General features: G+C 41.0%; 4 protein-coding genes across 23 annotated transcripts; 3 read left to right on the forward strand and 1 right to left on the reverse strand.

Annotated features, from left to right (window-relative positions):
- Nucleotides 1-87,174: 87,174 nt before the first annotated feature.
- On the forward strand, nucleotides 87,175-173,537 carry KIF2A (kinesin family member 2A). 5 transcript variants are annotated; one of them, XM_050946939.1, is made up of 21 exons: nucleotides 87,175-87,393; nucleotides 114,156-114,250; nucleotides 114,919-115,038; nucleotides 115,581-115,635; nucleotides 119,466-119,588; nucleotides 120,184-120,284; nucleotides 122,037-122,132; nucleotides 123,098-123,152; nucleotides 126,861-127,023; nucleotides 137,372-137,462; nucleotides 137,697-137,760; nucleotides 139,045-139,136; nucleotides 139,373-139,515; nucleotides 140,298-140,502; nucleotides 141,534-141,644; nucleotides 155,248-155,315; nucleotides 160,597-160,710; nucleotides 161,921-162,071; nucleotides 164,187-164,288; nucleotides 167,997-168,132; nucleotides 171,807-173,537. In XM_050946939.1, the coding sequence occupies exons 1-21, from the start codon at nucleotides 87,330-87,332 to the stop codon at nucleotides 171,890-171,892; spliced, it is 2,235 nt and encodes a 744-aa protein (XP_050802896.1). In that variant the 5' UTR covers nucleotides 87,175-87,329; the 3' UTR covers nucleotides 171,893-173,537. The 5 variants fall into 5 exon arrangements, with proteins under 5 accessions (XP_050802896.1, XP_050802897.1, XP_050802898.1 ...); XM_050946940.1 differs by having other exon boundaries at nucleotides 160,597-160,680; XM_050946941.1 differs by having other exon boundaries at nucleotides 119,466-119,531.
- DIMT1 (DIM1 rRNA methyltransferase and ribosome maturation factor) lies at nucleotides 173,449-188,546 on the reverse strand. Of its 5 annotated transcripts, none has more exons than XM_050947100.1 (12): nucleotides 188,406-188,546; nucleotides 186,880-186,953; nucleotides 186,211-186,297; nucleotides 185,645-185,706; nucleotides 185,448-185,541; nucleotides 185,301-185,350; nucleotides 184,079-184,202; nucleotides 183,863-183,955; nucleotides 182,755-182,819; nucleotides 181,988-182,051; nucleotides 179,083-179,189; nucleotides 173,449-177,026 (listed from the first exon to the last, which is right to left on the reverse strand). In XM_050947100.1, the coding sequence occupies exons 1-12, from the start codon at nucleotides 188,476-188,478 to the stop codon at nucleotides 176,984-176,986; spliced, it is 936 nt and encodes a 311-aa protein (XP_050803057.1). In that variant the 5' UTR covers nucleotides 188,479-188,546; the 3' UTR covers nucleotides 173,449-176,983. The 5 variants fall into 5 exon arrangements, 4 of the variants coding, with proteins under 4 accessions (XP_050803057.1, XP_050803058.1, XP_050803059.1 ...); XM_050947101.1 differs by lacking the exon at nucleotides 188,406-188,546 and adding an exon at nucleotides 187,894-188,181; XR_007773529.1 differs by lacking the exon at nucleotides 181,988-182,051 and having other exon boundaries at nucleotides 188,406-188,544.
- On the forward strand, nucleotides 188,507-439,028 carry IPO11 (importin 11). 11 transcript variants are annotated; one of them, XM_050946896.1, is made up of 31 exons: nucleotides 188,507-188,564; nucleotides 190,146-190,286; nucleotides 199,048-199,191; nucleotides 210,544-210,644; nucleotides 217,523-217,595; nucleotides 222,998-223,201; nucleotides 230,634-230,766; nucleotides 233,159-233,217; nucleotides 241,622-241,670; nucleotides 243,238-243,308; nucleotides 245,692-245,884; nucleotides 247,866-248,018; nucleotides 248,329-248,372; nucleotides 251,019-251,109; nucleotides 254,005-254,052; nucleotides 254,750-254,855; nucleotides 258,177-258,303; nucleotides 266,005-266,038; nucleotides 266,230-266,270; nucleotides 267,782-267,898; nucleotides 276,741-276,854; nucleotides 290,131-290,246; nucleotides 291,135-291,211; nucleotides 313,312-313,391; nucleotides 322,428-322,508; nucleotides 332,194-332,289; nucleotides 348,910-349,023; nucleotides 361,257-361,378; nucleotides 413,392-413,487; nucleotides 418,681-418,765; nucleotides 437,423-439,028. In XM_050946896.1, exons 3-31 carry the CDS (start codon nucleotides 199,054-199,056, stop codon nucleotides 437,585-437,587), a joined length of 2,928 nt encoding a protein of 975 aa, XP_050802853.1. In that variant the 5' UTR covers nucleotides 188,507-188,564; nucleotides 190,146-190,286; nucleotides 199,048-199,053; the 3' UTR covers nucleotides 437,588-439,028. The 11 variants fall into 11 exon arrangements, 10 of the variants coding, with proteins under 10 accessions (XP_050802853.1, XP_050802851.1, XP_050802850.1 ...); XM_050946894.1 differs by lacking the exon at nucleotides 188,507-188,564 and adding an exon at nucleotides 188,580-188,693 and having other exon boundaries at nucleotides 190,125-190,286; XM_050946893.1 differs by lacking the exon at nucleotides 188,507-188,564 and adding an exon at nucleotides 188,580-188,693.
- On the forward strand, nucleotides 398,741-401,996 carry LRRC70 (leucine rich repeat containing 70). 2 transcript variants are annotated; one of them, XM_050946967.1, is made up of 2 exons: nucleotides 398,741-398,833; nucleotides 399,467-401,996. In XM_050946967.1, exon 2 carries the CDS (start codon nucleotides 399,478-399,480, stop codon nucleotides 401,401-401,403), a length of 1,926 nt encoding a protein of 641 aa, XP_050802924.1. In that variant the 5' UTR covers nucleotides 398,741-398,833; nucleotides 399,467-399,477; the 3' UTR covers nucleotides 401,404-401,996. The 2 variants fall into 2 exon arrangements, with proteins under 2 accessions (XP_050802924.1, XP_050802923.1); XM_050946966.1 differs by having other exon boundaries at nucleotides 398,781-398,893.
- Nucleotides 439,029-576,716: the final 137,688 nt, after the last annotated feature.

Raw genomic sequence — 576,716 nt, forward strand, 5'->3', positions numbered from 1 at the left:
ACTGCACAGGGCTAACTGTAAATCAGGAGTAACTCCAGTTAAGTCAAAGGAGTCCTGCTAATGTAAATCTGATGTGAGAAGAGAATAAGGACTAAATCTGAGAAATAAACATTTTCTCATGTACCTGCTGTTAGATACAAAATACTTCTGGATGATACGAATCTGTAAGAAAATGGCATGAAGCATCTTGGCTTTGGAAATAAATGTTTCCTGGCTTTCTGAAGCAAATTTGTTTTTCCATTTTGATGATTATATATTATGGTAATAAATCACTGGGAATCAGCAGACTTTAATGTCGTCTGACCAGTCTCCATAAGGGACACCTCATTGTCTTCCTGCAGCATTTGCCTCCGACTCCTCCCTGCCCACTAAGCCAGTTTATTTGTTAATATTTCATGTGCTTTTGTAGTTCAGCTTACTTGGGAAAGCAGCAGTGTTCACTGGAGCATCTAAGAAATTTAATTACAAACCCAAGAATTGATAGGTTTTTTTAATATTAGGCTCTGAGGGCCAGATTCTGATCTCACCTACACCACTGTAAATCCAGAAATTTCCCACTGACACCAATGGGGTTACTTCTGACTTACACTGTAATGGGGTGTACTGGCCCTTTAAGGATAAATGGTGCCAGAAAAACCACCCTTTCCAGGTGCTTGGAATAAACAAATGACCTGGTAGCTGAAGAGAGGAAGTGGTCCTGGGAGTTAGGAGTTGGATGAGGGAGGAAAAACTCTGACATATTTCCTTTAAGGGTCCATGCTCAGGAGACCCGTAGTGTAGGCTGGGGGAAGGGCTTTCCCTCTCCCGGCCAATCAGGAGGAACTCTCCATAGGAGGGCAGTATCTATGCTGCCTTCGCCCTCAGAACAAGGGAGACATTGACAGGAGAAGGAAACTAAGGTCAGAGCTTCAGCAAGAGCAGACTGGGACTGCTGGCCTTTGGTGGAGCTGACTGACAGAGGAAGAGCTCTGGATGTGGGAGAAGAACTGGACCAAAGTATGAATTGGGTTTATAGACTTTATGGTGGGGGCTCTTAGGAGATTGTTTGGATTATTTTGTGATTAAGGATTCTGAACTTTATTTGACATTAAATTAGCTCTGGGTAGGGGTGCTGTGAGCCACAACAGAGACTGTCAAGAGCTTTAAGGGGCAGCAAGAGGGAGCTAACAGGGGCAGGCTGCCTATAAAGTGACCTGTGACTACAAGATGGCATACAGTCAGTAGCACCCTGCTGCATACACCAATGACTCTGTGCTCCTGAATGTGGCATTTTTTCTTTTCTCTTTTTCAGGGAAGAGGTTAGCCAGTGATGATAAAGGGTCTGATTCTGACCTTGTGCTGATGTAAATCAAGCATGACTCCAATGAAGGTAATTGGCCAGATTCTGTGACAAGCCTGTGCACTGAAGGCATATACCAGGAAACCTGGGAGCAAAGAGGCCTCTTGATTGGCCACTGTGGCCCCTGGTATATGATAAAACAGTCCTGGAGTCTGTTCTGGCTGCCTGTGGGCTGCTCTGAAGCCCAGAATAGCAACAGAACAGAACACTAGCTACCCTTCCTCCATCCTTACACTGGGGGTTGTGCAGGAGGAGAGCATAGAGCTGCCAAGGTTGGTTCAACACCACCTTAGTGGTGCGAGAATTCTCCAGGCAGCTGTACTTGTGCCTTGTCCACCACCGTGTTTGGAGCAGATTCTAGCCTCGAGAAGTTACAACAGTGGGAAGACAGTGTACATCAGACCAGAACCTGGCCTATCATTCTTCCAGCTAAACTCTAGGAGCAAGTGGGTTCCAATTTAACTAGAGGAGAACTTCAAAAGTTCAGGAGCTTTGGGTGAGTGTCCAGTAGTTCAGATACTTCTGAGAACTCCCTGCAGAAATTCTAATTCTGTTTCTCAGCAAAACAGCCTTCGTTGTGAAATTTCTTATACAGCACTTTTTGGTACTGGCAAGAATAGCCCACCCATACACAAATGCTCCTCTCTTTCTCTCTGCCATTCCACTCCTTATTTCCTATGAAATATTGTCATCAGTTGCTTCATCCTCAGTCTAAATTTTCTATTTAGTGTTGACATTGTGGTGCTGATCTTTCCTGAATGTAAATTGACATAGCTTGTAGACAATTTACATCTGCTAAGGATCTGCCCAATAACTTTAGGATTTGGTCCCATAATGTTTTTAAGACTTTTGGAGGGTTCTGCCTATAACTTGTATCTTTCCTCCCTGGAATCAGTTTCAGTTGAAAGGTTTACAGAAATTTAGATGTATTTTCAGTTTTTTATGAATTATTGGTATATCATAGTTCCAAGGAGCGCCTGTCATGGACATAGCTCTTGTTGTGCTAGATACTGTCTTCCCTGTATATCTGTTCTATCATAGAGATGTGTCCCTTCAGATTAGTGCCAGTAATTTACATGTCGTATTCCAGTAGCATGTTATTGGCCAGCTGTATTTGGTCTTCCTGAACAAGACTTTTAGTGTGTGGCTGTTTAATGGACCAGAAAACTCACGAAGTAGAGAAACAGAAAAAATTTAAAAAAAATTATGTAAACTGCCTTTTCATTTAATTATATTAAATGCAGGTCTCAGTCAATGGCCTGGGTCTGTATCTGAAAGACTGTTCTGTTCCAGTGTTTCAAAGAGAGAGCTGAAATAGGGCATATAGCAAGTCTCCTTTTGGTTCCTTCTGCTCCTTGGTTAAATCTGAACTAAAATCAATGCAGAAATTGTAGAACTAGATGCAGTTTTTCTCATTTCAGGGCAGCAGGTAACATCACTTGATTTTTTTGAGACAGTTAAAGGTGCTTTGATAGTAAAAGGACAGCAAGATTAATGGGCAGTCATTTCCATAGTAACAGCAAGGCATGTTGGGAAATGCAACCACAAGGGAAACAGCACCACATGTGCCAGAAATTCTGCTCCCATGGCAACAGAACCATGTGGTGAAAAACAAGCAATGCTAGAAATCTTGCCCAGAGGTCCTTTTCAGCAGAGACCGTGGATATAGTCAGCCATTCATTTACTTTCACATTCAAACAAAGTTACAGTGGAAATATTACTTATTTAAAAAATAAACTACCATAAAACTGAGCACAGTATATGGGTAATGATGATTACTAAAGTATAAGCAGAAATCGTTAAAGAAATATCCAATTATGGGAGCTTTCTATTTTAAAAACGTATTCCAATTACTTAAATGTTGTGCTATTGCAGTTCCAGAAAAACTACACAAATTAGAGCAATCTTCCCAAGCAGTGCTAGCAGAAAAAATAAAGTAATTATAACAGAGTGTAAAATACATTTCACATCTTCCAGGTTGGTTACTTGAAAATGTTTTGATTGTGTATAGGAGCTAGGTCTTATTTTCTAAAAGGAGAAAAGAAAGAGGAAGTGAAAAAGAATATAGGATAAATGGAGGAAGGCAAGGAGAATGTAAAATAGAAGGGAAGTTGTGATCTGAAGGTTAGACAGGAATAGTAGAATGGAGGAAGAGGTGTAGAACTGAAAACAAGGAGTGTGTTTGTTTGTTTTTTGTTGTTTGTTTTTCCTCAGTATCTAAGTTTTCTGTCCAGACCACTTCAAGGAGGAAAAGAATGAAAGCTCTTCTGTCAAGGGGAGAAGGATCTATAATATATGTGACACCTCCATCCTCTGGGGCATCAGGATATTTTTAGGCTGTCAGGTACTTCTTTCCTCTGAAATCTCTTGTTTTGGTGTGTTTCTAGAATCCAATCACTATTATTGTGATGGTGTGAATGACTGCTTCCTAAGCAAGTCATCCACTTTTTTTTCTTTAATCACACAACATGCAATACAGTTTAACTTTTTATATACCTTTCATTATACAAAAAAACCCACACAATTCTTTACAACAGGAGTCATTTGTAAGCTGAAGTGTAAAGAGATTCTAAGGCAAAGAACAAGTGAAGAATCTCTTTGATATGATACATCCTCTGGCCTTCTCTCTACTCCCAAATAACTGGATTAACTCCACTGAAGAAAACTGGAGTTACTCCAGATCTACACTGGTATAACAGAGCAGAATATGGAACTATATCTCACACTTAAGGAGGGTGGATTTGATGGGACTTTTCCATCTTTAACTTCTGTGATCCTAAACTTTAAGTGACAAGTGAAAAGAAATGCCTAAATAGAAAGTTACAGGTAAGGGACAGAGAGACGGCCCCAGGTGGAGGAGCAGAGTGGATAGAGACATAAGTGGACAGGAGGATACTGGGGAATTCAAGGAGCTGGTTTGAAAATAGATACCCAATAAAGCAAAAGAAGATGTTGTGATAGTGTCCAGTTTTTCAGAATGAGATATAGCCCAACTTCAGCATGCTGAAAGAGCAGCGAGTCTGGCTGTATCACACAGAGGCCAAGGACAATGTATCCATGACACTTTCAATCCACTGAATTTGGAATGGCATCAGTTGTATGCAGTGGAATTCAGTCAACAGTGAAATTACTTCCTATTAGGTTGCTGCTATTTTTGTTAATATCAGTCAGACTTAGCTGACTGCTTTCTGTCCAAAAATCTGTGTAAATTGGAATGGTGAAAGTGGTGAAAAATTGCTCCTTCCATATCTAAAACAGTCCTAAACTCACCTTTAAAATTTACTAGACTCCTAAGTGTAGAATTTTGTACTTGGTAGTTGGGATTGTGCATTTTACTAAATTTCAATACAATGGCATTGTATCTGAATTGTACAGGAATTGTTCACCTTCTTGGACTCTATGTGGAGTTTGTTCTATTAGAACTACTTAAAGGTTTTACCCTTTTTAAGCTGTAGGATTTTCTCTTTCAACCTGTTTGAATCAATTAATCAGATTCAAAGGCACAATAGGGAGATTTTTCATTTGTCAGTTTTCTCATTTCATTTATGCATAAACTTTAAAACCTCTCAGCTAAAATTCCTAAAAGTGGAGGACAAATAGGATTATATTGCACACAGGATAGGCCCATTGGCCCCCAGAATACAGAAATTGCAGGCCTCTAGTTATAGGCTTTAACTTGAAGCTAATCTCAGATCCACGTGCAATTATTTATGGTCATGGTCCTGATCCTGCAATTTACAATGAGCGGGCAGGCTGCTGTGCCCAGTAGAGCCCCATTAACTTTAATGTGAAGTCCACCCATGCATTGTAAATTGCCAGACTGGAGCCTCAGATTATATGCACTTGGGGGATGGGGTGCGGGTATTGTCTGTTGTGTCTTCTACAGTGCTGAGCAGAATGTGAGCATTTAATGAAGGATAAATAAAATAATCAAATATAAATTAAGAAAAAATAACGCTGTCTACAATATTACATTAGCCTTACTACAAAAGTGAAACATGCTAGCTAGAAACCTTTAAACAAGATCACTGTAAATCAAGCATAAACTAGCTATATGATAAAAATATCCAATTAAAAAGCCTGTGAAATGTAATATACAGTTATCTTCTGAATATGTAACTTCATAATCTTTATCAACATTACAGGAGTTCAGTGAGGATCCAGAAAATACAAGTTTCATCAGAACGAAGAAACAGATGCCACTCATTCCAAGACAACAGATCGTGTATGAGATTGAGAAAATACGAGCTTGAATATATTACTTTTCTCATATGAGTTTGACTTGAAACATATGGAAACATTTGCTCAGTTATCTAAATGAGAAAAATTTGAGCCCTAAATCAGACTGTGGCCCAAAGGCAAGCTGAGAACATAAGAACAGCCATACTGGGTCAGACCAATTGTCCGTCTAGCCCAGTAAACTGTCTTCCAACAGCGCTGGTGACAGATGCTTCAGAGAGAATTAACAGAAAAGGGCAATTTATTGAGTGATCTATCCTTGTCATTCATCCCAGTTTCTGGTAGTCAGAGGTTTAGGGACACCCAAAGTCAATGGGTTGTGTCTCTGACCATCTTGGCTAATAGTCATTGATGGACCTGTCCTCCAAGAACTTAATTTTCTTTTGAACCAAGTTATACTTTTGGCCTTCACAACATCCCCTGGCAATGAGTTCCACAGGTTGACTCTCTGTTGTGTGGAGGTCCATGCAGTGCTTGCAGGAAAGCTGGTCAAAACACTTTTGATTAAATGAAACATTGCCAAAATAACGTTTACAAGGAGATGTATGAGTTTTTTTCCTAAGTTTTCATTGGGATTGAGGAGTGGAGACAGGAAGACTCCCACATTCTATAGCAGGGGTTGGCAACCTATGGCACGCATGCCAAAGATGGCACGTGAGACAATTTTTAATGGCATGCTGCTGCCTGCCACGGTCCCGGCCCCACCTAACCCCCCTGCTCACCACTCTCTCCTGTGGGGGCAGGAAGCAGAAGCTTGGTCCTGCTGGCAGCCAAGCTCTCCCTTCCCCGTGTCTTCCTCCAGGGTGTTGCCTTCCTGCGCTGCCTCCTCTTCTTCCCTTCGCCAATCAGCTGATTGCCCTTGCAAGGGGGAGGAGGAGTGGAGTGGAGCTGCAGCTGCAGCGTGCTCACTGCTCTGGAGAAGAGGCAGAGAAGAGAAGGGATGGATGGGGCCCTGGGGAAAGGGGTGGAATCAGGCACATCCCCTCTAGCCCCCTGCCATGAGTCACTCATGGCAGGGGGCTGGGAGCAACCCCACGAGCTGAGCACCCCAGTCCTCTGTCCTGACCCCTGCACCCCCTCACACCCAGCCCTGACATCTGCAGCCCCCACACATACCCAGCCATCCCACACCCTGACTCCTGCACCCCCTCACCACCTCCAGTCCCCGTTCTGACTCCTGCACCCCCCACACGTACCCAGCCCCGACTCTTGCACCCCCCACATCCCCACCCTGAGCACCAAATGGGAGCTCCTGCGCCCCCCCTGCCCACATTCCCACCTGCACCTCCAGTCTGGGGTCCCAGCTGCCGGCCCCTTGCCAGCCAGGGTCCTGCAAGCCCCACTCAGCCCACTGCCGAACTAGGTGAACGGAACTCCAGGCCAGCAGAGGGCTGAGTGGGCCAGCGGCGTAAGATCAGCATTTTAATTTAATTTTAAATTAAGCTTCTTAAACATTTTGAAAACCTTGTTTACTTTACGTACAACAATAGTTTAATTGTATAATATAGATTTATAGAGAGCTTCTAAAAAAGGTTAAAATGAAACTGGCACATGAAACCTTAAGTTCAAGTGAATAAGTGAAGACTCGGCACACCACTTCTGAAAGGTTGCCGACCCCTGCTCTATAGCCTGGTGGCTAGGGCAAAAACTCTAAGACATCTCCAAAGGTAATCCTATGTCAGACTGATCTGTTGCCAATGAAGATTTTTTCAGTAGTTCCTTTCCTTAATGCATCTGTTCTAGACTGCAAATAAGATTACAAGTGTTTCTGTGGATGCTTTAGCTTTTCAGAGGTCTTCATCTCTTTAGTAGTCATCTCCATTACATAGCTATAAAGCTGAATTTTTAAAATTCCAGTATAAAGACAATGATAACCATACACCAGCAGCCAATTAAAACAAAAATTCAGTCACTACTGACTGGGAGATTATTATCCCAGCTCCTTGATGTTTACAAAGATTCAGGGATCTTTGTCACCATGCAGAAGTTCCCCTCCCTCTGATCAGTCATGCTTTCTGTACTGGAAATGACATCAGGACCATGTTGGTAACAATAGCTATGTCAGGAAAGAGAGTGACTTTTCTAGGCTGCAGAGTGTAGTAGAGGAACAGCAGAAAGGAGGCATCTGTGGCAGGAAGATGAAAAGTATGTCTTTTTTGAGTTTCCCCCATTCTGGAGATGAAATTGGGCCACATGTTAAAAGTATCAACAGGAGGTGTCAGCCATTTGTCACCTTTTAACCAATAAATGGCATTCATAGTCCTTATTTCCATCAATCCATTGCATTTAACAGAATAAATTGTGAAGTCAGATTTTTTTTAAGTGGTCCTATTCCATATCCTTTTATACCAAACCTACATCTTGCATCTTAGAGAACTTAAGGGGGAATGGAGAACTTGCACCTATGCATCTTAGAGAACTTAAGGGGGAATGGAAATTTTAGCTTAACTTCTAAAATTTTAGCACCCCATCAACTCGAGAAGATCCCGAGAGATTGGGGAATGACTTCCATAGCCCCATTATAGAGCAACAGCTGATTTCTCACAATGACTTCTTGATTTGTATTGGCTTTAGGAGGTGAAGGCAGCAGTCCTGTATCAAGAAAGAAAAATTCCTCACTGAACTGATTGGGTTTCAGACAATTTCATTCACTGACATTCTCGGTATGTTGTGGGGCTTGGTGCTGCTACCTGGAATTTGGATGTGTGCTCCTGATTATTAAAATCAAGTGGGATCAAGCTGGGTCTATTGCTGGTAGGAGATAAATGTCGTCTTAAGCAACCCTCACATGAGAGCCTCAATGTTGTCTGTTTTCCCAGTGCTTGGCCAAGATAGGGGAATTGATAAGAGCAAGATGGCTGAGGTTCAGTCACCCAGTCTTATTACACTAACAATAATTGCATTCCACTAATTCATAATGTGCTAGTTGTGTCTTGCTGTGTGGGTGGACAACAAACCCTGGCATGAAACAAATATGCCCTCAGATGAGCTAGGGCATACCAGTCTCTCAAGAAACTCTCTTGATGTTGCTGATCTCCAATTCATCCTGTTCTTTTTGAGGTGGAGATGCCCCATTCAGAAGATGGTGGAGACATTGCTGGGGATATTTGGAATCTTCAAATTCCTACATCCCAGCTGTTACCCAAATTCTGTTTTCAGGGTATCCCCAGAATAGATAACCTATTGCCCCCTACAGGATTTACCAAGAGTTCCCTCAAAATGGCTAATCACACCAATCTGTCATCAGATATGGGTCTTCAAGGTACCTAAAGAAATACATTAGGGTTCCCTGTTCAGAAAATCCCCAAAACAGCTCAGACCTGTTACCTGCAGAGGACACAACTGCAGCCTTCTGATAAATGATTGACACAAGCAGTGTTCCAAAACAAGGCACCTTTTATTGGTGCAAACAACAATCCCTAATATAACAACAAACTAGCAATCCCCTTATTGATAGCAAACACAAATCCCTTATAACAAGTTAAGGAGCACTTCAAACTATATTGCCTTGCAGTTTAAAATGTTCTTAAGTGGCTTTACCCTGCTTCAGGTGGTCAGTCTTCCAAGGTCACTGAGACCAGTTCTTAGATGTTCTTTAGGTCTTACATATAGAAATTCCTTTAACAATTAATACACACTCAGACATCTTTATTACCACTACCACCACCCCCCACACAAAGTTACACTGTATTATACTATAATTGACAAGCTTACCCTGTCTGCTGACTTCACTACACTGTCTTCTGCTGCACACACCCTTTCTCTTTCTCTCCTCCCTCTGCTCCAGTGAGAGGACTCCCTCTGCTGCTGTCTGCTTACTGCTACTGCTTGCTTGTCCGTGACCTTTCAGGTCTCTGCTTCCTCCTCTCCTACTATCTCTACTGCCCACTGACTTTTATACTATCCTGTCAGAACTTTCTAGACACCCCTGCTAATATCTTTGTCAGATCTTTCTTGGATGCATGCCAACTGCCAACATTCCTTGGATCATGCCAACACATTCCAACCTGCCAATTCTATTTTTAGCTTGCCAATCTTTACCTCACAGTGTTATGATCTGCTGGGTCCCTGCCAGTTTGATTTTTCCCACCAATTCTATATTTAGCATTGCATGTCCTGCAGCTCCCATCTCATGATGGAGTAACTCTTGCTTCTGCCAGTCTAGTTCTAGGTCTAGGCATGGTATGGAGTCTGATAATCTTGTTGTTTTGATGACTTCCTCCTAACACTGCACAAAGGTCAGGTATTCGTGCTGATTATTTTAGGTCTAGCAGTTGGACTTTGATACCATTGACCACGAAGTTTTGTTGAGTGAGAATCCTAAAATGCATAGGTGGAATTGAGTGATTCTGTTCCTTCCTGTCACAGAGACCCACTCCCGAGGGGTAACTGCTCCCCCACCCCAGAGGTCTGCCTTACTGGGTTCTGCAAGGTTCTTTTTTTGTCACTCAAATTGGTGTGCATGTGCTATCTCTGGAACAAGCAGTGAGGCAGTTTGGGTTGTGGTGCTGCCAGGACACAGACATATAGCTCTTGATTTTTATCAGACCAAATTAGTGCCAGGTCTTTGCTTTCCCAGCTCTCCTGACCAAGATAAGGACTTAAATGAGAATAATCAGGTTTAGTTTCAGTATTCCAAACATAATGAAGGTGATGCTGTGTGGCTATGAATGACTGTTGAAAGTATGCTAGGGATAATGCTTCCCCTGTTATTGAGGGAAGGTGCCTAGTTTTTTCCAATGAGTTCAGAAATTAAGGAAGCTTCTGGAAATTTGTTCCTGGTGTGACAAGTGTCTTCAGTAGTCAGAATTCTGCTTTTTTTTTTTTTTTTTTTTTTTTTTAAAACAACACACATTCATAACAGCCCCCCCCCTTTTTCCCCTCCAACACAGATCTTAAGGTCAGATCCAAGGCCCATGGAAGTCAATAGGAGGCTTTCCATTGACTTCAATAGACTTTAGATCATGCTTTTAGTGGAAATAGCAACAGGAAGTGGATTGTGCCAAGGCTCCATAGACTGCGTTGACTTCCATTTCACTTCAAAGGGCAACTCAGTGGGTTTTTTTATATTTAAAGCCCTGTATGGTTTAGATCTGAGCTACCTGAGATATCACCTCTCTGCCCAGGAACTGATGCAACAGGTGATCTACTTTCTGTAACAAACCCTAGATCTTATTGGGTTAGGGCATTCTTATTCTTGGTGGAAGACCCTTGAGTCGTCAATTCACTTCCTCAGCTGGTCTGACAGATTCAGAGTTAACCTTTAGCCAAGCTCCATAAATTAGTTTCGGCCACAGGTACATTGGTAGCTGAAAAGGTCAAAATACCCTTTTGTGAATTTTTTGTTTTGTTTTTTTTATTTTGTTCATTTGAGGCTGCCTCTGAATTTGTTTTGCTATGGTTGTAAAAACGGGGAGCATCCTCTAACACAGCTAATTGTTGGCTGGATAATGGGTTTTTTGTTTTAATTGTTATAAATGTGGGAATGAGCATATGCTGCTTCATTAATCTAAATTATATGTAAATTAAGGCATTCCTTTGAAAGCAAATTATTTTAAGACTATTTGAAAGTAACATAATATCCTTAGCACCTTACTCATTGCCAGAACTTACTCATTAATTTAAAAACCACAGAGTAACTACTCTGAAAAGCCAGTTTTTCTAGCATATGTTCTAACCTTTGGAGAGCTCAGCATGACCTTAAAGGAGTGAAATTATGTCTGCCTGCCATTAAACAGACTTCAATAAAAAACTTGTTTAATGACAAGCTACAAGGAAACATGAATTTCTATACGCATGAAAGCTACATAATACATTAAAGGAAAAATAGTCAAGCAGTTGAAAATTATGGTGCCAAGGAAAGACACCCTTGTTCAGTTAGCCTTGTAGCAACTCTAGGTTTGTCCACATCCCAGTGTTTTGTTGTCTGCCCTCATTGCGGATACAGTTATTTATAGGATTTCCCTACACTTTGTGCACATCACCATTTTGCAATGACTCAGATTTGTATTTTGGAATAATCTATCCAAATCATTCACAACGCATTTATCCATAGATATAAATTGCCCCTTCTTTGAAAGTTTCAGCATCATATTACATGTTCTTTCTTCCAGATCACTGACACAAAATGAATACAATCTACTTTAATTTCTGTAGCTGTTCACTAGCCATCGTTACCATCCCTAATAACTTACCTTCATAATTACCATTAACATCTGTCTTTTATATTTTCCTGGGTGCGAAGAAGTCCTTTATCCAGACAAGTAGCTGTATCTCTGTTGTAAACTGACCTTGTTGAATAGTGTGGTGTAGCTAAGACATTATATCAATCACTTCCTCAAAGTATTTATTTGTGATTCTGTTTTATTCAGGTTCTTATATTGCACCCCATGTTCTTATACTGCACCCTCACCATAGTATCTGAGCACCATACAGTAATCTGTAAAGCAGTGTGCCTAACAACTATCACTTAAGTGTCCTTTTCTACATCCCACGCAAATCCTACTTGGTAGGTACTGTGTGTACAGTAAAAACACAATAAAAAACCTCTAGTGCAGATCACTAGCCTGTGTACAAACATTTGTTTTAGTGAATATACATTAATTACTTTCATTCTTGTTAATACTAGTAACATAATCATCATGGGGCCGCTTGTAGTGAAAGGGGAAAAACTAATGAAAATCATCATTTCCTTTCTTTTCCTTGTGTTGCTCAGGAAAACTTTGGCAGCATGCCAAAATAATAATAATAATAATAATTGAACAAACATTCTAAGGAGCTGGGCCTACACCACTGTCAAAGCAGCATCTGGGACTGCCTGGGAGCTCCCAGAGCAGCTAAAGGTGGGGATTGGAGAGAGAATGCCATGTTGTGCTCCCCCGAGCACCTTCTGGATTGAGCACATGACCCCAGCAGAACATCCACGCCTCTAGAATAACAGCTTTCCCCTGAGACCAGCAAACATAGTTAGCTCTACAGGGTTCAAGTGATAGACGTATTGATGTAATGCTGAAGATACAGGATGCTAACTCCAGTGATCATGCCTGGTGGAAGTGTTGTTACACCTGTACTTAGCATAACTTTCTAATTTTTAAAAACACTAAGCAATTACAAACAAAAAAGCTACATTAAGAGAATGTTGTTCAGGTTACAAAGTCAAGCACTTGAAAGTTCAGAAATACTACATGTAAGGTTGTCATGCAGCCCTAATTCTGCTGTCTGGGACATACGTATAAGGACCCAGAGTAAAAAAAATTAAGTTACCTAAGTGATTTAGGAGCCTAAATCCCACTGATTTACAAAATGTTACCCACAGTCTTTAATTACATGATCATATATTTTTTTTTAAACAGGATCCATGTCTCAGTGTGGACACAGAGGCATAGGCAACCTTAAATTTGCCTTTTCCTAACTTTGAATGGTTAGACTTTGCAATCGAAATAACACCACTGTAATGTTTTGGGGTTTTTTGGTTTTTTTTTTGGTCTGGAAATATTATTCACATTGCATTAACACCAAGAGACTCCAATCAGAATTTTGGTTATATTGCACTAAGCAATGTATACACACATGAAGACAGTCACTGCCTTGAAAACCTTAGTCTAATTTAAGACAAGATGTGACCAACAATGGGAGAGGAGAGAGAGAAGGTGGACAAAGGTAACAGTAAAACCACCACTTGTTTATTCAAAATCCAGAAAGCCCTCCTCTTCCTTAAGATTTGCTTACAAAATGTCTTCAAAACACTACCAGTTGATAACGGCTAGGCAAGTGATGAGCTAGAGTAACTGTTTTCTATCTGTTGATCTGCTGCTGCTAACAAAACAAAAACACTGTTTAAAACCCCCACTATATAATGCATATCACAGGTCTGTGTACAAACATATTTGTATTACTGTTACCAGTTCTCTCTCCACCTAGGAACCCATTCCTCGTTGTTGTTGTTGGCTTTGTTTTTTGTTTTACTCACTGCATCTTGACTTACACTAAAATTATAAACTCTCTGGAGATGGGACTGTCTCGTTTTGTCTGCATAGCCTAGTAAAACAGAGTTCCAATGTGGTTAGAGCCTCTAGACACTACTGTAATACAAATATTTATTTATTCAGATTTTGGTCTCATAAGAATTCCATATCAAAAAGCTCTGAATGGCCTTGACATATAAGAATACCAGAACACAAGTGATACTAATTAAATCAACCAAAGCAGCAGCACTTCTTCCTCCCACCTACTTATACAACCTATAATTACCAGTTATGCAACCAATACTTAATGCTTAATACAACTCCCAATACCATTGCACTTTTCCATAAGACAAAAATCCCACCCTCACTGTGTCAGCCTGCTGTCAGTGCCCAGTTAGACAGATGCTCTTTGCACCATGCCCAGGTTAACAAATTAAAGGTATTTTGGACTTTGGGGGCAGGATCCAATTGCTAAAATTAAAATAAGTCATACACAATCTGGTCCTTTGTGCAACTTGAATAATTTGACCGTTTAAGATAAATATAATCTCCCATTGCTGATCAATACAATCATAAAAGTTTAGGGTTGGAAGAGACCTCCGGAGGTCATCTAATCCAACCCCCTGCTCAAAGCAGGATCAACCACAACTAAATCATCCTAGCCAGGGCTTTGTCAAGCCAGGCCTTAAAAACTTCTAAGGATGGAGATTCCATCACCTCCCTAGGTAACCCATTCCAGTGCTTCATCTCCCTCTAGTGAAACAGTGTTTCCTAATATCCAACCTAGACCTCCCCCACTGCTATATGAGACTATTGCTTCCTGTTCTGTCACCTGCCACCACTGAGAACAGCCTAGCTCCATCTTCTTTGGAATCCCCCTTCAGGTAGTTGAAGGCTATTATGAAATCCCCCCTCACTCTTTTCTGCAGACTAAACAACCCCAGTTCCCTCAGCCTCTCCTCATAAGTCATGTGCCTCAGCCCCCTGATCATTTTCATTACCCTCCACTGGACTCTTTCCAATTTCTCCACATCCTTTCTGTAGTGGGGAGCCCAAAACTGAACGCAATACTCCAGATGTTGTCTCACCGGTGTCGAATGGAGGGGGAATAATCACTTCCCTCAATCTGCTGGCAATGCTCCTACTCATGCAGCCCAATATGCCGTTAGCCTTTTTGGCAACAAGGGCACAGTGCTGACTCATATCCAGTTTCTCATCCACTGTAATTCCCAGGTCATTTTCTGCAGAACTGCTGTCTAGCCAGTTGGTCCCCAGCCTGTAGCGGTGCATGGGATTCTTCCATCCTAAGTGCAGGACTCTGCACTTGTCCTTGTTGAACCTCATCAGATTTCTTTTGGCCTAGTCCTCCAATTTATTTAAGTCATTCTGGACCCTATCCCTACCCGCCAGAATATCTACCCCTCCCTCCAGCTTAGTGTCATCTGCGAACTTGTGGAGGGTGAAATCCATCCCATCATTCAGATTATTAATAAAGATGTTGAATAAAACCAGCCCCAGGACCAACCCCGGGGCACTCTGCTTGATATCGGCTGCCAACTAGACATTGAGCCATTGATCACTACCTGTTGAGCCCAACAATCTAGCCAGCTTTCTATTCACCTTATAGTTCATTCATCCAAACCATACTTTTTTAACTTGCTGGCAAGAATACTGTGGGAGACTGTATCAAAAGGTTTGCTTAAGTCAAGATATATCATGTCCACTGCTTTCCCCATATCCACAGAGCCAGTTCTCTTCACAGAAGGCAATCAGGTTGGTCAGGCATGACTTGCCCTTGGTGAATCCATGCTGACTGTTCCTGATCATCTCCCTTTCCTCCAAGTGCTTCAAAATGGATTTCTTGAGGACCTGCTCCATGATTTTTCCAGGGACTGAAGTGAGGCTGACTGGTCTGTTGTTCCCAGAGGAGTTGTTCTTCCTTTTTTTAAAGATGGGCACACATTTGCCTTTTTCCAGTCATCTGGGACCTCCCCCAATCGCCACAAGTTTTCAACGATAATGGCTGATGTGATTGCAGAGCCATCGGCCAACTCCCTCAGCACCCTCGGATGCATTAGATCTGGACCCATAGACTTGTGAATAGCCAGCTTTTTTAAATAGTCCTTAACCTGCTCTTTCACCACTGACAGCTGCTCACCTCTTCCCCATTAGGGGCGGTTCTAGGTACTTTGCCGCCCCAAGCACGGCAGGCAGGCTGCCTTTGGCAGCTTGCCTGTGGGAGGTCCGTTGAAGCCGCAGGACCAGTGGACCCTCCGCAGGCATGCCGCTGAAGGCAACCTGCCTGCTGCCCTCACAGGGACCAGCAGAGCGTCCCCTGTGGCTTGTCACCCCAGGCACACGCTTGGCGTGCTAGTGCCTGGAGCCGCCCCTGTTCCCAATACTGTGTTGCCCAGGAAACTGTGTTGCCCAGTGACCTTGTCTGTGAAGACTGAAACAAAAAAAACATTGAGTACTACAGCATTTTCCATGTCATCTGTCACTATGTTGCCTCCCTCATTCATTAAGGGTCCCACACTTTCTCTGACCTTTTTCTTGTTGCTAACATACCTGTAGAAACCCTTGTTACCCTTCACATCCTTTGCTAGCTGCAACTCCAGTTGTTTCTGATTACATCCCTGCATGCTCGAGCGATATTTTTATACTCCTCCCTAGTCACCCGTCACCTGTTTCCACTTCTTGTAAGCTTCCTTTGTGTTTAAGCTCACCAAATATTTCACTCTTAAGCCAAGCTAGTCACCTGCCATATTTGCTATTCTTTCTGCACATCAGGATGGTTTGTTCCTGTGCCCTCAATAAGGCTTCTTTAAAATACAGCCAGCTTTTCTGGACTCTTTTCCCCCTCATATTAGCCTCCAAGGGGATCCTGCCCATCAGTTCCCTAAGAGAGTCAAAGTCTGCTTTTCTGAAGTTCAGGGTCCATATTTTGCTACTCTCCTTTCTTCCTTTTGTGAGGATCCTGAACTCAACCATCTCATGGTCACTGCTGCCCAGGCTGCCACCCATTTCTACTTCCCCTACCAATTCTTCTCTGTTTGTAAGCAGCAGGTCAAGAGGAGAATGGCCCCTGGTTGGTTCCTCCAGTAGTTGCACCAGGAAGTTGTCCTCCATCATAAGAACGGCTGTACTGGGTCAGACCAAAAGCCCATCTAGCCCAGTATCCTGTCTGCCAACAGTGGCCAATGCCAGGTGCCCCAGAGGGAGTGAACCTAACAGGTAATGGATCAAGTGATCTCTCTCCTGCCATCCATCTCCACCTTCTGACAAACAGAGGCTAGGGACACCATTCCTTACCCAGACTGTCTAATAGCCATTAATGGACTTAACCTCCATGAATTTATCCAGTTCTCTTTTAAACACTGTTATAGTCCTAGCCTTCACAACTTCCTCAGGCAAGGAGTTTCACAAGTTGACAGTGCACTGTGTGAAGAAGAACTTCCTTTTATTTGTTTTAAACATGCTGCCCATTAATTTAATTTGGTGGCCCCTAGTTCTTGTATTATAGGAATAAGTAAATAACTTCCTATCTACTTTCTCCACATCACTCATGATTTTATATACCTCCATCATATCCCCCTCCAGTCTCCTCTTTTCCAAGCTGAAAAGTCCTAGCCTCTTTAATCTCTCCTCATATGGGACCCGTTCCAAACCCCTAATCATTTTAGTTGCCCTTCTCTGAAACTTTTCTAGTGCCAGTATACTGTACGCAATATTCAAGATGTGAGTGTACCATCGATATATATAAGGGCAATAATATATTCTCCATCTTATTCTCTATCCCCTTTTTAATGATTCCTAACATCCTGTTTGCTTTTTTGACCGCCTCTGCACACTGCATGGACGTCTTCAGAGAACTATCCATGATGACTCCAAGATCTTTCCTGATTCGTTGTAGCTAAATTAGCCCTCCCCCTTCATATTGTATGTACAGTTGGGGTTATTTTTTCCAATGTGCATTACTTTACATTTATCCACGTTAAATTTCATTTGCCATTTTGTTGCCCAATCACTTAGTTTTGTGAGATCTTTTTGAAGTTCTTCACAGTCTGCTTTGGTCTTAACTATCTTGAGCAGTTTAGTATCATCTGCAAACTTTGCCACCTCACTTTTTACCCCTTTCTCCAGATCATTTATGAATAAGTTGAATAGGATTGGTCCTAGGACTGACTCTTGGGAACCCCACTAGTTACCCCTCTCCATTCTAAGAATTTACCATTAATTCCTACCCTTTGTTCCCTGTCTTTTAACCAGTTCTCAATCCATAAAAGGACCTTCCCTTTTATCCCATGACAACTTAATTTACGTAAGATCCTTTGGTGAGGGACCTTGTCAAAGGCTTTCTGGAAATCTAAGTATACTATGTCCACTGGATCCCCCCTTTTCCACATGTTTGTTGACCCCATCAAAGAACTAATTGATTAGTAAGACACAATTTCGCCTTTACAGATACCATATTGACTCTTCCCCAACAATTTATGTTCTTCTATGTGTCTGACAATTTTATTTTTTACTATTATTTCAACTGATTTGCCCAGTACTGATGTTAGACTAACCAGTCTGTAATTGCCGGGATCACATCTAGAGCCCTTTTTAAATATTGGCATTACATTAGCTAACTTCCAGTCATTGGGTACAGAAGTCGATTTAAAGGACAGGTTACAAACTATAGTTAATAGTTCCACAACTTCACATTTGAGTTCTTTCAGAACTCTTAGGTGAATGCCATTTGGTACCAGTGACATGTTAATGTTGAGTTTATCAATTAATTCCAAAACCTCCTCTAGTGACACTTCGATCTGTGACAGTTCCTCAGATCTGTCACCTACAAAAGCTGGCTCAGGTTTGGGAATCTCCCTAACATCCTCAGCCGTGAAGACTGAAGCAAAGAATCCATTTAGTTTCTCCGCAATGACTTTATCTGTAAGAGCTCCTTTTGTATCTCAATAATCCAGGGACCCCACTGGTTGTTTAGCAGGCTTTCTGCTTCTGATATACTTAAACATTTTATCTTTTGAGTTTTTGGCTAGCTGTTCTTCAGACTCCTCTTTGGCTTTTCTTATTACATTTTTACACTTAATTTGGCAGTGTTTATGCTCCTTTCTATTTACCTCACTAGGATTTGACTTCCACTTTTTAAAAGATGCCTTTTTATATCTCTCTGCTTCTTTTACATGGGTGTTAAGCCACAGTGGCTCTTTTTTAGTTTTTACTATGTTTCTTAATTTGGGGTATACATTTAAGTTGGGCCTCTATTATGGTGTCTTTAAAAAGCATCCACGCAGCTTGCAGGGATTTCACTTTAGTCACTGTACCTTTTAATTTCTGTTTAACTAACCCCCTCATTTTTGCATAGTTTCCCTTTTTTAAATTAAATGCCACAGTGTTGGGCTGTTGAGATGTTCTTCCTACCACAGGGATGTTAAACATTATATTATGGTGCTTATTTCCAAGCAGTCCTGTTATAGTTACCTCTTGGACCAGCTCCTGCACTCCACTCATGACTAAATCGAGAGTTGCCTCTCCCCTTGTGGGTTCCCATACCAGCTGCTCCAAGAAGCAGTCATTTAAAGTATAGAGAAATTTTGTTTCTGCATTTTGTCCTGAGGTGAAATGTTTCCAGTCAATATGGGGATAATTGAAATCCCCCACTATTACTGAGTTCTTAATTTTGATAGCTTCTCTAATTTCCCTTAGCATTTCATCATCACTATCACTGTCCTGGTCAGGTGGTTGATAATAGATCCCTAAAGTTATATTCGTATTAGAGCATGAAATTTCTATCCATAGATATTCAATGGAACATGTGGATTCACTTAAGATTTTTACTTCATTTGATTCTACATTTTCTTTCACATATAGTGCCACTCCTCCCCCACACTCCTACTCCTGCATGACCTGTTCTGTCTTTCTGATATATTTGGTACCCCAGAATGATTGTGTCTCATTGATTGTCCTCAGTCCACCAGGTTTCTGTGGTGCCTATTATATCAATATCCTCCTTTATCACGAGGCACTCTAGTTCACCCATCTTATTATTTAGACTTCTAGCATTTGTGTACAAGCACTTTAAAAACATGTTACTGTTTTGTCTGCCCTTTTCTGATGTGCCAGATTCTTTATGTGAATGTTTCTCATCTGATCTTGCCCTTACATTATCCTCTTACATCCTCTGCTCCTGACTGTAACCTAGAGAATCTCTGTCAATAGACTCTCCTCTAAGAGAAGTCTCTGTCCAATCCACGTGCTCCTCTGCAGCAGTCGGCTTTCCCTCATCTCCTAGTTTTAAAACTGCTCTGCAACCTTTTTAATGTTTAGTGCCAGCAGTCTGGTTCCACTTTGGTTTAGGTGGAGCCCATCTCTCCTGTATAGGCTCCCCCCAATCCCCAAAGTTTCCCCAGTTTCTAATGAATCTAAACCCCTCCTCTCTACACCATTGTCTCATCCACGCATTGAGACTCTGTATCTCTGCCTGCCTACTTGGCCCTGCGCGTGGATCTGGGAGCATTTCTGAGAATGCCACCATAGAGGTCCTGAATTTCAATCTCTTCCATAGCAGCCTAAATTTGGCCTCCACATCGTCTCTCCTACCCTTCCCTATGTCACTGGTACCTACATGTACCACAACCACCGGCTCCTCCACAGCATTACACATAAATCTATCCAGATGCCTCGAGAGATCCGCAACCTTCTCACCAGGCAGGCAAGTCACCATAACATTCTCTTGGTTATCACAAACCCAGCTATCTATGTTTCTAATGATTGACTCTCCCATTACTAACATCTGCCTTTTCTTAATGACTGGAGTTCCCTCCCCCAGAGAGGTAACCTCAGTGGGAAAGGATACCCTAACACCATCTGGAAGGAGGGTCCCAACTATGGGAAGGTTACCTCTGCTCCCATTGACTGCTCTGCTTCCCTGGGCCTTTCATCCTCCTCAACAGTGCAGGGGCTGTCTGACCGGAGGTGGGATAATTCTACAGTGTCCCGGAAAGCCTCATCAACATACCTCCCTGCCTCCCTTAGCTCCTCCAGTTCCACCACCCTGGCCTCCAAAGTCCGTACGTGGTCTCTGAGGGCCAGGAGCTCCTTGTACTGAATGCACACATACGCCACCCACCCACAGGGTGGGTATGTAATCATACATGCTGCACTCAGCACAACAAACTGGATAGCCCCCACTCTGCTGCTGGGCTTCTGCCTGCATTGTCTCCTGCAGCTACCTAGTTAATTAAAGGGTTTTGTTTAAATCAAGAAGTTTTGAATGTAATTTAGTTTACAGGTTTTAAAGAATAGCAAGTGAACCTTGCCCCCTTCCCACTCCCCTTCCGAACTCCCTTGCAAAACTCCCTGTTAGCAGCCCCTTGTCACCTGTGCACTGCTTTATAAAGCCCTGGCCTTCTTGATAGCCGCACCCACTGACTAAGGCTCAGCCAATTAACAGAGGCTTTAAGCTTTCAAACCTTACTCTGAAGCTCACAGCTTCCAACTGCCAGCCACAGCACACGGTCCTTCAACCAACCAACCAACCAGACAGACAAACACAAGCTCAGCACACAACAAGTAACGCCCAAACACACACTACAGACAGCCACTTACTGCAAGGATGCTGTATTTGCTGCTCCTTCACCTGGAGAGCTCCCTTGCAGAACTCTCTGTTAGCAGCCCCTGTTCACAAAAGGTAACTGATTTCTTGTGTCACAGCTGAGTAGGTCTTGAGAAAGGATTTACAGAAGAGAATAGTGGAATCATGGATTAATTCCAGGAAGGTGGTCCATGTGCAAGAGGCAGCATGGAAGAAAGTGCATAGATGTTTGTGAAAGAGGTGGGGGAAATGAGCTCTCAAGGCTGGCATTATTGCTGGAGTGGAGGGGACTTGATAAGAAGGAGAGGCAAAGATAAGAATGATCTTGAAGGTGAGTACAGGAACTTGAACCTGATGTAATGGAAAATGGATCCCATGAAGGGATTCACAGAGAGGACTGACACGGTCAGAGTGATGGGCAAGGAAGATGAGTTTAGCAGCTGTGCTTTATAGACACTGGAAGGTGGTATTGTAGGTGTTGGGAAGGCCAGAGAAGAGGAGGTGATTATAATCAAGATAGGTGTTGATGTTCGCCTGACTGAGAATGTTAGCAGTGTGGACAGATGCTAAAAGTTGTATTCTAGAAATGTACTGGAGAAAGAAATGGCAGAATACAAATACAGCTTGGATATTCAGAGCAAGGGAGAGGGAGGAGTCAAAGATAAGGCCTGAGTGACAGGAAGGAAGATGGTGTTGTGAACAGTAGCAGAGGAGAATGTGGAAGTAATCCTGAGCTGATGGTGTCAAATTTGCAGATGAACTGAAGCTCAGCAGTTTCTCTTTGAAGTCTGGTCCTGAAGTTTTTTTTGCTGCAGGATGGCTCTCTTTAAATCTGCTATTGTGTGTCCAGGGAGATTGAAGTGTTCTCCTACAGGTTTTTGTATATTGCCATTCCTAATATCTGATTTGTGTCCATTTATCCTTTTCCGTAGGGACTGTCCAGTTTGGCCGATGTACATAGCAGAGGGGCATTGCTGGCATATGATGGCGTATATTACATTGGCGGACGTGCAGGTGAATGAACCAGTGATGGTGTGGCTGATCTGGTTAGGTCCTGTGATGGTGTCGCTGGTGTAGATATGTGGGCAGAGTTGGCATTGAGGTTTGTTGAATGGATTGGTTCCTGAGTTACAGTTACTGTGGTGCAGCGTGCAGTTACTGGTGAGAATATGCTTCAGGTTGTCTGTGGGCGAGGACTGGCCTGCCACCCAAGGCCTGTGAAAGTGAGGGATCATTGTCCAGGATGGATTGTAGATCCCTGATGATGCATTGGAGAAACTGAGCTTCAGTTCATCTGCAAATTTGACACCATCAGCTCAGGATTAAACAAAGACTGAATGGCTAGCCAACTACAAAAGCAGTTTCTCCTCCCTTGGTTTTCACACCTCAACTGCTAGAAAAGGGCCTTATCCTCCCTGATTGAACTAACCTCGTTATGTCTAGCCTGCTTCTTGCTTGCATATATATACACACCTGCCTCTGGAAATTTCCACTATGTGCATCTAACAAAGTGGGTATTCACCCACGAAAGCTCATGTTCCAATGCATCTGTTAGTCTATAAGGTGCCACAGGACTCTTTACTGAAGTTGCTAAGTGTTTCTGATGAAACCTCACATTTGATGAGGGGGCCATTGCATTGTCCAATTGGAAGGGCTTGGATTTGCTTCACAGGCTATTTTCCTTTCACATGAGCTGCTAATAACAAACCAGATTAATTTGATTTTAAAGACTTTCCCTTTTCTCTTATTGCCTTTTGTCATTAGCTTGTGCCCTGCTGAAAAATGGTCTGTCAAGTGAATCAGATGTCACTTCTAAACTGAACAACTTTATGAACAGATTACTGATACAGAGCAGAGGATATTAAATAGGCAAGATGACACATTTGTCCAATGCTGCAGCCTTGGTGGTTGAACAAAAGCTGACACTGATGAGTCTGAAAACAGGAGAAACACTAAATTCAGACTAGCAACCATCCCTGGAACTGTTGGAGGGACCAATTTACTGACAATCTGAATTCAAACACATTAGAATATGCCTTTTAAAAATGGAAGATTACTCAGTGTTGTGCATCTAGCCCTTCTTCCTGAGCCATATTCTGTTTTGTTGCAATTAATATGGAGGCAAGTTGAAAAATGAGGCCTTTAGGTTGCTCTGGCTCTTATTAGAATCAATAGGAAAATGCGCATTTACCTGTATAGGAGTAGGGATGGGACCATCTGACAAATTCACAGTGGTGGAAGTTTTCTGGGTATATGTCAGGAATGAGTAGTACAACTTCCACTGGTCTGGCATTCTGAGAGTATGAAAATCCATGTATCCTACAGATGAAAGGAAAGCAATTTACAGGAGAATGTAAAATAAAGCAGAGGAGGCTTCTTTATCTTACACTCATTTGCTTTTCCTAATGCATTTTCTTCTTCTGTCCCCTCAACATATAAGTCATCGTAAAGCATTATGAATTGATTTCAGCTAAGGATTAAGGAAAAGGAGGAACCATGACAGTTTCCATGCAAATATCCATTTAAAAAAGGGAAGGAACGAAGAGAGAGAGAGATCCGGGAAGGCAGAACTATTCCTAAACAGACTGATATTTAAAATTTGACAAGAGGCAATGACACCTCTTTATAATATCGAAACCTGTTTAATTACTTTACATTTTTTGTACTGAAGCTAACAGCTGTGAGAATACATATGCTGTATGAATAAGAATATTCAGAATAAAGAATTAATCCTCTTATGGAGTCACAGTACCCAAAATATGACAGAAATGTATGATAGTCTATGAATCGGGTCCTACTTATGTAGTCTGATGAGGAGGGGGCTTCATATTGAGTTTTTTACTGACCAAAAACAGTGAAAATTACTTTACCTATCACATAGTAGCAATTATTAACTGCCAGTTTACAGAATAATAGAGAGAGAGAGCACGTGCGTGCCATTCAGTGGGTTAAACACTGCTTTTAGATACCATCAACCTTTTGTAGTGGATATTTGCCTATGTCCTGACTTGGATTTCACTACAGCAACTATACTGTGACTGAAAAGGTAATACCATCATCCAACTAACTTAGTAAAATTGTTCTTATTTTCTAAAGACAGTTATTAAAAAAGGAAATACTACTTTGTCTATAATGTCAGTTATACCAAGCTGCCCAATACAAAACATATGAACTTCACTGATAGTAGGATACTATATTCCAATGGTGAAAAGGTCCCTTATTCACGATATGCTACAGAATAATGGCCCAAAACATTACAAGTAAGATATTCAAAAGCATTCAGCATTGGGTTAACTCTGTCTCTGTCTACCTACCTTAGGCTTTTATACTGCCACCCATCATATCAGTACTGAGTGCCTTCCAAATAAAACTAATATGAATAGCAAAGTCCCTAGTGGACTGCATGGAGTCTGGTAAAACTCTCCTTGACTCCATGAGAGAAGAGTTAAGTCAACATCAAGCACTTTTGGAAATTCCAGCCTGGATTGTTAATAGTGCTACTACATTGTTAGTGGGATACAGTAATAGCCCTCTCTTTAGTAAGGGATACAGTGTGCATTTAATCCTTGTTAATATTAATAGGAGTTCTGTGCACCCTACATCAAGGATAAAACAAGCCCGCCTTCCTCACTTCCCCAGGCCCTGAGATATTTAATTTGTGCAGAAGAAAACAAACATGGGACCAAATTCCCTCCTGGTGTAAATTGGTACATTTCCATTGTACTGTTAATTCAGGAGCTAAAATGGCAGAGAGAAGCTGAAATAAAGAAACAGCTTTTCATTCACTACAACTAGATCTCTTCTTTGCCACGAAGGTCATTGCAAATGTCTTAAAAATAAGGCTCATTGATATTCAAGTTGAAATATTTATAGCAAGAAAGATTGCATGTAGAAACATATGCATTCAAAAGTGTGGAAATGACTGGACAAGAGAAGGTTGCTTAATGCTGTGATTGCAGAGCCATTGGCCATTATTTTTGAAAATTCATGGTGATTGGGGGAGATCCCAGATGATTGGAAAAAGGCAAATAGTGTCCATATTAAAAAAAGGGAAGAACAACTACTCTGGGAACTACAGCCTCACATCAGTCCTTGGCAAAATCATGGAGAAGGTCCTCAAGGAATCCATTTTGAAGCACTTGGAGGAGAAGAAGGTGATCAGGAACAGTCAATATGGATTCACCAAGGGCAAGTCATGCCTGACCAACCTAATTGCCTTCTATGATGAAATAACTGGCTCTGTGGATATGGGGAAAGCAATGGATGTGATATACCTAGACTTTAGCAAAGCTTTTGATACGCTCTCCCACAGTATTCTTGCCAGCAAGTTAAAGAAGTATGGATTAGATGAATGGACTATAAGGTGGATAGAAAGCTGGCTCGATTGTTGGGCTCAACAGGTAGTGATCTATGGCTCAATGTCTAGTTGGCAGCCGGTATCAAGCGGAGTGCCCCCAGGGTCTGTCCTGGGGCTGGTTTTATTCAACATCTTTATTAATGATCTGGATGATGGGATGGTTTGCACCCTCCGTAAGTTCGCAGATAACATTAAGCTGGAGGGAAAGGTGGATATGCTGGAGGGTAGGGATAGGGTCCAGAGTGACCTAGACAAATTGGAGGATTGGGCCAAAAGAAATCTGATGACGTTCAACAAGGACAAGTGCAGAGTCCTGCACTTAGGAAGGAAGAATTCCATGCATCGCTACAGGATGGGAACCAACTGACTAAGCAGCAGTTCTTCAGAAAAGGACCTGGGGATGAGAAACTGAATATGAGTCAGTAGTGTGCCCTTGTTTCCAAGAAGGCCAACGACATATTGGACTGTATTAGTAGGAGCATTGCCAGCAGATCAAGGGAAGTGATTATTCCCCTCTATTTGGCACTAGAGAGGCCACATCTGAATACTGCATCCAGTTTTGGTCCTCCCACTACAGAAAGAATGTGGACAAATTGGAGAGAGTCCAGGGGATGGCAATGAAAATGATTAGGGGGCTGGGGCACATGACTTAAGAGGAGAGGCTGAGGGACCTGGACTTGTTTAGTCTGCAGAAGAGAATTGTGAGGGAAGATTTGATAGCAGCCTTCAAGTCCCTGAAGGGGGGTTCCAAAAAGGATGGAGCTCAGCTGTTCTCAGTGACAGCAGATGACAGAACAAGAAGCAATGGTCTCAAGTTGCAATGGGGGAGGGCTAGGTTGAACATCAGGAAACACTATTTCACTAGGAGAGTGGTGAAGCACTGGAATGGGTTACCTAGGGAGGTGGTGGAATCTCCATCCTTAGAGGTTTTTAAGGCCCATTTTGACAAAGCCCTGGCTGGGATGATTTAGTTGGTGTTAGTCCTGCTTTGAGCAGAGGATTGGACTAGATGACCTCCTAAGGTCTCTTCCAACCCTAATATTCTATGATTCTAAATACTCAAGTTTCTTCACACTCTTAAATGAATGTACATTGTAAAGTACCACACTACACGCTCTCAAAACAACCTGAACTCTGTACCGCCTCCCATTACCCATCCATCTAACAGGGATTCTCTATAAGCACTAACTTACAGAATTTCTTCTTTAATTTTCAATAGTAATCTGTAATGACGGGCAATAGGCCCCATAATGATGGAAACAGTTAAAGTGCCATTGTAGTAACTAGCTGTAGCAAAATCCTTATATTTAATTTTTCAGGAAAACAATGTTTCTTAACTTTTCTGATGCAGCTACAGTATATTAATGAAAAGACTAAACTAGCCTTAGCCTATCTGGGAATACTGTTGAAGTTTCATTTCATCAGCATTTCATTCTAGTAAAACTGGCTCAGTTGTACCACTTTACAGCTGTGATTTGTGAAGTAAATGGCAAGGCTAAATGTGCTGAAAATTCAACATGTTCCCTGAGCAACAAAGGGACTGAAGGCAAATGTTACACAGTATCACTGATAACACCAGTAATGCTTGTTTAAGCATTTGCTTCATAAACAAAGAAAAGCATTAAAAACAAAAGAAATGTCAGAAACAGGCTTCTCTACCTTTTTATTCCTGCTCCAATTAGCTTTTTCACTGCTGTTTCTCTTTACTCTCCCTTTAATTAAAAACTCATCTATAGTCATTTATGAAGCTTGATTTCACTTTTTCCCTTCTTCAGTGAACCTTCCTTCCTAGCATCCTTTGTTCTTTTGTGAAATGTGTTTTTATTATTTGCATTATTGTAGCATCTGGAAACCGCAGCCCAGATAGGGACCTCATTGTGCTAGGTGCTGTACATATAGATAGAAAGAGAGCTCCTGCCTTGACAAGCTTATGACCTAAATTGCCCAGGGTGGGAGAAAGTAACTATTACCCTCATTTTTCAGAAGGAGAATTGAGGCACAGAGATTAAGGGCCTGATCCTAAGAGACCTCAAGTCCCATTGACTTCATGAGCTAAGTGACTGACCCAAAGTGTCACAGGAATTCTGTAGCAGAGCTGGCAAGAGAACCCAGATTTCCTGAGGCCCAGCCTAGAGCTTTAACCATGAGACTTTTTCCAGTCCAAATATTTGCCTGGTCTCCCATTTTTCTCACAACTTTGTAATATGCACCACCTCTTTAGGGATCTTTCACAAATATGAAAATTTTACTTGAACCAGTTTTCATTCCCCATTATTTTGACAGTGATCAAATCTCTCTAATAGCTTTTAACAGCATTTATAAGGGGGGGGGAACACAGCGCTGAGCTCTGTTCAGTGCATCAAAGGAGCAGTGGGGGTAAAAGAGACTAACTTAGAGCAATCTCAGTGCAAAGAAACTAACTAGAGAGCAGCCTGCTAGATTTAAGGTACTACAATGACCTCTGTTCAAGGTAGTCTAATGTATAATGAATCTAATTCTCCTCTCACTTAAAATGGTGTAAATCTGGAATAACCCCATTGGAGTCAATGGATTTCAATGATAGAAAATCAAGGTGAGTTGAGAGGAGAATTAAGCCCAATATCTCCTCTTGGATTTGGTCATGTTTCTATTTGCTATCAATTAAATTAATATTCTACCTTCCTTCTTTCTTTCTGCAGAGCTTTTTACAAGAGTATCGGCCAAATTCTGCTCTTCTTTCTAGTGATGTCAGCCTGCAAAAGTCAGTGAAGATGTCCTGAGATGCCTGAGAGCAGGATTTTGACCATTATTTGACATGACAGTGGGAAGACTCAGTAGTTACAAAGTAATTGTAGTGTTAATCCCCAAGCTGTCAACACTCTTTAAAAAGTACAACTTTTTCCCATGTGAGCCATTCAATTTCACAATCAAGGAAAAAGTGGTGGTGGTGGCTAACAGCCATTAGTGGTGAGTAAGGACTTGCCCATTTGTACCACTGGGTATAATCAGAGCACAATGGAACTGCAACCATCAATAGGAGAAAAAACAGATGTAAAGAATTCCAGTTAGAAATCCTGAAACTTGTGCCTGCTTGTTACTGTGAAATATAGATTTTAATGCCCTAAAGATGTTAAAACTACAGTGTCCATTCAAAGAGTCTGACATACAGAAGAAAGAAGAGATCACGTTTTAAAACAAGAAAATGAGGTGAAGACTAAAATACAAAAACCTGGAGGTGTGTGGTTTGAAAGGAGCAAGCCTCAAGGCTAAAAAGCTGCATTAACGACTCCCTGCATGCATTTCAAAAGCCTCTACAAGCCTTGGCCCAGCAGAGGGTCAGGCCTGTGAAAAGATTGCTGTTTCCAAGATGGAGGAGTGTGGGGCTTACGTAATGCCTTGTTCTCAGCTCATGATGCAGTGTTCACAGCTTACGGCAAGGTGGGTGTGCTTAGACTACCAGGCACGTTTTCACCCTGTCGTGGTTCTCTGGACTAGAAATAAGGCTCCATTTTACTGGCTGTCAAAGGATAGTTCAAGGCTTGTCTAAACACAGAGCTGTTTTAGCTCCATTCTAGAATAAGTGTCCCCACATGGAGCTAATCAGGGACAACTCCATGTCTAGACAAGCTGTAGATGTACAGACTCACCCCGCAGCGCCTCCTGCTAGTCCTTCTGGGAATTAGCTCATTTCAGCTAGGAACACCCTCTACAGGCCAGTGATCCACTTGTCCTCTGGCCCCCATGTCCCCCCCTGAACCCACTGCCCTTTTACATGGGGTACTGCCCCCTGACAGTAACCCCTCAGTCTTAGGGTCTCCCCTCCCTGGGGAACTCCCACCCACTATTCCCACCTCAACTCAGTATATGGCTACTGCCAGTCATTGTCAAGCCCCCATGCCCTGGAGCAGACTTCAGGTTCAGCCTACTCATCACTGGCAAGGTTAGAACCTGCTCCCTTGGCCTACCCCTGGGCTGCCCTCTACAACCCCTAGTATCCCTTGGCCTTCAACTAGGCCACAGGCTGGGGCTTTTCAGGCTAGCACTCCCCAGCCTGCCCCTAGTCCTGCTCTGCTCTAGGTACCTTGTCTCCAGCTCCCTGCAGCCAGGCCTATCTCACTCTACAATTAGAGAGAGACTCCTGCTTCTGGCTTCCCTGACCTTCTTATAAGGCCCTGTTGCTCAATTTGGGGCATGGCCCCAGCTGCAGCCACTTTCCCAATCAGCCCAGCCTAAAAGCAGCTTTCTCCAGCCCTATCACCTCTTCCAGAGCTGTTTTTAGCCCTTCAGGACAAGAGTGGGGGGTCCACCACGCTACACAAGCCCAGAGGAAAGTATTTGAAGAACAGCATTGAAAAGAGAGGAGTAAACAGAAAGCAATACTACAATTCTCACATTGCACAGTATACTTTGGTGGGCTTCAAGGATTTGTTGTCCTGCCCTCCTTTCTTGAGTCTTGAAGATGTAGAGGGAGGAAGCTGATATTTCAAGAGAACAAGTAAATCTACAGCTATTGTCTATATTTTGTTTTGCATTACCAGTTATGTAAATGGGTCTGTGAGCTGCTCATATGTAGTGTCTTTCAATGATCCAGCTTTCTTCAAAATATAAAGGAATAATAGAGAAATAGGGTTGACGTTCTAATATTAACAAAAATAGACATGCAATGCTCTTTGGGGTGCAACTAGTGGGATGCACAAAACTTTGACTGTAGCTGGCCCAGTGAGGGACCTCCTCACACCATTCCTCAAGACCTACTTCTGCAATGATGTCTGTAGTAAATTGCCAACGGACTGACTGTGACTAGACAGCCAGTCAACAGGAGCTTCTGATATTTCTTTCTTTTAATATGTAATAAGCAGTTTTGAGTTAGTTAGTTATTTTTATCTATGTACTTAACTAGCTGGTGTAAATACCAGAACTTATTTGACTTTCCCTTTTCCTCCTTCTCCTACTCTTTCCTATTTGCTGCATGCACTTGTTTTGCATTAAATTAGCTTATAAGCTCTTTTGGGTGGGAACTGTTTGTTTGTAGAACACCAAATGCATTCTGACCCCCACTTCTGATCTAGGCTTCTAGGCATTTTTTGTATATGCATGAATTTTATTTAATATTTGAACAATCGTGTTTTCCCATTTAGGCCCTTTTGCCCTCCTGTGTTGCATGCCATGGGGGAATCTGAAGAGATTTAGTCAGGTAATAGGGTTTGTCTTGACTGGGATTTAAAGGTGTGTTGTTTAGAAGTCATTAGATGACATGTTCCGAAACTCTAGTGTAGACAAGTCAGCATAGACTTCCTAAGCTGGGCAAGCTGAAGCCCCAGGCCTAGGGGAAATAGCAGTTATATGGTGTAATAGGGTACTCAGTACCTTTCATGCTTGGGTCCAATATAGCCAGCCATGCAATCACTGAACTCATTATCAACCCATCTCTTTCCTCAGTGTAATATTTCCTTTAATGGACATGCCATCCTTAGAATTATTTTTTCTCTCTAGTTATAATTGCAGTTTAATTTCTATTGCATCAATTTTTTTAAATGACCACATAAAGAAAAAATTCTCAAAATGTAAGCATTGCAACCATTTTTCTGCTCTTTGGTTAAAATAAAATATGATGGCCTCATTTTGGCTGGATCATTTTTTCAGGTGAGTCTATTAATTTGCACTATGGACTGAGATACCAAATGGGAATTACTTGCTAATTTATAAAATTCAGTAAGTAGACAAACAAAAAGAAGAAAAAAGAACAATGTTTTGTTCACCAAATCTTAGAAGACAGAGAAGAAAAATACATGTTACATCATCCATTCACTTTAAAAGTAGGATTATTCCTTACTGTAAATTCTGTGGCATTTTGAGAAGTTTAGTTAAAAATCTTAGCAGTGGGGCTTCTGTCACTTCCTTTTGGAGGACTGTTTCATAACCTAATACATATTGTCAGCCATTTTTTTTATTATACACAGCCTAAGTTTCCTGTTCTCACCTTCCTCTCATACTTTTAGTTATGCTCCTGTGCAGCATGAAATTACTCCTTTCTGTCCTTGGCGTTTATACTTTGTCAGTTTATGTAGATTATCAAATTCCTCTCCTTCCTTAGTCATTGCCTAACCAAGCTATATGTATTTGGCTTTCTTAATCTTTCCTCTTAAATCACTTTCTCCAGTCCCCAATCATTTTTATTGTTTTGCTCTTTAGTTCAGACTTCATGGTTTATGCTATACAAGTAAAGGTTCTGCAACATATTTTGTAAAGTGTTGATGTCTTAATGAGACCTCTCTACAACTCTGCTCTTAAATCTTTGCTGCAGAGTGGGTATAGGGCCTTGATATCTGTGTGCAAATCAAAGTGGGTGGATTAGCAAAATGCAGATTAGTAATCTCTGATTATATTTCTTTTGTAGTTGACTTGAGAAGGACCTCCAGGATCTTCTCCTTTTCTTTTCCTCCTCTTTATTTTTCTCTCCTAACCCCACAACCCAAAGAGGCGCTTTGTTGCATCCACTCTCTCTCTCTCGTTGAAACGGACCAGACACAGGTCACTCCTGAGATCATCAACACAGATCCAGGCATCTTAGCATATATCAGAACTGGAGATGGGAGATATAATTTCTAGCTCAAGCAGGCAGACCTGCAGTAGCTCTGATTTGAGCTAGCATGCTAAAAATTGTACAGGAGATACCACAGCGTGAGCAGCAGGATGGGCTAGCTGCCAGAGTACAGTCCCACTCAGGACCCCAGGTAAGTACTCAGGCATCTAGCTCCACCCATCAGTTCTGTCACAGCATCTACTCTTGTGTTTTTAGCACACAAGCTCAATCAGGGCTAGCATGATACGTCTGCTCAAGCTGGAGATTACACTTTCCAGCTCCAGTGTAGTCATGCTCCTAGGATGAGCTGTTTAAGAGTAGCTAGAAGCTTTTCCACTTTTAAGGGGCTGAGCATGCCATATGGACAGCACAATGCATGATGCTTGGTACATACCATCTCAGGAAACTTGAGATCCATATTCTGATCCTTCATTATATTAGGCTGACCCAGAACTTTGTGTTTCACATTACCTAGGGTTTGGATTGAACCAGTACAAAGCTGGAAGCCATACAAGAGCTCTTCTGCAGAATTTAAGCATCGACTTTTATTTGTGGGGAGAACCCATAAAGCTCAGATTTTTAAAGCTTTTGGGCACAGAGATGCAAAACTACATGCAATTGCATGCTTTAATTTGCCAAGGATGCCATGGGTGCAACACTTATACAAATGGCCAATTCTGGTTGTGCATGTGCAGTGTGCACAGTTGCAGTAATTTCACACAAATCATTCATTCAATCATATATTTCACAAGGTTGTTTTAAAAAAAAACTGTTTTTTTTAATCTGGCCCCAGATATCTACCCTTTGTGTTTGCAAAGAGAATTTTCTAAATGTGAGCCAATGCAATGCTGTATTCCTGTGTCTGCATACAGACAGATTGAAGCAGTAGCTCTTGAGAGGTGTGAACATCTAAATGGGATGCGAACTCTGACAATGCCAATATTACTTGTTTTATGGCTGATCACTCTTCAGTAGAACCATTAAGCTATTGCAAGACTGTAGGCAGAGTCTGTATGATTGTGAGTTCCTTTGGGACAGGGATGAACACACTGCAAAGACTATACCAGCATAGCTAGGTCACTGTAGCTATACCAATTACCCACATAGTATAGACTCAGCCTACACCAAGAGAAGTGGGGTTTCCAGTGGTGTTGGAACACCACCTGCCTGCACAAAGATAGCTACATTGATGCATTCTTCCATCAACATAACTGTGTCTATGTAGGGAGGTAGGCTGGAATAGATATGTCAGTCAAGGGTGCGGATTTTTCATATGCCTGACCGACGTAGCTATATAGACCTAACTTTTATGTGTAAACCAAGCCTGTGTCTACCTGTATGTGCAGAGGACTGGGATAATGCAGATGTTATCAGAATACTACTACTAAAATTAATAAGTCCCACGGCTTTTTTCCCCACTGGCATTACCCACTTACTTTGAAAAAAGAGATTTACTTTGATACTACTTTATTAAATGAACATTCTGTGTCTTTTTTTTTTTCCGGTTTGTTTGTTTCCCACTGCAGTGCTTTAAACTTTTCTCTATCATTAAGCCATTTGAGTGAAATATTGAACTGATTAATATGGCATTTTCCACCAAACTGTTTCAGGAAATGTTGCACCTTACCAGTGGGATACTTCTGAATAATGTAATCTCCTTAGTATAATTAAAACTAAGTTCTGAAGTTAGTACCTTTTTTCCCTGGAGGCACTCATCAAAATGTCAAGTGTTCCTTCTAGTGGAACTGCCATCCTATAGTACAAACAAATATATTATCCACTGTTCCTTGCAAGCAGGAGACCTTTGCCTCCATTCTTTGTCACTTCAATTTTAACATGAATAAATAGTGCATGAAATAATAAACAGTCTTTATGCTCAGAAGGATACAGTATTTAAAACTGTTTACAGTATATAAAACTGCTTGAAGAAAGATGAAGTATCACAGGTAAGAATTGTAAGAGGTCCTTGTTTTGCTTTGCTAATTTTTCCTTTTAAGTTTTACTCTAAAAAACAAAGTTTAAATGCTTATTTACTGATGGAACAAATGATATGCAATGAAACATTTGCTTCTCTCCGGATATTTAGTTTTCTTCCGTTAGAGAAAAATAAGGGTTACAGCGCCATCATCTGGAAAGATGGAGAAACATGGTCAGCAGACTTATTGCTTTTTTTTGTAGGGATCCAGGAGAAATGAAATGTAGACTTCCAGGCAAAAATCCTGCTTAACAGGGAATTAAGAATGTAATTAAAAGTGGGGAACCCACTAAGAGAACTCTTAAGAAATATAGAATAGCCTGGAAATTCAGAGTTACAGTTCAACTTAAAAAATTATGATGTTTGCTGAAAAATCTTCACTCTGTACCTGCCCTTCCAGCCCCATATTTACAATATTTCAGTGTTGGTTAGGTACATTATTGAAAGGAAGGAAGTTGTCTTCCTTTGCAACACCATGTTATTATCTACTTCTGAACACAGACATTGGGCCTGATGGTCTGATCTAGTATGCTTAATTCCATGCATATGATAGCATCCCTTTTTAGCTATGAAAGTATTTGGTACAATACAATTTCATAATAGCATTCTATTTTGTGGGTGATTAGAGGCTCACAACAACCAAGTTGACTTGTATTCTGTTTTAGATTTCACAGATCTAATTTGGGAAAAAGCAAGACACTTATACTCTCTGTAAACTTATAATGTTTAATTTAAATTATAACCCAAATAACATCTGTGAAACCTGTTCAGGAAGCTGAGTACATCTGGCCTTTTACCAAGTCACCTGTGCAAGAATGGTTTTCATCCAACATTTTTATTACCATTTATTATTAAAGATGGATGTGGTACACCATACATGCATGTTAAGAACCACCCTTTGGAGACTGCAAAGCCCACATATGAAACCTTTAAGAAACCTGAAGCTGTCGAATAATCTCAACTTGTTCTCTTTTTTTAAAAAAAGTGTCTAGCCCTTGTCTTTGTGTAGACAGGTTTCTACTGGTTTGACATTTTCCAGACTATTTAGAATGTAGTACTCTAGTGCCTGAATGCTCACCAAATGGAACAAATTGAAAAAGGAAGGGCGTGGAATAGATTTCTCCCTCTTCCCCAGCAGGTTCCCCTCCATGTATGAGTGCATGTACGCATGCCCATTTGCACTTTCTTTTCTCACTTCTCTCTCTCTCAGTTGTTGTGGGAAGGCTAGGCTAACAAAGTGTGTTTTCACTTGGGACTTGTCCATGTAAGGAAATTACAGTGTCATAACAGATTCAAGCTTTTAACTTAACATAGTTAAACCAGTGCAAAAGGCTGTGTGATAAGAAAAAGGTTTAATTGGATCAAAACAAATCATTCTTGCACTGAAAAGTGTCCATTCAGCCTCTTGCACTGGTTTAATTAAATTGACCTAAAAGTTGATAATAGTGATGCTGGTGTAACTTTCTCATATAGATAAGCCCTTAGTGTATAAGGCAGTGAGGTCTATAGTTACTCTTATCTCCTCTAGAAGAGACTTTCATAGTCTTGGCCAGTTGTCAAGAATGCTCTGTCTCCTGCTCTCATGAGCTTGACTTTTGAGGTTGACAGTTCCTGAAGAACACAACTTTCAAGGGAAGGCATCGTCCCTAAGCAAAAGGTGCTTTTTAAGGTAACTTTATATAGTGCCATAGAGGATCTTTAAAGGTGTGACCAAAACCTTGAAATGTACCTTGTTTTCGCTGGGGAGTAGATCACTAGGTTGATGTGCTCTCACTGGCTGTTGTTGCTAGAGAGGTGAGCTGCTGCCCTGTGGAGCAGTTGGAGCATTTTTAAGATTGGGAAACTTTATTTTCATATTTATCCTACAGACTTTGAGTTATCTTAAGTTTGGTTAAGAAATACATATGTATTGTAAAGAAAGAAGCTAACTAGCAAGGAGAAGGAAGGCCTTGAAAATGAGTTATAAGGAACAAAGAATGAATTAAGTATGAGGTCGAGATCAAATAATAACTAATGAGATATGGGGAAGTTTTTTTTAAAAGAATGCCTCTTACTGATGGGGTGACTGCAGATGGTTTTAAATAAAACAAAAAGAATGTCTTAAAAGGAGTCAGCGTAAACCTTCCCACCCAGTATCCCAGTATTATTTTAAAAGTAAAGCCTCTGTGAAGGCAGGTGGAATGAAAAAACTGTTGGTCAGAAAGAAGAGGAAGAAAGGCCTTGAGAAGAAAGGAGGTTGTAAATCTTATCTGGATTAAGTCTGGAACTGAGAGTGAATTGTCTCATATTGGTTTGTAGCTGAAGTCAGTAATTGGCAATGACATCATTTATTCACTGACTGGTATAAAAAAAGTTACAAACTTGAAGTTTCTTTCTCAGACCCTACCTGATCATGTGGACCATGCCAGAATGAGATGATTTACGTCTGACCTATTTGTAAGTATACTAATCACATGATTATAAATACCATATTATTGTACTGGGTGTAGACACTGTTTATTTTTAGGCTGTCAGGCATGTTTGGAGTAATTGTATAAATAATGTTTGGCTTTTGGACTAAATAAATGAATTTGTGGTTAAATTAGCGTCTGGTGGTCTTCCCAGATAACATTAGAAATTATTACTATTAATAATTCCAACAGACACTCATTCCCTAGTATAGCAAGTTGTAATCTAACCTGAAAATCATAAAAGCCAGTGGATGCTGCTGCCCAAACTAAATGATGGAGCTACAGGTAACTCTGCCCCTGAGCTCTAAATCCTCTTTCACCCAACATGAACTGTCTTAGAATACAGTGTCCCACCACCACTCGCGTGTGCATGGGCTCCTATGCACTCTCTCTCCAGGCTGAAAAAAGCCAACATCGGGCTCAGAATTCCTCCCCCACGTATCTGATACTCATTGCCAGCAGGCTTAGGAGTTTTCCTGCAACTAGTTGCTTGGTCTAGAAAAGAAGAAGCAGAAGCCACAGGAACCATGGGCATGAGTTCTAAAATATACCCACAAAGTCTGTATTCCTTGCTCTGTGCCATCTCTCTCTCTGCTAGCAATTATGTGCCATGCAGCCAGAAGTCCCACAGTAGCAGCTAAGTGAACTGCATCCTCTAGGGCAGGGGTGGGCAAACTTTTTGGCCCAAGGGCCACATCTGGTTATGGAAATTGTATAGCCATGAATGCTCACAAAATTGGGGGTTGGGGTCTGCAAGAGGGTGAGGGCTCCAGCCAGGGTTGGCCTTACCATGAGGCGAACTGAGGTGGCCACCTCAGGTGCCACACTGTGGGGGGTGCCACTAGGACCCCGAGTGTAGAAAATTGTCTGCTCCTGGTGCATATGTATTCTCTCTGCTCTAGATGCACAGAGATGGTGGAAGCAGCAAAGAGTCCTGTGGCACCTTATAGACTAACAGACGTTTTGGAGCATGAACTTTCGTGGGTGAATACCCACTTCCTCAGATGCATGTAGTGGAAATTTCCAGGGTCAGGTATATATATGCAGGCAAGCTAGAGATAATGAGGTAGTTCAATCAGAGAAGATGAGGCCCTGTTCTAGCAGTTGAGGTGTGAAAACCAAGGGAGGAGAAACTGGTTCTGTAATTGGCAAGCCATTCACAGTCTTTGTTTAATCCTGAGCTGATGGTGTCAAATTTGCAGATGAACTGAAGCTCAGCAGTTTCTCTTTGAAGTCTGGTCCTGAAGTTTTTTTGCTGCAGGATGGCCACCTTAAGGTGTGCTATAGTGTGGCCAGGGAGGTTGAAGTGTTCTCCTACAGGTTTTTGTATATTGCCATTCCTAATATCTGATTTGTGTCCGTTTATTCTTTTCTGTAGCGACTGTCCAGTTTGGCCGATGTACATAGCAGAGGGGCATTGCTGGCATATGATGGCATATATTACATTGATGGACGTGCAGGTGAATGAACCGGTGATGGTGTGGCTTTACTGGTTAGGTCCTGTGATGGTGTCACTGGTGTAGATATGTCGGCAGAGTTGACATCGAGGTTTGTTGCATGGATTGGTTCCTGAGCTAGAGTTACTATGGTGCGGTGTGCAGTTACTGGTGAGAATATGTTTCAGGTTGGCAGGTTGCCTGTGGGCGACGACTGGCCTGCCACCCAAGGCCTGTGAAAGTGTGGGATCATTGTCCAGGATGGGTTGTAGGTCCCTGAGGATGCGTTGGAGAGGTTTTAGCTGGGGACTGTATGTGATGGCCAGTGGAGTCCTGTTGGTTTCTTTCTTGGGTTTGTCTTGCAGTAGGAGGCTTCTGGGTCTGGCTCTGTTGATCTGTTTCCTTATTTCCTCGTGTGGGTATTGTAGTTTTGAGAATGCTTGATGGAGATTTTGTAGGTGTTGGTCTCTGTCTGAGGGGTTAGAGCAGATGCAGTTGTACCTCAGTGCTTGGCTGTAGACAATGGATTGTGTGATGTGCCCGGGATGGAAGCTGGAGGCATGAAGGTAGGCATAGCGGTTGGTAGGTTTTCGGTATAGGGTGGTGGTAATGTGACCATCACTTATTTGCACTATGGTGTCTAGGAAGTGGACCTCCAGTGTAGATCGGTCCAGGCTGAGGTTGATGGTGGGGTGGAAGCTGTTGAAATCGTGGTGGAATTTGAGACTCCTTCCCATGTGTCCAGATGATGAAGATGTCATCAATGTAGCGTAGGTAGAGAAGCGGCGTGAGTGGACGAGAGCTGAGGAAGCGTTGTTCCAGGTCGGCCATAAAAATATTGGCATGTTGTGGGGCCATGCGGGTGCCCATAGCGGTACCACTGATCTGGAGATATAGATTGTCACCAAATTTGAAATAGTTGTGTGTGAGGATAAAGGCACAGAGCTCAGCAGCCAGCTGTGCTGTAGCATCATCAGGGATACTGTTCCTGACAGCTTGTATTCCATCTGTGTGTGGGATGTTCATGTAGAGAGCCTCTACATCCATGGTGGCTAGGATGGTGTTTTCTGGAAGGTCACCAATGCATTGTAGTTTCCTCAGGAAATCAGTGGTGTCACGGAGATAGCTGGGAGTGCTGGTGGCATAGGGTCTGAGTAGAGAGTCCACATATCCAGACAGTCCTTCAGTGAGAGTGCCAATGCCCGAGTTGATGGGGCGTCCAGGATTTCCGGGTTTGTGGATCTTGGGTAGTTGATAGAATAACCCTGGTCAGGGCTCTAAGGGTATGTTGATTTATTCCGGTGTTAGTGTAGGGAGTGTCCTGAGTAGATGTTGCAGTTTCTTAGTGTATTCCTCAGTGGGATCTGAGGGAAGTGGCCTGTAGAATTTGGTGTTGGACAGTTGTCTGGCAGCCTCCTTTTGGTAGTCAGACCTGTTCATGATGACAACAGCACCTCCTTTATCAGCCTCTTTGATGATAATGTCTGAGTGGTTTCTGAGGCTGTGGATGGCATTGCGTTCTGCATGACTTAGGTTATGAGGCAAGCGATGTTGTTTTTCCACAATTTCTGCCTGTGCACGTCGGCGGAAGCATTCAATGTAGAGGTCCAGACTGTCATTTCGACCCTCAGGAGGAGTCCATGTGGAGTTCTTCTTCTTGTGCTGTTGGTGGGAGGGTACCTGTGTATCAGTGCGCAGTTCAGTGTTGTCCTGAAAGAGACGGTGGAGTGCTGTGCTGGAGGTAGGCTGGCACAAGAGACATAACAAGCAGGCAGGAGAAGAGGTGAGAGGCAATAACAGAAAGCAGCAGGAACAGCAGAGAGAGAGAGGAGGAGAAGCCTCTTATGTACCCTCTAGCACCCCCAGGAGCCTGGACTGATTAACGCCAACTTCTCAGGGAGCTTCCCGTTTCCTGCTATTCCCCTGAACCCACTTGAGGAGAACAGGCAGTCAACTGAAGTAGTAGGAGCCAGTTAGGCTTTTAAGATGCTGATATCATCCCTCACTCAGGCCCTGCTACCAGTCTGCTTATTTGACCCCTTCAATTAGGTATTGAGAGCCACTATAGCTGGCACAGAAGAGCAGTCATGAGTGAAAGAAGAAAACGCCCCTCTGGGGCAACATTCAGGAAAAGAAAGCAAGCAAAGGAAGCTTTTCTATCTAAGCAGGAAGGAGCTCTCCTGAGATACATAGACACAAAAGTTCACGGTGAGCCTTCCAGCCCCAGTGAGGATGTGAGTGGTGGGGAGATGCCTGATCTTCCAGTTAGTCAGAGTGCAGGTGACCTGGCAGCTACTGCAGCATCCAAATCTCCATCTCAGATGGATGTATCCATGCACATTCCTGAAGAAAAGTGTAGATCAGAGAAGAGTGTGGTGGAGGCACAAGAAACAGCTGCTGCTGAGTTTAATTCCTTAAGTCTAGATGGTCCAGGACTGTGGACCGACTTGAGCAGTAGCCTGAGGACCTTTTTTTTTCTTTTTTTGTCCCATGCAATTCTCATTCATTGAACTTGGTGGTCAGTGATGCAGCATCAGCTTCTAGTGAGGCTGCTGAATTTTTTAAGGTAATTCAAAACATCTATGTATTTTTCTTTGCATCAACTCATCAATGGCAAATTTTGAAGCAACATCTGGGAACATCCTCTCTGACACTGAAACCACTGAGTGCCAAACAATGGGAAAGTCGAGTGGAGGCGATAAAGCCTATCAAACACCAAATTGGGAAGATAGATGATGCCATAGTTGCCATTATGGAGGATAATGCTATGACAGGAACTGTTTGTGGGAGAACAGTGGCAGAGGGAAATGGAATCAGCATACATAACATACATAACTTCAGATTTCTGTGTGGCTTAGTGTTGTGGCATGACATACTGTTTGAAATAAATGTTGTAAACAAGAGACTCCAAGGTGTTGACCTTGATATATCTGGAGCAATGGAACAACTGGACAAAGCAAAGTCAGACCTACAGTATTACCGGTCAGATGAGGGATTTCAAAACGTTCTGAAGAGTGCACAGAAGTTGGCAGAGGAACTTCACACTGAAGCTACTTTCCCACCCATTCAAGAATACAAGAGTCACCGAAGAAGACATTTTGATTACAAGGCACGGGATAATCCCATAAGAGACCCCAAACAACAATTCAAAGTGAATTCTTTAACCAGGTGCTAGATTGTGCAGTACAGTCAGTTGAAGAACATTTCATGCAGCTCAAGGAACACAGCAGCGTATTCGCAATGTTGTACGATATTCCCAAACTCCTCACTACACCTGAAGAAGACCTACACCAGCAATGCAGGGCACTAGAGACAGTGTTGACCAGGGCCGGCGCAACCCATTAGGTGACCTAGGAGGTTGCCTAGGGTGCTAACATTTGGGGGGGCGGCGGCTGGACCTTCGGCTGCCCCGGTCATCGGCGGTATTTTGGGGGCGAGACCTTCTGCTGCCTCTGTTGGGGGTGCCGTTTCGGGGGTGGGATCTTCCACCGCCTAGGGCGCCAAAAAAGCTGGTGGCGCTCCTGGTGTTGACACATGATGACATGCACAATATTGATGCGAGTGATTTAGGCCCTTTCAAGATATATTCCAGAACAGCTTTTGGAGTTGATCCTGCTGAAATGTATGTGCACAAATAAGATGACCACCCTCTTTCCAAATGCTTTTCTTGCTCTGCGCATACATCTAACACTTCCTGTAACAGTTCCCAGTGGAGAACGCAGCTTCTCCAAGCTGAAGTTAATAAAAACACATCTACACTCCACAATGACACAGGAAAGGCTGGCTGGTCTTGCAACCACCTCAACAGAGCATGAGCTGGCCTGGACTGTGGACCTTCAGGAAGCAGTTCAGATCTTTGCAACCAAGAAGGCACGGAAAGCACCACTTTGATTATTCAAACAGATAAAAATGCTAACGTTTACTATGCAGACAAAAAGGTTACATTTGCTGTTCAGGCATTTGAAAGTGAAATGTTACTTAAAATTTTTGAACAAAGCATTTTAAGTTGTTTGTTCTCCTTTATTGGGGTAGGTAGAAAAGCAGTTCCATGAGAGAAATACAATAGGAAGAAGGCAGAATTGAAATCTTTCAAAGTTTTAGCCCAAGCAAAGCCCCATGGGGGCATCATTTGAGCTCCCTACCTCAGGTGCCAAAATGTAGGCCAGCTCTCGCTCCAGCTGGGGTTGCGGGCTCTGGCGTGAGACTGAGGCTCTGGGCTGGGACCACGGGGTTCGGATGGCAGGAGGGGAATCAGGGCTTGGGCAGGAGGTTGGGGCATGGGTGGGAGGGGGTGGGAGTGCAGGCTCCAAGCGGCGCTTATCTCAAGCAGCTCTCAGAAGTAGTGGCTGTTCGTTACAGCTATCCTCCTGTTCCATTTTGTTTCTTACAGCTGTCCCCATACTCCATTTTGGTTTTGTTCTCCTCCTGTGGCCGCCCTGCCCTGGCTGTTAAGTTGTTTACCAGGGCCACCGCCCTTCTGAAAGGGAGAGCTCCTTAAGCTGTTTACCAAGAGCCATTGCCCTTCTCAAAGGGATGGCCACTTGTGCTGCGTGCTAAGTGGGACCACTGCCCTGTTCAAAGGGTTAGTCCTGTTATCACCTTGTTGAACCTGGGCTTGGTGTAGGGCAGGCCATGTCCAAAGCTGCAAGACCTATTGTGTTTTTAAGATCCTGGGCATGAGTCATAGGCCTCATGTGCTTTTGAGTCACCTATTGCACAGGACTCTGCCCAGGCATGTGTCTGTGCTCACCTGCAGTTTTTCCCTGTGCCTCCTCCCCTGTGACAGAGGGAGCCTATCAGGATCACTGGAGGGAAACTGCCTAAGTTTACCTTTAAAAACAGACATTTTTGAAACAAACATCAGAAAGGTTCCTGCATTGCTGCCTGGTCTGATCAGCCAGGGGTTCTGGGGGGTCCTTTCTCTGCTCTTGTTTTATTTTTGAGCATACCCCCGGTTTTTAACACTCCCCCCCCCACGAAGAACGAATTGCTGCCTGAGAGATCTCCTGACTATCAATACCATACCGAGCCCTCCTGGCTTTTTCTGATGTTACTGCTGCTTCTGCCCTTGCTGCTGCCTTGGGGACTGGTAAGAATCCCTCTGTGAAACTTTACATACTTTTATTTTATTACTTTAGTTGCTGGCTCTGTTTCCCTAGCACACAGACTCAAGCTAAACCTTGGTCTGTATCTTAAAACCTCTCTTAAACTCCACCTCGCTTTGCTGCTAAAAATAAGCTTGTGCAGCTGCTAAGCTCTGCTCCCTGCTTTCAGCTGTATCCACTGCTGCAGCCACCATCCCTTGGCTTCCTTGGGGGCTGCCTTGGGAGCTGTATCCTGGGCACATACCACTCTGCCCTCTGTGACTTCCCCATAGCATAAGGTGCACCGTAGGTTTTGCTTTTTAGTTTAATAAGTCATAGTTTGCTAAGATTGTAGAGCTTGTAAGTTTCACCTGCCTTGTTATAGTTTGCTGTTTTGTTGCTCTGTATAGTTGCTTGTTATAGTTTGCTTAGAACTGTGATATTTGTTATTTTGCCTAGTCGTTGATTAAGATAGATTTAAAAAAACCATTGCCTGGTTGTATTCTGTACCTGTTATCACTTTGTATAAGCTGCTTGTAATTTATATAAGTTTAATTAAGTTAGAGGATAGATAAGGTTTTTACTGCTTGAATTCGTCTTCCTGCTGTCCCAATCTCTCCCTGAACTTTCCCGTGTCTGTTTTTCCCCCGCTCCAATCTCCCCCTCTGTGTACTTCTCCATGTCTCCCTGTTGTAACTCCTTGCTGCTCCCCCCCCCGTGTAACTTCCCAAACCCTTTGCCGCTTCTTTCCCTTTTTTGGGGGGGTGTCCCTCTAGCCCTTCTTTACACCTCTCTGCTGCCTCTCCCTGTATCCCCTGTGTTTGTGCCCCCGCTCCTCCGCTGCCCCTCCCTTACCAAAGATCACCATCACACTGCTCCGTTTGTCTTCACCCAGCTGCTCCGCAACTTCCCTGAAGTGCTCTCCGCTGCTGCAACCTGCTTCTTCCCTCAGCCGTCTCCCCCATTCTCCACGTGCCTTCCCATCGCTTACACGTTCAGCGCCCTCCCCTCTTGCTGCTCCCAGACTCCCCTTAAGTGCGCTCCAGCTGCTCTTGTCTCCCATACCTCCAGCCCGCAGGCTCCTGAAGACTGCTGCTCTGGGCTTCAGAGTCTCTCGCTGCTTGCAGCTGCACTCTCCTCTCGTCAGATACCACTAATCACTCACTCCCCTCCCCCTCCTGTTTCTTGACCCAGCTTTTAGGTACACTCTTGCTATCACAGCCTCACAAATTAAGTCAGTAATTTTCTACATTGTATAATTTCACTTATCACCCATATTGTATTATTGCACTGTGACTCACATTTTACTTGTGGTTATAACACCCCATTAGTTGCCTCCATTTTTCTAATATACTTTGTATACCATTTTTATATAGAAGCTACCATTTTATTTTGCATTTTCTTTTGGGTACGTTTTGCACTCCACACTGTATCTAGAGTTGTTCCTATATAAAGTTGAGTTGCTTATTGACTGTACTGTATCCCATTGTGCTGAACCCCGCTTACTGTACCGCACTGTTAAAACTCCCTAAACTGTTCAATAAGAAGAACCCCCCATCATTGTCTATTGTAAACACCTTATACACTCCATCCCATCGCATTTCATTGTTAAATTCCCACCACTTCCTTTTTCCTTTAATAAAGAAATTGGCACCCCACCTGTGTGGTAATTGCTCCCCAAGATCCCATTTACCTGCAGGCAGGGACAGTGGCATGTCCCTGCTCCAGCTCCTATGCAAAGGCACGGCCAGGCAACTCTGCATGCTGCCCCATCTGTAGGTGCCACCCCTGCAGCTCCCATTGGCTGTGGTTCCCAGACAATGGGAGCTGTAGGGGCAACACTTGGGGTGGGGGCAGTGTGCGGAGCCCCTTGGCTGTAGGAGCCAGAGGGGGACATGCTGCTGCTTCCAGGAGCTGCGCGGAGTAGGGCAAGCCCCGACCCTGCTCCCCGGCAGGAGCTTGAGGGCTGGATTAAAATGTCTGAAGGGCCGGATGTGACTGCTGGGCCATAGTTTGCCCACCCTGCTCTAGAGGTTGGAGCAGCCGCTTCCCTAAAAGGAGTTCCCAAGTGGCAGCAGATGGTACTGCGCATGCATTATGTCAGCTGCACTGTACAGTTTGGACAGTGTTGATGGAATATAGCCCCCTTAGACACCAAAAACCTGACAAAAGCATGGATCACTGTGTGACTAAGCCATCATCCAACACTAAAGACTACATCTTTCTTGCCAGCACCAGATAGGGGCCTTTTTTGTAACCATAGCACTTTGAGTAGTCACAAGCCAGGAGAAGTCCAGAGGAACACCCAAATCAAGGGTGCTTAAATACTAGGGGGCAGCCCCCTCCCTCTCTGCTGCTGGCTGCTCTGGCGGTGAGCCAGCTGCCCTCTCTTCTGGCACCACAGCTTCCCCTGGTGGGTGAAAGGTGTAATTGCAGAGCCTCCACAGCAGAATCTATTATTCTGCTGGGGAGAGGGGATCTGCACTTATGTTTCTTTTGTTTAAAAGTGAGGAGGAGGGCATGGACTCCTGTTTCTCCCCATTCTGGCACCCATGACTGAAATTATGGACTAACCTCACTATTTACAAATGTAATGTCCACATAATGAGAGAGGTTAGGGTGCTGACTAAACTTTGAGTGTTTTCCTCTTCCCACCAATATCACTTCAGTGTTACTCAAGTTTAGCTTTAGCCTACTGCCTTTCATCCACTTGCCAGTTTGTCATACATAGGCACATTTGAGAAATAGTACTCCCAGCACTGAATGTGAGTTGAGACATAGTCAGTTGTCATCCTTATGTTTCTGATGCTTGAGACAATAATGTCTCACGGTTTCCCCAATGGCTTCATATAGATTTTGAACAGGATGGGTAATGGTATATATCCAGAAGCAGCCACACAAGTGAGCAGTCTGGTAGCAGAGGAGAAGATGACAGTCATCACACTAAGTGTGGCTTGAAAGGAAAGATTAATGGTATTAAATGTCAGAGAAATAGTCATATGAAACTAGTCAACCTCCCCCTACCTATAGGGACAAGAAGAGGTGATCCATTAGGGAAACTAGTCCAGTTTCCTTTCCATGTCAAAGCCTGAAACCTTACCAGGGGAGACCCTACTGACAGTGGACTCATAGCTGGAGAAAGTTCTTTGCTAGCTCTTCAGTTAATTTGGTTGGTTATGGGGCAGTAACTGGCTCGGTCCACAGATAGCTTCTTGAGTGCTGGCCAAACTATGGGGTGCTTTAGGGGGATCACTGCCTAGGGTTGTGCTTTAGAAACCGTGTGGCACAGCCACAGATCTCCCAATATTGAAAGGGGTCCTAGGCCAATTCACAGCTGTGGGGCATGGTGCCATGTAGGATACAACTAATGCAGAGAAAGCTGTCACAAGCCAGCCTACTCTGCTTAATAGCCATTATAGTCTGCCAATAATGAAGGGTAACTCAATAATGTCAGAGGAGTGTAGCGTCTAGTGGAGTAAGCATAAGATTGAGATCAAGGGACTCTTCTCATGATAATGGCTTACTTATCTTTCATCAAGTGACCATCACTTTTCCTCATTTCCTTAGCTGTAAAATGAGAACAGTAATGTTTACTTACCTCTCTGCCCCAGAATGTTGTGGTGATTAATTAGTTCGTGTTTGTAAAGCTCTGCTACATAAATGCTAAAATTCACCTGAAGGCATGCAAAACATTCCAGTGGCTGGGGGGGAGGAGGACTGACCAATACATTAATTGGACCATTTCTCCCTGTTTAAGTGTCATCAATTCTGCATGAACCTGAGCACAAGTAGTTGGCCACATTTCTGTAGCAGGAAACTAATGAAATGACCTTTGAAAGTTGCAAGATGAACGAAATCTGTACAAAATTCTACAATGATCTCGTCTCCTCACATGTCAATGTCCAGCATGCACTGTCAAGGCAGCAGGCTACAGAAGAAGTTCCCACGGTTATGTGGAAAAAAATTGAATATGCAGCTCATAACATAAAGAGAGCGAAGAGCCTGGGAGTGGACAATATTTGGCCAGAATATCTCAGAGCAAAGGAAGATACGTTGGTGCAATGGTTCACCATCTACATCAATAGCAAGTGTGTTCCACATGCATGGAAGAAATCAAAAACAATACTATTGATGAAGAAAGGCAATCCAGAAGATTGAGCAACTACCATCCAATCACACTCCTCTCACAAGCGTGTAAGGTCTTCACCCATGTCATACTCAGTCGGATTAAGAAGGATCTTGAAATGCACAAAAGCAGAGAACAAGCTGGTTCCGGGCAGGGTATTCGACAATTGGTCACATCCATTCAATTCAGCAGCTCATCAAAAAAAATGCAAGGAATACAAAGTACCATTGTGTCTTGCATTTGTCAACTACAAAATGGCATTTGACTCGGTAGAGATTAATGCTATAGTCAATGCACTCAACAAAATTGGAATCAACCTGAGGTACATTGACCTGTTGGAAGAAATTAACTGGAATTGTTCAACAGAGATAACATTATTCAATATCCCTGACATTATTATTATACATAGAGGAGTCAGACAAGGTGACACAATCTCACTGAAGCTGTTTGCAGCAGTATTGGAGTCACTGTTAAAGAAATTGAACTGGGAAGAAGGAATCAGAATTGACAGAACAGTTAACGCATAGTCTCTTCACTGACACCTGTATAATATTGGCAAAGAACACAGCAGAATTGGAGAACAAATTGCAGCACCTGCAAACATTTTCACATGATACTGGGTTGGAAGTGAACACATTGAAGACGAAGTGGATGCGGAATGAGCACTGAGCAACAGGAATCATCACTGTAAATGGGTAAGTAATTGGGGAGGTTGACAAATATATTTACCTGGGTCAGCAGCTGAACAGAGACAACTTATTCAAAGGGAAACGCAGTAGGAGGAGAAAGGTGGGGTGGGCCAGTTTCTACAAAATAAAGACATCTCTAATGGATGATGTGCTGCCCATGAAGAAAAGGAAAGAACTGTTTAGCTCCATTGTTCTGCCAGCAATGATTACATGGAGTGGAAAGCTGGTAAATGACAAAAACGGAGGAAGAAAAATTTGCTGTTGCTCAGAGAGCAATGGAAAGGTGAATGAGGAGGTCAGATGGAGTACTGAGGTGACTGATGTAGGACAGGCTATGCACAACACAAAGTGGAGAGAGGTGAGTCAAGACAATAGGTGGACAACCCACATCAGTGACTGGATCCTCAGAGACCACAAGTGACTACAGAGCTGACCGAAAATGTGCTGGGCCCATCCTATGACACAATTTTTTGGACAGAAATTGAAAGAACATGTTCCCAACAAAATGGAATGATGTGGTGTCAACCTGCATTCATGGAGAGATGGATGAGGACAAGCGGACAAAGGTGAGAAGCTAGTGATGGCTTGAAAATCCCTGCCCCCTGTTAATAGAAAATGAATCTCAACTTTAGAGCTGCCCCTAAATAATCTCACTGACTATTCCCCATATCCATAAGATATCACTGAACACAGCGTTGTGAGCAGGGTGGAATAAAGTCATATACATTGTTTCAGCAGCAACAGTAACATTACCTTCCCTCTAGGAGAACACAATGGGCTAGTATGCTAATATGGGAAGGTGTAAATTATACATCTCTCTGTCTTCAGTAAATATGACCTTGTGTCTATAAAACTAGCAATGACAACCTGTTAAACACCCTCTGGTCTATTTACTTATGGTGGCTGTATGTAATCCATTGTGTCTGATTGTTACAGCTTTCTTGTCTGTATAAAAGTACTGCTCTTTTCATAAACTGGGTTCTGAAGACAATGGGCTCCTGCACCAGCCTAGGGAAGAACCAGTGCCACATCCAAGTCTGTTTCAGGCCTGGCTTCAGGAAACAGTTTACAAAACTCATGAAGTAACACAAAACATAGCTATTCCCCTGACTGTCCCCATCCTCCTTTCCCCTTGTGTCTCTCTTCCCCTCTGGAAAAAGGATACACCCTTTCCTTGAAACCTCTGCTTAATCCTGTGACAGGCCCTTTACTTTTTCTTAGTGTTTCACCTTGTCATAAGCATACACAAGAATGGGATCTAGGACACACTCTTCATCTAACAAGCCTCCCCCTTCCTGCAAGAAGAAGAGGGCCGTCCACAGGGGGGGCAAGTGGGGCAATTTACTCCAGGCCCTGGGCCCCACAGGGGCCTGCACAAGAGTTTTTTGGGGCCCCTGAAGCGGGGTCCTTCACTTGCTCTGAGGGCCCCAGAGAACTCTTGTGGGGCCCGGGCTCCTGGAGCTTCTTCCACTCTGGGTCTTTGGTGGCAATTCGGTGGCGGGGGGTCCTTCCACACCGGGACCTGCCATCGAAGTGCTGGGTCTTCAGCAGCAATTCGGCGGTGGGGCCCCCCCGCCACTGAAGACCCCAGGCCCCCTGAATCCTCTGGGCAGCCCTGGAGAAGAAATGTGCATTCACACGGGTTGCACCAGATCTGTGGCATACTATGACAGCATAAGACTGCAGAGACAGATAGCAGTGCATCAGCCTGGAGTTGGCCTCCTTCATAGACTGCAGCCATTTCTTCCAGGGTGGGAAGGAGTTGACAACCAGACCTTCTCCATTAGCCACTGAAATGTGGCCAGGGCCTATAGATCCCAGAGAAAAGTGTTTGAAACTGTTAGAAAGGCAAAGGCACAAAATGAACTCAAACTAGCTATGGGAATAAAGGGAAACAAGAAGACTTTTTATCAATACATTAGAAGCAAGAGGAAGACCAAGGACAGGGTAGGCCCACTGCTCAGTGAGGAGGGGGAAACAGTAACGGGAGACTTGGAAATGGCAGAGATGCTTAATGACTTCTTTGTTTCAGTCTTCACTGAGAAGTCTGAAGGAATGTCTAATATAGTGAATGCTTACGGGAAGAGGGTAGGTTTAGAAGATAAAATAAAAAAAGAGCAAGTAAAAAATCACTTAGAAAAGTTAGATGCCTGCAAGTCACCAGGACCTGATGAAATGCATCCTAGAATACTCAAGGAGTTAATAGAAGAGGTATTTGAGCCTCTAGCTATTATCTTTGGGAAATCATGGGAGACGGGGGAGATTCCAGAAGACTGGAAGGGGGCAAATATAGTGCCCATCTATAAAAAGGGAAATAAAAACAACCCAGGAAACTACAGACCAGTTAGTTTAACTTCTGTGCCAGGGAAGATAATGGAGCAGGTAATTAAAGAAATCATCTGCAAACACTTGGAAGGTGGTAAGGTGATAGGGAATAGCCAGCATGGATTTGTAAAGAACAAATCGTGTCAAACTAATCTGATAGCGTTCTTTGATAGGATAACGAGCCTTGTGGATAAGGGAGAAGCAGTGGATGTGATATACCTAGACTTTAGTAAGGCATTTGATACAGTCTCGCATGATATTCTTATAGATAAACTAGGAAAGTACAATTTAGATGGGGCTACTATAAGGTGGGTGCATAACTGGCTGGATAACCGTACTCAGAGAGTAGTTGTTAATGGCTCCCAATCCTGCTGGAAAGGTATAACAAGTGGGGTTCCGCAGGGGTCTGTTTTGGGACCGGTTCTATTCAATATCTTCATCAACGATTTAGATGTTGGCATAGAAAGTACGCTTATTAAGTTTGCGGACGATACCAAACTGGGAGGGATTGCAACTGCTTTGGAGGACAGGGTCAAAATTCAAAATGATTTGGACAAATTGGAGAAATGGTCTGAGGTAAACAGGATGAAGTTCAATAAAGATAAATGCAAAGTGCTCCACTTAGGAAGGAACAATCAGTTTCACACATACAGAATGGGAAGAGACTGTCTAGGAAGGAGTATGGCAGAAAGAGATCTAGGGGTCATAGTAGACCACAAGCTTAATATGAGTCAACAGTGTGATACTGTTGCAAAAAAAGCAAACGTGATTCTGGGATGCATTAACAGGTGTGTTGTAAACAAGACACGAGAAGTCATTCTTCCGCTTTACTCTGCGCTGGTCAGGCCTCAGCTGGAGTATTGTGTCCAGTTCTGGGCACCGCATTTCAAGAAAGATGTGGAGAAATTGGAGAGGGTCCAGAGAAGAGCACCAAGAATGATTAAAGGTCTTGAGAACATGACCTATGAAGGAAGGCTGAAGGAATTGGGTTTGTTTAGTTTGGAAAAGAGAAGACTGAGAGGGGACATGATAGCAGTTTTCAGGTATCTAAAAGGGTGTCATCAGGAGGAGGGAGAAAACTTGTTCACCTTAGCCTCCAATGATAGAACAAGAAGCAATGGGCTTAAACTGCAGCAAGGGAGATTTAGGTTGGACATTAGGAAAAAGTTCCTAACTGTCAGGGTAGTTAAACACTGGAATAGATTGCCTAGGGAAGTTGTGGAATCTCCATCTCTGGAGATATTTAAGAGTAGGTTAGATAAATGTCTATTAGGGATGGTCTAGACAATATTTGGTCCTGCCATGAGGGCAGGGGACTGGACTCGATGACCTCTCGAGGTCCCTTCCAGTCCTAGAGTCTATGAATCTATAAGTCAAATGGGGTAGCAAAGGCTATTATCTCCCTGGACTCTGAGGCCAAAGGTATTTACCAATACCCTTTGGTGAGGTGCAGAGTGGTTATATATGTGACCTTTCCTAGTCTCTCCAACATCTCATCCACCCAGGACGTGGTCTAGGCATCAAGCTTCAAAACTGCATTCACATTCCTTAAGTAAATGCAGAAGTCGATACTCTCACCCGGCTTCAGAACTAGCATAATCGGCCTGCACAATTTGCTCTGGGACTTGTCTTTTACCCAAAATGGAACATAATCTCCAGTTCCTCCTTCACTGTAACCCTCATCTGCATGGAGATTCAGAAGCAGCTCTCCTGAACAGGGTTCCAGGGCTTATGGGGAATATGGTGATCCACCCGAAAAGTCCTCCCTGGGATGGTAGTATAGCCATCTTCAAAGTACTTGATCAGCTCCCAGGCTTTCTCCTTTTGTGCACTGGAGAGATTTTCTCCCAGTGGCAACTGTGTATCAAGCCCCAAATCTAGTTTTTGTGTTACCACGTGGACAAAGAGCGCCTCCTTCTTTTTCCACGGTTTCAGTAGATTTACATGATATACTTTGAAACCTTGCTGCTTTCCTACTATGCAAATCTCAGTCCACTTTTCTAAAATGATGCATGATTTCAAAGGGATCTGCCACTTTGCTTACAGTTTGCTCTCAGATGAGGGGACCCTATTCCCTGGTTGACAGACCTACAGGTTCTTTTACATATGAATGGATAAATTCTGCCTGTAAGATTGATTTTCATCTAAAGAGAGATGCAGTCTTCCCAGGCCCCCTTGGCACACATCGTTGCTCTGGGAGGGATTGTGCCTCACTGGACTTTTCTATTTGTAGGGATGTAAGTAGTTTAATGGAGAGGAATTACACTGATGGGTGAGAAAGTAAGGAGTTTAACTAAGTCTCTGATAATTTTTTGGAACTGACTTTTGGAATCACTATTTAGAGGCACATCATGTCACTGCATGGTTCAAGTGTTCTGGGGGATTCTGTCTGCATTAAATCCCTAATTGCGCTTTTCTAGTCCTTAGTGTAGGATAAGCTGTTCACATACTGTTGTGTGAGCCACAGACCCGTTGTTAGGCTGTTCTTCAAATTCCTCAAAATATTTAAGATAGAGAGGATTGCTAACGGATTCAACTGATAATTGGTTTGAATCCCCTGTTCTTCTCCTGAACTTCATCTCCTTTGACACTGAAGTATGAGTTAGAGACTACTTACATAATAATTAAACTGGCAGCCAGAGTCAAATGCAGTAGCAGGAACTAAATAAAATCATATATCTTAACTATTCTTTTTGTAGTGATGGTGCAGCACTTTCACTTGAGTTTTGTATCTTATACTTAACATTATGCTACTATAAACATCATAGTGAAACCTATGGGTCACACTTTCACCCCATTGTTTCTTTTTAGATCTAGTTTAAATGGGTTTTCGAGGCTGGTTCTACAGTACTCTTAGCTAAAGGTCAGTTGATGGTCAGCTAAAGAACATTTGGTCTACTCTGTGTGATGTGTCAGTATGTTTACAACTCCAGTCTAACAATCAGTGAAGGAAACGCCTTAAAAATAAACAGAAGATACTTACCTCAAAAAACCTACATCTGAACAGGGATGTGTCAAAGGAGACTAAAAACAGCCAATTTATTCCAATGAACAGAAAACAGCGCTCTCTGAGGTGAATGCAATATGTATCAACCCTTTTGTGTGTGTCTTGTTAATTGTAAGTGTGATTGCATAATATAGTTTCCAAGGTATCAATTGTTACTGCAGAGTTCTCTTGCCAACACAATTTCAATTTTCCTGTTGATACAACAAATACTGTATGACATTTTTACCCAAAGAGAGAGAGGTTAAACAAAGCCTTTTTCTCCTGAGGGAAAGAAAGAAAAGGAATTATTAATCTTATTCAAAATGTTGGTGATATGTTTGATTAATAATCAACAGTGTGTTTATTCAGCATATTATAAAGATGGGTTTTTTTCCAACTTTTTTCCAATTGGTTCTTACCTGGAGTTTGTTTATTTTTTTACTAGTGCTTTTTCACTTTTAGATGTTTAGTCCTCTCAGGCCAATTATTGCTTACTTTACCCAACCTTGTGGCATGATCATTTCTATCAATTTATTATTTTTATTAGTAATGTTTCTACATAGCATAGGTAAGGAAACCAGGGCATTGGAACTGCCATACTGGATCAGAGCAGTGATTATCTTATCTGTTTATTATTATTATTCAAGTAGACCCCAAATAACACAGTCAAGATCAAGGTCCCCTCATACTGGGCACTGTACAAATTTATAGAATGGCATGGTCCCTGCCCTGAAAAGTTTACAATCTAGTTTAAGACAAGAAGCAACAAGGGAGTGTAACCAAAGGAGAAGCGAGGATGAGGATATGGCTACCAGTCTAACTGTGTGCACTCCTTGAATGATCTACAATGATAGAAGATTATCTTTTTCAAAATATGTAACTGCTGCCTATTAATATTGTATGCAGTGTTGTTGTAGCCAGGTTGATCCCAGGATATTGGAGAGATAAGTTGGGTGAGTAATATCTTTTATTGGACATGGGCTGATACTAGGAACAATTCTGGTCTCCAGCCTTCTGGAGCAAAAAAGGAAGGCCTAATTCCTTTCCTGGAGTTGAGGCTATGTGTGTCGGGGGGAGGCACATATGTACCAAATTAGCCACTTGTCTTGTACTAAGCAGGCTCACACAGACTGAGCATGCTCACTAACAGCTGCTGAAGCCACTTCCCTCATTCTACCCCTCCCCCCACAAACCCCCCATCAGCAGGGGTTGTCTCTGTCCTGGAGTATTGCTGGGCAAGGCAACTATGTGCAGTTCCCCACACAGGACAACTTTTCACACCACAATCTAATTTATTGCAACTGCCAAATCTGAATAGGATGAAATGAGACATCTAAAGAGTGTGGGCATTAAAAAAAAAAGAAGAAAAAATTGTTTCAGTTTCTGTCTGGTGCCAGCCTGGGCTGTCTGGATTTGTATAATCTAAATTATTAAAGAAGTCAGGGAAAGAAAAGACTGAAATATTTTAGTGTCAGGATTCTTAACACATGCAAATCACACTCTGATTTCATATGAAGTCTCTCTGCAATGAGCTATAAGCCTGCTGAGCATCAGAGTAGTTTGGGTTTCCTTCCAGACCTGTTTAAAGGGCCAGAAACCCATAGTGTACAGGTGAAAAAAGCAGATGTGGCAGGTCTGGTATTGCTTTTTGGACCTCAACCCATTAAGAGTGGGAAGTACTGAGAATTCTCTAGCTCCCTGGACAGTTCATCTTGGGCAAGGATAACTAATTTGGCTGTTTGGACAACTGAATATACCACCCATTCTTTGCATGCAAGTGCAGGGACATTGTACCGAGTTGTAGTAAAATCCCGATTTTCCTTCAAAACTGTTCTCTGAGATAAACAGAAGTTGTCTATTACTTTTGGTTTCTTGTTCCTGTATATTCTTTAGTCCTGAGTCACCAAAGCACTATTCCTGTTTTCACAGCGCTGTAACACCACTGAAATCAATAGTTACTTCAGTTTGGGGTCAGTGTAACATTGTAGAGAACAAATATCTCCATCTAAATGTTTCATTCCAAATAAAATCTGTGCAATATTAATGGCATTAAGGTATCATGCTATAATACAAGGGATATACATGTCGGAACAACCTAAGAAATTCTATTTCCTATTATGGCAAAGAGTAGGCAATCTCATCCCTAAAGTGGCATGCTTGATCTTCAAAAGTAGCTGGTCCACAAAAAGACTTCCTGTAGGAGTCTTCCTAACAAAAATTTACTATAGGATTTCCACTAGGTTTGCACTGGGGACTATGTTTTATGGTGCGAGAAGATCAGGCAGGGGAAGAAGGGGATCTCTCTTGCTCATTTTAAATAAAACGAGATCTCTGCATCAGAGCGTTTAGGTGCCTCTAGATTAGGGTGACCAGACAGCAAATGTGAAAAATTGGGATGGGGGTAGGGGGTAATAGGAGCCTATATAAGAAAAAGACCCAAAAATTGGGACATCTGGTCACCCTACTCTAAATAGAGAGCCAACAAAAAATTGGGTAATGTTAAAATTAATACTAATGTGATTCTGTGACATGTTAGTGACTGCCATCAAGAATGTCTCTGATCTATAAATTAATCACACCTCTGGTTAAAGTTGATGGGTGTGCTATCTATTTTCTTTCAGGCTAAATGGAAGGTGTAGGGGTGTGTGTGTGTGTGTGTGTGAGAGAAAGAGCGCTACAAAAAACAAGAGAGAAGCCTGGTTTACACTTAAAATTCAGGTCAACAGCTATGTCAGTCAGATGTGAAAAATCCACACACTTGGACGCTACATCTATTGTGATCTAATCACTGTCATTCAGGGAGATGGTATTCTTACAGCACTGGAAAAGCCTTTCAATTGTTGTAGGCTGCATCCTCATAACAGGGTTATGCTGGCATAGCTACAGTATCATAGCTATGGTGATATAGTCCCCGTAGTATAGGCAGAGCAATAATGACCCTGGGAGAGAGCAGGGGGACAGAGTTTCTTGGGCACAGAACTTGCAGAAAAAGCAGGCATGGAAATTGTGAGAAAGGAAATTGCTTGCTGCTCTTTGTTTCCCTGAATCCAATGGAAACAAGGATGTCATGTATGTTCTTTGTCAACAAACAGCGCTGCAGCAAAGCAGCACCTGACTCATTTCATCAATTTATCTCCTAATGGAAACAGCCCTGCAAAGCCTAGAATACTGGCTAACCACTCAGGCCAAGAGTAACAATAATAATAATTTTGGACTATGTACAGTAGGTTACAACTTGACTGTTATATTTATTTCTTCTAGAGTCCCCTGTTTTTCTGTGTTAATCCTAAATTTGTATTCAGCATGTTTTGAGCATGGAAAAAGAATCCTAAAGAACAAAAACAGAATAAATGACCGAAACAAATAATCAGCCTCATTTAAAAAATTAAGTGTGAACTGATGCAAGCTGGAAATACAAATTTGCACAGGATCACATTGTTGAAAAAGTCTGGAAAAAGCAAAAACTGCTACTTTGGCAGAAAGCTCAGTGCATCTGACTAGTAAATCAGCTTTGGATAACATTAATTACAATGATATAGACTCTAGTGTTGAATTTGCCATAATATCATCTATATATCAATTCTCTGAAGACATTTTGACCAAATAATGAAAGTGAACTTAATCATTTCAACACTGTGATTGCAATGTTAACATGGTTGGATTTTATATTTATACCATTCATGCTTTGTCCTATAAAACCTAGATATGCTTTTGTGTCCTAAGAATTTTAGGATGAAATGCTCAGAACAATAGGTGCTAAAGAAAACTTCGATCTTCTATTTTGAAAAATACTCCAGTACAAATAAATTTTTCCAGGGGCTTGACTTCCACTGAAGTATGTACATTTTATATGCGCATGCGCACACACAGCAGCACACAGATTTTGGAGCAATCTACATCTACATGCACAGTTTAACAATTCTAACATCTGCACACACAGTTCATGGAAATGTCACTAGCAAAATCTATTTGGACCAATGGGGTTTGAATCTGAAAATTCTGCCTTCTGTGTATCCTGGTGTTAAAATCTGTCACCAAAGTATGCACTGCAGAGCTGTAAATGTACAAATGTAATCATTGGGTCTGGCAGAAGCTATCTGACATTAGACGCCAGGATATAAGGTGGTCTCTTCCAAAGGCATCTACCCATGTCTATCAAAAGATTAGTCAAGTCAAGAGGTGCTTGCATATCATGCCCCAACTGCTAATAATGTACCTCCTGTTTGCCAGATTCCTAATATGCGGTAATATTGCTGAACCATCTTTGTTATTATATTAGCTTGGTCGGTGCAAAAATGTAGCATTGATATATCTTTGTGCTTCACTAATGTGGCTGTATGTTGCCACGCAAAAATAAATGTTTCAAGAGTCATTTTGTTCCATCTGAATACAATGTAACATCTACTAAGCACAAAGCACTTGCAATAGGATTGTATCTAAAGTTGTTTCTTCTCTTTGTTAGCATTTGTCAGGCCCACCATACGCCAGGAGATTCAGAAATCATGTGTCTACAGAAACACTAAAGTTTGTTCTAAACTATTCCTCTCCCACAAGCTTTTCAGTTAGTGGAAAGTAATATAGTACTGCTTCCTTTGTATCCGTGTGCTGGATGTTGCTAGTTTCAGTCAGCTATTTTTAAACAAAGTATTCCCAAATGATGGGACACAATATTAATCTATAAATACTTTATAACCTACCAGTCATTATCCATGAAACCCACTGACATTTAATTTTAACTTCTTTTTGAAGATCAGATTAATTACATGGAAACAGAGACCACTGATCAATTTCAACATATATCTTCTAGTATCCTGTCTTCAATCATTGCCCATACCAGATGTTTCAGAAAAAAAAAAGGTCCCACCCCATGATGCCCTGGAATAACTGCAGTACACCAGCAGTTTCTTCTTTACACCAATCAATCATCACCTTATATCTTGAAGAATGAGAACTGATACTTTTTATAACTGTTAGGCAAGCTATGTTAAGTGTAAATTCTGCATGTAAGCATCTTATTCTTTTATAAGTCTTTACTAAACAATTGACCAGTAGTAAACCTGTTACAAGTTAGGAAAACAGAGGAAGATCAACTGTAATGACCTCTTTATTGCAAGAATGACATCTCAAACATTTTGATATTTTTTTCCCTCTGTCCATTTCACTGGTATACAGGGAAGTTGGAGAATGAGGTTGGCGGGGTTTTTCCCACCACCACCCTAAGCTATTTTTTTCTCCTCCTATACATTTCTTTTCAAGATTCTTTTTCATCTTTCCTCCTTTTAGTAATAATGCAGATCATTTTAAAGCCAAATATCTAGAGAAAGTACTTTAACATTTTTATTTTTTTAAAAGCATATTATTTCTGAGTTTTAAACTGCTAGCTTTTTGGAAGGGTAATTATTTAACCCTCAGTGTTGCTAATAGTTAAGAAATTAGGTAGCCCACCAGCAACAGGAATAAGTAAACATTCTAAATCTAAATTTGAATCATCCAAGCTTCACTTTTATTATTCTCTTCTAATATTTTACAAAACAAATTAGCTTCATTACAGCAGAAATAGAGGGAGAGACTTGAATATAGTGACCTTATTGTGCTACACTCTTAAATGAGCTTGTCAGCAGCTGTCTGATTAACAACTCTGATCTTCCTTTGCACTGTAAACATCAAAGACACCTTTTGTGTCTTCCCTTCAAAAATCAGTGTCAGAATCCAGGCTGGAATCTTACCGTTTTTTGGTTGTTGGGGTGGTTTTTTGCAACAAACTCTGCTGCCTGTGGAACTGATAAGAGCGGCCCTAAATGTTTTTGCAGGTTAATCAACCCATTTCCTCCTGCTCCACCTAGTCAGTAGTCACTGTTCTAGTGACTATTACTGCAGTTGTATTCTTTAGTGTTTCTTGTAGGGAAATTTCCCTCAGAGATAACAAAAATTGTAGTAGCTTGAATCAACGTAATGTCAAACTTCAAACATTTGAGCTTGTCAGCATCAGAGTATGTCCTTCTTAGTTCTTTTAGACACAACAGCCTAGATCCTTAACAGATCCTACAGTCCCATACCTCTATTGACCTTGTGCCATAGTCTGCTCTCAGCAAAAACAAGGAGGAGTCCTTGTGGCACCTTAGAGACTAACAAATTTATTTGGGCATAAGCTTTCGTGGGCTAGAACCCACTTCATCAGATGCATGGAGTGGAAAATATAGGAGCAGGTATAAATACATGAAAGGGTGTGAGTTGCTTTACCAAGTGTGAGGTCAGTCTAATGAGACAATTCAAGTAACAGCAGGATACCAAGAGAGGAAAAATAAGTTTTGAAGTGGTAATGAGAGTGGCCCATTTCAGACAGTTGACAAGAAGCTGTGAATAACAGTAAGGGTAAATTAGTATTGGGGAAATTAGGTTTAGGTTTTGTAATGACCCAACCAGTCTTTATTCAGGCCTAATCTGATGGTGTTCAGTTTGCAAATTAATTCCAGTTTTGCAGTTTCACGTTGGAGTCTGTTTTTGAAGTTTTTTTGTTGAAGAATTGCCACTTTGAGGTCTGTTACTGAGTGACCAGCGAGACTGAAGTGTTCTCCAACTCGTTTTTTTAATGTTATGATTTCTGATGTCAGATTTGTGTCCATTTATTCTTTTGCATAGAGACTGTCCGGTTTGGCCAATGTACATGGCTGGGGGGCATTGCTGGCACATGATGGCCTATATCACATGTGTAGATGTGCAGGTGAATGAGCCCCTGATAATATGGCTGATGTGGTTAGGTCCTATGATGGTGTCCCTTGAATAGATATGTGGACAGAGTTGGCACCAGGGTTTGTTGCGGGGTTTGCTTCCTGGGTTGGTGTTTCTGTTGTGTGGTATGTAGTTGCTGGTGAGTATTTGCTTCAAGTTGGGAGGCTGTCTGTAAGCAAGGACTAACACGGCTACCACTCTGTAACCAGTCTGCTCTCAGTTACGCAGTTGTAAATCCAGATTAACCCACTGAAGATACTATAGGGACTTTGGATTTGTTGTGCAACTGAGAACAGAGTACGGTCAAATTTACATCTCTAGAAATTGTGAACGCTACATAGCTCCCTTGGCATGCAGCAGACATATAATTTTACTATCTACATTTTACTTAAGCAATAGTGTCCATTGCATGCAGTTGAGGCCTAATCCAGTTCCTAGTGAAGTCATTTAAAGACTTATTAGCTCCAATGGGATTTGGATCATGCTCTTGTTGCAAGCACTACCTGCAAGTAATAGATCAGAATGTGACTCTGTTCAGGAAACAAAGGCATCAAGGTCCATTATCTGTCCATAGAACCTGTAATAACTGTAATACCATCAAATATTATAAGAGTGATCTAAAAGCAATAAAGGAGAACATCTGGAATACAGAATAGCAAGAGGGTTTTTTTAAAATGTGAACAGCCTGTATATTCTAAAAGGCGTCTAAAATAGAAAGAGAGAGTAGAAAAAGAATCTGACTGGGGCTGCCATATTTGTAGTGATGTATATATGATCAATTATTTGCAGTATAATTATCAGATGAATTAAAGCACTGCATTCCACATTAAGGAAGTAAAATGTATGTTATGTATTTTATGCTAATTTTATAATGTGAAACTAATGTGTGTGGTTCGAGAGTGGTAGCCATGTTAGTTTGTATCAGCAAAAAGAACGAGGAGTCCTTGTGGCACGTTAGAGACTAACAAATTTATTTGAGCATAAGCTTTCATGGGCGAAAGCCCAGAGAGATGGCACAGCAGCAGGAAAAGAGTTAAAAGAGAGCCTATGGGCCTAGCAAGCCCTGTCCCACTAGACCTGCAGCAAATCCCAGGCCTGAAAGGAGAAGAAAAGGTGAGAACCTGGCTCAGTTCAGGGCTGACTGGCAAAGAGGCAGGAGGTAGCTCTGTCTCTCTACATGAGAGAGATGCAAGCAGAGGCCAGAAGGTTCCTGGCCTAAGGAAACAGGCACTTCTGCCAGGAAGTCAGGTGTGCTAACTGCTAGGCAGCCTGGCCCTCCAAGAACCCTGTTACATTATGAATTAAAGCTGCGGAAAATACAATTGCAGATCACTTTAGTCTTAGAAAATTATTTTAAAAATAAAATGTGTTCTTACTAAACATTTTAAAACTAAGATTGATAAATTAGTGACATGCATTTTATAAGTTGGCTATCACCTCAGTCTTTAAAAATAATCAGAGTTCTGAATTAAACAGAGGTAGACTAATCAGGGCTGACTTTAGCAAGTTAAACCTCAGTATACATTTTCATTGCTGTGATCATTTAAAAAGGGAGCTATGAAAATGTCTGCAGCATAACCATCTAGTCAGTGTTATTGTAGCATCATAACCAGACTACTACTTGTAATGAGCAATTACAACTTCATACATTTTAAAGAAATAGATATAGTGAAATTTCCAATAATTATTTCTACCTTCGCTAGTACCTAAATAGCTGTGCTATATTTGGAGAGTGACAAACAAAAGGGGAGACCAAGGGTCCCACAATTAATTCCTTATGGGGGAGAAATCAATATTGTGAAGGGAGGAAAATCTTTTAATATATTTTCCTGTCTTTTTAAAGAATTTTAGATGCTCTGTGTTTCATGCATTTGGTGAGATTGCTACAACTATTACAATTACCTGATCTGAGATTATTTTAATCATATAGATTAATTCCCATTACACTAAAAAAGAACAAATTGAATCTCCAAACATGTACTGGATGTTTAGAGAGAATCTAGGGCACAAGAATATGCAGAGTAAGTTTCAGCTTCCAACTAGTGACAGTTTTTTCATCAGCCATAGAAGATTTCTTCTGATGTGTTTAAAATGATATTGTAATGCTGAGCATTAAAATTTTATTTTCTTCATCATGAGAAACAGGAAAACATTTTAAATCATTCTCCAAAATATTGGCTAGTAAGGAAGACTTTTCTAAGTTCATATCCTGCAAAGTGAAGAATATCTCCTGAGAAAAGCTGAGTCTCCCTCATTTCCCACTGACTTCAAACAAACTTGCAAAACCAAAAAAAATGACCACCTATCATACACCATATTCAGTAATGGCAACTTCACTATACAATAAGGTTTAATGTTAGCTAAATTATTACTTTTGGTTGAACTGAGATATTGCAACGTATATATTTTCAAAGTTTTAAAAACTGAAGAAGAGGTGTTTTTGAACATTTTGAATTCTGATCTGTTTTCTTGTCAACTTCTTACAAGTGTATTTGATGAACATTTAAAAGATATCTATCTTACCTGTCTATGCATCTATACCACACTTGTCACAGTATCACCTGTGCACTGAACAAAATTATCACCATCGTAGAATCTAAAAGTGCATGTGGACTAATTTGTTCCCTATTTCTCCTTTTATTTTTATTTTTATTCCTCTTCCATGTTTATCTTCTTCCCTTTTCACTGTTATTACTTACTAAAAACACTTGCTGACAATACAGTGTACAGTACAAATGTAAAACTGCACTATTGCTTATGATACAGGGTCATTCAAGATGTAGATAGATTTTAATATTCAGAAATCAAATGTAAACAATTATTCGCACAATGTAAAAGAAACAATTCCCTAGTGAGTTTAGTTTCTTACAAATGTCAATTACATGTTGACTGTTTCAAATTGAGTAGAACGAGGTTGTATTAAATATTTACCAGTAGCCCTTTTCCTAAGTGGGAAATTGCACCAATTCACATTTCATCTTCTCGCCTTATACGTCAAGTTTCATCATAATCTGGTCTAGTCTGTCACGATTCACATTGCATATCAGCAGCCTAATCTACAGGAACAAGCATGAGATTGGGAGTCAAGGAACCTTGATTGCTAATGCCCTGCTCTTCTACTGTGTTGCTGGAAGCAAAACGCTTGATCTATACATAATACAGTTTCCTTACCTATAAAGTAGGAATAGTAAAGTTTATCTGACTATCACATGGGGGTTGGTTATGATTAATAAATGTTTGAATAGTTCTTTGACTATTTAAGGAGCCATACAAATACTAAATGTTAATATTATTCTACAACCATGACGGCTAGAAACATTGTTTCAAATGAAATATCAGTTTCTTACATAAAAAACATGACCCCAGAAACTAAGAATTTAAGAAAAACAGCCCATATCAGGAGACTTGCAATAAAATCACTAGCATTGGCAACTCTGCTACTATTAACTCTCCTTGAAGACTGTTTGCACAGAGAAAAATGTGGAAAATGTGAGGAGAAATATACAGTCTAAAAAAAGTCAGGAAGCTTGACAGAAGGGGATAGGGAAAAGATCTAGGCAACTGTGACTGGAACAGAGAGTAACAGGGTAGCTAGGGATAATGTTCTTTTCCTTATTCTAATAAATTCCTGTAGAAAAAAGCAACTCTGCCTGTCTGCGACGCTGCCCGGTGAGGCATGCAGCAGCTGCTCTCTCCCAAGCAGCCTCCAGCCACACTGCTTGTCTGGGCTGTCCCAGGCAAGCAATGTGGCCAGAGGCTGCCTGGGAGAGTGCAGCTGCTGTTTGGCACACCAAGCAGTGTGTCCAGAAGAGGAGGCTGGAAGAGAAGAGGCTCTGGACCCACCTCTTCCCTTCTGACTCTAGCCCTGCCCCTTCATCTCCCCAGCTGCCAGCCTTGCCCCTCAGGTGTTTTGGGGATGGTCATGTGACCCTTTGGGGCCCCACCCCACAGGTTGCCATTTATTGTTTCTTATCTCCCTGAACCACCTCTGGCTCTTCACTCTCCTATATCCCCTCCATGCAGCCTGTTGGGCTCCCCCCTTCAAAATTTAAAGTTTTTCTCACTTTTATTTTGTGGAATGGGACAAGGAACTGGTGGAGATGGAAAGAAGAGGCATGGAGCTGAGGAAATGGTCTGGGTAGCTTGGACCAGGCACCCATCTGAGCAGCAGACTGGGGAGAGATAAGCAGTGCTACTAAGGAAGCTGTGAGGCAAACCACGTAGCTAGGACCCCTGTTCCCAGCCATTATATTTCCTGCCTCCCTGGTGCATCTGCTCTGCTCCTAACATCTACACCTAGTCAGCTCTTCACCCATACCTTCTTTGTACCTTCCTACCATCACATCACTTTCACACAAAACCAGCCTCCTGTGAAATCCTAGTCTTATCGTATGAAATACAAGTCTGTTTCTCAAGTAACTTTGCCTGTGAGGTTCCAGCTTTCTCTCTCCTCTCTGTGCCCCTGTTGCTGTTAAATGACTGGGACATGGGGCAAAGATAGGGAGAGGTTTGTAGGCAACACAGCTTGAGATGCAAATCATCTTCCCTAGAGATGAGGTGCATTCTCTATCACATTAATCTTCTATACCTACAATAGACAAGTACTAGTCTGGACTTGAACTGCTGATGATGCACTTTATTATGTCAGTGGGAGGGATGGAGAGGGGACAAGAATGGAGGGGAAGCTAGAGGTCATTATTAGGAGAGGGACTGAGATATCAAAGGGGCAATGTTGGAGAAGTATATACCTTATAAAACATTTTACCCAAATTATGCAATTTTGTTGTTAACCTTTGAAGTCTTAATTTCTTTAGCAGACAGCTGTAGCCATACAGTGTGGTTTTGAACATATGGACTTGAAGGAGTATTTGGATCCAGGTTAGTGATTTAGTGCATTATAGAAATAAGGCCCAGCTGAAAAATTCAGATCCAGATTCAAACCCAAATTTCCACAAACTTGAAGGCTGTTCAAATCTAGGTTTTGGGGTTGGGCCCCCCTTAGTGTCTTAATATATTTGCCAGTAACATCCATGAACTATTTTGCAATAATTGTAGCCATGATGTTAATCCTTCTTATTTTTGGAGTGCTCTTTCATTTTCAAGAAGGTATATTAGAACACAGATAGAGGTATGACTGTAAGAGGAATTAGACTTGGAACAAAGAATAAAACAGCTGGGTAGGCTCTTGAAATCAAATAATACCATGCTGAGTAGTGTTATCACCAAGTCCAAAAAAGGTCACAGATTGGCTAAAGAGCAAAATATAAACATTTGAATTTACAGTTTCTTCTATAGCCTGAAAACCGGACTTCTTCTATCTTTAATAAACAGTTTTCCCACTTACCAGAACCTTCCCTAGTGTTCCATTACAGAAAAAGTAAATTTAGTTAAACCCTTTTTGTAAGGGGAAATAATGGAGATCAGAAATGATCTACCCTTGGGGAAGATTCTGTGTCCAAATGGGCTTCCTGCAGCCTTCTGAAAAAAATTTCATGCAGACTTTTAGTAAACATATTCAGTTATGTGATGGGAAAAAAGAATTATAGGAAAATATTATGGCATTACTAAGAAAAGCAAAGACTCAAAAAACCTACAAATGTTATTATCCAAACCCATTTATATAAAAAAGAAAACAAAAAGATTAGTTCTGCAAATAATTAGCTAATCGGAAAATTTATTACAATCTCTGACAGATTTTGGTAGTGGCTTTAGCACCTTCTGAAATGTACAATGTTTAAATATGTTGCATTAATCTAATTAAATATTCTATTCCCATTTATTTCCTTAGATACAGTAGGGTTTTTTATATTGAGTTCTTGCACCTACCTCTAATTGTAGTTAAATTTAAATACTGCCTCAGAGGTGGGCTACATTAAAAGCTCAAAGTTTGGCTAATATTTACCAAACACCTTCCCTCTTCTATTTTAGGACTTACCTGTTCCCTGAAGCATTCCTCCTCTCCACTCTGTGTCTGTTCTGTCAGATTGTGCTTTACTCTCTCATACTTCAAAACGTCATTAACATTATTAGCTTTAAATATTAACAAAAAGAAAAATTCTGACTCAAAGCCCCAAGTACCTCAGGGTTGACTGAAACCAAAGTTTCTGAGACACAATTGGACTCCCTAAGCTCCTGGGAGACAAATACATCTCCTGTGGAAACCTCTGTCCTTCCCCTAGATATCAACCTCTCTTCAAAAGGTTTTTATTTCAATAATGCAGTGTAGCTCACGTTAGTGAATTAAGCTCCAGGGATATGAGGAACTCCACCCTCACTACTCTGAGCAGAGAGAAACTCTCCAAAGTCCTAACTTGAACTAGAACCCTACTTTATCAGGAATAACTCCTAGCTTTATTTAAGTCAATAGGAGTTTTGCCATTGATTTAAGCAAGACCAATTTTTAGCCTCTGTCTCAAGGCCAATGCATCTCTTTTTTCTTAGGAGAACTGAACATAACAGAAATTTAAACTCACTCTTTCAAACTCTTAGGTATCTATGCCACCCACCAGAGACCCAGCTGTTTTTAGGGTGTAGTTACCCTACCATTTAAGACATTTGTAAAGGAACCATTGATTTCAGCTGAAGTTAGAGTCAGTGCTTAATTTTGATTACAGTAATATTGACAAGTGGTAATGGAGAAGCTACACTGGCAGTTTATTCTAATCTTGCTCCTTTCTTCACCCTCCTCATTTTGGTGGAAGAGAGAAAAATGGTAAGGTATTTGTCCCATGATAGCTTGATAGTACAATTATACTCTGTTTTATAAGGTTTACAATTTCTGAAACCCTGAAACAGGGCCTGTCATTTGACTATTTTCCACTATTTTAGTAAACAAACAAGTTAAATTAAAAAAAAGCTACATGGAGATATACTTATCTCATAGAACTGGAAGGGACCCTGAAAGGTCATGGAGTCCAGTCCCCTGCCTTCACTAGGCAGGACTAAGAACTGATTTTACCCCAGATCCTTAAGTGGCCCCTTTCAGGATTAAACTCACAACTCTGAGTTTAGCAGACCAATGCTCAAACCACTGAGCTATCCCTCCCCCCTAATTTTTTATTGATGAATGACCTGAATAGTGGTTCCTAGTACTTTGTCCATTGTAAGCTTCTTAACTGCTGGCAAAAAAGTAATTAAAATGCTTTTTCACAAAAGTTCATGAGTTCATCTGCATGTTTGCAGTACTCATAACTCAAAAGGGTTTATAAGCATAAATAACCCATGTTAGGACAAGCATAAACAATATATGTTTGTGTCAAATACACAAACCAGTCAGCAGGGTGAGCTATGGGAATAGTGTGGAACTTTATCTTTCATCCTAGAGTCTGCATATGTCATTCATGGCTAGTTTTGTCTGGTGAATATTTAGGATATGCAGCATATTTTTAGCTTAGGTATACACAAGAGTAAGTAAATCTTACAAATGACTTTTGTTTTTCTATTGGTTTAGTGGGGACATTTTCCATATTGTAAAAGCACTTTTTGTTCCTCAGATAAAAGTTATTGTACAAGTATAAAATATTTATTGTTATCAAATTATTAGTACATAATTACATTTTTAAAATATTGTTATATAGTAGTTATGGATTTTTTAAAATGTACTTTTTTCTGTTTTATAACAAACCGAACCCAATTTTTTAAGATATGAAAACCCCTAAAAAATGTCATGATCCTAGACCACATTTTCTGATGTTGTAAATGGATGAAATCCCTGGAAGGTCAGGGGATCTGTAACTACGTACACCAGCAAAGAATTTAGCCCATTATATTTATTTTGTTTTTACGTGGCTTATATTTTCACCATTATAGTTGGCATTTAAACTTGAAAGTTCCTTCTCAGTGCCAATTACACTTTGAACTTAACACAAGAAAGATGTCAGGCAGTGTAAAGAGTCTGTATATCTGGCTCAAACATCCAAATGGGAATCTTCTCATCATAATCAGACCTATATCACCCACTTCCCATATTCTGCGAGGGGGCAGGAGCAAGGCAGGGTGTCAAAGGACACTGTCTCCTGTCCTGCCAGTCTCCAGCTGGCATATGGTCTCCTGGGGGCTGTTTTAATCAAGCAGTCCTGGCTGGCTGAGGACTGAGAAACTGCAATTTGTCCTTTGTGTTTTTTTCTACCTCTGGTGAACTTAGCGAAGAGTGGCCACATCAGAGGACCGAGCTCCTCTCTTTCTGTTTGTACTGTAAAGTGCCTGGCACATACTTAGAAGTTGCAAAAATATATAATAAATATAGTAGTATCAAAGTAATCACAAAAGACATTAGAATAGAGACATAGGTAATAAAGGAGAAAGTTTCCACTTTTAAACAAATGTCTTCAGTATCAACAATTATGGAAATGATATATAGAAATAATTGGTTAAAGATTTTCCAAGGATTTATTAAATCATTATAGAAATACTTTAAATTGTTTTATATAAGCATTGATACATCTGTGGTATCATAAGTTAGTTTGAATGATTCTGAGATATACATTTTAAATATACGAGTAACTTATAGGATTAGACTTATCTCTAAACACAAAAGAACAAGAACGAATTAGGTAATAGGTCATTATTTTTTGGCCAAATCCTACTTCATTACTCACATGAGGAGCCCCACTGATGAGGGAAAGAAAGACCCTGTTTATTGGGCTGAAGGACCAGGCTGATAAATTCACGTTTGTTTATTGTCATGGATAATAACATAGAACACTTTCTCTGACTGGACAAGATATATTGGGATTTCACAGGAGTGCAGGGGAAGTAATTTTACCACTTAATTTTATTGCCAAACAGGAGCAGTGTTTTAGCAAGAGATTTTCTGAGATTATCCCTGAATGGGGTAAGGGTGGGGGTTGGGGAAGGATGGAAGTTAGGGCTAAAATAAATTATCTCTACCATATTGCTGGCCTGGACTTGCTGACTGGCAGCAAGGGTCCTGGACAGAGCCATAATTCCACCCCATTTTGCTTGTGTAGTTTGCTATGTAACAATAATTCTGTGTTTCATAGAGTTATTAGAAATGCAAAATGAAATCAGATCCTTCATACATAACTGCCTTGGACCAACAATCCCATATGGAATGACTGAGACAATGTAATGCACACATTAGAGCCATAGATTATCAGAGTTGAAAGGGACCTCATCTAGTCCAACCCCCTGCTCAAAGCAGGACCAATCCCCAAACAGATTTTTGCCCCAGATCCCTAAACGGCCCCCTCAAGGCTTGAGCTCATAAGACTGGGTTTAGCAGGCCAATGCTCAAACCACTGAGCTATCCTTCTTACTTATTGCAATAAATATATCCAGTTTTTACTATTTTCAATACTTGTGTCTTTGTGACTTTTTGAACTAGTACATTTTTTCCTGCTTGACTGCCATTTTGAGTCCAGTCACATGACATGGCTCATCTGGTACAGCTACCTCAGATTTAATCATGTGTATGTTAGTTCATTTGGATTTTGGCCCACACTTTGTAACAGGCTTTGGGGCAGATTTTCAAAGGCATATAGGGCAGCTGGGCACCCAACTCCCAGTGAAAGTCAGTGCACATCTTGCCAGGAAGGTGGGAAATGGGAAAGAGTGCTGCCACTTTGCTATAATTTTAGCTTAATCTCATCCATGCTTTTGATCACATCTCATTTCTCTTCTTGTTTCCTGTCATAAACAGATAAGTAAGAGTTAATAGAACAAAAGTGCTTCATATCTCTTTTGCCTGGAAAGGGTTAACAAGAACAGTGAACCTGGCTGTCACCTGACCAGAGGACCAATCAGGGGACAGGATACTTTCAAATCTTGAGGGAGGGAAGTTTTGTGTGTGCTGTTAGTTTTTGGTTGTTGTTCACTCTGGGGGCTCAGAGGGATCAGACGTGCAAACAGGTTTATCTCCAATCTCTTCGATACAGGCTCTTATAAGTTCAGAATAGTGAGTATTAGGTAGATAAAGTGAATTAGGCTTATGGTTGTTTTCTTCATTTGCAAGTGTGTATTTGGTTGGAAGGAGTTCAAATTGGTATTTTGTTGAAAAGATTTTAATTTGCACTTGTATACTTAGGCTGGGAGGGTATTCCCAGTGTCTATAGCTGAAAGACCCTGTACCTATTCCATTTTTTAAATTTACAAAGATAATTTTTACTGTTTTTTCTTTCTTTAATTAAAAGTTTCTTGTTTAAGAACCTGATTGTTTTTTATTCTGGTGTGAGACCCCAGGGGACGGGGTCTGGATTCACCAGGGAACGGGTGGGGAGAAAGGAGGGAAGGGGGAGAGAAAGGTTAATTTCTGTCTGTGTTAGGATTACTTTCTCTCTCAGGGAGAGTCTGGGAGGGGGAAAGAGAAGGAGGGGAGAAGGTGCATTTTCCTCTCTGTTTAAGATTCAAGGAGTTTGAATCACAGTGATCTTCCAGGGTAACCCAGGGAGGGGAAGCCTGGGAGAGGCAACGGTGAGGGAAAGGGTTTACTTTCCTTGTGTTAAGTTCCAGAGGGTCTGAATCTAGGGGGTCCCCGGGCAAGGTTTTGGGGGGACCAGAGTGTACCAGGCACTGGAATTCCTGGTTGGTGGCAGCGCTACAAGTACTAAGCTGGTAATTGAGCTTAGAGGAATTCATGCTGGTACCCCATCTTTTGGACGCTAAGGTTCAGAGTGGGGAATTATACCATGACACTGGCAATGTTGTCCTCATCTCCCCTCTTGTCAGCAACATAGTGCAGGATACCTCTGTGCTGTCCACAATCAGACCCAGCTCCCTGGATCCTCAATCGGCAAGAATTCATTCAATATCCTCATTAAAATATCAGTTTTCATCCCTGAAGTGGCTGTTTGTGTCTTGAACATTGTTCTTCACTTTGAAATACTTTTATCTTCACCCAGCAATATTTCTTGGGGGTGTGTGTGTGGTGATACCTAACTGGGACAGGCACTCAGGCACCTGGTCTTAAACCAGGGTGTTCCTGATAGAGTTCAGCTAGGCCCATATCTCTTTGTTGCCCCAGATCTGAGCAAATGCCCTGAAGTGAGTATCAGGCCTGCTTGGGATATGCTCAGATGAAGGCTTCTTCTGAAATATGATCCATAAGTGACTTGGGAAACCAGCACAGAAATATGGCAATAGAGCAGACATGTCTGATAGTGAAAACATGGGCACAATGAGAACTAGGATGTATGCAGCTCTATTTGTACAGATAAGAGGATTCTGGAAAATTTGACCTCATGACAGCAGAGTATAGATAAATGACTAGAGGAGCCTCTTAAGGAGTGGTCAGTGCACTGTGGGATAGCGGTAGAAGGACCAATTGAACCAATGCAGCAGCTCTGATACCAATTGCCTTCTCTGTTAGCCCTACAATGTGCAGAATGCCTCAGTGGTTAACAGTTTTCATAACAATTTCTGTCCTAATGGTGGCATGAACGCATGTACATCATTTACAGCAATGTTCTGTGTGGACATGTGTTACAAATATTGTAACAGTGGTTTCCATGTCTAACTATTTTAATGTAGACAAGGCTATTGTGTCCAGCCAAAGTTGTTTAAACTACATAAGCTAATCACTTACATTGTTTGTGATATGCAATTAGTCCACTGTAATCCAAAAAATTGCTTCGCTGAAAGGAGCCACTGACCCTTGTTAAGGTACCAATCAGAGTCTAAACTAAATTAAATCCAATGGACTTTAACATGGATTTGTGAAAGGAAGATTGTTTTATTACTCGTATATAGGTGGACACAGACAGGATGAGACACTGAGTAAGCTAACATTGTGACAAAGATGAGGAAAGGGATCATAATGAAGCCATTGAAAGCATTTTAATTCTCAGAAGAGAAGGCCATGGAAAATTGTAAATATTATGATAATGTTTTCTCTAATGGGCTGTTATTTCTTCCTGTATGAAAGCCAGCTTTTGACAACCAAAGCAGTAGAAGTAAATATTTAAAAATGTTGCATCTGTGTAGGTGCGGCAGCTCTCTTCTTTGCACTATTTTCTAGTATTGCTGTATTCATGAACTGCTATGCCCAGATTTAAAAAGCTACACAATACAGTAGAAGAGGTGCTTAAAAGGAGAGTGAGCAGGAGGAAAGGGGTTATGAGAAAGTTGAATTGCTGCTGCTTCAGTGGAGCTACTGTACTGTGCAACAAAACTGATCATCATCCTGAGTGGACAGCTGGAATAGCCAACTGTCATACAATTACACCACCTCCTTGCATCTTTTATTGATCCCCAAATGCAAGTAAACATCTTTTATTGACTTGATTTTCTAGTAGCTTTACACACAATTAATAAAACAAGTGCTCATATGAAAAGATAAAAAGTTAATGTATTATTGTGGCTCAAAAGTTTATTACATAGGAATAATTTAAGATATGTAGAAAAAATATTTTATTTTATACTTCGGGAGATTTCAAGGTTTTTTCCTTTCCCTCAATCACTGAATGCCATGGAAACATGTTTAATGACAGTTGTTAAAATGTTTCACATCTACAATGATTCACCTAAATGTACAAAAATGACTAAACATATGCCATGAAATATTTTGAACATTTAATGGGAACTGATTCGTAATCATTTAAAGATACGTATTGCTTGCCAAAATCTGATTTTTACATTATAAAAATGATGAATTGCACGTGTTAATTAATACATTATTTTTGTTGATGGATGCCTCTGTTACATATAGGCAAAAATTACTACCTACTGAAAGATGAGAATTTCATTGCCATTTAAATGGATCCACTGGCTTCATATGTCCCGATATATTTTATCTTTTGTTAGTTAAAAAGCAAATAAAATTTGCCTTAAATACAAATACCAAAACATTATTTTATTCATATTTGGACTGCCCAAAAACATAAGAATGCCCATACTGGCTCAGACCAGAGGGCCATCTAGCCCAGTATCCTGTCTTCTGACAGTGGCTAATGTCAGGTGCCCCAGAGGGAATGAACAGAACAGGTAATCATCAAATGATCCATTCCCTGTTTCCCATTCCCAGCTTCTGCCAAAAAGAGGGTATGGACACCATCTCTGCCCACCTGTCCTCCATGAATTTATCTAGTTATTTTTTGAACTGTGTTATAGTCTTGGCCTTCACAACGTTCTCTGGCAAAGAGTTCCACAGGTTGACTGTGCGCTGTGTGACAAAAATACTTCCTTTTGTTTGTTTTAAACCTGCTGCCTATTCATTTCATTTGATGACCCCTAGTTCTTATGTTATGAAAAGAAGTAAATAACACTTCCTTCTTTACTTTCTCCGCACCAGTTATGATTTTATAGACCTCAATCATATCTACCTTTAGCCATCTCTTTTTCAAGCTGAAAAGTCCTAGTCTTATTAATCTCTCCTCATATGGAAGCCGTTCCATACCACTAATAATTTTTGTTGCCCTTTTCTTAACCTTCTCCAATTCCAATATATCTTTTTTGAGATGTGGAGACTACATCTGCATGCAGTATTCAAGATGTGGGCATACCATGGATTTATATAGAAGCAATATGATATTTTCTGTCTTATCTATCCCTTGCTTAATGATGCCAAACATTGTTTGCTTTTTTGATTGCCACTTCACATTGAGTGGATGTTATCAGAGAACTATACACAATGACTCCAAGATCTCTTTCTTGAGTGGTAACAGCTAATTTAACCCCATCATTTTATATGTATAGTTGGGATTATGTTTTCCAATGTGCATTATTTTGCATTTATCAACATTGAATTTCCTCTTCCATTTTGTTGCCCTGTCACCTAGTTTTGAGAAATCCTTTTGTAGCTCTTCACAGTCTGTCTAGGATTTAAGTATCTTGAGTAGTTTTGTATCATCTGCAAATTTTGCCACCTCACTGTTTACCCCCTTTTCCAGATCATTTATGAATATGTTGAATAGGACTGGTCCCAGTACAGACCCCTGGGGAACACCACTCTTTACCTCCCTCCATTCTGAAAATTGACCATTTATTCCAACTCGTTTCCTATCTTTTAACTAGTTACCAATCCATAAGAGGACCTTCCCTCTTATCGCATGACGGCCTACTTTGCTTAAGAGCCTTTGATGAGGGACCTTGTCAAAGGCTTTCTGAAAATCTAAGTACATTATATCCACTGGATCCCCATTGTCCCCGTGCTTGTTGACCCCCTCAAAGAATTCTAGTAGATTGGTGAGGCATGATTTCCCTTTACAAAAACCATGTTGACTCTTCCCCTATAAATTATGTTCATCTATGTGTCTGACAATTTTGTTCTTTAATATAGTTTCAACTAGTTTGCCCGGTACTGAAGTTAGGCTTACTGGCCTTTAATTGCACCTCTGGAGCCCTTTTTAAAAATTGGCCTCACATTAGCTATCCTCCAGTCATTTGGTATAGAAGCTGATTTAAATGATAGGTTACAGACTATAGTTAGTATTTCACATTTGAGTTCCTTCAGAACTGGTGACTTATTACTGTTTAGTTTAGCAATTTGTTCCCAAACCTCCTCTAATTACACTTCAATCTGGGATAGTTCTTCAGAATTGTCACCTAAAAAGAATGGCTCAGGTTTGGGAATCATCCTCTCATCCTCAGCCATGAAGACCGATGCAAAGAATTCATTTAGTTTCTCTGCAATTGCCTTATTGTCCTTGAGTGCTCCTTCAGCATCTCGATCACCCAGTGGCCTCACTGATTGTTTAGCAGGCTTCCTGCTTCTGATGAACTTATTTTTTTTTTTTTTTGTTATTACTTTTTGAGTCTTTGGCTAGCTGTTCTTCAAATTTTTTTTTGGCCTTCCTAATTATATTTTTTACACTTCATTTGCCATCGTTTATATTCCTTTCTATTTTTTTCACTAGGATTTAACATCTACTTTTTAAAGGATGCTTTGCCTCTCGTTGCTTCTTTTACTTTGTTGTTTAGCCACAGTGGCACTTTTTTGGTTCTCTTACTATGCTTTTTAATTTGGGTTATACATTTAAGTTGAGCCTCTATTATGGTGTTTTTAAAAAATTTCCATGCAGCTTGCAGGAATTTCACTTTCTGTGCTGTATCTTTTTAATTTCTGTTTCACTAACTTCCTCATTTTTGTGTAGTGCCCCCTTTTTAAATTAAATACTACAATATTAGGCTGCTGTGGTATTTTTCCTGCTACAGGGATGTTAAATTTAATTATATTATGGTCACTATTTCCAAGCACTCCGCCTATATTCACCTCTTGGACCAGATCCTGTGCTCCATTTAGGCAATTCTTTGATTTAATCCTCTCTTGTGGGTTCCAGGACTAGCTGCTCCACGAAGCAGTCATTTAATGTGTCAAGAAACTTTATCTCTGCACCCTGTCCTGAAGTAACATGTATCCAGTCAATATGGGGATAGCTGAAATCCCCCATTATTATTAAGTTTTTTATTTTAATAGCCTCTCTAATCTACCAGAGCATTTCACAGTCACTATCTCCACCCTGGTCAGATGGTTGGTAATATATCCCCCCTGCTATATTCTTATTATTAGAGCATGGAAATACTATCCATAGAGATTCTATGGTACAGTTTGGTTCATTTAAGATTTTTACTTCATTTGATTCTATGCTTTCTTTCACACGGTGCCACTCCCCCACCAGTGCAACCTGTTCTGTCCTTCCAATATATTTTGTACCCTGGTATTATTGTGTCCCATTGATTATCCTCATTCTACCAAGTTCCTGTGATGCCTATTATATAAATATACTCATTTAATATCAGGCATTCTAGTTCACTCATCTTATTATTTAGACTTCTAGCATGTGTTATGGTCTAAGAATTGAAATGTACTATTTTGGAAGTTTTGCAAAAATCACACAAATTCTGAATGTACTTTCTCTTAAATGCTGCATGAGGAGAGTTTTCCACATTAGCAGCCATCGAAATGCAACCCACCATGTAATTAGTTTTTCCTGTACTTTAATTAAAATTGCATAATGTAGTTCTGGACCTCACAGGATTCCTCTACTGTGAACATTGGATTGAACATCTATTGTTAACTTAAATTGTTGAAGAGGGGAATATACTCACCATGGGGAAAAGGCTATTGTGTCCTTTGGAGTATAGTTGTAGGTAGCATGCCAATGAAAAGTCAACCCTCACTTAGAAAACTACTAGGCAACTTTACTTGCATGACGACTCTCTTTAATCCTCTGTCATACTTTAAAGACATTTGAATTGATATTTTATTATTACTACTGTACATTCTCCCGAGACATGCAAGGATTTTGATTTGCTTATATCTTCATATATACTGTGTGGTGATGGCAATATCTGATTTGTAACTTGGTGAACTTCCAAGTTATAAACTTCAATGGGCTAGTCATGTACTTAAAGTTAAGCACATTCTCATAAACAGATAGTTAAGGGTTAATGTCTCTTTTGCCTGTAAAGAGTTAACAAACAGTGACCCTGCAACACCTGACCAGAGGACCAATCAGGAGACAAGATACTTTCAAATCTTGGTGGAGGGAAGCCTTTGTTTGTGTTTTTTGGGTTTTGCTTTGTTCTCTGTGGGTCCTGAAAGGGACTAGATGTGCAACCAGGTTTCTCGCCAATCTCCCTGCTACAGTCTCTTATATATTCAGAATAGTGAGTATTAAGTAGAAAAGGTGGTTATAGTCTTTTGATTGTTTTCTGTATTTGCAAATGTGTATTTTGCTGGACGGATTTTGATTGGTATTTGTGCTGGGGGGAGACTTCTTTCTAATGTTTATAAGCTGAAAGACCCTGTAATATTCCATCTTCATTTTACAGAGATTTCTTACTTTTTTCTTTCCTTTATTAAAAGCTTTTCTTTTTAAAAGACCTGAGTAATTTTTTCCCTTGTTAAGGCTCAAAGGAACTGAGTCTGTACTCACCAGGGAATTGGTGGGAGAAGGGAAGGAGGAGGAGGGGGAGGAAAGGTGAATTTCCTCTGTGTTTTAGATTCACGGAGCTTGAATCTGTCTATCTCTCCAGGATAGCCCAGGAAGGGAAAGCCTGGGAGGGGGAAAGAAGGGGGAGAAAAAACCTGATTTCTCTGTGTTGTGATTCAAGGAGTTTGAATCATGGTGATCTCCTAGTGTACCCAGGGCGGGAAAGATCTGGGAGGAAGAAAGGAGGGGAAATGGTTTATTCCCCTTTGTTGTTAGACTCAAGGAATTTGGGTCTTGGGGTCCCTAGGGAAGGTTTTTTGGGGAGGGGACCAGAGTGCCCCCAAACACTATATTTTTGGATGGTGGCAGCATATCAGATCTAAGCTGGTAATTAAGCTTAGAGGAATTCATGCTGGTACCCCATCTTTTGGACTCTAAGGTTCAGACTTGGGAATTATACCATGGCATGGTGAGCAGCGTTAGGATAAGAATCCAAAAACCAGTAGGATTATTATTTTTTCTTCTTTTCCCTCTGCTAGCTGTTTGTAAGCAGGGGAGAGGGTTTTTAAAGCTACAGCCAGAAATTTTTTTTCTTTTCTCCTTTCTGGTTGTGCATAGAGACTGCCTGCAGGCAGAGACATTAAGGTTTAACAAGGGTCTTTTGGTAAACAAAAGGACTCCAGCTGTGAGTCAACAGAGACCAGCAAAACACATCTGCAAATAAAAGTGTTTTTCTTTTGTTCTAATTTAAACACGAAAGACTAGTTGAAAAGTGTTAGACTCTGTTGCTAAGCAACCCCAAGGAGGCAGCAGAGGAACAGCATTTCAGGCAGTAAACAGAAGAGGGCACACCAGCACAAGAAAGCAGGAACAATGAGCACCAGGGCAGCAACAAGCAAACTAAAAATAGCTAAACTAAAAGCAATAAACAAACACAATGAACATAAAAGACGAATGGAACTAATTCAGGCAGAAATGGCCAGGGAAGAGGCTGCCCACAGGAGAGACATGGAGAAGCAACAAAAAGAGATGGAGAAGCAACAAAAAGAGTGGGAAGAGAGGGAAAAAGAGAGAAAGCATGAACTGGAATTAGTGCAGGCCAGGCAGCATGCTTCAGCCCACCCTACCAACCCTTCGCCAGTTATTGTTCCACATCCCAAGAAATTTCCCACCTACAAGGCAGGTGATGACACTGAGGCCTTGTTAGAAAATTTTGAAAGGGCCTGCCTTGGGTACAACATCCCTGAAGACCAGTACATGATAGAGCTGAGGCCACAGCTCAGTGGACCCTTAGCAGAGGTGGCGGCTGAAATGCCTAAGGAGAACATGAATGATTATAAACTTTTTCAAACCAAGGCCAGAATCAGAATGGGGATAACACCTGAGCATGCCCGTCGGCAGTTCAGAACCCTAAGATGGAAACCAGATGTGTCATTCCCCCGACACGCCTACCACATTGGGAAGAATTATGAGGCCTGGATATCAGGAACAAAGGTTAACAATATGGACGAGCTACACCTCCTAATACAAATGGAGCAGTTCTTAGAGGGTGTTCCTGAGGAAATAGAAAGGTACATCCTAGATGGGAAAACCAAAACGGTAACTGAGGCGGGGGAGATTGGAGCCAAATGGATGGAAGTGACAGAAAAGAAAAAAGCTACTGTCAAGGGGAGCGAATACCCCAGGGGGCACACCGACAATAAACCCTATAACCGAGGGCAGCTCAAGACCCCACCTACAATCCAAGGAAAGCCACAGACGCCCTATTCTCCCACCTCATCAGTCTCCAGTAACCCACCTCGGCCCAGTGACCAGTCAGCTGGGCGATGCTTTAAGTGTAATGAACTGGGACATATAAAGGCCAACTGCCCCAAGAACCACAACCGAGTGCAGTTCATTACACCACCATCACACCAAAGATCCCCAGGCCCAGATGCCTCTCAAATACCCTTGCAGCGAAGGGAAATTTTGAGAGTGGGCGAAAAGAAGGTTATTGCGTGGAGAGACACGGGGGCACAAGTGTCAGCTATCCACCAGTCCTTGGTGGACCCCAAATTCATCAACCCAAAGGCCCAAGTGACAATTTACCCCTTCATGACACAAGCGGTAGACTTGCCTACAGCTGAACTGCCTGTCCAGTACAAAGGCTGGTCAGGAATGTGGACTTTTGCAGTCTATGACAATTATCCCATCCCCATGCTGCTGGGGGAAGACTTGGCCAACCAGGTGAAGCGGGCCAAGAGAGTGGGAATGGTTACACGCAGCCAAACCAAGCAAGCTTCCAGACCCATTCCTGTTCCTGAGCCATCCACAGAGGCCCCGTCTGTGTTACCAGAGACCCAGACAGAGGTAGTGGACCCGGATCCCCTGCCAACAACTGAAACAGCCACAATGCCTCCAGTCCAAGACCAGGAACTGGAAAAGCAACCAACACCAGAACCGTTGCCAGCACTAACACCAGCGCTTGCAAACTCATCTTCAACCCCAACGCCAGAGGGCACCAGCGAGCCTAAACTGGCAGAAGCAGCAGACAACCATACCCAAGAGGCTCAACTGGAGCCTGAAATACCACCTGGTGCACCAGCGGAGAGCGGTTCACCAGCAACGAAAACAACCCCATCACCTACATCGCTTCCAGAGGGACCAAGCCCAAGTCCACAGTCTAAGAAAGAACTGGTGTCTCCAGTCTCGAGGGAACAGTTCCAGACTGACCAGGAAGCAGATGACAGCCTTCAGGAAACTTAGGTGGTGGCACAGAGCACCCCACCGCCTCTCAGCTCTTCTAACCAATCCCGGTTTGTTATAGAACAAGGACTTTTATACAAGGAGACTCTTTCTGGTGGACACCAGGAAGACTGGCATCCGCAAAAACAGTTGGTGGTTCCAGCTAAGTACCGGGAAAAGCTCTTAAGCTTAGCCCATGATCATCCCAGTGGCCAAAGACAGGTTGGGGAAGTCCTTCCACTGGGAGGGGATGGGCAAGGACGTTGCCAAGTATGTCCAGTCTTGTGAGGTGTGCCAAAGAGTGGGAAAACCCCAAGACCAGGTCAAGGCCCCTCTCCAGCCACTCCCCATAATTGAGGTCCCATTTCAGCGAGTAGCTGTGGATATTCTGGGTCCTTTCCCAAAAAAGACACCCAGAGGAAAGCAGTACATACTGACTTTCGTGGACTTTGCTACCCGGTGGCCGGAAGCAGTGGCTCTAAGCAACACCAGGGCTAACACTGTGTGCCGGGCCCTAACAGACATTTTTGCCAGGGTAGGTTGGCCCTCCGACATCCTTACAGATTCAGGATCTAATTTCCTGGCAGGGACCATGAAAGAGTTGTGGGAAACTCATGGGTTGAATCACTTGGTTGCCACCCCTTACCACCATCAAACCAATGGCCTGGTCGAAAGGTTTAATGGAACTTTGGGAGCCATGATACGTAAATTCGTAAATGAACACTGCAATGACTGGGCCTAGTGTTGCAGCAGTTGCTTTTTGCCTACAGGGCTGTACCACATCCCAGTTTAGGGTTTTCACCGTTTGAACTTGTGTATGGCCACAAGGTTAAGGGGCCATTACAGTTGGTGAAGCAGCAATGGGAGGGGTTTACGCCTTCTCCAGGGACTAACATTCTGGACTTTGTAAGCAACCTACAAAGCACCCTCCGACACTCTTTAGCCCTTGCTAAAGAAAACCAAAGGATGCTCAGGAAGAGCAAAAGGCCTGGTATAATAGACATACCAGGGAGCATTCCTTCAAGGTAGGAGACCAGGTTATGGTCTTGAAGGCGCAACAGGCCCATAAAATGGAAGCATCACGGGAAGGGCCATTCACGGTCCAAGAGCGTCTGGGAGCCGTTAACTACCTCATAGCATTTCCCCATTCCTCCCTAAAGTGTACCATGTTAATTCTCTCAAGCCATTTTATTCCAGAGACTTACAGGTTTGTCAGTTTACAGCCCAGGGAGGAGATGACACTGAGTGGCCTGAAGGTGTCTACTACGAAGGAAAAAGTGATGGTGGCGTGGAAGAGGTGAACCTCTCCACAACTCTGGAATGTCTGCAGCGGCAACAGATCAGGGAGCTGTGCACTAGCTTCGCCCCATTGTTCTCAGCCACCCCAGGATGGACTGAATGGGCATACCACTCCATTGACACAGGTAATGCTCACCCAATTAGAACCGCACCCTACCGAGTGTCTCCTCATGCCCAAGCTGCTATACAACGGGAAATCCAGAACATGCTACAGATGGGTATAATACGCTCATTTACCAGTGCATGGGCATCTCCAGTGGTTCTGGTACCCAAACCAGATAGGGAAATACGCTTTTGTGTGGACTACCGTAAGCTAAATGCGGTAACTAGTCCAGACAACTATCTAATGCCATGCACCGATGAGCTATTGGAGAAGTTGGGACGTGCCCAGTTCATATCTACAGTAGACTTAACCAAGGGGTACTGGCAAGTACCGCTAGATGAACCTGCCAAGGAAAGGTCAGCATTCATCACCCACGCAGGGGTGTATGAATTTAATGTGCTTCCTTTCGGGCTGCGAAATGCACCCGCCACCTTCCAAAGGCTGGTAGATGGTCTACTAGCAGGATTGGGAAAATATGCATTTGCCTACCTCGATGATGTGGTCATTTTTTCTGATTCATGGCCTGAACACCTAGAACACCTGGAAAAAGTCTTTGAGTGCATCAGGCAGGCAGGACTAACTTTTAAGGCCAAAAAGTGTCAAATAGACCAAAACAGAGTAACTTACCTGGGACACCAGGTGGGTTGAGGAATCATAAACCCCCTACAGGCCAAAGTGGATGCTATCCAAAAGTGGCCTGTCCCAAAGTCCAAAAAACAGGTCCAATCCTTCTTAGGCTTGGCCGGGTATTCCAGGCGATTTGTACCACACTACAGCCAAATCGCTGCCCCACTGACCGACCTGACCAAAAAGACCCAGCCGAATGCAGTTAAGTGGACTGATGAGTATCAAAAGGCCTTTACCCAACTTACGGCGACGCTCATGTCTGACCCTGTGCTAAGGGCCCCGGACTTTGACAAACCATTCCTAGTAACCACAGATGCATCTGAGCGTGGTATAGGAGCAGTTCTCATGCAGGAAGGACCGGATCACAGCTTCCATCCTGTGGTGTTTCTCAGCAAGAAACTGTCTGAGAGGGAAAGCCACTGGTCAGTCAGTGAAAAGGAATGCTATGCCATTGTGTAAGCCCTGGAAAAGCTACGCCCATACGTTTGGGGACGGCGGTTCCAGCTACAAACCGACCATGCTGCGCTAAAAGGGCTTCATACTGCCAAGGGAAACAACAAAAAACTGCTTCAATGGCGTTTAGCTCTCCAAGATTTTGATTTTGAAATTCAACACATTTCAGGAGCTTCTAACAAAGTAGCTGATGCACTCTCTCGTGAAAGTTTCCCATAATCTACTGGTTAAAAATTGTCCTTAAAATGTAGAAAGTCTTGTAGTTTACATGCTTAGTAGTATATGTAAAGGTGCATGTGTTGTATTAATCTGGTTATTCTAAAGTTCTAGGAAGAAATCACCGCCAGTGAGGTTCCCCACTGTCTGTGATTTGGGGGGAGTGTCATCAACAGATAGTTAAGGGTTAATGTCTCTTTTACCTGTAAAGGGTTAACAAACAGTGACCCTGCAACACCTGACCAGAGGACCAATCAGGAGACAAGATACTTTCAAATCTCGGTGGAGGGAAGCCTTTGTTTGTTTTTTGGGTTTTGCTTTGTTCTCTGTGAGTCCTGAAAGGGACTAGACGTGCAACCAGGTTTCTTGCCAATCTCCCTGCTACAGTCTCTTATATATTCAGAATAGTGAGTATTAAGTAGAAAAGGTGGTTATAGTCTTTTGATTGTTTTCTGTATTTGCAAATGTGTATTTTGCTGGATGGATTTTGATTGGTATTTGTGCTGGGGGGAGACTTCTTTCTAATGTTTATAAGCTGAAAGACCCTGTAATATTCCATCTTCATTTTACAGAGATTTCTTACTTTTTTTCTTTCTTTTATTAAAAGCTTTTCTTTTTAAAAGACCTGAGTAATTTTTTTCCCTTGTTAAGGCTCAAAGGAACTGAGTCTGTACTCACCAGGGAATTGGTGGGAGAAGGGGAAGAGGAGGAGGAAAGGTGAATTTCCTCTGTGTTTTAGATTGACGGAGCTTGAATCTGTCTCTCTCTCCAGGATAGCCCAGGAAGGGAAAGCCTGGGAGGGGGAAAGAAGGGGGAGAAAAAACCTGATTTCTCTGTGTTGTGATTCAAGGAGTTTGAATCACGGTGATCTCCTAGTGTACCCAGGGTGGGAAAGATCTGGGAGGAAGAAAGGAGGGGAAATGGTTTATTCCCCTTTGTTGTGAGACTCAAGGAATTTGGGTCCCCAGGGAAGGTTTTTTTGGGGGGACCAGAGTGCCCCAAAACACTATATTTTTGGGTGGTGGCACCTTGTCAGATCTAAGCTGGTAATTAAGCTTACAGGAATTCATGCTGGTACCCCATCTTGTGGACTCTAAGGTTCAGATTGGGGAATTATACCATGACACACATGCTTAAGTGTTTTGCTGGACTGTGGCTAAATTGCTTCACATATTTCCAGATTGAGTCTACAATTTGAATTTTGTTTTACTGTATTTTGTTTTAAACAAGGCCCAAGTTCAGCTAACACTGATGCATGTGCTTAACTTTATGCACAAGTCATCCTGTTTACTTCTGTGGGGTTATTCGTGTGTAAAATTAAGCTTCTGTGTGTTTGCAGAATCAATGCTCAGACACAGAATATCTCTTTGTTTACCTATAACTTGCCTTTCAAATTTTTCAGTAAAACATTTCTTAAAATTAATAGGCACAACAATTGGTTCTAAATGAGAAATAATATGCCTGGTTTGGGTTTTTTAAAAAAAGCTGCTTTTTAATTATTTGAGAATAAGAAAAAGCATCTTAAATTCACATATTTTCATTTTTCTATTTATATATAATTAAAAACATCTGAACATGTTTTGTCCATTTGACCACAAATTGACTATCTCACTATCAAACTGAGATTAAGAAATGGATATTTAAACCTGAAAGCATTATTTCTACTAACCTTATTGAAAAAAATAGTTTAAATAACACTGTATTATTTTTATATAGCATGGAATCATAGAAATATAGGGCTGGAAGGGATTTCTATAGGTCATCTAGTCTAGTCCCATGCACTGAGGCAGGACCAAGTATATATATCTCCACCATCCCTGACAGTTGTTTATCTAACCTGTTCTTTAAAACCTTCACTGAAGGAGATCCCACAACCTCCTTGGAAGCCTATTCCAGGACCTAACAGTGCTTAATAGTTAGAAAGTTTTTCCTAATATCTAAACTAAATCTCCTTTACTGCAGATTGAGCTTATTACCTCTTGTCCTACCTTTAGTGGACATGGAGAACAATTGATCACCATCCTCATTATAACAGCCCTTAGCATATTTGAAGATTGTTATCCAGTCTTGCCTCAGTCTTCTTTTTTCAAGACTAAATATGGCCAGTTTTTTTAACCTTTCCTCATAGGTCAGGTTTTCTAAACCTTTTATTCATTTTTGTTGCTCTCCTCTGAATGCTGTCCAATTTGTTCACATTTTTCCTGAAGTGTGGTGTCCAGAACTGGACACTGTACTCCAGCTGAGACATCACCAGAAGCTATCTCCTAAGTCTTACATACAATACTCTTATTACTACACCCAGAATATTAGCGTTTTTTTTTGCAATTACATCATATTGTTGGCTCATATTCAATCTGTGATGTACTATAACTCCCAGATCCTTTTCAACAGTACTTCATCTTGAAGTACTTTACAAAATATAAACAGCACAACAGAAGTGCTGCAATCTCAGATTTAAAGATAGTGTACAAAAGAAAAAAAATCCTTCTTTATGAAGTTTGATGAAGGCTTGAAAGATTCGTTAATTCACACTTTCTACTCTCATATATATTAGGAATATCAAGTCTTGATTTCTTTATTAGTGGTGATCTCCTTAGAAAATCAAAGAACTGGAGTGGGTACTTTCTGAATTGTTAACTAAAGGGGCAAAAATGTTGACTCCTTAACAAGAGATATTTCCTCCCAAGAGTTTGTCAGGTGTTTGAGTTATATAAGTATTAACAAAAACAAAAATACTAAAGTATTGTTAGCCATTTTATACGTTCATTCCTCTTGATACCTTTCATGGCAACTCTGACTAATATAATACTACAGTATCTCCAGTTGAGAATGTCTTCCGGGAATAGAAACAGGATGAATAAAACCTACATTTCTCATGTAAAAAACAAGCAGAGAAACCAACCTTTTTGGGGTTGGAAGGTGGAATAATCTCTGACCTTTCAACAGCATAAAGAGGCATAAAAGCCCCTCATTTTAAATTTTGCAGGTCACCTTTAAAGGGTGGTTATACTGCTTAAGCACTGATGTAAAAAGCAGCCAGAGGATGCTCTTGGCAGCACACAATGAGTTTTATTGACCCTATGAAGCTCAGGAACTGTGCTACATATTCCTGGGCCTAATCTATTTCCTATTAGTTACCTATTTACATACATACAAATAGGGTGACCAGATGTCTCGATTTTATAGGGACAGTACTGATATTTGGGGCTTATTTTTATATGAGCTCCTATTACCCCCCACCCCCTGCCCTGATTTTTCACACTTGCTGTCTGGTCACCCTACATACAAATGTGGAGCATTCCTGTATGAATATTCCTCCACATCAAAGGAAAAAATTGGTTTATCTTTAGTTTCTTAATGGTGTATGAAGACCTTCAGTGGCATAGTCAAGTGTTTAGAGGGCAGGGCAATAGCAGCCTGAGTTTTTGGCCTAGCACTACTTCTGGCTCAATGTGTGATCTTGGGCAATCACTTAATCTCTGCCTAATTTTCCTCATCTGTAAAATGGGGAAGGTACTTACCATCTTTGTAGAGTGTTTTAAAAGTTCACATGAAAAGCACTAATATACACGTTTAAAGTAGTGCTAGAGATGACTCACTGATGGAAAGAACTACGAGGTACCAAATTTTAGTGAGACACTTTGCTAGGCGTAGGGAGTTGTGTAGTGGGAATACATTGGAGGTGCCAGTTTTTACATCTCCTTTGACAGAGTCAGGGAGGCTTCTTCCGGGGGCGGGGAGGGAGTTAAATCTGAGAAGTGGATTGCTAATGGCTTGGCTATGTCAGAATGGGGGGGGGGCTGTCAAAGTTTAAGTGAGGCAAATAAAGTTGAGGTGCTGATGTTTAACAGTGACTTTGTTGGGGTGATAGGAGCTAAAAGTGAGCTGCAGATTTTTAATGGACTGGCTTTACTGGAGAGGAAGTGATTGTCTCTCTGTGTTGGCGGGAGGGGGAGGGAGGAAAAGTGCCAATTTTTACTGAGATACTTTGCTCCAGTGGGGGACATCACAGAGGTGGGGTGGAGGAGGAATAAATGTGAATACCAATTTTAAATAGGGGACTTTGGCATGGTCTGGAGATGTCCAGAGGGATAAACTTATGGTACAGTTTTAAACAGGGTGACTCACTTGAAGCAGGGAAGTCATCATGAGAAAAGGATGACTATGAAGTGTTTCTAATAGGGTTGTTTTAACAGGTTAGGGGAGTCATTTGTGAGCTGAAGCTAGTAGGATGTACATTGTTAACAAAAGGGCTTTGGCCTGGCTGGAGGCATTGCTGGCAGCTGGGGATAAATCAACCTGAGGTGGTGCATTTGATAAGGAGATGGTTTTGCTCAGCACCAGAGAAGTTGTCACAAGAGATGATAAAACAGGGTTTTAATACAGCAGCTTTGCCCAGTGTGGCTACAGATGAGGTGGTGACTTTGTGAAGCTGGGGACAGGAGGAAGTGGAGGCATAAATCCAGGGCATAGTTTTTCTCACAGCGGCCTTGTCTGAGGTGAAGATAAACCTGAGCTGGGGTTTTAACAGGAGGGACTTGAGCTGCTGATAGTGAATTACTGCGAGAGGCAGGTTTTGAACAGGGGAATGCCCAGCTGGAGGAGGAAAAGGGTAAGAGCAAAGTGCTGGTTATAACGAGCTGCCTTTACCGCCATGGTCGGGGTGTCACCACGGCATGGGATGGGAGAGTTGATCGGTGCGAGGTGCAGTTTTTAACAGGGTGGCTGTGCGATCAGCGCGGGAGGCGAGTTAGCACAGGGCGGCGGTACCTGGGGTGGGGGGGCGCGACCCGCGTGAGCTCAGCCGGGGCAGCAGTCCCGCGAGGAGCAATCACAGCGGCGGGGCGGGTACCGTAGGCAGGGCCATGGCGAGCTCACCGCCACATCCCCGCGAGCGCTCCCGGGCAGAGCTCCCGAGGGGCAGGGGAGATGGCGAGGCTCGGCCAGGCCAGTGGGCCGAGCACCCACTTCTGCCGTGGGAGGAGGCGGCAGGCGGAGACCAAGCCGGAGCTGCCACCTTCCCCTCCCACCCCTTAAGCCGGTCCCGCCGAGTGACGCCTCCATGAAGTGCGCAGGCGCAGCGGCTCCCAGCGCCTGTTGTATCCGGCCGGCGCCTTTTCTCCCTTCCCCCGGAGCCGCTTGCCGCTGCCCTGTGCCCTCCCCGCCCCCTGCGCGTCCGCCCGGTAGCGCCTCGGACCCCGGCTGCCCCATGAAGCGATGGCAGCGGCCAACTTCGGCAAGATCCAGATCGGGATCTATGTGGAGATCAAGCGCAGCGATGGTGAGCGAAGGGGAGGAGGCTGAGCGGCCGCAGCCCCCCGCCCCCCCCATCTCCCCCGCGAGGCAGGGGGCTGCGCGCGGGGCTCATTGTGCGCGCGGGGCCCAGGGAGGGGCCGGGCCTGCTGTTTGCTGCGGTTGTTAGGGAACGTTGCTGTCGTTTCCCGGGTGCGTTGTGGGGGAGGAGGGGCGGCGCGAGGACACGGGCGGCAGCCGCCGTCGCTGGAGACCGGGAGGCTGCTGCAGTGCTGGGAGGAGGGGAGGGGCTGGTAAGGGGAGATGGTCTGGCTCGGGGGGGGTGTGGCTGAGCAAGGGGGGGAGGGAGGGAGTGAGCTGGGGGGGATATGGGTTGATTGGGAGCGGAGAAGGGAAGGCAAAAATGAAAATGGGCAAGGTCTGTCTGGGGTGAGGCGGTGGATAACTGGGGGGAGGGGAGACCCAGAGAGGGAAGTTTAGGCGGGGGGCGCTTGAGAGATGGGCTGGGGGGAAGGAGCAGAAGGGGTGAGGAAGGGTATTGTCATGTACGGCAGTAACTTCTCAGTCACAGTGAAACACAAGCTGTGATTAGCTGTACTTACAGTGTACGCAGTGTACAGCGCCAGAGAGATGGCTTGGGACACTCCCTCCCTCCCTCCATCATCATTTAACAAAAAACCTGATGCTCTTTTGGCCGTTCTGTACCTCTTTGCAATATAAATACACTGCTCTGTGTTTAGACTTCTCTGTTGCTGATCCAGTGTGTTTCCCTTCCTGCCTGCTCAGTAGCATGTGCAGCGGTTTCTGGAGATACACATGAAGTTAGGAGACGAGTGACTGGGTTTTGGGGTGATATCCCTTGTGTGATGGGTATTTTGTTTGGATGGAAGCTTATGGGCAGAGGCTGGATGGGGATTTTGGTTGCTGAATCAGTGGGCAGGCCTCTCATACCCCAGCTTTGTAATTTGAATGAGGATACGTCAGCACATCCCCCCAACCAGTGGAGAACAGAAGCCCCGTGGGGTGGGTTCATGTTGGGATTGTCTCTGGAAAGTCAGTTTATTCTCCAGCAGTGTGAATGGTCAGAACCATTCTGGGGAAGTTCAGATGCTTGTGCAGTAGCTGAGAAAAACCTGGAGATCCAGGGTGCTGAAACTAGAGTGTGGCTAGAGCATGAGGCAGCATACAAACTGCATGAGGATGTGCTGTTAACTACCTTCCCTTCCCACTCTCTAGACTGAATGTTCTTAAACACTGCATTTTTGTTATGTCATTAGACTGCCATCACTCATTATACATAACATCTCAGTTTGTGAATAATGACTTGTGTGTGACACAAAGAACCGGATAGGCTTTTCATTGGTTGTGTGTTGACCTATTGCAGATTTCTTTATAGATACTGTTTTTTTTTTTTTTATATCTCATTGTGCTTGTCAGATTTCACTGAGAGTTCTGTGAGTTTTCAGTAGTTATAACTGGGGATTGTGTGTCTTGCTTACATTGGAAAAAACTTGCCTCATACAATAATTGTTTTCCTGACTACTTCTAGTAACTTTTGACACCAGAAATGAGAACACTTAAGTCATGTATATAATACCCATATTATTAATTGGTTTAAGTGATGCAGCAAAACGTGTAATGATTGCATATATTCCAATAAAAGTATTTGATGTCCTTAAAATATTTTGGGTATTTCTTCATATACACAGAAAAAAATGTGGGTGATCTGCACCTGGGTTAGCCCAACAGGGTGTGAGCAGCCATGCTGTGACTCTATACCCAGATTATGTGTCCTCACTGGTGCTGCACACCCTTGTGTGCCACTAGAACTTCTGGGGCATATGTCATATTTTCTCATGAATTGGGGAAAAACTTTCCTTCTGGGCACATGGGGGAACTGTGAGAAGGCACTAGAGGACTGTCAGCATTGGAGTGATTTGACCTATGTCTCGCTGCAAAAGGAGCAGATTAGCAGCCTGAATGAAAAGTTAGGACAGAGGTGGGCAAACTACAGCCCGCGGGCCACATCCGGCCTGCGGGGCCATCCTGCCTGGCCCTTGAGCTCCCAGCCGGGGAGGCTAGCTCCCATCCCCACCATCTATCCAACCCCCCCTGCTCCCTGTCCCCTGACTGCCCCCAACCCCTATCCACACCCCCGCCCCTAACTACCCTCCAGGACCACACCCCCTATCCAAATCCCCCCCCCCGCTCCCTGTCCCCTGACTGCCCCCCCTTACCTCCACCCCCTCCAGCCACCCCCTGCTCCCTGTCCCCTGACTGCCCCCGGGACCTCCTGCCCCTTATCCAACCCCCCCTTACCATGCTGCTCAGAGCAGCTGGAGCTCACAGCCCCACCGCCCGGCTGGAGCCAGCCATGCCACTTGTGCTGCCCGGCAGCAGCGGCAGGCCAGAGCTCTGGTGGCAGGGAGAACTGAGGCGGAGGGGTACCAGGGGGAGGTTAGGGGCTGGGGTCCTGGGGGGGAGCGATCGGGGACAAGAAGCAGGGGGGGTTGGATGGGTCAGGGGTTTGAGGAGGGCAATCGGGGTGGGAAGGGTTGGATAAGGGGTGGGGGCCAGGCAGTTTGGAGAGACACAGCCTTCCCTACCCAGCCCTCCATACAGTTTCGCAACACGGATGTGGCCCTTAGGCCAAAAAGTTTGCCCGCCCCTGGGTTATGGCAACATTCAGGTAAGAGTCCAGGCTAACTCCTGAGTGAACACATACCCTTTCTAAAACGAAACATTAATTTGAGTGGTAAGTATGATCTCTAAAAATGAAGTAGCTGTTTATCTATCTGTTTACCTGAATATTCTTTAGCATCAGACAACAAAGTTTTGATCAGTTTCTAGAGTGACACCAAAGGGTAGGCAGAGTCTCCAGTTTGTGCACCAGTTATTTTAAATGCTTCTCTGCACAGAGCTGCATTGAAATTGTAACACTTTAAGCCCCCCCCTTAAAAAAAATGAAAGTCCACAATTTTATAATTATTGTAAGGAATAGCAGCTTTCTATAAAATACTTTGATTTAGATTCTTGTACCACTCTTGATGGTCTTACATATACAAACAAAAAATAAGTATAATGATAGAATAATACACTTAAGAGCAAGGGCATCAGAAAACTCCAGTAAGATGAATTATTGTGTTTTTCATTGTGATTAGGATTTAAATTTCCAACCGTGGTCTCCTGTATAATGCAAATGGAAAATACGTATAATAGAAATAAAATATATTATTAGAATCTGTAGCCAAAATATCATGACAGCTTTGGGATGAAACTCAATATTCCCAAGAAGAGACGTTATACTAGCTTTCGCAGGGAAATGTTGGTTTCTTCAGATAAGCATTGGTACAAATGCCATCTTGATATCTTGAATTTTAATTGTAGAGAATAACTAGTTCCCTTCATTTAGAATGGAACAGCAGAAACCAGCCAACGAATTCAGTTACTTAAAAAGCATCTATTATATTTAAATGTAGTGTTCATGTTTCAAAATAATGAACATGTAGCTGGGAAAGAGTATCCGTTAACCCCATTTACAAGTAACAGCTCTGTTTGGAAGCAAAACCTCAATCACATGAATAACTTAACATAGTTTGAATTTTATGTGCCATATCTGCGCAGTTTGAACAACATTCCCATTACCTCCTGGCCCTATGGACTAAACCTGCTCACCAGACTAAAATATATCAATGCCACAGGCTGTGCCTGTGTTTCCTGTTCTCCAGCATGTACCATGTTGCTGGGGTCCAAACATTGCTGTTTGCTGCTTGAGTAATACACCTGAGTAATAGCTGCCCACTACTAAAATAAATATATACAAACTAACCCAAATCAATTAATGCTGCTTCCATTTCACTCACACAGTAATACAGCTAATGATGGCCACTCTCAGTAAATCACTTTATACTAACTCTTCTCCATAATAAATCATCTTATGTTGGCTTTCGTTCTACAAATACAGTTTTTTGGTGAGATAGGCAAAGTATACCCCATGCCCTGCATCCCTTTGCTGGGGTCGCTGGAATACCTTTCCTCTTCCCATGGTGCTCCCTGCCCAGTCCAACCCACAGAGCAGCAGCTTCTTCACCCCACTTTTTTCCCTTCTTGCCCAAATAGTACTAGAGCTGTGTCTCTGCAGGCTTGGAATAGTATGGGAAAGAACACTGACATTATTATACTATTATAATACCGGTGTACAAATTGGTGTTTTCCATCCACGTGAAATACTCTGTTCAGTGCTGCTCATTACCTCAAAAATGATTTAGTAGAAATAGAGAGGCCTCACAGGTGGGTGGGAAGAAGGAATAAAAGCGTAGAAAAACTTTAATATGAAGACAATGTAAAGACTGGGAATGTTTAATTTAGGGGATGAATAAGAGGTGACACAATAATGAGCTGGCTGAGGAGCGTGCTGCACCATTAATGGTGATTTTCAATAAGTCGTGGGGCACTCGGGAAGTTTGAGAAGACTGGAAGACAACTAATGTTGTGCCAGTTTATAAAAAAGGGTAAACGGATTGACCCGATAATTGTAGGCCCATCAACCTAATGTTGATCCCAGGCAAGCTAGTGGAGTGGCTGATGCGAGACTAGATTAATGAATATTAAAGGTGAGTAATGTAATCAATACAAATTAACATGGGTTTATGGAAAATAGAGCCTGTCAAACTATGAGATTACAAGTTTGATAAAGGTTATAGTGTTGACATGATATACTGAGACTTGTGTAAGGTATTTGACTTGGTACTGCACAACATTTTGATTAAAAAACTAGAACAATATTAAAATTAACACCGCACACATTAAATAGATTAAAAACTGGCTAACTGATAGGTCTCAAAATGTAACTGTAAACAGGGAATTGTCATTGAGGGGGTGTGTTTCCAGCAGGGTCCTGCATGCATCACTTCTTAGCCCTATGCTGTTTAACATTTTTATTCATGACTGGAAGAAAACAAAAAATCCTCACTGATAATGTTTGCAGATGACCCAAAAATTGGGGAGCGGTAAATAATGAAGAGGATTGATTCAGAGTGATCTGGATCACTTGGTAAACTGGGCACAATTTAACAATATGTGTTTGAATATGGCTAAATGTATACACCTAGGAACCAAGAATGTAGGCCATAATTACAGGATGGGGAATTCTGTCTTCAGAAGCAGTGACTTTGGAAAAAGATCTAGGTGCATGATGGATAAGCAGCTGAATTTTAGCTCCCAGTCTGAAGTTGTCACCAAAACATCAGGGAATGGATCATTTGATGATTTCTTGTTCTGTTCATTCCCTCTGGGACACCTGGCATTGGCTACTGTCGGAAGACAGGATACTGGGCTAGATGGACTTTTGGTCTGACCCAGTATGGCCATTCTTATGTTCTTAAGAGCTAATGTGATCCTGGAATGTATAAACAGGGAAACCTCAGGGAGGAGCAGAGGAGTTATTTTTCCTCTGTATTTGGCACTGGTGTTACTTCTGCTGGAATACTGTGTCCCATTATGATGCCCACAGATCAAGAAGGTTGATAAATTACAGAGGGTTCAGAGAAGAGTCATGAAAATATCTGAAGGATTAGAAAATTTGCCTTATATTGATTGTGATCTTTGAGTCTATTTAGCTTAACAAAGAGAAGGCTAAGGGGTGAATTGGTTACTCTGTAAATATCTACATGGGGAACAAATATTTGATAATGGGCTCCAGAGCCATCCCTAAGGGGGGCATGGGGCCCAGGGCATAAGCACTGAGTTTCTAATTGGCTGGAGGATCCCCCACCCAGGTCCTGCCCACCTCTTCCTGCCCCGCCCAGTTCCATCCCCTCCCCTGAATGCACTGCACCCTCACTTCTCTCCCTTTCTTCCCCAGTGCCCCCGATGCTGCGAAGCATCTAATCCATGGCAGGCGGGAAGCGCTGAGAGAGAGGGGGAGGTGCTGATTGGCAGGGCCTGCTGGCAGGCAGGAGGTAATATGAGGAGGGGGAGGCTCTGGTAGGGGGCTTCTTGTGCCCCCTCCCCTGGCCCACCTGCCGCTCGCCTCCCTGTTCACCTCTTCACCCTGCTCTGTACCTGCCTCACCTCCCCGCCCGCCTCCTTATGATTTTATTGAAGTATGGGGACTCCCAAAGTGCAGGGCCTGGGGCAGTCACCCCGATTTGCTGTACCCAAAGGATAGCTCTTATGGGCTCTTTAATCTAGCAGAGAAAGTACAATATGATACAATGGTTTGAAGTTGAAACTAGACAACTTCAGATTGGAAATAAGGCATAATTTTTTTTACAGTGAGGGTAATTCATGATTGGAACAAATAGCCAAGAGTTGTTGTGAAGTCTCTATCACTGACCATTTTAAAATCAAGACTGGATTTTTTTCTAACATTTTCTAGGAATTATTTTGGGGAAGTTCTCTGGCCTGTGTTGTACAGGAGGTTAGACTAGATGATAATGGTCCCTTCTGGCCTTGGAATCGATTGAATGATATGAAGAAGATGGATCAAGCACCTCTATTCACCTTTTTTATAATACAAGAACAAGAGGACTTTCCATGATATCAAAAGATGGCTAATTTAAAACAGATAAAAGAGAATAAGCAATACAGAATTAGCTTGTGGAACTCATTGCCACAAGATATCATTGAGGCAAAGAGCTTTGTAGGATTTAAAAAAAACAACTGAATGTTGACATGGATGGAAAAAATATCGAGTGTTATACTAAGAATGAATAAAACACAAAAAAATCCCAAGAGTCTTGGAAGGGCTATAAACCACTGGCTGCAGTACATAAGCCAGTCTTTAACTGATGGAATTTAGGAATAAACTTTCCCTATGGGCATATTATTCTGCAGCTGCCTACTGCAGGGTTTATTGTACTTTTCTCTGAAGCAGCTGATCCTGATCATTTTTAGAGACAAGGTACTGGATTAGATGGACTACGGGTCTGATCTTGTATGGCATTTCCTAGACTTATAGCGACATTACTACAGTTGTTAACCTTAAAAACATTACCTGAGAGTAATCTTTGTAACAATAAGTGCTGTAAACTTAGTTTTTTAAAATAAAGCCTTAGATTTTGCAGAATTTTGATATTGCTCCTCCTTGAAAGAGCGCTGCTGGCCTCAATTTGTCAAGATCTCCTGTATCATATTCTTTATATGTGCAACTTCTACTGATATCATTGGGAATTTCATATTAAGGTTGAAAGTCCAGTATGACCCTATATAATTGTGTTAAGTTTGGGTCATCCTGCTGTTTTGCAGACCCTTGTGGCTAACTTGAAGTAAGAGCACACTTTCGCTCTCTTCTTTGATGACAGATATGTTTTGTGATTGAGGCCATGTCTATGCTTTGGGCACTAAAGTGGTGCAGCTGTAGCTAGCTGTGCCTCTATAGAGCTGTAGTATAGATGCTTTCTACAGCAATGGAAGGGGTTGTTCTGTTTCTGTAGTTAATCTGCCCCTCTGAGTGGCGGTAGCTAGATCAATGGAAGAATGCTACCATTGACCTAGCTATGTCTACACTAGGGATTAGGAACATTTAACTGGGTAGTCAGGGGTGGGAAAAATTCACATCCCTGAGTATTGTAGTTTAGGTTGGTCAAATTTTTAAATGTGGACCAGGCCTGGTTGGTTTTAAGACTGCTCAAATCTGCTAACAAATAACTTGACTCAGTTACCTTATCCCTGGGTAATCCATGCTGACACAATGTATCTTTGTTCTCCAGTTAGAGGCTAGACCACATAAAGAGCTTTGAGTCTGCTACTGCATCTGAGCTAATGGACATGACCCTTCAGTTTGAGTAGTAAAGGCTCATGTTCTTAGATTCAGCCATTCTGGGTTCAGTCCCTGCAGACAACATGACAAAGAGTGTTGTTACTTGTTTGTGGCATATTGTGTAATTCAAACTTTAAAAACCATTAGTTTTTCACTGTGCTGTACATTGGCTTTAAAATTAAAGATGTAACTTGCAGCCTTTCCTGGTATTTATGCTACTTTTCTACACTGTTTGATTATAGATAGCTCTTGAAAGTCAACAATAGAGTTCTTCTTTCTTAGAGAAATTTTGTTTTCTTTAGTACTTCTATACCACAGGCTTGCTTAGTGTAAAGCTACTTCTAATGGTGGATTTAAAGCTCCTGTGTGATCACTGGGATTACATAATCATGGCCTCCTTTCCCTTCCCAGTTCTTTTTCCCTGATAGAGAAACCCACACTGTAGCTCAGCCTGCCGAGTAGAAGATTTGGCTCAGCCCCCACTCTTTACATTGGCCAGTCACTTACAAAGATTGAACTATTAGTCCGGGAGCAGCTAGAAAGCTACTCTCTGGATCCCCAGCAACTGTCTAAAGAGCTGATCTGAAGCTTCCCTTCAGAAAATCTTCCCTTCTCATATTATGGAGTTGGTGTGGCTGCAGAAGCACCAAGTCCTCCTCTGAAGCACTTCTCTCCCCAGTTGCTGAGATAAATGCTACTTAAAGCATGTCAGCGGATGAGGAGTGTAAGAGAAATACTGGAGGGAAAAGGATACAGGTGTTTGGGGAAAGAGAAAATACACATACAAAGAGGTGGCTTGTGGGTGAAATTAAATCCGTTTAGCTCTTACCATGTCTTTCATTTTGAAAGAATGTTTTTATATTTCTGTACCATAAAATTTGACTAAAAATGAATAGCAGCCTTGCACTGTTGGGTCATTGTTTTTGTAGGTTTTTAAATGAATATTTGATTGTTGCCATTTCATCCACTGGGATTTCAAGGATAAGGATATACAGAACTGGAACTAAAAAGGGCTTGGAGCAATTAAAATATGAAGAATGATTTAAGATAATTTAATATGTATAGCTTGGGGTGAAGAGTGAAAGAATAAGAGGTGACATACAATTTCAAATATCTGAAGGGTGTCAACATCAAGGAGGAAAAGACTGTTAAGGTTGATGTGGCAAGACTAATGAGTAGACATATAAAATTGCACAAAGGGAAAAATAGACTAGGTTACAAGTGAAAAGCTGCTAAAATGTGGGCCCTGTCTTTGGGTTTGTGAGCCCTTAATTTTAAGGTATCTGAATAGGTTGACAGTGGCCCTGTAGGCACAAATCCTACAAAAAAGTGGTTTATTACTTCTCCTAGCAAGTTTGTGATTTAAATGTTTAGTCACAGAGGAAGACTATGCAAAAGTGGCAAGAAGTTTTAGAGTATACATCAGTAATACAAGGTTAAAAACACTTCCAGCGATTTTGAAACTATCCCAGAAGCAAGTATTACAAACCCAGGAAATGGAGTTAAGTTTACATTTAAAAGAAACTCCATCATGTTCAGCCATTTTTGCTTGGATGCGATAGCAACAATTTTGGAAGAGGATAGATAGTTCATGGAAATCATTGTATAGAAGAATATGTTCAGCTTTAGATGAAGGAGAATCTTCCAGTTATGAACAATAATGGCAAAAAAGGACCATTCTAAAAGGCTACACTCAAAAAAGATTCTAAACATAAGATTAGATTTCGGTAAGTGTTAATTTTGTTGGAGGTTTGAAGATCTGAGCTTTTTCATGTACAAAACCTAATCTAAGGGTATGTCTACACTGGCAGAGTTATAGCACCGCTCAGAGAGTGCTGAAGGGAAACTGCTGTTGTGTGTTCATACTGTCAGAGGGCCGGAACAATAGTGTGTTCACATTTGCGGCACTTGCAGTGGTATTCAGAGTGGTGCACTCTAGGCAGCTATACCACAGTGCATCTCTTCTGCTGCTGCTGCTAAGAGTTATGGGAAGGCGGAGGGGCACGCCGCTTTTGAGGTTTGGAAACAAGCACTGAGTGGTGGGATCACATTGTCATGCAAGTCTGGGATGACGAGCGGTGGCTGCAGAACTTTCGGATGAGGAAAGCCACATCTATGGCAGTGTGATGAGTTTGCCCCAGACCTGCGGTTCAAGGACATTAGAATGAGAGCTGCTCTCCCATTGGAGAAGCGTGTGGTGATTGCACTGTGAAAATTGGCTACTCCAGCCTGCTACTGATCGGTTGCTAACAAGTTTGGAGTGGGAAAGTCGATGGTTGGATAGGTGTTGACGGAAGTGTGCAGGAGCATTAATTGCATCCTGCTTCGAAAGACCGTGACTCTGGGCAACGTGCATGACATTGTGGATGGCTTTGTACAAATGGGCTTTCCTCATTGTGGAGGGGCGATAGATGGCATGCATATTCCAATTCTGGCACCAGACTACCTAGCCACCGAGTACATTAATTGGAAGGGGCATTTCTCAATGGTTCTCCAAGTGCTTGTGGATCACCATGGGCGTTTCACAGATATTAACACAGGCTGGTCCAGAAAGGTACATGACACCTGCATCTTTTGGAACACTGACCTGTTCAGGAAGCTGCAAGCAGGGACTTTCTTCCCGGACCAGAAGATCACTGTAGGGAAAGTTGAAATACCCATTGTGATCCTGGGAGACCCCTCCTATCCCTTAATACCATGACTTATGAAGTTATCCATGGGACACCTTGACAGCGGCAAGGAGCGGTTCAACAGGCTGAGCAAGTGCAGAAGGACTGTTGAGTGCTCTTGGGCTGTTTAAAGGTGATTGTGATTGGTGCAGACAATGCAATATAAAGGGTTAAGATAATTGTCTGTTGCTTTGCAGGGTTCTGTTTGCTTCAATTAATAGAATAAAGATTGCTTTCAAACCAACACAATTCTTTTATTAAAAAACAACTGGAGAAGAGAGTCAAACAAAAAAACCCACTAGCACTGAGGGGGAAGGGAAGGTCCCAGAAGGAGGTGGGGTCCCAGAATGGTTAAAGATTTGTGTATGTCCAGGGATTATATCTATCCTTCTCCTTTTGGAGTACAGTGCAGTGGGTACTGTACTTCAGCAGGGCTAAACTGCAGAGGGATGGGTCTTGAGGGTAGTGGGTGTCCGCAGGGCTGGACTGTGACGGGGGAGGAGTGGTATGCATCCGGTACAGACTGGAAGCAAAAGATTGATCAGAGTCTGGTGGCGGTGTCTGCGGGTTGCATGGGAAAGAGTTTTGCGACAGCAGCTGCAGGTGAGGGCGGGCTCAGAGCTGCTTGGTTTGCAGTGTTAGTATTGCCTGGAGCATGTCCTCTTGGTGCTCCATAATGTTTAAGAGCTGCTCCATGACTTCGTTCTGGCGTGCCGCGTTCTTTCGGTCCCTCTTTTTGCTGTCCCGCCACTCCTTTAGTTCTCGTTTCTCGATGACAGAGTGCATCATAATGTCACACAGAAAATTCTCCTTAGTTCTTTGTGGCCAGCACATCCCTCGGCCTGCGCCACTTCCCACAGACCCCATTGGCCTGGTGCAGCGAACATCGGTCAGTTGGAGCCGTGATTGGCCAAACCTGCAGACGCAGCAGGTAAACAAACCGGCCCAGCCCGCCAGGGTGCTTACCTTGGTGAGCCGTGTGCCAGAGGTTGCCGACCCTTGTTCTAGTAGCTAAAATGGAACATCCAGATTTCTACTCAAATCTGTTGTGTCAAAATGATAAACTTGTGGAAGTGTCATTTGAAGTCACTGGATAGGTGGCAATTGGATCTGTTTTAAAATGAATAAATGGAAGAAAAGATTCTCAGAGGAGTCTGGGAATCTGAAGCAGGAAAATCTCTCAGGGTTTTCAAAGAAAAGAAAATGAAAACTAAAAACTCAGATACGCATCAAAGGGGTGTGTAACCAAAAGCCTCTGTAAAAGAGGAAACTATGCAAACTTATGTTCTGTATTTACCAGGAAAATTTATAGATATACTTGTAAAATGAAAAGTCAGCAGAACAGTGATTGTTTTTCTTACACTTTTAAGTCTTCCCATGTTTCAAACAAAACATATTTATAGTAGAAATAGACTACAGTTCCAGGTAATCCTTATGGGGGAGGAGCGCCAACATAGCAAGCTTGAATCTAGTATGACTGTACTCCCAAGATTGGTCTATGCTTCTTATCTACTACCTCAGCTGAAGTGTAGCATGAGTGTAAGAAATGGATTGGAGCTTAGTCCTTTCTCTTGAGCTTTAGCTCTCCAGCTATGGCAGTTTTATACTTTGGCGTTCACCTTGGCACTTCAGTGACTGTTTTTGGGTGTTACTGGTGCCTCTGTACCAGTGTGTGCTTGGTGCTCAGCCTCCATTTTGGCACCTGTGGCTCTTGTGTTGATGCTTCAGTGCCTGTCTTGGTGCTCCAGCAGCATTATTACTTAAAGTAGTTCAGCATATGTCTTGATATGCTGGTGTTCCAGAGCTTGATGCCTGTTTTGGTGTCTCAGTTCTCGTCTGTGGAATAAACTGCACGGGGCAAGTTAGGAAATGTCAGAATTGAGGATTGCCTATGTAATCTTTCACATGGAGGAAAGTAATATATGCATTGTGATTGCATATAATGTAATTAGAGACTGCCCTTTATCCCTACAGGACTCCTCTCTCATTGAGTGCACAGCATAGATGGTGCTCAGTGGTTGAGACAGCTGTTGAATATTTATTATCCTCCTCATCATGTGTTGTCCCTGCACCCCACAGACATTAACCACTTCATATTTACAACACCCATGTGAGGTAGGGAGGCAAAATCGTTTTACAGGTGGGGGAACTGAGGTCCAGATTTAAGGCCAGTATTTGCAAGTGTCTCTACTGAATGTTTCAGTGATTGGGTGACACTTAGGGTCTGACTTTTCAGAGTTGCTGAAGATTCATAATTCTCAGTGACTTTAACTTAGTGTGACTGCTGAGCGCTTAAAGAAGATTGGGCTCCAGGAGTGTCAGATTGGATGCCAAAATATAGAAACACAGTAGAGGCCATCTGTGGAAAATTTTGGTCTTAAATGTTTTTTGCCCAGAATTGCATAAGAAATCTGTGGCAGAGCCAAGGATAGGTCCCAGTTCTTTTGCTATATATTTAAGTGCTTTAACCACAAGACCATTTTTTCCTCTTCCTGCAGACCTATGCCTTATTAGCAACACACTTTCCAATTTAAGTAGCGAATGAGGTAGTGTTTCATATGCAACAGCCTTCCCCTCTATGTAAAACTGATTAATTCACTGAGCATTATCTATCCTACACGCTGAATGAGGCTGAGGTTCTGTGGAAGAAAACAATGTCGTCATTTTAATAAGAGTCTATATTGTAATGTGCATATGGGGGCAGAGTTAAGGTTGCATGGGCAACTATAATTCTGGTACTTCCTAACTTGGGCTTGATTTTATAACCTCAGTATTTTGTCTTTTAACATAATTTTTAATATACTATTTCCAGAGTAGTTTTCAGGAGAATTTTTTCAATGTACAATTGCACTTTTACTGTGGAAATGAAAATTTTCAGAGGATTATAACATGGCCAGATATGTTTAACATGAGCATTATCTTGTTATAATTGACTGATTATTGACTGACTGACTGAGGTGAGGATACCTCTTGCCAATTGACAAACTATTCCACAATTAGACCCTGTCATCTTTTAAGGAATGGGAGGCACATGGAGATTCCAGTGATGAGGCCTATGTAGGTACTTGTATAGATACCTAGAATAGGTAAACATCTACTTTAGGTTTTCTTGCAACTTCCTGTGAAGCATCTAGTGCTGACCACTGTCAAAGACCACTGGTCTGAACTAGAGTAACATCTCCCACATTCTTTAAGAGATAAGGTCAGATATATTACACTAAAGTTCTTTGTTTTCTTTCATGAAAATTGCCTCTAACAATTCCCATTTTCATGCCATCTTAACCTGGAACCATTACAAACAGTTAGCTGATTTTGAGGTCACATACTAATTTTAAGTTACTTCTCACTGTCCCAGCAAGCTTAAGCCAGAAAAAAAGAGTGCAGCCTTTCCCCAAAAACAGAAGTTATAATGATCTACAAGGGACACTTTGTATTTTTCTGCATGCAATTTGAAATCCTGACTTAAATCACTGTGCTGTGGAGAAGCCCTAGGAATATCTCTGAAACAACCACACAGCCCCAAGTAACAAATGCAAAACTAATAGAACAAGTTAATTCCAATTCCCACAAAGATTCCAGGTCTGACGATACACAACTAAACATCACATTTGCTCTCTAATCCTCCCATTACTCTGTATAAAAACTCTAGCAGGAAGGAAAGCATTGGAGCCAATCTATAAGCATCATAGAGTGTGTGCAGTTCTCCTGTGGGGAAAATGCCTTAGCATAATGTAATTATCCTTAACAAACCATTTCGACATTTTTTTGCCCTATCATTGCTGGCTCCAGCTGATGAGTAGCTTGCATAATACACTGAAATCTGTTAGGAAGATTCTAAAGTATTGGTCCCGTATGGGGTCATTTCCTCCAGAGTCAGAGCAGGTTCAGGGCGTTCCTTGGGTAAAAAACATCCAATACAGATGTGGATTAAAAAAAACTATGTACAATTTAGTGCACATACTGACTGAATTTAGGAGTTAGTTGAGATGTTTAATTTGGCCAAAGGGTTTTTGCAATTTCTGCTTATTCCTAAACTTTCTCCTGCACTGTTATCCAGTCTCTAAGAAATTTCTCTGAATGTTTGCACTTGCCTTACCTGCTCACTTGCCTTCAAGCTTTCCATACTGTCTCTGGGAAATGAGGGCGTATGACTGACTTTCTTCATTTTTACAGCTAGGGTGTCAGTAATGCACAGGGTATGTGTGTTGGAAGAATGTGGCTAAAAGCTAAGCTAACTGTATTTTAGTAATTTTAAATTCACGTGACATGTACAATGTGTAGCTATAAAAGGTGTAATATAAGTACTCCAGTTTGTGGGAAGTAACACAGGTATCCCTTACGCTGTGCAACACAAGTTTTCTTACATGGATAATACAGGCATTCTTCTCAGTTAGACTGATATCTGTAGCAGTGTGACTTCTTGGGGAGCTGTTGTGCTGTAATGTGAATCACAATCCTGTGATTATAGGAAACAGAAATTGAAGAAACATTGAGTTTGAAATCCTAGTGCATCAGGAACAGCTGCTGCATTTCTTCTCCCCCCCCACCACCTTTTTGGAGATGTCTATGTTGTAGAAAATTATTCTTTATCTAATTATTTTTTCTATCTTTACCCTATCAAATGCATTTTAATAAAAATTCTTATTTGAGATTTTAAAATACTCTGACTCCAGAAAATGGACTATGAATCAAGGACTGATGCCTTTCAACAACTCTCTGCAGATTCATTTGGCTATTGTGCTTCAGCATTTGAAATTGAATCTCACTTTATATGCGAGACAAGGTTTATGCCAGCCTACTTGGTTACTGGCATTTCCTAGTCTCACAGCTGCTGTATTCAGCTGTGTACTAGAAAAATATAATGGAATAGTGTTTGCAGAGAGCAAGAGGCGATTGTAAAGATATAAAACTTTCTGCCAGTTTTTTGTTGTAAAACATAAATTTTAAGTAGTACCTATTTTAATGTTACACCTTGAAGCTAGAGATAACTTTTTTGGTTTTGGTAGTGTTATTTATTGAATCCTAGTGTTTAATTTTTTTGCCACAAAGCAGATCATGATTGGCATGGAGTTGGAATGAGTATTGTCATCTTTTATTATGGTCTGCTGGATTCTCTTTGTGAGAAAATTCAGTCTTCTCCATTCCAGGACTAGGCTGCTTTGATCTTCTTTAATTTACTTTGACAAAGATAAAACTTCTGGCATTTGGATGACCTAATGTGGAATAGACTCCTAGTTTAATAATGCCTTCCTGGATGGCCCACTGCTTGAGTTTGAGGACTGCTTTTCCTTCAAGACTTACAAAATATGATTTCTTATTAAAGATGAGTTGTCATAGGATCTGCCTTCCCTCTAGTATCCCCCTGTTGTGGTCAAATGTGGCATTTCAGGCATTGCCTACCTCAGTTTCCCCTCAGTAGCATATTTTGTCTCTCCCAAGGATTTCCATGTCTCAGTCCTCTGTCTGGGTCACTCTGAGTTCAGTCACCCTCTGGTGTAATTAAAATCCAAATAAATGGTGGTTCTGCCCCATTGGGCTCCTCTTCAACCCACGCTCCAGGCTCAATTTGTGTCTGTGCTCTAGGATAGAGCTTGATTCCCAGGCTGCTTCTCTGGAGTCCGCTCACAGTCTTGTCCACTATAGGTTGCCTTTCAGTCTTCCTCGCTCTAGGATAGAGCATGGACTCCCAGGCTATTTTGCTGAAGTCATTCTAGACTGTACTTCAGGGCCTTCCAAAGGAGCCCAACTTGCTCCCTGTGGCTCTTTCTCCAAGTGGCATTTTCGCACACCTTTTATGAAGCCCAGGTGTTTGTCTGTCACCTGACCCCAGTTAGTTCAGCCACCTTAGGTTGAGGGGCAGTTAATAATAGCACAGGTTGGGCTGATTGAATCCAGGCCTTCGGGACCTTAAAGGAATAGGCCACTTTGTTACACAGTTCTGTAGAATATTACCTTTATTCTGTTCCGATGGAAGAGATAGCAGTTCTAAAATATCAGCCAGTGAACAAAGATAATCCTATAATGTCTCACTAGTTAATTAAGTAACAAACTTTTCATTTCTGAGTTGTCTCCTAACTCTAGACTGGCAAATGGACTTAACATTAAATAGTACCCCATAGCCTATAGGAAATGTAATCTCAATACATTTTCTTTTCCAATTTTAAAACACTGGTAAAAAGTTTTAAGAATTTGTAAAGAATGGCTGATTGAGCCTTGCAAATTAACCCCCAAAACTCTCCTTGTATGACAAGAGAGATAACACCTTTACAAACAAAAACAGATATTACTCACTTTACCAGGAAAACAGATAACTTGTTAAACCAGTTTTGAAAGAGAATCTTTTTGCAAGAGTTCAAATTGTTAAAGGTCATTAACTGTGTATGAAAATCTAGTGGAGAACTGTACCTGTTGTCTCACCCCAGACTTTACCTAGAGGTGCTTGCCAGAACAAGTGAAATAGATTAGGATTGTGTTGTCTCTATTTTTTTTCTACAGGTAGTTCTGCTCCTGCAAATAGTCCTGGGAAATTATTTATAGGAACATAGGTGTGATGGTCTGCTACTATAGTGAGGTCTCTGTCATGGGGTGTAACAGGGTGGCTCATCCCTTAATGCATGGGACTAACCAACCCTGATTACAGAATGAACTACTCGTGGAGGAGATCAGGGTGATTACCCTATAAAGAGCAGCAGGAGGCTGCAGTGAAGGGGGAAAACTGAGAAAATCATAGAGAAGCTGTGGAGTGTGTAAAAGGCTCTTACAGGGAAGACCCTGAGACTGAGGAAACTGTGATAGTGAGCAGAAGACTTTTTGCTAGAGACTAGTACTGACGTAAAGCCTGAGAGACTTTGAATTGGGACTTTGCTCTGGGAGGAAGGGCTGGGGACTTCCTGCCGAAAGAGGGAGAGTCAATGAACTGGGGTTGAAGTCTGGAGGACCAGTTTATAAGGACTCAACAAATGGAACCCGAGGAGGAGGAGGATATTTTAATTACCTGTCTGTGAGTTAAGGGGCCTTGCAGAGGGGAGAAATTGTAGCAAGGCAGCAGTGAATGACGTTTGGTCATGAGGGGGTGCTCAGGAGGCACCTGTCTCTGTTACAGGAGGCAATCAGCTTACCAAATGGTGAGAGACTTACGGTAGGCAAGGAAGGCTATGTATGAATTTTAGACCTTGTCTACACCGGAAAAAAACCTGCAGTATATAACTCAAGATGTGAATTTAAATTGATATAGTCATACCAGTTTAAATCCTGTGTGGACATTCCTATCCCTTTATAAGGGTAATCTTTTTTAGTGTAGCTTGTACATTTGTGAAGAGGTGTAATGCAAACAAACAAACAAGGCAAACTCTTACTACAATAAATGTGTCTTCACAGGGGAGTTATACTGCTTTAACTAGGGGTTGGCAACCTTTCAGAAGTGCTGTGCTGAGTCTTTATTTATTCACTCTAATTTAAAGTTTTGCGTGCCAGTAATACATTTTAACATTTTTAGAAGGGCTCTTTCTATAAGTCTATAATATATAACTAAACTATTGTTGTATGTAAAGTACATAAGGTTTTAAAAATGTTTAAGAAGCTTCATTTAAAATTAAAATGCAGAGCTCCCCGGACCGGTGGCCAGGACCCGGCAGTGTAAGTGCCACTGAAAATCAGCTCACTTGCCACCTTTGGCATACGTACCATAGGTTGCCTACCCCTGGCTTTAACTATGCCTGTTTGAATTCACACCTTGGGTTATAGTGAATTGTCCCCCCTCACATACTCTGTGCTTGTATATCAATATAATTGGTAAAACTTTCCCATGTCAAAAGGCCTGGTCATGGCCTATCCAGATTTAGGCTTAAACTTGGGGCCCTTGCCATTTGTGGTAGCATTGAAGAAGCACCGTCAGTGGTCCCAGTTTACTTGGATTCTACTGGTGAAACACAGGCTGTGGCCTTACGTATACACAATCTGAATGTTCAGTGCAAGGTGCAGGCTGTGCTGAGGAGAAAAGAGGGAGAGAAAGTCTGTTAGGCACTGCCCACAAATTGGACAATTGTGGTCAAAGAAGGACATGGCCAGAGTTCCTGGGAGCACATCTTCCTTGCAGTCTGTGCTAATATGGTTCCTATAGAATCCTAGCTGGAGAGCAGAGCTGACCTGGGCTGGCAGAGGGTGACAGTGGTACCACTTCCTGATGACCTGGAATCTCCTCTTAGGTGCATCTGCAGAAGCAGTGCAAGAAGTTGCAAACAGTAATCCCCATGGATACAGAGGTGAATTGAGCCTAGTGTGTAGAGGGAGACCTTGTGTCACTATCTAATCGCATCTGAACAACTTAAGAAACAACGTTGATTTGCTCTACGTGTGCTGGGAAATGGAAGGAAATCCAACAGCCATAAAAAGGTGGAATGGAGAGCGATGCAGAAGCAAGGATGTGGAAGAGATTAAAGTTAAGGGAGCCAGGAAGGCAAGATATCCGGTGTTAAAAAAAAAAAAAGTGGGATAGAAGAATGTAAATGCACAATATCTAGGGACGGGAAAAATCAGATAAAGGAGATTGAATTAGACAGTTTCTTAGTTTTTTTTAATGGGGGTTTAAAGCGTGCAGTTGTACTTTTAGATCTGACAGTCACATCCAAACTAAACAGGTTGGTCTGTGTCTTGGATGGAAGACATTCAAGGGGAAAAGTGTGCTGTAGAAGAAATTGGTTGACTATCTGGTCATTAAAGAACTCATAGCATTTTCATACCGAATATTTAATGTTGCGTAGTAATTTTTTGGTAGCCACTGTACAAACAAATCATAAAGCAGCACAATCCCTGCCCAGAAGTACTAGCCACAATGTCTTGGCCCAGTTCCTGTTTAAGTAGATAATGCACAGCATGTTTGCAGCTTTCTTGTGGTGATTCAGTGGAGCTACACCTGTGCACTACTTAGTCGAAACTGTGTACTGTTACGTAATGTTAAATAATTGTTGTAGTGTATTCCATGTGTGACAACATTTAATTAGCTGCACATATGTGCTTACTTAGCCTATTGTACTGAATACTCATCTGAACCTACTAGAATTCTGGGAGTTGAGATCAAGGTGGTAAACTCCCATGATTCCTTTCCCGATATCCCACAATTTATCCAGTTTTAGCGATTCAGTACCATTTTTAAACTTCTGTAAGGCAACATGTGCTGAGTGCCACAATCTTGGCAACCATTAATACAAACAGTATGCTCCAGAGATGCTGATCAGGGCGATTGGGGGAGGTCCCGGATGATTGGAAAAAAGCAAACATAGTGCCTACATTTTAAAAAAGGGAAGAAAGAGAACCCGGGGAACTACAGACCGGTCAGCCTCACTTCAGTCCCCGACAAAATCATGGAGCAGGCCCTCAAGGAATCCATTTTGAAGCACTTGGAGGAGAGGAAAGTGACCAGGAACAGTCAACATGGATTCACCAAGGGCAAGTCATGCCTAACCAACCTGATTGCCTTCTATGATGAGAAAACTGGCTCTGTGGATATGGGGAAAGCGGTGGATGTGATATATCTTGACGTTAGCAAAGCTTTTGATACAGTCTCTCACAATATTCTTGCCATCAAGATTGGATGAATGGACTATAAGGTAGATAGAAAGCTGACTAGGTTGTCAGGCTCAATGGGTAGTGATCAACAGCTCAATGTCTAGTGGGCAGCCGGTATCAAGCAGAGTGCCCAAGGGGTCAATCCTGGGGCCAGTTTTGTTCAATATCTTTGTTCATGATCTGGATGATGGGATGAATGGGAGAGGTAGATATACTGGAGGGTAGGGATAGGGTCCACAGTGACCTAGACAAATTGGAGGATTGGGCCAAAAGAAATCTGATGAGGTACAACAAGGACAGGTGCAGAGTCCTGTACTTAGGATGGAAGAATCCCATGCACTGCTACAGACTGGGGACCGACTGACTAAGCAGCGGTTCTTCAGAAAAGGACCTGGGGGTTACAGTGGGTATGAGTCAACAGTGTACCCTTGTTGCCAAGAAGGCCCGCGGCATATTGGGCTGTATTAGTAGGATCATTGCCAGCAGATCGAGAGAAGTGATTATTCCCCTCTATTTGGCACTGGTGAGGCCACACCTGGAGTATTATATCCAGTTTTGGTCCCCTCCACTACAGAGAGGATGTTGAGAAATTGAAGAGAGTCCAGTGGAGGGCAATGAAAATGATTAGGGGGCTGGGACACATGACTTACAAGGAGAGGCGGAGGGAATTGGGGTTATTTAGTCTGGAAAAGAGACGAGTGAAGGGGGATTTGATAGCAGCCTTCAGCTACCTGAAGGGAGGGTTCTAAAGAGGATGGAGCTAGGTTATTCTCAGTAGTGACAGATGACAGAACAAGGAGCAATGGTTTCAAGTTGTATTGGGAGAGGTCTAGGTTGGATATTAGGAAGCACTGGAATGGGTTACCTAAGTAGGCGGTGGAATCTCCATCCTTAGAGGTTTTTAAGGCCTGGCTGGGATGATTTAGTTGGTGTTGATCCTGCTTTGAACAGGGGATTGGACTAAATGACCTCCTGAGGTCTCTTCCAGCCCTAATATTCTATAATTCTGTGACAGTCTGGCTCCATTGGTTGGGAAACAACTACAAGTATAGTCTCCCTGAAGCCATGTGAATACTACTGGAGGAGGAGGATGAAACTGAGCATTTAACTTTTGCATGATCTTTTCCTGGAATGGCTTTACTTGGTGGAGTGCTGCTTCTAGGCTTGGCCAACCAACATTGATGGGACAAAATAGTGCTTCAGAGCTGGGATGACCAGCAGCAGCTGCAGAACTTCAGGGTACAGAAGGTTGCTTTCCTAGATATCTGCATAGAGGACACACTAGGGTGGCAGAACACCAACATGAGAATTCCCCTCAGTATAGAGAAGCGTGTGGCCATGGCCATCTGGAAGCTTGCCCTCCCCCAATTGTTGTCATTCAGTAGCTAGCCAGTTCATTGATGACAGATCAACTGTGAGGGCTGCTGTCATGGAGATTTGTGCTAGTATTAAGAAGGTGCACAGTGCACAGGGAATTGATAGATTTGCATGGTTGGGGTTCCTGAATTGTATCCAGATAATTGGGCCGCACATGCCCTTTAGTTTGCAACCCCCTATGTCCTCAGAAAATAAGTTTCAGAGTCCATGAACAGAAAAAGGTATTTCTCTGTGATGATGCAAGATCTAGTTGATCACCATGGTTGGTTGAGATATTAAAATGGGGTGGTCTGAAGAGTTCCATGATCCTGGGATCACACCAGGTTTAGGCAATGAAAAATTGTACTTCTGCTCTCAGTACAACTGTGGACGATTAATAGTGTGATTCCTTCAGTCATCCTGGGAGACCCCGCTTATCAAACTCTCCTTCCTTGGCTTATGAAGCCTTTTAGTGGACACATGGATAGAAGAAAGTAGCTGTTTAACTATACACCGAATAGCTGCAGAATGACAATGGAGTATGCATTTAGTAGACTGAAGGGAAGCGGGAGGTGTCTCATAACGAGGCTGGCTACTTCTGATAAATATCTGTCTCATGTTATAACTGCTCTCTGTATTTTGCACAACATCTGTGAGAGCAAGGGAGAGAGCCTCACTGAGGGTTGGGAAGCACAGGTGGAGAGACCTCCAGGGCTTTCTGAACAGCCAGACTGGGTGCCTCTACAATTTTTCCCAACTAGTCAGGGGACCAGCATTGTATCTGCAGAGTCAGGGAAGGAAACTTACATGATTTATATGGCTGTTTTACTAGGAATGGATGTTATTACGGGGAATTGTACCTCAATGAAATTAGTCAGCAAAGCTTTTTGTTAATTCAAACCAGTGCCGCCCCCAATCCTGATTTTTTTAAATTGATTTAACAATAAAGAGAACACAGTGCAAAGTTTAAACCAGTGGAAATGGGGCAGACGTGCCTAAAGTGCTGAGTGCACTCATCTTTGGGGCGGAGAAGGCACAGTGTGTAAAAATGTACAGGCTTGTAGTTTGTCTTGTGGGGGTAGAATGGCATGGGAAAGGCCTGTCCTTGTAGTTGGGGAAGTGAAAGGGGTGTCTCAGTATTGTGTTCTCGGCAGACTGCTCACGTACAGCACCCCAACCTAGCCATGTTATGCAAAGTATAAGAGTGTTTTCTAGTAAGTTGGTTTATTTCTGCCGTATGTCTGATATTTTTTCCTGGATGTCCTCTTCTCTGTCCATGTGTTTCATAGATTTATCCCTGTCCTTTCATTTTTATCCTGGAGCATAAAATCTTTGCTTCACTGTCTTACTCCAGTCTCTGTTCGGATTTTGTGATGAAATCAAGGAAGGACTTTTTGCTGTCCTTTCTTTTCCCTCACAGGTTTGCAGGGTGTTGAGCAACTGATAATGCCCCTGTGTGGGCTGCAGCATATCAGATGCTAACAGAACAGAGAAACAATGCAAGTAGTAACTGTTCTATACTAGTCTCCCTGCTAACAGTGACAGAATATCACTACCCCGTCAATTTCAGAATTCCTTTCCCCTCTGCTCTTCCAATTCTGGATGCGCTTGAAGATGGTAAGACACTTTCCAACTTATTTCCCCCCTGCACAAGTCCCCTGTACTAATGCTGGGTGTATGGAGCTGGAGGTGTGTGCGTATCCCAAGAGGCAGTTTAGTAACTGCATATTACGTCTGTAGGCTGTCTTTACACTGCAGGATGTTACACTGTGAGGTGTCCCCAAGAGATGGAGAAGATTATATTAAAAAAGGCAGTGGGAAAACTGGGAAGATGGGGAGTGCTGTTGTTTATGAGGATGGTACCCCTCAGTTGGTGCAGGAGTGGAAGGGAAATGCCACCTATATCGGCAGCCGCAAGAGTCGTTGCCTTGCAATGGGTGTGCCAAAATAGAGCATTGCCTTTGCCTTGAATTCTGTTGTAGAACACCTACCAATCAGCACAAAGTGCACTATAAAAGAGGTAGACTTCAATGAGTGTTCTGAACCCGTTTTGCTGCAAAGGGCTTAACGATCCTGAGGATCTGACTGAAAATCACTATGGGCTTCTGTAACTTGTGTAGCACCAATGCCTTATATGCTCAGTGCATATGGGCATTTTCCTTATAATCCAGTGCATGTTGTAAATGTAAAGGTAAAGGTAGCTAAAAGCTCTTTGCACTGATCAGAATGTCATCCAAATTATTTTTTCTGTTGCCTTTTCTCTTTCTATCTGCTGTGACAATAAACATGCCTGCCATACAATGCATTTGGTATTTTTTAGCCCACAGGGTGCCACCATCTTGAGCAGGGGATGTGGGTAGAGAGACCTGCTATTGGCCAGGAGGGAGAGGAAGTGAGGAGTGGTACACTTATTCCATAGTTGTGGGATTTGAAATACAGGGAAAGAAACCCTTCTGAGCTTCTGGAGCTGATGCCATTTGGAAGTGTGGGTGGGATGGAGAGCAGGTGGAAAAAGGCCTGTGTCCACTCTCATCCTCTCAACTCAGCACCTCCCAGGTGATATCAGGAACCAAGTTGTTTAAATCCCTCTATGCAGTCAGTATTCAGACAGTTTATTATAATACAGCACATAATGCTTATGGTTGAGGTCTCCTCTGCAGGATAGTTAGGCTGAGTTGCTGCCTGTCTCTCAGGGGTCATCTTCAGTGCTATCTCTGCCTAAGTGTCTGGCTTGGAGTTAGGTGTGCTGAAGAGATTGTGGCTGTTCGGGGATATCTCTTTCTTGCCAGGGTCTGTGATCAGCTGGGTGCCTTTGAAACTGTCCCTGCACAGCAGGATTCTGTGGTGGTCTTCCTCACAAAAGTCAGTCCAGCTCCTCATACTATGCACGTTGCTGGAAGAGTTACCATAGTGCTTGTTTTTGTCTCTTGTATTTTCATACTTCTGCTGGAGCTCCTTAGCTTGGGTGTTGCATTGGGCCACGTCCTGGGAGTGCCCCTTCTTCTGCACTTGCTCCATAGCTGCCCATAGATTGTCACACTCTGATGGCTCCCATAAAGATGGGACTGGATGTGCTCTTGTCCCCCTGAGGGCAAGGGAGTCCTGGATTTCTGGATTGGACCACACGGAAGCACAGTGCTTGACTACCATGATGGACTGTGGGATTGTGTACTTGTTATAAACTGGAATTGCAAATGAGTGCACCTACATGTGTGCCAGCATTTAAATAGGGAGGTGATAGCTAGTCAAGATGACCCTTTGAGCAATGGAGGCACACAGGTAAACAGACAGGTTTACAGACAGGTTGGTCCATGTGTAAATCAATGTGGTATTGGTTGGCAGTAAGACAACTGCCTAAAGTGGTGTTATCAATCTGAAATGGGAATGTATCCACACAAACCTTTTACTGGCATGACTCATTTGGGAACAAACTTATGTTGCTTCCAGAAAGATGAATTAAAGCAGGAGAGGACACCAAATAAATCGAAAAAAGAACTGTGTGTGGATGCAAGGGAGTTTTTGCCATAAAAACTCAAATTATTCTGAAAAAGCTTTCCTGTGTAGATAGAACATGGAAGATCCTATGTGCTGAATTTTTGTCTTTAGTCTCCCTTGGAGGATGTGTTTTATAAGGCTTGGCTGCGTCTATTCTACCATTTACCACACCTTCCATTGACTTCTCTCAGAAATAGAGGGGTGGGAGGCAGTGTCTGGAAGAAATGGATCTCTAGCCATTGCACCCACCAGGGGCTTTGTGCATTCCTTCATTACCCCTCTATTTGAGGGACTCCCTACAATTTCTTCTGCCAGAGCTTCTGTGTACCTCCTAGTCTCCCTCATATACCATGGTCCGCCATCTCTCCCTCATGCCAGTGGCTCTGTGCAAACCCATTTCTTTTTCCTTCCTTCCCTCCTATTCCCTCCATGTCAGGGGCTCTGTGTCAGTCATCTATTTCACCCTTTCCCCCACATGGTAGGGGCTCAGTGTACCCCTTGCTCCCACAGCAGGATCCCCCAGTATCCCTTACTAGATGTTCTATGTGCCTGCCATTCTTCTCTCCTGCATTCTCTTCCCATGGTAGGGTCTCTGTGTGCTCCCTATTCTCTTTTTCCCCCCTGCCAAATGCTCTCTATTTTCCCTACCTTCACACCCATACAATGGTCCCTCAATCTCCCCCCGATAGGGGTTCTGTGTGCTCCCCATTTCCCCCCCTGCCATGGGCTCTGTGTGCACAGCCCTCTCTTCTACCCCCACCATTGTTGTTTCTCTGGGAGAAAAGTTATTCAGGGTTTGAACACGTTCAACTATATTGGGAGAATGCATGGAGATGAAATGGGATATTGTCATGCTGGAAGGCATTATGGGTGCCATTACCCAGTTTGATCTGCAGGCAATTGCAGAGGTGCTTGAAGTTGTGGCTGTACTAAAGAGATGGTGGGGCCTCATTTTTCCTCTTGCAATTTTCCCCAAAATCAATAGGGTTCTGGCTATTGATGTCTAAACAGCCCCTGAAATTTTGGAATTCATATGATGCAACATTCAAAGTTATCTGATTACAGAGAGACAAATGCCATTAAGCTGAGTGTATGGCCTTACAAGCTCAGCTGACCAATTTTTGTGATGAAAATTCTTCAGTCCTTGTCTCCATATAAAATGTTTGTCTCAATATACTTCATGAAGATTTGCATGCTGTTTGCAAAGTCATATCCTCAAACCTCTGTTTCTCCAACAATGACCAATTCATGTTGCTTGCACTTGGATATTTCTGATATGATGGCGGTGCTAATGATGAAATCCTCTCCATTTTAGTTGGATGACTAGCTTATCCATTTCCTGTCAACCAAGGGCATCAGAAAAACTGGTCAAGGGGCTCTGAGCCTATCTCAGGAACTCAATAGAGACTGCAAAAAAGCTCTCAGAAATATGTTTATACAGTACACCCAGGTAATGTCCTTTCAGTGAAAGGATCACAAAACTGGACCTGCTAATGAAACCCCTCTAAACCAAGAAAGTTTGCCAGATTGCACGTCTCCTGTTCTCTCCTGCATAATTAGCAGTCACATTTTTCTTTAACTCTTGTGATTCTGTGCATACTGATGTGTTGTCAGGAGCTAGTTTTGTGGGCTCAGCCTTGGTCTCGATGTGTTGTCTGTTTACACTGTGAGCTTTTGGAGGCAGAGATTGTCTATTTTTATATAAAAATATGCATAGTGAAGCTTCTATGCACTACCGTGATAGATATAAAATAAACGGTCTACATTCATTTTATTTGGAAGAGTTTAGGGGAAATTGGAACTACTTCCTTTTGCTTACATATCTTTTTGTGAGGGAAGTTACTAGATCAGATGCAAAACTTCTGGAGTGCAAATTGGGACTAAAATAATTTCAGGGAAAATTCCATAGTTGCTAATAAATGAGTGCTAATGTCTCCCTTCTAGGTCGAATACATCAAGCTATGGTAACATCTCTCAATGAAGATAATGAAAGCGTTACTGTTGAATGGATTGAAAATGGAGACACTAAAGGCAAAGAGGTACACTAAATATTTTAGAACGTCTTTTTCTTTTTTCTTTTTCTTTCAATTTTTCTAGAATAAAGACTATTTTAATGCTCTTTTCTTAAAACCCTGTATATTTTATCTTGAACCTGAATAGTTCATACAGTAAAACTACTGGAAAACGTGTTTTTTTAATTAAATTAAATTATGATTCCAGATATTGTTTAATGTGCATCATAGAACAAATAACATCGGTTTCTGTGGTGCTGTATTTTATTTCCTGAGTATATGTTTCTATAATAATATCGAGTTCTTATGTAGCACTTTTCATTATAGATCTCAATGTTCTTTACACCACCTGTCAGTCTCATTATCCCCATTTTACAGACGGTACACTGAGACAGAGAGGGAAGTGACTTGCCTAAGGTCACCTAGCAGGCCCGTGTCAGAACTGGGAATAGGAAAACTCCTTTTTGCAATATAATAGGACCAAACTATTGATGCTTTCTTTTATTTATATAGTTTTCAGGCAACCTGAGGACCAAAATTGTTCAAATATTTACTTTAGCTGAGGATACACGAAGATCTCAGTTTACAAAGCTAAACAAATGATGGACTAAAATCACTGAAGGCGTCTGTTTGTCTGTGTGTAAATGTAAAAAGACTCACAAGTGTGCATGTTTATTTTTTTTCCTTGTTAACAGATTGACTTGGAGAGTATATTCTCACTTAACCCAGATCTTGCGCCTGATGAAGATATTGAACCCAGCCCAGAGACTCCACCACCTCCCACTCCTTCAGCTAAAGTAAACAAAATTGTGAAGGTTGGTGATATATTTAATGAAAATTACTGTCGTCTCATTCATATTAGTATTTTACCTGTAATATTTAAGAATTTTAAGTTTTAATTTTCTCTTATGTGCATTATAAGCTAATTCAGGAATATTTTAGAAATCCTTATCATGAAAAAACTTAAGAGATTTCTGAAGGGCAGAACTGGAAAAAGAAGAAATCCGCAATTAATCTTAATGATTTTACAAAGGGGACAGAGTGAATTTCTTAGCTTGGAACCAACTTTAAACTTGTTAAATATAGTTTGTCCCGTTTTATTGTGAAATGTTTGTATATTTGGACCTTTTTGTCTTAGAGAAGGTTGTGGAGGTTATTAAATGATGCATTTAGCTCGCATTCTGTATCCTCTTCGTCATACGTGCTGCTGGGAGGGACTGTGCAGCACCACCTCCTCAATACTGCTCATGCTGATATCTGTGATTACTTCTGTTCACTGAAAGTAAGCAGAGATTGGGCTACAATTTACAAAAGCGGTGATAAAGTGAACAGATTATAGAGATTTCTCTCTTTATAGAATCGACGGACTGTGGCTCCTATTAAGAATGAAACTCCTGCCAGAGACAACAGAGGTAAACGATCAGTTGCATCTTTCCATTCCATAAAGCAAGAAAGTGAAAATGTTAAACTGACACTTAAAGTTCTCTAGTATCCTATGTTTTCTCTGGTTTATTACTTGGCCATGTTAAATTTAATGGGCAGAGGGAATAATTACTGGAACTATTATGATGATGTATTTTTAAAAAGTTAGTATGTAATCAGTTTTATATAAAAGGCCTGGTTTATACTTAAAACTTCTATTGACCTAGTTACCGCCACTTGGGGAGATGGTGTTCCTACGCAGTGGGAACAACATCCGTCTCTGTAAGTTGCATCTATGTTGTGGGGTTATGCTGGCGTAGCTATGGTACCATAGCTGTGGTGCTGTAGTCCCTAGAGTGTAGAGATGGCTTAAGTTCAGTATAAGAGATTTAGTGCATGTCTATATTTTATGCATCACTTATTTTATGTATCTAATAAATATATTCTTGTCATATTTCACCATTTCAGACATTCCTTTGTGCTTTTGATACTACTTTTGTTTGTTCCTCAATTCAGTGTTTAAATAGTCTGTAAAAGCATGTCTACAGGACACTCAGGAAAGTTAAGAGTGAATTAAGCTAAAGTGAACTCAAGTCACTTTACCTCTTAATTATGAGCATCAACACAGGACTTTAATGCACTTCGGATTCATGTCTTCAGTTAACTTAGCTGAACTTGCCCCCGTGTCCCTGTGTAGACATGCCTTTAGAGCAGTGATACACAGACTGAGGTTTGGGAGCAGCAGAGTGTCTCTTTAATGTGTCTCCTGCAGCTTTTTCCAGCACATATTAAAATGTGTGATTTAATTATTAACCAGTCTAAGTTATTAATCAGTCAGGATGCTTTTACTATGTTATTAACCAATATTAACGTGTGTATGTGAGAAAAACCTGACCAAGTATTATTATTTTATCAATTACAATTGGTTAATTTTCTATTTTATTTTTATATAAAATAGTAAATGAAACAATGAATTCACATTACTGTGGATCTTTTGAGTAATACTGATCGCTAAATTGGCTCCTGAATCACTGAGATTTGAGTATCACTACTTTAGAGACTACTTAAATACTGGATTGATCAACAATCAAAAGCACAAAGGAATGTATTGTAAAAAGCCAGAAGATGGTGCCCAAGTGTGAGCAGCCAAGTCCTGGAGGCTCCATGGCCTAGAGGGGCAGGAAGCTGGAGGATTCCAGGTTGGCTGGAATGAGCCAGGGAGGTGAGGGGCAATTTTGGCTGTAGTACTGCGGGCAGCCTCTGTGAAAGCCAGGACTGTGCCACATGCAGGGCAAGTATGTGAGAGCTGGGGCGGGTTGTGAACACTTAGGTTTGTGTGCATCCTGGGAGAAGGTGAAGGCCCCCAGGGAGCATTGTACCTCACCAGGCTGGAGGCCCAGACTGAGCAGACACAGAACCGATACCTTACCAGGCTGTCACATCTCAGTTCTGTGTGCACCACTGGTAGGATTAGAGGCCTCTGCGGGGGTGGGGGGTGAAGTTAGTGAAGGTTTTGGGCACCTTTGGAGGTGGGGGAAGGGGCAAATGCTCAACCTGGAGAGGAATAGGCGCAGGCTCGCTAGCTTAGGGCATCTACCAGCACCTCTGTCCAGCATGAACGGGTTGACACAGCATGAAATATGACAAAAGAGTGTTTTTAAAAACATATGCATTTATTAGATAAATAATAATGTGATGCATAAAATCCCTAAAAATACCAAAATAAACATGCATCATCTAGCTAAGGGTGTTATTGTTCTCTCCACGGTGTTAAAATTATTTAATGTTTAATGACAATTTGAGCATTGGCCTACTAAACCCAGAGTTGTGAGTTCAATCCCTGAGGGGGCCATTAAGGGAACTGGGGTAAAAATCTGGGGATTGGTCCTGCTTGGAGCAGGGGGTTGGACTAGATGACCTCCTGAGGTCCCTTCCAACCCTAATAGTCTATGATTTGTCAGCATTACCACTATGTCACATTAAAACAATTTTGTTAAATGATTTAACTTAAAAATCTTTGAGTGGTCTCTGCATATTCTTATTTGTGGGATCAGGGAACCTGCATCATAAGCTTCCAGAATATTCTGATGGGCAATTGGGACCACTCACTCTGTCCCTTCTCCCTCCAGACAGAGACTTCCATTGGATAAAAGTGGGAAAAGAAAATTTCAATGTGTATTGGCGGGGAGAGGGGAAGAATTCTTGTTTTACATTCATTTGATTGGCCTAAATTTAAAACATGTAATTACATAAGTGGTGTCCTTCCTTTCATGATATTAATTCACTTTTTATTTTTAAACAATTTATAAATCTAGCTCTGCAAATGTTGATATTGCCAGTGTTGTCTATGTGCCTTTGTACAGTAGTAACTTCAGCTTGGTGAAGGAGAGCTGTGTAACTCTCATTCACTGTGATGGGAGCTGCACTTCTTATCCTACACCTTTTTCCTTTTTTGGTCATTCAGTTAAGCCTTTGTTCAATAAGTTGATCGATACTGTAAAGTAGATCCCATCTGCTGATGAATTGGAACTCTGATGTCCTATCATATTTTCCCCTCAAATATACTAAGGGAATGTTTGTTTGTCCATCCACGTGTTCACTGCTCCCACAGTTGTCTTCATGCTCTAATTTCATGTTGCCTTTCTTGCATGGACTGTCCTGTTGAAATTGCAACTCAAATCTTTACCCTCTCCTCCTTCAAATCCCTTCTCATAACCCACTATTTCTGTGATGCTTACAGGAACCTGGCCAACTGAAAAGGGATAGTTTTAAGCATCTGTTATAGGTACAGTTTAACATCTCTGAAAAAAATCATTTCATAAATATGTAAAACATTAAACACCTTTCACTCCCATTGACTTAAGTGGGAAGATGAGATTGCTTAGCACCTCTGAAAATCAGGCCACACGAATATGTGAAAAATGCACATATTTTTATGGTGTCCTCGACACTTAACCTTTGTATGTCTTCTGCCCTTAGCTGCCAAAATAAGAATGGGCTGTATTTATAAGCATTCAGTCTGCTCTGCTTTGATTATTGTACCCTGTTCCTTCTTTCTTTTCTGCCCCACACTCCGCCCCACCCCCAAATATTGCAAGCTCTCTGAGGCAGAGACTATGTATTATGTGTTTGTTCTAGGTGCTCTATGGGACCCTTGTCTTGGTTCAATGCTTTAGCTGTAACCACGGTGCAAATAAATAACTCAAAATTTTAGGTCCCAGTACTGCAATCACAAATATATGGTTAACTTCACTCGTGAATAGTTCTGCTTACCTTAAGTTGAATGCTTGCTTAAATGTTTGTGGGATTGAGGCCTGAGTTGTTAGTTTATGTTGATTATAACTAGAGCTCTGTGTTTGTCACAGAGGTTGTGAAAGTAATGGATTCTGTCACTTCTGCGGGGGCTACTGCAGCTGACCCCAGGGCTACCCAAGCAGCTGGCTCCTCCTCTGCAGCAGCCCCTCCAGACACTCCCCCTCCCCAAGCACCGACCCCCTTAAGGTTTAGTCAGAGGTATTTCTAGTAAAAGAAGTTTTGTTTGACTTTTACTAAAAATACCCATGACTAAATCGTAGCCTTAATTATAACATTAGGTTTAGTAATTCATTGTATAGTGTGTCTTAACTTAAAACATACCTTTAATTTTTTCTAGTAAACTATTTGTTTACTTAGATGTCACTAAAGAACTTTTTGTTGTGTTTTTAATCATAAAATATTTCAGAATCTGACAGTAATATGGGAAATGTCTATTAAATGACATGAAAATTTAACAAATTTTTCAAGATTAGTTTTAGACCATTTTTTGTTTTTTCTTCTGCAGCGGTTGGTTCTGCACGTGCACGGCCTACTCAACTTCCTGATCAGTCTTCCTCTACACAACAGAATGGTAGTGTTTCAGATATATCTCCAGTTCAAGCTGCAAAAAAGGAATTTGGACCCCCTTGTATGTAAACCACGTATCAAGGATTCATTCATTTTAGGCATTACATGTACACTCTCTTGGACATCTATGTAATCCATAATTGTTGAATAGTCTAAACACACAGTTGTCTGTAGGTCTCCATAAGAAGCATTTTCAGATTACTGTGGGAAACAAAAGGTTGAGTTCTGTCATTGCTCTGTTGGTAATTAGGTTTTAAATGTTTTTCCTTCAATTTTTTTAAACCTTGACTGTTCATTTAAAAAACATTTAAAAAAAATTATTTTAAATTGTCCAGTCTTTTTTAGTTCAAACCAAGCAATCACATAAATCAGTTAGTATGTTTTTGAGGGCCATTGTCTGTTATATTTTTATTTGGTTATTTCTTGTCTAATTCCCATGAATAGTGTTTTTTTTGGTTTTTGTTTTGTTTTTTTTTTAAATTCAGAGGCTAATAAAGTTGCAGTAGTTATGCTTTGCTAGTATTGAGCTGTTTGAGGAGCTAATCAGTGTAAAGATTTAAATAAATTATAATTATTGTTTAAAATAACATAATTGAAAACTTGTGACATTCCATGTGACAACTGAATATTCAAAAATGTATCTTTTTTTCTTTAAGCACGTAGAAAATCTAATTGTGTGAAAGAGGTTGAAAAATTGCAAGAGAAACGTGAGAAAAGAAGGCTACAGCAGCAGGAACTTAGAGAAAAAAGAGCTCAGGTTTGTACTGGTAGTTCAGAGCTGAATTCTACACATCGCAGAAAGCCTGTGGCGAGAAGATCTATGCTAAGCTATTGTGATCTATAGTGTTTATATAAAATACGACTAGCTTGAAACTAAATGTTTTCTTTGTATGTGCAAAACTGAATGATTAGTCTTCAAGTTTCATAGTCATTTAGGGTGCATGGTTGTGTTGTTATGGTAACTCACCTTTTATCATTTTATCTGATTCTTTTGTTTCACATACATTTATTTTTTTAAGTTTTGCATTTGCTGGTCTGGCTATAAATACCTACAAATGCAATCTCAGTGATAACTGTTGCCTAAGAAAAACATATGGACAAAAATATTAAGATCCTTTGCCTCAAAATATGGCATAACATTTGTGACAAATTACTCTTTTCTTATCTTCAGTGGGGTGTGAGTGGCATATTTGAGAGCTTGAGGTTTGAAGGATGTTTTTTAAATACCTCTACAGACATTTTAATTTTGTAACATACAAGCAATATGGTGGCAAGCTGTTAGAACTTTCTGTTAAAATGTGAAGTTGCTAATCCTGTAAGAGAAATATTTTAAAATTAATGACTTTATCACTGGAGAGTAAAAGATTTAGAAAGACCAGTAGCATAATCATGTTGGCATTCCTGTATGTATGTTTTAGTCTCTAAGGAGATACTAGCAATCTGCTAAGGACATAAGTACCACCAGAAAGTAAATGATTCAAGCAACTTGATTTCATGGCTTTATGATGGGCCTAAGCTTATCTAAAAGGATATATGTGGAATTTTTTTCTCTACTTTTTCATCCATTTAAATGAATTCGAAAGATACTGTTTCTTTCTATGAGAACAAATAATACTTAGTATCCTGTTTTTTTTTTGAAGTATTTCTTTTATGAGATTCTGCCTGCATTAAATCTTGAATTAAATCTGAAATTATTTTATTGATTCCAAAAAGCCTTTTCTGTGTCTAGCATTTCTAAACGTCTGTATATGGGAGTTACTCTGCTGATCTATGTGACTATGCAAGTGTGGTGTTTGTTTTCAAATGCTTCTTTTTTAAAATGCAATAGTATTGGAGTACTACTCTGATCAAAGCTTTTTTCAGTTCTTGAACCCCAAGTGCTAAGTTTTCAGAATAGTACTAAGGCCAAGACATTTTTTGTGATGAACAGTGTAACTTTCTGAATCTTAAAAAGAAGCAGGCATGAAGGTAACACATTTTATGTAGATTTATGTAGGATAATTTTTCAGTTTCTATAAGTGGGTGGTGATTTTGTAAATGACCTATATTATTATTATTATTATTATTTTATTATTATTAATTATTTTATTACTTTAGGCAGTATTATTTTAATGAAGAAGGTTTGGGGAAAGGGCAAGAGGTCCCTCCCACCCCCTTTCAAGTTTTATTATATTGAATCATTATCAAGGATGTTTTGGGTTGCCTATAAATCAAAAGTTTATTTTAAAATTGAACAGAATGCTTGTATTTTTTTTTGGTTTTGTTTTTGCCGTAGAAATCCAGCTTGTTTCTTGATGAGTAATATAGTCACATGGTCAAAACTAATGATGTGTGGAAAAATATGTGGTTTAACTTTTTTGCAAAACATGTCTTTTGAAGAAAGTTAAGACTTCAGCAAACATCGTATACTTCTATTCTTGTTTCTGTAGCTTTTCTATAATTATATTTGGAAAGTATTTTCAAGTGTCATATTAATGAAAACTTTGTAACTTTTTTTCCCCCCCCATAGGATGTTGATGCTACAAACCCAAATTATGAAATTATGTGTATGATAAGAGATTTCAGGGGAAGTTTGGATTATAGACCATTGACAACAACTGATCCTGTAAGTTTACCTCAGGAATTGTTTTTAAAAGGGAAGGATTTTCTTCACAGCTTTTTTTTTTTTTTTTTTTTTAGCCATTTATATCATTTTACCACACTTGAATTTTTTTTTAAAGATATTGATGTACTTGTGAAGCAGTGAGGCCCAGATATTTAAAAAGTATTTAGGCATTGCAGTATTGAGCATTGCGGTGTCTAAGTCCCATTTTCAAAAGTGACTTAGGCTCCTGAGTCTCATTGACATTCAGTGAGATTTAGGCCATTAAGTGCTTTAGTTGCTTTTGAAAATGACTTGGACATTGCAGTGTTGAGCGCTGCAGGGTCTAATACCTTTTACAAATCTGAGCCTGAGTGATTAAACACCTAAAAGTAATTTTTGTACCCTAGGATTATAATTCTATAACTTTTAACTTGTTTAATGCTATTTGCATTGAAAGGAATTACTAAATTTTATGTCACTAAAATGTGTGCTAGCACTACAGTATTAGAACTCTACCAATGTACATTTATAGGACAGAATCTTCAAAGGAGTCTAAGATGTCTAACTCCCTTAGGTTCCTTTGAAAACCCAATTCTAAATGTGTAGATTTAGGCCTTATCTTGAAAGGTACTGAGACTATCTCCCATCTTAATGGGGCAGATCCTGAACTGGTGTAAAATGTCATAGATGTATTGAAATCAGTGGTGCTGTGAGAATTCACACTTGCTGAGTATTTGCCCCAGTATGAGCAGGGGTTACGCAACACCTTACAGGATGTGCTCTGCACCCTGCAGGATCTGGTCTTCAGTGCTCATAGCAGTGAATACAGAGTTGTGCCCATGGGTTGTTGGATACTGCACATTTCACTTTTTGAAAGTTCAGATTTACTACCTTCAGAATAACTGGTATAGTGATCAAACTTTTAAAACACACTCCATTAAAATTAGTCCTTAATTCATGAAAGATGTTTTTTTGTTTTTTGGTAGATTGATGAACACAGGATATGTGTTTGTGTACGAAAAAGGCCGCTCAATAAAAAAGGTATGACCATTTAATGTTTAGCTGGTATTAGTCTCACTAATCAGCAGCTTCTGGTGGTGTTTGATCGTATTTGTATTATGGAATCACTTAGAGGCACCAACCAGAATTAGGGCCCCATTGAACTAGGCACTGTGCATACATGTAGTGAGAGAGAGTTCCTGCATCAAAGAGTTTTATAATCTAAATAGACAAAATGGGCAAAAGGTGGTAGAAAAGTAATAGTAGTATTATCATTTTGCAGATAGGAAACTGAGGCACTGAGAGATTAAGTGACTTGAACAAGGTCACATAGGAAGTCTTTGGTTGAGCTGGGAATTGTACTGTAATATCTTGAATCCTATTCCAGTGCCTTGACCACAAAGTCCTTTTTCTCTAATTCACTCAGATTTTCTTTTAAGTGATCAGTAATTAATTAACTTACCATGTAACAACCTAATGAAAGTTCTTCCTCAGTATATTCATTTGTATAATAGAAAATATGTATATTTATAACCTAAAGTTTAAAAATCAAAATGACTGACCTTTAAACTATAATTATATATACATAGCACAGTCCTACTGAAATGTGTGGCGGGTTTAGTAATACATCCTTTCTGAAACAGAAATATCATAGTTAGCCAAGATGATGAAAACAGATTGATTGAAATATTTCATAGGCTTTTTAGAGTAGAAAGTGGTATTATGTCAAGACATTAAATGAGGACAGTTGTGTACAGGATTTTAACAGACAAGATAATGGTTCGTGGTGTGGTCAAAATGATTCCCCACTGGTGCAGTGGAAGGCATGGGAATAATATTCCAACAAATCTCTTGTAGAATTCTATCTGATACAAAGAATATTTGAGAACTACCTGGCAGAGAGACCACACTAATAGTCCTGTATTCATATAGTTGCCAGTTTCTCCTTTACTACACACTACTGACTGGAGTTCAGTCATCACTGAAATAAATTAACTTACTTTTTGAAAGAAGTTTTTTCCCCTCTGTTAAAATTTTCAGGGATATCTTGGTTGGCTGAAGATTTCAGAGCATAATTTTCATAACCTCAAAATACCAAATGGTTGCAATGAGTCTTTTGGAATTGTGTTCCAGAATGACACTTTACCTTCAAGTATCTTCAACAAGACAGGAAGTGACAGGAGAATTTTGGAGAAGGGGTGGGAGAGAAAGGTACATTGTTATTTATACATAGTGAGAGCTCTTCTCTCTTGCCTTTCTTCCATGTTTCTTCTTTCATGATTCCTTGATTGTTTTCAGATCAATAAAACAATCACAAAATCAGATTATTTAAAACTGCTCCCCATAGCCTAGTTGGTTAGAGACATTCAGCACATGAATCTGGTAGAAATTCAATTTTCATTTTAGTATTGTAGTTCATCTTTATTAAAATATGACATAGGAATCTAATACATTTGGGGAGAATGCTGTAGGTGATAAGTAATTGGACAAAGCTAATTAGAGAGGAAACAGCAAATTGGCAGCCTGTTGTCATGAGTCATGACTTATGGGTCTTTTGTGGTGCAGAACTGGGTCTGGTTCTGTTCCAGTCGTCTGTATTGGTGGTTGACATCAGTGAAGAAAATGATTCTGTGCAGGATGCTAGGGAGATGAGCAGCTGATTGGAAATGGGATATAAGATTGAAGTTTTACATCTGCAGAAGGAGCTAAAAAGATTCATTGTGGAAGAACCAGTGTCCCCCTTCCCCTCCCCCCCACAAAAGGTACACACATAATACATTTAATAACATTCTGAAAAACATGCACACTTTTTTTTTTTGTGGAGGTTTATAAGGAACAATATTTTCAATTGCCCCAGTTTTCTAACTGGAGAAGAAAAAAGACTTGGAGAAACTTGTGTATGGTAGTTTGAAAGGAGAGAAGGTGAATAGAGAGCTTATTGTATTAGCAAAGGAATAACTTGTATATTCAAAAAAATAGTGTTTCCCTATTCAAGCTACACACGTGGAATATTTTTACTGTATTAGTCACCTAGTTTAAAATGGGACATGAAAGACTCAATTTCTACCAATCTTACACACACTGAATTCACTGAAGTCCGTGGGAGTTCCATGAACTGAGAGCTTGCAAGAACTGGGCTGGGCCCTAAAATAGCAAGGTTAAAAAGATTTAAAAATGTTCAGTTTTGTAAAATCTTGGTTTAAGAAAAAACTTACTTATGATTTACAATAGCTTGATGAGATCATCCTAGGACATAGGCCAAGACCCACTCACATTTCAATGTTAAACTGTAATGTCCAATAATTAACATAAAGCAAAAGAAATTTCAGAGGTTATCCCAGAGAGTTATCAGAAGTAGCATAGGCTGCCATGTCAGATGATTGACAGACATTATTAAAGACTATTTAAGATTATCCCATATACACATTCTGACTACTTAGAAGTGAGGTACAGTTTTGATGCAAAGTATGGACCTATTAAACTCTCCTTTCACCTATATTCTTCTGTGTGTCAGTTCTATATTTACTGGAGAATAATGCACATTTACAATGTGCAGTACTGCACTTGAAAACTGAGTAATTTACTTGGTAACTTGGATTTATACTTTAGTTACTTCCTAATACCTGTGTAATTAAAAGATGATGGCCAAGAATCAAAACGTAATTATTGAAGTGAAAACCTTCCAACTAATTGTGGAAAACTACATTGTATTCTTAAATTGTGTGCCTATAAGAGATTTTTTTTATACGAACAGAAGCGGGGCACATTAGTGATCTTGACTGTATACAAAGGATCTTTATTTTTGTGCATCTTGTAGATGACTGGGTTCTCTGTGTGTTTTACTGATTCATACATCTCGTGCAATTAACAAACTGTAGTGATGTGTAGTAATTATAGCCCATGAACTTAATAATGCATTTCTTTTGTTTGTCTGAGAAGATAGGTAACATCCTTCGAAATGTGCAGCCTTTTCTTCTAACAAAATCATTTTAAAAGGGTTTTCACTTCAGCAGAATAAAATTTTAAAAGATCAGTTTTTATGCTTTGCTGACTAAAGAATCTGCTTGTGGAGTGATTGTGAATGAAGATATATTGTGTATAAAATGGAATAAAAAGTTTCCATGGTTGAAAAATCTTCATATTATAAGAGTATAGCTATCAGGAGTTAAGCAAAGGACATGTATGAAAAATAAATGGTACCATTTGTAAAAATGTCCAGCTGTGTAGGTAGTAATTCTATGTATGAATTTAAGATTGATAATCAAAATAGTGTTGGATTGTAGTTGTCCAGCTGAGGAGGGGATGTAATGAGTGAGTTAGTCAGTTATTTGTAAAAAAGCAAAATATAAGGCAATAATCTTTGGATATGTCATAAATAAAACCTTAGAAGAACTAAAGCATTTTTTTAAGAAAGTAATTACAGAACAAACAGGCAATTGTGAATTATGAAGCTGTCATTATTTCAAGTGATACTAGAAAGGTGCTCAGAAACTGCATTTTTAAAACTTTAGTAATTTGTGTAATTACTAGGATTCCACAATGGAATTACACACTTACAAATCATAATGTGCCTGATTTTTTTTAAAATGTAGGGATCAGAAGCCGAGATCCATGACATCACATTTACTTGGAGCAGTTTCATTACCTTGGACATTGTAAGAATGTAGATGACCAAATGGTGTAAAAGTTAATATGCATAGATAGTGTATATATAGATACATATTTATATATCAATCATTTATTTTATAGAAACTGTAATGAAAGACCTTGATGTAATCACAATTCCTAGTAAAGATGTTGTGATGGTACATGAACCAAAACAAAAGGTGGATTTAACAAGGTACCTAGAAAACCAAACTTTTCGCTTTGACTATGCCTTTGATGATACTGCTCCTAATGAAATGGTTTACAGGTATGTGTGTCCACTTTTTGTGACTATTTTCTTATTTCTTTACACTTTCTGTATTCTTGGGCTTATCCTTGACCCTAGACACCCCTCCTCTTCCTCCTCCAATTGGTCTTCAAATCTGTTTGCCACTTCCATAGCTTTGCCCATGTATATTTTTCCTTTAACTCAATTTGTGCTGAATTCATCTGTCCCTTAAACTCCACTTGCTGAGAGTATTGTAATTCTCTGCCCTTCCTCAAATCCCACCTTTTTAGACCAGGATGTTACTTCCTCCTTTCTCATGCATGCAGTATGTGACATCATGAACCCTTTCATCAGACAAGTCTGTTGGCCCTGTGATCACTTCAGGATCCAGTTAAAAATCACCCTTCATATTTTAAAAGCCCTTTATTGGTTCAAATTGGAGCATAGCTATGTCTTTGCATGTTTCTTTCTCTATTTCTTGCACCAATCCCTCCCTTCATCCAGTGCTAGCCTCTGTTCTGTCCCGGCACAGAGTCTGCCCTGTGGGAACCTTCTATCTGTAGTGCACGCTCTCTCGAACATCTTGCACCCTTTTTAATAATCTACATTTCTCCAGTCTCTGTACCTCTTTAATCTCACTCTTCCTTCGGTATTATTTCTCTCTTATCCTTGTAACTGTACTGTTTAACTCTGAAAGGAGTTTTAGGTTTGTATGAAAGTTTGTGTATTTAGATCCTCGTGCATGGTTTCTTTCATAAAACTTAAAAAAACTGCTTGCATGTATATAATACACATGTGCATGTGCACACCCACTCTTATATTGAAATAGTAAATCTCAGATCTCTTATGTTAATAGAGATTTCTCTCTTCTCTTCATAAAACATGGTGTATTTTTTTTTCAATTTTTTTTTCTTATTTGGGAGGATAATCAAATTTAGCTTTTCCATTAAAGAAGTATTTGAAACAAGATATGTATTTTAGTGCATTACCACCATTTTTAGTTATGTCACAAAGAAAAGATGTTTTAGTGTGATCCAGTTTAATTTAGGATTTTAAATCCTCTCATACTTTCATAATGAAAATTCTTAAATTTGGGAATGAGGAGTGTTCAGCTCTACTGCATAATCATCAGTCTGTCTTCTTTTTGATGACCTAGTGCTGTTGCAGTATATTCTACATTCATGACAGTCAGGCTAATGTCATCTTTTTAAATATATAAAAAAAAAGTTATATCACATCTTAGTTTTGAACCTCTTGTTTCTTCTGGATTTTCAGGAAGGACTAATCTTTGTATTTCTGAAAGCCTAGGATTGCATTTAAGCAACATACTAAGAGTAAAGTTGGAGTATATTTGGGCTTGGTACCATTTTAGCTCTTGAACTGTCAATGACTTATTTTATTAAACATTTCTTAGATGTATTTGTGTTTCTGCCTTGTATTAAAACAAATTCAGTCTATGCAACATACATTGTAAGTATATATTGTCAAACCAATTTATATAGAGAGCTATGTGTGCATATTCTCAGGCTAGACAAACCATATATTTTTGTAATAGATCATAAATATAAAAGATATAACTTCCAACCTATGGTACATGTTCCCCATATAACTCCATGTGAGAAAACGGGTTGAAATAAACGCGCGAGAAGAAAAAAGATGCTGCAAATACATTGTTAGATGTAAACAGTTGTGGGAAAAAAAATGGACTCTGTTGCAGTGTCTTCCTTCAGGCTCTTCTGTGCTTTGGAGATTTTCATGACGTAATATTCTCTGTAACAAACTCTCTCAAGTAGCCAGGGGAGGGGAAATAATATTATCATCACTTAAAAGGAAAGTTTGTGACCCCATTTCTGCATAGTTGGTGTCCCCTAGCAAAGTAAGTATACTCCAGGAATCTTCAAGCTTTTCCTATCTAATCTAGAGTTTTCTTTTTTGAAAGCACCGTCTCCGGCATTTGTGACCTCTTCAAAACCTCTAGAGAGTTAGTGCTTTCTTCTGACGAAAGAGTGAAAGAAATTGGAATCATCTTCCATGTTTAGTTAATCTTGGAGGTCTAATTCAGGAAGAGCATACATAAGCAGAGGAATTACTATATTGAATAGACCAACGGTTCATCTGTTCCAGTATCCTGCTTCTGGCAATGGCCAATGCTACCTCCTTGGGAAGACTATAAAAGCCTCCTATAATACAGTATTGCACAGTTGGCTAAGTATATTATTAATATGAGGAATTTTCCTCAAAGAATGGTTGATTACCACTTTGTGCTTAAGTAACAAGACGGAGAGGTCTTGTTTCTTTGGTTTTGGCTAATATAACTGAATTATCTGGGCCATAGGTGCTGACTTCCCCTCTCCCCGGTGGGTACTTGACCCTAGCCCACCACTTCCTGGCAATGCACTGCCCTCCCCCACCCCTATTCCACCCTTCCCCAAAGTCCCCGCCCCACCCTGCCTTTTTCCCAGCCCTGCCCCCTTCCCGCTCTGATTCCACCCCTTACCCCAAGTCCCTGCCCCTTCTCCGCTTCCTCTCCTGAGCGTGCCATATCCCCACTCCTGCCCCCACCCCCAGAAAGTCCTAAGTGCCACCAAACAGCTGTTAAGCAGCAGGTGTGTGTGTGCGGGAAGTGCTGGGAGGGTGGGGGAGGAGCAGGGATGTAGTGTGCTGGGGAGGGCAGAGAAGGAGGCGAGAGAGAGAGGAGCTTGGCTGTAGGTGGGTGGAGCACCCGCTGATTTTTCTCTGTGGGGGCTCCAGCCCCAGAGCACCCACAGAGTCGGTGTCTATGATTTGGGCTACTAGTCTGTTGGGAACAGGAATTCATTCCGGGAAGTTTTATGGACTTTGTTATGTAGGAGGTCAGACTAGATGGTCACAATGGTCCATTCTGGCTTTATAATATATGAATATGCTGGCCTATGGACAAAGTTGTCCTACTTCCATCTTTTATCTAATCTATTTTTATTCTCCTTGTTGCCTCCCTTACAGTGGAATCTAAGTGCTGAGTCACAGAACATTTTTCCTTGAATTAATCTGGGGTTTGTTTATAAAGCTTCTAGTTAGAAACCATTCTTCTTCAAATGATTGCTCATCAGTTCCATGTAGGTGTGTGCATGCCACGTGCACAATTGTTGGATGGTTTTTCTTTAGCGGTACCCGTCGGGTCAGCTGTGGAGCCCCCCGGAGTGGTGCCTTCATGGCTGTGTATATAGGTTCCTGCTGACCTGCCGCCTCTTCAGTTCCTTCTTACTGCCAGTGATGGTCGTTGAAGTAGCTCCTCTTTTGCATTAGCCAGCGATTTCCTAGTGGACTCTCCTTTTCACTCTGTAAATGGTTTTAAAGTCTTAGTGATAAAGTTATAGTTAGTGATAAGTGTAGTAGTTAGTTAAATTTTAGTTTAGGGTTAACTTCACTATTTTGTTCCCGTCCTGGGGAAAGGGGCATGCCTCGCTCTTAATGTTTCAAGCCATGGGGTTCCTGCCTGAAGCCCATGCCAAGGAGAGACCTACATGATTTCTGTCTAAAGTGTTTCGGAGAGGAACACCAGTCCGAGAGGTGTAAGATCTGCTGGGATTTTAAGCCCAGAACTAAGAAGGAGCGGGACTTTCATTGAAGGTCCTTCTAATGGAGTCAGTTCCTCACCCCAACCGTCCCAGGCAGCGTCTGGCTGGGTGCTTCAGTGCGCTGACATCAGTATGGGAAGTCTCTGCACTGAAAAAGGACTCATCCAAAGGGCCACGGCACTTCCACTCCCCAGCACAGATGACCAGCTCTAGTGCAAGGGACTGCTTGCAGCTGCTGGTGCCGCCCAAGAAAAAAAGAGCTGACCGGGCACTGCCCTAGCAAGTGGGTGTTAGTAGGATGCGTCCTGTGTCAGGACACCCAACCTCAGGCGCTGTCGACTCCGGCTTCTGAGGGTGATCCGTTGAGTCTGGCCACAGTGGACTCCCTGGTGCAGGAACATTTGGAGGAGGACTTGGATGCTCCCTCCAGGCTGGATGCATTTGAGGTGGCCAGGGAGCTGATTGCCATGACAGTGCAGTTCCCCGCTCCACCGGCAGGTAAGCCAGTGCAGGCTCTGGCAACATCGTCAGCACCCGCACCAATGCTGATTTGGCATGGGGCAAACTCACTAAGATGTGGCACCGATTGCCTTTGCCACGGCACCGATCCCCGGCACCGTCTTGATCTTCACCACCCTGGTCAGATTCGGACTTCTCCTCAGAGGTGGATTCCTATGCTTCCATGCAGAGCCAGCACCGCTCCTGGCACCGCCCTAGGCAAGATCAAGGACAACCAGGGCCTGTAATGTCTTGGCTTCTGCAGTGGCAGGGACTGATGCGGTGGCCCTTCTGGACACTATGGGCCTAACCATCAAATCCATGATCTGGTTTCAGGTCTCTGTCAGTGGTGTCAGAGGTGTGAATCCCTCCATCGGCCATGTCTTTAGCCTGCTAGCCTCCTCGGGGCAGGGATGTAAAAGCTCAGGCTGACGACGATGTTGGCATGGGCACTGAAGCAGCTGCAGCAGCAGGTGCTACTGCCGCCTTCTGCACCTCTCAAGAGGCGCAAGGGGATCCCTGCAAGAAGACCTTGTGCCTCCAAGGGAGTCTTCCTCCTCTTCCTCCTCCTCCTCCCCCCGCCCAGATGAGGCGGTAGCAGGCACCTCCACCACTCTGTCTGCTTTGGACACCAGGGCCCATCAAGACCTGCTCAGGAGGGTGGCCCAGAACCTGAACTTGCAGGCAGAGGAGGTCTCTGAGGATATGGATCCCATGGTGGATATTCTGGCCCCTGAGGGGCCTGTGAGGGTGGCTCTGCCCCTCATCAAAACCATACAGAATACCACCAAGATGCTGTGGCACATGCCCGCCTCTATCCCCCCAACAGCCAGAGCACAGAGCGCAAATACTTTGTGCCTTCCAAGGGGTATGAGCACCTCTTCACCCACCCTAACCCGGGACCTTGGTGGTGGAGGTGGTGAACCACAAAGAGTGCAGGGCAACTCAGGCCTACCCCCAAATCCAAGGATGTTAAGAAGCTGGATCTCTTCAGACAGAAAATCTACTGTACTGGGGGGTTCCAGCTTCGAATAGCAAATCAGCAAGCAGTTCTGAGCCACTATGCTTATAATTCCTGGAGCTCTTGGCTAAATTCCAGGAATTTCTCCCAACTGACTCCCACTCAGAGTTTGGAGTGGTTCTGGAGAAGGGAAAGGTGGTTGCCAAGACCTCTCTTCAGGCCGCTCTGGACTCAGCTGACTCAGCCACCCGTGCTATGGGTATGGCCATAGCTATGAGACACAGCTCTTAGCTACAGGTCCCAGGGCTCCCACATGAGGTCCAGAACACAATTCAGGACCTGCCCTTCAACTGCTCTGGCCTCTTTGCGGAACAGACTCACTCAAGGCTGCATAGCCTTAATGACTTTTGGGTGACTCTCAAGTCTTGGTGCTGCAGACACCAGCCCTTCAAAGAAAGGCATTTAAGCCCCAGGCCATCCAATGATTCTACTCTGCGCCTCCCAGACAGGACTACAGTAGGAAGCAGGGCAGACGTTATAGGAGGCGCTCATCTCAGTTCTCTGGCCGTGGGCAGGGCATGACTAAGCAGTCCTCAGGCTTAAAGCCAAAATGTTGAAGGTGTGCCCGAGGATGGAGTACCGGTTCAATACCTGAATCCTTCTCCTCCCTTCATGAACCATCTATCCCATTTTCTACTGTGCCTGGGCTCAAATAACATCAGACTGTTAGGTCCTGAGCATGGTAGAATTGGGATATTCTCTCCAATTCTGTTCCCTCCCACCCATCTTCCCTGTTCTTCTTCAGGGATCCTTCTCACGAGCAGCTTCTAGTGTAGGAGGTCCGAACGCTCCTACAGCTGGGGGCTGTAGAGGAGGTTCCTCTAGAGTTCGAGCCAAGGGATTCTGTTCCCCTTCTTAATCCTCAAGACCAAAGACAGGCTCAGGCCCATTTTAGATCTGGGAAAACTCAACAAACTCATGAAGAAACTGAAATTCCACATGGTCTCCCTGGCCTCCATCATGCCCTCTCTGTATCTGGGGGACTGGTAAGCCGCCCTCGACTTGAAGGATGCATACTTCCACATCTTCATAATCCCTTCCCACACACTATTTCTGTGATTTGCAGTCAGTGGCACTCATTGGTTCACGGTCCTCCCCTTTGGCCTATGAGCAGCACCTTGGGTGTTCACCAAGTGCATGGCAGTCATGGCAGCCTTTTTTCAAAAGTCAGGTGCAAGTCTTATTGTACCTAAATGGTTGGCTCATCAAGGGCCACCTGAGCCCAGGTGGAGGAACACGTGAACCTGGTACGTACGATGTTCCTCAATCTTGTATCCTCCTCAATGTGGCAAAGTAGACTCTGTCTCCCACTCAAAGAATAGGATTCATCAGGGCCCTCCTGGACTCCATCCAGGCCAGAGTATTCCTGCCTGACTCTCATTTTCTAACCATGAGTGCCATCATACAGGGCCTCCACCAGTTCCCCACCACAACGCCCAGAAACTGCCTAAAATTACATGGGCATGTGATGCAGCATGCAAAGCTGTTCTGCCTCCTCCAGGTGTGGCTGGCCGAAGCGTACAGACCAAACCAGGACCACCTGGACAGTCTGGTCTCACGCTCTCCTTGGGCTCTCGAGTTCTTCCCATGGGGGCTTGATCTGCAGGCAGTCTCTGCGGGAGTCCCTTTTTCAAAACTTCAGCCATCACTGTCGCTAGTCATGGATGCATTGGTGCTGGGGTGGGGAGTGCATCTGGGCAACCTCAGAACTCAGGGCCTATGGTCCCAAGTGGAACTATCACTACACATTAATTTCATGGAGCTGTGGGTGGTGGGTCTAGCTTGCCAGACATTTCAGGCCCATCTTCAGGGTAAATGTGTATCGGTGCTGACAGACAACGCCACAGCAATGTTGTATATAAACAGGGTAGTGCTCACGCTCTACCCTGTGCCAGGAAGCCCTCAGGGTGTGGAACTTTTTGTATCAACCACTCGATGCACTTGGAGGCGTCTTATCTGCTGGGCGGACAAAACAAAGTAGCCAAACAAAGTAGCCAATCACCTCAGCAGATCTTTCTGTGGCCACGAATGGTCTTTCTGACCGGACATTGTCAGGAATGTTTTCCGGAGGTGAGGATCCCCAGGTAGACCTGTTCGTGACATGAAGCAATAGGAAGTGGTTCAGTCGTAGACGCCATTCTTCTCTCGCAGACACGGTGCCTGCTGTAGGCATTCCCGCCGTTTCCTCTCGTCCGCAAGGTCTTCCTCAAGGTCCGGCAGCACAAGGCTTCGCTGATTCTCATAGCGCTGGCGTGGCCCTGCCAACACTGGTTCTCCACGCTGTTGAATCTCTTGGTGGACACTGCCCATGACCGTGCCCATGATTCCAGACCTCATTATGCAGGACCTCGGCCGCCTTCAGCACCTCAACCTGGAGTCTTTCCACCTCACTGTGTGGAAAATCCAGGGTTAAACTGGTTAGCGCTCCAGTGCTCCGATTCAGTTAGGGAGGTTCTCCTTGGCAGTAGAAAGCCCGCCATTTGTGCCACTTATATAGCCAAGTGGAAAAGATTCTTTATTTAGTCCGGACAGAAAGGCACCTCTCGACTGCAGGCTTCAATCTCCGTTATACTGGACTACTTACTTTACTTAAAGCAGCAAGGGCTGACAGATTCATCAATCAAGGTGCACCTGACTGCTATTTCCGCTTTCCACCTGGGTGCAATGAGGTGGTCACTATTCGCTAACCCCGTGATTGGTCACTTCCTTAAAGGGCTAGACAGGCTGTACCCTCAGATGTGGCAACCAGTCCCTCCATGGGACCTTAACCTGGTCCTCTCAAGGCTTATGGGGGCTCCCTTTCAAACGTCTAGCAACTTGTTCTCTACTTTACCTCTCTTGGAAAGTAGCATTCCTCATGGCTATAACTTCAGGCAGAAGAGTGTCTGAGCTCAAAGCTTTAACGTCTGAGCCACCTTATACAGTGTTTTATAAGGACAAGGTGCAATTGTGGCTGCACCTGCCCATTTCCCCATAAGTAGGTGCACAGTTTCATGGAAATCAGGATATCTTTCTACCAATGTTCTTCCTGAAGCTGCATGCTAATGACAGGGAACGCAGGCTCCATTCCCAAGATATCTGACGGGCTCTGGGTTTTTACACTGTTTAGGAAGTCAACGCAACTCTTCATTGCCATTGCTGAGAGAATGAAAGGGCTGCCGGTCTCATCTCAAGGAATCTCTTCTTGAATAACGGCCTGTATCAGGCCAAGCTACGACCAGGCAAAGATACCAGCCCCAGCATTGACAGCACACTCCAAGAGAGTGGAAGCTTCACCTGCAGCATTCCTGGCACAGGTCCCCATTCAGGACATCTGCAGGGCGGCGACATGATCGTCTGTTCATACCTTTATGTCGCACTATGTCATCACACAGCAGGCTAGAGACGATGCCGCGTTTGGTAGAGCAGTGTTTCAGGGAGCAGTTCAGTGAACTCCGATCTCTCCTCCAGGGGAGTGCTTGGGAGTCACCTACTTGAAACTAACATGGGCAATCACCCAAAAAAAAAAACGGTTATTTACCTTTCGTAATTGTTGCTATCTTTCGTAACTGTTGTTCTTTGAGATGTGTTGCTCATGTCTGTTCCAAATAGGTATGTGTGTGCCACATGCATGATCGTCGGAAGGTTCTTCCTTAGTGGTACCCATCAGGTCAGCTGTGGAGCCGCTTGGAGAGGCACCTTCATGGTCATGTATATAGGTCCCTGCTGACCCAACGCCTCTTCAGTTCCCTCTTGCCAGATACTCTGATAGAGGGGAGGCAGGTGGATCTTGGAATGGACAGGAGCAGCACATCTAGAAGAACCATTTTTCCCCTCAAAGAAGCAAGATAATCTTTTTCATAGTTGATGCACAGAATGGGTGACAGCAATTACTCATTTGCTCCATCTTAGGGACTCTTGAGCTGACATCAGAACATTTGTATTCTAGTTATATCCTTGTACGGTGCTTAAAGAGAGGGGCCCAGGTTTTCAGAATGTGCACATTCAAAAACACATGCAGAATTACCATGAATAATGCAGTCCTGTGATCCGTGTGCAAATCATGTGGTCTTAACACCGTGAAAGCATCAGCTAAAAAACTGCTGTCTTAAGTTACTAGTAGTAGTATTTGGGGTAAGAAATTAGAGGTTTTCTAAATTTAGCAAGTATTCTTAAGCAGTACAACTTTTTTTAGCTATAGATAATGTTTTTAGTGGTGGTTTTGTAAGATTCTGAAATTGAGGGTGGGAGGAGAGAATATCTATAGATGGCTATTTCCAGGATTTGGCATTACTGCTTAATGCAGCTATGAGCTAAAAAGTTTACTTTTAAACTCTGTTTAAGTGTTCCAGTGCTTATTACACACTGTATAATTATTAGGATCTTTTCCATTGAGCTTATCCTGTGCCCAAATCTACTCAGTTATAAGGGCTTATTCTTCTTTTATTAATTTAGGGCTCCGTTTTATGGTAAATTAGGTTGACAATAATTGGAGTTCTGTAAACAATCTGTTCAAAAGGGATCACTGTCCTATGACAAAGAATTTATGCCCTCTAAATATAGCAAATTATGTATTTTTCAAGAGTACTTCCTCACTGATCCTTTATAATCTAAACTTAAAATGCTTATCCTCTTTCCTTCCGTGAGTTGTCTTTTACCCATGGCAGGTAAAAAACAACTGAAACAGGAAAATTTCATTGGCCTTCCCTTAAACTTAGGAAACCTGTGTACTTAGGTATTTGCCTGGACAAACACCTTTGTGTATCTCTAATAGTCATTTAATATACAGTCCCACCCCCCCCCAGTGCAATTTTCATCTAAAGTGACTCCTATATATTTTCTACCTATGGGAGTATTGCTGTGTCATGTCTGATTTGTTCGTTATAGAAGAGACAGGATATTGTGTGACTATTGTTTTGTTTTGCCATGTCTCTTGACTATAGAAGTATCTATTAGAGAATTCAACTTCGAAGAAGTTGTTAGGGTTTTGGAGAGCTTGCAAAATCTCCCATTTGGAGCTCCTGCGTAAGTATTGGTTACTAGGCAGAAAACATGATGTGACTGTTACATTTGACTGGGATTTGTATCAGAAATTACTCTATTAATGCAAATCCAATGTCAGTATACATAAGATTGTTTTAATCCTTTGATTCAGACAGTCTTTCCTAGCTTAACTTTCTAACAGTAACTTATTGAACAAATAATTAGGAAAATGTTTAGGAAAAAAATGTTGAGTTCTTATTACGGGTTTGTGTGTGGAATGTTGGATTTATATTTAACTTTGCTACACTTCAATGAAAAACGTCTAATGCTTTCGCTTTTTTGATTTAAGGTTTACAGCTCGACCACTAGTGGAGACCATATTTGAAAGGGGAATGGCTACATGTTTTGCATATGGGCAAACAGGCAGTGGAAAAACCCATGTAAGCAATTCTTGTAAACTCAATAACACAATGTATCCATAGTACAATTTTCTTTGTCAACACTTTCACTTAATTGGTTAACTTATTAAATAATCAGACTTGTAGAAGAGTTCTGTGACGCTCAAAAGCTTGTCCCTCTCGCCAACAGAAGTTGATCCAATAAAAATATATTACCTCACCCAACTTGGCTCTGTGATAATAAATAATAAATATGTTCTGCCATTTTTATTTTAGACTATGGGTGGTGACTTTTCAGGAAAAAACCAAGATTGTTCTAAAGGAATTTATGCACTTGCAGGTAAGTAATCAGGTGCTTGCATGTATTTTCTTGCCAGTTGCTGGAGATAAACAGAAAGTAAAAAAATCTAGTTTACCCATTTTAATTTAAGTGCCTGCTTATTTTGCATTATTATAGAAGGGAGGCATCAATAGCTTTTAAGCTTGTAAACTTTATTTACTTCAATATATGTATCAGTGTATTTAAGAAAGTTTGAGGAGTATAAATGGCTGAGGAATTGAGCTTCCCATTTATGGGGGCTTCTGTAACTCTCCAAAATATTTTGCTAGTTTTAACTCCAAAAGGAATTCTTAAGACAAATATACCAACTCCTGAAAAGAATGTCTAGGAGTGTGTGGCCATCCTGCTCTGTCAATCTCCACGGGAGTCCATGCCTCGTAGCTGTCACACACTTAAAACTGTAATCTGTATAAAAGAGAAATTAGCGAACTTCTAGAGCTTCGGCCTTCTGGGATGAACAGTATTTTGTCGTTGGGCCTCAAGCAGGGTGATGCACGCAAATAGTACAAGGGACTGTGGCCCTCAGGCCAGGCAGAACAGTGAATGATCTAGGGGCCAAGGCCCTCAGGCAGGTCAGAGCAATAAAGGGTTTAGGGCCCTAGCTCTGGCAGATGGTAGACTAACACAGGCCTCCTGGCCTAAGGTGGGGAGGCTGCCACCCCAGGAGTGGAGTAGTAGAGGGACCTGGGCCCACCATACTCTACCGGGTCCGAGCCCTGAGCCCTAACAGTGGTGGACTGTTCTGCTATGATGTCGGCAGGAATCCGGCCACAACATACCGACCTGGGTTCAGGCAGCAAAGCAGCTGAACTATTGGCTGTTGTTGGCTGTTCCTGGGCTACTTCCTATAAATCCTAGGATCATCCTTCATCTACCCAGTGTACACCACCAGGAGCAATCCCGGTAGCTCTGGTGAGTCCTCAGGACAGTGGTGGTTTTCTGCACTCTCTTACTCCAGCAGCAGGTTGGAAGTATACGTCTTCCTCAGCGGCTGCAGCTCAACTGAACTGCAGGGCCCGCCTTTTGTACTTCCTGTCCTGCCCCTCTGCTTCCGGTGGAGTGGGCATGGCCTTCCAGGTTCTGCCAGCCAGGGGGCATATAGCCATTCCTCCTTGTCAATTTCCGAGGGAGGCAATCCCTCCTCCTTACAGAATGGAATACCTGATTATAGTTGCAACATGTATGCGAGAGAGACGTGAATAAGACAGAATTGTATATTTAAAGATTCTTGACTAGATAAAAGTGCATAACTAGATTTCTGTATATTTGAAAATTTATTCACAGCTCGAGATGTCTTTTTAATGCTAAAGAAGCCAAACTATAAGAAGTTAGAACTTCAAGTATATGCAACATTTTTTGAGATTTACAGTGGGAAGGTAAGTGCAAGTTCTTGATTTGGGAAAAATATCTTCAGAGAACACATAAGGGTTCTGAACAGAACACAGAAGGATTTCTCATTTTATTTTCGTATGGATATTTAGACCATTTTTCTAATCACTTGTTTGGCTGAATTATTCTGAATTTTTTTTATTATTAATTAATTAATTTTATTTATTTAATTTAGAATTAAGTGTGTCCTAAAGACCTCTTATTATGCCTAATTTTTTTAAAGGTTTTTGACTTGTTGAACAGGAAGACCAAATTAAGGGTGCTGGAGGATGGTAAACAGCAGGTCCAAGTGGTGGGATTACAGGAACGGGAGGTTAAATGTGTTGAAGATGTACTCAAGCTTATTGAAATAGGCAACAGCTGCAGGTATCTACTATGTTTTTAATTAGTTTTTCAGTGTAAATTACAGTGAATTAGAACACTTTTGCCATAATAAGAGTGTGTGTCTGTCCTTTCAAAGTCTTAAGCATTCTACACTGTACAATACAGCTTTTCTTGAGCTGATTAACTACAGTTGTGCACTTGCCTTCCTTTTGGATAAAGGTGGTTTGGTTATCTGTATCTGTCAAGAGGAGTTGAGATGAATTTTCTGTGTGCTGTGAACTGTATGTATTTATGTAACCAGCTTATTGTCTTAATGTCACATAGTTAATACTCTGGAATACTGCTAAATTCTTAGGTTTTAAAAGACAGCATACATTTATGTTTTATGACAGAGATTCTTAACTGTAAAATTTTTATTTTATTTTTTTTAAAATCCAGCCTTACTGTGTTTAAAAATAGTCTTTTGCCATGATTATTGCTCTCAATAGATTAAAATGTTCTTTCTAGGATCCAGTTTTAAAATGCTCTGAGTCTGACTATACATTGTCGAGGGTGGGGTGGGAAATAAGATACTGCTCTTTCTCTTTCATGCTTGCTCGCTCACTCTCCCCTTTTTCCTGGTAGATGAGATGGAGCAATATATGTAATTTTACTGTTTTTGTCAAGTTGTATTTTGGTAGTGTCCACAACATGCTAGGCACTGTCAATACTCCACTTCCTTGCCCTGAAGAGCTAACTTATAGGATGTTTCAGTGTGTGTGGTCCTTCATGTGCACTAAATAGTATTCTCTCCCCCCCCTCCTTTTTTATTTTATTTTTTTAAGAACATCTGGTCAGACATCTGCAAATGCACATTCATCTCGGAGCCATGCAGTGTTTCAGATTATTCTCCGAAGGAAAGGAAAACTGCATGGTAAATTTTCCCTGATTGATTTGGCTGGAAATGAAAGAGGAGCAGATACTTCCAGTGCAGATAGGCAAACACGACTGGAAGGTGCTGAAATTAACAAGAGCCTTTTAGCACTCAAGGTAAATAAAATTCACCCAATTCTATTTGAGCAGATGGAAGTCTTCTCATTTATTATTCTTCATATAACCAAAAAAAGTCTCTAAGATGAGTGTTTGTGTAGGTAGGTCTTTTCCACTAAATTGATAAATTGATTGCTATGGCATTTTTAAAATGTTTCCTCTAAATGCTTAAGCGGACACTTGTACTATATTTCTACTTGTCAATTACTGTGTAACAAGCATGATATAGAACGTAAAATTACTTGGTCATATGGTATAAAGATTTTCTTAGCATAAGCATGGGATGGCAACATTATTAACAAGTGACATTTGGAGGCTAGATCCGCAAATGGATTTCGTGCCTAAGTCCAACATTTAGGGGCCACTGAGATCCTCAAAACCCTTGCTCAGCTGCCACCTAACCTTGCATGCACTGAATTCCCTAGAACTCCAGATGCACAATTCTAACATGTTTCCTCTCTAGACAACACTTCCTCCACAAAGTACGGTTATGTGCTTGTCTTTCAATGTGTAAGCACAGTGCTGTGATTGTGAACTTGGAGACTAAAAGTTTGGCTGCCCTTGACCTGGAGATGTAATTTCCAGCTAAGGTTGAAATGTGTATGCTAGATTTGATCAAGCAGGCATGCTAAAAATAGTCACATAGCTGCAGCAGCCTGGGAGGTAGAATGAGCTCCCCATCTTAGTACCTAGGGCAGCAGGTGGGATTATACTCAGGGCAGCTATCCTGTCATACTGCTTGTGTCGCCACTGCTATAATGCTATTTTTAATGCGTTAGCTTGATCAGAGGTAGTATGCAAGTGTCTGCCTACAATGAAAATTACACTCTCAGCTTGAGTGTAGACATACCGTTAGTATTAATTCTGAACTTCCATCATTACATTCATTGAAGGTGGATCCCTAACATTAACTTAATATTAAAGTACAGCAACATATCATCCAGTGCTTATATTTTCTGTATGTGGATTGCATTTATATTGTAATATTTTCTTTGATTATGAGGAGAACATAAACTTGTTTGTTCTTTCAGGAGTGCATTAGAGCCTTAGGCCGAAATAAACCTCATACTCCATTCAGAGCAAGCAAACTTACTCAGGTGCTAAGAGATTCATTCATAGGAGAAAATTCCCGTACCTGTATGGTAAGTTTTTTGTTAGATTGTAAGTGATATATTTATAAAGAGAACAGGAACTGTCTATTAATGATCTTATGGTTAGTCTTGGTAACTTGCTACTGAGAGAGTAGATTTAAATTTTTTATTAAAATTAATGTTTAAAATTAAATATACGCAAGTTAAGAGGGAAGATACTGTAATCTGGAGTCCATCTTGAGTTATGAGGGATTACAGGTATCAGTTACAAGGATCACAAGATACATACATATCCCATAACCAGCATAGACCCAGATTAGGGTGTGGGTTTTTTTTTTTTTTTAAAGCATCAGTGGATAAGTGGGCTCGGGTATGCCATGCATGGAATGTATATTAAACTTGATTGTATCCAACATACGGCATGACACCTAGAGATTATCTTTCAACAGGGAAATCTTCCCCCTTTTCCTTCTCCCCAGCCAGATATTTTCATTGTGTGTGTGTTTGGCAGTAGTATCAGAATCTTGGAAAAGATGGGGGGAAATGCATGAGAGTCTCTGACCTGACAAAAAGATAAATTCAGAGCTGGTATCAAGTACTCAGACTGTAGGATAGTCTGCTTGGAGGTGAAAGGGATTAGAGAAGTTAGTATAGGAGAATTAAAGAAGGGGATAGAGACAGACATACAACAATGTGCAATAACATTACTCAGCATTCATTCTGAAAAGCAGGACTTGTTATGTCAAATTGTCAGAGGAAACTGATTAGGAGAACCAGAGGTTCTCTTTAACTTTAAAGTGCAGTTCTACTGTGAAATCGATTTAGTAAAAATGACATTTTGTGTTCCATAATTGTTCTCTCTCAATAACTTCTGGATCAAACGTTGAAGTTATAAATGGAAATATGGTACTCTTTTTCCCCCCCCCCCACCTCCTCCAAACAGCCAGCTCAACCAATTTCACCCAGAATCATAAAAGCTGAGCTGTGTTCTTTCTGGCTTGTGCATGAGCACTAGTAATAAAGATTCTGCAAGTTAGTCTTCCATTACTTGTGCCTGTTTTCCATGAGCAGAAATTGGCCCTACAGTTAGTTTCTTTGACATGTTTTATTACTAGTGTAAAGCCAGAATAGACCAAACTCACTTTGCCATAGCTGTATTAGATCTGCTGTGGTAACAGTGGTGAAAACTTGTTTAAGTCAAAAATAGCAATCAGATAGGAATATGAATACATGCAGGAATTAGTTATTGAATCAGAGTGCAGTTCTGATTAAAATCATACCACTCTTTGAGTACTACATAGATATCTGTGTATTATTTTCATGATTTCCGAGGTTGAATTTGCTTAATTTTATAATTTTGTGACATCTGTGAGAAGAATTTACTATTGTTTTTGTTATTGCATTGAGAATTCTGGAATGGTTCTTATGATCTTTCATAGTTCTTTGTGATTTAATTATGGGTGAAACATTTTTTTTAATTTCAGAAATATGTTCACTGTAAAATGAGCCTCTGAATGTGAGGATGTGGAAATTTGCATGATATTTTTTTTGTTTGTTTTCCAACCACATAATTACAGTATTCCCATAATTAGGAATGTGAAGACCCTCTTATTATAAGCCACATATTTTTCAGGCACTTAACTTTTTATTTTGAGTTTTCTCATGCTTATTGTCAGCCTAAAGACAAGATGTTGGGTTTGGGGATATTTTTTGTGTATGTAAGTTTAAACAAATATTTTTGGCAGTGGGTTTTTTTAAGACAGTGAAAAAATGTTGTGTAGCAGTTATTTCTTGTATGCTGTTTTTGCATCTAGTTTTTTTTTTTAAAGATTTATTTTTAAAATTCTGTATGATTGATTGTGGAAACATTTGTAGAAACAAGGTTTATAAGCAACTGGAAAATTACTCATTTTTAATAAAGCAGAGAAATGGGAAAATTCCAGATATGTACAAATTGTACCACTTGGGAAGTAACATTATCAAATATAGTTTAAGATAGTTAGGACAGACCAGTCAGCTGTTCAGCACCTTTACAAACCCTAGGCAGCCTTTCCCCTCGAAATAGTCTTTGTTTTTTCTAACACTCTTACTCCCCAACCGTTGATGTTATGAATTAGACAGGGGTTCTCAAACTTCATTGCACCGTGACCCCCTTCTGACAACAAAAATTACTACACGACCCGAGGAGGGGGGACTGAATCCCAAGCCCACCAGAGCCCCACTGCCCTGTGGGTGGGTGGGGGGCAATTCCAAAGTTGAGTGCAGCCTAAACTGAAGCCCAAGGGCTTCTGCCCCATTGGGAGTCCTGTAATCTGAGCCCCGCCAACCAGGGCTGAAGACCTCGGACTTTTGGCTTTGATCCTGGATGGTGGGGCTTGAGCTTGGCCCCGGGCCCCAGCAAGTCTAATGCCAGCTCTGGTGACCCCATTAAAACTGGGTTGTGACCCACTTTGGGGTCTCGACCCACAGTTTGAGAATCGCTGAATTAGATCATGTCATTGGTGACACACTCAGTTCAGATTTCACATGCTCTAGTCTAGGACATCAACTTAATGTACTGGGCTCTACTGAAAGTGCAAAACTGAAACTGATGCAGAGAGTGTAGCAAACAGCTTGCCAGTCTTGAGAAACTACATCTGATGCTGTCTTTCTTCTGACCTCTATATTTTAAAATGGCACTGTAAAGGTCTGCAAGTTTCTCGCATCCTTTCTGATAAGACTGTCTACACTGCTGTTTTCAGAATTTACACCTTCAAGCACAGTGTGTTCTATGTAAAGGGTATAAAATCCTAGTGTGTGAAAAATGTGAGTATGCAGTGTAATAACTACATTTATTTGACTGTAGAATACCATGATCATGTGTGTCCTTCTCTTAATAAATTGGGGGGAAAAAAAAAAAAAAAAAAAAGAGAAGGAACTTCTAAAAACTGCTAGAGCAACTTTGTGATTATTTTACACACAGATATCAGGAACTTGTAGTTATTATGAGAACCATAACTTACAACTCTGATTAAAACTTCAGTATATGTGTAAAGTTAACACCTTATGCAGTATATAAGCTAGAACACATGGGTTGTCAGCTAATCCAAACACACCTTTGATTTGCTGAGGCATAAGATTTCAAGTATTTTTAGCCTTAGAATGTGGATTTTTTTAACAAAAAGTAAATACTTTTTAAGAAAATAGTCTCATTTTATTGATCACGTAAAATAGTTTATCAAAATTTCATTTTTTCCCCCAATTATCCTGTCTTTTGTCAGTGAGAGAATCTTTTCTTGTAAGGAGATTTGTTTACAAGAGAAATAAATCTGTCTCAAATGTTCTAATTTGCCATTAGAGTTCAAAACGTTTTGCAAATGTGGGTTGTATATATTATCCATAAACTTCCATCTTAAGGAACATCTTATATGCATGTGAATACATGACTATCAGGTTCTTGAAATGTGCTAGTGCGTACCCACTAGTTCATTTTTCTCTTTCACAAATCAGCCTTGGAGGGCTGCTATTTGAGTCTGAAAAGCTCTTTATGAGTAATTCATGGATTGTTTTATCCAAATTGTCCTTTTATAGTTTATTAGGTTTTCTATTATAATTTTTAGTATTAAGCCTTAGTGGGCCTAGTGTTTAAAATGTTCTCTACTGTATGTAGGAAATCAGAATGTGATCCAGAAGCTTCAAGAGTTGAAAAAGAGATGTTCAGTGTGGACAATTATGAGTGGGACCTGTTTCGCTATAAAGAAAGCCACAGATGTAAGATCTGCTTAAAGATATTGTTTTGAGCTATCAGAGCTCAGAAGGAGAAGTTGCAAATCTTACCTTGTGACCCTCTGAGAAGCAGAACTCTGGTTTGCTGGCACAGTACTCTTTCTAGTTTTCTTGCAGTACCTTGAGTATTTGGAAGTTGGAAACATCCAACAAAATCTTCAGCTTCAAAGGAGCATCAGCGTAGCTCCAGACTTGTAGTAAGGGCATCCTCTTTGAGTTTGTAAATACTGTATTATTGCTAATCTAAGTGGTATATTAAGGGATGTGTGTGTATAAATATAAGTATATATTATTATGATTGTTATTATTAATCATATACAAGAGAGCACTGGAATGTAAAGCCATTTTCTCTGGCTTTTGACTGCTCTAGAAGTTGTACTGGTTATACCAAATTGACTGGCCCTCTGAAGTAACAAAGGCAGACTAAATCACAACGAGCTATGCCTATGGGACTGTCTGGATTAGGATTTAAAGGTGCAATGTTAGCGTGTTTTAACTAACGTGTTCTAACGTTTGAAAATCTAGTGTATATAAGGCTCACTGCCTTTAACTTATATTATTTGCTGTTCACATTAAAGCCACCACTGTAATTTAACTTGTTAATATGTGTTAAAGTAGCATGGCTTCACTGTGATAGATTTTTAAAATGTGTATACAGTATTAGCACAAGGTCATGGTTGCAGAACAGTATTTCCACTAATATTGGGTAACTTACTGATTACAAATGTTAAGGGCTAAATATCTGAAGTTCCTGAAATAAGATGTATTAGGTAATGAGTCAAAAACCAGCGATACCCGTGGCTCTTCCAGCTAATTCAATAAAAACATTAGAGAAAAACTCTGCTACAAAAATTTCACATTGCACTGTATTTTTAAATAAAGCCAGAATGGAGATTTATCTACCTATTCTTAAAAAATTCTTAAAGCAATGTTATGGGTGATACTTAAATGTATCAGAAGCCAGTAAATTGAAAAGTTTTATGGTTCTAATTATGCCACATTTCAAAAATATTACATTAAGACGAATTAACCACAAGAAGTACAAAAAAGGTTAGGTTTATGCTGTGGGAATATTTGAATTCACTAACTTCTGTGTTTTAAGTCTTAGTGTTGCATTAACATAGTTGTTTGCCCTTTATCGCCTGTATTTATAAAAGCAAGGAAGCAGAGCCTTAATTGTTAATGTACAGTCAAACAAATTTGACTGTAAATTCAAATTCATAGAGGGGCATTAATTTGAATGTGCAGTCCGCACATTCTATTCATACATTGCATGTGCTGAGCTGCTGTAATGCTTCAGTGTAGGCACTTACTACTGTGATGGGAGGGGTTCTCCTATTGCTTTTGGTAATCCACGTATCTCAGAGGTGATAGCTAGGCTGAGAGATGATAGCTAGGTTGACAGAAGAATTCTTCTGTTGACCTAGCGCGGTCTACACCAGGGATTAGGTTGATTTAACTGCATCTCTCGGGTTGTGGATTTTTTACACCCCTGAGAAGATGTAACTATGCCCATGTAACTTTTCAGTGTAGACCAGGCCTTACTCACCAATGAGAGAAACCACTCCAGTGTGGGGATCTCAACATTATCCTTAAAAACCTGATGGAGCCCCCAGACCCCTTTGAGCCTCTTTCTGAATGATGTACTCAAGATGGCCATTTTAGTCACCGTTACATCAGTTGGAAGTGAACTCCAAGCTCTCAGTTAACCCTTGTTACACATCCATTCACAGAGATATGATGGTATAAAAACTTCATCCCAAGTTGATTCCCAGAGTTGTCAGTCTTCCATTTGACCTAATTTATCTATTCCCCTCTCCTCCTGAAAAGTATGGAGTCTTGGGGGGAGGAGGGAATTCCATACCTTGGGAGGGCCTTATAATATACTGACTTGACAAGACAAACCCTTTTAGACTGTCTTCTCCCCTCATCTTTTTTTGCCATCTCCTCTCAAGAGAATTTCAAAATGGGTTACACAGTGTATATCTGTCTATTATATGATCGTATGGCTTATATACCAGTTTCTTCATGTATTAGAGCTTACTCCACTAGAGCGCAAGCTGCATCCTTTCCATGCTTTAGGATTTCTGTGTCTGAAATTTGCAAGGCAGCTACGTAGAGTTAATCCTCTTAATTTCATTAAATGCTATGCCCTTAACCTGACTGCAAGATCAGATACCAAATTTGATGTAGCAGTGTCAGTTGTTCTAGTTAAGTGACAGTCAGAACTCGTCAATCCCACCTAAAGTGGGATCCACACAGACACATACTTGAAGCAAAAAATGCTTACCTTTATAGTAACTGGTTTTTGCGATGTTTGTGTGGATCCCATGATGTTCTGTCCAGCTCTGCTTTCCCACAGTCTTTCTTATCTGGGATTCTGAAATAGTGAGGGAGCTGAGGGATTGCTGAGGCATTTCATATCCAGGGAGGCACATGCACAGTGTGGATGGGGCCCAACACACACTGCTCTTCAAATTATTTGGATCTTGCTGCTCTCGTGGAGCATGTGAGCACCTAGAGTTGGATCTGCATGGGCAACATCATCTCAAAGAATCACTATTACTATAAGGTTAAGTAACCATTCTTTTCACGCTTGAATAACTCAGAAAAGACTGAACAGATTAAATTAGATTTTGTTTTGCAGTCCTCCACTGAGTAAGACCAAGCTTGAGAAATATTAGCGAAGGGTAATAGTTTAGGAAAATAAGACCCTGATAAAAGAGACTTGAAACAAGCATGTCTTCTCCAATTATGTTTACTGTCTCTGTAATGTCAGCCTGCTTCCAAATCAATGTGCAGAGATTGTTGTCGATACAGGGCAGGTAACTAGAGTGTCAAATTATAGCTTGCTAAAGTAATGAAACAATAGGCAGCAACAGGTGAATCATTCCTCTTGAGACCTGAATACATTATAAATATTTACAAAGCATCTTCTTTGGCTGTATATTACACTAAGAACCTGTTGGTTTTGTCTATGTACTATGCATGTTATTTTGTAACTGAATGTCTTTGTGTCTCCTCTCTCATGTCTGTATCTCTCGTTCATTTGTGATATGTGAATTTAAAAATACGGGGCTTTTGGTACTGACAGCTGCTGTAAGTAAGTTTGTCTTTCCCCAACAGAGGTTGATCTAACAGATATTACGTCATTGGCCTTGTCTCTCTAGTGGAATTTTTTCACAGTTATACCTAAATATTGCAGCATATGTAGTCCTCTGTCAAATATCTTCTGAATAGATAGATTTTAGCAAGTGAAAGAAACTAAAAGGTCTTGCTGTGTGTGATGTTATTGATGTCTTTTTGACTCAGTACTCTTTAAGAATGGAATGTGTAAACAAATGCAAAGCTGTATTTAGAACAGTGTGAATGATACAGTAGTACATTCACAATACTCAGTTACTCAGCTCCCCTGAGGTATTGAAACAATTGTCAGGTGAGGGCTTAGTTTGAACACAACTTGATGCAAGCTAATGCCTGATACCCCCTTTACACAGTAATGGCTTTGCAAGGTTTTAGAAACTTGCACATCTTGTTTATTAGGTCCCATAATAATTCATAAAGAAAAGCTTGTGGCAGTCGTGTGATCTGTTTAAATGAATCATTTTTTCTGTTTTTCTTAGCAAGCAGTATGTACTAATATCAGAGGTTTACATTTGGGATGGGATAGCAGGACTCCCTAGATTTTTCCAGCCTTCCCTACCCCCATATTCTGCCATTCTCTGAAGTAGGAGAATTTCTTCTCAAGATGATTGCCTGTGCTCTTGTACAATACGCGACCTTCACTACGCTACACTAATCTTCATCTGTTTCAAACTGCTGTTGTCTGGACTGGCAGAACAATGTTACTGTGAAGGATTACAGACATAGTTGCCCTGAGTAGTCCCGTGTTTACCTTTTCCTGTGGCACTTGGAGGAGCAAACTAGATAATGTGGAAGAGCTAGGACACAGTTATGCCACTAGTACCTGATTTAGCATAATTAAATTTATTGAATGTTGAAAAGACGCTGTGAGCTGCAATATTTTACTTTGATACTTAATTTGAAATTGAAACAAGAGTAGGATACAGACCTCTCTATTTGATACTTCATTAGCAATTTAAATGTATGTATACATAAAGTTCCCAATCCAGAAAAGCATCTCTGTTCAGGAAAGCATATAAGCATATATTTAACCTTAAACAGGCTCATGTGCGGTCCTGTATTGGGGGCCCTTAATGAATGAATCCCTTAAATTAGTACATCTGTCAGGTCACATGAGTGCTGAATTGGAGAACAGTTCTTTGAGTGAGTAACTCAGCCATGTGTTCCACTTAGGTGTGTGTGTACCAGAGCCGGACAATTTTGTGTTTCACTACCTGTGGAGGGGGGCATTGCTTGTGCCTTGTGGCCATAGCCCCTCCCTGGCTATATGAGGCAGCACTGCCCCAACCTTCTTTAGTTCCTTTTTACTGCTTGGGGCTGGAGTCAGAGGTCTGTGTGGTCTTAACCTCATAACTTCTCCCTATTTTGGTGTTTTTTCTAGTTATATGTAGTTAGTGTTTGTTAGATTAGTGTTAGTTGTATTTAGTTAAGTATTCCCTGTGATGCCTTCTCTGGGGTTTAAGCATTGTTGTCATGTGGCGGAGTGATCCCTAACAATGATCACCATATGTGGTGCTTGCTGTTCTTGAGTGAGGCCCATGTCAAGGAGTGATGTTTGATCTGTAGATGGTTCACAAAATGGATTCAAGTGGCTAGGGATCTTCACCTAAAACAGCACCTGCTCAAACAGGCTCTGTGGCATGCTTTGACACAGAGGCCCTTACAGAATATCAGGGTTGGAAGGGACCTGAGGAGGTCATCTAATCCAACCTCCTGCTCAAAGCAGGACCAATCCCCAGACAGATTTTTGCCCCAGATCCCTAAATGGTCCCCTCAAGGACTGAACTCACAACCCTGGGTTTAGCAGGCCAATGCTCAAACCACTGGAGCTATCCTTCCTCCCCCCCCCCTTAAATTTTTTAACATACTTCTTATGAGGCACAGATCAGAGGTCACTCTCAGGTTCCGAGAGCGCTTCTGCTTCGCACTCTGAAGCAGGCACCTCTCCAGAGAGAGGGAGGAGCTGTTCCCCATCAAATACATTGAGGAAAAGGTCGCATAAGATCTATTCAGACCACTCCAGGTCTCATGGGATCTCCTCTGCCTCCTCCAGGAAGAGCATGGACTAACCTGGGATTAGTGCTGGTGTGCAGGATGGTGCCGAGTGCCTCTTAACCACGCCTGGATACCAAGTTGGGAAGGTTAGAGACCCTGTATTGTTGACTCCAGTTTTGGCCTCAGGTCATCTGTTGAGTCTGGTACTGATGGCTGGCAGTAACTGTTTCCACATCCCTGGCATACCAGGGGCTACAGACATCCTTTGCCTTTTTGTCCCAACTGCTCCTTTAGTCCAGGACTTTATCAGGGCTGCATTGTTGATAGCCCATTAGCTGGACAGGCTGCTGAACCCTTGGGTCTGTTGGCCCCACAGCCTAATGTTCCCCTTCCACAGTCTGTGGAACCAGGGCCAGTACCGGACTTGGTGCAAGGAACTTGGCACCAGGAAACTCCTTGTCACATTGCAGTCAGTAACACAGATGTTACAGTGGTGGCTTTCACCACCTTCCACTTAGGCACTGGCAGCTGTTTCAGTACCACTGCTGACTTCGGGTCAATAACGTTTCTGGCATTGGTGTACTTGATGCTGGCGGTACCTCTTGCATTATTGGTGCCGATCCCTGCCTCATTCTGCATGACAGATGAATTAGACCGGTTTCTTGTTCCTTCAGGACTAGCTTAGCCTTTAACCTCAGAAACCTGAGACTCCTCAGCATTGAGGTCAGGATCTTTCTCCTGTTCTTCATCACTTGACCCACACTGGGGCCCATTTATGGAGCACTACAGGCACCAGGATTGGCACTCGTCTTGCGGTCGGGATAGAGGGCCCCTGGCCTGGTGTCTACTGGCCACCAATCCCTATCCTTACCAGCGCCCAACCCTTTCTCTCATATGCATCAGTGTGACCTTACTTGACTGGTTCAGATGCTCAACACAGGAAAGTCAACATTGGTCTTTACTCAGAAAACTGAGTTCATTATGGCCCTAATAGACTGTACACATTCGAGAGTGTTCCTGCTGATTGATAGTGTGGTCACTGGCCTGCAGAATTCAGCGCACATTGGCTAGTGTCCACGACATCTTGGATTGTTTGTTGCATCTTCAGTTGTTGGGACTTACATTTAGCTCATTGAGGGACATCTGTTGTCGATCTCAGCCTTTCATCTACTCATTCATGTAAGATTGGTGTTTTCCAAAGTCATAGTGGCGAGATCATTGAAAGGAATTCTTCGTCTCCATCCACTGGTAGGGGAACTGTTTTCCTTGTGGGACCTTAACGTGGCCTTAGCAGCTCTCAGAGGACCTCTGTTTGAGCTTCTGGCATCCTGCCCCTTTCCTCTCTTATGTCAGAACACTGCTTTCCTCATGGCAATAACATCTGTGAGTATGTGAGTTGCAGTCTTTGATGGCGGAGTCTTCTTACGTGGAATTCTCCAAAGACCAAGTGATGTTGCAGCTGCACCCAAAATTTGTGTCTAAAGTGGTCTCTGTTTCCTTTAAGCCAAGCAGTATATTTGCCTGTTTTTTCCTAAGCTACATTCTTTCTTGGAGGAGCAGTGCCTTTGAACGTGAGACGTCAGACAATGTCTGGCCTTTTACCTGCACAATACTAAACCCTTTTGGGCTTTTGCCTCTTCTGTTTTATGTCATATGCAGACCGTATGAAGGGACAAGCAGTCTCCTCACAGATGATCTCTAAGTGGATAACTTCCTGTGCCAAGACTGCATACGAAATGTACACTACATACAGGTCCGTTCTTAAGTGATGTCTCAATATTGAACATTTGTGGGGCTGCCACATGGTCATTGATACATAGGTTTACAAACCATTATGCCATTACAGCGGCATCCAGAGCAGATGCAAATGTTGGGAAGGCAGTCCTGCAGTTCTGGTTTAAATAAACTCTGAGCCCCAATCCCAGAGGGTACAGCTTGAGAGTCACCTAAGTGGAATACATGGCTGCATCTACTCAAAGATTACTTTGACTGGTTCTTTGAGGTGTGATGCAGATGTTCATTCCACGACCCTCCCTTCATCCCATCTGTATGTCTCTGGGCATTCAGTGTGAAGGAGCTGGGGGGGGGTCCGGGTGATAACACATCATATAGCCAGGGGAGAGACTATGGCTATGAGGCGTGAGTGTCCCCCTCTACAGATACTGCTAGGTAAAATTCTCCAGCTTTGGTGCGCTGGGCATGCACACACCCAGTGTGCATCACATCTCGAAGAACCACAGTTACAGTAAGCATGGGAAGAAGAAAAATCTGGTAATTCATGCCAGGATCCAGTAGACTGGGCCTCCCACTTCCTTTTTCAGTGAGCCTTGCTTTTTAAAAGCAAAGTTCTATGACATCTGGAAGAAAATCAACTAATCCCCTCTATTTGATGGGGATTGGGGCTCTTCTATAAAGATTTAAACTGAAATGTTAAGTTGACAATAACTCTGCACTTGAAGACAGGATTGTTAGGGAGTTTAGGAATCTCCCCTGTGCAGTCTCTGGCTGACCCCTAGCCTCTCCCATTCAGTCAGACGTGTCTGCTGCCATCCCCGCGTGTCCCTGCACCCCCACTCAGCCATCCCCATCCCCATGTGGCCCTTCACCCCCACTCCCATTTAGCTCCTACCATAGTGTGTCCTCCCCCACTATCCCTTCTGAACTCTAGTCTAGTCTGTGTGGCTGCCCTGCAGCCCCTGTGTCCTTCTGTCTGTTTTCCCCCCTCCTGCCCCATCCCGTGCCTTCTCACCTGGCCCTGCAGGCAGGGCACTGTGTGGAATGCAGCCTGTCCTCTTCCCTGTCGGCTGCTGATTGTTCTGGCCAGTGAGCTGGCTGCTCTCTGTTCTTGTGCTATAGCAGCGCCTGGTGGGCAAAAGGCGTATCTGCAGTGCCTCTCCAGTAGAATGTATTTTCTGTGGAGAAAAAAATCTGCAGGATATATGAATTCTTCACATGTGCAGTGGCACAGAATTCCCCCAGCAGTAGCCAATGTATGGGAGAGCCTATACATGTAATATATAGGTTTAATTTTATCTGTAGGCTAGAGCTGCTCAGTGAGATGAAATTTAAGCACCAAAATTAGAATGCTAGGACGCTCAGTATTATGAGAGGAAGTGGGAGTAACAACCACCCATTTCTCAGACTCTCACCTAAAATTAGATTTTATGTTTGTAAATGCTGGCAGTCTGACATAGGAAAGGCTTCTGAATGAAAGAGAACCATGGAGTTAAATGGATACAGCTCAAAATTGTGGTGATTTTACTTTTATGTAAAAAGCAATAGAAGTTGTTTTGAAGTTGCTGTGCATGGCGCTGGTGCTGAAATAATGAAGTAAGGTGAATGAGATGGACGTAGTTGAAATGATAATGGTGGGTGTTTACTGCTGTTTTGTCAATTTCCTAAAACCTGGAGTTTGTGGTAATTCCCCCCTCCCCCAATCTGATCCATGGTTCATTAAAGGCTGCAGAAAGATAGACTGACTTTCAGTAGGCTTTTGGATCAGACTCCAAGCATTGTTTGAGGTTCTGTACCACATCAGAAGAGCGCTATGGGTCTAGTAAATGTTAGTGGTTCATATAGGGTGCTTAAGTAAATATTTAGTGGCATACAGCACCTTGTTTCATTTGTTATTAGCAAATCCAGTATCCTTAACAGTAGTTGTCAGAGCAGACCACAGGGATGCTAGATAGGAGGTGAAAACCCATATGGCAGTTTGCCAAGTTTGTCAAATTGGAAAAATCTCTTCCAGATCCCAAAACTGATGATCTAGCCCCTGGGATCAAAGGAGACCCATTATATTAGTTTAAGGGTGGGGCTGAAACAGGGGGCCCCAACTGGCTATTTGCCAGGGCAACAAACCCAGCCAATCACCAGGTCCCGTTAATACCCCCACCACCCAATTGCAGCAGTGTTGGGTGGTCAGGGCTGGATGTAGAATGTGATAGCCTCTCCCTATGCCCTGTACCATGAAGAATAGGAGTAAGAGGAAGGGGAGGAAGAAAGAGAAGCAGCCCCTTCCCTTCCCCCCATACACATTCTAAAGGCAAGTGGGAGGGGGAAATAAAGGGAACATTTGGGGCGCTGCCCTAGCTGCTCCCAGTTGAGATCTTATACCCCTCACACCTGCTGAGAGTGTCTCCACTGCTCCTGGCCCCATCAAAGCCTCACCCTGGCTAGCAGAGTGACCATTTAAGGTCTGGAAAATATATCTTTATAGGGAGAGATGATAGACGGTCAATCAATTTGGTTTATCCAAAAGAAGGTTAAGAAGTGACTTGATCACAGTCTACACATACCTACATGGGGGAGAGAAGTCTGGTAGTAGACAGTTCCTTAATCTAGCAGAAAAAGGCATAGTTTGATCCAGTGGTGAGAAGCTGAAACTAGACAAAATCAGACTAGAAATAATATGGAAATTTTTAGCAGCAAAGGTAACTAAACATTGGACTAATTTACCTTGGGATTGTGGTATATTCTCCATCACTTTGAAATCTTCAAATCAAGATTGGGCATTATTTTAAAAGATGTGCTGTAGCTCAGCCAGAAATTATGGGCTTGATGAAGAAATTACTGAGTGAGTTTCTTTGGCCTGTGTTATGCAGGAGGTCAGATTAAATTATCATTATCGTCCCTTCTGGCCTTAAAAATGTGTTAATCTATATGAAATCTGAAGTGCAAGGTAAACTTATTAAGTTCTGCAGTGTTATTCTTTTTACAAAAAGTTTGTTTACTTATGGTTTGTTTTCTCCAGATTGCTACTATCTCTCCAGGGATGGCATCCTGTGAAAATACTCTAAATACACTGAGATACGCAAATAGGTATGGGAAATATTTTATTTATAGCTAATTTAGCTGTTGTATTAGATCTCTGAATTGTGGTATTCTGTGATACACAATTATTTTAGGCACTTTCTAATTATTTTTAGTATGCTTGCATTTCTTTCTAAAACACAGACCAAAAGACTGATCCAAGCATTTATTTTATTTGAAGTTAATTTCATGCTTGTGACAGATAACAAGTTAATAGCACTGGAAACTGAATTCCAGTATTTGTTGGTAGACAGGACTATAACAGTGTGTAAGCACCTTCACACTGACCAGTATGCTTCAATTCTGTTCTGGAGGTGTCACATTTTGGGGTAAGAGGACAGGTTCAGTCTCCTTGTGGACCTCATCTGAGATGGTCAGTTGTAGTGTATACACCTTTTCACTAGACCCCCTTGCCGTGAAAGGCACAGTATTGCTTTTCAGAACCTGAGCTTCCAGGCTGGTCTAGAATAGAAAGTGTTGCTGCTTTAACTGTATTGGTATAATTACATCCACAAAAAGCTCCTAGTGTGATGCAATTATACTGGTGTAGAACTGTGTGTACTAGGGCTTTTACTGATGTAATTATAGGTATGACTACACATACATTGGTGTGTAGAGTATAGACCCTGCATGCTCAGCAAGCACAGGGATACCGTGAGGCACTGCTTAGGGGAGTAGAGTACGGACAGGCCATAACCTTATGGTATTCTAGTGATGTCCTGCTTAGGACACCCAGAGCTGTGAGCCACTGTTACCGCTCTGTCACTTTGGATGCAGTGATGTTAATGATTTCTGAGTGTGTCCAGTGAGAGGGACTGGACACTTCAGGGAGACATCTCTGGGGACCTTGGGTGTTGAGGTTCACTGATTGTTACCTGGAAGGCAAGGGTTTGAATAGCAGAGCTTGAAGAGCTGGCTGGCAAGGCTGACAGGTTCATGTTTCAGTGAACTGACACACAGCTTGGCAGCAGCGAAGCTCTCACTCTTGCTGAGGCAGAGTGGTAACTCAGTTATTCACAGCTCTGAGTGTCTTGGAACACTATGACGTTGTGCTCCTGCATGGCTTTCTACATGCCTGCTGCTGTTTTTAGCAGCATAGTGTCCTGCTGCTGGAGCCTTTCCCTGCCGCAGGGAAAGACTCTTGACAGCTCCCTGCTGTTGGACCTTTCCCTGCTCCCTCTCCACTGCCAGAGTCTTTCAGTGCCATGTGTACCAACATACTGCAGGGTAGACAAGGCCTGTATCAGCAAAAAATCACACTCCTCACTGGTACAGTGATAACACTCAAACTTTTAAGTGTAGACCAGCCCTTCTAGATTCCTCCTTTTTCCCCATTATTTCTGTTTTTATTTTAAAACTGTTTCTTCCCTTCAAAAACCAAATATGCTTTTTACATGTTTCTGGATGTGTGTGTGGATGTCCTGTATTGCTTTAATTTAGTCACTTTTACCTTTTTGACACAAGTACAGAAGTATGCAATACAAACAGGATTTTTTGTCACCTGTAAATTTAAGTTTTCTTCTAAACTTGATAACTTGATCTGTAAATGCATAGAATAATGCGGTTGGGCATATATTTTAACTGTCAAGAAGTAGGGAGGTAGAATTTCTCTTATTTTTGTATTACTCCTTTTAGAAGAATTGGGCTTATGAGTAGAAATGGGTAGTCAGGGACTTCTCAACTGCATAGTGTTCTCCAGAGTTCGCAAGAAAAAAAAGAAATCTTTCTAGATCTAAGAAACATTTTAAAGTTACTGTATATTTGAGTATTCTGCTGGAACAAGAACTATGAAATACATGTTCAGCAGTAAACGTATGAGATCCTTTACTTTTTCATAATTGAGCTTTACTTTTTCATAATTGAGGGGAGGCAGTTAATTTGTTTTCTATTTCAAGCATATAAAACTGTCCCTATGCTTGTGATGCTATTATGCTCTGCAAAAATAATGCACTGCAAGCCTGTATGTGTTTTTTAATATTTCTGTAACAAGTTTCTTAGAAAACTTGGTTTACCTTTTAGAGAGACCCATATACTGTGCAGAAGTATTAATTATATTTGTCTTTGTGTGCCAAAATCTAATACAAACCTAATATTTGTAGACTTTGTCCATGCATTTAAATCTTGCACTTGCCTTTGTATTTTAACTCTTAATGCTCTTTTAGCAATGTCATTTTCATATCAATTTTAGGGCTGTCAATTAACCGCACTTAACTCATGCGATTAACTCAAAAAATTAATTGTGATTAAAAAAAGAATCGTGATTTAATCACACTGTTAAACAATAGAATACCAATAGAAATTTATTAAATTTTTGCATGTTTTTCTACATTTTCAAATATATTGATTTCTATTACAACACAGAATACAAAGTGTACACTGCTCATTTTATATTATTTTTATTACAAATATTTGCACTGTAAAAATGAAAAATATTTCTTTTATCAATTCACCTCATACAAGTACTGTAGTGCAATCTCTTTATCATGAAAGTGCAACTTACAAATGTAGATTGTTTTGTTGTTACATAACTGCTCTCAAAAACAAAACAAAATGTAAAACTTTAGAGCCTACAAGTCCACTCAGTCCTACTTCTAGTTTGTTTTACATTTATTTACAAGAGATGCTGCTGCCTGTTTCTTATTTACAATGTCACCTGAAAGTGAGAACAGGCGTTTGCATGGCAGTTTTGTAGCTAGTGTTGCAAGGTATTTATGTGCTAGTTATGCTAAACATTTGTATGGCCCTCCATGCTTCGGTCACCATTCCAGAGGATATACTTCCATGCTGATGATGCTTGTAAAAAAGATAATGCATTAATTAAAGTTGTGACTGAACTCCTTGGGGCAGAATTGTATGTCTTCATCTCTGTTTTACCCGCATTCTGCCATATTTCATGTTATAGCAGTCTCAGATGATGACCTAGCACGTTTGTTTTAAGAACACTTTCACTGCAGATTTGACAAAATGCAAAGAAGATACCTGTCATAAAACAGATAGTAGGAGTTAATAGAACAGAAGTACTTTATATCTCTTTTGCCTGTAAAGGGTTAACAAGATCAGTGAGCCAGGCTGTCACCTGACCAGAGGACCAATCAGGGGACAGGATCAAATCTTGAGGGAGGGAAGTTTTTGTGTGTGCTGTTAGTTTTTGGTGGTGGTTCTCTCTGGGTTTTGAGAGTGACCAGACGTGCAACCAGGTTTCTCTCCAATCTCCTTGATACAGTCTCTTATATGTCCAGAATAGTGAGTACTAGGTAGATAAGGCGAGTTAGGCTTATGTTTGTTTTCTTTATTTGCAAATGTGTATTTGGCTGGGAGGAGTTAAAATTTGTATTTTGCTGAAAGGATTTTAATTTGTACTTAGGCTGGGAGGGTATTCCCAGTGTCTATAGCTGAAAGACCCTGTAACATATTCCATCTTAAATTTACAAAGATAATTTTTACTGTTTTTCTTTCTTTAATTAAAAGCTTTTCTTGTTTAAGAACCTGATTTGTTTTTTTATTCTGGTGAGACCCCAAGGGACTGGGTCTGGATCCACCAGGGAATTGGTGGGGAGAAAGGAGGGAAGGGGGAGAGAGAGGTTAATTTTCTCTCTGTGTTAGGATTACTTTCTCTCTCAGGGAGAGTCTGGGAGGGAGAGAGAGTAGGAGGGGGGAAGGTGGATTTTCCTCTCTGTTTTTGAGATTCAAGGAGTTTGAATCACAGTAATCTTCCAGGGTAACCCAGGGAGGGGAAGCCTGGGAGAGGCAACGGTGAGGGAAAGGGTTTACTTTCCTTGTGTTAAGATCCAGAGGGACTGGGTCTTGGGGGTTCCCGGGCAAGGTTTTAGGGGGACCAGAGTGTACCAGGCACTGGAATTCCTGGTTGGTGGCAGTGCTACAAGTACTAAGCTGGTAATTGAGCTTAGAGGAATTCATGCTGGTACCCCATCTTTTGGACGCTAAGGTTCAGAGTGGGGATTATACCGTGACAATACCAATGTAAGATTTCTAAAAATAGCTACAGCACTTGACCCAAGGTTTAAGAATCAGAAGTGCCTACCAAAATCTGAGACTGATGAGGTGTGAAGCATGTTTTCAGAAGTCTTAAAGAGCAGCACTCAGATGCGGAAACTACAGAACCCGAACCACCAAAAAAGAAAATCAACCTTCTGCTGGTGGCATCTGACTCAGATGATGAAAATGAACATGCATTGGTCTGCTCTGCTTTGGATCGTTGTCAGGCAGAACCCATCATCAGCATGGATGCATGTCCTATGGAATGATGGTTGAAGATGAAGGGACATATGAATCTTTAGTTTATCTGGCACGTAAATATCTTGTAATGTCGGCTACAATGGTGTCAGGCAAACGCCTGTTCTCACTTTCAGGTGACATTGTAAGCAAGAAGCAGGCAGCATTATCTCCTGCAAATTGTAATTGAGTTTGTTTGTCTGAGCGATTGGCTGAAGTAGGAGTGAGTGGACTTGGAGGCTCTAAAGTTTTATATAGTTTCATTTTTCAGTGCAGTTATTTTTTATACATAATTCTATATTTGTAAGTTCAACTTTCATGATAAAGAGATTTGCACTACAGTACTTGTATGAGCTGAGTTGTGTTTTGTTTTTTATAGTGCAAATATTTGTAATGAAAATAAATATAAAGTGAGCACTGTACACTTTGTATTCTGTGTTGTAATTGAAATCAATATATTTTAAAATGTAGAAAACCTCCACAAATATTTAAATAAATGGTATTCCATTATTGTTTAACAATGTGCTTAATCACAATTTTTTTAATCACTTGACAGCATTAATCAATTTATAAATAAGTGACTTCCTGTGGATATTATATGAACTGTAGATACATTAAATAATTGTGCGCAGTTTACAATACGCATGAAACTGGGTAGTATGCAGTTTGAAGTAATTATAATTGTAGTCACTTGATATTTTGAAAAGAGCAATTCCATGGAATATTGAACTTGGGCCAAATTCTGTTCATTATACCAATGTATACCCAGAATAACTCCACTGAAGACAGTGGAATTATTACGAATTTACACTGCGGTAAATGAGCAGAATTTGGCCAGTTGAATTTTCTTAGAAACATGTTTGAAACGCAAATTTGAGGAAGGCCTAAATGTCTCAACACTGTCTCTAAACATGTTTTATCTTAAAAACAAACTGCTTCATTTGTTTCATTCTTTTCAAAGCTATAAAGGAGAATGCTAAATGAAAAGTTGTCATTTTAATTAATGTCTTTACAAGAACACTTTCTTTTAATATGCTGCTGTATCTTGCTGCTGCAGAGTAAAGGAATTTGGAATTAGTCCTTCGGACATTCCCTTCTCACAGAGTAGTGGCAGTCGCTCTGATCTCTCTCCTTCCTATGAGTATGACGACTTTTCTCCTTCGATCACCAGGTCTACTTCATTCTATATATGGAATCTTTATTTTAAGTTTTTCTGTTTAGCTGTATAATTTTACAGACCCAAACCTTCATTTATTCCCTTGCCTTGAGTCATTGCATACTTTGTTTTCGTCCTGTTTGACAGGTGATGGTACTGCATGGTCTGCAATCATCTTCCCAATTTTTTGTTCATTTTTCTTTCTTAAACATTTGAATATTTCATATTCAGGCTTGCTTTTCCCTTCATACATAAAAATGGTGATGTCATCTTTGTAGATTTAGTGGATTGGTTCTCATGTCTGTTTTGAGTAATTCTAAGTCTTTGAATTTTATTACCTGATAAAAATAAAAGGAAATGTAATACATTTTTATTTTTCATTAGTGTAGTGAATCCTATGTATACGTGTGGGGGTTTTGGATTTTGGTTTTTTTTTTTTTTACTCCATATTAGCAAGTTGTTAAAGTTAATTATTACTGAAGGATATTTGTCTAACCTCTCTGGTTTATTTGCAAATTTGGATTCATTTAGTTCATAAACTTTTCTTAAAGTGGACATCCTTGCTTGAATGGATGATGTCAGCTGCACTTTTGTAAACTGTTTTCATTTTGCTAATGTTCAACTTTTCTAAGAATCTCAGAATTGAAATTGGCTTTAATTAATGATCTGTCCCTTCTTTGTGGACACTAGATTGCTAGTGCAAGTAAACAGATTTTGGTTTTTAAGGTAAAAAAGTGCTATATCATTTATTAACCAAAAAGATGCACACAACGATAGAGAAATATATTGGTCAGATTTTGGTGTACAATCTGTGAAGCTCCTTACACTAACAATTACAACTATTATTGACTTGTTATACAGTTCTTAAATGTTTATGGTTAGGGTTGTTTTTTCCCTTCTTGAACCCGTTTATAACAAAGACAGTCTTGCATTCACTATCTTTAAATCTGAATGGGATGTTTTTCGAACAGATATGTTCCAACTCAACCACAAGTTATTGGCCTTGATGAAATGGATGAAATTATGTGTCCTGTGTTTATATAGAAGGGCAGACTAGATGATCACAATGGTGCTTTTTTGGCCTTAAAATCACATTAAATTTGTGAAGTTGACATCACCTTTATTAAATGAATTAAATTGCACCATAAGGTTTTAATTTATTTTTGCTATTTTACGTAGAACATCATTTATTTTAAAATAAAATATATTTTTTTGGTGATTGTAGAGTGAAGGAACTGACGGTTGATCCTAGTGCTGCAGGAGATATCCGTCCAATTATACACCATGCTCCAAATCAAATTGATGATTTAGAGACACAATGGGGTGTAGGGAGCTCACCTCAGAGAGATGATCTTAAACTTCTTTGTGAACAAAATGTAAGTAGTGTTCATCACTTTAGGTGAGTGTGTATATATAATACTGTCTTAGGATTTGATCTACTGTTGAATTCAGAGTAATATATGTTTATAAGGCTACTGGCTACTTGGTTGACTATAGTTAGCCTCTGGACTCTTTCATATTGTCATATAAAGTTAATGCTGATGCTAAAAATGTGTTTTTGGGGGGTTTGCTTTGTTTCAGATTCATTCTGTTTTCCTTGTTGCTAAGGTCACTTCAGTAGCACTGCCTGTTTCCTTTAAAAGTTGCTGCTTTTCTCCGGATAGTTTTTCCTAGCATGCCTTAATCCCATATTAGGCAACTGGCAGCATTTTGTAAAGCCCTTTCTTTCCATTATTGCTTCTAGGGCTCTCAGTATTACTACTCAAGATATTTTCCTTTCATGCAAATAGCTGTTTCAAGTGATTTTCTTCCCTGCAAGGCTTGCTAGCATGCATTTTTCCATGCTTAATTTTATTTTGCTTTATGCCCATGTTTCTAGTAGTTGGAGGCTGCCTTAGGATGGGGCTTGACTCCCTCTTCGGGAACAAAACCCAAATCAGTCTGCCTCATGTCCTTAATTACAGATGGTTTCCTGACCTATCATCTTTTTTGAGCTGCAGAGCATAGAGAACACTTTAGAATGGTTCTGAGAGCTTGTCTATACTTCGAAACTTGCAGACATAACATAGCTATTACAGAATAATTATAATCATTATTACAGTATAAGATGCCATGTGGATGGTCTTATTCCAGAATAGATTTATTTGGGCATAAGCTTTCCTGGGTAAAAAACCCCACTTCTTCTCTGAAAGCTTATGCCCAAATAAACCTGTTAGTCTTTAAGGTGCCACCGGACTCCTTGTTGTTTTTGTGGATACAGACTAACACGGCTACCCCTCTGATACTTATTCCAGAATGAAAAAAGCAACAGAGTGTCCTGTGGCACCTTGCAGACTAACAGACGTATTGGAGCATAAGCTTTCATGGGTGAATACCCACTTTGTCAGACGCATGTGAGCAAGCTTATGCACCAATATGTCTGTTAGTCCATAAGGTACCACAGGACTCTTTGTTGCTTTTTACAGATCCATACTAACATGGCTACGCCTCTGATACTTTATTCCAAAATAGGTCTTTTGGTAAACTTCCAGGTGTAGACAAGCCCTAATTTAGCTCCAGATTGATTCCTTTGCTTTTCCCTGCTGGATAGTATTTTGGGCTCCTCTTTAGGAGATTGCTTTCATAACAAAGGCGCAGTGTGCCACAGCTGGGCCTGCTTCGCCTTAGGTAGAGACAAAGAGCTGCAGGCTTCCTGGGCAACTCTCCTGCACCTTGCCAAGCAAATCAGTACTGCATCTTTTGCTCTCTGGAAGTCGCCTCTGCCTGCCTCCTTGGCTTTGAGTCTGTCATTGGCCACACCAATTGTGCTGGAAGGAATGACTTTTTAGGCATTGGCACCTCTGTTAGAAAGCACAGTAGAAGTAGACTAATAGGTAGCCAGGTCCCCTTCCTCTTGAGTGCTGAGTCTGGTCCTGCCTCTTTAATTGCACCACTAAAGTAAAACTCCGTTTGTGGAAATGGTGAGTATGGATACACAGAGAAGAAAAATTCTTAGGTATCTAATCTGAACTTTCTTGAGATCCTGTGTTACTTTTCCTGTTCTCACTGGTGTTGGCAACATCTCCCTGTTTAGTATCTGTAGATCTAATTAACATTTCTTTCTCTTCCAGATCACTAGTAGATGTGTAAAAAGAATAGGCTTAATGATTTCTGTGGTTCCCACTCCATGTTTCCTTCTTGATCTTTCTTTCTTTCTTTCTTTTGGTTACTCAGTAGAAGAAGTGCTTGGAAAATTATAACAAAAAAGATGAAAAATAAATGAAATTTCATTTGTTTTGCCACTTTTTTCCCCCTCCCTTCACCCAATTTCTGATGATATATAGCCAGGTGCAAGTAGTTGAAAATTGTACACTCCTGAGTCCCTTTTTCAGCAGTACAGCTTTCTATATATTTCTCTTTGTTATCTTGGGATAGGATGAAACATCTATTTAATGTATTAGTTTTAAAGCAAAATTAATCACAGAATAATAAACTTTTATTATTTTTTCAAGGAGGAAGAAGTTTCTCCACAGTTGTTTACTTTCCACGAAGCTGTGTCACAAATGGTAGAAATGGAAGAGCAAGTAGTAGAAGACCACAGGGCTGTCTTCCAGGTAAAATACTGATCATTGCATTGTATTTGTATTAATCAAATAGCTCACATTGGCCAGAGGGAAGTTCAAACTCTTGGGACATAAAATGTTGTGGTATGCTAGTGCAGTCATACCGTCACAGATTTCTAAACACAATTCTTATGGGCAAGGCCATTGCGGCAAGATAGAGTCAGAATCCTATATAATACACCATGTCCCCCAACCACAAACTCCTTTGTCACGGTGGCAGAGGAGAAGCATACTGATATATTGTCTGTGAAACCCAGTGTAATTTCTGTTGTTTTCTTTTCAGAAGCTGATAGTCTTAAAGAAGTCTCGTTACCATAGCGCAGTTACTGTTTTTTTTTTCAGTATTGAGTTAATTCTTGTGCTTTGGTTCCTTTGTGGTTTTAGTCATGCCTTCCAGTATTAGTGGCTGTGTGTTTTGGGGATGAAGTTTATTTGGCACTAACCCCACAATCTGAGCTTGAAATTTGGCAATCTAATCAAAAGACTATATGTACAAACCAAGACTGATTCTAGACAAAGATCTATCAGTGTCTACAACCAGCTAATTCAGAGGCTAGTTTCATCACGCAGACCTGCCTCTAGTTACATGACTAGTTATTTTGTGCGGGAGCTAGGTAGGTTGGTTCTTTCACCACAAACCATTCCATTTAGAAGAATATCACCAAGCACATGGGGTCCTGATTGTGACTAGGGCTCCTAGGCACTCCTGTAATACAAATAATGAGTAGTAGTAATAAAGTGCCAGCTCTCAAGGCCTCTAGATCAGGTAAAGAAAAGTCTTTAGGCAGGCTACAAACTTGACTTACCTGCTCCTAAAGAAATGATCCTGGTTATGCTGAGCAAAATGTTGACCATCTATCTGCTTTTTCTGGGTTGTGGTTTGCCAAGCATTCCCATCTCCAGTTGTTCAGTAGGTAAGATGGGTACTGCATTTTGTGGACAACCTTTAACTATGACAGGATTGATTTGTGTCAGCTACATTGCTTAGTTGTGGAAATTTGCACTTTCCACACTTACATTCTTTCCTAGTTTTTGCTGATCCAGACACTTTTCCTATGAATGGATGGTGTTGGGATTTTTTTGTTGTATATTGGGTATATTTTGTCTTACGAATGTACATTGTAATAAGCTAACTCTGATTTTCTTACTACAAAAATCCCCCTAAAAACATTGAGTTTTGTGTTTTGTTTAAAGAATGTTGCCAACTTTATGTTGGATAGTGGTCAATGTAGTAATCTTTTGGGGGAAATGAGAGTGTAGAAATTCCCTATTAAAATATTCCTTTGCAGATTGTGTCTGATTAGAATAATCGTTATGGCCATTGAAAAATAAAGTATTTTTTAAAAGCTTTAAGGTGATGTACGTATATTTTGTTAAGATTCTTAATAGCGGGTTTTAGAAGAGATGAAAATGTATTTATTTTAATTTGCCCAAACAAATTAATCAAGTGCCTATTCTGCGCTGTAAGGGCCTTTGACAAATTTATTTGTATCCGCTGTGTTTTTAAAGTAACTTCACCTTGGGCCCAAGACATTAGACTGTAGGAAAATGTTCAGAGGTGTCGCATTTTCAAATGTGATGTAGCGAGCTAGGAGCATAACTCTCTCATTGAAAGCCACTTGGACTTAGGAGACTAATTGAATGAGTCATTTTTGAAAATGGAACTTAGTCTCCTAAGTCACTTGGCACTTTTGAAAATTGCGCCTATTGTCTAGCTCCTTCCTCCCTAAAAGCCTGAGGTAGATGGGTTTTGTGGTGTGCCCTGAAACTTGAACAGTTTGGGCTACTGAGAATTGGACTAGGGGACAGGGAAAGAATTCATTCCAAGGTTGTGCGTCCATCCTCTAGAACCCCGTGAGCAGCTTTCTCTTTTAAACTGAAATGTTTTCATCTGGAGTGCTTCTGCTGATCATAGCTGCAGCAAGATCTCATTGGGAGAGGGGTAGTCTCCAGAATAGACCAGTTTAAGCCAGTGAACCCCATTGTCCCCTGCCATAGGTCAGCTTTGCACTTCCAGAGTGTTTGAAAGCTGCCCTAAAGCTGGCTTAGCCAGCTCCTAGAGGTCTTCCTCAATGTAGGGCAGCGGTTCTCAAACTGTGGATCCAGACCCCATTTTAATGGGATTGCCAGGACTGGCTTAGACTTGCTGGGGCCTGGGCTCAGAGCCAAAGCTTGAGCCCCACCGCACAGGGCCAATGCTGAAGCCTAAGGACTTCAGCCCTGGGTGGCAGGACTCCTAAGAATATAAAAGCGGCCATACTGGGTCAGACCAAAGGTCCATCTAGCCCAGTATCCTGTCATCCAACCGTGGATTCCTTCCAGACGATGTCGTGGTGAGTTGAAATTATGGGATTGTTTCCCTCTTCTCCAGTTGGATATTCTCCTTCACTGAGGCTTTCATCCTCCTCAGCAGCACAGAGGCTGTCAGACTGGGGGTTGGGCCACTCTGCTGTGTCCTGGAAAGTCTCATCTATGTACCTCTCTGTCTCCCTTAGCTCCTCTAGTTCAGCCACTCTGGTCTCCAAAGCCTGTACACGGTCTCTGAGGGCCAGGAGCTCCTTGCACCGAATGCACACGTATGCCACCCGCCCATAGGGCAGGTAATCATACATGCTGCATTGGGTGAAATAAACTGGATAGCCCCCACTCTGTTGCTGGACTTTTGCCTGCATTATCTTTTTACTCCTGAAGCTCGTTTCTTGGTTGATGTTTTGTTTTTATTGGGGGGTGGTTTTGGCTTTAAGTTTTAAAGAATGTTAAGTTTATCTAGCACCACTTCCCCTCTAAACTCCCCTTTCAGCTGCTCCTGTTCGCTAGCTCCCCTGGTAACTCATGTTACAGGCCCCCTGTCTGGAGCCGAAGCTCTTGGACTTTGGCTTTGGCCTCCCTTCCTGAGGCATTAGGACTCAGGTTTCAGTCCCCCTTCTTATACCTATCCCATAGAACTGGAAGGGACCCCAAAAGATCATTGAGTCCAGCCCCCTGCCTTCGCTAGCAGGACCAAGTACTGATTTTGCCCCAAACCTCTAAGTGCTCCCCTCAAGGACTGAACTCACAACCCTGAGTTTAGCAGGCCAATGCTCAAACCACTGAGCCTATCCCAGAGTTTTTTGACTCTTGGAGTCGTGTGGTAATTTTCAGTGTCAGAAGGGGTCATGGTACAATGAAGTTTGAGAGCCCCTGGTGTAGGGGAATCCTCTTGTGGAATGGAGCTGTTGTAGTGGCTCCTATGGCACAGACCCCTCCCATAAAGCTTGCTTGGGGATGTGTCACGGGGGGTTCAAATGGTCCCTTGGAGTGGTGGGCAGCCAACACATACTAGCTCAGTGCATGGTGTCCTTATATCAGGGCTACAAAGGTGGCATCAAGCAGTGATTTCCCCCCCCCCTCCCCCGCCGCTTGCGGCTATGCTCCAGACTGTAGCAGAGAATTGGGGCCACTATCTTTGGCAGTTCCTGACACAGCCATTGGAATGAAGGAACCATGTATAAATGTATTTAAAACCTACAGTTTTTCTACGTAGAAAACAAAAATTCAGATACTGAAGTGAATTTGTGTTACAATTCATGAAATTGTTTGTCTAGTAAAAGGGTATAACTAGCTTTGTAAAAGCAGAAAGCTGAATTCACAAAGTCTATCTGTCTTCAGACTGTCCCTTGGCTAATGCATTCAGCTGTCGTGTATCTCTTGTCTTTTCAGGAATCTATTCGATGGTTGGAAGATGAAAAAGCTCTTCTAGAGATGACTGAAGAAGTAGATTATGATGTGGATTCTTATGCTACACAACTTGAAGCAATTCTAGAACAAAAAATTGACATTCTGACTGAACTCCGAGGTAAGGCTGTGTTTTTTGTCCATTTATGAGTAGGCGTCTACCAAATTCACAGCTGTGAAAATCACATCACAGACAGTGGAATCTGGTCTCCCTCATGAAACGTGGCCCAGCTCAGAAGGCAGAGCGGAGAGTGAGAGCTGCTGGCTTTGAAGGCAGTGCCACCGTCAGCAGCAGCGGAGAAGTAAGGGTGGTAATACCGTGACCCCTTAATAAGCTTGCAACTCCCTGTGATGGGTTGCCCCCCTTCAAGATGCCACCTGATGTGCTGGGATACCACCGAGGCCGCTTGTACTGCCAGCATGGACCCCCTTTAACCTGTCTTGCTGATCCAGGCTCTTAAGCCTCCTCTAGCATACACACACAGCAGGGCCACACACAGCTGCAGAAAGACACAGACATAGAGCTCTTGAAGACTCAGCTTAAGGGACTTGCTCCAGCACTCAGGTGTCCACCTCCCTTGGAGTGCAGACCCAAAGATATATTGTCTTGCGCTGTAGAGAAATCCATACAATGTAAGCTGATAAATTCGTCCCCTCCCTCAGTGAGGAGCAAGATATGCACAACTCCATTCCCGCTACTCTCCCTGGTTAGAAATTACAGAAACGGGATTTAATATAAAGAAAACAAAATGTATTAACTATAAAAGGCAGATTTAAAGTGGTTAAAGGATTAGCAAACAGAACAAAGCAGATTACTGAGCAAATAAAACAAAACACGCAAACTAAGCTTGATTCACACAAGAAACATTACAAGAAGCAATTTCTCACCCTAAATGTTGAATTAGGCAGAATGCAGAGTTTCTGTAGCTCAGAGTTCTAGTTATTTATTCATACAGACTGGACCCCTGTCTCAATCTGGACTCACCCCTGCCTTTCCCTTCAGGTTAGTTTCTTTTGTCCCTTCAGGTTCTTTCAGCAGTCCTTCTTCTTGGGTAGGCCATGGAGGAGAGTCTGGAATGCCTTCCCTCCCAGCCTTAAATAGAATTTACATAAGGCGGGAAGCTTTTCCCAAACTTGACCTCCTCTTCCTGTGGGGGGAAAATTACTAGAAGTCCAAGGTAGTGTTTAGTACCAGGTGGCAGGACCACCTAACCTAGTAGTGTCAGCTAGTCTCGGGATGCCTCACAGGACGGAGAGAGATTAGTATCTTCAAAATCTTGTTGTTTCTTCCTGATGGCCCATCAAATTTGATGGCCTGTTGTGTGGTGGGTGTCTTCCAAATACATACCCAGCTGTAATTGTTACTTAGTCCATATTCGTAACTTTAGATACAGAAATGATACATGCAAACAAAGTGGATAATCACATTAAGTAAATCATAACCTTTCCAATCATATCTTACATGAGCCATCTTGCATAAAGTATACCTGTTATGTCATATCCATATCATAAGCATATTTTCATAAAGAATATGGAGTGTAACGTCACACTCCTTTTTGGGTCAGGTCCCCCAGTTTGAGAAATGCTGTGGAGGAATCATGCATTTTTCGTTAGTTGGTCATGGCATACATAGCAAGTTTCACAGATGTGTAACATCTGTGAAATTTGCTATTTATGCCATGACCAACCTGTGAAAAATGTGTGATTTCTCCTTGATTTAAGTAGACCCCTATTTATGTGTGCGTTACTAGCTGTGGGTTTTTATACATCAAAAGGACTAACTAACAATAATGAGCTATAACTGAACATTGTTAATTTTTTTCTTCCTCTGTCCTACAACCCATGTTCAATACAGAGAGCACTATAGCTGCATTACACCGGATCAAGGAAGCAAATAATATGTCAGTACCAGTATGGGGAAAAATTCTTCACTTTGCCCCCCTGGATCCTGGAAGTATGGAACCTATGCTCAGTCCTCCAGCTTTTTGATCTTTGTCTATCTCTCTGTCCTAGCCCATTCAAACCAACAATGGAAGGAAACAGTCTAAATGGAATTGCAGGAAAAGGGAAAATAAGGCAGAGATAAATAAATAGTCTGCCAGTTAACTCCCAACTGCTGCTTTATTTCCCAACTGCGTATCAGAGGCTGGGGAGACGGCTTCTCTCACATTGTCACTCTTCTAGGTCTGCCCACCAGAGTTTAGATCTGTATCCAGCTATGAACAGCTCTTGCTTACCAATGTGTTCTCAACTCAGAAGCCTTCATCTCTGCAGCTTGTTTTCAACCTCTCTTTCAATCACATCAGAATGCAGATTCTTCTTAGTGCCCCAGATTCTCTTCAAACTGTATCTAATCTAGAGCCACTCCTCACGGCATAATTGGTCACTCCAGTGAGAGTAATGGGGTGAATTTACACCTCAGAGTCATTGGTTTTGGATATATTTGGATATATTGGGTTTCTTTGAAACCATGTTGTTAGGAAGTTCCTTTCAAAAAAAAAAAAAAAAGTTTTAGATTTTGCACAATCTGAATATGTCCTGCAGGCCACATGAATGCATTTATTGGCCGTGTCCCACAAGTTATATATTTAATGCTCCTGCTCTAACACTGTATGTTGGGTTAAGTGTAACTCAAACAGTCTAACAAAAGAATGTTACACTTTCCTTGTGCCACCTGTGAGCCCCTTAGTTAGAGGATTGCTTCCTCTGAGGAAGACAAGTTGGTACACATTGGCAGTGGCTTTGGTGAAGCACCAAATTGGGCAACTCCACACTCTTTCAAAATCATTACAGGCTGCCTTTGAAATAAGGTGCTGCAAGCATAGCAATTTAAAATAAACACTTGCCTCTATTCATACTTCGTGGTACACTTGCTGCCTATGAATTCTTTGAAGGGTGGGGGAAAAGATGGAAAAGGAAATTATTGCCAGTAATTGTTGTTACTTCTCCCATTCCTCCCCTTGGAGGGTATTGGTCATGGTGATGAATACTCCAACTCTTGTTTATTGCTCAGAGATTTTGGAACTAGTTTCTCTATACTGGCCCCAACTTGACAGTCTTATCTCCTTGTTTCTTGATAGCTGGAGCTGTGTAGCTATTACTGTGTTGTAGGGTGCGAAAAGGAAGACAGTGACAGAATTACCTTTAGACACCCTTCTCTTCCAGCCCCTTTCTCAGTATTCTTTAATTCTCTGGAGTTTTGCAGTGAAATAAATAAATGTGGAGGAATTCTCCATTTGTTGTGTAACCGCAGTCACAAAAGTCTGTTTCTGTGTTACAGGAAAATAGTGGATTCTGGAAAGCATTGTTTTCATTTAGATGTTTAAATCAGTCATGTCACTATAAAGAATCATCTCCGATCCAATTCTAGAGATTTTAAAGATAGCACAGGAAGTTGCATTAATATGTAGAAACATGTTAGAGGCTTAATTCTGCACTGCTTAGTTGGAGATTTTGTGCGTCTAGCTGATAAGGAGGACGACAGGCAGTGCCTGGGAAGCATACTCTGCATTGAATGCGCTACTGTGAAGTTGCCTAGAAACAGGAGTAAGGCCTAAGAGGGGAACAGGTTGTTAAGAAACTTGTTTATATAGGGAGTACTACACTTGAGTTTATGTACTCAAACATGTCCATTATCTTCCCTGGCTCCTTGGTGGCTGTAGCCTCTGCTCACATGTAGGGAGGAATGCAACAACCTTGCGCTCTTTGCTGGTGAAATACTTGCAGCCTCAAGACTTACCTACAAAACACCCACTGAACACAAGCACAGTGGCATTTCTTTCTTTCTTTTTTAAGATAAAGTGAAATCTTTCCGGGCAGCTCTACAAGAGGAGGAACAGGCCAGTAAACAGATCAATCCGAAGAGACCACGTGCCCTTTGAAATGGGCCTCTGCTGCTAATGGATCCCCTGAATCCTTACTGCTGTAACATACAGTTGTTATAAGACGGTGGCTGTAAGAACTCAACTACTTGAAAGTGTAAAAACTTTTGAAGTGTCTGTGGAAATGTCCAGTTTCTCCTTCACCTGAATGACATTTTCAGTTTTGTGTGAAACACTTCATCATTGCTTCTAGACCAGACAGCACAGCACAACCATGCAGGGTTCAGAGCTGTGAAGCACTTTGTTTAAAACTTTTCATTTATTCAAATTGTGAATTTTATGTTTTGGAAATCTTTGCCATTTTTTTTAATAATGAAGTAAAACTGTGGACTTGAAAAACTTCACTATTTCCTTTTAACTATGTTCAATTTTGTTACAAAGACCATCTGTGCAGTTTTAAATTGTTTGCGTGCATGCACACCTCATCAGTGATTGTACATAACTTCTCTTCTAGAGACAGCTGTGCTAACCTATTCCCATTCTGTGCCTTGATGAAGGCTACTTGACCCTAAATGTCCTTTCTGAAGCACAGCCTTAATAAATGACATTCCTTATTTGTCAATGTAAATTACTTTTATTGTGTGTACATCTTTAATGTGTGTGTCCCCCGCCCCCCTTTTTTGTTGTTGTTGGTGACTAGTTCATTTCACAGGATGTACAACAGCTGGACATTCCATCCTCGTAGAAATCTGGAATCATGATTTATTTGAATACCATAAAAATGGTTATAAAATGCTAACATTTTCTTTGTAAAGAACAATATAAATTTGTTGATGTATAATAAAAGGTAACATTTAAGTATGGAGGAGAGTTGTATGTTAGAATAATACAGATATACAGTATATGTAAGTGTGATAAATGCTGTCTAGAATAAAGGTGCAATCTGATCTCTACATATGGGTAGGACTAAAAGTTCAGGGATCCAGTGACTAGCATAAACAAAATATCTTTTCACAGACTATTTAAAAATTTGGCTTCTGATGCATGACAACTTACATGTGCATTAACTGTAGTTTGCAGATAGTTTGTCTGGAGTAGTACTGTTGCTTTAAAGAAAGTAGCTAATGCATATTTTTCCCTTTGTACAGTGCTAGCAGCTGAAAAGTGGGGTGAATCTGTATCATTTTGGATTTGCACAATAGGCTGCACAAACTCTACATAATGCAATATAAATCCCCCAGGTACCTGAAGTTTCACAAATAGCACCATGTGTATCCAGCACTTTTTAGGTGGTGGCTTGAGTTATTTCTGCCAGTCAGTGTCCGAAAGAAAGAGAGAAAAAAAACAAACTCCTTTTATGTAAGAACTTTTTGTCAGACAATTGTAGCCCTCTCTGAGTTCTCCCTGTTTCCAGGACAGATTCTAAGCGTTAATATCAGCAGACCCTAGGAATGGTTTTAAACTTTGTTTTTAGAACACAAGCCCATTTATGCTGGGACTGAAGGGAAATAAAGGGAAGGCAATGAAAAGAGAGCTAAATGAGCCAGAGATTTTCAGCATTTAATGTTTAACTCCCATCGGAAGGTAGGCTATGGGAGACCCTTGTTGCATCATGGTAAAAAGCTCCTATCTGTAAACATGAAAGCTGAAAAAGCAATGTAGATTTTACATAATGTGTTTAATAAATTAAACAATGAAACATCAATTAGAGATGAGAATTTACTTCTATGAAACTTGCATTTACTTTGGGAAGGAGTTTACCTTGTGATCACATCTACTGAAATTAGATGTATGAGATTTAAAAAAAAAATCATACTTAAAAGGCACATGGTGCGAGAGTGGGTGTTTGTTTTAGTGTAATAACCATCCTGTACAGGCTCAAATTGTTTCAGACTTCAGTCCTTAAACAGCTATATCAAAATGTACTGATCTTTCACTGCATTCATCTAAGAATGCAATCCATCAAAAAAAATTAAGAGGAAACTATTAAATAACTAAGTAAAACTAGCAAAAGTGTTTCTGTTCATAGTAACTGATGATGCAGGTTAAAAGCATTCCCTGCTGCTTAAATCAAAAGCTTTAATTAAAATGATCTGAATTGATAAGTCTAAATCTCACTTTCCTCAAGGTTTGAGCCATATCATATAGAAGATTTATATACAAGTCAAGATAATGTGGGTGGCGTTCCTTTAGCAAGTCACAACCTTTTTGTCTACCTCTGAAGAGTTTTGTGATACATACAGTGCTTCAAGATCCTTTGAAATGTGTAATCTAAATGTGATTCATTATGGATTATTGCATCAAACTGCAATTAAGAATGGTAGATGCTATTCAGATTTCATGAGAAATTGTGCAGCTAGTTTAAGTATGAATCTGCTGTATTTTAGATATGCCTGCTCCTATCAATGTCCAATTTTTAAAATAATCGTGTAAAATACATTTTACTTTCATCACTGCTGATGAGAGATTATTCTTAGCTACATATTTCACTGCCTAGTTCTTGCCTCCCATACTATGCCTCACATCACAGAAGAAGTCATGTGAGTTAATGGAAAGGAAAGAAGTATGATCACTTACATATTTCCACTTTAGGGAGAGTAGCTTCTTCGGAACATTCTGCTATAATGGACAGCCAGTGATGTTATCTTTATGTGGTAAACTCATTCTCCAAAAGGTGATACGCTTAAGCCGACTTCAAGTGGATGTTTATAGAAGGAAATCAGGACACTTGCTGATCTGAGGTTTTAAAAGAGTAGGATACCACACCAATTAAGGCTAATTGTCTTAGCTTGCATAGAGGGAAGTTAGAGAATAGAGTCTAAATCCTACCAACGTGTCTGAGGTAAAACCTTAGTTTTTACTGACATTTCCCCCTCTCCCACCCCACCAAAAAAATAAATGGGACCAGTGCTGCTGCTATTCCAGTCAGCTACTGGCTGCAGATTGGTCTGTCAAGCCAGGGTTTGCTAGTTTTGTATAGATTGCTTATTTTCTGCATGCTGGGAGAAGAGGGCTGTCATGTTAGCCTAAGGTGAATAGAGGCTCTCCTTGTCCAGACTCTGAAGCAATACTTACTTACTTAACCTTATGATAGAGTGAGACATGCTTGTTCCTTGTAAGATGCTGTGTACCAACACTGTTCCAGGCCTGAAGACCACCACCAGCTGTTGCATTTACAGATTTTGCACTTAAGACCATCAACCAACTCCAGAGCTGGCCGGGGGGGGCAAGTGGGCAATTTGCCCCAGGCCCTGCAGGGGCCCCCACGAGAATATAATATTCTATTGTATTGCAACTTTTTTTTTAATGGAAGGGGCCCCTTAAATTGCTTTGCCCCCGACTCCCTGAATCCTCTGGGCAGTCCTGACCAACTCATTGGCAGGGGGAAAAGGGTGTTGTGTTATAGAATCTGTGTACCTAGGCTGATCTAGCTTTGCCTACCACTCCTCTAAGCATGGGCAATTAGCACAAGAGCATTTACTCTGTCTTTAGCTGCTACTTAATGGTGTGACCCTGTTGCCTATAACCTATAATTCAAACTATGAGCAAAGATTCAGTTTTAGAACTAGGAAATGTTAATGAAACTTACAAAAGGTATTTTCATATTTAACAAAAATGAAATAATGCAGCTAGCATTATAACAGAAGTTTACTGCCTATATTCAATGTTAAAAATGTAAAGTGAGATGCAAGGGGGAAAATTATACAAGAAACAGCCTCTCCTGCTTGCCTGGAATAGTAACCTGGTAATATCTGATATATAGCAATCTTCAGTACTGTACAACTGCCTAAAATTGAGATAAATATTTAAGTATATGGATCTCTATTGAGACTAGATATAGACAGGTTATAGTTTTTAATGTATGCAGTTTTTAGTGAAAAGCCAGTGCCGTTACTGCACATCCTAGGGTTATTTGTATAAGAAAGCGGTATGGACAGTGTGGTGATCTGTTTCCAGGTCTGCCACTGACATTTAACCTGTGCTCAGTTACAATCTGTGAAATAAGAGAATACTGCTTACCCAGCCCTATAAAGGACTTTGAGGTCTATAACAGATGGTGTACTGAAGTAAGTGTACAGTATGGTTAAGGCAGTTTAAGAAAGTTTAAAGGCACTGTATAATGTCAAACTGCATTGTTACTGAAGATTTTTATGTGAAAATGGTAGTATACTCTTAGCTGCCTCTGAATGCAATTCAGGGTCTAGCAGTAACAGATGTAACTGCAGCTGAAAACAAGTTTGGATATTTAAGAGGACTGTACCAGGCAAAAGAACTGTTCTGTCTTTTTTGAAGCCTACCATTCTCTTGCTATCAGGTTGCACAGACAACATGCCTAAGAGTGTTAACTGCCCCTCCCTCTACAACTAGAGCAGGGGTCAGTAACCTTTCAGAAGTGGTGTGTTGAGTCTTTGTTTATTCACTCTAATTTAAGGTTTGTGTGCCAGTAATACATTAACATTTTTAGAAGGTCTCTTTCCATAAGTCTATAACGCATAACTGAATGATTGTATTAAAGTAAATATGGCTTTTAAAATGTTTAAGCAGCTTTAATTAAGTGCCACTGATAATCAGCTTGCATACTGCAGGTTGCCTACCCCTGATCTAGAACGTATACAGTGGTGATCTGCTCATTCTAGCTGCAATTTCTCCCATAGTCCAGGTCCTGTGCTAGCTACCAGAAAGGAAAGATGGAGATACACACTTCATCTTTTTTTTAAAAAGTTAATTTATTCTAAACTCCCATGAATTGGCATTAGGCCACCAGTCTACAAATAGTTCTGGGGTGGCCAAACAGAGGTTTGAGTTCCATTCTGAATGTTGTAATGGCAGGAGAAGATGCAAAGTCAGGGAGGGAAGGGTTTAATTTGGGGCTTTTGGAGCCATTTCATATCACAGGGTACACTTAAAAGGTGCTCTAATGGGGAAAAAAGGTACATAGCTTTAGTCTGGACAGTTACAATTTTAAAATGCTACACAGTACTTTTACAGCTATTGTCCTCAAATAAGTACTTCTGAGCAGGTATTGCAAAATAGTCATATATACTTTATCTGCTGGTGATTGCTCTCAATGAGAGTTCTTCCTCCTATGACCTTGTTGATGTCACATTTCAGTTCTCCTCAGAGAATGTAAAGTGTTCCCTGTTCAGCCATTTATGAAAAGTGGATGCCTTCTGAATTGAAGCCATGCAGCACTCTGAAAAATTAAAATGGTCAATGTATATCAATTTGTACTTCACACAGTAACACTTACCCACTCCCTTCATCAAGGTAATATTTGAAGTAAGAAGAGAGAAGTCTTAAAATACTGCTTTCTGTTCCAGTCCTTAAGCAACGAGCTGTTAATAGGTTTAGGATAAGGACTAGTAGTGAGCACTCAGCTTTGGAAGTTCAGGACAGCTGTAATTTGAGAGCAACCCTGTCTACTGGTCAGTTTAGCCTTCACTATCCAAAGAACACCACTTGCTTTAGATGGTTACAGCAGCAAGACATGTTGAGTCACTTAGGCCAAGAAGTGGGATTAGTTATAGCAGAAACTACCCTTTTGGGTGTAGCTCCTCTCCACCTGAGTCAATGCCTGATTAGTTGGCCATGTTTCCTAAACAATGAATAGATAACAGTATAGAAAGGAAAACAAGTGAGTACATCCTTGTACTTAAGTGCTCTAGGCGATTTCTTTAACAGACTGTTACATCTGAGTAAACACTGCCTCAAATATTCTGAAGCTACACAGTAAAAGGGGATTTCTACTGCTTACTTTTATGACACACAACAAGGGAACACTAGTCAATATAACAGCTGCAGTTTCAGAATTCTGTAATGTGTCTAGAAACTCAAAGGGAGGCTAAGGGAGAGATGTATAAGACTTCAGGAAAGATGAAAATTAGAGGTAACTTGTCCTACTCTTATAATACAATTTATGGAATTCGATTTTAGGTACTCCAGAATGCTGTAAAGAGCAGTTTAAGCCATATACTGTTTCTTCATACCAAGGGATCAGGATCTTCATCTGTAGTGATAAACTACTTCTCTCAGCCTTATGTAATCCAACTGTCAAGCTCCTTTTCAACACAAATTTGATGAAATGTGTGTTGCTGTTGCCCTCAGCCTGTGTGTGGCATCATCATGTGTAATAATGAGTTTAAGGATTTATAAATAATGCCCCTCACAAAAAACTGAGATAACTGGAGTCTAGGGCAGCAGTTCTCAACCATGGATCTGTGGCCCAAGCGTCTGCGAGCCCGTGCAGGGGGTCTAGAGCCCCATGGCTGAAACCCAATCCCACAAGCCAGGAGCACAGGACTGAAGCCAACAGCAACCCCTTCGAACTGGGAGTGGCATGAGGCTGAAGCCCACAAACTCCTCCCCCTCCGAAGGGAGGTACTGAAGCTGCCCTAGGAGCTCCCCCAATCCATACACAGCCCCTGCTTGCACCCTGAGCTACTCCTCTGCCTGCACACAGCCCCCAGCTACTGCCTCCTGCACCCGGAGCTACCCCCTTGATCCCCCACAGCCCCAGCTAACCCCCTCCCTGCACCCTGAGCAGTTTTCAGACTTTTTGAACTAAGTCCCTGTTTTGAATTATAGTTTTTGGTTGCATCCCCCCCACAGCCCATTCAGGCTGGGTGCCCTCCTGAGTGAGGCTGGGGTGGAGGCTGCACTCGCTCTCTGAACCCCGCTGTGAGGAGCTGGCTCGAGCCCCACCAGCTCTTGCCCCCCCCACCCCTTTAGAGGTAAAACTAGGCCCAAGAGTCACCCCCTGGCCTGGAGCCCTGAGTTCCCTTCCCTCCCATTTCCCCGGTAGGCTCCGGTGTTTTTACAGCATGTTGAGGGAGGCACTCGAAGAAAAAGGTTGAGAACCCCTCATCCAGGGTAAGTTTTCAACTAAATACAGCATAAATTTCAATTCCTACTAGTTTAGAACTTTACAACAGACTCAGTCTTGTGTTCAGAATCGCCATTGTTTTCATATTTTCATTATTGGACTTAATATTATCCTAGACTACTAGCGTTAAAGAGTGTACTAAGAGGTAGTTTCCCCTATATTTACAGTAATGTCCTCACTGGATCTAACATGTCAATAGTTCGACATCTCATATCAAAAGAGATGAATGTTCGAGATATCACTACTTTTTCCTGAATCCAACCCGATACCAATCCGTTAGTTTTATATGAGAGATGTGCCTGCATTCTTAGAAGAGAGCACAGTAAGTGTTTCAAGTATGAAGGGAATTCAGAGAGCATGAGTTTACCTAATGAAGTCATCTATATCCATTGAGCGCGCCCGTTTTTCTGAGAAACCTGTATTTTTTAGAACCATCTGTATTTTCTCTGCAATTCTGAAGTTTTCTGGTATTTCCTGTCAATGTAAGTTGCAATACAGATAAGTTATTTCTTCAACACTAACGATTTTTAAAAGCTTGTTCATTCCACAAGTCTTCAGGTATCCATGCACCATGGCCAAGCTTTGATGTATAGCAAAGTGACTGACCATTCCAGATGAAAAATGCTTTAAAGAATAAAAATTCAGGTTGCTGTTTTCTAGTCAAGATATACACAAACTGTCCAACAAGCCTGGGTTTTATAGGACTGTCCTGCTTTGATACACAAGCCCCCAGCTGAAGCAGGGCCTGCCCCATGTGACTGGCTGGACTAGGCTCCCTGCTCCAGGCACTGTGACCTGGCCCCTGCTGTCCATGTTTGCAACACTGCTTAGGTTTGGCCTGGCCCCCAGCAGGGATGGGGGTGGCAAATTTGAGTGAGTGGCCTTGCAACTTGGTGCACAGGATTGCAACACCACTCACTCATATTTGGCCCAGGTGGGCTAAACCTGAGCAGTGTTGCAACCCATGTGCCAGGGTCCAAGTCACAGTATAGGCCAGCCAGCCCTGCAGAACAGGAGCTGCCACTAAAGAGCAACCTGCTTTGCACTCACCCTGCAATTCCCCTCCTGCCTTGCGCAGGGGACAGGATCCATCCCGTCCCCTCAACCTGTCCTCTCAGTCCCCGGAGGCAGTATCCAACCTACTTTAGCTACTTTGAATGTTGGGAGGTATGTATATACCTGAGAAAGAAGCAGGAACCATGTCTACCTCTACATTCATTCAGCACCTAGATCAGAGGTTCTGGTGCTACTAGAATATAAATCTATATATTTTTTTTGCTTGCATCTTTGGCTATGTCTACGCTTAGCGTGCAGAGTACAAGCACTACACATGCAGTTACAAGCAACAGCAAAAGGCAAGCTGCATCCACACTTATCACTACAGGGTGTAGCTATGTGTAGCAGAAAAAGACTTCAGCTGTGGAGAGGCAGCGGGGAACTCCTAGGGCCTTTTCCTGCTGTCTGTACCCACTGGAACCTTTCACTGTGGTGGGGACACTACAACACTAAAATAACAGTGTAGATGTGGGAAGCACTGCTTGGGCATGTAGAATGCGCGAGTAGGGCACTCTAGTCGCCTAAGTCGTGCCTCACCAGCTACACTGCTATTTGTACCTGTGCTGGCCAGGCATGCACTGTCTGTACTCTATGTGCTACTTTAAGTGCAGATATAACTTTTCTGTGCCAAGCATGCAGGTGTTGATTAGGTAGCCTGGATCTGATTTTAAGTGTCCAAAAGGGAAAACCCCACCCATCGAGCACTATGCTAGTTCTAGTTTTATTACCACTTAAACCTGCTGGAAGCTCATCTCAACCTCTTTTAAAGTTGAGCACATCCACACTGAATTTTGCAAAAGATGCTGGCTCCTGTATGTTTGTGCTGATACCTCAAACCCCAAGGTGGTTATGCTATTATACATTTAAACTATTACAGACAAAGTATATTAGTCACCAGTGACAATAAAACCTGGAAATTCAGCTTGATTTACCCTCACTTAGTTGTACCAAAAAAAAAAAAAAAAGAAAAAAGCTAAATATTAGCTTAAAAACAACTATCCCTGCCCCAAACAACTGAGGTCCAGTGTAATTTTAAACAAAAACCTTATTTATCTGGTTCTTTAAAATACAGAATCTTGCACTGTTTAGTGCAATAGACAGACTAAAAACGTGGAGCGAAGAGGTTCAAATACAAAAGAATGTGGCCCAGCTTAACTTCATACCCTCCCTTAAAACAATATTAAACTACTGAAATATTAAGCAATTACATTGAAGACATTTAAAATTATGGATATTATATTGATCCTGATACAGCCATCTTGCCAACTAGACAAACACTGAATCCTAGGTTAAGTCAACTAATCATTGTCAGACAAGCCCCCTGAAATTCTACACCTCTTCTTCTTGCCATCAGGAAGAAGAAAATCAGGATAAAAACGAGTGGATAAATGTTTTAGATAATGTAGTTATTTTTCTAGACTACTTAGGTTCTACAGCTACCTAATTAAAAAGCCGTTGATTTTATATCAATGGTTGGCTCTATATGCACAATGAGAAGATTATAAAGTATTAAGAGAAATTTATTTTTGAATAATGTATATCCCCAGAGCAAATTGGAAGTTTTGATGCAGCACCATGCAAGTTAGAAAGACTAAAGAACTGGACAGCATAGTGAATGCCACATTAGCCAGTGGAACTACTGTATATTTTGAATGAAAAAGCACTTTAGATGTTAAGCACAATTCTATACATAACAGATTGCTGTAGCTCAAGTTAGCCCGACTCACCATTCTCTTCTAAGGATCAGGAATAGATCTTATTAAAAGAGTTAAATAATTTTTAAAAAAAATGGATCAATGTATGCCTGGTTTCTAGATTTCTATAAACAACTTCGAACTCACTGCAGATGATTCACTAGAAATATTTTCAAATAGAAGCCGTGTCAATGGTTTTATACTATGCCAAATTCTGAGCAGCCCTTAGGTGGGGAGGAGAGTAAATTACACCCCTGGAGACATCAATGGAATCTCAATATATCCTTTGTTTCTAAATTCTCATGTAAACCTTCATTATAGTTTAGAAGAGCTTAGAATTCTGTTTATTTTAGATATTCTGTTATTCTAAAGGTACTCTTAGGTAATGTTTGTTCTGATAGGTTTTAACTTCTGCATGAAAGTTTTTTGTACCGTCTTGCTTTTTTTGAATTTTACATCTCATAGTTAGCTTACCTTGTATGTTACACGTAACACATTAAAAAGGAAAACCATTCTACTTACAATATTATGTATAGAACAGTGAATTCGATAATTCTGATCCAGCAGCTGCTGTACTGCACTTGATCTGAAAGTGAGTCAATACAGTGAGTCAACCATTGATATAGAAGTCTAACTATATCTGCAGTGAAACCTGTTTTTTTTAAAAAAAAAGTTGTGACATGAGTGGCTGTTCAGAGGTTTTTATAATAAAGATGAAGCACCTGTACTGAACACATTGGGTGATCTCTTAAGGCAGCTGCCTATTTGGCATGTAAAGGTTTCACTGTATAAGATTTCCATGATCACAGTGTAAACCAGGGGCAGGCAACCTATGGCGGCACACAAGCTGATTTTCAGTGCCACTCACGCTGCCTGGGTCCTGGCCACCAGTCTGGGAGGCTCTGCATTTTACATTTAATTTTAAATGAAGCTTCTAAAACATTTAAAAAACCTTATTTACTTTACAGACAACAATAGTTTAGTTATATATTATAGACTTATAGAAAGAGACCTTCTAAAAATGTTAATGTGTTACTGGCACACGAAACCTTAAAATTAGAGTGAATAAATGAAGACTCGGCACACCACTGCTGAAAGGTTGCTGACCCCTGATGTAAACTGTCTAGCCTTGCACTATGGGGATGCCTGAATGGTCTTACTAATATGGTTGTTGAAGCAAGGCTTGCTACAGAACTAGATTGGAGGATTGCTAGGCATTTTTGTAGGCAAAACAAGCAATTAGATAAACTCTTAAAATTTGAAAAAACCCTCTAATAGAAGTAACTTACTTAAATGCTGCAGAGAGTGTCTTGTTTTTCCTGACAAAGGCTATCCTTACTAGACCATCCCATTCCTGAAAACACAAAATGCACAACATTTGCCTGAAGCAATACACTGCTGCTAATAACCAGGCCAGACTATCTACTATTAATTTCATGACAGCACAATGACAAAGAGGTAAATCTTAGTAATAGCACAACACTGCTCAGTCCTGTACAATATAGTACAAATTGACAAGCTAAATACTTCACTGGCAAAGGTGGGCAGGCATTACTGAACTGCCAACTGGACAATCACTCAGATATCTAGATAGCTAGAAGTCATATGGATGAAGAACATCTGGCTGAACTTGGGCAAAACTGGGATGATATGTAAAAAAGGGAAACACCTTCATAACTGTCTAGAGTAATACTGCCCTGGAGTGTCGATCTTCAGCAAGAGTGCACAGTTTCCGAGTCCTAAAGGACTCTTCTTTGCTCTTGATCAACTAAATACTGCCAACAGTCATAAATGTCTTTTAAGCACTCTGAGGTCTATAGATGGAAAGTGCTACAAAAGAACTAGGTATTATCACCACCAGCTGCTGGCAGGAGCTTTTACCTTTCAGTCTGAGACAAACCTAACCACAGCGATCCTGGCCTGTGTCACTTCCAGGGAAGGAACAGGAGAGTTTTGAGGTAAGTTGAGTTTGAACTGCTGCTGGGGCATCCAGATAATGTTGGAAAGATTCAGATGAGAGTCTGATCAAGAAGGGGAGAGGTACAATGGAGACACAAGGATTGTCTAGTGCAATGATGTTCAACCTGTGGTCTGCAGGCCCCTGAGGGTCTGCAGATTACGTCTAAGATTTCCAAAGGGGTCCATACCTCCAGCTAAAATTTTTTTAGGAGTCTACAAATGGAAAAAGGTTGAAAACCACTGGTCTAGTCTATTGATATGATGGAGTTAGGCCTATATAAACTGTTTTTAAAAAACGCTTTAACACTGCTAATGTAGGTTACATGAGCTGTACTGTGTTGCTTTTACACCATTTGAAAGAGCATACAGAATGAAACATCGAACAGTACTATTATTCAGTTATTTTATTGGATATGGTCTGCAGTATTTGAATCTTACCTGAAAATTAATAGGTGGTGGAGGGTTCTTTGGCTCTATTCTGACAACACTGGATTCAACTTTGGGTGGAGGCCTGAAATTATTCTTTCCAACCTGTTAATCATTAAAAATTAGGTAACTCTCTCAAATAGCAGGAAGCAAATGTTCACATTCTTGAGAAAGCCTCCTCATTCTGACACACATTCCTACGTTAGTTATAGATGTAGTTTCACTTACTTTCATTAGATGATCCACACGGGCTAATAACTGAGTGTTAATTGAGAGTCTGCAGTATAGTTTATTCCCTGGTTTAGCAACCAAACGAAGAGCAAATTCTCTCTGAAACATAAGTATTGCACACCTGAGACGTAAAGAAATGAAAACATGAGTGCTGTATCACAAATAGTTTATTCATAGATGCTCTATTACTTGTAGATTATTGGCTTTTTATTTTAAAGGCAAACAGAGATGTGTCATACACTCATATTAGACAACCTTGGCCCTGATGTAAGTCAGGCACAACTATAGCAAACCCACTATAGCACCTGCTTACCCTTGGTCTGAACCTGGCTATTTGTACCTAGTGGTTAGAAGGAAAGTAAGAGAATTTAGTCTCAGTCTTACATGTATGACCTATGTGAAATAATTCCACCTGCTTATACCTCTCATTCTGGACCTCTGAAAGCCAGAGGTTTCCTCTCAAATGAACTTTCCCAAGTAAAATTGTTAAAATAGTAAGTTAACAGCTTCCACTGATTTTAGTTGTTTTTTGGTATTTCACTAAGTTAAAAAAGTGCTGATCACCAACCTTGCATTGTTCATGACAAGTTTGCTGACTGCTAATAGGCATACTGGTACTTAATGTCACTAATTAGTACTGCAGCAACGAGCCTGAATCTGCAGAACTGCCAAGTTAGAATAAAAGTAAGCTATTTGCATTTCAAAACTGATCTAATTTTAGAAAAAGAAATAGTAAAAGTAGATACCACCGCTAGTCCTTCATTTCCAGTCAATGGCATCAGCAGAAGCAGTACTCCAGTTCAAGTTAAAGTTAAACTATCAGCAAGAGCACTTAAGCAAGCTACACAACCATATATTAAACATACAGTTGCTTTGATCTCCCTGGAGACACCCCACCACCCTCCAGCCCAAATCTGCTCTACTTCTCCATAACTTTTTAGACACTCTGCTTAGGCCTGGGGTTGTCCTTTCCAGAATAAGCAGGAGCAAACTCCTATTTACTTTAGCGGGAGCAGCACTTGGTTATGCCACGTCTCAAATTCGTTCTAGGTGTTTAACACTTCGGCACTGGTAATGGCCATGGGGAGTACTATACTGATGAGAGTTCTTGACTAGTGGTTTGCAGGGCTGATATCTTTAACAATAATCCCAAATCAGATGTTTTGTAAAATTAGCCTTTGTTTTGCATTAGATAATCCAGAGAGTCTTGTCTATATACCTGAAAAAGGGTCTATGCAGCAACAGCTTGAAAACAAAAGGTGAAGAAATCTAGGGAAAGAGTAACACTGTTAGTATTTCCTCTCTAAGCAAGTACCATCAAAAATTCATGTAAACTGTTATTCCACTGCAATTGCTTTGCCCCTACCTGATAAGGCAAGTTAGCTACACATGTATCAAAGAACGGTAAGTCAGTTTTCAACACATCTCCAACCTTTATTTCTAGTTTGTTTGCTATGCATCTAGGGATGGAAAAAACACATACTTATTACCTTAGAAATGCACATTTCTAAAGAGGTCAGGCCCCTAAAATGCAGTGGAGCTATTTCCAGTGTTAGTACTTACGTGCCCTGGACTCTCTTCTGAAGTTCACCCACAAGTCGTGGGTCAAGTTCACAGGCAATTACCTGAAAACAAAGAGTTCTATTTGCAACTGTAACCAAATCAGAACTATGAATAGACTTCTTGCTCTTATCTCAGAGTAAGAATAGCTTTTGTTACAGACATTTTTAAAAAGCTTACATTAGGATATGCACATTTTCTATCACAAAAGTATCAGACTATATTAAAATTTCAGAAGGATAACAAGGCCATTGAAGAGAACTACACATGTAAAGCACAACTCTTTACCTGTTGGTAAAGATCCAACACTACTGCATTAACATTTGATAGATTAAAATTACATTGAGTATCTGATTGTCAAATATTCTTAGCTTCACTTTAAAAGCACCATTCTTACTCTATCAGTGGAGTTGTACAGAGAGAAGGACATGAACACCCAGAAAGGAATAGATACATTATTTTCCCCTCCATTTGAATAGAGAAGTTGGACACTTTTTCATTTGTTCATCTGCTAAGTAGCAGTTTGTTCAGTGAAAAATCAAGATGAATTTTTCCCAACTCATTCTTACCTTTTTTACTTTCTCTAGCATTTTTACTGTCAGGTTACCAGTTCCAGGTCCTACTTCAAGAACAACATCGGTGGGCCGTAAGGCAGCCTAAGAACAAATGAGATCAAATGAGGAAACCAATAATAATAAAATAATAATAATAATAATTAACAACAACAATATTGCAAAGTAATTTTAACTAGGTATTCTATGTGCAGACATTAATGGAGCTGATCCTGTATATGGTTAATAGATTTGGAGAACTTGTTTTCAAGGCAAAGGCAAAGTTGCCCAACAGTTTAACTTTTAATTGCATGCAACCTTTTGAAATTGTAGCCATTAGGTAATCATATCTGTGTGTGCACACAAAACCCTCCGTGTAACTTTGGCTCCACTTAAGACAATGGGAGCTTTGCCACTGACTTCACCTGGATTTTACCCAGGGCCATTCTGAAGGAAGAGAGAAAGCACTTAGAAAATCTTTCACCAACTGTACATCTTGAATTAATATCTCTTTAAAGGTATGAGAAGCCAGGAAGGGATTAAGCACCTCAGACTTACACAGTATCCAACTTTAAGTAGTGCTATAAATTGTTTACAAGCATTTACCTTAAAAGATTTTGAGACAGAACATTTGAATGAAATTCTTATGACAGCTATTTTATTTAGTTAGGTCCAGTTATTACCAACCTTCTCTATAATGCTGTTAACAATGAGGGGATTTTTCAGGATGTGCTGGCCAATTCCAGTATTAAACATGATACCTAAAATAAGGTATAACGAAGACAGTTATATCGCTATCGTTAAAAATATCACAGTTCTTTTGGTACAGCAAACTAGATTTTATACTTCTAAAGCAATGAGTCACATTCTTTTACTGGAACTAGACCACTTTACCAGTCTAACACCTGGTCTACACCTAAAACTTAGGTCCACCTAGCTACACGGCTCAGGGCTCTGAAATAGCTCATGCCTTGTGTGACACAGTTAGGTTCATCTAACCCCCACTATAGATGCAGCTAATATGACAGAAAGTTGCTACCTCTCAAAGAGATGGATTACCCACACTGACTGAAAAACCTCTTCCCACTGTGTATGTGTGCTACAGCTGCAATTGTGCCTCTGTAGTGTAAACACAAGAATGGCCATACTGGGTCCAGCCCACAGTCCATCAAGTGCAGTATTCTATCTCCTGACAGTGGGGAATTCCAGGTATCACATTCTAAGACATTAACTATAACAACCATTGCCTCTCTTTCCATTAACCTGTGGTAGTACACTGATCCCCTTGGAGTATACAAAGCCCTTGTGATTGTAAAGGCTGGCACTTAGGAGTAGTGACATTCCAGAAGCAGGGGAGCCCACAGCTGGAAATATCATTATTAGTGATATTGGGAACAACAAATGTAAAACAATAAGAAAATTATTAGTGACACTGTACTCAGGTTAAAGCAATACATTACACATCAACACTACTGCTTGGATCCTAAAACCACAACTACTTTTTTCACTATTGCATTTAGATAGAGCTCTTTTAGGATAGGGATCTTGTCTTTTTACACAGCTGTATATTAGTAATAAAAGGGGAGTGACAACAGCATGCTCGCCAGTATACAAGCACAAGCCAGGAGCTCTCATGAACTAGGAAACTTGGCGTGAATTAAACGCAAAACATCGCAGCCCTAATACATGCAATACCCGTACCGAAGCTCAATGCTTGGAGTGAAGGCCATCATCCAACGGGCTTGCAAAAGAAGCATGTTCTAAGGCATTCTTAAAACAAGCAGAGCCTGCACTAGCCCGGCCAGGGCTCCGTAGCAGAGCCCGCGGCTTCATCAGCTTTCACTAGGGACACCGAAGAGGGACGACTGCAGCCGCCAGACCGCTCGAGGCTCCTGCTGGGCTTTGCCTCCCAGCGCACAGCTCCATCCCGCAGCCGAGACGGGAAGGATACGGCAGCGCCTCCAAGAGACCAGAGCTCCTGAGGGCCGCCGGGACTCCGATGGCGGCGCGCCTGCTGAGAGCGTCACAGGGAGCGAGTGACGGCCCCACAGCGGCTCCTTTGCGCCCACCCGTCGGGGGTCCCCTTTCCCCAAGCGGCACCCAGCGCTGCCTGTGGGGCGGAGAGCAGCGGCACACGCCAGCCCTGGGCCAGTCCCTCTGCGCCCGAACGGGTCTAGGGAGTGCGGCCTCTCCCGCCGGGCCCGCGCACTCACCTGGGCCCGAGCCCGGGCCCGGGCCCCCACGGCGCTGCTGCCTGCACCGCTTCTCCGCCTTGGCTTTCGGCATGGCGGCGCCTGGCGAACCGCGGAGACACGCGCACCTCACGACACAGGAGGAAGCCGGGATAGTATTGTCGCGTTTGGATGACGTAGGTAATACGCGCCGGGAGTAGGGGGCGCGTGTCTGCTCTAGCTGCAGCCGATTGCCGAATGGTCCCGGCTCGTGGCGCGAGCTTCGGAAGAGGTGGGGGTCGCGTCACGTGCAGCGGCTCTGACCCAACGGTGAGCCCGGGCCCGCGGGGCTGAGGGGTGGCTGGTCGGGCCTCGGGGGCTGGCAGAGTCTGGCCGGGCTGGGGACTGTTTGTGGCGGGGGCGCCCGGACCGGGGGAGCGGCCCAGAGGGTGAGCGAAGGCCCCAGCCGCCGCCCGTGTAGCCGGGCCGGCAGGGCCCCAGCACCGCGCCGTGCGGGAGAAGCGGCCTCGGGACACTTGGACCAGGGACCCCAATGTGCATCCTGGGAAAAGTCCCGAGAGATCGCTAAAGTCCACAACGAGGGGATCGCCCGTTAGTTACCTCGCCCTCCTGCCCAGCAGTACAGCGAGTTTTTCCCTCGTGGAAGCATACAGGATAAAGGATCATACCTGCACCTCGGCAGGGATAATTAGCGGAACGGGGGCGGGAGGGTGAGAGGAGGATGCTGGAGGAAGTGAGGTCCGAGACTTGGATGTGTTAACTGTGGGGCCCTTAAAGGGAGCACAACCTTTAAAAAAAATGGATGTGGTGATTAGTGGGGAGCTAGTGCAAGGATTCCAAGGGCATGTGTGAGATGGTCATGTCAGACCAGGAACGTGCCTTCCCTTGCTATGTTTTGTATGGAGAGGAGATGTGAGTGCTGCGTAGGGCAGAGGAAAGGTGGCAACAATCAAAATGGGGGCTAATCAGGGTGTGGAGGAAGGTTTCAGCTCTTAGAACAGAGAGGATCAGATTTGTTCTCTATGTTATGGAAGAAAAAATAAGAATTGTTTGTAACATAGGTTGATGGGGAGAAACAAGGAGAAAGGTGAAAGAAACTTCCCCTTTGTGCAGGTTATTCCATAATTATCCATTACATGCTTTTTTGCACCTTTCTCTGAAGTAGTTGGTACCGTTCAGGGTCAGAGACAAGATACGGGACCACTCTGATACAGTATGCCATTTGCTGTTCTAGGTGCAGAGAAGACTGTTCAGGATTATTCTTAGTCTTTGTATACACTGGCACTTCATTCACAAAACTTTTGTCTTTCATGAATGTTAAAAACACCTTCCGAACGACAAAAGTTTTACCGACAAAAGGTGCTGGTGTGAACAGCTGTGAACACAGCCGCTGCCGCTCGTGGGTGTGTGTGTGGAAGTTTTTTGTTGGCAAGCGAGCTCTCTCCTGTCGACAAATAGCAGCTACACTGTGTGCCTTTTAGTGGCGCGGCTGTAGCGGCACAGCTATATCCCTAAAAGCCTCATAGTGTAGCTATAACCTTAGCTAGTCTTGTATTGTACAGATGTATCCAAGTATTTCCTTTTGATGTGGAGGAGAAAGTGGGCTATTATCCATTTCTCCAACCCCACACCTCCAACCCAATAGTTTTCTTCTGGCTTCCTTGCTTCTCGTTGGAGAAGCTGGAAGGACTGAGGTATTAACTCCATATTTCTTCACAGGCTGCGCTTTTCTCACTTTAGGTTATTTCTCTCTTCTTCCAGAAGATTGCTCCTTCTTCCAGAATTAGCCTTCCAGTTAGAGAATTGCCATCTCTTCTTAGAGGTCTTTGAAAAAGCCGGATTTGGGACCCATTCACAACACCATTTTTCACCAGAACTGGAGAAAGGACTGTCCCAGTAGTGGTGAGTTACTCTTCCATCTTCTTAGAAAATAACCTTAGTACATGTGGTATGTAATAATCCCACCTTTTCCATGGTATGTATTGGATGATATCTTGGCTTCTCTGAAAATTAAGAGACTGACAGCCACACTGCTTTTGCAAACCTTTGGATCAAATAATCATTATGGGCATATGTTAGCCCTGATCTCCAAATGATACTGTAATCTGCTACAGCATAAACCATGACAGTCATTATAAGAAGGGGTTATTTCATATGGGTGATTACTATAATCCCCAGATCCTTTTCTGCAGTACTAGTTCCTAACTAGTTATTTCCCATTTTGTATTTGTGCATTATTTGATTTTCCCCTTCATAAGAGTAGTACTTTGCACATCTTTATTAACTTTCATCTTGTTGTTTTCAAACCAGTTCTGTAAATTATCCAGGTAATTTTGAATTCTGATCTTGTCCTCTAAACTGATTGCAATTCCTCCCAGTTTGGTGTCATTTGCAAATTTTATAAGAACACTCTCCCTCCCATTTTCCAAGTAATTAATGAAAATATTTAATAGTACTGGACCCTGGACAAACCCCTCTGACACCCTATTAGATATCCTCATTTTGACAGCAAGCCATTTAGACTACTTTTTTTGCTATGATTTTTTAGCCAGTTATGCACCCACTTCATAGTAATTGCGCCTAGACCACATTTCTGTAGTTTGCTTGTGAGAAGGTCATGTGAGACTAAAAAGCCTTATTAAAATCAAGGCATATTATGTCGACTGTTTCTCTTCTATCCAGTAATCCTGTAAAGAAGGAAATTCGGTTTGGTTGGCATGATTTGTTCTTGACGAATCTATGCTGACTCTTCCGTAATACTGTATTAACCTCGAGGTGCTTACAAATTTACTGTTTAATAATTTGTTTCCATATCTTTTCAATTTATAGAATTATGTCTGTCTTATTGCCTCACTTATTGCTTTGCATTATGTGCATTAAATAACATTACAAAGCATAGATTGAAGAAACCAGGAGGGAATAAAATCTATTTATTAATCATGGAGGGAGGTGAAAAAGTCAGAGGAGCAAGTATTGCTAACCTTGCAAGTTTAAAAATCTAAAACAGATCAAGAAATCATGAGTTAAAAAAAATGCATTGACTTCTGACTTTTGAACTCAGTAGGAAGTATTCCTCTCATCCTCCATTGTGCATACCTGTATTAGATTGAAACTTCAAGCTGAAATTTACACTAAATGTATACATGCGGATTAGAGGGCTTCTCCTTCATTCTGCTCACCAAACTGAGGGAAATTCTTTTTTGTTATCCCTTTGGGCACTTTTCCCTTCTACTTATGCTAGATGCTATTGTCAGTTTCCTCATCAGCTGCCCTCTCCAAGTATTGTCTCTTACCTCCCTCTGACATCTTCCCATTGGCAATGTCCTCTTATTGTTGCAATTTGTTATTTGTATTACAGTAATACCCAAAGGCTCCAGTCAGGGTTGGGGCTTCACTGTGCTAGGTGAGGTACAAACATATATTAAGAGACCATTCCTGCCATCAAGATTTTATAGGTAATCTGATTTCGTCTTCTGGGTGTTACCACCAGTCCCGGTCTTCAGACTACTGCTTTGTTTCCCTACCCTCGTCTACCCTCTCCTTTGCTCTTCTACCCCTTCTCCCTGGCTTGTGTCTCCCCTCTGACCTCCACTTCCCTGGTTTTACTTAAGAGCTGATTTTTTGTTTTCTCTTGTTCACTTGACACAGTCCCACATGACATAATCATAAGCAAACTAGGAACATATAGTCCACATGAAATTGCTGTAAGTTAAGTGCACAACTGGTTGAAGGACTGTACTGAAAAAGTAGTTACCAATGGTGGTTGTCAAACTGGGATGAGGTATCAAAATGAGGTCCCACAGGGATCTCTCCTTGGCCCAGTACTATTCAATATTTTCATTAATGACTTGGATAGTGGAATGGAGAGTATGTTAATGAAATTTGTGGATGATTTTGTGTCAGGTTTTAGCCCCCACACTTTAAAAAGATATGAACAAACTGAAGAGAGTCCAGAGGAGAGCAACAAAAGTAAGAGGTTTAGAAAACATGACCTATGATAAAAGGTTGAAAGAACTGGACATGTTTAGTCTAGAAGAAGGTGGCTCATGGGGGACATAAGTCTTCAAATATGTAAAAGGTTGTCAAAAAGAGAACAACGCTTAATTGTTCTCCATGTCTACCGAGGGTAGGACAAGATGTCATCTGCTTAGTTTGCGCTAAGAAAGATTCAGGTTAGATATCAGGAAAAATATGCTAACTATAAAGATAGTTAAGACCGAGAATGGGTTACCAAAAGAGGTTGTGGAGCCCCTGTTGTTGGAGGTTTTAAGAACTGGTTACACAAACATGACAGGAATGGTTTAGGTATACTTAGTTCCATCTTAGTGTTGAAGGATGGACTAGACAACCTCCTGAGGTTCTTTCAACCTTACATTTCTATGATTGATATAAACCTTCTTTAAGAGCATATCAAAACAGAAGTCTCATCCCTCCGTGTTACCTGGAGTTTTGTCAGAATCAGGATGGATGTGAAGATCCTGTCACTTACTATTTCTTACCTACATCTAGTTTCCTTCTTTGCTGAGTTGCCTGACTTAGATCAGGCAAAAACAGTACAGTTTTTTTTCTTATTTTTTAAACAGAATACTCCTAGAGTTTTTTTCTGTTTCAGTTACCAGTAAGAGTGACATGAGTAATACTTTAAGTAGCAAATTTACTTCTATATGTTTTTGCAGAACCCAGTAGAAACTTTTGACATACAGCATCATTGATACCACCGTTAGCGAAGTATAAAATCGTTTTTTTTAGAAAAACAGTTTGAGACTCCAGTTGGAAGGAAACACTACTAGAAATATCAAACTCCTCTGGGGTATTTTAAAAGCATATCTAATCAGTTACAGGCCGAGGTGCAAGTTAAAATGTTTGCATGCATATTTGTGTGAAAGTACTTTTTTAATAATGTCTGTGAGAGTGAAGTACAGAATATGTACAAATGACTTCTTGTATGATATAGTCACCTGATTTGTATTGGACAGCAAATTAGATGTGAAGTTGCAGTTCAGTATACCAGAATAATTTTGGGCTTTAGACATATTTGAGGTTATTTTAAAAATAGAAGGCACAACAACATATTCAGTGCTTTCTATTAGGAAAAGGAGTTTCAGTCTCACATCATATAATCATATGGGAAATCCTGGGGACCATACCAGGAACGATGAGTAAAATGGCATTCCTACTAAAGGAGAGATTAGCCCCACTCACTAACTAGAAGTACTGAAATTTTGACAGATATTTTTATCAATAGTTCTGAAATTAAAAAAAATCCGTAAATATTTAGCTACCTAAGACATAATAACCTCTGTGCACTCTGTCCTTGCTGAGGATCTATGGGATTACTTATCCAAGTTTCCGAGAATTTGCCAATGCTATGCCTCCTAATTATGATTTTATATATGAATGCAGAAACCTGACTGGCACTTGGTTATTTTGTGTGTGTGTGTGTGTGTGTGTGTGTGTGGGGAAAACCCTTTTATGCAGAGCCCACTCAACCATGTTTCTTGTAACTTAGATAAATCATACACTGGTTATTAGATATTGTTGTACTTGTGTAGTGCCTTTGCTTTTATTGTGAAGAATCTAACAAGCATTGTTCTGGAGCATTCCTCAGTCCATGCCACATTCAGTTTGTCCGCTTACTTGATGAAAAGTAGAATAATATTAGGGTTTTCAATATTGTTATTGTCAGAGTTGGTGAGAAGATTTTGTTATCTGGGCTGGTAAATTTCCATGACACTAAAGGCTATTTACTGGCTGATATTTAAAATACCATTAGTGATGTCCTTTGAGGAGACTGCATGTTCCAGTCTGGAGGATGCAAGTGGAAGTGCTGTCCACTGTAAAGAAATGTAGGTTGACTGCATGTTAGCCACATAAATAAGGTTCTGTATTAAGGTATCAGTCACCCCATTTTACTAGTAAGAGTAACAGAGATAGTACATGATCCTTTCTAGCAGAGCTGGAAATGGAACCCTGATATGTAATGTAGCATAGACCTGTCTTATCTACTCACCCCACTGCCTCTATGAAATAATCTGACAAATATTTGTGCTTGACTACATCTAATCACTACTCTTAACCGGTAGACACACTCCATCCTAGAACTGGGAGAAGAACCTAGGAGTCCTGATTTCTAGCACTTTTCTGATGTTTATTAAACAGTTCCTTAACCCACTCCTAAAGAGTTTGTTAATTCCTGCTTTAATGGCTATCCACAAAGAGGAAGATCCAGGAGGGATCCTTAAGGCTGCACATGGTAGAATTCCTGTTTTTCCGTATTTTTTTTTTTTTTTTAAATATTTGGCTTAATTCACACAGTGAAGAAATTTACTGAGGGCAGGGATATTTCTAGTTCTATTGTAAGTTATGGGAAATAGTAGCCATTTTGAGTAAGGGAAGATTGTGATTATACTGGGAAAGGTAGTAAAAGACAGTTATAGACTGTAATTAACTAAATTTAACTTCCTCAAATATACATTCAAAGTTGACTGATAAGTCTTAATTATATGGAAAATGTGAATAACAAACCAGCCATTTGTTAGCAAAAGGGCTACAGAGACAGATCACACAATGGAGAGAAAATTCTTAAAGAGCCCATTTTTAATTAATTTTAATTCACAAACCGAGTAACAGATTTTGCTAAGAAATCTCCAGAAAATTCATGATGTACTCTCAGATTCTGTGCTCTAAGCTCAGGGAACATACACAGTGTTGCATTACGAAACAAAGAACTTGAATTCCAGCTTTAAGTGTGAAACTTAACTCCTCTTAATAATAAAAGTGTTACTGTGCCAATCTAATATCTGGATAGCGTATTCTAAAAATGAGAGCTTGTAAAAGGGATAACTGGTAAAATAATTAGCAAAACTATAGCCTGCATTCTTAAGAAATTATAACTCATACAATTGAACTCGCTGATGCATCATGGAATAGTTCATAAGTAATCTTCTATTAAGCAACAGTTCTGTTCATTCTGTATTTCTCTTTCATTGCCAAGTATATTATTGGGAAAGTATAATCTGACATTCTGGATAAGTCTTTGTTTTCAATGATGTGCCTTTTCAGATGGTTTTTTTTGGTCTTTTGGAAAAATGAATTCTTTTGATGCAAACACCATCTGCCTCCATTTCTCTTAAAAGAAGTGCTGTTGTCATTGCTGTTTCTTGAACACATTCTGGGTGCTGACATTATACATGTTTTCTTAATCCATGACATTTTCTTTTGCATAAAATGATACAACAAAACTACATATTGCCCAACATTCTGGCTTTTGGTAAGCTCTTTATCTGTGTGTGTACAAATGCTGGAAAGAATTGTTGCAACAGTATTAAATTCCAGAGCAGAAAGATCTGCTGCAGAATGTTTGGCATGCTCCATTCCTGTTTCAGAAGTAAGACAGGGAAATAATTCAGATAGGTGTGACTTGATTTTAAATAAAAGTAGGCTTGGCAGGATTCATTGTAAATTGATAGGTGTTGGTAAACATCAATTTCAGCTGAGATACTGAAAGGGATGAAGAAAATCTGTTGGTAACAGTTGACTTGAGTGCAGCCTCCCTGCCCTCACCTGCACTTGTGCCTGCAGGGATTGGATGTCTTCGGCCCTTGGTAGCACAGAAAGTCCTCTGCAGCCCTGCTGTCTTGGGAGTTAGTGAGCAGGGCCATGACACTGAGCTGCAGAGAGATTCCTTTGCTGTCACAGGGCTGATGACTCTGATTCCTGCATGGGCAATGAGTGAGGAAGGCTGTGGTCTCTCCCAGTTATGACCTGGAGGAGGATGAGACCCTAGCCAAAGGGGAGTTCACTACGCTGCTGAACGGCTCTGACCCTGGGAGGAGCTATTCCGCAGTAGGGTGGCCTCCCCTGCGGCTGCTGGCTCATCCTCTTCCTGGCAGTCCTGGCCAAAGGCCTCTGCCCTGCCTCACCAGTACTGCAGCCTTCCTTGCGCCTTGCACCTGTAGGTATCAGATGTCACTGGCCCTGCAGCTGTGCATCTTTGCTGTCATGACTCCACTTGTTCAGCAGGAACTGTTCAGCATCAGGGTGGCCTACCCCATGCTCAGGTGCTTGTTCTCCTCCTTGCAGCCATAACTGAGAGTTTCTGTTCTGCTGGGCCAGGACTGCAACCTCCCCCACACCTTGTGGCAAGGTGCCTGGGACCCCTTCACCACGTGGGAAGCTCTCTGCAGCCTGTTGTCAGTACTGTTTAGCAACACTGATAAAATGTTAGATTTAGGCTACAAAGTAGATAACTTTACAGGCTTGGAAAGAGATTGAATGAATTGTTACCAATTGGTGGCAATATAACATACTATTTTATCACAAATTGAGATTTCTGGCTATGAGTGAGTTGTTATACTGGATTCTTTAGGATCTAGGCAATGCAAGATTTAAATGCTTTTGCTTAAGTAATCCTTTGATTTATACCAATTTCTTTGCCAGTACTGTAGCTGTACCTGATTTGTTTGTACAATTAGAATTTTAGTTAATTACATTATTAATTCATGATTATATTAATTAATTCATGTTCTAAACTAGTGAAATTGTCCAACTTTTAAACAGTTAGTTTCTTCTTAAAGATAGGTTAGTTTTTAAGAGGAAATCTTAAACTTTAAATCTAGTCAGTTTTTAAAAAGTAAAAAAATAATTTCCTACTACACTTGCCTCTGCCAATTTTTATGGTTTTATTATAATTTTCAAAAAAGTTTTTTTCCCCTCCTACTGTGTGAAAGAGAAACACATTCCCTCCCTCTCGCTCACTATTGTAGCACGCTCGGTTTGGTATGTTTATGAGGAGGTCGATGTGGGACAGGCACTGTCCTCTCAGACAGAGCAGAATGTAGCAGCCTGCCTGCTTAGTGAATTGTTCCCATTCTCTTTGTGAATTCCCTCAAGAGTGTAAAACAGGTGTAAAAGTTTTAAGGCTCTTTTACATTGCCAGAGTGATGTAAAGGATAGTGTGGCCTTATAAATACTTATGGTGCTTTACTGATTAGAACTGGTCTAAATTTTTGGGCCGAAAAAAAATTCCTATCAGAATGTGCTCCAGGAACTGTTTGCTACTGACCTTTCTGGAGATGGTCAGTAGCCAATTTAAATTATGAGTTTGATTCCCCAGCCCTCACTTGCTCTTCAGTTGTCTGTGATGTAACACTGAGCATATGGCTGCATATATTGTTGACTAATAATTAGAAATAAAGTGTCAAACCTAGTTGCATTACTGTTAGGCAAGGGTGTTCAGGGATTTCCTCCAATGCTCCCCACTCCTATTCTCCATCCATTGTATTGTAGTTTAAATAAATTACTGAAATAATTGACACTAGGGTGATTAGGGTGATTAGATTGCGTTATTTTTGACAAAATATGCAGAATTTGATGTAATGTGCAGAATTTTTAATTTTTTGCTGCAGAATTCCCCCATGAGTAACGTAGAAGAAGCAAATGTTGCATTAACTGATTTTTTGTTAATTGGACAGCAAGGTCATTATAACTTCACATTTAAAAGAGAAAAAAACATAAGAACATATTTATGTTTTGTGGAAAAGTAAGTAGTATTCCCTGTTCAGATGAATTAGGTTTATGTGTATTAATATGGATGCCTAATGGGTGCAAATATTCCTAAAAAATTCTATATCTTTTGTCTCTAATTTTGAAGCTCTACAATCTAGCCTCTTCATTTAAACAGGTATAAAATGCTTAAATGTATGAGATTGTGTAAATTAACTATTGGAAATTGATCAGTTACTCTTAACAAAGCAACATTTTATTCAGAATAGGCAAAAGAGATAATATTTAATTTTCGCTCATCTGACACTTTCATATCATCCCAGGCTGTGCTCTGCCTGTTGCGAAAGTTGAAGCTACTTACAGTACTGCTCTGAGCCTGTTGTGCTTTGCAGAAAGGTAACTAATAAAAAAAATGCCTCCAAGAAACCCTGACCTTTTGTAAGGCTCTGGATATGGAGAAAACTTGCAACCATAGATTGTGGGATTGTTCTCCTACTAAAACGTATGAAGCTTATATGCTCTCAGAAGGGCTGTTATACAAGTGAAGACACTGGAAGAACTTTGGCTAATTTATGTCCAAAGTTGTATCCTCTGTGCTACCAGACTGTTTATTGCCTTTCTTCTAGTACTTGTACCATTCCAGGGAAAAAAGGATAAGTTAAGGATATAGTTTATCACAATCTTAATGTTTATATTTTTCTTTTGTCAATAGGCAGATTCACCACTGAAAGTTGAAAGCTGCTAAACTTATATTCTTTCTGGTATCTTATATTCTTTCTTGGCATTAGAGAGAGCAAATAGTTCTGAGGATAAGGCACTAAATTGGGACTCAAGAAATTTGGGTTCTGTAATGGTGCCCCAGATTTCCTTAAGCAAGTCACTTAACTGCCCTGTGACTTGACTTTCCATCTGTAAAATGGGCAGCAATACTGTGCCTTGCATAGGTGGTGTGAGGATAAATTCATTTATATATTCAAGTCTTTAAATACAATTGTGTTGTGTGCCATAGAAAAGTATGTACTTTTTTTGTAAGGGCTCGATCCTATAAGGGGATTAAAACCAAACGTGCTTAGGTGGTTTGCTGGATTGGGAGTGCAGTGTTCAGCATCTTTCATTAATCTGTACATTAATGTTTTTCCTTTTTCAATATCCTTATCAGATTTTCATGGATCTCAATAGTGCCAGCACTGTTGTTCTGCAGGTCCTGACCCAAGCCACTAGTCAAGATACTGCTGTGCTGAAACCAGCTGAGGAGCAGTTGAAGCAGTGGGAGATACAGCCGGGCTTTTATTCAGTCTTGTTGGTAAGCTGGAGTGAAAAGTGCTATTCATTACCTGTTTGACTATATATATGTAATTTTCTACCATTCAGCCTTTTACTGTTACTTGTCAGCTGACTAAGTTTTGAAGAGGTGGGCAGGACACTTACTTGATCACTTGCACTTATTTGTACTTGGAGGAAATAAGTCTCAATCTTGTTTCTGTAATAGTTCTGAGAATGGTTTTCTCCTATCAGTGGTAGCAAGTAAACCATTTTCAACACTGGTTCAGGAGTGCTTGTTGCTAATAACATGTCATCTGTGACAAGTCAATTTTTTAATGTAGTTAAGTCTTCAGTGACTAGGTACTTGTCTTTTGCTTTAGTGATTCATATCTTAATCACAAAGAGAGGGGAATGTAGTACTCTAAACTTCCACATTTCCTTTTTTAGAGGAGTTGATGTAGTATGACTAAATTAAATGTCTGTATAAAAATAATCATTAAAAACAGGAAGCAAATCAATTGCCATATGTCAGACTATTGTAGTAAAGTATGACTGTGGGCCAAATCATAATATCTGCATGGAAAGGAGGATGGGGAAAGTAAATTTCATCTTGCAATTTCCTTGGAATCCTCCCATGAGGGGTGTTTGTGGTTTGCCTCTTTTGGAGTGCTGAGTGAGCATGGCCCTTCAAACCAGTTGCTGTCATGATATTTGCAGGGCTTTCCCACAGATCTTGTTATATTTCAGGAGGACTGGAATGTTTGCTTGGTGGCCCAGAAGCCTCTGCATTACTCTCAATGTCTCCACTTCCCTTCTCCCAAAATGGCAGTAAGGTTCTTCAGGAACCCTTATGACAGCAGTCCCCAAATCCCTCCACCACCACCACCACCACTACTACCATCACACACACAGAGTTATAAGGGGATCAGTTTGTGGAAGATCTTAGAGAGGGTCAGCACTATATTACATGAGGAAATCTCTGCAGATTTGAAGGGGAATAAGTAAGATAATAAGTGCAGAATAGCAGTATTCTGCCTCTGTTATCTAGCCACACTCCCTGAAACTGCAGAGCCCTACATTTGTGGCAATCTGGTTGGAATTGAGGCTGAGGAAGGTGATACTTACACTCAGCAATTCCCCACACCTCACACCCTTGTGACAGAAATTGGTCCATTTCTATAGTTTTTCATCCCCGGGGGGGCAGGGAGGGTTGTTAGAGAGCTTCCCCCATTCAGACCCTGGCTGACCCCTAGCCTCTCCCATTCAGTCAGGCACATCTGCCCTATCCCTGTGTTTTTCCTGCACCCCCATGTGTCCTTGAATGCCCTGGTCACATGTGTCTCTCCACCCCCACTCAGACACCCACTCCCCACATCCCCATGTGGCCCTGCACCCCCTTCCCCTGTCCCTGTGTGGCTCTGTACCCCCTCCCCCATACCCATGTGTCTTGTGTCCCTACCAAGCCACTCCCCTGGCTCTGTGTGTCCCTGTACCCGTTCCCCTATTCCCATTCGTCTCTGTGCTTCCAGTCAGCCACTCTCCTGTCCCAGTACCTCCTCCCCCTGTCCCCACGTGTCTCTGTGCCCCTACCCAGACACTCCCCTGTCCCTATGTGTCCCTGTCCCTCCATCGCTGTCCCCATGTGTCTCTGTGCCCCCACCCAACCATTCCCCTGGCCCTGTGTGTCCCTGCACCTCGCTGTCCCCTGTCCCCCTGTGTCTCCACTCCCATTCAGCCCTGCCCAAGTGTGTCCTCTCTCATTAGTCCTTATGAGCTTCTGTCTGACCCCCCCCCCAGCACCCCACATTTTCTGTCTCCCAGTAGCCCCTGTTTCCTAACCTGGCCCACTGCGAAGAAGGCAGGTTCTTTCTCTGTCCTTGGGGGTGGGGAGCTGCTGCTTTGTTCTGTCACTACAGTGCTGTCTGGTGGGTAAAAGGCAGAACGGAAGAAATTATTTCCTGCTGGGAGAGGCTGCTGTTCTTGCACCACAGTGCCATCTGTTGGAAAAAAGACAGAACTACAGTAATATGTTGGCAGAAGCTTTTTTTCTGTACAAAAAAATAAAAATATGTAGGTCTTATTAATTATGCACACGCGCAGTAGTGCAGAATTCCCCCAGGAGTATTTTAATGGAAGTTTTTGTGGTGTTAGAATGATTTAGAAAATCACTTATAGCTGTGGCAAAAAAGTATCTTAAACACTTATTTTTCCTGTACTGTGTTGCTCTTCCCTCCATTGCTACAGTTTCCCACATGTCTGCTGCTACTATTGTCTTCTGTACTTCCCTCTTCCAGGTCTCAGAATCCATTCTCACCATGAAGTGTAGCTTCAGACTCCTCCTCCTGAATGTCTTATGTATACAGTCTAGTCCTGAGTAAATCCTGTGCCAAAAAAAATTAAAAATTTGACACACAGTATTTTAAAATTCTGTAAAATTCGGCATATCTTACTAACACAATATAATCACACCAGTTTCAATTATTTTGGTAATTTATTTCAGAATATCTGTCAACAAATATGCCTATAACAACACAGACAACAAAAAACATTCAGGAAATGTTTTTTAACAAATAGATTCCTTACTAGCATATTAATACAAAACTTTGCATAATAATTCATTTGAACTACAATACAGAAACATATTTCCCGCACGGTTCAGAAACAGTGCAAAGTCTTGGAGGAGTCTGGGCTAATGGAGGAGCTGAGGGAGAGGGAAGTAATTGTTGGGAAGGAGTCTGGGGAGTGAATTTGGAGGGTTGTTGGATATAGGTGGGAGAAGTACGGAACAGTTTTTCTTTTATATGGCGTGGGAGGGAGACTGTGGGGCGGGAGCTGGGGAGCCTCCCCCATGCAGACCCTGTCTGACCCCCTAGTCACTCCCATTCAGTCAAAAACATCTGCTCCTGTCTCCACGTGAGCCTACACTCCTTCTCCCCTGTCCCAATTTGTCCCTGCACCCCCACTAAGCCATCCATGCAGTCCCATCCCCGAGTGTCTCTTTACCCTCCTTTCCCCCATCCCCATGTGGCCTTGGACCCCCACTCGGTCTCTTTCCTTCCCCTGTCTCCATGTGTCCCTGTATCCCCATTACCATTCAGCTCTGGCTGAATGCTGCCACCCCACTAGCACCTGTACCCTCACCCTAGTCTGTCCCCCCACTAGCTCTTCTGAACCCCAGTCTGTTACCTCCCTACCCCCAGCAGCCCCATGTGCCCCACTCTGTCTGTCCCCCCCATATCCCATGCTTCCTCACCTGGCCCCATGGTAGGCACTGTGAGGAACACAACCTCTGCTCCCTGCCTCTGTGTGGCTGGCTGCTCCAGTGCGAGAGCTGGCTACCTTCTGTTCTGGTGCCACAGCAGCCCTTGGTGGGGGAAAAGGTGTAATTGCAGCACCTGTCCAGCTGAATCTGTTTTCTGTGGTGTAAAAAAATACCTGCGGGGGGACATATATGCATAACACTGGGTATTATGAGATGACTACACCATCTTTTAATTCTCTTATTAAAATTTTCCACCATAAACCTTCACCAATTAATATACATTTTGAGATGTTTGTGTTTAACAGTAAAGTCAAACTTATTTCAGTAGGAGAGATCTGGGTCTCTCCTACTTTGTTATTAACCTTGTTTAGAATATAAATCACAACATTAAATTAACTATAATGTTATATTCATTCAGTATACTGTGTCCATATAGAGTAAAATATCCTGGATGCTGTATAGCCCAGCTTCCATTTCACTATATCCCTTTATCATAACCACATGGATAGAACATTCATTATTTATTGTGTTGTAAAATTGGTCTGAAAACAACAAGATGCAATTCAATAAAGGCAAGTGAAGAGTACTTCACTTCAGAAGGAGAAATCAAATGTACAACTACAAAATGGGGAATAACTGATGAGTTGATAGTTCTGCTGGAAAGCATCTGGGGGTTATAATAGATCCAGGGCTGGCTCTAGGTTTTTTGCTGCCCCAAGCAAAAAAAATTTTGGCTGCCCCTCCCCCCCCCCCCCCCCCGAATTTTTTTGCTTTTACATGTTTGCACTTTGCAGTTTTGTTTTGACAGTTTAAAATAAAAAAAAAATGAAAACAGAGAATTTGTAGTTAGTGAAACAAAACCATTTCCTACTAATGTAATTTTAACATTTAATTTTAACAAAACTCTTCTATCTGGCCCAACTCTTACCTTGCTGCGGATCTGGGCCGAGGTGGATTCAGCTCCCGTCACCAATGCTCCCAGGGCCAGGGGTTGGAGCTGCTGCTGGATCCCAGCCTCGCTCATCCTTGGTCTTCGCCTTGGCCCTGGCACGAGCTGGGCTCAGCCCAGGCTGCCGCTCTGCTCCCCTCTCCCCTCCCCTGGCAGGAGGTGGCGCAGAGGGGAGGTGGAGGAGGAGGTGGTGACAAGCCAAGGAGGAGCAGCCCGCCCGGGCGTCATGTGTCTCCCCCTCTACCCCCCGTCCTCTGCAACTGGAGCAGGGACGCGCTACCAGCTCCCGCCTGGGGAATGGCCGCTGCCTGCAGGAGAGCAACGGGGACAAGCCGAGGAGGAGCGACCCATCCTCTGCAGCTGGGGAAGGCCGCGCAACTGGCTCCCGCCGCTCTTCCGCGGACAGCGGCCACCCCCACTCCCGAGACAGCAGCCGGTAGCGTGGCCCTACCCAGCTGCAGAGGACAGGCTGCTCCTCAGCTTGCAGTGGCGTGAACCAGAGGTGGCCTTGGGAAAAATAAACATTTAAAAACCTTCTGCATCTCAGCACAAACTCAGTTTTGAGAAAATTTCTTTTCAAGTCACCTTTACAAGGTATCACTGGTTCTCAGCATCAGCTAGTGCTAAAAGGTGCTAAAGCTCATTAAAAAGGTTGGACAAAATATTTTCCGTCAAAACTTTTTTTGAATCAAAAACTAAGGGTTTTTAAAAAGCAGAAAAAAATCACAGACAATGTCTGCTTTCTTTCAAAATTTGTTGTGATTTCTCTAATTGAAAAAGCTGAAATAAGTCTGCCAAAACCTGAACATGAGTTGGGGTTTCAGAAGTGTGTGGCCAAATATTTGCTGCTTGCTGTGTTTGATTGTTTAAAAAAACAATAAAAATTTCTGCTTAAAAAAATCCAAAACTTTTGAATTGTAATGGAGTTAGATGGCTTGCCTCCTTGATCTTCTCTGGCAAAAGCACACACAACAACAGACAGACAATGACTTTCCTCCCTCCCAGATTTGAAAGTCTCTTGTCTCTTTATTGGTCCTGTTGGTCAGGTTTCAGCTAGGTTATATGATCTTCTTAACCCTTTACAGGCAAAAGAGGAATTAACCCTTAACTGTATGTTTGACACACTCTAAAAGCTTATCAGATGTCACTGCTCAATCTGATGGGGGCCCTAGTAAGCCAAAGTTCTTCCAGCCCTTCTGGAGGGGTTGCATTTTTGGTCAGGACTTGTCTGCTTGCTGAATCAAAAGAAGGCCTTGAGTCAGTTTAAATGTAGACTTTTTATGCCAAACTTCCTTTCTTAGTCAGTTGGTCTCTGGAAAACCTGGTTTGAACCGGTTTATGCAAGCATCCCAGGCATGGTACCTCTCTGGAGGTCTTTACAACCTGAGTGTTTCACCTTAAATCACCATCCACGGCTTTTAGTTCCTGAAGGAGCTGTGGTATCATTCCCCCTCACTCTCCTCCACGGCCCCAAGTTGCATGCAGTCCCTGGCCCACAGTGATACAAAAACCATTCATAAGCTTAATAAAGTATGTATCCCCAGAGATACTGCACAAGGTTGCATAATATGTCATAACAACCTAGTATGATATTATTCTCTTTTGTAGCTGCATCATATTGTTGACACATTCGCTTTGTGATTAACTGTCATCCCCAGATCCTTTCCAACTGTACTACTGCCTAGCTAGTTATTCCCTATTTTGTAGTTATGCATTTGATTTTTCATTCCTAAAGGCAGTACTTTGCACTTGTTTTTACTGAATTTCATCTGCTGATTTCAGACCAATCCTCCAATTTGTCAAGGGCATTTCAAATTCTAATCCTGTCCCCCAAAGTGCTTTCAACTCCTCCCAGCCTGGTATCATCTGCAAATTGCCTAAGTGAACTTTCGACTCCATTATCCAATTGATTTATGAAAATATTGAATAGTGCTGGACCCCTGTGGGACCTACTGGACACATTTCCCCACTTTGAAAGTGTATCATTGATAACCATTTCTTGATTATTGTCCTCCAACCAGTTTTTCACCCACTCTTTCACCTACCTCCACATAACTGAGCCATAGAAGGCAGGCCAAGAACATACTTGGCTAAAATAATGTAGAAATATCTTGTGGTTAATCTGCAGAGCAGAAATACACTATTTTTCTTCTTTGCCCAAGGAGTGACTCAGTTATAGGTCAGAAGGAGGAATGTGCTCGTGCCATCCAGCAAAAGTAATAGTTTCAGCCAGATATCTAGGCACTGGGACAGAGGCTGGGTGAGAAGCTGAGGGTTAAGGTAAGCAAGCTATATTTAGCAGGTGCCCCCTATGAGACTGAACTCAGGCCAGTGGGCCATTCAGGCTAGGCATAAGGAGCATACAGAAGGCAGTGTGGTTACAACTAAAGCTGGGTGATTTTTTCAATCAAAACAACATTTAAGAAAAAATGTGTAGAAAAATGTTTCATTCAACTTTTGTTTTCCTCTTAAATTAAAGTCTTTAAAAATGGTTTTTATTGAGCTTTTCCTCTCTCGGGGTTTCCTTCTCACCTCCTTTTCCCTCTCGGGGTGGGGAGAGAAAAAGGTAAAGAGGGAGAAAAAGGAGGTGGGGTAGAAGAGTAACAACAAATTGAAAACCTTGAAGGCTTTTTTGGTTCTTTTTTCACCAAGAGCAGAAAAACAAACAAAAAAACAAAACAAATAAAAACCCTGCTAAACGTTTCAAATGAAATGAGATTTTTTAGAATCCCCAACCCATCCTGCTCCTTGTCCCCTGACCACCCTCCAACCCCTTCCAATTCACCCCCTCTTCCCTGTCCCCTGACCGCACCCCCCCCAGAACCTCTGCCCCCTCCCTGCCACCTGCCTGACCCTGGGACTCCCTGCCCCTTAGCCAACCCCCCAGCCCCGGCCACTTACCCGCGGCTTACTGCACGTGTCGAGAAGCGGCCCTGAACAGCGCTGCAGCCACATAGCTCCGGGGAGTCTGAGCTCTTCCTCCCTCAGAGCTGCGTGGTAAGGGGAGGAGACGCTCGGCCCAGAGCTCGCAGCCGCGCCCCCTTACCACACGGCTCCGAGCGGGGCAGAGTTCAGGCCCCCCTCCAGAACCACGCGGCTGCAGCTTAGTTCAGGATGCGCTGAGGTACCGGAGAGATGGTGGGGGCGAGCCTCAGCTATTTTCGTGGGAGCCCCTGTGGGGCCTGGGGCAAATTGCCCCACTTCCATGCACAAGACACCCTCCCCCCGGTCGGCCCTGGTGCGAACAAGCCGAGGAGGAGCAGCCCGTCCTCTGCAGCTGGGCAGGGCTGCACTACTGGGTTCCGCTGCTCTTCCGCGGTCAGGGGCCATCCCCTCCCCCAAGCGGAACCGGTAGCGCGGCCCTGCCCCAGCTGCAGAGGATGGGTCGCTCCTCCTCGGCTTGTTCGCGCCGCTCTTCCAAGGTCAGCGGCTACCCCCACCCCCCCAAAGCGGGAGCCAGTAGCGCGGCCCTGCCCCGGCTGCAGAGGATGGGCCGCTCCTTGGCTCGCAGCAGCGGGGACAAGCCGAGGAGGAGCGGCCTGTCCTCTGCAGCCGGGAAAGGCCCATGCTACCGGTTCCCGCCTGAGGGGTCGGGGTTGGCCGCTGCCCGCGGGAGAGCGGCGGGTACACCCTCCCCACTTAGCCGGCAACCTGCTCCCCTGCACCCAGCGGCAGAACAGGCTGGTTACCGCCCCCTGGGCCGTCAGGATCCAGCCCGGTATGCTGCTTAAGGTATGAACTGGGGCCCCAGCCTTATGCCGCCCCCTATATTTTGCAACCCTAGGCTTGTTTAGCTGGTGCCTAGAGCCGCCCCTGAGTAGATCACAAACTGAATATGAGTCAATAATGTGATGCAGTTGTGAAAAAGGATAATATTCTGGAGTGTATTAACAAGAGTGTTATATATAAGACACAGGAGGTAATTGTTTTGCTGAGTTTGGCATTGGAGAGGCCTCAGCTGGAGTACTAGGTCTAATTCTGGGTACTACACTTTAGGAAAGATGCCAAAAAATTGGAGAGAGTCCAAAGGAGAGCAACAAAAATGATAAAAATTTTTAAAAACCTGATCTGTGAGAAAAGATTTAAAAAACTGAGCATATTTAATCTTGAGGAAAAAACTCAGGCCTTGGCTATACTGGCGCTTTACAGCGCTGCAACTTTCTCGCTCAGGGGTGTGAAAAAACGCACCCCTGAGCGCAGCAAGTTACAGCACTGCAAAGCGCCAGTGTAAACAGTGCCCCAGCGCTGGGAGCACAGCTTCCAGCGCAGCAAGCTAATCCCCATGGGGAGGTGGAGTGCCTGCAGCTGCGACCATACTTGCACTTCAAAGCGCTGCCGCGGGAGCGCTCCCGCAGCAATGCTTTGGAGTTTCGAGTGTAGCCACGCTCTCAGTGGGGATCTGATATGTCTTCAAATTTGTTAAGGGCTGTTACAAAGAGGACGGTGATCAATTGTTCTCCACCTAAGGTCTGACAAGAAGTAATGGGCTTAATCTGCAGCAAGGGAGATTTAGGTTAAATACCAGGAAAAGTGTAGTTAAGCTCTGGAATAGGCTTCCAAGGGAAGTTGTGGAATTCCCATCACTGGTGATTTTTAAGAACAGGTTGGACAAACACTTGTCAGGGATGGTGTAGGTTTACTTGGTCCTGCCTCAGTGCTAGGGGCTGGCACTGATGACTTTTTGGGGTCCCCTCCAGCCCTGCATTCTATGATTAGACCATATACTAATCGTGTTCTGCATCTGGACTGTTTCTTCCGCTCTCATGTCTATCCTGTTGTATTGATGATGCATCTTTGAGCTACCCTGACTCTTTGATCTGATTGATTCCCAGTGATTTCTTTTTGACTTCTAGGACCAATGTCTTTGATCCCACTCAATTGTTCTTGAGCTGATTCACCTATTCCCATGTCTATAAGTACCTGTTTACCTTCTTTTGGATCTATCCTTCCATTTAAATGACTATCTAAATGGGAACCCCCATTTGTATCTTATGTAGTTCTGTCTAAGAAATGTGATCACCTGGTCACTCTTCACTTTGTAAGGAATCTGGGAAAATTTGTATCAGCTGATTTACAATCATCAATGGTTTAGATCTCTCCCTCGGTATTTTATCCTTGTCTTGATAATAGTGTAGACAGACAGTTACATCTCCTGACCTGGAGCCTACTGGGGGCCTGAAGACAAGGGATTTGTGAACTCTTTAAATTTGAATTAGTTCTGTATTGCCCTCTTTTAATATGGCATGGAAAATATTGTCCAGTGTGTCCACCCTCTATCCTGCTTTCAGAATCTTGGCTACTATAGACTCCGAATTATGGGAGAACTGAGGGAAGGGTCACAGACACTCTGTCCTTTATGTCCTCACAGGGAGCATAAAGAGGCACAGGGCACACTGTGGACAGAGGGCCTCAGTGAACACTGCTGTTTAAAAGAATCCAATCTCTCGTGCATGAGGCTCATATATACCTAGAGTGGAAATCCACACAAACAATATCTTGAAGAACCACAGTTACTGTGTAGTAGGCAGTGGTTCTTTCTGCCTTATTAGAGGAGAAAGGCCATTGTCTGAATCAAAGTTAGAGGTTCCAATTATGTATAGATTAAAAATAAAAGAAACATGTATTATAGATGGGGCTGGTTTCACGTGTTAAGGTTGACCGACACTTTCCATTATAATACTCTTTTCATTTGATTATAACTTTGCCAGACTTTACCATTTGGGCTGAAATTTTCCATGCTGGGTTCTGTTTCTGGATGAATTTTTCTGGAAAACTTCAGCTAAAACTTAGCAGGCATTTCTGAGAACAAGGTTAAGGAAAAGATATGTTGTTCTGCTCATCATAGAAGTCACCGGAACGTAATTTGAAAAGCCCTAGTGCCCTCATGCTTTGGGGTAGGGTTTTGAAGTTTAGTAAGGGAGGTGGACTTTGTCAGGGATATGACTTTTGATTTCCCTATGAAAGTCTACTCAAATTTGTTCATGTTTTAAACCTTTTAAATATTACACTTAGTACATACTTACTGATGACTTCTTCGATTGTAGCTGCTAAATTCTCAAAGATTCTGACTGGGCATATTCCTGGCTGAGCAGAACTTTTCTTGCAATTGCAGTTCTGGTCTGCTGTGGTCTCTTCTATGTTGTCAGTGACCACCTGTTTGCTTGGCCCAGGCAGCATATGCTAGAGCAAGCTGATTTTCAGAGTGGACAAGAGCTGGACTTGCAGAAGGGTGGGTGTGGAGGAGTAGATTGAAAGGAGGAGTCTGGCAGGAAGACTGGGACTGTAGGCTGGCTGAGGAGTAGTGAGGGGGAGACTGGGTGTTGGAGTTGAGAGAGACTGGGTCTGGAAGTTGAGGAGGGAAACTGGGATGCAGAGACTGGGAGCCAGTAAGTGCTGTTGAGGAGAGACTGGGATCAGATGAGGCACTTGGGTGGGCAAGGGCTGGGGTTGTTTGGACAAGGAGACTAGGTATTGTGCAACCGAACAGGGAATTGAATTCTGTCTACAGCTATTGTTTTTTGTTCCTGCAGGATTTAACCCATGGTCAGTTGTTTGCCAGCAATACAATAACCACCAAACCTGTGGATAGTTAGATATAGATATATATAAAACACCCACCCACACAGATTTATACAAATGCCTTCCATGTTCTTCTCACCAACAATACATATTACTTTTCTGGATCCATTTGTTTAGTTTCTCCAGTCAAAGCAAACATGCTTAGAGGGTGATGAATCAACAATGCCCAGTTTTTGTTGTTTAAATCAGTTACTCTATCTAGGTTCTTATACCACCTCCCTCACCATGCTCTGCGTGTTTAATAGCAAGATAAGATGATCTGGGAAGGTTGTTGCATCCTCAGAGTCATCACTTAGAGGTCTAATCTTCAGGTTTGACTTATCTAGACTCCAAGGAATAACAATTCAAATCCAGCTAGCTGTAGCCTAGTATTTTCCCATGATGTAACTAAATGGAGTTCAATCATTTTACTGTATTGGAGGTTCTTCCGAATGAGATCTTACAAACACAGGTCTCATATGCTGTGTATGTACATTAAAGATAACATGAGGGAAAATTTATCACTCATTATGATGATTGGAAGAAAGGTAAAGTCTTAACTTCGGGAGACTTGTGGACCAGACCAAGAAGTTAATAATATTTAAACTTTTTTTTCTTTACAGAATATCTTTACAAATCATACTCTGGATGTAAATGTAAGGTGGTTAGCTGTGCTGTACTTTAAAAATGGAATTGACCGCTATTGGAGGCGTGTGGCACCACAGTAAGTTGTATGTTTCCTTTGTTTACATGTTAGAGTAGATTTTGTTGCAGTTTCACCACTGTTAAACAAAAAATTATAACTGATAGGAGGGAAGAAGTGTGTACCTGGAAGTTATGGATTCATATTAATTTTCAGCGCTAGAAGGGACGTGAAAAAGCCAAAAACTCATTAATGAACTAGTTTATTCATACTTTGACACTTACAATTTGGTCTGTGTTGCGTTGCTTTTACGGACCGTGTTACACAGTCTAGGCAAGTTTACGTGTATTTTGGGGCAGACAGAGACAAAAAGACAAAAGGAGCTCTCAACCACGCTTGCAGGCGTTTCCCTCATTTCACACTTATTCAACAGACATTGCAGGCGTCAGTGTGACATGGTGTGTGACAATCCTGGAAGCGTATTGTACAGAATACTGTAGTTATAGGAGCACTATTGGACTTTGACCCCATTATGCCTTCCTTATTTATCTCCTGATATAGTGCTGGGAGTCCTAAAAAAATCTGTACTCACATTTACGCCTGAAAAAACCCCCATCCTGTAAGACATATATAGTTATACATCGTTTAATATTATGATAGCAACCCCAGGTACATTTTAGGTATATGATTTGGTAGACAAGAATAATGGTGAAATTTAAGTTTATTCGTGGAACCTTAATTGTGAATTTCCAGACCATCAAAATAACCCAGAATTGGAACAGAAAGGAAGGGTGTAGGTCATAAGGCAGATTTTGAGACACTTCCCTGATCTCTAATTTCCTACATTTATTGTACTGTAGGTGTGTGTGTCAGATCTACAAGTTCTAGACTATTCAGCATAAGAGTACCCATAAAATATCCAAAAGAGCCTTTACTGTTTTCAAACGTCTGTCATTACTAAGACTTTCAGATCCCCCCAAAAACTGCACACACATTTTTGCAGGGAAGCACAAGGATTCTGTGGGGGATGGGGGAGCGTTTTCTGCAGGCATGCAGTCACGCAGAATTCCCCCAGGAGTATCAGTATCTGTAGTGCTGAATGCTATGGCCACTTCTCCCTCCTGCTACAAATACACCCCCCATGCAAGGGGCCGAAAAAGAGTTTGGGTAATTGCCCAGTCTACTATGGCCTCTTCACAGCTCCCTGTCTGTCACTGGAGTGGGGCAGGGGCTATAATCTGGCCAGTTATCTCTAGGATTCTATCTGTTACATATTCAACACCTCATTAAGCTGCTTTTCCTGCTCCTAGTTTTTCTCTGGGAAGCTGTCCTCTTTTCTGAGCTTGTGTTCCTTCGCTGCATTGTTTTCCTTGCTACTGTGGATTGCTTTTCACTTCATTCTTGTATATTTGGTGCCCCTCAATTAGGTTATTGTGGTAGCAACTTGAATAATACTCTTACACCAGGTTTGTGCTTGGATTTGTGAGTGCTCAAGAGAAGTAGTCTTTCATCCTGGATTTCTGTGGATGACAAAAGAAAATACTTATTTGAATAAGTGAATGCCTCAGTTTTTCCTCTTTCCACACTTTATAAAATATCAAGACAAGTATCCCTCTTCCTTCTCTCCTGCCAAAAGAAAAAAAGTGTTTAATTGTCCAGACCTTAATGATTTCAGTACCTCTGATGCCAACTCCTATCTTTCTGGCTTCCAACTGAAGCAATTTAGTAGTGTTGCCTATCTAGCTTTTCAGTCCATGAATTTTAGCACTGAAGTGAAGTTAATTTAGCAAATGGTACTATTGTGATTTTCTCTGTTAAATAATTATTTTTGTCCATAATTTAGTTGTTATATTACAACTTAAAATATTAAGGGAAGATCACAATCTCTCTCTCTCTTGGTTTTTGACTCTCCAGCAAGTCTTTTTGTAGCAGGCTCAACATAATATGGATGGTGAATTACCACCCAGCAGATGTCACTGTTGCATCACATGAGCTGCTTATCAATTCAGAAAAAAGTGTTCTGTAAACATGAATTTCTTGTTTTAAAAGTGTCTTGAGACATTTTAGTACATGTAACTATTAATGAGCATATTTTTGCTTGTTTTCTTCTGTTGTGCACTTGACAGTTCTTAGAAAGATCAATACATTCAGGATAAACCTCAGATATGTAACTTGTGCATGAATCAATTTTTCAAGTGCTTTTTAGCACTTTGCCATATTTCCTTATCATAAGATGCTTGTGTCTGAAGATTTTTCTCCTGAATAGTCCATCTTCTGCTACTTGATCCTGTAGTAGAACCCTAACCCTGAATCTTTCATATTGTGTTTATTTATATGAAGGCTGAGTTGGGTATATATCTTTAACAGATATGACTATTGTGGGATTGAGTGGAAAGAAAATTTGGCACATGAGATGAGTTCCCGTTAAATAACAAAATATAAATGAAAAAGTATGCAGAAATTTATCAGTTAAATTGCTTTTTTATTCTTTGTTTTTCCCAAGAGTATCCTGTTGTAATAGTTACTTTTACAATGAAGATTAAATGTCTTAATTGTAAGCACAGTAGCTTACAAATATCAGAACATGTCACTCAGAAGTGTAGGCTTTTGAGATTGGCTATTTTTTAAGACATACTTGATATGTCTAACTTAGTGGTTCTCAAACTTCATTACACCGGAACCCCCTTCTGACAACAAAATTACTTACATGACCCAGTGGCGGTGGGTGAGGAGGAAGGGCGGAATGAAGCCCGGCTACTGAGCCCCGCCATCCCGGGACAGGGTGGCGCTCAGGCTTCGGCTCCAGGTCCCAGCAAGTCGAATGCTGGCCCTTTCAACCTCATTAAAATGGGGTTGCGACCCACTTTGGGGACCTGACCCACAGTTTGAGAACCATTGGTCTGACCAAATAAAATTATGGTAGTGTCTGTTTTTTTAAATGGCATCTGGATACTTCAGATCAATAATTGGAATTACTGTTTCCTGAATATATTTTCCACTTTTATAGAGCTATTCAAAAACAGTAGGGTAAAATTTTGAAGAGTGTCCATGTCCCATTTCCAAAAAGATGCTAAGGCATCTAAGTCTCATTGAAAGTCAATTGGACTTAGGCTCCTAAATGCTTAAATTGATTTTGAAAATTGGACTTAAAGCACTTTTGAAAATTTACCCATGTACTATACATTTGTCTAAATTAATCTGAGGAGTAGGAGAGAGGAGAGTACGTGTGATGTAGCTGAAGAGGAACCTCGCTGAAAACTAGGAAAATTGCTGTAAATGTTTGATGTAAGAACACATCTCATTTTGTTCTGTATTGTATTAACTTGGACGTTTAAGGCTTGTCTAGACTAGGGTAAAAGGTATATTTTTAAGATAAGTTTTAAACAATAGGAAATTTAGTAGTATTTGTTGAAAGAACTGAATCATGGAAGGGAGACAGTCTGGCTAGTGTCTGTGTTTCTCTCTGTTGCTTGAGAAAACTGTGAAAAGGAATATAGATTCTGGAACTGTCAGCAAACTCAGGAAGATAACACTGGTTCATTTAACATTTGCAAGTGTCTCTCTGCAGCCATAAAGGCTTAATAGAAACGATTTAGGTGAAAGCTTACATTCTGCTGAAAATGATCATTTAGGTCCTTTGCCAGAGATCTTTCCATGTGCTAACAGCTAATGTGTGTATTTTTTTTTTCAGGCCTTATATAATCTGTAAATCCTGATAAAATATTTTAAAATTCCTTATTTTGAATGCACAATATGCCATTGTCTAACAATTGTTTCATTCGGACTTCTCTAAAAAAGATATAACTACAGTCGTATGCAATATGGTATGTTACAGAAGTGAGAAATGGTTAAATTAGATAGTAATATATAGTCTCAAATTGTATAAGAAGTTACATAAAATAAATATGAAAGGAAGGCGTAAAACTTTATTTGCATAAAAGTTGACCATAGAGCCTGGAATTTATCGTTCCTAATCTGTTTTTCTAGTAAGTTATTGCTACATGTATCAAGAATTTTCACTCAAATGCTGCCTCTTCAAAAGGACCCTCAATTTTCCACTATAGCAGGGGTAGGCAACCTATGGCATGTGTGCCAGAGGCGGCATGCGAGCTGATGTTCAGTGGCGCTCACGCTGCCTGGATCCTGGCCACTGATCTGGGGGGCTTCCCAGAAGGCAACTTGGTTCATTCTCGTTGAGAACAAAAGGAGATTACAGGCCATTTTGATTGAGGACAGTTCTTAAGTTTCTCTGAAGGAAGTTTTATGCTTCTGCCTCTGCTGACAGATTGATTTTCACAACTGAAAATTTATGGCAAAAATGAGTTATTCCTAAAATTTTATTTTCTAAAGCTACTTTTGGCTCTGGATCTGTTCAATATAGAGAGCGAGAGAGGGGGAACTTGCATGCAGATGAATGTAGGTAGTGTAGGAGGCAGGGGGTCTCTCTGTGTGCACAAGTGAATATAGGGAGATACAAAAACAGGGACAGGGAAAACTGGGATTTACACTGTTTTGCATTGCTGTGGCAAAACAAAGCAGCTCTGAAGTCAGTTTAATTGGTCTGTGTGTTTTGTACAACTCTAGAGTTGGGTAAATTATTGTGAATCTGGTCATACAAGTTATAATAAAATGATTTAATGTTGATACTTCATATTGTCATATAATTAGAACTATCACATTATAACATTCTCTTGGAGATTCTTGCTTTAGTGTTCATGTATATATCTGTAAATTACGTAAAAGCAAGGAAATTCCCAGACAAAACAGTGCTAAGATGGAATTAAAATTGATAGTGCATCTCAATAATTTAGGATAAAAATACACATTACAGGGATATTGTAGTTATCCCAAAATCAAGTATTAAGCTAGGGAAATTCAGAGTTTAAGGTTTAATTTTTAAGAAATCCAAACACGTTAGGTTATAAACATTTACTATTATGTAATCCAAACAGCTTTAATGCTGCCCTGTGGTGATGATATGAAAGGAAAAAAAGAAAATGCATGTTTAAAAATCAGTAGAATGACTTAATTATTATCATGTTTTTTTGCATTGTGTCAATGTCACTTAATCTTTGTGCAGCTTAATTTAACTTTAGGTGAAAATACAATATGTAATAACCTCATGTGTTTTGAGGCGTAATTGTTTGTAACGTACTTTAAAATACTTGGTTTGTAACATACTTTGGTGAAAAGTACTGTGCTGTATAAGGATAAAGTAAAAAAGTATTATTTATTTGCGTTAAGTCCCTCACTGCTTTTCCTTCCTTGTTATGCATCAGCTTACAGTTCTGTACATAATATTTCATACACAGTATCAGTTTGATCCTGTTTTCTATATTTATCTTATTTCCTTTTGCAAATTATCTGTGAGTATATGTGTTGGATTTGAGTCTGTTAATAATGGACTGCAACCAAGATAAATCTGTCGTAAGTCTGTGTATATTACCTAGCTACACACAACCGCTTGCAATTTGATTTATATACACTGCTGGAAGTCAATAAAAAGTTGATCACAAAAGGTCTCATAAGTGCATGTATTCGTCCATCTTTGTGTCCTCCTACTGTCTCTCCACTTTCTCAAATGTCAGTGACCAGAATAATGATCTTTTTATACTTCACCAGGCTGAAGTTTGTTAGTAACAAGAAAACTATATGCATGAAAATGTTCTTCATCCAGTCAGATGTATTAAGCTCAAATGGAAATAGTCTTTTCAGGGTGGATTGATTTAAATCAGAGCAATTTAAATCACTGATTTTAATCTTGATTTAAATCAGCAAGCAGGAAACCTTGATTTCAATAATTGATTTTAATCATATTTTGCGTTTGTACTTTTTAAAGTTATTTTCTCATTGAAAGGTTGTTTTTTTTTGGTTAGTAACCATTAAAACGTTAATTTGCAACTAAGTACAGCCTTTATACTAAATTTGGTGCTCCTTTCTTATAAGCAAGAGGATATGCTCTGTCTACACTAATTAAGCAGTTATATAGCTTAATTTACATATATTTGATTTATTAATTTTTACATTTGTATTATGTTAGAAAATGTTGAATGATACATGTTTTTAATACATGATTAACTTTTTACTTCTGATTTGTGTTAAGCTCCGTTTGGATGGAAATTGGAATTCAATTAAATATACACAAAACCAGCATTTTATTTTTTTAATTAATAAAATAAAATAAAATTACCTTAAATGTGGTAGATACATAAGAAAAAAACATTTTCCATTTAAGATTGATTTATTAATCAAAGGAAGTATTATCCTTAGTGAACTGAAGTGGTTGTTTCAGGTCACTGTGAACTGGAAGATTTTAGAACTAGTAGATCTCATGTTTTCACACCTAGTTTTGACTCAGATTGGAAGAAGGAACAAGATTTCATGCTTTTCCAGTTCCTGATTGGTTTCTGAACTTTGAATAAATCAGTCATTGAGCTGAACTAGTTGAATAAACTGAAATGAAGAAAATATTCTCACTGCACTTGCAGAAGAGGCTACTGCTGTCAAGTGCTGGTTGAGCATGTTCATCATATTATGGTTCCAGGTGCTTAACCAGTGGCTTCCAGCTGTTCAGTGATCTGACTTTCTGTAAAACTTGGCAGCAAATGTACACTGCTTGATATTATATTTTGTTTAATATAAATTTTTTTAATAGATAATAAGTATATGCCTCACAATAGATTGTCAATTTCAAATTTAATTTTAAATAGGTTATTTTTTAAAAATAAACTTGTATCTAATGTGAGTAAAAACAATTTAAATTAAAAATACTCAATTTTAAATGAACAAATCTAATATTTTGATTTTTAAAAAAATATATTGATTTTTATCCAGCCTGGGTCTTTACATTTTTTACTGATACTACCTATAAAAATAACTCTCTATAAATATGCATAAAAGTTGAGGGGGATTTATAGCTTGAAAATATAACATGTTAATTAAACATCTTATTATAACAGCGCTCTTTCGGAAGAGGAGAAATCTACATTGCGTGCTGGGCTCATCACCAACTTCAACGAACCAGTGAATCAGGTTAGTAGTGAAATTAATGATGATTAGTTATTCTCTTAACAAGTGCTCTTACTGGGATGTAACATTTTTTTTTAATGAAAGTTTAAAAATGAGATGTGACAGAATTTCCAATTTTCATGTTCCTTTTCAAATAGTATTTTATGTTGATGTGGGATGTAAGATTTTATCACAGAATTAAGTTTTTCTCAAGTATCAAGTTTTTCTTCATTTGACTGGATTATCTTACTTACACCCTCCTATATGTCAGAATTTAATTTATATCTCCTTGTGTTTAAAATAACTAATTTTTGTACTTCTGGGTTTGTCTGAGGTAGACTAAAGACTCATTCTTTGCGTGCTGGTTCCTATGTGTATTCCACTGTGAATACACATGTGCCTCATGTGCCCAAAGTCAGAGAATTCTGGAAGGCAGTGTCTGTTGGTCTGTACATATGCCTTCTCTCTCCCTGTGCCTCTAATTATGGAGATAAAGGGCGGAGCAGACTGCCTGCCTCTCCAGTTCCTTCCTACTACTGCCGGCCTGGGTTGGAAACTCCAGCATCCAGAGCTTCATCTTCCTTTATTCTTCAATCTGTAAATACATATGTATATATTTTGTAAATAGTTGAGAATTTTACCTGATAGTTTTTAATTATGTTTCATAGTTAGCTAGTTAGATTCTCCATCCCTTGCACCAGTACCTCATTGTGGGTACTGAAGTATGCCCAGGACTCTGGGCTTCAAAATCTGTGCTTCTTGCCAACACTTCTTCTCAATCAGTTATGACCATCAATGCTGCCTGTACAGCCTTGGAGGAGGGCAAGAATTTTGTCTTAAGAACTGCTTAATGGAGAAAGCAGTTAGACTCAGATTGGAGGATCCCCCTCCAGTACATCAGCCTGACTCAGCAATGAGTATACATCCTGTTGTGAGGTCTGACTTAGGAGCCAGGAAATCTACTCCCACAGATCCCCCACTGGGGTCTTGTTGGGAGGCAGGAGCATTCTCATAAAAACGAGAGCAAATTCTCTTCCAAAACCTCTTCAAAGAAGTTGGATACAACCCTGCGTAAGTCAAGCAAGTCTTCCCACTCATCTCATGAGGACTTAGAACGTTCTAAGTCTCAGGATCATGAGAAGAGAGCCCCTCAAATACAGGGCTCTTTTGCTACCAGACCATGCTCCAGTGGCAATGGTGCCTTCGGTACCAACTTAAGCCTAAACCCCAATAAACAGTAGCACTGACAAAAGCCAAACATAGGGCGTCTCAATCACCTGCAGCAGTGGCTCTGCCTAACTGTGGCAGAAACTGTAACTGTGCTAGCTCTGTCATTCTGGGCAGACCAGGACCCTTTGTGCTCCAGGAAGAGCAGAGTTTTACTCTACACCTAACAACATTTTTGCTTTCCCTGGTCTCCAGTCTCCATCACAATCCGGCCCTTACCTCATAAGGGAGGTCTCGATTCCACCAAGAGGTGCAGCTTGTGGGAGGTGTCTGTTTCCCATTCTGTCGTCCAGCCATGGTTTCCCTCCAGTGGAGAGAACTGCTTGATAGATCCACAATAAGTGTTTTCTTTCTAGGAGACTCTGAACCTCCCAAAGAACTGATGACTTCTCTACCAAGGCATGCCTTCCCAGATAGGGGACCTGGACCATTCTGCAGCCAACACCCACCTCAGTGTCTGCCTTGAAACCATTGGTACCCCATGCTATGGGGACCTTCCCAACTACTCTTTGACCCAGCTTATTGCCCTTAATGGGGACTATGGGATCCATCCCACTTTGCAGAGTTGACACAATCTATTAGGAGTCAGTCCACTCCTCCCCCATGAGAGGACAGCAAGAGATTCCTCCTGACCCCATGGAAAGGGATGATTATGAGCTGGATCTGGCAGTTCTGCCAGTAACATCAAGACTGTCCTCAGGATCTCTGGATGAAGCAGTGACTCCAGTATCTCCATCCCCCCTATGACTGACTATAAGCAGTTCTAGGAACTGTTACATAGGGTTGCAGAGGAGCTACAGATCCTCCAGATCCAGCCAAATTGTATTTCTTGTTAATGTACCCATTTTGGAACCAACTACAACAGTCTGACATATCCCAGCCACTTGCATCCATACCCCTAAGAGGAAAGAAAAACACAATTTTGTCCCATCCAGAGGGGCAGAATTTCTCTTTTCTCATTCTGCTTCTAACTCTTTGGTTGTCCATGCTGCCACAAAAACATCTATACAGCAACACTCTAGATCTACTCCGGTCAATAAGGAGGGCATATGCCTTGATTTATTGGGAAGGAAGTTCTTCAGTTCGGAATAGCCAATTACTGTACTGTTGGCTATGTATGATTACCTGAACTACTGCACATTCACAGTCCGTTGACAATCTTGTGCAACAATATAGAGCTCAATTTCGAGCTCTCATTGAGTCAGGCAAGTTGGTTGCCAGGACCACTCTTCAATCAGAAGCAGATGCACAGCAGATACATCTTGTGATGTGACGTGAATCATGGCTTCATGCTTGGGGGTTTCCCAGGGAGGTCCAGAATATCATGGAGGACCTGCTATTTAATTAAGCTCATCTTTTTAACCAAAAGACAATGGATCCTTACATGTTCTAAATGACCATCATCTGCTCTCTGGAATATGTACCTCTGCCTCAAAGAGAAAATTCCGCAGCCAGTCACAGAAATTTAGACCAATAGCTCAACAGTTTTACCACCATTAACCTTATGTGCCACCCCATAAGAGGCAAAGCGTTCAGAAATTCTGTTTCTGTGCACCTTCTGTGGAAATATAATCATCCCAATCCCAGCTCCCATCTAAACAATATTTTTGGTGGGTGTTCAAGAGCTGCAAACCAGTGATGCCAATTCCTATACATCCTTTGGGGGTCATCTAGCACTCTTTTTCCACCTCTGGAATGCAATAACAACAGAAAAATAGGTGCTAAACATAATTGGGTCTGGCTTGTGATCAAATTTACCTCCCTGCCCCTCCAAAACTCCCATCCTCGCTCCTTTTCAGGGACCATTTTCATGAGGAGATTATCATACAAGAAGTAGGATCTCTTACAGCAAGGAGCAACAGAGTGGTAACTCTTCAGTACCAAGGAAAGGTACTCATCATACTACCTAGTTCTCAAAACAAAGGGTGGCTGGACAACCCTCTTCGATCTCCACCATCTCAATCACTTTATTTGCAAACTGAAATTTTACATTGGCACCTATATTCCCATCCCTGGAAAAGGGCAGGTGGTTTACGCCCCTTGATATGAAGGCTGTGTATTCACCCTGCCCACAGACGTTTTCTCAGATTCATGATGGGCCCTGACCATTTTCACCACAGAGTGCTCCCATTTGGCCTTGGTACACCCTCAGGGTCTTTCCCAAGGTCTCCATGGCAGTAGCATCCCATATCAGAGGAAGATGGTGAAACCACAGTGCCTATGTTAATGACTGGCTTCTTATTGCAAAGTCACATTGAAAAGCCTACGAGTCGATTTCGTCAGAGCTTCAACTCCTGTCTTTCCTAGAGGTCAATGTAAGACTTTTATACCAAATCACGCATACTGTGTTCTCTGTGTGTATTTTATTCATTAAACTATTTGAGCATTTTTCCCATTTTTTTAGCATTTCAATTTGTAAAATAGCTAGGGCTTGAAGAAAGATGTCTTTAAAAAAGATTAAAACCTTTTTGTCTTTGCAGTAGTATGACGTTTCTTTTGTATCTTAATTCCAAGGCACCTTTCTCTGTGGTACCTAAGTGCCCGTAACCTGGCTTACTGTCTACCTGTTGTATTTATCATGGACAACTGTACAGCTTGTTAGGTTGGGCTTTTGGTGAATAGTATTCATTGTTGTTTTCTGACAGCAGATCTGTAATATGAACACTACAGTCATGCATAATGTGGCTCATAAGGTTGGGAAATGAAGACTCAGATTCTATCAAATTAAATGATAGAAAAAGGTGTGTGTGTGTGCAGATTTAATAAGTAGGATATTACTATCTGATGAGTAGTAGAGCTTCTGACTTTTGTAAATCCACAAGATATGTTGTGGGTCTCAACCCTGCACCCCAGGAATAAATCAGCCATATGGAGGGAACAAAGAAGCAAACTGTTTCTGTGGATATCAGCCGGCCGATTCTGACGCTTACAAAACCAGTCCTCTTTAATGCTTTTTTTAGGCCACCCTGCAGATCTACTTAAGCTGCTGATAGCCTTTCTGTTCCTGTTAGCTCTTTGTGCTGCTGTTGGGAAGAAAGAGAAAACAGGATCTGAATTTCACCAGCAACTCTACCTCTTTCTTCTGCCAATGACGTAATAAAAAACCTGGCAGGAAGGAGCGTTGCAAGGGAAATTGGTGATATCAAATCGTAGATCGGACAATTAAAGAAGCAAGTAAACAAGTTATATGTTTTACCCTTGCATACTCCCTCTGTCCCCATAGCTTGCTTCGGTTCTCTTTGGAGGGTTGGGAGCATATCTTTTGACCCTCCTGACTGGAAGATGTCTTTTTGGATGGAGCGAAGGGCCAGTACTGGTGTTTGAACCTGAGCAACTCTTTGTACTGCAAGCTTGCAATCTGCTTAAGGTTCTGATTTAGCAAAGCACTTACAGATGAGTTTAACCTCAAGTAGTTCTAGTGACTTACATAGACACACACCATCCTCTTTAGTTTTAATTTGTACAGACTAGCTGCTGCTGGAAAAGGGTGATGAGTCCTGCTCATGAATCCAACCCATAATGCCCCCCAAAACATAGTCATCCATGGCAAATCTCAGGGGGAAATAGGACAAGTTATTGCTGCTTGAAGCAGACTAGCAAGCTAAGTCCTTGATCCAGTACAGTGCCTTGAGTGCATAACTGTAAGCATGTGCTTAAATGCTTAGCGGCTCCAAGCACTTAGTTTATGGCTGTTTGAGGCTGCAGCCTGTTTTTAGCATTATGTTCTGCCTACACTTTTCTTACCATTATACAGGTAGAGAAGGCAAAGAGGCCATGTTTAGAAACAGGAAGTGGTTCTCATATACTATGTGGATGAGGGCCATATGTATTGTTAACACTATCTAGCTGTCTATATATGTGCATTTATTCTCTCTCTCTCTCTCTCTGTATAGAAAAAAAATAGAATTAAACAGGAAGAGAAATGAGGTCAGATTAAAAACTTCACTGGGCCAAGAATGGTCTCTAAATTATTAAATCCTAACTACCATAGGGCTGCTAAAATGCATGCAGTGACTCTAGCTGCCCTTTAAAATCCAGTAATACAGTAAAATGTTGACTGAAGTCTCAACTGAACAAGTAGCTTAACATTTTATTTGCAGGTTTATTAAATGTAACAGAAGTTATGTTTCTGGAATGTAAATTTTATTAAATCTACCTAGGCCTTATGTGTGTCTTTCTGGTACCTGTTTTTTCTGCAGATAGCCACTCAGATCTCTGTATTGATTGCTAAAGTTGCTAGGCTGGATTGCCCTAGACAGTGGCCAGAGCTTATTCCTACTCTTCTAGAATCAGTGAAAGTCCAAGATGATCTCTGCCAACACAGAGCATTACTTACTTTTTATCATGTTACTAAGACGCTGGCATCTAAACGACTTGCTGCAGATAGGAAACTTTTTTATGACGTAAGTAACGCTATTAATAATGCAACATGTAATATTCTGGGCTTGATTGAAGAGTAGAAATGTTATTTTACATATTTGTTTATAAATGTTTGTGATGGGCTGTGGAAGTGGGTACATGGGAGGCGCACTTGGGAGGGTGTCAAAAATGGTTATTTATTCTCTATACATGACAAGTCATAATATATGATGTATTTTAAAAAAAAAAAGTAGGCTAAGGTGAGCTGGTAGCACCACCTATTAGGTTGCCTGATGCTTTCCATGATAAGATTCTGTTTTCAATTGCTCATAACTCTCACAAACTTTTAACCATTGGGCTGAAATTTTCCATGCTGGGTGTCTTCCTCAGGCTGATTTTTTGTTTGTTTGTTTGTTTGTTTAAATTTCAACCAAAATGATTCAGCCATTTACAAGCATGAGGCTAGGGAAAAAGACATAGTTTTGCTGTTTTTTAAAAAAAAATAAAATTCTGGTGACCTATTCTCTGAGAAGCTTTAGTGGCTCTGTGTTGGTGTGGAGGTTACCCCAGTGTGTGCCCCTTTCAGTTAGGTATGGCATTGCAGGAGATCCCTTCCTCACTTCCCTTAACCCAGGTTATAAACAAGTCAAGACAGAGCTTTTTAAATTAAAAAGCAACCTCCTTTCAAGGGTTTATTATTTATTATTTATCATTTATTACTGACAGCTATAAGCACAAACAGAAACTCACTCAGACACATCTGGGGACATTCATCGCCTCGGGCTTAATCTAACTAGCTGTCTCTGGCTCCTTCCTTCAGGAAACTCGTTGCTATGTCAGTAAACAGCCTCTGGTCTGGGAAATCTTTCCAGTTCCTTTTCGGGATTACCCCTTTTCAGTGCTTCCTTACACAAGAATCCCCAGCCCTCCTCTTTGGAATGCAGCTGTATTGGTTAGTTTTATACTTTCTCCTTACCTAGGAGTCTCCCCAGCTCTCACCCCTGAAGCTGGGTTCTGTTAATCAGATGTTCTAGTCCTTCCTAAGCAGCACATTTTCAGCCTCTTAAAGGGCCATGCCACGTGAGGGGGTGGATGACCATTAGAATTCACTACCCCATCATAGCCTCCCTGCTTTGGATTAAAGATTCAAAATTTAGCAGGTGGGATGTGTCTTTTGCTTGTCCTGTGAAACTCCCCCCAGATTTGGCTGAGCAAAACTCGGTTTGCTCACGCTCAGTAGAGAATTCTTAGAATTCAGCAGCTAAAGTGTCAGAAGATTCTGTCCACACTGGGCATGCTCCATTCCCTAACAACTCCTATTACTGGCCAGACTGAATGTGAGCCATACCTACAGAGTGACTCAGCGTGCTCCACACTAGGCTCTGGTGGCTCAGAAGAATGGAATGTGCCAAAGTGAGGCCGGGCAATGGAACTCAGAGCCAGGAGTCTGCCTCTCCCGTGCTCTCAGTGACCCCCCTGCTGGCGTATGGGAAGTGTGGAGGAGGAAGCCGCCTGGCTTGAATGCAGAGGGAACAAGAGCTGGACTGGGGAGATGGGAAAGGAATAGTTTGGGACTAGGATCTGGTGAGACTGGAACTGGGAGAGAAGACAAAAACTAGGACTTGTAATCATTGGCGGATGACAGAGACTAGTGGGCAAGGCATCTGGGAATGAGAGAAATGAAGAGAGGATTTTGGGACTGACTGGACAAAGAGACTGGTCATGCGAGATGAGGGATGGAGGCTGGCACTGGCATATGAGGGTTGGAGGTTGGTACTGGTTGGGTAAGGAGGCTAGGAGTGCGAGCTGGATGTTGGGGCTGGGAGCTGGGTGTGTGTGAGTGACGTGGATTGGGAGCCAGTGAAGGAATCAGGCAAAGAGGAGATAGTGGGATTGTCTGGAGGAAGAGACAAAGAACCAGTGAGGAGAAGGAGAATGGAGAGAGGGAGAGGAGATGAGCTAGGAACAGCGGGGAGAATTGGGACTTACTGGGAAATTGGGACAAGGAGTCAGGTAAGAGTTTTGTTGGTGAAAAGGGAGACTGAGATTGGATGAAAATCCTGTGTGTGTGCATCACAGTGAAGAGGAGAGAGACTGGACAAGGAGCTGGTAGGATGGAAACTAGAACTGGCTGGGAAGGAGACTGGCAGTGGGATGAGAAATTTTAGTGGAGACTGGAAATCGAATAGGAGGACAGGTTGGTAGTGATGAGGTAGAAGAATAAGCTGTGGGAAGGACAAGACAGACAAGCAGAAGGGTCTGTGATCTCGAGTACTCCTCTCCAGAGCCTGGACCCAAGGTTGCTAAGTTTTGTCATTCCGTTGCAGTCTGTAAATATCTGTGAAACCCACTGACTAAGTGTGTGTGTCATCTCCGTCTAGTACTGCTCTACATATAGGGTAACAACCTATTATTGCTACCAGTAATTCCATCCTCTAAAGTGGCAGAGGTCTGTGTGTGGTAGACCTAAATGTTCCAACTCTGCAGAAGAACCATGAGGGAGTCAATATGATGCCATGTGATGGAATTTGTTTTTTCAGTTTGCTTTTCTAAAAACCTAGGAAATTACAGAAATAAAACTGAAAAAAAAATTAAAGTTGCCAAATGAAACACTCAAAAGTTAGGAAATTGACAGTATTACAGTATCCTGTACAACCTTAATTCAACCCCTTTATGTTATGCATTATGATACAGTCTTTAATTACATGATAATTATTTCTTGCCACAGGACCCTTGCCTCATTCAGTGAATAAGATGGAGAGGGCTCAATTAATAAGATATTCAACATTTTATTTACTTACGTAATGTGTGACCCTAAGCTTTATTTACTGCACGCTATTCAAACAGTGCTGTGAATACAAAATTATTAATTTGTTCATGGGCTTTTCTGTGACACTCATCTCTTTAGTATTAGAGCGTTTTACAGTCATCATTTAATCTTCACAACATCCTTGTGACGTGAGGGGTTTTTATTCCTGTTTTACACATGGAGAGCAGAAGGTCAAAATTGTTCACTAATTTGAGGGGGCCAATATGAGACACCTACGGCCTGATTCTTCAGGGTGCTTTACATTACGTAGCACTTTATATATTGAAAGCACAGCTTCTCTTGACTTCAGTTGCAGCTGTAAGTGCTCAGCATTTCTGTAAATCAGACTCTTGGATTCTCAAGACCAACACCCAGAAAATAAGAACACAATTAGTGACTGCCTATAAGAAGTTTGGTTTAAATTACTTGATCAACATCACATAGGAACTCTGTGGCAGAGGCAGAAATAAAATTCAATTATCCCAGGCAGCATTCAACTGCTTGTATTAATTTAACAAGTCTGAATGAAAATGACAAATCATGCAACTACTCTCTCCATTATAAAAATCTGTTGATTATAGCATATAGAGTTGTCCTATAGGTTATAGAATAGTGCATTTTTAACCTACTGTTGACTAATGTGAAGTATATTTTATAAAGCTGTTTTCTAGCACAGTTAGGCACAGGGAACTGTCTTAGTACCATTCTGTCAAGAATTATATTAAACGATGGTTATTTAGAAAGGTGCTGATGGTATTTCCAAATTCATTATAGGCTGTGCGTTAATATTCAGGTTAATGTTGTGCAAGGGTGTGTATTCAGGATGCTCTATAATGGTTCTAGGGAAGTATAATCTCCTTTCCTCTGTTTTTTGGTCTCTTGTGTTTGATTGGGGGCAGCTGTGGCCTTAACAGACCTGTTTGCATGCTTCTTGAAACACAAGTTTCCTCAGTCATTCTGCCAAAGGTGACTCATCAAGTTGCTGCAATGCCTTTGTGATCTGATTGACCCACTTGCTTGTACAAGTTACTCCCTGTTGCTTCCTGCATAAAATGACCTGCAAGAGTTTGGGTGAGCAAAAGCCCCTAACCCAGGTAAGCTTATTTTGAACACCTGGTTCAGCTGTCCATATGAAAATACAGCATGCTGCCTCTGATTCCTAAACTGCTCTGTGAGGCCAGTGTGTCATCTGTATGAAGATGCTAGTGCTGACCCCATGATTTGAGAGTGAAACAAACTAAGGAGTTTGTCTACACAGGGCCGCTCAGGAAAGTTAATCCGAATTAACTACAGGTGTAAATTTAAAGTGGATTCATTACAAAAACAGCTTTAAACCCCAGTGTGGACACATTCATTCTGAATGAAAATATCCTCAATGCAGTTTAGCTTAATTCACAATAGCATTTAGTGAGGTCCCTGGGTTATGTACATTTTGTTAATTACCAAAAAAAATTCGGTTTTTCATCATAACTGTTGGTTTCCATTGCTGCTGGCCAAGTGAGAACCATGGTTTACCATGTGAGACTGTGGTTTATGAATTCAGTGTTGATAAGGGCAAAGTGTAATTCATGTTAGAAAACATAGTCTCAACTATATATACAAAATGATAGTGACTAAATTAGCTGTTACCAATCATAAAAGAGATCTTGGAGTCATCGTGGATAGTTAAAGCTCATTGACGGCACTGTCTACAATAACTGTCTGAGGTTCCTCCCCTCCAGTGCCACCCTCAGCCTTCTCCAGTCCAGCTTACCCAATTTGCATTCCACTGAAGCCACTCTCGCCAAAGTCTCTAATGACTTCTTTCTAGTTAAAGCTCAGAACCAGTACCTTGTCCTCACCCTCCTTGACTTGTGAGCCTCTTTTGACATAGTCAACCTTGTTCTTCCTCTTGAAATCTTGTACTCCTGACTCTCTCCTTCTCTGGTTCTCCTCCTACCTCTCTAATTGCTCCTTCAGTGTGTCCTTCAGAATATTCTCTTCATTCATCCTTCAGCTTTCTTTGCGGGTTGTGCAGGGCTCTGTCCTTTTCTTCACCTTATCTCTGGATAATCTCATCTACAAATTCAACGACCATCTCTATGCTGATGACTCACAGATCCTCCTCTTTATTCCAGACCTATCTCCTTCTTTTCAAACTAATATCTGGGGATGGCTGGCCTTCAGCTCATGCTCAGCATGGCTAAAAAGAAAGCTTATATCCCCCATTCTCCTCCCCCCCTTCTTTCTTTCCTTCTTTCTTGATCACCATGGACAATATTGCCATCCTGCCTGTCACTCAGGCCTGTAACCTGAGCATCATCTTTAACTCGGATCTGTGTTCCAGGTCCTCATGTCTGGGCTGCCTAAATTTTGCTTAGTCTTTCTTCATAACATGTCAATGATACCTTTTCTACCAATCCACACATCTAAAACTCTTGTCCAAACTGTCCTCAACTAGTGCAACATCCATTTGTCTGGTCTTGAAAAATGCATTCTTACCCTCTTCATATCCATTCAAAATGCTGCTGTAAAGATTATTCTCCTAGCCCATTACGTCATCCCACCACTGACTCCCCCTTCTCTGTTTGTGTAAACATAAGTTACTACTTGCATTCACTTCCATGGCGCTTCACAGGTTATCCCTATCATACCTGTCCTGTCTCATTCATTATTGAAATGTTGACTTCCACCTCCAGTTGGCCCAAGATGCCAGCCTCCTTTGCCCACTTATTAAATTTTCAACCAAACATATTTGTGCTTTTCCCATACTACCCCTGGAAATGTTTAAAAGGCTCAAATGCTCCTTTCCATTTACACTAGGAGAATGCAAACTCAGTGGGGGAAGCCATCTCTGCAGCACTCTCCTCCCAGGGAACAACGGAAATTCCGAAGGTTCTCTACAGACTTCAAATTCCATGGAGTCAAAGCATTGTGGGGCTTGAGGAGCAGCTGCTTTCAGTTGTATAATTTCCCTTTCATCTCCAAACCCACAAGTTTGCCCACTGCAGATTTATTGGCCAAACCGGACAGTCTCTACGCAAAAGCATAAATGGACACAAATCTGACATCAGCAATCATAACATTCAAAAACCAGTGGGAGAACACTTCAACCTCTCTAACCACTCAGTGACAGACTTGAAGGTGGCAATTTTGCAACAAAAAAAACTTCAAATGTTAGTCTCTAAGGTGCCACAAGTACTCCTGTTCTTTTTGTGGATGCAGACTAACACGGCTGCTACTGTGAAACCTGCAGATGTATTGTGACTGAACTAGCCTTAACTTGCACCGACTTCTGGTTGGCAGTGTGGACAGCTGTTACGTGCCATACACAAGAAGTGTTCTGGGAACAGTGGGTGGTTGGAGGCCCCTCACAGCATGGCGCCATCAGAACTGTGCTGCCAGAGGGCTAGAATGAGGAAATAAGATGCTGGGGAACTTAGAGGCACAAGGACTGTGCATTAATGTTCTGGTGGCTTACCTGTGTTTTGTGAGGCTGAATCAAGTGCCACTACTCTCCATCTAATGGGATAAATGAACAGGAAACTCTCAGTGCAGACTACTAAATCCTCATTCTCTAGGTTGGAATAACTTACTCTGGGAAATATAGGGCATAATCCTGTCTTCTTACATGAAAGTAACCTTTATTTCTTATAATATTTTCTAAATACGGTATGCCCCTTTACCTTTTTGTAGGATGGATAAAAGACTATGATTAAAAAAAATAAAGATTATGGTTTTTGAAATGTAAATTGAGTTATTTATATGTAAAGACTTGCTCCATACATTTGAATTTGCAACTAACTGTCTCAACCTCAATTTCTTAACTTAAATAACTTGGGGAAGAAAATCAGTTTAATATGCTTCATCAGTAAAGAATATACATAACTATGCAGCTGTCATCAAAATAGGGTTTAACACGTGCACATACTGTACAGTACTACTATTTTTTATTACACAACATAAATATGACTAGAAATGGGAGTAGAGTGTGACAGACATTCACCAGTCTACAATATATGTCACATTGAAACTTGTTTGTAAAGAAACCAGTTCTCCAATTTTGTTCTCCAGCAAGAAAACTTATTGTTGCGAAACCCTTTTTGTAGCCATGTGGATTAGTCAGATAAATTCAGATTGGAAATAAAGGAGCACATTTTTAATTATTGAAACAAACTACCAAGGGATGTGGGGGATTCTCTATATCTTTGCTGTCTTCAAAATCAAAACTGGATGCCTTTATGGAAGATTTGTTTTTTTAAATCAAACAAGCTATTATATAGGACTGATGATGGCCTATGTCGGGGTCCCCAGCGCGGTGCCTGTGGGTGCCATGCTGCCCGCCGGGACTTCTGAGTGCGCCCGCATACTGGCCAGCGGATGAGCATCCACTGAAATGCCACTGATAAGCTATGTCATCCAGAGGCGTTGCCGCTGAAATGCCGCTGATTTTCGGCAGCGATGCCTATTGACGTTGCCACTTGTCAGCGGAATTTCGGCAGAGGCTCGTCCGCCACCACATTCCTCCGTGGCCCCAGATGAAAAAGGTTGGAAACCACTGGCCTATGTTATGGTGGAGGTCAGACTAGATTTAACATTCCATTCTGGCCTTAAAGAGCTATGAATCTATACATTTATTGTACTAGTGTCAAATATTGGGATTCAAATGTATTGGTTTTTCTTTACAGTTAGCATCTGGAATTTATAGTTTTGCCTGTTCCTTATGGAATCATCACACAGATACATTCCTACAACAGATCTTTACGGGAGATGAAGCTGCAGCTACAAGTTCATTAGAAAGAACTCTCTTGTCATTGAAAGGTAAATATTAAAAAGATTATTAAATATATACGCTTAATGTACTATAAAAGATGAAATAAGGTTATTCAGGTGACATTTGTGTATTCCTGTTGTTGGGTTACAGTGTCCCTGGCATCTTGTGAGAACTTTGGAATCTTCTAGCAAAGCCATGCCACTTGGAGCCCAATAATCTCAGTTCCTTTATACTTGAGTATTTAGCAGTTGGGCTGGGCTACATAGGAAATGAAAAACCTTGCTCTGTGTACCTAGATCTGCTTTTATCAGAAACCAGTTGGAAATAGCTATAACTTGTGTATTTTGGATAACTTCTTTAATAGTTGTTAGCCATTTAGTATAGCTGTTGCACATTTTAGAGTTGCTGTTTCTACTTTATGCTGGTGATATGGATGACCCTAGTCTTAGTTGGGTTTCAAGAAATGCAGTCGTGAATCTCTCTACAGACGCCTCCCAGGTTATGCATACCCAACGTACGCAAATCCGTGCTTACGGAAAAAGTTCTGTAAACTAGAAATAGGAGGAGGTGTTTTTTTGCGTAATTGTCAGGTATACATTTCCGACTTATGCAAAATTTGAGTTACCCAAGGCATTCCGGAATGGAACGCTTGCGTAAGTTGGGGAGTGTCTGTATTCCTTCTGTGTATGGACTACAAACACAACTGTTACAAACATCAGAAGATTTAAAAGGAAGGCTTTGTGGGATGTAGTATTCAGGAGTTTCTGGAAATGACACGTTATCTTCCCTGTGAGAGAACTCCAGAAATGGTAAAATTGGGGCACTGCATCCTTCTGATAGACTAGGAAAAGAAGAACCTTTTTGGAGTTACCTTTTTATCACTTCAAAAGTTTTTTTTTTTTTCTTTTCCCTCTCTCTCCTGCTGATGATAGCTCATCTCAATTGATTGGCTTCTTACAGTTGATATGGCTACTTCCACCTTTTCATGTTCTCTGTATGTATAAATATCTTCTTGTTGTATGTTCCAGTCTATGCATCTGATGAGGTGGGCTAGCCCACAAAAGCTTATGCTCAAATAAATTTTTTAGTCTCTGAGGTGCCACAAGTACTCCTGTTCTTTTTTCATTGTTGTTCATTAGCCTTATTTTGACATGAATGGAACCTTAAAGTCGAGCTGGGTGAATATTTATTAACAAATAGTAAATTTACCAAAAAATTAATTTTTCAGGGCGCTGAAAGTATTTGTGGTATTGACATGAATTTTGCTGAATGCTTTCAATTAATTTTTTGGGGGGGGGCACCAAGGCACCATTCACAAAATGGCAGGAGGAGGAGGTGCCACTGTCCATCTTATAACTTGCAGTCCAGTGGTTAGGGCACTAAGCTACGATGTGGGAGACCTAGGTTCAATTTTCTGCCTCATGTGGAGAAGGGATTTGAATTTGGTTTTCCCACATTGCAGGAGAGTCCCCCAGTCACTGGGCTATCTGATATTATGGTGTGGGTCTCTCTCAGTCTCTTATGTTGAAGCTGTTCCACTGTGTATAAATAATAAGTCTTTGGAGTAGGGACGTGAACTTGTATCTCTGACATTGCGGAAAACTGTCCTAATCCATGGGCTTTAGGGTAGTCCGGGGTAGGTCTTTTTCAGTCTCTTGTGCTGAAGCTGTTCCACTTTGTATGAATAATCATTTGGCCAGAAAGAGAGAGAATATGACTTTATATTCTAGTGATTAGGGCACTCATGTGACAGGTGGGACGCCCAACTTGATGTCCCTGCTCCAATGGCTATTTAATTTAGACACAATGGAAGAGCTTCACCAGGAGAATCTGAGGGATTCACCTCAGAATATCCCATAGCTCAGTGGGTGGGGAACACTCTTGCAGTGTGAGACCCATTTTCAGGTCTCATCTCCACATGTGGGAGAGGCAGGAGCTGAACCCTGGTCTCCCACATCCTGGGTGAATGCTTTGATGAGAGGGCTAAAGCTTTTACGGGAGTCACCATAACCACCACCTCTTCCTCCTCTCCCTCCATCCGCTTGTGACTCTAGCCCTTTAAAAATGCCCCAAAACAAAATGTTTCAAGTCGAACAATATGTTTTGTTCAACCGGAAACGGACGTTTTGAATTGACTGAAAATTAGGAAAAAAAATTAAATTCAGAAAAATTTCAGAACTGCCAGCTAATCACAAAATCAAGTATTTACCCAGCTCTACCTTAAAGTAATACTGCCAAACTTAAATTAGTGGCAAAATGTGGGTGAGGAGCCTAAAGGTGCAAAATAAATGCAATTGATTTCATATTTGAATAATTAGAGGCTTTTATAGCAATGGTTATCGTAGCATATGTTAATTACTTGATATCTGGGTGGGTGGGGAGTGGGGCAGCATTCTACAAAAAGAGACTGTGCAAGCAAGATATTACTGTATTTTTCAGTGCTTCGTAAATTGACAGTTCATGGGTTTGTGGAACCTCATCGGAATGTAGAGGTGATGGTAAGTGATACATGTGTTTGTTTCTAGATATAATTCAGAATTCTTTCCATGACATTCTAGGCATTGTTAGAATTTCACTCCACTTCAAAGAGAGATCTGAAATTTATAAAATGATGCATAATTATATTATGTACAGAAGGCTCAAGAGGCAAGCCTGATAAATGTAAAACAATGAGCTTAATATGTTATGCTGATGCTACGTATTTAAAGGGCAGTGGTAGAAAAAATCTGAAATGTTCAATTTGGATATAGATAGCCTGTATGAATTTAGTGACGGGCCTTCTCTAAATGAGAGAGTTTCTACAATTTAATATATTGTGTGGGTTTGTTGTTGTTATTGTAGTTGTTTTTAAACAGCTTAGTTATACCAGTTGAAACATCTCTGTATACACTCCTGTTCTGGTGTAAATCAGGCCTATTTCTGTTTAGCTTAAATTAACTTAAGAGAAACTGAAATAACCTTGGTTTACAGCAGCTGTTAGTCACAGCTGAAAACTCCACACCCTTTCTGTATAGATTATTTTAGTGACCAGTTTTAGAAACCAATAACTGTCAATATGTATCCGATTGAAAATTGCACGTGTTTGAATTATGACCCGCTATATTTAGTGGTTAACCAATGATATACTGGGAAAACTGTCATTGTTTAAGTTCTGATATGGTATCCCATCACATTACAGCATGTTATAAAATAAAGCATTGTTTTCTTGCCCTAAGGCTGAAGTACTGGAATGCAAAATCATACAATTTTGATTACTGTTTAGCCTTTTAAATTAATTAATTCCAACATGATTTTAGCTTTTTTCATCTTGATATCATCTAAATTCTGTATGTTTCTAGGCAATACTACTTAATTCAAATTTTGCCATAACTAATTTGATATACTTGTTGCTCAAGAGTTCTGTTGTATAGGGAGTTAAGCTTTTACATTGTTACAAAGCAGCCATACAATCCTAGTGATAGTACCTTCCTGTGTTCCAAAAATAATCTGGTTATAAGGAGATCTTTATTTTCTTCAGAGTTTTACTCAAGAGTAAGCAAAAAGACTGGTAATAGCCAAGTTAATAAATGAATAAAGCAACGTGTTTAAATGGTTCTGAGACTGCTTTTAGCTAAGCATCCCATAGCAGTGGTAAACTTTGGGTCAATAAGGCCTTATATCTTCTGTATTCTGTGTCTGTATATTTCCAAATGTCTTCTGTGTTTGTATATTCCCAAATTTAGGAGTTGCAGTCGCTGATGGCTTAAGCTTAGAATGTTTTAGAAAGCTTTGCCGGTTTCATGAAGGTGGATGTGCACAATCTGTAGAATTGGTCGCTAGGCCTGTGAAATCTAAAAAATTTTGTGTAAAAGAGGATATCTCTTATGTTTCTGACTCAGAACTTCCAGTTGTGAACCAAATGTGAATTGCTGCATTTCTGTCTTCCTTTCCAAATCTTGAAACTATAGTTCTGTCACGAGTGGACTTTTACATTCATTTAATGAGACATTCACTGTGAAACATAAAATATGATAGTATTAAATGGCAGTATTGTTAATCATTTCACTGCTGATATTCAGAAAATAAATATCCAGCCAGTGTCTCCACCATTGTTGCATGCAGTGGAAGATTTTGGGTAATGAGTAATGGTACAATTGGTTACTATCTAAACTTGCTAGTGTGGGTGTGGGGGGGCTACTAGGAGTCAGACATCTCTCCTAACTACAGTATTTGTCAAATCTGTCCACAAGAAGTAGGGAAATGTGCATTCTCTGACAGATGCCAAAAGCTTCAGCTGGTCATCTGTTACTTTCATGCCTTTCTACATGCCAAAAGTCCAAGCAGCTCCCTATCCAGCAGTCATCAGTTCTAGCTTTCTCCTCCCTACTGACTCCTGAAATGCAGTTATTCATTGTCAAGACAAAAATGTGCTGCACACAGAACATTTGGAAACAGGAAAAAAAGTAACATAAAAGTAAATGACAGAAGAAATACTTAGTTTTAAAATGTAATTCAATAAAAACATTTTTCTAGATGCATATAGTTTGTTTTCTTGTACATAAAATAAAGTAAGTAAAAAGAAGTAGACTATTAGGTTCGGCAATAGATTGTACACACAATAATAGCATTGCCATTGGCATATAAATGAGTGTTAACCAATAGCTCTGTTTACTACATAAGGTTTTCAGAAGAGGGCCTGCAGATCTAAGCAGTCCTTTTTTCCAGCCCTGAAGAGAGACCCAGATTGTCTTCAAAATTTCAAGTATTTTCTATAATTTCAAAGCCATTGAAATATATGTAGACAGCTTCCTCCCTAAGAGGAATTCCCAGTAAACCATATATGTTCATCATTTTTTTCAGTTGTCTTTTTTTCTGTTCTTTTTAACTTTCTGTCTTAGTGCACAGAAGCATGGTTACTACACATTCAGGAATGTAAACCCCAGCAATATAATACCAACCAAGTATTTGACCAAACATTCAGAATGTTATTTCTTGTTAGCAAGTAGGATTGTGCCCTTATATATGTTGTCCTCCTCTTTTTAGTACACTGCAGTCATCTTACGCTTCTCATATGTACTTAAAAATTAAGAGATACCAAATATAGTGGATAAGGGAGTCTCCAGTACTATTTCAGAGAAGGGCTGCCAAATGACATAATTAGTAAATGCATTTTTGTTCCAATGTAGCAAATTTTGTAAGGCTACAATGTCCTAAATCCTTCCCCAGTGTTTAAGACAAAGGATCAAGGGATCTTACCATTTCCATAAAGTATGTTTCACTCACATAACTTAGTGAGTGTGTAGCTCCTTGTGTAATCAGACTTCTAGTACAATAGGAAGAAGCCCTGCCAAATAAACTGGGGGATATAAAAACAGATTTTTCTTTTGTGATTATAAAGATGTGTTCCTGCTGCTTTCCATAATTCAATAATTAAGGGACAGAGCTACCAATTATATAACAGTATGTCCTTACAATCACAACCTCTTCATCATAGTATCAAGAACTCTTTTATGACTGTATGCAATGAATGCTCAGTATTTACACAGTCTCCTAGGGTTTGCTTTGTGGATTAGCTTGACATTTCTGAGGGAATAACATTTAAGGCCCTATTCCAACAAAGTACTTCAACACATGGTTAAGAGGTATTCTGGATGAGGACCTTAACAACAACAGAAAACCTACTTTGTTTTAAAGCTTAAGTCCACATGTATTAAAAAAATCTCTAAGTTTGAAGAAGTCCTGCTTTCTCTAGTAGAGGATTTTTTTTTAAAAGAAATTGTGTTTAGTTGGCCATGTTAATATTTATAGCTTGGGACTTTACATTTGGTATTTGAGTCTCATTCTGCACAGTATTCCTTTAATTACCTATGGCCTTTACACTAAATTTGGTGCTTTTTTTTGGTAACCAGGAGGATGCACTATGTTTTTACACATTTATTTAAGCAATTATAGTTGACTTACATTTATTCAGATTATTAATTTTTAAATGGTTAAAAATGTGTTTCTTTATTATATAATTCATTTTTTTACTTGTGATTTTTGTTAAGCTCTGCTTGGATGGAAATTCAATTTAAAATGCGCGAAAACAGCATTTAAAATTGTTTTTAGGTAGTTTTTAAAAGTGCTTAAAATGTTCTGGAGAAATGAGAAATTTTTTTATCAAAACATGTTTTGCATTTAAAACTGATTTATTAAACCAAGGAAGTATTATCTTAGCTAGTGAACTAGAGTGGTTGTTTCTGGTCAGCATATTCTTTAAGGTTTTGAGGACTACTAGATCTTGTTCTTTCACACCTAGTTTTTGTTTATAGATTGGAAGAAGAAAATAAGCTTTTCTGCTTCAACTCCCACATCATTTTTGTAATTTTGAATGAATAGTCATTTAACTGAATTAGCTGAATAAACTGAAATGGTAAAGTACTCTCTCTGCACCTACTGCTGTCAAAAGCTGGTTCAGCACTTCAGTGGATCCTAGTTCCAGGTGCTCAGTCAGTGTCTTCCACCAGTTCACTGGTTTGACTTTTTAAAAAACTTGATAGTCAACGTGTTATCAGTAGTTCGCTATCAAATTGAGAGGGCGTATCTAGTGAGGTCCTGCACAAATCAGTCCTGGTTTGGGACTATTCAATATTTTCATTAATGACTTGGATGATGGAGTAGAAAGTATGTTTATAAAATCTGCAGATGACACCAACCTGGGAGTAGTTGCAAGCACTTTGGAGGACAGATTTAAAATTCAAAATGATCTCAACATATTGGAGAATTGGTCTGAATTCAACAAGATGAAATTCAATAAAGAGAAGTGCAAAATATTTCACTTAGAAAGGAAGATTCAAATGTACAACTGCAAAATGGGGAATAGGTGGTAGTACTGTTGAAAAGGATCTGGGGGTTATATTGGACCGCAAACTGAATGAGAATCATCAGTGTGATGCAGCTGTGAAAAGGGCAAATATGATTCTGGCATGTATTAACAGGAATGTTTTATGTAACACACAGGAAGTAATTGTCTTGCTCTATTTGGCACTGGTGAGGCCCTAGTTGGAGTACTCAGTCCTATGCTAGGCACCACAATTTAGGAAAGATGTGAACAAATTGGAGCAAGTCTATGTAACAACCTGGAGATTAGAACCCAGGTCTGCAGAGCCTGCAGCAACTGATATTCCCACAGGGCCACTAGGAGGCCTTACAGAGCTATATCCAGGGAGCAATGCTGAGAATAGGCACAGGAAGTACCGCCCAAGAGATCCAGAGTGACAGTACCCTGAGGTCCTCTGATTAAAAATTATAATGAATATCCTAATGACAGAACAATAAAGGAAAGGACAATATACAGTCATATGAGTGAATTATTTAAGTTGAATTTACATTCGCAATCAAGAGAACACATTTTCAGCAGCAATTAAATGAGCAACAGTATAAAGGAAATTAAAGACTGGGCCTCAGGTAAAGCATCATGAATGGTAGGATCTTGCTGTTGTGGCCTCAGAGTTGGATGTTTTTTCATTTAGAGTGTACAGAGCCTCTGTTATCAACACTACAGTAAGAAGATACATCTCCACTACAATGCAGGAATTATAGAACAGTCTTTTCTCAGCACACTATAAAACAGACTAAAGAGCTGCCTAGCAATCCTCATGTGCTTGTAACAAGGAGACTTCTCTAAATGTCATATAGACTATCTACTGAATCATTAATCTTTATAAAGCTTATCTTGTTTTTGCTGTCTATTATATTTTTGAGATGTAGAATGCCTGTGTTAAAAATGAATAGTCAGGTGTTTTAAATTCTATGTTTGCATACTTCTGTAAAAAGGAAATGGATGATTTGTACCTGTTGTGGTTTTCTATTTCTATTATCTTTACACAGTTTATATAAGCGAACATGAATTGGGTATATATTTTAAGTTCTGGTGTTTGCAGCATACAATTTGAACTCAAACTGGCCCAACAATTTTTAGTAGTAGTAAATACTTATATTAGGGTAACACCCAAACCTTTGACTTGGTCCCTTTCTCCTCAGAGCTACAGGGTTATGCGCACTCGTGTGACATTGTGGACCTAACTAGGATATCCAAAAGCAAATCTATTACTTTCAAGCTGTGCCCATCCTGTGATGGCACTGTCTGCCAGTAATTAAAGAACTTGATGAGCCTTCTAACTTGGGAGAAGCATGTTCCTGAGCACTGTATGCAAGTTCTGCTCAACTGTACAGGGAGAGCACTACAAAGCTGCTTTAAGCTTCACCTCATAAAAGTTGCTGCCAGCGTTTTTGTTCTTAGATATCTGTCTGGCTGAGAACTGGGTCCCTATTGTGTTCTGTTTATCTGGAATGAGTAGCAAGACAAGCTCTATGCCCAGAGAAAGCTCAGTATGCAGGGATTGCATTAAATTGTCTTGCGCTGTTGAGTCTGATGCTGAGGCCCGTGTTAAGACACACACTTTAAGAACCCTTTGTGTTTCATAAGACCAACATTATGCAATCAGGAGATTGGCTCATGCTTCACTGGCACGCCCTTTGAGTCCTTGGAAGACTCCATTTCTCAGCAATGTTCTTCCTTCTCTGAGCCAAGGAAGAAAAAAGAAACAGAACCATAGATGCCTTGGGACACAGTGGAAGGCCATTGTGCCCCAAAACATCAATCACTGTCACCACACATGGCAAAATTAGTTTAATAGGGACACTTCAGTGGCCATGTTCAAGCTTTATCCACCATCAGAGCACTGCCACCCAAACTGGTTGGTCCTTGCGGTCCAGGTTGGTAGATATCCTGTTCTCATTGAGCCAATTTGGTGATTTGAGTGCCTGGTTAAGGTCATGGAACCAGAGTTTGTTGAAGGGCAAAACCAGCTTTTGATAGCAGTAGCCTGTTCCACAGGTGCAGAGAGTATTTTCTTAATTTCAGTTTATTCAATTAGTTCAGTTCAATCACTAGTTAATTCAAAATTAAGAAACCAAATGGGAGTTGAAAAAGCAGGAAAGCTTGTTTTTCTCTTCCAAAGTATGACTAAAACTAGATGTGAGAGGATGAGATCTACTAGTTTTAAAATCTTTAAGGACATGCTGACTAGGAACAATCACTTCAGTTCGCTGCAGATATTACTTCCCATGTTTAATAAATCAGTTGGTTTTAAATGCAGAACATGTTTTGATACTTCGTGCTTGTGTGTGTGTGTCCAGAACATTTTAGGTAGTTTTATTAACTAATACCAAAACAATTTTTAGATATTGTTTTTGTGCATTTTAAATTGTATTTCCATCCCAAAAGCGCTTGACACAAATAGCAAGTAAAAAATTTATCTAATAAACAAGAAATGCGTCATTTGCCATTTTCTAACATGATTAAAATTAGTAAATAAGAATCTGAATACATGTACATTAAGCTATGATATTGATTAAATAAATGGTTATCTAAAAGAAGCACCAGATTTTTTTGTAAAGGTGATATTTAGTTGCAAATCAGCATGTTTTAATGGTTATCAACCAATGAGAATCAACCTTTCTTTAGGAAAATAACTTAAAAGTACAAATGCAAAACATGAGTAAATTGATCATTTAAATCAAGGTTAGCTGCTTGCTGATTTAAATCATGATTAAAATCAGTGATTTTAATCAATCCTCCTGATATTATTTATTTTTGGTAAGAAGCCAACAGGCAGGCATAACCAAAACCATTGAAAATAGGATTCCTGATTGAGCTGACATTTCATACAAATAGTTGAATTCCCTCTGATCTTTCAGTACTTGATCTATACTGCCTCTGCATAGCCTCTCACTGTTTCTGAAAGAACCTTTTCAAATAACATCTTTTTGTGGTATTTTCACACTTGTCATTAGATTTAGAATTCAGGAATCTTTGAAACCTGAGGAACAATTTATTTAAGTTGTTGATCTGTAATTATAAACTGTGCAATTTATGAGCAACAACTAGAGAAACTGTCCAATTACTTTAATAAATATATTTATAGGTGCTCATACTTTAATGGGTGAAAATAACCATTCATTTTATAAGTGCTTATCAAGCTTATATCTGGCTTATGTTTATTTTGCAGTATCAGTATTTAGGCTAGTCATTTGCTCAGTGCGACATACCCATTTATCAATGTGTATGCTATCACTCATTAATGCTGTGAATGCTAAGGTGCAGCCGCTCCTGATGGAGAAATTTCTTATGATTTTGGATTTCATCAGAATATATTAGACACACTCTGTTGGTGGAATGAATTATATATAAATTGGCAATGGAGTGAGCTACTCTGCCAGGTCACAGGACATATTTTTATTTTCAGGGGTCATAACACCTACAGTAATTTTGCTTCTAAGCACTTAGAATCTCAGCGTAATGTTTCTTTATGACTTTAAGTTTGTTAAAGTGCTTAGCCTGAGACTGATGTAATGTTAGAAATAAATTAGATATTTCTTTATCACAAAGACAACATTTTTTAGTCATAAATAACCACAGGATTTAGCCACAGCTTCATGATTAAGTATGATATACTGAAATTTCATTCACTGGAGAAAACCCTCACCTCTTGTTTTCAACAAAGTGTTATCTTACAAAGGGAGCAGTTCAAAGGAGGAAGATCATCATTATTAGTAGTTCTACAGCAGTGTTTTTGTTATTTTCCTTGAGAAATGATTGGATTGTGAATGAAAAATAGTAAAAATCAAAAGAAAATTGTGTATCGTATAAAGTATATAATTCAAATAGAAAAATGTACTTTCTTTATATTTATATTCAGTAATGAAGTAATGTAGGGAATTATTTTGAACTCTGCAATTGCTTCTGAACTGACTTCTCAGTTTGACGGATCTTTAGTGAAATCCGGTATCTTTTGTATGCAAATAATACATTACCTCTCTGCATACAGTCCGCAATGGGCTTCACTTTTTAACCAAATGTGACTTTTTGATATTTTTCAGGGATTTCTACATGCAGTATTTGAGCGACTAAAACAGTTTCTGGAATGTAGTAAGTACTTTTCTCAAGCATGCTGTCCTGGGGTACATTAAGAATATTAAGATTCCCCCTACCTCTAATATTTAAACAAATAGTTGGTGTCAAAGGCATTTTGACATTTTCTCATGAATACAAAACTGTGTATTTCAATGCACTTCTCATTCCTAGTATACAGAAAAGATGTTCAGTAATAATACAGATCTTAATTTTGGGTGCCAAATAATCAAAGTCTTCTTGCCAAAAAAACAAAAGGTAAAGAGATTTAGTCAAGAATTAATACTAAAATTAGTAAAAAGGCAATATCTCCCATATAAACCACAGAACAAAGAGGAAACAAAAAAAAAGTACATGGAATGTAAAAAGAAATTAAGCCATCTTAAGCTTTTCCTTCGAAGATGCCACGGATGAGTTTTGGAAAATGTCAAAGGGGAGAGAATTTGTGATTATTTCTCCAATTGTATCATGAAACAGTCAGTAGTTTTAATCTTAAATTTCATTTACTGTGACAGGAAATATTGTGACAAATGTTTTTTTCAGGTACATTTATCCAAGTACATTTGTGGTTCATTTAGTCCAATATCCTGTCTATGGCAATGATCAATACCAGATGCTTCACAGGAAAGTACAAGAAACCCTGTAGGGGACAATTAGGGAACAATCTACCTGTAGGGAAAGTTGCTTCCTGACATTTGGTTAATGATTAGCTTATGCTTTGAAACATATGTTTAATATATCTTTCAATTTTTATCCTGTCTCATCTAGCAGTGAATGTTCTTGTGTAGATATCTCTATATATGTAGCCTATTGAGACCTTAGCATACATGATAGCTTATGACAATGGATTCCATAGGTTCATTGTGTCTAGTGTGCTTTTTAAAAATCCATTTACTTTTACTAGCTTAAAATATGTTGCTTTTTGGTTTCATTGGAAGATGCTATTTTTCTTAAGTGGGTAAATTGTCACAGAGTTTACCTTTACTATACGATTCATTGTGTCATATATATATACACACACACACACTTCTATTGTGTCTCTTCTTATTTGTGTCTTTCCTTAAAGAGTCCCAGTCTTATCATTGTATATTTATTCAGAAATGTCTCTGTGCCTGTAATCATTTTTGTAATCAGTCTTTGAATCCATTCTATTTTGGCTATATCTTTTTGAAATAAGGCAACCAAAAGTGAACATAGTATTCTATGCCGAGGGTGTGCCATGGATTTTTAATAATGTCATTATAAACTTGTAAGTGTTTTCTACCCCCTTCCTTGTCCCTCCTAGCAGTTGTTTGCTTTTATGACAGCTTTTTCATTGAGCTGTTCATAACGATGCTCATGTTCTTTCCTCAGTTTTTATAGCTAATTTAGAAGTAGCTGTATTCCCATATTTGGGTCCTTGCGTTTGTCAGCACTGAATTTCATCTGCCATAGTGCTACCTGTTCACTTTGCTTTATCTGCAATTAGGAAGATATGACCGCAAGAGTGAGCTATGTCTCCAAAGATAATTTTTCCAAATGTAGATATCATGAAATAAAGGGAAGATTAAGAAATGATGTTTGTTAAATATCTGTGATTTACCAGGTAGAAGTACAGGAACAGAAAATGTATGCAGAGACCGTCTAGAAAAGACTATTATTCTGTTCACTAAAGTGGTAAGTTTCAAGTTCACAATTCCGTTACTAGAATGGAGTTTTCAATATTTTGAATGAGTAATCCACATTAAGTTAAATATATATTCTTTAAAACTCATATGTTTTATATACTGTGAAGAAGCACTTAATTGTAATTCATAGCTTTACTCTCACAAAATATAATCTTGAAAAGATGTATTCCTTTAAAGAAAGGAGTATCTGCTTTACTCAGGAGACCAATATGAACTGTCAGAATGTAACATACATTTTATTACCTAAAATAAAATTAAATGTATTTCAAAAGTAAAATTTATAGCCACTATTTTGGAGCCTGCTCTTGACAGATATATTTTTAAAAGAAGAATTGTGATGTTGATCAGTGTAGGAGGTTAATATAAGAGATTGTAAACAATTTTCCAGTCGTCTTTATTAAACGTCTGGACTCACTTGAAAATGTGGGTTGTGAGTAAAAAATAAGAATAGTCATGATCATATTAATTAACTGACTGTTCTTGATTAATTTACTTAAAAACAAACAAACAAAAAACAACCCATACTTTTCAACTGCAATTCAGTATTTTTGGTCTGCACAAGGGGTTCGTGCTATGCCAGAAGACAGTTTTAGTAGATTTAGGTGCATCATCTTTCAGACATGAAACACGTCTAACATTCCCAGTGTTTGAGGATTCCATCTTCTGGCCCATATGACTTCTTACTTAAACATGGAGCCTGATTATCAGCAGTGCCAAGCACTTGCAGTTCCAGCTGAAGTCAAGCTGCAGGCACTCAGTGCCTCTGAAAATTAGGCCCATAGTTCTTTGATGGCTCCTGCAAACGAAGCATTCATATATCTTTTTCTCATTCAAACCCCAACAACCAGAGAGTACAGGGACTGTTCCCAAATCCATCTTTCATTTATTTTCTTGGTAGATGCAAAGAAGCAATTCATTCTCTTCAGACTAGCCTCCCTGAGGATTGTATGGATGCAAGCCTTTTGGGCTCAGGTGACCTTGTATGACTCAGAGACAAGGAGGTGAGGCAATATCTTTTATTGGATCAACTTTTCTTGGTGAAAGAGACAAACTTTCAAGCTATACAGAGCTCTTCTTGACTACAGAAGAGTTCTGTATAGCTCAAAAGCTTGTCTCTTTCACCACACAAGTTGGTCCAATAAAAGATATTGCATCACCCAGCTTGTCTCTCTCCTATCCTGGGGCCAAAACAGCTACAAGAAAACTATAAACAACATTTATGACTCAGTCATTTTTGGAGTGCTACAGAAATTTGAAGGAACTGAAGAGAAAATTCTAGAGTAATGGCCAGGAAGCTAGTTAACTCAGAACACTTCAGGATTTTAATCCTTATTGAGTCAAAGGCTTCGTTTAAGAAACTATAACCTATATACTTCAGGGGAGAAGACTATACACAAACAAAGCCTGATCCATATAGGAAACTAGGCTCTCTTCTTCTTTTGTCTCTTCTCCTATTATGCTTATCTTTCTTGATCTCCTGTGATCTTTAACTCTGAATAAACTTGCTGCAGATAGAAAATGAATGAAAGTCTAATCTTGTGCTGAGATTGAGTTTGTTGAAAGCACATCTAGAGTGCAGTAGCAGAGACAGCACTGAACAAATTGAGTGGAAGACTTCTAACTTTCCCTATTCAAGTAGACAACTGCCATTGCTGCCGCTTACAAAGCATTTCGGAGTAGAGAATGATTGCAGTCACTAATAGGGCTTATGCAAGCCTTTTGTTAACAGGCACAGCCTTTGGCCCTGCAAAGAAGAAGCAGATTTCATTTTAAACAGTTTCCTACCTTGCAGAGACACCTTTGAAAAGACATAGGTTAAAATGGTTTATATAACTAATTGCTAAGTTTTTAAAGGAACAGATGCCTGGACTGGAATGGGGGAAAGAAACTGAAGATCCCTTTGTACGCACCTTTTTTACACAAAAAGTTATTCAGTTATAATGGAAGTAAATGTTCAGTACTTTAAATATGGTTGGTAATAGGTGTGAATGGTTGATTACTAATAAGAATATTGTTCATTTGGGGGCTAGCTTTTTTCTTGTTTTAGGGAAAATCAGTTCTTACATCTGTGAATTGTTGCTTAGCAATAATATAGCACTGAATAGTTGAAAAAGTACATGGTTCCTTAAACTGTCATTCTTATTAACAAAACATTGCTTTGGAAATAAGAATTAAAACACCAACAGATAAAATGAATGAATCAGTAAGCACCATAAAAGTGATTTTGTTTTAATTTAATTTTTGTGGCCAACTGTTAGATTTTCACATTACATAAATGTGCTCCTGTTTTTACAAGATGGTTTATGAAAGTCCTTTGTGCACATAAAATGTGTATGAATTAAGTCATATGTTTTTCTTCCCTCACTTTTTAGCTTTTGGACTTCCTGGACCAACATCCTTTTTCATTCACCCCTCTGATTCAGAGATCATTGGAGTTTGCTGTAAGCTATGTTTTCACAGAGGCTGGTGAAGGAGTTGCATTTGAGCGATTCATTGTCCAGTGCATGAATCTCATTAAGATGATTGTAAAAAATTATGCTTACAAGCCATCAAAACATTTCGAAGGTACTGCTGCTTTTTCCTCAGCATGTTTCCCATTCTCGGGGGTGGCGGGAGCTTGCCAGCTGTGACACAACATGAACTTCAAACATTTTTAAAAGAGGCATTTTAAAAATTCTTAATATTGTACTAGTTAACATGATCATATACTAAATATTGCATATTGTTAATATTTTGACTGTGAAAATCAAGCTTTAGAAAGAATCTCCAAATTGTTCTATAATTACCACTTAAATACATAAGAAACATGCAACAGAACAGCTTTCCCACATAGAAATACAGAGAAATTACTTACTGCTCTGGCTTTCATTAACCATATAAAATAAAGAGCCCATATTTAGTTCAAGGGCCAACTTAATTTATGGTTCATCAAACTCAGTGCTGTCTTTTTCCTTTGCTAGGAAAATGTCTGATAAAATAATGTTTCTACTGTGTACCATAGTTCACAGTAATACTGTTTGAGCTACAGAATCAAAGTAAAAGTTTCAGCATGCTGTTGAATGCAATGAATTTTTCTGCAATTCTTACTCTGTGGTTGATTCACAAGAGGCTGGCTCTAGCTAAAAATTTTTGAAACTAATACGTGGATAATTACAATTACTTTTCCTTAGTGTTGAAACACATCTGTCTGTAAAGATTACTTAATTTTAGTTTTAGTTTCATGTTTGCGTTTGATGAGACACCAGATAGGGTGACCAGATGTCCTGATTTTATAGGGACAGTCCCAATTTTTGAGTCTTTTTCTTATATAGGCTCCTATTACCCCCCGCCCCCTTCCCGATTTTTCACATTTTCTGCCTGGTCACTCTCTACACCAGCATCTAATTGGATTCAGAAAAAAAAAGTATATAATTTTCCTTTCCAAATTAAAATAATCCAGCAATGGGACTAAATTTTTTAAGAGGTTCAGAAATTCTGATGATTTTAGTTCAGATTATCAAATCCTGTACTTAAAAATATGTTGCAGGAAGAACTGCAGATCTTCAATTGTTATTTGATATTCTTGTACCAGATATTAGAATGTCAATGAACAAATTGTAACATATTTGGATTATAATTAACAGAATTTATTATGGAACTGCTATTTGCAGTTCCATAATTATGATTTACTTTTTCGAATTAAAGGAGGAGTCAAAATGCTTTATGTATGAAGAATTCAGTGTATCCTGCTAAAAATTACAGCACTTACTCTTTGGGCACCAGATGAATTTTCAGAGAATTTGAAAATAAGCCTGTTACTTAGTTTGAATTAAAATTAGTTTAAAAAATTGGTTCTTTAAGAAATTTAGCATCCTGTCAGGCCATTTTTATGTCCTGAATGATCACATGTGGTTGAAACTCACTGAAATCTCATGACTTGGTACAATTCAATAATTATTTTAGGCTTAATGGCCATTTTTTTGCATTTATTCTTCATAACTGACAGTTTCATTTGTATCAGAGATGAAGGATAATTTTCTTCTCCTGAGAATTCCACAATGAACTACCCTCTTTCACAATGGCTGTCATTTTGTATTATTCTCTGATAATGTAGCGTAAGGGTACCCACTAGCAAAAATGCCCTCTTTCAGAATGGCCACAACCTCCTAGTATTTGTTTCCAATCAGAGTGGAGCCAAGCTGATTCAAGGAATATGGTTGCTCCTGACAGGACAGGGTGATACAATCTTTCCTGAGGATAGAATCTTTCAGTTATGAAGAACAACAACAAAAAAGACTATTAATCAGAATAATTTAACATCAGAAAGTGAGCAGTCAAGACTTACTTTATGAGGCATCATTTCTACCAATTTTTTCAGCTAATAGAACACTCTTACTCTCTAAACAGTTTAGATGCTTTATAAGAAATTGTCTTAAAGTCAATATGGAGATGTAATTGTTTTTTTCACTATGAGAGTCTTCTGTCCAACATTTTCTTTTTTTATTGATTAATAGGATTCTAGTATAATGTTAAGTCATGGACTAGTAACAGTGTATTACTATTACAGATAGCAGTCCTGAAACTCTTGAAGCACATAAGATAAAGACATCATTCTTCACTTACCCAACATTAATGGAGATATGTAAGAGATTAGTCTCTCACTATTTCCTGCTAACAGAGGAAGAATTGACAATGTGGGAAGAGGACCCAGAAGGCTTCAGTAAGAAATTACACTGTATTTTCATCTAATTTTATTAAGATATTTAATAGTACCTGTTCCCTTTTCACAGTGCATCCAAAAAATGCCCTTTGTAAGATCCACAGGAGAAAGTGACTGGCATTTTTATTTGTACAGTCTTGTATAGAGAGATTACATTCTCGAGATTCTCTTCATAACCCGAGATGTGCAGTAACTCATGTTTTCCTATCCATAATGTTTTCATACTGATTAAATAAGTCACTAATATTGTTTGAAATCATAACTAAAGTATACATTGTATTTTTTGTAATGTTTTCTTTATGGACTATAGCTGTAGAGGAGACAGGAGGAGATTCTTGGAAATACAGTCTCAGGGTAAGTATTTCAATTTGAATGAAACAAGATTAATTAAAAAGAAAAGTGGTTCTTCAAGCCTTTGCTGAGTGGCCTGTAGCCCAAAGGTGTCACATTTTATTAAAAAAAGTATAAACCAACATTTTCAGAAGAATATGAACTTATTATACTACAGATTGAAGTTCACAGTAACTGTTTGAATTTGTGTTAAGATATTGACTAATGTTTAGTCTTAAATACACTGGAAAGTAAGTGTACAGTGTGCTATGGTAAAAAGAGGTGGAGTTCATATTCTATACAGTACTTTAAAAATATTGAGTGAGTGAAGGTAATTTCTTTATAATATTTTTCATGTTTTATGTAAAAATTCTAGGTCAGAGACCTATCTTGCTCTGTTCTCTGAGATGTTTAGCACATCTTTGAGTATTGTTAAATAAATATTAAATAAAGGTTCCTGAGATTCTTTGGCGTAACATTTTCAAGTATTACATTTTAAAAACCAAACTATTGTAACAGACAAGATCAGAGGAAGAAGATGCATGTTTTTAAAAACCAACCTCCCTAAAGAATGTAACATTTCCGTGGGTCAGCATCTGTAGCTTTCAAAGGCGTATCCTTTGAGTTCAAAAGCACGATGATAGAAAAGGCATAATATAGAGCATACGTCAAGGGTTGCACATGCTGTCTTGGAGGACAAAAGAGCATACACTGTGTCCGTTGACACCTAACTATATAAAACAAACTAATTAACAAAAAGACAGAAACTGTGTTTGTGTGTATGTTACACACACACGTTTTTCTACATATATTTTCCTTAAGCCTATTGGTTTATATACATAACAAACTTGAGCAAACCAAGTCAGAGAATTTAAGAAAACTTTATTTAATGTTTATATCATGCTGAAAGATGTGCCAGATTCCTTACCAAACGTAAAGAATGCTCTGCTCTATAAAGTATACAGTCCATATCAAAACATGAAATAAAACTGATGATGATTAGAAACAGAAAGGGCTAAGGAATGGGAGGGAGTAGGGTACAGGTACATTATTAAGATTACACATTAATTCAGATTAGTTACATACATTTTGTGACTATTTAGTGGAGGCTTTTAGTGGAATTTTTCCTGCCTCCTCAACATCAGCTCTTGCTAGATTCTGGAGTTAGAATGCCTGTTTAACAGTCCTTTCCTAGGTCAAAAAGACCAATATGTGGAACAAGCACACCAAACAAATATTGGGTTTACTTGCCTTTCTTCAAAGAGAGATTCCATAGCTTTGCTGGCCTCCTCCAACACTCTCCTTTTTCTGTGGAGAGGGCCAGATTTATATAGACCTGTCTTCCAGCATGCCTTATGCAGTCCTGGATTACGGTTAGCTGCTAGGAAACGGCTTTCCCAGTAATCCCACTTTATTAAGGGAAATTTCAATCCATGCTGCTCTTTGAACTCCAGTTTTGGGTACTATACTTAGGAGCCTGGATGTTTATGCATGACTCAGAATACTTCCTCCGGGACCTCTACTCTGTTTTCCTAGAAAGGAAGATAATTTAATTAGATTGTTTTTAGAATGAGGGCTGCAAAGAGCTCTTTTTGGTCCCTCCCTAAACAGTTCTGCCCTGTTCTTCCTCAGTTCATTGTTTTGTTTACCCTTCTTCTTCCCCTTCAGTTGATGGTGGTTGTAGAATTGAGAGCAGCATGTTGTTTCAAGAACAGCTATTCCATTTTCATTGGTCACTTAATACTGGTATTCAGGATTTGTTACTCAATCCTGTGCACGCAGGGATGTACTCTGTGTTTTTTATTAGAGTTCAAAATACACTAAATGAGGCAGCTTATATCTCTATGTATGTAAAATTTTACTAATATCTTGATTCCCTCTACTTCAATTTAAATATATACACAACACTAAAATTGCAAAAAGTCTTCATTTTAAATTGCTTTGAAAATTGGGATTATCCTATTTCCCCCCCCCTCCCCCCAGTGGTCACCACATTGTATTAGAAGTTCTTGTGTATCACCTCCACTCTTATTTGCAATCATATAACATGCATTCGATATTGACAGCAATTCCTTGTACATGGGAAAAGAAAAAATGTTTGTATATTGTTAGCTGTCTTTTAATTCATTTTAACAATTAGAAAGGAGCAGGAGCCTCTTTGTGATCAGCCAGCTCTTTCCACAGACTACCAGTAATCTATAGACCACAGTTGAAGAGCCACTTGTGTAAAGATCTACTGTATGGAAGACATTAGTAGTAAAGAACTGAAATATATGCTGAGTGAAAAAAGAGCAGAGAGACTTGAAGAATACGTTTTGGATAGCTTTGTTAAATATTGGAAATCTAGTATAAAAGTGTAACTTATTTGTTATGCAAGCTATAGGAATAAAAATTGGCTAATTATATTTCTCTCGGTTATTTTCTTATTTATTTAGTAACTGATCAACAAACTTATAATGTAAACTGTACATTGTGAATATGATACTACTGTATCAAAATCTTGCTCTAATTGAACATGCTGTATTGTGACAAAGTCACTTTCAGTAAGTTGTAGTGCTGGAGTGTTTTCCTTATTAGGTATTTAGTAGTTTAAATGTATTTTACTGTGTATTAAAACCAGGCTAGACTTGTCTTATTTAGGTTTTATAACAATTTGTTTTACTTTTTCAGCCATGCACAGAGGTTCTTTTTATTGATATTTTCCATGAATATAATCAGACCCTTACTCCTGTGCTTTTAGAAATGGTTCACAGTCTACAAGGTAAGATTTTAAAAATGTTTTTAATATACTGGAATTATTGTGCTATTTCATTTTGTGCAGACTGTATATTAATCCTAATGTTTATGTATTTGCGAAATCTAAATTTGTATCCTAAAATATTTTCTCCTATCTTTCAAATAATTCTAAATGATATTGGAGATGTTTTGTAAGTATATTGTGATGAAAATGAAGGGTATATTTACAGAAAGGAAATATTATGAATTTTTGTTTTCGTAGACCTAGACTGTATGGTGTCTTTAATAACTATATAGACAACATAGGGTTTCAGGGCTGAAAAAGAGGTTATTCAATGTTTATGGTTAGATTTCTTTAGCTGGGGCAAAATTTGGAGCAAGGTCTGTTCTTTAGTGAGGATTTAGAACTCATAGGATTTTCTGCGAGTTGCTGACCACCTTCATAAGTCCTGTAAGTCATTTTACAGGGGGCTTACCAAGAAGTCCCTGATTTGGTTAAACTCTCTGAAAGAATTTATGATGCGTCTGACATCACTGTAGAAGCCACAGAATATACTTTTAGGAAATGATGCCAAAGCTTTTCAGTCATCCCAGACATTCTAGGTGAGGTGAAGAATCTTTGGTTAGAAAAAATCAATCCTTTTCAGTTAGACAAAGGTTCTCTTGGCCAAGCTGAAAATAACCAGGACTGCAGCTTAGTTTCTGAGTTTCACAGTCAACCTAAGGGCGTTAGCAGGACTCACTGTACTTTTCATGACGATAACCTTTGTTTTTACTCCATGTACCTTGTTGTACCTCATAGTGTGCATTGCAGTTTATTGAAGAGATTCTCGTGGATCATCTCCATTCTTATTTGCAGTCATAAAACATTTTTTTGATATTCACAACAATTCCTTATGGCACATAGTAAAAGAAAAATGTTTGTATGTGGTTAGCTGTATTTCAGTGCCATTTAACAGTTGGAAAGGAGGAGCAGGAGCCTCTTTGTGATCAATCAGTTCTCTCCTCAGACTAGCAGTGATCCATAGACCACAGTTTAAGAGTCTGTAAACCTCTCTACCCTGTAGATCCATGCAATCAGTTGTCTTAGTGTGATCAGGAGTCAAGACATTTTAATGGATGATTGCAGAAGTTGGACCTTAGTGCTGCTGTTTGCTAGCTCTATCTGCTTCATTCCTAGCCAAGCACAGATTTTGAGAGATGTACTGTAAAACCCTAGAATCAATTTTTACAACCCAATTACTTTTCATTTCCCACTTCTTGGGGAATTAACACATCTTTCTTTCTCTTTGGCTTGGTATTTCATTATGTTGGATTGATAGGTTTTGAAGATTGTGAAAGGGCTGCACTCTTTACTACAGATAGGTTAATTCAGTTTCTACTGACATAGTTTTGTTCTTAGACCTAGCGACAATGCCCATTGTGAGATTTCCTGCAGACTGATCTTTTTTACCATAGAAAATAACAACAAATGTCACAAGTTCTGCTTCCAAACAGGAAGTTGTGAAAGAATTTCAATGGACTCTTTCCTGAAAGACTAGAGTTTAATAGTGAGGGGATGTCCCTCAGCATTTTCCCTGTTTTTTTCCGAGCCCCAAAGTATTTCACAAAGGAGTGCCAGAGAATACCATATGACCTTGATAGCTCAGATGTCCACCTTCCGAGTTTATTCCCCATCAGACTCAACTTGCAACCTGGATCAATGTCCAAAACTATCTTATGGATTTTTATGATATATTTTGAATCTGTACCTAGAGTAATGGATGATTGAATTCTAAATAAGTAGAAATAAATAAATACTCCTTACCTGAGGAATAGATTTTACATCCAGGCACAACTTCTGTGCAGAGACCTTGGATATTTAAGGTCTAAGATTGTTTGGAGGCTTTGGTTTTGTAGGAATTACAGTTTTCTAGCATGGAGGTGGCAGAATTAGACTCCAGGAAGGTAAATATCTGGAAATGTTCGTCACTCCTCTGCCAGAAGCTTTTTTGAGTTCCCAAAGTAGGGCATCCACATTATTAACTGTAAATAACTTGAAATTGTGAAGTCTCAAGTATTGTCAGCATGGGAATTCTCATTGCCGAAATTGTTCATGGCATAAAAAAGTTAAAATTAAATATTTAAATTGTTAGAACGTTATTATATTTAATTATATAGCAAACAGTTTCATGTAATGCGTAGAAGTAACCAGATGGTCACTTTTTCTGCAAAAAGTCATTACTTGATAGCCATTCTTTACCAATTCCTATTTTTTTCCAGAGTTTTTTATTTATAAAATACTTACCTTTATGAGTACTCTGTAGCTGCATCTTTTATGATAAATGTAATTAAGTAACTGCCAAGGTGACAAAGTATGGTACAATAAGGATTTGAATTTCATTTGCTTTCTTCAATGAACACATATTGTAGATACTTTTCAGTCAAAAATTCAGTATTTCAGTAAGGCACAGGAATATTCTTGATATGTAGTATGTTCTCTTAATCAGAATGGGTCCTCTCTTAGAGGTTCGAAAAAAACAAAAGCATCAGTTTAACAGTGCTGTTCTCTTTTAAATACAGAATGGATTACTTTTAGGTTTGTATTTATAGAGAGGATTTTTTTGATTATATTGCTATGGCTGTATATTTTGATTCTTTGCTATGCACTACTTCACTGAAATATATGCAGCTATACCTATCTCATAGAGCTGGAGAGGACCTTGAAAGGTCATCGAATCCATTCCCCTGCCTTCATTAGCAGGACCAAGTACTGTCCCTGACAGATCTTCCCCTCCCCCGATCCCTAAATGGTCCCCTCAGGGACTGAACTCACAACCCTGGGTTTAGCAGGCCAATGCTCAAGCCACTGAGGGTCTTACAGACTTTGTTTAGTTAATCCATTTTTTTAATAATTGGTTTTATTTTAACTTTATTGCAGGGCCTACGAATGTGGAAGATACTAATGCTCTACTGATTAAAGATGCTGGTAAATTAAATTTCACTTTGCCTTTTAAGGAATAAAGCTCGTTATGGATATGCCTGACTTCTATAAAATGTCTGAGAAGAATTTGTGAGATGTAACTTTGACATTTTGAAAAAGAATATCAAAATTATGAGAAAATAATTCAAAGGGAGCTGCCTCTATTTCTTCCCCATCAGACTCAACTTGCAACCTGGAACAATGTCCAAAACTATCTTATGGATTTATATGATATATTTTGAATCTGTATCTAGAATAATGGATGATTGAATTCTAAATAAATAGAAATAAAGAAATACTCCTTACCTGAGGAATAGATTTTACGTTCAGACACATCTTCTGTGCAGAGACCTTGGATATTTAAGATCTGAGATTGTTTGGAATCATTGGTAGAGTTAGATTTAGAACTGTGGAGCGCCTGGCTCCTTTAACTGCTATTAACACTATATGACACCCTTCTCAATAGAACTTAATTTATTTGTAACTAAAGAGAACTCTGAGGGAAGTTTTGTAAGGTTTTGTCATTGTTTTACTCAAATCATTCCTTTTTTAATTTCTCAATTTTCAGAATATAAATGTTGGATAATATTCCTTACTGCACAGAAGTGATTAAGCATAATTTTCAAGATTTGTTCAATTTCAATTTTTAGAATTTTAACATAGTTTGACTAGAGCAAAACTTAATTTCTCTATTTTTCTCCAGTCTACAATGCAGTTGGGCTGGCAGCTTATGAGCTATTTGACAGTGTGGATTTTGATCAGTGGTTTAAAAATCAGCTGCTAGCGGAGCTACAAGTCTCTCATAACAGGTGAGCACTCTAATCTTTCTTTGTACCTTGGCTGTTTAAGTAATTTGTTGATACAAGTGTGTTAAGATGTGGTATGAAGCAAGTGTAGCTCAGGTGAATATTCACTGTTTAAACATACCTGCTAAATGAGCAGAAAGGTATAAAATATTTACAGATGACTGATGTGTACACGAAAGGGTGAGTTTCCTGAAGCCCTTCACTTTTGATCTTATGCTTTTCAATACATATGTGATGACTACTTTTGATTTTTTTGTAAAAATTAATGTATACTTTCTTTTATACATCTGAGTTTTATTAAATTATCTCTGCACAATAAATAACACCTTTAATCATTCAGCTCACTTTGAGAAAGGCAAATAAGGCAAATACCAGTGTACTGTCCTGTTTTATATTTGATCTTTGTTTAATTCAAATGCAAACTCTCCACCCTACCCCCAATAAACTAAATACATGGTCATAGAGATGGATTCAGTGGGGAGAAACAAGAGTGAGTGATTAATAGGAGGGTATCACTTAAATAATATTGCTTGTGCTATTTGTGTCTGCCAGTGGTTTTCTGACGTAATTGTCACTGTCACATTCTGGGCTGCAACTCAGATCAGTGAAAGGTTGTGTCACTGCTTATATTATAACTCTGAGTGCCTCAAAATGCTTCTGCTACTTGTAGCTCCCAGCCAGCATGCACTTTGTGTTCTCTCAGCTGTACAGGTGTGATTCAATTGCTTTGGATCCAGCAGTTTGCCAGCAGTTATCCTGTTTGTTCCTTTAAAGAGACTGAACTAAACAACTTGCCACATTAACTGGAGTTAGCATTCACTTTAATTCAAACACAGCACTGTTCGTTTAGATAAATAGTTAAATAAGTTTATTAAGAAAAGAAGATAACATTTTAACTGAGTTCAAGTAGAAAAGATAAATCTAGAAATGGTTACGAGCAAATAAAAGTGAAAACATATTTAAAAGTCTAAAAACTTAATTTAGCCAGGGACAGGCTTTGTTCAAGATGGCTTTTCTCACCCACAGTCTTCCAGCAAGATGGTGGCTCACCCACCACTCTTTGATTAGGATCTCCTCCAGAAGCCATATTCAGGGGTCAAAATAAGATCCTTTATGTACCATGTAGCCCTATGCTAGAGATGAAATGGGAGGAGATTATCCCCTAGCTGCCTATAATTTGGGTAGCCTGCCTTAATTGGCACAAGAAATGTAGTTTCTAAACTAGCTTCTATTTGGGAGTGATTTGAACACCATAACCCAACCTAACCCTGCCCCCTTTCCCCCCCGCACACCAAATCAGCCATTTACTGGATTATAAATGTATCACTTGACGCTGAGATTAATAATCCCTTATTACTTTTAGCTCTCATGCTGAAAAAGACTGCTGTCTTCTCAAATTATTAAATAAAGCTTATAAAGAGTTGTTAGTGTATACTGATATGGTTTAATCAACCTGTTAATTGGATTAATTTGGTTTGATAATACCCGCTTTCTTAATTTTATTTGTTTACATGAATTATGGTCTGTTCATTTTCCTTAGTTACTTAGTTTAGCATATATATAATTGGAAATCCCTGTGGATGGAATGTTGTTGTGTCCTGTTTCCCCCCCTAGACAAGACTGATAAAACTTGAGGCAGAGGAGATAGTGTTCTTTGGTCCATCTAGTGGTGTTCCATATAACTGCACCTGTTATGCTCACAACACAAAAATGCTACATCATTTGTCAGTTAAGATTTCTTTATAGCATGCCTAACAAAACCTAAAAAGCAAGGAAAATAAAAGTTAATGCTTCTAACAATATATCCTCCTAACTCTGCATGAGTAGGGATCCCAGCCTTTCAGCACTTTCTTCTTCAAACTTGAGAGTTGGTAGTCACACACTGTGCCTTCTGCACAGTCCTGTGTACAGAGTGGAGACCTGGTCTTACAACAGATAATTGGTAGCATCAAATGACTGTGCCAACCCTTATTTAGATAGTATAGCCTCTAGTGCATGTAAGTATAATTAATGCTGAGTGTAGGAGAGTTTCCCACACCTGTAGTGCTGCGGTAAAGTAATTTTCTTTCCTCATTAGCAGGTCAAAATCTTCTAACAAGGTATTCCTTATGCAATCCTTTTGCTCACAACCTTAATTGTCATAGGCTATGTCTGTACTTAAAACTCTACAGTGGCACAGCTGCAGCTATGTCACTGTGGCATTTCAGTGTAGATAACTACTATAGCGATGGGAAGTAATCCATGTCTTCTGTCCATCTAGTTCTATCTACATCAGATTTTTCCTGCCCCGAGGCACGTAGCTATGCTTATTTAACTTTTCAGTGTAGACCAGCCCTGACGGTAGACCATGAGTGCTGGGAGTGGGATCCATGTCTCAATTTTTCTGCAAGCAGCAGGTTCTGAGGCAAGCATCTCAGAGCTGTGACCTTTGGCAAGGGCATTTCTTAAGGCAGAAGGCCCTGGAATCCTCTTATCAGGCCTTCAGGTGCTTCATCCTAACTTCCTATCTAGTGCCAATGAGCTCTCGAATATCTATAGCTATACCTTTGGCTCTGACTGAATCAGTCAGATCAAGTGGACCTTCTGGTTACCCTGGCGGGCATTATAAAAATGCTGATCTCATTCTAGAAGTGGGGAAGGAGGAATAGGAGGGCCTACAAAGGGAGAGACTCTTGGGTTATAGATGACCCTAGCAAACAACATGATAATGAAGGGGTAGTTTTATTTTTAAATATATTGTCATTGATTTATTGTATGTAGAGTAGATTCTCTCTCTAATGGAACTTGGTAAATACAAAACTCAGCATGATGGAGTAAATGTTGATTTAAAAAAAAATATATAAGTCTTAAACTATTTCCTCGTAAGCTTTGTGGGAGATGTTGGTATGAAGGAAGGACTTGAATGCAGCAAGGTGGTGGCCTTGCATATCAGTTAAAGAAGAGCATTAGCATGTTTGGCCATGGTTTGAAAGAAAACACAGATGGTTTGGGAGAAGAGTATGAATAAGGTTTTTTGGATGTTTCCTTGACGGAGCAGAGGGAGCATGTAAAAACAAGGAGTACGGTGAAACAATGTAATAAGACAAGGCCTGATAAATAAGGAGGGGCAGTTTTCTCAATGAAAATGTTGCCTGCTAGTGAGGCAGTTTGACTTCAGAACTTCAAAGGTGTAGTTCTCACCAGTCACGTTTAAGGAAAGATGTGAAAAATGGGTTTGTTGAACATTGTCTTCCAGTATTCTTCTGAAACGGTTTTTCTTAATACAGAAGTTTAAGAAACAAGGATAGTAAGAAACTAGTACAATAATTCTTTTTTGTTTTAAAGGTATAAGCCAATACGCCGGCGAGTAATTTGGCTGATCGGACAATGGATTTCTGTAAAATTCAAATCTGACTTGAGACCAATGTTATATGAGGCAATTCGTAACTTGCTTCAAGACCAAGACTTAGTGGTATGTATACGTAAACGTAACTATCTTTAAGAAATATTTTGGATTATGTTTCATTTATTTCTTACCTAAATTTAGATGAAAAGTTTTAATTTCCTACACTTTAGAATTGAACAATATATACTTCAGGAGCAAAATTATCTTGTCAGGGAGATCTCTGGTGTATCTCTTTTTTCCCTAAGAATATCTGCTCAAGGGCAAGGCATTGGATTTCATTTTGAATCCTGCCTGTAAGTTCTGGGAAAAGTTTCCAGATCTGCACTTCTTTGACTTATTCATAACCTATTTTCAAGCATAGTTAATCCCCATCTTGTATTAATTACACACATCTCTCTGCTGCTAAGTAGCTATCAATATACATACATTTTGAGATTGTTGAGGCACACCTATTTTGTGCTTCAGTGAACTTGTTTGGTTCACAAATTGTTTGACAAACACACTAACTGTCATACTAGTTACATAGAGTTGCATGGCATTGGTCATACCTGCTGGTATAGTGTTCTGCTACACAACTGTGTTTTTTACAAACACTGTCTTGAGAGATGGTATTGCTGCAGAGAAGGCTACATAGTTAGTTCACAGTGTATTACTGTATCATTTCTGGGATTATGGCTTTCACTGACATTTCTGCAAATGAATTAACAGTATAGTGGTGTTTGTGATGGAGAGTTTGACAAATTGTATCCATGACTTGTGTCATTTCTTCAATGAATTACCAGCTTTGAAATTACACAAATGTCTTTAAAAATTGTGCTTTTTCTTAAAAATACTAAAAGGTAGCAATTTGCTCTAGAAAAATGAGTTTCGGTAATGCACATCTTTGATCAGTCTTCTACCAGTTATATTGTTACTATTTAAGTCATTCATTTGTGAGACGTTTAATAGAAACAGGTAGGTCAGAATGTTTGATAAATGAACATCATGTAGTGCTGGACTCTTTACTGAATATCTGTATTCGCTGAAATGTAGTTGTTTCATTCCTAATGTTATGCTGGAATTGAAGGTTGTAAGTTAAAACGTTGCAGGTTTTTTTCCATTTTCTAACAAGATGGTTACAGGGCTAGCTGTGCCTCTCTCCCCTTCTTTGACTGTCTGAGTGCACCCCTCTCCCGGTCTTATGCCCTTACCTTTTCTGGGGAGGAGTTCTGCAGTTCTCCTAGTCTTAGACAGGGTCTCCAGGCTACATCCCCCTGTGCACCAACTGTGATTGCTCGGCCAGCCTGACTGGGTTCAACCCCAGCAATTCATCTGGGGACTGTGACCAGTGGTTAACACCATACAGCTTTCTTAAAAAGAAAGATTGTTTAATCTTAATGGTAGGAACACAGCACAGCATAAGAAAATAAAAAAGGATTATAACACAAATGAAAGGTCTACACACATAGCTATCTTATTTGCAGTCCTAGGTAGGCTTATCTTACCTTTGGAGTCTGGTTCATCTTGACTAAATACCTCAGTCTTCTGTCTTCAGGTATGATGTCTCTTTAAGTCCAGCCAAGTTCTTTGTTCTCTCCTGTGTTCCTTGAGCCTGGTCAGATTGGTTTGGCCAGCTCCCAAGGGTAATGATTTTCAAAGTGGTGGTTTGTGCATTGTCTCAAGTGTTTTATGAGCAGCTGGTTTCAGGAACCATTGTGGTTCTTCCTGCATAGGTGCAGCCAATTCTTGTCTGAATTAATTCTTTATACTCTTACAGTAAACAAAAATAACAATCAGACAAACATAACATATACTCATAAATTATGGCAGCAGAAATTATTCACAACCAACAGAAACTACTTGCAATGAAATTCTGATGTTCACTGAATCAGTTTCGTTGCTCTTTTTTCTTCAGCAGCAGTGCCCTTCACACTAGATTTCCAGGTTTCTATTTAAGGGAGATATTCCTGTCACATTCTGGGGTGCAATCCAGAGCAGTAAGGGGTTGTCACCATGTGCTTCACAACTTTGGGTGCCTCACAATGCTTTGCTGTTGTAGTCCCAACCTGGGCTGCTCACAAACAGCTAAAAAGCATGCAGGTCAGATCCTCATAAACTCATAGACTTTAAGGTCAGAAGAGATCATTATGATCACCTAGTCTGACCTCCTGCACAGTGCAGGCCACAGAATCTCACCCACCCACTTCTGTAACAAATCCCTAACCTATGTCTGAGTTATTGAAGTCCTTAAATTGTTGTTTGAAGACCTCAAGCTGCAGAGAATCCTCCAGCAAGTGACCTGTGCCCCATGCTGCAGAGGAAGGCGAAAAACCTCTAGGGCCTCTGCCAATCTGCCCTGAAGGAAAATTCCTTCCCGACCCCAAATATGGTGATCAGTTAAACTGAGCATGTGGGCAAGACTCACCAGCCAGCACCCAGGAAAGAATTCTGTGTAGTAACTCAGATCCCACTCCATCTAACGTCCCATCACAGACCACTGAGCAAACTTACCTGCTGATAATCAAAGATCAATTGCCGAATTAATTGCCAAAATGAGGCTATCTCATCATACCATCCCCTCCGTAAACTTACCAAGCTTAGTCTTAAAGCCAGATATGTCTTTTGCCCCCACTACTCCCCTTGGAAGGCTGTTCCAGAACTTCACTCCTCTAATGGTTAGAAACCTTCGTCTAATTTCAAGTCTAAACTTCCTAGTGTCCAGTTTATATCCATTTGTTGTTGTGTCCACATTGGTTCTAAGCTTAAATAATTCCTCTCCCTCCCTGATATTTATCCCTCTGATATATTTATAAAGAGCAATCATATTCCCCCTCAACCTTCTTTTGGTTAGGCTAAACAAGCCAATCTTTTTGAGTCTCCTTTCATAAGATAGGTTTTCCATTCCTCGGATCATCCTAGTAGCACTTATCTGTACCTGTTCCAGTTTGAATTCATCCTTCTTAAACATGGGAGACCAGAACTGCGCACAATATTCCAGATAAGTTCCTACCAGTGCCTTGTATGACGGTACTAACACCTCCTTATCTTTGCTGGAAATACCTCCTGTGATGCATCCTAAAACTGCATTAGCCTTTTTAACGGCCATGTCACATTGGCTGCTCATAGTCATCCCGTGATCAACCAATACTCCGAGGTCCTTCTCCTCCTCTGTTACTTCCAACTGATGTGTCCCCAATTTATAACTAAAATTCTTGTCATTAATCCCTAAATGCATGACCTTGCACTTTTCATTATTAAATTTCATCCTATTACTATTACTCCAGTTTACAAGGTCATCCAGATCTTCCTGTATGATATCCCAGACCTTCTCTATATTGCCAATACCTCCCAGCTTTGTGTCATCCGCAAACTTTATTAGCACATTCCTACTTTTTGTGCCAAGGTCAGTAATAAAAAAATTAAATAAGATGGGTCCCCAAACTGATCCCTGAGGAATTCCACTAGTATCCTTCCAGCCTGACAGTTCACATTTCAGTACGACCTGTTTTAGTCCCCCTTTAACCAGTTCCTTATCCACCTTTCAATTTTCATATTGATCCCCATCTTTTCCAATTCAACTAATATTTCCCCATGTGGAACCGTATCAAATGCCTTGCTGAAATCGAGGTAAATTAGATCCACTGTGTTTCCTTTGTCTAAAAAAATCTGTTACCTTCTCAAAGAAGGAGATCAGGTTGGTTTGGCACAATCTCCCTTTTGTAAAACCATGTTGTATTTTGTCCCAATTACCATTAACCTCAGTGTCCTTAACTACTTTCTCCTTCAAAATTATTTCCAAGACCTTACATACTATAGATGTCAAACTAACAGGCCTATAGTTACTCAGATCACGTTTTTTCCCTTTCTTAAAAATAGGAACTATGTTAGCAATTCTCCAGTCATACGGTACAATCCCTGAGTTTACTGGTTCATTAAAAATTCTTGCTAAAGGGCTTGCAATTTCGTGTGCCAGTTCCTTTAATATTCTTGGATGAAAATTATCTGGGCCCCCTGATTTTCTTTGAGTTTGGCTTCTACCTTGCAGGATTCATACTAACAGAATTGAATTGAATAGGTCTATCACTTGTATGTTATGTATATTTAATATGTATCCATTGCTTTCATCACTACATTCCTCTGTTAAACACTCTAATTCTTCATTTTAATGAATGTGTCCCCTTTTACCATATCTGATATGTGCTATATAATTGCATCTGATCAGCATATGTAGATTAGTTGAATATATGGGAATTTCTCTGGTTAGAGAAATATTTTTTGCTTTGTAGAGCAGGGTGCAGTGAAACCACTGTGCACAACTTCTCAGGATAGACAAAAATAGTTGCTTAAGAAAAGTATTGTTCTACTGAAGCTGGATTACATTTATTGCCAAAATATTTGGGGAAGGTTTGGTTTCATCTCAAGTAGGTATTTTAGAATGGATACTTGTAATAGTGGTGGCCTTAAACAGCCGCACTTTACATTATGTCTCATTTGCTAGTCATTCTAGATAACTGTCAAGAAGAAATTATTCAACTGTGAATAATTAATTACTTTGGCCTCTGTATACTCATGTCATCATCCCATTTTCCAGTCTAGCGTCGTGTTCAATTTCCATCTCTTTCAGACCACTAATCTGTTTGTATTTCATCATTCTCACCATTGCCAGGTGTTCAACTGCCAGGAGATATCAAAGTGTAGTCAATTAAGTTCAGATGCAGTATCTAAAAGGATGAATTTGCACTGTCTTTGTCACAGAATTTTGCAAAGTTGCTTTTGAAGCTGTATATGGGCTTTAATTTTATCTCTCACTTGAGATCTGATCTGAGAGAGTGAAATCAGTCATTTCTAATACACTTGACCTGCCATCCAGAGCTGATGCTCATTTTGGCAGTTTTACAGTCCTTTGCTTAAAATACATTGCCTCGCTTTACTGGGCATGGTGCTTGCTAATCTCCCACAAGCCTCACTATGTAGAGGCCACTTAAAGAAAGAGAAGTTGCATAACATTAACTCTTGTTCTTCCAGAATCTTGAGTTAGCATATTCACACTCTTTGCTCACCTTCCCCACTTCTCCTGAGCCTTAGGAGAATCCCTGAGCTAGTAGAAGGAACTTAAGGACATAAGGGACCACTTGCTTTTTTAAAGCCTCAGAGCCCTCCATGAGTGGGAGCTGACTAGAAGGGAAATTCCCCAATAGACTCTACTCATTAGAAGATTCCAGAGGCTTGCAGTACAGACACCTTAACCTCAGGAGTATGGATATAGAGAAGCAACAGTCTTGAAGAACAAGTTACTATAAGTAATTTTCTTTCTTATCCCTACATCTAGCTACTAAGAATAAACCACTAAAATATTTTAAGTATCTTCAATGTAATAAAGAGCAATTAACAGTTCACTAGGAAGCTGTTGTCATTGACAGTCTGATGTGGACTGAACTCAGAATTAGGCTCTCAGGTTGGTTTTAAAAAAAGAAAAGTGTTGTTGTTTCCACACTTGTATGTGGAACTTTAGATCATGTACATAAAAGTGGTGACTTCTGGCTCCTGGGTACCGATGTAGCCAAGACTCTGTAAGATTGGTAGCTAAGATGAATGAAAACCTTGTTTCAGTTTTGGCGTTCTAGGTAAATAAAATGTGTTTAATTTTTTTCATTAAAAACTAGGAAATAAGTCAAAACTCTGTTAATAGAAAATTAATGGTGCAAAGCATTCAAGCCAGGAAATGCAATAGTTAAGATTTCAAATGATCACATACTATCATTCCAAAGGTCACTTCTCCCAGCATGTATCATGAATGCTATAGTGAATTAAGCATGTATTTTTAATTGACTTCAATAGAACAGATTTGAAGAGAAGGTGCATACACATCATCTGCAATTTGTCAATACTTTAAAACCCCTGTGCAAACTGAAGTTATTAAATTGTTACAATATTTATCATGAATTATCACTGTTGAATATTTTTGAACTGAGAGCCAAATTTGGCTCAATTATGCCATTGTAAATTAATGGTAAATTCACTGACGCTTCATCCCCTGCATGCCCTCATTTGTGGGTGTGGACACTTCATGCCAACCATTGCTAATAGTAGACTCTAAACCCACTGCATTTAAACCATGTCCTCCCTGTGATGATCTGATGCCCTTAATTGATGGACATAGCAGATGCCTCTTTTGCCTCAAGGAGGATTATATTCCTGATAGGTGTTCCATCTGCTGCTCCTCCTCATTCTGGACCCAGAAATTTTGAGATACGAGAGTCAAATTAAACCTCTTGATGCAGTCCCTGGAGATCACATCTGATTCTGTAGAGGAGTTGTCCTTCAAACTGAGGCCAAGGAGATTACCTTGACAAGTGCCCTAGCTGCTAAGCACCCTGCCTTGTCTCCAGCGAGGAGTAGAAAACTAAGAATATGAAGACCATTGGCACTGTTGCCAGGATCCCCAGTGCTGTGACCACATCAACCTTGGCACCATCTCCCAAGCAGAGGCCCCCAGTGCTGTCCTCTTCAGATGCTGAATGATGCTCCCACACTGCGAGAAAACACAGTTTATAACAGGTCAACATGATCATTCCACAAGGAGTCGAGGGCCAGAGATAAACCCTCTAAATCCTATATAATGTTGTGAGATGATAGCAAGCCACTGTCGATGAAGAAGGCTTGAGAACCTATGGCACTAATAACAACATCAGTGCTGAGATACTCCTTGGTACTGATTCTGAAATGACCAATAAGCCATTTCTGATACAGAGGTACACTTTCGAGGAGCCACTTTTACACCTCCTCTTGGCATCAAAACTGGTATCATAGGTACTGGCACCAGCAACATCAGTGCCGGAACTACATCCAACTGCACTGCTGTTCCTGGAGATGTACTTCTGGTTTGTGACCCCAGGTGGTTGTTCCTTTCTCACTTCGAGCATGGAACCCTCTCCTGAGAGATGGTTATCTCTTACCATCTAGATGGGGCAGGGCTAAGTGTCATTGGTTGTGGCCTTGGTTGCAGTTAATGCTTCCTTGACAGCTACTTCTCATAATTGTCTGAATTCTTGGAAATAGGGTGTTCGTGGGCAGGGCTGGCTTTAGGAAGTGCGGGGCCCGATTCGAATACCCGGCGGCGGTCCGGGTCTTTGGCACTGGGTCCTTCACTCACTCTGGGTCTTCCGCGGCACTGAAGGACCCGCCGCCGAACTGCCCGGAGCGAGTGAAGGACCCACCGCCGAAGTGCTGCCGAAGACTTGGGCCGCCGCTGGGTGAGTAAAAATTAAAAAGGCGCCTAAGTTAGGCGTGGGTGCAGGGCCCAATTCGGGGGACTCAGCATAAAGGCAGCCCTGTCTGTGGGCCTGTAGTTGGTTTGATGGTGGTCGCCCATGAGAACCGTCCCAGAAACAGGTGATCCCCTCTGTCTCAAGAATTCTCATCACAGCCGTATGGCCCACTTCTGCAGTCTTTACTTGACTTAACTGAGTGTTTTGCCCGAGTAGGGACTGCTGAGTAGGTCCTGCAGGAGGTGTGATTCTTGGCAATTTGTAGTAGTTTTTTAAATTCTGAAAAATTCTAATTTAAGCAAAAACTGCTCCTAATAAACAATATATAGCTAAAACCATTGGGAAAATACGGAAATATGCCAGTGTTCAATTAATTTAATTTTATCCTTGGAAACATGTAACGTATATGTGGAAGCTTAACAATTTCAGATCTGAAAATATTACACTAACTTCTGTGAGATAATCAAAGTAATATTTAATAAGGGTAATAGCATGATATTTCCTGATTTTTGTCTTTCAGGTCCGCATTGAGACAGCTACAACACTGAAGTTAAATATCCTTTTTATTAACTACAGTTTTCTATTTTATTTTTTCTTCAAAGCTACTGGAAATTAATGATTTTTGATCATTAATAATTCACATTTTAATAGTAATTGTGTAGCCTTGCTAACAGTTGAATATCAGATTGAGTCAAAGATTTTGTAATAATGTTCAATTTTCAGTTTTTCTTTAACTTTTGTTCACCTGTAGATGACTTTGAGTTTAGAACTGAGCAGTTTTTACCGGTAAGGGCATTTGTGTGAGTGCTTGTGTGGATAGAGGAAGGGAGGGAAAGAAACAGTTCCTGTTCCATTTCAGAATAAACTGTTCAATAGTTGCTGTATTTATTTAACTTCAATAACAAGAAAAAAACTATTCCGTTGTTGCACAGAGACTTTATTGTGCAACAGTTAAGGTTGCCACACATGTGTCTTACCTGACACAGAAGCAAGGAAAAGCCTCCGAACAATACATATATTCTCCACACTTCCACCCACAAATACACACTTTGTCATTACCGCAGGTACCACACATCACAGACTGAACATTTTTCCCAGTATGGGTGCCAGTCTTTATTAAACTACCTCTTCCACATATACCTGATTTCCCCTCTGAGCTCCTTTCTGCAAACACTGCTTCCTAAACTACCCTTTGCCAGAAATATTAGCTGTGGTTGTTTGGTGTAATGCAGTGTATTAAGAATGTAGCAGAATTTCCCCAATGTTTATCTTTGTGAGCAAGTGTTGGTAGTAAGTAAATGATGAGGTAGTAATCACTGTACAGTCAATTGTGGTCTGTTTCAATTAAGATTATTTTGCTGTGATATATTTGATGAACTATAAAAAGTATCATATTATAATTTATACTGTTGACCACTTGTGTCAACATGCATTATGCATTTGGCATTTTTGCTTTAGCCGTTTGAAATTGTTGTGATAAGTATTAAAATATCATTATTAATAACTGTATGAAACAAAATTGTTGTCAAAGTTTATAACTTTTTCCACACCTCTAGCAAATTGTCAGAGACTGCTTAAAAGAATTTGCTGCCCTATGCAAAACTTCTATGCGCCACCCATCCCTGCCACCCACTAGAATAGATGCTCTAAATTGGGGGGAAGGGCACACGTAAGACCTTCGGGGGAGTGGGGATTGTAGGGAGCCTTCTTGTCTTTTGGTGGTTATGGTAGCATAATGGAGAGCGGGACTTGCAGCACCACTCACTAAGGTTTGGCTCAGCTGTCCCTTTGTCATGACAGAGGGGCAGCCAGGCCAAATCTGAGAGTGGCATTGTGGTCTGGTGCACAGGGTTACAGCGCTGTTCAGGTTTGACCCCTGCTGCCCTAGCAGTTGCCTTGTTTTGTTATAGATAGAGTGGCCTCTGAATATCATTACCTCCAGAGGTGCTGATAACTTCCAGCTTTGAGGAATTTAAACTTTGAAGTAATTTTAATACATTTAAACCTGAGATCCAAGCTTATTGAAACTTTTCCCATGGTTGAATTCTTATGCAAGACTAGTACGTTAGGTACTGAAACTTTGTAAAATTCAATTTTGAATTGTGAGTGGTCAAAATGTATTAGACTATTTTTCAAAATGCAAGACCAACATGTTGCAGAACTTCCAACACACTAAAAGTTAATGAGAAATTTCAGGCCAGTGCTGTAGGCAGATAAGAAAATTGCTGTTTTAGATTTCTATTTGTATTCTTGATAATCTAACTAATCCATAGTTTACTAATTTCTTTTTATTGTAGTATCTGGAATCCATGTTCACTCTACTCTTTCAACTACTTCAAGAAGTCACAGAATGTGACACAAAGATGCACGTTCTTCATGTTCTTTCTTGTGTGATTGAAAGAGTCAATATACAGGTAACTGTTACAGACTATAATATGAAATTTGAAGCCTACTATACTTGTCCATTGATGAGAGCAAAGAAGATTTTTTTTTCTGTTTATTGCTATTACATTATAGCAAAATGATGGAACTAATTACCCTGCAGTGTTTGTTTTATTTCAGTAATCTACACAGCTCTGCTTCTACTTCCCCTGTTCACATTTTTTAGCCCAACATACTTGCTCTGCCCGGTCTCCTCCCACTCAACTTTCTGTATTTTTTTGCTGTTCCCTACATATACAAAATTTAATTTAATTTTATAATTCCCTTTTTTGTCTTAGACTTTCAGCTCTAATCACCTTCTCTCACTTCTGATTTTTAATATATTTTGTTGTAACTAATTACAAGATATGTTTTTTGAGGTGCCCATTACTGTAGTGTCTAGGCAGTTTCATTTATAGCAGTTCAAGGACATGGAGCTCAGTTTCCTGCATTGTTTTAAAGTCACCATCCTCAACTACAAGGTTATAAGGTTAAAATTGTTGACCTCACTTTTTACTACTTCCTTTCCTTAGTATAGAAGTATATTTTCAGTTTAAATTTAGGAAATTCAAGATGTTTCTGAGGAAATAAAATTTGATTGTTGTCTGCAGTCATCTGTTAAGTTTTGTACGGTACTCACCTCAAGTGGGGTAGAGAAAGGTAAGGCAAGGTAGAGGTGGTAGCAGTCCCTCTGACCTGTAAGTGGTCCTCAAAGCAGCAGCTTTCTTTGTGAATCTCTGAGACAAATGTAACTTTTCTGTTTATCCCCTGTATGAAAAGAGAGCCTGGTAGTGGTTCCTCACTCCTTTCATAATTGTTTCTTCTCCCTCCACAACAATTTGTCCTAGTGGCTCCTCTTTTTCTCTCCACGGAAAGAGCGCTGTTGATTCCTGTTTTTCCTTTACCCAGCGATAGAGGTCTTGATATAGTGATAGGAGCATTAAGGCTGATGGTGGCTAGATGGGGGCGGCTGAGGATTAATGATACTTAATTTAAAATAGTTTTAAAGTGATTGTTTTATATTTCTGGCACACTTTTGTGTGCATTGCTCATCATCTTGGATTGTGAACTCTTCAAGGTGAGGTTTGCATCTTACTCTACATGTGGAAAACACATAGCACATTCTGGGTGCTGCTGTAATGCAGATGATTAAGGTATATAAATTGTGAGAGTATCTGGATAAGAGATGAAGTTCATCTGAGATTTACTTTGGCTCTAATACTGATGCTGCTCTGGATTATATGAGTGTTTGAGGCACATATAGATCCTCTCACTTGGACTCCTTCATCACTGGAATTAGTTTTGGGGAAATGTAACCACCTAGCACAGTCTTTAATCTTTCCCAATTTACGCTTGCCAGCTGTGTTGATTGATGACTAGCTCCATGAACTGGAAATTGCTGGCAGGCAATATTTTTCTTGTCATTTCTGGCTGAAATAGTATACTATGCTTAATTAAGCTGATGATTTAGTGTATCCTAGCTTTAAATTTAATTCTGTATGAGATTATTAAAATAGGAATAAGAAGCATACAAAATAGGTAATAAATCAGGCAACATTTACAAAGTTTTTGTCCATACTTTGTGCTGAACATACCATGGTAAAAAAAAAAAAAAAACCAAGTTATGTGAAACGATTGCTCTACAGGAAGTTATCCTTTCAGCATTAAAAACTAATACACAGAAGTGCTTAATTTATGATTCTCTATATAGGTAGCTAACAAAATGAATTGGAAATCTGGAAATTTATAAAGAAAGATAATTGTACAACATGCACAAGGTGTTAAGAATTACACATCTGGTAGTTTTTATTGTACAATTTGTTAAAATACCTTTTGATTTGTTCTACTATGATGTCATAGAACTCATGCAAGGAAGAACTTCCACAACGTGCAATAAGGATGTGCAATAAAACTGTAATGTCATGTTTCAACTATTTGAATTGGTGTTAAATACAACATGCTGTATTATAGTTGCATTAGTTTCACAGTTGTGTTGGTGGTGTTGGATTTAGCGTTATGGACTCAGATTTCCAGTTTATAATTCTGCTATAGATACTTGCTCTGACTGAAACTTTTCATATAATATAATATTCTGCTAAGAAGTTTATTCCTTCTTTGAGTAGTGGGTGCTCTACTTCAAGTAAGCATGCACTTTGTGCCTTTGATCAAAGATTTTTGGTAGCAGTGCCCATTTGACCTGTGCCTGTGCCTGTGCCTTACACATCCTTGTGTCCCATACCAAGGCTACATAGGGGTGCACAGCCCTACTGGCCTCAGTTCCTTTTCAACCCCCTTCAGCCAGAGGTGAAGCTCAGCGTGTACTTGTTTTCTCTTTAGAGTTAGAATAGTATATAGTGTTAGTTCTTTAGCAGTTTATAGAATGCTTAGTACCTTATAGCTGTTGGAACTGTTGTTCCTGTTTTCTACTCCTTCCCCCCTCCCCCCAAATTGTTTTTCTCTTACTGAAGGGCCTACAATTTTGGGGGAAGGGGATCTGGGAGGCTCGGCTCTCCAGATTTTAAAAGATGCCTTTTCTGTTGAGAAGCATTCCCATCGTTGATGGGCATTCTCCGTGTATACGTTGCTTGGGAGAGTTGCATATTCGCAGCAAGTGCAAGATTTGCACTTCTTTTAAGGGAAGATACCGTAAAAACAAAGAAATTAAATATAGACTTCTAGTGATGGAGCAAGCCTTAAGACTGTCTTTGGACCCTGATACAGAAAACCCCCACGTACAGGGGCCCTCTGCTTCTGTTAATGCTCCATCTATATTGAGCTTCCAAGATGAAAGCGGTGTCAAGACCATGGTCTACAACACACTTTGAGTGAGGTAACTATAACTGTGGCACCAGTACTGAGAGCTTCATACTCAGTGACTAAGGAGGGGCATAAGAGGAGCAGAACGAAGAGTTCCCTCTCAAAAAAGATTTGATCACAGAAGACCTCAGGCCCTGAGAGGAGTGCTATTTAGGCTCTTAGTACTTTGGGTAACATGAAGTACTCTAAGACTTCATCTAAGTTCCATACCTCAGCGCTAATGGGCATGGCACTGAAGACCACTACTGCCACCATCAGGGCCCATGATAGTAAGAGAGCAGCCTCATTGGAATCTGTGGTACCCTCAGTACCGGCACCAGCACCTCAGAGACATTGGTAACAAGCTCCCAGTACTGTAGGCGTTGTGGTATCCTAAAGACCTCATGGTACTGAATGAGCCTGAGTCTCCCCACCTTGGGACCTCTGGACACTTCTCAGTAGTAAGATCTGTTAGGTCACAGACCATACATTTTGTAGTGAGACTATTCCACTATTCAGGAAAAAGGGTTGTCACTTCCTGTACAATCTGTGGAGGAACATTCAGACTCAGAGCTTTCAGTTCATGGCTCTACAGTTTACTCTAGGAGTCTTTACTCCCCTCTGCAGATGCAAGAAAGAAAGGATACAAGACATCTTCATCTTATACTTGGGATGATCAGTGATAGATACTTCTCCCCTCTCCCTATGCCTTATGGCCCTCCTCATTGGCCTTATTGGGACCACTGGGCTACTTACAGACAGCAGTTTCGAGGGGCCCTCATTCAATCTCATAAGGAACATAGAAGATCTCATTCCCTGGTACAGTCCATCCATCTCTCTCTTCCAGTCTGAATCAGCAGAGGAGACTTTGGAGGAGCAAGAGGTGAGGGCAGACTAGGAGGTAACCCCTCTTAAAATGTCTCTCCTTCATCATCTGTTAAGGCAGTAAAACCACCACTGCAATCATTATCTGATGACTTTTGGGAGTTCCAGGACCTGATGGAGCGAGCTGTAGACCTGCTTCAGATTCTGCTGGAAGAAGTCCAGGATTCCCATCACAGGCTCCTGGGCATATTGCATACTACTTCTTCAGCACAGATGGTATTGCTGATGAACTAAGCTCTTCTTGAGCCAGCTAAGACCATCTGGCAAACTCCAGCAAAGGCACCCCCTAAATGCAAGCATGCTGATTAAAAAAAAAACAAAAAAACCTACATCCTGGGCAGGGTTTATGAGTTTCTGTTTTCACATCCAGCACAAGTTATTTGGTTGTGGGCACAGTTAATGAAAGATGGAGACAGCATGTTCTAAAAAATACACCATATAATAAGGACCTCTCTTTATTCCAACAGGCATGAGAGGCTATAATGTTCGACAGATGGGTTTTGGAGGCCATTACATCTGGTTACACAAATCATTTTACCTTCCTTCCTTCCGCCCCTTCCCCTCTCCATCCCCCTTCAGGGACCCTAATCACAATTTGTTGCTGAGACTGAAGTTTACATTGCTCCTAAGTCTCACAGCCATCAAACCAGTTCTACTTGAGCAAAATCTTTTTCCTCTGTGTTGAAGGTATTTTTTAATACTCAAGAAAAAAATACAAGATCTCAGACAACTGAATGAGCATGAAATTCCAGATGGTGTGCCTAGCAGCTATAATTCCCTCTGGGCACTGATTTGTAATTATTGACCTCAAAGATGCCTACTTCCATGTAGCAATTCATCTCTCTCAGAAAAGATTTCTGAATTTCACAGTTCATCACAATCACTACCAGTACTGGATCCTAACCTTCAGGCTTTCTTCTGCTCTCAAAAAACATGGTGGTTGTAGGTGCTGACCTCTATCGTCTAGGAATAACAGTCTTTCCCTACTTTGATGACTGGCTTCTTGAGGGCTGATCTTATCAGGAGGTTCTATTAGAAGTTCAGTATTTCCCTGTTTAGGTCTACAAATAAATCTCAAGAAACTGGTCTTGACCTCTACACAATAAATACTTTTTATAGAAGTATTTCTGGATTTGATGATGGGCAGGGTTATCTCCCTCCCAACAAGTTCCTCACTCTAAAGAACCTTGTCCAAAGAATACAGCTCAGTCCACAAGTTCCAGCAAGTTCTGCAACTTCTGGGAAATGTGGTACCTTATGTTTCTTAACACAAAATGCTAGGTTCCGTCTTCGATGACTCTAGAAGTAGCTCCGGGCAGTTTATGTATCCAACGAACAGGTCTGAACAAACAAGTGTCGGTACCTAGTGGTGTCCTACAGTCACTCATCTGATAGAATGAGCCTTCCAAAGTTTGTGCAGGAATCTCATTCAGACTGACTCCTGGACGTGCATCCGACGAAGTGGGTATTCACCCACGAAAGCTCATGCTCCAAAACGTCTGTTAGTCTATAAGGTGCCAAAGGATTCTTTGCTGCTTTTACAGATCCAGACTAACACGGCTACTCCTCTGATACTTGTCTCCCGTTATGGTCATGATAACATTAGACACTTCCCTCTTGGAGTGGGGAGCACATTTAGGTCCTCACACAGCCCAAGGCAAATGGTCACAACAAAAACAATGCTTGCACATCACTCTTCTGGAGTTAAGGGCAGTCAAAAACAAGTCAATCAAGATCATAACGGAAAACATAGCTTGTATATATATCATATCAATCATCAGGGAGGAGCACATTCTTCCTGTCTCTGTACTGAAGTAATAAAGCTCTGGAATTGGTGGCTGGCCAACCAGATAGTCATTTTGGCTTTTTACTTCCCAGGTATACAAAATTCCATGGCATACAACCTCCGCAGACATTTTCCCCTAAATTACAAATGGGAATCGGACTCTCAGGTCCTCAAACAAAATAATCCTGTCTTGGGAGTTTCCAGAGGTCAATCTTTTTGTCACTGCAACCAACACAAAATGCAGAAAAGTCTGTTCCAGAGGAGGACTCGATCCTGAGACTTTAGGAAACATCTTTCTCTTTACATGGGGAAAGGGTCTTTTTGTGCATATTCACCAACTCCAGTGCTCTTAAAGGGTCTCAGCAAGATTGGGAAGGACTGAGCCAGGGTCAGGACCGGCGCTAGTGTTTTTAGCTCCCTAGGCGCACGGCCATTTCACCGCCCCGCGTGCTGGTCCCACGGCCTGCCGCAGTTGTGCCTGTGGAGAGGGTCCGCTGGTCCGTGGCTCCGGTGGAGCTGCCTCAGCCGTGCCTGCGGGAGGTCCACCGGAGCCACGGGAGCAGCGGACCATCTGCAGGAATGCCTGCGGCAGCTCCACTGGAGCTGCCTGCCGCACTCCCCCCCCCCCCGGCAAAATGCCGCCCCCCAATAATCCTGGCGCCCTAGACAATTGCCTAGGCTGCCTAAATGGAAGCGCCGGCTCTGGCCAGGGTAATTTTGACTGCACCAACTCATCCAAGACAATTTTGGTTTTCTTACCTCATCAGACTCACTGCTCACCATGCATGGCAGCTTTTGATCAGTTCTCAACTATTGTCTCAGAATGCGGGTTGAACACATCACCCCAATCTGAATGTTCTTTAACTCCAAACATGGCTCCTCAGTGTTTTTTGGGACTCGTTAGAAGCATCCTGTTCATTGGGAGTACAACATGTGCCATTAAATAGCAGGAGGGAAACAATAAGACACACTTACCTTCACAAATAGAGACAATATTGTCTTTGGTGTAACTGCCATGATCTTTTGCCTGTCCAGCCATCTCTTTCCAGTCTTAGGTTCGATTCCAATAGGTAATCCATCAAGGTTCACTCAGCATCAATAACAGCTTTCTACTTGCTAGGTTTATCAATTTTCACACAGCTGACTATAGTGAGATTCCTGAAAGATTTTATGAACCTTTTTCTGCAGATTAGAGATGCTAATCTGTTTTGGAATCTCACCTTGTTCTTAACCATCTCATGAAACAGCCTTTTGAGCCACTAGCTATGTGCTCTCTGTTACAGTTATCTGAAGGCAGCTGTTTTGGTGGCCTTCACTTCTGCGTGAAGAGTTGGGGAGACTGGGGCTCTAATGACAGACCCTGCATTTACTGTGTTCTTCAAGAAAAACGGCATCTTTACAACTCTATCCAAAACTTTTACCTAAGGTTTCTTTTTTGTTTCATATTAACCATAATATTCACCTTTCAAGTATCAGAGGGGTAGCCGTGTTAGTCTGGATCTGTAAAAGCAGCAAAGAATCCTGTGGCACCTTATAGACTAACAGACGTTTTGGAGCATGAGCTTTCGTGGGTGAATACCCACTTCGTCAGATGCATGTAGTGGAAATTTCCAGGGGCAGGTATATATATATGCAGGCAAGGTAGAGATAATGAGGTAGTTCAATCAGGGAGGATGAGGCCCTGTTCTAGCAGTTGAGGTGTGAAAACCAAGGGAGGAGAAACTGGTTTTGTAATTGGCAAGCCATTCACAGTCTTTGTTTAATCCTGAGCTGATGGTGTCAAATTTGCAGATGAGCTGAAGCTCAGCAGTTTCTCTTTGAAGTCTGGTCCTGAAGTTTTTTTGCTGCAGGATGGCCACCTGAAGGTCTGCTATAGTGTGGCCAGGGAGGTTGAAGTGTTCTCCTACAGGTTTTTGTATATTGCCATTCCTAATATCTGATTTGTGTCCATTTATCCTTTTTCGTAGCGACTGTCCAGTTTGGCCGATGTACATAGCAGAGGGGCATTGCTGGCATATGATAGCGTATATTACATTGGTGGATGTGCAGGTGAATGAACCGGTGATGGTGTGGCTGATCTGGTTAGGTCCATTCACCTTTCAGTTTTCTTTCCTAAGCCACTCAGTCTATGCAGGAAGCTGCTTTCCATGCATTGGCCTTTTATTTGGACAGAACCAGATCATTCAGGAAATCCCCTAGACTTTTTGTTTCTATTGCAGCTAGGTCTAGTGGATTCACTCTCTCCATGCAGAGACTTTGATTGATCTTTGGATGTATTATTATTACCTGTTATAATTTGGCTCATATACCATCTCCCCTCTGAGTGATTGCACATTCTACTAGATCAGAATCTATGTCTGTAGCCCTCCTCAAGGACGTTCCAGTTGCTGAAAACTGCAAAGCTGCATCATGTACTTTGGTGCATACTTTTTCCAGCCATTATACTGTAGTTCACACTGCTAGATTGGATGTGCTATAGGCAACATAGTCTCTCTTCAATGCTGGACTCTGTTCCGAAACTCCTGCTTACTTAAGGGGATTACTGCTAAGGAGTCGCCTGAAGTGGGGCACACAGAGGAATACTACTCAAAGAAGGAGAGGTTACTCACCTTGTACAGTAACTGGAATTTTTTGAGATGCGTGTTCCTGTGGGTGCTCAACTACCTGCCCTCCTTCTCCTCTGCTTCTGAAGTTTCCTCTGTGGGACTTTGCAGTAGAGAAGGAACTGAGGGTGGTTCGTACACACAGCCTTATATAGCCTCAGTATGTGGCATGAGCATATATGTAGGGTGCATGCACAGGTCAAGTGGGCACTGTTACCAAAAACCTTCAGTCAAAGGCACAGAGCACTTGCACACCTGAAGTGGAGCACTTACAAGTGGACACATCTTGAAGAAGTCCAGTACTGCACAAGATGAGTAACCTCTCCTTTCCTTTTACTGAACTTGGGTTTTCTTGGATTCTTTCTTCCCACATAATTCAATTATATAGGCTGTTCTAATCCATTCTTTAGCCGAAACCACTTCAATATGAAAACATCATCAGTTTCTTCTTTTCAAACATGACTAAGCTTTTACTCACATTTTCATAATGTCTGCTATGAATAACATGTTCTATGTAACCACTACATAATCATGGACTATTTAAATCTCTTGGTAAGAAATGTTAGGTATTTTTGTTAATGATAAAAAGGAGCAACTTCAAAACAAAAATATATTTAATATTCTGACAAAACCAACTGAACATAGCTCGTGCAATTTTGGCTCAAAGAGAATGTGTGAAATTTTTGGAGCTTTTGTATAATTTCATGGTTAAGTAAAATATTTTACTCTGTTAAAAATATTGTCATTTTGATTTTTTGACTGTAGATACGGCCATATGTAGGATGTTTGGTTCAGTATTTACCCCTGCTTTGGAAACAAAGCGAGGAGCACAATATGCTGAGATGTGCCATTCTAACCACTCTAATTCATCTTATTCAGGTAAAGTATCAAAATCTTCCTGATACTTTCTCACATTTGTATATTCTGCGTAATATTTTATGTTGGTAAACTGAAGGTAGTATTTAGCTGTATAGATTATTATTTACATTTTAGTTACACTTAAGTGCTTTATAATCGATAATAGAAACATTGTGCTATACTTGTGTAGTCAAGCGTAGCAAGTATTATACACTTAGCAGTTTTGTTTACATAGTTTTGGCCATTAAAAGTTGCTTTATTGAGTTTTGTTGTTAAGGTAATCAAGTTAACTCTTCATTTTGAAAAATTTTGAAATTGTGCCTTTTATCTTCTTTATGAAGTAATGAAGAATGCCTGAAAGGTTTTAACAATTTGCTTTTTCTGGCTTCTCCTTTCCTTAATCCAAGATGTTTAGGGTGCATGTGTCTTCTTGCAAATACTGGAGATAGTTCAGAGTTGTCCACAAGGCTCTTGGGTTTGGCCACATCCCTTCCACTTCTGCACTACATTCTTTGCCTATTGAGAGTGCATATCTCAGAAGATGGAGAGCTCTGAGGCTTGAGACCCTGTGCAATCCCTCTCACTCTGAAACCTAAGACCCAGATCAGAGAAGGAAGAGTTCCTTCCCTTGAGACAAGTTTGGATCCACTAGGAAGGTGGTAGCCACTTGCAAGGGAGAGAGAATAAGCAAGCTAAAGGCAAGGACAAAGATTAATTCAAATAGGAATGGAAAACTTGTGAGAAAATTAAGAAATTCTGTGCTAAGTCCTAGAACACACACATTTTCTTATTATCCTATGTCAGGCTGATGCAGCAGAGTTATCCCAGGTAAAGGGTTTATCTGTTGAATTTTCAGGTCAAGTTAAACAGTTAGTTTTCTGTACAGCACTGCTTGGCTTTTGCCAAATCATAACTAACAATCCACTTATTTGAAATTGCATTAATTTTCTACAGTTCTCAGCGTCAGTCTCCTTCCACTGTGGATAAACTAAATACAAACCTTTTTGCTTTTGGAGACTGACCACCGTGTGATATTCAGTGCTGTTCACATCTGTTTTTGTAGGAAACATTATAGAAGGATAATGAGGGTGACTCTAGCTTCTTTAAAAAGAACAAGCGTCAATTTCTTCAGGAGCTGTCAACACATTCACTCTTTCCTTCCTATTTAATAAATGAAAATGTACTATCATCTCTTTTTTCTTTGCTGTTTAATATAGCGTATTCTTAGTTTTAATAAGAACCAAAAAGCAAATGAGATGATAGCTTTTGGAAAAATCACACCTCAGACAACTCCATCTTTACACAATACCAAACCAGCCCAAACAGGACCAAGTACTTGTTTTTAAATATGTTTTTACCAGCTTTTATAAAAGGAAAGCCGGGGAGGGGGAAGATAGCTCAGTGGTTTGAACATTGGCCTGCCAAACCCAGGATTGTGAGTTCAATCCTTGAGGGGTCCATTTAGGGATCTGGGGCAAAAATCTGTCTGGGGATTGGTCCTGCCTTGAGCCGGGGGTTGGACTAGATGACATCTTGATTCTAACCCTAATGGGGGCAGGGGGGAGCTGTATATATGATAGTTGAAAGTGTGCTCTATGTGAAGCTGTGGTATTTAATAAAATAGGATACATAAGGAATAGTATGGAGCATAATACAGAAAATGTTCTAATGCTATTCTCTAAATCAATGCTTTGTCCTTACTGGGAATACTGCATTCAATACTGATCATTAATCTCAAAAAGGATATTCCAGAATTAGAGGGAATCCAGAGATGATCAGTAAGAACGAGTAGGGGCCTGGAAAAACTCTCACATGAAGAGATATTGAGATTGAGCAGAGATTCACAGCACCTCTGTACAGGGGAGTTACATGGCACCAGAGGAACTCCAAGTTCTTGAGGAACGTGAGTCGTCTTTATTTTCAATTGGGTTTAGCATTGCCCCTTTATGTATGCTCACTGTTTCATCAGTAGTGGGCTCCTCTCTGGCACCAGCTGCTACTACTGTTTACAACCCATTACTCTTGCCTCAGCAGCCCATCTTCAGAGGTAGAATTTTCTTGTTCTTCATTTGGCTCATAGCGCAATGGGGAAGGATCTCCCACTTATTCTCTTAAGGCCCTTTTTTCTGAGTTCTTGGGTTAGAAAGGGAGTCTAGCATTTCCTATAAACCTACGCTCCATAGGAATTATGAGGGTAGCCATATTCCCTGGTACTATTCATCTTGTGCTCCTGCTTTCTACCTGTTTAATGTTCCTGCATGGTGTCATAAACAGATAGCTAAGGGTTAATGTCTCTTTCTTTCACCTGGAAAAAAAAGTAACCTGAAGCACCTGACCAGAGGGCCAATCAGGAAACCGGATTTTTTCAACTCTGGGTGGAGGGAAGTTTGTGTCTAAGTTCTTTGTCTTCTGCCTGAATCTCTCTCAGCTAGAGAAGGATTTTTCTATTTCCTGCTTTCTAATCTTCTGTTTCCAAGTTGTGAGTACAAAGTTGGTTTTTTGTTTTGTATTTACATGTCTATAGTTGCTGGAGTGCTTTAAATTGTATTCTTTTGAATAAGGCTGTTTATTCATATTTCTTTTAAGCAATTGACCCTGTATTTGTCACCTTAATTTAATACAGAGAGACCATTTGTATGTATTTTTCTTTCTTTTTTATATAAAGCTTTCTTTTCAGACCTGTTGGAGATTTTCTTTAGTGAGGAACTCCAGGGAATTGGGTCTGCAGCTCACCAGGGAATTGGTGGGAGGAAGAAGTCAGGGGAAAACCTGTGTGTGTTAGATGTATGAGCCTGACTTTGCATTCACCCTGGGTGACGGGGGGGAGAGAGATTGACTCTCGGTAATTCTGTTCTCCAGGCTGGGAACGGGGAACGTGGAATCCCTCTGTTTAGATTCACGGAGGTTGCTTCTGTGTATCTCTCCAGGAACACCTGGAGGCGGGGGAAGGGAAAAGGTTTATTTCCCTTTGTTATGAGACTCAAGGGATTTGGGTCTTGGGGTCCCCAGGGAAGGTTTTTGGGGGGACCAGAGTGCCCCAAAACACTCTAATTTTTTGGGTGGTGGCAACAGTACCAGGTCCAAGCTGGTAACTAAGCTTGGAGGTTTTCATGCTAACCCCCATATTTTGGACGCTAAGGTCCAAATCTGGGATTTATGAGGGTAGCCATATTCCCTGGTACTATTCGTCTTGTGCTCCTGCTTTCTACCTGTTTAATGTTCCTGCATGGCCATACTGGAACCCTGGGGTCCTTATCATGAGTATCCTTCTCATGCACCACCTCATAATGAAACTTCTACTCAGAAGTAGATAACAGTGCAACGTCAGAATCTCCTCATGATCCTCGGCTTGCAGAGGAAGTCTTTGAGGAGGAGGAACAGCTCCAAAATGAGGACATTACACCCCAGCTGGGTATTCCATCTTTGTGTCTGAAGGATTTAGTAATCTGTTTAGCACAGTCTCATCTGGATGACTATAAAAGTTTTCAGGATTTACCAAGAAAGGTTGCTGAGATTAATAACAGCCATACTGGATGAGACCAGTGATCCATCTAGCCCAGGGTCTTGCCTCTGACAGTGCCAGATACTTCTGAGGAAATTAACAGAACATGACAATTTGGTTTGATCCATCCTCTGTTGTCCTTCCCAACTTCTGGGAGTTGGAGGTTTAGGGACATCCAGAGTTTGGGGCTGTGTCCCTAACCATCTTGGCTAATAGCCATTGATGGACCTCTCCTTCATGAAGTTACCTAATTCTTTTTTGAACCCAGTTATACTTTTGGCCTTCACAACAACTCATGGCAATGAGTTCCACAGGTTGACTGTGTTGTATGAAGTAGTACTTCCGTTTGTTTGTTTTAAACCTCCTGCCTGTTAGTTTCATTGGGTGACCCCTGATAAGTATGTTATGCAAAGGGGTATGTAGGAAGGTCTCAGTTGGTCCACCAAACCACTGGGAGGTGGTGGGGAGCTACTGCCTTGCTGAAAGGCCTTGGTCACACCTTTTTGTTGATGGGGAATTAGCGGAGGGAGGTGTGCCGTTGCTGTTGGCGTGACGCAGGAGTACTGGCCAGCGTCCATGGCATGCCCGTCAGGCTAGGGAGTGCCAGCAAGAGTCCGTGGCGTGCCCCTCAGGCAGGGGAGTGCCAGCAAGAGTCCGTGGCAAAACCCTCAGGCAGGGGAGTGCTGGCCAGAGTCCTTAGTTCTTTATCGGGGTTCTGCCACCCCGAGGCGGGATGGCTGGGATAGGGGAATGCAGGCCCAACCAACTCCACTGTATTCCATCTCAGGGCCCTCCTCCCGCCACTGGGTCAGTGGGGATCCATCCGCCACACGCTGATCAAATACTAACTCACTGCACTGTCCAGTTCTGCCCCAGGGCTACTTCCTACCTGATCTCTCGAGTTTCTCCAACTCGTTGGGATATTACACTGCTGGTAGCCCCAGTAGCTCCATCTCACCCTCAGCCTCAGGCTCACTCGGGCTCGGGTCACTGCCTGACTCCTCCAGTTCCTCGGGGTACTCTGTGGCTGGCAGTCCTGGTAGCCTGAGTCCTTCCTAAAGGTCAGGTTTCCCCTGGTCCAGGGCATCCCCTGGTTCAGCAGCAGGGTCTACAGGGAACAGCCAGCAGTCTGTGTCTGTCTCCCTCCCTGGTGCTGCCCTAACTGGGCTAAAGGGCCCTGCCTTTCGTACTTCCTGTTCCACCTTCCCCTTCCGAGGGTGGAGTAAGCTTGGCCTGGCTCCTCTCACTCAGACTGAGAGAGTGGTTCTTTACCCTCTGGTTCAGAGGGAGGCCGCCCCAGTTCCCTATAGGGTAAATAACATTTTCCTATTTAATTTCTCCATATCGTTATGATTTTATAGATGTCTCCCATTTTCCCCATTAGTCATCTCTTTTCTAAGCTGAATAGTTCCAGTCTTTTTACTCTCTCCTCATATGGAAGCTGTTCCATCCCATTAATTATTTTTGTTGCCCTTCTCTGCACCTTTTTGCAATTCTACTATATCTTTTTTGAGATGGGGCGATCAGAACTGTATTCAGTATTCAAGCAGTGGGCATATCATGGATATAGATATTTTCTATCTCATTCCTAATGGTTCCTAACATTGTTAGCTTTTTTTTTGACTTTTACTGCACATGGAGTGAATGTTTTCAGAGAACTGTTCCATTTGAGGGGATGCAGGAGACCCTTCACAAGTTGTTGCGCATCCTGTATACTTTAATGCCAAGTTTAAAAAAAAAATTTAAAAAAAGGCAGGCAAAAGATACTAAATGCCATTTGTTCAGAATACCTTGTTCAAACCTGGTACAGGCTCTTTATTTGTGGCTGCAAAAGAGAAGATTATACAGCCCCAGAGTTACTCCATTTGAGGAAGAGTTGAAATAACTAGATCTGTTTGGTCATAGGTGTTATTCATCATCAAGGTTACAATTTAGAATTTTAAATTGTCAGACCCTGCTTGCTTGCTATTTTCTTAATTATAATTAAATTCACAGATTTTGTTGATAAGTTACTGTAGAAGCATAGAAAGGACTTCAAATTCCTGATTAACGAAGGACAGTTCGTTTGCAAAAAGCATTGGAAGCAGCAAATGGTGCCTTGTGATCTATGGCAAAATCTGTAGTAATGGGGCAATCTTCTTGGCTCCAGAGTTTCAGAATCCCAAGAAAAGTGCAGTCAACAATGGAGGATCTATCTAGAGTTTTGATAGTAAGCATTAAAAAGTAGAGTTGGGCAAGACATATAATAAAACCTCATTTTTTGAGGGCTTATGTCAATCTCTGATTATATATTAGAAAGAGATTCCCCTAGAGTGCAGATTATCTCACATCTGCCTTCTGGGTGTTTCTTGCATCTTCCTCTAAAGATTATGGTGCTGGTTACTTTTGGAGACAGAACAGTGGACTAGAGGGACCCCAGGCCTGATCCATTCTGACAAGTCCTATGCTCCTATGAAATATATTTTCATTTGTATACTAGGACTGTGCTTTCTGAATATATTTATTGTTTTTGTGTAGCAGCTTTGATTTGTTTTCTTTGTTCAGAGTCTTTAAATAGAGAAGTCCTTCCTCCCTTTTGCAGAGGCATCTGTTATTTTTATATTGAGATGTTGCCTGCAATATGAAACACTTCTTTCTTCTAAAGACCTCATTTTTGTTCTTTCCTGACATCCAAAGATACTTCAGATTTGGCACTTCTCCCTGTGTTCATTCTGTGGAAAGACAAAGGAGAAAGCATCTGCTCTAGAAATACATGCTTTAGCAGTTTTCTACCTCATCAGGAATTTTCTCAGAGGAATTCACTGAGACTTTCCAAGAGACTACTGCTTACCAGATGTCATAATAAATATAGCTCTGTACGTATCCTCAGGAAGTCAAAGCAGTGAACACTCTTGAAAAAGGAAAAATAAAGGCATCAAGTTATGAAAGTTGGCAAACTTTCTGTATTCTTTTCTTCCATATATAAACTCCTAAAAAACAAACTAGTTAACAATATATGGACAGAGGACAAAACTAAATACAGGATCAAAAGAGAAAATACAACATAATTCAAAACCAAAGTGGAGTCTGAGGTCTAAAAAGGGTTATCCAAATGATATCCTCAAAATAATTCAAAATCAGGTGTGAAGTCCAGAGTGGAGCAAATAATGGGCACCAAAGTCGGTGGTGTTGATGGAGAGTATGCTCTAAAAGAGTAATTCTCAGTGATGCAGGAATAAGGACCAGAATTAGGCTTGAGACCGTGGCAAAATTATATGAAATTCACTTGTTCCCTCAATGAGGAGGAGGGTATGCACAACTTTTCTCCCCCTCCCTCCCCCGCCCAGTTAGAAATCACATAAACTGGGTTTTATTGTAAACCAGAAATAAATGTATTAACTATAACAGATATATTTTAAGTAAAGGAGGTAGAAGACAGAACAAGGCAGATTATTAAGAAAATAAAACAGAGCAAGAAACTGGTTACATGTAAGTTCTCAATCTAAATGTGGTTCTAATCATCATCTTCACAGGCCGGATGCCCTTCCAGCCAGGGTCCAGTTCTTTCCCCCAGTTCCGACTTAGTTGTTTCCAGCAATCATCTTGGGTGGGGTAGCAGAGGAGATCTGACGACCTGGATTATCTCTCTTCCCACCCTTAAATAGGATTTGCAGGAGTCCTTTTTTTCCTAGTTTGATTCTCCCCCCTCCCCCCCCAGCTTCATATGGAAAAGTAAGAATTCAGGATGGATTCCAGTATCAGGTGACATGGTCACATGCATCTGTAGGGCCTCTGTAGCCATTCTTCACAGGCTGACCCACACATTCACAGGAAGACTAACCTCTTTTGCAGTCAATTGTCTCTTGCTGATGGGCCATCAGCACTGTCAGGATTTTTCGTTGTTGTACCTGAAGTGTTAGCAGGGGGACGTCACCCAAAGTAACATAGTTGAAATATAGATACATAGTCAATATTCCTAATTACGGATACAAAAATGATATGTGCATACAAATAGGATAATCATATTCAGTAAATCATAACCTTTCAAATGATACCTTACAAGGCCCATCTTGCTTAAAATACGGGTTAGTTATGTCACATTCTTTGCCTTGCTTAAATTTCTAAGGCAGCAAGTAGGTTTTGCAGTTTGGGATATTAATAGTTTCATTATACATGATTTCCTATATCATGAAATGGAAAGCGAACACAATCTAAATATAATGGTTTGTTACATAATTTTAGAAATGTAACCAGTATGTGTCAAATAACTATCTTGGCATGGCATTGTAGGCTTGTCTTCACTGCATTCTTATGTAGCCTTTTTTTATTTAAATTGAATTTGGTGATTTTTATATTAACCTACAATGGGTTCAGTTCCTGTTGCTACAGTTTCAAGCTCAACAGAGTAAAAATCACCTCAGGTGCTTTTCTCAAATTTGACGATTCCAGGAAGACCAAGGATAGTGACCACAATCACTAGTACGAAGTCTTATCTCTACTACAAGTTTTGTTAAAGCATTAAGTAAAGTTAGTTACCCATGCATATATAAATCATACAAAAATCCAGATAATGACTCAGAATGTAATCATACTCGCATCCCCAAAGGTATTCAAGGCTCTGATGCATTTCTCAACAGTTGATCATCTATAGAGGGGTGCTTCCTGTGGGGATTTCCCATGTGTCTCCCCTTGGGATCTTCCCACTTTTACCTAACCAGGGAACCTCTTTTATACTGTTGTTCTGACCTGGCCTAACACCTTATGCATTTGCATGAGGGCTTCAACCATCTTTTCCTTATCTGTACTTTCACACACCCTGACTATTGGGGTGCCTCATTTTTCATAGGTTGTTCTCTTAGTTCCCCTTATTCTCTTTAGCATCTATGTACCATGTGTGTCCATGGTAACCTGCAGTCAGACTAGGATGTCCTATGATCTTACAGTCAGGTGTCTTGTGGTCTTGGACAGTACATTGCGGTCTATTTTTCTGTAATATCACATATTAGCACATCTTTTACAGCAGTGATTCTCAACCAGGGGTATGTGTACCCCCTGGGGGTACATCAACTCATCTAGATATTTGTCTAGTTGTACAACAGGCTACACAGAAAGTACTAGTGAAGTCAGTACAGACTAAAATTTCATACAATTACTTGTTTATATTGCTCTACGTACTATACCAGGGGTAGGCAACCTATGGCACGTGTGCCGAAGGCGGCACGCGAGCTGATTTTCAGTGGCACTCACACTGACCGGATCTTGGCCACTAGTCCGGAGGGCTCTGCATTTTAATTTAGTTTTAAATGAAGCTTCTTAAACGTTTTAAAAACCTTATTTACTTTACATACAACAATAGTTTAGTTATATATTATAGACTTATAGAAAGAGACCTAAAAACGTTAAAATGTATTACTGGCACACGAAATCTTAAATTAGGGTGAATAAATGAAGACTCTGCACACCACTTCTGAAAGGTTGTCAACCCCTGTACTATACACTGAAATGTAAACACAGTATTTATATTCCAATTTATTTTATAGTTATACGGTAAAAATGAGAAGTAAGCAATTTGTCAGTGACAGTGTGCTGTGACACTTTTGTATTTTTATGTCTTATTTAGTAAGCAAGAAGTTTTTAAGTAAGGTGAAACTTGGTGGTACGCGAGACAATCAGACTTCTGAAAGGGGTACAGTAGTCTGGAAAGGTTGAGAGCCACTGTTTTACAGTAACCTTGTAACTCTACTAGCATAGGGTTATTCCTAGGTCACACATTCATGTCAAACATTCTTAAGCCTACGCCCCAGTATGACTAAGCTAAAATCTTACATGCTTCAACCTATTGGCCTTGCATTCCTGCCATGTTTTACTTATGTACCTAATACACACTCATCATTTCTAAAGTGCTTGTCAATCTTATACATATATACTCTTACAATTAAATCTATTTAGCATACATTTATCATATATGAAATAGCATATGAGTTGGTCATAATACTAAATTAACATAAATGGATAAAATGAACTAATTGACTACAGTTAGCTTGAACTTTAACTTGAGGTTTGCCCTTAGCCTAACTCCCGTCTACAAACAAAAATCTCTAAATTGAGTTAAGTGGTGCTTTAAGCTAGAGTTAGCTGGCCTGTCAAGGGGATGTGTTGAAACTCAAATGCTACTGATTGTCAAGCTAGTAATGCAGCTCAAGTTATAGCAGCTCCAGCAGCTGCTAATTCAATCACTCTTTGCTGCTTATTAAATTCCTCTATGAAGCTCTAGTCAGGGCCAGATTAAGGCATAAAATAACTACGCTACAATTTAGGGCCTCTCAGCATGAGGGGCCTCTAAAAAATAAAAAACTGACTCCATTTCAAATTTTATCAAAATTGGTTGATAAATGAGATATGGGAAAAAGAAGATTCTAAGTATAGACAATTGCATTCAAATATTACAAAAATATACACTTCTGGCTACACAAATACCCTTAACCTCCCTTACCCTTCACTAATTGTTCATTATTGACAGGCGGGAGGCCAGGACTGAGGAAAAAATGATAATTGCACTTGTAAAATTAGTATTTTTACGAGTAAATCTGCTATCAGTCTGCTAAGACAGCATTTTGTTGGCCAGCTGCTACTGGTAAAATTCTGACTGTGCCTTCATAACTAACTTAAATAAATAAATAAACTCACTGCTGATAAAATCGGGAAAATTATGAGGTCGGAGACGGTAGTGTCGTGAGGCAATCCTGCCGAACTCATACTTGTATGGAACTTGTCCTAGTAGTGATGTCATGTATAGCGTCCCCCTTGGCTGGTAATAGGCGGAAGGCCTCCATCTTTCATTTACAGTCCAACATGCTTAGTCATATAGTGCCTTCTCTCCTGTTTTTCTTCGTTTTCTTAAGTTAGTGTGTTCTTTCTTCTTTCAATCTGTACATACATACAGTTGTGTATTTTAGTGTGCATACCGCTTTCTGCTTCATGCGCTATCTATGCTTCACATGATTGAGTTTGCAGATGATCGTCTTATGGACTTGGGTCACGTGGATCTTGAGGAGGATAAATTTGTGTTGGCTTCCCTCCGTCAGTTTCGGGAACGTTCATAGTAAATATCAAGAGAGTGCTGATGAAGGGATAAATAAAGGGTTTTGAGAGAATGGGAGGAAGATATACATAGGTATCAAAATATTCTGAATACTTAGTGAGCAAGTTATTTCAAACTATCTGCATATATGATTTATAGGCTATTAAGGCCTATAATATTAATTATCTTTGCTTGAATATAGGCTAGTTTTTCCTCATTTTCTCAATGCCTGTCTAGAGATTGTCAGTCTTTTTTCGGGAAATTCTTTCTCTTTGACAACAAGCTCTATGCGTGACTCTGTGTCCCCAAGGTGTTTACTCGAGATTAATTAGTGGTTCTGGGTGAGACAGAGGGTAGAGAAGCGAACGCGAAGAGAGAGAGCTTTTCTTGCAGCATTTTCTAGGCAGACATCTGCATTCCGTGTATCAAAAGTGACAAACTCCGTAGCTCATCATTTGAGGACATCATCAATGACTGCTCTCCAAAAATCATAAAAGAAAATGTTTTAAATTTAAGTGTTAAAATTAATGTGATGTGCAAACAGACATACTGTAGGTTGTACTGCTTCCCTTAAGTAAGCTGGTCTCTGTAACTAACTGCTTTTATGTTGCTGTAGATATAAAGTTTTCATATCTGCTAATTAAGAAATCATAGACAAAATATGTTAATTTTTAATTATTTTATAATGTAAACAGGCATATTGCAAGACGTTTTAGTTAGATTATTATTCTATTTTTACAACTTTGCCTTTGTATATATGCAAATATAAAGCTTTCGTGTTTATATATTAAATGTCCTTTCTGTGACAATAATAAATTATTTTTTTAATGGTATGGGGCCTGTTACACTTGACATAGTTTAGGGCCTCAGAATGTAATAATTCGGCCCTGGCTCTAGTGTTGTGTTGCAGTGTGGTTGGTCTCTCTAGAGCTTGGTCTCTAGAGCTAGGCTAGCTTGAGTGGAGTAACTTGATAGTAGAGATGAGGTACTATCAGAGATTGAGTTGTTCTATTATTTAAATTTTAATTATTGTTTCAACCAGTTTGTCAGGTACTGATTTAAGATTTACTGGACTGTAGTTTCCCAGTTCACCCCTAGATTATTTTTAAAATAGAAGTACAGCATTTGCTACAGTGTTGCAGTAGGTGTTGTTAATGAGAGATTGCATATATTTGTTGGAAGTTCAGCCACTACATACTTAAGCTCCTTCAAACTCTTGGATGCATACCTTCTGGCCTGGTGACTTATTACTTTCCAAAATATTGGTTTCTCCAAGCACCTTTTTTTCTGACACCTCAATCTCTGATAGTACCTCCTCTCTATTATTGGAAAAGAGGAAGTCCAGAGTAGTTATCTCTCCGTGTCTCCTTATAGTCAAAGAAAGGAACTGTTGAGATAGAGTTAAGGTTGAGAGTACAATGCAATAATTTAAGGTAAAATATGTTACAGGCAAGGCATAATTATTACAAAAAGAAGAATTTCTGAGATTAAAATTAAAACATAAAATAAATCCAAACATTAGCTTATGGAAATGCAGTTTGACTATATAAAACATTCTTAATTCTGCTCCATAGTGAAAACGTACAATAACCATGTTTAAAATTAAGGCATGTTAGTCCCAGATTAGATAAGGTTGATTTGAAGATGTGTTAGGTTGTGTGGTGTATTTTCTGTACCTTATAGCCACATGTAGAGGTCATTCTTTATATTGGTTATTTAAAAAAAATCAATATCATTATAAATATGAATCCTTGTTAGAAGAATTTATATTCTTCGTGTTCTAAGAACATTTCAAAAGCTTTAAGGTGTGATAAAATCCACAAAGTAAATTTTGACACCTTTCCCTTCTTTAAAATGTTTTATCCCCTGGTTTCCATTAAGTATTTATAGGCTCCATGTGTGCTACTCTAAAGTTTTTTTTCTAGAGAAAGCATGATTGACATCAAAATGATTTTAAAATGTGTATACTATTTATAAAGGGTTTTGCAAACTTTTCAGAATTTTACTGTGCTCAAAATATTTGAAGTGATATAATATTTATATTTACTTGCTGTATACAATTGATATATTTTAGTGTGTATATCATTAGTCATATAGTTCCAAAGTCTGGTTTGAAATCCTTCTGCTGATGCTGCTTTAGCATGCCCCAGAGTCTGTCTTAGGCCCTATCCTGACTCACATGATTAAGTGCAGAGGGATATATGGGTGGTAGGACTTAGATGGGAGGTGCTGTGAAACCCCAGCCTCTCTTCTTCACCAATCCATGAGTTTTTATTTTCTCATATGTTCACCTCAAAGAGAGGAGAACAGTCCATTCCCAAATGCTGCTGTTTCTACTCTCCCATTAGGTTTAAAGATAAACCTGAATGGGTCTAAAGACAAATCTCAATCAGTTTTCCCTAAGTAATGAAAGTCTAAACTGGTTTGCTGATATGTCTATTGCCCAAGTCATTTTAAAGTGTATGGTTTTATATGTATGTGCTCTAGTGTAATATGTGGTATAAAAATGTAGTGACTGTATGTGCTAGGCTCATGGTTTTATTTTTAGTGCCAGTATGCTAGAATTTGTTGTGTTCCATTACTAATGTAAAAATGAAATCCAGCTGACTTCATTGGTGTAATGAATAAAGGTAGAAAATAGGGTAGCCTAAAAAGAAAATATCTAAAATTTTCTGTTTCAGATCAGATTTTTTTTAAAAAATTGTTTTACGTTGTTTTTTTTGTTCCTCATGCAGGGATTAGGAGCAGACAGCAAGAACCTCTACCCTTTCCTACTTCCAATTATTCAGCTAAGTACAGATGTTTCTCAGCCTCCACATGTTTATCTTCTGGAAGATGGCTTGGAATTATGGTAAGTGGAAGAACTTTGCTCAGCAGATATTATTTTTTACTTTTTCTTATTTTCCCCAAGAGGAGAGAACAGTGCACATTAATATTTTTATCACTACTACAAAAAAGTGACTTGCTTAGAAACATATATTTAATATGTATACTAAATTGACCATGTGGCAAGCTCAGATTTGGGATCAAGCAAATGATGGGCTATTGCTGTTTTGACCAGTGGAGCTTTGACTGTCTGAGCATGTAGTGTTTTTTTAATCATGTGCTTTGCTTAAAAACATAATGACAAATTTCATTGATTATCCACCCACAGGAATTATAAATTGGAACATAGAATAATATATGTAGTCTGCTCTCACTTGATTGTCACCAATGCAGGATATTACATCTCAGAACAATGATATTTTAAGGGGAAAGGGAGACATTTCTGTAGCATGGGTTTCTTTAACTGGTGAATCTTTGAAGTTTCTTAGAGGTCCAGAATGCTAGTATGTTGTCTTGATGCATGTAGCATGCAACTTTATCCACCTTACCTGCACTCTGCCCATTAATCCATCTCCCTTGTCGATACTTTGAACATTCCAAACCTCTGAGCAGCTTCAAACAGCCGTCATTTAAAAAACAAAAATAGAGAGGCATAAAAATGTTTGTTTGCTTCTTTCCCCATTCTTTTGAAATGACAGAACCAGTAAGTATTCCACAGACCAGCAGTGTAGGAAATACCTTTTTGAAAGATAATCATTTCAAATTATTGTGGCATTCTTCATTTGGAGAGATTTTATATTGATACTAGAAGATTACAATATTTTTACACTTGTCAAAATTGTTCCTCTTAACGTGTTTATTAGGTAAAACAGGGAACTAAATATAAACAATTTTGTATTTAATCTACTCTTAGGTTAGTGACATTGGAGAATAGCCCATGTCTTACTCCTGAGCTGCTGCGAATCTTTCAGAATATGTCTGCCCTTCTTGGTGAGTCTTAGTAATAAGGATTCTGTTTTCTGTACTAACAACATTGTTCATGTTCTAGTAATAAAATAACTAAGGCAGTAAGAAGTTGAGATATCAAAATTGTTACTATTAAAAATGCTTGAACAAGCTTTGACTATCTTAAAGAATTTCCCATTTTCTTGCACCCTGATTATGTTTAAATAAATCAACATTTTAAGTGCTTTGTACTTTAAAAGGCAAAGAAACAAACTGCAGATGATGCTTTTTATTAATGGATTGTTTCCTAGTTAAAGACAAAAGGTGACATTCCGGACTAGTTGAAGTCAATTGGAGATATACCATTGACTACAGTGAGTCCAGAATTTCATTCAAAATATTTGCTGGATGGTAGGCTAATTTTGATAGGTATCTCTGCACAAATATCTGTTTATTCTCCATGGTGTAATTTTTATTTATGAGGCTGCATGTTCTTGGAGGCATATGTTTCACAAAAGATTCCATGGGTCTTATGTTTGGAGACTATATGATGTATATTCATACATGCAGTGTAAGTGCTATTAAAATGTAGAACTGACTGAAGTTGCTTAGCAGCTGAGTGTTATTTGACAATTGATTCTGGAAATGTAGTTCCGGTGTATATAGTTTGTTTGCCTACTTATTGCAAAAAAAAAAAAAAAAAAAAAAAAAAAATATCAACTGAGTTGGACTTCATAGTGTTCCATCAAGACTGCACAGTCACTGATTTTATAAAAGCCCCTCAAAGCTTAACATGAAATCAAATAATAACATTGCATTTGTGTGTAGAGGATAGCTGACTATTCTACTTGCTTAATCAGATAATAATTCTACTTGCTACTTTGAAGAACATAAAGAATTAAGGGCTCCATTCCAAATCATTAATATTCAGGTAGTAAATTTTCAAATTATATATATATATAATTGAAAAGGAAGGAGGAGGGTAAACATCTGGAAGGGGAGTTGTTAGGGGCTTATACATAGGGCCTACCAAATTCATGGTTCATTTTGGTCAAGGGATTTTAAAAATTGTAAATTTCGTGAGTTCAGATATTTAAATCTAAAATTTCATGGTGTTGTAACTGTAAGCCCTGACCCAACTCTGAAGGCAGCAGCTCAGAAGTAAGGGCTGCATGATATGGTATTGCCATGCTTACTTCTGCACTGCTGCTAGCAGGTGCTGCCTTCAGAGCTGGTTGCCTGGCCAGCAGCTGCTGCTGTCTGATCACCCAGCTCTAAAAGCAGCGCAGGAGTAGGGGTGACAATACCGCAACCCCCCTACAATAACCTTGCGACCCCCCCATGACCCTCTTTTGTGTCAGGACCCCCTGTTTGAGAAACGCTGGTGTCTGTTCATCCCCTCCAATCCCAAATCTGTATAGTATAGGGTAAAAGTATACAGAAGACCAGATATCACTGGAGAGACCAGATTTCACTGTCCGTGTTGCATTTTTCACAGCCATGAATTTGGTAGGGCCCTGGTTATACATTGTAGTTATAAGCTATAAATCCAGTGTGTCTATTCAATCCATGATTTTTAGTGCTAGCACTGTTATGAATTTAAGTTCCCAGGTTTGTCTTTGGAAAATAATGTGCAGATTTCTTTTGAGGATGAGGACTGATAGGTCAGATACAGAGTGATTGCTTTGTGAAAAGTGTTCACCCACAGGTGATGTGGTGTTTTTGTCTTTTATCATTTATCACTTTATTGTTTGAGTTCATTTGAGAGCATAGTTTTTGTCTGGTTTCACTCATGTTGCTATTGGGGCATTTAATACACTGGATAAGGTACACCACATGTTGTGATAGGCATGTGTTGGATCCATGAATCTTGAAATATGTGTTGTGGGGAATGTTGATAATTGTAGCAATGGAAATGTGTCTGCAGATTTTGCATCTGGTCTGGTGCTGCTTTGAGTTGGTGTGTCCTGGTTTGTGGGGAGGTTGCTTATTATGATGAGCTTGGAGAGGTTTAGGGGTTGTTTTGAAGGCCAGAAGAGGGATTCAAGAAAGATTTCTTTCAGGATGGGGTTCCCATCGAGTATGGGTTGTAGTTGTTTGATACCCCATATGGGTTCCACTGTGGGGTGGTAGGTGACAACTAGGGGTAGTAGTCCGAGAGGGTTTTATTTCTATACTGAAGCAGGTTCTCTTGGAGTATTTGGGTGGCCCATTCCATGATGTGATCTACTTCTCTGGTGGAATATCCTTGTTTGGTGGAGGTAGTTTTATGTGTGTTACAACACTGTACACAGTAATTTTTGTTATGCAAATATTTCTTTGCTTTCCTTTAATTATTTTCTGCACTTTTATGTGCATTGGCGATTGATGAACTAATTGCTGTAGCAAATGGATTTTTCAGAGGAAAAATTTAAATCATGACAGAAAATGTAGAAGTTAACATTTCTGAATTGGTCACGAACATTTATCATATTTTCTAAGATTAATTTCAGTACTTCATATTTTATTATTAAGGTTAATGAGAAATGTTCCTCATAGTAGGCAGGCCTCACTTAGTCCAGGGGTCCCCAACGTGCCCGGCATTTCAGCAGCGACGTCTCTCAATGACACCACTTTCTGCTGACAAGCAGCGTCATCGAGAAGCGTTGCTGCCGAAATGCCGCAGAAATTTGGAGGCATTTCGGCGAATGCTTGACCGCCACCACGGTCCTTTGTCTGGCGCCCGCCAGACGAAAAGGTTAGGGACCACTGACTTAGTCCCTCTTCTGTGATCTTCCTATGTATCTTAATACTAATGACCAAAATGGTGCTTCAAGGAAAAGTACTGCAATTACAAAGAGACAAGTTTTTGTAGATGGTTCAGTATTTAACTTCCAATTTACATGTCCATCTTTGCAATTGCTAGACAATTCCTGTTAATCTTCCTTCTATAGCTTTTGAACATCTCTTTTTGGATATAAATTTAGTAACATAGTATTATCCAAGTGGTCATTATTTTCATAGTTATCCTGTGTTGCCCTTCCACGTATCTTAAATTCAGGCTAACAGGGAGAGGCTGCATACGAAAGACTGTAACTAACCTTCAGTATCAAGTGGGGTGAGAAAAACTGCTTAGTCTAGATATTGCCTAGTCTAATAAGGTTGAGAGTTTAGACTGTGTGTTTATCTTTTATTTTCCTTTGGTAACTACTCTGACTTTTGCCTATCACTTATAAGGAAAAAAAAAATCCGCTACTGTTACTCACACCTTCTTGTCAACTGTTGGAAATGGGCCATCCTGATTATCACTACAAAAGTTTTTTTTCTCCTGCTGATAATAGCCCACCTTAACTGATTACTCTCGTTATAGTTAGTATGGCAACACCCATTTTTTCATGTCCTCTGTGTATATATATCTTCCTCCTGTATTTTCGTCTACATGCATCCCATGAAGTGGGTTTTAGCCCACCAAAACTTATGCTCAAATAAATGTGTTAGTCTCTAAGGTGCCACAAGTACGCCTCAGTTTTTTTTGCTGATACAGACTGACACGGCTACCACTCTAAAATCTTTTGTAATCAATAAACTTACTCTAATGTTTATCCTTATCAGTGAGTTTGACTGAAGTACTTGGTAAATTTGCTCAGGTTACAAAGGCTGGTGTATGTTTGCTTTCCATTGATGAAGTGATGAACCAATTAAGAAACTTACCTTGCTCAAGAAAGGGTTTTAGCGATGTAAGATGGTGTATTCCTGTGGTACGGTGCTGGGAGCTGGGGGGACTTAGCCGGTGCCTTTCTCTGTGTGATTCGTAAGTGTTGCGGGGAGCATTCATGCAATCTAGTTGGGTGCGAGTTTCCACATGCAGTTGTGCTGAATGGTAACAGCACCTGGAAGGGTTTGCTGATTATCACCAGTAAGGCATTGTGAGAGACATCCCAGATTAGTGAGTTAAGGGGGCACAGCGGTCCCACAGTCCTAGATTGCACCCCGGGGATCCTGTCACACTGTTGCAGTTAAGGAGTAGAGAGATACTGTATTGATCATTAGAAGCTTGTTCATAGAGGACAAGCCACTGAGAATCTGAGGTGGGAATGGCTGCGTCTGGCTCCTAGGATTATGCATGCATCCGACGAAGTGGATATTCACCCACGAAAGCTCATGCTCCTAAATGTCTGTTAGTCTATAAGGTGCCACAGGATTCTTTGCTGCTTTTACAGATCCAGACTAACAGGGCCACTCCTCTGATATTCTGATGATTGTTATCCTCCTACTCTTCTAGAGCTTCCGCTGATATCTTATCATCATTTATTTGACCTGAAGGTGATTCACAGTTTCTAGGACCAATTTTAGTAGTGTGCTGGCATTGATCTTTATACACTTTGGTTAGGGTGGGAGAATGATGATTCTAGGAAGCATAGCTGGTAGCAGTGATTTCCCTACACCCTCCCCAGGGGGGGTGTACACCCCCCCCGAATTTCCCCAACACCCTCCCCCCCAGTTTTGTGAGCTAGTTACATACCAATTCAGTGACTGTTTGGAAATCTGAATTTAAACTGAAACATTAATACACACTTTAAAAGCTTATACAGTGTATGATAAAATATGTGTATCTGAAAAAATATAATAGATTTGAAAAGTAGGAACATAGACTAGCTTCCTTGCTTCCTTATACAGCTGTTTTTTATGATGTTAGTGCATTCATTTCGGTGATGTTGGCCAACCTAATAATTTCAAATGATGATTTGTAAGCAAAGTCTAAATGAGCTCTCCCTGACAGCTAGTGATGAGCTGGGGCTGTGGGGAAAGGCTTCAGGGCCAGATTATATTTACATTCACACCTAATCTACCTAGGTATCCAGCAAACAGAGCTGTGTTGTCCAAGTGATAGATTTTGGCTGGGGTTGGGTTACAAACCACTTGAATGTGGGGGGGAAATGGGGGATGAAATGTTGTTCTTATTGTATGAGTAAAGGGCAGTAGAACTGTAGCCTGTGATGATTTGAAGGTATCAAGAAAGAGGGTGGGGACCTGTCCCTCTCCACTGTTTAAAGACAGAGCTGATTAGGCTCCATAGATAGTCTTTTGTTCTGTTAAGTGACCACTGCAGCTGAAATCACTAACAATCAGGTCTAAGTGCTTAGTCCTGTTGTGGGGACAGTGTTCCTGTGGATACAGTGTTTTTGTGTAAGAGACAGCCCAGACTGCCCTAGCAGCAAGCAAGGTTCCCGCACTGAGAGCTCAGCTGAAATCACTGAGAGCTGGTGGAACCTCAAGAGACCAACTTGCAGAGGTCACAGTGGCAGGTGGCAGCCGACGGTGACTGCGCAGGGCCATTGGCAACAGAGTGGTGGAGTGAACGGTGGCACAACAAACAGACGTGGCCAGAGCGAATAGTGAGCAGCTGGAGGAACAAGCAAGGTGCCTTCTTGTCCTCCACCTGGAAGGTGTACTCATGTGAAAGCACCTCTGAACTCTGAGTCTCCACTGACCAAGGACAACACCGGTGAGTGGAGTGCGGTGGAGGGAAAAGTGAGGAGCATATTAAATAAACATTTGTTTGTTGGGCTATATTTTAGTCACTTTGCTCCAGAATGCTAGATTTGTGGCTGGGAATGGAAACATATATAAATACGTTTCCTAGTAGGCCAAGATTTTTAAAATGCATTATTTGCCAAGGTTGTTATCTCACATTGTTGCTATCTTAGGAGGTCATTATGTTGGGGAGTTTCTGTACTAAACATTTTTATTATTATAATTAATTTTTACATAAGAATGGTCATACTGGATCAGACCAATGGTCCATATAGCCCAGTACCCTGTCTTACAACAGTGGTCAAGGCCAAGTGCTTCAGAGGGAATGAACAGAACAGGTAATCATCAAGTGACCATCCCCTGTTGCCCATTCCCAGCTTCTGGCAAACAGGCTAGGGACACTCAGAGCATGGTATTGCATCTCTCCCCATCCTGGCTAATAGCCACAGATGGACCTGTTCTCCAGGAATTTATCTAGTTCTTTTTATAATCCTGTTATAGTTTTGGTTTTCACAGCATCCTCTGGCAAAGAGTTCCCTGGGTTGACTATATTGTGTGAAGAAGTACTTCCTTTTGTTTTTTTAAAACCTGCTGCCTATTAATTTCATTGGGTGACTGCTAGTTCTTGTGTTATGTGAAGGATTAAATAAAATTTCCATAGTCACTTTCTTCGCACCAGTCAAGATTTTGTAGACCTCTATCATATCCCCATTAGTCATCTCTTTTCTAAGCTAAAGATTCCCAGTTATTTTAATCTCTCCTCCTGTTTCATGCCCCTGATCATTTTAGTTGCCCATGTCTGTACCTTTTCCTATTCCAATATATATATTTTTAGGATGGGTAACCAGATCTGCACACACTATTCAAGGTGTGCACGTACCATGGATTTACATAGAGGCAATGTGATATTTTCTGTCTTATTATCTATCCCTTTCTTAATGATTCCCAACATTGTTTGCTTTTGTGACTGCTGCTGCACATTGAGTGGATGTTTTCAGAGAACTATCCACAATGACTCCAAAATCTCTTTCATGAGTGTTAACAGCTAATTCAGATGTCATCATTTTGTATGTATAGTTGAGATTGCTTTCCAGTGTGCATTACTTTGGATTGATCAACATTGAATTTAATTTGCCATTTTGTTGCCCAGTCACTCAGTTTTGTGAAATCCCTTTGTAACTCTTCGCAGTCTGCCTGGGACTTAACTATCTTGAATAGTTTTGTATCATCTGCAAATTTTGCCACCTCACTGTTTACCCATTTTTCCAGATGAATATGTTGAACAGTACTGACCCCTCAAGGATACCACTATTTATCTCTCTCCGTTCTGAAAACTGATAATTTATTCCTACCCTTTGTTTCCCATCTTTTAACCATTTACTGATCCATGAGAGGACTGCCCTCTTATCCCATGATGGCTTACTTTTCAAAAGTCAATTTAATTAAATAAATTTTTTTAATTTTTTTTTTTTTTAGAAATCTAGATCTGTTATGTGTTTTGGTGTAACTTGCACTTTCCTTATTTTAAATTTGCATAATGCTAACAAAACATTTACTTTTTTCATATCTCTTTTATATATCTCATTGGTCCTGACACCCCCCCTGTAAATTCGAAACCCCCCCGTAATTTCAAGTCCTGGGGAAACCACTGGCTGGCAGGATGTGGGGAAAGTATCTTTAGATGGTTGTGATCTCTCCTATAAGAATGCTTTGAGGTAGTTATTTAAAATATAGGGTTTTATATAGCATTTTTCATCTGAAAGTAAAAGAAGTTGAGATCCTCCAAGGCACAAACAATCCTTGGTTAACAGAAGTACCTGTCTAGTCAGTGGGGTCATGGGACCGAGGAGAATAAGGGACTTGACAGGGGCAGAGAGACTGGGTACCTAAAAATTCAGGGATTTCAATGATATAGAAAAGCCTCCTTTTTGGTCTCTGAACACAGAGGCAGCGGACATGTCCACGGCGGGCACATGGAGAGTTGTGTTGCTCTTTGTTGGGAGAATACGTGTATTGGGCAGTTAAGTTGGGCAGAGGATACATATTAATCACAGGCAAGTGCAATAGATATGATTGCCAGCAAGGGCTACTATTGAGCAGGTGGATTGGAATTTTGCCAGTGAAAAAGAGTTGCACTTTTGGCTGCAGCAATATAGAACGAGGGGAGAGAGAAATTGCTTGGCTCAGGGAGAAGGGCTGTGGGAGAGAAAGAAGGGAAGATGGGACTTGCTTGTTGGAATCTGGAAGGCCAGTCTTCTGATTGAGACTAATGTCCCTGAGTTCTCTCTCATTTCTCTTGGTGTAATAGGGCAGTGACTCCTTGTCTCCTTTCTTTATCTTTTTTCCTTCATGCATTTCTTTTTTTTTTTCCTTCTTTTCCTTTGTCCTTTCTGTTCTTTGTGGAAGAATCAGAAACAGTGTAGAGAAGGCTGGAGAGAGCTGCACCACATTCTCCATGCTTCCAGTCTGATGAGGTAAAAGACTGATAGGGAGCATGATGTAATGATTTCCTATTTGTAGGAAGATGAAGAGAATCAGTGATAAGTAATTTTCTCATATCAAAGGTCTCAGCTGAGACTGATGTGATTTTACTGTTAAGCAGTACATCTGTGAGACTCATGTTTATAGACAGAGTGACACCAGCTTTTGACTCCTTGGGATAGGGGCAGACTTAGTTGTGTTTTGCCTCTATGGCTTCTGTCATCTTATTCACGTCACTGCTCTTGGGAAATATGTTTGCCTACGTTACAAGTGGACAAAGGTGGACGTAGAATGAATAACTAAGAAGATGTAGTATCTCCTTGCATGTGTGCCAGTTGTTCTAGTGAATCTACATTTTCATATACCACATTGATAATATGTTAGCAGCGATTCCAACGTTTAACCCTTGAAATACTAGTAGCATTAGACTTTTAGTACAAGTAGCACTACTGTTTACTTCCAGTGGAACAGTGGTGACTTGTATTTTATTCTGTGTAGGTGGTTGTGCCAAGGCACTGTTCCACAGCTTGAAATAAACTATTGTAGAGGTTATTGATGAGATTAAGTTTGGGAATCCAGAGGAAGTGATAAAGTTTCAAACTGGACCCCCTATCAAGCACTGGTTGAGAAAGAGAGGTTTCACTGGGCTAATGGAAGCTCCTCTTTGTTGCTATAAATAGTGAGGGTCATTGTTACTGATGATTAAACTTTAAAGTTCGGATGATCACACTTCTCTAAATGCCACTGTAGTGATTTAGGAAAGATATTGCATTATTTTTGACTTGCAGACTCAAGAAAACAAATATGCATTGATTTAGATGTCAAGAATTTCTTCACTGTAAGTGGCCTTTATCTTTTTTTCTTTAAATTAAAATTTACCTTTTCCCCACTGAAAAATCTGTAGAAAGACCTGTTTCTGAGATTCTCCACTTTCCCTGAGGAAGATGCAGGGAAGGGATGAGGAAGAATTAAAAACATCTCAGATCTCATTACTTCTACTCATGATACATTTGTGTGTATGTCCATGTATTTATAACCTATAGTAGTCATTTCATGTAATTGCCATGAAAAACAATTACAGGATTTTGTATGGTTGTCAAATTGAATCAATCAGAAATGACTTCTGCACGTATTTTTGTATTAACAAATAAAACAGCTTTGACAGAGAAGATTAAGGACACACTGATACAGTACATATACTATCTTACTGTGTATTTGGCAGTTCAGACTGAAGGAATGAACAAGTAGAGCAAATGAACTTTTTTTTCTTCAAAAAATTCAGCTAATTTTGAATGTGAAACTGATGTTTCCCCCAACTTTCTTGCTTTTCCTTGTTTTCAGATTGAAATGAAGAAAAGTTATTAATATTACTGAGTCTCCCTATTGTTGGTCTAAAAGTCATTATTTATGTACTGTCTGGGTAGATAAAAAAAACAGTTACCTATCCATAACAATTTACAATCAAAGTGAAGATAGATTATTTTTCACTCCTATTTCCTACATCAGAGTTCTATTTATGCCCTTATTAGATTTAGATTAATAGATTTTTAGGTCCAGAAGGTGCTGTTATGATGGGTATAGTCTGACCTATAAAACAGAGGACATAGAGTTTTATCTAGTGACTACTATGTCTGGCCCAACAACTTGTCACTGAACTAGAGCATATCTTTTTGAAAGACTTCAAGTGAAGAAGAATTTACACATCCCTTGGTAATCTGTTCCAATGGTTAATTACCTACACTGTTAAAAAATTGCATCTTATTTCTAGTTTGAACTTCGCTGATTTCAACTTCCAGCCATTAGATCTTGTGCCTTTGTCAGCTAGAGGGGTCCCCTCATATCAAATATCTTTTCCCTGTTTAGGTAATGATATACACAGACCATAATCAAATTGCCCCTTAATCTTCTCTTCAATAAAATAAATAATTTGAGCTCCCTTTGGAGTTGGGAGCAGGGTCGGCACCCAGCTCAGAGTGGGGAGCGTGAGAAGCAGCCTGCCCTGGAGTGAGGAGCCACAATTGCAGGGGGACAGCCAGATTCCTGGCAGAAAGTCCTGGAGGCAGCGCAAGCCAGGGTGACAGCCCCTCTGGGAGCGGAGCTGGAGCTGGGCTTTCTTGTCAATTTCACAGCTCCAGCAAGGAGCCATGAAATTGACAACAATGGCAGCCAGTGTAAGTATCCCACAGTGTCACACAGCCACTGTGTTGCCCTACACCTCTCGTGGAGGTGGAGTAGTTATGTCAGTGTAGTAGGACACTTAGGCTGTATTGTAGACACTGACATAATTAGGTTGATGTAAGCTGCCTTACATCTACCTACCTGTCTGTAGTGATAACTGTAGCTTTCATGGTTTCTTTAAAAAAAGATATTGAATTAATCACAAGTAATTTTTTTTTCTAAAACCTTTAACTAAATGTAATTTTCAAAACAGATGTATAACTAATCTTTAGGTTTTCCTTTAAATGAGAAAGATGAGGAAATTCATAGGGGTGTACCTCTAATTTACCTTTTATGTTTTTTCATTTAGATGTTACAGCGATCTGTAAACAGAATGTAGTTTTACATATCCTGTCCTATGCTGCCGTATTTAGAGTCTGCATATACTATACTACATGTATAACATACTATACAATTTATAAATCGATGTAGTGTAAAATTCTTGGCAATTTTTATTCTGTTTTTTCTGTTGCAGGGTTTCATTTTATCTTAATATCCATTCCTTTTTCTTGTAATCTTGTGTTCAATGAGCTGAACATTTCCACCCAATATGATTAATCTGTTTTAGCTTCCGTTAGTTTAAAGAATTAATTTTATGGTTTTAGGGATGACCTTTACAGTTTTTCATGAGATGAATTTTTGTACCCTGAAGATTAAGGTTCAGTTTATACACTTAAGGTGAAGCCAGCAGCCATATGACAGCAGTCTTTTTTCTGTTTCTCCTGAACTGCTTAAACCAATTGGAAATTCAGGATTCATTTCATGCACTGTTTGTCCTTCAGGTATTTCCCTACATTACTTTATGCTGTTTGGCTTTTGGTTAAAGCCCTCTTTGAAAGCATGTGGCTCAGATTTTAATGGTTTCTTGTTTAATACCATCCATTATACCAAAATTCATTTTATTTGTTGCATGTGAAATGCTTGTTCTAGCTTAGGGATGTTTATATAGAATAGAGTTAAAGTAGAAGGAATTTTAGAAAAGAAGAAGGTTAAGGAATGAATTTAGCTAGCTTATCTATGGGGTTTATTTTAACCTATGACTGATCCACTTTCCTCCCAAGTTGAGTTCCATGGGAATAAAAGGAAATAGGTTCCAACCTCTACTCAATTTTCTCATGACTGAATGTATAGCAAAGTCTTAGTACACTAAATGGCCTTGGTGCTTTCCTTGTTGGCCCGACCTCCCGCATTTTGCGGGTTATTTTTGTTTATTGTAAATGACATTAGTCAGCTTTTCTTAATTTAAGAAAGGGGAGCAAGGGTGCCCTTATGGCACGATTATTATAGGGCTGTTGATTAATCGCAGTTAACTTGTGTGATTAACTCAAAAACATTAATCGTTAATTAAAAAAGTTAATCGTGATTAATTGCAGTTTCAATCGCAATATTAAGCAATAGAATACCAATTGAAATGTATTAAATATTTTTTAATGTTTTCTACATTTTCAAGTATATTGATTTCAGTTACAACACAGAATATAAAGTGTACACTGTTCACTTTATATTATTTTTATTACAAATATTTGCACTGTAAAAATAATAAAATAAACAGTATTTTTCAATTCACCTCTGTCAAGGTTTTTTCCCCACTTTGAACTTTAGAGTTCAAGAAGTGAGGACCTGCATGAACACTCCTAAGCTTAATTATTAGCTTAGGTCTGGTACGCCGCCACCAGCCAGAAGTTAGTGCCTGGCACCCTTTCTGTTCCCCCAAAACCTTCCCTGGGGAACTCAAGACCCAAACCCCTTGGGTCTTAAAACAAGGAGAAATTAACCATCCTCCTCCTTCCCCCCCCCCAGACTTTTCCCTCCCTGGGTTGCCTTGAGAGGCTTACACAGATCCAAACTCCTTGGATCTTAAAACAAAGAGGAATTAACCATCCCCCTCCTTTTCCCCCCACCAATCCCTGGTGAGTTCAGACTCAATCCCTTGGATTTTAAAACAAGGAAAAATCAATCAGGTTCTTAAAAAGAAAGCTTTTAATTAAAGAAAGAAAAGGTAAAAATTATCTCTGTAAAATCAGGATGGAAAATGCTTTACAGGGTACTCAGATTCATATAGACTAGAGGGAAGCCCCCCTCCCCAGCCTTAGATACAAAGTTACAGCAACAGAGGTAAAAAATCCTTCCAGCAAAACCACCATTTACAAGTTGAGGGAACAAACATAAGACTAATCCGTCTTGCCTGGCTATTACTTACTATTCTGAAACATGAAAGACTGATTCAGAAAGATTGGGAAAGCCTGGATGTACGTCTTGTCCCTCTCAGTCCCGAGAACGAACAACGAACAAAACAAACAGCACAAACAAAAACTTCCCTCCACTAAGATTTGAAAGTATCTTGTCCCCCTATTGGTCCTCTGGTCAGGTGTCAGCCAGGTTTACTGAGCTTCTTAACCCTTTACAGGTAAAAGAGACATTAACCCTTAACTATCTGTTTATGACAACCTCATAGAAGTACTGTAGTGCAATATTTATCATGAAAGTACAGCTTACAAATGTAGATTTTTTGTTGTTACATAACTGCACTCAAAAACAAAACAATCTAAAGCTTTAGAGCCTACAAGTCCACTCAGCCCTACTTCTCATTCAGCCAATCGCAAGACAAACAAGTTTGTTTACATTTACGGGAGATAATTCTGCTCGCTTCTTATTTACAGTGTCACCAGAAAGTGAGAACAGGCGTTCACATGGGACTTTTATAGCCAGCATTGCAAGGCATTTACTTGCCAAATATGCTAAACATTCGTATGTCCCTTCATGCTTCAGCCACCATGCTTCCATGCTGATGATGCTCATTAAAAAAAAAATGTGTTAATTAAATTTGTGACTGAATTCCTTAGGTGAAAATTGTGTGTCTACGGCTCTATTTTACCCGCCATATATTTCATGTTATAGCAGTCTCAGATGATGGCTCAGCACATGTTCATTTTAAGAATATTTTTGCTGCAGATTTGACAAAACACAAAGAAGGTACTAATGTGAGATTTCTAAAGATAGCTACAGCACTCGACCCAAGGTTTAAGAATCTGAAGTGCCCTCCAATATCTGAGCAGGACGAGGTGTGGAGCATGCTTTCATAAGTCTTAAAAGAGCAATACTCTGATGCAGAAACTACAGAACCTGAACCACCATAAAAGAAAAACAACTTTCTGCTGGTGGTATCTGACTCAGATAATGAAAATGAACATGCGTCGGTCTACACAGCTGTGAATTGTTATCGAGCAGAACCTGTCATCAGCATGGGCGCATGTCCTCTGGAATGGTGGTTGAAGCATGTAGGGACATACGAAAGTTTAGCGCATCTGGCATGTAAATATTTTGTGATGCCTGCTACAACAGAGCCATGAGAACACCTGTTTTCACTTTCAGGTGACATTGTGAACAAGAAGCGGGCAGCATTATCTCCTGCAAATGTGAACAAACTTGTTTGTCTGAGCAATTGGCTGAACAAGAAATAAGACTGAGTAGAATTGTAGGCTCTAAAGTTTTACATTGTTTTACTTTTGAATGCTGTTATTTTTTGTACATAATTCTACATTTGTAGGTTCAACTTTCATGATAAAGAGATTGCACTACAGTACTTGTATTAGGTGAATTGAAAAATACAATTACTTTTGTTTTTTACAGTGTAAATATCTGTAATCAAAAATAAATATAAAGTACACTGTACACTTTTATTCTGTTATAATTAAAATCAATATATTTGAAAATGTAGAAAACATCCCAAAATATATAAATACATAGTATTCTATTATTGTTTAACAAAGTAATTAATAACGATTAATTTTTTTAATCACTTGACAGCCCTAGATTATTATTAGTCCTCACAAAGATTAGAGGGGTGCCTCAAATCTCAAAAGATGGGAGAGACTCCTGAGGTTCAGTTGACTAAATCTGGCAATGTGTAAACCCCGCATCAACTTTGAAGGCCCAATCAAAGTGGCTTTATGCATAGCAGAAGTAATATCAAGTTGCCTAGATCTATCCAGGTTGACCAGGTCTGGTGCCAATACTCCATCACCACTGATTGCTGGAGAACTGCTTACCAAACTGGCAGTTTTCTAGGGCAAAATGCAGGGGTTTGTGGAAGTGTTTTATGGATTTGTTGCTTAAATGATATGGTTGGATGTAATAGTTCCTGCAAGGTGGTGTCTTGTGGAAGCACAACACTGCTACATTGATGACAGTCTAACACTAATGCAGAGTTTGGTACCTATGATAAAGGGCTGGACAGTTTCCTGTTTTTAATTAATCTTGTTTTTTTTATTGATTATTACTGTATGGGTAATTTATGGCAGACATCCTTAAAGAGTAGAAAACCAGTGTAACCTGTAACTAGAGATGCTACAAGGTAAAGAGTACATGGAACCTTCACCTTCTTCCTCTCTTGGTCAAGAGGCAATGGGCAAATGTGTCCTCTTCCAGTGAGCTGCGTTGCAGTCAGGCTGCAAAAAATGAACACTAGGGGAGAAGTCTTAAGGACCAAGATGGGGATGAAATTTGGGAGGGTGTTGGTCACAGTACATCTGTACAACATTGGGTTGTAAATTATCTGGCTTTCCCATAGGCAGAGTCTGACTTGGCCAGTACTTGGATGAGAGACCTCTAGGAATTGGTGTTAGTTATTCATTAGGCGGTACTCTTCTCTTTGCGTTTTTATTGACCAACTGCCTCAGCATGTATGTTGTTTCATAGGATCACAGAAATATAGGGCTGGAAGGGACCTTGAGAAGTCATCAAGTCCAGCCCCCTTCACTGTGCAGGATGAAGTAAACCTGGGCCATCCCTGACAAGTGTTTATACAAACAGTTTTATCGGATCCCCCTTCAGTCTTTTCTCAAGATTGAACATGCCCTTTTTTTAACCTTTCCTCATAAGTCAGGTTTTCTAAACCTTTTATAATTTTTGTTGCTCTCCTCTGGAAACTCTCCAATTTGTCCACATCTTTCCAAAAATGTGGTTCCCAGAACTGGACACAGTACTGCAGCTGAGGCATCACCAGTGCTGAGTAGACTGGGGCAATTATCTCTTTGTGTTTTACATACAAAACTTTGGTTAATACACCCTAGAATGATATTAGACTTTTTCCCAGCTGCATCACCTTGTTGATGCATAAGAACATAAGAATGGCCCTTCTGGGTCAGACCAAAGATCCATCTAGTTCTGACAGTGGCCAGTGCCAGGTGCCCCAGTGGGAATGAACAGAACAGGTAATCTTCAAGTGATACATCCCCTGTTACTCATTCCCAGCTTCTGGCAAACAGAGGCTAGGGACATCTTGTGTTATGAGAAGTAGTAAACAACACTTCCTTATCTACTTTCTCTACATCACTCATGATATTATAAACCTCAATCATATTTCCCTTTAACTGTCTCTTTTTCAAGCTGAAAATCCCTGTCTTATTAATCTCTCCTCATACGGAAGCCGTTCCATACCCCATATATTTTCTGTTGCCCTTTTCTGAACCTTTTCCAATTCCAATATATCTTTTTTGAGATGGGACGACCACATCTGCACACGGTATTCAAGATGTGGGCATACCATGGATTTATATAGAGGCAATATTCAATTTGTTATGCATTATGACCCTCAGATCTTTCTTTGCAGTGCTACCATCAAGACAGTTATTTCCCATTTTATAGCTGTGCATTTGATTTTTCCTTCCTAAGAGAAGTACTTTGCATGTGTCTATATTGAATTTCATCTTGTTGAATTCAAACCAATTCTCCAATTTGTCATGGTCATTTTGAACTCTAATCCTGTCCTTCAAGATGCTTGCAACCCTTCCCAGCTTGATGTCTTCTGCAGATTTTATAAGTGTATTCTCCACTCCATTATCCAAATCATTTAATGAAAATATTAAATAGTACTGGACCCAGGACTGTGGGCCCCAACAGATATACCCACCCAGTTTGACAGCAAACTGTAGATAACTACTCTTTGAATATAGTTTCTCAGCTAGTTAAGGACCTACCTTATCGTAATTTCATCTAGACCTAATTTCGCTAGTTTGCTTATGAGATTGTCATGTGAGACTTGTCAATGCCTTACTAAACTCAAGATATATCACATCTACTGCTTCCTCTCCATCCAGTAGTCCAGCAAACCTGTAAAAGAAGAAAATTAGGTTGGTTTGGCATGATTTGTTCTTGACAAATCCATGCTGGCTATCATCCCAGTGCTTACTAATTTGTTCCAGTATCTTTCCAGGGGTCGAAGTTAGGCTGACCGTAATTCCCTGGATCCTCTTTATTCCCCCCTGGATAATTGCTTCAGCTGGTTCCTTAAGTACCGTTGGATGAATTTCATCAGGACGTGCTGCCTTGAATATATCTAACTTATCTAAATAATCTTTAAACTGTTCTTCCCTTACTTTGGCTTGCGTTCCTTCCCCCTACTTGTTAATATTAATATCTGGTCACCATTAACCATTTTAGTGAAGACTGAAGCAAAACAGGCATTAAACACCTCAGTATTCTTAATGTTATCAGTTATTAGCTTCCTTCCCTGCTAAGTAGAGCACCTACTCCTTAGTATTTCTCTTGCTCATAATGTGTTTAAAGAACCTCTTATTGTCTTATGTCTCTTGTTAGGTGTAACTCCATTTGTGCCTCAGCCCTGGTATACACTAGCAATTTATGTTGGTATAACTAGGTTGCTCAGTGGTGTGGAAAATCCACATGCTTATACTGACTCAATTCCTGGTTTAGACAGCACTACGTCAGCGGGAGGGTTTTTCCCATTGACATAGCCACTGCCTCTCAGGGCAGTGAATTACCTGCGCCAATGGGAGAAGCTTTCCCTCTGTTTTAGGTAGCATCTTGAAGTGCTGCTGCAGCCTGTTAGGTATAGACAAGTTCTCAGCCTTTCTGATTTTGTTCCTACATGCTTGTGTTATTCTTGTATATTCCTCTTTAGCATTTTTTCACTTTTTGTAGGATTCCTTTCTGATTTTCAGGTCTCTTTTTTTGTGTGCTTCAGGACGTCATTGCTCTCAGATGAAATTTAAAACTCAATCCATTACACAATAAATACTTAGACCAAGTTTTTCAGAAACAAGTGCATAAACTTAGGCTCCTAAGCCCTTATTTAGATGCCTTAAAAGGTCACTTGAGTTTCCAAAGTGCTGTGGAGTAGCTCCCATTGGATTTAAGAATTTAACTTTAGTCACCCTTTGTTTAAAAATCTTGACCTGTAATATGTATAAACATGTTTTTCCCCATGCTAGTATGTTTTCCTTCAGTAAAGATGTAAAGGAGTGGCGTAAATAGAATTAAAGATATTTTGTGCAAAATAAGCATCTGGTTATCAAGAAGTGTGTTGATAGATATCAGTAGATTTGCTGCCGAGTTCTGTGCTTGCTTTGATTAATGACTACATATGAAAATGTTGCCTATAAATTGCATTGCAGTGCTATTAAATTTTGTACTTAACAATGTTCAGTGTACAAGCAAGCACTTGACCTTCTTTCCTCTGATTCCTAATCCACCAGCAATCCTTCAAGCACCTCTACCTCCAAACCCATTTGTTGTTTCCTCTTGTAATTTTTCCCAAGAAGTGCTGATTGCCCTTCTAGCTACCAGACATTCCTGCTAGCAGACTTGACTTCCTTCCATTCCTAGCTGCAATTTTACAGCTCAGAGAAATAACCATTTTTAGTTGCCTAGCCTCTCCCATGTTGCATAGGGACTTTTCTAAATGGCTTACACATAAGTCTACTCTATTGAGTAAAACCAACGCATGATTAAAAGCAATCAGCTAGTTTCATGATTTCCTTTACATTGTGATTCATACAGTCATATTTTTGCATTATTTGAATGTCTTTTAATAGTGATTATTACCTTTTTAACATGTAATGGTTCCCTAAAGAGAAAAAAGAAAACTAAGTAGAAGTATGTTCTATTCAGTCTGTATTTAATTTGATTTTTAAATCATATAGATCTAAAATGTCATTTTAAAATTTAATTAGAATTTAATCTGAATACACTACACTGCTCTGCTCTAAACATAAGTCTGTTCTGGCTCCCTCTCACATCTCATCTCCATGTCAAGATGTTATCATTTCAGGGATGGTGAGTGAAAGGGAGAGATCTAAATCATCTAGATTTGGATTTTAAAGCATTCAGCATTGCCCTTAAGTCTTGAAGATGTAGCAAAAGAACGTGTCTGTTAACACACTTGGTGTGAAGAATAGGCTTCCCTCATACATCTGAAATTGCTTCAAAGAAAAACAAACACAAGACCCCATTTCGGCAAAAGGACTGGTCTTGGAGTGGGTGGGTGCCCACCAGGGGCACCAAATTTTTAAAAAGAATGGTGTGAAAAAAAAGTCTTCCATGCATAGATTGTCTGTTTTTTTTCTATTCTTACCTCTTTTCAGTTCACTGTTTACACAATGTGGAAGGCTTAGATCATTCTCCAAGCCAGGCAAACACAGCCCTGAGTGAATGAAACAAGACAGAAAAATCCTGGCAGAAGTGCTGGGAGGGATCTGGGGTTACAATTTTACCTACTTATGGGTATTGAACCTAATTTACTAAGGGTATGTCTACACTAGCAGAGTTACAGAGCGGCTCAGAGAGCATTGAAGGGAAACCGCTGTTGTGTGTTCACACTATCAGCTGCCGGCCCAATAGCGTGTTCACACTTGCGGTATGTGGAGCAGTGCATAGTGCATCTCTATGGGATAGCTCAGTGGTTTGAGCACTGGCCTGCTAAACCCAGGGTTGTGAATTCAATCCTTGAGGGGGCCATTTAGGGATTTAGTTGGGGATTGATTCTGCTCTGAGCAGGAGTTGGACTAGATGACCTTCTGAGATCTCTTCCAACCCTAATAATCTATGTTTCTATGATGATATTGTCTCTGATGCACAATTCACCATAGTCAGCACTAAAATCTGTGAGTTATCTATACCATGGGGTTGATGTTTGGGGTGATCAGATTACATAAATTAGCACAGGCAGATCTCTGGTCTTTATTTCAACACCCTTGGAGCCACCTGTGGCTAGTCATTCAAGTGTAGCCATTGTAGACACTTACAGGAACAGTGGTCAATAGGCACCTGGATCAAGAGAGCCTTTTGAGTAAGATTGCTGTTTAGTTGCATCATATTTTTGATTTGTTGAAAAATGTGTAAATAACTCAACCTCCGCTTCCCCCTCTCTGATGTGGTCAAAGAGAGTACATTTTGCTCAAGGATCTTTCTAATGGTTTCACACCTCCACACAAGAGTGTAGTGATTAAGGAGAAGCTATGTTTTAGGGTGAAGACAAACTGAACCCAGAGGTTCAGTGCTGATCTTTTGTCAAACAATTCGCCAATATACGACTGTTACCTTACCTGCCTATGTGGCCAAAGGGCAGTTTGAGTTGTAGGCTTATACTTTACAAAGGTGTGTATGAAGTGGGAGTCACAGTGGTGAGGGCTGCTGTCTCGGGAATGGATTCTTAGAGAGAAGGTTGGCTGCTAATATCTGGAGTAGACTCAGAAAAAGGTTGAGGACCTTTTGTTTGCTTGAGGACATCTGTGGAAATCAGGAGGAGGCTGCATTACGCAGGCAAAAGCCCCTGCGTAAAAATTATATCATAGTGAATCAATAAAATAGCAGACTGAAATGTGTGCACTTTGTTTTAAAGCTGCAATTATTCCTGATCGAAAGCTTAGTTAAAATCAATATGAAAATCAATATGAATCACTTCTAGGTTTGATTGTTTATGTAGTCTAAAAATCATAAAAGGCCAAGGATTGGGAGAAAATGAATGCCAGGTGATCACTCTGAATTGTAAAAGATAATATGTCTCTTACGCATAACTTAATTGAAGATGTTGCATAATAGAGCTGCTGTTTTAGTGAAGCTTTTTATTCAAACTTTTCATTGAAACTTTTCACCACATTTTTACCTTTGGTTTGTTTTTCCTCTTTGTTCTTTTTTTCTTCAAATTGTGTCTCATACAAATCTGTTGGCTATCAGTACTTGAAACCTCTGTAATATCTCTAGAATGTCTCCATCACTGCAATATGCAAGGCAGTTACCTGAAGCTCAGTACATTTACTCAGTATTCTTTCTTGACTGGACAGCTAGCTCTGAAGCCCAGTTTGGAACAGTGGTCCTGCAATCTTTGTTTCACTAGTTCTACTCAGATCTGCTTTGCATAAGGTGTTTATCATTGCTTCTTAATCTATAGATACTTTTTGAAGGAGAGAGGGAGATTATTTACCAGTAACTGTAGTTCAAGAAGACTGCATGTGTAGATCCCATGCTCTTCATTCATTTTTGGGGGGATTCTTAAATGGATTCCTGAATAAATTGAAGGAACGGAGTGGCAATTGAAACTGTTGTTTCTCACTTTTGTGGGGTGCTCTTACAATGCGTGTGTTACTCCTGGGAGAATTCTGTGCCAAAAAATTAAAAATTCTGCACACAATATTTGAAAATTTTATTTGTCAAAATAACACAATATAATCATGCCAGTTTCAATTATTTTGGTAATTTATTTCAAAATATCTGTCAGCAAGTTATGTCTAACAATACAGACCAAAACAACAACAAAAATTCTGGTAATTTTTTATTTTTATTTTATTTTATTTTTTACAAATAGATTCCTTGCTAGGCATATTAATACAGAACTCTGAGTAATTCTTTTAACTTATAATACAGAACTGTATTTCCGGCACCTGTCAGAAACAGTGCAAAGGCTTGGAGGAGCCAGGGTTAACGTGTGGGCTGAGGGAGGGGGAAGGAGCCTAGGACTGAACCTGGAGGGTGTTGGGTGTGGGTAGTAGGATTTGGTGTTTTTTTTTTTTTTTTTTTTTTTTTGGAGGGGTGGGGAAGATTCCTAAGTAGTTGAGAAGTCTCCTCTGATGCAGACCCTGGCTGACCCCAACCCTCTTCCATATAGTCAGGCACATTTGCCCCTACCCTGTAGCCCCCAACCCCATGGGTCTCTGCATCCCCCTTTCCTGTCCCCAGGCTCAACGCGCTCACCCCACAAGCTTCTGAGCCCATGCCTCAGTCTGTACCCTCCTCTAGCCATTCTGAACCCCAATCTGTGATGCCCCAGCAGCCCTGTGTGCCCCATTCTGTCCTAATCTGGCTCTGTGGGCAGGGTGCTGTGATGAACTTCTACTCCTGGGGGAATTCTGCAGCACTGGGCATAGCTTTTTGCCCCGAAAATACATTCTGTCCCAGAAGTGCCGCAGTTCCCCCTTTTGCCCACCAGGGGGTGTTCTGACATCCCCATGGCCTCGTGGGCAAAAGGTGGAACTCCAGCACTTTTTAGGCAAAATGTATTTAATGCGGGAAAATACAACATTATGCAGGACAGAGGAATTCTGCATGTCTGCAGATGCGCACAATTCCCCCAGTAGTAGTGTGTGTGTGTGGCCTCAATGAGTATTGAAGTGCCACACAGATTCCAATTGTGCATATCCACAAAGGCAATCATTTTACTGGTTAATAAACTTAATTATTTTCCTTTGTGAAAAATATTACACTAAAAGAATAATAATTGATCACACATCTGCCTTTTCCCCCTCAGTTGATGTATTGTAATGCTTGTAGTAATATTTCACTCAAAAATAGAATGGGATATTAGAGACCAGACTTACTTCCCCTCAATTAATGGATATATACCATTTGTTGTCAAGGTGGCTTTTCCAGAGTTTTGATTGTAGAAAGTTTGTCAGCCATGTATTGGGAGTATGAATCCAGCCATAGAGATCTGTAATTACCGACTTATTTGGAAAAAAATGCCCCACCAGGTAAGTAATTCTGTGATATAACAAAACAATAAGAGGAAAATAAAGCAAACAAATATCACACAAAAGTAAATATGACTAATTGTTTAAGAAGTTAGGTGTTTTAGTTAAACCTTTGTAGAAATAGTTTGTTGGCAAAGACACTGAATCATCTGACATTTATTTTTGCAGAGCTAAGTTCAGAAAACCTCAGAACCTGCTTTAAGATCATCAGTGCTTATATTTTTTTATCATCATCTGAATTTCTACAGGTATGTGGGGAAATGAAGTTACTATTTTGTGAAGCTTTGTGTTCACCATTTAATTTTGATTGTTAGTAGTGTATTGTGCCAAAAGACACTTTTCTCCTTTTTCCTGTATCAAAATATTATTTTCTTGTAATAACTGATTCATTGCACATTGTGACCTTTCAATAAAATAATGTAGTTGAAGGGAACAATAGTTTAAAATTTTTAATAATAATAATAATAATGTTTATATTATACTAGTGCCCACAGGAACCAAGTGAGTTGTGAAACACATTGTGCTAGGTGCTGTACACCTACATAGGAAGTGATAATCCCTTCTCCAAATGAGTTTACAGTTTAAGTAGGCATGACAGACTAAGGAAGGAAGTTGCTAGTATTCTTATTTTATAGATGGGGAACTGAGACATATAGATTAAGGGTCAAATTTTTGAAGGTATTGAAATCAATGGGTGCTAAATGCCTAAATACTTTTAAAAATCTGGGCCTAAATGACTTGCCCAAAGTATCTGAGGAATTCTGTGGCCGAGGTGAGATTTGAACCCAGATCATCTGATTTTAAGCACAGTGACTTAACCATAAATTGATCCTAGTCAAGTTCTTTCTCTGTTGTGCCTCCCTTCCTATTCCATTTTGGTTGTAACTCAAAGGTTGAATGCCCCTTTCATTACGTGTCTTTTACACTCATATTTAAAACAAGTTTGTTTTTTAATTTATATATGGGTTGTCAGGAATAGCCTGTGTGATATGCAGGTGTGCAGAAGTAGAATTAATTTATACAGTATCAACTAGGATTTACTAGATTTATTTTAATAAAACTGACTGCATTACATTTGTTTTCTAGTCCACCATCCTATGTCACTTGTAAATGGTTATTGCTTGAGTACTGTAGAATCCTCCATTCCACGGTAATTGAGCTGTCGCCTGTTAGACTATTTTTAACTGTGAGAGAAGGAAATCAGACCTACTTGTTAGACCATCCCCTAAGTCTCTCTGTTTTTGCAAGAAGAAAGATGTAAAATACAAAAGCTGGTGTAGAGAAAAGTTGGGCTTTGTGCATTGTTTTATCTGAATTTATTCATGTATTTTGATAAAGCTTAATTTGAACCTTAATTTGCTTATTACGCAGCTATTACTAAAATAAGGTGTATATTGATCCTATAATTTTAATTTCTTTAATAAGCAGAAAAGTCAAATGTAAAGTGAAAATTATTGGAGATTAAACTATGTTCCATATAAAACTCCACAGAGTTCAATTTAAATGGATTTTACTCCCAGTCATCTGAATTAAAATGTAATCTTACTTAAATTCTAAATGAAGAAATTTACCATTATATACATATTTTTTAAATTGTTGAATCATAGTCTCTCAGGATTATAACATTTAAAGGGGCAGTGGTTTTCATTGAAAATGTACATCAAAATTACCCCCCCCCCCCCACATTTGGCTGTAGAATTAATATTTTTTGTGACTTGATTTCCATGATAATGTTTAGTAAAACAAGTGTTTAACAGGAAATGCAATTATTGAAGTAATTCTTACTTTCTGGACAGTTCTAAGTCATTCTTTGATTAACATTATTTTTAAGTGTAGAATTCAAATTTTTTTAGATATTGTACAGGACAGGATTCTCGCAAAAGAGAGTAGTGGTGAAAATCTGTTGAATACGCTTTTAAGGAAGAAAGATATTATGCACTGCTTCGGTTAAGAAACATTTGTGTGCCCTCAAGATTCTTTTGAAAATTATATCAGAAATGGTGTCACTGGAAGAATATTTTATTCCTATGCAGGTTTTGCTAATGTGTAGTTAAGGTTACAACTGCATTTCTTAGTACAGTAATTAAAATTCTAGGAAATCATTAGTTAAACCAACAGTTTCATCCAATCCAGCCTCATCTCACATGCTCTCCCATCCAAACATCATAACACCAAAAAACACTCCTCAGCAGGACCGGCGCTAGGGGTTTGAATGCCCTAGGCGCACGGCCATTTTGCCGCCCCGCACGCTAGTCCCCCGGCTTTGCAGTCCTGCTTGTGGACGGTCGGCTGCTCCTGCGGCTCCGGTGGAGCTGCCGCAGTCGCGCCTGTGGGAGGTTCACCGCAGTTGCGCGAGCAACCGACCGTCCACAGGCACAACTGCGGCAGCTCCACCGGAGCCACGGACCAGCGGACCCTTCGCAGGCACCACTGCGGCAGCTCCACCGGAGCTGCCTGCCGCCCCCTCCGGCAAAATGCCACCCCCTAATAATGCTGGCGCCCTAGGCGATTGCCTAAGCTGCCTAAATGCAAGCGCCAGCCCTGCTCCTCAGTCCTTCCACAGATAACTTTCTTTAAATTCCATAATATAATCAACCACAGTGCACACGTGCTTACTTATAATCACAATCAAATGCATAACTTTAATTCTGATTTTTCAGCTAAATTAAGATGTTACATGTAGAATTATGTGCATTGTTAAATTTTATGTATTTGTAAATGAATAAGTATGAAGTTAGAGTTAAGACTGTGTTTGCAGAAGTCCTGAGGATCTGTGCTTCCCAGTGGAAATTGAGTTCTCAGCATTTTTAAAGATCAAGTTTTCTCAAGTTGGGTAGCCAAAAATGAAACATCCTGAACTTTGGTACTATTTTAATATATATATTTTTAATTATACAGTATTTGTGAAAGGTAAATAAATAAAGGGGCTCTGCTGACGCCCAGCTGAAGGCAGAAAAAGAGACACAGTACTGAGAATTAGGTAATCTACAGAACAGAAGAAAATGTAAATAGGTGACTGATGGAATGGGAATTGAGATTGAAAGAATGGAATAGTATAGGAGTCAAAGGGACTGCAGAGTCCAGAGGAAAAGGGATGCTGAATTGGAGGGGAGGAGAGAGAGCTGTAGAGGAAAAAGAAGTTAAAAAGAACAATAAACAGAAAAAAATGGAAAGAAAATCCTTAGAGATAAAAAGAGAAAATGAAAGGACAAAGATGGAAAAAACAACAAACAAATAAAGACACAACTTTGATTTGTACTTAAAAATGCATATTGTTTTCCACTCTTTGGCTTTATGTTCAATTCCAGCCAAATAATTCAGAACTGCTACATTCTACACTATCTGAAGATTCCAACTGAAAGTAAAAGATTTCAGGTTTATCAATCTGCCTTTTCCAGGTATTAGTCCAGATTCTAAGCTTTGGTACACTGCTAATACCAATCAAATGAGAATGACAGAATCTTATATACTTAAAATTTTTAACAGAGTTGCATGTAGTCCACCCACACTACTATGGAGTGGACCATTGTTCCTCACTAGTGAGGGAATGAAAGGGCCTCTAAACCAGAGGAATTTTTAATTCCTACCTCAGAAAGAGCAAACTACCAAGAACTTTCAGACAAGCTGTGGTCAGCCATCAGCCTGTCATGGGGGTCCACTCACCATTAGGGCCCCTCCTCCTGGCCACTCTGGGCATTAAGTCCTTCCAGGTGCTGTGCCCTCCTTTATCAGTCTCTCAACCCACCTCTGCAACTCCAGGTGCTCTTTCTTCATGGTTGGTTCTTGGGCCAGGTCACTATGGTCCTCCCCTTCTGGGGTAACAGAGTATTTCAAGGCAAACCATCCCAGGCAGTCTATTCTCCACTGTCTTGCCTGTGCCACATCCCCAGTGGCTGGTAGGGGAATCTGGGTCCACCCTTTACTCCAGGGTCCAGATCAGGGGTCCTCTCTTCAGCAGCCAAGGTCTTATTCCTTGCTGCTTTGCCTCTGAGTCATTCGTCTGGTGCTCTTCCCTTTCTGGGTTTGCCAGCCCAAACTCCCTTCTCCTAGGGAGTGACTGCAGACTACTTCAGCTCTCAGCGACTGGGCTTTATACAGGCTCCACCTGTTTCTGTCCAGATGAACCTCATCTAATTAATCCCTGCTTCCTGGCTTCTCCTTCAGGTGCATCTGGGGAATTAATTGTCCTATCCAGCCACCTTAATCCCACCTGGGCATGGTGGAGGGTGACACCCCATCACACTGCCCAGGAAATCAATTGTGGACACTGTTGCCTCTTGCCTCTCTTTTCTGGAAATCATCATTGAGAAAGTGGTTTTAGGACAACTCCAACATATGGCACTCGTAGGTTCTTTGGACTTCATCCACTCAGGTATGACCAACCTATGGCACAGAAAGAGTGCTTATAGTTGTGGCTGACAATCTCAGGGCAACGGACAGAGGCCAGGCTGCCACAGTGGTCTGTGGTCATAGGATATTGCTGACCTGACTGCAAGACCTTTTAGAGCCAATTGAATCAAACTAAAATAGTTCCACTTATTTCTCTCAGTACTATCTGTGATACTAGTTTTGGTTGACTGCTGTTCCTTTCTGAAGACTTTCATTCATAGATTCCAGGATTAATCTGATCACCTCTTCTGTTCAGTGATAGACATGTTTATATATGAGACAGTATGGTTTAGAATGTTTTCAGCAGCTTTTGAAAAACGTATCTTGCTCCTATTAGCCTGTGGACTAGATCTATAGGCCAGCATGAAAAATACCTGTATTGCCACACCTCCTGTAATTTAAAGGAATAAAACAATTCTGAATTTTTGTACTGTATTTAATTGAAGTATATTGCAAAATCAACTTCATATTTTTCTGCTTTGCTGATTTTCAGTTTTCCTCATTAATTATTACTGTAATCAGGCAGTAGATGATACCCAATTGCAAGAAGCCAAGTCCTGGAGGCTCAATGGCTTAGGGCAGTGGTTTTCAACTTTTTTTCATGTATAGCCCCTAAAATTTTTTTAATGGAGGTGCGGACTCCTTTGGAAACCTTAAACACGGACCACAAGTTGAAAACCACTGCTCTATGGTAACAACAACCTTTCGCGAACCCCAGGTTGAAAACCACTGATTTTTGGAGGTCAGGAAGTTAGAAGATTCCAGGATAGTTGGGAGGAGCCGGGGGAGAGATGGTGTGGAGGGCACCACATTGGCAGGACTGTGTGGGTGGGGGCCACAAAGAAAGGAAGAAAGACTGTGTTGCCCTGGGTGCAGGTGAGCATAAACCTGAGGAAAACGGACTTGTGATGGACACTGCTAGACTGGGACTGGTGGTGAACACTTTGAACACAGATTAACAAATTAAATAACCGTAGAGTTTTATTTAACAGAGCGGTTTATTTTTTGCCTTATGGCCTGGATCACAGACATTCACTTTATACTTACACACAACTATTTCAAATTTGATGACAATATATATCTCCAGATCAGTGGCACTGCTATGGGCACCCGCATGGCCCCACAATATGCCAATATCTTTATGGCCGACCTGGAACAACGCTTCCTCAGCTCTCGTCCACTCACGCCCCTTCTTTACCTACGCTACATTGATGACATCTTCATCATCTGGACCCATGGGAAGGAGACTCTGGAAAAATTCCACCACGATTTCAACAGCTTCCACCCCTCCATCAACCTCAGCCTGGACCAATCTACACGGGAGGTCCACTTTCTTGACACCACGGTGCAAATAAGTGATGGTCACATTAACACCACCCTATATCAAAAACCTACCGACCGCTATGCCTACCTTCATGCCTCCAGCTTCCATCCCGGGCACATCACACGATCCATTGTCTACAGCCAAGCACTGAGGTACAACCGCATCTGCTCTAACCCCTCAGACAGAGACCAACACCTACAAAATCTCCACCAAGCATTCTCAAAACTACAATACCCGCACGAGGAAATAAGGAAACAGATCAACAGAGCCAGACGTGTACCCAGAAGCCTCCTACTGCAAGACAAACCCAAGAAAGAAACCAACAGGACTCCACTGGCCATCACATACAGCCCCCAGCTAAAACCCCTCCAACGCATCATCAAGGATCTACAACCCATCCTGGACAATGATCCCACACTTTCACAGGTCTTGGGTGGCAGGCCAGTCCTTGCCCACAGACAACCTGCCAACCTGAAACATATTCTCACCAGTAACTGCACACCGCACCATAATAACTCTAGCTCAGGAACCAATCCATGCAACAAACCTCGATGCCAACTCTGCCCACATATCTACACCAGCGACACCATCACAGGACCTAACCAGATCAGCCACACCATCACTGGTTCATTCACCTGCACATCCACCAATGTAATATACACCATCATATGCCAGCAATGCCCCTCTGCTATGTACATCGGCCAAACTGGACAGTCTCTACGGAAAAGGATAAATGGACACAAATCAGACATTAGGAATGGCAATATACAAAAACCTGTAGGAGAGCACTTCAGCCTCCCTGGCCACACTATAGCAGACCTTAAGGTGGCCATCCTGCAGCAAAAAAACTTCAGGACCAGACTTCAAAGAGAAACTGCTGAGCTTCAGTTCATCTGCAAATTTGACACCATCAGCTCAGGATTGAACAAAGACTGTGAATGGCTTGCCAATTACAGAACCAGTTTCTCCTCTCTTGGTTTTCACACCTCAACTGCTAGAACAGGGCCTCATCCTCCCTGATTGAACTGATCTCGTTATCTCTAGCTTGCTTGCTAGCATATATATACCTGCCCCTGGAAATTTCCATTACATGCATCTGAGGAAGTGGGTATTCACCCACGAAAGCTCATGCTCCAAAACGTCTGTTAGTCTATAAGGTGCCACAGGATTCTTTGCTGCTTTTACAGATCCAGACTAACACGGCTACCCCTCTGATACTAGACATTCACTTGCGTCACTGCAGGATAAACCCCACAATCCAACCTCTTTCACCAATTTGTTTTACACACGCGCCCACCCCTCCCCCCTATTCTATATGGGCACAGGTGCTGGTAGATGTCCTAAGGCACCTTTTTCCAATTTGGGATGAGCATAAACCCTGTTTGTTTATGTTCATCTGGAAGCCCCTGATACAAAGACCCAGTTGCACACACAGGCATTCTGAGGCCATTTATATAAAAGAATATTAGGAAATTGGTACAGACCAATGGGCCAAATGGGATAGAGGACTGAGGGGAATTCAACAGCAACAGTGAAATATTTTTTAAAAAAGCACAATCCATTCTCCCGCCTCTAGAAGTATCCAACCTCACCACCCACCTAAGGCCTCTAATCCCACCTCACCACCCACCTAAGGCCTCTAATCCCACCAGTGGTGCATATAGAACTGAGATGCAATAGCCTAGTGAGGTAACTGCTCAGTGTCTGTTCAGGCTGGACCTCCAGCTTAATGGAGTAGGATACTCCTCAGCCACTCCACCTTCACCTTCCCTTGAGACACACCCTCACTTCACCTTCCCGTGGGATGGGGACACACACACACACACACACACACACACACACACACACACACACACACACACACCCCCCAAGCCTAAGTCCATAGTGCTTACCACCAGTCTGAGTCTAGCAGCGGCCATCTCAGTCCTGTATCCTGAGCTCACTCACATCCAGGACAGGACAACACAATCCTTCTTCCCTTCCACCAAGGCCCTGCCCCCCTTGACTCCTCCCAACCGTCCTGGAATCCTCTGGCTTCTTGCCCCTCTAGATCATTGATCCTCGTAGACTTGGCTTCTCACAGTTACATGCCATCTGCTGGCTTATTACATTATCCTTGATATTTGCTTGAAAACACAGTCTTTGTTTCTCGGTTTATCAGTTCCTGATACTTACTACTGCGAATTTTAGATCACCCCTCACTATAGTATCTGGAGGGCAGATTCTGTCACTCTTATACACAGTAGGTAGTATCTTATTCACTAAGTAGTTCCACTGATTTGGGCTACTGTCTGAGCAATGTACTGCCTGCTCTGTGAGCAGAGGTGACAGAATCAGGCCCTTGGTGGCATTTCTTTTCTCTTTTTTTACAGAAATCATTACAGACTTTAAGGTAGAAGGAACCGTTATGATCTACGACAGGCATTTTTGAAAATTTTAAGCTTTTAGATGTGAGAGAACTATAAGACTTATGCTATACCAGCCGATCAGCCAAAGAGCCCCTTTCATTCCCTCCAAACTCATGAGGAAGATGAGTGCTATTGAGAAGGGGTGGAAAAACAGAGGGGGGCAATGATGAGGCCAAGGATTTTCTTTCCCCTGCTGTCCGAGGCAAAGAATCTCCACCTCTGAAGATTCAAGGGCAAGACATTTGGAGTTTTCTACTTCAGTTTCCAGCCACTGGGTTTTTTGGTGTCTGTCTACCAGATTAAAGAGTCATCTGGTACCAGATGTCTTCTCCTTGTATAGATACTTGTAATCGAGTCACCTTTCAACTTTTTCTTTAATAAACTAAAATAGTTTAAGCTTGTTTAGTCTCATGGTAAAGAATATTTTCCAGACCGTAAATCATTCTTGTGGTGCTGTTCAGAGGCCGCTCCAATTTTCAACTTACTTTTTAAAGTGTGGACACCAGAAATAAGCACAACATTCCAGTAGTGATCTCACCAATACCAAACACAGGCAAAATTACCTCCCTGATCTTCAGTATTCCTGTTTATACAGATCAAGAAATATCCACAAGTAAGGTATAGCCTTTCTTCACTGCCTCACTGTGATTAAATCGTAAGCTGTGTGGAGAAGTTAATTGTAATATTATAGAAGTTTTGATAGTTTTTTGGATTACATATAAGTAGCAACTCATTAGTTTCGAAAAAACAAAGATCCTGCTCTCATGGAAGTATTGCAAGCAATTAAAAAAAATGCACATAAGAGAAGAGTGAGGTACAAAAAATGTGATGTGAATTGATGAAATAATCACAATTCTCAGCAATTTTTAAAACATTTTCTAACATGCTAGCTGGTCATTTTGGATTTTTGTGGATGTACAGTAGATTATAACTTTTCAATAACTACCATTTTCTTACAAATATAAAGGTTAAGTGTCATGCAATTTAAATGTACGTCTTGCTGCAGCTTATGACAGAATCAGTTCTTTGAGTTTCACTAGGAATTGCAATTGTAAATAAAATTGATTACAGATTTCATAATATGTCATTGTTTAAGGTTTTTTTTTTGCTCTTCATATAATGCAAATAACAAATGTTTAATTTTGGTTTTCATTTAATTTCAGGTTTATTCCGGTGACCTATGCCGATCGTTTTGTGAGCTCTTAAAGGATATAACTACTGAAGGTCAAGTTCAAGTGCTGAAGGTAGTGTATATTGTCATTTTTGGTCGTCCACTTTAAAGTGAGTAAAAAAATCAGTAACTTATTACAAAGAGCAGGGCTTTGTAATATGTTTAGGATAGCATTTAGCTCTTACAATCATCTTAATGCACAAGGGGCCTAATAGAAGAAAACCTCTCATTGTTTCAAGTAGTAATGACTAGTGAAAGCACAGGGTGTTTGGTTGGTTGGTTTGTTTAACATTTTAACACGCTCACTTGATGAAATAATATTAGTAAATTTAGTTATGAAGTCTTTTGTAATATAGAAACTGAACAGGAAAGATTTGGGATTTTTAGAAGAAACAGTAAGTGAATTTCTGAAACCTGTGATGTGTAACAGAAAAATCTGAAGAAGAGTTCTGTGTAGCTTGAAAGCCTGTCTTTGACCAATAGTAGTTGGACCAGTAAAAGATATTACCTCAAAACCACCTTGTGTCTCTAGCAGAAAATTATCAGTCATACAGTGGTAAAGGTATAATAATCAAATATCCTTCTTAGGATTTGACTGATTTTCTGTATGCTATTATTTATGGTGAGCCTGATGCTACTTGTTGGTTAAGGTATTGATTAGAGGATAGAAGCCCTAGAGAGGGAAAGTAAAACAGAGCAGCAGAAAACCCAAGTGTAGTTGTAAAGATCAAGATTTAAATTAATAATTTTCTATTGTGAAGTGTCTTCAGAAGATCCCCGCTGTAAGAAGCATACCAAGCTGTATGATCACTGGACCATTTAAAGCAGTTTAACCATTAACAAGCATGTACTCTTTAATTCAAATATGACTATACAAGGCTTCACTTCTGTAATGAGACTCATTTTTCTTCTTGTCCTCCTTTTTTTGTTGATAGATAGAAGCAATCTTGAGATAATGTTATTAAGCCACTGACTTATAAAAGCAAGAATGTCATGATGCAACATAGAACTTGCAAAGAAAGTTTGGGGCAATTAATGCAGCTCAGGGTGAGAGGCAAAGGTGGCTCTGAACCAGGGGTTGGCAACCTTTCAGAAGTGGTGTGCAGAGTCTTCTTTTATTCACTCTAATTTAAGGTTTTGCGTGTCAGTAATCCATTTTAGTGTTATTAGAAGCTCTCTTTCTATAAGTCTATAATACATAACTAAACTATTGTTGTATGTAAAGCAAATAAGGTTTTTAAAATGTTTAAGAAGCTTCATTTAAAATTAAATTAAAATGCAGAGCCCCCCGGACTGGTAGCCAGGACCCTCGCAGTGTGAGTGCCACTGAAAATCAGCTTGTGTGCCGCCTTCGGCACACGTGCTATAGGTTGCCTGCCCCTGCTCTAAGCTATCTTTTCATCTCTCCCAGTCCTTGTTCCTGCCCAGGCTTATCTTGGAGCAGCCTAAAGGCACCGGCTCTAGTGCTCTGGTCATGCTCCTCACATGCCTTTCCCCAGATGTTTCACGCACATCTGCCCTTTGCACTGGTGGAGCTGGATTAAAATGGTCATGAGATTTTTTTTCCCAGTCAAGTCACTTAATTCTTCAGGCAGCTTGGAGTATGGAACTTAGTGAGGACTTGGCTCAGTGAGTGTAATGTGACCTTAAAATAATTGTATTGGTTTGTTCCATAGCCTAGCAGTAATACTTTTAAACTGTAGAGACAAATTTGTGACTGGCCAACCATTGTATTGTAAAGCTGTTGTACTCAGGAAATCTCAGGGACCTAGTTACACTTGCCTTGCATTTGGTTATGATGAGAGAGAACTCATGGAAGCTAGATAGTAGTGCTATTTATATATATATTTTTAAAGTCTACATTAACAATTCACCACACTGGAGCATTCCACATTCAAAGAAAGACCTTGGGGTCAGCTCTATTATATTTACTTTATGGCTAGCAGTGAAATCTTGGAATTTGTAGGAAACGAATCACAATTGTATTTGATTATAATGGCAGGTTAGATAGGAAAGGGATATTGTGTGAGGTGGACATAGGTTTAAATAGGTAGGTATTTAGTAGAATATAGAGGATACACCTTACTGTTAACTAAAAAAAAAAAAAAAGCAAGCAAAAAAATAATTCACAACTCCAAGTACATTTTAGAAAATTGCTATTATTTCATTTTTAAACTTGGTTCAGAATTTAGTTATAGTTGTAGAATATTTTACATTTCGTTATTTGGATAAAAGTGCAACATTAAGAAATTGTGTTTAATTCTAAAATTGCTTAAAATATTTCTTAACCTAGATTATTTCATAATAAATAACAAATGCTTTTCATTGACATATTAAAAAGGAATTAACTATGTCTAACACTCCAGAAATCTTATGGTTCTTTCAATACATCTAATTCTTTGGTCATATGGGTAGTGAAAACTATTTTATTTTGTGGATGCTTGCTTTCTGTAAATGTAATGTTAAATGTGGTATATTTTAGTTGCACTCTTTAATATACTGTAAGCTTGCAAAAATGTCACCCAGTTCAATTATTTTAACTACAAGTACAACCAAGTGAGAAATATCTGAAAAAATAGGGGGGAGGGGGTGGAGAGCATTAGTGTATGTGTGTAGATTCCGTATTACTTTGGCACTGAGGAGTTCTAGACAGAGTTCATAGACACTGCATAGAAACAGAGAAAAAAGATTATCTCTGCCCCAAGGAGTTTACGATCCTAAATATAAAACAAGAGACAACAGGTGGATACAGACAGTTGGAGGAGTATAAGAAAACAATGAGACAGTACGGGTCATCATAACTGGCATTTGTCACAACACACCAACAACTTAACCACTGTCAAGTGTTTTGTAGGCACTGTGACAAAGCAGAGTTTTGAGGAGGGATTGGAAGGTGAATAATGAGATAGCTTTGCAGATGTTTTACAGACAGTGCTTCCCAAGCGTGTGGGGCAGCATGGGAGAAAGCACATGCTTGTTTTAAAATGTAATAAATGGGCAAAGAAGGCTGTCATCATAGGCTAATTTAAAATAAGCTTAGAGATGGTAGGTAAGCTGGAAATTGACAGTTTGATGTACTAGAGAAGGGGGGAGACAGTGGAGGGATGCAATGAGGGACGTGACATGGTCAAAGCGACACGGTAGGAGAATGATCTTTGCAGCAGCATTCTGAACGGAGATGAGTGGGGCAATATTGCATTTGTCAAACCCAGAGAGAAGGGTGTTCCATTAGTCAGGGCACGAGATGAGAGTTGGACAAGATTTTTAGCTAGATGGATGGTTAAGAAAGGCAATATCTTAGAGATGTTATGGAGAAAGATTTGGCAACATTTATACATTGTCCAGATGTGAGGACCTAGAGAAATGTTGGAGTTGAAGATGATGCTCAGGTATGGGCCTGATGATGGTGATGTCCATACTGATCAAGAAGGGAGGTAACAGGGAGGGCTTGAGGAGGATGATTAGGAACTCCATTTTAGCCATGTTGATCTTGAGCTGATAGGTAGACATCCAAAAGGAGATGTTAGAGAGAGAAGCCGAGATTTTAGTTTGGACAGAAGAAAATAGGTCTGGAGTAGCGATAGATCTGTGAGTCATCAGTAAAGAAGTTGTTGTTGAATTGAGATTTCCCAGAGATAAGGTGTAAAGGGAGAGGAGAAGAGAATTAAGGACAGTGCCCTGTGGAATCCTGACAGAAAGTTGAAGGACAGATGAGGAGGATCCTCTGAACAACACACTGAAGAAGCGATGAGAGAGGTAGGAGGAGTACCAAGAGAGGATGGAGTTATGGAAGTGAAAGGAGGACAAGATTTCGAGAAGAGGAGCGTTGTTGATGGTGTCAAAGGTGACTGACACGTCAAGGAGGATGAGGATGGAGTACTGCTTCTGAGCTTTAGCTAGCAGAGCTCATAAAAGACTTGGCAAGAGCAGTTTCAGTGACATGCAAGAGTCTAGGATAGAATTAGAGGAGAGGATTCCAGATAGTGATTGTAGATGGTGCATTCAGTGAGCACTGTTTAGAGTGGAAGGATGGTCTTGTGATTTAGGCACTGGACTGCGAGTTGGGTGGTCTAGGTTAATTTCCTGGTGCTGCCACAGATTTCCTATTTAGCTTTGGGCAACTGATTTAATTTCACAATGCCACAGTTTCCCATCTTTATAAAAGTGGAAAATACTCCCTTTCTCCCACCCCCTTTGTCCTGTTTATTTAGATTGTAAACTCTTCTAGATGAGGATTATCTCCTACTTTGCATTTGTACAGTGCCTTGCAAAATCTTGGTTAGGATATTGTAACAGGGTCAGGCCAGATGTCTACAAGAGAGTTGTCGAAGGTAGATACATTAGTTCCAGGTTAAGCAGGTCCCTTTTCCCTGGGTAAGATAACAAGGACTATTCCAGAACAGTCAGGAACTTTATAGAACTAATTAAGGCAGGCTGACTAATTAGGATACCTGTAGCCAATTGGGAAGCTGCTAGAATTAATTAAGGCTAATCAGGATACCTGGTTTAAAAAGGCTGTCACTCCAGTTAGTGGTGTGTGCGTAAGGAGCTGGAAGTGAGAGGATGTGCTGCTGGAGGACTGAGTACAAGTGTTAATAGACATCAGGACGAAGGTCCTGTGGTGAGGACAAAGAAGGTGTTGGGAGGAGGCCATGGGGAAGTAGCCCAGGGAGCTGTAGCTGTCACGCAGCTGTACCAGAAGGCACTCTAGACAGCTGCAGTCCACAGGGCCCTGGGCTGGAACCCGGGGTAGAGGGCAGGCCTGGGTTCCCCCCAAACCTCCCAACTCCTGGTCAGACACAGGAGGTTCCACCAGAGAGGAAGGTCTCTGGGCTGTTCGCTGACCCATATGGTGGATCAGCGGAAATGCGGGGATTGTTCTTATTCTTTTTCCCCTTGCTAGCCAGTGATGAGATTATCTGAGTGAACAGCAGATTTGAGCCACGAAAGTGGCCAAACTAAGGGCTACTGTGAATCTCTGAGGCTAGCAAAATCCACCAATAAGCGTGGGACCCACCAAGTTAGAGGAGGAACTTTATCACAATGTCTATTTGCTACTGTAATATAAGTAGTGTTTTTTGTAAATTGCTTTGTTGGGTTCATTCATGTTACTTTTTAAAATTTTTTTAAATAAAGCTTTTGGGAACTCCAAAGATATTGTGAAAAACAGATCTTGATAAATCCATTTCTGAGATCTAAAAATACAAGTATTGACATTTTAAATATGCCTTTTGAGGAAACTTGGAAGAAAATGAAGATTCATACTGTGCAATTCAGATGTTAGAATAATTATGGTTTATTACTGTCACTGTTTGAAAAAATGATGTCTTTTCTAGGAGCTTTAACTGTGTCTCTTAAGTCTTAGTTTGACTTGCATTCAGTTTTATTAATACAACATTATTATTCATATAGCAGAAGTCTGCTATGAACTGATTTCTCATTGTGATATACTAATTATGATAAAAATTGCAGTGTATTTTGCCCCAAGGAAAGACAAAAAAAAACATTTTCTGTTTTGAAGTATTCATGATAGAACTTGAAAGTTAACAAGCTCCTTTTTGGTAACAAAATACTACAGAAGCTTTGTTTCCATTCTCACTCCAGTCCCTATCTCCTTCCCCCGCCCCCTAACCCCCCGCCCCCTCCAAAAAAAAAACAACCTATCTATATAGGGAGAAGATTTCTGATTGTAGAGGCCTTTTTTATCTGGTGGACAAAGGCATACTGAGATGCAATGCCTTGAAGAAGAAGCTGAGCTGTATACGATTTTCTGCACACAGTACTTGTCACTTAATGTACCTAGGCTGGGGGTGTGCAGCCTGTGGTTTAGGGGTCACTTTTGATCCTTGAGATGCTAAATTGTGGCCCTCGAGGGCACTTCTATTCAGAAGAAAAAATGTATTTGATTAATTGAAAATGTTTCCTGAGCCAGGCCCTGTGATTTTAAAAGTGAAGTACTTGAATCAGTCATCTCACTATTGGGGGTATGTCTACACTGCAATTAAAAACTCATGGCTGACCCTTGCCAGCTGACTCAGACTCACAGTGCTTGTGCTAAGGGAGCTGTCTAATTGCAGGGTAGATGTTTGGACTTGGGCTGTAGCCCAAGCTCTGGGACTCTCCCATCTCGCAGGGTCCTAGACCCTGGGCTCCAGCCTGAGCTCAAACATTTACACTGCAATTAAACAGCCCCTTAGCCTGAGCCCCACAAACCTACTCAGCTGGCATAGTCCGGCTGTGGGTATCTAATTGCAGTGTAGACGTACCCTGGGAGGAGGTAGTGGACACCGTTTTCCCACCTGCCTCTATTGCCTTCTTGCAGCCCCAACAACAATTCTGATGGGATCCTATATCTCTTTGAACAGTTCCAGTAGGCAGTTCATTGGCCACCCTCCATCATTGTTGGGATGTGAGAGCCACAGGCGGAACAGATTGCAGCCCAGATGTTTTTTAAATGGCTTCCCTTACTCAACGGTAGTGGCGGGGGAGGGGAAGAGGAAAAAGAGGAGAAGTTGAGTCATATGTCAGTCACGGTTCCTAGGTGGCTCATGGCTGCAGCATCAGCTGATTATGATCCCCAAGAAATCATATGCCACTTGAATATAGCCACTAGCCAGAGTGCATTGTACACCAGCCGCTCCCTCTCCACATCTTCAATATGCTTCTGCACATCTCAACTTATCCCCTTTGATAGATAATGTGGGGAAGGGAGACATCAGAGTCAAATATACTGGCTCTGCACCCTACTGGTGAGACTCTCACACTGGGGGAAGTCCCAGCAGAAGATTTATGGGTGGTTTCTTCTCCCTTTTTGCACCCTGAGAGATGCCAAATGGAGCAGAGTGGCCCAGAGGATCTGTCCCAAAATATTGATTGTAGCCTCTTGACCTTGTGAAATAACATGTTTGGACCTCAGGCTGAAACGGTTGGATACCATCTCGTGCACCACCTCATTCATTCATCATCTTTTTGTGGACAAGTAGAGACAGCTTTAGTCTTCCAACACTTAGCAGTGTGGTATCGATTTATATTCTTTTTTTCAGTATCTCCTCTTAGTGCTCCATCTGGTTATATCTCTGAAATAAACTTGGAGGAAATTACTTTGTTTTGAAAAATTGCACCAGTATTTTGTATGCAAACGTCTGTCTTATACTACCAACATTATAAATTATGCATAATATTTTTAAACACACATGCTTTATTTTAATTACTTTTTAATTCAGGGGACTTTCTCACTGTATATTTCAACAACTAATAGATAATTAAATCCCGTAAATTACTGACCAGCAAACTGACATATTAAGGTTTTCTTCCATATAAAAAATTCACATGCCATATTTTCCTCTCAACATTTTAATATTAAGGCAACTTTGGGGCTTAGATGTTGCATGAAAATTTACACCTTAAAGAAAGTAATTTGAATATATTGTTTTTGAATAATCTTGTAAACTAAAGTATTGAATTTAAATAGGCTGGAGCTTTCCTGGCAAAGTTTTGTTTTCTTAATCTCTACAGTTAGTTTCCATTGGGTGTTTATAATTTTTGCATAGGGTTAAAAAAGGCTCTGTTTACTAAGCATTTAGAATCTAAAATAGAGTTATTCTGTGTTTGTAGCCACTGAAGTACAAGATGTCCATCTTGAATTAAGATGACCAAATGGTTTGCGTGTACATATGTGGTGTCTACTCATGGAGTATTGGATTATTCTTCTTGAGAATTTGTGATTCTCACTTGGAGACATTCAGAAGAATGAAAGATTTGGAGAGGGACAGGCAAGATTCTTTTCTCCACTCCATCCTGCTGTGGTGGTAGAAGAGGAATGTAATCTGTGCAACTGATCATTCTCCCACCACAAGAAGGCCTCCAGTAGATGTAGACCTGGAGTATTAAGCTATTCTGCAACCTTAATCTCTGTGCACATGGTATGGGGGAGTCTTGGCTGGATTGTGCTGCACTTTGGGTATCCTCTCTGCTAGATGAACCTTTGGGGGCCCCATTGCCTATTGGCACAAGTTAGAGCAGCCTCTAGAACTTCTCTAAACTGGATTGGGGCTGATCAGAAAGTGGAGTAGTAGTAATTGGCTTTGATGGCCATTCCTCCACCCCCTTTGTGTCCTGAGCTGATCACAGACACATCAGAGAATCTGTCTCGAGATATTTAAAGAAGAGGCATTGCTCAAAGCTGTACTATTTTCAGCTGCTACTCTAAAAGTTATGCTTAGAGTAGTAGAAAGAGGCTTAGTTAAGAAAGAAAAGGAATTGGCCATTCCTCACTGAAATTTTTCAACGGGAACTGTGGATTCTTCAAGTTATTGTTCCTATGGGTGCTCTACCGTTGGATATGTGCATGCCCATGTGCTCTTGATCAGAGACTTAAATTAGCAATGTCTGCAGGTCCACATCTGTTCATTATACAACCTCATGCTCCGGTGCAAGAGTATATAGGGAGAGGTGAACCCACCACCATTTCAGTTCCTTCTCACTGCTTTTGGCTCCAGATCTGTTCCACATTGCGTTTTGCTGTGATGCTGGGAGTACCTTTCCCAGACGTGAAGAAGAGCTCTGTGTGGCTCAAAATCTCTCTCTCACCAGCGGAAGTTGGTCCAGAAAAAGTGACACCTCACCCACCTTGTCTCTCTGCTGCTCTCTGACCTTCAGCCCTTTCAAGCCCTGGCTTCAGAAAGTCAATCAACAAATCCTTTTTGGTGCTCTTGCTTTTCAGTCTTTTCCCAAGAACCATCTGCAGCTCCCATCTAAGACTTTCCACAGTCCCCTGCTCTCTGACAGCTCTCACTTGCCCTTGACTCCCAGGCAGTTCTCGCTTGCCCTTTTCCTGACTGACTGAGTATGTGCTGTAAGGAAACTCTTACTCACTAAGGCCTTGTCTACCCTCCAGGAGAAATTCGATCTAAGGTACGCAATTTGAGTTACATGAGTAGCGTAACTCAAATCGACGTCGCTTAGATCTACTTATCACGAGGCCCACACTACACTATGTCAACAGGAGATGCTCTCCTGTCAACTCCCCCTACTCTTCTCGATCCGGGCGAGTACAGGAGTCTTCAGGAGAATGACCTGCGATCGATTTAGCTGGTCTTCACTTGACCTGCTGAATCGACCGCCGATGCATTGATTGCTGCTCGTTCCCCAGTAAGTGTAGACAAGCCCTTAGACACTTCCTTTCTCAGATTCTCCCTGATCCCATATAGCCCCAGGAGCTGCCCTTCCCTCTTAATAGACCAAACTGGGAGCACCTGTTCTTGCACAAGGGAACTGGATCTGCTTTATTGAAAGAGTTCATCCCATGTGATTGGGGTTATACTAAATAAATTGTCACAGATTGCTTACTAGCTAATATTTTACTTATCTGTGGAACCTACTTTCCTGTGTCTTCCTCCCACCAAACACTTTTTTACTTTAGTCTTCAAAATTGATCATATATGGTATTTTTTTCCTGTTCCAAATGCAAATCAATTAGAAACAGCAAAACATCACAAATCAGCTGCGTACATATGTTTTAGTTCAGATGTACTGTTCAGTTTAGCAGGATATTTATGAATGCAGTTCACAACATTTTAAGGTTTGTACATTTCTGAAGAGTATTGTAAATGTCTAATTTGTATAGTTTATGAAATAGCCCACATTCTGTCACCCAGGCTAATAGACATTAATATGCATAAGTCGTGGAACTTCCATTGTAGTTTTTCTGTGTAGTTCTTTGCTTGTTTTTATGTTTTTGTTTGGTTTTGTTTTTTTAGGTTGTGGAAAATGTCCTAAAAGTAAACCCAGCATTGGGGCCTCAAATGTTTCAACCCCTTTTGCCGTCTGTGTTCAGGGGGATTATAGATGGGGAGGTAAGAATTATTTTCTTCAAACTATTCTAGTTTTTCACAGTGAACGAATTTGCTTTCCACTTATTTTCCATAAGTTTGTACCCAGAAACCAATATTAAGTAATAGATTTAATTTAAAAAAGCAACTACAGGAAAATGAAAACTTGTGACTGGAATATTTCATGTGATTTCACAGGCTTATTTCTTACCTTTCCAAATGACATCACTATACTTTTTCACCTCTACCCTTATGAATTCAGTGTTACAAATTCAAATATTCTATTTGAGGTAGTTTTTATTTCATTTTATGAAGTGTGTAGTACATTAACATCATAGACGAAATTCAAGTCATCAAGTACATCCCCCCTGGGAGTTGGGTATAATGAAGAATAGAAATAGTATCAAATTTAATTACAGATATTGAATTGATTTTACCCTTGATATTAGTAGTTCTACTCTCTTCTGTGTATAAGAGGCAGGATTTATAGAAAATACAGATTTTAGGAAAGTTCTTAAGGCATTTGTTTCTCATTTACTAGAGCCTTCTTATAAAGTCTACTGATCACTGCTGCTCTTGGCAAGTCTTACCAGAACCCAACCAACTCATATTGTGGGCCTAAGCATTATCCACCTCAGCCTTAAGATCAGTTTAAAGCTAATGTTTTTTACCACAACCCCCCAGCAGTCAGCACTTTCTCAGCCGTCCAGTCATTTAAAAAAAAAAAATCTATTCTTGCATAAATACATTTAAATCTCAAAACTTTAAATCAGTGAAACAGTATTTAAACTTGACTGATTTCTGAGCCAAAAACAATAAAAATTCCATGCATATTATTTTAAAATTCAGCAAAATTCTGCACATTTTATTTGTCAAATAAATGTGGAGACTCCAGCGTGGCATTGGGGAGCACAGGCCACTGGCTGCACAGAAGTGGGAGATCACTGTGCAGCTCCCACTCAGGACTCAGACTCAGCAGTGAAGCTGCACCCACCCTGATACAGCACAAGACAGGGCCTTCCACAGAAACACCCCAATGCCCTGCCCCTCCATGCCAGGTGCACCAAGTGTGGGCTGACAGTCTCAGCAAGGCAGGATCCAAGTGTGGAGGGATCCAGGTGTGAGTTGAGGTGGGTCCTGTGTGAGGCAATCTGGGCACCAGTAACTCAGAGGGGGATCTGGGTGCAAGGGGATCTGCATGCACAGGGGTTTGTTGGGTGGTTCTGGGTGCAATGGTAATGGGATGCTGAAGGGGGGTCCAGGTGAGGGTGGTTGGGGCTCAGTGGGGGAGAGGGATAGAGCTCAGCAGGGAGGTCTGGGTATGGAGGGATCTTAGTGTGGTTGGTTGGAGCTCGATAGGGTGGGATCTGGGTGTGAATAACTCCTCAGAGTAGTCCAGGATGAGGGGGAGTGGTGCTTGTTAGGGGTTCTGGGTGCAGGGGAGGGAGGGTCTGGGTATGAGGGGGTCTGGCTGCATGGAGGTTGGGCGGATGGGATGAGCAGCTCCCTGTACAGCGACACTCCTCCTGCAGCAGAGGAGCAATGAGTGCAGGAAGCGTGAGGAGGGGGAGTTTGCAGAGCTTCCTACAGGTGGAGGAGAATTTGAGGGGTGGATCTGACATGGCTCTGGATGCCGTACAGTGGAAGAGAAAGTCCCATCTTCCCCAGCCCAGCCGGGACTAGCAGCTGAGCCTGGGGCAGGGTGGGAGCCACCAGCTGGGTCTTCCCCAGTCACATCCTCTACACCACAGTGATTTATCTTTCTGCCAGCTGCCCTGGGCACCTGCAACATACTGCTAGGGAGGGTCAAATGACCACGCTTGTGGCTTCTCTTTTCTTCCCTGTCAGAAAGTCATTTTTCTGCAGGGCAGCAAAGGAAATCTACAGGGGGCATAAATTCTGCACAAGTGACTCAGAGTTCCCTCAGGAGTAGTAGTTGCAGGGATCCTTACAATGCATTGCAGGATTGGGACTTAATGTTTTAGCAAATTTGTGATTGGCTAAACCATTGAAGTTGTGTGTGCCTAATTTCTGATCATACTATGTGGAAAAGTATGTGTCCATTTAAGCTAGAACCAAAAATAAAAGACTTCTTTGATTTTGCTCAGGCTTTAAAAAAGAAAGAAGTTTAGGCTGATAGTAAGTAGGGAAAATTTCAGCCAAAATTAATTTGTTTCAGAATATGTGGCTGATATTGAAAACAGATGAAAAGAATGATGGTTTATATGTACTCATAACATCACCCAAAATGTGGTGTGTATTGTAAACCATTTTACAATACTGTATTAACTGAATTTATACAGCACATTATGAACAATAAGGTTCTTCACATTAATTAGAAGTATTTTGAGTTTTTTTGTGAGCAACTAATTTAATTCAAATTCAAAAAAGATGCATAGGTAAGTAAATAAAGCAAATAAATGGCATAGATAAAATGCAGTAGTCTGGGAAGTCATAACATCTTTAATACCACTTGTTTGGGAAGAGTTCTAATATCAACTTTGACTAAGGAGCAACCCTTTGTTTTAAGTGAACATTTTAAAGTACCTCTCAGGTTTCAATTTTAGTGAACGTAAGAACATAATAATACCATACTGGGTCAGACCGATGGTCCATCTAGCCCAGTATCCTGTCTCTGATGGTGACCAGTGCTAGATGCATCAGAGGGAATGAACACAACAGGGCAATGTTGAGTGATCTATCCCCTATCATCAAGTCCCAGCTTCTGGGAGTCAGAGGTTTAGGGACACTCAGCGCATGGGGTTGTGTCCTTGACCATCTTGGCTAAAAGCCATTGATGGACCTATCCTCCAGGAACTTATCTAATTCTTTTTTGTACCCAGTTATACTTTTGGCCTTCACAATATCCCATGGCAACAAGTTCCAAAGATTGACTGTGCATTGTATGGAAAAAGTACTTCCTTTTGTTTGTGTTAAACCTGCTGCCTATTAATTTCATTGAGTGACCCTTTGTTCTTCTGTTATGTGAAGGAGTAAATAACACTTCCCTATTCATTTAATAAGGAACATCAGTCTTTTAGAACTAGGGTGACCAGACAGCAAGTGTGAAAAATCGGGACAGGGGTTGGGGGATGATAGCCTATATAAGAAAAAGACCCAAAAAGTTGGGACTGTCCCTAAAAATTGGGACATCTGGTCACCCTATTTAGAACCTACATTTACTGTACACACTTGATTCCATTGTTACTGTAAAATATATCTATATATTTATATATTATAAATAATTTAGATATTAGAATCTTGAATTAAGACAATGTGTTTAAAGAAAACATAATAAATTAATACCATGTGTACTGAAATTTATCTTATCAGTCAGTTTTTCTTCTTTTTGTTTAAACTTTGGCAGTCTGAGAACAACTATAGAGTTCTCTTATTTCAGGGGGTTACTTCATCCCCTTCTGCTACATGACCTAAGGTTTTCATTTCATCATTTTTCTTTTTCTCTGTGGTTTTTAAGTATACCTAATAAATCCTATTATTTTCTCACATTGAATAAAAAAACTTGAAATAACCAGTAGGTTATATCATGAACTGGTAAAATGACAGAGAAAGTGCTGAAATATGTTATCTCTTATTTCACCAATTTGTGTAATTGTACTCTGCTATTCCTTAACTGTTACCATGAGGAAGTGTCACCACTGAGAATTACGGTGATGAGTTGCTGTTGCCAGGCCAACAGCACTTTCATAAAGCTAACAAAGATCTGATAAATTGGGAAAGGAACCAAACTACTACTGAGAATTTGTTGAGTCCCCTGTGCTGGGGACAAATGAACTAGATAAGGAAGGAAAAGGAGACTTGAGTCAAGCTGCTACTAATGTTCTGCATAGCTCAGTGACTTGAAGTATCACTGAATAAGGATGCTAACAGATAAGAGAAGTATGTTATTTTGCTTTTGTTTTGTGCTTAGAATTCCATGTTCTCCCTTTCAGTGGTGCTATTGTATAAACATTACATACACTGAATGGGTTAAACACTTTGCTTTTCCAACTAGCTAACGTTTTATTTTAAGTTTTGAAAGGCATTTTTCTTGAACTTTAAGAGACTATTCTGCATTCCTTAAAATGGGGGCAATGTCATTCCTAAATACATAATAATGGTTAGGAGGCAAATTTTAATTCAGTCAATAGCCTGAATAAATGAGCTGTGCAACCTAAGTAAAGGAATGTGGAATTTCTTGGGAATTGGAGAAGGAGTCTGTTGCGTAGCCTTTGTGGTTTTTGGAATCCCTTGCTGTCCAACCCACTTCCCCCACGCGCTAGAGGAGTTCATGGTATCACCACAGAGCACAATACAGCATGCAGGAAGTATAGAATACTTGTATGGTGGCTTAGTATCCTTCCTATCCCACTGCACAAGGTTGCACTGCAGCAAGCAAGAAAATTCCAGTAATTCAGAATGTTCCTACAGCCATCTTAATTCTGTACCTAGTAGCATATGCATTTTTCTCTTACGGTATGTCTACACTTTGAGCTTGATGGTGTGATTCCCAGGTTAAGGAGACATATGTGTGCTACTTCTCATCAAGCCAATGCATTAAAGCAAAATGGAGCTGCAACAGCAGGACAGTTAGCCAGCCCAAATTCCTAAGCTTTCTGAGACCCTAGACACATACAAGAGGTGGCTAGCCCATCCCGCTGCTCATGCTCCCATGGCTACACTCTATTTTTAGTACTCTAGCTTGATGAAAGCTAGCACAGGTACGTCTCCTTGAGCTGGGAATCACACTCCCAACTCGAAGTGTAGACATACCCTCAGTGACACCTCTGTAACTCTTTGTCTTCAATGCAGGTATAAAGGTGTGACTGATTGTAGCATGTTAAACATCTGTTGATGCACAAGAAATAACAAAATACAGCTTACTGTTTGAGCGATGTTGGCTCCTGCTATGCTAATAGGAATAAAAAGCAGTAAAACTTAATTGTGTTAAAGTCAGCACATATAATTCTGAATAGCCATAGGGATCAGATAGGTTGAGAAAAACAGTGCTGGTTTTACAGTCAGTTTTTAGAGTCAAACTATACTTTCAGAAGTCAGTTTTGGCAACCTGTTAGCAAAGATATCTTTAAGTCTAAGTATTATTTATTCTTCTTTGAGATGTGATGTATGTATTCCACTCTTGGGTGTTTGAGCATTGGAGCCTGGAATTGTTTTGATCACCAGTTCCTATTGGCCCACATTCTATCTGCCCTCATGCTTCCTATTCTAAGAACATAAAGGGGTGGGTCAACTGATCTTAGTTTCTTCTAATGCAGTGAAAGCAGTGTCTTTACTCTAGCCAATTATATTTCCATAGTTTATTTACGGTAATTTTTGACCATAGTTAGTATTCTACTAGTATTTATTTTAGGGTAGTTTTTGTAGGTTAGTTTCATTTGGGCAACTTTTCTCTATATATGTAGCTCTTTGCTACTTGGTACTGGGTCTTCAGTCTTTATGGCTGAACAAAAATTCCCACGTGACACAGCCATCACACCTAATGATGGAGTCAAGCTTGCTATGGTAGCCATTGGGAACAGAGAATTACACGCTCATCCTGATATCCACTTCCCTGATGTATTAATTTGCTTATGTTCCATACTGATTATCACAACTGAGGCTTGGGACGTCAGAACTAGTGGTCGGAGCCAGAATCAGAAGTTGAGCCAGGGGTCAGAACTGAGTTGGAGTCAAGAATCAATCCAAGGAGCAGGAGCAGGAAGGCAGGGACCAGAACAAGGCAGGGAAGCAGGGTTCAGTGTAACAGCCAATCAGGGTTTCACCCAGTTGCATAGACAACTTTCTGTGTCTTCTTCTGGCTTAAATAGCACAGCTGGACCAAACAGTGGGGTCGGCACTGCTGAAATCAGGATTCCCATGAGCAGTGCCTCTGATGGGGCTAAGCTTCCATTAGTCACTCAGTCCAACAGTTATTAACAAGATGGATGGTGGCCTACATGCGAAGATTGCCTGGGGACCAATGGACCTGACTTCTCGGGGCCCTCAATTTTTGAGAAGACTGGTCATGAAAATATTCTAAGCCATTGTCCCCTTCTCCAGTCAGGCCATCTGCATCTTGTGCGGAACAGAAGCCTCATGTTTCTCCAGGTCAGCAGCAAATCCAAACTTCTGAAGAAGAGCAGTTTCATCAGACTGATCTCCAGCTCGCACACTGACAACAGTTTTATCAGACTGATCTCCTCCAGCTGCACTTTTATCATCATCTTTGCTTGTCAAAGCTGCAATCCCATTTTCTTCAACACCACCTGAGCACACTCATACATTTCAGAAGCTTCTGAAGAGGTTGGTTGAAACATTAGAGAGCATGGTGGAAGTGGGTAGTGAAAAATCCCACAAACATCTAGACATATTACATACTGCACTTCTAGAAAGGCTGACAATGCCAGTTAGTGAGGACCTGCTGGAATTGGCTCAGTTTTTCTGGCAAACACCACCACAATTCCTGCTTCCTCAAAAGAGATAGATAGAAGATATTAGGTACCATCATCAAGGTTTGAATTATTCTGTACTGACCCCATACCAGGCTTTCTTGTAGTTGTAGCAGGTCAAGAGTATACTAAACAGCTAATGCCAAAGAAAAAGAAGCCCAATCATTTGGACTTGCTGAAAAGGAAGAGTTTTGCCTCTGCCAGTCTTCAAATGAAAATCTCAAATTAACAAGCTTTCTTTTCTAATGGCAAGTATCTCTGCTGGAATAGGATCTCCAGATTCCTTGACAAGATACCCAGGAGTCCAGATCAGAACCGCAATCTCTGATTAATGAACAGCTATCTCTAATACCTCATTACAAGCTGCAATGGATGTATCAAATGCTGCTGTGTATTTCATGATGACTGCCATAATGAGGTGAGTGTTTCTGTTCCAGTCTTTGGGTATCCCACATGAAGTTGAGATCACTATTAGGATTTACTATTCTAGAGCTGAGAGCTACCTAGCTCTAAAACAGGTGACATCCAACATATCTCCATAAGATCTCTGGTGAAAATTTAAGGTCATTTGGAAGAATACAGTCAGTTGGGGAAAAAAAAATTCCTAATGTGTCAGCTGATGAGTCCGTTACAAACTTTGTATCACAAGTCTTTGGGCCTGCTAGTAAGAAACAGTGTTTCCACCAGAGGTGTCCATCTGCTTCAGCTACGTCTGTCAACAGGCAGCAAGTTTGGTGGGCATGTCGAAGACTCAAAACTGATTGTTATGCATCTTTTTCTCTTACTTACCCCTTTTGGAAACAATCTATTATATTTTTGAGAAATCTGGAATAATATTTCATCAGACAAATAGGGCAAAGGTGAGGTTCCTCATTGATTCAGGGGAAGGGGTTTTTACTTTTGTTTATTCCTTAGCCCCTAGGGTTAACAAAAGTGCCTGGTGGTCATTGCAGCATTTCCATGAAAGTGGTGCCGCTATGGCGCTGGATATATACCCCTGCCAACCCGACTGCTCCTCAGTTCATTCTTAGTCCATAGTATAATTAGTTTTATAGTTGTTAGTTAGTTATTATATATAGTTTAGCGGGGTTTGGGCTTTAGCCCTTCCCCGCACCCGGTGCCCAGGCCCATGCCCAGTTTGCCAGGGTTTAAACCGTGCTCGGCCTGTAAAAAGCCAATGCCCACGAGCGATCCCCACGACTCTTGCCTAAAGTGCCTCGGGGAATTGCACATCTCCGACAAGTGCCACATTTGCAAGACCTTTAAGCCGCGAACTAAAAAGGAGAGGGACTTTCGCTTAAAGACTCTCCTTATGGAGGCAGCCCTTAACCCTCAGTCCTTGGCACCGAGCGCTGACGGCGCTCCTCCGGCACCAGACTGCTCCGGCTCCGCCAAGACACCTCGACACCGGCCTTCTCCGGCACAGGGACCTGACAGAAAGCCCTCAGCTTCCTCCACACCTTCGACGCAGACTTGTTCGGATCGCCCAGCAGCTACCCCTGCTGCAGTACCGACGACTGTGGTACCGTTGACTCTGGTCCCGAGAGGGCCATCGAGTCCGGACCTGGAGAGCTCCCCAGTGAGACCCGTGGTCGAGCTGACGGTCCCCTCCACGCCGGAGACATTCTCCTCGGCTAGGGACCTTATTGCAATGACTGAGTCTGCCCTGCCTCAACCCCCAGCACCGCCGGTGCGGGTTCTGCATTCTAGAGGCAAGCCTACTGCTATGAGGCCTCCTTCACTGGAGTCGACGAGCCGGCACCGATCTCGATCCAGGTCCCGGCACCGCTCAAGGTCTCATGGACGGTCCCGATCTCGACGCCGCTCGCAATCCCGGCAGCGCTCACCCAGGCAGCACCGGTCGTACTCGTGGCACAGATCCACTTCTCGTCCCAGCCCGTACTCTCGGTACCGCTCCGGCTCTAGGCACCGCTCCCAGCACCGAGACTCTCGCAGCCGATCCCGCCACAGACGCTCTAGATCCAGGTCGACCTCCTGGCACTGCGCTGGTTGCAGGTCCCGGTCTTGGTCTCGGCACCGATATGATTCCCGGTACCGATCCCCAGCACCGTGGAGATCTCCAGCAACGGGAGCGACGGACTCATACCAGTCTCGTTCGACTCCTCCATGGCCGTCCCGACACCCGTCCATGTCTTCTCAGGCGGATAATGCATATGCCCCAGACACCAACGTGCCTGCTGTCTTGTTCCATGAGCCCCAGCCTCAAGATCATGGACCGCAGCAGTGGGGATTCTGGACGCCTTGGGCGTACCATCAGGCCCAAGGCCCTCACCCAGGTCCACCGCGCTCAACCACCTCAGAACACAGGGTGCCAGAGGCCACAATTACCCGTCCACCTCCTCCTCCTGTGGAGGAAGGGTTGACCCAGCCTCAGGACTCCGAGCTCCCCAGGGAGACAGACACGATCCACCAGGCGGAGCCTGCATCAGACCTGCTCGTCCCAGGTCTCTCCTCTTCATCCTCCCCGGATGAGGCTGTCATCTGCCAGCCCTCCTCCAATTCATCTCAGGGCCCACCAGGACCTCCTCAGGCATGTTGCATAGAACATGAACCTGCAAGCCGAGGAGGTCCTGGAGTTACAAGACCCAGTGCTGGACATATTGTCATCGGACCCCCCCACTAGAGTGGCCCTCCCATTCATTAAGACCATACAAGCCAATGCCACTACCATCTGGCAGTCTCCAGCCTCTGTTCCGCCCACTGCGCGAGGGGTAGAGCGCAAATACATGGTACCCTCCAAGGGTTATGAATATCTATATGTCCATCCTCCTCCTTGCTCCCTCGTCGTCCAGTCGGTTAACGAGAGGGAGCGCCATGGCCAGCAGGCCCCAGCCCTTAAATCGAAGGACGCAAGGCACATGGACTTGCTCGGGCGAAAAATATACTCTGCTGGGGCCCTCCAGCTCCACGTGTCCAATCAGCAAGCCCTCCTTAGCCACTATAGCTACAACACCTGGGTGGCAGCGGACAAATTTAAGGAGTTGCTTCCACAGGATGCACGACAGGAGTTCTCGGCGATCCTCGATGAAGGGAAGAAGGTCACGAGAACTTCCCTCCAAGCTTCCCTGGACACCGTGGACTCAGCTGCCAGGACTCTGGCCTCTGGCGTGACTATGCGCCGTATCTCATGGCTGCAGGTCTCCGGCTTCCCCCCGGAGCTCCAACACACTATTCAGGACCTTCCATTTGAGGGCCAAGGGCTGTTTTCGGACAAAACTGACCCTAAGCTGCAGAGCCTAAAAGACAGCAGGGTCATTATGCTCTCATTATGGATGCACACGCCGGTAACTCAGCGCAGGCCCTTCCGACCCCAGCAGCACCGTCCTCACCCTCAACCCTGGCAGAGACAAGACTTCGCCAGATGGCAAGGCAGAAACGGCCGCCGAAGGCAATCGGGCAACCAAGGGGGCCAGAACCAGAGCTCCTCTAAGCCTTCCTCCGGGCCAAAACCTTCCTTTTGAAGGTGCGCCCGAGGGCGTTGTACCAGTTTCTTTAAAGGATCCGTCCCCTCCTTTTTCCTCCCTGCGTGGTCCCAGCTAACATCAGATCCTTGGGTCTTACGCACGTTGAAACTTGGATACCGCCTCCAATTTATTTCAAACCTCCCCTTCCACCTTCGTCCCTCTTCAGGGACCCCTCTCACGAGCAACTCCTCCTACAGGAGGTGCAAACGCTCCTCGCCAAAGGAGCCATAGAGGAGGTACCGGAGCACAGGCGGGGCAAGGGGTTTTATTCCCACTACTTCCTAATCCCCAAGGGGAAGGGAGGTCTCAGACCAATCCTCGATCTGCGGGAACTCCACAGATACATGATAAAGTTGAAGCTCCGTATGGTATCCCTGGGGACCATTATCCCATCCCTGGATCCTGGAGACTGGTATGCCACCCTCGACATGCAAGATGCCTACTTCCACATAGCCATCTTCCCACCTCACAGGAGGTTCCTCCGGTTCGTGATCAACCGACATCATTTCCAGTTCGCAGTCCTCCCTTTCGGCCTCTCTACAGCCCCAAGAGTATTCACCAAATGTATGGCTGTAGTCGCCGCCCACTTTCGCCGCAGTCAGATACACGTGTTTCCGTATCTAGACGACTGGTTCATCCACGGGACCTCCGAACTGCGAGTCCTCAGCCACGTCCGCATTGTCAAGAACCTTTTCCTACGTCTAGGTTTAATGATCAATGTGGAAGAATCGACTCTAATCCCCACTCAGAGGATAGAGTTTATTGGTGCCACCCTGGACTCGACTCTTGCCAAAACCTGTCTACCGCTGTCATGGTTCCAGACTATGACGGCCATCATCCGGAGGCTGCAAGCGGCACCGTTGACTTCGGTACGCACTTGCCTCGCTCTCTTGGGCCACATGGCAGCCTGCACATTCGTAACGAACTACGCAAGACTACACCTACGGCCCCTCCAGTCTTGGCTCAACTCACAGTACCGTCCGTCCAGGGATCCTATGGACATGGTCATCACCATTCCCCCGACTGTCCTAGACTCCTTCGAGTGGTGGCTGGATTCCGCCATGGTGTGTGCGGGGCTCCCGTTCCATCTGCCCCAGCCCTCGGCATCCCTGACAACAGATGCATCATCCCTGGGTTGGGGGGCTCACCTCGGGCACCTACGCATCCAAGGCCTTTGGTCATCTCACAAGCTGGCCCTCCACATCAATGTCCGGGAGCTGAGAGCGGTCCGCCTCACTTGTCAGACGTTCCGACAACACTTACAGGGCCGTTGTGTGTCAGTATTCACCAACAACACAACGGCCATGCACTATATAAACAAGCAGGGCAGCACGAGATCTTCACCCCTGTGTCAAGAGACCTTACGACTATGGGACTTCTGCATAGCCCATCCTATGCACCTCATCGCGTCCTTTCTCCCGGGAGTTCGGAACATGCTGGCGGATTGCCTCAGCAGATCCTTCCTTTCCCATGAATGGTCCCTTCGCCCGGACGTTGCTCTTTCGTTCTTCCGGAAGTGGGGGTTTCCCCGGATGGACCTCTTTGCATCTCATGGGAACAGGAAATGCCAGATGTTCTGCTCCTTTCAAGGCCTCTCACCGGGTTCAGTGGCTTGTACCATGGACGACGCACCAACTCTACGCCTTTCCACCATTTCCACTCGTCCACAAGGTCCTACTGAAAGTATGCAGGGACAAAGCCTGCTTGATCATGATAGCTCCAGCGTGGCCTCGGCAGCACTGGTACACCATGTTGCTAGACCTATCCGTAGCTGACCCTGTCCCCCTGCCTCTTCACCTGGACATGATCACCCAGGACCATGGCAAGCTCCGTCACCCGGACCTTCAGTCGCTCCACCTCACGGCATGGTTCCTGCGTGGCTGACCCAGTCTGAGCTGCGTTGCTCCACTCCAGTACAACAGGTGTTCCTGGGTAGCAGGAAGCCTTCCACTAGAGCGACATATTTGGCCAAGTGGAAGCGTTTCGCGTGCTGGTGCGTGGAGCGGAATTTCCTTCCCACCGAGGTCTCCTTTTCCAACATCTTGGATTACCTCTGGTCCCTCAAACAACAGGGTCTGGTGGTGTCATCTCTGAGGGTCCATTTGGCGGCCATCTCTACCTTCCACCCAGGGGAGGAAAACCGCTCGGTGTTCTCTCACCCGATGGTGTCTAGGTTCCTTAAGGGCCTAGAGCGCCTGTACCCCCAAGTACACCGCCCTACCCCTACATGGGACCTTAACCTGGTTCTTCCCCGACTCATGTCCCCTCCATTCGAACTGTTAGCAACTTGCTCCCTTCTCTACCTCCCCTGGAAAACCGCTTTCCTGGTGGCCATCACATCCGCGAGACGGGTCTCAGAGCTTTGGGCCCTCACGGTGGATCCCCCATATACTGTGTTCCACAGGGACACGGTGCAGTTGCGACCGCATCCGGCCTTTCTTCCCAAAGTGGTATTGGCCTTCCACGTTAACCAGGAGATCTTCCTCCCTGTCTTCTTCCCAAAACCACATTCATCTCGCAGGGGGCAGCAGCTACACTCCCTAGATGTCCATAGAACGCTCGCTTTTTATATCGAGCAAACTAAGCCATTCTGCAGAACCCCCCAACTCTTTGTCACGATGGCTGAGCGTATCAAGGGGCTACCCGTCTCCTCACAGCGGATTTCCTCCTGGGTAACGTCATGCATCCGTGCCTGTTACGACCTGGCTCACGTCCCCTCGGGCCACGTGACTGCGCACTCCACCAGGGCTCAGGCCTCATAGGCTGCTTTCCTCGCTCACGTGCCCATTCATGAAATCTGTCGTGCAGTGACCTGGTCCTCTGTCCACATCTTTGCCTCCCACTATGCCCTGGTTCAGCAGTCTAGGGATGACGCAACCTTCGGCTCTGCCGTGTTGCACGCTGCGACATCTCACTCCGACCCCACCGCCTAGGTAAGGCTTGGGAATCACCTAACTGGAATGGATATGAGCAATCACTCGAAGAAGAAAAGACGGTTACTCACCTTTGTAGCTGTTGTTCTTCGAGATGTGTTGCTCATATCCATTCCAAACCCGCCCTCCTTCCCTACTGTCGGAGTAGCCGGCAAGAAGGAACTGATGAGCGGTCGGGTCGGCAGGGGTATATATCCAGCGCCATAGCGGCGCCACTCCAGGGGGCGACCTGCCGACCCACCAGATTTGCTAGGGTAAAAATCTTCCGACGAGTGTGCACGCGCGGCGCACACACCTAACTAGAATGGATATGAGCAACACATCTCGAAGAACAACAGTTACAAAGGTGAGTAACCATCTTTTCTGACCATGAGTGGTCCATAAATATCTGTTATTCAGCAGATTTTTCCAGAAATGGACTCATCCAATTATAGATCTGTTTGCCATGGCATTGATAGTCAACAGATTTTGCTTGAGAGGCAGACAGAGTCCAAGGTCTCTTTCAGATACCTTTCTAATTCTGTGGTCAAAAGGACTCATGTATGCTTATCTGGCAATACCTTTGATACGGTGAATATGAGAAAACTCAAGCAGAATAGTGCAACGATGATTCTCATTGCCCCAGCCTAGCCCAGGTTTTCCAGACCTGTTAAGAATGTCAGGTCAGACTCCAATATTGCTACCTTTAATTCTGTATTTGATCTTTGAAGATGAGGGGAGAACTCTTCATCAAGATGTACCATCTCTACACCTTACAGCTCAGATCCTTGCTGCTTAAATGACTTGGAGAGGTCCTGCTCCCAAGTTGTCTAAAGTAGTCTAATTAATAGTAGAAAAGACTCTGTAAAATCTACCCATAATGCCAAATGGAAATGGTTCACCATTTGGGCACAATGACATCCATGTTTTACCTTTCCTAACAGACATCCGATATATATTGGACTACTTGCTTTCATTAAAAAATGTGGATTCCCTAATAGGTCAATAAAAGTACATCTAGCATCTGAATTTGCGTACCATCCACAAATTCAAAATTACAAAATATTTTCACATCCCACCGTTTCTAGATTTTGAAAGAGGTTAATTGCAGCTATTCCTTTCTGATTAGAGAATCACTTCCCTTGTGAGATTTGAATATTGTATCACCTGGTCTGTATTAGCTCCATTCAAACCATTAGCCACATATTCTTTTCAACATCTATCTGTGCAAACATAGTTTTCGGGTACCATTATGTCTGCACACTGAGTAGAAGACTTTTCATAAAGATCAGGTCTCTCTTGGGCCATGTCTACACTAGCACTTGTCAGCAAATTTTTTGTTGCTCAAGGGTGTATTGGTACAGCTGTGCCACTGTGAACTTGTAAGGGTAGACATGGCCCTAGGCTTTATTCTAGTTTCATTCCTAATTTTTCCTCATTTTAATATTAATCAAACTATTCATTTGCCTGTGTTTTTTCCAACCTCTCATACGAATGATGCAGAAAAAAAACTACACATGCTAGACATGGCTAGAGTGTTACCTTTTATTTAGAACCCCAGTTCATTTAGAGACATCTTAATGTTTTGTAACCTATGCCAAAGAAGTAAAAGGGAAGGCAGTTTCTTCCCAAAGGTTGTCTAACTGGTTTTGCGGTGGTTTCAATCTCTTTTAAATGGCTGAACAGGATCCTTCTGTTCATATAAAATCTCTCTCTGCTAGAGGTCAGGCTGCTTCAGTGGCTTTCTTTAGAAATGCTCCTATTTCCCAAATTTGTAGAGCTGCCACATAGAGTTCAATCCATACATTTACTAAACAGTATTCAATAGCACTATGCAACAGGGAAGGTTTCCCGAGCTGGTACGTCTTTTGGCATTGCAGTTTTTCAGGCTTTAGTTTCTTAAGACTCAGATTTCCCACATCCTTGCATGGAAGTCTACATATATCCTAAGACCAGAAGGGACCATAATGATCATCTAAAGTGACCTGCATGTTGCTGGCTAGGAAACCTCATCCACCCGTATTATATGCCCATAACCTCTGGCTGAGTTACTGAAGTCTTCACATCTTTATTTAAATACTTCAAAGTTATAGAAAATCCACCATTTACTCTAGTACAAACCAGCAAGTGACTTATGCTCCATGCTGTAGAGGATGTGAAAAACCCCCAGGGTCTCTACCAGTCTGACCTGAGGAAAAATTCCTGCCTGATCCCAAATATGGTGATCAGTTAGATCCTGAGCATGTGGTCAAGACCCTCCAGCTAGACAATAGTCCTCTGTAGTAACTCAGAGCCCTCCCCATCTAATGTCCCGTTTCCAACTGTTGGAGATATTTGCTAATAGCAGTCACAGATGGGCCCTATGACATTATAGGCATTCTCATCATACCATCCTCTCCATAAACTTATCAAGCTCACTCTTAAAACCAATTAGGGTTTTTGCCTCCACTTCTCCCCTTGGAAGGCTGTTCTGGAACTTCACTCCTCTGATTAAAATAACTTTATTTAATTTCAAACCTAACCTTACCGATGGCCAGACAACAACCATATAAACAATCACTTGAAGATGTGTTGTCTTTATATATTCCATGACCTGGCCTCCTTTCCCACTACACTGAAGTCTGTAACAATTGAGAGACAGTTGGCCCCACCTGTTTTTTGCTTTCCCCTTGCAAGGGTATACAAGGATAGCTAGGGCGCAACATGGGCCAGCAGGCACTGCTAGAGAAAACAGTTCTGCTCACTGGTGCTGGGGGCATGTGAACACCCAAGAGTGGAAAACATATAGATAACATGTGTCAAGAACATCCATTACTGTAAGCTAAATAGCCTCTATTTATTTATTTATTTAGAGTCAGTAATATGCTTGTTGGTTTACAAAACACAAGAATAAAGACAGTCTCTGCCCTGAATAAAATATTATCTAAAGGATACACAAAAAACAAAATATACAGAGAAAAACTGGATGTGAATACTAAAGATGTTTTCTGCCTCATAATTATAATAAATTCATTTGCCCATATCTAAAAAAATCTGAGATATCATTGTGGAGTATCTTCTTTTTCATTTTTCAAGTACAAAATATTGCAAAATATTTGTTTATTACTTGCTAGATGCAGGAGTCAATACCAGAAATACCATTGATATTTCCTGAATTGAACAATATTAATTGATTATATGAATATTATCTTACAACAATCCTGTGAGCTTCTGAATACTAAGGCCATTATTGTAACTAGCTAAGGCACGTCTTAAAAATATAAACTGAATTTTGGGAGACTAGCAAATTAGTTAGTGTATAGACTTGCCAAAAGCTATCAAAGAGAACTATAACAATATTTTAAGAGATATTAAACAGTTCTAGATATAATTAATAAATATTAATTTTAGAAAAATACATTCCAAATTTGCAATTGCTAACAGAATGCCATGTTACCAGTACAATACATGCTTCATTGTGTAAGATGCAATTAGTCTAAACTATACAGTACCTTGAAAGTTAGCATCTGATAACATTTACTACTCTGTGGTATGTAATCTAACATTACAATAGTTTGTCCAGATTGGTAGAATAGAAGCTATCTTTGTGGTAATGTAGGTCAATACTGCATCTCTGGTGGCTTCTGTGGTACTCTTCAATAAATCCTGGTTTGGTAAAAGAAGGTAAGGCATCAAGAAAGGGAATGCATACAAACGTTCTCCCTATATCCCCTATACTGTTTTGGTATGTCTGCAGTATAGTATGTATTTTTTCTACATTAAAATAAAAATCTTTTGTTTTCTTTACTTTTGTTTCAGAGGTATCCAGTGGTGATGTCTACTTACTTGGGAGTAATAGGTAGAGTTCTGCTACAAAATGCAAGTTTTTTTTCACTACTTCTGAGCCAGATGGCATGCGAGTGTGGTCAAGAGGTAAGAGGATTTCTCTTGTCATTTCAAATGAACTGTTTATGAAAGGCTTGATCCTATGAACACCAAGTGCTATTATTCACAAGAGTAAAGTTACTCTCACGCTTTATTGGTTGACATACCCCAAATGTGCAAGTAGAAATAAAAGGTCATTCTGTTATAACCTTCTGTCTTCTCCCACTCTCCAAGAAAACTTGTTTTAAAACATTTTGAAATGTCAGTGAAATATTTTACTGTTGTGAATTCCAGGGACTTCCCACAATCCTGTGTAGACCACTAAACAAAGCAAATGTCAAGCCTGGGCATTTCTGAGAACTCATCCCTTTTAAGAGAAGTCAGGCTGATGTCTAATTTTCAGGGAAGGTTGTGAGGGGTTTCCCAGGGTGCAGCTTGGAACTGGGGTACTGCTGGACCTTTTCGTTTACCAACCTGGACTCCTTCTCACACTGTGACAAAATGACAAGCTGCAAACTTTTTCAGGTACTGCACTTACGCAGACATCCACTGGCAGGGAGTTACATGAATTCTCCTCAGGAACCAACAACAGAGAGGTTCCAGCCAATTCCCTACAGCTCCCCAGCCTAGGACCCCAGAACTGTACCATCCTGCCCTGATCAGAAGCCTGACCACAGTGTAAATTTATAACCCAGTCTGCCCCTCCCTTAATGTGGAGAAGACATGTACCAGCTTTTGCTCCTGAGCTGAGGTCTCCCAAACACTTCAAGCAAAACACACTGTTTTAGGTAAACTATAAAACAGTTTTATTAACTACAGAAAAATAGATTAAGTGGTTATAAGTGGTAGGCATAAAAGGACAGAGATGATCACCAAAGAAAATAAAAATAAGCGCCCAATCTATATTCTGTAAACTAAACAGGATTTGAATCAAGCAATATTCTCATCCCATTGGCTGTTACAGGCCTTAATGTACAGACTTTCCTTTTGAAGTCTGGACCAGTCTCCTCAGATGATCTTTGTCTTCTTGGTATGCTGATTGTTTCCAGTGTAGGTGATAGAGGAGAAAGGCCCTTGCCTGCTGCAGTTGTCCTTTATTTTATACCCTTGTCCCATGTGCCTGGCACTCTGGTAGATACTAGCCTAGGCATGTCCTGGTGGGTTTTGCTGAGGGCTTGTATACACTGGCAACGTTAAAGCGCTGCCACTCTAAAAAAACCACCTCCACAAAGGGTGTAGCTACCAGTGCTGGGAGCAAAAAGAAGAGGAGTACTTGTGGCACCTTAGAGACTAACAAATTTATTTGAGCATAAGCTTTCGTGGGCTACAGCCCATTTCTTCAGATGCATAGAATGGAACATATATTGAGGACCTTTAGTCCTTTTGATATGATGTCCATCTGTTGGCATTTGAAAAGGAAGATGATGTCTGTCTGGAGCACGGCTCCATAGTGCTGAAACTTGTAGCACTCGGGGGGTGAGGGTGTTCAGCCCCCCCGGAGTGAGAAAGTTGCAGCGCTGTAAAGTGCCAGTGTAGACAAGCCCTAAGTCACTGTGAATGATCAGTTCCTATTGTGTGGTGCTTGCATAGTTGAGTCACACAGTTGATTAATGAGTGGTCAATGCCCACCTGGGCAGGGATTCTTTGTGCATCACTAGCAAAGTGACAGCACATTTCAGTAACAACCACAGCACAATCTCATAACTTTATACACACTAATGATACACACATTTGGATAGAAATATCACAACCATATATGAATAATGAATATGAGTGTTACAGGGTATCACAAAGGGTTATTTCCCCTACTCATGAACACTGAAAGATTAAGAGCAGCGGCCACCCTTCCCATCAATTTAATCCTTCAGAGGAAAATCTAACCCATGCTGCCAGGATGAACTGCCAAAGATGCCACTAGCTTCAAATGTACTGGCATACATTAGCAATAACCAGGACTATGTCTGGGATAAGAGATCCCATTCTTCCTGTATCTTTTTCACTTGCAACCTAGCTGCTGGTAAACTACGGCATAGCTCCTGGTTGTCTTAGCCATTCTGTGACCTGTCAAACAATTAGTGTCAGTCTGTTTCATGCATTGCTTTTAGTTTGCCTTTCTGGTCAGACTCAGTAATTTTACAAAAGGTAGATGTCTCTTTACCAGCTAAGCTAGGCTCTTATTAGGCAGAAAGCAAGCAGAGAAAAGAAGAAATAGGAGATATAAAGTGGAGAAAGAAAAATTACATATTAGAGAGAGGGGGTCAGAGCATGTTGGCAATGCTGTATGTTTTTCAAAATTGATCCATACCTGGTTGGTGGTTATGTTCTCTGATTGCCTCCCCTCTCTCCATTCACGAAACCTAAAGCCCAATTTTGTGATATTAGAAATCAGGTTTACAGGAGGTAGTGTCAAACATGATGGCGAATCTCGCTCCCTTAAGCTATTCACTCTACAAACTTAGGTGTTCTGTCCACTGGCTGTCAGATCAGATAAGTGCAGAGAAAAGGACAGACTTTCAGATTTAGTAGTCAGTTATCCTTTTAACATTGTACCTGGGCACTCCCAAGTTCATGTTGCCAATTCACCCAGCAGGAGTAGCCTAAAACAATGAGGAAAAGGCCATCTCAATCAGTAGTACTTCCAACGCTTACCCTGTTGCGTGCTACCAAAAGCCCACACAACAATAAGAAAAGTTAGGGCTACCCCCATCACTAATATATGCACCACTGCAATCCTCTGTAGTAGGGTCCTCGGTGGTAAGGTTGCCAACATGGTAATATTTTAAAAACCATACACGCCAGCAGGAGTGCCGTAACCTCCCCTGCCCCATTTCTTCCCCCACAAAGCCCTGTCTTCCCAGTGTATTCCCCCCAAATCACGCCCTGCCCGCCTCTTCCCCCAAAGCCTTGCCCCTGCCATGTCTGTTTCCCCAAAGCCCCGCCTCTTCCTCAGATCCCGCCTTGCCTCTTTCCCCCAAGTCCCTGCCCCCATCCACTCCTCTTAGCCCCTTCCCCTATCACTTGCTGCTTTTCTCCTCCAACTCCCCGTGCTCTGGTCAGGAGGGACTCACCTGTGGAGCCAGGGCTGGGAGCTGCAACCACCCAGCGCAAGCAGGACGTGGCCCCAGCTGAGTGGGGGCTGGCATGGGTGATGAGTTGGCATCGCCCAACCTCCCCTGCCTGCAGTAGCCAGACTTTGGGTGTCTGGTCAGTAGAACTGACCAGACACTGTTGGGTCCCCTTTTCAACCAAACTTTCCAGTTGAAAGCTGGGCACCTGGCCATCCTACTCTGTGGGCTGAGTGGCCTAGTGGTTAATGTCCACTCAGTTGTGGTGTAGTGGTAGGGGAGCTCAGGCCCATCCACTCCACCTGGCTCCAACCCAGGGCCCTAGGAGGGTCAGCAGTATTGACCCCTAGAGGGGGGGACAGACTCTCCGAGTTACCCGCCCTGGATCACTTCTTACCAGTGCTACCTCCACTTCTGGTCCCAGAGAAGCGGGGGTGGGGTGGGGATAAAAAGAGAACAAAATACCATCCCAACCAAGCTCAACATATAGTACTACATCATAGGCATCTCTAGTCCCTTTTGGTAGGAGCCTGCAGGGTAGGTATCTACTTCTCTACAGCCTTCTTAGCTGGGTTGCTCCCTTTTCAACTTGGTCTCCACTTGGAGTGTGCCCTGCGGGGTTAGAGGGATGGGGCTAGCTGAGCCCAGTCCTTTAACCTCTTTTGTCCCTGTGTGAGGTTTGTATGCCCCATCACACTCTCCATGGCTTGAGGTATAAAGTGAATTGTATGTCAGTGGTTATAGCAGCCATGTCAGAGGCCCTAGTGGAAATGAGCAAGGGTGTACTCCATGAACCTGATGGATAATTGCTTGTCGGGGCGAGCTCTTGCAAAGGAAGAAAGTGCACAAAACCTTTTATATTCAGCACCAGCAGACTGCTTCCCTGACACCAAACCTCCCATGCATCTTGGGTCAGTGGCTGTTAGGGCATTACTGTAGGTCCTTGCCCAGTGTGGAGTAACTGTTGGAACATTTTCCCACTGGAAACAAAAACTATTCAGTGATCTTGTTAGCAATGCCAGTTTTGTGCATAGCTCCCAAATAGATCTGGTCACGGTAATGTATAATACCACTTCCTCTTTTCACTTGGTAAATCCTGAGTAATTCACTGATAGAGAATGTCACTCGGTAACCACCAACACAAAATGAACCCAAGATGTCCTCCTTAGTAGATAAACACTGGCCATTCTAGCAATGATGCCAAATTAATGTGATGTGTGACTATGTGGGGAGGCAGCCCTCTGAACGAGCCATCCCAGACCTGCAGAAGAGCTCTCTGTAAGCTCTAAAGGCTGTCTCTTTCACCAACAGAAATGGGTCCACTAAAATATATTACCTCACCCACCTCATCTTGAATTGTGTTAGAGGAATTGAACCAATTCCAGTTACCATTCAGTTATATTCTGGTATATCTCACATGCTGCATACCAGTTAACTGGTTCTGGGCATGTCAAGTCTTTTAAAATGAATAAAGAAATCCGTAATTACCATAACCTGTTGGGAAAAACCAGCTAGGCAGATGAGGGCTTTCAGTTCCCATCCCATGAATAATCTGTTGAAACATGATTATTATGAGCTATTGGGTGGTGCAAACCAGCCCACCTGTAGGATTCATTTTCCTAACACAATCTCAGAGATTATAAACAGAGAGGAGTTGGAGTAGTGGTGTTCTGGAATGATTGGGGGAAGGAGGAAAGATAACCAAACTATAAATCTGTATTGGGTGCACGGAAAGAAATCTCTTCCCCTTTTATCTCTTTCTCTCTCGCACACTTCTTGCCTTTACCACCTAGCAAAGGATGGCTTGTAACAACAGGGCGGGGGGTGGGGGGTGGGGGGAGAGGGCACTAGGTCACATGACCATAAAACGGTCCAGAATATAGAAATAGACTTTTTATTTTTTGGTGTGCAGAAAAGGAATACAAGGAAATTCCTGTTCCACTTGCCCTAGATTTGTGTAAAATCTCATAAATATGGAGAGAAATAAACATTCATGTAATATCCAGAAATATTTTCTCAAAAATAGAAACTATATTAAGATGGAGTTAAGGTTGAGATAATAGTAATTTACAGCTTAAAAATATTACAAGACTGTTGCATTTATTCCCAAAACAAACATTGCAAATCCAGGAAATTCAGAGTTAAGGTTAAACATAAATCCAAGCATGCTGACATATGGAAATGCACAGTTACAGTAACCCAAGAACAACCTTGGGAGAAATCCTGGCTCCATTGAAGTCAGTGGCAAAATTCCTATTGACTTAAAAGAAGCCAGAATTTCATCTCTTGCTCTTTACATGTGCATTCCACAGAGAGAAGCATCACCAGATCCCTTTGCAGATTTTACGGAAGCACAGAGGGTAGATGAGCGAAAGGTTTACTTCAGCCCAGCGCTGCCCTTTGTGGGTGTCCCCTGCCAGCTAATCAACAACTATCCATTGAATCTTTTGAATTGTTGGGAATTCACCAATGGAAGCCCTCCTGACAAAGGACGGTTGCCACTGGCCAGCAGTCACCATCCTGCTTCTTGGAGGTCCCTTGGCGTTGATAACAATGAATCAGTGATAGCACTGATAGGAATAAGGAAAGAAATAATTCACCTGGTATTGAATCACGTTTTATATCATGATTTGCTGAATACATTTGCTGATTGAAAAAGCTTTTAAAAAAGATACAGTTTTAACCATAGTGTGCATGTTAAGGCAATATGAAATTGAGCATTCATCTCATTATTTTAAACCAAGGAAAGCCAAGTCAATAAAGTTTACCTCACTTTCATTTATATAAGAAAATATTTGGCTTTCAAATGTGACACATGAAAGCATTTAATTTTATACATTCATCTCACATTAGTACAAAAATAACTATTCCAAGGACTATGTTATTTTTTCCTCTTCTCCTGGATGTTTCAAAATGAAATGATTATAGTATCTGCCTAGTAGCTCCCAGTATAATGAAAGCTGCAGAAATTTTCAATTATAACTGTATTCTGAAACTTCATCTTTTCCAAAATTAGTCTCTGCTTGATTATGGGTTTTTTGTTTGTTGAGGTTTTTTTCTTCTTTTGCAAAGTTTATGAGCAGAAGTGATGGTTGGAATGTTAGCAGTTGTCTTTAACTTAGAAGCACATTGGGCTCTCTCATTCATACAAATAACCTTCATGAATTTTCCTAAAAAAACTTCGAGAAGGTTTTGTTTTGTAAAGCATTTTGCCACTCAAGTAAACATCAATGTCTTTTTCAAGGGGAATCCCCTATATAGACATGATGGCCTTGAAAGGCTGGAAAACAAATAACATGGCAAATACATAGTATGTGTTAGGACATCACAAAGAAGAACACAGTGCTGGTAAAAATGGGTGTTATATAGATATGTTGGCAGCAGAAGTATAAAACAGTAAGTAACCGGAAACAATGAGGTACAGTAACTCCTCTTAACGTTGTAGTTGTGTTCCTGAAAAAATGCTACTTTAAGCGAAACAATGTTAAGTGAATCCAATTTCTCCATAAGAATTAGGGTAAATAGCGGGGGTTAGGTTCCTGGGAAATTTTTTTCGCCAGATAAAAGACATATATATATATATACAGTATACATTTTAAACAATTTAATACTGTATGCAGCAATGATGATTGTGTAGCTTGGTTGAGGTGGTGGAGTCAGAGGGTGGAAGAGGGTGGGATATTTCCCAGAGAATGCCTTACTGCTAAATGATGAACCAGCACTCGGCTGAGCCCTCAGGGGTTAACCTATTATTGTTAATGTAGCCTTACACTCTACAAGGCAACACGAATGGAGGGAGGGGAGACAGCGTGTGTGTGTGTGTGTGTGTGTGTGTGTGTGAGAGAGAGAGAGAGAGAGAGAGAGAGAGACACTGAATTGCCCCTTTAAGTACTATGACAAAGTTCCTCCTCTATCTTGGTGGGTCCTGCATTTATTGGCAGATTTGCTCACCTCAGTGATCTTGCCCACAGTCTGGATCAGCTCCTCCTGTGTCTGATCAGGAGTTGGGAGGTTTGGGGGGAACCCGGGCCCGCCCTCTACTCCAGGTTCCAGCCCAGGGCCCTGTGGATTGCAGCTGTCTATAGTGCCTCTTGTAACAGCTGCTACTTCCCCATGGCCTCCTCCAAACACCTTCTTTATCCTCACCACAGGACCTTCCACCTGGTGTCTGACAACACTTGTACTTGTCCTCCAGCAGCACAGCCTCTCACTCTCAGCTCCTTGTGCCTCTTGCTCCCAGCTCCTCACACGCACTTCCTCTCCTCTGGCTCTCCCCCCCCACTGGAATGAGCTCCTTTTTAAACCCAGGTGCCCTGATTAGCCTGCCTTGATTGACTACAGGTGTTCTAATCAGCCTGTCTTCCTTAATTGGTTCTAGCAGGTTCCTGATTACTCCAGTGCAGCCCCTGCTCTAGTCACTTAGGGAACAGAAAACTACTCAGACAGTGACTAGTATATTTGCCCTCTACCAGACTCCTGTACCACATTGGCCTGGGTCTGTCACAGTACGCTGACCCCACTCTAAGTGCACTGCTTTTTTAAGTTGATCAGCAAGTTGAGACAGCAGCTGCTGCCAGCAAGCTCCTTCTGTCCTGAGCCCTGTCGTGTCCCCCGCTCCTCTGTGGAGGTGGCCAAATGGGGTAAAGGAGCAGGGAGCAGGAGTGGAGAGAGGGGGACACCCTGACATTAGCATCCCTCTTCTGCCTCCCGCCCCCTCCCACCCCCCCAGCAAGTAGGAGGCTCCCGGGAGCAGCTCCAAGGTAAAGGGAGGGAGCAGTTCCAAGGTAGAGGGCAGGAGCAGCACACTGCAGTGGGGGAAGGGAGAGCTGAACTGCCCGACAATTGATAGCCTGCTGGTGGGGGGGCCTGCTGTTCTATCCTGGTTCCAAACCCCCACCAGCTAGCTCTAACAGGCTGCTCTTTCTGCAAGCAGTGGACAAAGCAGGCAGATGCCAAACAACGTTGTAAGGGAGGATTGCACAACTTTAAACGAGCATGTTCTGTAATTGATCAGCAACCTAACAATGAAACAATGTTAACTGAGATGACTTTAAATGAGGAGTTACTGTAGAGAGACCTGTGTTTTACTCTATGCTTTTTCACTTTGCATTTATTTTTTGGCTTTCCTTCTGCTATTCCCTCGCCCCCCCCCCCTTTTTGTTTTTTCCTTTGTATTTTCGTGCAACTTTCTTTCTTTTTCCTTTTTCGGTTTATTTTTGAATTTTGCAATTGCTTATATGACTTTTAAGTCTTGTTGACAGAAGATCTCTTCTCAAGCCCTTCCTGCAGTGACAAAGATCTGCACAGCAACATCCGAAGATACCATCTGATGGCTTTTTCATATTTCTACTGGTGGTGAACTTAGACTAGAGCACACTCCCACAGCTAACTATAGCACTAGGTTTCTCAGAAGAGGTCATTATTTGTGAGAGTTAGTAATAGAATGGAGTATCCATTTTATGCCTTCTCTTTGAGTATGCTGCCTTTGTTGGACAGCTTCTCACCTGCTAATTTGCCAAACTCTGTGGTTTGTTTTTTTTTTTCAGCTTTTTCTCTTCTGTTTCTTGCACCTTTTGTCTTTAGTCTCCTTTTCCCAGTACGTACATGGGCTAGAGCAGGAATCTTCACAACCACTTTTTTGGTGGCATCAGAGTGCAGTCAGCAATCTTTCTGGTGGCCTCTCTGACAAACCCATCTCTCTGTCCTTGCATCTCGCAGCCCGTCAGCAAGAGCCTGCCCTGGGAAAGGTGGGTCGGGAACTCACCACATGCCTGTGGAGTCCCAGGCTCCCTGTGCTCTGGCTGGGGGGAAGCGGGGCGGCTGCTCAGGAGAGTGCCCCAGCCACCAAATGCAGCAGCCACCTCTACTGACAAGAGCCGCCTCCAGTGCTGAACACACTGGCCCCACATGTTTCGAGGGGCACTGCCTGGAGCCCCTGAGTAGGTTGCGTGGTGCAAGACACTGATTCCTGCTGATGTCACTAGTGCAAATACCAAGGTGGCTTATCTCACTTGCCCTCAGTAACAGCTATTCAGGAGCAACAGCTGAGCGCTGCTTCACACCCCCCTCTCCTCCATATCAAGTTTTCTCCCTCCTCCTTATGACGCCCTTTTAGATACCTGAAAACTGCTATCATGTCCCCTCTCAGTCTTCTCTTTTCCAAACTAAACAAACCCATTAAATGCTGTTTATGAGATTCTACCAGACAAACTAATCCTCATTTGAACAATGTAGTTGAATTAGTTTGAATCTGACAGCTCTCCACGTTTCATACTACCTTTTTTAAGATGGGTCAACACTGAGTCTCACTAGTTTCAAACTGCTTTACATTGTAATTCCCTAACCGAGATTTTGGTTTTCCGTCAAGCATCTGATCTGATGTGTAGAGTTCTGTTCTTTGGTAGCTGCTGCACCTTTTCCTTTGCTGCCAGGCAATTGGAATTTTCCTAACTATGCTGTTCCATCAGTTTTATATTGTAATTTCTGAAAGTGTTATAGCTCTGATGGTAACTCTTAGTTTAAAATGAATATGGGTAGAATCAAACACATGTAATCACTGCCTTTATTAATTACCTTTTCCTATAATGTATGGTATCTGACGCCATACTGTCACAAAATAATGTAATGTCTATTGAAAGGTGTATAAAAGTGGTTCATCTATGTGAAATCCGTTTGCCAAAATTTGCTGGCAGATTTATGTACAGTAGCTCCTGTACAGTTGATATTAGAGTATATTCTATGTTGCCATGCCCTAAATATATTATTACATAAAGAAAAGCTGAACTTTATTTACCCATCCACAGGGAATTTCCTGTGTTTTGATTTTTTTCATTACTATCAGCAGTCTCATTCAAAATTAAAATACTAGTGAAATATCTGAAAAAGTAAAACTCACATTTATTTCAAGAATAACACCTGGTTATATCACTGCTATTGTTTTATCCTCAGTTTGTTTAATTCTTTCAAATTATGTTTAACAACATTAACTAGTATGAGAAAATAAGGATTATAATGGGTGCAGATTGCAGACTTAATTATGGAGTTTCAACCTGCATCTCCATAAGTGTGAATTAAAAAAAAACAAACTCTATCATATGCTAAATTAAGAACCTGATTTTTGTAGAGTTTCATTATCATGTATATTCAAGAACAAAAAAATGCAAGTCTCAGCATATACCCTACACCTCACTAACGCTAATCACAGTATTCAGCTGATTTCAGGACACATTTCTTCATACTCTGTATCAAAAGACTGTTTTTAAACTGCACTAGGCTCATTCTTACTTTTAAGGTAACTGTATCCTTCCTTACTTGTCTGTTCCTGATTCTTAGCATGACACCCATCCTCTCTGCCTCCAAACATACCAACTTTATCTCCAACTTTGTCAGCTCCTTAACACTGTATCAAATGCTCTTCCTTAACTTCTGTTCCCTCAGTCTCCTCTGCCTCACTGCCTCTAAGAAGTAAGCTAATTAATGATGAATTGTTTGATTGGCATATAGTGATACTTGATAATTACTAATATTGGGGGGAAAATTGGTAATATTTGTATGTATCTAGTAATTTTGTATGTTTTAATGTGTTCCTCTCCCCCACAACTTCATGTGTCATGTGTCATTTTCGATTGTAAACTCTGTGGGTGAAGCCTTGTAATCTTTTGTGTTTGTACCATACCTAGCACGATGCAGCCCCAAACCCAGTTTGACCCTGTAAGATCTATTGCAATCATGTTTGATATGGATGATTTTCTTCCAATTCTCTCCGGCTATCTTGGTACACTTCAGACTGTACATCCTCCCCCAGATGCTTTTAGAGTTTTGGGTTTATTTTCTTCCTCTGTCTCAGCGCATAGCCATTGTATTACAAGGCCAAATATCTTCCAGCTTACCCCCCCACACACACACACCCACCTTCTTGACCTTCATTCACTAAAGTCATCATGTCCCTTCACTCTTCACTTGAGCTTTTTTTGGGCTCAGATTAGTATCTGGGCTTGTCCATCAATTGGTCCGTTCTCTTTCTCTGTCTCTCACCTTCCTTTTTTTCCCTTTTGGCCTGCCAGCTTGTGCTAGTTCTCTTGGTCCGCTGATCCTGCTTCTGTTGAAGTTAATGGGAGTTTTTTCATTAACTTCAATAGGAATAGGAATCTGCCTTATAGTGTCCAATTACTCTGATTCTTGAAGATAAAATGTGCATACTAGCTAGGTTGAATCACATAATCACCTCAGATTGTTAAGGAAATGGGTTTAAAACAAAACAAAAAGAAAATATACACATACACGCACACACAACATCCAGGTCACTCATTTGGAAGGCAACACCTGGGTGGAATTAACATTCCAAGGAACTGTAAGAAAGCAAAATGAAAGTAGAGGATGCATTTTCCTTCTTTAAATATCCTGCCCAGCAGTTGTGTTCAGCATAACTGTTAACTCTACAATTTAAAATTCATACTCTTTTCTAGTTTTTAAAGAATTTAGTAATTCTTGATTTGCTTACAGTGTAGAATTATAGTATAAATTTACCATGAAACCGTTGCTCAGAGGGAAAAAATATAGCACACTCACCTAATGTATTGCCTAGCATCCAAAAAGCTTCTTCTGTGCAGTGAGTTAATTCTTAATTGAGGAGTATGAATTCACACAGATTAATCTGAAACTTCAGAATATAGATTCTGAGTAGGAGTAGGGAGGTGATTTTACTTCTGTATTTGGCATTGCTGAGACCAATACTAAAGGGCCATTTAATTTAGATGAGAAAGGTATAATAAGAACTGAACCAATGGCTGGAAGCTGAAGTCAAGATCAATTAAAATTAGAATTAAGGCAAAGATTTCTCACAGTGAGGTAATTAATCACTAGAACAAACTACCAAAGAATGTGGTGGTTTTTCTTTCTCTTGAAATCTTGGAATCAAGATTGGATGCCTTTCTGGAAGATATGTTTGGCCAACCACGAGTTATTAGGCTCAAAACGGGTAAGTGAGAGAAATTGAATGGCCTGCTTTATACAGGAAATCAGATTAGATGGTCTAAATTAAGAGCTAAATTAAAATAATTGAATTTCTAATATACTGAAATATAAACATTCAAATTATGTGAAACATGTCTCACTTTTACATATATTCACATAAAGGGAAATACTTGCCTACATCAAGAGTTTAACACTGCATTTGTAGACTATATGTAATATTGTGGTGGGGGTCTGTTTTTGCAGTTGGACCAGCTTCTTGGTAACATGATTGAAATGTGGGTTGACCGCATGGATAATATTACCCAACCAGAAAGAAGAAAGCTTTCAGCTTTGGCATTACTTTCACTTCTGCCATCAGACAATAGGTGAGCAAAATTTAATGATATCACTGTTTGTCACTAATGTTAAAACAAATTAAAAAGATCTTGCCTGATGATTTTTAAATATTTCTAAGACTGTACTGATAAAATTTTTTGCTGTATCTGTTGTTAGTGACCAAAGAAATGAAAAAGCTTAATACAAAATAGTATGAAATAATTCTTCTCTTTTTCAGTTCTGCATAGCTACTATAATTTGTCTGCTTGTTTCCTGGACAGCATTACTTGAACATATTGAATATATGAAGTAGATAATTCTACTTCAGGTTCCCCCCAGATTAAAACTAAAGAGTTGCTGCTTCTCTCCTCCACATTTAAGTAGTTGGATCAATCTGCTCATTAGGCTTTTGATGTTCCCTTGGGAGTACAGTATTCGTTTGGTTTACTTCATATTTAGGATTTTTTTCAACATGTCAATGAGAAAAAAAATGCATGTGAACATGTATGTGAACCCAATAGGTGCAGCTTATTTTGCTCCTTTTACTCTTGAGACCTATCCTGGAGAAATAAGGCATTCTAAGTAAGCTTTGTCTGTGCGTATGAAGGAATTGCCTCCACCACATGATCTGCCATGGACTCTGAGCCTAGGACTCAGTTTGGGAACATGGGTCCAAATCTGATTCAGCTATTCCTGTATGTAGAGAAGGACTGTACCCATTCATCCAAGGTTTGTAGTTATTACCACCCTAATTCTGTTTTGAAGTCAGTTATACTTTTGGCCTTCACAACATCCCCTGGCAACGAGTTCCTCCGGCTGACTGTATTTTGTGTAAAGTACTTACCGTATATACTCGATCATAAGTCGGTTCGTTTATAAGCCGACCGCCCCTCCCCCAATATGGTTAAGTAAAAATGGAAAATGTTTATAACCCATTCATAAGCCAGCCCTGTAATTCAGGGATCAGCAAATTTTGGCTCCCAGGCCATCAGGATAAGCCGCTGGTGGTCTGAGATGGTTTTTTTACCTCGAGCATCCGCAGGCACGGAGGTAAACCTAAATAAACAAAGTGTCCCGGCGCACCAGCTGCTTATCCTGCTGGACCGGGACAACAACTAGTGGGGAAATTTTTTGTGGGGGAGAAGCTGGGAGTCAGGGGAGTAACCCCTATGACCATCCCCCACATCACCCCACCTCTAACCTGGGAACCCCACACTCTCCCCATCCCATCCCTTCCCACCTTATCTGGGGAGGGCCATGGGAGGATGACTCTGACCTGGCTGGAGCAGCTCCGGCAGGCTAGGCAGTGCGGCCGCAGCCTGCTCTGGCAGGCCAGACCAGATGGCGCGGCCACAGCATGTTGCAGCAGGCTGGGTCAGACAGCGTGGCTGCAGCGTGCTCCGGCGCCCAAGTGGCGCAGCCACAGCCTGCTCTGAGGGGTAGGGCCAAGCAGCACGGCTGCAGCCTGCCAGCCCCGCAGCTGCAGCTGCTTCGGAGGCTGGGGTGAGAGCAGCGTGGCCAGAAGCAGAGAGACTCTGGTCCCCCTTTTCCCTTGTGGCTCTGCTGGCTGTGCTGCCTCTCCTTGCTCCCTCTGTTGAGGGGAGGGGCTGTGTCATCCCAGCTCTCCCTCTTTATACCCATTCATAAACTGACCCCCGTCTGTGGTGCTTTCTAAAAAAAGTTGGCTTATGAACAAATATATATGGTTTCTTTTAAACCTGCTGCCTATTAATTTCATTGGATGACCTCTGGTTCTTGTGTCATGTAAAGGGGTAAATAATACTTCCTTATTCACATTCTCCACACCATTCATGATTTTTATAGACTGTGATCATATTCCCACTGGTTGTCTGTTTTCTAAAATGAACAGTCCCAGTCTTTTTAATCTCTTACCATGTGGAAGATGTTCCATACCACTAGTGATTTTTGTTGCCCTTTTCTATATTGTTTCCATTTCTTATATATCATTTTTTGAGATGGGGCGACCCGAACTACATGTAGTATTCAAGGTGTGGGCGTTGCATGGATTTATGTAGTGGCATTATAATATTTACTGTCTTATTATTACATCTTTCCTAATGGTTCCTAACATTCTGTTAAGCTTTTTTGTCTGCTGCTGCACAGTGAGTGGATGCTCTCAGAGAACTAGCCATAATGGGTCCAAGATCTCTTTCTTGAACAGTAACAGTTCATTTAGACTCCCATTATTTTGTATGTATAGTTGGGATTATGTTTTCCAATATTTTCCCATTACTTTGCCTTTATCAACACTGAATTTTCTCTACCATGTTGTTGCCCAGTCACTCAGTTTTGTGAGATCCCTTTGTAAAACTTCGCAGGCTACTTTGATACTTTTGTATCATCTGCAAACTTTGCCACCTCACTGTTTACCCCTTTTTCCAAATCATTTTTGAATATGTTGAACAGCACTGGTCCAAGTACAGATCCCTGGAGGACACTGGTGTTTACCTCTCTCCCTTCTGAAAACTGACCATTTGTTCCTGCCCTTTGTTTCCTGTCTTTTAACCAGTTCCTGATCTTCCCTCTTATCCCATGACATCTTGGTTTGGTTAAGAGCCTTTGGTTAGTGACCTTGTTAAAGGCTTTCTGAAAGTTCAAGCACACTGTATTCACTGGATCACCCTTGTCCACATGTTTGTTCACCCCCTCAAAGAAATCTAGTAGACTGATGCAGCATGATTTCCCTTTAAAAAGCCATGTTGACTCTTCCCCAACATATCACATTAATCTGCGTGTCTGATAATTCTGTTCTTTACTATAGTTTTAACCAATTTGCCTGGTACCAAAGTTAGGCTTACTAGCTTGTAATTGTCAGGATCGCCTCTGGAGCCTTTTAAAAAAATTGTTATCACATGAGCTATCCTCGAGTCATCTGATACAGAAGCTGATTTAAGTGATGGGTTACATACCACAATATGGATCCTGGACATCAGGATGGATCTCTCAATAAATTGACCCACTCTGTTCACTTCCTCTGAAGCATCTGGCACTGGCTATTGTCCAAAGATAGGATACTGAGCTAGTTGGACCATTGATCTGACCCAGTATGGCCGTTTTTATGTTATGTTATGAGAATAAACAATACACTCAGTGCAGAATTCCATGATATGTTAATTTGAACATAGATCTCAATTTTGAAATGATTTTTCAGTTTTACACTGTACCAAATTTTAAGTTTTACAGGTGCCAAAAAATTTTGCATTGACAACATGTAGTTGTATAGAAGTTGCCATGTGGAAAGCTGGAGATTTTGGCAGCTGGTTAGGGGGCATTTGGACTTTCAGCATCAGGCAGGAGTTGGGAGATTATTTAAGGTTTGAGCATCTGTTAGATATTCAAAGCTTTTGGCATTAGGGGGTGAATGTTTTTCCTCTTTCATTCTCCTTTGTTGAGCAGGGCATAGCTGATTTATCTTTAGGGAGGGATGGAGGGTTGAATACCTAATATATTGTTAGTGAACAAAAAAAAATGGAAAAACATAAATTCCTTCCCCTGAAGATCATGATAGCAACCAGCTACATCATTGCTCCTTCCTCATTATGCCCCACTGCATCCACCAGTGGTAGATAAGTATATAAACTGGATGTTTGGGTTTTTTTTGCTAAAATGACGAACAATGTGATGGCTGGCATTGAAATTATCACTGTTGGAATTCATAGTTATCACATATATTTAGATGAGAAAGGGCACTTCACAGTTACCTGAAAAATACTGTTCAGTCTGCCTTGAGACTCAGGAAGGCAGTATATCATAGAGTTAAACTTAGTTCACAATTTTTCCATGAGCCTCATAATTTTTTTTTGAATGCAGCCAAATTCTACAGTCAGTTCTGTATCCATGAAATTTTAGAAAACATAGGCCTCGTCATATCTCCCCAAATGGGGAGCATTTCGGTGAATAGCTCAGCTCAGGAGGGATCATTGCTTTTTTTTATAATGAACAGAAGCTTATCTCCAGTCCACCAAGGCATCTAGCCATGAGTCTGAACAGCAGGTGGACTGCCTCAATTGCTTCTTGGGAAATACTCTTAAAAATTGTCAGCAGATATGCACAGAATAGAGTTTCGCATGGTGGACTTATTTGTAACCAAATTGAGAACTTAGCTGAAGAAGTTTTGTCTCAGATTCAGGTTGTTGGGGGTTCTGTCAGCAGGTGGAATTCTCAGTGCATGTCTTTCCTCCTTCAAAGAGTCTCTGAAAGACATGAATGGAGGGAGCAAAACTTAGGTTGATTACTTTAGACTGGTCTTGCCAATCCTTGTACTAAGAACATTTTGAACCACAGTATCTCATTCTGCTTCCAGCTGCTCCAGATTTCCTGTTGCAAAGATCAAACCTTCCTGGTGATCCTTAAAGATGAACTACTGGTCAGCATCAGTCATAGCATAACTCCAGGGTTGACTGAAGACCAGTCTGTTGGGTCCCCAGTCCATTAGTTAGCATTAGAGAAATTGGCTGCCTACCATAGCAAATGATTACATGCTTGGAGGATCAGTTTAGTGTTATAAATATTTGCCTACCTTTCTTGAGTCTGTTGACTCATATTTTTCTTTCTTTGGGCAGCCCTCAAGATAGTGTTCTTAGTAAGGAATTACCCTAGCCTTGTATCTGGGGAACTAGCAGCCCTGTTTTGTAAATTCTCGTATTGCTTTTGCTTAGGTAAAATTAGTTTTAGAACAAGGTCTGGGATATTCATTTAACATTTGTTTGGCCTAATCCCAATTCCGCCATTTCCCAATATTTCCCTTTTAAAGCAAAAAGCAAAATAAAGTTGACATTCACTGGATTTACTTAGAGCTTTAGAGTTTTGTTTTTCAGCAGAACTCAAGAAATCTGATTCTCTTATTTGTAATCTAATGTCTTAAGAATTGACAAAAAGCCTGTCACTCATCATTAGCTAATGGGATACAATCTTGTATCAAGCAATGTTATTAGACTAAAGGGGGTCATTTTGCTCCTTGCTGTGAGCTCACACTCTGCCAGAGGCCTGCTTAAACATATGGTAATTCTGTTTCAATTATAATGACGTTTCTTACTCTGACTTGGTACATAATCCATAGGCATTAACATGCTGACTCAAACTTCTCTTCAGATCCAGCATTCAGACGAAGAGATTTGAGTGCAATAGTACATATCAACACAATGTAGTCCCTTTCAGCTGATCTTGCCTGTCCCCCGTGTGATGGTTTACTATAAAATGTGCTTTTTGTTGTATAGTAATTTAATATTGGGTATTCATATCACTTAAGACAGATAAAATGTACTTTTGAAATGAGTGCTGTACACTATATCATACTGATTGTGTGTTGACAGTATGTGGGTCTTACACACAATATAGGGTGACAAAACAGCAAATGTGAAAAATGGCGATGGATGTGGGGGGTAATAGGAGCCTATATTAAAAAAAGACCCTAAAATCAGGACATCTGGCCACCCTAACACAATAACATGTTCTATGCTGAATGTTGTTTGAGGAGAAAAGGTGCGTTATCTAAAAGGGAAAAAAAGTAAACTTATAGGATTAAATGTTGAGGGTTCCAAACTATAGTATTGTTTATGACGATGAGACAGATGAACTTCAGCGTATTTTTGAAAACTAGTAAGCTACTTGTTATTGAAGACAGGAAAATTGCACAAAATATAGAAGTATCTCCGTAAACCTCAAATGAAGGATTCTCTTTACTTTTGGGGAATATTTTTCAATTTTTTTTCCTCTCCATCTCCAAAGTTGGGCTACTACTTAAGTTAACATTTTCATTTTTCAGTTGTTTACCTGAGACCTAGTTGCAACAGTATGGTATGGAAAGTATACATGGTTTGCACATAACCCTGTTTTCTCCTAGAAATCTTCCTTCCAAATACTAATGGGGCTCAGCCCTACTTCACTTCAAAATATTGGGCCTCTACCTGAAAAGCCTTATTCATATGAATAACATCATTTAAATTAATAGGATTATTCATTCAAGTAAGGATCGGCTTGCAGGATGATATTAATAATTCACATAATGTATTCATTTCAGGATATACTAGCTATAACATTTGAGTTTATTACACCATTAACTTTAAAATCTTATAAATGTAGTAAGCAAATAACAAGTTCATTTTGGGGGGTTTCCAAGACATTGTTGCAAGAAAAAGATACTGAGGAATTCTATCCTTGAGTAAAACTTCAGTCGTTAGCTGGCATATTAATTTAATTTATGTCACAGGTACAAAATCAGATCATCATAAAATTTTACAATTTTTCTATATGATATCTAGTAAGATTGCCAGGTCCAAAATACCCTGTCAAAGAGAGTCAGTTGGGCTATGAAAATCACCGATCAAATAACTGCCCTGCCACTATTGAAGATTATAGTCCTATGTATCTTCTGCAGTTATGGGAACTTATACTTCATGTACTCAGAACACAGGTTTGTAACTTGCAGTAAAAGAAAGGCCTTCCAAATTCATTAGTCATTCAAGTGCAAGTTAAGCTGGAAATTTTTAAACAAAACTCTTTTGAGTTATCCAAGCACATGCACACACAGGAAAAAGTAAGTAAGTTTTTCCCCTAAAGATTTCCCATTCAGTTGACTTGATGCTTCAGCCATGTGACAAATTGGGTTTGATATTTTTTCGTGTTTCTTAATGTGGAGAACACCAGACTAATCCAGAATGAGGAGGAGGGACTGAAGAAGAGGAATGGCACAGGAGAGATGGAGAAAACAGCCTGACTTTTGTTTCCTTCCCCTTTCTGCCTTCTAGACTGCTTAGTTTTGCTTTGGCTTTTTGTACATGCTTTTCCTAGCATGCTTTTCTAGTCTATGGCCCTTTTAATCTGACAGAGACTCGCAGCTGCAGATTTAAAGTCATCATTTTGCTTATGCTTGCTGCAGACTTTGCCTCCTTTCCATCCAGATGGAAAATATTTTTGTTCCTTGTTGTCTTTTCCCCTGGTATTCATTTCCTCTAATTGCTGAGGAAGCATCTATAACATTTAGGCAGTGTATTGCATTCAGAGGGATCCCAAACCATTCTGAAGAGTACATAGATTGTATTATTGAGTTTAAAAATTAATATCTTTCACAGTTTGGTTTAAAAATGTATGGTGGATGTAAGAAGCAAAATTGTTTTCAGAACCCAAAAGTTTCAGGGACTGGGTGAGAGAGCCTTAACACAACGATGGCATGAGATTTCTTACATTTATCCTCCTCAAAAATATTACAGTATTCCTTTGCTGAAAGCTTGTAGGTAAAGTGTCAGCAGCAGTGAAGGATTTGAGAGTGGCTAAGGTTTAACTCCACTTTATGGTTTTAGTTCATATTGGTCTTCATTTAGTCTTTGTTTATGTATTATAAAATCTTTCCAGGCAATGTCAATCAGAGCCATATGCAGCACAGTAGGTAAGATCTAAGTGTCTTTAATAACAATAATAGCACTATATGTGACATTGTGTGCATGTAGTCCTTCAATCCAGCATCCTGTTTATCTTCTGAAGTACAGCTGCACATTGTGCTGTAGTCTTTAGAAGCTCATAGTTTAAAAAAAAAAAAATCCTCTTTCCTGGTTAGTAATACATTTCCATTTAGCAGCAATTTCCTCTTTTTACTTGTTTTCCTCATAAACTGAACAGTGTCCAACTATCTGTGTTTGCCTTCTGAGTCCAGCCACTTAAATTATGTAATACTTCATGTATTTGACTGACTTATACTACATTATTTTATTTTTCTTCCTCATTCTGTGCTGTTTCTTACTACTTAGAAACCTCACTTTTAGTTACACCATTCAATCCACGTAAATATTTTTAAAATCATCTCCTGTATTCTGTTGATTATTGTGGTTATAACCTACTTTTTAAAAATAAAATATATGTAGGCAAATCATAAAATGTTTGTTATAGGTAACATGCAAATAAAAATATAAATGCAGGCATATAAATGTAAATAGATTTAAAAATATATATTGAACTAAGCTAAGAGGTCTTCCAAAACTTAAGTAAACTGGACTCTAGCCTTTTTCCTCTCCTTTTGCAATTTTTATATTAGAGACCAACTTTAAAAGCCTCTTTTAGCGGGATGTTCTGTCAGAGGGAGCTCTGTACTGTCTTGCTGTTAGTAAAGGGTGACGGCTACTGCTGTTCAGAGGCTGTGGAGTCTTTTTATCTGTGTTATGAGTAAGGCTATGATTATGTCATGGAAGTCATGGCACACTGGCCTCCAGCAGTCTTTATATTTCCTGAGGGCAGTGTCTTAAGAGTGTTCCCCTTCCCCTCTGCATACCTACACAGAGCTAGACAGAATTTTATTTAATGTCTGTTTTGTCACGCCAAAATGTTAATATCATTAGTTTTTGAAGTGTCTTTGTCAGCATGTTAACAATTTAAAACCTTTCTAATTCTTGTTTTTAATCCAATGAGAGGAGCTATTTTACATGGTTTACTAGTTCATTTTAGTTTTGAGTACAGTCCTGAGTTGCCTAACTGTTAACCAAGTTTAAAGATAAGTAGTTGTGGGGTGGAAAGTTTTAAATGGCTGAGTGCCATGTAATTTTATCCTAAACTTACTGCAAATCGAATCCAGAGTAACAAGAAATGATAGATCATGTATTTCTGGAAAGAAGACTGTCTCTAAATATTGGTAAACGTAGAAATAATGGGATTTCATTAGCATTCATTTATTGGCCTGTTTTAGGACAACTCTTTAGGTGATTTCTTTTAAGGCCAGGTCTACACTAGAATATTAGGTCAGTTTTAACTGTGTCATTCTGGAACGTGAACAATCCACACCCCTAAGCAGTGTAGTTAAACTGAGCTTATCCTCAGTAAAAACAATGAGGAGTACTTGTGGCACCTTAGAGACTAACAAATTTATTTGAGCATAAGCTTTCGTGGGCTAAAACCCCTTCATGGATGCCTTCAGTGGAAAATACAGTAGGAAAATATATATACACAGCGAACATGAAAAAATGGGTGTTGCCATACCAACTGTAACAAGGGTAATTAGTTAAGGTGAGCTATTATCCTCAGTGTAGACAGTGCTAGGTTGACACAAGGCTACTACTTTGACATACCTTAGAGAACACCACAATTAAAACTAAGCAAAATTATCAAAATTATTAACCATTTAATATATTATTATTAAAGAAAGGAAAAGAAAATAAATAAAACACCACAAAACAGAACACGAACGATAAACAATGGTTACTTCTGGTACAGTCTCTTATGTATGTCTCTCTGTGAAGAGCTTTCAGCAGAGATTACATCTTTGAGGGGGACATGCCTCTGGAGCATTTTTCTCTTGGTAAGTTAAAATCACTGCTGTAGTGCTTCATGCTGGACACTACCTATGTCGACAGGAGGAGTTCTCCTGTCAGCGTAGGTGATCCACCTCCCTGAGAGGTGGTGGATAGATCAATGAAACCCCTGTGATTAAAATAGTGGGAGTCACATTGTTGAGTTGCCGGTAAAAAAACAAAAACAAAAAAACAGGAGCTGCCCTACCATTTCTTGTTTCTCTGGACCAGATATTTTTACTAATTTGGAGATAAAATTATTTGGTGCTCAACCATTTAAAACTACTCCTTTCCACCTCCACCCTCCCCATAGTGCACTATGTTTAAGTTGATCCATGATTCTACGTTTGTGATATACTGGTTAAAATATTTGTTAAGAATGAAGTATTCCTTTCACCCTTGTATATCTGTTCATCTTGATTATTGTGTTCTAGCTACAAAGGCATGGAGCTTGTTTGAGTGATTAATGAGATGATTTCAAAAATACACTCATGCATTGATACAACTGTGAGAGTTTTTGTCAATACAATTTGATATTATTCATATAAACACAAAGATATAGTGTTTTCTTCCATTGAATTTTCTTTTATGTGAAAATTATATCTTGTTTGTTTCTTTACGTATCTTTTTTTAGGTTTTTTCAAAGATAATTGCACAGAAATAGATAGATCATCATAAACGCATGCCTTTGGTTCCAATTGTAAACATGGATTTCTTTCAGAAACATTTCTCTAAACCAAATTATTCATCTTTGTCTTCAAAGGTATAATTTTTCTGACATCTTGCACTTTTATCATAAGATTGAAGTTCTCTTTGAAACTAGGCCTTTCCTCCAGATTTAGAATTGTTTGTTCTGTTGCTTTGTGGTCTGAAAGCACCTCTAGAATATGACATTTCAACTTTAGCATCCAATATTAATTGTTTTAGACAAAGTTCATCTTTTAAAAGGGACTTGCATTTCAGCAAAATGTAGTTTCTTATATTAGTGATTGTGATTCCTTATTCAATTTCTGTCTCTTTGAAACTATCATTGCAATTTCATAGATGGGAAAGTTACACTAATTTTTTTTTTTTAATTTCAAATTGTTAAAGATTGAACGTGCAGTATGTCTTTCTACATTGAAAAGCAAAGGGATGGAAACAGCACACTGATTCTGGTTTCATTATTCTTATTAATATCACCATTAGTTCTTTAAGTAGTTCTTCTAGAAGTCTTTTGATCCTTATTGTGGTGGGGGGGTTGTTTGTTTGTTTTTATTTTGTTTTAACAGTAGAATTGAGGACAATTTTACAAGTTAAAATTGAATCTGTCAAGAGATAGAAATACTCAAAAATCATGTGGAATTTTACAGCTTCATAATACTATGTAAACATCTAATTTGAAAATGAATTAAAATTAATTCTTATAAGTAAAAGAAATACAAAGCTGTTCATTTAGTATTTCTATTGTACTTTTAGTGGTGTTTGCCCATTTTTGTACTATTCTAATGAAAAAGTAACATCTGAACCATGTGTCTGATAACCTGTCCTTTTTATATTGAAAATAATAGAGTGGAAATTTTGCTAAATGAATAAATAAAAAACATGATAAATAAGTGACAGTGGCTGAATTGATCATATGGCATGCTTCAGGGCAATAGTGGGTGGTTAAAATAGGTGCAATTTTCTCTAAGAAAATATAAAATAAGTGTGATACAATTTGGAGATGATAGAAAAATTGGTGGAGTGATAAATAATGATGGAGACAGGTTATTTATACAGGCTGACCTAGATAACTTGGTAAGGTGGGCTTATTTGAACAACATGAGTGTTAACACAGATAAATGCATTGCCATGTATCTGGGAACAAAGAATTCAGGACTCGCTGATAAGACTGGGAACTGTATCGTGGAAAGCAGTGACTCTGAAAAGGACTTAGGGTCATGGTTGATAACTGGTTGATTATTAATTTTCAGTGTGATTCTGTAGCTAACGAGGAAAACACAGTCCTTAAATATATAAACAAGAATATTGATTAGGAGTAGGAAGGTGGTATTGCTTTTGTATATGGCATTAGTGAGACCATTACTCGAATACTGTGCCTTTCAAAAAGGATGCTGACAAATGCTGCACAAGACATGGATGACGGCATAACCCCTCACCGTGCATTGCTGTGCTCTGGACCAATGCCCACTGGGTTACAGTGACCTCAAACTGGACCCTCTTTAAACTCACTGTCTACACTAGATAACCTTCCAAAGTTGGGACAGTTGTAATTTAACACCTCCACCCCCAAACCAGACGATCTTGATGCTGGATTGAAGGTGAAAAGCCATACAGCAGTTTTGCCATATGGGAAATAGCTCTTACAGATCCCCAAACTGGTGATCAGTGTAGACCCCTGACCTCCAATGTAATCAGCAACTAATTAAAGGGTGAAAAGGATGGAGCAGAAACTGAGCCCAAAATGGCAACTTGCCTCGGCAGTAAACCAAACAATCTCCCATGGACTCCATTACTGTCCCGGAGCAGGAGTGGTGGGCAGGTCAGATGCAGCAAGCAGCACCCTACCCCACATTCTGCAGCACAAGGAAAAAGGGGAAAGAGAAGCAGCTCCACATACAAACTAAAGGCAAGTGGGAGGGTGAGAAGGAATTAAAAGGCACATGTGGAGCACTGCCTTAATTGTTCCTGGTTGAGATCCCCTACCCCTCACTCACCTGAGGGAGTCTTCACTGTTCCAAGCCGCATCAAAGATGCACCCTAGCTAGCAGGGACACCATTTGAGGTCTGGAAAACATTCCTTATATTGAGAAACTGTAAAGTTCAGTCTATTTATTTATCCAAGAGAAGGCTGAGAGGTGACTTGATCACAGTCTACAAGTACCTATAAGACCTAGGTGGTATTTTTGTTGTTATTAAATAGAGAAGAGTCTTTTGATAGTAGACAGCTCTTTAGTCCAACAGAAAAAAACATAGTAAGATCCAGTGGTGAGAAGCTGAAGTTAGACAAAATCAGATTAGAAGTAAGCTGGAAATTTTTAGCAGGGAGGGAAAATAACCTTTGGACAATTTTTTGGGGATTGTGGTAAATTCTGCATCACTTGAAGTTTTGAAATTAAGACTGGATATTGTTTTAAAAGATGTGCTGTAGCTCAGCCAGAAGTTATGAGCTTGATGCAGAATTTATTGAGTGAGGTTCTTTGGCCTTTGTTATACAGGAGGTCAGACTAGATTATCATTATGGTCTCTTCTGGTGTTAAAATTTATTAATCCATAAACTCTTTTAAAATTGTCCTCCATCTGAATTGAAGCATTTTCACAAACAGGCCTATAAACACATTTCAATTAACTCTCTGGTGAGATTTACCTTAATTTGGAATAGCCATTGACTTTTAATTCTTAATATTATGTATTGCTTAATAAGAAATATGCAATTGCTTTTATTCGTTTTCACTGTTTCATGATAATTTAAATATATTGCAGAAATTTCACTACATTTCTGTGTGGACTGTAATATGCCATATTATTAATTAGGAGTTTAATATCATATTATGTCTCTGTCTGACCTAGTTTGAAGTCTGATCTACACAGACACAAACAAAAATAGCAAATAGTGTAAACTAAAAGTGGTTTTGTTGCTTCAGTCCAAGCTTTGTGTGGACACTCTCTCTTATTTTTGGAATAAAACTAGCTTAAGTCAATTTAGCTAAAATTGGTAAGAAAGTGTGTGTCATAAACAGATAGCTAAGGGTTAATGTTTTTTTTACCTGTAAAGGGTTAACAAAGGGACCCAAACACCTGACCAGAGGACCAATCAGAAAACAAGATTTTTCAAATGTCAAGGGAGGGAAGTTTTGGGTGGGTGTTCTTTGTCTTGGTTCGGTGCCCTCTCGGCTCTGAGAGTGATCTCTCTATCTCCAGGCTTTCTAATCTTCTGTTTCCAAGATGTAAGTACAAGGATAGTAAGACAATAGGTTTATATTTTTTTTTTTGTATTAACGTGTGTGTAGTTGCTGGAATGTTTTAAACTGTATTCTTTTTGGATAAGGCTGTTTATTCATTTTTTCTTTTACGCAATTGACCCTGTATATTGTCACTTTGAGACCATTTTTATGTCTTTTTCTTTCTTTTTATATAAAGCTTTCTTTTTAAGACCTGTTGGAGTTTTTTCACTGGTTAAGGCTAAGAAACGAAGGGAGGGGGAAGATCTCTTTGTGTTAGATTTACTACGCCTGACTTTGCATACTGTCTGGGTGAGGGTAGAGAGAGATTTGATCTCTCGGTACTTGTGTTTCAAGGACTTGAAGCAGGGAATATCCTAGAGTACCCAGGGCGGGGAAATCTGGGAGGAGGTAAAGAGGGGGAAGAGAAGTGGGTTATTTCCCTTTGTGGTGAGACTCAGGGCATCTGAGTCTTGGGGTCCCCCAGGGAAGGTTTTGGGGAGACCAGAGTGAGCCAGACACTGGAATTTTCTGGCTGGTGGCAGCGATATGAGATCCAAGCTGGTAATTAAGTTTGGAGGTTTCATGCTAGCTTCTCATGTTCTGAACTCTAAGGTTCAGATCTGAGTAGGAAAGTTACGACAGTGTGTCCAAATGCTTACTGGTATTGAAATAACTCAGCTGGTTTTAGGAAACCAGTTTTGTTAAATCAATGCATGTTCGCATATAGCCTAGTTCTGATTTATTTGCATTTTTATGGTTTGACTTCTACTTTTTTTCTCTTCAATTCTGATGGCCAGCTTTTATAGTAGGAAGGGTGGCACTGGCTAATTTTGCAGACCTCAGGCTTGTGATTCAGAGTTTACATTAGCAGGTCCAGTTTCCCAATAGGTCTCTTCTCTGCACACTGTTATGGAGAAAATAGACGTTTCCCACCAGATGTCTCATTGCTAATTGTTAACTTTGGAAATAAATGTGCTATTGTGAGTGTTATGATTAGCACTGGCAGTGCCAACAAAGCAACAGTTAGCTCTGAATGCGTTGATCTATAATCTCAGGAATCTTGAACAAATATTTTTGTGCGCTCCCCCGAGGGCTTCATAAAAGTGGTCTGAAGAGCTCTGTTTCTGTGGTTGGTTACTGATCCTAGAAAAATAGCCTCCTTAGAACTCACTTAAGAAATTTTCCATTCTCCTTCTTGAGTATTGCTTGTGCAGATCCCCTTCTCAGTCATGTACCAAGCCTCAGGGAACAGGATTTGTTAAACGCAACTGATCCAGCTTAGAGTACCCTGGTGCATCTGAACTATGGCACTGAGGCCACCTGAGGTGGAGTAAGACTTAATGGGACCTACATCCAAATCAAACAAAGGCCTCCCACCCTCCCGCAAGAAATTTAAAATACTTGCATAGGGCTGGCAGTGAAGTAAGACATACATGTACTTGTAAAGCTGGCACATTTGCCATAGAAGTCACTAAGACAGTAAACCTGGAATACTACAATGCCGTGTTTACAGTCACTTTTCTCAGTAATATCACACTCCCCCTCCCCACCCAAATTGTATATGATTGTGTATTGCCCCCAGAGAGATCTGCCTGAAACAGTCACTTTAAGAACTGTAAACTAACATATTCATCTCTATGGGCTATTACCTCCAAGACCCATAGCTCTTTGGATTTCTCCCCATACCACTTCAAAATATGATTCTTTGTGGTAGTTGATGGGAGCATCAGGTCCAGCTCATCCACCAAAGCAGCCAGGCTGTCAATACTAGGAGGGCTCCCTCCTGCCTTGCCAATTCCCGCCACCCCCACCCCCGGTGTGGAGAGGAGGTCACTGCTGTGTCTTGGGGGTAAAGGAGGAGGACTGTGTTCCTTGGTTTGCCTCCCTCAGAGGGAGAGGAGGTCCTGTGTCACCATCACTTCAAGCTGGGGGAGAAGGGCAGGAGCACGGCTGCAGGGAGGCCCGCATTATGGTGTGTCATTAACAGGGCCCTGAGTGCAGGAGTTGTGTTCATTTTACAGAGTTAAGCATACTTTTAGCACTTAGCAAACAATTAACAGCATCAGTGCTGCTTACAATATATAGTGGTTACAAAATAGCATTTCATTATGATTTGAGAAGCTTGTAATTATTTTCTGGGTTTAATCAGAAAGAAAATACAAACTAATCTGTCGTTAATTATTTTAAAATAGAAAATCAAGACTCATTTCAATGATATTACAGGTACTGTAAAGACTTACTAAAATAATATAACACTTTAATTTTTTCTTTGTTTTGTATTTTTTTTTTTTATTGCAGACTTTGTATGAATTCTGCTAATCTGAAACCCCCTACTCGTCTTCCCCTCCACCCCCCGGTCAACAAATTATTTATTTATTTTTATATATTGTCTGTATAGAAAGGTATGTTGTTTCATTCAGTGGTGTTGTTTAAAAACCAATTAAGTCTATACATGTTTCAATTTGTGGGCTGTTTGTCCTTCAGACTCATTGAAAATCCAATAAATGGCAGTTATCCAAGAACATTGGCACTTTTGAATGACACATTCTGTTAATTATACTGAAATATCTGTAGATTAACTTCCTTTTATTTAATTTCTTCACTCAAGGAAATAAGTATCTTCTATAGTGTATGTACATCAATCTGAATGCCTTACAATTCTTAATGTCCTTATCTTTACAAGACCTATGTGAATAGGAAAGCTATTATCCCCATTTTACAGATGAGGAACTGAGACCCTGAGAAACTAAGTGACTTACCGAAGGTCACAAAAGAAGTATGTGATGGAGTAGGAAATTGAACCCAGATCTCCTGAATTCCAGGTTAACACCCTAACCTCTGGAACAACTTGTGTATGTGTATAGCTAAATACAAGGAGTGCTTCACGTATAGATAGATAGATTATTTATATAGCGACAGCATGAGAGACCATGCTTACTGATGATAACCTCTATATTTAGGTTGCTTTATACTTCCCATTATAAAAGATTCGTGTGGCCTTTTATCTGGAAAGCTGTCTCACCTCCTTTGTTTTCTGCAGGACTTTGATATTCATCAGGGAAATACCCTCAGGCTCAGCCTTATTTTATTCCATGAAATTCTGTTCAGCCTTTGCTAAGATACAAATTTCCTGTTCTGTCTTTTGTTGCTTAAGAAAATATTAGGAGCCTGCTAAAAATAAGTGAACACTCTAACATTCTAAAGCCAGGTTCGTGCCTCCTTCTCAGACTCTCCTGAGGGGCAGGAGAGGAGAGATGACCAGTCTGGATAACCCTGCTTCCCCCCACTCAAACCCTCAACCCCCTCCCCGCCCCAGAAAAAAACCAAACAGCTGGACACATCAGTCTTTTCTTCACCGCAAGGCATTCCATGCAGCTGGAGTGCCCAACTCCTGTTGCAATAAGAGACAGACAGACACAGGCCTTGTTCTTCTCAAGCACCCCCTGGACCAGCACATGTCCCTAGCAGCCTGTCCTCTCCTCTCTAGATCACATGGGGCCAGAGGTCCTCAACTTCTAGGAAGTGGAGGGAGAGCCAGACAAGCATGACCTCTCCCTGCCAACCCAACCAGCATCATCTCTGATAAGTCTTCTTCTGTTACTAGCACTTTGTGTTAGTCCTGTAGCTCAAGTGGTAGCAGTCTTTATTGCAGTGGTGAAAGTTCAGGGTTTGAATGGTGCTCATAATTCATTACGGGACAGACAATGGCAGAGTTGTACATAATAAAAAGTTTTGATATTTATCCTTACCAAAAAATTTTGTTAAAAGAAAGTTATTTAGGTTGTAAAGACACAAAGGGACAGAATTAAGGTTGCGCAGGCAACTGTAAGTCTGGCATTTCCTAACCCTTTTGAGTGTTTAACTTTGCACCTTAAATAACTTAAGGTATTTTATGTATGTGCGCATATAGTTAGATATAAATAAATCTTTGTAAAATAAAACATCTAACTTGTAGACTGAAATCATTGTCATTTATTTAATTTTTTATGCCCAATTGGATGAACATTTTATTTATATGTAACTCTCTAACCCAGCTATTTAATTTGTAAGCAGTTACTTATTGGCCCTGATCCTGCTTTGCAGATATGTTTAAGTAATTTATATTTACATTTTTAAAAATGTGCTTAAAGACAAAGTGTATTGTCCCTGTATACAATAAGGGAAAATATTTGGGAGTTGGAGATGCAAATTGCTATTTGTATCTGAATAATAGTTGCATTTAAAACAAAAAATCATGCTGGACTGTAGTAGAACATCTAGTCACTGGGTAAGATGTTGCTCAAGATTTCAAAAGACTGATGCCAAAGTTAGGCTACACAACTACGCATTTTACAGCTTACTAATTGGTGGTGATGGTGGTGGTTGTATTTGTGCTACTACCCAATCAGGATCAGAATCACATTGTAGTAGGATTACTCTGTTTTTCTGTTGAAAGGGAAGATGAGCATTTAATTAATGTAGATGCTACATGAAAAATGTGTCTGGATCTGCTATAATTTAAATTAGTCATAATAAATGTGTTTGTAGTAATTATTCTTGCATATATTTTGTTTAACTTGTTAAACTATATCTGTAGGATAATGTGGAAAACTCACTTAGGGAAAACATGTTCTAATGAAATCTTACAATCTTAGACCATGATTGAGGACAGCTCTTAAAGTGTGTGCTTGAAGCTATGGCTACACTAGAGAGCTTACAGCAGCACAGCTGGAGTGATGCAGCTATGCCGCTGTAGGCTCTCTAGTGTAGCCGCTCTAAGTCAATGGGAGAGAGCTCCAGAGTTAAAGTTGCTCTATCATCCCCTTGCAGAACTTTGTGTTTAGCAAAACTGAAACTTCTGAAAATGAGGAAATATACAGTTAAGGTTGCCCATGCAGCCTTAACTCTGCCCTCTTTCAGCAATACTCCAGTATGCCCAATTAAAACACAAACCTTCACTCTGCCAACCCCACAGTTGCTGAAATGTACAAGCTCTTCATCCGCTTTTACAAACCATTCACAGTCATCCACAGTATTCCATTTAACACTATCTAAGGGCAAAAAGGGGAGAGAGGTTTCCCCATAAGAATTAATGTAAATTGAGTGGGTTAGGTTCCAGGGAAATTTTGTTCATCAGAAAAAAGACATACATATATACGTGTGTGTATATACATACGTATATAATACACACACACACACACACACACACACAAAGGCTTACTGAACAAAAGGTTGGTGTTTAAGTTGCAGTTTTTCACATTGATAAATCTTTGACTTTGTCATTTTTCTCTGTCCAACAGAAGGACTTGAGTTACAAAGGAATCTTTTAATGATGAGTAGGCTAAGCCTTTGCAAGCCTATTTACAACAAAAGGAAATATGCATTTTCATTTTCATTGAGATAATTGTTATAATTTGCTCTTTGTTGGCTCATGAAGATAGTTGCAGGGCAAGTAAAGTTTGAAAACACCTGTTTTATTCCATGTTCAAATAATTTAAAATTCAGTTGAATCTGAATAGAAATAGTCTATAAACTGCTATTCAAACATACTGCTTCTATAAATTGAAACCTTGCACAGTGAGATTCTTAGGTTATACAGATATTTTGTTGAAATGGCTAAAAAAAACTTTGTCGTGGTATAGTCAACTCAAATGGAAAGACCTCTCGTCATAAGATGTATCCGTATTGTTGATGAGATTACACACCTACACCTCACCTGATGCTGCTGCAGTATACAAACAAGATTTGCTACTCAGAATACTTCCATAGCATGTTACTCTCAGTGGTATCTATACGTTTTCTATTGTGGAATGTAAGAGATGTATTTTTAAACCAGTTAAATGCAAATCTTACAGTATAATCCTTTTTACGTTTTTATTGTTTGGTGAACTACATAAGTACTGTTTCCAGGAATAAATATGAGAACAGTTTGAGAACTTTTTCACATGAAGTGATCTATATTTCCTCCACAGTAGTGTCTGAAATGACCATTTAGTAAGATGTCCCACTGTAAATATTTTTTTTGTTGGATTATTAGAATGGAAATTTAATTGTGCTTCTTGTTTACAAGGTGGTTTAGTGAAATTATCTCAGCTGTTTCTCATTTATTCAGATAGTTGTTTCCTACCTGAGGGTGTCTGAATTTCATAATTGTACATTTTATTTCTCAATAACAACATTATATTAATTGCTATGTTCTAATTAGCTGGGGACTACTAGCCAATCAGAGCTCCAGGGTTTCCATCGAGCACAGTTACTTAGGAATGGCCACACTGATATTATGCTAACTCCTGCCCTCTGACTGCTAGTGTCCCTCTGAATTCCACATCCATGTGTTTACAATAAACATGATTGCTTCAGATTATCAACCATGTCTCATCTCTGTTGTCCTACATGATTCCCTTCTCTCAACACTCAATCTTTTTTTTTTATTTCCTGAGAGGAATAAAGCCTCACCAGCACACACCCTGCTATGATGCACATAGTTTTCAACTAAACTCTAGTTACTTTTAAAAGCTTCCCTTCTTCCCTCTACTTCAGTTTCAGTAACACCAGCTTTCATGATGAGAGCGTCCAAAACTTCACTACCACTCTTTTAACTTTTAAACACTCTTTGGGGTAGGAGGAGGAAAAGGGTAGAAAAAGCTGAAATTATAAGTTATGGTAGAGCAGTAGTGACCATCACCATTAGTCTCAGTTCTGTTTTGTACTTAAAATAGGGATTCAACTTCTGTTTTGTATGAAGAATATAGTGTATCTTTCCCAAATTTTACGGTATATAGTCTGAGTAAAGATTACATTTTCTGATGGTTTTGAAGTGGATCTGCCAGCTTTTGATTTTAAATTAATTAAAAATAGACCCTTAAAGTTGACGTGTGATTGTCATAATTTTTCTGACCCTTTAACTTAAAAACAATGATGTGTAGAGAGTCAGAGATTTATTTGCAATGAGACTTAGTCTGTCTCTAAGGATGCATAATTTTTAAATTAGCAAAAATTGTTAGTGCTATTCATCATAATTGAAAACTTAGGTACCACAGATAGCCTGCTGTTCTCTGATGTAACATTTGGACGACTTGCGAACATTGTCAGAGGGAAATAATATTGTCTATTGCCAGAAGCCCTTCAGTAATGCCCCCTCTATCTTAAAACAGTGGAAGGAGTGGATTTTCTAGTCTGGGGACAGTAATGGGGCCTTATGGAAGAGGCTCTTTGACAAAGGATTGGCTACTTTAGTGAAAGACAGCATCTTAGAAAAGTATGTGCTTTGCAGAACAGTTTTGAATAATATGCAACACATTGTTTACATATTAGTAAATTGTTTTTTTTAAAGTTAATTAATTCCTTGTGGGAGTGGTGGCTAATCCTTTCTAAGTAACATGTGTTAAGAGATGCAGGATTCAAAGGCATGAAGATGCTCCCTTTTAGCTTGATAATAACCTGACTAGTCCTAGACTGATAAACATTTGAGCCAGAGTTTATTGATCCTACAATAAACATGGTGCCACCTCAGGTTTTTATCTATATATTCATGAAGTGGATTGAATAAATTCCAGCACCCAACAACTCCAATATGGGGAGGATTATGGGGTGGGAACGGTCAAGGTCAGAGTATGATGTTCTCTGGAAACCTTGGTCCCTTGAGGGCAGTTGTTTGTTGGTGCAAGTTAGAGCAACACTTTATATACTCTAATTTAAGATAGGGAGGAGAAGAGCTGTTTTGTCAAGTCATCAGTATCAGAGGGTCAGCAGATTGTTGTAAAGCTGCTGATCTTGCAACTCCACTAAATGAAGCCCAGAACCCAGGCATCTAAGCTGACCAGGAGCCATTAAGGGTATTCACTACTCATAGTCTCCAGCAGTGCTTACTACATGTGCTATAGAAAATCCATATATTAGATTTATGAGTGCTGAAGTATATATAGTAGCAAACTAGCTCTATGCTCTGCAACCCTTCACTTTATTTTTCATATCAAAGTGGCTGAATTCCTGCTGCAGGTACAAAGTGGAGCCTGACTTTAACTCCCATCCCATGACTTGGTCTTTTCATACTTCCAGTCCATCAGTGGTTTCTCATCTCCTCCCTATACTCTCTTCCCTTTCTGCCTTTGATGTGGCTGTTGAGTCTCTCCAGGATTCACTCTCTACCATCCTTAACTCTTTAGACTTTGCAATGGGATAGAGGTCAGTCCCGCCAGCCCCTATCTCTGGCTCACCTCCAACATCCATCTAATGTTTCTGCTCTTCTATTTCAGAGCATCTCTGACAGAAATCCTGTGACCAGACTGAATTCCTTCATTGCAAATTAATTTCTCTTTCTTCAATTCTGCCATCTTCCTTGCTAAGCAATTCTGCTTCTCTAACATAATTGAATCTCACACCCACAGTCCCAGCTGCCTTTTTGACACCTTTGTCTCACATCTCAAACCCTCTCCTCCTTCTGCCTCCATTTGTCTCTCTGCGCAGGATCTTGTCAATTTCTTCCAAAAGAAAGATGACAAAATACGAGGCCTTCCCTTCCCACACTCTCTCCTTCTCCAGCATCAAACACACAAGCTTCTAATCTGGTCTCCTCCTCTAACCCCTCCACTTGCATCAGTGACCCCCATGCCCTCCCCTGATCTCCCTTTTGCCCACTGTCATGCCCTCCCTAATCTTCACCTGAACTTCTTTCCTGTGACTCTTTCCCCTCACAGGGAAAGACTATACTTTAGTCTTTCTCAGATTACAAAAACCCACCTTTGACCCACCTGTCTCTCCAAATACTTCCCCTTCTCCCTTTCATCTCTAAGCTGTTTGAACACACTGATTACAATGTGCACTCAGTTGAAACTGCTTTCACCCAAATATCTAGTAACCTATTCCTTGGTAAAGCACAGAACTAGTATACCACCTTCATGATCCTTGGCCTGTCAGTCAGCTTTGGCATTTCCTCCTTTAGTGTTCATGACTCTGTCCACTCCTGGTTCTCCTCCTACTTATCTAATTGCTCATTCAATGTGTCCTCTAGAGTTCTTCCTCATTTCCCTTCAACTTTCCATGAGAGTTCCATGGGGCTCTGTCGACTTCTCTTCTCCCTCTACACTTTATTTCTGTAATATCATCTGCAAACATAAATTCAGCTACCTTCTCTGTGCTGCCAACTCACCAATCTGCCTCTTTGCTCCAGATCTATCTATTCAAACTAAAACCTTGACCTGTCTCTTTGACATCTCCTTGTGGACGTCTAGCTGTCATATCAAACCCTAATATTACTCTCCCTAAGCCCTTTCTGCTACCTCCTGTCTCAGTCAGTGTGGACAACACCACCATCCTGCCTGACACAAAGGGCCTGTAATCTGGGTGTGACCTTTGACTCAAACCCCTCTCTAGATCTTCACATCCAGGCTGTGTCTAAATCTTGCAGATTCTTTCTGCATAACATCGCTAACATAAAACCTTTCGTATCCATCCACACAACTAAAACTCTTCTTCATGTAGTTATCTTGTATCAGGATTACTGCAACATCTTTCTCTAGGGCTTTGACAATTGCAACCTTGCCCTACTCATATGCATTCAGAATGCTGCTGCAAAGATCAGGCCTTGGCTACACTGGCACTTTACAGCGCTGCAACTTTCATGCTCAGGGGTGTGAAAAAACACCCCCGAGCGCTGCAAGATACAGCGTTGTAAAGCCTCAGTGTAATCAGTGCCGCAGTGCTGGGAGCACGGCTCCCAGCGCTGCAGGCTACACCCGTAAGGGATGTGGTTTACGTGCAGCGCTGGGGGAGCTCTCTCCCAGCGCTGGCACTCCGACCACACTCACACTTCAAAGCGCTGCCACGGCAGTGCTTTGAAATTTCAAGTGTAGTCATACTCTCAGTCTTCTACTCATCTCTTTGACCATGTCACCCCTCTATTTGCATCCTCCACTGGCTTCCACTCTCTATCACATCTAATATAACCAACTTGTATTCACTTTCAAGGCCTCTCACAGACTATCCCCACCCTACTTAATGAGGTGTCGACTCCTGCTTCCAGTTGGCCTATGATGTCAACATTTGTCACTCACTTGATAAATCTTCAACCAGGAACCTTCATGCTTTCTCCCATGCTGCTACTCATGCTTGTGAGGAGGTTCCTGTAAAAATCTGCAAAATTACTTGATTAGCTTTCTTCAGATCGCTTCATAAAACTCTCTGCCATGATGCTTACAAAAATCCTGACAAAATCTAGGCTGCTGGTGTGGTGAGACCCACTGCCTATCATGTTGACCTATATAGTGTCATTGTTTCCTTGTATCCCCCCATCTGTCTCTCTATGCATCTGTCATCTATTTTTTTTATACTTAAATTGTAAGCTCTTTGGTGCAGAAGGCTGTCTTTTTGTTCTGTGTTTGTACAGCACCTAGCACAATAGGATCCTGGTAACTGGGGCTCTCAAATACTATAACAACAATAACAATAATTAGCAACCTCAACTAAAATGTCCTTGAGACATGGGATGTTAATGTGGGCCTGATAAAATTGATGAAAGGTTCTTTTGAACCACTCAGATCCTGTAACATTAAGTATTTTATAGAATCAAACAGGTTGAGAGTTCATCAAGTGCACCCCCTGATACTGAGGCAGGACCAAGAAAACCTAGACCATCCTTTGCCCAACCTGTTCTTAAAAATATCTAATAATGAGATTTTCACAACCTCCCTTGGAAGACTTTTCCAGAACTTAACTACCCTTATAGTTAAGAAGTTTTTCATAGTATCCAACCTAAATCTCCCTTACTACAGATGAAGCCCAGTACGTCTTGTCCTATCTTCAGTGGGCATGGAGAACAATTGCTCACTGTCCTTTTTATAACAGCACTTAACATAACACATTTAAAGACTGTTATCAGGTCAGTCTGTTGTCCTCCCCCACCCCACCCCCAAAATCTTTTCTGAAGACTAACCATTGTTGTTTTTAACCTTTCCTCATAGATCAGCTTTTCTGAATCTTTTATCATTTTTGTTGCTGTCGTCTGGACTCTCTCCAGTTTGCCCACATCTTTCCTAAAGTATGGCGTATAGATTTGTACACAGTACTTCAGGGCCTCATCAAGTAGAGTGGGACAGTCACCTCCCATGTTTTTCATATGACACTCTTGCAAATAGCCCCCAAAATTATATTAGCCTTTTTCGCAACTGCATCACATTGTTGACTCATATTCAATTCATGATCTACTATAACCCCAGATTCTTTTCAGGAGGACTACCACCTAGCCTGTTGTTTTCCATTTTGTAGTTGTGCTTTTTTGATTTTTTTTTCCTAAGTGAAACACTGTGCACTTGTTTTTGTTGAATTTCATCCTGTTGAATTGTGACCAATTCTCCAATTTGTCAGTCATTTTGAATTCTAATCTTGTCTCCCAAAATGCTTGCAACTCCTCCCAGCTTAGTATAATTTGCATATTTTATAAACAGACTTTCCGATCCATTATCCAAGTAATTCATGAAAACATTGAATATTTCCAGACCGAGATCCCTATGGGACTCCACTAGATACACCCTCCCAGTTTGACAACGAATCATAGATAACTGTTATTTGTGTATGATATTTCAAACAGTTGTGCACCCACCTGATAGTAATTTCATCTAGATTACATTTCCCTTGTTTACTTATGAGACTGTCATGTGGGTCTATGTCAGTAGCCTTACATGAAAGGTGATATTCCTGGAGACAGCTTGCAGAGTGAGCAGATTTCAAGTCCTGGCAACTTTTATCCAACTTATCTAAATTTTACCAGGAGATGTCAGAGCCTCAGCAACATCCAAGAGTCCTCTCCAAGAAGATGAGGGAGTTCCATCTTAATGATCCTATTGTCTTATAAACATTTTTCCCATCCTGATGAGGTCATTCTCCACATGCTCAATATTAAAAGATCTTTGGGGTTATATTTGGAACAGTTTTTGCCTAGTTTTTTAATTTTATTTATACAATGTTGGGAAGGAGAACTTACATATATGCGTTATTAACCAAGAAAAACAGATAGTATTTGCAAAAACAGATTTTTCCTACTGAGAAAATTTCAGGTGAAATCCAGGAGGTTTTTTATGTAAAACATAATTTTTTAAAAGCTACAAGCTTACTGAATTATCTTGAAGTGAGATGATTTTCAGGCTATATTAATTCACATCTTTATTATTTGTTGATTGTAGTCTGCATGCATATGAGGTCCTCCAAATTATTTATTTATTTATATATTATTGCATGGACAGGCTTGTTTGCAACATAATTTACACATCTCAATTTCAGTATTTAAAGTGAAGCGATGTAGGCTGTTTGGCACTTAACTCCCACCACCAGTCTGAGAAGTGGGTCCCTAGGTTGTTCTGCTCATGACAGCTTCTGCTGTAAACAGAAGCTTGCTCCTGAAGTCGAGAGTAAATTCCCCATACTTTTAGTTTTACAGTTTGAGTACTGCCAATTACATAATCGGCACACTGCAAGTATATGTACTTATAATGTATAATTATAAATCCTCATTAGGTAATTACAGTTAATTATTATGTAGTTTTGCTTCCCTCTGCCACTTGCTAATGTCATCTTTAAATTATGAAAATAAAATTTCACCACAAGAGGTTTTATTCATAATTTAAGAAAGGGATAAAAACTGCTTTGTAAAGTTGTGTATGCCCCCTCAGGGTGCTTATATAACGAGCTTGTTACTTCACAAGCATGAGAATAAATAATTTTAGCATACATCCCGTGCCCCTCTCACCCACACACACTCACTCATCCTACTAGCAGAAATATTCCCCTCAGATATTGGTACATTTGGGGAGTTGTGGCATAGGTGGGGACACATCTCTGTAGTGTCTGTGGCAAAAGATGAATACCCTTTGTCCTTGCAATTATGTGCACTGGTGGACATGTTGACTGCCAGATAATGGTACAGTTTGAATTACTTCAGTAAGAATTGTGGCCTCAGCCTTTAGTCTAGTTACCAGTGTGTTTTATTTCTGCATCATCTTGAGTGTCGTAAGCAAAGATTCTTTCGCATGGTGAGTGTTTTCTCTAATGGCATTGGCAGGAGGCCTGGATTTAAAGGCATGAAGGGACTGTGGTAATCATCTGCTGTATAACACAGGCCACAAATAATTCCCAGAGCATATATTTTAGAAAAATGTCCAATCTGGATTTAAAAATTGCCAGTGATAGAGAATCCACCACTACCCTCGGTAAATTGTTCCAACGATTAATTACTCACACTGTTAAAAATTTATGCCTACTATCCAGTCTGAATTTTTTTAGCATCAACTTCCAACCATTGAATCATGTTATATCTTTCCTTGCTAAACTTAAGAGCCTATTGTCAAATATTTGTTCACTATGTAGGTGTTTATGGACTGTAATCGAGTCCCTCCTTAACCTTCGCTTTGTCAAAGTAAATAAATTGAGCTCTTTGACTCTGTCACTACAAGGCACGTTTTCTAGTTCTTTGATCATTCTCGTGGCTCTTCTCTGTACTCTCTCCAATTTATATCAATATCCTTATTGAATTGTGGACATATATACAATGAGCAGACACTATGCAAACTTTCTTGTATAGCTCTCTATCTATGTATGTAGCTACCCCTCTATTTGCACCTGTTCATGTTTCTTAAGGCAGGGACTGCCAGCTGAATTGTGCCACTTAAAGCCTTGTCTGCGCTAGAGAATACTCATTGCTGACATGTTTGCAGAGAAACCGTTGCACTATTGCTAAACTCAGGATTCAAAACTCATGAGTTAAGCCCCTTAAAATCAAGAGACTGGTATAGAGACCCTGAAATTTTACCCTAAATTTTATGCTGAGATTTTGACAGTGTGTTGCAGCTGAAACCACAATTGTATACTATTTTTACATTGTTACATACTTTTTTCCCTACCTTCTATGAAAAATAAACACTGGCATAAGCAAAGTTGGCTCTCCAAGTTAAGGAGTTTCACTGTGTTTTTTCCTGTCTAGCATACTTAAATTTACAAAGGGAAAAAGATCAGTACAGAATTTGCAAGTTTAAAAGAATAATTGTGGTGATATGAATTGTTTTTCATCTGTTGTGTGCAGTTTAGTGTAATTTGTAATAATTATAGGTTTGGGTTTCTCTTTAAAAATCAACTTTGATACCATCTTTAATGTTGTTATTTTCTGAATAAGATAAAGATAGATCAATTTAGTTCTTGTTTTGAACTTACTGCATATTTTCCTGCTATGCATAAATTGATGCTCTGAATTGGTTAATATTCATAGCCTGAATTATATTAGCTTTAATCTAACATAGGTTGGCGGGTAGAGATAAGATACAGGTGGCTTGGAAAGATTACAGTTGATGCAACAATTGTGTATTTGCAGTCTGCATCTGTAGACCAATCTTTTCATTTAAAATCTGATAAATTACTGTCTCTGAGACTTAGTATAAATATTTACAAGTATTATAGTAATTTATATGCATTGTATATGCCTTCTGACATTAATTTTTAACATGTAAAATGCAATGACATTAGTAATTTTTATCCAATTGTAATGTGAACATATTTAGATGGAAGTCACCACAGCATTCAAACTAAATGTTATTTATTAGCATATAAGACATGACATTTCCATTACCACTGGAGAACAAGATGAATAATAAGTTGAAATGCGGTGATCTACCTCCACATTATTTGGGATAATGCTTTTTAAAGTTGTGATTTTTTTTTTTTTTTAGTTATCAAAGTGTGGCTTTCAGCCATTTATTAATGTTGCTCCTTGAGAGGGACCTAAGATTTTGAGAAGCAGCTATTTCAGTTGTTTAATATCTTGTGTACCAACCTCATTGTGGGTATATTTTTGTTCTCCCTCCCCACTTGCACCTTCTTTCCTGAGGAATTAATTGTTATCAAATACCATTGCGGTACAATAACTGTTGTGGTAGCACCTAGAGGCCCCAACCAAGTTCAAGGGCCTACGGTGCTCAGTGCTGAATGTACAAAGTGAAAGAGAGTCTTTGTCCCAAAGATCTAACAATGTAAATAGACAAGACAAAACAAAGAGTGAGAGTAAGAAAGCATTCTTGTTCCCATTTTGCAGATGGGGAACAGAGACAGAGTGATGTAAGTGGCATACTCGGGGCCACAGTGGCATGAATGGTGCCTGTGGTAGAGACAGGATTTGAACCCAGATCTCCAGAATCTCAGTTCAGCACCTTAACCACAGAACCATAATTCAGTGACTTCTTAGTAAATATATTTCAGGGTAGTTGTTTTTTCCTTGTGATGCTGCAGATATGTTATACATTTTTAAAAATAAAATTAGACTGAAGCTATTGAAGGCGTTTATAGGCATTTCACTAACTTGTAATGAGACTTAGACTTCTAAATGCCTAAGGGCTTGTCTATATGAACATTTAGTTCACACCAAGCTGGAGTAGGAAACTACCTCACACTAGCCTGCTGCACACTGACTGTCTGTGTAGACCTTGCTGATGTGTACTACCCCATTGCCAAGTGGGATTGATTAAAGCATACTAAGGAACTGTTAGTGCACATCAGCAGGGTCCACATGGACAGTTAGCGCATGGCAAGCTAGTGCAGGGTTGATTTACACCCCAGCTTGCCACAAACTAAATATTTGTGTAGACAAGCCTTAAGTTGCTTTTGAAAATGGGACTTGGGAGGCTAAGTCATGTAGGTGTTTTTGAAATTTTTTTGTAATCTTCTTTGCACGTTGCTAAAACTTTTCCTTTGGAATAATACATGTAAAGACTCTCTTTTTTGCCAACACTGATCTCTTTATTTACAGTTATACCCATGGATATTTTGTATTAAGAATCAGTAATATCAATTTAATAAGTGTATTTTTTGTCTCTTCTACACCAATCCATAAACAGGAAAAACAGGGTAATCCAGCCACCATATTGGAATATGGCATTTCCAGTAGAAAATAGGAGGAAATGTATTCTAATTCTCTTCTGTGCAAGTTTAACACTTCCCCATTTCTGATCAAACCATTTTACTAGAGATAAGTCTGTGTTCCAATATACCCTCCCATATTTCCCCAAAATTTTGAAGTATTCAGGACTTATCTCTGTTTCTTACTTCCTATTTCAGGAAGCATAGAAGCTAATTCCTGTCATGGTTTGGAGAGGATTCACAAATGTCCAACTGATAACAACCACCTTCTTTTTCTTCTGGATTATAGAGAAAAATCAAGAGATAAGGAGCACAACTTCATGAAATCTTGGATAGCAGGATGTTATTGACTCCTGGTTTCTAAATCTCCCACTCCTGAGATCCTAGGCTCTTTGAATTTCAGCACTGCCTACTGTTATGGTCTGTGCTAAATAGCTCTCCAGTGCTTTCAAAACCACACTCTTTGTGTAATATGTATTACATGTTTCAGAGGGGGGTTGCCTCCACGTTGTCTCTTTCCCTTAATTGGTTTCTATCCCATCAGGGTTCATGGAGCTGCTCCAGCAGCTCTTTTAGCCTCATTGATATTATAAATTCGGTATTTCTAACATCAGTTATCTCAGACTGAGGCTCCAATACCTGCTACTGAGGACTGCCTATTCAATTCCAGACTAGTTATGAGCTCCTTAACGGACTACCTGGCAGCAGTACAACTAATTATCCTGCAATTCAGTATTTTCACACCCTACACTTGGTAGATTCCTGAAAGGCCTTGTGCATGTGTACTCTTGGGCAGCCACCCCTTCCTTGAGATATTAATGCTGACCAGATTGGTGCATTCACCATTTGAGCCCCTAGCTCCAAATTTCCTTTTCTGCCTAGCCATCAAAACAGATTTCCTAGTAACAATAACATCTGCTAGAAGGGTGGGAGAAATAAAAGCATCAGGACCTCTCTTTGTACTTGACACCTCATTCAAAATTTTTACCAAAGGTAAGCTATGACTTCCTTCTCAAGCAATTGCTACACCTACTCGTCATCTCCCATAAACCTCATTCCAACAAAAGGGTGGGAAGCAAGATTTCACACCCTTTTGGACACTTGTCTTTTTAAGTAGACTGTACTAGGCCTTTTAGGATGCTCCCTCCCCCGGGAACTTTTCAGCTTACGCAGATAGGGTAAAAAGTCAGGTTATATTGACCCAGAAATGATCTAATTGGATTTCTACACACATTAAGACATGCTGTGATTTAACTAGCTTAGACCCGCCGTGAAGGAATTATACTGCTCTACAGCCAAAATGCTTCTGAAATAAATGTAGTCCAACTTTACTAATTCTGGGTCATTGAGAACGAAAATGATGCTTAAAATTGTTAATTGGCTCTAGTTTTCAAGATATGCTATTGGGTCAGTATATACGACCCTTGACTTGGGAATGGCGGAGGATAAGTGAGTTATAAAGGGAAGGGATCTCAATTTAAACCAGAAATGACTAAAATACATCTTTGACTGCATCTATGAATAAATCTATGACTGGGTTTGGACAGTACTTGTTTTTTAGGCAAAACAATGAATGATGCAATCTGAAGCTGGTATTGCGTCATACATGATATGAATTGCATCATGTTATTCCTAGAAGTCATGGGTGATGCAATCATAACGAAGCTTACATCACTCTGCTGAACAAATTGCCCTATATCAGCTCTAGAAATCATACAGTGTCGTGCTCTCTTATTTGTCAGAGTTTGATTTTGCAAAGGGACACATTTCTGTTTAGCCAAAGTGAGCAGAGATGCCTCATACTTGTGTGAACAGTGCAGATAACTTCTGCTATGTTTGTGGTGAAGTGACTTTTGCATCACAAAAGCGCAGTATAACCACTATGGTTAAGAAAGCCTATCACCTTGATTTTGGCTGCAAAATTGGAGATCAGGACAAGAGGTGGGCCCCACACATATGCTGCAAGACTTGTGCAAGAAATCTTCGCCAGTGGTTGAACAGGAAAAGGAAATCTATGCCTTTTGCAGTGCCAATGATTTGGAGAGAGCCAACAGATCATACCAGCAATTGTTACTTCTGCATGGTGCCTCCAGTTGGGAAAGGTGTGTCAAAGAAGAAAAAATGGACTGTGCATTATCCAAACATTCCATCAGCTATACACTCAGTACCCCACGGAGAAGGACTGCCGGTTCCTGATGCACCAGAATCATTCTCACTTGAGTTAGACGAGGAAGAGGAAGAGGATGAAACTTCTGGTCCTGAATCATCAAGGTCACAGGACCCACATTTTCTCCCATCTTCCTCCTCTGAACCACAGCTCATAACACAAGGTGAACTGAATGACCTTGTCAGGGATTTGGAACTCCTCAAGAGTAAGGCAGAGCTGTTGGGCTCCAGACTACAGCAGTGGAATCTCCTGGCAGGCTATCAGGGCAAATGGAGCCCATCAATGCTTGCAGACTATTGCTGGACAGTGACAAGAGATGCTCCATTTAATGAATACAAGAGACAAGCCAAGAAGCGTCGAGTAGACACTGAATAGGACTAAACTATGTACATAATAGTTTTTTGCCTTTTGTTTCATACTAAATTTTATTTATATAACCCTTTTGCTGATTTTTAAAGTGTTACATAAACAGGACAGGTGAAATATTATCATGTAAAGCAACCATAAACACATGAAAAAACCTAGGTTTACAATTTATGATTAAAACTCTACTATCTACACAATATACATAGACATAAAATGTAAAAACTTAAATATCTTAGAAACAGTAGCCAATCAGTTGTTTTAATTGTCATATTTGAATTCAGCACATCAAAATACATAATAAATATCACATTTTATCTCTGAAGCAGACGACTTCTCAAAAATTGTAGACCAGTGTTACAGCCCTTTCCATCAGAGATTAGGCAGCTTTGCCATCTTCTTTGAGAAGCTTTGCAATCTTAGAAATCTGTAGGACAGCAACATGTGGTTTGGTACATACATTTACAAAACATTACTCCTTAGTGGAGGCGATAAGATCTGATTGCCACTTTGGCAGAGCTGTCTTATACTCACTATTCAGCTGGATTCTAAGAATTAGGTTATTACTTGTGAGTCACCAAGAGTGGAATACATATGGACAGGCACTTGAAGAAGAAACGGTTAATTACCTTAATTACTGTTTTTCAAGATGCATTTTCCATAAATATTGAATGACCCACCATCCTTTCCCACTACCTTGAAGTCCTTTAACAGCTGGATTCTGTATTGGCAAAGGAACTATGGGACAGTTGGGGTTGCCCCACTTTTTATACCCTGTGATGGGAAATTCTGCAATGTGCTTAAGTTGAATTTGGAAAGGAGCTATGTTTTACGTATAATGTTAACATAGAATTATTATTATGCTTATGTACAAGAAGATAATTTCAGACAGTAATTTATGGTTTTCTTTTAAAGAAAACAAGACAGTGTTTGCTTTTAATGTACAAAAGAAGCACAGCATGCATTTTATGAATATGGCCTTGCCACTATTCTATAATATTTGGACATTCTAATTTTTGCTTCTCTAGAAATTTCTGTTAGCATCTGTTATTACAAAACAGCTTGCAGAACTAGCACTCTAGATTGAAAGATTTTCAGGGCAGGTAGTGTACTTTTTGTCAGTAAAATATCATGCATATTTATGGGCACTATATAAAATTTGATAAATTGAGAAATCTGGAGAAAAAAAATCGAAAATACAGATTGCAAAATCAGAGTAATTACATCAGCAATATAATGACCAAACCATGGTGAATTTAGTTGGGATAAAAGGCCAGTTGGGCATAGTTCATTTTGCTTCAGCCTGTTAATTCCAGCCATTTTTTTGTCCAAGAGATACTCTGTAACAAGGCCATTACTGCTTTTATAAGATGAAAATGAAAAGTGTGGGTTTTGGGCTATTTTAATTGGTAATGCTGTTTTAGGCTCAGATCTTGCAAATGACAGTGTATGAGCAGGCTGTTGCAACCACACACTATCATTTGCAGGCTAGGGCCTCAGTTGGTGTGTACATGACATTTGCTGTGCTCTGTACATGAATTAACAAGACATTCTAACTTCTTTTTTATGTACATTCCATTTATGTTGGAATTGCTGTGTTTCAAAAAAAAGTGTTACTTTTTTAATCCTCTCCAAAAATGGCTTGAAATTAACTTATGGGTACTACTGTTTGTTTCGTTACAATAGCTGTGAAATTAAGCACAAAAGACAATTTTAACTAAAATGGCGAACTATATTACTATTACAAATTGCTGCAAAAAACCTATATGCTCACTGAAGGGACAAGAAATCATTGTTGTTCTGTGTTTACTATGTATTTGTCATGATATAATTCCCCACTCTGAACCTTAGCGTCCAAAAGATGGGGTACCAGCATGAATTCCTCTAAGCTCAATTACCAGCTTAGAACCTGTAGCGCTGCCACCAACCAGGAATTACAGTGCCTGGTACACTCTGGTCCCCCCAAAACCTTGCCCGGACACCCCCAAGACCCAGACCCTCTGGATCTTGACACAAGGAAAGTAAACCCTTTCCTTCACCGTTGCCTCTCCCAGACTTCCCCTCCCTGGGTTACCCTGGAAGACCACTGTGATTCAAACCCCTCGAATCCTGAAACAGAGAGGAAAATGCACCTTCCCCCCTCCTTCTCTCTTCCCCTCCCAGATTCTTCCTGAGAGAAAGTAATCCTGCCACAGAGAGAAATCAGCCTCTCTCTCCCTCTTCCCTCCTTTCTCCCCACCAATTCCCTGGTGAATCCAGACCCAGTCCCCTGGGATGTCACCAGAATAAGAAAACAATTAGGTTCTTAAACAAGAAAAGCTTTCAATTAAAGAAGGAAAAACAGTAAAAATTATCTTTGTAAATTTAAGACGGAATAGGTACAGGGTCTTTCCGCTATAGACACTGGGAACACCCTCCCAGCCTAAGTATACAAGTACAAATTAAAATCTTTTCAGCAAAATACCAATTTGAACCCCTTTCAGCCAAATACACATTTGAACTCCTTCCAACCAGATACACATTTTCCAATAAAGAAAACAAACATAAGCCTAACTCGCTTTATCTACCTAGTACTCACTATTTTGAATCTATAAGAACCAGTATCAGGGAGATTGGAGAGAAACCTGGTTGCACATCTGGTCCCTCTGACCCCCAGAGTTAACAACAACCAAAACTAACAGTACAGCACAAAAACATCCCTCCCTCAAGATTTGAAAGTATCCTGTCCTCTGATTGGACCTCTGGTCAGGTGACAGCCAGGCTTACTGAACTTGTTAACGCTTTACAGTCAAAGAGATATAAAGTACTACTGTGCTATTAACTTTTCTTATCTGTTTATGACAGTATTCTAAAAAAGCTTCTATAAAAATTCCCACTGATTGGGCATACTAAGGATCTGTCAACAACATTCTGTGCAGCTGGAAAGCTGTTCATCTGTTCCATTTGCAGTGTTGCTAAGGATTACATAAAAGGGTGACAAGCCTGAGAAAACAACAATTTCATACAGATGCAAAGGGTTGTTGAAAATCCCAGGTCAAATTCTCTGAGGATGTTACTCTGTTAAAGTAGTGGAAAGAATTTGGCCTTCTAAAAAGAATTGGTACCAATTTACCTTCTACAAAGAAATGTCCGTAATTTTATGAAGCAAACATGTAGGAAAGATGAGAAATCAACCCTTTAAATTTGTATATACAATTACTGTATGTACAGTTAGCGTAACCTTACTGAGATGAATGATGCAGTTTGGAACAGAGTTTAAAGGTGCTGGAAGTTATTTCCATATCAGCATTTTTGTGCCAAAAATACCTTTTTATTATAGGCAAGGCTGGTAGCAACACCTGTAGGTAAGGTGTCTTCATTATAAGAGATTACATTCAGTTCCTTACAACCTTGCCAAATTTAGGGCTTAAATTTTCCCTGCCAGATATGTGCCTCAGGATGATTTTTGTAAAGTTTTAGCAAAAACAGTTCAGTGGTTTCTGAGAACAAAGTTAGGAAAAAGTATGTTGTTTTGTCTCATTGATTTTTTTATTTGTATTTTTTTAACAACCATTTTGTTGAGAAGCTTTAGTGCATCCAGGTATTGGAGCAGAAACTTGAAATTTGGCTGGGAGTTTCACCATGATATCAAGCATGTGCCCTTTGCTGTCCCTATGAAAATCTACCCCCATCTAGCGAAGTTAAAAGCTTCTGAAAAATTACGGTTTGCACATCCGCTGTAGAGGTTTGTTAGAGGCAGGCAGCATTATATTCCAAAGATTTATCTGCGCTGAGAATCCTCCATTGCCACACAACTCTTGGGTCAATATGGCTCTAGATGAATAAAATGCTTATAAAAGTTTACACGCTTTGAAAAATCAGACCCTAGAACTCTCAAGTTGGGCTCCCAATGTTATAGACATTTGAAAAATTTGTTCTTAATCTCCCAGTGGTTCAATTTCTTATCTGCAAAGTGGGGATAATATCTTACACTGGAAAGGTGTTGTAAAGATAAATTCATTAATGTTTGTGAATGGTTCTGGGTGTCATAGAAGAGTCCATGAGGAAATTTAATAATTTTGTATTCAGTGCAGGTTTTAAATACTATGCAGTAAATAAGACATGGGGCCATACAGTGAATGATGAGGATAAAAAGGCATAGAGACCAGATATCCATCTTGTGCACTGAATGAGGCAAGGTCCTGTAGAAAACATAGTAAATAAAGGTTATCTTAATGCACATTGACAAAGGAGCAAAATTAAGGTTCAACAGGCAACCTTAATTCTGGCAGTTTTCTGACTTTTGAGTGTTTGATTTTGTGACCTTAATGTTCTTAGCACAGTGCTTTTGTGTGTAATATGCATGCTCAGTAAGGACAGACTCTTCAGAGATTTTAGCTGCCAAGCTATACTAAGTCTCCACTAATCATGTGTGAAGTGATATTTTTCAGAGGCTTATAACTTGGCCAAATTTGAGTGGATTTTTCACAGGGATGGCAAACACACACATTTCTGCCAAAGCCCTCGTCAGCCCTCCCTCTCCAGCCAATTTTAAGTCACTGTTCCAAAGCAAGGGGACATTAGATATCCTCAAAGAAAAAGTTACCAGTGTTTTAATATGGACAAAACAATGGGTTTATCCCTAACCTCATTCTTAGAAATGGCTGAAGTGTTTTAACTGAACTTTTCTCCCAGAAAAGTTCAGCATCAGGTAGATATCCAGCATGTAAAATTTCAGCCATAACACTTGCAGTTTGGGAAGTTATAAGTAACTGAATCAGTGTCTTATGGTGGTGGTAAGTATCAGGCAACCTTAATATCGGGTGGTGCTACTAGCCCTGCTTATCATCGAGATGACTGGATCGCTGCTGTAAAAAGTTATTTGTGACATATGTCATTAATTTTGCATACATAACTACAAAACTGTGTTTTAAGAGGGACGATAATAACTTCTCCATTTGAAGCTGCACGGAGAATTTTAGGCAGTCATATTAATTTTGGCTGGAACATGGATGCAGAGATTTCCACTCTTACAGAAATGATCACAAGTTCTTTTAATTATTGCAAGATTTCACAACCTCCGTTTTTATACCTTCCGAAGATGAAGCATAGGATTTTCAAAAGCACCTGAATAATTTAGGAGCACATGAAAGTCACTTGCATGCTTTTGAAAATTGCATCTGACACCTCCAGCAACACAATTGCATGTTATGATATGCAAGATCAAGTTCAAAAAGTGACTTAGATAAAATATTACTTTCTAGTGTCTCACCACACCATTTCCTTACACCATGTAAGATTTCATTGCTCTTCCATCGAAATACTGACCAGACCTGATTTTAGTTAATTTGTGAGACCTGATGAGATCACAGCCAAAGTCCCCTTTTATAGACCTTAGTACTTCCTTACTTGGTAAAACTACGTTATTTATGTTGTTTGCATAAGGAACAACTTTTTGCTGTAGTCAGTGAACTGGTAAATGCTTAAAATGATATATTTTCTGTTTGTGAATAAATGCTTTTACGTTTATGACGTGTCTTATCACAATAGATATGTTTTACTATCTGATATGCAACTCTTATTGTCCACCACCAGTTTTTATAAATTAAACATGTGTGGACTGTAACAACTATGTACTACAACAAATGAATTTATTTCTGGGTTTTCTAGAAATAAATAGCTGAGATTTCCTTTCCAACAATCCTTTAGAAGCACAGATAAAATGACTTCCTGTCTCACTATTTCCTGTATCCATGGTAACCTCTCTTTAACCACTCGCTGTGGAAGAACCTATGGGAAGAATGTTTCCTGAGTGAACAGTTGCAAAACCTAGGGCAAAGCGTGAGCGCTCTAATAAACTGGAATGTTGCTAAGAAAAGTCTTACAGCAAGTCTAAAAAGTAAACTTGTAAGTAAGTCCAGTGAACTGCCTGACAAGCCAGCTGATAATATGAATTTGTGGTTTGGGGTAAGACCTTTTTGGGTATATTTTGAACTTAACTGGGCTCACTTAAAAGTTAAATTCAAAAAGGGAATGAAATGTTACTGATGAAAAGAAACTTGTTTCAATGTATAAAAAAAGTCAGTATGTATTTTTTTATAAATGCCAGTGAAGCTTTAAAACTTTTCAAATATATAAAAATAAGGAAAAGAATTTACAATGTGTTGAATTTACTGAAAGCCATTGTTATGACAGAATTAGTTGCTTTTAAATGGTAACTGATTAAATATATTTCAACTAGCTTGGCAAGCATATTCATTTTACCTTTCTTTTACTCTATTTTTAGTTCACTTCTAATATAGGGCAATTGCCTAAGAAGCAGTTTAATCTTTATGATGTTTAACTATTTAGTGTCAAAAGAGAGAAGAAGTAGAATACAGTATTTAAAAGTACTGTTTGTTCGTTTATATGGCATATTGGCTGAGAATATTAAAAATTATCACAAAGAGTTGCATCTGTTTTTTAAAATTATACAAATGGAACCATAGAACTTTAAATGAGCGATATTTACAAATTTGATTTTTTTTTTATCTCTAATAGCTAAGTCAGAGATGACTGAGAGAGCCAAAGACAAGGATATGTGTGGACTTCAGAGTTCTGTACCCTGCACAGGAGTATTCCTCCATATCCTTAACTGTTTTCTTTTGTTGCTGCTCCAGAAAGAGGTACTTGGCTGTCCATCTGTCTGCCAGCTCTGCACTGGGAAACAAGTTAACTGTCGTAACTTAGGTCTTTCAAGCATTCCAAAGAATTTTCCAAAAAGTACAGTACTTGTATACCTCAGTGGGAATAATATATCGCATGTAATTCCAAATGAATTAACAGGCCTTCAGAAGCTTGCTGTGCTCTATTTGGATAATTCCAGCATTTCATATGTGCATCCAAAGGCTTTTGTTGAACTCAGTAAACTGTGCTACTTACATCTAAATAATAATCAGATAAAACGTATGGATCCAGGAATATTTGATGGGCTTTCAGATCTTCATTGTTTATATCTTCAGAATAATCAAATATCTTTTGTTCCTAGAGGATTATTTAGTGGTCTCATTTCAGTTCGATACTTAACGCTTGAAAGAAATCGCCTCAGTATCCTTGGACGTGGCACTTTCTTGGGAATGATTAGTCTTCAAACGCTTAACCTAGCCAACAATAAGATTTCACGGATATCAGATACAGCATTTCATCATCTTGGAAACCTTCTGTATTTGTACCTTGAAGGTAATAATTTAACACACGTGCCATCAAAGGCCATTGGAATACTTAAAAATCTAGGAAGACTTTCCTTGTCTCACAACCCTGTTGGATCAATACATCCTTTTGCATTTAAAGGACTTGACAGGCTTGAATATCTATCTTTAAAAAGTGCAAAAATAAAAAGCATTATCATGAATGGATTTGCTGGATTAAATAATCTTAAAAAGTTAATTTTAAGCTATAATGATTTAGAACATGTAAATTCCAACACTTTTAGTTCGTTGCATAATTTAGTGTACCTGCAACTAGACAAGAATAAAATAGTTAGTATTGGTGATAATACATTTGAAAAAATGGGATCTTCTTTAAAGATTCTAAATCTAGCATCTAACAACCTTACTGATTTGCAGCCTAAAGTGCTCAAGCCTTTGGTTTCATTAGCTCATCTACAGGCAAATAACAACCCTTGGAACTGTAGCTGCACACTGCTTGGGCTACGGAATTGGCTAGCATTATCTTCAATCTCTGTCAAAATCCATTGTCAAAATCCCCCAAGTATGCGTGGTAGACCTTTGCATTATGTTAAATGGACCGAATTTACAAACTGTGCTATCACCACCGCTAATCCAGAAACAGCCTGGAGTGTAGCATCTGTCGGTATCCATCATAGCACTGCCACTTTAGTAATGGCATGGCACATGGTAACCACATATGATACACTTGTACATTTGGAAAATGCTGGAACTAAACGTGTTACTTTCTGGGGAAGAGCTCCAACGACATCTGCCAGTCAATTTCTTTATGAAGAATACGCTGCTGGGAATCCATCAGAAGCAACGACAGTGTTATCAGTATTACCAGTGCAAACAGCTGCACAGGTTGTGCCAGTTAACTTGACCATGGAACAGAAAAGTGTATTTCCTCCAGATGCTGCATCTGTATCCTTAAAAACATCTCTAATCTGTACACAGCAGGTGGAGAAACTGAATCAGGCATTTGACATTTTATTAGCCTTTTTCATTTTAGCTTGTGCTGTGATCCTTTTTCTAATCTATAAAATTGTCCAGTTGAGACAGAAGCTGAAGATGCTGGGAGACATGGGGGAAAAGGGAATAGAGTACTACAGTTCTTACCAGGCGGGTAGATACAATGTAACTGATCCAATTCAGTCCCTACCTCAAAATCCAATGAGAAGTTCAGAATTGGACCAAATTAAGCTTCTCAAACGAACAATGCCTGAAAGTCAGGCACAGGTCATTTTGTTTGAACATTCAGCATTGTAACTTATTCAGTTAGACTTTTGATGTTGAATCTATTGTGGTTTGAAATGTCAAGAAATCAAGTGCATTAAGTTCTCTTAAAAATAGTTGAAGTTTCTCTGTTCGGTTAACTGGTTGATGGTTTTGTGGAGACTGTTATAATCTGGAATTGATATCATGATTCTTACTCCAAACTTTTAATAGCTATATTGTCATCTGAATCTTAAGCCTGTGTCATGGACAAATCTCATTCTACTCTGTCCTCATTTGAGAGAATTCTTCATTCATAACTCCTGGAGCTAAAAATGAGTATTCTCCCTGTGTGAGAAGCTAAAACTATGCTTTTAAAAGCTTTTGTTCTTTTCAAATATTTATTATTATTAAATTATTCATAGAAGCAACATAAAACAGCTTGTAAATCAGTAAGCAAAACTGATGGTGATTGTTGTTGTCAGCATCATGAAGCTGAAATAGTTGTGTGAGAAAATGGTTCTCTTAGGAAGATAGTCTCTTAATATGTGAATAGTAATTCATAATGACTATCTGAAATGGAGCAGAAAACGAAAAGGATGCACATTCCTTTTCATTTCACTTGGATTAAGTTAAATCTTCTGAGAAACAGGCAAAATAAACTATACATTATTTGTATTTAAATACAAATATATGTTGCTAATTGTTACAGTGTGTATAGTATGTATATTAAAATAAGATATACAATATAATTCATTATCCAAATTCTCTATCCAAAAATCGTAGTTATCTGAATACACAGTATGTCTCCCTATATTAGTTAATAGCATTTCCATTTTTTCAAATGCCCAGTTATCCAAAAGTTTTGGCTGTCTCCCAGGCATAGGCAGCAGGTGGCTAAGGCTAGAGGGGGCTCAGCCTCCCTAAATCTATCTCTGCCTCTGTGGTGTAGCCACGAGTGGGTTGGTTGGGTCTTAGCACCGAGGCCCACCCAAATCTGAGCACCAGCTACAGTGCTTAAAGTGAGGGGGGTTATGGAGGTGTCTCAGCCCTAGATTTTTTTTCTTTTTTTTAAGATTGAGCCAGGTTACCATGGGGCAGTCTTTTAGTAGAGCTGCTGCCACTTCATACCATTCTGCACATCTCTGCTTCCCCATCAACACAGGCTCTGATTGGCTCTCAGCTGCCAAACAATCAGGTTTTGACCAGGGCCCCCACCCAGAAATGGATGAGGGCAGGGCATGCCTTCATCAATAGGAAAGGAAGTAACCTGAGCTGGGTGGCATTGGATGGAGATGGAGCCTGTATTGATGGGGAACGGAACAGAGTCTGGGACTGGGAGCAGGAGCCTGTTTGCCAGGTCTCAAGACCACTCCCTGGTGCAACCACTTCTCTCACACTCGTGCAGAAGAGGGACTCTGTCCCTTAGCACCTAGCTCTGGTTACTGCTTTCCCATGGTCTCCCATCTCCCACAGCTAATCTGATTGTAGCCAGCATCTGCCACCCACCCAGGGCCATGGCTGGGTTGAGGCACGTTTCTGAAAATGAGGAGCAGTAACCAGAGCTGGATGGTGTAATAGCAGAACCACTTCCCTGCTGCCATAACAGGGCAGTGGCCAGGCCATATCTGAGTGGCATTGTGACCTGGCATGCAGGGTTTTACTACTTCCAGTCTCTGCTCTGCTCCCACATAGACACAAGCTTATGTGTGGCTATGCCCTTGGTCAAGCCCTCCGCCCCTAAAATGTATATATATTCACCATCCTCCCAGGCCATGTGGATAAACAGAAGTGAACTGTGTATTGTTTGTTCATGTATGCATATATCGTCTCTCTGCATATCACACTAACTGGAAAATAGGGTATATAGAGAAATAAATTTTCCTGTACATTGAAAAAAGGACTTCATAATATCCAACATCGGAGGCCTAGATAATTTTTTCATCCCGAGGTTAATAGTTTTTTTCCTATGAACTTGAAAATGCCAGTTTTTGTATCATTCATCATCCCATTTAAGATTTTTTTTTTTTAGTTAACCATGCTGTATTATTAAATAGCCTTTGCTGAGGGGTATATTTTGAATCACAAAGTGAAAGGACTTTGTCTCAGCCAGTACCAGAGATCTAGCTCTTAAGATCAGGATCCATCTTGAATAAATGTAAATTAGTTTTTAATTTGTACCTTGCATCTTCTTTAGCTATTTATATTTACTCAGAATATTGTTTGATTATGTTTGCTGGTATCCTGGGGTGTATGTTAAACTCTTCTAATTTTCTTTTATTTTGAGGCTGTATTTATTTGATGTTTTCCTCCCCAAACAATGTGAATGATAGCATTAAGAAGGCCATAGAAGTTTGTCACAACCACTAATTTAGGGTCAGATTTTCAGCCAATCCTAAACTGGGTCTCCATTTTTGTAGGTGCAGTTTTGCATCCATAGGTATGTGCACTAGAAATATAGATAATTTTATGTATCTAAGCAACCAAAACTACAAGCACAATATTTGTGCCTACAGTTTTGCACCAGTAAAAATGGAGACCAGTGTTTGAACACGTGTCCCCAAATGTGAAATGAATTTATGTTGTTCAACTATAGAGCCAGATCCTTTAGTGTTGCACATCCCTTTTTCATCATGCTGCCAGTACATTATGGTCAGTCTGCCATAGGAGCATCACCACAATGCACAACGGGCATCCTCTAAAGCAGTGTTTTTCAAAGTTCGTGTCGTGACCCAGTATTGGGTCGTGGCATGTAAGGCACTGGGTTGCCTTGCTCAGCATCCAGGGACCCTAACGGCTCTGCTCAGCACTGCTGACCAGGACATTAAAAGTCCCATCGGCAGTGCTGTCCAGCTAAGGCAGGCTAGTGCCTACCTGTTCCTGCACCGCGCTGCACCCCGGAAGTGGACAGCAACGGGTCTGGCTTCTAGGCAGGAGGGCCAAAGGGCTTGGCACACTGCCCCTGCTCCGAACACTGGTTCTGCACTCCCGGCCAATGGGGGTGGGGCGGGGGGAGAGGATGGTGCCTGCGGGCAAGAGGTGCATGGAGCCACTTGCGCACCTACGTTTAGGAGCTAGACCTGCTGCTGGCTGCTTCTGAGGCGCAGCATAGTCCACGGTGCCAGGACAGGTGGGAAGCCTGCCTCTGCACCTTGGCTGTGCCACTGACTGGGAGCTGCCGGAGGTAAGTCTGTGCCCCAACCCCGCGCCTCAATCCCCTGCCCCAGCCCTGAGCCCCCCGAACCCGTAACCCCTTCCTGCACCCCAAACCTGTCATCCTCAGCCCCACTCCAGAGCCTGCACCCCAAGCCCAGTGCCCTGACCCCCTCCCACACCCCAACCCCCTGCCCCAGCCCTGAGCTCGCCCCCAAACCCTGAGCCCCTCCTGCACCCCAAACACCTCATCCCCGGCCCTACCCCACAGCCCTTGCCCCCATACCCCAACCCTCTGCCCCAGCCCTGAGCCCCTCCCACACCCCAAACCCCTCATCCCCAGCTCCATTAGGGCGTGGGCATCAACAATTTTCTTCAACTGGGTCCCCAAAAAAAAAGTTTGAAAGCCACTGCTCTAAAGGCATAGAACCACCAAAAGGCTCCTGTATCATCCCACTTTTCTGCTGGCAGTATAGGGGACATGTCTGAGATGCCTCTGTGTTGGATTGATCCCCAGCTGCAGTTTCAGCTTCTCAGGTTACTCTAAGTTGTTATTGAGGACTGCTCCTGTTCACAACAACCCAGTACTGGGAAAACAAGCTTTCCACCACCTTCAGGCTTGTGCTCTTGTCCCACACTGCACGATATACACCTTGCTATAGCCAAGTGTCTGACCAGTGATTTCTTTGTATTAAATGTGGTGCAGCATCAGGCATCCTTGAATGAGTCTTTTCTATTTTAGGTAATCTATTTTAAGTTTAAAAATCATCACTCATATGCTACTAGGGGAACAGCTACTATGGGTCACATGACCTTTGTTTCAACCAGTTGGATTGTTTGGCATTACGAGGCTGTAATACTTTTACAACTATGTATGCTATAGAGGTGTTAAGTATAATATGCACATATATTTAGAGAGGAGGAAAGCATGGAAAATGTTTCTTGCCCTGGATTCAGATTTAAAATGTCCTTTAGATAGCATGGTCATTGAAGCTGAAACAAAGCCATCCAGCATCTTATCTTCTTGCCCCATTGTGCTTATTATCACATTCTGGTTCATATATAGAATTCATTGATCTGGTGGTGGTAGGGTTTCTTGTGGGGTTAGTAACAATTACAAACTATGAAATGAGTGGATTTTTAAAAAACTTTCTGTCTTCCTAAACAGTCTGTGACATTTTATAAGTCTGTCCTTAGTAATAAGGGACCAATATAATCTCCTAGGTTAAAAAAGTCCACATGGCTTCTCTCATAATAGAAGGGAGCATATGGACCATGCTTTTCAGTTTTTATACATTTCTTCCTTAGATCAGAGGTTCTCACTCTTTCAGAGTATAGATTACATTTTAATACCGCAACCCCTCAAAATCAGACTGCCCTCTCATTTTTGATTGCGTAACATTCCTGAGGCAGCTCCAGCCATTGCTTACATGCACAAGTGATATTAGGTAATTATTTAATGTAATTTTAGGCTGTTTCTCTATGTGATTTATTAGTTGGAAATGAGGAGAAACCAGTTCCACGTGACCAGCAAGTGCTCTGTGGACCACAAGCATTCCACTGACCGCAATTAGTGAAATGCTTCTTTACATTGTCTTCAAGATGATGTTGATATGGGCGCAATTTTGAGAAAAAAATTCCATTGTAGAAGTAAAAGCATCATTGGTCTGATTTTTCGAAGTGCTAAACACCCAAAAATCCTGCTAATGTTGATATAAGGTTTGGAATCAGGCTGGTCGGGGGGGGGGGGTATTTTTTTTCTATTAAAGGAAGCATGCATTAATTTTCCAGTATTCACATTTAATATATCTTTTTGAATTCAAATGCTATTTTAGTAAATGAAAAGAATGATATTCATTGTGGTGTATTTCTGGAGTTATTCCCACCCTCTTACCCCATGGACAAAAAGAGTAATGCTTCAATCTACCCTTCCCACCTCTGCTACTCTTGGCCAATAGGGAACTGATTTGAATGTTCTTCCCCATTGACTTGTCAGGTCCTGCATCAATCATCTGGGCCTTTGTGGAAGAGCGCTGAAGATTTCACCTCTGTACTTTTCCTCCTAATCTTCAAGGAAGGGAAGCAAAGTTTCCAGTTTCCCAATCCAACTTCTCTTCTCCTTCTCCCCTCCTTCCTCCTCCTCCACCCCACCCTCCCCAGAAGGAGGTGATCTCACAACTCTCTTCCTGACAGACTAACAGGATATACACATTAGGGGCAGGGACAATGTCGTTGAGTACCCACATTTTGATTATTTGGGGTATATGTTTTATTAAAATGATGGTAGTTGAAGTTTGTCTACAGTAGTTTGGTATGTTGTTAAAATGGTGAAGCTGAATTTTTGCACAAACCTATTAGAATAATAAATTGTGAATGGATAGCTTGATTGATGGAGTAGGGAGAGGGCAAACATTTATAATATTTTCCCTGGAACCCACACCATTTGGATGCTACATCTCACTTTCATTTTTATTCTGAGAAAGTAAATATATATTAAAACAAGAGCTGTAGAACTAAACGTGCCACAAGTATATATACTACATCCTGGTGTACTTTTAATTATGGCATAGGTTTTTACATGCAGACAGGCCGTTCCACCAATTAAAATAGTGTTTATGGTATCAGCTGCAGCATTGGAGCCGGGTCCTACAGCCCTTGCGAACAGGAGATGTAAACGAACAGTGTTGGATCCTAAGTCTTTTTCACAGGATTCCAGAGAAAAGTTGTGCTCTGAATAATGAGGAAAATGCAATTGTTATGAAAGCACCACCAACTAGTAATAAAAATATTTTTATTGGCTGAAATCAAACTATATGGAATAAGAAGAGGTGCTTACTTTTTTATATATTAAACTCCTACTATTGACAGTATTAATTGTTTAATTTTGAAAGAAAAGTTGATTTAAACACAGCGTCCCTAGTGCTGTCTTGAATCGGCCTGCCACTTTGATTTGCCAGTACCTTTCTAGGAACAGACACTGGCTAATTTTGGAAATCCTTTATTTTGTTACATTGATTTGCAAGATGTTTCCGTGAGAATAAGTGAAAATAAGACAATAATCCATTTTATATTGCCCTTGTTCTTTAATGTAGGTTTGTTTTTAAACAATGGTAACCATGCATTGACTTGGGTTTTTTCAGTATGTGTCTTGTATTCTAAACATTTTGCACTGTTTAATTATTCCATATTTGGTAAGGCTTTTGGCATAGTTGGAAAACGAAACTTTGTTCCTTTTGTTCCGTGGCTGAAAAGTCACACACATGTTTACTGAACCCTATAATTTTTACCCACTTTTGGCAAGTGTTCTCCATTCACCTGACTCTCAGCTTTGCAATACTCTACATTTTTTAATCTTTTTACCAGGTCCTGCAATTACAGCACAAAGAATAAAAATTATAATTTCTTTTATATGTAAGTGTAATAGAAAGATTTCTTCTCCATCCCCAGAAAAGAGGAAGAAAACGATGATGAAACAAATTTATAATCCAGATTGCTTCTTTTCAGAATGTTCCTGACCAAACTGTTATCACAAAGCTCTATGCCACTCCTTGCCTCTTTCGTCCACCCTAGCCCCAGATGACAGGATCTCAGGTTCCCAATGGGTCAACCTTCTCTGATATGTTTTGGAGAATCACAGATCCTCTGAAACTTAGGTGTTCAGGTGGGCCTTCCTATGAGCTTTTGCCACCAATTTGTAAACACTGAAACCCCCCAAAAATGTGAAGAAGAGAGCTGCCCAGTGTAGTTTGCACTCAGACCACTTAAGATAATCCATTCAAGGGACTCCTGAACAGGTGGATCACAGTTGGCCATTTCCTGTCCTGCAGAACTGTGCTTTCCATAGACCAGCCCTTGTTGATATAGATACCAAAACCCCAACAGTGGTCCAAGAATCATGCATATTGAGAGCAATAGAAAATATATGCCAGATGGCTTGTGCTTCTAATGGAGCGGCATATGCTCAAAGGGTATAGTCTACACCTCTAGAATCCCAGAGCTGTTCAAATGCAGGGAACTTGTTGAAACCAGCCCTGTATGTTCTTTGCATGCTTGGGCCATGTTCCATATGTGCTATACTGTGTCCTGCTTGTTTCCCCTTTTTGCGTCCTTTTGTGTACAATTAGACCAGGCTTGCACAACATGCATCTTGGGGGCTGCATGCGGCCCGCGTGAGCTCACTGTGTGGCCCGCAGGGGGTGAGTAGTTGGGTTCATTGTGCGGCCCGTGGGGTGTGAGTAGGTAGGCTCATTGTGCAGCCCGCAGGGGGTGAGTAGGCAAGCAGCGAGCTGGGGGTGGGGGTGGGGGAGGCTGAGGAGGCAAGCGAGGAGTCAGTGGCTGACCTATTCTACTGATCTGGTCTAGCTCCCATCCCCTCTCCAAGGGTTGCAGCTGTCTGGAGGTGCTGCCTTCCACATTCACACCTCATTCATTCAACAGGGCAATCGATTACAAAGTTGGGGGAAGAGCTTATTCTACTTCTAGCAATAAGACATTTTCTTTTACCTTAATTATACTACCTTAGGGGCCCGCTATAACATATTACCAAGGTTCAATACCACTGTTTCTGTGGGGCAGCGCTGGGGAAGGAGGGTTTGTTTCTGTGGGGTGGGCAATGCTGGGTGGGGTGTATTTCTGGGGGCTTGGTGGTGCTGGGTGGGGGATTTTGGCAGGGCCGGTGGGGTTCGACCCTCAGCTGTTTTTTTGGAGTAATATGGCCCACACCGCTTTACGAGTTGTGCAGGCCTGAATTAGACTATTGTACGCTTCACACTGAAGTATTTGATAACTGATGTGGATTTTTAGTGTTAGAAGTTTTAACACCAAATTACAAATTCATTTCCTAGAGGAAATTTTCTAGAATTGAGTTAAAGATGGGACAAAAACTTTGGATATCAAGATGGTTATTTAATGATAGATTAAATAAAGTAATATCAAAGCAGGTTTTTAAAAAAAGTTTTCGTGTATTCTCTGTAATACTTCAGAAACAAAGACATGAAATATTCCAGTGCTAGATGCAGTGTCTCTTTTTTCCTAGGTATGTAGTATATTTTTTCCTTTTTTTTTTTTTTTTTTGATGAAAAGAGAACATTTTCACATAACTATAAGTAATCTGAAAGCTGCATTTTATCATCTTTTATAAGCAATTCTTATCCTAAATATGAAAGTAAAATGAGAAGTTGACAAGAATTAAAAAAGTAGAACTTCAATTTAAAAAATCAAGTATAGATTATTTTTACCACTACTTAAATACAGCTTTACTTTATAAGATAGAATATTTAGAAGATAATGGATAGGACTGAGGTACGCCAATGCTCACTCCCTTCGAACAGATAAGAAATAGATTATATGGAATACATCCACCTGATCCTCAGAGACTACAACAACCCAACATCTCTTGGGATTTCACAAAAACGTAGTATGGACAAGAGCACTTAAATTGAGTTGTGATGTCAGAAATAAATGGTACCACGTTGCATTTAACCAATTACGGTGATGTCTAATTGGCTATAAAATAACTGTTGAAAATTGTAGACTGGACTGGATCTATAGGTATTTCCATCAGCCTTCTGGAGGTGAGATTAATTCTACTGTCCTAATCCAGGATAGGTCTGAATCAAAGTTCTTGGATTGTGAGCAACCCTAATGCTTTATCTCCAGTTCTCTAACGTAATCACACGTTACTGAGCATCATTTTGCTGTAGGCTTACTTTACAGATTTTGGAACTCAGTAAGTTAACACTTGAAGTTGAACATGAGCAAGACAGAAGTTATGCTATCTTGAAGAATTTGGTCTGTGGATGTAATGTTGAATGTGCATGCCCACAATTGGTCAGTACAGTGGATAGGTTAGGAGTGCGCCTGGATTCTTCACTAATACTAAGCTCTCATATAGCAATCTTTGCAAGTAATATTTTGTACCATCTCTGGTTGGCTCAGAGACTCTGTCCCATCCTGGTGAATGATGTTTTGGCCTCAGTTATGCAGACCTTTGCCACCCCACAGCTGAACTGCACTGCAATATACTTGGGCATGAAGTCTTCAACATTTAGGAAACTCCAGCTAATATAAAACACTGGGGAAAGTCTCCTCGGCAACAGAGGCTACTGCAAACATATCACTCCTGTCCTCCACTCTATACACTGGCTTCCCATGGAATTTCGAATCAAGTTCAAGGTTTTCGTTATCTTAAAGGTGCTCAATGGCTGAGGCCCAGATTATCTTAAAGATCCACCACAGCTTGAAGATAAAGTCCAAGACTGCGAACTTTGCTCTTCGGGCACAATGGAATTTTCTATAATACGGATAGCGCTTTCTTGGAGGTGGTCCAAGACTGGAATGAACTCCTAGAGGAACTAATAACCATCACAAATCTCACTACCTTCCACTCTAAGAGCAAGGCATATTTCTTTGGCCTTGCCTTTTCTCATATAAACATATAGGGGTGTGTGTGTGTGTGAAAATATATTTTTTTTTAATCCAAAGTAAAACACTCCACTGCACATAATCTTCCCCTGGGGAGGGGATGAAAGAACAAACACAACTTATGTTAATCACATTGCTTAAAGCATTGCTGGAGGGTACTCACATATTATGGTTAAAGGTGCAGTATAGGAACCTGTATAGAACAGAATAATATATATGCAGGCCATGTACTGCTAAAGTGGCTTGTTGAGAGGTTGGATGCTCCAGCAGAGTCCATAGGAGCATTCTAGTGCCTTCATGAGACTAAGCAAGAAGCACTGTAGTATCTGAGTCAGACAAAAATGTTTCCTAAAGTATTATGTGCTCCCAATATCGCCTTTCGCAAAATAGTGAAAGTTATGAGGCCAGTTCAACAAATCCATTTTCAAGCATGAAAGGATGAAATGGGCCTTAAAATAGAACAGGAGAGTCAATACCATCAACCCATCACAATGAAGTCTACAATACTGTTTTATAGCTGTTTTCAAAGCTAGGTACAAGGTCTTGTTTCCTTAGCTGCTTCATTCAAACTAAAACTTTAAAAAAATAAACTTTTTGTGGAGGGTTCTTCAGTCTAGCAGACAAAGACATAAAAAGATCCAACGATTGGAAGCTGAAGCTAGATAAATTCAGGTTAGATTTAAAGCACAGTTTTTTTTAACAGTGATGATAATTAATCATTGGAATGCTGTGGACTCTCCATCACTTGAAGTCTTTAAATCAGAATTGAATGATGCTCTAAAAGATGTGGTGGATGAAATTCTGTGGCCTGTGTTACACAGGAAGTCAAAAATAGATCATATTGGTCCTTACTGGCCTTAATGTAAAAACAGCCTATTGCTGGTAAGGATATTCATTCAAATCCAAGATTTTTCTTGAATTTCATTTCTCACATGACTGTTTGATTAAAAAATTAAATGTTAGTAATTTTGTTACTCAAGAAGGAAAGCATTTTTGGGGTAGCCACAATTTGTTCACAAGCTTATATACTGCATTTTAGTACATAACCATCTTCCATTAAGACAATGTTGATATGCCCCTGCTTTAATAGCAAATTTTAGAAGTTGTTTAAGAAAAAATGTTCTCCTTAACCTCTGAGGATAGGACAAAAAGCAACAGGCTTAAATTGCAGCAAGGATGATTTATGTAGTGCATTAGGAAAAATTTCCTGTCGGGGTGGTTAAGCACTGGAATAAATTGCCCAGGGAGGTTGTGGAATCTCTGTCATTGAAGATTTTAAGAGCAGGTTAGACAAACACCTGTCAGGGATAGTCTAGGTAATACTTAGTTCTGCCTTGAGTGCAGTGGACTGCACTAGAAGACCTCTCGAGGTCCCTTCCATGAGTTCAATTCTATGAAATATATGGTAGCTGTTAGAAACTGTGCTTATTAGAATCAGTCCCAATATCATTCTTTCTTCCATATTATTAATATTTCTTAGGTTACTGTACATAGTCTTTTTTAAAAAGAGCAAAATACATTCTGCCTCCTCCTTGTAACAACCTTTTATGTACTTGAAAGCTGTTATCATGTCCCCCTTCAGTCTTCTCTTCTCCAGACTAAACAAACCCAATTTTTTCAATCTTCCTCATAGGTCATGTTTTCTAAACCTTTAATCATTTTTGTCATCTTCTCTGGACTTTCTCCAATTTATCCACATCTTTCCTGAAATGTAGTGCCTAGAACTGGACACAATACTCTAGTTGAGGCCTAATCAGTGTGGAGTAGAGCAGAAGAATTACTTCTTGTGTCTCATTTACAACATTCTTGCTAATACATCCCAGAATGATGTTTGCTTTTTTTGCAACAGTGTTACGCTGTTGACTTATATTTAGCTTGTGATCCACTGTGATCCCCAGCTCCCTTTCCAGAGTATTCTTTCCTGGGCAGTCATTTCCCATTGTGTATGTGTCTAACTGATTATTCCTTCCTAAGAGGAGTACTTTGCATTTCTTATTGAATTACATCCCGTTTACTTCAGACCATTTCTCCAGTTTGTGCAAATCATTTTGAATTTTAATCCTATCCTCCAAATTTAAAGATTATTTGCACTCATATAGTAACGATAAATGTTTTTCCCTTATGGAAGATATTTCAATTTTTGTCCAGTTTTTGTAATTGTCTACAAAGTTGTATGGTATAAGTTATTGGTAGATGTATAGTGCAGTTTCATTCTTCTAAAGGAAAAAAAAAGAAAACTCGACATTTCTAGTTAATTGGCCTCTTCGATACTTTTAGGCACTTGTTTTGCCAGTTTCTTCTTAGCTGTTTGTGTAATTTATTTTAAAAATTTTGAAAAGCTGCTTGGCAATGTGTTCAGCTGAGCATTAAATAATGAAAACACTGCAATATAGGTGTGCCCTATGCTTATCAAGCAAATTTCCTGTTTAGCTAGTCCTGTTAAAACATTTTCCTGTTGTTTTCCAGTGTTATCCAAGATAAATTCTGTGGCATCATTAACATTTCTGTGGAAGGGCTGCATGATGTTATGACTGAAGATCCTGAAACAAGAACATACAAAGAGTAAGTGGAAAATCTAATTAACCTATGTGTGCTGAATAGTACTAGCAGTTTCAGATTTGCGCTCTCTCTCTCTCTTTCCCCCACACCCCCTTGGAAAAACTGCTTTGGGGAGTTGAGACATTTGCATGTTCTGAAGAAGTCTGTTTTCACAATAGTATTATTTTTTTGTATGGGGTTTCATGGGAGTATTGAAGCATGAGAAAAGTATTGTAATTTTGTAACAGGCTTGAAGTAGGAGTAGAGTAAATTAGACTTTGGCTAATAACTTCATCTACCACATGGTTTTACAAATTGTGATTTGTAAGACCATGTAGTAGGTAAATATATGAGGCAATGTCTAATTTGTAAGGCTGTTGATTAATCGCAGTTAACTCATGCGATTAACTCAAAAAAATTAATACCGATTAATCACAGTTTTAATTTCACTGTTAAACAATAGACTACTAATTGACATTTATTAAATATTTTGGATATTTTTCTACATTTTCATATACATTGTATTCTGTGTTGTAATTGAAATCAAAGTGTATATTATTTTTTATTAAAAATATTTGCACTGTAAAAATTTATAAAAGAAATAGCATTTTTCAATTCACATTATACAAGTACTGTAGTGCAATCTCTTTGTCGTGAAAGTGGAACTTACAAAAGTAGGGTTTTTTTGTTTTGTTATCTAACTGCACTCAAAAACAAAAAAAAATGTAAAACTTCAGAGCCTACAAGTCCACTCAGTCCTACTTCTTGTTCAGCCAATCGCTGAGACAAACAAGTTTGTTTACATTTACAGGAGATAATGTTGCCCTCTTCTTATTTACAATGTCACCAAAAAGTGAGAACAGGCATTTGCATGGCACTTTTTTAGCCAGCATTGCAAGGTATTTACATACCAGATATGCTAAACATTCATACGCCCCTTCATATGCCCACCATTCCAGAGGACGATATTTAAATAAATGGTATTCTATTATTGTTTAACAGTGCGATTAATCACAATTAATTTTTTTAAGCTCTCGACAGCCCTATTAACTTGGTCTCTTATTGTATGGCTTTTCATGAGCATGTGTGCACTTACACCCCTACATATATATTAAAGAGCATTTGGTTTATAAATTATATGTACTTCATTCAGTGTTTCTCCTAAGGTGGTATCAATGAAACCATACGTTTTTCAGGCTTGTTCCCAAAGCAACAAAGCTTGCCTGTTGAGACTAAATTGTATAAAATGGACATAAAATGACCTTGAGTTATTGCTTAAAACCATGTGCTCTTGCAAAATATCCTGTTCCTAGTATTTGGGGTGAAAATCAAGGCTGGATGAAATTTGGTACCCAACTTACAGCACTGGAGAGACTGGGAGCCCATTCTACAAGAGTAACCCTTTCTCCACAGTCTGATGAAGCAGTTTCTTGAGAGAGAAAGAAACGTTACTAATCAGTAACTGGAGCTCTCAAAATATATTGTTGCTACAGAGCCACATTGATCCATCCTCCTTCCTTGCTTCTTGGAAGCACTGCAGCTAGTTTAGATGAAGTAGAGAAATGAATACTTATGTGACAAGGCCTGGTTCTTGGGTCCGCAGATGGAGGCACGCACACGCCCGGATGTTTAAAATATGTTAGAATGGTTGTCGAATTGCAAGGCAAGTGTGCCTCCTACAGTGTCTCTCTGCAGAGGCTATATATTGTGCGAACTCTAGTGATTGGTAAGAAATCTTCCTTCTACATAGGTCATAAGCCCTGTGACTCAGGTGTTTTCGGACATACAAAGGATTCTTTAACAACCTTAGAAATATTTCTAAGTTGCAATGTATTTATGGTCAGGTAGAGCCTTTGTCATTCTGAATGTGCTGCTCTGCCTAAATGCATTAAAACTACATAAATTACAGAGGTATTTGAGTTTAAAAATACAAACGTAGGTGCTGCTTTCCCACGTCCAATTCCTTTATGCCTTAATTCTCCTGATACATTTACAATGAATTATAGAAATAAATTAAATTAAATTAACAATAGTGAAGAGTAAATCTTTTTGTTAATGGAAAAAACAAAGACTAGCAATACACATCAATATAAGCAGTCATCATATTTTATTCCCCAAGCAGAGGCCATATCAGCTACAAGAGAAAGAAAGCAGGATTTTACATATAAACATCTTCCTATTGACAACACTCACAAATATGTATGAGGGGAAAAAAATCTGTTCTTCAGTGCTATGGTACTAAGGATATCAAAATATAGTTTATTCTGGAAAGCAAGAGTGTCATTATTGAGATTTTCTCCAGCATGTTTATCTTCTGTCAAGTTAGAGGATGTCTTAGCTGAAAAATAATTTGAATTCGGTTTACAGCTTTATCTTGAAAAAAATCAGTGTTGTTCAGGCTCATACATAATATACACTGTTCCTCTGTTTAATTTGGCAGCTTTAATTTAACAGGGATATTAAACAGGAAGAAGGTAAATTCCACGGTATATTTTAACCCCCTGCTGAAAAAATTAAAAAATATTCCCTTTGAACTACATCAAACACATCTCTGCAAGAAAAAACAGAACTTTAAAACCCAGAGAGAACTCATAATTTCTTCATCTCATCAGCTCCAAAATTCAATGTCAATCTGACAAAAAAAACAGCTATCACAATGAAAGCAGAGTGTGATGTCATAGCTGACATTGGTTCAAAATATGGATCATCCATTTTAAACAGATCCCTCTTGTACCAGTGAAGAGAGCGTGGAGCTTAAGCATTATAATGGAGGAATAAAAATCTTACTATAGGAGAGGAGTGTTCCTTTAATTTCAAGCATCTCTTAAATATAATTTGAATACATTGAGGGGGCTCTTAATTAAGTAACTCTGTCAGTGTGGAAGAGAAATGTACAAAATATAAATTGATTGAATATTTTGTGTTTTCCATTGCAACACAGCATCAAACCAGTATTCTGTGTAGCCTGTTATCCTGTCTCTGACAATGACCAATACCAGATACTTCAGAGGAAGGTTGCAATAAACTCTGTAGTAGATAAATAAGGATAAACTGCCTGATAGGGGACATTGCTTTCTAACCACTTAGTATGTTTTTAATTGATTTATGCCCTAAAGTAGGCGGTCTTTATATCCGGTATAAAAGAACTATTTTTTTACCCTATGTAATATAACTATGGATGTTCCTATTTTTCATCCAAGTGTGTAAACCTTGTGACAATGAGTTGTACAGATTAAGTATGTGCAGTGAAAAAAAAAAGTATTTCCTTTATCAGATTTTAATATATTGCTTTTAAATTTCATGGAATATTCTGTGTTCCGGTCTGTTTCTCAGAGGTTCATTGTCCTGAATTAAAGTCTCAATTTGTTCATGTAAGGAAGCAAGTTTACTTGCTATACTGGTTTGTGTAAGTCACCTAAACTTCATGCTGAGGTATGAATCAAATCCAGTTTCTGTTCCACTGATTCATGAGTCGTTAACAGGGCGAGTTGTGTGGTTGGAACTTACTAACATTTTCTGCCTCTTCATTTTGTGTAATTTCTGAAAGTATTATTTCAGCTGTAAGTGGCAAAGTCTGATTTTGTTAACTGCCAGGTGGTCCATAACACTACTACCTCCTTACCATAGGCTTTTGCAAAGAGCTCTGTGGATTTGGTTATTTTATGGTTGGTAGTTTGTTACTAGATAAGAATCTCTCTCTAATTGTCTTCCCCGATATTTATTTAGACATTAAAGGAACTGGGATAAGGCTAAGGCTGTATTAATGTTTTGTCAAGGGCAGTTTTTGTTTTTGTTCCCCCCCTCACAGAGACAGTTTATTTACTATCCCCAATGAAAAAATACTCAAAAATCTTAGACTTCATTTATAATGCAGCCTGGAATCTTCATTGGCAACCTGGGTTTACACCACAGTGGTCCAGACTCCATGGCTTATCTTAAACATAAAACAAGGGGAGCCCTTGGGTTCTGTGGTTGCCTTTGAAACACACACTTCTGTTTCACATTGCTAACGAGGACTAATGGGTGTTTCCCTTTATATATATAATATATAGTTTTTGTAGTATGCTGTTGACTTGCAAAGGGGAGAGAAAGGATCTGTGAACTAACTAGTGTCGGAACTGATGCGAGTCTTGTGATACATTTCCCAAGTATAGAGATGTCCTAAGAGAGAACAGTCTAGAAACAAAGGGAACTGATACCTTCTTCAGTAGCTCATTGAGGCACACTTGGACTGCAGCATCGTCACCACAGAGGGCTCATTACATTATTTATTGGCTCATCATAATTTTGGGATCAGAAATTTGCAGCCCCACATCCATATGTGTGCCTGTCCTTTCATTTTTACCAATCTACATCTCCTTTTGAAAATTAATTTCTTATTCACCAACTCACTTTTATTAAAGACCCTAATCACTTTTTACCATAATAAAACAAACCTCTGAGAGCCATTTTTAAAATGCACAAAGCATTTGTGACATGTGAAATACAGGGATTATATAGCACTGTTATTAAACTGAACCTTGAAAAACCTTAATGAAAGAATATGTTAAACCACCACTGAGCACAAAAGTGAGGATAACTTTATTAGCAAGTAGCATTCAACAGTAGGCTTACTTTTCAGCCTTGGCACATGCACAGTTTTTATAAAGCAGAACCAAGCCCTAAGCATCTGAAATTTTTAAATTTTACTTCAAAACCTGACTTAAACGAGAGATTTAAATAGAAAAACATTTGAGCCCTCTCTGTAACCACAGTAACTTCTGAATCCATATGTCTGTTTAGTGCAGCCAACATATAAACTGCAAAGGGACTTGGTTTTATATATGATGTGGGAATATACGTTTTAAAAACTGGCTCAATATATTCTAGCTGAAAACAAGTTGTCTAAGCAAGGTGGCAATTTAGAAAGGACACTATTGCCTCTAACAGTGGAAGGACCCCTTTGCAATAAAATAGGTACCGCTAAACCTCTTGAGTGATATGGGATCTTTTATGTTATCTGTTGATATCTTGTTGAGGTAGCTACTGTTAAAAAGCAGTGGTAGTTTTTAAATAACTTATACATATTTTTCCACTATATATATATATTTCCATATATATAATGTATATATTCCATTATATACATTATTTTCCATTATATCTAGTTAGTCTGCCATTTATTTTTTGAGTATTTTAATTGTTAGTGTGAATTTACAATATCTGTATTCCTGTTCTTAGCTGCATGTTGATGTCTCATTTTGAGGAGCCCAAAGTGACAGAAGATGAGGAACCTCCTACAGAACAAGACAAAAGGAAGAAGATGGTAAGTTCTTTATCTTTAGTTAAATGTTTAGAATTATAATTTAATACAGTAATCAACCTTAAGTCTTTGCCACTGGATTTGGTTCATCCATTGTTGTAATTTATAGTACGCTTTAAAACTCTGTTCCCAACCTGAGAGGTCAGGGACCATTAGGATAAACTGCGTAGCATAGACAATTATACTTTTGCATTTTTTTTTCAGACTCTAAAGTCTAGTAAAGAACAAAATTGTCAGAGACATCGATGAACGTAATTTGTTGGGGAATAGTCAACATGGTATTTGTAAAGAGAAATCATGCCTCACCAATCTACTAGAATTCTTTAAGGGGGTCAAAAAGCATGTGGACAAGGGGGATCAAGTGCATATAATGTATTTAGATTTTGAGAAAGCTTTTGACAAGGTCCTTCACCAAAGGCTCTTAAGCAAAGTAAGCAGTCATGGGATAAGAGGGAAGGTTCTTTCATGGATTTGTAACTGGTTAAAGATAGGAAACAAAGGGTAGGAATAAATAGTCAGTTTTCAGAATGGAAAGAGGTAAATAGTGGTGTCCCCCAGGGGTCTGTACCGGGCCCAGTCCTATTTAATATAATTATACATGATCTGGAAAAAGGGGTAAACAGTGAGATGGCAAAATTTGCAGATGTTATAAAACTATTCAAGATAGTTAAGTCCCAGACAGACGGCGAATTGCTACAAAAGGATCTCTCAAAAATGGATGATTGGGCAACCAAGGGTACCTCTACACTATGGGATTATTCCGATTTTACATAAACCGGTTTTGTAAAACAGATTGTATAAAGTCGAGTGCATGCGGCCACACTAAGCACATTAATTCAGCAGTATGCGTCCATGGTCCGAGGCTAGCGTCGATTTCCGGAGCGTTGCACTGTGGGTAGCTATTCCGTAGCTATCCCATAGTTCCCGCAGTCTCCCCCGCCCCGTGGAATTCTGGGTAAAGATCCCAGTGCCTAATGGAGCAAAAATCATTGTCGCGGGTGGTTCTGGGTAAATGTCGTCAGTCATTCCTTCCTCCGGGAAAGCAACGGCAGACAATCATTTCACGCCCTTTTTCCCTGGATTGCCCTGGCAGACGCCATAGCATGGCAACCATGGATCCTGTTTTGCCTTTTGTCACTGTCACCATATGTGTACTGGATGCCGCTGACAGAGGCGATACTGCAGCGCTACACAGCAACATTCATTTGCTTTTGCATGATAGCAGAGGTGGTTATTAGTCGTTCTGTACCGTCTGCTGCCATTGTAAATTGGCAATGAGATGACAGTTATCTGTCGTTCTGTACCATCTGCTGCTATTATGGGTGCCCCTGGCTGAGGTCGGCCGGGGGCGCAAAGGCAAAAATGGGAATGACTCCCCGAGTCAATCCCTCCTTTATGGTATCTAAAAATAGAGTCAGTCCTGCCTAGAATATGGGGCAAGTGTACTAGAGAACCAGTGTATCAGAGAACCAGAGAGCACAGCCACTCCGTGTCAGATCCCGCAGAAATGATGAGCTGCATGCCATTCATGGGAGGTGCCCCTGCAACAACCCCACCCGTTGCTTCCCTCCTCCCCCAACCTTCCTGGGCTACCGTGGCAATGTACCCCCCATTTGTGTCATGAAGTTATAAAGAATGCAGGAATAAGAAACACTGACTTGTTAGTGAGATGAAATGAGAGGGAGGCAGCCTCCAGATGCTATGATAGTCCAGGCAGGACATTAAGCGGTGTAGGGGAGAGGAGCCCAGCATCCCGCTGCTATGATAGTCCAGGCAGTACAGAATCTTTTCTTTACACATGAAAGGGAGGGGGCTGATGGAGCTCAGCCCCCAGTTGCTATGATGAAGACGGTTACCAGCTGTTCTGTACCATCTACTGGGAATGACCAGGAATCATTCCTATTTTTACCTAGGCGCCCCCAGCCAGCCTCACCTAAGACCAGCCAGGAGTACTCAGCAGCTATCAAGCATATTGTACCGTCTGCCACCGGGGAGGGAAGAGGAGTGGATACTGCTCTTTACTGCCGCAGCATCGCGTCTACCAGCAGCATTCAGTACAGATAGGGTGACATTAAAAAAAGTCAAGAAACGATTTTTTTCCCTTTTCTTTCACGGGAGGGGAAGGGAGTAAATTGACGAGCTATAGCCTGAACCATGCCGGACAATGTGTTTGAACCTACAGGCATTGGGAGCTCAGCCAAGAATGCAAATACTTTTCGGAGACTGCTGTGGACTGTGGAATAGCTGGAGTCCTCAGTACCCTCTCCCTCCCTCCATGAGCGTCCATTTGATTCTTTGGCTTTCTGTTACGGTTGTCACGCAGCACTGTGTAGCGTGGAGATTTTTTTCAAATGCTTTGGCATTTCGTCTTCTGTAACAGAGCTCTGATAGAACAGATTTGTCTCCCCATACAGCGATCAAATCCAGTATCTCCCGTATGGTCCATGCTGGAGCTCTTTTTGGATTTGGGACTGCATCGCCACCCATGCTAATCAGAGCTCCACGCTGGGTAAACAGGAAATGAAATTCAAAAATTCGCGCGGCTTTTCCTGTCTACCTGGCCACTGCATCCGAGTTCAGATTGCTGTCCAGAGCGGTCACAGTGGTGCACTGTGGGATACCGCCCGGAGGCCAATACCATTGATTTGCGGCCACACTAACCCTAATCCGATATGGTAATACTGATTTTAGTGCTACTCCTCTCGTTGGGGAGAAGTACAGAAACCGATTTAAAGAACACTTTATATCGATATAAAGGGCCTCGGAGTGTGGACAGGTGCGGCGTTAAATTGGTTTAACGCTGCTAAAATTGGTTTAAACGCGTAGTGTAGACCAGGCCAAAATGACAGATGAAATTGAAAGTTGATAAATACAAAGTAATGCACATTGGAAAACATAATCCCAACTATACATATAAAATGATGGGGTCTAAATTAGCTGTTTCCAGTCAGGAAAGAAATCTTAAGTCATTGTGGATAGTTCTCCTAAAACATCCACTCAGTGTGCAGCGGCAGTCAAAAAAGTGAACAGAATGTTAGGCATCATTAAGAAAGAGATACATAATAAGACAGAAAATATAATATTGCCTGTATATAAATCCATGGCAAACCCACATCTTGAATACTGTGTGCAGACCTGCTCATCCCATCTCAAAAAAGATATACTGGAATTGGAAAAGGTTCAGAAAAGGGCAAAAAAAAAAATGATTGGGGTATGGAATGGCTGCTGTATGAGGAGAGATGAATAAGACTGGGACTTTTCAGCTTGGAAAAGAAATGACTAAGGGGGAGTATGATAGAGGTCTATAAAATCATGACTGGTGTGGAGAAAGTAAAGAAGAACTTCTCATAACAGAAGAACTTGGGGCCACCAAAAGAAATGAATAGGCAGCAGGTTTAAAACAAACAAATGGAAGTATTTTTTCATGCAATGCACAGTCAACCTGTGGAACTCCTTGCCAGAGGATGTTGTGAAGGTCAAGACTATAACAGGGTTCAAAAAAGAACTAGATAAATTCATGGAGGATAGGTTCATCAATGGCTGTTAGCTAGGATGGCCAGGATGGTGTGTTTAGCCTCTGTTTGCCAGAAGCTGGGAATGGGTGATAGGGGATGGATCACTTGATGATACCTGTTCTGTTCATTCCCTCTGGGGCACCTGGCATTGGCCACTGTCAGAAGACAGGATACTGGGCCAGATGGACCTTTGGTCTGACTGAGGATAGCCATTCTTATATTCTTAAAGAAATGCTGCCAAGAAGTGATGGGAGTGGGGGAGAGGGAGAAAAAAATCCTTCAGCATGTCTTCCAGTTTTTGCCTATGTCTCAAACAGGAACATTACTAAGGATTTTCAAACATTTATATCTTTTTTTTTTTCTGCAAGAAAGACTAAGCACAGAATAGTTGTTAGAAAATGTTTCAAGTTTCTATCCTGTAGAACAGAAGTGACAGTTTATATCTGTAACAATTTGTTTAATTCATATTTCATTCTTTCTTTGGTAGGAAGCCAACATCTTATATAAACATTTGACTTTCCTGTTTTTGGCATACGGTTTGCAGTTTCCTCAGGTGGTTCTTAATTTCCTTAAATTGTATGCTAATTTTAAGTAGAGCCAATTAGTGTTTTAGGTCAACTCTTTGCATATTAATCTAGCTAAATCCACTTTTCATTAAAACTACAGTATCCCTAATTACAATAATCCCATTCAGCTGTTTTTAATTTTGTGTTTTCATTCTAAACTTCCATAGTTTTTTAAGTTAATTAGAACATATTAATTTAAAAAAAAAACAGTTTCACAATCCACAAAAATATTATCCTACTGACATAGCAAATTTTTTGGTAGCCTTTTATGATGATAATGGTTTGATTGCTTTAATAGAGCCAAATTCATTAAGAATGCAATGCTTGTAAATTGTTTTGAAGCCCTGTTTGCAACAAAATTCTATGCTAAGTGCTCTCTTTTTTGGCAGCAGGTACCCAGACCCAACAATGGTAATTCAGGATATATTTGCTGTTGCATAAAATAATCCACTTCTCCCCTTCCCCTTAGTTGTCGTCTTCTATTCCAAGCTTGAATTTTTGTTCTTCCTCCCTACGTTTTTTTTTTTCCTGATAGGGTACTGATATATAGAACCCATCATCTGAGCTGTCATAGACCGAGCCACAGAATGACATTGTATGCCATTCACCTTTTTAATTTACTTTCTGTGTCTCATTTGAGACCATGCAGACTCACTACCAACCAGGTTTTCCAAACACTGGCATTTACAAGAAACCCACCATATTGTATAGGGAGGTAGATTAGGTTAACATATTTCTTTCACGTAGGAAGGCAGTAGCGTGGAGAAGCAGAGGAGGGAGTCCTAGATAACAGGGAAATCCTCAGTGGTAACTGGTAATCATCCTAGCAGTCACAGTAAGTGACAAGGAGAAATCCAGGGTCTGCACTTCTGCAACTGAGCCACCGAAAGCAAATTTGCCAGTGAGAGGGAATGTAATATCTCTCTAGTATAATTTTGTTATTTTATTAGACAAAATATTTCTTTGAGTAATGGAACATTTACATAAAAGGGCTGAATCTGCTATGCCAAAAATCATTTTTTGAAAATGACATCGTGATATTAAACATGTATATTTCTTCTTTTGTCTGCGTTGTTTTATCATCTGACTTCTAAGAATGAATGGTGGTTCTTCGAGTGCTTGCTCATGTCAATTCCATTCTAGGTGTGTGCGCGCCAGTATTTGCAGTTGTCACAGATTTTTGCCTTAGCAGTATTCATAGAGCTAGCTGTGGCACCACATCAAGTGCCGCATTGTGCATCAGTATATCAGGTGCCGTCAGCCCTATGCTCTCTCAATTCCTTCTTACCGCCTGTGGTGGTTAGTCGGAGTGCTTATCTTTGCATAGGAAGGGCTGGCGGTTTCGTCTCTCCTGACTTTGAGCCTTAGGACCTTGTAAATAGTTGTTTATAGTAGTTAGTGTTAAGTAGTTGTTAAGTGTAGTTAGGAGTTAAAAGTTAGAGTCCCAGCAGGGAGTTTGCCCCAGGTAGGGCATGTCACAGTCTCCAGGTGTTAGGGGAGTCACATTTGAAGGACGAATGCTGTATTTGTAAACATTTTCGACCCAGGACTCAGAAAGAGCAGGATATTCTTTTGCGGGCTCTGCTCATGGAGGCGGCCCTTCATCTGGCTTCCGAGCCATCCTGACAAGACTTGCCTAGTACCTGGGCCCCAGTGCACAACTCACTACTGTTGCCAGTGCCCAGAAAGAAAATGAAGAAGCCCGAGAAAAGACAGCGCTCTCCATTTCCGCACCGCAGATCTCCAGCAATGTAGCTCAGATCCTCTGGGGCTCGCCCTCGGTCACCAGCACCACAGTTGCAATCCCCACCATCTCAACTCGATAGCCTTGGGGAAGGTGCCAGTCTCCATTTCACTAGCACTGTTGGTCCTCCCGCTGGTCGTTCTCAGCCCAGCTCTCAGTCGCCTGCCCCGTGGGAGCGCTCCCCGTTGTAATTCCAGCCCCCCGGCCCCAATCCCCTCGATACCAGCACCGATCCTCTCACTCCAAACACCAATTTCCGGCAGCGACGGTCAGCAGGCAGACACAGGCGTCGACGGCGCCACTATGGTCACCAGAAGGGAATTCCTCCAGCACGGAAGGCAGTTCAGCCCCTCGCCAAGACCCCACTGGTGTGAATGGGCACCTGAGGCTGCATCAACATCTACGGCTGCCTTGGCAGCATGGCCAGTGGCCAGCACAGTGGCCTTAAAGGAGTGCGTGGGGCATGCCGGTAATGCATTGCCCCTTCACACTATTCATCTGCCACTGCCTCAGAGCAACAGCTGGCAGCACCACCAGCACTGGGCTCGGTCCAGGAGACCTGCTCAGGGGTCGGGGTAAAGGAGAGAGTGCCCACCCCAAAACCCCCCATCTCCAACAGGAGATGATGCCCTGGAGTCTATCCCGGCGGTACAATCATCGTTCTCATCCCTGGACAAAGCCCCTCGAGGGCCAGTCCGCTGGATGATTTTAAGGAACACCAGGCCTGCTTTGAGAATTTGGGCCTAGAGATGGAGGAGATGGCTGAGCAGGCAGACACCTTATTTCATGTCCTCTGAGCCTCTACCCTGGCACGTTCTGCACTACCAGTGCCTGACGGGGTCCTGAAAATTGCCAAAGCCCTCTGGCAAACCCCATTGTCCATCCTGCCCAGCTCCAAAAGGGCCAAAAAGTACTTTCTCCTGCCCAAAGGGTTCGAGGAATATACCCACCCACCTCCAGACATGGTGGTTGTCTCTGCAGCCAGCAAAAAGGACAAGCATGGGCAATCTAGTTCAACTCCCAAAAATAGAGAGGCCAAAAGACTGGACCTTTCTGGGAGAAAAATGTATTCAACATCCAGCCTGCAATTCCAGATGGCGAACCATGAGGCCCTCTTGGCAGGTACAATTTTAACTTACGGGACTCCCTCCATAAGTTCAAGGAGTCCCTCCCTCAGGATCTAGACCAGGAATTTGGCACTCTGGTGGAGGAGGGCACTACGGCAGCTAGGTGCTCTCCCTAGATAACATGGGATGCAATGGACTCAGTGGCCAGGGTGGTCACATTGGCAGTGGTCATGAGGCACAGCTCCTGGCTTCAGACCACCAGCCTGTCCCAAGAGCTGCAGACCTCTATCCAGGACCTCCCATTCGATGGGAACAGTTTCTTTTCGAACCAGACTGATGCACGGCTGCATGGGTTAAAGTACACTCAGGCCATCCTTCGCTCGCTAGGCATGCATACGGCCCAGTCTGCATGGAAGCAGTTCTGGCCACCCCTGCCACCAAGGCCTTGGCAGCCTCGTGAAGGGTCAGCATGAAGAAAGTGAGAGAGAAACAAGCTTTTGAGTCAACTAGAATTGAATCTACATGAGCAAGCACTTGAAGAAGAAAAAACGGTTACCTACCTTTTCATAACTGTTCTTCAAGATATGTTGCTCATGTCCATTCTGTTATCTGCCCTCCTGCCCCTCTGTTGGGGTTATCACCGAGAAGGAACTTAGAGTGCATAGGGCTGGCGGCGCTTGATATACCAACACATGAATGTGGCACTCAAGGGGGTGCCAGAGCTGGCCCTCTGGATACCGCTAAGGCAAAAATCTCCAACGACTGCACACATGGGCACACGCACACATAGAATGGAATGGACATGAGCAGCACTTCTTGAAGAACAACAGTTACGAAAGATAGGTAACCGTTTTTTACTTCTGAATGATTGACAGTGCAACCTGTCAGAAATCTACTTCATTCTTTTTTCAAGCATTATGGAGAGATTACTTTATTTGTAAACGTAGTCTTGGGAAGAGGATAGCAAGTTAGTTACTAGAGTGTTGTTATTGCTATATTTAAGAGTGTTTCAGTACAGCAGTTAAAAGTTTTTCTCAAGTACATCATGCTCCATTAATTGTAAATTTAGGGCCAGACTCTCAGATGCACTTAATCCATCTGGCAGTAAATGGTCTGTAATCAAACAGTAGTTCCATGACCCATGAGATGTTGGGAACACAATGGAAAGAGTCTCTGTAAAGTGAAGGTTAAATAATACTTTCTGGTCAGTTAAGGATTATTTAATTTAAACACCACTGAGGTTTTATCCTGGAATAAAATGTTAATTCACTGCTGTATAGTTTGAAATGGATTTCTTCTGATAATGAGTATCACAACATAACTGAAACATTTTTTAAGTGACATAACAGTGTGCACCATATACTACATAGAGATTGAGCATGCTTAACTTTATATTGAAGGAAATTATTTTTTGGTTGAAGTTAGACTGTACTTCTATACAGGTATGTATTTGGGAGGTTTTTTTTATTCTCTTGCCTAGTATTTCTTATAATCTGGTGAGAAAATAACAAATATAGACATACTATGAGAAATGGTACTTTTTGTTCTTTGCTTATAATCGAAAAAAAGTTAACCACTGTGATTATAAAGAGACTATTGATTTGTCTCTCTTATTATATTGTAAATCTAACTCTGAGGATTAGGCTGCATATTACACATCCCTGCCTGCTCTTGAGTTAAAGTATCTGTCTGATCCTTTCCCGTGAGATAAGTTTGTCCCTGGGGAAGTCATGCAATGCCATTTTTCTGATGAGACTGTAGATAGCTAAATATACTTAAAGGAAAACAGAATCCAGTTTGCATAGGCATGTTGGCTGAAAGCTTGTAAAGTAAAAAGCTTTTCTCATAATAAATAACCCATGAAAGATTTTATCAACATAATTTTTTTTTATTTTCTAGCTTCCTTATTGCAGCCATCTTGCTGAAAAATGATTTTATTGGGATTTTTTGTACATAATATAGTGCATCACACATAAATATAGATTTATAATAAGTATACAGAAATCAGTAAAAAAAATTGGTACAGTACTAATTATAAATAGCTTTATTTAGTTTTTTCTTTATTAGCTTGTTTACAATACAATGCACACAGTAAAATATCTTTCCCATACAGAGCAACAGTATTGTTGATAGCATGAGAACAATTTGGTGTTAATCAACAAAACTGTGGATTATTTCTCTTTAACATCTCTAAGGTTCTGCTGGCATTGAACCCCCATTACTTAAGATAAAAAACAAACAAACATGAATTTAATCTCTTTTCAAGCTTAAAGCCACATTAACCTCTCTCCCTGTGTGCTGCAAGTTCTGTGCTAGGTCTCTAAGAGGCTCAGCCCGGAACCTCACCCTCTGTCTCTGCTCACTGGGACAGGGACTTGTATATTCTATACTTCTATATTTGTACAGCACCCAATCCTGATCATGACCTCTGGATATTATCATAATATAAATAACTGGGAAATAAGAGCTCTACCAGAATCAGTGACTTGATCCCAGTGCAAACTTCTGAGTCAGTTCTGACCTCACAGTGGTGGCATCATAATAAATTAGTAACTGCTTTCAGGTACTTAGATACTACATTGATGGTAGTCTGATAAATACCTAGACAAAGAGAACTTGTTTCAACATTCGAAGTACTATTTACCAGCCTGTTAGAAGGCTATGCAGCAGTGTTTCATATGCCAACTACAATGGTATCTGCTTTATTGGGACACTTTACTCAGTCTGTCATCGTGATTAAGCAGCTGTTCCAATCGTCTTTTTTTCATAAACAGTCTGAAAAGCTTTATAATGAAAGATAACACTGAACTGAATAAAAAGGCTGATCCTGAACTGATATTCAATACGTTTCTTCTTTTAATCCTTCATTGGCCATTTCTGAATTAGAAGGCTAAGCATTTCAAATGTAAATATTACTTAACCTCTTGACACTGACTGAATCCTCATTGAGCAGAATTTTTGCTAATGCTTCCCAATTAGGCAACAATCAAGCCATACATTGTAATTAGACTAGTTCAATTTTTCAGGAAAATGTCTCACTAAAGTTGCTGTCCTTATTAAGCATATGTTAATTCAATGCAGTAGACCAATTGTAACAATAATAATAATAATATGTATTTCTGTAAGGCCTACCTTATGAAGATCTCCAAACACAACACATTAGGTAGAATTGGGTAGTAGTATTCTGCACATTTTATCCCCATGTGGAAAATGAGGCACAGAAATTAAGTGTCCAGGGTTACACAGGAGGTCTGTGGAAGAACTAGAAATGGAAACCGGATACTCAATCTGAATTCCATGCCAAATTTATTTTTCCCATAGGGAGTTTTCCTGATTCGTGTACAGAAGAAGATAAAGAATCTTGTCAGGTGTATATACATTACCAAGCTTGTTATCTTAGGATCATGTAGAAAAGTTTTCATTCATATAGTGCAATAAATTCAATAAAATCACCACACAAAATCTAAATAAAGATCCCTAACTAAAGGTCAATTTCAATACAAACTTGAAAAAAAAATTCTTAATACAAAATCACAATATTTTAGAAGACAGTGCAGCTTAAGAATATGCAAATTGTTCAAATCTGTCAGTTTGCTATACAAAATATTAAAATGCTTTACAAAAATAATATTAAGTGCCTTTCATATAACTGTCATCTGAACAGCGACCTGTAAGGAACAACGCATTCACACTTTACCATGTACGGTAACTGGTAACTTATTAATAGTATCGCAGCTCTCTAGGCAATAATGAGAAATTATCAGTTATTCTGTTAGAGAGATTAGTTTAACCAATCTTAGCATTCTTGTAATTTTAAATTTCTCATCCAAAGATTCCTAACAGCTGCGTTATTGGTGAGTCTCCTACAGATTGGCCTACTTAGCTGCTGTACATCCCAAGGAAAATTGAATCTTTAAATTAAGCTTCACTGGTATATCAGATAGCCAGGTGAGCGCAATTCATGTGCATAAAGCTGACATGGAGGTAAGCAAACATAATACCGGGATTGTTAACAATTTAATTCAGCTTTGAAAAGGTCCTGATTTTGTAAGGCTATTCAGTTCAGAATGACCAATCAAAGCGAGGGAGCACTTCAAAGAAGATATGATGACATAAGTGCAGAATATCTGAGGAAGACTTGATTGCTTAGAATGCAGTTTATCACTCAGCTTGCCTTTCTTCCTACTTCAGTAAAACAAATCGTAAAGCAAAACCAACTAGTTAGACTGCAACAATACATGCACCTGTTGACATTGCATGTTATCAGCTGATGGAAGAACTAGACAATGGTCTTATGTACAACAAGGCTAGTCTCTTGTCCAAGCTGCTATAAAGATATAAAGCCCTACTTCCCTCAGATGTAGAAAATGCAAGCTATTTCAGTAGCAAATTACAGGCAAGATTAGGAAGACACTATGTTCTGCAATTTCATTCCATGCACAGCATGGACAAAGCAAGTCTACTCTTATTCTATGCAGTGCAATAACATTAACTGATGCTATCTAAGCTGCTAGTAATCTGAAACAGGAACTTAAATTCACCCACGTTTTGTGAATGTTCTTCTGGCAGGGAGCCTGATGAGAAGCTTTCAAATGAACAAGTGGTTTTATATAGTTCCGCTTCAATACTTCACTTTGAAATAGCCAGAAGGAAAGACTCAGTATTATCCAAAGCCAGGTGATTGTAGTTTACAGAGGTCAGCTACGTTTATGCTCCACTTGGAGCAGGAGTTTGTCCTTTGGTTGATAGATAAAGAGGCATATAATTCAGCTAGCAATGAGTATGATCATTCAAAAGATGTTCAAATTGTGGAGTACATAGTATTTAACTGTTCCAAAATTATGACACCGCTGCACATAAGCCTTGCTGCACAGCTACACCATGAGTTTGGGTCTTGCAATTTAATAGAGATATTCTACACTTTCATGGATTTTTTTTATCAGTGATGCTGAGCTGAGGTGGTTAATCACTAGTGATGCAAAAACTGAAGTAGAAAGACTCAAGGGAGATTTGTTAATTCCAAAATTGAATTATAGCACTTTGTGCTGGTGGAAATCTCATCCATAAAGAAGGCAATAATATAGACATCACTACAGAGACTGCTAATATAATGAACACCTTCCGTTCTTTGTCTAGCACAGTGGTCTCCAAAGTGGCATGCGCAAGAGGATCTTTGGGGGTACGTGGCAGGAGGAGCACTTTTTTTTTTTTGCCTCGTCTTCAGTTTGGGCGGAAGTCAGAGTGGGTTTTGTTGTTGTTGTTGTTTGTTTTTTCTTTGGCAAAAATGGTAGAGCCGGCGTGGCAAGACGTGCGTGCTCAAAATTTTTTACTGATAGGGATGCACAATCAAAAAAGTTTGGAGATCACTAGTCTAGAATGGTAATTCAAGAATAGTCTGCAGATAGTCCAGCATCACAAGAAATATCATGGAAGCTGGGAAGGAAGTCACCTACTCTTCCTGGGCAACCAAAGTATTTTATACAGTGTGCAGCATTTGAGAAACCTAGAACATGTCCAGAACCAACTCACCATGAAAAAGTACTTGAGAAAATAAACTCCTGTCGCCTACAAATAAACACCATCTGAGCTTGCACTTGGTAACTTTTAACACTACTACCTCATGATATCCTGCCAATACCAAATGATGATGATATTGTTCGCACTCAGGTGATTCCATTTTGGATTGATTTAAACCACAAGCTTGCAACAAAGAATAGTACCTACACAGCAGTTACATATGCACTTATTGTGGATGTCCAGCTAGTTGACATGGCCACAGTCTATGCCAGAATGCTGAAATGTAAGGAAATAGCAGCAGCTGTTGCAGCTCTATGCTGTTGCTCAGCAAGTGAAATGGGCTCCCTCAAATGAACTTGGTACCAGTGTGATTTGTCAGGGTGCTTGCTGGTAAGTGATTCGCCTTGCTCTACATAGCTTGAATCTCGTATTTGAGGCCCTGAGTGCTCTGAAACTTTATTCATTTGTTAAATGGTGTGAGCAGGGAGGAGGCGCTCATTTAGTTCCAGCATTTGTCTGGGAAATGTTGGCTGACTCAAAAGGTGTTTGAGTCTGAAGACACTGAATCCTTACAACAAGTCATTAAAAAGCTTGGTGCTGTAACTCAACATATGTTACCGCTGCTGGAGGAATTTCAGACACAAAGATATGCCCAGTCTCCTACATACAAGTTCTAGTATCATTTTCTCCAGGTTATGCAGATGCTAATTCTAAATGTCCGTGCAGAGTGAGAGGTGATAGGAAACTTCACGTGCAGACACAACATGCCATACTTCCATGCTTCAGACAGGGCCAGCTATGCCAGGTAGATACCTAGGGTGACCAGACATCCCATTTTTAAAGGAATAGTCCCATATTTAAGCCCTCCTGCAGGTGTCCTGACTTTTTTTCTTGAAAACAGGCAAATTGTTCCATATTTTCTGTCTCTTCTTCTCCCCTCCTCCCCCATCAGTACTGGCGGGTCCTGCTGCTGGCGAGATCCCTGCTTGCCAGCCACCCGCCCATCAGTGGTGAGTGGGATGGGGTCCAGTCCAGTGATGGGAGTGGGTGTGCAAGACTGGTGGCAGGGTGAAGTAGCAGCATGGGGGTCCTGTGTGCTCCTCCTGCTGGTCCATCAGTGTAGACTCAGTTGCATGCCAGCTCGCAGCCAGCAGGACCCCACCCCATTTCCGTCCAGCACTGGCTGCTCACTGCGGTAGCTAGTAGTACAGGCAGGCACCAGGCAATCATTGGTTACATGTCACCTCTGAGGCCCACCCATTGGCTCTTTATGTTCTCCCCCCTCTCTGGTCTCTCCCTGCTTTACCCCTTCACCTTCCCCAGTCCTGCTGCTCTTCCATATCCCCCTGGGTGGGGCACATCCCACTCCCAGTGCTGTGTGGAGAACCAGCCCCCGGTCAGAGCGCTCAGGTCACCACCAGCCTTGCCGTCATGCTCCTTCCTTCCCCTGCTCAGGTCACCACCAGCCTGGCCGTCAGGCTCCTTCCTTCCCCCACTGCCTCTGGCTGGTCAGCGCCCCGGGAAAGTCCAAGACCCTCTGGCCCGAGGCACTGGCCAGGAGGAGTTGAGCCCTGCATGTGCCAAAGCCCCACACAGCGCTGTCATGGGTAAACCTCTCCACCCCTCAGCTAAGCTCTGGGATGGGGGAGGAAGTGATTTCCACCCTTTTTCCACTCCTGCCCCCAGGGAGTGCGGGGCTGCTCCATCCCCTAGGCACCCTCCCCAGCTGAGTCACTTCATTGTTAAAATTAAAGCATGCATGTAAGTGCTTTGCTGATTTGCAGCCTTTAGTTTATATCTAAGTTTGTATCTTTGGACAAGTTCGCTGAAGCCCCTGCAGTCTGGTTCCCTGGGCCCTGGTGCACAATGCATCCTTAGGGTTTAACCCCTTCCTGCACGCACTGTAGCCAGAAGCGGCTGGGTTATATCAGTGGCCAGCAGCAGCCTGGAGGTGTTACCTGCCTTTCAACACTGTGCAGGCAGGAAGGGACAAGCTGCTTCCAGCCACATCGGGGTGGCGGGGAGGAGAAGAGATGAGCTCTACAAAGACATGGGCCAGGTCATTCCTTCCCTGCACCTGGAAGTAGCTCCCATCCCTTCCCTCACACAAGGCTGCTGTTAGCCACATTCTGGTGTGAACCGTGGCAGAAATCTGATGGGGGGGCATGTAATCTTGTGTGCCTCCCTTCCCTTCTTCGGCCGCCCTGGTCACCGCTGGCATTTAGGTGGAGGGAGCTGGGACAGGGGGGCGCGGGGAGGGCTGCCTGCAGCAAGTAAGCGGGGGGCGGCACACAGGGGAACTCCCCGCCCCAGCTCACCCCTACTCCGCCTCCTCCCCAAGCCCACCGTTGCTGCTTCACTTCTCCTGCCTCTCAGGCTGGCAGTGCCAATCAGTTTAGGCGCCGCAAGCCTGGGAGGCGGGAGAAGTGAAGCAGCGACCGCATGCTCGGGGAAGAGGCGGAGCAGAGGTGAACGGGTGGGGAGGAGCTGCCACGGGGGAGGTGCCTCAGGGCAGGGGGTGGGGAGCTACCGCAGGGCTCGGGGAGGGGGTGGAGCAGAGATGACCTGGGGTGGGGAGCTGCCACATGGCTCCCCGGGTGCCTCAGGGTGGAGGGGGGAAGCTGCCATGGGGGGTTCAGGGAGCTGCTGCAAGGCTCAGGGATGGGGGAGGGCTCAAGGTGGAAGTTTCGCCTAGGGCGCGAAACATCCTTGCACCAGCCCTGGGTGGATTGGTCACCCTCCCCCGCTCCCAGCTTAAATTCATTGCTGGATCAAAGCCAAAATGCTCAGAACCTAGCAGGGTCAAGACTTTAGTTCCATAAGGAAGGACATTTTCTTCAGATATAAGAGAATGGTGTGAAGTAGATTTCAGATTTCTCCCTTAAGCCAGGTACTAATTAATAATGGTAATACCTGAGAAGTAGTTATTAACCTTCCTCCCCCACTATTAATGTCAAGTGGCTAAACCCTGAAAAAGGATCCACCAAGATGTACACAGTAGAAACAGCTAGTGTGTTTCAATGTGTGGAATCTCATTGATTACAGTGGGGATCTGCATTGGAGCCCATGTGATTTGTTTTGGCAATCATTATAATTGTATGTTAGTTATGATTGCTGATGGGTTTTGTCTAGAAATTCTTGAAAAGAGCTTTAAAAATTCAATTTTCGGATTGAATTCTTGCCTGCATATTTATACCTGCCTCTGGAAATTTCCACTACATTCATCTGACAAAGTGGATATTCACCCACGAAAGCTTATGCTCCAATACGTCTGTTAGTCTATAAGGTGCCACAGGACTCTTTGTCAGTAATATTGTAGTTAACATTAAGTTGGATCTTAGATTCAAACCTCTATTTTTCTCGACTACAATGCTATAAAAATACTTTGGGCCTGGAATTTCTCCCACTTGATTTTAAAAAAAAAACAGGTGTTCCTTTTTTGAGCTATCCCAATGCAGAGAGGAATTTTGGCTGGTTGTTTTTTCATGTTCCAGTGCTTTTGTACATATGGTGTAGAAAGTAGTCCTCAATGTAGAATGTGTTTTTCCTTCTTTGAATACATTTGTTTTGGTAATAGCCAGTCATGAATATTTGAAAATTATGTAGTAAGTGTAACCCACGCTAAGAGAGTTTGAACTGCTCCACATATGAGGTTGTCTCTTATAGCCACCAGATAAGGTAGGAGGCTTAAGCAGTAGGGGCTTATGCTTTTATTTCTGAAGATACTGCGTTCAAACTAAATTGTCAGCACAAGTAGGGTCATTAGATAGGTACGCACAATATGTTGCTTTCCTGTTTGATATAAGCATACCCCCAAAGTGTGATGTTTTGTGTTAATTCCCATAACAGGAAGAGATAGGAGCGGGGTGGCAGACTGCCTGGACTTTGCAGTCTTGGTCTAATTCATCAAGTTAATTATTTTCTAAAAATTTAGACTTATTCAGGCTGACCAGTCGTCAACATCCTTTGCCTGCAACAATAACCCGTTTTAATTTTTCTATTTGTCATTTGCATAAGGATTTATAAAATATTAAGACTAAAAGTACAAGAAACTCCAATCATACAGTAGTTGTGTAAGATAAAAAAATTATGAGACAGACAGAGTTGCAAATGAAGTGGCAGTAACAAGAAGCTCTGAAGAGCAGAGTTGGACAAGTCTAACATGCATGACTTCATCTGAATTCTAAGATTAATGGGGATGGGTCTTGTTAGTATTTTGATGGGTGACCTACAAGGAGCCTATTGAAACACATCTTTTATGCACTATTCTGTTACTTACAAGAAAAGAGGCATGTTCTTGTGGAATAACCATTAGATGGGAAGCAAAGAACTCTTGAATAAAACTGGGCAATTTTTTTGAACAAATAGTTTATTTGCTGAATAATGTAGATTCAGCCAGAAAAAAAATATGTCAGGCATGGGGAGGGTGGTGACTTTATAATTTTGGCCCAGTGGCTAGGGCACTCAGCTGGGATGGAGGAGACCAAGTTTTGAATTCATGCTCTAGAACAGGGATTTGAACCCAGATCTCACCCATTCCATGTGAGTGCCCTAACTCCCAGTCCATTGGCTAGTCTGGGGTGAATTTCTCTATATCTCTTCTGTTGAAGCTGTTCCATTTTGTATCTACTCTGTATCTGATCTACTCTTGAATTCTAATCCTGACTTTGAAAGTGACTCCGTGTGTTAAATCACTCCAGATTACATAATCTCTCTGTCTAAATGTCCTACTCTGTAAAATAGGGTCAATACTTAACCATTTCAAAAGTGTGATGTAAAGATTTAGTCATTAATACACGTGCACCAGTTTGAAGATACAAAGTGTGATGTAAGTACTATGCATTATGTAATTAATTATTGAAGCTAGTACTGAGAAAAAAAACAGATTCTTTGTTGACTCTAGATTATTTGCTTTTTTTTTTTAATTCATTACAAATGAAGGTAATCCTTATTTTTGTTTATTATTTATGTATAGTAACATGCACTAGGTGCTTTCAAACATTCTAGAAGTATGGTCCCTGCTCTGAAGAGCTCATACTCTTAAGAATACACAGACAGATAGCAGGACTTCTTTCGATTCTGAGGCCAGAAGGGTCCACTGTGATAACTTAGTCTGACCTCCTGCACAACACTGGCCATAGAATTTGCCTGAATAAATTCCTGTTTGAACTAAGAGCATTTCTTTTAGAAAAACATCCAATCTTGATTTAAAAATTGCCAATGATGGAGAATCCACCACAACAAATTGACCAAATAGTTAATTATCCTCACTATTAAAAATGTACACTTTTTTCCAGTCTGAATTTGTTTAGCTTCAACTTCCAGCCGTTGGATCTTGTTATATCTTAGTCTGCTAGATAAAACAGCCCATTATCAAATATTTGTTCTCCATGTAGGTACTGATAGATTGTGATCAAGTCCCTGTTAACTAAATAGATTAAGCTCCTTCCCTTTCTCACTATAAGGCATGCTTTCCAATCCTTCACGCATTCTGTGGCTCTTCTTTGAACCCTCTTCAGTTTATCAACATCCTTCTTGAATTGTGGGTGCTGGAGCTGGACACAGTATTCTAGTAGTGGTCATTGTAGTACTAAATTCAGAGGTAATATAACCTTCCTGCTCACAATTCTTGAGGTTAGGGGAAGGTAATAACTATAGGCAGTTTATATACAAATTAGTTTGATTCACTTTAGGCCTCACAAGTCCAGGGTGGATGTAGATCATTATCTAGTGCTTAGGATTAGACATGGAAGTCTACAGAATGGGTTTTATTCTTACCTGTATCATTCATTTGCTGTGTGAATTTAGACCAAGTTAGATAACCTGTGTATGTCTCTGATTCCCCATCTGTAAAATCTGGGTGATTGGCATCCCTAATGTGGCCATACAGTAATATTTACCATACCTCACGTGGATGATGAGTATACTTAATGGTAGTTAATAAAGTATTGCAAGATCTTCTGATGGAAGAAGTTATAGAAGTGCAAAGTATTTTAGCAGTTTGAGTCCATGATTTGAGAACTGTTATTTAACTAGTTTGAAAGTACAGTTTAATTTTCATTGTGGAGATAACTGAGTTCTCTTTGGAAGAATTTGACTCAATAAGACCATTGCTCAGCATAAGTACAAAGGAAAGCAAAAGCTTTTTATTACTTCAGCTCAGATTATAAAATAGATGTATGAATCACTGGTGTGTTGGGACTGCCTCTTGCCTGCATTACTATATTTTTGCTCTTATCTGTTTTCCACAGCTTGCACTGAAGGACCCTGTACACACTGTGTCGCTGCAGCAATTCGTCTATGAGAAGCTAAAGGCACAGCAAGAATTACTGGGAGAACAAGCCTTTCAGGCACTTATGGAAACAGTGGATACAGAAATAGTCACACAACTACAAGAATTCTTGCAAGGCTTCTAAAGAGTCAAAAACAAGATTTTGTATGTCTAACTCTCCAGTTCAAACATATGAAAAAACACCTAGCCTTCCATCTTATATGCAAAACCCTGTTTAAAAGCTAAAAGTAACTTGTGTAAAAAATAATGAAGTGGAGACCGTGAAACTGATTTTTTTTCTTTCTGTAGGATTGACAGAATAAATGTAAATTGGCTCCTAACTAGAGTTTACAAGCCTGTTTCACAAGAGAGTGTAATTTTATATATATGGGGAATGGGGGGCTGCATGAGCTAACGTGTACAGTGAAAACAACTGCTTGATTTACTGTTAATCAAAAAAGAAATGTTTGGTTATCTTATAATCATGAGTGTTTAACACTTTGAGGAAAAGTGAGGGCTAATGTGGGAGATATTTTTGTGTAACAATAACAGCTCAATTTGGCTGCCTTACATTTTTAATTATTTATGACAGCATAATAAAAAAAAAACAATTAAAAAAACCATTTAAACAATTATTGCAGCAGGAGACTATAAGACATTAAGTCTTTAATTGGATTTTAATATTATATATTACATACATCCACATACATACATATTCCTAAGATTTTCATGCTTGAGGAGATAAACACCAGTCTGAAAAGAAAACAAATGTATCAGTCAAATGTTTTATTTTCATGATACTGACCCATGTATGGGTAAAATTGTTAGAAAAGGGAAATTGTCCAATTTTATTTTCTGCATACATGTTTTCTACTTAAATATGTAGTGTAAGAACCCCAATACGTCATGGTAATGCACTTCTGTCCTGTATCAGAGACCCGAGTTCACTTTCTGATCTTAGTCTCTCTCAGGCTGGTGGGAGCTGAGTGTATTGTGGATATATACCACCAGCCTTGCAAGAAGTTGAGGTGGAAGGTATGCTCTGTGTTGCTGAATAGTGCCCTCTTCAGAAGATTAAGGACCTGATCCATGGCCCTTTGACTTCGGTGATCTTTAACCTTGGATCAGACACTATGAATGGTGATGAGAATGGTAAATTACAAAAGATGGAGTTAGGAATGTTCGGGGCTCTGTCAGTGACACACAGGAAAGTTTCTGTCCATCCCTCTTTCCTGCCCTCATCCCCAGGAGAGGAAAAAAAGTCTGTTTTGTTTTTGGGTTGTTTGGTTTTTTGAGGGTTCAGGGGGTACTTTACTTTTCCTATCTGCCCTCTTTTGTCAAAACCCTTTTTAGTTGTGGATTATTGTATTTGTGTTTTGTTTTGTTTTGTTTTAAAGGAAACTGCTGAAAACATAGTAGCAAAATGTACAGTATGAATTTTCTATAGAAACCTGGGTACAGTATACATGTAACTGGAGAACCTACTGCTCCTTTGTAATCTTGTAGAACCGAAAATGTGCTAGAAATGTTGATGCTTCCAAAAGAAAACAATTAAACTTTCCAAATATACCTCACCTCTGACTGTCTTAATCTGTATGCTTTTATTCTCTCAAAAAAATCTCAATAGTTTAGAGACTCATGCTTCCTTCAAGAGCCTTATTGTACTTATAAGGCATAAAAGTACTGTGAATTGTAAATGGCAATATTGTTGTTCTGAGTTCTTCACTACAGATTTAACTTTTGTGCTTGATGATTCAGGCTAAGAGCTACTTACCATGATTTACCCCCCCATACTATTAATATATTTCCATTACACTTTCTAAAATACATTTAAATAGAACATATTAAATAGGCTTTTTTGACATATTCTGTAGAATGCCTATGTCTGTTAATGTGATGATAAAATACTAAGACATAAATACTTTTGAGGATAGAAATTCTCACAGAATGCACATCTTTCCACCTCCTGATGGGTTTTCAGCTTAGGTATTGATACAGCAGATTTACTAAAATAGCTATTTTAGCTATTACTTTATTTAAATCCCTAGATAAAAATAGAGCTTTTAGTTCAAAGTGCCAAAAACTCCCTAAATTCTAAGAGTATTTTTGTTACAAGCACAAAATTAACAAAAAGTTATTTTGAAAAATATGTTGTCTTTAATGTCATAACAAAACCTCACGGATTCCTAACATGCCCACTCTCCAGGAGAAAGACCTTTGAAACAAAGGTTTTTTTGCATGTCATACAATGCTATGTTATAAATGGATAGTTCTGAAGCTGTATGACAGAGATATCTTGAGGGAGTGTGTACTAGTCTGTAATTGATTCCAGTAATATATGCCTAACACGGCTCTTTTGGTAGTTTTGTTATTGAATGTCCATTAACTCTTGTTCTGCTTATGGAACATACCCATCCCCAATCACCCCTCAAAAGAAATGTGTGAAAGGCAAATCCTAGAAAATTGTGAGATTTGATTGCTGTGGATTAGAAAGGAACAGGAACTCAAGGATGGTTGGGGCCATTTCCACTTTTGTATCCTTTCAACCCACCATGATGGGAGGGGCAAATGGTCCCAATGGACACAGCATTCCAGAAGGTTCTGGAAGCCAATGGCATGGATGCCTTGATCCCACCAGTGTGAGTATGCAGACACTTGTCTCAAAAGACTCCAGTTACAGGTAAGTAACTTTCATTTTCTTAAGAGAGTTATGCTAACCCTGATTTCCACTGGTCTGGAAATAAATGGAACAGACTCTTTCTTACAGGATTATGGTACTTCTTGAACTATGTTTACAGAGCTGAGAGTGATTTCTTAGAGATCAAAAATCCTAACCCTATTAGCAAAATTCTTACTATAATTGGGAAAATGTTCTTGTGTTGAGTTTTTGTTTTTCTCTCCCTATGTTATCTCTCTTTCTCTGTGTTGAGTAATTAATTTAAATTAACAGTCTCTTATGTCTGATTTCATAAAATGCTGTAATCCAGTACCTCAGGTCATTGGTTATTCATCAGAGGACAGCACCAGGATCTTGCCCATCCATTCAAAATGTAACTAGGCTTTGTCTTCCTCATAATTACCATTGAAAGTCCAGCTGAGATAAAAACAATTCAAATAATTAACTGTAAACCTTAGACACAAAGACAGCTTGAAATAGCATTAATTCATTATTATTATTTATTAATTAACTAAACAAATGCAGGAATGACAGGGAACATGTCTGTTTTCTGCATGTCATTGTTTTTCATATTAGAGACTTGATCCACCCTTGGCTAATTAACAGACTAGCTGTGAATGTTAAATGACTGTTGCAATTAAAAATTTTAATAGGCTTTCACAACACTGTTATTGTTAATCAATGATTCTAAATAATTGAAAAAAAAAAGATGATGATTGTTCTTCACTTTGGGAAATTTCATATTTTAGCCCTGAACCATTAGAACCAATGGAAGCTTTGCCATTTACTTCAGTGAGTGTAAGATTAACCCTTAGGGCCAGGTTTTCAAAGGTATTTAGGTGACTGAAGATGCAGATAGGCACCTAGGTGCTTTTGAAAATCTCACTAGGTACCTTTATGTTGCAGATTCTCATTCATTACTAGTGGACAGAGGCAGATTACAGTTTTGTGGGGCCCTGTGTCAGAGCAAGAGGGGAACACTCCCCACTCTGCCTGCAGTCCCCCACCTGCCCCTCCCAGCACTCCTGCTGGGGAGCAGGGTTGGACATGGGGGCTTCTTCTCTTCCCCGCAGGAGTGTCAGGCTGGTGGAGCAGGGCAAGCCCCCACACCTCAACCCTGCTCCACAGCAGGAGCACCAGCTGGGCAGAGCGGGGCAAATCCCCGCACCCTGACCCTACTCCCTGGCAGGAGCGCCAAGGGGGTTGGGGTACAGGGGCGCCCATTTTTCTTAGGGCCCCAGGCATGGGCCTCATTGGCCCAGAGGCTAATCTGCCACTGCTAATTGGTTAGTGCCTCTAGCCTGCCCTGGGAATTTGTTGTTGCTAGTGGATCCAAGACAAAACTCTCTTCCTTTCAGCTCGGGCCACCAGATTGTCTGCCTCTGGTGATAGATGAAGTTGGGAGTTCAGTTTCTCCTGATTATTTTTTTTAAAACCTTTACTTTTTTAAATTTTTGTGCAGATATGATTTATAATCTTCCCCCTTCTCTCCCCTCATGGATTGGCTACAAAACAGCCTGATGGGTTCAATTAACTGGATCTGCTGCTGCAATGCCTCTCTGCTGGACTCCTCTGTCCCTGCTGAGGCATGGCAGAGCTCTCCTGCAAACACCTGGCTGAAATTTAAGGAGTGTTCCCTATGTGAGACAGCTTTCACAGCTTCTACAGAGGGTAAATTATACTCTGCCTCTTTCCAGCCACCCAGCCCTTGCACTTAGGGTGACCAGATATCCTGATTTTATAGGGACAGTCCCGATTTTTGGAGCTTTTTCTTACATAGGCACCTATTACCACCCACCCCCCTGTCCTGATTTTTTCATACTTGCTATCTGATCACCCTACTTGCACTGTCAGGTAAAGGTTTCAGAGCTGGTCCCCAACCTGCTCCAAGGAGCTGTGACTCCAACACAGAAAAGCCCAATCAGAAGCTTCTGAACTTTCAGGGAGAAAGTCTTGAGGACAAGGAGAAAGCTATCCAGCCAGATCAGGGAGGTAAATCCCACAACGAATCTGGGCTGAAGAGGGAAAACCACCCTGAAGGGATCCACAGTTCCCCATCCCGCAATACTGAAATGGGTCCTAAGCTCCTTCAGGAAAGAAGCAGGGCTTTTACACAGCTCCCCTTCCTTCTAGTCTGAATCAGCAGATTCTCATGATACTCTGGGGTAAGTGCTGCATACCCCAGGTCCAAAAACCCAAAAGCAAGAGTGTCCTTTGCAATTCAGCCAAAACTATTGTTAGTGTGGGGTGGAGTCAAAATCAGGGGTTAAACCCCTTCTCCTTCGCCCTCCTGAGGGAGTGTTTGCTGGGACTTTTCTCCTGCACACAGAGGGTATGTCTACATCTACAATTTTGCAGCGCTGGTTGTTACAGCTGTATTAGTACAGCTGTACAGGGCCAGCGCTGCAGAGTGGCCACACTTACAGCAACCAGCGCTGCAAGTGGTGTTAGATGTGGCCACACTGCAGCGCTGTTGGGCGGCTTCAAGGGGGGTTCAGGGAACGCGAGAGCAAACCGGGGAAGGAGACCAGCTTCCCCGCGGTTTGCTCTCGCGTTCCCCGAACCCCCCTGCAAACCGCAGGGAAGGAGACCTGCTTGCTCGGGGTTCGGGGAACGCGAGAGCAAACCGCAGGGAAGGAGACCTGCTTGCACGGGGGTTCGGGGAACGCGAGAGCAAACCGGGGAAGGAGACCAGCTTCGCCGCGGTTTGCTCTCGCGTTCCCCGAACCACCCTGCAAACCGCAGGGAAGGAGACCTGCTTGCTCGGGGGTTCGGGGAACGCGAGAGCAAACCGGGGAAGGAGACCAGCTTCGCCGCGGTTTGCTCTCGCGTTCCCCGAACCACCCTGCAAACCGCAGGGAAGGAGACCTGCTTGCTCGGGGGTTCGGGGAACGCGAGAGCAAACCGGGGAAGGAGACCAGCTTCGCTGCGGTTTGCTCTCGCGTTCCCCGAACCCCCCTGCAAACTGCAGGGAAGGAGACCTGCTTGCACGGGGGTTCGGGGAACGCGAGAGCAAAGCGGGGAAGGAGACCTGCTTGATTACCAGAGGCTTCCTCAGGTATGCTGGGATACCTGCTTATTCCACGGAGGTCAAGAAAAGCGCTGGTAAGTGTCTACACTTGATTACCAGCGCTGGATCACCAGCGCTGGATCCTCTACACCCGAGACAAAACGGGAGTACGGCCAGCGCTGCAAACAGGGAGTTGCAGCGCTGGTGATGCCCTGCAGATGTGTACACCTCCTAAGTTGCAGCGCTGTAACTCCCTCACCAGCGCTGCAACTTTGTGATGTAGACAAGCCCAGAGTCTCTCTGGCTGTGCTCTGTAGCATGCTCAGTACCCCTCCCCCACTCTGCAGCATGTCTAGGCAAGCAGGGAAGCTTCTGTGTCCCTCTTGTGTAGTAGCCCTGGTTCAGACTGCAGCCTCATGGGAATTGTGGCTGCCTGGCTTTCAGCCCAAGGACCCTTGCTCTTCCAGGAAAGTGCCTCAGATTGGAGGTAGCAGCAGAATGGGAATTGTGCCCTCTGAGCATCAGCCATAAACCGTGCTGTGCCATGAAAAGGGGCTCAGACTCTGAAAGGCGGGAAGGGTCTCTGTCTCTTTCTACCTCCTTCCCTGCTCCACATTCAGCAAGGCAAGCAGGAGACTGCAGCTTTCACTTCTGCCTGCCCTGGCTCAGAGCCTTGCCTGGGCCCCTGCCCTCAGGTTCAGTGCCTCAACAACAGGCAGGTCCTAGAGGAAGTGCTGTTTCTTCTTCCTTCCTTCCCCTTAAAGGACAGGCGTGGAGGAGAGGGATTAGCTGGGGGGAGGGGGAGACAGTCACAAGTGGAGGAGCAATGGAGAGAGTGAGGGTTTAGAGGAAGATTAAGGAAATTCTGAGGAATGGGAATAGAGGTTGAAGGGATTGTGGAGAGAGGAAAGAAACTGTCCAGACGAGAGACTGGGGGAGGACAGAATGAAGTATGCTGAGGAGAGAATGAGGAGTGGGGGGAAAGGGAGAGAGAACATGCAAGGAAGAGGGAATAATTGGGGCTGGTAGAGGAGAGACTGATGTTTGTGGGGAGGGGAGAGGGAGAACTTATTGGAAGCGCTTGTGAGAAGTAGATGAACCAAGTGAGCTTTCACATGGAGAGACACCTATGGGGAAATTTTGGAGGGAGTGGAAATATGGCACGCTGTCTGAATACTGGTGCAGCGCCGGATGGGAGCCTGTCCAGGAAGGTACCATAGGAGAGAGGGGCAGAGGCCAAAGTAAGTGCTGGAGCCTTGTTTATATGTATTTATTGAAGGGGGAGAAAATAGCTTGTGTTAGAACATATTTCTGCTGCACTACTTCTCTTCCGGTTCATAACAAATGTGTAACACCCCAGCCCCTCCACTTGGGAAATTTGGAGGTGGTTTAATACCACACCGAACATAAGCACTTTATGAACTTCATACCCTCATATCCCAATGTCTGTACTTTGACCCATCAACCTTTTACCCCCAATCAGGGATATTATAGATTATGTATTCCTTATGCCACCCGATCTTAAATGAAACTTTGCACCCTCGATAATCCGTATGTTGTTCCCTGATAACCAGAAACTTCTATGCTTAAACTCTGTACCATTCACTTTTTTTTTTAACATCATCTTAATAGCATTTTTAAATTTGTTACGGGAGGTTCCAGGACTAAGCCGTGCCCTTCAATTTAGTCCACCAGAAATTCTGCCTCTGGCACTGTAACAAGTTTTATAACTTTCATTTTTATTTATCTTTGTGTATTAGCGACTTCATTTAAGCTTCCAGCTCCTCTCTCCTTGTTCTCAACTGAGGAATCACCGGTGGGAGCACTGAGGCTCTAACCCTCTTGTTCAGCACCACTCCAACAAGCTCCCTCTCCCCCTTCAACAACAGTAGGGAAGTCTTGCAAGCATCTATAGGTCTGTCAACTCTTGCAATTGCCCCCATCCCTGACATGATTTTAGTTGGGGTAGAGCTAGTCTTGGGATTATGCCAGAAGATCTAGCCCTCTAGTGAATTTGAGCCCTCTGTTTGTCTGCTCACTTCCCCTGGGGCAAAAATAATAATTCCCTTGGGGCAATCAGAGCTGCTGCTGGCAGCGCTTGCATGCTCTCTGTAGCAACAGGAAGCTATTATAAGAGAGAATGGGAGAGGAGGGACCTAAAGAGCCCTGCAGGTCAGGGCAGCTCTGCATCTTCCTTCCTCCTTTCCTTCTGTGACCAAATGGACAGGACATCACCTCTACTCCTCCCCTTCCTCTCTCCCTGCCTTCAGCCCCCAGCCTGAGAAAGGCAGAGGGGTATGAAGAGCCCCTGGAGCTGCCCCCCCAGGATGCAAGAGGGACCAGGGACCCTACTACAGCCCCCTTCAGTCCTGTGAGAGGGGAGTGAAAAATCTCAGGAGGAGCATCCATGAGGCTGGGGGCTGAACTGATGGAAGTAATGAACTGATAAGGGTTGGGGGGAAAACTGTTTGGGGGGCTGGATGGGCTGAACTGAGGGTGGGCTAAGCTAATAGGGGTGGTGCGAAATTAATAGAGCAGAAGGGAGATGTAGGCATGGGAGAGCTTTTGCAGTGGGGGCCATAATCACTTTGCTCAATAAATTTGGGACAGTGGGCAACACCAATTGTCTCATGCACAGAGTAGGGATGGGCAGGGAGATTCAAAGATCAAAAGACAGATAAAAACATGGTATAGTCTTTTTTAAAAAATTACGATTTTGGGTTCTAACCTGATTTTTGATCTCTTGAGGTTGGCACTACTGTATCTTAACAGTCTAACAGTGCTATTGGACTGTTACAGGGCAAGCTGTGCCCTGCTATTGCTGCCATCAGGCGGCCCTCACTCTGCCAGGGTATGGGGCTTTGAATTGGACCAGTACATGGGACCTCCCCTCCACACAAAGCCACGATGAAAAGGCTCAACTAGAAGCATGATGATTCCCAAGGATGCGAACCTCTCACAGCCTGTTCAGGGAAATTGTGTGAACTCCAGAGGTGCCTGGTCTCTAAGAGACAACCTTTCATAAGGCAGCAATTAGTTTTGTAAATGGGCAAGTGATGTAAAAATGAGGATTTAAACCCTTTCTCTCTTGCTTTCCCACCCTAAAGGAGCATTTGTTTGGAGCTTTTCTCCCACAATTCGCCTACATCTACCCTTGTCATAAACAGATAGCTAAGGGTTAATGTCTCTTTCACCTGAAAAAAAAAAAAAGTAACCTGAAGCACCTGACCAGAGGACCAATCAGGAAACAGGATTTTTTCAACTCTGGGTGGAGGGAAGTTTGTGTCTGACTTCTTTGTCTTCTGTCTGCCTGTATGCTCTCTCAGCTAAGAGGGGATTTCTATTTCCTGCTTTCTGATCTTCAGTTTCCCAGTTGTAAGTACCAAAGATCAGATAGGGATTTATATGTTCTTTTGTATTTACATGTCTATAGTTGCTGGAGTGCTTTAAATTGTATTCTTTTTGAATAAGGCTGTTTATTCATATTTCTTTTAAGCAATTGACCCTGTATTTGTCACCTTAATACAGAGAGACCATTTTTATGTATTTTTCTTTCTTTTTATATAAAGCTTTCTTTTAAGACCTGTTGGAGTTTTTCTTTAGTGAGGAACTCCAGAGAATTGAGTCTGCAGCTCACCAGGGAATTGGTGGGAGGAAGAAGTCAGGGGGAGATCTGTGTGTGTTAGATTTACTAGCCTGACTTTGCATTCCCTCTGGGTGAAGAGGGAAGTGCTTGTGTTTCCCGGCTGGAAACGGGGGAGGGTGGACTCCCTCTGCTTAGACTCACGGAGGTTGCTTCTGTGTATCTCTCCAGGAGCAGCTGGAGGGGGGAAGGGAAAGGTTTATTTCCCTTTGTTGTGAGACTCAAGGGATTTGGGTCTTGGGGTCCCCAGGGAAGGTTTTTGTGGGGACCAGAGTGCCCCAAAACACTCTAATTTTTTGGGTGGTGGCAGCAGTACCAGGTCCAAGCTGGTAACTAAGCTTGGAGGTTTTCATGCTAGCCCCCATATTTTGGACGCTAAGGTCCAAATCTGGGACTACGTTATTGACAACCCTACAAATAGCTGCCGCCTCTCATGGAGGCAAGAGTTATTAAGCTGATGGGAAAGCTCTCTCCGTCTGGCCTAGAGCATTTCACCAGAAGCATTACTGGTGCATCTGCACCACTGAAACATAGACATAGCCTTAGCCTCTCTCTGTACTCTGTTATTTCTGTGAAGCTCCATCTCAGTCATCCAAATGAGGATTGTACCTGTCTGGTTTTTGCCCACGTATCTTCACTCTGCCAGGGAAAGGAGCTCAGATTCCACATTTCTTGGGAAATAGCTCTGTGATCACTTTATTCCAAGCCTTTTCTGGAAAGGTTTGGATATTCATAGAGCAAGGGTGGGCACATGTTTTGGCCCAAGGGCCACATCTGGGTGGGGAAATTGCATGCAGGGGCATGAATGTAGGGCTGGGGCAGGGAGTTGGGGTGCGAGAGGGAATGCAGGATGCGGCAGAGGGCTCAGGGCAGGGGGGTTGGTTGTGGGGTGCAGGAGGGGTTCAGGGTTCTGGCTCCAGCCTGGCACCATTTACTTGGAGTGGCTCTGGGGTGGCAGCGAGGCTAAGGCAGTCTCTCTGCCTGCCCTGGCCCTGCACCGCTCCCAGAAGCAGCCAGCACCATGTCCCTGCAGCCCCTGGGGCAGGGGGACAGAGGGCTCCGCATGCTGCCCTCACCTGCAGGTACCTCCCACAAAGCTCCCGTTGGCCACAGTTTCCCGTTCCCGGCCAATAGGAGCTGCCGGGGGTGGTGCCTGCAGGCGGGAACATTGCCTGCAGGTGAGGGCAGCGCGCAGAGCCCTCTGGCTTCCCCCCTTCTCAGGGGCCGCATGGACATGGTGCCAGCTGCTTCCGGGAGAGGCGCAGGCCCTGCTGTGCCACGAGGCTGGCAATCCCACAGGCCATAGTTTGTCCACCCCGTCCTAGAGCCATAAAGATATGTGAAGTAGATGTGCCAAACCTAACATGCTCATTTCACTCCCATCCAAATTGCTAAGACCATAAAGCTTCACAGTTGCTACAGGCAAGATGTTAAAGTCCTGTACTCGCTGGCATTTTAGGCATCTGGGAAACCATTCACAGATGGGAATCAATGTTCCCTCTCCACAGTCCCTAATTATGTTGTGTGAAGAGAGTGTCTGCCTCATCTGAGAAAGATTTGCAAAGTAAGTTTCTGTTCCTCTGCAGTGGCATCCTTTGGTAGGAAGGTGCAATTATATGCAGTATCTTTGGGGACCACATTGTATTAAGTTTATGAATGGTTTAGAATAACTGTAAGCCAGGGATTGTATGCAACTCTGGGGGCAGGGGGTTTCCACAGCTCCTCCAAGGACTAAAAACAGTGAGGGATGATTAAAGTGACTCACTCAGGCTGTAACACCCGCCCCCTCCCACCCCCCCCGAGATGTACAGCCCTTGGGGAAGTTTGCATGTACTGGTTCAAACTGGGTTTTCCAGAGACCAGCAGATAAAGAAAAGGCTTTTGGTATAAAATGGCTGAGTTTAGACTAACAAAGGCCTTTTGATTCATCAAATGGACAGGACCCTCTGCCCAAGGGAGGGCTGCAACCCTTGTAAAAGGATGTTGGCTTACTGGACCCCATAAAACTGATGGGAGACCACTGGTAAGCTTTTAGCATGTGCACAGAAACTTTTATTCTTTTTTTGTTTTCTCTGTAATGCTTTTACAATAAATGTGTTTTGCTTTCTGAAGGCTGGTGGATAACTGGTATACACTGTTGTAGCCTCTGGAGAAAGTTTAGCCACAGGCACTAGACCCTAGTTAGGCCACCTGTGAAGTGCACAGGAATTGCAAGCCCAAACCTCCAGTCTGGAGAAAGAGAGACATGGGTCTCCACTGGAGTGAGCTGACAGCTAGGAAGCCTGAAACCTTTATGTGGATGTCCTCGAAGAAGACTGACAGGGGGACCAAACGTGCTAGATGTTACTGGCTTATTTTGCAAATAATTTTTTCAATTACTAAGTGTTTGCTTTATATGGAGGGAATTTCATCTTGCTCATATTATTCTACTATTGTCATTAAAATTCTGCTTTATTCTTCCCCGTCCCTACTTGGGAGAATCACTTCTCTCTACTTCCTGTTTGTGATGAGTGAGGAGAGATGCTGTGCAGCAGAATGAGAAATGTCTTACTTGTTGATAATTTACTTTCTTCTGGCAGTTTCTTTCCTCCTTCAACCCGCTGATAGTCTGGTAATGACCCAGAATACAATTTATAACAATTGGAATTTTTTCTCTAAATGGAAACTTGAACATAATAATTGCCTTAAGGTTTGTCATTATAACTTCAAATTTTTATCTTAATGCTAACAGTTGTTTGCTGGAGTGTTTCTACAGTTTTGGAAGAACTTGTCTGGTGGTCTTGACTGAAGGACGGGATTTAGTCCAAAGCCTCCAGCAATAATATTGACCATCTCCACTTTCCACAGGAGAGCCACTAATTATGGATGAGGAAAAAAAATCAGCTAAGAAATTTCTCATTCTGGCACTGAGGAAGACTTTTCTTGCAGGGCTGCAAAGGAATGTATTTATCTCCTACCAATCCCAATTTTGGGGAAAAATTATTCAACTGATGCATACCAACAATGTGCAAGACAAATGGTCCCCAAACTTTTTACATTACACTCCCCCTTTTCCTCTGTCCATGCCCCCTGCCACCCACAGGAAGTGGGGTGGAAATGGGGCCACGGTCAAGGCCAGAGCTGCGGCTGGGAGCAGGGCCATGGTCGGGGCCGGAGCCACAGACGGGATCCAGGGGCCAAGGCTAGGGGTGGGTCTGGGACGGGAGTGAAGCCATGTCTGGATTGAGGCTGGGGGCAGGGCTGTGGCTGGGAGTGGAGCCACGGCCAGGTCGGGGCCACCAGCTGAGGCCATAGCCAGGGACCAGTGCTGGGACCACAGCTGGGGTTGGGCCTGGGAGCGTAGCTGGGGCCAAAACAGGCCCCAGCCATGCCCTTCCAAGCATTCCTCCATGCCCCCTAACAGGGCACGCCCCACAGTTTGAGGACCTCTGTGCTAGACACTACATACAGATGTGAAGACAAGGTTCTGACCAAAAGAGTTTATAATCTGAATGGCAGTGGGAAGCAGTGTGATCAAATTAGGAGTTTAGCATGTAGCTAAGTAGATCTGTGAGTTTTGTTGTTGTTTTTTAAATGGGAATCTTGAAGAGAAATAGTTGTTGAGGGGGAACAAATGGTTTTGTTTTTGTTTTGTAGAGATCTCTGTTGCATTGACCATCAACACTGTGAGAAGCTGTGGGAATGCTCCATTTCTAACCTAATGTGCATCTTGGGTTGCTCCTTAATGATTAGGTCCTGAATGCTGTTTATGCAGTAATAATTTTAGCCATCACTAAAGTACAGCCAGCTTTGGGGTAAAACTATTTAACAGTGAACAGCAGCACTACACACAATTATTTATCTGAAATTGGAGATACCACCATGTCCAACTGAAGGAATTTGGCCAGGACACTGAGGCTTGTACCCTTGTTCTTACAAGATATGCTATTGGATCATTAATGGCCAGGTACTCTTGGTTTTACTTATCACCCGAGCACCAGCTTATGTCACTGTTTCCTGAAAGTAAATCCTGTTTTGATGTTGACTTGGTACTGACCTAGAAGTTACAGGTATTTAATTGACACCACCTCTTACTGCAGCGCTTGACTTTTCATTGGAAGCTTCCTAAGTATTGATTGGTCAGGCTCACAGCCTGAGACGGTATGACCAATGCCAAGAGATCTGCTTTTTGTAACTGCCATGTTCACAAAAGCTTTGATATATTGTACGTACTAAGATTCATTTACCAGAAACGGTACTTTTAAAATGATAGAATGATTCCCACCCAATACCATTTGCTCAGCGGGAATATTCTACCCTGAGGCAGTAGGAAATGTGTGAAGTTCTCATTTCAGGGCATCCACTGGTTTGCTAATAGGGTGTGATCTGTATAGGTGCTAAATATTTGATCATGATTGTGCTGTATTGCCATCTTCAAGTTACATTACTTTATTATTAATTAATTATTTTATTACTATAGCACCTGCCAGCCCTACTCATTGATCAGTACCCTATTGGGCTAGGCATTGTGCCTCAAAGTGCTTACAGTCTAGGGGTAATTATGGGATCCTTTTTGTATGCGTATAAATAGCATAATAGACAGCCAAGTACAACAAGCTGTTATTCCATTGATAATTAAATCATATTATATACCCACAACCTGGCTGGCATGTTTATATTGGCAATGCTTTAAAGAGTATTTAATCTGGACAGAATTTAAATTATAATGTGAAGAAAATAAATCTAGAATAAAAGTTGTAAACAGCCCACCAGTTAAGTTAAAAAATGAAATCTTATTGATTCTAACCATGGCCAGGCCATCCTGGCTGTTTGAAAATTGCCTACTTTATGGAGTCTATTCCTGTAGCTTAGCTATCCATCAAAAATCTGTTTTTTCATGGATATTTAGATCCTTTGTATAATAAGATTACTGACTGACAGACAAGTTGTCGACATGGACATGACTCATCACTATCTACGTAACCAATGTTTTGTTTTCTTTGACAGCTCAGCAATTATAAAATTTCATTTATAGTTCATAAGATAATCTCAAATCCATTGTTAGATCTTTAGTCAATGGTATTAGCTATAGTTTAATAAAATAAATTTTTCCATTGCCTATTTCCAAACTCTTTATGATGCTTAATTTACAGATTTTAAGGAGATTTGAACAGTTGAACATGCTATGTCTTGAGTTAGCAAATGCAGCATATTTATAATTAAGGTGCACATTTTGAGGGCTTTCCAGACTCATTTACTTGTCTTGCTTGAATGCTGCTGCTTCAGAAAGTAAATGATTAATTACTAATTCTTCAAAGTTCACAACTTCCATCTTACTTCCTAGCTATAATTAATAATGATGAGTAATCATCATATAATCAGATTTAACTGCTTCAGAAGAAACTTTCCATAAGGTACAGTAGTTGCACATAAATATTGGATTTTGCTGACTCTTGGGGAATGCAAAATGAATGGAAGAAAACTGACTACAATCAACTTTTGTTAAAAAAATTTGTTGTTGAAGAAATTTGGAGCAGTTAGAGGACAATGATGCAGATTATCACCTCTAAATTACCCCTCACTGTCTAAGATTTTGTTGTGCTTTACTGCAGTTAGTACATAATTTGTGTTTAAGAAAAATTATTTAGCACAAGAATTTCCTTTCAAACGTCCTTAAAATTGATACTATGAAATAGGGATTTTTGGTCATACAATGGAAAACTTACACCAAGTGCAAAAGAAGGGAGGAAAGAAGCAGGGGGGACAGTCAATATGTCCAAAGCAACTTTTTAGATATTTTTTACATTGAAATCAGAAACTTAGAATCAGTTTTCCAGGGTTTGCACCATAAAACTGATTCTCACAATTTTACTTAGTCAAGAACAGAAATTATACCGTGTAGCCTGTATGTCAATTCAAAACTAATGAATGTGTTCCTAACATCAAATACTCACAGTGACCTACTTGTGAACAATCTTCTGGCCAAGAATTAGTTACACACATTTGGCAAATACTTTCAAATAATATTTAAATTTGAGAAGAATGTATGTTGCTCAAAGATCACAAACAACATCCTCCCCTCATTTTTTAGGATAATTACAATACTAATTATTTGCTCAGTGGCAGTGCCTCATAAATACAGCATGTGAGGATCCTGGGCAAAGATAGGCAGGCGCTTGGGTGCCAGAAGCCAAAGCCAGGGAGTCATGGCCCATGCCAGAGTCAAGATGAGGGCCAAAACTGGAGTCAGAGTCAGGTGTCAAGCTGTCTCGGGGTGCTCCACTCATCACTTGTCTGGTGCCTCCTCCTGGTCATTCCCTGGGCACTCATAGGTGATCCCCTTCTGAAACCACCCAGATCCTTTGTCCCATTTTGCACCTCCCCCCTCCCCAGCCGAACTCACCATGGTTAGTGGTTTGGCCATGCTGCGTGCTTCGCAAGGGGAAGTGAGAAAGAGGTGTATGTAACTTCTATGATTCAAAACTTCCTGATACACTCCATGGGCTTATATATGATCAAGGATCCAATTGGGGATCACTATGGTAACTGTCTGTCAGATCGTCAAGGTGGAACTTCCTGTGGAATGCAATTTCTGTGGATTGTGGGCTGCAGGGGGTACCCACATTACAGCTGCTGCCAGCTGAGAATGTTGGTTGCCTGCACTCAAGTCCTGCCAATCCTTTCATCTGCAACATTTTCAGCACAAATGGACTTTTCTTTAGCTATAGGTAATGTCATTATGTCACAAGGTAATGATCTTATATTCAATTTTGGAGACTCTAGTTTTCTTCTCTAGACCTTAAGAAGAGCTTTGTGAAGCTCAAAAGCTTGTCCTTTTCACCAACAGAAGTTGGCCCAATAAAAGATATTACCTCACCTACCTTGACTCTCTCATATCCCGGGACCAACATGCCTACAACAACACTAGATACACATGTATAATTAAAGGCTTAAACTTTGTTTCCTCTTGTCTGCCAGTGATGCCAGCCTTGAGACACTGTTTTAATAAGCCACTGGCTTTTTGAAAGAATTGATATATATGGAAATACAGAACAATATTAAGGATAAATAACAAATCCATACTGCCTCTAGGAAACAGGAGACCTGAAACTGAGATTTAAAAAGCAATGGACAAAACAAAACTTTATAATACCCAGAAGCACAATTTAAGGGAAGTTGCTCTGTAAAATCTGACAGGGAGTTAGAGGCTCAAGATAATGAAAATAAAGGTTTTACCTCCTTCCCTGAAAGGAAGAGCAGAGATAATTGCTTATTTCAAAAAATTGAGACATAGGGACAGATAGGAAGTGTAGAGGTGAGTGACATCTGAAATTATCAAAAGATTCAAAGTTCCACCCCAGAATGCTAAAGGGAGCAGAGAATGAACAAGCTTTGGCAAATATTTTTAGAAGCTTACCTCTTAAGGAGATGGATCAGCCACATCAGATCACCAAAACAATCTGAAATATAAATTTAACAAGTGGCTCCCCCCCTCCACTCTCCAAAATTTGCCACTTTATTTCCCAGTTAGCTCTGCCTGTTTGCTATATTAAAGAAAAAAATGGTCTTTAATTCATAAATGAGACTCTAGAAAATTTCACATGTATTCTAACTTATAAAACACTCCAGTAAGACCCATCACATCATGGTAGTATTCCTACAGAGATTTTATAATCATATAAATGTGTGTATTTTCATGTGATTGTTAATCATGGAATTGCACAAAATGTTAAAAAAGCAGTTTTCTACGATTATAACAATAGAGAAGCCTGAATACAAACTCTTCAGCCCCACCCTACTACTTCTTACCCACATCATATGGGCTACTTTGTATAGATTTAGAGGGAGAAATGCCATAAAAATTTTTTTAGAGGAACAAGGTGCATGAGGTAATATCTCTTCTTAGACCATCTTCTGTTGGTAAAAGAGACAAGCTTTTGATCTAAACAGAGCTCTTCTTCTGTGTAGCTCAAAAGCATCTCTTTTTCAACACCAAAGTTGGTCCAATAAAAGATATTACCTCACCCACCTTTTCTCTCTCATATCCTAAGACTAACAGGCTGCAACAACACTGCAAACAGACATTCCCTCTGTAGTAAAGAACTGCCAACTTTAGTTCCTCACCATTAGTGCTAGCCTGCCCACTGTGAAAAGAACCTTGCTGAGATCATCTGCAGTTTAAGTACTTTTTTACTATCAAGTAATAGCTTGATCCCATCAGAAGCCACCCTCCATAGTTTCTGAATAGAGCCTGTAAGATAGTGACTCCCACAAACTGGAGGATCCCAAGAGAGCTTTGAATGCTCTGGAAATCACACAGGAGTACCCTGCTCCTTTGGATGAAATAAAGCTCTTTGGCTTCTTGCCACTATGATCCATTCTCTTACAACTGTTGAAGTTCACGGCTTCATATTTGCTCACTCTAGAAGCCAACCATCTAGCACCGCAGCTAGCATCCATCTGGAGCAGAAGGGCTATTGCCAGCGTTAGTCGGAGCTGCTCCCCATAGAATATCAGTGTAATAATCAGCAAGTACATTTGGCAATCCAGTTTTGGAAATGACAAAAGGGAAACTGTGCCTCTCTACTCTGTAGGATCCTTTGACCAAGTCAGCAAACTAGCAGATAAAGAGAAAATATTTGACATAATTTGGACTTTCAAAAAACCTTGGGCACAAAAGGCTATTAAGGAAATTAAATTGTGAGGTGAGAGGTAAAACTCTGTCTCTGGTTACAAGCAGGGCTGTTGATCAATTGTAGTTAACTCAGGTGATTAACTCAAAAATTAACTGTGATTAAAAAAATTAATTGCAATTAATTGCACTGTTAAATAATAGAATATCAATTGAAATTTATTAAATATTTTTGGATGTTTTTCTACATTTTCAAATATATTGATTTCTATTACAACACAGAATACAAAGTGTACAGTGTTCACTCTGTATTATTTTTATTACAAATATTTGCACTGTAAAAATGATAAAAGAAATAGTATTTTTCAATTCACCTCATACAAGTACTGTAGTGCAATCTCTTTATCCTGGAAGTGTAACTTACAAATGTAGATTTTTTTTGTTACATAACTGCACTCAAAAACAAAACAATGTAAAACTTCAGAGCCTACAAGTCCGCTCAGTCCTGCTTCTTGTTCAGCCAAGTGCTAAGACAAACAAGTTTGTTTATATTTATGGGAGATACTGCTGCCTGCTTCTTATTTAAAATGTCACCTGAAAGTGAGAACAGGCATCTGCATGGCACTTTTGTAGCCGGTCTTGCAAGGTATTTACGTGCCAGATATGCTAAACATTCATATACCCCTTCATGCTTCGGCTACCATTCCAGAGGACATAATTCCATGCTGCTGATGCTCATTAAAAAAAAATGCATTAATTAAATTTGTGAATGACCTCCTTGGGGGAGAATTGTGTCTCCTGTTCTGTTTTACCTGCATTCTGCCATATATTTCATGTTATAGCAGTCTCGGATGATGACTCAGCACATGTACTTTTTAAGAAAATTTTCACAGTAGATTTGACAAAACACAATAAAGGTACCAATGTGAGATTTCTAAGCATAGATACAGCACATGACCCACGGTTTAAGAATTTGAAGTGCCTTCCAAAATCTGAGAGGATGAAGTGTGGAGCACACTTTCAGAAGTCTTAAAAGAGCAACACTTCAATGTGGAAACTACAGAACCCGAACAACCAAAAAAGAAAATTAATCTTCTGCTGGTGGCATCTGACTCAGATAATGCAAATGAACATGCATCTGTCTGCTCTGCTTTGGATCGTTATCAAGCAGAACCCGTCATCACGCATATATTCTGGAATGGTGGTTGAAGCACAAAGGGACATATAAGTAGCAAAGAATCCTGTGGCACCTTATAGACTAACAGATGTTTTGGAGCATGAGCTTTCGTGGGTGAATACCCACTTCATCAGATGCACGCAGTAGGTATTCACCCATGAAAGCTCATGCTCCAAAACGTCTGTTAGTCTATAAGATGCCACAGGATTCTTTGCTGCTTTTACAGATCCAGACTAACATGGCTACCCCTCTGATAAAAAAGGGATATATGAAGCTTTAGTGCATCTGGCATGTAAATATCTTGCAATGCCTGCTACAATCATGCCGTGTGAATGCCTGTTCTCTCTTTCAGGTGACATTGTAAACTAGACGTGGGCAGCATTATCTCCTGCAAATTGTAACCAAACTTGTTTGTCTCAGAGATTGGCTGAAGTAGGAGTGAGTGGACTTGTAGGTTCTAAAGTTTTACATTGTTTTATTTTTGGATGCAGTTATTTTTTGTACATAATTCTATATTTGTAAGTTCAACTTTCATTATAAAGAGATTTCACTACAGTCCTTGTATTAGGTGAATAGAAATATAATATTTCTTTTGTTTTTTACAGTGCAAATATTTGTAATAAAAATAAATATAAAGTAAGCACTGCACATTTTGTATTCTGTGTTGTAATTGAAATCAATATATTTGAAAATGTAGAAACATTCAAAAATATTTAAATAAATGGTATTTTATTATTGCTTAACAGCATGATTTATCGCAATTAATTTTTTTAATTGCTTGACAGCCATAGTTAGAAGCTAATGAAGAGGCAGAAAACAAAGAGAGAATAAGTGCTCAGTTTTTAACATGACAGAAGATTAATAGAGGGGTCCTTAAGATTCTGTATCAGAATCAGTGTTTAATATCTTCATTAATAATTTGGAATAGAGGATGAACAGTAAGGCAGCAAAATTTGCAAACATCATAGGAACTTTCAAGAATCTTAACCAAGTTAGGTGAATAGGCTACACAATGGTACATGAAACTCAGCATCGGAAAATGCTCGTGTTACAGGAGTTGTAACAGTTACGTGTTTCAAAGGAGTTGAAATCAAGTCCTCACCTGTGCTTAATTTTCCTTGCATATTTGTAGCCCAGAGATCAAGTTGCTGAGACAGAGCAAGCCCTCCTATTGTCAGGAGTGTGGGGACAGAGCCCTGATGAATGGTGGGTTGGAAAAGTCCGTTTTGGGCTAACATAATTCTCTGTGGAGAGGGAGCTGAGAACAGAGATCGGCTGATGAGGCCTGAGGATGGGCTTGAAGGAGACTACCTCCTAAGACATGGCCATGGTAAGAAATGAAACAGGGCAGTTTTGGGGTTAGGGCAAAGAACTGCTCCATGGTTTAGGGTCCCAGAGCCAGATTCCTAGTAAAGTGAGGGGCATGAGCCAACTCTGATAACTAGAGATGCTGTTGAAACCCTGTGGTGGGAGGCTGAAGATATTTGAGCCTTGATAAAGCAAGAAAGGATTATAGCTATGCCTAGACTAAACAAGACAGGAAGGTTATGTGGACCCAGAGAAGAGAGCAATGCCCAGTAAAGGGAAAGAGACTGCTTTGCCTAGGGAAGGCGAGGTTCTGTTGGTGGAGCCCCTGCACCAGCCAAGGAATGTTGGACAGTTGCTTTGTTGTTTTGGCTTTTTATTTACCCCAGAAGAGGAGGAGATTCCATCTGGCCAGAGGGCCAAGTCACTCTACCAGCTTGGAGAAGATAGGCTTCCTCAAGGAAACTCAGGCATGGCTGCATAGCTGTTGGAGAGGTGAACTACACCCACACAGCTATCTACTGCAGGAGAGACTGACTGGATTTACTCTATACAGATGTATGGATTCTAAATTAACTGTAGCCACTCTGTATGTAGGAATTGTGATGGTGCTCATAGACAGAGACATAGGGGAGAAAGGTAGGCTCCTTTTGCCCTCTTCTCCTTAGACCTTACTGCAAGACCAGGCACAACTGAGCCCTTTATAACAATGTTTCCTGGGAAGGTTCAGAGTCTATTACCCTGATCCTCAAAGACTTATGCATGTGCTTAACTTTACACACTGTGAGTCATCACACTGACTCTAATGAGACTACTTAAATCTTTGCAGGAACAAGGCCTATATTTGCAACAAGTGATACAATTGTGGCTAAGGGTTTAAGGCACTACCTCTGGATTCAAATATTAATTCATTTCACTGATGAAATGCATGTAATAGTCTTTGCCTGAGTTCTTAGATTACTCACATGGCAAAAAGCACAAAGTTTTAGTTCAGAACAGGCCCATACCTAGAATAGCAGAAGAGCTTCTGGGAATGCTTTGATGTATGGGCATTGGCAGAGTTTAATGAGAATGTGTTCACAGCATCTACTCCCACTATATCTGGTATATGAACTCCTTATTTTCGTAAGCACTAAAAGTCACTCACTAAATTAGAATATAATGTGTTACTACCAATAAAGAATCAACAGAAGTAATCTGGTTTAATTTACACTGTATAAATCAGATATAAATAGTAAGAGGTAAAATGACAGAAAGTAGCTTTAGAATCAGACTTACGTTATTCCAGTCTATCATTTTATTAGCATTCTTACGTTCCATTAAAGTTTTATAGAACATTTGAAAGTAGCAGAGCATATCAGAGTATTTTGTTTTAATATTTTATTCTGAACTTCTTTCATCATTTACTGTAATGTACATCAGGATGCTGTTTCTGATTCCTGCACTGTGTTAAATTGGTATTTCACCACTTGCCATATTCAAAAGGTTTAAGACATTCATTAATTTTGCAATACTTCTACCTTTCCATGTACAGTTCTTAAGCCAGTGTTACATGTAACATTAATTGCCCGTTAAAGTTACAGTATAAAGAATAATTTACATAATTGGTCCAAAGTATCAACCAAACCAAACTTGTTAATCTGTACCTGAAATCCATGTGAGTCTGAGGGTGCATAGAAAACAATGTCAATATTCTATAGAATCATCTCTGTTAACTGAGGTAGCAAGACAAACAGAATGTAGTTCAAATACGGACATGTTTTGCAATGATCCAACTCAATGGAGCTAACAGAAAATGGCTACAAAGACAGGAATATTTATTATTTACTTGGACCATCACAGGAGAAATCAAACACTGTTTACTGAAAATTGGAAAAAGATATTTGTAATGGTGTGACTTGGCTGCTCTGAAAACTGTGCAAGCTTCCTGATATGGCTCCACCTATACACCTCAGCCTTGACTTACAATATCCCTGCTTCCCCAGTTCTGGATGATATGCAGTAGTCTGTAAGAATTTAGTTGAAACCACCAAACGCGCTTCTTTTGACACTTATGATGAGAGGTTAAGCTTGTGTTGGTGATGGGTACAGTCAGACTGTGTGAACCTCTTGCTCCCATTGACTGGCAAGGAGCTGCATGAGTAGTCCCAGTGAAATCTGCTATGAGAGTAAGCTGGGTTCTCTTCCTTCTTGTGCATCATCCACACAGTAGTTTACTAAATTCCAATTAGTTAAAATCATGAGAACCCACTGAAGACAATGGGATTACACAGATGATTCTGGGGGACATAATTTGAGGACAATTGGGTACTAGTTGTCACTGAGGGTCTAGTGTAGCTTGTAGAATCCTTATTAGTGCTGATGTTCAAGAAGGAAAGAACCTACTTAAGCCTTAGATCCCCAGGGCAGGTTGTAGGGTTGGCATTTAGAAACTTAGGATGGGATTTTCAAAAGCTTCCAATATATTCCTAGCTCTCAGGTCCCCCTGGAATCTATGGTAAATGTTTGTTTTTTACTTGTAAACAAAACACATTTGGTTGGAAATCAGGACAATTAAGCAGGGACCCCACAATGCCACTTTTACAGAGTCAATTCTCAGCATAGAATTGCACGTTAGACACTGCATTTCCAAAACAACAAATCTTTGTTCTCAGATCTGTGGTTTTACTGTGTAGCTTGTGTTCGGGTAGTTTGAGCGCTCCCCCTGTCAGAAAGTAAATGCAGCCAGCAGAAGAGATTCATGAGTAGGAATTTGAGAGAAATGGGCTGAGGAAAGTGGGAAGAAAATAGAGTATGTGGGGCCTGGAGAAATAAATAAGAGGAAACAAGCAAATTAATGGAAATGAGGGAAAAGGAAATTTGAACACAGACAAGAAAAGAATGAAAAATGAGATACAGAAAAGATTAAAAGAAATACAAAAGGATGAGGTTCAAGAAAAGACAGAGACAACTACTTTATGGTAAGACGTGTTTATTACATGTTTCTACTTGTTCATCGTTGTTTCAGGGACAGGTGTCAAGGATATAGACTAGGTTTTCAAAGCTGAGTGGCAAAGTAAGGTTCTGGGTCCATATTTAAGCACCTAAATGAGTGGTCTGGTTTTCAGAAGTCAGTGGCATTTATATAGGTGCCTAAATATGGACTTAGAAGCCTTACTTTAGGCACCCAGTTTGAAAAACTTGGCCTTGATCTGCAAAGTTTATTTGAATCAAAAACAGTCAATTATTATAATAGAAGCATTGGACTGAAAGGGACCTTGAGAGGTCATCTCGTGCAGTCCCTGGCACTCATGGCAGGACTAAGTATTATCTAGACCATCCCTGACAGATATTTGTCTAACCTACTCTTAAAAATCTCCAATGATGGAGATTCCACAACTTCCCTAGGCAATTTATTCCAACACTTAACCACTCGGACAGTTAGGAAACTTTTCCTAATGTCCAACCTAAACTGCACTTGCTGCAATTTAAGCCCATTGCTTCTTGTCCTGTCCTCAGAGTTTAAGGAGAGCATTTTTTCTCCCTCCTCCTCATAACAACCTTTTATGTACTTGAAAACTGTTATCCTGTCCCCTCTCAGTCTTCTCTTTTCTACACTAAACAAACCCTATTTTTTAAAATCTTCCCTCAAAGTTCATGTTTTCTAGACCTTTAATCCTTTTTATTGCTTGTCTCTGGACTTTCTCCAATTTGTCCACATCTTTCCTGAAATGTAGTGCCCAGAACTGGACACAATACTCCTGCTGAGGTCTAATCAGCACCGAGTAGAGCAGAATTACTTCTTGTGTCTTGCTCACAACACTCCTGCTAATACATCCCAGAATGATGTTTGCTTTTTTTGTAAGTGTTACACTGTTGACTCCTATTTAGCTTGTGATCCACTATGGTCCCCAGATCCCTTGCTCCTTCATTGACAGTTATTTCCAATTTTGTACGTGTGCAACTGATTGTCCCTTCCTAAAAGGAGTACTTTGCATTTGCCCATATTGAATTTCATCCTATCTACTTCAGCCCATTTCTCCAGTTTGCCCAGATCATATCATTTTGAATTTTAATCTGATCCTCCAAAGCACTTGGAACCCCTCCCATCTTGGTATCGTCTGCCAAATTTACAAGTGTACTCTTTATTCCATTATCTAAATAATTGATGAAGCTATTGAAGAGAACCAGACCAAGAACTGATCCCTTCCCTTCTCTTTATTTTCTTTTAAACGCAGAAACTGGGTGGTGGAACTTTAATCTCTAGAGCTGTTCGTCCATCACCTTTAAGTTTTTTAATTGAATTTAATGTTTGTGTGTTACTTTACACTGTCTTTTTTTACTGAAAAATACCATATTATTCTAAAAATCTAAGCTACTTTCCAGTGCAAGTAGTTGTGTTTATACTTGAAAATGTCAATAAAATATTTCGGTAATAAAAACCTACATAACTCAAATAGTTCAAACATATCCATGTTAGTATAGGACACTCTCCCTGTATACTGTTTCCTAGCCAAATTGAAGTACTAACTCATCTTGGTTTTCCAATAAAGCTGGGGACTATACTATTAAAACTACAAATGAGTGCCCATAAATATGATAGCTTAGTCCAAACAAAAATCTATTCTGTCTTGGGGCACAGTTTAAAATAAAAAGGTTATGGCATTATGTAACAAATCATATTGTGGCTAAAACACACTATCACTGGAAGAAGTATTGGCAGACATAACAAAACAAAATACTGTAAGACTCTGAGGTATCCTTTTCTGTTTGTTCTCTAGCCTGTGGTGTATGATATGAGAAACTTGGTAATGAATAAATATTTAGGAGTCAAGGGATTTGTATGACAAAGAATTGCTGGGGAGGAAAATGCCATGTCATACATGTTAGTCCTTTATATTTATCTCAACCTACCTCTCTTGGTCTCCTTTATAATCTTTAATACTTTTAATTTAAAAAAAAAGTTTAGGGCTGAATTATGGCAGCTTCAGCATGAATAAATTAGATGGAGAGAAGTTACAGGATTCAACCGTCATTCAGCTGCTGGCCTCCACTGTGTAAGGGAGGGGTGTGACTGGCTGTTACTGCCAACAGCATAAGGGGAACCAGAAAGTGGTCAGAAGGGTTATTTAGACAGCAGCAGGATCAGAGCCCTGCCCAGGCATACTATCAGCTCTGGGCAGATCTGTGGCTACACATATTACACATCTCTCAGAACTCCTGCCCCTCAGGACTTAGGGGTGTTGTGCATTTCGAAGACATAATGCCTCCAGGCACCAACACAGCCTCTAAAGAGCAAGACAGAAAGTGATGTGACATAGGATATGTATACAGAGGGATAAAAGAACTACAGCACAGCCATGGCTGGCCAGAGTCAGAAGACTCAGGCTCACAGACTGAGGGGCTAAAAATCAGGTCCCAGAGCTCGGGCTCCAGCCCGAGCCTCAACACAGTGATTTTTCAGCATGGAAGCCCAAGCCCAAGTCAGCTGACCTATGCCAGCTGTGTGGTATTTTATCCCTGTGTAGAGAGAGGTTCAGATGGTGCAGTGGGAAATACTGTTCCTCCTTTTACTGTTATCCTTGTCCATGACTGTATCTCATCCCTTATCATAGTTCTTATTTGTAATGTGATTTTCTGTATCTTTGCCTCTCTTACTCCATTGATCTTCTGCCACATCAAAGTGTTCATATTGTCATTTCAGTAAAATGCCATAGATAACATTACACAATGCAAGACTCTTTTCTACTATATGATGCCTTGCTTCTTATTCTGTAGAACCTGACATTGTGGGATAAGAGAAGTAGAGTGAGGCACCTGTTAACTTGTGAATTCCTACATAATATGTCACAGTATAACAAAGTATCACCCATTATGTCCACTGCAAATATCTGAAATACAGAGACCAGTTCCGCTCTTAGTTACATCAGTATAATTGAGAGTAAAGTATAGAACACCGTAGATGTGTCTGAATCATTGGGTGTGACAAATCTATATTTGTCTTGTGATGTATCACAAAACATCTCGTAAATCCTACAGCAATAACCAAATTGGTTAGAAAGAGATTAACATTGGAGGCCTAAAGTTGCTGACCACAAACAGGCAAAATTCCCCTTAAAAACAGAGGGAGTTTTTTCTTGTGTAAAGACTGCTGTCTTGGCTACCAAAATGGTGAAGGAGAGAAGCAGCGTAAGTGAGATGGTTATAGGATTTGCTAGGTAAGAGTACTCATGGGGGAGGAAAATTAATTCATTCACTGTAATTAGCTGTAACAGAAGTTCAGATACTCAAAATATGCAGTAATTTTTCTCTATCTCAATAAATGATGGCACTTTGTGTAGTATGGGATATTCTTGAATAGGGATTGACAATTACTATAACATATGCCTCATTGGTTTTGTTACATTCACAGATGGGGCAAGGGCTGCACTCACACTAGAACCCTTAGCCGGTCAGAGACCAGGATGTGGGCAGTTGTGCTTAGTAGCTGGAGCAGGAATCAGCTGCTAGAGCCGAAAGTCAGAGCTGGAGTCAGAGGTCAGGAATTGGAGCAGAGGGTCAGAACCAAAGTCAGGGGCCAGATGCCAGAGCCAAGGGTCAGAGCTGAAGTCTGGAATTGAAGCCAAAGGTCGGAGCTGAGTTACCTGGAGAGATTCAGGAGGCAAGGCAGAAGCAGGCAGGAGTTGTCACAGCCATGGGCAAATGCTTTGAGCAGCCATTGAACTGCTGCTGGACTTAAGAGCTTGTCTGCTGACTTCCTACCAGACAGGAGGTGTAGCCACTACACGCCAGCTGCACTTGTTAGGTTGCCTGGAGACTAGCTCTTTTGCAGGCCCTGATTTCTGACACAGCCAGAACTCAAATTCCTCTTTTGAAGTGAATGGACAGTGCCATTCACCTTTGGAGTCATCTCGCCCTGATACTGTATTGTACTACCTCTTTTCTCTTCTATTAAAATAGAGACTAAATAGTACTTATGTTCTGATACTTTTAAAAAAATTCCATATTACAAAATATTTAGCTGTGAACCAGTGGCACAACTAATTGTCTCATGAAGATTTTCTGGGCATGAGTTTGGGATGACTCCATTATTCATGAGTAATCAAACTGCTCAATTAAAACAAATACTAATACAACCTTTGTGCAGCATACAACCAACATGCAAAATGTATATTTTAGAAATGTGTGTGAGTTTGAAACATTGGTATCAGGTATATCCTTCTGCCCACAAAGCCACGTACCTTAGTAACCGTGATCTTAACTGTACATGACAAAGGGAGAGAAATAGAATGTAATTTGTAAAGTTTCTTCTACAATATTTTCTCTCTCTAATAATACTGTGTCTTCAAGGACTGATGTCTTGGAGCCTTCCAGGACAAGTAGCATATGTTGTATGTCCCACAAGAAAGTCAATATTCTTCCATTTCTAGTCCAAATGACTCATGAGACATTGAATTTGGTTCAAGACTGAATCTAGTGAGTCCTATATAGGGCCTCAGACTAGAGTTATTTGAGGTGGGAAGGATGCGGCGAGGGAGGGGGGTAGAATTAATTATATGGTTTTTCAATGTATATCATATATATCCTTATAACATATGTATAGCTTTAATATACACTAGCATGTAACAAATTGTATTTATCATGTATCTTGACTGCTTCATCTGAACTCTGCTCTCTACTCCATCTCCCTGGGACTGTCTAATATTCCGAACTTTTGAGCAGCTACAAACAGGCATGACTTCAAACAGAAAACCAGCCTGCCAGAGAAACATTTACTTCTTTCACTACAATGTGGAATTTCCCCCAAATTATATCAGCTCGTGGCCCAAGGTGGGGAATATTTAGGTCTGCACCAAAGGAGGGACTAAGGGTAACCTTGACCCTTCAGGGCTTTATTTTACTGGGGAGAGTCCCAAATTTCCAGCAGAGCCCAACACTTGCTTCTAGCTTTGAAAGATTCAGCAACGTTGGGCCTTAATACTCATAGACTCTAAGGTCAGAAGGGACTTTTGTGATCATCTAGTCTGACCTCCTGCACATCGCAGGCCACAGAACCTCACCCACCCACTTCTGAAATAGACTCCTAACCTCTGGCTGAGTTAATGAAGTCCTCAAATCATAATGAAGTCCTCAAGACTTCAAGTTACAGAGAATTCACCATTTACACTCGTATAAACCTGCAAATGACCCAGGACCCATGCTGCAGAGGAAGGCTGACTTTTTAATGTGTCTAGAAAAGCAATTGTAGGTCACTTTTATAGGGCTTTTGGTCTCTCTGACTTCCACAATTTAACTTCACGTTGTGTGAATAGCTATAAAATATACGGTTTATGCTCAGTAGCAACCACAGTAGCATAAGAGGGGTTTCAGATTCAAAATGAAAAAGTTAGTCCCAAATTGTGTGCCAAAATCAGTCAAATTAGTGCTAATTAGCTAAGCAGTTGGTGGAGCAAGAACAAGGTTTCTGATGACCTTGGTGAAGTGTTTGAAGTAAATGTCAGAGTAATGGTGGGCAGCAGTAGGATACTTGTCACTGCTCTGGAGGAAGTGTTTACTGAAGGGACTGCAATAGGCAATGTGAACTGAGGTTTTTCCAGATAATTGTGTGGACTGCTACTTAAAAGCAATAACATGAAAATACATGATAGCTATCCCACAGGATATTATGGGCATTCTGCAAACTCTGTGATGTTCCAGAGAGATCTGTCATTGTGCAGTCTTATTGATAAAGGCTAGACATCTGTTCAATAGAGCCCTGTCACTGATCAGAGAGATATTGTTTATTAAGTGAGAGACTATAAACAAAAACATTAGGCTTTTTCTGGTAGGGAGAAGTGCAATTACAAATTCGCAATGGATTGTGTTGGAGTACATGGTGAGGAAGGAGAGGCTTGCTCTGTATCTCTAGCAAATCTTCACTGTAGCAAACCTGGTACAAATATTGCATATTTTAGTACAGTTTTAGAACTACATGACTTGTCATCAAATAGCATAACTTCAAAATAATTTATCTTTCCTTCATAAATTCAACAAATCCACCATATTCAACCAAAAGAACCACTTTCTTTTAACATATTTCTGGATACCAGCAATTGTGAAGCATTTTGCAAACCTCAGGCAATACTTGAGACTGGATTTCAAACATTGCCATAGATGGAAACTATATCAGACCCAAACTTTGCATTCTCTGGCTCCATGCAGAGTCAAACTTCATCGGGATTTAGTATATATAATATAGAGAATAGAATGTACTGGAGCAGCCTACACTTGGGGTACTTCAGATGCTGCCACCTCCTGAAGCCAGAAAAACTGCTCTCATTCACATCTTCTGCTCTCAGTGCCAATGAACTGTTATGAGCCAGGGTCAAGAAAGATACTGTTGGTCTGATTTGTCAGAGATGCTGAGTAACCTTAGTTCCTGTTGACTTCAGAAAGTCCTGATTTTGTAAGGTCCTCAGTTTGGCCTCCAATTTTGTGGGTGCAGTTTTTCACAAGTGCAAATTCTTTACTCAAACATCTTCATTTGATTTTTAGTGTGATCAGACAGCTAAACAGGTGCTAGCATGTATGTCTTCCATGTCAGTGATTATGTTTAAGAATTAGGCTCCAAACCACATGGCAGCATGAGGGAAATTGATATTCCTCTTGTTCCATGTAACTCCATTGCTGTGCATGGCTGCTAAACACCCATAATAGCTTCATTTCTCTTGAGCCTTGAGGGGTTATTTCATAAAATTGTGTGGAACTGGAACACAATCCTATGCACCATCAACCTTCAGTACCATGGGGAAAATTAATGTTTTATTGGCCAGAGGGATAAATCACCCAAACACTGAAACAGCAGCCTCTTCACCATGGGAGACATGAAGAGCTCCATGAAACTGCATCCATCCCTTCTCCACCATCTTCCTCGAATCCCAGACATTCAGCTTTGGAATCACATTCAGGTCATCGCTAAATCCTATCACATCTCTATAAATCCATCATTTCTTTGCTTTTTCTACTATCAATATCTTCATTTAGGTTTCTCTCACCTCATTCTCTCTGCCCTACCTTACAGCTACCCCGCTTCCTTGCATTCAAGATGTCTCGGTCAAACTAGGCTTCACTACATGCTGCTCTGATTATGTCTCTCTCTAGGATCACTTGGTACTCTGTTCCTCTGAAACACAGGACAGTCTTAAGGTGTCTAAATAGAAATGTAGGTGCCTAATTTTAGGCACTCACTCTTGGAAACCTTTGTTCTGAATCTTGATAGGGCACAATACAAAATTCAAATAAAATAAAGCTGCCCTGGAATCCAGCAACTATTCCAAACTCTATTACATTTTCACTTGGATGTTTGTGCCCGTCCCACTTCACTCTTTCTCTTCTGTTTCCTTGGCTTGCAATGCCTTCTTTACCTGGTGTGCTTTAAACTAGGTTCGACGGGGACAGGTGAGCAAACCCCACAGGTAAGTGGGGAACAAGACCTGGGAGATGGGTTGGAAACAGGAGGGAGCGCGAACTATAATGGCAGTGAGGAAGGAGGGTCAGGGCAAAGCTGGGAGGCAAGATCAAACCAGTATTTTAGATGCCTATAAACAAATGCAAGAAGTATGGGTAATAAGCAGGAAGAACTGGAAGTGCTAATAAATAAATACAACTATGACATTGTTGGCATTACTGAAACTTGGTGGGATAATACACACAACTGGAATGTTGGTGTGGATGGGTATAGTTTGCTCAGGAAGGATAGACAGCGGAAAAAGGGAGGAGGTGTTGCCTTATATATTAAAAATGTACACACTTGGACTGAGGTGGAGATGGACATAGGAGACGGAAGTGTTGAGAGTCTCTGGGTTAGGCTAAAAGGGGTAAAAAACACTGGTGATGTCGTGCTGGGAGTCTACTACAGGCCACCTAATCAGGTGGAAGAGGTGGATAAGGCTTTTTTCAAACAGCTGACAAAAGCATCCAAAGCCCAAGATTTGGTGGTGATGGGGGACTTCAACTATCCAGATATATGTTGGGAAAATAACACCGCGAGGCACAGACTATCCAATAAGTTCCTGGACTGCATTGCAGACAACTTTTTATTTCAGAAAGTTGAAAAAGCTACTGGAGGGAAGCTGTTCTAGACTTGATTTTAACAAATAGGGAGGAACTTGTTGAGAATTTGAAAGTAGGAAGCTTGGGTGAAAGTGATCGTGAAATCATAGAGTTTGCAATTCTAAGGAAGGGTAGAAGGGAGTGCAACAGAATAGAGACAATGGATTTCAGGAAGGAGGATTTTGGTAAGCTCAGAGAGCTGATAGGTAAGGTCCCATGGGAATCAAGACTGAGGGGAAAAACAACTGAGGAGAGTTGGCAGTTTTTCAAAGGGACACTATTAAGGGCCCAAAAGCAAGCTATTCCGATGGTTAGGAAAGATAGAAAATGTGGCAAAAGACCACCTTGGCTTACCCTTGAGATCTTGCGTGACCTACAAAATAAAAAGGCGTCATATAAAAAATGGAAACTAGGTCAGATTACAAAGGATGAATATAGGCAAATAACACAGGAATGCAGAGGCAAGATTAGAAAGGCAAAGGCATAAAATGAACTCAAACTAGCTATGGGAATAAAGGGAAACAAGAAGACTTTTTATCAATACATTAGAAGCAAGAGGAAGACCAAGGACGGGGTAGGCCCACTGCTCAGTAAGGAGGGGGAAACAGTAACGGGAGACTTGGAAATGGCAGAGATGCTTAATGACTTCTTTGTTTCGGTCTTCACTGAGAAGTCTGAAGGAATGTCTAATATAGTGAATGCTTACGGGAAGAGGGTAGGTTTAGAAGATAAAATAAAAAAAGAGCAAGTAAAAAATCACTTAGAAAAGTTAGATGCCTGCAAGTCACCAGGACCTGATGAAATGCATCCTAGAATACTCAAGGAGTTAATAGAAGAGGTATCTGAGCCTCTAGCTATTATCTTTGGGAAATCATGGGAGATGAGGGAGATTCCAGAAGACTGGAAGGGGGCAAATATAGTGCCCATCTATAAAAAGGGAAATAAAAACAACCCAGGAAACTACAGACCAGTTAGTTTAACTTCTGTGCCAAGGAAGATAATGGAGCAGGTAATTAAAGAAATCATCTGCAAACACTTGGAAAGTGGTAAGGTGATACGGAATAGCCAGCATGGACTTGTAAAGAACAAATCGTGTCAAACTAATCTGATAGCGTTCTTTGATAGGATAACAAGCCTTGTGGATAAGGGAGAAGCGGTGGATGTGATATACCTAGACTTTAGTAAGGCATTTGATACGGTCTCGCATGATATTCTTATAGATAAACTAGGAAAGTACAATTTAGATGGGGCTACTATAAGGTGGGTGCATAACTGGCTGGATAACCGTACTCAGAGAGTAGTTGTTAATGGCTCCCAATCCTGCTGGAAAGGTATAACAAGTGGGGTTCCGCAGGGGTCTGTTTTGGGACCGGTTCTGTTCAATATCTTCATCAACGATTTAGATGTTGGCATAGAAAGTACACTTATTAAGTTTGCGGACGATACCAAACTGGGAGGGATTGCAACTGCTTTGGAGGACAGGGTCAAAATTCAAAATGATCTGGACAAATTGGAGAAATGGTCTGAGGTAAACAGGATGAAGTTCAATAAAGATAAATGCAAAGTGCTCCACTTAGGAAGGAACAATCAGTTTCACACATACAGAATGGGAAGAGACTGTCTAGGAAGGAGTATGGCAGAAAGAGATCTAGGGGTCATAGTGGACCACAAGCTTAATATGAGTCAACAGTGTGATACTGTTGCAAAAAAAGCAAACATGATTCTGGGATGCATTAACAGGTGTGTTGTAAACAAGACACGAGAAGTCATTCTTCCGCTTTACTCTGCGCTGGTCAGGCCTCAGCTGGAGTATTGTGTCCAGTTCTGGACACCACGTTTCAAGAAAGATGTGGAGAAATTGGAGAGGGTCCAGAGAAGAGCAACAAGAATGATTAAAGGTCTTGAGAACATGACCTATGAAGGAAGGCTGAAGGAATTGGGTTTGTTTTAGTTTGGAAAAGAGAAGACTGAGAGGGGACATGATAGCAGTTTTCAGGTATCTAAAAGGGTGTCATCAGGAGGAGGGAGAAAACTTGATCACCTTAGCCTCCAATGATAGAACAAGAAGCAATGAGCTTAAGCTGCAGCAAGGGAGATTTAGGTTGGACATTAGGAAAAAGTTCCTAACTGTCAGGGTAGTTAAACACTGGAATAGATTGCCTAGGGAAGTTGTGGAATCTCCATCTCTGGAGATATTTAAGAGTAGGTTAGATAAATGTCTACTAGGGATGGTCTAGACAATATTTGGTCCTGCCATGAGGGCAGGGGACTGGACTCGATGACCTCTCGAGGTCCCTTCCAGTCCTAGAGTCTATGAATCTATGAATCTATAGTTAGAGGAAGAAAGAAGCAACTTATGTACAGGTGCATGACTGATTACATGCACATTCCATGGAAGAGGTATTGTGAGATTTTTTTGCAGAATATGAAAAGCAATCTATGGGAGATGGAATACAATTTCTGTTCTTGGGCTTGTATTCAGTGTGATAACATTACAGGAATTTGAATAATGATGGTATAAAACAAGCTTGACATGGGGAGTGCTTATAAAGACATGAAAATGAATGTAAAACTTGCAACTTGTTTGGTTACATTAACTCCACTTTAGGAAAGGAAGATACTGTGAACAATGAAGGAAATGAAATGAGATGTCCATTAAAACCAAACAGAATACACATCAGTTTTAAAAAAAACATTTCAGGTAACTAAAGTGTATTGTTTTTATTAGGTATGTGTGGATGTCTGAAATTTTGGAATTTCAGTTCTCACACTTCCCCAAGCTTCCTGAAGTTGCAAGTAGAAAGTTATATTAGATGTGTTAGGAACTGATTTGTTTTTTAAGTTCTCAGAAGTTTAGTAGGACAGTTTGTTATAATTTGTAATTTGCTGAGGAATGGGGACTGGATTTAGACTAAGGCAAAGTACAAGTAGGTCAGCTATTTGTGATAAGACAGATATCTAAGAAGTACACAGAACACAGCCAAAATGGTTACAACACATTTTATAGACTTGAAACAGGCATTTGACAGCATTTGTCAGAAAGGGTTGTAGCAAATCTTGAGAATGGTTTGGATCCCCAAGAAATTGATCAAGCTGATAGAAAATATCTACAGCAAGTCGATGAGCATGGGGAGAGTAGGCAAGAAGCTGGTGTCATGGTATAATTCCCCACTCTGAACCTTAGCATCCAAAAGATGGGGTACCAGCATGAATTCCTCTAAGCTCAATTACCAGCTTAGTACTTGTAGCACTGCCACCAACCAGGAATTCTAGTGCCTGGTACACTCTGGTCTCCCCAAAACCTTGCCTGGGGACCCCCAAGACCCAGACCCTCTGGATCTTAACACAAGGAAAGTAACCCTTTCTCTCACCGTTGCCTCTCCCAGGCTTCCCCTCCCTGGGTTACCCTGGAAGATCACTGTGTGATTCAAACTCCTTGAATCTTAAAACAGAGAGGAAAATTCACCTTCTCCCTCCTTCTCCCTCCCCCTCCCAGACTCTCCCTGAGAGAGAAAGTAATCCTAACACAGAGAGAAAATTAACCTTTCTCTCCTCCTTCCCTCCTTTCTCCCCACCAATTCCCTGGTGGATCCAGACCCAGTCCCCTGGGGTCTCACCAGAATAAAAAAAACAATCAGGTTCTTAAACAAGAAAAGCTTTTAATCTTTGTAAATTTAAGATGGAATATGTTACAGGGTCTTTCAGCTATAGACACTGGGAATACCCTTCCAGCCTAAGTATACAAGTACAAATTAAAATCCATTTCAGCAAAATACAAATTTGAACTCCTTCCAGCCAAATACACATTTGCAAATAAAGAAAACAAACATAAGCCTAACTCGCTTTATCTACCTAGTACTCACTGTTCTGAAATTATAAGAGCCTGTACCAGAGAGATTGGAGAGAAACCTGGTTGCACATCTGGTCACTCTGAGAACCCAGAGAGAACAACAACCAAAATCTAACAGTACACACAAAAACTTCCCTCCCTCAAGATTTGAAAGTATCCTGTCCCCTGATTGGTCCTCTGGTCAGGTGACAGCCAGGCTCACTGATCTTGTTAACCCTTTACAGGCAAAAGAGACATGAAGTACTTCTGTTCTATTAACTCTTACTTATCTGTTTATAACAGCTGGTATTGTGGTTCAGGATGACCATAGGTGTGAAACAAGGGTGCAACTCTTTTGCCGGTTTTATTCAACTTTGTACTGGAAGCAGTAATGGCAGTAGTACTAAAAAATGAAATTAGAGGAATCATGTTACATGGGAGGATAGTGAATAACCTTATGTTCCCAGATGATATTGACCTCCTAGCATTGACCAAGGAGGATTTATAGAGAATAACTGACAAGGTAGGCTGGGAAAGCAGAAATTCAGACTGAAGAGCAGCATGGAGAAGATAAAATCTATTGCAATTGGAAGATAAGAGGAAAAGGTAAAGATCAAAGTGGAAATCAAAGAACTAGAACAATGGAAAAATGTGAGTATCTTGAAGGACTGGTATCATACAATGGAATTGTGAACATAATATAAAAAGGAGAATTGAACCTGCTACTGTTACATTTGGGAAAACTGCAAGATCTGGAAGGCTAAAGACATTTTGATAAAAATGAAAATCAGATTACATGAGACAATTGTCAAGTCAATACTGCAGTATGGGTCAGAATCTTGGAATATGAGGAAAGCTGACTGCAGAAGTGATCTGGCTGAGTGCAGATTACTGACAGTTTCAAGACTGCAAAAAACAAAAAATGAAGTGATAAGATAATGGCCAAGGCATGAAACAATGCTGTACTTCATATTCCAGAAAGATGACTGGGATGATTTGGACACATATCAAGAATGGACCCCGAAAAGATATCATACATGGCAATACACACCAAGGCACTGACCTGTGCACAACCAGGCCAGGATCATTGGAATGCAAAGGGGAGCTTTAGGCTCCTTCTGAGTTACATGGTATCCTGTTCACCAAAGAGCTCAAGTCTACATTTCAAATGAGAGATGGCAACTCCAGCAGGACAATGCCCTTGAATAATTCAGTATTTTCTCAGAAAAAGAGTGACATTGCAGCTAAGTGTTGTAGTGATCATGACTGACCCTGCTTAGCTTATGGAGAGAAAAAGCAGATATCTGGTATGATTACTATCAGAAGTGGTACAGGCGCACGTCATTAAATCATGTCCAGAATCATTCTACACCCTCACAAAAATTCACAGACTAAGTTTTACAGATATTGTAGTTGAGATACCTTTAATAACAGGTCAATTCCTTAACTGTTGAAATCAGTTTCTAGATTGCTTTTTATCTTTTTCTTTCAATTATATAAGAGGTGCCCAATAAATGTAACAGCTCCCCAAACCTTGCTGGAATATACTTCAAGGTAATCAGTTTGAAACTAATTAATCCTTCTGAAAAGGCCTCAGTTAAAACCACTGAGGATCCTGGGTAGCATCCAGTTCTGAAGGGTAGTCTAGCACGCAGCTTTAGCAGGCTCTTTCTTAGCTTTATCTCTGTGCAAGAATTTTTAATATTGTGGAAAGGAATTCTTAGTTTCCAGTTGGCATGTTTTCTTTTTTTTTGCACATTATACCCGCCCATAAGAACTTAAGAATGGCTATACTGGGTCAGACCAATGGCCCATCCAGCCCAGTGTTCTGTCTTCCAACAGTGGCGGTGCTTCAGGGGAAATGAGTGGAACAGGTAATCATCAAGTGATCCATTGCCTGTTATCCATTCCCAGCTTCTGGCAAAGAGAGGCTACAGACACTTCAGAGTATGGTTTTGCATCCCTGTCCATCTTGGCTAATAGCCATTGATGGACCTATCCTCCATGAACTTATCTTGTTCATTTTTCAACCCTGTTATAGTCTTGGCCATTGATCATGATATGGTCAAGCTGGTTCTTATCTCTGCCATTTGGAGAACACTATTCCAGCTTGTGAATTTCACGATGTTCAAATAGTGTTCCACCGATGACTAGGTCATTCATTTTACAGAAATCAACAAGCCTTTCTCCATTTTCATTCATAGTGCCACACCCATGTCTTCCCATTGCTCTGTCATTATTTGTGTTATCCTTACCAACCTTGGCATTCAGGTCTCCCATGATGATAATTAAGTCGTGGCATGGTACTCTCTCTAACTCCGTCTGTAGTGTAAGGTAGAATTTGTCCTTTACTTCTTCATCACTATCATTTGTCAGAGCCTAACACTGAATCAGAGTGATATTATTATGTTTCCCTTTCAGTCTGGCTCTCAGAAGTCTGCTGCTGATGCATTTTCATTCCAAAGAAAGGAATTCTCAGTGATTGTAACAACTGGTGTGGTATCACATTTTTATCTGTGCCAAGCAAAGTATAGTGTAACATCATAGTCCACCATATATCAGAGGCAGTTGATAGCATTCTCAGAAAAGAGCAAGCTGGTTTTCGGACAGGGCATGGATGCACATACCAGATCTTTACTCTGCGAAACATAATAGAACAGTGCTTAGAATGGCAACGGCAACTCTACATAAATTTCATAGCCTTTGAGAAAGCTTTTGATAGCATTCACAGGACCAGCCTATGGCACATTCTGCAGGCATATAATCCTTTCCTTATAATCAACATCCTCAGAAGCTTCTATTTCAACTTTACATGCAGTGTTGATCACAGTGAGCCCAGTTTTGAAGTTAAAACAGGAGTATGTCAGGGGTGTGTCATGTCTGCAATCCTCTTCAACATTGCCATCAACTGGGTAATGTGGTATACAACAAAAGACATGCCAAGAGGCATTAAATGGATACTCTTCTCATCCCTTGAAGACCTGGACTTCGCAGATGATGTCGCTCTCCTATCACATACTGTAGCAGGGTTGTTACCTTGCTCCTGCCCTGAAGGGCTTAAAACAGTCCTGGGAAAAGGTTGTGGCTGGGAGCTACTAAGCTGGGCTGATTGGGAGGTGGCTGCAGCTGGGCCACACCCCAATCAGGCCACAGCTGGCCTGTATAAAAAGTCTGTGAGCCAGGAGCCTAGTCAGTCTCCTTCTGCCTGTAGAAGGAGAAGGGCCTCGCTGCAGGGAGCTGGAGACAGGGTACCTGAGTGGAGCAGGGCTGGGAAGAGGCAGAGGAGCTGGGGAGCACCAGCCTAGAAAGCCCCAGGCTGTGGCCTAGCATAAGGCCAAGAGGTACTGGGGGTTGCAGAGGGCAGCCCAGCGGTAGGCCAAGGCAGCAGGTCCAAACCCAACCTTGCCAGTGATGAGTAGGTTGATACTGCAGACTGCCCCAGGGCGTGGGGCTAGACGATGACTGGCAGTAGCCTGATACTGAGGTGAGGTGGTACTAGTGGGTGGGGGTTCCCCAGGGAGGGGGAGACTCTGAGGCTGAAAGGGGTTACTGCCAGGGGGCAGCACCCCAGGTAAATGGGGCACCGGGGTCCTGGGAGGGACTTGGGGCCAGCAGTAAGGCAGATCACTGGCCTGCAGAGGGCATTCCGGATGCTGGGAGAGCTAATTCCCTGAGGACGACCAGCAGGAGGCACCGCAGGGGTGAGTCCAAACGTCTACACATACCCAACAACATATAAAAGAAAAAACAACTCAACTGAATGCATTCAGCCAGAAAATTGGACTGAAAATCAACTGCAGTAAGACAGATATCATGACCTTTAATATTGCCTCACCATCACCAGTACGGATAGAGGATTATCTTCTTACCAATGTAGAAACATTCACATACTTGGGCAGCACCATCAGCCAGGACAGTGGAACAAGCCAGTACATCCGGAACAAAATCAGTAAAGCCAAGAACACCTTCAGGAGCTTAAATACAATCTGTAAATCATCAAAATACAACACCAAAACCAAACTCAAGATATATCAAAGCTGCGTACTTTCAACATTACTTTATAGCGTAGAATGCTGCGGAATGAGAAAGTATGACATGTCCAAACTGTCTTCATTCCATACATCCTGCCTCAGAAAAATCCTCCATATCTTTTGGCCCAGAACAATTTCAAACCAAGATCTATTGACACAGTGCAGCCAAGAGGATCTGAGTGCCATCATTGGCAGGAGGCATTGAAGATGGATGTGTGCTTTGGGTGGAAACTGATTCCAGCACGAGAGCATCAATAAGATGGACACCTGAAGGCAAGCAAAAATGAGGCTGCCCGAAAACAACATGGCGAAGAGCTGTGGAAGCCAACCTGAAAATCTGAGGCACAGCTGGGGAACCATTGAAAGACTTGCCAGAAACAGACAGGTGTGGAGGAGCTTTGTCACTGCTCTAAATGGCAGAGGGATAATAGGAACATGATGTTGATAGTCTTGGCCATATTTTACTGATTTAAAAAAATAATGAAACAGTTCTGAAAGGGTGACATATGCTGCTGTTATGTTTTATTCCTTTCAGGATATTCTCCTTTCCTTACCTACCATGAAAAAAGGGGCCAATCCTGCTCACCTTACTTATGCATGTAGCCTCACTGAAGCCAGTGGGACAGCACACGTGAGTAAGACAAGTAGGATTTGATCCTTATTTCATAATGTTTTATACTATCTTTTTCTGTAATGAGTGTTGTAACAGTTGGGTGCTTTCTACTTTTACAACAGGTGTCATCCATACCAGTACCTAATTTCCCTTGCCTGTAGTTTCTTAAAATGTAATGATATGTAGATGGCATTATGACAAAGATCTGTTAAGAAGATGTGTTTGCCCAGGGCTGATTTTCTTCATTGGTAATTGGCCTTCAGCTTAAGCTGCTACAGTGACAAACAGGAATTTGGCCTGATGCTTGGTTCATCTTAATGTCCTGGGTTTTATCCTCCCACCTCTTTATACTACTGCTTGGGGGAAATCACAGATTCACTGTTTCTCTTTTAATCATGATAATTATTTCTACAACTCTTTAGTAAAATTGTTGCATTTTTTCCAGGTCAGGTATTTTATTATACTTTGGCCAAATTATTTACAGAATTGACAATCATAATGACATTTACCCCAGGAGGGCTGGCATTACAATAGCTACTGCAGATAACACGATAAATAAGCTGTATAATGAAATAGCCTAATAGTAAGCTACTATTTTCCTGCTCTGTACAGTCCACCTGCCTCCCACCATCTTCTCTGCTTACAGCCTAGCTGCGATAGACACCAGATGGTGTTCATAATGCTACATTAAAGATGCTTTACAAAACAGAAACTCGTGTAGATTAAATAAAGGCTAGTCTCATTATGCAACTCATTTTAATTCACTATTGCCCATTTCAACCAGGTGCCTTTCTGTAACAAGAAATCAGGAGCAGCCAAGTGAGTCAGCTCTGACAAGAATTCCATTCTAGATAGGATCAGTCTTCTGTAACTATTAATGTTATCCAACTTTACTTTGGAAATGATTAGTTGGTAGAAAGGTTGATGTAAAAAAGGAGAAATGACAACACCCAGCTGTATGCTTCCATATTTTGCCTTCCCACACAAAGGGAACAAGCTACCATGTGCTAAAGGTGATGTACGCCTCTGGAAACCCTTCTACTCCCACTGTCAGCTGGGGTCTTTGGAGTACAATAGCAGAGATCTTAATGGAGAGGCCATTGCTGGCTTGGTTCTCACTTTGGTAGCATGAAACTTTGAATTAAGGTCCCTCTCTAGCTTGGCACTGGGAATCTCTGGGAAGAAGTTATTAATAGGGAGACTGTAGTTTGATATGTCCTTTGGGATCAGCATCCGTCCTCATTACAGAAATCCCAGGTTGGATCCTGATTTCTGCCACATATTTCACTGTCTGCTAGAGTTATTTGTTATTTCACTAACACTAGAGTAGTCAGGAGAGGTAATTTAAATACGTATCCAGGAGTCTGCAAGTTGTGCTTTTTTTAATTTATAGAAATTAATTAATTAAATTAATTAAAGAAAATTAATATTTGATACAATAATATTAAGACTTAAACTAAATTTCACTTTCTGAGTGTTAAAATATATATTGCTCTTTTTATTTATATTTTTTAAAAGAAAAAGACTGTTTCAGTTAGTCAAAGAGCATCAGTAAGGAAATCAGTGTTTAAGATTGCTGGTTTTACATCTTAATACATAAGTAGCATTTCTGGGGGGCATAATAAATGCTCCAGGATGGTATTGCAAGGCAATACCAATAAGGACCAGGAAATATACTTTCTAAAAAGTGTACTTCCATAGTCCAAACTCTTGTTCAGTATTAAAGATCCTGTGTGGGAATACTATTTGATTGCAGTACAGCTTGTAGCTGAGAATTTGACCTCATTGAACTAAATACTATATGATCTTATAGTAAGGGAGAATCCTTGCATTCAAGAGATGACAGTTTAAATATACCAAGCAGTCAAAGGAAGAGAGTGTGTGAATGAGTGCTATCAACCACATTTTTCAGGTGGAGAACTGAGCCATAAAGAAGTGACATCTACTTCCAGCTTTAGAAATCCTAAGCCTGGGGAGAGATGTCGACATGCCACATTTGTCTGAATCACCTCAGGACAGAGTGCATTTAGAAAGTACCTTATCACATTTCATTGGTAATTGACAATTTAAGATACATACCAAAAATCTGATTGATTGACAAAGTTGTTTTTCCCCCAGGGAATATTTTCCAGGTTTACAGCTGTATAGCCTAGGAGTTTAGTTTTAAAGTTATTGCACATATTTTCTCCAATAGCTTGTATTCCTGCTGGAACAACTTACAGCATGTAGAATGTTTTGCACTTTGGACAGGTGTTCATTTCTGACACAAATGGTGTTTGACTCTGCGCCTGTAGTTAGAGATTTTGGGAGGACCACCCATTCTTGTGCAAAAACAAGTGAAATTAGTCCACTGACAATAATCTTCCTCCACACCAGCCTTGGTGCTTGAGACAAAGCCACTGTAATGTCTGCATTCACAATGTGGTAATGACTTCTACTGTGTACTACCCAGATCCCCTGAAGGGTAAAATTGTGAACACTTATCTCCTTTTTTGGGGGCGGGTGTCACGGAGAATTAAGGTTCTTTTTCCCCTTTCTTGAGAGTTGCAGCAAAATCTTTTTGCAGGTAAATACTGGTAAATAAGCTTCTGAAAAACTCAGAAAAACAGTCTATTTCATGTTTCTTTTGTTCTCCGTGGGAACATTTCTTTGAAAATGGGATTTTTGTTCCATAGAATTTCATTTGCTCTCTCTGTTTGTCACTGGAAGTTATACTCCTCTTTGTGATCTAATCATCTCAAATAATTGTTTGGTATTTGTAAGCTCCAGTACTGTGCTCATTTCTGTTCAAGATATGGTGACCATATCTCCCTATGCTGAATGCGGGACACCTGTTAAAATTACTCTTATTCAGTTGAGTTCAATGGCAATCAACCAGAACAATGCAGTACAAATGTTCAAATTAACATCAAGGTGATTGATCCACTGTTAAAAAGAAATACTGCATAGTTGGATTCTTTTTATTTACCTTCTTATCTTTAAGGCTTTAGGATTAGATGACTCCTCCCACCTCAAAACTGTACACCTCTCTCACACGGGTGTGTGTGTGACTGACTGACCTGCCCCTCCCTGCCTGGCACTCTCTGCCCTCCATGCCTGCTGGGCCCCCAGGATGGACCCACCTCTCCTGGTACCTGTCACCGCATCTTCCTGAGGCAACATGGGTGCGGGGGCATGCAAAGTCACATGCCCCTCCTCCCCAAATTTCTGCCAAGGTTCACACCAGAATATGGCCAGCAGCAGCCTTTTGGCACTGTGTGGGAGGGAAGGGGCAGGAGCTGCTTCCAGCCGCAGGGGATGGGGGAAAGGGATGACTTGGTCTGTGTCTTTGCAGAGCTCATCTCTTCTCCCATATTTTCCTGTGGCTGGAAGCAGCTTGTCCTTTCCTGTCCACAGAGTGTCGAAAGGCAGCTAACACCTCCAGGCTGCTGCTGGCCATGGACATAACCCAGCCACCTGGTCACCTGGCTACTGCGTGGACAGGAAGGGGTTAAGGCTCTAAGGATGAATTGTGCACCAGCACCCAGGGAACCTGACTGTAGGGGCTTCAGTGAACCCAGCCAGAGAGGTGACTCGGGAGGGGAGGGTGCCTATGGGACGGAGCAGCTCCATGCTCCCTGGGGGCAGGACCTAGGGCAGTGGCAAAGAGGGTGCTAAGCCCCTACCTAGGGGGCTGTTGTGGACCCTGCAAAGTTGGGGTGCGAACAGGCTGGAAATCGCTTTCCCCTCCTCTCTCCTGCCGCTCCAGAGCTTAGCTGTGGAGCGGAGAGGCTTCCCCATGCCATAACTGTGCAGGGCTTTGGCACATGCACGGCTCGGCTCCTCCTAGCCAGCACTCCAGGCTGCAGGGTTTTGGGCTTTCCCAGGGCTGCAGCCCAGACAGAGGCAGTGGGAGAAGGAAGGAGTCTGCCAGCCACACTCTTGGTGTGTTGAGCACTCCAGCCAGGGGCTGGTTCTCTGCACAGCGCTGGGAATGGGATGTGCCCCGTCAGGGGGGATTTGGAGGAGCAGCAAGGCTGGGGGGAGGGTGAAGGGGCAAAGCAGAGAGAGCATGTAAAGGGCTGATGGGTGGGCAGCAGAGGCGACATATATCTGGCCGCCACCTGGTGCCTGACCGCACTCATCAGCAAGTGCAGCTCACAGTGCGCAGCCAATGATGGCCAGAAACAGGGCAGGAGGTGGGGCCCTGCTGGAAGAGAGCTGCCGCACAGCAGGGGCTGCGCTGATGGACCAGCAGGAGGCGCAGTCGGCCCCACGCGCTGCAGCTTTGGCCCACCACCAGCCTTGCACCCCATCCCCATCGTCAGCCACTGGACCCTCCACTCCCTGCCGGTGGGTGGGTGGCTGGCAAGCAGGGATCCAGACAGGAGCAGGACCCACCAGTACTGATGGTGGGGACAGAAAATGTGGGACAATTTGCCCATTTTTAAGAAAGTCGGGACATCTGCAGAAGAGCTTAAATATGGGACTGTCCCTTTAAAAACAGGATATCTGGTCACCCTAGTACAAGACCCTAAAATGAAGTCTCCTTGCCCCCAAAGAAAGTACAATCTAAAGCCTTTCCAGGTCTTGCAAAGATTTACACATGGGATTAACTTTATGCATTGTGAGTAGGCTCACACCTCAGTGGAAAGATGCAAAATGCATAAAGTTAAGCATGTTTATAGCACAGCAGTAGCTTAGAAGACAGGACGCTCTGGCAGACTGAGAGCAGGGAATAAATTTAGATATATTTTTATTACTAATTTATATTTATTATTAATACATATAACATATGTATGTAAATTATACATATAAATTGGATATATGTCAATTATTCATATTTTCATTTCCATCCTCTTTTTTCATGTTTGTGAACTTTGTGTGAAAATCAAGTTTTTTCAGAGGGATTTAAATTACTACTAGTATTACCAATTAGGATGGAATAAGCCAGGAGGCAGATGACCTCATAAGTGAAAAAAAGGACCACACAAAGGTCCATACTAATAAAAAACAAGGGAATATAAAATCAGAAATGCCATATATTAACACACAATGTATAAACATATGTAAGTACACAGGCTATCTCTCTACGGAATGGTTACAATATTTTTATGAGGCATGAGTAGAACTTTAAAAGAAAGGGGGTTCTGTAAATAGAAGTCACTGACATCAATTTAAAAAAAATTTCAAAACAATTGAAAATAAAACCAAAAGGTTGCAGGAAGGTGCTGTTTGCTCACTTTAATATCACAGGCAGCGTGTGGGTGGGCCCTTGGTACTGAAATCGGTGGGGCTCTCCGTGAGCATAAAGGTCCATCCACACGGATTAGCTTGCACAGTTGATAACACTGAAAGTTTGTTGCACATGCAGTTCACTGGGTGCGTGGGCAAAAAAGTTAATAAAAAATTAACAATACACTCAAAAGGCCAACACAGCAACCAAAATGTGCCACCTCTCCAAAGCCCCTTGTTGGAATGTTCAGATTGGCATGTTGTCAGCACCCCTACAAAAACAATCTGATGCACCTGTATTTTTGTGTGTGTGTGTGTTACTGAAATGTATGTCATACTTAAAATGTGTCTCAACTTCCACATGTGGAAATAAGCTAACCTATAGCAGATGTCAAACGAAAGGACTTTCATTAGTTCTTAATGCTTCATTTGCAGTCTTTTTCTGAGTAATGGGACGGGGTGAAATTGTAAGTAATACATGGGAAGGAGTTGAGGGGGAAGGTCTGTGCAGAAGGGAGAGAGAGTCACTCTTGACTCCCAACTAGCGTGTTTTCTCTTTCCTTTCTGCATCTGCTGTGGAGAGTTCTCAGATTTATGTAACTGGGTGTGTGGCTAAGGAGGGCAGGAGGAGTTGGGGAACAACAGTTCTCTTCCCCTCACAGGATAGTATAAATTATAATGCAAAATGCACTGAAATTGCTGTTCCTCCAAGCAACGCCAACTCACTTTTAGTGGCTTTTGCCTACCATGGAGAGAGATATAGGCAGCAAAGAGGCTTAGCCATTGCAGTATGGTACACATGCAAGCTGTTTTGCCATTGTTGGTGTGGGTGGGTGGAAAGAACGCTAGAATAAGGACAATGGGGGACCCCCATGTGTAGCCAGAGGCCAGTGGAGTATGTCTTGCCATTCCCTATGGTTCACAATCTACCAGATAAATTCTTTCCCTACACCCCGTTGGTTAGGAGACCATGTCTGTAGATTGGTATGCTCCCCTTCAGCAAAGCTTTGTAGGGGAAAGGAAGCATTCTGACCCCCTGTGGAAGGCTTTCATTTCATGGTCTCTGTGTAAATGCATATCCCACAGTTAAATATTGTTTAGAAAGGAATATGAAATGCCATAATGAAAAATATCTTTAGAAGTGTACGGCAGCTTTCCCATAAGTGTTCAGAATTAGACACTGCTGTAATAGTTAAAACTGAAATTTCTGGGTCTCAAGGGAATGTAAAGAGGAGGAAGGCAAGATTAAGTTGGCTCTAGTGAAAAGAGGCTTTCAGGCTATTTTGAAGCCAAATCTTCTGAAAAATTATGCTGAGATAATATAGTGCATTAGGAAGTGTCTATAAATTAAGCCCCTAATTTGCATTGGACCACATATTCTGCTTATATGGAATAGTTCCCTATACCTTTAGTGTCCCTACTGATTTCAGTATGGCTATTTGTAGAGTAAGGGTACTATTCAACTTGAGTAGGAAATGTCCTTTAAAAGGAGTGGAACCACACTGAAAAGTTGACCGGTGACCAGACAATCAGAGGGATGGCAGCTGTGAGGGAAGGGAGCTGAACTCCTAAATGTTGTGGAAGCTGGGGATCTGGATTGGTGACATCTTGAGTTTTTTGCCTTTTTTTTTTCTTTTTGGATCACATATTGACTGCAAAAAGATTGTGTTTTTCTCACATTTGAATGTTGTTTGAAATTATTGGCCAAATAATTTTTGTAAATAATTCTTTGTCTATAGATTGCTTACAGACATTTGTTGTTTGCATTCAATATTCAAAATTATAAGCTGTCTATGATTGGATTTCTGTCTCTGTTTCTGTTCAAATCTTATGACTTTCAGAGCTGGAGTCTATTGTGTGATGTATGCAATAGCTATGTTCTTTGTTTTGCAGTGATCTTTTGTTTCTGTAATATGAAGATCCATTGTGGATATTAGTTATTTCATTTGCTTAAGACTTACTGCCTTTCATAACAAAATCTCCCAATTAACTTGATATGACATGACTTGTTTTCAGATTCTGTTCACCTGGGGACTTCAGCTCTTCACAAGACTATCCTTTTATTTTTCCAAGCAAATGCTGCAAACAAAAGTGAGATATTGCTGTTTAAAGCACTAGCAGCAGGTTTGGATAATTTTTGGTGGTGCCCAGAATGGGTCCAAGTCCCACCCTCCTGGGGCAGGGGATTGGGGTACAGGAGGAGGTGCGGGGGTCATCGCTTACCTCAGGTGGTGCCGGCTACTGAAAGTGACTTGCACACCAATCTGGCAGCGGCTCAGGGCAGGGGCAGCATGTGGAGACACTCCCCTCCAGGGCCTCAGGGATGTGTCGGCTGCTTCCAGAAATGGCGCGGAGCAGGCAGGCAGGAAGCTGCCTTAGCCCTGCTACACTGCCGGTTATGGCGGAGCAGAGGCCCAGGGTCTTTTAAATTGCCAAGGGGTGGCAGGTGAAGCCGGGGCACCACAGGCCCAAAGAACTCTCTGCCCCTGGTTTAAAGTGAGACTAATTACACATATTTACATTTTTTAAATATGCTTACTGGAAATGTGCAGTTTCATTCTCTTTGAGATGAACAAGGACCCTAACAGAAGAAGAAAAGTTCTGTGTTTGTGGTATTAAGGGTATATCGTGGAAGTTCTTGAACACTTCTCTTGATGGTGTACTTGCTAACTTTTGCTGCTCTCCTCATTACTTATCTGCTGGGTAACATCAATTCCCGCAGCCGATAATTATTTTCAGAAGTTGGATCCCCTAGGTTTGTGGCATGGTGTGTCAGGAAACCGTCATTAAAAGTTTGCTGAAGAGAGTGAATTACATTTCTTTGCAGATACAGAAAATAACTATTCTTTTACTTGTGTCAATGTGTCATAAAACTTTAATAATGTTCGCATTACATTAATTATAACAATATAAGGCTAGTTTTGGCAATCAAAGAGTTTGCATATTAATATTATAAAAATAGGGCTGTGAAAAATATACTCTGGAAATGTAACAGACTCTAATATATTGAGGTCAAATAATCTGATGGAACAGATTCTTTTCCGTTTACAATTCTATTAGAAATACTCAGCTGGATTCTTGGATATGGGTGAGGAGACCAAAGCGCAGATCAGCAGAAGACGTGTGTGCAAAGGTTGGTGTATAGGTCATGTCCACGGTCCTTTGATCCTGAACTGCCAGAAACCTATTGTCAAACAACTTAGAGTTGGACCTCTACTCAGAAGTCAACTCTGGACACCAGTATCTTACTACTGAGTCTTTAACCTCTCCTGTTAAAGAAATATCACTGACAGATCAGTGGCAAGTCACCTAACAACCTCAAGTCCAAGTTTACACTAATCAAAACTGCTTTTAGTAGTGAGATTATTGAGCCTGTTCTTCTCTGGAAAACTCAAAGTCAGATATTCTGTACAGAAAGGAATGAAAATGTATCTATTAGAATTCTCAGTCAGCTGAAAAGCTACTGGCAAAAATTACAAAGGCTAATAGAACCCAGAACGCTACCGAGGATCAGTCTCCTCACACTGACTGATCATTGCCATATTTCTGATAAATGCTTTAGAATTTAAGAGTTTTGATGGCTCAGTTTAACACAGGAAAGGCACAGGAAAGCTTTCACCAGGAATGTTTCTGTGTTACTAGGAATATCCAGGCATTGCATTGGAGAGACAACTGTATCTTCTTAATGGCTCTTTACCTCATTGCTCCTTTGCACAACAACTACCACTACTATCACTGCAGCTCAAACTACCCTGAGAAGTTCCCAACATCACTGCTGCTCTTTGATTAGTTCTCATCTTGTAAAAGCTCACTCTGATATGCCTCACTCTCGGATAAGTTTGTTAATGTTTTTCTGAAAGTACTAGCCCCATACAGTACAGTACAGTCTCTTCTGTGGAGAGACTCTAACCTAGAGTCAGCAAAGCACATAAGCACATGGTTAAGTTTATGCTCAGGCCTAAATCCCATTGACTTCAATGGGACATAAGCAGGGGTGAAAGTAACTTAAAGGACTTACCAGCGCACAGGGCGGCTGGGCTCCTGGGCAAGGTCGGGGGGCAGCTCTGGGCCCCTGGAAAGGGTAGGGCCTCAAGTGGAAGGGGCGGTGTTGGGGTCAGACTACCCCAGCCAGCTTGTCAGTGCTGCTTGGCCTGCACTGCCTGGGGTTCTAGCAGCAATTTAAATGGCCCAGGGCTCTGGCCACTGGCGGAAGTCCCAGGCCCTTTTTAATCACTGGGCCCCGGGGCAGCTTCCCCTTTTGTTCCCGCCATCAGCGGTCCTGCTGGTATGGTCCTTAAAGCCCTGCTGGTGCAGTGCTTTAACATTGGCTGTGTACCGGCCAGTACTGGCAGCCACTTCCTTACAGGTATACCGTACCAGCCTGTACCGGCTTACTTTCACCTCTGGACATAAGTGTTTTGCTGAATTGGGGCCTTAATGAGGCACCACTATAGCATAATTATATCCAATATCAATTCCATCCCTTTATAGATTTTCCTCTTGGCTTATGTTAGTACAAAACATAATCAGAAGTACCCTTCATACTATAGTCACAAAGTGCAAACCAGTACTAATGATGATTGGAAATAGGAAAGCTTACTTGCTCTGTGAAATCTCACTTAAGAAAACCTCCAACTAAACTGGGCCTGTCTGTCCTTGAGGTTTGATCTTCCTTTAGCAGATAGTTCAGTATTTCTTTGTAAATCAAACTAAGCTGCCAAAAGGATATTTTAAGAGGATTGTTAATGCTATTAATCACAGCAGCAATTTCTTATGTACAAGGGGACAAAAAAGGTGGTTCATGTTTCTAAATATGGGTCCTCACAACTCCATATTTCAGTTTATACGTCTATTATTGTAGTTGTATTATCTAGTCCCAATAGCCCAGGGACTGTCACATGTTCTCTAGTTCTTCTTTGAGAGCTTGCTCATGTCGATTCTATTCTAGGTGTGCGCGCACCCATGTGCCTGGTTGTCAGAGATGGTTGCCTTAGTGGTATCCGTAGGGCCGGCTGCGGTATCTCCTTTAAGTGCCATGCTCATGCATAGATATATCAGGTGCTACCAGCTTTAGCCCTCTCAATCCCTTCTTACTGCCCGTGATAGTTAGTCGAAGCACCTATCTTTGCATAGCAAGAGCTGGCAGTTTCGTCTCTCCTGACTTTGAGCCTTAGGGCCTTGTAAATAGTTGTTTATAGTGTTAAGTAGTTGTTAAGTGTAGTTAAAAGTTAGAGTCCCAGCGAGGACTTTGCCGCAGGTGGAGCATGCCCCAGGGTATGTCTACATCTACAATTTTGCAGCGCTGGTTGTTACAGCTGTATTAGTACAGCTGTATAGGGCCAGCGCTGCAGAGTGGCCACACTTACAGCAACCAGCGCTGCAAGTGGTGTTAGATGTGGCCACACTGCAGCGCTGTTGGGCGGCTTCAAGGGGGGTTCAGGGAACGCGAGAGCAAACCGGGGAAGGAGACCAGCTTCGCCGCGGTTTGCTCTCGCGTTCCCCGAACCCCCCTGCAAACCGCAGGGAAGGAGACCTGCTTGCACGGGGGTTCGGGGAACGCGAGAGCAAACCGGGGAAGGAGACCAGCTTCGCCGCGGTTTGCTCTCGCGTTCCCCGAACCACCCTGCAAACCGCAGGGAAGGAGACCTGCTTGCACGGGGGTTCGGGGAACGTGAGAGCAAACCGGGGAAGGAGACCAGCTTCGCCGCGGTTTGCTCTCGCGTTCCCCGAACCACCCTGCAAACCGCAGGGAAGGAGACCTGCTTGCTCGGGGGTTCGGGGAACGCGAGAGCAAACCGGAGAAGGAGACGTGCTTGATTACCAGAGGCTTCCTCAGGTATGCTGGGATACCTGCTTATTCCACGGAGGTCAAGAAAAGCGCTGGTAAGTGTCTACACTTGATTACCAGTGCTGGATCACCAGCGCTGGATCCTCTACACCCGAGACAAAACGGGAGTACGGCCAGCGCTGCAAACAGGGAGTTGCAGCGCAGGTGATGCCCTGCAGATGTGTACACCTCCTAAGTTGCAGCGCTGTATCCCCCTCACCAGCGCTGCAACTTTGTGATGTAGACAAGCCCCCAGTCTCCAGGGTTTAAGCCCTGTGCGAACTGTCACAGGCCTATGCCTGTACGTGACCCTCACAGCAGCCTCCCCAAGTGCTTGGGGAGTCACATGTGAAGGACAAGTTCTGTATTTGTAAAAAATTTCGATTCTGATTCAGAAAGGTGGGATATTTGTTTGCGGACTCGCCTCATGGAGGCAGCCCTTCGTCCGGCTTCCAAGCCATTCTGCCAAGACTTGCCTAGTACCTTGGCCTTGGTGCACAGCACACCCCTGGCACCTGGCTCCGCCCAGCACCGCTCCCCATCGCCGATGCCTAGAAAGAAAATAAAGAAGCACAGCTCCCTGACACTTGGCAAGAAAAGCCATGGGACATCAGTTTGGGCCACCCTACCACTCTGGAGCCACATGGACGTGTCTCCTGGGTTGGGGCCCTTAGTCCCTTAAAGGATCCACCACCAACTCCCAGGAGTGGTAGGGGACCCCAACTTCTAACATCACTGAAGCCTTCCCAAGCTCCCCCGGTGCTGAGAGAGCAGAGGCCTCCACCCATGGCACCGGCACCACTCATGCTGGAGGAAGTGGCAAAGGTTCCCTACGAGAGCAAGCAGGCCGCTAAGATCCCTAATGGGGCAGTGAAGCGCCACCGATCCCCCAAGAGAAAAGCGCTTTTCACCTCATGCCACAGATCTCCAGTGTCGCAGCCCAGATCCTCTGGGGCTCGTTCTCAGTAACCAGCACCAGAATTGCAGTTCCCGCCACGTCTACGTGGATCACCTAGGGGGAGGTGCAGGTCTCCGTACTACCGGCACCGTTCACCCTCTCACCAATCGTCCTCTCAGCGCAGATCTTGGTTGTCTGTCCTGTGGGAGCACTCCCTGTCGCGAATCTGGTCCCCTAAGCCCCAGCACTGGTCTCCTCGATACCTGCACCGATCCTCCCACTCCAGATGCCAGTATCTGGGGGCGACGGTCAGCAGGCAGACACAGGTGTCAATGGCCCCACTGTGGTCTTTGGAAGGGGATTTCTCCAGCATGGAAGGCCAGTTAAGACCCTCTCCAAACCCCAGATTGGGTACCTGAGGCTGTGTCGACATCTATGACGCTGGTTTTGCAGCACAGCCAGTGGCCAGCACAATGGCCTTATTGGAGTGCGTGTGGCATGCAGGTGATGATACCCCCTTCGCACCTTTGCTGCAACAGCTGGCGGCACTGGCAGCACCTGGCTCGGTGCATGAGACCCACTTGGAGGTCGTGGTAGAGAAGACAGTGCTCACCCCCAAAAAACTCTCCCCCATGGGGGATGATGCCCTGGAGCCTATCCTGGCAGTACAGTCATTGTTCTCGTCCCTGGACGAGGCAGTCGCAGGACCCTCGAGGGCCAGACTGCTAGGCAATCTTAAAGAACACCAAGCCCTACTTTGATGGGTGACCGAGAACTTGAGCCTAGAGGTGGAGGAGATGTTCAATGTCCTCTCAACCTCCACCCTGTCACATGTTGCACTTCCAGTGCATGACGGGGTCCAGAAAATTGCCATGGCCCTCTGGAAAACCCTGTCGTCCTTCCCTCCACCTCCAAACAGGCTGAAAAAATGTATTTTGTCAAGGCCAAAGGGTTTGAATGCGTTTATACCCACCCACCTCCAGGGTTGCTGGTTGTATCTGCGTCCAACGAAAAGGACAAGCAGGGGCATCCAAAAATAACAAGACCAAAAGACTGGACCTTTTTGGGAGAAAAAAATATTCAAAAGCCAGCCTGCAGTTCTAGGTGGCGAACCATCAGGCCCTCTTGGGGTGATACAATTTTTACTTAAGGGATTCCCTCCATAAATCCATAAAGATGTTGAACAAAACCAGCCCCAGGACTGACCCCTGGGGCACACCACATGATACAAGCTGTCAACTAGTCCTGAGGCACAGTTCCTGGCTTCAGACCACCAGCCTGTCCCAAGATCTACAGACCTCTATCCAGGACCTCCCATTCGATGGAACAGTCTCTTTTTGGAGCAGACTGATGTAAAGCTGCATGGGTTAAAGAACACTCAGGCCGCCCTTCACTCTCTGGGCATGCATATGCCCCACTATGCATGGAAGCAGTTCCAGCCACCAATGCCGCCAAGCCCTTGGCAGCCTCGTCAGGGGTCTACAAGGAGAAGGGAGAGAGATATAAGTGTTAGTCATCACCACACTTCCTCCTCCCGCTCAGTCTGGCCTGGCAAAGCATCCTGGAGGCCAGAAGCGCTCCTTTTGAAGGTGTGCTCAGGAGCGATGCCCCAGTCAATTCCCTGGATCTGCCTTTTTCTTTCCTCAACCATTTTCATTCCTGCTGTTCAGCCTGGTCATGGGTCACCTTGGACTGCTGGGTGCTGGACAAAGTATCTCGAAAATATCCCTGAAATTTTTGGCCGCTCCTGCCTCCCTCCCCACTTCTTCCCCATCCCTGTTCAGGGACCCTTCTCATGAGCCACTCGTCGTCCAAGAGATTGAGAACCTCCTGCACCTCGTGGCGGTGGAGGAGGTCCCTCAGGACATGAAGAGAAAAAGGTTCTATTTCCGCTACTTCCTAATCTCTAAAGCAAAAGGGGGCCTCAGACATATTCTGGACCAGGGTTACCTCAACAAGTTTCTCAAAAAGTTGAAGATTCACATGGTCTCCCTGGCCTCCATCAACCCTTCCCTGGATCCAGGAGACAAGTATGCCACCCTCGACTTGAAGGATGCTTATTTCCGTATTCCAAGGTCACAGATGTTTCCTCCGTTTCGTGATGGGAAGACACCATTTTCAATTCACAGTGCTGCCCTTTGGCCTGTCATTGGCTCCAAGTGTGTTCACAAAATGTATGACAGCTGTGGCTACTTACTTGAGATGTTAAAGAGTTTAGGTCTTCCCGAATTTCAAGGACTAGCTTATCAAGGGCAGGTCTTGGGACCAAATGCAGAAGAGCCTTGATCTGATGGGTTGCACCTGCCATGACCCGGGCCTGTTAATAAACAAGAAAAAATTCACCTTAGCACCGGTCCAGCAAATAGAGTTAATTGGGCGGTTCTCGACTCTACATGAGCCACAGCCTTGCTTCTGGAAGCGCATTTTCAGGCCATGTTGGACCTCATCTCCCATGTAAAGAGCCACCCGCTCACCATGGCTCACGCCTACCTGCAGTTCTTGGGCCACATGGCCATGTGTATATATGTAGTCAGCGATGCTCGGCTCCATCTCTGGCATGTGTGACTGGCATCGGTCTACAGGATGTCGGATCATATCAGGTCATCCCTGTATTGGTAGTTGGACCCCGGTCGGTGTTGGAGGAAGTTCCCTTCACAACCCCATCCCTGTTGCTGACCCTGGTCTCCGATGCTTCGGACCTGGACTGGAGAGCCCATCTGGGCCGCTGGTTGTGGGCTGATCTGGCCCTCCACATCAGCGTCAGGGAGCTCAGAGCGGTTTATCTGGCTGCCAAGCTTTTTTGCCCCAATTGAAAGGCAAGGTAGTGCAGATCCTGACTAACAATACTGCCACGATGTGTTACATCAACAGGCAGGACGGTGCCAGGTCTTCAGCCCTTTGTCAGGAAGTTCTCCACCTTTGGGATTTTTGTGTGTGGCATGCCATTCATCTGATAGCTGTGCACTACCCAGAACCAGGAAAGTCTAGGCATATCACCTCAGCAGGACTTTCTAATCTCACCATGAGCAGTCGCTCCATCCAGAGGCAGTCAGCATAATCTTCCAGAGGTGGGGAACTCCCCAGGTGGACCTGTTTGCATCCAGGCAGAACAGAATGCCATATGTTCTATTTGCTTTGGGCTCCCTATCAGACGTGTTTCCTATCCTGTGGTCAGAGGCTCTGATGTATGCCTTCCCGCCAGTGCTGTTGATTCACAGGGTCCTTGTTAAGATCAAGCAAGACAAGGTGAGAATTATCCTAATAGTCCCCACCTGGCCTTTCTGAGCCTTTCAGTAGTCGACCTGTTCCAGTTGCCCCTCTGGCTGGACCTTCTGTCCCAGAACCACGACAGCCTTTTGAACCCAAACCTGGCAGTGCTGCACTTGACGGCTTGGCTACTGCATGGCTTTCCGTGAATGAATGGTTATTCTCAGTCCGTGTTCAACAGGTGTTGCTGGATAGCAGGAAACCCTCCACCAGTGTAACTTACCTGGCCAAATGGAAAAGGTTCATGTGCTGGGCCTCAGAATGGTATATCTGGGCTGAGGAGGCCCCGCTGCCGGAGATCCTGGATTATCTGCTGCACCTCATACTCCAAGGTTTGTCCGTGTCATCGATCAAGGTCCACCAGGCTGCTATCTCAGCTTTCTCTTATCTCACTATCTTCTCTGTTCAAAGTCAGGTTGATCTTCGTTCATGACATGACGGCAAGGTTTTTGAAAGGTCTGGAATGTCTCTACCTGCACATCTGGGATCCCATCTCTCTCTGGGACCTGAATCTCATGTTATTGAGGCTCATGGGGCCTCCCTTTGAGCCTCTGGCTTCCTTCTCTCTCCTGGAAGGTTTCATTCTTGGTTGCGATAATGTCAGCCCGCAGGGTGTCCAAGATCAGGACACTTACTTCAGAACCGCCCAATGCGCTTTTCTACAAGGATAAGGTCCAGTTGCGACTGGACCCAGTGTTTCTGCCCAAGGTCATTTCCCAGTTTCATGCTGGCCAGGATATGTTCTTATGAATCTTCTTTCCAAAGCCTCATCTGTCAGATAAGGAGCGCAGGCTACACACCATGGATGTCAGGAGAGCACTGGCCTTTTACATAGATAGAACAAAGCCATTCCATAAGTCAATGCAGATGTTCATCACAGTGGCAGACACAATGAAAGGTTGCCTGGTGTCTGCTCAGAGGATTTTGTCCTGGATCATGGATTGCATCTGCCACTGCTATGAGCTGGCAAAGGTGCCTCCTCCGGTAATTGTGATGGCACACTGGACTAGGGCACAAGCATCATCAGTGGCCTTCCTCGCTCGGGTGCCAATCCAAGAGATCTGTAGGCCTGCTACCTGGTCATCTGTCCACATGTTCGCATCTCATTATGCGCTTACCCAGCAAGCTTGAGATGATGCTGGCTTTGGCAGAACAGTGCTGCAAGACTGTGAACTTTGAGCCCACCTCGGACTCACCTAGAATAGAATCGACATGAGCAAGCACTCGAAGAACAACAACAGTTACCTACCTTTTTGTAACTGTTGTTCTTCGAGATGTGTTGCTCATGTCCATTCCATTACCCACTCGCCTGTCTCTCTCTTGGAGCTGCTGGCAAGAAGGAACTGAGAGGGTGTAGGTCCGGTGGCGCCTGATATATTGATGCATGAGCGCCACACTCAAGAGGGTGCCACAGCCAGCCCTAAGGATATCTCTAAGGCAAAAATCTCTGACGACTGCACACATGGGCATGCACACACTTAGAATGGAATGGACTTTAGCAGTATATCTCCAAGAACAACAGTTACAAAAAGGTAAGTAACAGTTGTTTTTTTTTAACTTGGAATGGAAGATTTAAGCAGAGTAACAGAACATAATAAACCAGATTGGCACATTAAGTCTATGAGAGGATATTATAAGTTAGATGTAACACTCCACTGGCTTTTTGAAGTGGTAGCACTAGCTTGTGGCCTACAATCGTGAGAGGTTTCATTCATTCATTTTTTTTTCTTGAGGCTAAATTCAGAGGCAGATATGAAGTCTTCTGAGATATTTTTTTCTCATTTCCTCTCATTACTATTAGCATAATGAGAGAGTTTCTGGATAGCCCAAAGGTAAAGTGGGAAAAAGAAGAAAGATTTGACATCTGATGTAATGATTTCCATTTACTGTTACACCAGAGCTATTTGGTTCATGAACTTTTTCCACATCCCCTGCAGAGGACTCTACAGTAAACATTTGAATTATGAATACTTTTAACAGGGCTACTAAATAATTCATCTCAATTTGCCCCTTTATTGCCAGAAGCAAACTCTTCCATCTCAGTCATTATATTGGGGAAAACTTCTTATTACAGATGGTTGTGCCATATGTCCAGGGAGCCAACTGAAGGAGGTTTGATTTGATTGGAAAATAAGTAAAGCTGCACTGCTTGTAAGGTCACTTTTAGTCAGGTCTCAGTAGAGGCTCTGCCCAGAGATCCTTAAAACAAGCGTTCAGAGGTTAGTAGTGATGAGAAGGGGATTGTGCACAAAGAGAAAGATTTATTGCTTCTTGTTCTCTGTTTTGCCAGAAATATAGATGCCTTTCTTGTCCACTGAGATATGTTCTCATCATATCTGGCCCATCTGAATTTAAAGGAAAAGAAAGACTTCCATTTCAGTGCAGGAGGGAAGCCAATAAACTTAAATTACAGTCCTGAAGAACTGACCTAAAAAATTCAAATCAAAGAGATTTCCTGAAGAAAAGATCATTAAGTCAGGTAACAGCTCGGGATTAATGGGTTATATCTAATATTCAGACAAACTTTAAATGCTTTCATCATTGTATAATCTCTCAGCAGGTTATAAATCCTCAAAATCAGTGAGTTACAATTCATGCCAATGTCCAATCTCTCAATATACCCAGATGGTCCTTTCCAGTTACTCATGCCCTCACCTTAAGTGTTGCTTCAATCTTCTCTGTTAGAAATGAGTCACTTCTACTAAGCCATTATATTCTTGTCAAAAGTACCAGACTGGTGTGTGTAGAGATGTTTCTGTCAGATCAGAGAATCATAGAAATGTAGGACTGGAAGGGATCTCAAGAGATCACGTAGTCCATCCGTCTGTGCTGAAGTAGAATTAAGTATACCTAGCCCATCCCTGACAGGTGTTTGTCTAACCTGTTCTTTAAAACCTCCAATTATGAGGATTCCAAAACCTTCCTTGAAAGCCTATTCCAGAGCTTAACTAAGCTTATTGTTAGAAAGTTTTTCCTAATATCTAACCTAAATCTCCCTTGCTGCAAACTAAGCCAATTATGTCTTGTCATACCCTTGGTAAACAAGGAAAACAATTGATCATTGTCTTCTTTATAACAGCCCTTAATATATTTGAAGGCTATTGGCCTTTTCCTCTCTAGACTAAACATGCCCAATTCTTTCAACCTTTCCTTCTGGTAACGTTTTCTAAATCCCTTATAATTTTTGTTGCTTTCCCTCTGGCCTCTCCTATTTGTTCACCTCTTTCTTAAAGTGTGGTGCTCAAAAATAGAGATAATTCATCAGCTGAAGCCTCACTAGTGCTAAGTAAAGTGGAACAATTACCTCTCATGTCTGAGAGCTTGTCTAGATGGTTAGTTAGTGCACAGCAAGCTGGGATATAAATCTACAGTGCTGGAGCATGCTGCCCATTAACTATCCATGTGGCCCCTACTGCCATGCACTAAACGTTCCCTAGTGTGCTATAAAATCAACGTAGGTTAATGGGTTCAAAGCACACTAGGAAATGTTCAGTGTCTGGCAGCAGGTACACACAGACAGTTAGTGTGCAACACACATATGCACTATAGATTTATACCCCAGCTTGCCACACACTAACTTGCCATGTAGACATGACTTTACATACGACACTCCTGTTAATACATCTCAGAATGACATTTGCCTTTTTCATAGCAGAATCACATTGTTGGCTCATATTCAGTGTGTGATCCATTATAACCTCCATTTCAGCAGTACTGCTGCCTATTCAGTTATTACCCATTTTGTAGTTGTGCATTTGATTTTTTCTTTCCTAAGTGTAGTTCTTTATTGAATTTCATCTTGTTGATTTCAGACAAAATTTCCAGTTTATCAAGAACACTTTAATTCCAATCCTGTCTTGAAAAGAGCTTGCAATCCCTCCCAGTTTGTAGTCATCTGCAAATTTTATAAAGAATACTCTCCATTCCATCATCCAAGTAATTAATGAAAACATTGAATAGTACTGGACCAATGACAACTCCCTGCAGGACCCCATTTGATACGTCCTCCAAGTCTGATAGTGAAGCATTGATAACTACTCTTTGAGTACAGTCTTTCATCCATTTGTGCACCCACTTTATAATAATTTCATCTAGACCATATTTCTCTAGTTTGCTTATTAGAATGTCATGTGTGATTGTGTCAGAAGCTTTACTAATGTCCAGATCAGCGGTTGGCAACCTTTCAGAAGTGCTGTGCAGAATCTTCATTTATTCACTCAAATGTAAGGTTTTGCATGCCAGTAATACATTTTAACATTTTTAGAAGGTCTCTTTCTATAAGTCTATAATATATAACTAAACTATTGTTGTATGTAAAGCAAATAAGGTTTTTAAAATGTTTAGGAAGCTTCATTTAAAATTAAATTAAAATGCAGAGCCCCCCGGACCGGTGGCCAGGACCCGGGCAGTGTGAGTGCCACTGAAAATCAGCTTGTGTGCCGCCTTCGGCACACGTGCCGTAGGTTGCCTATCCCTGGTCCAGATATATGCAGTCTGCTGTTTCCCCCATTCACTATGATGGTTACTCCATCAAAGAGGGAAATTAGGTTGGTTTGGCATTATTTTCTCATGACAAATCCATGTTGACTGTTGCTTATCACCTTATAATAATCTAGGTTTGAACAATTTAGTTGTTTAATAATTTGTTCCATTGTCTTTCCAGATATCAAAGTTAGGCTGACTGGTCTATATTTCCTGCAGGTCCTCCTTTTCCTCCTTTTTGAGGATAGGTATTATGTTTGCCCTTCTCCAGTCATCTGTGACCTCACCTATCCTCCATGAGTTCTTGAAGATAATCACTAAGGGTTCAGAGATTGCTTTGGCTAGTTGATTAACTCCTCTAGGTTCTAAGAACTTGTTGGAAGGTCTGTGTCTTGCTATCTTGTTTTTCCAACAGATTTCTGCATAGTTAAAGTCCTCTGTTACCATCAGGTCCTGTGCTTTGGATAATTCTGTTGTTTGTTCTAAAAATACCTTATTCACCTTCTCTTTCAGTAGTTTATAGTAGATCCTACCATCACCCCTAGTTTTTGCCCATTTTATTTTATTTTATTTTATTTTATTTTTGTTTTATTTTCATTCAGATGCCATTGTGCTGTTATTCTCCTGTTTTGGAGTGCAAGTGTTCTTTTCTACTTCACTTCCTATTCCACATAATAGAAAAAGTTTGAGTTTATAAAAATAGAAATCATTAGTTACTTTTAAAAAAACTATTTCTTTGTGAATGTTGTTTACTACTTGGTAAATTAGCACCTCTTCTTTGGTAAAGAGAGAACCATTTGATGCTATAGGCCAGTGTTTCCCAAAATTGGGATGCCGCTTGTGTATGGAAAGGCCCTGGCAGGCCGGGCCAGTTTGTTACTTGTCGCGTCCACAGGTCAGGCCAATTGCAGCTCCCACTGGCCGCGGTTCGCTGCTCCAGGCCAATGGGAGCCGCTGGAAGCGGTGCGGGCCGAGGGACATACTGGCCGCCGCTTCCCGCAGCCCCCATTGGCCTGGAGCAGCGAACCACGGCCAGTGGGAGCTGCGATCGGCCTGACCTGCGGACGCAGCAAGTAAACAAACCGGCCCGGCCCACCAGGGCCTTTCCATACACAAGCGGCATCCCAAGTTTGGGAAACACTACTATAGACCAACATTTAAAGTTTGAGTGCCTAAAATTAGGCACCTGCATCCATAGAGATATGGTCATATTTACAGAGAAGCTTAGTTCCCCCAAGGTCCCCAAAGCTAAATCAATATGTGCTGCTGGGTGCTCAGCACTTTTGAAAATTAGGCTACTTATTTAGGTTCCTAAATATGGATGTAGGTGCCTAACTTTAGGAACCCAAGATTGAAAATAGTGGCTGTAGTTAATATTTTGACTTGCCTTCTGATCATTTGGCAACAACCAGTTTTCCTACTTGACTATCTGCTTTCAAAGAAACATTTTAAGATTATTTATTAGTTGGATTTATCATCAAAAGAGTAGGCTACAGAGCTTCAGTGTTGCTTTACTGCCAAATTAATTTATTTTCAAAAGATGATAGCCAAATCTCAGTTTTCTACCAGCGGTCTTCATGCTTTGTGTGGTTGTCACTGCAGCACCATTGCTTTAGCATTTGGCTGTGATCCTCAGTCTCTGGCAATATTACTGAGATTTTTCATGCTAAGGTAGAATTTTCCTTTTATCAATGACCGTGAGATTTGTGTATATTTGGAGGGTTCAACCAAGGCCTGTGCGCCATTCAGGTCCCATTTAATCCTGCAGAATGAATACATAAATGAGTGTGTTAGTAGTGCTGTAATGCTTGATGGTGCTGTAATCTTTCATCTAGAGTAAATGCACAGTATTTCTAGTTTCATGTCAAGTAATGCTGGCTTAATTTGCCTGATGGATTGATGTGTGAAGGAGAAGTGATGCCACTAAATAATCAAATGCCCAAAGAATAGAGAGATGATCATTTCGTTAAGTCTGCGTGGAATTCCCATGATGTTGAAATCTCAGCTAGATAGCCATAATGAAGTGTACTCATAGACTTTAAGGCCAGAAGGGACCATCCTGCTGATAGAGTCTATCACAAAATACTTGTAATAGTTCTTATTTGGCTACTCACTTAGAGAGAATCATAGGAGTTGGACTTACTTATACTTGCTTTGTTTATAGAGGAGCTTTTATCAGCACTGTTTAACACTTAGATACCTTAAGATGAATACAAACATGTCTTTCTGTGAAACATTTAAATACATTTATTTTTATTATTATTATTTATTAATTTATTTAGTTCTATAACCATAGCACCTAGGAGTCATAGTCATAAACCCAGATCCCAGTGCGCTAGGTGCTGTACCAGCACACAACAAAATGATAGTCCGTGCGCCAAGGAGCTTGCAATCCCAGTATAAGACAAGAGACAACAGCTGGATATAAACAGATGGGGGAGTGCAAGTAAACAATAAGACAATATTGGTAAGAATGATGAGCTGTGGTTCCAGCAGCCTAACCATTCTCAAGTTATTTGTAGGCATGTAATGACTGTCACTACAGAAAAAAATGAGCTGTTAAAGCTCCAAAAGGCAGATGTTGTCAAGCAGAATGTACAGCAATAGGGCTGTTTCAAGCTTTAGGATTAAGCCAGTTTTCTTTCAGACCTTAAAAGTTATTGTTTTAAAAAATGGATATCCTTAGGCAAATGGGGAAAAAGAAAATAAGAATAAATCTAAGTCTCAATGTAAGATAATGTAACCATATTTATTAGGTTTCCATTTCAGTTTGAAGATTAATTACATTAACTGCATCCGATCTGCTGGAAAAACATGTAGCTGGCTTTCTTGTATTTAATAATGCCGTATGTCCATGCTTTTGAGTCCTTTGGGCACTGAGACTTCTGACAGATGGATTACCAAAATAATAGTCTTACTCATTCTGGTTCCTTAGTATTAATCTCTTCACTAGGGGCCAGATTCTGACACCTTTACTCTGGAGTGGGATCTCAATTAAGTATCAGAATCCAGCTATCGTTACTGTTATTTTGCTAACCCACTTGCTCAGACGTCACAATGCACGTAATTTGAATGTTCTTCCATTTATATATGTTATAAATGTTCTTCCATTTATATAAATTGTGGGAAGGATTGGTATCTTCTAAGATGAAAAATTCTATTTCATTGTCCAAAGGAGCAGCAGTCTCATACTATATGTAAGAACATAGCTTTATCAGCACCATGTCTCTAACACATAGCTTTTGGTATTCTACATAGGAGGTGTAGCCCAGCAGAGATTCAGTACAGTCTTTGAGAGAATATATATTGAGTGGCCTTAGTACATTGATCCATAATTTATTTCTCCATGTTGCAAATTCATAAATGCATGGCTTATAAATAGGCTTGGCAGGATTCAATTTTAATTGGTAACTGTCAGTAAATGTTGATTTCAGCTGACACACTGAAATCACCCACCCCCCTAAAAATCAATCGGTAATAGTTGGCGTGCCTGAAGGGATAAGTTGTACTGGCCCTGCGGCCATTCAAGGAGCCCTCTGCAGCCCTGCTGATATAGGTTTGAGTGAGCAGGTCCGTGACAGCAGATCTGCAGATGGATCCCTGTGTTGCCTCAGGGCTGGTGATACCTGTGACAGTGTACCCTATAAGGCTTTATGGGGGACGTGCTCATAAATGTATGTATGATATAACTGGAATAGGGTTTTGCTACATATGCCATGTATCATATCTATGTAAAGGTTACGATCTACTGGTTATGTTCATCCTAGTTGTATGCAGGCGCCATTTGTGTGTTCAAAGTTATGAACATTGGCTGTATAATTGCTTGATTTCTAAGTAGCCTTAGTTAGAAACTTTGGTCACTTCTTGGGAAAGGAATGTGAAAATTAAGTGTTCAATCAGGAAGCACTTAACAGACAAAAGAGCTTAGAAGACTCCAATCCACATAAGAAGTCTACCTGAGGACTTCAAGGTAGCATGTGGGTAATGGATGCTACCTGCAAGTCTTGAGGCATGCATGGGCATGTGACTTGCCCATATGATTCCAAATCTCCATTTTGTGACTGGATTCTACACAGGGTGAGGAGGGGGTCTCCACCCACAAGAGAGATCCCTCCATTTGGTCTTCAGCTGGCTAAAGAAAGAGCCTCTCCACCCCCCAGGATACTTGAAGGAAACTGGAAAAAAGAACAGTAACTACAGGGGTTGTGAGTGATTGCTGGACACAGGCTAAAAGGAGATTAGTCTGTAAAAGGGAGCATTCTGGAACTGATGAGGAACTTATCTGTATTTAGTTTGATTAGACATAGATTTGTGCATTTTATTTTATTTTGCTTGGTAACTTACTTTGTTCTGTCTGTTACTACTTGGAACCACTTAAATCCTGCTTTCTGTATTTAATAAAATCACTTTTTACTTATTAATTAACTCAGAGTATAGGGGAGCAAACAACTGTGCATATTTCTCTATCAGTGTTACAGAGGGTGAACAATTTGAGTTTACCCTGCATAAGCTTTATACAGGAAAAACGGATTTATTTGGGTTTAGACCCCATTGGGAGTTGGGCATCTGAGTGCTAAAGACAAGCACACTTCTGTGAGTTGTTTTCAGGTAAACCTGCAGCTTTGGGGCAGGTAATTCAGACCCTGGGTCTGTGTTGGAGCAGATAGGAGTGTCTGGCTCAGCAAGACAGGGTGCTGGAGTCCTGAGCTGGCAGGGAAAACAGGAGCAGAGGTAGTCTTGGCACATCAGTTGGCAGCTCCCAAGGGGGTTTCTGTGATCCAACCTGTCACAATACCCAAGCCTCGAAAGCACAAGGTGTTGGGGGAGGCTGAGATTCTGGTGTGGCAGAGCAGAGACCCCTGGCCAGGATTGCAAGGAGGAGGAGGGGGACAACTCCTGCCTGCGTGAGAGGCCACCTCACTGCTGAATGACTTCTGTGGCCATGCAGGGAGCCCTGTGCAGCCCTCCTGTCATGGACCCCACTCTCTCACTTACCAGCTGGAGGATCTCTGCTCTTCCTCACCAGTGCTGCCCTAACTAACACCAACCCTCTCTCCTCGCCCCCAAATGTAAAAATAAAAATAGAGGAAAAATCTTTAAAATGAAAACTGATAAAAATATTGAAATTTAGAAAAAAATAAAAATTGAATTCTGCCAGGGTGCTTATGAAATCAGTAGGGACAGGGACCATTGTAACCATCTAGTTCAAGTCCCTATATTACACAGGCAATATGATTCCCCTGAATTAATTCCTGTTTGAACTACAGCATATCTTTTAGAAAAGAACTCAATCTTTATTTAAAAATGTACAGTGGTAGCAAATCCATCAAAAGCCTTGGGAAGATGTTCCAGTGGTTAATTACTCTCACAGTTAAGATGTATTTCCAGTCTAAATTTGTCTAGCTTCATCTTCCAGCCATTGGATCTTGTTATAACTTTGTTGGCTTGAGTGAAAAGCGTTCTGTCATCAAATATTTGTTCTCTCTGTAGCTATTTATAGACTGATCACTTCACTCCTTAATCTTCTCTTTGTTAAGAAAACAGATTGAGCTCCTTAGTCTTTCACTAGAAGGAATTTTTTTTAATCCTACACTCATTCTCGTGGCTCTTCTCTGAACTCTCTCCAATTTAATTGACATGCTTCTTGGACTGTGGACACCAGAACTGGACACAGTATCCAATAGAGGTAATATGATCTCTCTATTCCTATTTGCTATTCCTCTGTTTATGTAGCCAAGGCTACATTGTCTCAGGGGAGCTCATGTTCAGCTGATTAGTCACCATTACTCCGAAGTAGAGCCGATCAGACAAGACAGACAAGAATGTCAATTTCATTCAGCAGCTGCAGGTCCTGGGAAGCAAATTTCATTTAAAAAATACTGTGTGTTGGTGTTTCCAAAGCAATTTTTTTGAAGACATCTCGTTTGCAAGACATTTCAAAATGCTGAAATCTCTTGCAAACCAGAAATCCTGAGTTTCAGTGGGCACTACTCCCAATTCCTTTTCAGTCACTGCTTTCCATGTATGCTTGACTTTACATTTGGGCATATTAAATCAATATATTATTCACTTGTGACTGTCTTAGCTAAGCAATCATTCAGTATCAATGACCTGTTCTCTTCAGAATTTATCTCTCCCCCATCTTTGTGTCATCTGCAAATTTAGGTAATGATTTTCTGTTTTATTCCAGCTCATTGGTAACATTGTTAAATAGCACAGCGTTAAGAACTGATCCCTGTGAGGCCCTACTAGAAACACACCCACTTGATGATAATCCCTCGTTTTTTAAAGTCCATGTAATGTGTGCCATATTGATTTTGTCATTCTAGTGTAATGAAAATGTCATGTGGTTATCAGGGTAAATGTCTGACTGAAGTCTATTATGTCAACACTATTACCTTTATCAACCAGACTTGTAATCTCATCAAAAAAGATACCAAGTTAGTTTGACAAGATCTCTTTTCTATAAACCTGTGTTGATTGAAATTATTTCTGTTACCCTCCTTTAGTTCTTTATTAATCATGTGCCCATATCAGCCATTCCATTAGTTTGACAAAGATCAATGTCAGGCTGACAGGCCTTTAATCCCCAGATCATCTCATTCACCCTTTTAAACTATTGGCACAATGCATTAGGGGATTGGTCAGTGGTGTATTTGGTCTGTCTGCTTTTTATTTTCCTTGAGGCTGTAGCTGGGCTGAAGGAGTGCCCCCATATTTTTGAAATTATTTTGCTTAGTTCATTCTGAAATCATGGTCTTAAGCTAGAATTTTGATCCTGCTTGTGGTTTTATGTGTGTGTGTATATATATATATATATATAAGTCCAACTTAAGACCATGATTTCAAAGTGAACCAAGCAAAATAATATCTTAAGCTACAGTTTTATTTTTATATTTATATAGATATCTCTCTCTCTCTCTTTCTGTGTGTATATATATATATAAACAGAAAGAGAGAGAGAAGAGAGTGATGTTTATAAAATACATTGGATACTGAATACAAATCTCCAGTTAGTGTACCCTGTTCTGGCAGCATTTGCTAGTGGGGAAATCACATTTTTCCAAAGCTGATTTATAGCATCTTCTCAGTGGCATGTTCTTCAAGCTTCCTGTGGAATAAAATAATCTTGCTTCAAGTTCCTAATAATCACATCACAACCCAGAGCACGTTTCTTGTTTAATGTTACAGCTTGACAGTCAAGATACTTTGAGCAGAAGATTTTCTTGCTCATGTCCTTCCATGCTGGTATGTGGTTGTCTGTCTTCTTTTGGGGGTTAACTAAGTGAATAACTTAGTGGTACAGGAACTGGCTTGAAGCACAAAGACTCTCTGGAATCACAAGTTCAAATTATAGCATTGGCAACACGGCATTTCATCATCATCATTATTGTTATTTATTATTAATTTATTTGTACTGAGATGGGTCCTCTAGGTTCCAACAAGGGATCAGAGCTCCATTGTACTAGACAATGTACAAACACACAGCAAAAGGACAGTTCATGTTGCTCTGTGTGTGTGTGTGTGTGTGTGTGTGTGTGTGTGTGTGTGTGTGTGTGTGTGTGTGTGTGTAGAGAGAGAAAAATCTAAACTGCTTACAAGCACATGGGTCTTTGATTAGTTACATAGTGCTGCTCATCTGAAGAGTACAAAACATTTTACAAAGATGAATAAGTGTTGTTATCCGTATTTCACACTTAGGGGAGCTGGTTGGAAAATTTCAGATTGTTTCTAAATGTCAATAGAAGACACAAAATTTCTATAATTTTTTTGCAGTAATTTTTTTTCCATTCTTTTGACCAGGTTTAAAATTGATGCACAGGAAATTTAAGTGCCTTGGTTAAGAGTCAGGAATAGAACCTAGCTCTTCTTGCTCCCAGTCCTGTGATCTAACCACTAGCCATTTTCTTCTGAAGAGCTGGCCTTCACTGAGAATAGTGTGGAGACCCAGTTCTCCACATGGAGCTCTAGGAAATATTGTGACACAGGCTGGCAAAATCCTGAGAGCTCCAGGAAATTGTGATGCATTACATCTGAGCCTGAGTCTGCTTAAACCTGATGACTCATCCCAGATTAAAAGACAATTCATTGAGGAGAGTCATGATCGATTATATAGTTGGGGTAACCAGGAAGATACTATACTGAACTAATGCTTTAGTATGCAGGAACTTGAGACGGCTATAGATATCAGCAAGAATACATCCCCAGCTAAATATCAGATATGTAACAAAGTTTAATATCTCTGAAAGCAGTTTGAGGGATCTCTTGGAATTATACAACACTATATGGGAAAAAGGAGTGATAAAGATAGGGTGGAAATTCCAATGGGAAAACCAGGCAAACTATCCATAAAAATGGATGCCTCCACATCCTGTCCAATTGTCCATATGTCCTGTCTTGATAACATTGTGGAGAGAATGATGGATGAAAGATTGGTTGCCTGTTTTGAAAACAATGTCAGTGTAAATAAGGTGCAGAGTGGTTTTAGGAGAGGAAGATGCACCATTGAATAGATTGTTAAATTAGAAACTGAAATACAAAACTGTATGTGGCACAAAAGGTTTAACGATAGCTGTCTTTCTAGATACTGAAAGGGCTTATGACATTCTGTGGAGGAAAGGCTCATTGTACGGAATAGGTGCTCTAGGGATAAGGGGAAGAATGAAAGGGTGGTACATTATTAAAAATGGTACATGACAGGGAAGTGTTATCACACCAACCTTATTTAATATTATGATAAATGATTTCCCAAAACAAATAAGTTCCAGGGTAGGTGTCACACTATTCACAGATGACTGTGCTCTGTGGGTTAGGAGCAGTAATATTGAGGTGGCAGAAAAGAGACTCAACAAAACACTACAGGAGACCTCTGACTGGGGAAATGCATGGTGTTTTAAGTTCTCCATTGCTAAAGCCAAAGGATGAATTTTTACAAAAAGGCAAGTTGCAAAGGAATGTAAACTGTGGGTCTTTATGGAGAACCAATAGATATAGTTAAAATGTTAACATTCGACTCAAAGCCTAATGAATGCTTGGAAAAAAAGCAAATTAACAAAAATAAGCAGCCCCTTCCTTTCTATTAATGTATGAAATCTCCCAATAAATGTCACAGAAAAGTCTCTCAAAGTCCTCCACCAAAGCCAGGGGAATCTGGAATTCATGTTCCTGATTTTTCTGAGGTATCCCAGGTTTCCTAGGGGTAGGGTGATAAGCAACCTTCACTGATAACCCTGTACACTTTTCTTTGTTGTAGGACCCAAACCTGCAACAAGATCTGCTAATGAGGACCCTAGCATACATGTATAGTCCCAGTGAAGTCAGTGAGGTACCACAGAGTGTAAATCTGTGCTGGTTCAGGAACTAAAAACAAGAAGGGGGCACAAACCCAATTTAAATATCCTTTGCAGATCACCTTTAACTTTAGACAGTATATTTTGTGCCAAGACAAGTTCTACAAAAGAACAGCTCTCTCTATTAGAGAAAGGGAAAGTTGATAAAAGTTAATTAAACTTTAGAAAGTTAATGATTTAAACAATTTGTTTAATTTTTCATTTGCAATGTAAAGGCATTGGCATGCATATAACTCCTGCACAAGCCCAGCATTTGATTGCTTTAAGTCTCTTAAGGCTTGATTCTGGCCGCAGCTTCACAGGTGTAAATCCTATAGACTGAGGGCACAGTTAGGTCTGTAGTAACACATTTTATGAAAAAGAGGAGACCCATTCACACATATGTGCACACTTTTTATACCTGAAGTTATTGCAACTGCATGTGGACATCAAGGGCTTGATCCTGCAGGGTTCTGAGAATGGTGGTCTTAGTCCAAGCAAAACTTTTACACAGCTGCTTCTCTTTAAATGTATGAGTAGTCTGATTGATTTACATTGGACAACTCATACTTAAAATTAAGCAGATGCTTACAAGTTTTTCTGGACTAGGGCCAGACTGCTTAGCATCTCACAGAAGTGAGCCAGAACTGCAGAGCTCCAGCTGGCTTTACATAACATTTCTCCAGGGTATGTCTACTGGAAGTAGTGCTGGAGATATAGTTTCCAGTTCTGGTTGATGTACACATGCTATAGAGCTATAGCTCTAAAAATAGCAGCATAGCGATGGCAGTGTAGATGGCAGGATGGGCTAGCTGCCTGAGTAAGTACTTAGGGTCCTGGGTGGGACTGTACTCTGGGTAGCTGGCTCATCCTGCCAGTCCTGCCATTGCAGCTATCCTTTTTTTTTTTTTACTGCATTGGCTTGATCAAAGCTGGCCCAGGTATGCCAGCCAAGCTGGAAGTTACATCGCTAGCTTGAGTGGAGACATACCCTCAGTGAGGTCAGGGTTTGCCCTGTTGAGAAAGATGAAGAAGAGGTGAATGTCAATGGCCTTCAAAATAAGATTGTGAAAAGAATATCACACTCTGTATACAACCTGGTTTGGTTGCCTTTTATAAAGACCTTTGGCTGTCTTGAAAAATTATCTTTGACAATTCATTAGGTCCTATGATCTATGTGCTTAATAATATACTACAAATCCTTTAAGTTTTGTCATGGGCCATTGCTCTTAATAGAGGTCATGCATTTTTTGTAGCTGACTATATTAAAGAAGATTATCCTAATAATGAGAGGAAGAAAAGAACAGGTTTTTTTTAAAAGCTTGTGACAGTACATGACCTTTAGCTAGTTAAAGGGCAGAAAATACAGTTTTCTAGTCTTACATAAGTACGTTACCGACACTAAATCCTACCACAGACAAATGTGCTTGATCCCACCTGCCTGAGAGACTCTGAGCCCACACAACTGCCGCTGACTTCAATGGGAGTTCAGGGCACTCAGCACCTTGTGGGGAGATGCCTCAGCATTTTACAGGATTAAGCTCTATAAACCAAAGGATATTTACTTCTGTGCATCAAAAATGTAATCCTCTTTTCAGGAAGATATAGAGAGAGTTTAATTTTCTCCAAAAAGGAGAACTGAAAAGCTACCATATGAGTTTCATGAAACCCAGAGCTAGATACTTACAGAAACACTCTTAGGCTAAACATTATGTGCTTGATCCTGCAAACACATAAGGCCGGATTTGCAGAGGTGCTGAGCACCTGCGGCTCCCATTGCCTTGAGCTGGAGTTGTGAGTCCTCAGCACCTTTGAAACCAGGCCTCAACTGTACTAGCAGGCATAGTGCTTTCTGCTGTGAGACGTCAGTAATAAGCATTTACAGGATAGTGGGGGAGGGCCCTACATGTTTCCTCTCCTGTATCATCAATATCATCTTAACTTATTACTAATGAAAGAATTCTAAAAAGGAATCCTGTTTCCTTTTCTCATGTTGCTGTTTGTTTACCTTTTTGCCTCTTACTCAGCTTATGTAATGGAACTAGATGACTTAACTTCACTTTTGTTTCTAGTCAGTTTTGCTTTCTGGTTCCCATGTACTCTCACGGCACTGCAATGTTTGTACTGCAAACAACTATATTCATGAAATTGTTCTAAGACACATTTCTAATTACGCTGGCAAAAGTGCCGAAGTCCCATACTCAAAATGATTTAGGAACCTAAGTCTCATTGAAGTCAATGGGACTAAAACTACTAAGTGCCTGAGTCACTTTTGAAACTTGAGACTTAGGCTACTAGGTCACATAGGCACTTTTCACAGTTTTACCCTTGAAAGCATATTATAAATATGGGTCAAATTTTCAAGATGAACTTTACCAAACTGTAAACTCAAATGGTTCTGAGCACATCAACTACATTTGTATTCCGGCAATCCTTTCAAGTATTTATTTCCTCTTTAATTTTATATGAATCCAGCAACAGAACAGCCCAATCCCAGCATGAAAGCTGAATGGTCAGTTGATTTGTATTCTATTGTTTTTCTGTCAGGGATGTGTTTAAACGAAAACCAAACCAGCTCCTTTGCTTTCCAAGGGCTGTGAGAACAGGACTCTGACTCTTTTCTGAGGCAAATTAGAGAATATAAATGTCTAATTGTTTGATTAATATTTATTTGCAATAAATGATAATGAACACTTGCTATAACTAGCTCCCTACAGGATTGATTCAAAAAGGAGATTGAATCACCTATGACTACTGGTCGTAGGTTATTTACACTAATAGTCTAGCCAAGCTGAAGTAAGTGAGAAACTGTAAGAAATGTACATTGTAGTTATCTCCACTGTATCTAACGTAGCTAGATGATAAATATTATACTCAACTTTCTAGTGCTGCAAGTTTCATATGTACTTGAATTAACTTAATTGCTTTTATTTAAACGGAACCTCTGCTAACTCTGCACAGCTCTCAGTGGTATATGATAAGGTAATATAAAAGAATAGCACTTTTCTAGCCTAACCTTTCACTGATCGAAAAAACAATAGGCCACATACTATACTAGAACTAGATTGTGTCTGTCCCTTGTATAAATCCATGGAGTGAAAATGGAAAGGTTCTTGGAACCTCCCAATATTACACCCTATTATTTGCTCATGAAAACAAAGTTTCTGTACATTTGCTTTAATTTACAGAAAGAAAAGATGCCACATTTTTGAATGGTTTTATAAAAAGGAAGCTTGGAAATTATTGACTAAGTGGTAAGTGTATGAACTGGAGATATTAGTCATTGCCAAAAGTCATCATTAATGCACAGTTAAGTTTGTCCAGTGGGATCTTGTGCCCTTTCAGAACATCAAGTTTAGGAAAACTCAAACTCCTGGAAACCAGGAAATAAAGAGTTATGGTACACACCCAGACAAGCTTAACTCTTCCTCCCTGGGGCTGGCAATAGCTACTGGGAATTATATCAGTGCATTTCATCTGCATTCACTGTATTAGGTGGAGCTTTATTGAGTGGTGGAGGGATTACTTGGAGCAGTTTGGCAGAGCCAGGATTGTGATATTAGCAGCTCTGCCCCCTTTGGGGGAGGTGTCTGAGCCATTCTCTCTCCTTACATACATGTGTACTGTGAGAGACCCAATGCGCATCATTTCAGCACTGTATTGTGTAGGTTATCAATAATAGGGAACAGGGGTCTTTTTGCCATGGGGATTATCAACAGTAAGGTGGGATATGAGGGTGATGTGTGTGTTTAATGATGGGTGAGTGAATCTATAGTGTTAAATGGCATCCTGTGTGTAAGAATGAAGGAGCTGTAAAGGGGAGAAAGGGCTATAACATTTAGCAGGGAAAGAGTTTGAGTGTAGAACATCTAAGCAGGTTTTGCCATAGCAAAGAGAAAGCAGTAGATTCTAACCTGCAGTAATCATGTGCCCTGTTACTTGAATGTCCTGTGCTGTCTGCAAAGGCAGAGCATGAGTATGTGTGTTATGAGCATTAACTCTTTCTTCCCTCCCCCACACCTGATTTGCAGAAGCATGAATTTTGCTGAACTCACTGTTTCGGGAGAGCACAAGATACCACAAGGCAGCCTCAACTCTGCATTAACAAAGTTCTTTGTCTGTGTATTTCCTAGGGGGGTTTTTTAAACAGAAAGAGAAATGTTTTTTGTAGGAGTTAATGTTAATTTAGGCATGTAGGATTGCAGTTGAAGTGCTACTGTGGCTAGCTAAAGGTAAAGGATGCTGTGTGATTCCTAAGTGGTCCTCCCTGCTTCTGTATACTTCATTATAGTGAAAATGTCTGGAGGGTGGAGTTGCTGATAGAGCAGAGAGAGAAATCACAGATGTGGTCCATGACCCAAAAGGTTGGCAGTTTTATTACTTGGTGGTTACAGTAACTTTAAGCATGTAAGAGAAGACACTCTTCAACCATGTCCCCACCATCCTCTTGCAACATAGCCCCTCTGCCAATATTTCCTGCTGACCCTCCCCTTTCCATTTCATGAAGCCATTAGCACCGTAGAAGCTGTTAGCATGTGAAAAGTTGCTCCTTGTGGTCTGGAACCCTCTGCTGCTGCATACACATATCACAGACAGCAGCTTACTGGGAGGTTGCCCACTTCCTTGGTTATATAGCCTGCGCTGTATACCAAACTGGTCCCTGTACCCCACTATGCCCCCCAATTGGTTCCCCCCACCCCTTCTTCAGACAGACTCTCAGCTGTGTCTCTGACACATCCAGCCAACCCACTTCACCCTACACAGGGATGATGTGTACCTTAACTTGGTATTTCTTTATTTTCAGAGGTTTAAAATCTGTGTAACCCCAGAGCTTTTCCAGATCCTGGGTCCATCATGGGGGACAAGCAGAGAGGCTCAGACCTGCCCCAGAGGGGCAAGGCCTCCCTGATCCTAGCTCCAACATGTAGGGGGGAGGTCAGAGAGAGGATTTCACACACCCCCAGAGGGTCAGATCCCCCAGATCCCAGCATGCACAAGAGGAAGGGAGATTGGCTTTGACCCCTTAGAGGAGCAGGGAGCAGGGAGATTTAGGTTGGACATTAGGAAAAAGTTCCTAACTGTCAGGGTAGTTAAACACTGGAATAGATTGCCTAGGGAAGTTGTGGAATCTCCATCTCTGGAGATATTTAAGAGTAGGTTAGATAAATGTCTATTAGGGATGGTCTAGACAGCATTTGGTCCTCCCATGAGGGCAGGGGACTGGACTCAATGACCTCTCGAGGTCCCTTCCAGTCCTAGAGTCTATGAGTCTATGAGATACTGGGGCACTTGGGAGAAGGACTCAAATACCACCCCCAAGGGGAGGCCCCCAGATCATGGCACACAGAAGAAGGAAGAAAGTAAGGCTGATAGGGGATCTCACTCCTAATTCCTCACATTCCCCCTAATCACCCTCCTGCATTCCCTTTTCTCCCACTCCCCCACCGCAAGCACAACTCCCTCTTTCCCTATCTGTAGCCGAGGCCTGGACTGACATGAATAATATAGGATTAGGGAAGATAGGATTTGTGAAGGAAATAAATTATTAGGTTGAAAACTGAATGTTTATTTAAATAAGATAACTAAATAGGTCAATAGGCTAAAAAGACAAAATGTCTGAGCCAACTAAGATAAGAGGGAAAACACTCAGGAAACTATTTACTATGAACTAGATAAGTAGGGACAAAATAAATTAGGAATGTAGAGATGAGGTAGAGAGGAAGTCGAAGTATGAATAGTGCGTTGACAGTGCATGCTGCTCAGGGACTGGTCCTGCAAAGTAACCAATCCAATCCAAACGTGTGATGCGATGTATAGTAAATGCAATGAGATGTTGGAACATATATAAAGGGAGAGAGTTTCTGTGTAACTTTGGAGCTATTATGTACAGTGCACCCATCACCCCTGCATTGCGTTTGATCAACACAGTGTAGCACTGCTGTATGCCAAATAAAGATATCTAAGTGATGAAGGCTGGATTTGAACTCAGTTCTTTGGGAGCCACATGGAAAGAGGTCTTAGAGGGAATCTTAACACTATCCCTCCCACTCCTTTATGTTGTGATGAGTGGGCCTACACATTTACCTTAACTGTGAGCTCAAATGTAAAAAGGGAGTGAAAGTTCATAAGATATCACAATAACTTAAACAGATGTTGATGGGAAAAGGTGCAAAAGAGAGAGAGACTGAATTAGTCCAAACAAAAAGGCCTACTGATATAACTCGAAGACTGTGTTAAGATCATGCCTGGTAAACGAGAGATGTGTGGGACCAGAAATGAATGTACCAAAGTTGATGTGTTGGAAAGTAAGCCTAATTGGTGAACAAAATAATGAGAGGATGGGCTATTCCACTCATCGCTCCCTTTTGGGGTCTATCATGGGGTGCTCCACTCACTGCTGCCCTGGCACCTCCTCCTGGTCACTTTGGGGATAAGCTCCTGAGGTAGACACCACCATCTGCAGTTTGCATGCCATCGCTCTGACTCTGGTCTGCAGCTCCTTTCACATCAGGACCCTCAGTGTCTCTTTCGTGACCTAGCCCTCAGCGTTCTCACTTCCAAGGAGTTCAGTCCATCACTGGTCCTAGCCAGTCTTCCCATTCACTGCCTCAGGTCTATGCCATGCTCACGGTGGCAGGTAGGGTAACCTGGGCCCTTCCTCTTCTCCAGGTTCCAATCCAGAGATGCTCAGCAGTTTTAGACTTCCTTTCTCTCTCCTCACTGCTTCTTCCCACACTTCTGGTTCCCCTCCTTTCTCTGGGCATATCAGCTCCAAATCTTCCTCCCTCTTCCCAGGGAGTGGCTGCTACTTGATTTCCTGTAGCCCCCCTACCATACCTTCCTCTTCCCACGGAGCGACAGCCTTTTCTCAGCCACCCAGTCTGTAGCCTGCCACCGGGCTTTATAGGCCATTCTTGTTCTCTCCAATCAGCTGATTGGGCCCACCCAGCCGGACACAGCTCTTGCAGGGCTAGTGTAGGGAGCTCACCTCATCACAGAATCATTGAAAGAAAAGCATTTGTGTGTGTGCGAGGGGCAGAGGAGGGAAGCTGGGTACTGTGATGCTGGCTGACTGAAAGTAGGGGAAGGAACAAGTGTCACCATCATGGCTGCTGCCCTCACCATCTTCTAGGACTCCAGGATTCAGCATGACAACATTGTGTCTTCATCCTGATCAGACTTGACCAGAGAGAGAGACCCAGATGACATTGTCATCTCCAGTAGCTCTGGCTAAATCCCATTCACCACCTGGGATGTCAGACTGTCACACACACCCATCCCTCCCCCTGTGTCCTTTTCCTCCCCCCACTTATTTCTTCTCTTTCTGATCTCTCTGTTTTTGCCTTCTGTCGATTAAGAGTCTAGTCCAGCCACCCAAGACAATATTTTTCAGCCCTGCTGAAACTGTGACCAGAAAGGCAGCTAAAACCAATGCCCTACACAGCCCGATGCTGGTACAAGTTTTCCAGGTCTTGGAGTGGCTAATAACACTGTGTGCCAGGCCTGGGTTTTTCCAACAGTGAGACTGAAAGTAAAAACACCAGAGACAGCAAATGCAGTTTCTCTCTTTGCTGTTCTTCTCTCTTCCCTCTTGTGTGTGTTGGTCTTGTCTTTTAGGAACTGGGATCAGTCTTTAACAACAACAGCATCTCCGGCCCATCTCAACCAACTTCTTCTCTTTTCCCTAAAAAGGCCAGTTATTAGCATCTTTAAGACCATTTAACAGACTGTGAACTTTGGTTAAATGGACGTTGACTCTTTGGGCCCATTTATTCCCTCTAAATTAATACATCACCTCCCTCATCTCTCTGCGCTTTCCCACCCTGACACTGTGCAGTAAGCATTCACACATGTAATCCATTTTCATTAGCTGTTGTATCCAGATTACATTTCCCCAAACTAAAAAGCCCCATTAACAAAGGTGGATAATAGTAACTTGCCTATAGCTCTTTCTCAGATCTCTGTCAAGGGTAGGGTTTGAACTTACAGTAACTACTGGTAGCATAGGTTCAAAGGCCACAACATGGTCCCTCGAGCCACAAAGTTCACGTGAAGCCAGGCTCACTGGAAACCCGCTTAGCAAGTCTTTCTGCATATGTGCATTGCAATCTGAAATATTGTTTCCTGGAAGGGTGGTGGGTGCCATGTACAAGCTAAACTAAATGTTGAGCGACTGAGCTCAGGTTTGGGATCCGTGGTTGGAGTCCCAGAGGTGTGCAAAACAAGGTAGTCTGTTGACTTTATGAAATGCTCTTTCTCCCTCCTCCCCGATGTCTGTGTGTTGGGAACTCCTGGCTGAAATTACCCCAAATTTGGATCATTAATGCTATCCTGCACTCCCATGCAACGAAGAAAATTTCAAGACAATCCAAATAAATCTCAGTATTTTAGAGCATGTAGAAGAGTTGTCCTTTAAAGAGAAAGGAGTTCTCAATCTAGGGTGACCAGATGCCCTGATTTTATAGGGACAGTCCTGATTTTGGGGTCTTTTTCTTATATAGGCTCCTATTACCTCCCACCCCCATCCCGATTTTTCACACTTGCTGTCTGGTCACCCTATCTCAACCTTAACTGTAGCAGATCTGCTACTATAATGAGAATACAAAAGATCAATTTGTGTCTAGTGTCAGTTGCATTAATTAATTCAGTAACAGAGATGAGAGCACAAAAATTGCCAAAACTCAAAGGCTTTTCTTTCATGAAATGATAATATGCACTATTTCTGAACCTTGGCATTACAGTGCCACTGCTTTGGTTGTTAGACTGATGTGTTATCAGGAAGAAGAATTATAGCAGCCTAAGCTATTGTATCTCATTGTGGTCATATTAATCTCATTATTGTTGCTTTTAGAACTCTAAATGACAGCAGATAACTGTTTTCTCCAGTATATGTCCAGCACTTTTGCTTATATTTAGAATTTGGACATCTTCTGTCACAACTGCAGTTGTTGCTAGTCTGTGAAAATGCTAGGAAGAGCAGAAGTTAATTACAGGTATGTTGCAACAACTATAGTCCTATGTTTCTTTCTGGATTTAAACTATTCCGTTTGATATTAACAACCCTTACAAAGATAGCTGATTTTATGCTGCTGCAGCTTCACTACAAACTGGATCAAATTCTACAGTATGGAATGGTTAAGAAGATTATGACTACAGAGCTCCCTTTCAGCTCATGAAAGTTTGGATAGTCAATATGTGCAGTCAGTATGTTTGGTCTTTACCAGACCCCTTAAATGAAACTAATGACTTGTCAATACGGGGAAATATACTGGCCTGATTATATCACTGTAGTTATACTGGTATAACTCCTATGTGGACACACTTATTCCACAATAAGAGTGCCACACGGGGAGTTATATCAGTATAATTATACTGGGAAATTTCCTTCTGTAGATAAATCCAAGGCCTCAATCCTGTGATGAGATTTGCTGTTTTGGCCTTTAATGGGAACTCTGTACACTATTGGATCTTACTGCAGGATAAAGGCTTTAATCTGTATTTTTCTTGGGGCATTATGGGTGTTAATTCAAAATCTTGAAGACTTTTGTTTTATTTTCAGACTACAACTCTTCTAAATTCATTAGCAGGGAGATGTTAACTTGGGGAAGTTCAGGGAAAATAAATCAAAACTGTTAAGGGCCTGGAGAGAAACTTCTGAGCTAATGCTAAAAGCATTATGTTTATAGAGTCTGGCCAAACACAAGTGTGACAGAGAGTCTGGACCTCCGTCCATAATCCACAGATCATGACAAAAGGAAAACAATTCCTCCTGAATGGGGCTTACCAATATGCTTGACTGAAACTGGCTAATACCAGCTATATTGGGCTGTGAAAGGTGTTGTCTGAGCCTGGTTATTAAATCTTTGAAAGGCAGCTATTACTGATAGGTAAGAGTTCTGTTCCTCAATAGACCGTCTCCTGAATGGTGGGGACTGAAACTGTTTGCCAAACCCCATTGTGTGTTTAGGTATCTGGAGAAAACTGTTTGGAAAGCAAGGATAGCGACTCAGGATCAGCAGGCACAGGAGCAAGGCTTGGTAAGAGAGATCTCTGGAAAAAGCAGGGACTTGCTGTTCAGAGAGCAAGTGATACAGACAGGTAGAATAAAGTGGTCAGAGAGCTTTCAAGGGGTGTAAGCTAGTCAGCTTTTGTTTGTTTCTCTGTAAGTAATTGTAATTTAGTTTGAGATTTATAAATGAATTTATAAATGAAGACTCAAGTATGGAAACCCCAGGGGCTTTTAGGCAGGAACTCTCAAACAAATACTTTGAAAGAAATTAAAAAGCTGAACCTTTGGTGAGTCAGGAGAGACAGAGGGTCTGCAGAGGCAATGGCTGCACCCTGGTTCCAGGGCCCAAAGCTAAATCAGACCTACATAAACTGGCAAAGATGGGTTGAGTTTGGGTGGGATGATATGCATTTAGACTTTTGTTGTTTTAACCCTTTCCCCTCTCTTACTGTTGTTATGAAGGGGAGGGATAGCTTAGTGGTTTGAGCATTGTCCTATTAAACCCAGGGTTGTGAGCTCAGTCTTTGAAGGGGCCCACTTAGAGATCTGGGGCAAAATCAGTACTTGGTCCTGCTAGTGAAGGCAGGGGGCTGGACTCAATGACCTTTCAGGGTCTCTTCCAGTTCTATGAGAGAGGTATATCTCTGTATATTTATTATATTATATAGTACTGGTTTTAAAGAGGTTGTCCTTAGTGACTGCAGTTTCATACTTATCACAGGCTCCCAGAGAGAAGTCTATAGCAGGGTCCAAACCCAGTGGGGCTTGCTGAAGTAATATGGTTGGTAAAAAGGGGTGCTGTAGGCTGGTAAATCCACTGTAAAAGTCGGGTGATTCATGGGGACTCTGAGAGAATGCAGGTGTTGCTTGGAAGAAAAGCCTGGGCAAAGTACAGCTCCATCCCTGAACCACATAACAATAACTCCATTGCTTTGGATGATCAAAATTAGTTTGGACAATGCACTTACAAGTATCACTGTTATCCTCATACTTCTCTTCCCATTGTCTTTCTTTTCTTCATTCCATCCAAGACTTCGCAGTTAATTGTCTTAAATTAGTCTGTAAATTCTTTGCAGCAAAGAACATATCTTTTGTTATAATTGTGTACAGCACCTACCATAACAGGTCTCCAACCCTGACTGGGGCTTCTGCATGCTACTATAAAACATATAAATAATTAGCACTACTAATAAGGGAATAATTCTGCATCGGTAGGAAAATGGCCTTTGTCACTAATATAGATTCTGCATCTCTAAATCTTTGATTTCTGTGATCATCTTACTACAATTTGAAAGCTCAGTTCCTTGATCACTTATATTATCTTAGAGAAGAATAATAGGAAACTATTCACATTATGGATTCAGTTTACTGAAAATTAAATTTCAAAAATGACATTTTTATTCAATAGTCAACACACACGTATGTATGTGCAACTTGCATTGTAATGTTTCACTTGCTATTGTATTTTTCTTTTTAAGAAAAATTCAATAAGGACTCAATTCTACCACCTGCACTTACATCAAGTAGTACTGCAAGTAGTCCCTATGTACCACTCAGTGTGCAAAAGGGTGGCAGAATATATCCTAAAAAGTTTCACTACATGATTATATAAAATTCTCTCTGTCTCTCTCACAATTTGTACAGAAGTGTTGCTCCTGAACTAAGGGCCTTAATGCCAAACTTCAGCCCAGACTTTCATAGCTGAGCTCTAAATCCCTGGAAATGTCTATGGACTGTTATCACTTGAGCACCAGTGGGTGTCGCTATAACAATGTTGATGTAAAGGATTACAATAAACCTCAGCGCAGAGGGTATTCTCATTTGATAGTGCTCACTGTTAAAATACCTTAGCTGTCAGCTGTTGAGTTACCTTACCCAAAAGTATCAGAGGGTAGCCGTGTTAGTCTGGATCTGTAAAAGCAGCAAAGAATCCTGTGGCACCTTATAGACTAACAGACGTTTTGGAGCATGAGCTTTCGTGGGTGAATACCCACTTCCTCAGATGCATGTAATGGAAATATCCAGGGGCAGGTATATATATGTGTACTAGCAAGCAAGCTAGAGATAACGAGGTCAGTTCAAGCATCCTCCCTGATTGAACTGACCTCGTTATCTCTAGCTTGCTTGCTAGCACACATATATATACCTACCCCTGGATATTTCCATTACATGCATCTGAGGAAGTGGGTATTCACCCACGAAAGCTCATGCTCCAAAATGTCTGTTAGTCTATAAGGTGCCACAGGATTCTTTGCTGCTCTTACCCAAAAGAACATTTGGGAGAACAGCTAATACCTATTAGAAAGGACACATTGCATGAGTAGTGAAGAACCTGTACTAAAAAATACAGAACACATTGTAACAACTCGGCTTGAAGGCTTTGATTTACTCTAAACTCTCTTCCCTGTACACAATAATTTACTTTCCATACCACAGAAGATAAAACGTGGTAGCTAGATGGTATTGGAGGGTGTGGAGCACAGAAAACGGTAGTGCTTTCCTTGTTTCAGTGTCCTGCCAATGTGCTTCATCATTATTTTGAAGAGTTAGAAATTAATACATTCTCCCAGGTACACTACAAAGCCTATTTCCCTCTCCCCTCCTATGGGGAAGGTTATAGATGGGGGGGTTCAGACTGAATTTGTAATGGTTTTGAAGAATTTCTAGATTGAAATTATCCATTTGAAATGTGTCTATCATCTAAAGAAGGGGGGGAAATGGAGAGGAGGAAGACTTAATATAAAGCCTCCCCTAGAAGCATTCTTTTGCCTTCTGCTGTACAAGGGAAGTGGAAAAAATACTTGGAGCAGCTGAACATAAAAAAAAGCTAAGAATGAAATTGGCTTTTTTAATCCGCTCTGAATGCTTTCTTTCTTCGTGGGTTTTAGACTAGGCATATTTGGAATAAGCTTCAAACAAGGACTCTAAAGTTCAGCTCAAAGTGCCCCAAATAATTATATTTCACTATTTAATATGGGTGAAATTCAACTCTGTGCAGAAGGCCAGCAAAAAGCCTGGTCAGCACTTAAGACTCACTTCAGCCCTTTGAGATCTGTACACTCACGTACAAATTTTTTCTTTATCTCTGAAGTGTAATCTTTGAAATCTCTGAGAAGTAAATTTAATATTCAGAGTTACCTAGGTTAAAAAAGCATGTACACCAGACCAAGGAATTTTGCAAAGAGCAATTCAAAAGATCACAAATGACATGTACATTGTGGGGAGAATATTTTCACAATTTTCATAAAACTTCAGCAGGTATGCCAGAGCTAAGCCTGTTGCTCTTTTTGCTATCAGGAGGCATGAGTGCCCTGCTAAATTATCTTTTGATCCAAATTTAGGTGAAGGAATCTTGTTCCAGTTTTTCAGCGTGCAGTTTTAAAATATAACATGGCTTTTTTTTCCTTTTTAGATTGATCAATGAAGCTTAAATAATATCATTTATCTGAAAAAGCAAATACCTGTTACATTGCCTCTTACATGCAGTGCCTGACAGAATATCCCACGTGTGCAATATAATTCCAAGCTTCTTTACTGAGACACATTGAGGATTACAAGGGTTACCAAGGTGTTTTGTAATCACCTCTCCTTGTTTTCAATTCTGCAAAAACAAGGTACCCATTTTCAGTTGGAATCACCATCTATAGCGATCATTTTGTCTTATCAGATGATCAGATTGGAGAATACTGTTCCAATAAGGTTTGCATGCATTTATTAATCCCATAATGGCCATTGTACTGATCAGAGATGTGTCTGTTTCAATGGTGATAAAAGGGTATTTTAGCATTTATGAAACTGGATGCAAATTTTATATATACCCCATCTCTTTGTATTGGGCTGATTGAAACTGAAATGTAACAATGGTAAAGAATCCAGAGAGAGTCAATATCTTATAACGCTGAACAAGGAATTTTATGGCTTTAAGGATACAGTAACATATCTTTTCCCTAACCCTGGATCTGAACCTCTCCCTGATGTTTAGGAGCTTTCAAAAACGCATTTTAAGATTGTTGTAAATGTATTAGGCAAATGGGGACTTGCTTTGGTAAAGAGTTTTTTGCATCCTTCCTTCTGAAAAGATACAAAATGTATGTGGGGTGTGGCAGGGTGGGGCATTCCAGCTCAGGAGTCAGCTCAGACACCTTTCTGTCTCTCTCGCTCTCTGCAGCAGCTTCATTGAGGTTGCAACAGTTTTGGGGCTTCACACTAATTTGACCTATCAAGGTTTGGTCCAGCTAGTGCACAGCTGACATATGCAGGAGTAAGAGATTTACATGGCTTTTACTTCTGCATAAACATGAGGCAGGATTTGGCCCTTAGATAGCAAGACTAGTGTGACAGAGGGAATAATCTTTGAGAAAAAGCGCAGGGAGTGGGTGTGGATCCACTTCAATATTTGATTTTTATTGTCCCTTTAGGGAAAAAAATGGACTGAGACTTTATTGAAAGAAAAACAAATTAGTATTTAATATTAATAGTAAATGGATATAGTATGACAGATGAAGCAACGGTCCTTTCACCAATTAGAGCGTGGGAAGATCCTTTAATATTAGTTGTAAACACTGCTGCATATATGGCTTTGAGAATCAGGGAAGGAAAGTGTACAGATTGAGCATTATATTATGAAGTGTTGATGTATTCTTATAAATTTTATGTCGTCTTGTCCCGAAAGATAGCAATGACTTTGCAGTATGTTGGTTATTTTTTTGTGCATTAAGGAGAAGTTGTCCTATTGGGACAATGTCTGTTTGCCTTATAGATGTACTTTTGTGTCATTTTTTTAATCCTAGTGAAAGCAAACGCATGCCTCTTGCCTCAGGCCTTACGCCTTTTTCAGATACAAACATGGTTATCAATGAAGCGCTTTGCACAAGGGAGCACTAGCTACTTTTTTGCCCTTAGTCAATAAAACAAGAGCCAGAACATTATTTTGGGCTTCCCAGTGATGGAATAATTCATCCTTTTGTCCCATTCCCTGTACCTTTTGGAAGTATGCCAAAGCCCATGCTATATTTGGATTGAAAGGCCTTGAAGGAAAAAAAGTACCTAAACATCAAAATAAGAAACCATTACAAATATCCCCAAACTTCTTTACAATAATTCATCTATAGATCTGAAAATGCTTTACAAAGGATCATTGGTCCCATTATATAAACAGTTGGACTTGTCTTGGTACTTGGGAATATGACTAATAGCCTAGTTATAGATCCACTGTTATAACATTTGTGAACGTGCAGTATATTCCATTTATCCAAAACCCTGTTATCTGAACCTCCACATTAGCCAAATCCCTTCCTTGTCCCCCAGCATGGGATGCCTGAGATAAATGCCTTTCGTAGCATGTATCTCATGCTGGGGGACAAGGAAGAGATTTGGCTAATGCAAAGGTTCAAATAGTAGTGCATAGACCCCAGGCCAGGAGGTGGATGAGCATATGTGGGGGACAACACCCTGCTGTCTTCTATAAATTTCAGTCATTCATCCACAAAATAATAGAACCTTTTTGGCAGAGTCTCATAAACAAATCTTAGAAATGAACAACACCTGTCTTAAAAATTTAGTTTTGTATCTATGTAGGGAAAGATGGTAAGTCATTGCTGATGTGTTTTGAATTTCCAAAGGTTTTCAAGAAATTCCAAGAGCTTGGTCCAAAATGAATGAAATCCATAATCCAGCAATCCCAGACAGCATGCCAGCGTTTCCTGGGAATTACCTTACATTTTGTACATATATCACTGTGGTTATGCTTTTCCTTTTTTAAAAAAATGACAAATTGTCAGAAGATTTTGGCGTTGTGAATTTCCAGTCCCTTATATTAACAGTATTAGAAAGAATTTTGTTCCAAGCACTGTGATGTAGTTGCCTGAGGGCGACAGTAGCAGATGCATATTAAAGGACATATTGAACATCTTCTTCAGTGGCTCTTTGTAGCGACACTTGAGCATTTCAGTTGTGTGAACTCAGAGACCTGAAGGTGTGTGAGGGAGAGGGCACGCTAGCAGTGTGTACTGCCTGTGCTGCATCGATCCCTTGCACACAAGTAGTGAACAGGGATTAGGACATGGATGGGGAAGGACAAGAGATTTTGCTGCTACATGAGTCCTCCTAGCCGCTCTTTCAGAAGGTTTTCTTCGCACCTACTAAAACCAAAATCTTACTTTTTGTTTTTAAATGGACGTTTGCTTGCTATCTATCTATCTATCTATCTATCTATCTATCTATCTATCTATCTAAAGATTTTTATACTGCCACTCCTCTGTAGTATCTGAGCACCTTATAAAATCAATAGCAATAATGAAATTCCTAGTGAACTGCCTGAAATGTTTGGCACTTCTCCCTTTAAGGGGTCAGAACTCTGCTTCAGATAGGGTTTTGGGGTTTGTTTTTTTTGGGGGGGGGTTTGAGAAAGATTGGCGGGGGGAAAGAGGTGCTTTGAATTGTGAGTTAGACTTATGGTAGAAAGACTTTTCTAAAGAGAAAGAAATGTTTCCTAAAGATGGCCAGACTCTGGATTTGCCTTATTGCTTCTGGCAATTTGTTCCATACCTAGATCCCCTTGACTGAGAATTCTTTTTGCTCAGTTCTTATGTGTTTTGTCCTGGGCTTTCTGATCTGCATTGTCACCGAGAAATGCAGCTGTCGTTGTGGTTCACAGATAGAAACGTGATCTGTGATGTAGTGGGCCTTGATTTATTAATTTTTTTGAAGACTAAAACTAAGGCCTTAAACTGGACAGAAGACAAGCCCAGTGGTGGTGCAGCCACTTATTCTACCAACTGGAGCCTGTGCATCATATTCACATTCAGCTTCAGGTACAATTAATTGTCATAGAATTATAGAATTGTGGAACTGGAAGGGACCTGGAGAGGTCCTCTAGTCCAGTCCCCTGCACTCATGGGAGGACTAAGTATTATTTAGACCATCCCTGACAGGTGTTTGTCTAACCTGCTGTTAAAAATCTCCGGTGACAGAGATTCCACAATCTCCCTAGGCAATTTATTCCAGTGCTTGTGCTTAACTATCCTGAGGTTAGGAAGCTTTTTCCTAATGTCCAACCTAAAGCGCCCGTGCTGCCATTTAGGCCCATTGCTTCTAGTTCTATCCTCAGAGGTTAAAGAGAACAATTTTTCTCCCTCCTTCTTGTAACAACTTTTATATACTTGAAAACTGTTATCATGTCCCCTCTCAGTCTTCTCTTCTCCACACTAAACAAAACCCCATTTTTGCAATCTTCCTTCATAGGTCATGTTTTCTAGACCTTTAATAATTTTTGTTGCTCTTCTCTGGGCTTTCTCCAATTAGTCTATATCTTTCTTCAAATGTGCCCAGAACTGGTCACAATACTCCAGTTGAGGCCTAATCAGCACAGATTAGAGCAGAATAATTATTTCTTGTGTCTTGCTTACAACACTCTTGCTAATACATGCCAGTAAGATGTTTGTTTTTGCAACAGTGTTGCCCTGTTGACTCATATTTAGCTTGTGATCCACTCTGACCCACGGATCCCTTTCTGCAGTACTCCTTCCATGGCAGGCATTTCCTATTTTGTATGCATGCAACCAATTGTTCCTTCCTAAACGGATTACTAACCATATGGCTACTGATTCTACTACGTCAAAGGTTGCAGAGAGATCCAGCAATATGAGCTTGGAAATCTTACCTGTGTCCTTCGTCAAGAGAGGATTGTCTTTAGCGCTGTTAGAGATATCCAGGATGTTGGCTGATGTCATGTATTGTTGGGAGGTTGGTCATGACTATTTTCTCTGCATTCTGCAGAACCTGGAGCTGTGATGCATGTCTGATCTGACCTGCAGGCCCAAAATTTTCCACCTCTTTCGTAAAGATCTGAACCTCCTAAAAGATATTTTGCTCAGAATGTTTATGAACATAAAGGCTTCTAGTGAAATTTTGTGCAGTCATCATTTTTTCCCCTTTTTAACTTGTGGGGATATGTGAAAATATCAGCAAACTATCTGTGGTAATCACAAAGCCTGTTATTTCTATAATATGTATTGTATATATGCACAAACTGCAAGTTTTTGCAGAGAAAGCTATTATGCAGTTAGTCACAAGGACTTAAATATGAAAGGACAGATTTAAGCACTCATCAATTGTTTGGTTTTAATATTCAGAAATAAAGCTTTCAAAAGTTAGGATCTGCAATTTGAGATGGAAAAATTAAGCACTCAAAAGTCAAGAAGGCAAAATTAAGGATGAAAGTGCAACCTTAATTCTGGCTCCTTGCACTTATGCCTCACAAGATCTAATTTAGAGCTGGATGAACAAACAAATTTCCAGTAATATTTGTTTAAATTCTTATATAAATTAACTTCAGCCATATTCACTCCCTTTTTTGCATTCACTTTATGACACATTTGTGTGAACCAGAAATGTTTGTGGAAAGTGGATATCACAGTGAATTCCACTACTCTCTCTGAAAGTACTTGCAAGCATAGTCTATCAGGAAACACAAACATTATCCTGTGACTTAGCTGTCAAAAGTCATCTAACTCCCATAGTTGGAATGTAGAATAATCGTGATCAGGCTATAGGAAAAAAACATTTAAGAAGTGTTTATCAAGTAAGCTGAATAATGTATACATTTGTAATAAACACATTCTGTTTTAATATATTTTTGCAAGCAGAAAAGAAGATAAAACCCTAACCTGCAAAAAGATTGTGTGAATGCTTAACATGAAACATCTTGAGTTGGTCTCATTGGTATGTGTGTATTCATCAGGTATGTGTGTAAATCTTTGCAGGACCAGGGCCTAATGTTAAATATTTCCTCAGTTTTGTATATAATATAACTGTATATAATATAACTCACCAGGCAATACATTTATTAAAACTAAAATTAAGGTTGCTGCCGTTTTTCATGTACTCCCCAACACTTACCTCACAAAAATACTAGAGTTAAAAAAACAAGAAACTAACAAGATGAGAAGGATGTTCTGAAGACATTAAGGCAGTTGAAGCATGAGTAGTGGAGCCAGGCACTTGGATGGCATAACAAAAGATTCCGCCTTGAAAATAATCATTAGTAACTGTTTATCACTGAATATTTTCCATCTAGCTGTGTGCAGGTTTGTGAGAGAGAATGAAAGATATTATGAAGTGCTAGAATAAATGAATGATGCCACGGAATATAGGGGCTATTGCTGCAGAATTTGGTTCCATGAATTGCCGTGGAGTACTTGTGAACTTATCATAACAAACCACGCCAACTTAGTAGTGATCACAGAAAATAGTCATCTTCACATTGTGGTAGGAATCAAATACAGACTCCTGTTAATATTTATAAGGGTCTTTCTAATAAATTCATGGGTTCACATATTATCATTCTAGTTCTTTAATTAAACTGTCATTTGGTATCAAGTTGAATGCCTTACAAAAGTCTAAGTATATTACATCAACACTATTACCTTTATCAATCAAACTTGTAATCTCATAAAAATACTAAATTAGATTGACAGGATCTATTTTTTATAAACCCATATTGATTTGCATTAATTATATTACTTTCTTTTAATTCTTAAATAGGAACATATCATCTGGCCTTTTCCCAAATACAGAAGATATTTATTGAACACTTTTCTACATTACTATTGACAATACTACCATTTCCATCTAGTAATGAACCAATAACATTATTAGGATTCCTCTTGTACCTAAAAAAACCCTCCTTATTTATGGCCCATAATGCTGCTGTCCATATATTTCTTCTTATGTCTTTTTGAATCCTTTATCTATTTTCTACAATTTGTAGCTTCTAATTTATATTCATTGCAATCAACTTCTCTTTTTTCCATTTGTTATATATAATTGTATTTCATTTTTTTTACAGCTGCTTTTACTTTCCCTCAAAGCCTCCCTTCAGCTTGACAGTTCATCTTTCAGCATGACCTATTGTAGTCTCCTATTTAACCAGTTCCTTACCCAACTTTTGATTCTCATCTCAATCTCCATCTTCTCCAGTTTAACTAATTATTTTACATGGGGAACTGTATCAGATGCTTTACTGAAATCCAGGTAGATTTGATCAACTGATTTTTTTAAACAAAGGAAATGCAATAATCTTATCAAAGAAAGAGATCATATTAGTCTGGCACAGTCTACCTTTAGTAAAACAATGTTGTATTTTATACCAGTTATCATTTACCTCTGTATTTAATTACTTTCTCTTTCAAAATTTGTTATAAGACCTTGCATACAACTGAGGTCAAATTAATTGGCCTGTAGTTTCCTGGATTACTTTTTTCCCTTGCTTAAATATAGGTATTATATTTGCAATTCTTCAGTTATGGGGTATGATCCCAAGTTTAAGGATTCATTAAAAATCCTTGCTATTGGGCTTGAAATTTCATGTGCCAGTTTCTTTAATATTCTTTGATAGAGATTATCTGGGTCCCTCAGATTGGTTTGAACTTTATTCTGTTTGTACTCAAATGTAATCAACTCATAATCACTTAAACAAAATTTTACTTCCGTGATCACTTTCTCTGTATCTGTCAGCATAAGATCTAATGTAGAATTCTCCTGTGCTGGATGCAACATTTGTCTAATTAAGAAATTGTCCACTACAATTTTTAGAAATTCCAAGGATATTTTAGTACTGGCAACATGAGATCTCCAGCATATGTCACTCAGACTGAACTCTGAGATAATGTAGATTTTTTTTCCTACACATTATAGATAGGTGCTTAAGCAGCTGGTCATCCCATTCTCTTATGTGATTTTGTGGTCTAGTATACACCTATTAGTATCCCATCTTGAGCTTTTTAGCAAAGGAGTAACTGACTCACTGAACAGGAGAAATAGTGAACATGATTATGCACAGTGTTAAGTATAAAAAGTAAATAGTCACACTGTATATTCCATTTATAAAGAGTTAACATATAAATAGATGTTTGAATCAATACTTAATCATTGGTATAGAGTTAAATAAGACTCCAGATTGTAAATAACAAAGTCTCTCATAACTACCTATAATACCTTCTACCAATGGATTTATAACCATCTATAACTCATACACTACTCATGTATGTAACATGCTTACAGAAGTTATTAACCGTTTACAAACCATTTATAAAGGAAACCTTAATATAAAGTATAACCCAGTAAACAAAATTCTGGGTGGGTGAGATTCTGTGGCCTGCATTGTGCAGGGGGTCAGACTAGATGATCATAATGGTCCCTTATGACCTTAAAGTCTATGATTCTATAAAATGAGTAAAATATTTTATATATGTGTTACTGGTATCATTACCAGGTGCAAAATTATTAGACAGAAATGTGATGTCTAATGTCAAATCTAATTGACAATGTGTTGAATTTATTATGTATTAATGGTCTAAAAAAAGTGAACAGTGAGTTGACAAAATCTGCAGACAACAACAGTTTTAGATTAGTCAAGACTAGTGGGGATTGTGTGGAGTTTCGGAGGGATCTAGCAAAGGTAGGGCAAAAAACTTATCCTAGTGATGGGCAGCAGAATAGCAGATGGAATTCAGTGCAGACAAGTGCAAATAAATATATTTTAGAATGAAAAAATTGAATTACTCATGCATATTGATGGGTTCCAAAAATTACACCACAGCCCCAGTTACATCACAGAACTGATCTGGAGCAGAACTAAATATGAGATGAAATCCTGTCCTTATTGAAGTGAACAGCAAAATATTGGCTTCAGTGGTGCTGTGATCTCACCCATTAGGTATTTTTTTCTGTCAGTTAAATTGTAAGTTGCTCAGAGTAGGGCTTCCCCCCCCTGCATATTAAGTACTGTCTAAATATATAGCAACCTATAAATAAATAATTGCCTAACAATTTCATTGCCTTTGGATAAAGGGAAAGAGAGAAACCAAGAAAAGGCATCTTACAAAGCTTAATAAGATGAGGCAAGGTTTTAGTGTAGTGTTTTTGGAGGGTATACAATAGCCTGGACTTGTGGTCTTGAATCTAAAATACTCTTTACATAGTTGGCTGAGCACAGACCAGAGAGATCTTGGTGGTTCTTGGCATGCAGTTTGCGGTGCCAGGCAGCGGCGTATTATCGCCTAGGCCAACAAGGCCTAGGCCAAGGGCAGCAAATTTGCTCGTGACCCTTCCCCAACTCCGCCCCTTCCCCAAATCCCTGGCCCACTTCCTCCCTCAGGCATGCCATACTTCCCTCCTTCCACCTCCCTCCCAGGCTTGCCGCACGAAAGCACTGGGAGGGAGGGAGAAGCAAGTAGCAGCACACTTGGAGGAGATCAGAGCAGAGGTGAACTGGGGCCCACGGGCGCGGGGAGTAACCCGAGGGGGCTGGTAACCTCTCCCCGCCCCAGCTCACCTCCGCTCCACTGCTGCCATTCCCTGAGAATGCCGCAACTCCCCTTCTCCCCCCTCCCTCCCAGGCTCGCTGTACAAAAGTGCTGGGAGGGAGAGAGGGAGAAGCGAGTAGCAGCATGATCAGAGGAGGCGGAGCAAAGGTGAGCTGGGGCCAGCGGGCGCAGGGAGTGACTCTGGGAGCTGGGGGGCAGGGAACTGCTCCCTGCCCCAGCTCACCTCCACTCCACTGCTGCCGTCCCCCGAGCACGCCACAACTCTCCTTCTCCCCCTCCTTCCCAGGCTTTCCGCGGGGGACCAGAGGTGAGCTGGCAGGGCGGGGCGGGGAAGGCAGCAATTTTTTGAGGTCCTAGGGGTGCCAAATTTGTTAATCCACCACTGATGCTAGGTATCACTTTGGGGATCCAACCCTGCACTGAACAGTCATAGAATGGACCACAGACTTCTTTGCTACCACTTAGCAAACAAACTGGGAAATTACCACATTGAGAACTACTAGTGCCTCTGAAGAGTGTGTTAATGTGTACAGAGGAAAGGTTAAAAGTTCAGAAAACAAATGAAGCTCTTAAGTAGAAGACAATTTTAAACAGAGAAATAGTCCTGGGAAGAGAGACAGAGATGGAGATTCCTAAAAGGGGGTGGGGATTTGAACTGTTTCTAGCAGTAATTTTTAATCTCCTGAATGTAATAATTAAAATGATATATCACTATATAGAATGGTATGATGGAAGGGACCTCAAGAGATCGTCCAGTCCAGTCCTGTGCATTCAAAGCAGGATTAAGTATTATCTAGATTGTCCCCGACAGGTGTTTGTCTAACCTGCTCTTAAAAACTTCTAGTGACAGAGATTCCACACCCTCCCTGGGCAATTTATTCCAAAGTTTAACCAACCTGACAGTAAGGAATATTTTCCTAATGTCCAACGTAAACCACCTTGCTGCAATTTAATCCCGTCACTGCTCATCCTAGCCTCAGAGGTTAAAGAGAACAATTTTTCTCCCTCCTCCATGTAACAACCTTTTATGTACTTGAAAATTGTTATCATGTCCCCTCTCAGTCTTCTCTTCTCCAGACTGTATAAATGAATTTTTTTCAATCTTCCCTAATAGGTCATGTTTTCTAGACTTTAATCATTTTTGTTGCTCTTCTCTGGACTTCCCATATTCCAGATGCAGGTGCTTCAAAGGGAATGAACAGAACAGGTAATCATCAAGTGATCCATCCCCTGTTGACCATTCCCAATTTCTGGCAAATAGAGCCTAGGGACACCATCCCTGCCCATCCTAGCTAATAGCCATTAATAGACCTATCCTCCATGAATTTATCTAGTTCTTTTATTGAACCCTGTTATAGTCTTGGCCTTCAGAACCTCCTCTCAAGGAATTCCACAGGTTGATTCTGTGCTGTGAGAAGAAATACTTCCTTTTGTTTGTGTCAAAGTTCCTTCCCCACTCTGAACTCTAGGGTACAGATGTGGGGACCTGCATGAGAACCTCTAAGCTTAACTACAAGCTTAGATCTGGTTTTGCTGCCACCACCCAAATTATTTATGAGTCATTTGGGAGACTCTGTCTACCTCCCCCGCAGAATATCTCCCTTCCAAGTACTATAACCCTTCCCTGGGAAGCCTTGAGAGACTTCACCAATTTCCTGGTGAACACTGATCCAAACCTTGGATCTTAAAACAAGGAGGAATTAACCATTCCCCCCTCCTTTTCCCCCACCAGTTCCTGGTGAGTCCAGATCCAACCCCCTTGGATCTTAAAACAAGGAAAAATCAATCAGGTTCTTAAGGCTTTTAATTAAAGAAAGAAAGGTAAAAATCATCTCTGTAAAATCAGGATGGAAAAACTTTACAGGGTAATCTGATTCAAAGAGTCCAGAGGAACCCCCTCTAGCCTTAGGTTCAAAGTTACAGCAAACAGAGATAAATCTTCTTAGCTAAATGGAACATTTACAAGTTGAGAAAACAAAGATAAAACTAACACGCCTTGCCTGTCTGTTACTTACAAGTTTGAAATATGAGAAACTTATTCAGAAAGATTTGGAGAGCATGGATTGATGTCTGGTCCCTCTTAGTCCCAAGAGTGAACAACCCCCAAAACAACAAGCACACAAACAAAAGCCTTCCCCCCACCAAGTTTTGAAAGTATCTTGTCCCCTTACTGGTCCTTTGGGTCAGGTGTCAGCCAGGTTACCTGAGCTTCTTGACCCTTTACAGGTAAAAGGATTTTGGTGTCTCTGGCCAGGAGGGATTTTATAGTATTGTACACAGGAGGGTTGTTACCCTTCCCTTTATAGTTATGACAGTTTGTTTTAAACCTGCTGCCTATTAATTTCATTTCTTGTGTTATGAGAAGGAGTAAATAACACTTCCTTCTCTACTTTCTTCACACTAGTCACAATTTTATAGACCTCAGTCATATCCCCCCTTAGTTGTCTCTTTTCCAAGCTGAAAATTCCCATGGGATCTAACTCCCTGCGTTTGCTGAAGTCTGCCTTTTTGAAATACATTATTGTGGTTTTTTCCCTCCTCATATGGCAGCCATTCCATACCCCTAATCATTTTTGTTGCCCTTTTCTGAACCTTTTCCAATTTCAATATATTGAACAGAACTGGATCCAGAACTGATCCCTGTGAGACCCCACTCAATATGGCCTTCCAGCTTGACTGTGAACCATTGATGACTACTATCTTGGAACAGTTTTCCAATCAGTATTGCACCCACCTTATAATATCTCCATCTAGGTTGTATTACCCTAGTTTGTTTATGAGAAGGTCACATGAAGCAAGTATCAGAGGGGTAGCCGTGTTAGTCTGGATCTGTAAAGGCAGCAAAGAATCCTGAGCTTTCTGACGAAGTGGGTATTCACCCACGAAAGCTCATGCTCCAAAACGTCTGTTAGTCTATAAGGTGCCACAGGATTCTTTGCTGCTTTCACATGAAACAGTATCAAAAGCCCTACTAAAGTCAAGATATACCACATCTACTGCTTCCCTCTATCCACAAGGCTTGTTATCCTGTCAAAGAAAGCTATTAGATTGATTTGACACAATTTGTTCTTGACAAATCCATGCTGACTGTTACTTAGGTGTTTGCAAATTGATTGCTTAATTATTTGCTCCATTATCTTTCCGGGTACTGAAGTTAAGTGACTGGTCCAGAATTCCCCGGATTGTCTTTACTTCCCCTTTTTTACCCTAAAAAGGAGAGGAGAGATGGCTCAGTGATTTGAGAATTGGCCTACTCAACCCAGCATTGTGAGTTCAATCCTTAAGGGGGCCATTTAGGGATCTGGGGCAAACATCTGTCGGGGGCTTGGTCCCCTCTTAAGCAGGGGGTTGGACTAGATGACCTCCTGAGGTCCCTTGTAACCCTGATATTCTATGATGGGCACTGTATTTTCCCCTTTCCAGTCCTCTGGAATCTCTCCTGTCTTCCATGACTTTTCAAGGATAATTGCTAATGGCTCGGATATCTCCTCAGATACCTCCTTGAGTTTTCTAGGCTGGATTTTGTCAGGTCCTGGTGTCTTGAAGACATCTAACTTCTCTAAGTATTTTTTAACTTGTTTCCTCCACCCTCCTTTCCCCCCCCCCCATTTAACTTCTGATCCTACCTCATTTTCACTGGCATTCACTATATTAGACCTACAATCACTACAAACCCTTTTGATGAAAACTGAAAGAAAAAAGACAGATAACACTTCTGCCATTTCTATATTTTCTGTTATTCCCCCCACCCCAACTGATTTATGGGCCTACCCTATTCTGTCTTCCTCTTGCTTCTAATGTATTTATAGAAAAAAAATGTGTTACCGTTTGTCTTTTGCTAGTTTAATCTCACTTTGTGACTTGGCCTTTCTAATTTTGTCCCTACTTGTGTTATTGGTTTATAGTCATCCTTTGTAATTTGACTTTCTACTTTTTGTACAACTTTTTTTTTGAGTTTCAGATCATTGAAAATCTCCTGGTTAAGCCAAGGTGGTCTCTTGCCATTCTTCCTATTTTTCCTATGCAGTGGGATAGTTTGCTCTTGTGCCCTTATAGTGTCTCTTTGAAAAACTGTTAGCTGTCTTGAACAGTTTTTCCCCTTGGACTTGCTTCCCATGGGATCTTATCTACCAGCTCCCTGAGTTTGCTGAAGTCTGCCTTCTTGAAATCCATTATCTTTACTGTGCTGTTTTCCCTCCTACCATTCCTTAGAGCCATGAACTCTATCATTTCATGATCACTTTCACCTAAGCTGGCTTTCACTTTCAAATTCTCAGCCAGTTCCTCCTTATTTGTCAAAATCAAATCTAGAACAGCCTCTCCCCTAGTAGCTTTCTCCGCCACCTGAACTAAAAAATTGTGTCCAATGCATACCAAGAGCTTGTTGGATAATCTGTACCCTGCAGTATTATTTTTCCAACAGATGTCTTGGTAGTTGAAGTCACCCATCACCAGCAAGTCCTCTACTTTGGATGATTTTGTCAGTTGTTTAAAAAAAGCTTCATCCACCTCTGCTTCCCAGTTAAGTGGTCTGTAGTAGACCCCTACCATGACATCATCCTTGTTTTTTACCCCTTTTATCCTTACCTAGACACATTCAACAAGTCTGTCTTCATTTTCCATCTTAACCTCGATCCAAGTGTCTACATTTTTAATTTATAAGGCAACACCTCCTCCCTTTTTTCCCTGCCTGTCCTTCCTGAACAAGCAGTACCCTTCTATACCAATATTCCAGCCATGCATATTATCCCACCAAGTCTCTGAGATGCCAACTATGTCACAGTTGTGTTTATTAACTAGAATTTCAAGTTCTTCCTGCTTATTTCCCATTCTTCTTGCATTAGTATACAGACATCTAAGATACTGATTTGATTTCCCCTCTATATTCTCTCTTGGCCCTCTCTTATTCATGCTATAATGGCCCATGCTCCTCCCCAGATTCCAACCCTTCTCTCAGGTCTCCATGTTTTGGACTTACCTATGGGCTTTTGTACAACGTTAAACATTTTGTTTCAGTAACAGAGATGGGATCATTTTATTGATTCTATAAGTAACAAATGTGTACATGCAATTTAGAATTTTCAGAGAAAATCAATATGAACTTTGCTCATGATGGATGTGGAAGTATTTCCTTATATATATTTTAACTACACTTACAAATTAAAAATACATACTTTCCCTCATCTCCAAAGCTCCATATCATTGAACTAGTTCCTTCTGAAATTCCCAGTGTTTTGGGGGTGATTCACTATTTAAGAAATCTTACGGTATAGAGAGGCTAATCCATCAGAGCCTTTTATGTTGGCATGAGGAGTTCTCGTCTTGAGGAATTTTTTAAACATTAAGAAATTCTTGGCTTTGAAGATTTTTCACATGCCTAAAAAGGTTCAAGAATAAAGAAATATTGTCCCTGTAGCTTTCATGGATTATGGTAATATAATTGCTTATGCTGAGTTCTTTCTTAGGGCTTGTCTACACTTACCGGAGGATCGACGGGCAACAATTGATGCATCAGCAGTCAATTTAGCGGGTTTAGTGAAGATCCGTTAAATCAACCGGCGACTGCTCTCCCGTCAACTCCTGTACTCCACCAGATTGAGAAGAGTAAGGGGAGTTGACGGGAGAGCGTCTCCCATCAACATCACGTAGTGTGGACCCCGCGGTCAGTAGATCTAAGCTATGTCTATCGGAGTTACATTATTCATGTAACTCAAATTGTGTAGCTTAGATCGACTTTTCCCTTTAGTGTCGATAAGGCCTTAATAAAGAAAAATGTTTACCTTCTCATCTATACTACTGCAACCCCATTGACTTCAACAGAGGTACTTCTGTGTGTGAAAGGAGAATTAGTCCCTAGGTTTTAAAATATCTCTCATTCCCATAAGGCAAAGGGTGCCTCTTGCAGAAGAAAGTCTCACAGCTGGAGTTCTGTCTCTTGAAAAACTGTTGCTACAGATTTTGTATGTAACTATTTTGACCCTCTTCTTTAAAGATTATTTGGCAGTCTGTTTACATGCCATGAGAGAGCATGTTCTTGGCAGAGAGTGTTGATATGCAAAGAATGACTTGACCTTCAGCTAATACAAGCTCTAACTGGTTTGGTTAGAGCAAAAGATTCCCTTTGGGCTCCCTGGTAGAGCACCAGGCTTTGGACAAGGAGACGTGTTTTGAATCTCTCTTGCAGCAATATGTGGAATACCCAGCGAGTCCAGACATTGCATGGCTGACTCCGCTAATTAGTTAAGTCTGCTAAGCTGCCATAGTGTGTTACCATAAATCTTGCTTCTGGGCTATGATTCAAAGAGAAGCCCACTAGACCCTAAAGAGTTTGTTCTTTCTCTGACTGAAAAATAACAAGCAGTAAGAGCAGATGGCTGAGATACCATCCTTCTGCAAGTAAAGGGAGCAAGCAACCAGCTCTGGTAATCATACCAGCTTGTTGTTCCTAAGAATATTTATGGCAATGAAAAGGTTTACAAAAGCTGTGAGCTTTATGCAGCATATAGATGGCTAGCTATGATATAGTACATGCTATCAGCAGGTTTTGTGAAATCAGCTGGAACATGAGGATAGTCACAGATACTTAGCCTAACAATGCAGCTCACTCAGGGTCTTAACACACAGTACACCACTAGAAGAAACTTCCCTTAAGTAATGAAACCACACAAGTGTCTTGCCACAGCTAATACACAGAACCGCAGGGCAGACTTAGCATTTTGGGACAGGCACAAAAAAACATTTTTGCTTCCCTTTCCTTCAGGTGCAACTGATTTCTGTCCTCTATAATCACATGGATAGAGCTGGCGTTGGATTTGGGGGATGGTTAGTGAGATTATTGTTTGGGAAATGCTTTTATTTAAAATTAAGTTTAGAAGATATATATGTTTTAGATCCCCCTCAACCTCCTGCTGCAGAAGTAGAACTCAGTTGCCTTTTCCTTTGAGCCCTAGCAATCTATTGCATTGGTTTATGTTTTCAAAACAAATTCACAAAGAGAAAGGCTAGAAAATTCCTTCTTAAAAATGAAAGCTGAGATTCTCTTTTATATTTCAGGGTCCTCCAAATCAGAGGGACCATGCCCATAAGCTTCATGGCCCTTAATGGCCCAGCCCAGTGGAACAGAGACCTATTAAAAAAACTTTATTTTTCTCCACTTCTAAAACGCAGCTTCACGGTAACGCCTGCTTCTGGTAAATGAAAACTCACAGAAAGATACAGAAGTTGACTTTATTTCAAGGAGAACAGAACTCTGAAAAAGTTCTCGCAACCTACAGTACACATATAGAGTAGCTTACAAGTATAGCCTGCCTATTTCATGCTGAGTTTAACTGCCCTGATGGGAAAATGACATTTGGCTCAGGCGAGAAATGCACTGCAGGGCTGGCATACTTTTAGGTATATTGTACCTATCAGAGTCCTAATGTCTGTATTTTGAGAAACAGAACAAATGCATCAATGTGGAAAAGGAATCTCTTGTGCACTGATATTTTAACATATTTTCTTCGTTAGTATTTTGATCTAGGCTATAACAAGTCTGGCCTTTGGCAAACATCAAATTATTCAGCAATGGTATTAAAATAACTTTAAAAAGTACATGAAAATTTACCCTTGTAAATAAAAACATGATGCTCTTATACTCCAGAAGTATAACTGTATGCATGAATGCTACGCCTCTTAAGAACTGTTTTACAGAGAGTGTATGTGGTCACCTAGGAGCTGTGTGCTATGGAAGAAATATAATTTGCATAACATTTTGCCAAATGCATGCAGTTAAGTCTGCTATGCTTCTTAGGATCAAGAGAGATAAGTGTTTCTCCCAGTTAAGATTTTGTATTGTGCTTGAGTTCAAGATATTAAATTACTTTAACTTGTTCAGAAATGCTTTATAGTTATCAGCCACACATGGAGTGCAATTTCTGGAGTGCTGCATGAAGTTTTAGGAGGGGGTTATCAGTCTTAAATAAAAGCATTTAGCCACCCACAAGAAAGCTTAATATTATAAATTCAAATCCAGCTAAACTTTGTTAAGTTCACAAACACTGAATAATCTGTACATAATACAAGGTCATTAAGTCACTGCATGGAAAGGATTTCTGCTTGTCTTCGCTAGGGGATGCTGCTGGCAATAGCTACACAAAATTTAATAAAATATCTGAGGCAAACAGTTTTAATGCACAAGTGAAGCAGCTAGTTATGTTTTGTGGAGATATTACATATTATTTATGATAGCCACGGTGGTATCAAATTAGTACATCATGATTAATAGCATTACAATAGATGCAGATTAAATTAATAAAAAGTAGCAACTTACTGTAAAGCATTAGGTCAACAGACAATCCCATAAATGAGGGTTCCCAAATAGACATTTCATTCACATACAAATTGCAAAAAAATAAAATAACCCCCCCCTAAATCTCTCCGCTGAAAGGATTGATCTGATGGTCCAATGTAAATACAATCTGCTGTCATGAGGGGGAGGTTAATTGGATTTTCAAATTAAAAAGGTCAGCAGCAGAACAGGGTAAGTCTATCAAGGTCTGGGTTGCAGCACCAGGGTACTAAGTGTGAGTAGAGGAAGTGAGACCCTTAAATTCAGCAGTTACTGATAATCATTAAACAGGATGACTGAAAATGTAAAAAAATTAGATCTGTCAACATCTTGCATGGGACTCCAGTGTAATACCAGCTGAGCCTATTGGCTTGGTAGATAATTATTTGAGTTGGTGAAGTACAAAATTGTCAGACTGTTTAATTTGAAAAGCACTATATGTTTGTTAATGAAAACAAACAGGGGCAGTGGAGGGTAGAAAGGCAAATTTAATACAGTAAGTGAGAAACAAGAGATGGAAAATATGCTAAAATTAAATAATGTATCTATTGCTTATTTGCGCTACCGTAGCTCAATAACAATAACTCTAATCCAATTCCTTGTACACAAAAGTAATGCTTCACAAGTCCATTGCTCAGTGGTAATTTACTAGGGAATACCTACAGGATGAACTAATTACATGAATGCTAAACGAATTCATTAAGAACAATGTTCTTACAATGCAACTCAACTGAATTGATTACAACTGAACTTTTAAAATGTTACAGTACTAAATATTGGCACCACAAAGAGAAAGTGTGAAAAGTATGTTACATTTGCATGACTCTTCCTCCATAATAGGTTGAGTGCTGAAGGCAGAGCCATTACTCTTACTGCCCTTTTCATTTCAAAGTTGCTGTCAGATTCACTTTCCTTCACAGCTGAGTTAGCTTTGCCAGGTTGTCTGGTTTTTGACCTGAACGCCCAGTCGAAAAGGGACCCTAGTAGCTCTGATCAGCACTGCTGACCGGGCCATTAAAAGTCCGGTTGGTGACACAGCAGGGTTAAGGAAGGCTCCCTGCCTGCCCTGGCTCTGTGTAGCTCCCAGAAGCTGCCAGCATGGGAGCTGTGGGGGCAGTGCCTGAAGGCATGGGCAGCGTGCAGAGTCCCCTGGCCCCTCAACTTAGGAGCCGGACATGCCGGCTGCTGTGTGGAGCCGGGGCAGGCAGGGAGCCTGGCTTAGCCCTGCTATGCCAGGGACCAGGAGCTGCCTGAGGTAAGCATCGCCTGGCTCCTGCACCCCAACCGCCTGATCCAGGTTGGAACCCCATCCTGCACCCCAGCCCTGAGCCCCCTCCTGCACCCAAACTCCCTCCTGGAGCCCACACCCCAACTCCCTGCCCCAGCCCCGAGCCCCCTCCCAAAATCTGCTCCCAGCCCCAAGCCCCCTCCTGCACCCAAACTCCCTCTCAGAGCCTGCATCCCGCATCCTCTCCCACATCCCAAACCCCTGCCCCAGCCCTGAGCCCCCTCCTGCACCCCATCCCCCTCATCCCTGGCCCCACCCCACAATTCCCACATCCCAACCCCCTGCCCCAGCCCCAAGCCCCCACCGGGAACCTGCTCCCATACCTCAGCCCTGAGCCCCCTCCTACACCCAAACTCCCTCAAAGCCCGCATCCCACACACCCCTCCCACACCCCAACCCCAGCCCCAGCCCTGAGCCCACTCCCACACTCCAAACTCGTCTGCTTCAGTGGGGCAGGGGTGGAGCGTTGGGGAAGGAGTAGGGAAAAAGGGAGAGCAAGGGTGTTTGGTTTTGTGCGATTAGAAAGTTGGCAACCCTAGCTAGGGTACAACATTGTTTTGATTGGAGTTAGATGAGAAAAGGTGACACCATAGTATCTGGTGCTCTTGTCTGTACATACCTCTTGGTCTTTCAACAGTTTACTCAGTGGTCCTTAGTGTTGTTCAATAATATATCTAGTGTCCTCCTGCTGGCACTGATGATAAGTTACTATTCAGGAGGTCCCAGATCCGGAGTGGTATTTAGGCTCCTTATTTCCATTGATTATAATATCTTTGAGGATCTGGGCTGAGGTCTTCTTCTGGGAATAGAGAATAGCACTAGCCAGAGAGAATCAATAGGATGGTTGTAACATCCACCATTCTAACGTCAAGAGGAACCTAAAAGAGTATAGGCTGCTACTGATAAGAAGGCATGACCACATCCCCTTCTAGTGAGTTTATCTCTTTCATTTTATTTTGGTATATCAGAAAATACAAAAGAAATTGAAATTACAAGGGTTTACCTGCAGCTGTTTGATATAGCCCAGGTTGGGGAAACCTTTAGGGTGTTCCTTGTGATGTCATGGCATTAGATCAATGGTTTTCCACCTGTGGTTTATGGATCCCTGGGGTCCACAGACTATGTCTAAGGGGTCCATGAAAGTTTCAGATTCCAGAAAAGGCGTTGCGTTTTTCTGATCAATCAAAAGTATGTGAATACCCCCACCTACAGGTCAACACCCAGAAGTAGTGTTGTTACCATAGAAGCCCACTCTGTGTTTAGTACCCTTTCTCACTCTAAGGGTATGTCTACACTACGGGATTATTCTGATTTTACATAAACCGGTTTTGTAAAACAGATTGTATAAAGTCGAGTGCATGCGGCCACACTAAGCACATTAATTCGGCGGTGTGCATCCATGGTCCGAGGCTAGCGTCAATTTCTGGAGCGTTGCACTGTGGGTAGGTATTCCGTAGCTATCCCATAGTTCCCGCAGTCTCCTCCGCCCCTTGGAATTCTGGGTTGAGATCCCAGTGCCTGATGGGGCAAAGATCATTGTCGCGGGTGGTTCTGGGTAAATGTCTTCAGTCATTCCTTCCTCTGGGAAAGCAACGTCAGACAATCATTTCGCACCCTTTTTCCCTGGATTGCCCTGGCAGATGCCATAGCATGGCAACCATGGAGCCTGTTTTGCCTTTTGTCACTGTCACTATGTGTACTGGATGCCGTTGACAGAGGCAGTACTGCAGCGCTACACAGCAACATTCATTTGCCTTTGCATGATAGCAGAGACAGTTATCAGTTGTTCTGTAGTCTGCTGTTCCATTGTAAATTGGCAATGAGATGACGGTTATCTGTCGTTCTGTACTGTCTGCTGCTGTCATGGGTGGCCCCGGCTAAGGTTGGCCGGGGGCACAAAGACAAAAATGGGAATGACTCCCTGGGTCATTCCCTCCTTTTTGTTGTATCTAAAAATAGAGTCAGTCCTGCCTAGAATATGGGGCAAGTGTACTAGAGAACCAGAGAGCGCAGCTGTTCCGTGTCAGATCCCACAGAAATGATTAACTACATGCCATTCTAGGGGGTGCCCCTGCAACAACTGCACTCGTAGCTTCCCTGCTCCCCAACCCTCCTGGGCTACCGTTGCAGTGTCCCCCCATTTGTGTGATGAAGTAATAAAGAATGCAGGAATAAGAAACACTGACTTGTTAGTGAGATAAAATGAGGGGGAGGCAGCCTCCAGCTGCTATTAGTCCAGGCAGGACATTAAGCAGTGCGGAGGAGAGGAGCCCAGCATCCCGCTGCTAAGATAGTCCAGGCAGTACAGAATCTTTTCTTTACACATGAAAGGGAGGGGGCTGATGGAGCTCAGCCCCTAGTTGCTATGATGAAGATGGTTACCAGCCGTTCTGTACCATCTACTGGGAATGACCGGGAATCATTCCTATTTTTACCCAGACGCCCCCGGCCAGCCTCACCTGAGGCCAGCCAGAAGCACTCACGGGCTGATGATGACGACGGATAGCAGTCATATTGTACCGTCTGCCACCGGGAAGGGGAGAATAGCGGATACTGCTCTTCACTGTGACAGCATCGCGTCTACCAGCAGCATTCAGTAGACATAGGATGACATTGTAAAAAGTCAAGAAACGATTTTTTCCCCTGTTCTTTCACAGGAGGGAGAGGGTAAATTGACAAGCTATATCCTGAACCACCCTGGACAATGTGTTTGATCCTACAGGCATTGGGAGCTCAGCCAAGAATGCAAATACTTTTCGGAGACTGCTGTGGACTGTGGGATAGCTGGAGTCCTCATGAGCATCCATTTGATTCTTTGGCTTTCCGTTACGCTTGTCACGCAGCACTGTGCTGTGGACTCTGTATCATAGCCTGGAGATTTTTTTCAAATGCTTTGGCATTTCGTCTTCTGTAACAGAGCTCTGATAGAACAGATATGTCTCCCCATACAGTGATCAGATGCAGTATCTCCTGTACGGTCCACGCTGGAGCTCTTTTTGGATTTGGGACTGCATCACAACCCGTGCTGATCAGAGCTCCACGCTAGGCAAACAGGAAATGAAATTCAAAAGTTCGCGGGGCTTTTCCTGTCTACCTGGCCACTGCAGCCGAGTTCGGATTGCTGTCCAGAGCGGTCACAATGGTGCACTGTGGGATACCGCCTGGAGGCCAATACCGTTGATTTGCGGCCACACTAACCCTAATCCGATATGGTAATACCGATTTTAGCGCTACTCCTCTCGTTGGGGAGGAGTACAGAAACCGATTTAAAGAGCCCTCTATATTGATATAAAGGGCCTCGTGTGGACGGGTACAGTGTTAAATCGGTTTAACGCTGCTAAAATTGGTTTAAATGTGTAGCGTAGACCAGGCCTGAGTCAAATGCCGTACTGAGCATCTGCAACATTTTTCGGTGAATTCTCTTCAGTCAGTTTTCAGTCTAAGACGTCTATGGTAGGGATCCACAGAGCGCAGGATGAATTTCCAAAGGGGTCCGCACCTCCATTTGAAATTTTTAGGGGGTCTGCAAAGGATGAAACCCACTGCATTAGATGAAAAGAAGTAAGTGTGAGTTGATACATCAGTTATATTTGCTAGATGTTTATTTGTTTCCTGATAAAGAGACATGACGTTGGTCTTATATCAGTTAGTGACACTGAAGGAAAATAAAGAGAATTAGATTACTGGCCCTGATTCCATTAAAGGGGCCTGGGAGCTAGGGACTTCCTGCTGCTGCAAAGTACATAGCTATCCATGAGCAGCCATGTCCCATCTATCGTTCACTCTCCCATCTTCAGCTTTTTCTGCTTATCCACTGTGGCAAGGCTTCTTGTCAGGTGCAGAGCTGGGCGAATAACTGATTTTTTGGTGTGCTGGCAGTTCCAATTTTTTAAAAAGAAATAACTTGGTTTGCCCTGAATTGAATCTGAAAATTCTGGTGAATTGAAAAAGTCTGATTTCAGGCAAAATGAAACATTGTTTGACCTGAACTGATTTATTTCTGGCCAGATTTGCAAGCAGGAAGTGATGCTGCTGCTGATCACCTGATAGCTTTTAGCTCAGTGAGAAGGCACTCATGTGGGAGGTAGGAGACACGGGTTGGAATCCTCATTCTGAGCAGGGATGTGGACCCACGTGTCCACCTTCCCAGGTGAGTGGCCTAACCACCCAAGCTATAGGGTAGCCTGAGTTGCGACTTTCTCCCGTTGAAGCTGTTCCACTTTTGATAAAATACTTGAATAGTCATTGAACCAGAAAGAAAGAGAGCATGTGTATGAAAATGACTCAATAGTCCATTGGTTAGGTTGGCTAGGATACTTACCTGAGAGGGGGAAGCCCTAAGAACCTGTTCCAATGAAAATATGATTATTTATACCAAGTGGAACAATTTCAATATGCGAGAAGGAGAGTCTGTTCTGAGAATAGCCAATAGCCTGATGGTTAGATCACTCCCTTCAGAGGTGTGAGACTTGAGTTTCCCACATACCAAATGAATACCCTCATCACTGGGCTAAAAGTTGTAAGATAGACTTCACCTTCTCTGATGGTTTTGTGAATCTAGGTTGCCTTCCACCACAAAAAAAAAAAAGGGTTCTGACTGAAGTTATTCACTAAATTCATGTTAAATTCACAAATAGTTTCAAGTCCACCCAAACTACATTTTTCAGTGAATAAACGATTCATCCAAGAATTTCACCAGTTTCTAGTCATGTGTGTTTGTTTGTGGGAAGCCTTGTGGCCTACAGTGTAATGTCCCTTCAGGCCTGCTTCTTCAACCAGGCACCCAGGGAATGGGACTGGATATTTCACAATGCCCCAGTTCATTCTTGGGAAGTGACTGTAATGGTTAAATTGACTTTGTAAATGGAATCGGGGTTCCATGATGGTTAGAGCATGCCTTCCATTAGCCCCACTTGCAAACCTTGCAAGCAACAGAGGGAAATAGCAAACGTCTGGCCCACCCCATGAAGAGGATGATAGCATGTAGTGAGGAAAGTTTTTGTAGTGAGGGTAAGCTTCCCTGGTTCCCCCTCAAAAGGGTTGAATAAGCTTTGTATCTTTATCCAAAGAACAGAAGCAGTACTAAGATCAGTTCAGTTTCTCTCCTCAATAATCCATACTCAAATATACCATGACAGGACTTTCAAATAATGACAATGGTTCTCCAGAGAGAGAAGAAGGTACATGTGACAAGGGACTGTGTGTGTGGGGGAGGTATGCATGTTTGGAGGGTATGAGAGTGTAAGGAGGTCTTTTGATGGAGGGCTTGAGCTTCTCAGAAAGATATAAAGGTCATTAAATAAAGGTGAGGAGAAGGGACAACCAGTAATGGACTATGCAACTGACAGTGGGTGGGTTCCACTGGGGTAGGGAAATAAGTTAAGGAAGGAGGTTTTGGGTGGGTGAGTGGACAAGAATTTGAGAGGGGTTGCTGGCCACTGGATCTACAAATCACTCAACTGAGCAATGCCTGCCTCCTTATAATGTTCTCTCCATTTGCATCTGGTGTGGAATCCATCTCCTGGTATGAAGGGGATGTGAAGTCCTTCTTGAATTTACACTTTTTTAGTTTCCACCCCTACAAGGATTGCCTCCTGAAGCAGATGTGTAAATCACTTGGAAATATGTTGCATATGACCATTTTTCCTCTGACACTGTTTATAGCAATGTGCTGTTTTTCTATTGTATTACAATGTCATCAGCTTCATTTTAAGTCTTTTAAAATTTATTTCCTTTAAAAAAAAAAGAAACTGAATGAGCTGCGACCAGAGGAAAAGCCAACAGAGGGAGTTTGCCTGGGGGGAGTTCCCACAGAGTTTTTTCCTTTCAGGCTTCTGTGAGCAGTAATTACAACATCTGAAGAGGCTCTTAGAAGGAAGACTATATGGATAGTAAAAAGAACAGGAGTACTTGCGGCTCCTTAGAGACTAACAAATTTATCTGAGCATAAACTTTCGTGGGCTACAGCCCACTTCATCGGATGCATAGAATGGAACATATAGTAAGGAGATATATATACACATACAGAGAACATGAAAAGGTGTTGTGACCTGCACAGGATGTGCCATATTTGTCTTTCTCCCAGAGGATAGAAGTGACTTCATCTGTACAAAGGGCAAGCTGGTCTCCATATTGGAAGAGAAGGTTAAAGGACTAGAGACCCAAGTATCAACCCTGCATTGCATGAGAGAAAATGAAGACTTTCTAGATAGAAGTCAGCATTTGGTACCACAGGCACAGCATGCTGAAGAATCAGAGAGGGCAATGAAGAACAGGAAGAAAATTGGCAGCATGTGACCTCCAGAAGAAGAAAGAGGAGAACCCATGTACCCTCAATGCAGATAGATGAAAGAAACTATTTTCAGGCTTTCTGCACAGGTACTATGATGGAGAAGCTTTGGAAGGGTCATCTGAGGGAAGGGATCAGAAGGAGACTCCATTGACCGGAAGGCATGGGATGCATTGTCTAAGGGATGGGGGTTTTAGGACCACCATTCCCAAGAGGAGGAGATAGGTTGTGGTGGTTGGGGACTCCCTCCTAAGGGGAACGGAGTCATCCATCTGCCGTACAGACCAGGAAACTTGAGAAATGTGCTGCTTGCCTGGAGCTAGAATTCAGGATGTGACAGAATGTCTGCAGAGACTGATCAAGCCCTCGGACCGCTACCTTCCTATTTCTCCATGTGGACACCAATGATACTGCCAAGAATGACCTTGAGCAGGTCACTGAAGACTGCGTGGCTCTGGGAAGAAGGATAAAGGAGTTTGAGGTGCAAGTCATGTTCTCGTCCATCCTCCCTGTTGCAGGAAAAGATCCAGATAGGGACCATCAAATTGTGGAAGTAAATGTGTGATTACACAGGTGGTGTTGGAGAGAAGGCTTTGGATTCTTCAACCATGGGATGTTGTTTCAGAAAGAAGAATTGCTAGGAAGAGATGGGATCTACCTAATGAAGAGAGAAAAGAGCATCTTCACAGGCAGGCTTGACTAACCTAGTGAGGAGGACTTTCAACTAGGTTAGCCAGGTATGGAGACCTAAGTCCTCAGGTAAGTGGGGAAGTGGGATACCAGGAAGAAATACAAGGAGGAGGGTGCAACAGGGGATTCATACTGAGAAAGTAGGGCAATTGGGTAGTTATCTTAGCTGCCTGTACACAAATGCAATAAGCTTGGAAAACAAGCAGGAAGATTTGGAAGTCCTGTCAGAGTCAAGGAACTATGATGTGATTGGAATAACAGAGACTTGGTGGGGTAAGTCACATGGCTGGAGCACTGTCATGGATGGGTATAAACTGTTGAGGAAGGACAGGCAGGGGAGAAAAGGTGGAGGAGTTGCACTGTATGTAAGAGAGCAATATGGTTGCTCAGAGATGCAGTATGAAACTGGAGAAAAGCTGTTTGAGAGTCTTTGGGTTAAGTTTTGAGGCGAGAGGAGTAAGGGTGATGTTGTGATGGGCATCTGCTATAGACCACCAGACCAGGTGGAGGAAGTAGACAAGGCTTTGTTCTGACAGCTAACAGAAGTTTCCAGATCACAGGTCTGGTTCTCATGGGGGACTTCAACCACCCTGACACCTTATGAGAGAGCAATACAGCAGTGCACAGACAATCCAGGAAGTTTTTGGAGAGTGCTGGGGACAACTTCCTGGTGCAACTTCTTGGTGTTGGAGGAACCAACTAGAGGCTATGCTCCTCTTGACCTGCTGCTCACAAACAGGGAAGACTTGGTAGGGAAAGTAGAAGTGGGTGGCAACTTGGGCAGCAGTGACCATGAGATGGTCGATTTCAGGATCCTGACAAAAGGAAGAAAGGAGAGCAGCAGAATACGGACCCTGGATTTCAGAAAAGCAGACTTTGACTCGTTCAGGGAACTGATGGGCAGGATCCCCTGGGAGGCTTATATGAGGGGGAAAGGCATCCAGGAGAGCTGGCTGTATTTTAAAGAAGTCTTATTGAGGGTGCAGGAACCAACCATTCTGATGTACAGAAAGAATAGCAAATATGGCAGGCGACCAGCTTGGCTTAACAGAGAAATCTTCGGTGAGCTTAAACACAAAAAGGAAGCTTACAAGAACTGGAAACTTGGACAGATGACTAGGAAGGAGTATAAAAATATTGCTCAAGCATGCAGGGATGTAATCAGGAAGGCCAAAGCACAATTGGAGTTGCAGCTAGCAAGAGATGTAAAGGTAACAAGAAGGATTTCTACAAGTATGTTAGCAGCAAGGCGAAGGTCAGAGAAAGTGTGGGACCCTTACTGAATGGGGAAGGCAACTTAGTGAAAAATGATGTAGAAAAAGCTAAAGTACTCAGTGCTTTTTTTACCTCGCTCTTCACAAACAAGGTCAGGTCCCAGACTGCTGCACTGGGCAGCACAGTATGGGGAGGAGGTGAACAGCCCTCAGTGGTGAAAGAACAGGTTAAGGACTATTTTAGAAAAGCTGGACATACACAAGTCCATGGGTCCCGATTTAATGCATCCGAGGGTGCTGAGGGAGTTGGCTGATGTGATTGCAGAGCCAGGGCCATTATCTTTAAAAACGCCTGGTGATCGGGGGAGGTTCCGGGTGATTGGAAAAAGGCAAATATAGGCCCAACTTTAAAAAAGGAAAGAAGGAGAATCTGGGGGACTACCGACCAGTCAACCTCGTCTCGGTCCCTGGAAAAATCATGGAGTAAGTCCTCAGGGAATCCATTTTGAAGCACTTGGAGGAGAGGAAGGTTATCAAGAACAGTCAACATGGATTCACCAATGGCAAGTCATGCCTGAGCAACCGGATTGCCTTCTATGATGAAATAACTGGCTTTGTGGATATGGGGAAAGCTGTGGAAGTGATAAACCTTGATTTTAGCAAAGTATTTTTGCCAGCAAGTTAAAGAAGTATGGATTGGATGAATGGACTATAAGGTGGATAGAAAGCTGGCTAGATCACTGGAATTAACGGCTCAATGTCTAGCTGATAGCCAGTATCAAGTGGAGTGCCCCAAGGGTCAGTCCTAAGGCCGGTTTTGTTCAACATCTTCATTACTTGTCTGGATGATGGGATGGATTGCAGCCTCAGCAAGATGAGGGGAGAGGTAGATATGCCGGAGGGTACGGTTAGGGTCCAGAGTGACCTATAAACATTGGAGGACTGAGCAAAAGGAAATCTGATGACATTCAACAAGTACAAGTGCAGAGTGCTGCACTTAGGGTGGAAGAATCCCACGCACTGCTACAGGCTGGGGACTAACTGGCTAAGTGGCAGTTCTGCAGAAAAAGACCTGGGGATTGAGATGGATAAGAAGCTGGATATGAGAAGTTTGCCCTTGTTGCCATGAAGGCTAATGGTATATTGGGCTGCATTAGTAGGAGCATTGCCAGCAGATCAAGGGAAGTGATTATTCCCCTCTATTTGGCACTGTGAGGTCACATCTAGAGAATTGCGTCCAGTTTGCCCCCCACACACACACACAGAAGGGGTGTAGACAAATTGGAGAGAGTCCAGTGGAGGGCAATGAAAGTAATCAGTGGGCTGGGGCACATGACTTATGAGGAGAGGCTGAGGGAACTGGGCTTACTTAGTCTGCAGAAGAGAAGAGTGAGGGGGGGTTGATAGCAGCCTTCACTTGCCTGAAGGGAGGTTCCAAAGAGGATGGAGCTAGGCTGCCACCTCAGTGGTGACAGATGACCAAACAAGGAGCAATGGTCTCAAGTTGCATTGGGGAAGGTCTAGGTTGACTATTAGGAAACACTATTTCACTAGGAGGGTGGTGAAGCACTGGAATGGGTTACCTAGCAAGGTGGTGGAATCTCCATCCTTGTTGGTTTTTAAGGCCCAGTTTGACAAAGCCCTGGCTGGGATGATTTAGTTGGGATTGGTCCTGTTTTGAGCAGGAGGCTGGACTCGATTACCTCCTGAGGTCTCTTCCAACCCTAATCTTCTATGATTCAATGATTCTATAAACGGTGGTGATGATTCACAAAAGGGAAACATTTTTCAGACCAATTCAAGCAAAACATCTAGAGAAATAATTTTTGTAGACCCTGTGGAATGGATAGGATTATTTTCCAGCTTTGCATATTAAACATAACCATATACAGTAAAAACATATCAGCAAAAAAGTGATTAAAGGTATGCATAAGGAGCTATACTTGATCTATTGTTTAACCATCTGTTCTAGTCTAGTAGCAATGAATTAATTTTGATGCAAACTTATTTGGTTATGTGTGAAGTTCAAGTTTTCATCACATCCCAGAATTGGAAATTTATTTTAGATGAGTTGTCACTGATGTAATCTGAAGAAGAACTGGACAGTTTATCTGATATAACAGGGAAAGGAAAGTTTATCTGCAAGTGTAATTGAACTGTCAATTGAAAGGTTATGTTTAAATACCAAGACCTTAGTAAGAGAAATGTTGAGAGCGAAAGAAAAGAACTTGAAAGATAAATTAATGACTTGTGTAAAATCCCAGTTAGTGATGGCCTAATTCTGTGAGGTGCTCAGGACCTGATAATATCAGGCCCTAAATGAATGTGAAAGTTTGTGTTTATTCTGTTTTCTCATTTCCATTTTTCCATATGATAAGTTTTGTACTAACTGACTAGTGAGGCAATGGATCAGCTACATTTGATAACACTGCTCTACAGTCAAAATGCTTCTGAAATAAATGTAGTCCAACTTTACTAATTCTGGGTCACTGAGAACGAAAATGATGCTTAAAATTTTTGATTGGCTCTAGTTTTCAAGATATGCTATTGGGTCAGTATATACGACCCTTGACTTGGGAATGGCAGAGGATAAGTGAGTTATAAAGAGAAGGGATCTCAATTTAAACCAGAAATGACTAAAATACATCTTTGACTGCATCTATGAATAAATCTATGACTGGGTTTGGACAGTACTTGCTTTTTAGGCAAAACAATGAATGATGCAATCTGAAGCTGGTATTGCGTCATACATGATATGTTGTTCCTAGAAGTCATGGATGATGCAATCATAACGAAGCTTACATCACTCTGCTGAACAAATTGCCCTATATCAGCTCTAGAAATCATACAGTGTCCAGTGCTCTCTTATTTGTCAGTGTTTGATTTTGCAAAGGGACACATTTCTGTTTAGCCAAAGTGAGCAGAGATGCCTCATACTTGTGTGAACAGTGCAGATAACTTCTGCTATGTTTGTGGTGAAGTGACTTTTGCATCACAAAAGCGCAGTATAACCACTATGGTTAAGAAAGCCTATCACCTTGATTTTGGCTGCAAAATTGGAGATCAGGACAAGAGGTGGGCCCCACGCATATGCTGCAAGACTTGTGCAAGAAATCTTCGCCAGTGGTTGAACAGGAAAAGGAAAATCTTGTGCAAGAAATCTTCACCAGTGGTTGAACAGGAAGAGGAAATCTATGCCTTTTGCAGTGCCAATGATTTGGAGAGAGCCAACAGCTCATACCAGCAATTGTTACTTCTGCATGGTGCCTCCAGTTGGGAAAGGTGTGTCAAAGAAGAAAAAGTGGACTGTGCATTAGCCAAACATTCCATCAGCTATATACCCAGTACCCCATGGAGAAGGACTGCTGGTTCCTGATGCACCAGAATCATTCTCACTTGAGTCAGATGAGGAAGAGGAAGAGGATGAAACTTCTGGTCCTGAACCATCAATGTCACAGGACCCACATTTTCTCCCATCCTCCTCCTCTGAACCACACCTCATAACACAAGGTGAACTGAATGACCTTGTCAGGGATTTGGAACTCCCAAAGAGTAAGGAAGAGCTGTTGGGCTCCAGACTACAGCAGTGGAATCTCCTGGCAGGCTATCAGGGCAAATGGAGCCCATCAATGCTTGCATACTATTGCTGGACAGTGATAAGAGATACTCCATTTAATGAATACAAGAGACAAGCCAAGAAGCGCCGAGTAGACACTGAATAGGACTAAACTATGTACATAATAGTTTTTTGCCTTTTGTTTCATACTAAATTTTATTTATATAACCTTTCTGCTGATTTTTAAAGTGTTACATAAACAGGACAGGTGAAATATTATCATGTAAAGCAACCACAAACACATGAAAAGACCTAGGTTTACAATTTATGATTAAAACTCTACTATCTACACAATATACATAGACATAAAATGTAAAAACTTAAATATCTTAGAAACAGTAGCCAATCAGTTGTTTTAATTGTCATATTTGAATTCAACACATCAAAATACATAATAAATATCACATTTTATCTCTGAAGCAGATGACATCTCAAAAATTGTAGACCAGTGTAATAAAACAAATGTAAGTACTCAAAGGAGAACGTGATATTCCACTTTCTCCCCAATCACATCAATTGGGCCAGTTTAAATAAAAGTTACATGACAGTCCAGCCAAAAATTGTTTTCAATTAGATTTTAATGGAAATGATGAAGTCAGCCTGGTGAATCTCTCTCGGCAGAGCATTCCATCACTCAAGTGGCTAAATGGGTAAAGATACGATATGTAGAAACCATAAAAGGGAGAAGTGGGGGAGCCACTGAATATGAGAAATGTGACTGGGATGTGTCAAGAATCAAATCAGAGAAGGTACCAAGGTACAATGTTTCTTAAGCACCAGAAATAGAATTTTAAACATAACTTTCAAGTTTATCAGCAGCTAATGTAGATAACTAAAGAAGAGATATGAGAATAGCAAGGAAAACAAAAAGTTAACCTAGTAGCATCATGGTGAGTAGACTATAAATTGTGAATGGAGGAGACAGAGAGTCCTGCAATCATAGATGAAAAGTGAAATAAAACTAATACAAGTGCCTCAATTTCATCCCTTCTCTTATATATCATTTTATTAAATCCTGTCACTTGAGATAAAGCCATGCTATTTCTTAAACATGTCACAGTATTTATTAATTTATTTTCACTATTTTAGACTCACCCTTAAGGCAATCGCTGCAAATGGAAACCTTCCCAATTCTCAGATTTCTAACTTGACTTAGTAAATTACATTCTCAATGTGAAAAATCATAAACGTGGGTTATTATACAGGCAAGTATTTCTGAAATAGCAACTTCTCCCATATTGGGCCTGACTTTTCATAAAAATTGATGGATGCTTGTAAATTTCACAGCATGTGCATGTATGTTCCTGTCTCTCTGTGTTGTCTCCAACATAACCTAGGTTATAACTTTGGGCTCAATTTCTAGAACTTCAATGGCTCCAATATATTCTATGAATAATTTTAGAGTGAATTCAACTTGTATTATTTTCTCTTCCCTTAAACCCATGCAGCTTAGTAAGAACATCATTCCAGCTCTCCCTGAATATATGATTCTTTCAAATCCCATCATTCATCTTTCCTTACAAATGTGGAAGGGAAACTCTGGGGAAACTAAGACATAATGTTGTGATGCTACTTTTCAAAATTTGACTCCTCTCTTTACAAATTCATAGAGTTGTAACATCAGTATTTATCTTTTTCATATATTTATTAATACAGATTCTCAATTGCATGTAGTACCAGAATTGTTTCTCATGTGTTTCTATATGGAGCTTCTACAAGGAAGTTGATGATCTCTTTTCACATATTGTGTGTGGATTTTGGTGGCGTTTTACTTACATTGATTTTGCTCATGCTTTATGTGGTTTTGATTTTTTCTGGTTTGTAATGCACTGTTGGATCTATTTGGGTTTTATTTCTTGCAGTGGTGATTCTGTGTTTTTTTAAGCGTTTAACTTTTTAAAAGTATTTCAAGGAATTTGGGTGTGGGAGAGGGCTCAGGTCTGGGGCAGTGGGTTGGGGTGCAGGCTCTGGGAGGGAGTTAGGGTGCAGAAGGAGGCTCAGGTCTGGGATAGGAGGTTGGGGTGTGGGAGTGGGTTTGGAGTGCGGGCTCCAGCCAGACGGCGCTTATCTCAGGCAGCTCCCCATTGGTGGCGCAGCAGAGTTAAGGCAGGCTTCCTGCCTGTACTGGCTCTGCCTGGCTCCCGGAAGTTGCCAGCATATCTGGCTCCTAGGCACAGGGGCAGCCAGGTGCCTCTGCACCTGCAGGCGCTATCCCTGCAGCTGCAGAGCTGGTGCTTGGGGCGGGGGCAGAGCGCAGAGCTTCCCTGATTGCCTCTGCGCCTAGGGGGCTGCAGGGACATCAGCCACTTCTGGGAGCCATGCAGAGTCAGGGCAGCCAGGGAGCCTGTCTTAGCCCCACTTCACCGCCAACCGGATTTTAAGCAGCCCAGTCAGTATTTTGACTGGGTGTTCCAGTTGAAAACTGGACACGTGGCAACCCTATTGATGACAGAGACAAGCTTTCAAGCTAACACAGCTCTTCTTCAGGTCTGGGAATACTTAGACAAGACACAAGCCCCATTTCATCTTAATGCACCACTGCTGGTGGTCTTAGTTCCATTATTAATAGAAAGATGCCCATATCACAAAACCACCACCCAAACTGGCATCTTGCTAGCATTTTGAGTGGCCAGTGACTGAATGGAGCTGGAAACTGAATTACCTCCTCATCCGTAGTGTTAACCCGAAAACAGATTTCGGGTACCCTAGAATGTAATTAATCTGTTCTCATTAGGTATGGGTTTTCAGGGTGGCTAAGGAAATATTTGGAGGACATGGATACAGCCTTCTGATAAATAAATGATTGACACAAACAGTGTTCTTTCCAAAGCAAGACATTTTTTTATTGATACAAATAACAGTCCCTGATACAATAACAATCTAAACACAAATCTCTTATAAAAAGTTAAAACACTTCAAACCACAGTGCCTTATAGTATGAAATTATACTAAGTGGCTGCTCCCTGCTTACGGTGATCAGTCATTCACAAGTAGTTGACAGCAATTTTTAATGTTCATTTGGTTTTACACATATAAATCCCTCTCACAGTCAACACAGATCCATCCATCCATCTGTATGAACTCCCTGCCTGCCCCCCACACATATATCTCCACACTAACACCACTATACTATGCTATAACTATTAGTCTGACATACTCAGCTGATTGCACAGTATCTTCTGTTTCCTCTCAGCTTTTCTCTTCCTTTCCTTTGTCTCACCCTTACCTCCTTCACACCTCTCACCCTTACCCCCCCCTCTCTTTTTCAAACTTTTCTGCTCTGCCCTTCTTCTCTCTCCTTGGTCTGCTGCCTCACTCTACTTTGCTAATGGTCACCTGTCAATCATTCCCTTTGACCATTATTTCCATTATGTCAATCATTGTTTACCATCTTCTTTTTCCTGCTAATTCTACTATGTGACCTTTAGCCTACATTCTGTGTACCTCACAGTGTTATCATCTATTTACCACCTTTTCCTGCCAATTTGTTTTTTAGTGCGATGTGACCACTTAATGGTGGTTTGACTCTTGCATATTTAAAATGGAAATCAGGAACACAAAATGGAGTTTCTCTGGTATCACTAGATGTGATCCCTCTAAGTCAGTGGCTCTCAACCTTTCCAGACTACTGTACTCCTTTCAGGAGTCTGATTTGTCTTGTGTACCCCAAGTTTCACCTCATTTAAAAACTATTTTCTCACAAAATCAGACATAAAAATACAAAAGTGTCACAGCACACTGTTACTGACAAATTGCTTACTTTTTCATTTTTACTATATAATTATAAAATAAATTAATTGAAATATAAATATTGTACTTACATTTCCATGTATAGTATATAGAGCAGTATAAATAAGTAATTGTTTGTATGAAATTTTAGTTTGTACTGACTTCACTAGTGATTTGTATGTAGCTTATTGTAAAACTAGGCAAATATCTAGATAAGATGATGTACCCCTTAGAAAACCTCTGTGTACCCTCAGGGATACACTTACCCCTGGTTGAGAACCGCTGATCTAAGTAATGGTTGAAGTGAATTATAGCCATGTTAGTCACATAAAACGTGATGAGAGGGAACTTGCACTAGCATAACTATCTTTATTACTGTATCCTATTTGGCCAGTGGATAACACATTTGAGTCATCGGGGTTTTCAATCTTCCACCTTTCATGATAATTTACAGGTCTAGCCCTTTGGTGTATTAAAATATTAATAAAGAAAATAATGTAATTGTTCACCACCACCATTTTAAATGTACTCAGCTCTTTAAGCTGAGAAATCTGCCATGTACCTCTCTGAATTAAATAATAAACTACCTTTTCATCTTAGTGGAGTGTTTACATTCTTCTGAACTATATCTTTACAAATCAGTTGTAATCAGAATCCTCCAAATGTCTCCTACTTATTAATAATACTCTAACCATATGCAGCTCTCATTTATGAATCCAGTTACTCTTTGAATAGAATACAACTCTGTTTTGTTCCAATTAACCCTAAAATTTTGAGAGGACACTAAAGTAGCCTGTTAATATCAAGATGGATAAAAGAGATGTAGCAGGATCCCCTCACATAAATAAAATATCATATTGATGCACAACTAATTTGGACATTCTCTTTCCCATTTGTATCCCAGAATGTATCTCAGTTTCAAGGAAGTTATAAAGACAAGGCAAATAATAGGAAAAAGCAAAGACAGCTAGTTCCTAGAGAAAGAAAGAAAGCTAGGAAGATAGATCTGGTTTTTTGTCACAACTGAGCTTTTAAATCCATTTTAAGATATTGATCATTAGAACCAAATATATTTTGTATGTGAATGAGATTACATCTATTCAAATTCTTCTCCGAGTTGGTAGTGGTATGGACTAAATGACTCAATAGGTTTTTTCTATCTCTAGTTTTTATAGTTCTATCAAAGACTTTTTCTGCATCAGCACACCATGGCTATTTCAATGACTTAGAAGCATATATTAGATGAAGGTGCCTTTGTACATTGTCTGCCGCAATTCTATTTGTCGCTCATTGAATGAATAAGTATAGGCATAACCGTTCCCTACCTCACTACCAGTATTCAAGACAGCAATTTACTGCCCAATCTCAATAAGGGAATATAGGTATAATTTCCAAAAACAATGATTGAATCAACAATAATTCTGTTTGGGATTGGGAATCACTGTTGTAACATTGCACATACAATATGGTAATTGTCCACTGTTTGTACCTTCTTACACAACTTCTTTAAGGACTCTGTTATAGCATGGTGGTAGGTGTTATATCATAACCCATGGTTTGGGGTGGGGCATGTCTGAAGAGGAGCCAATGTCAGCTCCTGGCAGCACTTGAACTTGAGATAGACAAAATGTACACACAATGGTAGCCACTCCTGCGCCCTTAAACATGATACATTTCTCTCCAAGCTAACTCAGCTCTGCTTGCCAGGGCAGAATTGACCTTCTCCAGCCTTTCCTCCCCTATGAAGTTTTTAGTGTCACCAGTGGTGAAAAATTCTTCTGATCCTTGTGTTCATGGTTTGCAAGAATTGATATTGTGATTCTGTTCAAGGTGGGATGGATGCCCCTGATGCCCTCTCCCGCTGCATTTTACCTTGGGATTCAGATGTGGAGAAGATTAGAGATTCCAATAGTATCTCAGATTTGGAGCAGAGGGAGTTGAAAAGGTAGCAGCTCTGGATTTAGATTTGCATCTATTGCAGAGAATCCTACAAGTGTCAGTGGACTATTTCTCTGTCTGTGAAATTCACCCATATGCATAGAGTAAGCTCAAAGCCTATGCAAGTCCCATGTAATTCCCCAAAAGAAGATTTAAATGGTGCAAAGTCTTTATACTGACCTTTCACACAGGGACAAATTTCACCCTATATTCACTGTGTTAATAATATTGAGCACTTAAGTTACATTTTCATCTGCATGTATTTCAAAGGGTATGTCTGCATGAGGCTAACAAATCTGCAGCTGGCCCAGGTCAGCTGGTTTGGGTTCAGACTCCGGGGCAGAAAAAATGTTGTGTAGACATTTGGGCTCAGTCTTGAGCCAGAGCTTTGGGACCCTGCAAGCGCGGAGGCTTCAGTGGTGGATTAGCTATGGGGCCAATGGGGCCAATTCCCAGAGGCCATGGCCAACTGGGGGGGCCTGGGGAAAGTGGTCACCCCCACACCCCAACCTGCCTGTCCGGCACTCCTGGTGGGAATTGAGGTCGGGGCTTGGAGGCTTCCTCGCTCTGCCCACTTGGTGCTCCTTCTGGGGAACGGGGGAAGCCCCTGCTTCCTGAACCCATTTCCCCAGCAGGAGCGCTGGGGGGGCAGGGGGAAGTGGGGATTGCAGGCAGAAGAGGTAGGGAGGGTCTCCCACTTGCTCTGGCCCAGGGCCCCACAAAACCGTAATCTGAGGCTTTTATCCCTATGTAGACACCACTTGGCGCTCCTTCTGGGGAACGGGGGAAGCTCTTGCTCTCTGAACCCATTTCCCCAGCAGGAGCGCTGGGTGGCGGGGGGAAGTGGGGATTGCAGGCAGAAGGGGTGGGGAGGGCCCCCACTTGCTCTGGCCCAGGGCCCCACAAAACCGTAATCTGAGGCTTTTATCGCTGTGTAGACATACTCAAAGTGCTTTACAATAGTAAGTGAGCATTCTTGTCCTCATTATACAGATGGAGAGCATGAAGCATAGAGATGTTAATTGATTTGTCCAAGGTCATCCATGAGCGTGAGAGGTTCTCTGGCCAGAAATGTGGCTTGCTAGGAAACAGTTGCAAGTGTGTCATCTGATCTTTCTGCATCACATGCTGGCTATTTTACTGTGGTGGGTTGAGAGACAGTCTCTTGCACAATTAAAAAACAAACACCATTTTCTATATATATATATATATAAATTAACTTCTCCCCTTTTATTTCCCCTCCTTCTATCCAGTAGATGAAACTGCTGCTCCAAAACGTATTGGTAAAGATTTTAATATAGATTTGGATGCTGACAGAGCCAGGCAGGGCCTTCATTTTATTGCAGAACTGGTAAGGGAAAAATGACTGTACTTGTTTAATTTTGTCCTCTTCATCAGATTAGGTATGTTTTGGGTACAGGGAATAACTTCAATTATGGATTCACTAGACACTGGAAGCAAAGTACTTCAGCTAACACAGTGGGTGATATTTTGTCCTAGTATCTCTGTTTGTAACATTAATTGGTAGGTTATCAAACATGCTACATCTGTATTCTACTGTTATAAGGTGGGTGAGATGCTGCTCCGACTTTTTGTTGCTTCATTGCAGATCCCACATGACATTTATCCTTGATACACTCCATCACTCACATTAATGAAGAGCTGGATTATGTCCCTCTGTCTTTTCTTGGTAGCTTCCAGCTCACGCAAGAAATTCTTCCTTGTCTTCCCCACCTTGCTTGTGTTCTTCACAGATTTTCATTGAGTTCACCCCAGGCTTGAGACACTGCTGAACTTGAGCTCTTTTAAAATGTAGATCAAGGTTTGCTAACCAGGCAGGCTCTGCTAGCTCTGCTAGTTATTTTCAGCACATTCAGTAAGCAGGAGAAAGGCGTATAAATATATTCAGCAAAGCACAAACGATGGAAGACCTCAGTCTAATGGAACCCTAAGAGATTTGATGTACTAGGGGGCTGGGAGAATGGCAGCTCTTGAATGGGTATAGAGACAACTCCATAACCACTACAAATGATTGAGCAGGGTTCTGCACCAAATGTGTATGGCTGAGTGCATGGGAACAATTTGGAGTTGGTTTAGGAAAGAGCAGTATCATGATTTGTAGTTGCACAGATTTTTGAGTACAAATGCTATTTCAAGGTCTGTGAAATTACTCTGTGGTCACAATTTGGGGGTAGATTCCTTTCCATCAACCCTGCCCATAGTTCATTTTGCAAAGCCCATTTATTCAGAGTACACAGGGCTGGGGTTACTGTCACCAATTTTCTTTAAATGCTCAGGTAGTTTGTGCCATCTACTGCTTGGCAAGTCCTTTGTAACTGCTGCAGACGTGCAATGCTGTTCCTTGAGGGAATTCCGTATCCTTTAGATAATGTTGTGTAAAAATGTTCAGAATCTTTTTGATATTAAACTTTTTAATTTTAATATTTCAGAGTTTAAAGTCCCTAAGTGGCTGAGGATAGAGTTTAAAAAGCCTTCAGTACTAAATCGTCAGCATAAATCATAGGGAGTTAGCTACTATACATGGCTCTCTGATTAAGGTTAATGGGAGCCATTCAGTGGGATCCCTCTGAACCATTCTGGAAGTTTATCGCTTCATTTTTCAACTCTTTTGATGTCTAAATATAAATCATTTTTAGCTACTATTTTTACTGAGGGTAAACATTGTTGACAATCTAAGTTGCTCTTTTACAAAGGGTAAAATCCTATCACCTCTCCTGTGGCTGTGGACAGCCCTCACTGCAGCAGAGCCTAACAGTTCTGCCATGAAGGATTTCTGGAGCCTGTGTGGGATTCCACAGCCCTTGGATGCCAGGGAGTGTAGTGGTGTAAGGACTCCACTGCTCACCCTACCCTGCCCCGCATCACAAACACACACCCTTCAATAGAGTGGGGGCAGGGGGTATCAGAGTAGTGGGAGCTACTGCAATCTCAGGGACCCAACTGCTGCAGATCCCCTTGCACCAAGACCAATTAATTGTGCCTGGTGCTGAGTTATTGGTGGCAGGAGCTATAATTTCCTATTATTATAAAACATACATTTAGTATGCTGATATTACTCATATATGGGCCTTTCAGTATAGTGTGCAGCTAGTACTGACTGAGGCATGGGGATATTTGCTTGCTGCTAAGTGTTAGGGCAACCAGATCCCTGGTCCCTTCAAGGATGCATCTAGGGAATACTGACTAGTGCTATCCATCATTTGTATTGTCCCTGTGTCTGTGCACCTGTAGCAAACTGTGTGTCATCAATACCAGGAATTCGTATCACAGAGAGTTACTCTTGTTCACATGCAGATCACAGGGAGAATTTGCCATAATGTGGATGGTGGTGTCCTCCGGACTGTATGTTGTTTACTGATCCAAGTTATTCCTCTTAATGCTGGTTCCTGACATGACTCCTTGACCTGAGACGTGAAAGTACACTTTTAAAGTTTGCAGATGATACCAAGCTGGAAGGGGTTGCAAGTGCTTTGGAGAATAGGATTAGAATTCAAAATAATCTTGACAAACTGGTTTGAAATAAATAGGATGAAATTCAGTAAGGACAAATGCAAAATACTACACTTAGGAAGGAATAATTGGTTGCACAAATACAAAATGCCGAAAAGATTCTGGCAATTATAGTGGATCAGCAACTAAATGTGAGTCAACAATATAATACTGTTGCCAAAAAAGCAAACATCATTCTGGGATGTATTATCAGGAGTGTTGTAAGCAAGACATGAGAAATAATCCTTTACTCCATTCAGCTCTGACAAGGCCTCAGCTGGAGTACTTTGTCCAGCTCTCATCCCCACACTTCGGGAAAGATGGGGGCAAACTGGAGAAAGTCAAAGAGGAGAGCCATCAAAATGATAAAAGATCTAGATAACATGACCTGCGAGGAAAGATTGAAAAAAATGGATCTGTTTAGTGTGGAGAAGAGAAGACTGAGTGGGAACAGGAGAACAGCTTTCAAGTATATAAAAGGTTGTTATAAATAGGAGGGAGATAAATTGTTCTCCTTAACCACTGACGGCAGAACAAGAAGTAATGGGCTTAGACTGCAGCAAGGAGGTTCAGGTTAGACATTAGGAAAACCTTCCTAATTGTAAGGATAGTTAAGCACTGAAACAAATGACTAAGAGAGGTTGTAGAATCTCTGTCATTGGAGGTTTTTAAGACCAGGTTAGACAAACACCTGTCAGGGATGGTCTAGATAATACTTGGGCCTGCCTCAGTGCAGGGGACTGGACTAGATGACCTATTGAGGTTCCTTCCAATCTTACATTTCTATGATTCTATGTGTTTAGGGATTGCCTGCATTATATGCCGCATTCTGCAATATTTGTTTTTACTTTTTAAACTTTGTTTTTAGTGTCTATCTTTGTCTTTTTTTTCTGTCACAAAGATGCACACACCACAATGTAAATCAATATGCTGCAGCCTAGTTAACTCAGCTTTGCAGAAAAGTGTCTCCAACCAAACTGTATGCTCAACTGTACCTTTTATATGATAGTCAATATAGGGCAGTGACCAATGTACAGTGCCTCCCTGAATTGCAGAATGCATAGGGAGAGCATGGGTGCTGTAATACCCATTACAGTGATGCAGCATGTATTCCCCTCATGATCAGCTGGCCAGTGTATAATGGGGAATGGGCCATTGCCTCACTTTATCTCCACATCTCTTTTGAGGTGATTAGTAGGGTGTAGTCCTTATTTAGTCCTGCCTCAGTGCAGGCCTTGGACTAGATGATCTTTCAAGGTCCATTCCAATCCAACATTTCTATGATTTTTATATTCCTGTATCTTTCCTTGAAATGTGTCAATTTGGGGTGAAAATATGCTGCAGAAACCTCTTTACCCGATGTACATTTCACTAACAAGTATTCTGCAACATTCTTCCAGCAGCTATTCCAAGCAGGCTTAATATCAATGATCTGATGAATTGTCCATAGCCATCCAAGCAAAATTTGCATTTCTGATGGCTTGTATGTTTCCTGGATCTCTCTGTGTGTGGGTCCTTCAGATTGCCCAGTGGTCATCACATAGACCCTGTCTGTATAGGGTCCAAAAATAAGGCAGAAATACTGCTGTGTTTGTCAGATAGTTAGCAAAGCAGTGGCTGGGTACCAAAAACTATCATGGCAGACACCTTTTGAAAATTCTAAGGCTAAGTTCTCAACTAGTGTCCAGTGCCCAGGCAACTTCAGCACACAGAAGTTCTGTAAACTTGACTCCTGCTCTGGGCTCTCTATTCAAAGCTTTGTAAATTCTCCTGATTATTAACAACATCCAAAACTGAGCACTCCAGTTCCTTGCTCCAATTCCTCGATCTGTGTTTATACAGAGCTAGTGGACTCAACATCTTGTGTGCTAGCCACCTTTGAACATTAGCTTGCTATAGATCCCTCATCTATAAAATGGGGACAATAATGCTTCCCTTCTTCATATGGATGCTTTGGTGCTGGAACCAGCGGTGCTGGGGTGCTGCCACATCCCCTGGCTTGAAGTAGGAATAACAACCCAAATACATGGTTTCTGGCTTTAGCACCTCCATTATAAAAATTGTTCAAGCACTTTTGTATGAGTGTCCTGAGACTAAATTAATTAATTATTTGTAGAAATATTGAGATTTGCTATATTAGCACTCAGCATTATTGTTATAAGACATGAGATGTAAAATAATAATTGTATTTCAGCTTGGAGTCATTCTCAAAGGTCAAAAATACAATTATTAATTTCTAAGACTATAAAACATCTAGCAAAAAGTGTGGCATCTCTCTTTTTTTTTTTTTTGTCTAGACCTGCAAAATGGTATAAAACCTCAAATATTAAATCACAGAGCCCTCCAGCACCTGTAAAACATCATGTACTAAATAAAGAATGTTTGTCTTCAATCTTTAATCTTTTTACTTCAAAATGATATATTCAAATATATTCATTTTATACCCTAAAGCAGCTCTACAAAATCAAAAGTTAAATAAAACTAATTTTTCTCCAGCCCTGGGCTAGTTTTAAAACATCAGTGATACTAAATGAAACTCCTGCCAGCCAATCACATTGATAAATGGTGGAATCCTACTTATGAGTAAAAGTTAAGAAAATAATACAACAGCAGCCCATCAGAAAACAGTTTATGGATAAAGCACAATGGATTATTGTTTAATCTGTGTTTTTATTAGTAAACTGTCTTCAAACTTGCTAGGGCACAGACCAAATACATTATTTAAGGCAATCACAATGAGACGGTAAAATCACTTCAGATATTGGTTGAAAACACATCTCTTCTTCATTTTCTCTGCTCTTTAATTTCTCTCTCCCTCTGCTATTACATTTTACATAACACTATAATAAGCATTTAGTGATGCAATTTATATGAAAGATACTGTCAGAAATAAAGTTGCAGCTGTCAGGCCTGAATAAAGATATAGCAGACAAAACCAGGTATGCCAACCTGACCAAAGTCAGGCTAACAGAGGTTTGTGGGTAATCCCTGAGTGGAAAAGAACTGAGAAGCAGCATGTCTCACGAAGTGCTGGGAAAAAGTGAGATAAGGGAGGGGCTGCATTCCTGGTATAGTACCAACTGTGCTGTGTTAGGAACAGTTCCTTTGAAGAACTGATAAGAAATCCCAGCCTCCTTGTTTTCACTCCTTGGTTCAGTTCTCTGTCTGTTTTAACTCCCCTACATTCCTAACTTCTGGTGCTTGCTAAGATATTGTTAATCACCTAATGCTGTAAAATATGTATACTAAAAGTGTCTAGTTTCTAGTTGTTAGAAGAAGGGGGTGGGTTGCTCCAGTGAATAATTTATGACGTGACGGAACTGTCTATATAGGCTTATACTAAGATGTAAAGAGGAGGCTGGTTCTTTCTGAAGACGAGCTGCTCTCTATTGATGCGTGCACTTGTCAATAAAGAGCTTTTGATCGGACCTTGCTGGTGTTGCCTGTCTCTCTCGCGGTCAGACAACGAACTTTGCCATCTGGGTTAGAGTCCCTGACATCTTTGGCGACTCCGCCAGGACCCGTCTGACTCTCCGGCGGGGGATCGGACCCTGAAGCAATGCAGCGCGCATCCTCCGGTTTAGAGGAGCCTTGCCTGGTGATCTGATCTCTGCGTTGGCGATAAGGTGTGTTCTGTGAACCAGCTGAAGCTCGTAGAAATCCAGCAACGTCCACCTACCCGTTGAGTAGGGTCAGGTTGTTGGGGTTAGAGTCCCTGACAACTTAGGTCTGGGTTAGAGTCCCAGTCCAGGTCTGGGTTAGAGTCCCAGTCCAGGTTTCCGCAGGATCCAAGTTGTCTGGGTTAGAGTCCCAGCCTGGGTTTGAGTCCCAGTCCAGGTGTTCGAGTCCCTAGAGAGGTAAGCGAGCGCTCGATGCGGGGAGGTAGGGGTTAGAGTCCCTTTACCTCGACCCGAGGAAGAGGAGTTAGAGTCCCTTCATGAAGAGGGGTTAGAGTCCCTTCACCAAAATGGGACAAGTTGGCAGTAAGTGCCCGGGGAACGCCCCGTTGCCTCTCATACTTAGAGATTGGAAAGAGATTTCTGAGACCGCTGGTCTAGTTAAATTTAAGATGAGAAATCTGTGTTGGATCCAATGGCCATCATTTACCTTTCATTTGTCCCCGACTAGAGACTGGCCAGAGGGTGAAACCTTTTCCACATATAGGACGAACTCCTTAAGGGATATTTTGGTTGATCTTAGGCCGGGACAAATGGATTATTTGTTTGTATGGTATAATTATAAACCCATGAAGGGACGGATAGCTTTTGAAGCTGTTTGTATGGAGAGCTCTTGTAAAAAATCCCCCATCATATGCCCCAGAGCCGCATCGGGAGGAGGACAATTTTGTTCCTGTTCTTCCCCGTCTGGTGGAGTGCAAGGATTCAAAAGCATGTTAGGGACAGTTCAGGGACAGAGCAGAATCAAGGGGGAGCTCAGAATGATGTTCCCTCATCTTCAAAGGAATCAGGCAGCCTCACCCTCTGTGTGCAGCCTCCAGCCAGCCTTTTGCAGACTTGGCCAGGAACTGCTTCTCAAACACTCCCAATATTACAGCAGCCCTCATCCTCGCCCTTGTGGACCCCTACTAGGTTACTTAACTCCATGAGGGAGAATGTTTCTAAGACACCCCTGATATTACAAGCCTTGTTGAGAACTTATCTAGTTCCACTGGTTGCTGGGGAACATGAGATGGTTTTACCCATACCCTGTTTGCAACTTCAGATTTGTTTAACTGGCAGTGCACTATTCCTCACTTATGAGACAATCCTGAGGCAGTGGAAAGAATGTTCTGCACAATCTTTTTCACTCATGTGCCCACTTGGGCAAATGTAAATCAGTTATTAGATACTCTTATGACAGAAGATGAAAGACAAAAAGTAAGAGAAAAATTGGCAGGTCATTTGAATGCACCTTGGCTAATTACTGACCCTAATTGGAATCCCAATAATCCAGCTCAAAAGACAAAGTTGGATGGATTTTTGAAAGCTGTTTTGAATGGTATTAGAGACGCAGGGGAGGCTGCTCCAAATTGGAGCAAGGTGACTGCTTGTGTTCAGCGTCCAGACAAACACCCCTCTGGCTTTTGTGCTTGACTGATTTGTGAAGTTAGAAAGCATAGGAATTTGAATCCTGAAACTGATCATGAAAAGGAGATGGTTAAAATGGTTTTCATGTCACAATGTGCAAAGGATATTGCAAAGAGATTTAAAGAGCATCCAAATGGTACACAAGGGAAAAGTTTGTCTAAAGTAGTTAGCATTGCTACTAGAATGTTTAATGAGAGAGAGGAGAAGAAAGAAAAAAACATAAGGAAGGGTGGGGGCTAGTTGAGAAGCCCACCCTCCTAGCTAAACTGGTAGTGGAACAAGTTGGTGCCCATGGAAGGGACGGTTCAGTGAGAAAAGCAGGATCGGTCCCAGGCGGGCAGGCAACAGACAGAGAGATTGGAAAACAGGTTGGAAAATTTTGAGGATGTAGTGGAAGGAAGGAGTAAGTAAGTGTAAGCATGGGGATTTCAAATACCCAGGACAATACTTGAAATGGTGATTTGAGTTGATAAAAGTGGCTGTTGAGAGACAAGCAAGTGATTTAAGGGAGAGTGAGAAGTTAACTCTGTAGTTGCTGGAGGAAACAGCAGTTGAACTTTGTAAAAATGCTAAAGAGGAAAGTTCTTGGTGTCTTTGAAATGTTCGTAAATAAATTGAGGCAAAGAAATTATTGAATTGCAATCATTTAGAATTTAGTTAAATTAGTTGAAGAATGTATATAGTGCTATGTAATTGAAATTTTATTAGGCGTTAAGGGCACTATAAGTAGTGATGTTTTCTTTCAGTGTTTGAAAGCAGGCGTTAAAAGCCATCAAAATTCTGGTAAAGTTAATCATGTTGCTTTTAACGTAAAAATCTTTAAGCTGTGGATAGCTTTGGATCCAAGAGCAAGCTGAAAGCATCTGTATTAATGCAAATTTTTTAACTGATAAGGTAGGAGCCACTGAAACCTGGGCTGCCTATGAAACACATAAAATATGGGGTAATTCCTCTGTTTTTCCTGAAATCAACAAGGGTATTTGTCTATTTTAAGCAATGATTGACTGCCCAGAAGGGGTATACCTCTGTTTTTTTTGTCTTTCAGATAATCGGAGAAAACTGATGCCAGCTGAACAGCATTCAACGTACCATGCACTTACTAGCACAATAGGAATTATGTTTTGTGTTCTATGTTGTGAAAGTAGAATGAATTATATAGTAAGTATAGAAAGGATTAAAGAAATGTTGTCTGTACCTTTAAGCAAAATTGTTGGAATGTTGCAACCAGGTGTCAGGAATACAGACATTAACATAGAACAATTGCACCGTTTAAGGGCAATTGGTGAAGCATTAGCCTTAGATCGATAACAGTAAGGAAATAGGATATGCATGCTGTGCCCCGGGTGAATTTTACTGTTTTGATTTCTTTTTCCCTTTGTCTAATTCCCGCTCTTTTATCTGTATAAATAAGACTGTTTGGGCCTTGCATGGCCACTCACATATTCTGAATGTTATTGGCGGAGCGCTGCGCTAAAAACAGAGTGGTCTGACAAATTGTGAGTCCTGATTCTAATTTTGACAATGTTCTGTCTTGTGGTGTTTGTCTTGTGGCTGGAATTGTTGTGTTTAGTGTTTTTATTGGATGGTCTGGTTTGGAATCAGGCAAAAAGGTTAAATTAAAATGCAGATACTTGTTTTGTTCAACTTGGAATACAAAGTGTTTGGATAAATCAGGAGAATGTGATATACTAAAGTCTAATGCATTTCCTTAAGTAAGAAAAAGAAACTTCATTGGCCAAATTGTTAATTGCAAAAATTGTTGTTAAAATTTGCATACCAACAGTCTTTGAAAGCAAAGACATGAAAAGTTAACCCACTCCCCATATTGTACATGGGATCCTTCTGGCTACCTCAGATTTCTAGCCAGAGGGCTGGGGATGGTGGGAAGCTACTGGACTAGAGGTTGTATTGAGTGAACTCCTCAAAGTGGGTGTGCTTGTCCTGGCTTGTTGCTCCAAAGTTCTGTAATAAAGTTATTTTAGTGAAAGGGTATATGTGGCATACATTGAATAATAAAACTAATGTACTGTATAATGGCAATGTTTATGTATTCGTTGTTGGGAAAAAGGTGTATAAGTGAAAAGTGGAAGTTTCCTTTGTAGGTTAAAAGAAGCCAAGAAAGGAAGAAGGACAAAGAACAAAATAAGTTAACTGGAAAAAAAAAATAGCAAGCTCAGGCTATAGATAAGACACTGACTCCACTCAAGGACACTGCTCACAGTTAAGACTTGGCTGACAATCAGGAAAAGGAGGGCTTGAATTTGCCCACGCAGCTATAAAGTTTGCAAAACACTGCCAGGCACTAATGAAATGTGTTAGGTTTCTTTTCTCACAGGTAAAGAAGCGCTACCCAAAGACTCTAGCAGCCCTGCCACTCCTTGGAATCAGGGAACTGGATAGATGTAAAGCAGACGAAAGACTGCTCTGGTTCCACGCTGGAAAGGCCCTAATTAAGCCCTGCTGACTACCAACACCACTGTGCAGTGCCAAAGATTGACTGCTTGGACCCAAGATTCTCACTGCAAAAAGACCCCTCCACCTCGGGTTCTGGTGGATCATCAAATATGGATCATCTGTCCCTTTTTAAAGGGATAATAAATTCTTGAATTCAAACTAATTTTCAATTTTTGACATTTTTATGTGGGATATCACAAAATTTCTCCACAACTTCACTACAAGCTTGTGGATTTCACCTACAGAGACTGATCAATGCCAAATGTGTTCAGGAGGCAACGCCGGGGTGAGGCAGCCAATACTAAAGCAGACTTGATGGGAACCCAGGAGTAATGTATGCTGTGCCACCAGAACAAAGCAATGTTCCTGCTTCCCATCATTATGTATATTCCAGTTTTCTTTTGAATGATTGTGCATGTATACATTCCACTTCAGGTGTATGTGCACCCCATGCTCTCTAAGCAGAAACTTTTGCTAGTGGTACTAGAGAGGTGGCACATGTACCCTGCATATCCTCTTATATGCAGCTGAGCGTATAAAGGGCAGGGCTGCCCGGCATCCCTCTTAGTTCCTTCTTACTACCTGTGCAGTCAGTTGAAGCTCCCTTTTTCTCTCAGACACCTGGTTTCTGGATAGCTAGTGCTCTTGATAATTGTAAATAGTTTCAATGTTAGTTAGAGTTAATAGTTTATTCCCTTCAGGGGTAATTTTTTCCTATTTCTTATTGTGTTATTTTCTTGTTTACTGATTCCAGGTGACTTCACTGCATTAAATATGCAGAAATCTTCAAGTTTTGAGTAAGGTGACACCTGCAAAGTTGCAGTGCCTGCGCCTGATGGACAAGCTATTTGTAAGTTCTGTTGAACAAGGGGAACTCAAGACATAAGTGCTTGATTTGCAAGTCTTTTATATGGAGAGAGATTCCTGTCACCCTCAAAAGCTCATGGTCCAATACATTTGTTAGTCTATAAGGTGCCACAGGACTCTTTGCTGCTTTAACAGATCCAGACTAACACGGCTACCCCTCTGATACTTTGCAATACTTATTACCCCTGGAAGAGAGAGAGAAGTCTATCAGCTCAGTCAGAGTCCATTTGGCTGCTATATGAGCCATGTATCCTTCCACACAAGGATCTGGTGGGAAGATTACTCAAAGGTCTTATAAGGATTTATCTTCCAATCAGAGATCCCATGCCACCGTGGGATCTTAATGTGGTACTATTTCATTTGATGGGTCCACCATTTTAGCCCAGGCCTTCCTATGCTCTATATTACTTGTTAGCTAAAACAATGTTTCTGGTAGCTGTCACTTCAGTCAGAAGAGTCTCAAAGTGGTAGACTGTCATGGCCAATCTGCCTTATACAATATTCTGTAAGGACAAAGTATCTTTAAGGCCATATCCAAAGTTTATTCCTAAAATAGTCTCTGACTTTCACCTAAATCAGACAATGTAAGTCTTAGTGGTTCTCCCAAAGCATCATTTGTGCAAAGATAAGAAGAGATTCCACTTCCTGGATGTGGAGAAGAGCCTTAGTCTTTTATATATCCATAGAATGAGGGAATTAGACGATCACCAAGGCTCTTTATAGTACATGCTGAAAGCTCCCAGAGCAAGGCAGTGTCAGCACAAGAGATTTCTAGCTGGATTTCATCCTGCATAAAGTCTTGCTATGAACTAGACAATCTGGATCCCCCCATCAAAAGTGACTGCTTCTTCCTTCAGAGCACAAACATGTTCAGCACCCTTCCTAAATAATATCTCTGTTTTGGAGATTTGGAAAGCGGCTACGTGGTTGTTAGTGCATACATTGGCAAAACATAATGCCATCATCCAGGCCTCACAAGTGGATGCAGACTTTGGTAGATGTAGCCTGCAGTTTTTGTTCTGCTAGATTCTGAAGCCCCACCATCTGCAAAAGAACTGGTTGAGAGTGACCTAAAATAAGTGCAAAATCACTCAAAGGAAGAGCAACAGTTACTGTGCAGGTATGTAACTGTATTTTCTCAAATTGTTGTGTATATTTCACAACCTCTCTCCTTCCCCTCTGTTTCAGATAGGTCACCTTCAGACTTCAGTGCAAAAGAACTGAAAGAGAGCGGTCAGACAGCATCGCTCTTTATACCTTTGGCTTCATGCATAATGTATGCAATGTGTATGCATCACCCTGCCAATACTGCTAGCAAAAGTCTCCCATTTAGGGTGACCAGTTAGCAAATGTGAAAAATCAGGACAGGGGGTGGGGAGTAATAGATGCCTATATATGAAAAAGTCCCAAATATCGGGACTGTCCTTATAAAATCAGGACATCTGGTCACTGTATTCCCATTAGAATGGATTGGGTGAACATATGTCTAAAGTAGAAAGTATATTTACACAATACATCTTAAAGAACAAAACAGTTACAGGTATGTAACCATTGTTTATCATCACAAATGTCCATTTGTACCTAATACACATAAATACCAAAGATCATTACTCTTTCACAGGATTGCTGCCATATGGATTTTATGGCAAGACAGGAAGGTGGGGATATGATTGAACATTTGTGAGATTGTTATGCTGCCAAAACAGCAAAGAAATACAACTATGCAGCTCCACTATAATTTAACATAGCCTGGCACCCCTTGTTTTGTTTGATTCTTGTTTCCCAGAATTGGTTAACGCAAAGAAAAGACCTATTCGGATTTGGCTCTGGGCATGAATCAGGAAAGGCAGTAGTCAGATGGGGAGCAAGTGCTGGAGCTATCACTAAAGGTACGGGGAGAGTGTTGGAGTAGGAGGTTTGATTCCAGGAGTTCTTTTGTGGGATGGGGGATAGTAATTCAAAATAATTTGAACATGTGAAAATGTTCAGGGCATTTCTCCCTCCTACATTTGGTTCAGCATGAGAAATAGAAATGCTCCTGTAACCTGTTGTTTGTTACTAGGACAATACTGAATGGCAAGCATTACTTTTTATTTTATTTTATACATTATTGCATAGGATAAAAAATTCAGTGATGTGCTAGTATATGTAATTTTTTAATGTGGCATCAGATTTGTCACAGACTCAGATCGTGCTCACTCTTGGCCCCATGCTGTCAGTGAGGGGTGCCCCTTTCAGTGAGACAGCCCTTTTCCCGGAGGTCCACTCTCTCTCAGGGTTAGGCCCCTCCACCTCCTGGAACTGCACCTCTCTGAGCCATAGCACACCTGTTTCTCGCTGTTGCCTGCCCCCAGGGCTTTGACTCTCTCTGGACCCCTGGGGCCTCCACCCCCCGAAGGGGACAATGCAACCCTGTTCTCTAGATTGGAGTGACTCTCAGCCAGCATAAAACAAGAGGGTTTATTGAGTGTTGAACAGGGCACAGGAAACTCTCAGGGACTCAGACCTGGCCTCCCTGAGCACAGCACATCCAAGTCTCCCCTGCCTCCAGGTGGGCTCTGCCTGCTCCCCTTCTCCAGCCCAGAGCCCCCCTGCTTCCCAGCTGGGCATTCAATATCACTGGCCCCAAACCCTGCCTCTGTCCGTTGTCTTCTCTGCAGGTAAACAGGGTCATAAACCAGGTCACCTGGGCCTCCTCTCCTCTCTTCTGTCCTCTGGCTCCTTCTAGCTGGAACCAGCTGGTTAGGTCACTGGGGTCCTCTCTTCGCAGCCCATTGTCCTCCCACTGGCCAGAACCGGCTGCGACTCCTGAGCTGGGCCTCCGGGTCACCAGGTCGCTGAGGTATCTGTCCTCCAGGCCATTGGCTGGGGTCCCAAGTTCCCTCTCTGGTCCTCTGTAACAACAAACTACCTCTCCCCTCACCTCGTTAAACCAGTAACACTCTGGGAAACTGAGTCTCACCCTCTCTGCATGCAAACTCTTGGAAAAACATGGAAAAAACAAGAAAAGCCCACACTTTGTCACAAGATTACATGTGGGATTTTTATATAAAAATAACCAGAGGGGAAAAAACATAGTAAACTAATCCAAATATTGTCCATCAGCAACACTGTACTGTAGCTTTATGAAATCATATTGCACTAAATATGCCCTACTAGACTCTGATTCATTAAAACTCCCACCTTAACACTGCATGTTTTTAACCAAAGTAATGTGTTAAATCAATCGTCACACATATATCAGTCTTAGCATGTGTAGTAAAGCAGCTTCTTTGTTTCTGTCTGTTCAATTATGCAGTACAAGCAAACAAAGCTTTGTCAATTGCTTTATAAAAACTGGAATGTCTCAGGGAAGAGAGTAAATCTTCCAGTGAAGAAAGGACGGAGGGGCAGCAGCACAGCAGTTCAACCTGAAACAGTGAATTTAGGCCGTTTGATTATTAGGAACTTGCATAGGGGCCCAGGGCACCTTGGTCATGAATTTAACAACTGTTGTAGACTATTTCATAAATTATCACTCCCATCAGACTGACATAATATTCCATTTATTTATCCTACAAATAGCTGCCTCTTTGCTAACATAAGGGTGAGCCAAGTGAAGAACTCAAATGGGCATCAGAACTGGATTGAGGACACGTTTTGGCACAACGTTTGAAGAGCATGCATAAAAAGAAATGTCCTTTCAGTGGAAGTCTGTAAATATATAAAAGCAAGCAACTCTAGAGAGAACTTGGCTAAATGTTTATTTTCTTCTTTCTAATCCATGCTTTACAGAATGTAGAGATATTTTATTGTAAATGCTTTCTTGTACCATGTTCTTGCCATATATAAAGAAATAGGAAATTGCTTCTGAACTTTAGATGGAAATTAGGAGAAAATATCTGAACATTGTTACAGCCATTAAGTTACCTCATCTGCACTGCTTGTTCCTTTAGAAATTGTCTTTTCCTTCTGTCTTTGTTAGCCTCTGTTACAAGTGCAAATTGAATTGCTCTCCCTGATTCATCCTTTTGGGTGAAGAATGTTCTGATTAGCTTTGTGCTAGTAACTTTACAATCTGCTCTCAATATGAGTAAGCGCACAGTTGTAGCTACAAAAACACTCTTCTGAAATGTAGCTGGCATTTCTGCAACTAGCCCAAAATCTGGAACTAACTCACCAAGGGTTCAGGATAGCCATGAACTTCAGTGCCTTCGGGGCAAAATGGAAAACCCACTTTTTTTTACTTAACCCTCCTACAACAGAATCATGTAAAATATATGCCAATCCTAATGAAACCCCGGCCCCTGAATGCCATCAACATTCATTCATTCTATCTGCCTGACCGACTAGAGGTCCTGGAGGGACTCTGACTGCTGCAATCAAGCTGTTCCTGGGACAACTTGTCTGAGGGAAAATGCAAACATCAAAATCCTCCCAAAACATTCCTTTAATGTCCAGGAAAGAAAATCAGGGGTGGAAAAATATTCTACATGATATGTGGGAATTACAGGTCATTCTTAAGATTCAGATTTTGTCACGGTTATTTTTAGTGAAAGTCATGGATGGGTTGTAGACAATAAAAATTCTAGATGATAAGGTAACGTCAAGAACAAATCATGTCAAACCAACTGTCAGGGTTCCTTATCCACTCTGAACTTTAGGGTACAGATGTGGGGACCTGCATGAAAGACCCCCAAGCTTATTTACCAGCTTAGGTTAACAGTAAGCTGCCATCTTAGCACTAAGCGTGTTCCAAATCTATGGGGAGAGCCACTTGGAACTCTGCCTTCCCCCAAATATTTCCCAAATCCCTAACCCCCACCTTTCCTGGGAAGATTTGAGACTAATCCCCCCGCCAAAGTCCTTACAACCTTTTTCCTGGGTAGGTTTAAGAGTATACCCTCACCAATTAGTCCTGGTGAACACAGATCCAAAACCCTTGGATCTTAAAACAATGAAAAATCAATCAGGTTTCTAAAAGAGTGATTTTATTAAAAGAAAAGGTAAAGTTTATCTCTGTAAAATCAGGATGGAAATAACTTTACAGGGCAATCAGATTCAAAGATCCCAGAGGAACCCCCTCTAGCCTTAGTTTCAAAGTTACAGCAAAACAGAGATAAACCTCCCTCTAGCAAAGGAACATTTACAAGTTAAGAAAACAAAGATAAAACTAACACACCTTGCCTGGCTGTTACTTACAAGTTGGAAATATGAGAGACTTGTGCAGAAAGATTTGGAGAACATGGATTGATGTCCGGTTCCTCTTAGTCCCAAGAGCGAACACCAGCAAAACAAAGAGCACAAAATCACATGCTGGAGGAACTGGGATAAGTTAATGGTGACTGTGTCAAAGTCAGCATTAACTTGTGCCTGAAATCCCCTAGGAACAATTCCAAAGGGACAGTGCTGTAGAGAGTAGCCATCCTTCAAGCCCCATTCCCTTCTTCCCAGGGATCTCCTATAGAAGGGCCTTTTCTTCCATGCATCAGAGTACTTAGATCTGCTGTTTTCTGCATTTTTTTCCACTCTCAGCGCAAAAGAGAGCTTTTAGCTGACTGACTGAGGCATTAAGTAATCTCATATCAGAATTACCCTTGGTAGAAAGCATGGTCTCATCTGACTCTCATGCTGCCACGAGGTACTTCTAGCCCCAGTCTGCCTTTCCAACAGTCAGCTTGTGCTGTGCCTGTCCTCAGAGTTTCAGAGCTGAGTTTATAAACTGCCCCTCAAGTTTGCCAAACTGTTTTGAGATGTGAAGACATAAGCTAGGGAAAACCTCTAACAACTACCTAATAGGTCAATTTTCCTTTTAATAAAGCCAAGATTGGGTACATCAGCTTAACTGCCCAACCGTGGAGTTTGTACTTTGCCAGCATGGAAACTGTATCCTTTCTAGTCTCTTCCACTGGAGAAGTGTTTTCTCAACATGTCTGCTACCTCTGTGTATAGGTAGAAGAGGTAACAACACTCCACTAGATCTATGGATTAGTCATTCAGACTCAGTGTGTTTGAGGGCTCTTTCACTTCAGAACCTCCCTCAGGGTAAGATAAATAGACTTCAACAATTGTTCATAGTATTTAAGTCTCCCTTGTTTACTGTTGGGGAGAACTAGGGTGTATTATCATTTCAACATTCTGTATTACTGGTATGACAAGAATTTCACAGCTAGTGGTATGATTTGAGTAGGGACAGTCTCTATCAGCCAGATTTGTTCACAATTACCAACACTTAAAGGTAAGACAACATTTGTTATTGCTGAGAATGAACAGTGAATTATTGCCTGTCACACATGGTTCAGTATAAATTAAATGCAGACTTCCAAAGCATGGAAGGCAAATAATCTACTACTTAGACTTCACAGAGCTATGCAGCATTGAAATCAGCTGGGTGATGGTTTCCAGTTCTTGAGCTACACAAAGTAATGATGAGTTCGAGAGTTCATGAGTTAATGTCAAGAGCACTGGTATACTCTCATTCCTGAGGGCTTTCCAGAACAGAATCTTGAATGGCTGCAGATTTCTGGCTGGCTTCATGGTCCTTTAAACAAAAACCTATTTTATCCATAACACTGGTATCTAAGCATCCAATGTAAACAACTGCGAGGGCTCCCTTGGCATCATTACTGATGGCCACAAACCATTCATGGCTTGAGAATTAGCTAAATTCAAAGGTCCTGCTAAAGGAAGACTAATAAAGCAAAAGGCCAGTCATTTTCCAAAGCTGAAAAGTGATTAAGCTTCCCTGGTGTCAAGGAAAGGAGGCTTTTCTTTTGCTGACAGGAAAAAGGGAACTTTTACAGGGAGAATTATCTTGGATTTGGAGATCCACAGTAGTATGCAAATATAATTAAGTAGCTACTCCTTTTAGTCATGCACTTTGATGCATTAGTTCATCATTATTTTTACTTTGAGTTCTTAGAACAAAATTAATAGATTGTATGGAGAATCAAAACTCTTTAGCCATTCCCCCAGTAGTGCTATAGATAACGAATATTAGCACACACTATTGTATATATTAGGTATTATTTTAAAAAAATGTTGTAGTACTAGGTTTTTGCAAAACGATATCTGCGGGAAACAGTATAATTAAAGTGAGCAGTGTTCTCTGCTCAACATTATGTTTGAAAAACTGCAAAGTATCTTCCATCTCCTAGAATATACTGTAGAATTTTATAAGATCTCTAGAGAAGCCTTCAGGAGAGTCTATATTTGGTCTAAAGGGTTTATTAGGTGACTCAACAGAAATTGTTTCAACAGGCAGCCTACAACAGCAATTCTTATTGGAAGTTACAGGCTCAATCCTGTCCTCATTAAAGGCAATGACTAAATTCCAATTGGCTTCAGTAGGAACAGGAGTGGGCTTTGACATTTCTTTTACCACATTGGTATAGCAAAATGCACTTGTCTAGTGCTGTTGGTTTCTTATTTGGTATCAGAGTGCTCCTATCAACTATAAATAAGGATTATATTTATCAAACCAGTATTTCATGATATTAAATGATGTACTACAGTATTAAGGCTACTGCATGGTAATTTAATATGCTCATTTCTCTAGTGCTGTTGTGACAACTGCCATCTTGGCTGAGATGTGAGGGATTGAGCCTGGGAACTGCAGAACGAAAAGCATAGGGTAAATAATGAAGACTCCACAGGTGTACAACACATATTTTCCGTAAGGGAGAACCTGTAAAACACACTCACCAGTGGGTTAAATATTTCATCTGCTCACAGGAAACTCATCCCATGCAACTGAGGTCCACAGTGGTTCAAATCCCACAGCAGCCACCGGTTAAGTGATGACTACTCCCTTGTTTAATATACTGGGGATTGAACCAGGGACCGCCAAAGCATGCAGTGCTACAACTTGACGTAAAGAGCCAAGATGTTATAGCCATGGGCTGTAACAGTTCATATCCCCTGTGAATCAAGGTACAGGGGATTTGGAACACACACTAAGCAATGGGTTATACTATATTGGGATTGAAGGGGTTATTTAAAATGCTTTGGACATGTTTTTCTTTTTCGTTTGGAAAATTTCTTGATGTTTCGGTTACTTTGGTCATAGACTCATAGAAGATTAGGGTTGGAAGAAACCTCAACAGGACCAATCTCACCTAAATCATCCCAGACAGGACTTTGTCAAGCCAAGCCTTACAAACCTCTAAGGATGGAGATTCCACCATCTCCCTAGGTAACCCATTCCTGTGCTTCACCACCCTCCTAGTGAAATAGTGTTTCCTAATATCCAACCTAGACCCCACTGCAACTTGAGACTATTAAACCCTGTTCTATCATCTGCCACCACTGAGAACAGCCTCGCTGCATCCTCTTTGGACCACCCCCTTCAGATAGTAGAAGGCTGCTATCAAATCCCCACCTCACTCTTCTCTTCTGCAGACTAAATAAGCCTCCAGTTCCTTCAGCCTCTCCACGTAAGTCATGTGCCCCAGCCCACTAATCGTTTTCATTGCCCTCTGCTGGATTCTCTCCAATTTGTCCACATCCTTTCTGTAGTGGGGAGCCCCAAAACTGGACACATTACTCCAGATGTGGCCTCAGCCATGCCCAATAGAGGGGAATAATCACTTCCCTTGATCTGCTGGCAATGTTCCTACTAATGCAGCCCAATATGCCATTGGCCTTCTTGACAACAAGGGCACACTGTTGACTCATATCCACCTTCTTGTCCACTGCAATCCTAGGGTCCTTTTCTGCAGAACTGCTACTTAGCCAGTCAGTCCCCAGCCTGTAGCAGTGCATGGGATTCTTCCGACCTAAGTGCAGGACTCTGTACTTGTCTGTGTTGAACCGTATATGGTTTCTTTGGCCCAATCCTCCAATTTGTCTAGGACACTCTAGACCCTATCCCTACCCTCCAGAGCATCTACCTCTCCCCCAAGCTTAGTGTCATCCACGAACTTGCTGAGGGTGCAATCCATCCCATCATCCAGATCACTAATGAA

Source organism: Gopherus flavomarginatus, chromosome 3, assembly GCF_025201925.1.
Source record: "Gopherus flavomarginatus isolate rGopFla2 chromosome 3, rGopFla2.mat.asm, whole genome shotgun sequence".
Classification (NCBI taxonomy): Eukaryota; Metazoa; Chordata; order Testudines; family Testudinidae; genus Gopherus; species Gopherus flavomarginatus.

Bases quoted from the DNA above. Each gene is read 5' to 3' on its own strand.
- KIF2A (XM_050946939.1), top strand. From the start codon at position 87,330: ATGGCAGCGGCCAACTTCGGCAAGATCCAGATCGGGATCTATGTGGAG. The intron at 87,394-114,155 runs GTGAGCGAAGGG...TCTCCCTTCTAG, and splicing joins GGAGATCAAGCGCAGCGATG to GTCGAATACATCAAGCTATG. The intron at 137,463-137,696 runs GTAAGCAATTCT...TTTTTATTTTAG, and splicing joins CAGGCAGTGGAAAAACCCAT to ACTATGGGTGGTGACTTTTC.
- DIMT1 (XM_050947100.1), bottom strand. From the start codon at position 188,478: ATGCCGAAAGCCAAGGCGGAGAAGCGGTGCAGGCAGCAGCGCCGTGGG. The intron at 185,707-186,210 runs GTAAGAATGAGT...CTTTGTTTTCAG, and splicing joins TGCTAGAGAAAGTAAAAAAG to GTAATTGCCTGTGAACTTGA. The intron at 182,820-183,862 runs GTAAGATTCAAA...TTGTGTTTTCAG, and splicing joins CACCACCTATTAATTTTCAG to GAATGGGATGGTCTAGTAAG.
- IPO11 (XM_050946896.1), top strand. From the start codon at position 199,054: ATGGATCTCAATAGTGCCAGCACTGTTGTTCTGCAGGTCCTGACCCAA. The intron at 258,304-266,004 runs GTATGTATACGT...TTTGTCTTTCAG, and splicing joins TTCAAGACCAAGACTTAGTG to GTCCGCATTGAGACAGCTAC. The intron at 418,766-437,422 runs GTAAGTTCTTTA...TGTTTTCCACAG, and splicing joins AAGACAAAAGGAAGAAGATG to CTTGCACTGAAGGACCCTGT.
- LRRC70 (XM_050946967.1), top strand. From the start codon at position 399,478: ATGACTGAGAGAGCCAAAGACAAGGATATGTGTGGACTTCAGAGTTCT.